This window comes from Dunckerocampus dactyliophorus, chromosome 14 (genome assembly GCF_027744805.1).
Source record: "Dunckerocampus dactyliophorus isolate RoL2022-P2 chromosome 14, RoL_Ddac_1.1, whole genome shotgun sequence".
Lineage (NCBI taxonomy): Eukaryota > Metazoa > Chordata > Actinopteri > Syngnathiformes > Syngnathidae > Dunckerocampus > Dunckerocampus dactyliophorus.
The window spans coordinates 18,378,596-18,955,311 of NC_072832.1; the positions used below are offsets into that span (position 1 = coordinate 18,378,596).

General features: G+C 41.5%; 12 protein-coding genes and 64 non-coding genes across 78 annotated transcripts; 11 read left to right on the top strand and 65 right to left on the bottom strand.

Annotated features, from left to right (window-relative positions):
- Positions 1 to 44,635: 44,635 nt before the first annotated feature.
- pwwp2b (PWWP domain containing 2B) lies at positions 44,636 to 62,877 on the bottom strand. Its single transcript, XM_054799394.1, has 3 exons — positions 62,418 to 62,877; positions 53,993 to 55,712; positions 44,636 to 46,168 (listed from the first exon to the last, which is right to left on the bottom strand). Exons 1-2 carry the CDS (start codon positions 62,555 to 62,557, stop codon positions 53,993 to 53,995), a joined length of 1,860 nt encoding a protein of 619 aa, XP_054655369.1. The 5' UTR covers positions 62,558 to 62,877; the 3' UTR covers positions 44,636 to 46,168.
- A 5,061-nt stretch (positions 62,878 to 67,938) lies between these two features.
- LOC129194092 (leucine-rich repeat-containing protein 27-like) lies at positions 67,939 to 82,441 on the bottom strand. The gene is made up of 11 exons (XM_054799007.1): positions 82,352 to 82,441; positions 82,036 to 82,262; positions 81,774 to 81,904; positions 80,710 to 80,768; positions 76,232 to 76,378; positions 72,986 to 73,181; positions 72,778 to 72,918; positions 72,289 to 72,364; positions 70,250 to 70,323; positions 68,681 to 68,807; positions 67,939 to 68,594 (listed from the first exon to the last, which is right to left on the bottom strand). Exons 2-11 carry the CDS (start codon positions 82,174 to 82,176, stop codon positions 68,502 to 68,504), a joined length of 1,185 nt encoding a protein of 394 aa, XP_054654982.1. The 5' UTR covers positions 82,177 to 82,262; positions 82,352 to 82,441; the 3' UTR covers positions 67,939 to 68,501.
- A 1,019-nt stretch (positions 82,442 to 83,460) lies between these two features.
- LOC129193670 (serine/threonine-protein kinase 32C-like) lies at positions 83,461 to 183,484 on the top strand. Of its 2 annotated transcripts, XM_054798112.1 has the most exons (13): positions 83,461 to 83,682; positions 83,775 to 83,882; positions 119,753 to 119,808; positions 140,698 to 140,849; positions 154,218 to 154,391; positions 164,563 to 164,600; positions 166,289 to 166,378; positions 166,810 to 166,913; positions 167,000 to 167,116; positions 170,506 to 170,631; positions 170,854 to 170,982; positions 174,855 to 174,922; positions 176,371 to 183,484. In XM_054798112.1, exons 2-13 carry the CDS (start codon positions 83,801 to 83,803, stop codon positions 176,570 to 176,572), a joined length of 1,338 nt encoding a protein of 445 aa, XP_054654087.1. In that variant the 5' UTR covers positions 83,461 to 83,682; positions 83,775 to 83,800; the 3' UTR covers positions 176,573 to 183,484. The 2 variants fall into 2 exon arrangements, with proteins under 2 accessions (XP_054654087.1, XP_054654088.1); XM_054798113.1 differs by lacking the exon at positions 83,775 to 83,882.
- A 1,248-nt stretch (positions 183,485 to 184,732) lies between these two features.
- On the bottom strand, positions 184,733 to 184,814 carry trnas-gcu (transfer RNA serine (anticodon GCU)). Its single transcript has one exon. It is a non-coding gene; the product is annotated as a tRNA-Ser (tRNA).
- A 1,155-nt stretch (positions 184,815 to 185,969) lies between these two features.
- trnas-gcu (transfer RNA serine (anticodon GCU)) lies at positions 185,970 to 186,051 on the bottom strand. Its single transcript has one exon. It is a non-coding gene; the product is annotated as a tRNA-Ser (tRNA).
- Positions 186,052 to 187,520: 1,469 nt separating this feature from the next.
- trnas-gcu (transfer RNA serine (anticodon GCU)) lies at positions 187,521 to 187,602 on the bottom strand. The gene has a single exon. It is a non-coding gene; the product is annotated as a tRNA-Ser (tRNA).
- A 1,155-nt stretch (positions 187,603 to 188,757) lies between these two features.
- On the bottom strand, positions 188,758 to 188,839 carry trnas-gcu (transfer RNA serine (anticodon GCU)). Its single transcript has one exon. It is a non-coding gene; the product is annotated as a tRNA-Ser (tRNA).
- Positions 188,840 to 189,844: 1,005 nt separating this feature from the next.
- trnaa-agc (transfer RNA alanine (anticodon AGC)) lies at positions 189,845 to 189,917 on the top strand. The gene has a single exon. It is a non-coding gene; the product is annotated as a tRNA-Ala (tRNA).
- Positions 189,918 to 192,101: 2,184 nt separating this feature from the next.
- On the bottom strand, positions 192,102 to 192,183 carry trnas-gcu (transfer RNA serine (anticodon GCU)). Its single transcript has one exon. It is a non-coding gene; the product is annotated as a tRNA-Ser (tRNA).
- Positions 192,184 to 193,338: 1,155 nt separating this feature from the next.
- On the bottom strand, positions 193,339 to 193,420 carry trnas-gcu (transfer RNA serine (anticodon GCU)). The gene has a single exon. It is a non-coding gene; the product is annotated as a tRNA-Ser (tRNA).
- A 1,469-nt stretch (positions 193,421 to 194,889) lies between these two features.
- On the bottom strand, positions 194,890 to 194,971 carry trnas-gcu (transfer RNA serine (anticodon GCU)). The gene has a single exon. It is a non-coding gene; the product is annotated as a tRNA-Ser (tRNA).
- A 1,155-nt stretch (positions 194,972 to 196,126) lies between these two features.
- On the bottom strand, positions 196,127 to 196,208 carry trnas-gcu (transfer RNA serine (anticodon GCU)). Its single transcript has one exon. It is a non-coding gene; the product is annotated as a tRNA-Ser (tRNA).
- A 1,005-nt stretch (positions 196,209 to 197,213) lies between these two features.
- Positions 197,214 to 197,286, top strand: trnaa-agc (transfer RNA alanine (anticodon AGC)). Its single transcript has one exon. It is a non-coding gene; the product is annotated as a tRNA-Ala (tRNA).
- A 2,184-nt stretch (positions 197,287 to 199,470) lies between these two features.
- trnas-gcu (transfer RNA serine (anticodon GCU)) lies at positions 199,471 to 199,552 on the bottom strand. Its single transcript has one exon. It is a non-coding gene; the product is annotated as a tRNA-Ser (tRNA).
- A 1,155-nt stretch (positions 199,553 to 200,707) lies between these two features.
- trnas-gcu (transfer RNA serine (anticodon GCU)) lies at positions 200,708 to 200,789 on the bottom strand. Its single transcript has one exon. It is a non-coding gene; the product is annotated as a tRNA-Ser (tRNA).
- Positions 200,790 to 202,293: 1,504 nt separating this feature from the next.
- Positions 202,294 to 202,375, bottom strand: trnas-gcu (transfer RNA serine (anticodon GCU)). Its single transcript has one exon. It is a non-coding gene; the product is annotated as a tRNA-Ser (tRNA).
- Positions 202,376 to 203,530: 1,155 nt separating this feature from the next.
- Positions 203,531 to 203,612, bottom strand: trnas-gcu (transfer RNA serine (anticodon GCU)). Its single transcript has one exon. It is a non-coding gene; the product is annotated as a tRNA-Ser (tRNA).
- Positions 203,613 to 204,617: 1,005 nt separating this feature from the next.
- trnaa-agc (transfer RNA alanine (anticodon AGC)) lies at positions 204,618 to 204,690 on the top strand. The gene has a single exon. It is a non-coding gene; the product is annotated as a tRNA-Ala (tRNA).
- A 2,184-nt stretch (positions 204,691 to 206,874) lies between these two features.
- trnas-gcu (transfer RNA serine (anticodon GCU)) lies at positions 206,875 to 206,956 on the bottom strand. The gene has a single exon. It is a non-coding gene; the product is annotated as a tRNA-Ser (tRNA).
- A 1,155-nt stretch (positions 206,957 to 208,111) lies between these two features.
- On the bottom strand, positions 208,112 to 208,193 carry trnas-gcu (transfer RNA serine (anticodon GCU)). The gene has a single exon. It is a non-coding gene; the product is annotated as a tRNA-Ser (tRNA).
- A 3,262-nt stretch (positions 208,194 to 211,455) lies between these two features.
- trnas-gcu (transfer RNA serine (anticodon GCU)) lies at positions 211,456 to 211,537 on the bottom strand. Its single transcript has one exon. It is a non-coding gene; the product is annotated as a tRNA-Ser (tRNA).
- Positions 211,538 to 212,692: 1,155 nt separating this feature from the next.
- Positions 212,693 to 212,774, bottom strand: trnas-gcu (transfer RNA serine (anticodon GCU)). Its single transcript has one exon. It is a non-coding gene; the product is annotated as a tRNA-Ser (tRNA).
- A 3,262-nt stretch (positions 212,775 to 216,036) lies between these two features.
- Positions 216,037 to 216,118, bottom strand: trnas-gcu (transfer RNA serine (anticodon GCU)). Its single transcript has one exon. It is a non-coding gene; the product is annotated as a tRNA-Ser (tRNA).
- Positions 216,119 to 217,273: 1,155 nt separating this feature from the next.
- Positions 217,274 to 217,355, bottom strand: trnas-gcu (transfer RNA serine (anticodon GCU)). Its single transcript has one exon. It is a non-coding gene; the product is annotated as a tRNA-Ser (tRNA).
- A 3,260-nt stretch (positions 217,356 to 220,615) lies between these two features.
- Positions 220,616 to 220,697, bottom strand: trnas-gcu (transfer RNA serine (anticodon GCU)). Its single transcript has one exon. It is a non-coding gene; the product is annotated as a tRNA-Ser (tRNA).
- A 1,155-nt stretch (positions 220,698 to 221,852) lies between these two features.
- trnas-gcu (transfer RNA serine (anticodon GCU)) lies at positions 221,853 to 221,934 on the bottom strand. Its single transcript has one exon. It is a non-coding gene; the product is annotated as a tRNA-Ser (tRNA).
- Positions 221,935 to 225,196: 3,262 nt separating this feature from the next.
- trnas-gcu (transfer RNA serine (anticodon GCU)) lies at positions 225,197 to 225,278 on the bottom strand. The gene has a single exon. It is a non-coding gene; the product is annotated as a tRNA-Ser (tRNA).
- Positions 225,279 to 226,433: 1,155 nt separating this feature from the next.
- Positions 226,434 to 226,515, bottom strand: trnas-gcu (transfer RNA serine (anticodon GCU)). The gene has a single exon. It is a non-coding gene; the product is annotated as a tRNA-Ser (tRNA).
- A 3,262-nt stretch (positions 226,516 to 229,777) lies between these two features.
- trnas-gcu (transfer RNA serine (anticodon GCU)) lies at positions 229,778 to 229,859 on the bottom strand. The gene has a single exon. It is a non-coding gene; the product is annotated as a tRNA-Ser (tRNA).
- Positions 229,860 to 231,014: 1,155 nt separating this feature from the next.
- Positions 231,015 to 231,096, bottom strand: trnas-gcu (transfer RNA serine (anticodon GCU)). The gene has a single exon. It is a non-coding gene; the product is annotated as a tRNA-Ser (tRNA).
- A 3,262-nt stretch (positions 231,097 to 234,358) lies between these two features.
- Positions 234,359 to 234,440, bottom strand: trnas-gcu (transfer RNA serine (anticodon GCU)). The gene has a single exon. It is a non-coding gene; the product is annotated as a tRNA-Ser (tRNA).
- A 1,155-nt stretch (positions 234,441 to 235,595) lies between these two features.
- Positions 235,596 to 235,677, bottom strand: trnas-gcu (transfer RNA serine (anticodon GCU)). Its single transcript has one exon. It is a non-coding gene; the product is annotated as a tRNA-Ser (tRNA).
- A 1,505-nt stretch (positions 235,678 to 237,182) lies between these two features.
- Positions 237,183 to 237,264, bottom strand: trnas-gcu (transfer RNA serine (anticodon GCU)). Its single transcript has one exon. It is a non-coding gene; the product is annotated as a tRNA-Ser (tRNA).
- A 1,155-nt stretch (positions 237,265 to 238,419) lies between these two features.
- Positions 238,420 to 238,501, bottom strand: trnas-gcu (transfer RNA serine (anticodon GCU)). Its single transcript has one exon. It is a non-coding gene; the product is annotated as a tRNA-Ser (tRNA).
- A 1,505-nt stretch (positions 238,502 to 240,006) lies between these two features.
- Positions 240,007 to 240,088, bottom strand: trnas-gcu (transfer RNA serine (anticodon GCU)). The gene has a single exon. It is a non-coding gene; the product is annotated as a tRNA-Ser (tRNA).
- A 1,155-nt stretch (positions 240,089 to 241,243) lies between these two features.
- Positions 241,244 to 241,325, bottom strand: trnas-gcu (transfer RNA serine (anticodon GCU)). Its single transcript has one exon. It is a non-coding gene; the product is annotated as a tRNA-Ser (tRNA).
- Positions 241,326 to 244,587: 3,262 nt separating this feature from the next.
- Positions 244,588 to 244,669, bottom strand: trnas-gcu (transfer RNA serine (anticodon GCU)). The gene has a single exon. It is a non-coding gene; the product is annotated as a tRNA-Ser (tRNA).
- Positions 244,670 to 245,824: 1,155 nt separating this feature from the next.
- trnas-gcu (transfer RNA serine (anticodon GCU)) lies at positions 245,825 to 245,906 on the bottom strand. Its single transcript has one exon. It is a non-coding gene; the product is annotated as a tRNA-Ser (tRNA).
- A 3,262-nt stretch (positions 245,907 to 249,168) lies between these two features.
- Positions 249,169 to 249,250, bottom strand: trnas-gcu (transfer RNA serine (anticodon GCU)). The gene has a single exon. It is a non-coding gene; the product is annotated as a tRNA-Ser (tRNA).
- A 1,155-nt stretch (positions 249,251 to 250,405) lies between these two features.
- Positions 250,406 to 250,487, bottom strand: trnas-gcu (transfer RNA serine (anticodon GCU)). Its single transcript has one exon. It is a non-coding gene; the product is annotated as a tRNA-Ser (tRNA).
- Positions 250,488 to 253,749: 3,262 nt separating this feature from the next.
- trnas-gcu (transfer RNA serine (anticodon GCU)) lies at positions 253,750 to 253,831 on the bottom strand. The gene has a single exon. It is a non-coding gene; the product is annotated as a tRNA-Ser (tRNA).
- Positions 253,832 to 254,986: 1,155 nt separating this feature from the next.
- On the bottom strand, positions 254,987 to 255,068 carry trnas-gcu (transfer RNA serine (anticodon GCU)). Its single transcript has one exon. It is a non-coding gene; the product is annotated as a tRNA-Ser (tRNA).
- A 3,262-nt stretch (positions 255,069 to 258,330) lies between these two features.
- Positions 258,331 to 258,412, bottom strand: trnas-gcu (transfer RNA serine (anticodon GCU)). The gene has a single exon. It is a non-coding gene; the product is annotated as a tRNA-Ser (tRNA).
- Positions 258,413 to 259,567: 1,155 nt separating this feature from the next.
- Positions 259,568 to 259,649, bottom strand: trnas-gcu (transfer RNA serine (anticodon GCU)). Its single transcript has one exon. It is a non-coding gene; the product is annotated as a tRNA-Ser (tRNA).
- A 1,505-nt stretch (positions 259,650 to 261,154) lies between these two features.
- Positions 261,155 to 261,236, bottom strand: trnas-gcu (transfer RNA serine (anticodon GCU)). The gene has a single exon. It is a non-coding gene; the product is annotated as a tRNA-Ser (tRNA).
- Positions 261,237 to 262,391: 1,155 nt separating this feature from the next.
- On the bottom strand, positions 262,392 to 262,473 carry trnas-gcu (transfer RNA serine (anticodon GCU)). The gene has a single exon. It is a non-coding gene; the product is annotated as a tRNA-Ser (tRNA).
- Positions 262,474 to 263,977: 1,504 nt separating this feature from the next.
- Positions 263,978 to 264,059, bottom strand: trnas-gcu (transfer RNA serine (anticodon GCU)). The gene has a single exon. It is a non-coding gene; the product is annotated as a tRNA-Ser (tRNA).
- Positions 264,060 to 265,214: 1,155 nt separating this feature from the next.
- Positions 265,215 to 265,296, bottom strand: trnas-gcu (transfer RNA serine (anticodon GCU)). Its single transcript has one exon. It is a non-coding gene; the product is annotated as a tRNA-Ser (tRNA).
- A 1,505-nt stretch (positions 265,297 to 266,801) lies between these two features.
- Positions 266,802 to 266,883, bottom strand: trnas-gcu (transfer RNA serine (anticodon GCU)). The gene has a single exon. It is a non-coding gene; the product is annotated as a tRNA-Ser (tRNA).
- A 1,155-nt stretch (positions 266,884 to 268,038) lies between these two features.
- On the bottom strand, positions 268,039 to 268,120 carry trnas-gcu (transfer RNA serine (anticodon GCU)). Its single transcript has one exon. It is a non-coding gene; the product is annotated as a tRNA-Ser (tRNA).
- A 1,505-nt stretch (positions 268,121 to 269,625) lies between these two features.
- trnas-gcu (transfer RNA serine (anticodon GCU)) lies at positions 269,626 to 269,707 on the bottom strand. Its single transcript has one exon. It is a non-coding gene; the product is annotated as a tRNA-Ser (tRNA).
- Positions 269,708 to 270,862: 1,155 nt separating this feature from the next.
- On the bottom strand, positions 270,863 to 270,944 carry trnas-gcu (transfer RNA serine (anticodon GCU)). Its single transcript has one exon. It is a non-coding gene; the product is annotated as a tRNA-Ser (tRNA).
- A 1,505-nt stretch (positions 270,945 to 272,449) lies between these two features.
- Positions 272,450 to 272,531, bottom strand: trnas-gcu (transfer RNA serine (anticodon GCU)). The gene has a single exon. It is a non-coding gene; the product is annotated as a tRNA-Ser (tRNA).
- Positions 272,532 to 273,686: 1,155 nt separating this feature from the next.
- trnas-gcu (transfer RNA serine (anticodon GCU)) lies at positions 273,687 to 273,768 on the bottom strand. Its single transcript has one exon. It is a non-coding gene; the product is annotated as a tRNA-Ser (tRNA).
- A 1,505-nt stretch (positions 273,769 to 275,273) lies between these two features.
- trnas-gcu (transfer RNA serine (anticodon GCU)) lies at positions 275,274 to 275,355 on the bottom strand. The gene has a single exon. It is a non-coding gene; the product is annotated as a tRNA-Ser (tRNA).
- A 1,155-nt stretch (positions 275,356 to 276,510) lies between these two features.
- trnas-gcu (transfer RNA serine (anticodon GCU)) lies at positions 276,511 to 276,592 on the bottom strand. The gene has a single exon. It is a non-coding gene; the product is annotated as a tRNA-Ser (tRNA).
- Positions 276,593 to 277,747: 1,155 nt separating this feature from the next.
- trnas-gcu (transfer RNA serine (anticodon GCU)) lies at positions 277,748 to 277,829 on the bottom strand. The gene has a single exon. It is a non-coding gene; the product is annotated as a tRNA-Ser (tRNA).
- A 1,505-nt stretch (positions 277,830 to 279,334) lies between these two features.
- trnas-gcu (transfer RNA serine (anticodon GCU)) lies at positions 279,335 to 279,416 on the bottom strand. The gene has a single exon. It is a non-coding gene; the product is annotated as a tRNA-Ser (tRNA).
- A 1,155-nt stretch (positions 279,417 to 280,571) lies between these two features.
- trnas-gcu (transfer RNA serine (anticodon GCU)) lies at positions 280,572 to 280,653 on the bottom strand. Its single transcript has one exon. It is a non-coding gene; the product is annotated as a tRNA-Ser (tRNA).
- A 1,505-nt stretch (positions 280,654 to 282,158) lies between these two features.
- Positions 282,159 to 282,240, bottom strand: trnas-gcu (transfer RNA serine (anticodon GCU)). Its single transcript has one exon. It is a non-coding gene; the product is annotated as a tRNA-Ser (tRNA).
- A 1,155-nt stretch (positions 282,241 to 283,395) lies between these two features.
- On the bottom strand, positions 283,396 to 283,477 carry trnas-gcu (transfer RNA serine (anticodon GCU)). The gene has a single exon. It is a non-coding gene; the product is annotated as a tRNA-Ser (tRNA).
- A 1,155-nt stretch (positions 283,478 to 284,632) lies between these two features.
- On the bottom strand, positions 284,633 to 284,714 carry trnas-gcu (transfer RNA serine (anticodon GCU)). The gene has a single exon. It is a non-coding gene; the product is annotated as a tRNA-Ser (tRNA).
- Positions 284,715 to 286,219: 1,505 nt separating this feature from the next.
- On the bottom strand, positions 286,220 to 286,301 carry trnas-gcu (transfer RNA serine (anticodon GCU)). The gene has a single exon. It is a non-coding gene; the product is annotated as a tRNA-Ser (tRNA).
- A 1,155-nt stretch (positions 286,302 to 287,456) lies between these two features.
- Positions 287,457 to 287,538, bottom strand: trnas-gcu (transfer RNA serine (anticodon GCU)). Its single transcript has one exon. It is a non-coding gene; the product is annotated as a tRNA-Ser (tRNA).
- Positions 287,539 to 288,693: 1,155 nt separating this feature from the next.
- On the bottom strand, positions 288,694 to 288,775 carry trnas-gcu (transfer RNA serine (anticodon GCU)). The gene has a single exon. It is a non-coding gene; the product is annotated as a tRNA-Ser (tRNA).
- Positions 288,776 to 290,280: 1,505 nt separating this feature from the next.
- Positions 290,281 to 290,362, bottom strand: trnas-gcu (transfer RNA serine (anticodon GCU)). Its single transcript has one exon. It is a non-coding gene; the product is annotated as a tRNA-Ser (tRNA).
- Positions 290,363 to 307,027: 16,665 nt separating this feature from the next.
- LOC129194145 (L-threonine ammonia-lyase) lies at positions 307,028 to 331,963 on the top strand. Its single transcript, XM_054799143.1, has 11 exons — positions 307,028 to 307,299; positions 316,535 to 316,865; positions 316,941 to 317,057; positions 318,101 to 318,342; positions 319,610 to 319,775; positions 320,382 to 320,481; positions 321,960 to 322,035; positions 324,370 to 324,495; positions 326,729 to 326,896; positions 327,003 to 327,060; positions 328,490 to 331,963. The coding sequence occupies exons 1-11, from the start codon at positions 307,184 to 307,186 to the stop codon at positions 328,586 to 328,588; spliced, it is 1,599 nt and encodes a 532-aa protein (XP_054655118.1). The 5' UTR covers positions 307,028 to 307,183; the 3' UTR covers positions 328,589 to 331,963.
- A 56-nt stretch (positions 331,964 to 332,019) lies between these two features.
- Positions 332,020 to 338,898, bottom strand: tmem254 (transmembrane protein 254). The gene is made up of 4 exons (XM_054799144.1): positions 338,761 to 338,898; positions 336,418 to 336,521; positions 332,613 to 332,672; positions 332,020 to 332,485 (listed from the first exon to the last, which is right to left on the bottom strand). Exons 1-4 carry the CDS (start codon positions 338,845 to 338,847, stop codon positions 332,368 to 332,370), a joined length of 369 nt encoding a protein of 122 aa, XP_054655119.1. The 5' UTR covers positions 338,848 to 338,898; the 3' UTR covers positions 332,020 to 332,367.
- Positions 338,899 to 360,872: 21,974 nt separating this feature from the next.
- On the top strand, positions 360,873 to 383,073 carry rhoq (ras homolog family member Q). Its single transcript, XM_054798671.1, has 5 exons — positions 360,873 to 361,418; positions 361,727 to 361,785; positions 375,477 to 375,641; positions 375,991 to 376,086; positions 380,632 to 383,073. Exons 1-5 carry the CDS (start codon positions 361,277 to 361,279, stop codon positions 380,791 to 380,793), a joined length of 624 nt encoding a protein of 207 aa, XP_054654646.1. The 5' UTR covers positions 360,873 to 361,276; the 3' UTR covers positions 380,794 to 383,073.
- A 15,749-nt stretch (positions 383,074 to 398,822) lies between these two features.
- socs5b (suppressor of cytokine signaling 5b) lies at positions 398,823 to 419,364 on the top strand. Its single transcript, XM_054799138.1, has 2 exons — positions 398,823 to 399,172; positions 416,834 to 419,364. The coding sequence occupies exon 2, from the start codon at positions 416,870 to 416,872 to the stop codon at positions 418,535 to 418,537; it is 1,668 nt and encodes a 555-aa protein (XP_054655113.1). The 5' UTR covers positions 398,823 to 399,172; positions 416,834 to 416,869; the 3' UTR covers positions 418,538 to 419,364.
- Positions 419,365 to 469,749: 50,385 nt separating this feature from the next.
- Positions 469,750 to 473,396, top strand: prop1 (PROP paired-like homeobox 1). The gene is made up of 3 exons (XM_054799152.1): positions 469,750 to 469,843; positions 471,857 to 472,089; positions 472,974 to 473,396. The coding sequence occupies exons 1-3, from the start codon at positions 469,750 to 469,752 to the stop codon at positions 473,328 to 473,330; spliced, it is 684 nt and encodes a 227-aa protein (XP_054655127.1). The 3' UTR covers positions 473,331 to 473,396.
- A 3,314-nt stretch (positions 473,397 to 476,710) lies between these two features.
- mcfd2 (multiple coagulation factor deficiency 2, ER cargo receptor complex subunit) lies at positions 476,711 to 479,360 on the bottom strand. Its single transcript, XM_054798865.1, has 4 exons — positions 479,250 to 479,360; positions 478,711 to 478,893; positions 478,460 to 478,619; positions 476,711 to 477,668 (listed from the first exon to the last, which is right to left on the bottom strand). Exons 2-4 carry the CDS (start codon positions 478,887 to 478,889, stop codon positions 477,537 to 477,539), a joined length of 471 nt encoding a protein of 156 aa, XP_054654840.1. The 5' UTR covers positions 478,890 to 478,893; positions 479,250 to 479,360; the 3' UTR covers positions 476,711 to 477,536.
- A 2,503-nt stretch (positions 479,361 to 481,863) lies between these two features.
- haao (3-hydroxyanthranilate 3,4-dioxygenase) lies at positions 481,864 to 490,769 on the top strand. Its single transcript, XM_054799730.1, has 10 exons — positions 481,864 to 482,015; positions 482,128 to 482,206; positions 483,552 to 483,635; positions 485,197 to 485,303; positions 486,000 to 486,089; positions 486,172 to 486,215; positions 487,212 to 487,357; positions 488,799 to 488,867; positions 490,193 to 490,275; positions 490,418 to 490,769. The coding sequence occupies exons 1-10, from the start codon at positions 481,927 to 481,929 to the stop codon at positions 490,488 to 490,490; spliced, it is 864 nt and encodes a 287-aa protein (XP_054655705.1). The 5' UTR covers positions 481,864 to 481,926; the 3' UTR covers positions 490,491 to 490,769.
- A 1,750-nt stretch (positions 490,770 to 492,519) lies between these two features.
- Positions 492,520 to 496,588, bottom strand: LOC129194053 (transmembrane protein 229B-like). Its single transcript, XM_054798949.1, has 2 exons — positions 496,354 to 496,588; positions 492,520 to 493,383 (listed from the first exon to the last, which is right to left on the bottom strand). The coding sequence occupies exons 1-2, from the start codon at positions 496,403 to 496,405 to the stop codon at positions 492,914 to 492,916; spliced, it is 522 nt and encodes a 173-aa protein (XP_054654924.1). The 5' UTR covers positions 496,406 to 496,588; the 3' UTR covers positions 492,520 to 492,913.
- Positions 496,589 to 500,726: 4,138 nt separating this feature from the next.
- Positions 500,727 to 500,820, top strand: trnai-uau (transfer RNA isoleucine (anticodon UAU)). Its single transcript has 2 exons — positions 500,727 to 500,764; positions 500,785 to 500,820. It is a non-coding gene; the product is annotated as a tRNA-Ile (tRNA).
- Positions 500,821 to 553,071: 52,251 nt separating this feature from the next.
- On the top strand, positions 553,072 to 555,106 carry LOC129194099 (heme-binding protein 2-like). 2 transcript variants are annotated; one of them, XM_054799021.1, is made up of 5 exons: positions 553,072 to 553,213; positions 553,298 to 553,415; positions 553,529 to 553,685; positions 554,413 to 554,620; positions 554,859 to 555,106. In XM_054799021.1, exons 1-4 carry the CDS (start codon positions 553,091 to 553,093, stop codon positions 554,582 to 554,584), a joined length of 570 nt encoding a protein of 189 aa, XP_054654996.1. In that variant the 5' UTR covers positions 553,072 to 553,090; the 3' UTR covers positions 554,585 to 554,620; positions 554,859 to 555,106. The 2 variants fall into 2 exon arrangements, with proteins under 2 accessions (XP_054654996.1, XP_054654995.1); XM_054799020.1 differs by lacking the exon at positions 554,859 to 555,106 and having other exon boundaries at positions 554,413 to 554,835.
- The last annotated feature ends 21,610 nt before the right edge of the window (positions 555,107 to 576,716 follow it).

The window sequence follows — 576,716 nt, forward strand, 5'->3', positions numbered from 1 at the left end:
CTTCGTGTATCTGTGAATGAGGCACACACTGTGTCCCGAATACTTGCAGTGTGTGCTGTAACTAGATCTCAAGGTAGCCAAGTGTTTAGGGATACAAATTTTACGTTTTTAATTCATTTATGAGAGCGCATTTGGAACCACGGGACGCCATAACCCGAGGGCCACCTGTATTTGGCTACTGACAAATAGAGTTACATTTAAAACATCTGTGCTTTCAATCAGCTGCTCTATTGTTGCAGCTGTGCCATATATACAAGACGTTGATACAGCTCTGTTACTACTTCCATGGCCAGCTAATCAGCCAAACATTCTGTTTCCGTCTGTGTGTGTGTAGCTTCTTTCCACCAACACCAATTTATGTCTTTTTTTTAACATTTTTTATGAATTTATGACCATTGAAAGTTGGTGTAGCACACTTCCCGCGCCAAACTGAAGCTGTTTCAACAGACAGCGGAATGAGCCTGAGCTGATGTGCTTGTTTTAACATGTTGTGCTGCAGTATTATGACTATAATTGACCTTTCTGTTACATGAACAATCCTGACACAGACCAAAAATATAAGACTTGCAATCTCTGATCTAAATTATTTGCATGGTGTAAACAACACTTTTCCAAAACAAATGTGCAGACACTGGGTTGCATTTGCAGCCACTCTGTCCTTGCTACTCAATACAATATAGCTGAAGCGCCAATATGACGACATCAGCAGTAAAAAAAAAAAATATGGAATGTTCACCGGAAAGTCCGCTGAGTTTACTCTTGATGTAATAAGACTTCCATAAAGACTAGAAAGAGTCATCAAGAGTTATCAATGTTTAGGTTGAGTGTGTGTTTTTGGGCCGTGTGTGGATGTGGGGTGTGCCTTAAATAGAGTCGACTCATCCTCATTTTCCTTTTCCTTCATGCATAATGAAAGGGTAATAATAATTAAGAATTAGTAAATTATTTATTTATTTTAAACCCCTTTAGTGTATTGAGGTAGCAGGGTGACTTACAATGCAGCCAAGCTAAGAACAACAGAAAAAACAGAGGGAAAATTGTATTTTAAACAATTTCAAAAAAGAAAATAAGTAAAATAATAAAACCACTAAATAAATTACTGATTATTAAGAACGGTTATAAGAATGAAAACTTTATTCACAATTCACACATGGCACTGTTTATGATCGGTCATCGTTTCAACAGACAAACATTTCAGACAAATATCCACTCGAATGACTGAAGTATCAAAAGTGTCGATATTTTGATTTGAGCATGAAGAGCTGGTATCAGAAGTATCGATATTTCAGTATCGATGCGCACATCACTAGTGGTTAGGCCAGCAGAGAAGGCCTTGCTGGCCCTGACTGCACACCATTGCTTAAAACATTGCCTGTAGTTACTACACGAGTCACGATGGCAAAGGTTAAACCCTAGAACGGATTCATTCATTTACATTTTCTTCATGGGAAACACGTTATTTTAAATAGCACTACTATAAATCGGAGCATGGCCTGTGTTGTGGAACGGATTGGGTTTAGTCGTAGAGGTTTTACTGTACAGGGTTTAGCAGTAATGGTTGAACATTTTGAAATAACCCTGACCTCTAAAGTATGGGATTTATCCATGGAAAGTAAAACATGACTTCTTATGCTTCATGTCACCGTTTGCACATGAAACTCAACATGTGGCGTCGTTTAAAGATCATCAGACATGCTTTTCATGCAGACTCATCAGAGCTCCCCTGGTGATTCTAAGGAAGCCTGGAACCAAAAATAACCCACTTCAGCGAAAGGTAGCTGGAAGTCAACAGCTTAGGGCAGGAATATGACACGCCGGATGCCAGCACAATGAGCTCCTGATGGGGACAGATGAGGCGAGCAAAGATATTGAGCTCTTTGTATTGATTAAGTCGAACAGAGTCAACGTAGTTTGGATTCCAGTGACGCAGTGGAATGTGATGGACACACATTTTAGGGTTTACTTTGATTCTGTGTGTGTGTTGCGTCAGATCCAGATGTGCTAAACAATGCTTCATGGATTTGTTACAGTGACAGCATCATAATGTGTGTACATGCAATCAGTCACCAAGGAAGGGGAGTACCTCAGCGATTACGACCAAAGCGTGTGCTCACAGCTGTCTCTGGCATTGGAGTGTGTGTGTGTGTGTGTGTGTGTATGTATGTGTGCGTATGCGTGTCTGCTACTGAGACGCTTGAAAATGATGTAATATGCTAATTTAAAACAGAAAAAAGTGTTCACAGGACTGTACAGCAGTGGTTCCCAAACATTTCACTGACCTGTACCACATCCGACATTTTACCTGAAGTCATGTACCCCTCAAACCACAATAAGCACACAATAAAACAGCGTTGTTTGATTATAGAATTTATATTTTTGGAAAAGGAAATCTTTACAGATTTACCATTTTTTACCATGACTATATGCACGTACACCGGGACGTGTAAAATTCACTGGCTCGGATTTGCTGTAGTAGCTGTTTTAAAACACATTATTTAGAGCAAGTGATGGTAAGATGTGGTGAACTCTGATCTTTATGCTCTTTTGCTGTGGTCTGCCACAACATAGCATACAAAGGATAATCAGTAAAGCAACGCAATTAATGTTACACAAACATAGTAATTATGAAAACAAAGGCACATAAAGTACAGAAAGCAATAAGGAAATTAACTCAATTTGCTTCTCAATGTCTCCTTTCTTCTGCGCTGCAGCACGTGAGGCGTTCAGGGGCATTACGAAACTCTCAGTATTAAATGCTAATGTAGTCTAGCTGTTTTTAATTTCTATTCACGTACCCCATACGGCATCTCCTTACTTTGCGAACCGCGGCTGTACAGTACAGTTGTCCCTGCACACGTCGCACCTTCTCTCTATCACGGTTTTTCAAAATATCTTAATCCATTATCACTGTTTTGTGGCTGACTAGGGCCTATTATTAATCAAAACTATGCATATTTTTGGCTTGAGTTAAGCATTTTCAAGCATACACAATGGCTCAATGAACTAAAAAACAAATATAAGGCATTCAGGAAATGCACTGAAAGACATGTGCCAGTAATGTTACATTATGTTACATTGATGAGACTATAGCCTATAGACTATAGAACTGTCCAGAAACCAGAACAACAACAAGGAACTTTCCCAGTGCTAACATGGGTGTTTCTATATTTTGTCTTATTTCTATCATTATTTATTGTTATGTCTACTATATTGGCTAACACAAGTGTAAAGGTGTCTATAGGGGGTGTTATTTCATGCCTAGAGAGCTCTAATAATGTTAAAAACCTCATTTAGAAGGTCGTAAACATGTTTTCTATGCTCTACAACAATATTCCATTTATGAATAAGGAATCCTACTTCGCGAAAATTCACTTATCACAGTCGGTCTAGAAGCAATTAACCACAATAACTGTACTATGCTGGATAAGTACCAGTACGTCAATGACCATGTTCTCAACGTGAACTGTACAAGTAGTTCTTTCCTCACAGAAGATGATCAACATTCAAATGAACAAAGTTTACTGATTCTCTCAGGGGAAAGTTAAAGTAATACAGTCCAGCGTTATTCCTATTGGTTGTGAGAAAATGAAGAGGTAAAGAGAGAATAGAGAAGTCTATCCTCATATTTTGTCCACCAGTCGAATACAGAAAATGAGAATTAGTGTCTTCAAAAATATATATCGTATAGCAATAAACAGAGGCTGTTAAAAGGCGTCGAGTAGCCATTTTTTGCAAACCACAGTTCACTGTTGTTCCATGAATTCCTGGAGTCTGTTTCGTTGGCATAACTTTCTCAAGGTGATTTAGCTTGGATGTTTTCTCTGGCTTTCATTCTCAGTATTTCAATGCTAACTCGGTAGCGTGATCAGAATGGTGAAGTGGAAAACCGGTCAACAAATTCAAATTGTACTTCTGATTTAATAAGCATCATCAGGTAGTTTGACTTCACCCAGCCAGCCAGTTTGTCTGTCGCCAAGTCTAGCGTGCCTCCACTACACTACTTTCATTCCTACTAATTAAATAGCTTCAAGGCGGAACAAGTGGAAATAGACCTAAAAATAACAAATGACAAATATGTGTGGAAGTCTGTGCACACAGATAACAGCGAAGGCAATGTGCTCCTTCAGGGTCAGTAAATACTACACCATTAGTTGCAGGCAGGATATCCCAGAGGGAAATGTAAGGACTGTGTGTGCGTGTGTGTGTGTGTGTTGATAAAGAGGTTCTACACACGGGCCAGAAGCTCCGCCTTCTTCACTCTGGGAAATGGAAAGCATTTTTTGTTGGAATTCCAGACTGCAAGCAAGTGTGAACTTTGACCCTAATGTCACCAGTACTTAAAACGACTTGTCTAAAAATAGGAAAACCTGGAAATAATCTTGCATTCTTGTGTTGCCTTAGGAGCAGCTGTGAGATGGTCAACATGGGCTTTTATCTGCTGCTCTACTCAAGAATCACTTGAAATGACTTTAAAAGGGGAGAGGAGCACTCTCAGATGCAGTATTTCCATACTATTTTAATACAAACAATCACACACCCCGTGGAATTTGTATTTTCCTTTTCAGGGGCACATGTCTGCAGTCTGTATTACTCAAGTGATGTAGGGAAGATCCCTGCTCATTTTGAATGTCCCAAGATTTTCTAACGGAGCTAAGGTGTAGCACTTATAGCTCCTGTTCACCTGAGTTTTCAACAGAAGCAAAAACAAGGTTGCATTCTATGTCAGAACAAGAATGAAGCCATGCTTCTACCAAGAGGTAACATTTTGTTCAGTTTACAAGCTCGGATCAGTCAACACTAGGGGTGTCACGAGACACCCAACTCATCAGACATTAATTTAAAGAAAAATACAATGAAAAAATGTGACTGGACAAACAAACTTTTTTACTCAACCACGTCAGAAAGCAATAATAATATGTCATAATAATGCAATATTTACTTCAGTATGTCATTTTTCGCTCTGTGTTGTATTTTCTAATAGGCAATTCGTTCTGTCTGCCAAATGTTTGCAGCATTTCTGGAAATGCTGGCTTTTCAACTGTACGGTGGGGATCATAAGTTTCCATCCATAGGAAAATGTGTAATGTGTATTTTTTTTTATGTTTCAGATCTCTCCTCTTGATTTCTATCTTTGGGGGCACTTGAAGTATCAGATGAAGATACAAGACATAAATCATCTCAAGGAACGAATTACCAATCCCATTACAAGCATAACTTCAAATGTGCTAGCTGTGTTTCTCAATGGAGTCCTTTTACTCTATCTTTCCATCTTAACCCAGCTGGTCGAGACAAACGGCCGCCCCATAGAGCCTGTGTCCCGGTCGAGGTTTCTTTCCCAGAGGGAGTTTTTTAACGTGTTTGCTCATGTGCGGTTTCAGTTGGTTTCTCTTTTCATGTACGGGGAGCGTGGTGATAGACCTACTTCATACTTTTGGTGTGTTTTGGCTCTAGCTACAGTATATAAATTGAATTAGTTAACCTGTGTATCCACCTTGTGATATTCATACAGTGTTTTTCTTCAGTAGTGTACCGTGAGATTTCTGTAGCATAAAATACGTGCCATGACTTAGCAAGGTTTGGGAAAATCTTGGATGTTGGGTTGAATGGAAGCACAATTAAATGAGCACCATTCCAGAGTGTACCAAACTATACCACTTAGTTGTTATCTGACCGAAGATGTCTGAGGGAGTCTCAAAGCTTTTCTCTCCCAGCCACACATTTCAGCTCTGCTGCCCCTCTATTGTCAGCAGTGGGTGGGCGGGGTAATGCGTAATATTACTACTATTTAGAGCAGGGGTCTCAAACTCATTTTCACTAGGGGCCAGTGGAGGTAGAGTCTGGTTGAGGCTGGGCAGCATCAAGTATTGGGAGTAGGGCTGGGAATCTCAGGGTACCTCACGATACGATACAATTCACAATACATCCATGTGATAACACCACTGTTAGTTCAGTGTTGGTGTTTACTGGCCCCTGTAAGTATGTAAGTAACACTGAGCTTGCCCAGATGTTGCGGGCTGCAGTTACACTACTCTTTGATGTCCAGTCGCGGGCCGCAAGATACGATTTGGTGGGCCGCAAATGGTCCGCGGGCCGCGAGTTTGAGACCTTTACGAGGTTTTGCGTTACAACCTTTTGTGTTACAGTGTTTTGAGTTAAGACATTTCATGTTATGACCTTTCGGGGTTATGATGCACTCCCATAAAACCAATCATAAGCGGTCCTAGCGTGATGACATTTCACGTTACGGCATTTGGTGTTGCAGCGTTTTGTGATACCTTTCGAGGTCATGTTGCGCTCCCAAGAGAACTACTTATTTGTGCATGGCGGAAGAATACGCAGTCATATTTTGCTACGCTCAGGACGGATAATGTCACTTGTTTTCTTTTAGTTCACTTTTTTCCCTTCATGAGTCCCAAGCGTGAGGCAAACAATTCTGGTCGTACCGTGTGAAAGAAAAGGAAAGTGAAAGAGAAAAGTGATGTGAAATCAGACATCGTAAAATGCTCATCAAGTGGAGAAACGCCGATCAACACCGACTGCATGGCCAGTCTTAGCAGATCAAATGCCACAACCATCATCAAGGATAAAAACAGTATCTTTGAACATATGAAAGGATGCGGACAGTGATAATTATGCAGTGTAGTGGTCTCATAATTGAGACTTCCTCCTTTGACTAAGCCTGTCTCTCCCTTGTAACGCCCCTTCCAGTGTGCAAGACAACCACAGGGATAAAAGTAAGAAGCTGCTGGCTCTTATTACTGTTCCATTTAATTCTTGTTTAGGTATCATTTACGCACAAGCTCCGACTTACACTTATACTCAACTTACTCAACTCGTTCAGTGCCCCCCGTGGACCTTGTGTATTCATGAGTAAACCTGTCTCAAGAAATCTGCACTTGTGTTTGATTAAAGCCTACCACCGACTCTTGTTGATCACCAAATATCTTAAGAGCACTGGCATATGGAGAAAGCGTACTGCCCATCCAGCAGAGACCCAAATACACACGTGGGTATCAAAGGTCAGGAAACGTCCCAAGTTGAGGGCTTTGCTTAATTCTGTCCTGCTATTTCTGTTGGGTCAGTTCACAAAGATAGTCTTTTTCTGCTTTGATTGGACTCTGCAATCTCTGACATATTTCTCCACCACTCCCCCAGCCAGAGTGAATCCCACTGCGTTGAGGCCTATTTTGGAGTTCCCACTGGGTGCTTTATAATATCGGCCGGACTCATTTATCCTCCCTTACCAATTAATTTGGAGCATATTTTCCTTCTAGTACAAAGGTCAGTTATTTTCTGAACGAGGTTGCTGATAGCCTAACCCATTTTACTGCAAGGGAGCCTGGCTGGCAAGAACCTTGCTTAAACTCACAGCTCAAACATTTTTTTAGGATGTCTTAGGATACAAAATAGAAAACTGAAAGACATTAATAATCTTTTTGTTGTTGTTGTTGTTGTTGCATTGTGTTTTCCAGCCACAACATCGTGGGCATATCCAGTCATCACAGGGTTGGTGACAGGGTTGGTTAAAACCAATTTTCCTTACAAGAAATAATAGAAATCTGACTCCGAGACAAACCGTCACCATCCTAAAACGTCACATCTTAGTTGGAACGACCAAAAAAGCAGGAAAAATGATTTGATGAGCTGATATCGTCGTGTCCAAATCAAGCCTCTTTCTAACATGTATGAAAATCCGCTATAATCAAATACACTCCTGATCAAAATTTTAAGACCAGTTGAAAAATTGCTAGAATTTACATTTTGTCCTGTTGGATCCTAAGGAGTTGGGCATCTCTGTGTGGAGTTTGCATGTTCTTCCCGTGTGTGTGTGGGTTTTCTCCGGGTACTCCGGTTTCCTCCCACATTCCAAAAACATGCATGTTAGGTTAATTGGCGACTCTAAATTGTCCATAGGTATGAATGTGAGTGTGAATGGTTGTTTGTCTATATGTGCCCTGCCATTGGCTGGCGACCAGTCCTCTCGCCCAGAGTCAGCTGGGATAGGCTCCAGCAGCGACCCTCGTGAGGATAAGCGGTATAGAAGATGGATGAATGGCTGGATGGATCTTAAGGAGGTTCTAAGTAGAGCTTCAAAAAGAAGAAATGGGAGTGAGACAAAACTTTTTTGAGTAAGCAACTGACTCAAAAACAAGCGTTACAGTGAAATAGGCTGTTCATCAGCTGATCAAAAGTTTAAGACCACAGCCTTTGAAAGCCAAAATGTTGGCAAAAATGTTGATTCAATGTAATTTTTTGTCTGGGATTTACACTGTCATGATCTCCTGATGGCAAAGGCACAAAAGCTTTCTCTCTTTGAACACGTTTGGATTGTTGAGATGCATAAGCAAGGTTCGACGCAGCAAGACAGTCATTTGAAACTGAAAAGATTCTGAGAGTTATGAAACAAAATAGTCACATGGTAGACCCAAGAAAATGTCACAGGCCCTGAGTCCCAGGATCCAAATGGCTGTCTGTCGAGACCTCGGCCCAAATGAAGGTTGTTTCTGGTGCAGAGCGAAGGGTATTAGAAAGAAAACGTGTCTTTGTTTGGCATTTGCATGAGCGCACCAAACATGGGACATTGAAAGGTGGAAAAAAGTTTTATTCTTTGATGAGAAAAAAATGTAAACTTGACCGTACCGGTGACTAATAACAAGTAGTAGTCCCTAGTAATAGTAGTAATGAAAATATTAACCACAGGAGTTGTCATGCGAGGCCGTGGAACACGGCGAGTAGCTTAGGATCCCAAATGCAGACAAGAGAGGCAGAAAGTACAAAAGAATAATTTAATGTGCAAAAAGAGTCCAAAACAAAAATACAAAGTACAACTAAGGAAAATCCAACAAGGTAAGAGTCAATAACAAAAAACACTAACAGTAAAAGGCTGTTAGGACAAAACTAGGAATAACAAAAATACACTGCAGGCAAACCTTACAGGAGAAGATCACAAAAAGGGCTAGCAGGTAGGTACAGGTAAGCGGGGAGCCAGAGAGCAGGGTAAGGAGCAGGGAGCCGGGCAAAGCGGTACAGGGAGCAGGTAGTCAAGGAGTCAAGGAGTACAATCTGGCACCGGTCTGGAGTTTGGCTGGAGCTTAAGTAGGCCGGTGGTAATGAGCTGCAGGTGTGTGTAATTAGGTCTGGGTCATGTTCAGGGATGTGCTGCAACAAATAAACGACAGAGGGCAGCAGAGCAGAACACAGAACATGACAGGAGTGAACAGAATGACAATGACTGTAATGCATACCATTGTAATAACTATCATCATATTGCCGACATCACCATCACCGTAGTAAAACCAACAACATAATAACACCTTGGATAAATCAGTCATGTGGGAAGTACGTATGTACTGTGAGTGTGCATATGTACGTGTGTACAGGTATCTCTGTAGGTGTGTATGTGTGCATGTCTGCATGTATATAAACGTGCATAAATGTGTTCCAATGTGTGAACATGTAATTATCACTGAGAATGCATGAAAGGACATCAAACTGCTGGCGCTTGCAACTTAAGTCCATCCTTCCGTTTTCATCTGCTTATCCGGGTCCGGGTCGCGTGGGCAGCAGTCTCAGTAGGGAAGTCCAGACTTTCCGGTCCCCAGCCACCTCTTCCAGTTCCACCGGGAGGACACCGAGGCGTTCTCAGGCCAGCTGTGAGACGTAATCCCTCCAGCATGTGTCCACTCACAACTTACTTTGGGTTATTTAGCAGGCTTACTCAACCAAAAATGCACAGGCATTGAGTCACCGACGTGTAAGATGCTTTGTTTGGGTACTTGACTCTGCGGAATGATACAGTACAGGGAAAACGGACTAGCTTGTTTCATGCAATATTTTTTCCAAAAAACGAATCATACGAAAACTGGGGTGTACGAAAACCAAGGTTTGACTGTACGCACTCTACCCAAACAATAGGTGACTCAACACTAAGGAAAAATTCTTCGATGGCAGCCAGTGGAGTAATGCAAAGGTTTCTTGCATTTAAATTTATAGGGGAGGAGTCCAGGGCAGTTTTGGCTAATTTTAGTTTTACTATTACTCTGTCAAGTGTTCCATCTTTTGTAATGCCACACCATACTCGTTCCATAGTGTTGTGAATCATTAATATGAGCAAATATTTCTCTCAAATGCATTTTTTTCTTTCCCATTTATTACACTCTTTTTAAGACCAGGTGAACCATTGCAAGAATTTACATTTTGCACTGTTGGATCTTAAGGAGATTCAAAGCAGAGCATCAACATGTAAAAAGAAGAAATTGGAGGGAGACAAAATATGTTTGAGTCTGCAATTTATTACAAACAAAACTAAAATAGGCTGTTCATCAGCTGATCAAAAGTTTAAGACCGTAGCTCAAAATAACCCGTAATCTGCCCAAAATAGAAATAACATTTTCTAAAACGGGCTTCAGCTGCGCCATTTTTGTTCATCACCTCAATGATGGCTTCAAGGAAGGCGTCCACTGTCTGGAACTGATGTCCATTTTTGTAAACTTCCTTTGCCATCCATCCCCAGATTTAGATCAGGGAAACACGCAGGAAGGTCCAAATGGTTCTCTGAAGATGTGTTTTGTTCTTAAAAGCCTTTTCTTGCAGATGCCGTCTTATTGTTATTGGATGGCACTCGGCAGCGGTAACAATATTCATTTGGGTCGAGGATCCTCTCGTGTCTTGACAGACAGCCAATCGGATCCGCCGGCTCAGGGCCGCTGACATTTTTTTTGTTCCATAACCTTCAGGATCTTTGAAGAAGTTTCAAATGTCTTACTGTGTCCAACCTCAGCAGCAATGAATGGCTCACTGCGAGGCGTCTGGCTTATGCAGCTCAACAATCCGACTGCGTTCGAAGAGAAAAAGCTGTTTTGCCTTTGCCATCAACAGATCGTGACAGTGTGAATACGTGACAGAAAATGACATTGAATCCACCTTTTGTTGTTTTTAGCTATGGTTTTAACAGCCTATTTCACTTGAATGCTTGTTTGCAATAACAACATTTTTTTGTCTCACTCCCATTTCTTCTTTTTGAATTTTGAAGCTCTACTCAGAACCTCCTTAGGATCCGACAGTGCAGAACGTAAACTTGCTATTTTTCAACTGGTCATAAAGTGTGTACTGTGTGTAAAGAGTGTACTGTATACACAGTAAACCCTGTTTGGTCCAAATGTGTCAGTCATTAACAGAAAATTCTTGTCCGTCATTGTGCCACTAGAGGTGACACACAAATTCCACAGAACGTCTTATGTCTGTGATACACTGAAGTACAGCGGGGAGAACGGCCACAAACAAGAAGCTTTTTATAAAATGTCCACCAATAACAGGCTTGAGACTCAACAAAGCCAAACCTCAACCCAACTATCCAAAACACACTTCAGGTTGTCCTGCACAATCTCCCACTCGTTCCTCAATTCATTAAAACCATAACTGGCAATAAGTCAAGTGAGCGACCCCGTGACTGTAATGAGAGGTTCGTGCTAAATATAAACCGAGAGGATTAGCTCTTTTTTTTGCCTCATGTCAAACCTCCTGAAGGTGCTGAAAACAGGCCGGAGTGTATCTAGGAAACGTCTGGTGCCAGAAAGGAAAACAAGCCAGGCGCTGTGCTGCTCTCCACAGCCTTATGTAAATGTCCCAACAGAAAAGAGCTTTAATTGGCCTTAACTGGTGCCACAACCCAACTCGAGATGACAAAATTGTTCCACCTTGGGCTCAGCAGATGTTTGCTCTGAGACTCATAACCCAATTGGCTTTTCCAACTTCTAGATTCACATCAGGGTGGAAACTCTCCTAGAAACAAACAAACCCTCTGGTACAGCAAAAACACACTGGATGTAAGACGCTTGGCTAAAATACTGTATATCAGAATATACATGTAAGTAAAATGCAAATATATCGAATTGGTTCGGTGCATTGGAAATGTGATGTTTTAGGGCATCACTAAACACTGTAATAAAAATGAAAAAAATATTAGATGGAATACAATATATCTGCCATACTCAACTGTTAGGTAGCGACACAAAAGCGGGTCGCAGACCCATTGTGGTGTGGTCGCAGACATCGACTCAAAACTACTCTCATGACACATGTGTCTCATCTGCTTTTAATCATCATCTCATCTCTGAGATGAACATTGTGCATGTAAATAAGAGTATTTGGCTCGATTTGACATTTTGGAAAGTCGTGACGTGAACAGGGGCGCCGCCAGGAATTCTGGACCCCATAAAAGAAAATCATGTTAGGGCCCCCCGGGCAGCTGTGGTCACCACATTTCTTGGATCTCTGGGCTGGCTCCTCCAAAGCACTGTCACCAGTCTGTGCACTAGGGCAAAAACATGTACTGCCAAAAAGTAAAAACAAAGATTCTTTTAAAAATATATTTTCTGACGATACAGTAATCCCTCGCTACATCACAGTTTGAATTTTGCAGCTTCGCTCTATCACGGTTTTCCAAAAAAAATATTAATAAATCACGCTGTTTCATGGTTGAATACGGTCTATTATTAGTAAAGAAAATACATATTTAAGCAAATTTTACATATTTTTTGCCTAAATTAAGCCATTTCTAAGCATAGAAATGACTAAACGAATATAAGGCATTCAGAAGATACATTCAAAGATGTGATGCTATGTAGTATTCCTAACTGGTCACTAGATGTCAGTAATGTTGCTGTAATGTTCGGTGAGACACACAAGCACCAGACTTGATAGCTGGAACAACAGGCTTTTATTGCAGGTTTGAATGATCTCACACCAGGCACAATAATAATAACATACTAGTCATGATGACAACACAGGTTACTGTTGTGGTCATAACCCGCTCCGAGCTAAAACTCAACTCTAAACTCAACTTCCTGTCAGCCCACCACTCAACTCCCCTCACACCGGAACACATTTACAGCAACATACACAAGCACAACACTTATTATGACTACTATATTGGGTAATATGAATGTAAAGGTGACTATAGGGGTGTTATTTCATGTCTAGATGGCTCTAATTATGTTATAAACTGTATTTAGAAGGTTGTAAAGAGGTTCTAACGATGAAAAATTCCATTTATAATAAGAAATCTTCCTTTGTGGATATTCACTTATCAAGCTCGAGTCTACAACCAATGAACCGCGATAAATGAGGGATTGCTGTTAAAAAAAAAAATAACAAAATATATTTTAATTTTTTAATATTTTTTGGGGCCCCATTTCAGTCAGAGGCAGAAAATGTGTGGCCCAGGGTGAGGCCAGCTGAGAACATCTGTACTTTCAATATTGCACTTGCAGTCTTGCGTTATTCCAGTGGAGGGCAGTAGAGTTCAATTGACTGCGCCCCTTTGTGATGCAGTCCATGCAATTCAGCTTAGACAGTTTTAATTTTTTTTTTTGTAAAGTTTTACTTTCACATACACCAAAGAAGAACTCTACCAGTCTCTGAGGTAACCATTTGTACCTTTTCCAATGGGTACAGGTACAAGTATGCTCTTAAACTGTAAAAGTGGTTCCAAAAAATACATTTGAGAGAACTAAGATGTTCACTAATAAGCTGTAGAAGGAAATTACAGGAAAGGAAAACAATTCACGTCATCCCACCTATCAGTACTCTTTTGTCCCAGTAAGTATGTAAGTATAAAAAATAATCATTGCATGACTTCTGTTGAAACCAGCTTTTTAAAACACATGTAAACATCTTAATCCACACACATTGTTTGGCCAACAGGATCCACGTTGCTTGAGGTCCAGTGTAAAGTTTCCACAGTCAATGATGGAAGACTTATCGACCCCATGCCACACCGTATTGCTGCAGTAATGCAGGCAAAAGGAGCCCTGACCAAGTATTGAGTGCTGTTCATACTTTCCAGTTGGCCAACATTTCTAAAATCCTGTTTTTTTATTGGTCATAAGCAATTTTCAATTTTCTGAGATACTGAATTTGTGATTTTTATTAGTTTTCAGTTATAATCATCAAAATTAAATTACTGAAATAAATCAACTTTTTGGTCATATTCTAATTTATTGAGCTGCACCTGCATTTGGGAAATTCATTAACTAAAAGACGACCCATCTTTTTCCAGACCTCCATCCATTTATTTTCTATGCCGCTATTCCTCATTAGGGTGAGAGGCGGGGTACACCCTGGACTGGTTGCCAGCCAATCACAGTTTTTTCAAGCCTGTTTATGGAAAAATTATTTTAAGACAAAAAAGTACTAAATAAATGTTTTAAAACCATATTTTGAATATCAGTGAAATATCCACATAGAATCAACATTTACCTAACGTGTTGAACAGTAGTCATCGGTAATATCATATTTCTTAGCTCTTGATGACTCTGCTTTTTTGATCATCATAATCTTAAAATTAGCTGTTTACTAATTGCTCCAACCTTTGAGACACTCTTTTCCTGCGGGTTGCTGGCTGCATATCCCCAAGTCACTGTGTGTGAGTGACAGGAGGAAAAGCTCTGACTCGTTTGGAGAGAAGTCAGTTGGCACCACCACAAGATGCACAGGACAACGCTGCAGTTCACAACGCCCGCCTGACAAAGGACTTCCTCCAGAAGGTTAACCTCACGCTTTAGGACCATCCTGCGTGTTCCTCTGATCTAAGTCCAATTGGGAACATTTGGGGATGGATGGCAAGGGAAGTTTACAAAAATGGCCATCAGTTCCAGACAGTGGATGCCCTCCGTGAAGCCACCTTCACCACTTGGAGCAACCTTCCCACTAGCCTCCTGGAAACACTGGCATCAAACATGCCCAAACAAATTTTTGAGGTGATTAACAAGAATGGCACAGCTACTCATTACTGACTCCTTTTTTGAACATTTGTTTTTTGTGTACAGTACAGTACAGTACAGTGTTTACCATGGCCTCTTTAACAGAGATCTTACCTTTATTGTATATTGTGACATGTTGAAGGATGTGTACATGTACCGGATAAAAAATCGTGGGTTCTCATGAAGGAAAACTGCTTCTTGACCTCTTATTCATTCATTCACATCCTCCCACTTATCCTGTTCAGGGTCACAGGTGAGCTGCATTGGATTCCAGCTGACTCTGGACTGGTCGCCAGTCAATCACAGTCGACTCTCTCTCTCAAATGGATTTCACTGGCAGCCCAAGAAGGGTAAGTGACAGCGTTTTAGGAGATCATGATTAAAAAAAAAAAGTAGTTACCTTACTGACTAACTCATCTGCCACTAGGTGGCAGTGTTGGATTTATTTTACTGTGGCTGACAAGGTCTTGCTTTAAAATTGTAAAGACAGGATGAGGCTGCAATATCTGTTCTGTTTGAATGAGCTAACAATTCCAGCATCATTTTACTGATATTTTAATGTAGATGTAAGATTATTTTGTTGTAAACAGGACATTTTTTACTAATCAGTACAAACTATCCCCCTATTGAACGGGTTGTTTAATTCGACACGTTATGTTCACAATGAAACATATTTTTACTTGTAAAAATGGACAGTTGTGTGTGATATCGAGGAATCATTGACTAATGGCCACAGTGGTCAGTGGCCCATTAGCTAATCCAGATGAGGCGGCATGATAACACGGTGAGTGACAGCCCTGTGGCAGCTGTGTGGTGAGAGAACTCCGACCCCCATCCACCTCCCAACCCCAACCCAACCCTTGTCGCTGGATGTCTACTCACAAAGAGTGGAGAATGTTAGTGTGACAGCTGTCACAGCCCCCCTCTCGCCCTCAGCCCTTCCTCCTTCACGGCTTTCCACATCATTATGTCTAAGCAGAACCTGCTGTCTCTTTAAACCTAACACCATCCATCCATCTTCTACCGCTTATCCTGTTCAGGGTCGCAGGAAGCTGGAGCCTATCCCGGCTGACTTCAGGCAAAAGGCCGACTGCACTCCGGACTGGTCGTCAGTCAATCGCCGGGCACATAGAGAGACAGACAGGCGAGTCAACCACTAGACTAACAGTGACTAAACTTAACACAAATCATCAAACGGATTGGCAGCTTTAGCTAGGGGCCACACGGGCGATTGCCTAGGGCGGCATTCTTAAGGGGGAGGGGGGAAAAGCTTCATATTTATTCATGCTCAGCCGTCATTTGGCGCCCTCTACAGCTGAGTTACTGGCGCTTCCAAAACTGCTCACATGAAGTGGATAAAACCAAAGTGAGTCTCTAACATACCATAAAGCAACAGGTTCTAGCATATTGTGGCGAGCTTGAGTCACGCAGGACATGGTCAATGGAAAACCTTTAGTTGACTTTTACTTGCTAATAGCAGGCCACTAAGCACAGTTCGTTAATACACAGGACTTGATGGAAACTGTCCTTTGTGCCATTAGATGGTAATCACATAAGGCGTGGATGTTGACAGTGGTGTGGGGGCTTATCTCAGCCATGGGAAGGATGTACATTTTGGGACACATCATCAGTAGTGTACCTTTGAATCAGTGGGTGTTTCAGCCTTTCAACACTTAGACACCCTCATCAAACTCGGCCAACTACAGGGTGATCAAGCCTGAGCCTGTGTCCCATGCCCAATCACCAAAGCAGCCCACTTAGCACAAAAGAACAGACGGCCATCACCTCGAACCACTGTCACTCACGATGCAATCAACACGAAGTATACTGAAAGGTCACACTTCCTCAACACGCTCCAAATACGATAAATAACCAAAAAGAGCAAATTCTGAGTCAGTTTTAGTCGGTTTAGCCTTGACTGCCAGTTGAGGTGTTGACAGTGGCGGATGACGATGAAGTGCCAACAAAATATCATGGAATAGCTATGTCATCGTTTTATGTTGCGCACATTATGGAATGGACGTGATAAAATAAGATAATGTTACTTGGTAGGGAATGCGATAGAGCCAAAAGGGGCGCTATTGAAGCTAGAGCCAAACTGATGCTGGATGCACCACTTCAGAGGAGAAGTGCATGTGTCAAGTAAAGTCAGTCGAAGTGGCTGTCGTCATACCTTTTGACCAGAAATCCAAGAAAATACATGTTAGATCAGTGGCCCTCAATGGGATGCGGACCCCCAGCTGAAGGTGAGACTCCTTGTGTTAGCCATCAGTGCTGGATTTTGACAGTCTTAATGTCAGGAATTCACCACCACCAATGTTCACTGGAGTGTTGTGAATTTTATTAGCACATTTACTGTATGTGATTGCTGTCATGTGCCACTATGGCCGCCGTGTGCAGCGAAGAACGTGCCAAAAATACATTTGATGACTATAGAAAGTCTATGATGCTAATGAAAACCTGATGTTTGGCATATCACACCAACCAATAGCCTGTTTTCAAACTAAATACCACGGCTATTACTTTTCTAGCCTCAAATCTACTTTGATGGCAGGGACGTTATGGTCTTATTTTGAAATGCTCGAGTGTGTTTTGTGGTGCAATTTACGGATTTATCATTTCGTTCATTAGAATGAATCCAAATGAATAATCCAAAGGTCCCGATATTAAATCGTCGTACACTTTCTGGTCAAGTCAGGCAAAAAAAAAAAAAAAGAATGTTATCCTTAAACATAGTGTAACTAAAAGTCATGAAAGTGTTGCGCAAGGTGGCGCTTAAGCAGGTGTGGCTCTTGAGTATCCGCAAGCCCACTTGACTCATCATTTCCTCTGCTTACCTGTTAGAATGGAACATTGGAATTGTGAGTAAACCTCCTCCTATGAAACTGTACCAATTGTAAATATATAATACATTGCAATATAGTGTATTCCTACAGGTGACGCATTACGTTCATTCATTATCATTGCCTTGCATCTTTATAACCCATGTTTGTTTCATTGTCCACCATTTTTTTTGGTTTCTACTTTATGAGAGTCAGCAATGAGACGTTTTTACGAGAGGATAAATGCTTCCACCGCAGGCTGTAGCTGCTCTGTGGGAGTCTTTCCCGTAAATGGACAACGTCTGTCTAATTGCAAACATAGACTACTCCTGCCCTGCACATGCACAGAATAGACTTTGAATCCCTTAACGACCGCCGACACTATTCAACAGAACACAAATGAACCCGGTGACATCATGACCTGACTCCAGAAAAGTCCAAACTAGTTCATGTGTACCAAGGAGACACCAGGGGGGAAAAAACTATGAGAATAAACTTGATCTATTACAGGGATTAAATTGTAATTTTGCAAGAAAAATGTCATATGTTGCAATGATCAGAGAGAAAAAAATCGCTACATGTCGTTATCTCGTAATATTAGCACATCAACACTGTCATGATTTTGAGCAATTACTCTCTAACAAATAACAAACACGACACAACCACTTTGGGTTTCAAGTGTGTCCATGACCGTCGTTACAACTGGATAGAATCCTAAAAACGAGGGTGATTCCACCCAAACAACCCACTTCACTGTGTCTTAACAACTGAGCCAAAGAGCCAAACATATCTTGGTTGGGGTGTGCCTCTACCTTAGCGGATAAATACTTTGGATCCCGCACCATCCCCTCTGACTGGAGCGGTCCTATCTAGATATGAGCATGAACTGATGAAGACTGCTCGGATGACAGCCGAAACGTCTTCTAAGACAACAGAACAGAAGTTTAACAGCACAAGGTCTCCAACACCCACCACCTCTGTGACGTCGTCGTGGAGTAGTGGAAGAGGATTCCATAGGGCGACCTCTGGAAGTGAGGTTGAACTCCATGGCCAAGAATTAGGGCAGTGTTGGAAAATAATGGTATCCACTAGGGTTGCTAAAAGACACTCAAAAAGACGAGAGGATACATGAAATTGGGTCTACGAGAACGAGACGAGACCAGATTTCCTTTACTTTTCGGAAAAGTACAATGAAAAAATATATGACAATATATTGTAATCTACTCATTTAATTTCTACTATATTACACTCTTCTTTACTGTGTGTGTATGTTACCGTCCCCGCCTCCACCCACCGAGACAAAAGACTGTATGCCTGACAAAAGGGGTCATTCCATTCAGGCCGTTTTTCCTTGGAACAAATGCGTCATGGTGCTGAAACCAATGCACAGAGTGAACTCTCTTCCTGCCTGTTTGGAGGCAAGAAACGAGGAAAACAGACACGCATGAACATGGTAATGTATTGAGGCCAGCAAAATTATTGACTTCATTTTTTTTAAATTGCGTGATTAATTAATTAATTATTGTCCCGGGCCTAGTTAAATCTCTTTTAATCTCTCGTTTTAATCTCGCAAGATCTTGTGACGCCCCTAGTATCCACACAAAATTTTGTTTGCACATTTTCACTTAGGAGTGTGTAGTGGATCCCAACTAATTTGCAGATTTTGGTCAAAAAATTATTTGTATTTCTTGCCCTCCGAAAATACAGTAATCCCTCGTTTGTCACGGTTAATTGGTTCCAGACCAGACCGTGATAAGTGAATTCCCGCAAAGTAGATTTTCTTATTTATAAATGAAATATGTTCATATTTAGAGCATAGAAAACCTGTTTACAACCTTCTAAATATGGATTTTAACATTATTAAAGACCTCTTGAGATAAAATAACACCCCTATAGTCACCTTTATACTTGTATTACTCAATATTGTCAACATAATAATAGAAAATACGCCATATACATATGCCATATACAAATACTATGACTCATTCTTGTGTGTGTTGTAAATCTGATCCCTCGGGGAGCTGAGTGGGGTGCAGACAGGAAGTGATGTCGGGGGTTCAGAGTTGAGTTTTAGCTTAGTGTGGGTTACGGCCGCAGTAGTAGCTCATGTTAGGGATTGTTGTGCCTGAGGTGATTCAAACCTACATTAAAAGTCTGTTGTTCGGTGATCAAGTCTGGTGCTTGTGTGTCTCACCCAACATTACAGTAGCATTACTGACACCTAGTGACCAGTGTAGAATACTACATAGCATCACAATGTCTTGGAATGTATCTTTTCAATGCCTTATATTATTAGTTAGATCATTTAGCCATTTTTATGATTGAAAATGCTCAAGGCAAAAATATGTATCAACAAAGTATCTAAGAGAGAGAGGCCGGATTTACAGATTTAATATATTTTTTAAAAACTGTGATAGAGTGAAGCGGCAAAATTTGAAGTGCAAAGTGGCGAGTGTTTACTGTCGGCCAGTTGTTCAGTAGAAAAGTCATTCACCATAAGTCAGTAATAATTTAGAAATATGTTCAAATATGCTGCTTATAAGTGGCTCTGTTACTTGCGGATTTCCGCAATTTCCTGGTCGGCTCGGAACCCCGCAAAAAGCGAGGATCTACTGTACATTGCGCACGCACACGTAACTAGAATTTCACTTAGTAGTGCTCAGAAGTCCATTAAAACAATACATTTAGCGGTGGCCTGAGGCACAGTCCCGTGAGACACTATTCTTGGATTTTATAGGCAGCATTTTCAGTTCAACTGTCCTGTAGGACAAATTCTGAGCTTTGTTAAATTAGTCAGAGGCTGAGCTGTCAATTTGGGAAAGGGAAATTTCCAGTGACACTAATGACACGGATTTTCCTGTACAAACCACAGTCCGGCTGATTCATGGCCTGGTCACTCGCACATGCACACTTTTGCTTTGATAGAATAAAATCCAGCATGTGAATATATTTGTTAACTCGTTGCACCCCAGCTTGGAACAACCATACCTTCTCTGCTGTGAATAAATGAGATGAGAAAGAAACATTGATCAAATCCCATGTGGATTACATTTTATGATTCAAAAGGTTAAAAGAAAGAAAGACTAATTCAATTATCAACTGTCACAGTATGTCTTTCTTTCCAAGTTACAAAAGCAAACAAAGACCACTTCTTTTCTCCACCTTTCCATGGAGACACCCCCGGCTAACCCACAAAAGGATAAAACAAGCAAAACGTGGTGGTCAGATTTGTGCTTTTCTGTGTCTCGCTTCCCATCAACAGGCTTGCGGATTGTAAAAAAAAGTGATAATTGTCAAATGCGGTCCTCTTTTCCACCATATTGAAAAAGGAGTGTCATATTTCTGTGCGTTCGCCTGAATTTGCTGTATGGTTTTCATATTTTCTTCTTTGTTCCTCATACCTCTGTGTCATAAATGCCAGTCTGCATGACTCACCCAGCTGGCATCAGGTTAGTCTGAATCGGATTCCAGTCACAAGGTTACGCCATTGTGATTCAGAGCCTGAATTGTTTGAATTGTCAGCGCATGACACATGCGCACGGCTTCATTTGCGGCTGAATGTGCATCCTTGTCATATTTTTGGATGCGTGTATGGGCAACAGCCTGTGCTCTGCAGGGCTTTTCATTAAGATAGACCATTTTGCACAATCATCATTTTACACCTGACACCAGACTGTGGCAGATTTAATTAGCAGGTAATTAATTGCTGCATTTTTTGAATGTGAACCTGTAACGACTGGCCAAAGCCAAGAGTACTGGATCCCGATTGCAGAGATGAGACAGTCCGTGTGACAAAAAATGTATTAACAAAGGGTGGCAAAACAGTGGAAAAAATACAGCAAACACAAAAAATACAAAAGTACAAACAAAAAACTAGTCACGGGGAATAATTAGCAGGGATAAGCTAAAGAACTAAGGGAGTTGCAAAAAGGTAGCAGGGAAAAAACACTAACTAAAAACGCTGCTGAGAACCAAGCATGAAAAAATGGCTAATAATAGCACTCACCACTGCAGCAGATAGCCTGGCAGGGAACACTGAGGTACGTACAAAAACTGAGGACAAAAAGCAACCAGAAAGTATCAAGGCGCAAGGTAACAATAATGCTAGGGAGTAGGGAGTAGGGAGTAGGGAGTAGGGAGTAGGGAGTAGGGAGTAGGGAGTAGGGAGTAGGGAGTAGGGAGTAGGGAGTAGGGAGTAGCGGATAGCAGGTGACAATCTGCCAATAAGAGCACGCCACAATGCAGCTTAAGAAGGCAGGCAGGTAATTGCACACAGGTGTGTCAATTAGCTCCTAGGTGACTCAGCTGTGTGCTGTGACACATGGCAGAAAGAGGGCAGCAGAGCAGCACACAGAACATGACGGAACGCCACACATTTCATCAATGAAATATCATATATCGTGGCGGACACTACAGGGCATGCATCTCACCCATTCGGTTGTTGGTTTTAGGCTCGCAAGTAGGAGTTTCCTGTCTGGATAGTCATTTTCTGTTGTTTACGGATGAAGAATAAAGACTTGCTTGAGACCATTCACCTCATGTTCCTTTCTGCCGCCACGTTGGATCACGTCGGGGTCACCAATGGTGTCCGACACAGAATAATTCCATTCATTTGTTGATTTCTATCCAGATGACCTGTGTGTGTGTGTGTGTGTGCGTGTAAGTGTTTGTGTGTGAGTCACTCATATTTGAGCTGGCAGTGTGAAAACCCAGTGCGAGAATGAGGGAGCAGTTACACAGAGATATTACCGCTGGGAATCGTGGGTGTGAAACATGTTGTCTCTCTGCTGGATTTCACCATTTTACCCTGACGTGATGATCTATGGCTCTGTCTGAAGAGACGCAATTGAATGCAACGAGCAAGCAGCTTATCTCCATCAGATAATCATCTACAGTACCCATGGAGTTGATCATTAATGTTGAGCAGCTTACCATTTTTGTGTTTGCCTTCAGTGATGACAGAACAATCTTAGCTGGTAAACTCAGTGATCCTTGGAAAAAGGAAGAGTTGGACCAACCTGCATTACAGTGGATACATTTGGAGATTTTTGGTCCATTTGAATGTTTTTGTACAAAAGTAGGCTTTTTTTCTCACGGAAAACGCATCTCATTCACCCTGAGTAGGTAATGATTAGGGTTGGGTATCTAGTCTCGAGCATCGATGGGAAGCGGGACTAACATTCCGAATCTCCCGAGATCGTTCCAATGTTTTCATTTTGAATCCTACCGGAGTTTTGATGCCCACTTCACCGATTGGAAGAAATAACCGCAAACACCAACAAAGAAGAAGACAGCGAGCACCAGCGAATAAGAAGCAGCAAAAAAGTTTGGCTTAACTTCAGAAAAAAAGCAGTCAGCTCAGTGCAACATTGCAACACAATGATATCATGCAAAGGAACCAACATGATGAATGTTCACACATTCATGGTGTAGAAATAACACAGTACCTCGCCTTTCACGTGCTACATCGGACTTCCTTGCAGCAATCAGAATCAGGGAAGTCAAACAATAAAAGACGTCTGTCACATGCCAATGTAACCCAGGCTTTTAGGATGCTAGCTGATGTGGAAGTTTGGTGTCAATAAAGGACGGGAGCTACGGCTAGGAGAGTTTATCATTTGTACAGTCCGTCTCTGTTAACAACAGTCAAGGGAGCTTCTCAACTCACACAACGCACTTCCGACTTTCAAAATAAGAGCGTGTTTGGCTATATCCTGTTTACCTATGTTTTTTTACGAAAAAGGGTGTCATAAAAAATAGCTTACACCAACATTGAGGCAGCAAACAAAGTATACTACTTTTCAAAAGTAAACATCTTTTATGAACGTGTACTCCTGTAAAAGGAAACATGAACATGTATATTCAAGTTGAATGGTTTGATATTTATATACTGGTTGAAAATAGCCCCGTAAGAAATTCATAGTAAAGTTGATTAAAAGTTCAGATCATTAAATTGAGTAGTCCAGACATTGCATCCAAAAAGAACGCCCTCATTTCAACCATGCAAACTTTTATGACCCTGCCTTTTAAAAGCACCGGAATCGAGAATCATGAGGAACTGGAATCGAAACGATGCCCAACCCCAGTAATGATTCATAAATATGTGATAATGCAGGTAAAATGTCCGTAATACATGTATCACTGTTAGAAAAGCACACAATTTTTACATGTTTTCATCTTTATGCTTCACTGCTAATGTTTTTTTGTCAAGCATTGAAATTTCACAGTTTGTTCGGCAGTCCTTGAATGCACCATAGTTACTGTGAGACGCAAAAATTAAACACACACAGCAATACCTCGTTTATTGCGGTTAATTGGTTCTAGACCTGACTGGGATAAGTGATTTTCCACTGTTATGTATAAATGGAATATGTTCGTAGATAGACCATAGAAAACTAATTTTGTGTTTACAAATTTCTGAATACGGTTTTTAACATTATTAGAGCCCTCTAGACATGAAATAACATAGTCACCTTTACACCCATAGTCACCTTTACACTTGTATTACCCAATATAGTAGACATAGTAAGAGAAAATAAGTCATTTAAGACATAAATAAGACTTATGCTCGTGTGTGTTGCTGTAAATGTGCTAAGGGGGCTGCGTGGGGGGTGGACAGACAGTGACGTTGACTTTTAGCTTTGTGTGGATTACAGCCGCATGTTAGGGATTATTGTGCCTGTTGTGAGATCATTCAAACCTGCAATAAAATCCTGTTGTTCCGGCGGTCAAGTCTGGTGCTTGTGTGTCTCACCTAACATTACAGTAACACCTAGTGACCAGTGTAGAATATTACATATCATCACAACGTCTTTGTCTTATATTTGTATTTTATTTCATTCAGCCATTTGTATTGTTTGTAGGCAAAACAAATCATTATAAAATATGCATGTTTTTGACTAATAATAGGCTGTATTTAAACACAAAACTGCATGATTTATTAATTAATGTATTTTTGAAAAACCATGATAGAGTGAAGCCGGGAAATCGGGTATGCATTTATTACTTTTGATGTGCTTCAAGGTGTTGATCATTTGATAGTATTAAAAATAGCAGTTTCTCACATGTGAATACATTTCGTCCCCATCTGGGCTAAGCGCTGGATCTCCTGTAATCCAACATCCGCTCCTGTTCTTGTGCATTTGAAATAGGTATATGGCCATGGAGCTTAAAATAAGGCCTGCCTTATGATGGAACATGAAATATGTCATCTGTCATTTGAAACAAAGAGATCTTTGAACACGCCACCATAATGTAGCTGACCTGAAAGATCAAAGCTATAACACTTTTGTTCTTCTCATCTCCAGTGCCTGAATTCATATTAATATGTCATGGAAGAAAAGATGCTTTGATGAGGCCATGATTGTTTTAAAGTGCATTTCACAGACAGATAATGACAGCACAAGATAAGGACATGAACACGTACGTTGGAATTTCCTCCCTCTGGGATGACAGGTCACAGTTCAGGCTTGAAACAATGAGTCATTCATCCATAAAGCAACATGGAAGGACACAATGTGGTGTGTAAAAATTGTGTGCTGTTTCACACTGGTACATGCATGCTGTACATTTGACCTGTATTATCAAGTATTTATAAAATACTGCAGGCTTAGGGTGAATGAGATGAGTTTACCAAGGAAAAAACTGCCTGTTTTCAGATACAGTGGTGTGAGAAAGTGTTTGCGCCCTTCCTGATGCGCCCTTCTTTTTTGCATGTTTCTCACACTTAAATGTTTCAGATCATCAAACAAGTTTAAATATTAGTCAATGACAACTCAACACAAAGTGCAGTTTTTAAATTATGTATTATTAAGGGACAAAAAATCCACACCTACAAGTACTGTTCATGGTCCTGTGTGGAAAAGTGATTGCCCCCTAAACCTAATACCTGGTTGGGCCACCCTTAGCAGCAACAACTGCAATCAAGTGTTTGTGATAACTTGCAATGAGTCTCTTACAAATTTTGGCCCACTCATCTTTGCAGAATTGTTGTAATTCAGCCATATTGGAGGGTTTTCCTGCACGAACCACCTTTTTAAACTCATGCCACAGCATCTCAATAGGATTCAGGTCAGGACTTTGACTAGGCCACTCCAAAGTCTTCATTTTGTTTTTCTTCAGCCATTCAGAGGTGGACTTGCTGGTGTGTTTTGGATCATTGTCCTGCTGTAGAAGCCACGTTGGTTTCAGCTTGAGGTCACAAACAGATGGACGGACATTCTCCTTCAGGATTTTTTGGTAGACAGCAGAATTCATGGTTCCATTGATCACAGCAAGTCTTCCAGGTCCTGAAGCAGCAAAACAGCCCCAAACCATCACACTACCACCACCATATTGTGCTGATTTTATGATGTTCTTTTTCTGAAATGCAACATTACTTTTACGCCAGATGTAATGGGACACACACCTTCCAAAAAGTTCAACTTTTGTCTCGTCAAACCACAGAGTATTTTCCCAAAGGACTTGGGGATCATCAAGATGTTTTCTGGCAAAATTGAGATGAGCCTTAATGTTTTTTTTTGTCCAGCAGTCCTTTTGGAACTCTGCCATTGCAGGCCGTTTTTACCCAGTGTCTTTCTTATGGTGGAGTCATGAACACTGACCTTAACTGAGGCAAGTGAGGCCTGCAGTTCTTCGGATGTTGTTGTGGGGTCTTTTGTGACCTCTTGGATGAGTCGGTGCTGCGCTCTTGGGGTAATTTTGGTTGGCCGGCCACTCCTGGGAAGGTTCACCACTGTTCCATGTTTTCGCCATTTGTGGATAATGGCTCTCACTGTGGTTCGCTGGAGTCCCAAAGCTTTAGAAATGGCTTTATAACCTTCTGACTGATAGATCTCAATTAATCTCAGTTAAATTGCGTTTTAACAAAGGGGGCAATCACTTTTTCACACAAGGCCATGTAGGTTTGGATTTATTTTTTCTCTTTAAAAACTGCATTTTGTGTTCATTTGAGTTGTCATTGACTAATATTTAAATTTGTTTGATGAGCTGAAACATTTAAGTGCGACAAACATGCTAAAAAATAAGAAATAAGGAAGGGGCAAACACTTTTTGACGCCACTGTACAGCCATCCATCTGTTTTCTATGCCACTTATCCTCATTAAGGTCGCGGGGGTATGCTGGAGTCTATTCCAGGTGACTCAGGCGAGAGAGAGAGAGAGAGAGAGAGAGAGAGAGAGACCGTGAATACTGAATGGCATGGATCCACTGTGTACAGGCAGGCAAGTTTTGACAGTCATAAAAGGTTATTTTGAATATCTAAATAAAATTGCATTAGCGTCTTCAAACAATTTGAAGACAAATTCATGCAAATTAATGCAATTCAAAGTGTATTTTTACTACTTTTATTGTTCGGTGAGTGTAATTTAGTGCTACTTAAGCAAAAATGCTTCCAAGTTGAAGAATGACATAAGCAGCTTCTTTTAGCCGCAGTGGAGGTCTCAGCAAGCTCCACTTATTATTGTTCTCCTGTGGAGGAACATCTGATGCTGATCTACCATACAAGGCCAAGAATGTCAAATATGAGGGAGGGTAGAGATTGCTTGAAGCAAGCTCCCCTTCTTTTTGCTTCACTGGGCGAACACATTCACTGTGCGTAGCTGTGAGAAATCAAGGATGAAAACAGGAATTGACTTGTGCAAACACACACACACACACACACACACACACACACACGGTGGAATATTGAATAATCCACAGTTCCCAGGCCTCAGCTGTGCTAGCTCAGCTGCTCTGGCTTATAGTAAGCAAGAAAGCACCATAGTTGAACAACAACCTGAACACAGATATGCTTTTTTTTCCCTTTCATGGAGCAAGAATGTTGAATTCCTTTGCCCATGTTCCATGTCTTAAAACAGCAACAGCAGAGTAAAAGTATGCACAGTCCATCCCTGCTTTTCACCGGGACTACCAGAGAACGTGAATGAGTAATTGATACGTTCATGAAAATATACTTACGCGATCTGCCTTCACCCTTTAATAAATAAACTTTAACTACATGCTTCATAAAAGTAGATTATACTTAATAGAGCTGTAATATTGTTGCTGTTGTTGGGTTTCACCCACGTGACCGAGAGGCATAAGATACACAAGATATACTCGGTATGTTTGTGCAATATATTGGACATTAAGCAAATAACGGTGCACGTTGCTGAAATGATTTGCTTCAATTGTGTGAGTGTACATGGTGCGATGCATGAAGACATAAAATAGTTGAAAACAAGACGACTGAAAAGCAGTGAAAGCTTATCTCAGCGTCAGACATAATGAAAATAATGCTTGTAACATGTCAATATACATTGTTACACCACATGAGTGTCAATGAATACGTTCTTGTATATGTCCTTCATCGTCCTTCATCGTTTCGCTGCTGTTTGGTAAAGTGTGAACTCCACAGCCAAGTTTCAACCACATTTTACGCACTATTTCCGGGCTGCTAGAAGCTAGCGAGCAAGCCACACTTCCAAGCCCGCCTCGCGGAACGTTCTTCCAGGTGGCTGCATTTCACATTTTCAAGTTCCAACAATGTTTTCCCTTTGATTTCAGGATCAATTGTGCTTCTTGCTCGCCATAAACTGGAGCGTGTTTACTCAATTACATTGCACATTGCACAATGGATGGAGACTGGCTATTGAGGCAGCAGAGCCGAGTCGACATGCCATGGCTGAGATTGAGTGAAAAAAGGTCCTCCTCTCATTCTGTGTGGAAGTGGTAAATTATTGGCTTCTTTGTCCTTCTTCCCCACTTCGTTTGAAACACTTTCTTAAGTTTAGAATAAGTAAACTGGAGGTCTAACTAGTTAGCTCGGTAGCTTGCTATGCTAGCTGTATTTTGCCCGTGCAGTGATCCCGTAGCTTGTGAAGTAAACAAAGAATAATAGAGAGTAAAAGTGACTATATGGTCATGCCTACAGAGCTCTAATAATGTTAAAAACATATATTTAGAAAGTCATAAACAGCTTCTCTATGCTCTAGACCAAAATATTCAGTTCATAAATATTGAATCCTACTGTGCGGAAATTCACTTATCGCGGTCGGGTTTAGAACCAATTAACAGCGATTGAATTAATTAATTGCCCCTCATCTCTTATAAGAACCGGATGTGATGTCACGTGAAACCCAGCAATGTTCACAAACAAATTGCATTTTTTGAAAAGCTGTCATGTCTGATTTAAAATCAAATATTCTATGAAAAATACAGTGATGCTATAATGTGTTTGGCATACACTGGAAGCGAATACAATCAAGTATGACACAAGATTTTTCTTTCAACATCAGATGATGAAAACCTCAATGTGCCGATTCACATTTTTATAATGCATCATATGCAACCATCTAAATGTGATTTCCACTGAGGCAACTTTCATTTGGCACCAATGCCAGCCAAGGCCCCAGTCTATTTTCAACAGGCGCTAATCCACTAGATCCTGTTAACCTTACACACATGCACCCTTCTTGCCCCCCTTCCGCATTTCTCCAGGCTTAGTTAGATTGCAGTCTGTTCGGTAGCGAGAGTTTAGGAAGCCTTTTGCAGCTACAGCGTGTGTTGGTAGCGGTGCTGTTAATAATGCTGGATTAGTGAGACAATGGTGGCGATGCAGGGGTCACGCTGCACACACACATACAACCAGTACTGGGAAAATGACTTTTAAAAAGTACAACAGAACCTTGGTTAGCGTCATTAATCCGTTTCAGAAGGTCCGACTCAAACCAAAACGCAGTCTAACCGAATCAATTTTCCCATAACAAATAATGTAAATACAATCAATCTGTTCCAGAAAGCCAAAAACGTTAGCACACAACACGTTTTTTTAGTTTCACAATTATAGCTTTACATGCAGAAAACAATTCTAAATACATTTGCTATGAGTTATTTCTTGAATTCAATAGTGTTTCTCACCTGCTTTATCAAAATGCTGGCACTTGCAACTTTCTTTGGCTCCATTTTAGGTTATTTTGCAGCCGTGATCAATAAGAAAAGCAGGGACTTGTGGCGTAGTTGTGTTAGTGAGCAAAGAACTACAGAGTGGACTGCTTATGTCTTCATATATGGATGATGGAACTGGGGGACAGGGACTCCCGTTTCCATTTTGTTAGCATGCCAATAGGCTGCTATCGGGGGCCGCTTTGTGATGTAAATGCATACGACTCACGCAGTGTATCAATAACAAGACAAGACGCGTACCACATTTTATGCTAACTGGAAAATGTTGTCCAAAATTTTTGACATGAACCGGAAAACACGCTAACCGGGGCGTTTGTTAACTGAGGTTCCACTGTAATTAGTTATACACTCATCTCTCGTTTACAGCGGTTAACTGACTGCTATAAACCAGGTACCCGACCACGTTAAATGAATCTCTGTGATAGAGGATTCAATGTTAATAAATATAATATTTCCGTAGTTAAAATGTTTCAAATCGGGTTGCCTGACGCGTGACTGCGGAAAATAGGTTGACAAGCGGCTGACGGGATGTATGATTATGCACATGCGTAGGACGGATCTTGTTTCCAGTACGGATTGAGTAGCGACAGCGGTGATGAAAACTACTTTGAATGGCAGTCACCATTTCGCTGTGCTCGGACGGCGTCTGCACATACATGCCGCTTCCAACGAGATCCTGTTTTTCTCGAGTAAACAGAGAAAGGAGAACACAAAACCGAAGAAAAAGACAAAAGCTCTTGCTGCAACTGTATTTTCTGCTTCCAGTACTACTGATCAGCCTGGTGACAGTACCTCAACATTGCTTGTATATTGCATTCTATCTGTAAACTTTTCACATTTGGAATTTTCTTTTTTTGAGATACAACTGGACATAAATGAATATATCCCTTAAGTATAACCATATCATACCATGCCAGCATCAAAGGAGTGTAGCACTACAATTTAAGAAACACAATATAAGAAATGGAAAAAATACACAGGACAGTGAAGTCCTGTGCAAATGTCCAGAAATTTTCACACACATTTTCAAGTGTGAGAACTGATGACATCCCTGTTTTTGTACATCGACATCCTACAGTCTGAATGATCAAATCCAAATCTTATATTTGCGGGGCTCTAATGTAAAATATAACATTATCATGTTGAAGTCTGACGTCTTCTCTTTAAAGTGTTGAAACAGACACCAATGAAAAGAAAACCTGCGTCGTGTGTGTTTGACTCCTCGTGCATGGGTGAATTATCACCCTTTTCAGTTGTGACTGATGCTTTTTAAAGTGAACCACATGCTACGCTTCCAACAAGATGACTTGCACCGCATCAACAATGACTTTAAGGCCTTTTCAAAATGACAAGCCGGCTCGGTGATACGCACAAAAAAAATTGTTGTATGAGCATAAAATACCAGAAAATATGAGGAATGGTGCTGCAAGTTTCATATTAAAATATGAGCATGCTTGGATGAGTGTGTGCCTGAAGCCAGGCTCATATTGTAAACAACTTGACACATATTGCTGTTTAATATGTGTCAACCTGTTACGTTACTTATAAAGCTCTCTGGAGCAATGTTTCATTGGCACAAACACTTTCAGAGGGTTATGAGGGAAATTTGTCACATGGTACAAATGTGAATAGATAATCATCATGAAGGCCTGGGCTGAAATCAACAAACGACCCTTATGGAATACAATAGTTGCTTATTTATCGTGGTTATTTGGTTCCAGACCTGACCGTGAATTTCCACAGTAGGATTCCTTATTTATAAACGGACTATTGATTTCACTGCCTTCTAAATATGGTTTTATCATTATTAGAGCCCGCAATTAGTATGTCTTTATGCTTTACTGATAATGTTTTTTTCATCAAGAGTTCAGATTTGGCACTTTCTTCAGCAGTCCTTGAACGCACCATAGTTGCTGTGAGATGCAAGAGTGAAAGTTATATGTAACTTCTACACCGTGACTCCAATTCCATCTATTCATTGATCATCTTACATTACACCAAGTAGCTATACATGTTATACTTATACTGTATACTTTCAAATGCATACTGTATAATAAGTGTGTGAGGCATATTGGAGAAGGAAGAGGGAGGCAGGGTTCTGGAGCTGAATCTAATAATTCTAATAATAATATAATACTAATCATAATATAATATATAACAGTCGCTCTTATTGCAAATGTTGATCCGAAATCTGAGGAGAAGGTCAACATCAAGCTTGCAGGAGGGTTCGGAAAGGGGGTGGAGTCAGCAGTGTGTCAAAAAATTGACATTTTTACAGGAGTCTCATTTACCAACTGGTGGTCCTGGAAGGTAACCACCACAAAAAGTGTGGATTTACTGTACCTCAGTCAGCTCAGATGTGCAATTATGCTAGCAGGTGTGCTATATATGGCAACAGAAATGAGCTTCCAGGTCAATAGTGAATCAAAACAACATTTTCCTGTATTCTGCTAATGATGAAGGGTTGTTTTTTGTCTGACCGTGGCTTCGGAAAAGAATGTAAGTAGTGTAAGAGGACAATGCAGGAGATATGAGATAGCAAACGGGATGTCAAGGAATGAAAGAACAGAGGAAATAGGAAGCAACACAAGGATGAAACAAATCCACTATCGTGAGACTGTAGTCATTTGGAAGAAAATAAACACATGAAAAAGCTTATTGCTTGCACAACCTGTCAATAAAAAACAATTCATGAAGAGATGATGAGACATTAGCAGTATTTTCTCCTTGTTATATCTCTCCACATGGTGGGCCCATCCCCCTACAGGCCTTGCAGTGAGAGCAAGCAGGCTGGTAAAGTTGGGGGCAGGGCGAATCTCTTTCTTTGGGTCTCCAGAGCCTGCTGACAGCTGCTCAGGGAGGCCTGAGGCTGCTTGCCTGCTGCGCAGAGGCTCAACCACATCCTGGGGGTGGGGAGGGTGGGACTCATGCATGCTCACGGCCACAGCGCGAAGCAAATGTAGGTATCTGCGATGTTTACTCAATCTGTCCACTTATGGAAATATTTGAGGAGTCACTAAAGGGAGGAGAAGAACAACATGAAACACTGTTTGAAGGGTTTTGGACCACCGTTGTGAAGGGTTGCCGTTGGCCCCGCAGTCTTATTATATAGGCCACATGACTTGACCTATGGTTTGTCATGTAAATAGTCAACCACACCCAAATCCTTGAAAAATGTATCAAGTCTCCCCCTGGCTTTGCTTCAGGCAGCCTGTCCCAGTTGCACATTTGGTATCTGTTTGCCAAAAGACACTCTGAAATTGCTTCATGCAGTCTTTTAGTAAACAGCCGTAGCCACACGTATCCTACCTACTGATATTGGACAGCCAATGTCAATATTTATCAGCTTTAAACAAACAAGCCTAATGATATGTACCATAAAGGGTCCTTATTAGACTGTAACGTCAAGGAGAGGCAAACTGATACTGAATGCAAATGATGTATTAAAGAATCCATCTAACTTAGCTTGTAAATAAAGCGTGAATACCACTCAATAGCATCAAGGACAACGGAGTGGAAAGCTCTGAAGACGCGCTAAAGCCCCATTTTTTATTCCACCATCTTTTGCATAGTAATAGTAGGGACATGTGGAACATGTGTCAACAACTATAGTTCATTTTTCTTTAAGGCTGCAAATGATGGACTGTACCTTTCACAAAATGTAAGAAATTGTTCCAAAGAATGTATGTATTGTTCCAAAGTGGTGTCTGTAAATATTGTCATTCATCCAGGGCATTGTATACCGAGGGCATTGAATTGTTCGCATGGATTGTTCAGGTTCATGCTCAATGACTAGATGGGACTGCTCTAGTCAAGTAAGAACTGATGAAGCCTGCTCAGATGAGAGGCATAACATCTTCCGAGACAACCTGAACCTGAACACTCCAGTGGCCATCGATTCAGTGCCTTGAGTTTCCGAAGTGGTGAACAAAATAATGACCATTTGCCTTGGATGTGCATAATGGCAGGTTTCACAGTTCTCATACATTTGGGTTATGTAAATCTACGAAAAAAAACATATGTTCCTTTGACCTATTGGTCATAGAAATCACATAATTTCCATCCATCCATTTTCTATGGCGCTTCTCCCCACTAGGGTCGCAGGTATGCTGGAGCCTATTCCAGCTGACTTCGGGCGGCAGGCGGGGTACACCCTGGACCGGTCGCCAGTCAATTGCAGGGCGCATATAGACAAACATTCACACTCACATTCATACCTGTGGACAATTTAGAGTCGCCAACTGATCTAACATGCATGTTTTTGGAATGTGGGAGGAAGCCGGAGTGTCGGAGAAAACCCATGCACGCACGGGGAGAACATGCAAACTCCACACAGAGATGCCCAAGATACCCAGATCTTCCCGATCTCCTGACTGTGTGGCCAACATGCTAGCAAAATCACATAATTTCCCATTCTGAAAAATACCAAACAAAAACATACCAGCAGCAGAAACAATCTGTCCATGGTTAAACTGAACAATTTGTCCTTGAATGTCACATGTTTTGAAAGCTTACAACTCAGCTGAATGTGGACTGTCAAACACAATATGAGTTTTGGTGTGTCTAGGTATCGTATTGCATTGTATCGTATCATATTGTATATTCGGGTTGTTAACAAGAAAACGATGCGACCGTCACTGAAGCTGGCATGTCCAGATCAGTTGCAAGTACCGAAATAAGCAAAGTGAGTAACTCAGCATAAGAGTGTAAAAATGATCAACGTGCATTGTTAAAATGTACTAAACCAAACATATTTGGTATATTAACTCCCTTCACAGTAATATATATTGATAACAAATTGGTCAAATCAAATGCTGATGAAATGTCACAGCCTCAAAACATTGCAAGTTTTGCTGCAACTTTTTGAAATCAGGCATTATAGGCTGCAACAATCACAAAAAATTCAACAAAATCCTGGAGGGACTAACATATTGATTGCGTTGTGGTGGTCTTTGTCTAAATACTTCTGGCTATATTTGGACATAATACAGATATAATTTACTGTACAATTAAGGAGATTTACAGCATATATACTATACTGCAGTGGTGGAGTACTGCACTGCCCTGGGCTGTACAACCCCCCCCCCCCCCCGAAAGCTTCCCACTGTTCCAATGTGTCACTAATGGTGTTTGCTTGCTCTGTTCACTGCTGTTATGGCTCAATGCACAAGACAACCTCCCAATATGATGCAGCGTAGTACACCACTGCAAACTACAACCACCATAACAAACTGAATAAATACCTGTCTGTCAGTGTCAGTAACAAGTGTATTATTTGGAAAGACAGACTTCAGACTTTTTGATACAGTTCTTGCATTGAACGTCAAGTGAATTGTGAGTGTATGCTGTTGTTCCCCACACCTTCAAAGCCTCAGTATTTACCACCAAGCGTGCTTAATTTAAGGAAGCAGCCATGTCTTCTGAACAATGTCATGCTTTCCGTGCTTTTGCCTCTCAGCCTTTTCCTGCGAGGATCTTCTCAGACAGGCTGGGCTTCCACTAAAGTTAATTATGGCCACAGCTTGCATGGAAGCATATCATTAGCAGTAATTGCACACAGGGATCCCACTGCCATTTGCCTCTCCTTTTTCTCCCAGATTCACATTGCACTCATCCATGAAGGAGTAAGCACAATTTTTCTTATGTAGAGAATTTGAAGGAGAAAAGTATCAGCTGCCATGTGAGAGCATGTGTCCAAATGTTTCGGGGGGAGGAAATCAGCATTTCAGTCTGGGAGCGTGCTTTATTTTATTGACACGGCGCATGAGCATGAAGGCCTCAGAAAACACGGGATTACCGTGTAATGTTTGTTGTATAAGTACAGCATGTGTACGGATGTAAACGTATGTATGTGTTTTGATATCAACAGTGAGGCAGCTGCTCTTGGAAGAACCAGTTCATACATGCTGAATCATGATCTGTAGATTTTACTTCACACACACATCACCGTTACGTAGATGGAAATGGAGCCTTGCCAAGAATTCACATTAAGTACACTCACTGGCCACAACATCAACTACACAACATCTAACAAGGAGCTGAACAGCAAAATTCACAACAGGTGTGTGAGCCCTGAACCGAACAATACATTTTTACAGAAAGTCATACAGTGTGCCTCTTTGTGACTTTTCTGGTTGCAACCTACCGTACTGATGACACTGCGTCACACTCAGTGGCCACTGTTTGCAGCCTCGCAATGGCAACGTACTCTTGATCAATTATTAGGTGTCGTCTTGGTCTCATAAGCAACATGACGACGAGGACAGTTTAAATAGGAATTCTACTTCAACTAGGACATTTATTGGTCCATTCATGAACAGTTGGACATGTGTATTAAACAGTTTAGAGAAGGTAAAATTCAATTCACCTGCAATACAGTAATCCCTCGCCACTTTGTGCTTCACTCAATCACGGTTTTTCAAAAATACATCAATGAAAAAATCATGCTGTTTCCAAGTTGAATATGGCCTATTATTGGTAAAAAAAAATATGCATATTTAAGCTGAACTCTGAATCCCCGGCGCCACTTCTTGTCCACGTCACCGGAACACATTTACAGCAGCACACATGAATATGAGTCTTATTTATGCCTTTTCTGTTATTATGTTTACTATATTGGGTAATACGAGTGTACAGGTTAAGCGTGTTATTTTATGTCTAGAGGACTCTAATAATGTTAAAAACCGTATTTAGAAGTTTGTAAATATGTTTTCTATGCTCTAAGTATAAAATATCAAATTTATAAATAAGGAATCCTACTTCGCAGAAATTCATTTATCACGGCTGAGAGTGGAACCAATTAAGTGATAAGTGATAAACGAGGAATTACTTTACATCATACAATATGTGTCTAATAGGGGTGTCATGAGACACCTACTCACGAGACGATGCACGGGCCTACGAGAACGAGACGAGATTTTAGCTTTTTTTTTTAAAGTACAATGAAAAAATATGACTAGACAAACTTTTTTATGTAACTGAGTCACAAAACAATGCAAGTGCATTTTGAAATGTTTATTGTCCCACGAATTGACGCTAAATAATATTATTGTCAACATTTTTTGAGAACAAATAAACCACTGTTCTGAAAATATGCAAAAATAATAATAAATAATAATATATCATAATAATGCAATATTTCATTTAATATGTGACGGTTCTTCCAGGTCATTGTATTCTCAGGGCATTCAATCGATCGCAACTGGACTGTTCAGGTTGTCTTAGAAGACGTTTCAAACCTGCTAATACTTTGAGACAGAGGTTGATACACCCCAAAAACAGGACACCCCAGAGCCAGAAGAACAATCTGGTGCAGAGAAGAAGTGTCACAGAGAAGAAGGATTGTTTGAAAAAGAAGTGAGGGAAGCCATCTAGGTTAAGGTTGAGAAGCCATCTCTGAACAGAGGGGCGGTCTACGACACCTTTCTTCCTTCCTTCCTTCATTTAGCCTCTAAGAAATAACAAGGCATAGCCACCTTGGTTTCAGATGGGTCCATGACCATGATTACATCTGAATGTCATGATAACGAAGGTGATACCACCCAAACGACCATTGTTGGCGGGCAGAGGCCTTACTCCATTGTATCCTAACAATCGTCATTTGACACCACTAAAGAGCCAACCATTCCTGCCTGGACCTGCCTCCTCCTTTAGAGGATAAATAGATTGGACCTTGCACCAGGCTCTCAGACAAGAGCTGTCCTATCTAGTCTGACTGGCGTGGGACTGATCTCACCTAGTTTTTGAGCATGAACTGATTAAACATGATGAAACGTCTTCGAAGACAACCTGAACAGTCCAGTTGCCATCGATTCAATGCCCTGTGAATTTCCTTTAATATGTCATCTTTCACTCTGTGAAGTTGCAGATTTGGTGTTTGTGACATGTATTTTCACACAGCCAATTCCTACTGTCTGTCAAACATTTGCAGCATTTTTTGAAATGCTGGCTTTTCAGTAAGGATGTCAGCATTAATAGTTCCATCTTGTAGTTGAAAAATGCCAGCTCACTGTTTTTGTCTAATCTTCTCGTTTTTGTCTATTGATGTCAGTGCTGTCCAGCTGTCATGTCACTTCACATTTATCATAAAATAACAATTTATAATAAAAAACGTTATACATATATTTATAAACAAATCTTTGTGTTTTTATTAGTTATTAGTATCAACATTCTACCTTCTTCCAGTTACATTATGCCTTTTTGCTCTATTTTTCCACTTTTAATGTTCTTTTTTAATTTTATTTCTGCAATGAGACACGTTCCACAGACGGCCCCTGCGCTACCCACGCATGTTCCACCAGGAAGGCTAGTTGTTGTCAGGCGACGGAGGAGTGTGTCCAAGCTCTGCCATCTTGGCTCTGTCGCTGGTCAGGGGTTTAATTGCATTGTGAAGGGGTTTATGCAGCTTTTCAGCCTGGCATTGCACAGTGACACTTTTTTTGTTGTTGTTTTTTTTTACCCCTGTCCTGTCCAGCCTTTAAAGCAGATCTAAATGCCATCAAGTGCTCAACAGATTTACTGCCAGGGAGAAGTGTGATATACAATTCCCCTGATAAACAGAATTTATTTGACTTTGATGCTTGTTATTAAGCTAATTTGGAGCGACCGGACCGGAGCAGGAGGGGACAGAGAAGAAGAGAAAAGAAAAAGGGGGGGGGGGGCGCAGGGATGAGAGGGGGACAAAAAAAAAGAGACAAGAGACAAGGACAACAGCAGCAACAACAACAATTGTGACAACAAGAACAGAGCAACAGAAACATACAGAACTACAGAACTACATCAGCAAATAAATGTCTGTGACAACTATAAAGACGAACAAGGACATAAGGACTAAAGACAAAACAATATCAACAATCACAATGACAAAGCTGTCAATGACAATCACACATAATAGCAGTCATGAAATGATGAACTATGACAGTGATCACAATGACAATACCGCATTGAAACAGTCACACATAATAGTAGTAATGAAATGATTATCCATGATAGTGAACAGAATGATAAATACTGTAATGCACATCATTGTAAAAAAAACTATAGTCATAGTGCTGATATCACCGTCGCTGTAATAAAACCAACAACATAATAACACCCTGGTTAACTCAGTGAGTAATGTGGGGAAGTACGTATGTACAGTGAGCGTGCATATGTACAGGTATCTCTGTATGTGGGGAAGACTTCATTAATATAAAGGTGCAAGAATGTGTGGGCGTGTAATTGTCACTGAGAATGCATGAAAGGAAAGGGACCGCCCTCCACCTCCCAGAGAGCCCCGGACAGAGAGCACAGTGACACTTCTACACAACTGGAGTTAGCATTCAACTCCCGCTCGCCCGCATGACGAATACTTCACCTTCAGTAAATAAATGCATAACTCAAGAAACACTTTCACTTGTAATGCGCACCCCTATTCGCTAAATATAGCGACGATGTCGCTATATTATCAACATTATCTTCTACATATGAGGTGTGTTAAGAAAGCGGTTAGGGTCACCACATTACCATTATTAATGAAGAAAGACACCCACTTAACCCTTTATCTTCCAATACATCGTCACCAATACACCTGGCTTTAATTTCTGCTACTAACTCGGAGCATTAGTATTTAACTTCCACCGGTGATCGCCGGTGCTTGTAAAGTTGGCGCTCAGCAAGAAGTAACGGTCGTAAATAGAACCGCTTGGTTATTAAGGGTGCAGACAAGTCTGAACATCCTCATGTTTTGATCTGACAAATCTCAAGTAACTTGGATCAAATGTGGAATTAGTACAGCTTCTGCTTGGACATTAACATGGCGGCAGCTGTTCAACTCCGATGAAAAAAACAGACACACGTCACTCGCTAACGCTGACAACATTGAGGCAGGTTGAATTGCAAGTTTAATAGTGTGCGTAAGGCACTTAATGTGTGGTTCCAGTAATGCCTCGCACAGTGCCACTTCCACATTACGTGTATTATCATTCATAGAAGTGATGCCGTCTGATTGGCTTCTGGCTGCCCTGTTCTCAAGAGACAGCTTTTCTCCAAATGAGGAATCTCGTCACGTTTCAATCTCGTGACACAAGATTGATGCCCCTATGATAGTATTATTATTTTTTTTAATCAGGCCACTTCCATCCTTGTTGAGGCAAAAGTAATCGAGGAGCATTTGTGGACATGTGTTCTAATTTATTCTTAAACATTAGCAAATCTTTCAAAACTTAGCTCACGTCATAAAAAACGTCGAACAAAAAGGGGAAGCTTAGCAGATTGCATCTATTCCTTTGAGGGTGTTTTCTCCACATCTATGAATAAAATCTAATCTGGCATCTTAGATAGTGCTGGAATGTGTGCCACAAAGCCCAAGGGGAATAAACAACAGCGGACATTTTGTCCTTAAGCATCCGCCAAGCAAAGAGACTCACGATGCATGGTGATGTGTTGCTTTCGCTCATCTTTGTGACAAATTTCTCCTCACTGTCACCGCTCATTTTTGCTGCTATTGAGAATGCAGCTTGCCTGCCTGCCTCACCTGCTCAGTGAGTTCTGAGCCAAACAACCCACTGAGATAACGATTGCCTGAAGGAGGCTTGACACTCATGCTGAAAACCTACAAATACTGCAGCAGCAGTGGCACAACCAGATGGTGGTTTCACTAGAAGTGTTGCATCATCATTTGATGCTACTTGCAGTCTCTAACACACAGTTTAAAACTGCTAAATGAAGTAAAATACAAATACAAGGCATTCAGAAGACGCATTCAAATATGTTGTGTTTATATGTAGTATTCTACACTGGTCAGTAGGTGTCAGTAATGTTACTGTAATGTTCGGTGAGACACACAAGCACCAGACTTGATCGCCAGGAAGGCTGTAAACAGGAAAATATTAAATTTATAAATAAATAATCCTACTTTGCGGAAATTCACTTATCACTGTCGGTTCTGAAATCAATTAGCATCAATAAACGAAGGATTACTGTATGCAATAGAGTAGTTATGTTCCGGGAACAGCAGTGAATGGCATAAATCTATGAGTAATTCAGATGGCCATAAAAATGTCTTTTTGTGCTTCCATCCTATTGCCTCATAATTTTATTGCCTCATCTCATTGCCGGGCTGAGTGTCCTGGATTTCAGGTTTAAGCTCTAAATATGCCTCACGCACTTACTAAACACATTTCAAAATGATGCAATGAATAGAGACTCACCATGAAACAATGATAAGGTAAGATGATTGATGAACAGATGGAATCGGAATTGCAGTGTAGCCCTTAGCCTCGTCATCAGGCTAGCGCTACATCCGTGCTTCCGTCTGCTGTGGCGCTGTCTCCATTTCCTAGAGATGGTAAGCGGAACCGCCGCACCACAGGCCGCCAGTCATCCCGGCCAGCTGTTTCTCCAAGCCGTGGCTTCATAATCAACACTGCTTGCCTGTTTACAATTTATGATCACGTTCCATTGCCGCACAGGGCGCTGCCACCTTGCACTGACGCCACGTTGCTACCTCGTACTGTATGCTGCATTATTATGCTGTACATTTGATGCTTTACTATGATGTATTTATGTGTTATTACCGACTTAGGGTGAATGAGATGTGTTTTGCGTGACACTTCGGCTTCCTCCCGCATTCCGAAAACATGCATGTTAGGTTAATTGGCGACTCAAAATTCTCCATAATGTGAGTGTGAAAGGTTGTTTGTCTCTAGGTGTCCTGCGATTGGCTGGCGACCAGTCCAGGGTGTACCCCGGCTCTCACTCAAAGTCAGCTGGGATAGGCCCCAGCATACCCCCGCGACCCTAATGAGGATTAAGCGGCATAGAAAATTATTATAGACAATTTATTTGGCAGCCCGTACAGGTGGAAAATCATTTTACTTTACTGAAACATTGTGATAAATCTACAGGTTGACATGGCTCAGGAGATAAAGGGTGTTTTGTTATCCCAGCCAGGCCGTTGCTGGTTCAATCCCCAGTTGGTGAAATATCCTAAAAATGTGTTGAAATCTATTATTTCAACACATTTCTAGAATATTTCAGTTCAGCATTCGCACGAAATGACTACTGAAATGGCTTTATCTAGTTTCATTTCCACTTTCCAACATTTCACATTTTTGTTGTTTTTAGTCTGCTAAAAATAATGGGTAAATGAAATGGTGCCCCCGACTGGTGGGAAAAAAAATGATATTTTCCATTACTGTAACATTGCACGTATTTTACAAGGTGGCATGGCTCAGGTGGTAGATTGGTTGTCACCCAAACCGGGTGGTTGCTGGTTCAATCCCCACTTGGTGAATAGAGTTCAACATATTTCAGTTCAGCTTCAGCATTTCACCATTCGCTCACAATTTCTGTTGAAATTGCTTCATTTCTTTTAATCCTGTTAATCATAAATTCACTAACCAACAACCAACCAAAACACATTCTGTTGCCTGCGGTGTAGGCAATAAAAATGTGACAAGCACATGCCTCTTTTACGGCCTTATCCCTCCCCGGTGACTCAATGCTTGCTGTGGGGAGACTTTACACCCAGCGAAACTGAGCGCAGGGGTATGAAATGCATGAGATCAAGCCAAGCCAGAGGTATGAAATAAGAGCAGGCACAAGGCTTCCAGGAGGGAGTGTCCAGCCCAGTATCGCAAAATGTGATGGCAGGACAGGGACGTATACATGACTAGCATGTCATACACCACATTTATTTGTGGCTTCAAATTAGCATGCATGCCTGCGCACTGGCCCGGAGGATGGCTCATGAAAAAAGATACTGGAGGGCCTAAAATACAGCCTCAACGTTGTCGAGGAGTACTGCTCATCCCATCAAAATGCGCAATATCTTATGTCTACAGTATTAAATAACGTATTAGTTACTTATGTAGCACCAGTTGAATAGTTTGAAGTTGTTACACGACCTGATCGTATGCTTGTGGATGACAGAAAACGTGACCACGGCAATTTAGAGGACATGTGCCACAGCTATGTTACACGTGAAAAGGAGTCAGTCCAGATCCTAAAACTATTCCCTTCGTACAGAAAGGTCACTGAACAGTCTGCCATCACTTTCATCAGGAGTGAATATAGTCTGTGGATAGTTACAGTATCTTATCAGTTATTACCTGTTATCTTTTCATATCAAATCAACATCAACAGTCTCTGTTTAGTTTGAAAACAGCATATTTGACACCAGATAGCATAACACAAACGCTATCTGTCGTTATCCTAGCTTAGCGATGATACCAAATAAAGCTAAGAAAAAAGATGAGAAAGAAATGGGCGTGTTACTAGACGTTTAAAAGTAGCTGATTGAAATACATTGAATAGATTTTAAATCAGAATGTTACACTCCTACCTTGTAGGCGGCGCTAATATGTGCTAGCTTAAGGTGAAGAGGTCATGTCTGTCATCTGCAATGGGAATTTTCACCGTGACAATTACAGTCCAACCTCCCACGTCTTACCACTCATAATTAATTCAAGGATTTTGGGGAAAATGTGCCTCCAAAGTCAGACAAGGGTCAAACGTGAAAACTTCATTCACGATGTGACTCGACACTCTAGCATGTTACGCACGACCTCGGCTCAGCTAGCATTAGAATTTGCATTAGCAAGAATTCATTCTGGGTGCATTTTGCTTTTTCTTTCATTGTTTTAGTGACACTTACTATATAAAAGAAGAACCATCAGCATACCTTACAAGAACTCAGTTGAGCGACACCTTTTCTTGGCTTTTTGCAGCTTTTTAACCACGCACATTCCGAAGAAAGACCAGTTCCGACAAGTATTGTTAAGAGAAGAACCTGAGAACAGAAAGAATAATCTACACAGGGAGTTCCATGAAGTAAGCAGACTCACAATCAAATTAATTATACCAATACCTGGTGTCACTGTGCAATCCGTCCCGGAAACGCAATCGGTTCTACGCATGTTTAGCGAATTATTACGACAACACATCTGCGACGTCACGTGGTGTGGTAGTTATTGTTTTTTAAATGTTTGAACACAAACAGAAATGGTCAATAACCATACTTCATATATGTAATATATTGGGGGGATGTTTTATGAGTGATTATTATTAAATGAGTTTATTAGCATGCGGCTGTTTTTATCGTCTTATGACCTCCACCAAGACGGATCTACGTAAAAAGTGATACATGTATGCTGTCCATTTTACCTGTATTATCGTGTATTTATACATTTTTGCCAGCTTAGGGTGAATGAGAAGCGTGATCTGCAGAAAACACTATTTTCTGAGGAAAAAAAAAAAAAAAAATTCACAAATTTGCGGAACCGTGAATGTGCAAGGAGCCGCTGCATACATATTATACAGTAGGAAAGGAAACAAGTTTGACTGTAGTAATTTTAATATTTTTTTTATTTCTAAAACAAATTTTACTCCCTTGGGAATATTTTGTTCTGAATATATAAAAGAAAAATACTACAGTAATCCATAAGTTAATTTCTGAGAAGTGGGATTCCTTATTTATAAATGGAATATTTTTGTAGTTAAGCATAGAAAACCTGTTTACAACCTTCTAAATACGTTTTTTTTAACATTTGAGCCCTCTAAACATGAAATAACACTTCTATTACCCAATACAGTACACATAACAGAAATGAAGCCATTATAGACTAATAAGACTTGTGCTTGTCTTCAAGTGCTAAGAGAGCTGAGTGGTGGGAGGGTCGTATGTGAATTTGGGAGTTCAGAGTGAAGTCTTAGTTTGGAGTGGATTACGGCCGCAACAGTAGCCCATGGTAGGGATTATTGTGCCTGTTGTGAGATCATCCCAACCCGCAATAAAAGCCTGTTGTTCTGGCGATCAAGTCTGGTACTTGTGTCTCTCACTGACCATTACTGTAACATTACTGACACCTAGTGACCAATGTGCTTTTTATTTGTATTTGAGTTTTTAGCCATTTATATGCTTGAAAATGCCTAATTTAGACAGAAAAGACATAACATATGCTTAAATATGCACATTTTTGACTAATAATAGATCGCATTCAACCACAAAACAGCATAACTTAATGTATTTCTGAAAAGCTGTTCGAGTGAAGCAGCGAAGGATTACTTTATAGCCACTCTTCTAAGTCTTCTAAGTAATCAACCCACAACATCACTGATATTGCTTGTATATTTTATTTTATGTACATGTAAAAAAACAAACAAAAACAAAAAAAAAGAAGCCAATAACATTGACCAATATGGGCAACAGTTGATAGCCGTGTTGCACACACATGGGATAATCCTGACACACGTTTCCCCTTTTAGGCATACATACATTTAGAATATGTGTAAGGCTGCCTGGAAAACTAGCCGGGCTTGATGGCAGTCAAAGCGCAGAGAATCACAACGGTCGTCAACTGCTCCCCTTAAAAAGAAGAAGAAAGAAAAAAAAAACCTCCCTCGTTCTGATTAGACATGCTGGTTGGCTGAGAGCGACTGTGTGCAGTTCTTTGATACAGGCTGTCCTGTGCTTGACAGCAGCCGTCCCTGCTTCGGCCCTCTCCCTTATTCAAACAGTGCTGCTTTCAACATAAAAGGTCACTAAAGGTCAGCGCTTCAGTTTGCTTTGCCGAATGACTCAATAACTGCGGGCTATGAGCCGTTTAATTCACAGTATTCTTACAGCATGTTATGTTATTCTTCCAAAGTCAACCATAAAGCTTGAAATGATACTGCATAGGGAGGGTTTGCACGCCTTTAACCCACGTTTGTCCAGTGGAAATGTCACAAGTGGAATTTTTGTTGTGTGGTAGATGAGCTGAGAAAGAAACACACCCATGTGAGAATACAGTGTACATACCCCCCCCCCCCAAAAAAAGTTCACTCAAATAAAACTGTTTTTTCTAACTCCAAGGCCATGGATAGTCAACCACAAATATTTCATAACTCCCCTGCTGCCTATCAGGGCTGTATCTCACAATAGTGTTTCAGACAGTGAGCTTCCAGCAGGCCACCAAGGTACAGATAAAGTGCTTTTTCTTAATGCTTTAAATAATTACAAGTGACGGGGAAAAGGGGTGACACCTCTCAAGTTCTAAATGAAATGTAAGCGAGACATACGACATGACTTAACAGTATCAACATGCACAAGGATGGAACACCGGTCACTAGAAGAGCAGGTTACTACAGGTTACTACTACTGTCACTGGATGGAGATGTTCACATTTTGTAGTGTTAAAAAAATAAAAATAAAAAAAAATGGTAAGACTTTTTGAACCCTTCCATCAAACGTCCGTGTACAAACAGTGGGGGAGCGGTGCCTCATGACAGCAGCACACTGGGAAGTTCAGTGAGGAAAGGTGGATTCTTAAACCGTTAGAGATAATAAATACATTCTGGTTCTTGTAGTGTTGGTCGTTGTTCGGTTCTAGCGATCCATGATTCCTTCTAGAAAACAAAACAAGGAGGAACAGTCACAGCATACCATGAGGTGCATGGGCCTTTTTTTTTGTTTGTTTTTTTTTTTGCTCCCTTGTCCTCCACCTTGGCAGCCATTTTACACCAGCCTTGTGGAAAAAAATGAAAAAGGGGTGGGGGAACAGCATATAAATAGTAGCCGAGGCAACCGCACGTATTCCCTCCTGGATCTTGATGACCGGGTCTGAGAATTCACAAAAAAAAAAAAAAAACTCTGCGACCTCCGTCCAGCACCCAGCCTCCTACACAAGACAAAGACAAGAAAGAGCACACAGTAAAGACAACGAGCAAACAAGACAGGTTTCATTCTTTCTTTGAGTTTCAACACAGATGTGCTTCTCAATGCTGCCACTGATAGCACCTATTCAGACCAGTGGAATTAACACAATGCTTATTGTGTGTCATAGGGAGTACTACCCTGATCCACAAAGTTTGTAAGCTTTAACCGTCTCCCTTTGTAAGCGTATGAAATGTTTTCACCCAGCAGTACAGCTCACCATAGTACAGTAAAGGGATGGGCCTAACACATTGTTGACAATCCTTAGGATTACGTGGAATTGTTGATGAATCATGTCTTAAAAAGAGTGAGGCAAAAGGGAGTACACCACATGGCTGCAACCAGGACAAACAATGCTGCTTCACTCTCCAACAGTGCAGTCAATTCCACACAATGGACAGAATTCTTAATGCCCATCAATACCTGACAGACTTCTAAAGAAAAGCAATAAGTCTTTTAATATGAAGAGGTTTTGTCTTAAAAAGATTATGCATGGAACAGAGATATCTATGTGTATCAGTAAGTCAGAAGCACTGACCTGCATTGACAAATTAATTCTAGTAGGTGTTCCATGAAATTGTATACATTTACTCCCAACATTCTATTATCTTCATTTTGTGTGTTTCCTGGCTGCACTGCTTCTAGTACATACAGGTATATGTGTATGTTAAGATTTTTTGTCCAATTAGATGTCATCTTGTATGAGTTGTCATGTCAGTCTAATCTGCCCGGGGCCTTCAGAATCAGGAGTGCTGGCCCAATGGAGCAATAGAGATGTTTCTTTAACCGATTTCAGATTCAGTTTCTGTAGGTTCCAACAAGTTAAATTTTAGACTTTTTAAAAGACCACAATGAATATAATTTGAGGGCCTGTTAGTGTCCACACAGCAAAGTTTTCAGGTCGAAACGGTACAGTATAAAAACTTCTTAGAGTAAATGTAAAGCTGTCCTTGAAACCATTTGGAATAGAGGCTTAACCTCTGGCTAACATGCCATGATTATGCTGACAAAACAGTTTGAAATAAAAAAATAAATTAAAAAAAATCAAGCGTGGTGTGAACGATTTACATTCACTGGATCTTTGAAAACATAACATAATGTAATGTAACAATTCATGTTGGACTTTTATCTGAATGTGGTGAAGCTTCAAAGGTCAGTTGGAGTCATGCTTAGGTCTGCGACACGTCTAACATTCGTGTTTTACTGAGCCTGCAGTTATGATTGTATCCTGGAATGGTGCATATCAGTTGAATCTCAACGTCCATTGACGTATAAAGGACTTAACCTTCAGATGCGTGCTGCTGTGCTGCACTTGGACAATCTGTACTCCCGGGGAAACTGCCACAGCATGACAATGCGTGTGAAAAATATAAAACCTGCTTTCATGCCCACACACTACACTAAAACACCTCTCATATGTCTGTTAAAGTTCAACGATTCAATCATATCGCAACAGAATTTGTTGCAAAGGAATATATACTTGTAGTACTTCCAACCCTTTGCTGCATCTGACTGTAACAAATATTTATACCCATTGGGCTGTGTGACTTAGGGGTTAATGTTATTCTTGGAAATAAACCTCACTGTCTAAAAGCAACCCCAAACCCACGCCCCTTATGCAACACTGCCACATTAGACCAATGCAGTGTCTTTCAAATAGCCTAAATTAAACTGCTCATGCTGCTAAAGAGATGCCTAATTCTGTGTCATTGTTCGCAGAACAATAACTAGAGAATGTAAAATGTAAAACTGAAGTGAATAAACAACGTGAAAAGAAGAATGGCTTGGCAGGCACTGCCATTACACTTCTACTACATTTTGTAGTACATACAGCTGGTAGCAGCATGTCCAAAAAAACTCACTGATGGCATGCCACTGAAGTATCCCTTTATGGAGTAATATAAAGTAAGACAGATTTTTTAAAATTCATCTTGCCGCTGGGCAATGCACTGTGGGCCAATAACGTCACACTTTGGAGTTTCTTTGCTACTTTTGATGAATAAATCATGTTCAAAATGCCGCACGGTCTTAAAACAGGTAATGTTATAGACCAGGGGTGGCCATTACGTCGATCGCGAGCTACCGGTAGATCACCAAGGTAGTTTGGATCGATCGCGTAAACGTCACTTTGTAGTTGTCATGTGACATCAGTCTGCTGACATTAAGCTCCCCTCCTGATTCGCGCTTGCTCCCCCCCAGCATTCCAAGCTACACACGAAGATGCAACTTTCATCTTTATTCATCCTGATTATGGATAAACTAACTCTGCGGTAAGATGTCTATATCTATAACAAAAGTTATCTGTTCACGTGTAGCGGCTAGTTACGTAGAAAAAAAACTGTATTGTTGAATGGCTTTGCTTGGCGTCATGAACTCTACTACAGAAATCAGTGTTTTCTACACGTTCGCTTCTTAAACTATTATTTCATGATGAAATTAAAAATGTGCCCGTTGGTGAAGCCTTTTCAATATGTTGCCTTGACTTCGGCTGCATTGTCTTTTGCAATAATCATTTTAAATTCTTGTATATCAGTAATGTTTGATAGCAAATGCTAACTGGATGTAATACATGAACTGTGTGCCCTAATGAACGTTACATAGCTAATTTGACAGACATGTTACCAGTACTCAGGTTATGTACACCACTATTTAGCAGTTACGTGTAATTATCTTTATTTCCATACCTGTGTTGAAGTGAATTATGCTAGCAACTACTTTGATTATCTGTAAACTTTGCAAATGTGAATGTGAAATACGAATCATTAATATTTACAATAGGTGCATGGCTCAGATCAGGGGTACCCTTTGCTGTCTTCAACTTCACTTGAGTAGTATTTGAAATGATTGTTCTAACAATGTGTACTATATCCCTATCACTGTGACGTTTATAGAGTGAGGAAGCTTAGCAAACCATAAATTAAGCCTGTTCATGTTTTTATTTTGCGCTAGCACGGCTATGTTGAAAAAAAGTGTCTATATTTGGACATTGAAATGTTACATGTAAAGCATGTCTACTTTTGTTGTGAAATTAACAATATTTTCTCTGATAATTTTGTCATGATTTCTACTTAGAATTAAAGAATGATGTCTGAAATTGGTTTCTAATGTGTTTTATTCAAATATTCTCAGTGTAAAAAAAAATAACTTGTGTAATCATTAGTGAAAAGTACATAACCTTCGTGTCCGCCTGCCGATGAAAATTTTGAAGAACATAATTCCATAGAAAAACAAACCCCATGATGATTACAATGGTATATATTCATGGAATAATTACTCAACTCTGCAACCAAAGTGATTTTTTGTGTATAAAAGAGTAAAATAAGATTATTTGAACAAAAGTCTAACACACCTAAATTTCGTGTCCGGCCCGTTATGTACGTACACTTCGAGCTCACAGCGTAAATTGCGTATTGCTAGTAAATATTGAATTAGAAAATAAAAAGTGCCTTCTTGGGCCAAACAAAACTTGTGTCCTTCCGCCGGTTATTCGCCAAATACGCGTTCAGCTGGGGAATGTTTCACCGTGTCCGCCATTTTGTGTTAGTGTAATGTACAGTCACGACCTTGGTAGCATCAAGCAGCATCATTCAATTCGACGAGCAATCGGCGGTTTAAACAACCATTGTCAAGTCTAAGGTAAGATTTTTTTCATTTTTATATATATATTGGAGAATATCTTCATGCACTTTGAAATGATTTTTTTCGTCGGGCGAGTTACAAAATTTGTGTTTATCGAGCAGTGTAACTCGTTTTGACAGCCGTTTTTTTTTTTTTACCTCTCGTAGGTCGCCGTTCGTGTCGTGTGCACGAAGTGGCGAAAAAAAACACACGAAGTGAGCAAAATTATTAACCATTACTAGTCAGATTTTACTTACTTTTATCCGTCGTATTATATGTCGTTGACATTTATCCGAAACAAATAAATTCTAGCGTGTTCATTGATAAATGGCTCTGTATTTAACCCGGAAGCGATCGGCGTGTCCCTCATGGGAGGTCAAAGATCGCCTTGTAATTTTGTCTTTAGCGTGATAATTCAAGAACCACTCACTCAGTGCATTTCACTGATTCCTGGCTCATGCTGCCACAGTGCTGCAATGATTAGCTTATATTGTGGAGTTGATAGGTTAAAGTTGATGTCATTACAGTCTTAAGAACGGCTGATGCGATTTGTAGTGATACAACAATGGCATGGTAAGGACTGAAGGTCAATTTTTCTTCGACATATTTTCAGAGCTTTAACTCAAGATCTAGAGTTGTCACTTGTTTTTATTTACTTTATGATACTCTCTCAAATATAAGTTACTTTTCTAACAAAAGTCAAATCTATGCAGAGATAACAGCATAAAGTCGACACCGAGTTATGTGCATTACATTTAAGAAAGAGTGAACTTCGGAGGGTTGCTATGGGAAATGGAAGATGTCTCGAGCTCTGGTATGTTGGGTGTGTGTTTTGCAATGTTTGAAGTTTGTATTTATAACATTACCAAGGTCCACGAGTTTGAAATTTTACCCAAAATGTAACACTTGGGTACCCTTGATCTGAGCCATGCACATAGAATTTCAGTTTATTTGTTACATTTTGTATATGTTATATGTTTTATAGAAAGAGGTAGATGATTTTGACTTGTACTTGCATGCTGAGACAGTGCGTGCACTCCTGATGTACATGTATAACGTACATAAATACGTACTCATTTTTAAAAAATAAATATAGATACTATATATACTTTCTATATTCATAGTAGGAGGTAGATCTTTGGGACTTGGTCATTTTAAAAGTAGCTCGCAGGCTAAAAAAGTGTGAGTACCCCTGTTACAGACTTTCCCAGATCGGCTGCAACCATGGCAGTCCTTAAAGAAGGAATGAAGTCACAGTGAAACAGAAGAGGACAAAGTTTCCTTTAAATGCAAACACTGGCATATCCAGCTGACACATCCTGTGCTTGTTTTATACTCAATGAATCTGCTGCGAGGAGTCAGTATTTTGGTCAAATATCATGAATTATGATTGGTTGTTAATTATTACCGAAAAATATGGAATCCACTTAACAACGGAACGCAACGTGTTCCGAGACCAACCGCAAAAAACACTAATAAAGCCTGGCTTATTCTCCATCGACGTGCCACCATACACTACGCCCGGCTCACTCCTCGTCCCCCAAACCCTCCTGTGTAGCCTGATGTTAGCGTTCTCCAATTTCAAATCAACAATTTGCAATAAAGTAACTGTCGTAGTTATTAGATTAGTTTCAGCTTCAATAACCCTCCCCATCTCTCTTTAATTTCCATTGTTCGCTTGCAATGAAGGACGCCAACAATCCATGTGCATACAGGAATAATCCAGGCTGAAGCCCTATATGGCTCACACACTTACGAAACATACTTTAAATTCTAAAATGTATTGGCACTCACCACTAATAAATGAAAATGAAGGATCAATCGAACAGATGGAATTGGAGTCACAATCTAGCCTTTAGCCTGGTAGTCAGGCTACCACTACAACCGCGCTTTCATCTGTTGCGGGGCCGCCTTCATCTGCCCCTTAAAACAGCCAACGACAGTAATTACTGTAACGATTTACCATCATGTATTGACTTCTGTTCAACATTTGAGGCCAGATTGTAACAATGTTGACTGTCGACGCTCGTGTGCCGCCATTTTAGCGTGCATCAAAGTATGCTGTACTATTTAGAGTTGCAGCAATTAAATCCATGACCATGACATTTTTTTGTAATTTCAAATGTAAATGTCCTGATTTCAGCCTCTGAAATGTGAATATTTTATAATTTCCTTAGTCATCCATTAAGCAGACCAATTATCTTTATGGTTTTAGGCAAAACAAGATGTTCACGCACATCAGCTTTGACTTTGGACAACAGTGATCGACATTTTTTCCCCTCTTCTGATAGGTTTCGTCCCAAACCACGAACTGTTTGTGTTTGCTTCATATTGATTTGATCAATCCATTAATCAAAATAACAAGCTTCAGATTAATCGCCACAGAAAACAATCGTTAGTTGCAGCCCTAGCGTTGTTATGAGACTGTGCTGCACAGGTACTTTAGCTCCTTTTTAGATAGCAATGTTATAGCATCATCAAAAATCTAACCACTTAAAAGCGAGATTGAAGTTTCTGAATTTCTTTAAAAAAAACTGAAAAAGTAATGTTAATACATTTTTAAGACCTTTCAAAAATCGTATTGACGACATTTATGAGATTTTAAAACAAGTTTAGACATTTTAAGTCCTTAAATTGAAATGATTGGAATTTAACATTTTAAGAAACCGCCTATACCCTTATTATGCTGTACATTTTATCCTGACTCCATTGCGGGTACCAATAATGCACACCATTCACAGAGATAAGTCAGCATTGTGAAAAATGTAACATCAAGACACTAAAATCCATGCAATGGAGCCTACTTTTAATATTAGCAGGCTGTATTTGTATTTAGCGCATGATTGGGAAAGCACTATGGTACGTCACAGAACAGTCATCTTTCCTGCACCGCGCCAGTATCCAACTGATAACATACAGTACCTAGTTAGCTACAGTCAGCGAGTGCAGCTTGTACGGCTGAGATGTCATAACGCGTCAACGCAAGCTGCCGATGGGAGCCAAGAAAAGTTGTAGGAGACTTGTAGATTTATATACACATGCGTCAAAATGTTACTCTACTTTGATTCACTTTGTATGGACTTATTTCAGGACCAAAATGCAAATGAAAGGGTTGAAAAAAGTAGTCGCATGTGTGCTCCCTTTTTATTTTTTGTACTCGCACAGTCTATTTCTAGGCGCATTAGTGATTGAAATGCTGGCAATGTACAGCCACTTCTTCATTTCAACAATCACCCGTTCCCTCATCGTCTGTTTCCCTTCTTGTTCAGGCTGGATGGGTGGAGTCACGTGAAAGGGAAATGAACATAGCATACCAGTACACACAGTCAAAACAGACAAAAAGGACTTATTTTCTTTTTTTATTAAAACACCAAATTTATCGACATCGGCAAAATGACGTCTGTTATCGTAAATTCGGGTAATGGTAAATTTTCGGTTTATCGCCCAGGCCTAGCAACTAGCTAGCTTAATATTAGCACCGAAAGGCAAGCTACTGTTACTTGTTCACAAAAGGTAGTGTTTTTGATTTGACATTGGTTGACTTAACATGTGCAGGTGAGGTGAAGCTGCAATGCCACTCTTTATCATACCTTATTATTTGTCATTTACAACGTGTTTTGTTTTGTATTATGTGTTAATATTGCAGTAGTTAACTTGTTCATACAAGAGTATGACCATGTTTTAAGTAACATTCTTCATGGATCGTTAAGTTCATAAAAGCTTTTACAATGACGACAGACTCTGGAAATCCAATTGGACGTATTACTAATGGGAAATTGTTTTGAAAGCTAAACAATTTGGAGATCGACAAGCCTCACAGAACAGATAGCGTTCACTGTATGTTTGATTTAAACTGTATTTCCAATCATTTCTGACAAATGTCAGCTCTTTGGAGCAAAATAATTCAGTTTCAGACAACACACAAGGAAGGACCTAGTTGAATAGCAATATTAATTCTTCATTTGAACAGCTGATATTGGCTAATTTACGACATGTGTTCTGTTCCGCACAACACAGTCCAGCATTCCATGTGTGTTTTCACAGGAACTCACCCTTGTAGTTTTCAAAGAAGTTAATTTCTAAAGTTTGAAAAAACAATGGACAACTTCATGGAAAATGCATTAACATAACAGCAATGTGACCACACAAACTATCATCTAACTCAACCAACCTATGTGTCGCAGTGGGAAAGTAGTGACGTAATCTCGGGACTCATGTGTCCAACAGCCTTGGCTGCTTCCAGGATGGCTCTCCGGTACATCCCTTTCTTTTTGCGATTGAAACGGGACCTGAAGAGCTCTCTGAAGGGTGAAAGTTTGGCAACAGAGAGCTGGGACGTGGTAGGGGAACCGAACCACGCCACCTTTGCTTGGGGCCATTGGGCCTCACAAGTGGCAGTCTCTTCCTTGCGGGTGCCGCTGATGCTGAGGACACGTGCGGGCCACCAGGGAAAGCCGTGGATTTTCCCCCACACAATGTCCCCCACCGCCACAGCGTGACCCTCTTCTGTCACACATTTTGTCATGCTGCGAGTGTGTAGCCGGACTGTTAGTGGGGGCACTGTCTTGCAATCGTCCCGTGATGGTAGTGAAGATGAGGTTACAGAGAGGTCTTCGCCAGGTGCCAGATCGCAGAGCTCCGGTGACGTGCCATCAGAACTGAAAGACTTGGACTCATCTAAACTGTCGCTGCTGCAAACTGACAGACTAGAGGAATCCGCTTTTCGCTTCCGGAAATTGATGAGAAGGGTAAGATCATTGTGGCCATGCTCTGCCTCCTCTCCAGAACTCCCTGACCACAACTCCAAAGAGTTTTTGCCTTCCCCAGAGTCGTCAGAGTGGGCGAGACAGGGTGCCGTTGCCCTTGGGCTTCGTCTCCTGGCATCTCCTACGAGTTCTGCTTCATACTCGACCACGCTCTCATCACGCTCCCTCTGTGGGTGTTTCAAGCGGATCTTTGGAGATGGCAAATCTTGACACACGGTTGTGAAAGGCCTTGTCAGTTTGAGTTTGGGAATGGATACAGTAAGACCAGACCTTCTAGCATTTAAAATGTGTCGTTGCTCCTTGGTAGGATTAGAAGGAATCTTGCAGTTCTCTCCTGAGCCATTCTGCTTGGGACAAAATGGTTTTACTGAACCATGGACTCGCGAGGGGATCTTCATGACCTCTCCCTTGCCCTGTGGAGTGCTGTATGAAATCTTTATGACTGGACTGTGAGGGATAACGTCACTTCCAGGGAACTTCTCCCCTTCAGCATCCCCCTTTTTGTCCTTCCTGAGGCGCTTGCTATCAATGCTGGTGCCGTTTTCCCGTCTCTTGTTGTCCTTGGCTGCCACTGCATCATCTTTTTTCGAGAGCTTATTAGGTATATCCTTGTCATCTCCATCATCATCGCTCTGTAGTGTATTCTCTTTTCTCGAGTTCTTTGTATTGTTCATGCCATCTTTACTGTCCTCATCGCTATTCAAAGTGTTTTTGCACTTTTCACAAAGTACCTGCCGTGGCCGCAGGCGGATGGTACTGATGGTCATGCGACCCTGCTCTCGCGTCCGCCTCTTCCTCCTTTTAATTGGTCGCGGAGGGGGCTGTGGTACCCATTGGCTGTAGCTGTGGCGCACCCATAAAGGATGGGGGAAGGGGGCTCCTTCAAAATAAGGAGGGTATGGAGTTTGCCCAGCTGGCACTGGTGTTGGAAGTGGGCAAAGTGGAGGTGCAGTATGTATACTGCTTTCTGGGAGAGTATTTTCATCCTTTGGTCTGTGTGATGACTGGCTGGGCGACTTGGAATCTGGCTCATCACCCTGAACTTCTGGGATTTCACAAGTTGTCTGGGATACCGGGAAGTCCACCGGTTTTGTTGTGAAATCTGGTAAACAGAATAGCCCAGTCCTAAAATGATGTAGAGGGGAAAAAAGAACAATGAATTAATGAAGCTCCTCGCTTCACTCATCCAGCAACATTTCTACAGTAATGTCAATAGCAAATCGCTCTAACAGCAGCTAATAGATTGCTAAAATCAGTTGAAAATACAAAGAATGAAAAAACAAAGAATACAGTCATAACATAACAGGAAAACGTGGTATTTTGAAGGCTAGAAGTGTGTTGTGTGAGTTCAGAAGGTCTCGTGACTGTTGCTAACGGAGACGGACTGTGCCAATAATAAACTTGCCTAGCCGTAGCACCCGTCCTTTATTTACACCAAACTTCCACACCAGCAAGCATCCTGAAACCCTGGATTACAATGGCATGAGACAGACGTCATTTATTCTTTGACTTCACTGATTCTGAATGCTTACAGGAAGTCCGACGGAACGCATCAAAGATGAGGTACTGTGTCATCACCACATTAATCATGTTGATCGAGCACCCTCCTTTGCATGATATCATTGTGTTGCAAATGTTGCACTGTTACACACACTTTTTAATTTTTTTTATTTATTTATTTTTAAATCAAGTTAAGCCAAACTCTTTATCGGCTTCTTCTTCGCTAGTGTTCGCCACCAACTCTCTTCTTCTTTGGTGTTCGTGTCTACTTCTTCCGCTCGGCGAAGTGGGCATCAAAACTAGGAATCAAAATAAAACTTTTTAACAATCCCGGGAGAATCTGAATGTTCGTCCTGGTTCCCATCGATGCGTGAGACTAGATGCCCAGCCCAATATCCCATGTTACAACGTGGACACCTGCGGCTTATAGACAAGTGCTGCCTATATATACACACACACCTCATCCTATTTTTTTTCTCTATAAGTTTTGTGGTTGTGGCTTACATGTGGGTTTCATAGTCTGGAATTTACAGTAATATGAGGTTAGCATAATATGATTGTGGCAACATTGGTGTCTGTTCTTGAGAAACAACTGAAATTGCCTCATTTGTTGGCGTTATTCAATCACCGTGTTACCAAATACATTTGGATAATTGATAATTGGCACTACCAGTTTGCCCTCACGCATTACACACAATAGGATCGTCTGTGTAGCTTGTCGTTACAACTCCGTACAGTAGATGACATCGTAATTCTGCTTCTTGACACACCTCATTCGCAAATACCACAACTGCCTTGGCTATAAAACATCTGTTCATCAATATAGTGGTGATCTTGAGTCACACAGGAAAAGGACAAAGGCACTTCAGCTCACTTAAAGGTGATCTTTCATTTGCAAGTGATGGACAACAACTAGCTTGACAACTCTGTGCAAACGGAGCAGAATGACAGTCTTACTCATTGTACGAACCCAAAAATAAACAACACAACATGTAACAGGTAAGTTTAACACGCAGCAACAATAAACTATCATTCTATGTACCGTATTTTCTCGACCATAAAGCGCACCGTATTAAAAGGCGCAGTCTTAGCTACAGGTGCTATCTTTGTATTTAACACATACACAAGGCGCACCGTGCTATTGGGCGCAGGTATGCATGGTAACACATACCGACTAGCCTACTTGAAATCAGGATGGTCATCACTCAACACAACAGTCTAAGTCATGGTGCACAACTAAAAACATCACACAGCAACGCAAACGCAGACAAGACATTACCTCTATTTTTGCAGAACAATAACTAACAACTATGTAGCTCAAACATGTGACGCGACAATACGCTACAATGCTTGCTATTGTATGTTTTTTAAAAAGCCAGCGAGAGCAAAACTGAGTTGGGTTGTACTTTATTGAAGTATTTAACAATGTACTCACGTTATTTTTGATAAATCCTAATCCACAAATCTTTTATATCCCAAATGAAGAGCGGGGCAAGTTCTCCATCAAACATGCCAGGTTCCCTGTCGTCTTTGTCAGTCAGTCTCGTTGCCGTGCGGCGCCTCAGAAATGATGCTGGCTTTTGTGAAAGCTCGAACAGTGCATCAGACACGTTAGCCCAAGCATCCACAATCCATTAGTGAATCTGTGTTCGCTAGCTGTCATCCATCGCTCCCACGCCGCTCGCAACGTAACTTTAAACGCCGTGTTTACACCAATGTCCAGCGGTTGGAGTTCCCTCGTCAAGCCTCCTGGAATGATGTTAAGCTCCAGGTTCATTTGTGGTGATGCGTGTGAAAAACATCCGGTTTCTTTCCGTACACGTCACTCAGCCATTTTCTCCTTCCAGCCGCTTTGGCCCGGCTGGAAACTTTTCTTTAGGCAGCGTCAGCGTCTACCACAGGTAGCAGTTTCTGTCCATTACCATGGCAACCAAGCACAACAGTAAAAGCCGACTTCTCGTGTCGCGTTGTGTGTATCGCTACCGTGCTGGTCTTCTCTACAGTGTGGTTCACCAGGATGTGGAAAGTGAGCGGAACGTCGTCCATGTTGGTGATGTAGTTGGATGGATAGATGGCGCCATTTCATAATAAAAATAAACTTATATAACTACTGGGGCGTGCCTTTAGCGTCCTCAGTCACGTCCACCTTTCCTTTCCTCTATACAAGCAGCGTGTCGGCAGGCTCCCAGTCCGTCGAGCGGAGCGCTGATAAAAGTCACGCAGCAACACTTACAGATTTTGGAACTCGGTACACACATACGGCGCTCCGCATTATAAGGCGCCCCGCCCATTTTGGACAAAATTTAAGACTTTTAAGTGCGCCTTGTGGTCGTGAAAATACGGTAGGTAACTATGACTAAGTACTAGCAACAAACATGGAACTTCAACTGTTATTTACAAAGTGCTGAGTACTGCAACGGCAATGCCCCTCAACACCAAAATACAATGAGATATTAGATGGACAACGATGTGTACATTATCTTTAAAATCAGCGCACATTTACAGTACATGGAGGCCAGGAAACATCAAGAACGTTTTTTAAAATGCTCGTGCGTTATAAGGCACATGCACACCCGTCTACCGCTGCACAAAATAATACCAACGCCGGCAAGTCAATAACTTCATGTTGTCTTGTTAAATGAGGTTTAAAACCATAAAATAATGTCACACATTTCTTACGACAAAGACCAAAAAGCTCTGTTTTACTCATCCATACACACAGAGTCTGGGTTTTTGAAAATCTCCACTCTACTCAGTTTTAATACTCGGTAATACTCGAGTATTTCTCAATGACTATCTGAACAGAGAAAATAGTGGCTGGGAATGTTGACATTCACTGATCAAATTATGACATTATTCTTGTAATTTCAGCACTCTTATTTCATTTTCAGTGTGGCCCTGCTGCTCCTTCATACCAACTAAATGTTGTCCAAGCAGACTTTTACTACTGACTGGACCAACCATGCCACACTCCTTCACACAAGTATGTTAAAAATTCTTGACATGTGGTGCTGTGGACTTTTACACAAGCTTGCAGAAGTACAGTAGATCTCCGGTTTTCGCGAGGGCTACGTTCCAGCTCCACCAGCAAATGGCAAAAATCCGAGAGTAATTGAGACACCCATAAAAATGTCAACTTTTAACACACGACTTGCTCGCTCTCCTGCCTCCAAAAGCTCCTGCTAGCTTGAAGTTTACATTCTCCTCCGATTTCAGATCAACATTAGCAATAAGCGTGAGTGTTGTAATAATTAGACTAGATACAGCTCAAGAACCCTCCCCTTGACTCTTCAATATCTACACACACACTTATAAAAAGGTAATGCATGGATACACACCACTGATGAATGATAATGTAAGACGACTTATGAACAGATGGAATCGGAGTCATGGCGTAGACGTTATATATAGTTAGTAGGGGTGTCCCGATACAACCTTTTCACTTCCGATACAATTCCGATATTGCTGCCTTGAATATCGCCCAATACCAATATTGACCTGATAATAGCACAAATCATACATACTTTCATTACTTGTTTAGTAGTGTGGAATGTTAGAAAAGGCTCAAGTGATGTTACTCAAACTGAGAATAATACTCAGCAACTGTAGGAATAAAGAAAAACGGACCAATTTACTTCTTGATGCACCCACTGTATAGTTTTATTGACAATAGGCATAATGTAGCGAGGCTCGGCGTGCTCAATGAAGCGTTTTAACTAGCGGTCCATTATTGGCCCGGCCGATAATCGGGGACGATATTGGTTATTTTGACGTATATCGGTACCGGCCTTCAGTTAAATCAATAAATGTATGCAATGTGGAGAAAAGTGTGTGTTTGCGTAAACTATTACAATAACGTAAAGTTAAGAGCAGATATAATTATAACGGCAAGCAATTTGCGAGGTCTGATTTTTCCAAGAAGGCTTTTTTGTGATGCAAATGTATTACTCTTTTGAACACATACTGTTTTGAGAAGCCAAACTCCTTACTTATGTGGAACCACAGCGACTACCTGGAACTCAGTTCTTCATCACCGAAATCCGACCAGAAATGGACTTAGGAAACCAAGTGGCGGATAAGTCGCTGTCGATGGGCTACACTGCTGATTAGGATGCCATACAACTTCATGTCAAAAAATCCAAACTATCCCTTTAAACTTGCCACCATGGGAAACTTGTGCATGACAAGTTTTGCACTCAGCTGCAGCGTCTTTTTCAGACCGAAATCTCATATCAATATCAGATTGGGAAACCCTAGTAGTTAGAGCACACAAAAAAACTGTTTTTAAACATTATTAGTGCCCTCTCGATTTGAAATAACACCCCTATAGTCACCTTTACACTCGTATTAACCAATATAGTAGACAGAATAACAGAAAATAAGCCATTTAAGACAGAAATGAGATTTGTACTGGTATGTGTTGCTGTAAATGTATTCCGGTGGTACGGACAGGAAGTGACGTCGGGGGTTGAGAACCAAGTTTTTGCTTGGCGTGAGTTACAGTCACAACAGTAGCCAGTGTTAAAAATGATGGCGCCTGTTGTGAGATAATTAAAACCTGCAATAACCTGGTGCTTGTGTCTCACAGAACATTACAGTAAAATTACCGACACCTAGTGACCAGTGTAGAGTACTACATATCACAATTTCTATGTGTCTTCGAATGCCTTATATGTGGAAGAGTTCATTTACCCATTTTTATGCTTGAAAATGCTCAATTTAGGCAATAAAATATGTACAATTTGCTTTAAAATGCATATTTATGACTAGTAGTAGGCTGTATTCAACCATGAGACAGCATGATTTACTGTATAATTGCAAAAAAGTGAAGCCACAAAATTCGAAGTGGCAAGGCATTAATGCCTTTTTTTCAAATGTGATGCAGGCTTGCTTAAAAGAAAAAAAATGTATAGACGTGACCAGCAAGCAATGTTTTATAAAATTGTGTCTGTATTGTTTTCATCACCAAACGAAGACACTGGATGCCCCGACCCTCCTCTTCGCCTTGCCCTTTGACTGGGGAAAAAACAACAACAAAAAAAGAATCGCTTGGGATTCCGAGGCAGAGTCTTGGTAAGGAGTCAGGAGATTTCTATTTATTTACACACACCCATCTTCTTGGGGCTTATGTGAGGTGGGATTACTAATTAGTGAACATTTAGGGAACCAATGCTACCCACTTGAGAACAGACAGTCACCTCTGAATTAGTCTCATGATGAAGCTTCTTTAACTCCCCTTACGGACACGTGCCCCTAAGGAACCTGAATATTCACCTTGGCAGGGCCTGGCACAGCACACAGTGCTGCTGCCTGTGACATGAATCAGGCAGGGCCCGTTAAGCGCACAAGGACACAGCGTATGACTCAATACAATGCCGTTTTATTTAGTAGGCCTAACTTAAAGACTGAAATGATGACCTGAAAAACGGGTATGTGGGTATGTGGCGTTAACAGGACGTCTACATGTTTGAAAATCTGAGGTTGAGGCCTATTTCTAGTGCCAAATGAGAAGCCATCCACATACTTAGGAAGCAACACTGGTCCAATCTGATTTTACTCATCTATTAATAGCAAAGGTGCACAGCACTTACACAAGGCTTACACATGTGACACAGTGGAGCAGATAGGACATTATTACATTGATACTTGGCAATGTATGCCTCTGTGGCCCTCACAAATCAACTGGGCTGACTTTTATTCAAAATATACCTCTCTATAATAAACAAAATGCAACGCTGAGTTACGTCAGCAGTGTGGTCACGTAAACATGAATAATATGCATTTTTGTCAGTCCCATTGTATGTGTAGATTTGACTGAAAGATGGCTGTTTATTGGCAGAGCTACATTACTACAGCTACACTACTAAAAGAATCCATGGTCAACCAATGTAAATAAATATAAATATAAATATAGAGATACACTGGTTCATTGCATATCTACAAAATGACGACCAGTCAATTCCTTTCTTATATTGAGTACGTAAGTCCTGGTCTGTATGATTAGGCTAACAATAAGCTAGAGATGAACCCACTGACATTAGCTATTGTTCATAATAAAACATGATTAATCTCAGAAAATGGGACAACTACCTCGGTACGCATGATTTCCCTGTAGTGAAATGGCGCATTTGACTGTGTTTTTGGATGCTTTTAAGGAAACAGAGCGATTAGCCAGGATGCTAGTTCCACTGTCAGCTAAATGTCTTTTGTATTGAGGCCCAGGCGGCTAACTAGCTAGCCTTAGCGGCTAGCCTAGTCGATAAGTTAGCCGCCAGCTAAGTCGAATTAAAAGCACAAATGATCAAAGTAGAAGTAAGAAATGACACTCACTTTTTGTTGCAGTCAAGTAAAATCCCAGTGAAGCTCCGTTCTCGATAGGTCAGCGTCACCAGCAGTGTATCGTTAACTATTTGATCGATTGTGACAGGTACCCGAGAGCCGGCCAGCAGCTCCTCGGCCGCAGCCTCCATGTTTCCCGTGGTGAAGTGTCCGGCTCGGCGGTGCTCGATCCGGGCCAAAGGAGCCACGGTCACGTCGGCTAAAGCTCCGTCTCCCCTTCGCTATTGAAGCAGGAGGCTACAGCAGGGCATAAAATGACGCCATCACCCCTACCAAGTCAATTACACCAGCACTGCCACCGCTGACATCACACTGAAGCAAAAGTCTCCCAAGACAAGGCCTTCCCTTCCTCTGCCCCACTTTGACTCTATCGCGTTCATTATTGCCAACCTTTTTCCTCAGCAATGTCTCCGCTTTTGGAGGCAGTTTGACGGACACGATCGACCGCGACACAACATTTTTATGGCTTTATTTACGAGTAGTCACCGCGCATTTATTTGATCTAAGAAGACTACAAAGACATAATAATAAGCTAATTGGAATAAAAATACAGAAATAAATAACTGACAGATATCTTGTGAGAGTAAGAAGAAGAAACAAAGATGTTAACGTAAGCTAAAAATAAAACAAGTGTAAATAAGAAATATTAAATAAGGTACTGTCATTATCAGGCACTATCATTATCCAATTAAGGCATTATTTATCACATATTCGGTACTTAGTTATCAGGAAAAAATGTTCTGTCAAGTCCTTTATTCATGTATTTTCATTATTGTGAAAGCTATTTACAAACTATTACCTTTACTAGTGTTGGGCAAATTATTCTAAAAAAGTAATTAGCTATGCAGTCGTCCCTCGCTACAGTTTTGCTGCTATTTCAATAATAAGTAAATCATGCTGTTTTGTGGCTGAACACTGCCTATTATTAGTCAAAAATATGCATACTGAAGCACATTTTTTAATGTTGAATTAAGCATTTTCAAGAACAAAAATGTCTAAGTGAACTAAAATACAAGTATAAGGCATTTAGAAAACTAATTCAAAAATGGGATGGTATGTAGTATTCTATACTGGTCACTAGATATCGGTAATGTTACTGTAATGTTGGGTGAAACAGACAGGCACCAGACTTGATCGCCGGAACAACAGGCTTTTATTGCAGGTGTGAATTATCTCACAACAGGCACAATAATCCCTAACTGCAGCTGTAATACGCGCCAAGCTAAAACTAAACTCTAAATCGCTGATGTCACTTTGACAGTTGAGGTGTTATTTCATGTCTAGAGGGCACTGATAATATGAAATACTGTATTTAGAAGGTTGTAAACAGGTTTTCTATGCTCTAACTACAGAAATATTCTATTTATGAATAAGGAACCCTATTTCGCGGAAATTCACTTATCACGGCCAGGTCTGCCAATTAACTTTGATAAATAAATGAGGGATTACTGTAAATGGCAAATAAGGTTTTTGTTTGCTGAAAATCTTTGCTTTATTCCGATCATAATTATGATCAACAAAATCATTTGATGAGCTTGAAAAATGTCAAAGTAAAAAGTATCAGGATCGGCGATACTGGCCCTGGATTTATTTGGTATCAGATCAGTACCAAAGTTTGTAGTACAGTGGATCCTCGCAAAGTCGGTATTCAACAGTTATGGCCCCACAAACTTGCAGATTTAGGGTAAAATTTGTCTTCTTTTTCACAAAAACATCTCATTCATCCAAAGTTGGTAATAATGTTTTAATACACTAGGTCCCCAACTTACGAACACCCAACTAGCGAACACTCGCGAATACGAACACAAGCCGACTGGTCTATATTTTATTTTATTTTGCCTTGTAGTCGCTCCATCAGTATTTATACTGCTACTGTACATGCTTGATCAGTAGAGGGCACTGTGACACTGCTAATGGGACCAACAGAGGAAGCCATTTGAGCTAATGAGACCCACAGAGGAAGAGTTAGACACTGGGGAGATAAAGCTAAATGAAAAGCTAAATTATACAACCCGGACAGAGCGTGTGATTAAAGTTTATGAAGAGTTAATAGGCCTGCTTAATTCCACACCACCCACAGAACACTTCCTCTTTTAGAAGAGTCTAACGCCGACGACGATTTGTCCTTTTTTTCAATAACTCCTCCTCCAACTCCACCACAAAGACGTATGCTCGACCACTCCTCTTCAAAGGTAAATAACATTTATCATTACGTATTATTATATAACTTTTATTATTGTTTTTTTCATTAATTATCCTCGTTTTATATTACTACTGCATCCAAACTCATATTTACATACATACACATATACTGTATATGTACACACGTACATGTAGTACCTTTATCATTGGTAATATTACCTTTTCCCCTACTTAAGAACGATTCGACATAAGAACGGTCGTCTGGAACCAATTGTGTTCGTTAGTTGGGGACTTAGTGTACCTGATATTAGAATGTAATAGAATGCCTTTTATCATCTATATGGGATAGGCATCATGCAGCTAAATGTACTGTACATGTACTGCTGTTAAAAAACCCCCACAGTTTATGTCTTTATACTTCACTGATAATGTTTTTTCGTCAAGTGTTGAAATTTCACAATTTGTTCGGTGGTTCATGAATGTACCACAGTTTCTGTAAGATGCAAAAGTGGAAGTTATATATACCTTCTACACTGTGACTCTGATTCCATCTATCCGTTGATCTTCTTAGATTAGCATTCATTAGTGGCGAGTACCCATACATTTTAGATTTTACAATGTGTTTCATAAATGTGTGTTGCATATTGAAGAGAGACGGGGGAGGGTTCTGGAGCTGAATCTAATTTAATATAGTGGAACCTTGGTTAATGTCATGAATCCGTTCCAAAAGGTCCAACTTTAACAAAAGAATACATTTTTCCCGTAAGAATTAATGTAAATCAAATGATTGAATGTTTTATTTCAGACATGCTAGAATAGACTATTACAGTACAAATAAGTAAACAAATGTTATGTTATCCATGTTGTTATCCAATACATCCGAAAATGAGTAGGAAGAAGCATAAGCTTATCTAGTCCTACCCCTTCTCCATCTTTCAGCAAAAATGCTTGCTGATGATTTGTTCACTTCCTGTATTCCTGATGTCTTATTTTTTTGTATGTTTGTCACAGATGTTTCAGATCATCAAGAAAATGTAAATATTAGTCAATGACAACACAACTGAACACAAAATGCAGTTTTCAAATGAAACTTTTTATTATTAAGGGAGAAAAAATCTAAACCTACATGGTCCTGTGTGAAAAAGTGATTTCACCCTAAACCTAATAACTGGTTGGGCCACCCTTAGCAGCAATAACTGCAATCAAGCATTTGCGATAACTTGCAATGAGTCTCTTAAGGCCCTGTCACACCTTGACGATTTAGCCAGCGCATGCCCGATGTGATCATTTTGATGGTATCGGAAGCTGCTTCCCCAGGGGCCTCCATCTCCTCTCAGTCAACCCTTGCCAAGAAGAGAGCCAAGAAGACAGTTTTGTCTCAATGTCCAAGAGGAGCAGCTTATGTGTGATTTCCTTCGTGAGAACACCATCCTCTGGGACATCAAGAAGACTGACTACCGGAGAGTGGACAAGAAGGCAAAGGTACGCTTGATATTATCTTGACAAATAACGACTTGTGCGTAACTTACAAATAACGTGTGTGAACGGGCGTCAACGATCACGTAACTTATTGCCCGCGTATGCGGGACGTATGAATCATACGTTGACATATGTCGAAAAGTTTTGTGCATGCACAACATTTTTGGACGACTTGGACGTACTACGACGTATGCCGGCTTGCTTCAGCGTGCTCTTAACTTATACAAAACTTACCCATAACTTATTTGACGTACGCCAGCGTATTGGCCAAATTTTTCATACGTTGGCGTATGCTGGCTAAATCGACAAGGTGTGCCTTTACAGCGGTGTGGAGAAATTTTGGCCCACTCATCTTTGCAGAATTGTTGTAATTCAGCCACATTGGAGGGTTTTCTAGCATGAACTGCCTTTTTAAGGTCATGCCACAGCATCTCAATAAGATTCAGGTCAGGACTTTGACTAGGCCACTCCAAAAGTCTTCATTTTGTTTTTCTTCAGCCATTTAGAGGTGGACTTGCTGGTGTGTTTTGGATCATTGTCCTGCTGCAGAACCCAAGTTCGTTTGAGCTTGAGGTCATGAACAGATGGCCGGACATTCTCCTTCCCGAATTTTTGGTAGACAGCAGAATTCATGGTTCCATTTATCACAGCAAGTCCTCCAGGTCCTGAAGCAGCAAAACAGCCTCAGACCATCACACTACCACCACCATATTTGTGATGTTCTTTTTCTGAGATGCGCCGTTACTTCTACACCAGATCTAATGGGACACACACCTTCCAAGAAGTTCAACATTTGTCTTGTCAAACCACAGAGTATTTTCCCAAAGGACTTGAGGATCATCAAGATGTTTTCTGGCAAAATTGAGACCAGCCTTAATGTTTGTTTTGTTCAGCAGTGTTTTTTGTCTTGGAACTCTGCCATGCAGGCAATTTTTGCCCAGTTCTTATGGTGCAGTCATTAATACTGACCTTAACTGAGGCAAGTGAGGCCGGCAGTTCTTTGAATGTTGTTGTGGGTTTTTTTGTGACTTCTTGGATGAGTTGTCGCTGCGCTCTTGGGGTAATTTTGGTTGGCTGGCCACTCCTGGGAAGGTTCACAACTGTTCCATGTTTTTGCCATTTGTGGGTAATGGCTCTCACTGTGGTTTACTGGAGTCCCAAAGCTTTAGAAATGGCTTTATAACCTTTTCCAGACTTATAGATCTCAATCACTTTCTTTCTGAGGCAGGGCAACAGGAGGGGCAATCACTTTTTCACACAGCGCCATGTACGTTTGGATTTTTTCCCCCTTAATAGTAAAAAGTTTAATTTAAAAACAGCATTTTGTGTTCAGTTGTATTGTCACTGAGTAATATTTAAATTTGTTTGATGATCTGAAACATTTAAATGTGACAAACATGCAAAGAAATAAGAAAGGAAAAGGAAGGGGGCAAACACTTTTTCACACCACTGTATATAATCACATATTCTCAAATGCAAGTAATCATGATATTTGCAATTTGCATAAAACAAACAAAGTATGAAAACCCCCCAATCATTGTCAGCATCCTCCGTCCTCCATTTAGTGTGTAAAAACCATGTACTGTTTTTTTAAAATGACTCATGCCTGAACATTGCTTGAGCGTCCTACTCAGCTCGTTCCACAACCTCACTCCGCGTATGGAAATACAAAAGGTTTTTAAGGTTGTGCATGCAAAGAGATTTTAGAATTTCCCTGGTAATTATACCCACCATTTCTGTGAAATAAATAATTTTTGAATGTTATTGGAGAGCAGGCAATTCCCATTAATCCATTCCGAACACCCAAAAATGTGAAAACAAACCATTTTTTATTTTAACAATCGGAGTTTTACATGCAGAAAACAATTCAAAATGCATATAGCAGGGGTGTTAAACACAGTGGGCCAAAACTCAAAGCCAACTTTCAGTCGCAGGCCAAAGCGACTGTGGCTCCACTGTGGGTTATTTTGTAGACGTGATCAATAAGAAAATTTAGACTAACTGTGTTAGTTAGCAAAGAAGTACAGAGTGAACCGCTGATTACATCATAGTCGGGCGACGGAGCTAGGGAGCAATGACTTCCGGCTGGACTCACACAGTGTCTTCATAAGACGAAAAGACGCGTGCCATGTTGCACGCTAACCGGGGTTGCAGTGTAACTGCACTTTTATAGCAAATATTGATCTAAAATCAGAGAAGAACATCAACTGTAGCTAGCTGTAGTGTTTGGGGGTGGGAGGAAGAGAGCCGTGTATTTAAAATAAACATTTATATCGGCGTTTCAATTACTCGTGAATTTTCACCATTCGCTGGTGGTTCCACAATGTAAATCCCAGCGAAAAGCCGGAATCTACTGTATCGCCCATCTTTACTGTAAACCTAAATGTCCCCAAGTCATTTATGAATGGATTAGTGTGATCACAATCATTTTGATTGGAAATGTGTTCATCACGGTCATTTGTCCAGTATAAACGGCCACATGTCTTCTGTGAACATTGCCAAATAATTTCCGTTGTGTCCTCCACGAATTGGTAACTTTTTCTGGCACTGAGAGAGAAAGGAGAGTCAGCAAACAGCAACGTCAGCACATGACTTCAGTGTGGGTGTTTGTGTGAATGAATGACAGGCCAAACCTCTTCGCCACCCTGATGTGCTGAAGCAACGTGCATAGCAGCTGTGTCCCTCTGTAGCACGCCTCTCTGCATCTTTTTTTCATCAGCATGGGCACTGATCTGCCATTCCAGATGTTTCTCATCTGAGCTACAAGGCCAAAAAAGGTCAAAAGGCCAACACTGTACAGTACACAGTATATGCACATGGAATCATCTTTCACGGATTGCATAAGATTTCATTCATGTGGTGTGATTTGTCCATTGCTAACGTTTTGTCCATCAAAGAACAGAGAAATGTCTTCAACAATGTTATAAAATCTTTTCTCCCCCAAATGTGAAGTGGAACAAAGGAGAATACAGATTTCCTCTTCCAAGTGTTACAAGTTGTCTCTCGTGTGCCTTAGAGGAGGGGTGTCCAGACTTTTTCTGCTTACAGAAAGGGGAGCACTTTGATATTTTTCACATTTAATTTATATTTTTCAACATGCTAAAGCCAGTCTAATGTAGGTTAAGATACACTACATCGAGATTTTACCCAACATGCATGTCAGGTTTGTGTTATAGTTTACAAAGCAAATCTTGTGATTGCTAGATATTGTTATTATTACACTTTTAGATCCAATCTAATAGCTCTGTGCGTTCTCAGTTTAATTGCTTCTAATAGAGGCCTTCCAGACACACACACACACACACACACACACACACACACACACACACACACACACATAGCACAACCAGAGCTGTGCAACACTTACATATGACTGATGAGAAAACACTGGGAGACACACAATGCAGGTAGATAATACATATTGTTCTAACTAACACAAGCTTAGCTTTCACTTCTACACAAACTTAAGTTTCACTTTCTAGACGGGCGCAGCAAATGCTATACAGTATAGAATCTGCGTACGTTCATTCCGGGCTCTTCATCCATCTTCCTTCCAGAGTCCAGCACTGTAAGCACATTTATTGCTCTTAATTTTTTTTTGCTCAGTTTGAAAACCTTTGAGTGAGAATATTCACAGCAGCCAATAATAGGGCGTCCACTTGGCACCAAATCCATTACACGTGTTCATATAGGCAAGATGAATGAAAATCCTCAAAGAACCTATGCTGGAAGATGCACAGGTCGTCTGCCATTTTAGTTTGGAGGTGTCGCTTTTCGTGTGTTTCGGCCAATTCTATTTTTTGTGAGCCAATACTCCTTTGTGATGTTCTAATGCAAGCCATCATCGATTTTATTTCTACAATATGTTTCGAGTCAATAAAAAGAAGCTGCTGGCCACAAATGGCCGCCGTGCCACACTCTGGACACCCCTGCATTAGCAGCAAAAACCTGCAGGTCAGAGTGTTCTCAATGTCTGTTTTACACACTAAATATCCAACCCATTACGTATGCTTTTAAAATGTGCCGTACTGTATTGCAGTATGTGCAATACTAGAATCCTTAGCTACTTTTGACAATATCCCAATATTTATTACACTATCAATTACGTCATAGCTGAAGTTCTGTATTTGTGGTTACACATTATTGTAAAGGTAGGCCTTCGCGTGCAGAATTTGGGATTCTTTTTGTTACAAATGTGATACCTGTGCTCCTCAGGCCATTTGATGGATGAGTCAGACGTTTTACTCCGAGGTTGACTGCTGTTGTCATCTACCTCCTGCAATAAAAACATGTGTTTTTAATTCTTTTGCAAAAGCACATTTTTCCTGCAGCAATGTGTACAAATAAAGTGTTTCTGTAGATAACCTCATCAGAAAGGTTTCGTTGTATTACTTGCCCAACTTTCCAGCTGCATGTACAAAGACCAACATTATGACCCCTTGCGCAACAATACAGGTCTGTATGAACAGGTCTGCCTTAACAAAGTTATTTTTTGTAGTTTGCACTGGTGTAGAACCGCACTGCGTTATCCTGAGACGCAGTGCCTCATTTATCTGCATGACTGATTTGCAGTAACCTCAGTATGATATTCTACACCACTTCTCCACAACGACACATCCAATAATACTGCCAATTAATACGGAGCGCTATTACCTTTTGTAAAGGCAGAATCTCATTAGACTGTGCACAGGATCGTAATGTTGTGGCCAGGCATATCTACTGTATAAATCAGTTGCCACGCCTCTCTAGACAGTAAGGGTTAAAGGAAAACTGCACTTTTTATGTAATTTTGCCCGTTACCCCCAATTCTTATGTGAGACATGAACACACGTCTTTCTCTTTTCTCTGCGTCGTAAATATATAAAAACATAAAAAAGAGACAGCCCATCACTGCATGAAAGGGGACACACCTATGCCGCCTACAAAGGCCGCTATTAAGACACCTTCAGTGTTTTATGGGTTTATATACATGCTGAGGGCCACACTGTGGTCTCGTGGTTAGCATGTTGGCCTCACAGTCACTGGAACTTCCTTCCTTTGCGCATTGATTTCACATAGCAACATAGAAACAAACGCCTACACCTCGCATTAACTTTTCCAAACTCCAAAACAAAAAACACAGCAGCAGTAGCGGTAGCTCCGACATGTACCGCTACCTTTTGGCAGTGGTCTGAGGCATTGTGAGCGCAGCACGCCAAAGTGTGTGGTGAAGCTAGTCGCTAGCCGGCTAGCAGCTAGCCGGTGTGGTGTGGCAAGGTGTCATTACTCCAGTAACGTAGTTCGATTGACCTAACAATGTTAATAATAATGTCGCTGTAGCTTAGTTAATATACACGTCACGTTATATGTAAATGGAGCTTTTTGGAATTTTTTTTCAGAAGCCTTTATAGGTGTTTCCCATTTCACACATTCTTAGCCATCTTTTTTTTAAATCTGTTTTTATATCTTCACAACATTCAGAATAAAGAAAGACGTGTGTTCATGTCTCATAAGGATTTTGGATGATGGACAGAATTTTAAAAATATTGCAGTTTTCCTTTAAGTTTGTGTGGAAAGTTAAGCTTATGTGAGAGAGTGCGAACAATGCATCTTTCATGTGTTTGCCTCTTCCGGTGTTTTTTTCCATCAGTCATAGTGTATGTCCGTGTTGCGCAACTGGGATTGTGCTATGTGAGAGTGTGTGTCAAGAAGGCTTTTTATGAGAAACTATGAGGAAATGTGCTGAGGTATTAGACTGAATCTATTGGTGTAATAATAATATATACATAATAATAATAATATAATAACACTATAATCATTAACAAAATTAATTATGGGTGTCAGATTCGGTTGTGTATTGTAGCTGTGCCTATTAATTGCATCCACTTGCATGATCAAAGCAGCAACATTGTTATTGTGACATACAATCTAATCGAGACAAAAGTATTTGGCCATTAGATGACTGTGGACTTTTTTGTCCATTCATCCAGAAGAACAGTTTGTGATGTCAGAAGTCACTGATGTTGGGCTTGAGATGTTGGACCATTTCTTCATTTTCCAAAGGCTTGAACTTTCACAACAAACTAATTCAAGCATGCTTTTACAGACTCGTCTTGCCACAAAGGTGGAACTGCTGCATGATTTATTCATTGATGAACATGTACGTCGACTGGATAGCTTATGTTCATCGTTTAGGTGTCTTTTGGCAGATGTGGTGCTCTTCTGCCCCCTTGTGGTGGAAATGTCAACTAGTTTGTTTTACCTTGGTTTGTCTTTCCTGCCCCACTTGGCTCTTCTGCTGCATGCTCTTTGGTTTTGAACACCACGTTAAAGTTATTCTGTGGGAGAGCCAGATACATTGATAATGATAATGGCAGGGAAATATATGATTGGCATGTTAGGCAGGCTGTGAATGTTGAGTGTCTGACACAATAATTGTGGGTTTGACAGTTTGTGGCCCTGAAGATGACAACATACATAGTCCGTCACAAAGCTGTTAACAGCACGTATGAAACACTAATGCTGGAGATCCTTATTTCAGGGGCTTTTAAAATGATAATGGATCCAATCTGCCTTCTTCTCCTCTCCTCCCTGAGGGTCGGCCTTTGACAATTTAAAAAAATTGAAGTAAGAATAACTTAAAAACACACCAACTTCATCATATGGCACTTCCACGTCAGGTGCAACATTTTGAACATGGACATAAGTCTGAAAAGTAGGATAGGGCCTCTTTAAAGATATATAAGCATACTTTTTCCTTGGCTTGAGAATAGATTGTTTGTCTTCCAGCGCTGTCATTGCTGGATGTCTCCTTTCTTTTGGTCTTTTCCAGTCCTGATTATGAAACAGGGTGGACTCCCGATTCACGCTGGCCTTTGCAGTCACCTTTTTTCTGATAAATAAGTTGAAACAAAAATCATATAAAAACACTTTCAGTTCATTGACTTTACATGACTCACCTCTTAATAAAAAGAAGATGATGCAGATTTGGGTTTCCCTGAACCATAGAGGACAGATATGCTTTGTCCACGTGGAAACCCTTGTGTCTGTGTTGCTTGAACTGTGGTGGCTGATCCGCATCCACTGACCCATCGTGCTCCTCCATACTGGAGCCCGCAAGGTCTGACAGCTGGAGGTTCTCCACCTTTGGTAATGCTACTGAGGAGACAGCCACTTTAGCATCAAAGATAGTGGTGGGGACCCAACGGTGTGGCCATAAATGGCTTGTGGCACATTTCTCAAATTTAAAATGATAATTTTGCAGGTTTTGTCAGACTCAAGCATAATAATAGTGAGACAACCACTGATAGGATCCAATACAAGATCGTAAATTCTACTTTTACAAAGGTAGCAATGTTTGTTTGTTTACTGACACAGTCAGAGAGCTATTCATTTAACAATACACATATTACCATGGCTGTAGCTTCAGTGGTGCATGAGGATATGAGGATAAGCGGCATAAAAAAAATTGAAGGTAATGGTACTACATAAGCCTGATGACAGAGGGGAAAAAGCTGTTCTTGTGGCGGGAGGTTGTACTCCAAATGGACCGTAGCCTCCTGCCCGAGGGGAGAGGGTGAAACCGATTGTGTCCAGGGTGAGAAGGGTCAGCTGTGATCTGACCAGCATGCCTCAGAGTGCTGGAGACATACAGGTCCTGGAGAGATGGAAGGCTGCACCTTCTCAGCAACACGCACAATGCGCTGCATTCTGTGCCTGTCACTGGCAGTGGCCCCAGTGTACCACGCGATGATGGAGGAGGTGAGGATGGACTCGATGACGCCCGTGTAGAACTGCACCAGCATCTTGGTTGGCAGCTTGAGCTTCCTCAGCTGCTGCAGGAAGAATATCCTCTGCTAGGCCTTTTTGATGACTTGAGGTCCTGGGTTATGGCCCAAGAAGTGGAAGGAGTCCACAAGGGGGGAAGGTGGGGCTGGGACTTTGCTGAAGTCCATAATCATATCCACAGTCTTCCAGATTGTTGCGGCTGCACCAGGACATCAGCCTGTCCATCTCCCTCCTGTAGACAAACTCATCACCGTCGGAGATGAGCCGGATGAGGGTGGTATCGTCCGCAGACTTGATCAGTTTTACAGACTGATGGCTGGAGGTGTAGCAGTTGGTGTAAATGGAGAAGAGCAAGGGGAAAAGTACACAGCCCTGGGGGGACCCGGTGTTGATAGTCGCTGACTTTTGGACTGCCAACGTCATAATTTTCACCGACTAAAGAGCGGAGTACCAGACAATGCTTTTGAGATACCCGACCGCCACACACTGATAGAACAGCGGTGGAGGACTCTGCATCTCTGTGAACTGCTTTCTACGTCTCTAAATAAATAAAAAATAAAGGTACAGTTGTTGCAACCTACCATGTTATTTGTTTATCCGAGTGTTTTATCCTTTTTCTTTTAAAGTGGAAAAAGGTGCAAATGAGGTGTGTTTATTTGTAGGGATCGCCGTTAGCGGTGCTCTTAAAAAAAACAATAATCGACTATTAGTCGACTATTTGTCAATTATGGACAAAATCTAACGAATCAGACTTGACTATGAAAACCCTTCGGCGAAGACAGCCCTAGTACTGACAGTTCATTATAATTTCCACCAAAAAGAATTATCGAAATGCAGCCGAATGCAGCCGAAGTCAAGGCAACACATAAAAAACTCAAGCCATAAGTTTTTCCAATTCATCATAAAAAACAGCAATAATAACAAATAAGTGTAGAAAAACACATTTCCGTAAAGGAGTTCAGGGCATGCAGAGCGCTATTGACATTTCTTTTTTAAGGTTTTGCATGAAACTAGCCGCGACATATACATACTTTTATTCCATGTATATGTATCTCACCGCTGACTTACCTTATCTGCAATTTGGATACTAAAGGTAAAAAATGCTGTTTTGCATGCCGCATGAGACGTTGTTTGCCGCCAGCCATTTCATCTTTGCCGTGGAAGAGCAACAGCCAATCAAAAGGGGACTTTGATGTCATCTGGCTGATGTCATGTGATGTTTGTGACTTGGGTTACAGTATCATTCGTTTCATACAGATACGTGTATTGTTGCGCCCCTGATATTTACATGTACAAAGTAACTATTGTTATTATAACATGAAGAGGAGGAACACGCTAACCACGTATAAAAGCGAATAAAGTGCAAACATGTAATACTGAGTTATATATAAAAATTTCACAAATTTGAGAAATGACAAAAATAACCGTGGCTATGGCACGACTGCTGCACACTATTTCCAAAATAAAAGACATTTGATGTGCATTCAATATTTTTAAACCAGCTACGCACAACCCATCTAGAATTGCTCTGCAACCCAGTTGAAAATCACTGCTTCAGATTATGCTTGAAGTTACCTTAATCCATTTAGAATGGTGTGCATACAAATACTGTATGATTCATTGTCTTGAACTCAACTTCTTATCATTTTTTTTTGCCACTTCCGTGCGTCATTTCCAGTCAGAAGCTCCCCGTTCACCCAAAAAACGTATGGAAAAAAAATCACTTCAACTCAACAAGGTATGAATAATTTTGGGCCTGCCTGTACAATACATATTGAAGGTTCTCCAGTAGTAAGAGTAGTAGTGGGAATATAAAAGGTTGATCATTAGTCATTATGGTGTGGCCATCACATACAGTATTTGTGAACGACATTGCCGTTAGAAAGGTTTGAATGTTCTTTTCTCAGCTGAGAAGAGTGTGATGATAAGACGTCATGTAAAGGAAGTGCACATCAAATCAATTTACTGTATTGTTGAAGATAATTACCATAAGCCAGCAGATTACCCCCCCCCAGTGACTGCAGGCCTGTCTTTGCTAAGAATTTTGCAGGTCATGAGATAAGCAGTGTGGCTCTGCTCACTGTGCAGCAGCAGCATCTCCTGTGGGGGGCTGTCTCTGCCTTCTCACGGTGATTAGTTCCAGACAAACAGCACATGGTGAGAGTGCGCTTCTGCTTCGAACCCGCGGGTTATCGACCTTTTTCATCTGGTTAAAAATATTACTGTGCTGGAACAAGGAGGACTCAGCTGTGTGGCACATGGCGTCTCCAAGGGAACACAGGTGATGCCACAGTGAAGTAGGCGTGGGAGCTATTTTAGTGGACAAGCACTGTCTCTTTGACGAGGGAGCAGATGGCAAGGATGCACTTGTATGGTGAACACAATCTTTGCCCAAAGTTAAGGTGCCTTTGACTCACCTGGAGGGGTCCCACTCTCTGGCTGCTTAACCATAGCCCTCCTCAGATAATGGAGGATAGACTGGAGGCCCTCGTGCACAATGTCAGGTGGAGGGAAAGTGATGGGGCACTTCCTCAAGTTAAGTCCTTTGAGGCTAACCAAATTTCCTGGGAAAAATGACAACTAATGAAGCATTTGGAAAGAACTGTAATAGGAACATTTGGCTCACACTATCTAGGGGTGGGAATCTCTGGCCCCCTCACGATTCGACGCGATCACGATTCAGTGGCCTGCGATGCATCTCGATACTTCTTTTGTATTGTATTGTACTTTATTTATCCCACAGCAGGGAAATTCACTTGTTACAGCAGCAAGCAAGATACAAGATACAAGCAAGATAGTGACACATGGTTCAGGTGGTGCAGGTGCTGTAGAGCCTGACAGCGGTCGGTATGAAGGACCTGCGGAACCTCTCCTTCTTACACCGCATTTTTTTGTAATCAATAGTTTTTTTTCTATATCTAATTTATTTTTACTCACTGTGTACTACTAAAACAAAGTATATTTGTAATGATCCACAATTAAAATAAACATGAAACAGATGAAGGCTGCACGGTGTTCTAGTGGTTAGCACGTTGGCCAATACAGGAACAGCCCGGAGATCGGGAAGACCTGGGTTCGATTCTCCCCTGGGCATTTCTGTGTGGAGTTTGCATGTTCTCCCCGTGTGTGCGTGGGTTTTCTCCGGGCACTCCGGCTTCCTCCCACATTCCCAAAAACATGCATGTTAGGTTAATTGGCGACTCTAAATTGTCCATAGGTATGAATGTGAATGTGAGTGTGAATGGTTGTTTGTCTATATGTGCCCTGCGATTGGCTGGCGACCAGTCCAGGGTGTACCCCGCCTGTCGCCCGAAGTCAGCTGGAATAGGCTCCAGCATGCCCCCGCGACCCTAATGAGGATGAAGCGGTATAGAAAATGGATGGATGAAACAGATGAATTTACTTCCATTATCTTTTAAAAATGGGAAGGTTACAGCTACCAACATATTTCCCATTGCACGGAACCAGCAGGAAAAATAAAGTGCACCAGTAGCAGCATGTATAAAATGAACAAACTTCAGCATATTCTGAGTAACCAACATAAAAAAATCTGCCATTATTCACAAATAAATAAGAGTCTTCTGAATTCAAACTACCCGCGACCCTAGTGAGGATAAGCGGCATAGAAGATGGATGGATGGATGAATTCAAACTAAAATCCTGAGCATAGAATCTCTGACAAAATACTATTTTTGCTGTACAGCAAAGTGAAAAACAGCTCTCATACAAAATATAGATTTCTGTACCAGTGGCTCTCATACAAGAATAATGCTTGCAGACATCAGTATACAGTATTATCAATAACCCAAAAAACTAGGCTGCCCTTATTCACAATTGCGGTGTCAGTGAAATAACGTTGTGATGGGACTTTGTATCTGGGTTACAACGCAACAAAGCACAAAAGCCATGCTTCTCAACAACCGCATACGTCCGCAAATCCTTCGCAGTAAAAGTTGTGATTGACTTTGTGATTCACTTCACCGAGTTGGGTGAAAAATTAGTCGTCACCTGCTCGATGGTTCTCTGGTTGGCAGCAACTTCAGCTGGCTGTTTTTCCTCCTGGTTCGGGTGGAAACGTGCAATGTCTCATATTTGTCGTGTTCCCAAAATATTTTAAGCTTGTGTGACAAAGCTTGCATGTTGCCTGGCTCTTGTCCAGCTCGTTTTTACTTTCAACTACGTGAATGCCAAAGTGCTTCTAGACGCGCGCTTAAAATCCAGCAGGTGCGAGTCGGAGTTTACGCTCAGCCGCTTTGATAGCATCTTACACTTAGGTGCACCATCATAAACTGTCCGGTGCCGCTTTATTGACATTTATGAATCGATTAAAAATCGTCAATGTCCGCATCGCGATGCATCTAAGAATCCATTATTTCCCCCAACCCTACTACCATCTACTGTAGATCAGACATGGGCAAAGTACAGCTGGCGGGCCATATATGGCCCAATAAGCTTTCCAATCCGGAAGGTGTGTTTCTCATTACATCTGACGTAAAAGTAATGCTACATTTCAGAAAAAGAACATCATACCATAAGTAAAATATGGTGGTGGTAGTGTGATGGTCTGGGGCTGTTTTGCAGCTTCAAGACCTGGAAGACTTGCTGTGATAAATGGAACCATGAATTCTGCTATCTACCAAAAATTCCTGAAGGAGAATGTCCGGCCATCTGTTCGTGACCTCAAGCTGAAACCAGCGGGACAATGATCCAAAACACACCTCTGAATGGCTGAAGAAAAACAAAATGAAGACTTTGGAGTGGTTTAGTCAAAGTCCTGACCTGAATTCTATTGAGATGATGTGGCAGGACCTTAAAAATGTGGTTTATGTGTGACAGATTGAATAGTATGCACTATGTGGGCGTAGCAGAAGTAATTCACAATTGCCTTAATATTCATATGGTACCTATATCATGCTTAAAATGTTAATTGTTAGTTGCAGCAGTGAGAGTAGAGTAAAATGTTTTTGGCTTAATGTTATTGTAATAGAAAAAGTGATAGTTATTATAATACTGGAGGGCTCCAGCAGGGGGCGCTTAGCGCTTTTGGATCATACTAAGGACACCTTTCTTTCCTCCTCCTCAATCATTACAAACGTGGCTTGAGGAAAGCTGGTGTCTGTTTGTCATGATTCAATAATTCCCCTTTTCAGGTATTTGTGCTCCCAAATAAGTAGTTTATGCTTATGAATGTGTCATTGAATGTTTAAACGTGTTATGGAATGTTATATGTGTTACGGTGTATGTGTGTATCTAAAGTTGAATGAGGTCTAAACGAGCTATTGCTAAAACTAACGGCATTGCCGAACGAGCTGAAGCTAATGTTCAGAGAAGCGCCATGTTTACGATGCAATACTGTGAAGTGGAACATGCAAAATGGCATTGTAGTCTCCTTGTATATATGTGTGTATTTGCTGGAGTATCTGTGATGTGTGTGCTATCAGTTTAAGTGTGCATTAGTAAGAAGTAAGTTTTATAGTACATTACTATAATAGGAATATTTTGCCAATTGCTGTGTGTGTTGTTAAAACATTTTTCACAAATACTGTCACTCTGTTGAAGCTACTAATGTATGTAAAATGTGTGTAAGTCAGTTCTCAATCATTACAAACGTGGCTTTTCAGGGGGGCTACATATGCTGGAAAACCCTCCAATGTGACTGAATTACAACAATTCTGTAAAGATGAGTGGACCAAAATTCCTCCACACCGCTGTAAAAGACTTGTTGCAAGTTCTCGGAAACACTTGATTGGAGATGTTGCTGATAAACGTGGCCGAACTAGGTATTAGGTTTGGGGGCAATCACTTTTTCACACAGGGCCATGTAGGTTTGGATTCATTTTCTCCCTTATTAACAAAAAGTGTCATTTATTCTGCATTTTGTGTTAGGTTGTGTTTTCAGTCATTGACTGATATTTAAATTTGTTTGATGATCTGAAACATTTACGTAAGTGTGACAAACATAAAAAAATAAGACAAGGGACGGAGAAGCAAGCTGTTAGTTCTGTATTTTATTTAGTCGTTTCCTCTCATTTGTTTTTGTGTTTTGCTGTGGTCTTGGTCACGTTTTTGCTCTGTGTTTGATTGTAATTATTCCAATTCACACAAGCACTCCATCCATCTGCTTCTGACAAATTTTAGAAACCATTGTGGCCCGCAAGTCAAAAAGTTTTCCCACCCCTAATCTATATAATGTACAATGAGGGTAGTGCAGCATACAGTTTAAATTAACGACAATTTCCACCCATCCATTTTCTATTGCTGGACTGCAACCATGTGACTTAAAGACAGTCTGCGTCGCTGTGACTCTTGAGGAGCACACAATGAACACGATCACATACAAACTCAGTATCTTCTTACAATATCTGGCAGATTATTGTGAATAACGCTGCATGCTGTTGAAATTATTTGCTCCAATTGTGTGAGTGTGCATGGTGTGTTGCATAAAGATGTGAAATGGTTTGAAGATCAAACAACAGTGAAAGCATTTCTTCCGCGTCAGACATAATGAACTCAGCAGATGAAAATAATTCTTCTACCATGTTTATCTGTGTCCTTACACAAAATCAGCCTACATTAATACATTTTTGTATGTGTCCTTCATCGTTTTGCTGCGCTGTTTGGCAAAGTGTTAGTGCCAAGTGTTAGTATTGACTTTACTCCTATTACAATGCGTTATTTTATTATTAATTTTATTGACTTGCATTGACTTTAATGACTTGGCATTAAACAAAAAATCATCCTTTTCAGTGAAGGAAGTGGTGCTTTAAATTGTAATGAAAATACGTATTATCAATGAGGAGAGCTGTTTAGCTTTTATGTGATATGATGTATGTATAATCCACATGCAAATAAGACGGTGGTGACAGCACTCAAAGCCGTAAGAGTGCAGACTCACCAAGTTCTGATGGAAGCTCCGAAATGGGATTCTCTTCTAGTAGTAATGTTTGCAGGGATCTAAATGAAGAAAAATACACATCTTTAATGCGGGTGGTTGATTTATTACATGTAATCCTGTAGACAAACAGAGAAGGTTTATTGAGTTGGCTTTTGTTGTTACTGTTTGTTGTAGGTATTTTTCGTTTTACATTTCCTGCATTTTCTGAAAAATTAACATGTTTAAGATCAATTTGACGATACAACAATACAGTGTAACAATATAAAAAAAATACAACTATTCCCTTATTCCATTTTATCACATACAATTGCAAAAATGAAGTAAGTAAATAGTGCAAAATAAGTAAACTAAAGCAAAACCTACTATATCATTCAAATCCTTTGGCTTTTTGCCCCAATGCCCTCCTCTGTCAAAGAACTTATTCCCTGAATAAGTAAACTAAACTAACAATATAATAATAACAATATCAACAATATGAACTAGAGCTTCAACAATTAATCGATGCATCGATGATTAATCGATTACCCAGTTAATCAACAACTATTTTATTGTTCCATTAATTGTTTTTAAAATCGATTAACCAAAAACGGCGATCGACATTTTTGCTTCTTTTTTAATATGTTGTGGGTCAAAGCACATCATATTGATTTGTCCGTCTGGGGCCTAACAAATGTTTCGATTAATTGAAACAACAAGCTTCAGATTAATCGATGAAGAAAATAATCGTTCGTTGCAGCCCTAGTATGAACAACACAAACACACAGATATTTGTGTAAACAAGCATAGTAGAGAACTGAAAAATATCCATCTCAGCATGCAAGTATCTATCCAATACTGATACTACTCTTGGTATGGATGTGGTCTGGCAAACACAAGTACGGTGCTTACTTTGTCGCTTTCGTTAACATTTTAGTCTTGACTATTTGTATTGACCAAATACTGTGTGTTATATTAACACACAATATTTTACGTATCATATGCTACTAAAAAACGAAAATACGCTTAGAAATGACAAATGTCTGCAAGCCAATCAGCATTGAAGAGCAAAAGCAGGGGTAACTTACTTGTGCAATCCAATTTCAGCAGGGAGTGATCCAACTTGGTTATTCCTGAGGTCCAGCCACAGCAGGTTAGGGAGGTCGGTGAACATGGAATTTGGGAGACTGTGTATCTGATTCCCTTCAAGGTATAAATACTGAGGAGGAAAAATCACAGCATACTAGTCAGAATTCATCACTAAAACCTAAAAGCATAAGATTCATAGGAATAAGGGTGATTTGCCATGTTGTTCATTGATTGTCCAGAGAAGCACAGACTGTAACAGACCTTCAGCTGGTTGTGTTTCAAAATACTTTCTGAAACATGCTTCAGTCCAGTTCTGCTCCAACAGAGGGTCAACAGTGAATGACAATCATTGTGTTCAGCATCCTCAGCCACACTAGGCGGGATGTTGCCAGCTCTGTCCATCTCCTCAAAGGAAGACGTTGTGTGCTTTTATTTACTGCCCAGGCTTGCAGTCCTTGTTCAGGTTTTCACTGACAAATAATCTATGTCTGGAATAAAATGTAAAATGAATTACACATACAGTGTTAAGGAAAGAGTAATATTATTTAAAATGATTGTGAGTGTCGTTTTGACTCACCTCATTTGAATTGATAAGCAGTTAAGTAGAGAAGACGGCTAGCATGGTAGCTAGCTAGCGCCTGAAGTGTTTGGGCATGGCAACCATGGCAACCACATCCACTACGGCAAGTGTCGAAGTGCAAACTATCGAAGTGAGTTCACGGAGCCTGTATGTCGTTGTCTACCCATATCGAACAGCAGTTTCGTCACGAACCTCAACCACTGCACTGCAAGTAAATAGCAAGAGGCAGGAGCAAAAGAAGCACAATACTTTTAGTGCTTTCATCCGATTTGGATTAACTTTATGTGGTTCTTGGTAAATCACTAAGGGGTGAGAAGATCGATTCAAATATCGACAGCCTCGATACTATGCAGCGCGATTAGTTCGATATTTTTCAGTTAATGGACACAGAAGGACTTAGCGGGCAGGATATAAAAAGGATTTAAATAATAGCCAATTGTAGTTTTGCTTTTGTTGCCTCATCTTGCATTATTGACTTTCTTTTGCTCAAACATTTCTATTTAATAATAGCGAATAAGGAAACAGTTTTATCATTTTGATGATACAATTACATAATGTATTTATATATTGTAAAATAGTTCACAAATAGGTTTATTGACAAACATATATTATTTCTGTGTTCTACTCTGATTAAAGTCAGTGTAATCAACAAATTATGACGGCAAAACCACAAAAAGCATTCAATTAGCAATATCGACCAAACCAACTATTCACTGGTCAGCTACCGTCAAGCAACTTCAATACCCGAGTATGTACGCATACCACAGGACAACTTCCGGTGTCAACTTTCACGGCACAGCCTCTGTAACAATGCTCATGCACGTCGTAATACTTGTAATAATAACTCTTAATCGGAGTTTAGAACATCAAGCGTGTACTATATAAACATTTATTACTGTAGGTGCTATTTTTTGCAGTATAATTACACTGCACATTACACATTACACTACTACCGAATAAGCAAATTTAACTGCAGCTAATCAAACCATGTACGTGCATCTACAAGTATACTTCTTATACGGACAGTTGTTCCTGTACTTGCAAGCTTTTATTTTTAAGCCTGAATTGCACTACTTCCGGCATGTTATATCTAACCATATCTAGCTGGATGCAGCTCGCACGCTGATCCGGAGTAGCACAAGTCTTTGCGTCACACGGACACACACTACGGAAGATAACCGAGACCACGACCGACACCGGGGGACAAGCTTAACCTGCCGGTGGAACTTGCTTTAATGCATTTAGCCGTCGTTGCTGTCTTCTGGTTTAAAAAAAAAAGACTTCAACTCGCTACACCCGTATTTCCGCCAAGAGGACTAAATAATACGGTGAGCGGTAAATACAGTAACGGACAGTTGGGGTGAAATGTGTGCTCACTTGTTATTGAGTCTTCCGCTCTGAGGTGTAGTTTCTTTTCAAGCGGCGAGGAATGCTATCTGAGCATCAATGTTTCACTGGGGAAAGTGGAAGAAGAGGATGGGAGCCAATAGTTCGTCAAAGAGACCAGTTTTCGATGAAAAGGAAGATGGTAAGTGACGGCAAAGTGCGAACACTCCCTTTGGAGTTTTTCCTGATTATGCGTAATTGTCAATATTGGATTTCCTTTGAGTCCATTGTTGTCATCATTTAGCATTAGCTTCAGATTTTGCCACGTAGTCCAAGTTTCCTCAAGGAAATATCACCAATTTGGCCAAGATAATAATGCTCCGTTTGGATTAGCACTGTCACATACGTGTTAATAACTAGATTTGTTTTTTATGTTGTAGGTGTAGTTTGCAGTGATGTAGAATGATATAGAACATCACACAGATAGCTGTTTCTTATATCTTGGTCACTTTATTTAGCTACATAAGAGCAAAGTGTATTAGCCTAAGACATGGGTGTCCAAAGTGTGGCCTGGGGCCCATTTGCGGCCAGCGGCTGTTTTTTTTCATTGGCTCACGGCACATTCTAAAAATATAATTTAACAAGCAATTTTAATGGAAAATCAGCAGTAATTTTGCAAGAATAAAGTCAAACTATTAAGAGAAAAAAGTTTAAGTCGAACAAGAAAAAGTTGTAGTTTTATGAGAATAATGTAATATTATAACATCATTTTAACAGCATAAAGTTGAAATATGAAAGAAAATAGACATATTTTTTTAAGTTGTAATATTATGAGAAACTATTTGAAAATTAGGTTGTGGAAAAAGTTATAATGTTACAAGAATAAAGTCAAAATATTACAGGAATAAAGTCAAAATTACGAGAAGAAAGTTTACAAGAAGTAAGGTGAAATAGTTGGAAAATTTAAAACGAATCAACAGCATAAATGCCCCCCAAAAAACAACTGTAATTTTTAAAAATAAAGTCAAAATATTAACAGAAAAAAGGGGCACATTTTTATGAGAATAAATTTGTAATGTTATGAAAAATAATAATTGTACAATATAATTATACAAATCATTTCATTTTAGTATCAAGTTGAAATATTAAAGAAAAATATGTTATTTAAAAAAAAAGTCGTAATATTATGTGATACGAACTCACAAACAAAATTAAGTTGTAATTTTTGGAAAACCGGTTTGGGGATAAAGTTATATTATGGGAATAAAGTGAAAATACTATGGGAATAAAGTCATAATATTACAAAAAGAACATTTAAAGAAGAAAGATGAAATATTTGGAAAATAAAAAAAACAACAGCAAAAATGGGGAAAAAAAGATAAAGACATACTAATAATATGCGTTTTCACCTATATCACAATACTTGAGATGCAGTTTTTTCTTGGAATATATAGAACTTCTTAACACATCTACACGTGTGCTTTACAAAATATCAACGTGGCCTTTGCATCCTTTAATTTTTCACGGTGTGGCCATCGGTGGAAAAAGTTTGGACACCCCTGGCCCAAGAGATGTGCACATTTGTAAATATAATTACTTACCTAAATGACTAAAATATTACATTTCTATCACTTAAGTACACACACTGTTGAATTAAACTATAAATGTATATTTTTTTTGACAAAAAATGTGTAGATGTTCCTAATATTGTGGCCGCTACATCATATACTGTATTCATCACACACTCCTCCACCCTCCCTCATCAGTGTGCGCTACATCCAGATTAAAGAATGCGGCATGCCATGCGTGGTGTAAAGTGCAGCAGTAACACTCAGTCACTGTGAGCAAAATATTTTCCTCATGCCTGAATGGTCCCTGAGAAAGAGGAACACATGGAAGACAGAGGGTTAATTGCATAATTAAGGCAAGATTAGTGTCATGCATGGAAGTAATGTTAATTCATAATGGCTTGCCAGTGTGCGGCTAAATAAGCCTCTCAAGGAAGTCCAGTGCTGAATCTCAATGATAAACTAAAGAGCGCCAGTGTTCAGTTAAAGGGACAACTTGAGTAAATGAGGTCATTTCACTACAGGGATATGGTCATATTGCCTGTGTGTGTGTGTGTGTATAGCATTCACCACTGCATGCAAGGATAACCCATTTAAGCATGCATCCTTTTCCCTGTCTGCTACAAGTCCTGCACTGACATGCATAGTTGACCAACCATCGCATGGATGTTTCAGTATTTTTCTGTAAAAAATTCTTGTGCACAGTGGAAGCGCTATTGGTTTAGAATAAACTAGGGTTGCACATCTCTTTGTATCAGGCAGTCGTTGCAAATCTACATGGATTATGATGCGATTAAAAAAATGATATAGTTTAAAAACAGAACGATTCGATACAATTCGATTCGATACGATTCTATGGTGAACATTTGTTGATGTAGACGTTAATCTTACATTATAACATAAAGAAGCCATTTCTATAAAAATGGCTTTCTTACAGTGTTGTCAGAAGAGAGAGTGGAAAAGAGCCCATCATATCCCCAAGCATGCTGTAAGGCACCGGCAAAAATAAAGTCAAAAGACAAACAACAGTATCACATGTCAGATGTATTTATTTGTAGACACGGGCCACAAAAAGACTTGCTGAATGAACATCTTTTTGTTTGATGGGATCAATATAAAATATGTCAATAAAAAAACAGACGTATTAGCCTTGAGTCCAATCCAATAATAATAATAATAATAATAACACATTTTGTTTATAGAGTGCTTTTCAAAAACTCAAAGACGCTTTACTTGGTAAAAGGAAACAAAAACAAAGTGTACAAAATAGCAAAATGAGAGTAGAAAGTGAGATTTAAAAAGCAGAGTTCAGAAGAAACAGTGAAAAGTGCATATACAAAAAACAGATTAAGAGATTGCAATGTGATGAAATTACTAAATATATACGTTTTAAAGAGATTATCTTTTAAAAGCAGTGCGGAACAAGTGTGTTTTTAAGTTAGTCTCGAAAGTGGTAAGGTCAGCAGGTTCACGGATGTGTGGCGGAAATGAGTTCCAAAGGTAGGGGGCGGCAGCAGAGAAGGCAGTGTCCCCCCAGGCTCGGCGCTTGGTCCTAGGGACACTCTAGGACGTTTGTATCTGAGGAGCGAAGAGTATGGGAAGGGGTGTAGGGCTGGAGCAAGTCTTTAAGGTAAGAGGGGAGGCCTGGTTGTGAAGTGCTTTATGGGAGAGTAAGAGGATTTTTAACTGGATATGGTAAGGGTTAGCGAGCTAGTGGAGGACCTGAAGGACAGGGGTGATGTGGTCTTGTGAACGGGTACAGGTGAGGAGGCGGGCGGCAGAGTTTTGAATGTATTAGAGTTTGTTAAGGAGATTGGTGGGTGTGCCATGAAGAATGTCGTCACAGTAGTCAATGTGTGATGTGATGAATGCATGAATGAGGGTTTCAGCTGCAGAGAAAGAGAGAGAGGGGCGAAGGTGGGCGATGTTCTTGAGGTGGTGAAAAGCTCTTTTAGTGACTGCTTTAATGCGTCAGGCGAAAGTGAGTTTACTGTCAATGATGACTCCAAGGTTCCGCCAATGGGGTGAGGGTGAGGGGGTGGCGTTGGCAAAGGAGAGTGGGAAGTCTTTGGCTGTAGATAATAATAATAATATAATTTCACTCCGCGCTCTCGCCTGTCCATTGTTGTGTGTGTGTTTCACAGTGTTTACATGCGCGGATGGAGACTGCAGCAGTCTTCCTTCGCTGTGGAACACACACACAACAATGGACAGGCGAGAGCGCGGAGTGAAACAAATGGAGAGGAAATAACGCGGAGCGACTGAGAGGTCTGACTTTTTTGTTAGCAACGGTTTTGTGATTTAATTACTCTTTTGAACGCGTATTGCTTTGAGAAGCCAAACTCTTTACTTAAGAGACCCCAGCAACTAACCGAAATCCGACCAGAACTGCGTTCACAGAATAAAGTGGGGGGTAAGTCACAGTTCATACACTACACTGCTGATGGGGATGTCATACAACGTCATGTCAAAAAATCCAAAACTATCCCTTTAATCTCTGTGTAATTGCAGTTTAAAAAAGGATACAGTAGTCCCCCGTTTATCATGATTAACTGGTTCCAGACCCAACCGTGATAAATGAATTTCTGCAAAGTAGGATTGCTTATTTATAAATTGAATATTTTTGGAGTTAGAGCATAGAAAACCTGTACATGACCTTCTGAGTACAGTTTTTAACATCAGAGCCCCCTAGACATAAAACAACAGCCCTATAATCACCTTTACACTTGTGTTCCCCAATACAGTACACATAATAACAGAAAAGAAGACATATAAAACAATAATAACACTTTTGCTCGTGTGTGCTGGAAATGTGTTCTGGTGCTAGGTGAGCTGAGTGGGGTGTGGACAGGATGTGACGTTGGGGGTTCAGAGTTGAGTTTTAGCTTGGTGTGGATTGCAGCTGCAACAGTAGCCCGTGTTAGAGCTTTTTTGTTGTGCCCGTTGTGAGATAATTCAAACCTGCAATAAATGCTTGTTGTCCGGCAATCAAGTCTGGTGTGTGTGTCTCACCACACATTACAGTAACATTACTGACACCTAGTGACCAGTGTAGAATACTACATATCATCGCAACATCTTTGAATGCGTCTTCTGAGTGCCTTACATTTGTATTTTACTTCATTTAGCTATTTTTATGCTTGAAAATGGTTAATTTAGGCAAACAAAAATGTAAAATGTTAAATATGCATATTTTTTGGCTCATAACAGACCGTATTCAACCACGAAACAACATGATTAATTACTATATTTTTGAAAAACCGTGAGAGTGAAGCCACGAAATTTGAAGCGCAGAGTGGCGAGGGATTACTGTACTCACGCTTAACTTGTGTGACGTGTGAACGAGGCACAGCATTCAGACAAGTGGAGAGATTGTTGATGGTTGACTTCACTTTTTACCTAGGATTAACGACGATTATTAACAATTATTTTCTGAGAGGATTAATCTGAAGCTCACTCGCAGTCTTCCTCATTGTGGTCACGTGATGTTGCTGTGATATGTCTTGTCAGCTGATTTATACAGATGTCACCGCTGTGTTGAGGCAGGATGGCTGGTATGTCTGTAACTTCCAGGTATGAAAAACTTACTCTGGTCTGAAAAAAACAATTCTTTAGAATTAATTACTGATAGACCAACCGAACCTTGCTCGATTAATCTGAAGTTTCTTATTTAGATTAATCGAGTAATTACCAAATCAGTATGAAGCAACCACAAACAGTTAGTGGTTTGTTCTGTAGCAAATCAGAAAAGAGGCAACAATGTCCATCACTCTTTCCCAAAGTCAAAGCTGATGTGTGTGAATGTCTTGTTTTGCCTAAAACACAAAGGTAACAGGTCTGCTTTTTGTCTACTTTGTCTGTGGTGAAGAGAGAAACAAAGAGCCCTTTGGTGTCAATGATCTAACAGGAGGCACCATCCATCACCTCTTATCATCAGTATGAGACAAGTGCCATTTACGTGTGACCGATCAGGCACTGTGGGAAGTTTATCAAATCTAATCAGTCCAGATCTTGTGCTGCTTCATCACCTTTTAAGCTGTGCTCACACTCTCTTTCTCTATCATTATGATGTGATGATGCGCGTCCTAAAATCTGCTTTCCATGTTGCTGAGGTGTCGGCATTGTTTCCCACTGGTACATTGGACTTATTCAACAACACATCACATCTGCCACCACAGACCTTTCTGTGTGCACAGCATAGGTCGCAGTTTTAACTGGAACATGCTCACATTGTGTTTTTTAAATTTATTTATTTATTTTTACGGCGACACCCTTTTTTCTAAATGGCTGACGTTGAGATGGGCAGGCGTCGACATAGCCAGGATTGAAACCGAAACTAATCATGCATGCATATTTACTTGTGGCTTTTGCCAGAGTCATAAGGAGGATGGGTGGGATTTTTAAAGCTATTGCATTTATACGTTATACGGTGAGTTGACAATAAAGACTCTTGAATCTTGAATCTTGAATTAATTGGTGCCAGACGCGATCGTGGTAAGTGAATTTCCAAAAAGTAGGATTTCTTATTTATAAATGGAATAGTTTATCGGGGTTTCAGAGTTGAGTTTTTGCTAAGTGTGGGTTATGGTGGCAACAGTAGCCCGTGTTAGCCTATGCTGCTACACTCGGAGGCAAGGTCTCAACATGACTGGTACTGGTCCAGAAGACCTGGAGCTCGGCGCTGCATCTGCCTGTTGGATCCGCAGGGGACAAGCAGTATTTCTGTCCATTTTTGGACTTTGCTTGTCGTAATGGCTAATTGCTGTGTCATAGTTAGAGCACCTAACTGCCTCAAACCGCCATCTTCAGCCCTCCTTGCCTGCCTATGTCCTTTGCAGCCGTTAGGAGTACGGTAATCTTCTCTTCTGCCTGCACTGCCATTGAGGCTGGTCCACTATTTAACTTATAGCTCGGGGGCAGTATAGGAAGTTGGGGTATAGGAAGTTGGTTTGGAACCGCCAACCCTCTGGTTACTGGACGGCTTGCTGTAATACATGGAAGATGGCTGAAGTGTAGGTGGCCATAATCAGTCTTTCTCTAGTTCTTATTTGCTGGCTTTTCATTCCTCAATTACCCAGGCGAGCCAAGTTAGCACACTGGTGTGTAGCACTTCAGTATCTCTACATTAATTAATTAGTTCATGCTGAAGTGATCAGATTGCTCAAAAAGTGACTTGCATTTGAGTAAAAGTTATCATCTGTTGTTTTTCAGAGGGCATCATAAAACACTCAGTAAAACACAACACGGTGTAAACAAACACACAGTCACACTAGCATGCTCAGCTAAACTAAGCTAATCCCAATAGTTTCCGTTCAAGCTTCGTAGAGGAGTTTCAAAGTTTTTTTTGCCAACTTTTGCTGGTGATTCAGGTCGCCGTTTCGACATGTTTAGTTTGGGAGGGGGTGGCCTAGTGTTTGTGATTCCGCAACGACAGCAGTCCGCCGGGGAGTACTTCCCCACACAAATGTTCCTTCTCCTCACAATGACAGCATTCCATTCACATTATGTCAAATTCCATGAGGTTCCGCGTTTAACAGTAGATTCTGCGATTATGTCCGTGATTTCGTTAACGGGGAAACCCTAGGGCCCTAGCTAAGACAGTTAGTAAGGGGCGTTTCAAGGTGTGAGGTGGGCCTCCCCTGGGAGTTGCCAGATGTCTTGAAGGAATGTGCAAGAGCTTGAGAAAAATGAAGAAAAGCATCGTTTACAGACCTGCTAAGCAAACGTCAGTTATGTCAAAGGCAAAATGAATGCATATTTAGTTTCTACGGTGAGCAGAAATGAGGTGAGCAGAAAATTCTCAAAATATGCTCCAGAAATGGCATTTTTTGGGATTCGATTAATTGTGTTTTGATTTATAAATGTAAATATTCTCAGATTTCAGCCTCTCAAATGTGAATTTCCTCAGTCATCCATGAAAGCTGATGTATTATCATTGTGTTTTAGGTAAAACAAGATATTCACACGCATCAGCCTTGACTATGGAAAACAGTGATGGGCATTTTTGCCTCTTTTGTGATATATTGTGGCCCAAACCACTTACTGTTTGTGTTTTGTTCTTATTGATTTGGTCCGTCTCGGGCCTAACTGATGACTCGATTAATGTAAACAACAAGCTTCAGATTAATCGACAAAGAAAATAATCACAGCCCTACTCTGAAGACAACTGCGCATGTCAAATTTTGTTGGGTTTCATTTCAGTTGTTTGTGTAATCTTTTATGAGGAAGCGCATGTTTTTTTAAAAAAAATGATTTAAAAAGACAGACAGCTTGCTCATCTTCCATCTACTTGGTCTCTTACTTGCCCTGTTTCACTTGAGTGCAGTTTTAGACTTTTATTGTGTCTGTTTGTGTGCAGTTTCCTGGCCAACAATTTGCCCTTGGCAGAGTTATGTTCTTGGTAATTCATACTGTTAATTAAGAATAATTGAGTGTGGGGCATATTGCCATTGAAAAGTGTTTACTGTTCATGCCCGTCTGTTCACCTTGTAAATCCGAGAAGTAAGGATTCTGCAGTTTGCTTCTTTTGTAATGCAGCTGCTTCTCTTTCATCATGTTTCACCCGTTGCACTGATAACTGTGGGAGGTGCAGCATGTTGTAGGTGCCATCTTTGACTCTGGTTGCCTTTTAGGTCTGTCAGAAATCTCAGGCAGTAAGCGTAACCAAGTGGTGAGGTTCAATTTCAAGTCATTCAGGAAAAAGGCGTATTCTTGTCCATTCTATACTGTTCGACTGTAGGCATAATGTTTTCTGCAGGTAGTTTGATGAGAATTTGGAGAATGATTGAAGTGGTAGCTGTTCTTACAGAAACTGTGACTAAACTGCACGCTGGTGGCACGAACAAGGGTCGGAGCAGCACTGAACAGGTGGTAGTGGTGGTACGTGAGTCTCCATCCTCTGGCGGTCTACATGTCCTTCTGTCATCCCGTCTCCTTTGCCTACCGCTCAATGCAAAGGTAAAAATACCAGTATGTCCACAGTAGGGCTGCAACTAAGGATTATTTTGATAGTTGATTAATCCGAAGCTTGTTGTTTCGATTAATCGAATAATCGGTTAGGCCCTAAACGAACCAAATCAATATGAACCAAACACAAACAGTTATTGCTTGGGTCAGCAACATACAGAAAAGAGGCAAAAATGTCCATCACTGTTTTCCAATGTCAAAGCTGATGTGTGTGTTGTTTCTTGGATGACTAAGGAAATTTAAAAGTAAATGAGAGGCTGAAATCAGAGGATATTTACATCTTCAAAATAAAAAAAAAACATGACTCGAATACCAAAAAATCAGGAAAAATCAGGAAAATTCTGCCAATGAAGTCATAAACAGTTGCTCGTGCTTCACATTTCAAGTAAGGTGGTTTGTTATTTTGCCTTTAGGGTGGTTAACTACTTGTGTTGCAAGTAAGAATGTTGAACAAAGCCGATGCATAAGGCGCGTCTGTGAGGCAAATCGCCTTTTTGTTACGCATTGTAATTTGTCTACAATGTTAAAATGAGTGGAAGTTTCTCACGTTTTGCAAATGTGCCAAACAGCAGTGGATGATTCAAAATTTCTTCTTCAAATGCAGGATCATTTGGTCATAATAAACTTCCTCGTTTCTGTGCCACTATGGGAAACTTGAATGACAAGTTTTGCACTCGGATGCAACGTCTTTTTTGAAATGTTTTAATGAAAAACACAGCCACCTGGCTGACATCGCTCCTAGTCCTTCCTAAACTCGCTAGCACGCGCTGGTGTTGTGATCATGTGGGTTCCGCGTGCTGAATAGAAGTGCTGCTGGATGGAAGTGCCGGAATGGACTGCTTGTATCGAAGTGCCAATATTGGAGATTTTACATACAGGCCAATATAATCCAATACTGTTTTTTTGGATTATACCGGACTGATATCAGATATCAATATCAGATCAGGACACCCCTATTTTGTTGTATCCCTCTGATTATCCTTGTTCATGCCAAATACATATTTCCACTTACTGTATCTGGACAATTGGCTTCCATTCTTTGTGTATGTGCATGTGTGTGTGTGTGTGTGTGTGTGTGTGTGTGTGTGAGTCTGCCTGAATGTCTGAGTGTGTGTGTGACTGCACTTCCCGTCAAGGATAAGTGTATGAGGCAATGAAAGCAGATTTGGTTGAGGATAAAGATAGCTGCAGAGAAATGGCTGATTACTTGCACTGAATACTGAGACACCCACTTGCTTTCATCTTGGTTACCAACCCCTAGTTTCTCTCGGTTCTTTTATTCCACTCCACTCCATTGATGCCGACAGCTACTGGCCTCTCACCACAGCAGAGTCCACCATAATTGGCCAGTGCCATGTACTGCAATATGTGAAGAATACTGCCATAGCCTATACTTCCTATGCAGCAGTAAAATACTGAAAATATATCGCTGGGATTATATTGGTATGGTTGGTTTGTAAAAATCAGCATGCACATACTAGTCTCTCTAGAGATTTTTACTGGGATTTCATACCAAAATATGTTCATACGTTATACGCTTAAAATGTTTTTTGTTTTTTGTTTTTTTCTGACTAAAATGAAAATACAGTAATCTCTTGTTTATTGGGGTTAGGCCTGTCACGATAATCGATAAATCAATTAATTGAATGATTAAAAAAACAGGTTGATAATTATGACACCCTCAATAAATTGACATGTGCATGCATGCGTGTCTGCTTGTGACACACGGGCTGGATGACAAGAGGGTTCACTCTGCATCTGTATGTGCACATTGGTTTTATAGTGGTATGAACGGAGAGAGTGGGCTCTCATCCCATTCAGTCTGTCTGTGGAGGCGGGGCTACTAGCTACTCTATGCTCGCTACTACCTATGGCATATGCCTATGGCTACTACCCTAGCTGCAGTTAGCGGCGTGAGCCAGCGTACGCTAACATGAATGAAAGCACAAAAGCGAATGCCACAGTGTGGGAATATTCGATTTTACACAGAATGAAGACGGTGAGCGCATGGACACCGACACGGACAGTTTTTGGAAAAAAACAAAACACTAATGGAGGTGCTCGGGCAGCAGAGCCTTTGTCTCGACAGCCGGCGCTTACTGAGGCGTTGGGTTGGCAAATGTAAACAAAACAGTTCAAAATGGTGCGCTCCCACATAGTAGAGAGTGTCGCTGGCTACATTGCAAAAACATACAGTACATACAGGCAACTTCTGTATCAAGGTAATTAGCTCACACAGGTACACCGACGTACACAATACTTCAAATGTGAATGACACCTCTCATGACTACAATGAATGGGAAAAAATAGTCAAAAAAATGTTGCATTAATATTAAATATTGACAATATTGTAGCACAATTATTGACCAGCAACATTTGTTATCGTGACAGGCCTTAATCGGGGTTAATTGGTTACAGACCTAACTGTGATAAGTGAATTTCCGCAAAGTAGGATTCCTTATTTCTAAATGGAAAATCTTCGTAGTTAGAGCATAGAAAACCTGTTTACAATCTTCAAAATACAGTATTCAACATTTGAGCCCTCTCAACATGAACTAACACCCCTGTAGTCACCTTTACAATCGTATTACCCAATATAGTAGACATAATAAGAGAAAATAAGTCATTTAAGGCATGAATAATAATGTTTTCCCTTGGGGAGCTGAGTGACGGGCAGACAGGAAGTTACACCAGGGGTTCAGAGTTGAGTTTTAGCTTGGCAAGGGGTTACGGCTGCAACAGTAGCCTGTGTTTTTAGTAGGAATTTATATTAGGGATTATTGTCTTTGCTGTGAGATCATTCAAACCTACAGTAAAAGCCTTTGTTCCGGCAATCAAGTCTGGTGCTTGTGTGTCTCACCGAACGTTACAGCCTATCCATGGTAGCAACTCAATGCAACTCTGTGAGTGACAGGTGACAGCCAGCGGTAATAACATAACACAATGGCGAACACTGTCCATCCAATGATGAGATCCTTCTTTTTCGAATGAGAAAGTAGCAAGCCAGTTTGTGTGAGTATGGCGTGAATGTGTGACGTAACTGCGTGTTTTACTGACGTGCTTTTATTTTGATGGCCGGACGTACCGGATACAGGAAGTGTTACGCCAAGTTTTTGTTGCAGAAGGGACCGGAAGGTAGGTTGAGAGTTAATTTACTTTTTTTTTTTTTTAGACAAAAGTAAACATGGCACAAATAAGGCATCGATTTCAAGTCAATTTGCAAGATAAAATAGTGCCACAACAGGCTGCTTTAAAACAGGAAGTCATACTCAAATTAGGGAACGAGAGTATAACTAATTAACAATATAAATGGTAAACAAGAAAATAGAAGATTCAGATGGTTAATGTATGAGACAGTTCCACAGCTTGTTTTGTCTGAGGTTGCCAATGAAGAAAGCTACATTGTGGAATCCTCCTTGCCATCTGTTTGAAACCAGTCATATACAAACTCTGACAGAATGGAAGTTGTCAGGTTTCTCAGGTTTTGGATGGGTGCGATACTACAGTGTGCATGTCTGATGTCACTCACAGAGGTCCAAGGAATGCTGAGGTTGTTTTTGTGTATACTCAGATACTTGAAAAATCAGGGGGAGCATTGTTGTCGAGGCTGGTTTGTTTTGTTGCATCGTATAACTAGTTACATGACAGACAGGTGATGTGCCGCTTGAAGTGATTGTGTTTTTTTAGGTTGTCTTTTTTTTTTTATATATATACCTGCCTGCTTCAGCCCTTTGCAATAATTACAGAACATGAGGTTGTTCTCAAACTCTAGCCAAGAGAAGAGTTTGATCCAATCTGATTTAAACGTGTAAACTTTACTAGCACTGTCGGTAACACTGGTGCTAACGTTAGCTGTTGCCATCTCCTCTGGCTCGACACTGTCAGTTGTCCCAGATGTCTCTCACCAATTTCCTCTCCCTCCTTGGTTCCACTTTGAAAATACCACTGAATTTTCATTGCTCAGGGGACATAAGGTCAGCCATCTTTCCTGCAGCGCTCCAGTATCCAACTGACAACAATTAGCTACGTCAGTGAGTGCAGTTTGTGCCGTGTGGTACGTCATTGCGCGTCAACGCGAGAGGTCTGTGTTTTTGAGGTTGCCGATGTGAAAAAAGAAAGTTTGGAGACTTTTAGATTTATAGACAGATGTGCAAAAATTTTACTCTAGTTTGATTCACATTGTATGGACTTATTTCAGGAGCAAAATGCAAATGAAAGGGTTGGAAACGTACTTGCACGTGTGCTACCTTTTTATTTTTTCTACGCGCACAATCTTTTTCTAGGTGCATATGCGCATCAAATGCTCCCACTGTACAGCTCTGCTATCTCTTTATTTATCTGTACTGTACACACTGAACTGAAAACTGAAACTAGCGAAATGCAACAAAATGGAGAGCAGTGAAGCATACAACCCGATTCAATCTGCATGCTGATTACAACAAATTAATACATGTTGGCAGGTCTGCACTAATATTGAGTTCTCCCTGCCTCTCATGCCCCCCAAGACCGTTCACCATGCCCTCCTCCCCAGGGGGCCCGCCCCACTATTTGAAAAGCGCGACATTAATGACACCTATTGTAGTGACCAGTGTAGAATACTACATATCATCATGTCTTTGAATGCGTCTTTTGAATCTTCGGCGGCCAAATCTGGATCTTGGGACAAGAAACAGCATGATTTATGAATTCATATATTTTTGAAAGACCGTGATAGAGTAAGCTGCGTAATTTGAAGCGCAAAGTGGTAAGGGATGACTGTAATATGATGACAAAACAGCAAATATGCAATAAGAAAATCAGTTTCCGTCAGTTCTGAACTATTGAGCACACCACCTATAGGCCGTATCCACTAAATTTAAAAAGAAAAAAAAAATTACCTATATAGGCTGCACATGTCTATAAGCCACAGGTGTGCACATTGTAACAAATGGAACATATGGAAGTGGCAGTGCTTGAGGCAGGATTAGAACCGCACATTCAGTGCTTTCCGCACACTATTAACTATGCAGTCCTACCTCCACTTGTCCACTCATTATCTCCAGTGGGTGAGACATGAAACACCTTTTTCATTGGAGTTCAACAGCTGCCGAGGTCGAAGCAGTCCAAGAAGAAGCTGTACTCTTGATCACTCTTGATCAAACTAATTTAAGATTTGTCAGATCAAAACACAATCGCTGTGTAAGACTTCAAAACGTAAAATTGGCGCCACTACTTCCTGAATCTCTACTCTAAGCATCATAGGAAATGTAGTTCTTTTAGCATAAACAAACCTAATCTACTGCCGTCTGCAATCTATTTTAAATGTGTCTTTACATGACGACACGATTAGTAGTCGTAGTAGCAGCTAGTTCATAAATTAGACGCATTATTGTTTCAGCCATAGGGGTTGAAAGCATGTGAAAAGTAATGGCTTATAGTCCAATATTTTGGTAACTGAAGAAGGGGAGACTTGTAGAAATACAGCAAGGTTATAAGTATCAAAAACATGTAATTAGTTAAATGAAAAATATTTTTTTTCTCTTAATATTTCTGAAAAAATAGTACAAAGCATATGTCCCATTAAAATATGTTTGAAGCATGTAAATACAGCGCTGCTTACATTGTCAGGCTTGCTTCAGTAAAGTTAGAGCTTTTATTCTCAGTCATCTTAATACATTACCTTTTATTTAAAGTTGTCTGGACTTAAAGACTTGTCGCACTTCTTGACCGCAAGTGGGCAACGGCGACTATGTAGATGTCAGATAGTATCATATCTGATGTTAAAAATTCAAAAAAAAAATCTCACCTCAACTTCTCTGTTCAAAGTCACATTGTTTACTCCTGATAATAAAAGTTGGTCTTTCAAAGAGATGAGCTCATCCTCATGCTGAGTTGACAAATTGGGTAGAGAGGTCACTCATACTGTCTTATTTTTTTGCTGATGTGAGCATGCCTGCTCCTGCAGGGTGGATTGGGAGTAGGACGAGGCCTAGTAAATTGAGATGGGTTGGTCAGTAAAATGTCTTTATGGATTGTCTTCCATCTGCTAACTTGAATGTTTCACCTGACCATTAACAAGAGCAATCGTCCACCATTGCAGTACACAATAGATACCTGCCGACTGTGCTGCCGAGGGGACTCATTCTTTTCCAGAGATATATGACTTCTTTCAGGTTATCCTCAGCCCATTCCCGAAGCTGCAATTACAGCACTAGATTATGTGAAGCAGAAGAGAAGGGGCATTCTTGCTAATTCTTAAAGGGCAACATATAGGTACATTTGTGCTGTAATGAGGATGCAAATATACTACAATTACTAAATTGAACTACTAATGCTATTCATATTATAGGATGCATGTGTATATGTGCATGTACTTGAGGATACGCAGTTATGTTTGTGTGTGAGAGTACATGTGTGTGTGCATCAGCTTCTGTGTATTAAAGTGAGACAACCTCTAACATTCAATTTAACAGCATTGCCCTCAGAAACCAATTATTCTTTCACACATACTCGGCCTCTCTGTATTGTTTGCTTTTTCACAGTTCAGTCATTTAGCTGAGGATAATCCTAGTCTTACTGGCTGTTTGTACGATCTAAATCGACCAAAAATGTTGTCTTCAAACACAGTTGAGGCTAACATTAAATCAAATTTTTAATTAATTAATTTTTTTTTCAAATGTTTAATGTTCTGCTATAATCTGATGTAGGGTTACACCAGGATGCAGAGACATGCCAATGGGTGCGGACAAAAAAATAAGTGGATCTCACAAAAAAACCTGACTGCCAGTGCAGTAGGATGCAGTATATAACAAGTTGTCAAGGAGTGGCAGTCGGAACTAGCAATAACTCGCAAAGAGTAATGGTGCAGGACTTCAAACCCTTGCTACTGTAGGTTATGATGAATTTGTGGGTTAACTGTATGGATTTTTGTACTGGAATGTGAAATGTGTGTTCATAGTAGCGTTTTTGAGTCATGCAGGAACTTGGAGAAATGTTTCAAAATTTCAGTTTCCATATCAATATAATGTCTCCTTTATCGATTAACATTTAAATGTGCATCAAGATGCAAGGCCCCGCAGTAATATCTCTCCTATTTTGCTTTGTTTGTTTTATTTTTTAGTGATTACGTTTATTAGGACAGCTTTTGCAGAGCTGCTGGAGATAAAGTATCTATCCATCTCTCTCTCTGTCTCTATCTATCTCTCTATCTATTATTACTTACAAGACGTTACAGTCATGCCTCGTTTATTGCGGTTAATTGGTTCTAGAATTTCCGCAAAGTATGATTCAATATTAATACATGGAATATTTTTGTAGTTAGAGCATAGAAAACCTGTTTGTAACTTTCTAAATATGTTTTAACCATTATTAGAACCGGTAGACATCAAATAGTCACCTTTACACTCCTATTATTCTTTTTTTACACCACGCTACAAATGCGGAGGCTACGGGATCACTGCAGGGACACAAGAGACGGCCAGGGCATGAATCATAGCGTGCTGGCAATCTAACTAGGAAATAGGAAAGCCTTTCAAACGGAGCGTGAAAGAAGGACAAAGTAAGAAGTAGGGATTTCCCCATCCACATTTTTTTGACTTCCGATCCGATCAGAGTCTTGCTGATCTGTTACAGATCCTTTTTAAAAAAGAAAAAAAAAGCTTTTGTTACAAACATGAATTTGAACATGAAAATAGCTCTTCAAAGCATTAAAAATAATGCAACCCAAGTATTGCTGAATTTACTTTTTAATTACACAGCATGACCAACAATATTGTTTGGCTTTTGTAACAAACTTCTGTTAGGCAGGTCCCTAATCCAATAAAAAAATCCAATAAAGTCCATCCAGTAAAAGATAAAATTGGGAAATATGGATGTGCAAAATACTTTTAGGATAGGATTAATCATTTCACGTGGTTATAGATCAATTTGTGGTGTGATTTAGACTATATGACATTTTTCAAACAAACTCTCTGAAGGCCCGATGAAATCAGTTTTATTTTTTCCCAAATTTAGTTTTTTTCCATTTAAATTTTTTAGAATTGTGTTTTTTTTACCTTTTCCACTTATTTTCCCAGCATAGAGTGTGTGCTGTTTGGGTTAGTGAATGAAATCCAAATATCTTTACATTTATTGATGCAATCCATCATTCGCCCAGTTTGTCCAGTAATTGAGAAATTGATGTAGCTTGGCTAACTTTTTTTTTTTTTGGCTAACTTTTCTAATGGGATGTCAGCCTCAGCACATATTGCTACAAAATCACAGATGTAATTCCAATTGCATTATTAATGTAAGACTTTTTCATGACACCCTTATTTTGTGTACACAATTAGACAAGTGTGACAAAAAGCGCTCTTATTTTGAACGCTGGCAATGTGACGTTAATACGAGCTGGGTGCAAGAATAAACCTGCCTCTTGTCTTTTTTCACTCAGGACCTGCATGTCGTCAGTGGGCATCATTAAAATGGTCTTTACATTAAAGCGGTAAAACACAACACAGTGAAAATGTACAAATCCAGCCTGAGTCGCACACTCACACACACACACACACACACACACACACACACACACACACACACAGCGGCACTGCTAAACTAAGCTGACCCTGGTAGCTTCCATTCACGCTCCGTAACAGAGGAGCTACGGAGCCGAATATCCAACGTCCAAAGTGAAACTAACTTCACCACGGTACACTGCGGATGTCTGCCCTGTGGTGTTGCGTTTTCTTCTTCTTACGGGTGGCTGGAGTTGAGTGGCAACCAGCTTTGAAGCACATTATTGCACCTACAATGTTGTGTGTGGCAGTTATTGAAGTTAAACGGCAAACGGATCGGCCCGATCTTGTGGCAGAAGCTGATATTATCTGATCTTCAAATTACAGTAGATGGCCAGCCGATCCCGACACTGAAGATCGGATTGGGACATCCCTAGTAAGAAGCCAAAAACTTACCACTTCCACACGGAATGGGAGAATAACTTATTTTTACGATGTCTTGTCAAACATGCCATGGATGACTGTATGTAGTGTTAAGGTAATGAAATGTCATGTTCCATGTTGTGTCATTACTGATGCCTACTGACCAAAATACTTTATATGACTTGTCTGTCAATATTTTTTGACTAATAATGGGCCATAGTCAACAATGAAACAGCGATAATTTATTCATTAATTATTTTTGAAAAACTGTGAGAGAGAGAGGGAGCAATGATCGAACCACGATGTAGCAAGGTACGACTGTACTTGCATAATATCACTTTCAAGCACTTATTGCAGGTGGCTGAGTCTATGTTAATTCAGCACCAAAATATAGCTCAAACAGCTACTTTCAGTCCAGGTACTACTGTTTACATCGGCACTGGTGCCATTATGCTACAGGAGTTTGAAGTCCAGGACCACAAGGCTGGCAAACAGCTTTTACCCACAGGCCATCAGGCTTCTCAACGAAGCAACACACGCACACACCCATAGCACTTTATTTATTTATTTATTTATTTATTTATTTGTATTAATGTCTCTTCTGTTGTTATTGCTTAATTTATTGGTATTAAGGGTTTCTTATGTTCTTATTCATTTTCTTGTGTTTTCTTTCTTTCTTTCTTTTGGGAGAATGAACAGAACAAGAATTTCATTGCATAGGATAACTACCTGTTTTACTGTGCATATGACAATAAAAACTCTTGAATCTAAAAAAAAAACAAACTCTTGAATCTTGAATTTCTGCATCCCTACAAAGAGTCATGGAAGAAATTATAAGACCACCCTTGTTTGTTCAGTTTCTTGTTCATTTTAATGCCTGATACAACTAAAGAAGCCTTTGTTTGGACAAATATAACAATGGAAACAAAAATAGCTCATAAGACTTACATTTTCTTACAGTAGAGTGCTATAGCTATTCATCTAAGAACTTAAGCGATTTTGGTTATTATTATCAAGAAAATCATGGAAGTTGCTAGATATCAGCTCTTAAATTAAACTCTTATGAGCTATGTTTGTTATCAACATTATATTTGTCCAAACAAATGTACCTTTAGTTGTACCAGACATTAAAATGGATCAATAAACTGAAGAAACAAGGGTGGTCTAATCATTTTTTCCATGACTGTATACAATCTAACCCAGGGGTGCCCATTACTTTAGATCGCGAGCTACCGGTACATTGCGGCGGCAGTTTGGGTCGATAGTGTAAACCTCACTTTGTAGATATCATATGACATCAGTCAGCTGACATTAAGCATCCTTCCTGATTCATTGTTGCTCCCCTGCAGCAGTTCAAGGTACACACAGAGATGCAACTTTCATTTTTATTATTTGGATTACGGATCAACAAACTATTGAGGAATTATGTGTAATTACCGTTATTGCCATATTGAATATAAGGCTGAAGAAGTGTGCACACCCCTGATCTAACCGGTAAACTTTGCAACTACTATACTTAACACTAGGGATGCTCTGATCGATCGGCCATCGATCGTTTGTAAACACCGCATTGATTTTTGCGTAAAATGATATTAACATAATCATAATCACAGTCAGCTTTAATGGCTCTGTGTGGTACCACCCTAGGAATTTGACTCCGGTCAACATCGCTCTTTGTTACGAAGTACAGACGAATCACAATCACAAGAAGCCTTTCTGATTCGTCAGAATGATAGACAGACCGAAAGATAGTAATTTGGATTCTTGTCACACAATGCCATCGTTAAGTGTTTGATAATAACATAATCTAATTATTTTAAACAAACATAATAACATTTTCCAGCTCGTTGCATTAAGAATTCCAACATAATCTGTTTACAGTACATTGGAGCACTTAATTGCTGGAAATTAAGTGAGAAGAAGGCTTTATAAAGCAGTGGTTCTCGACTGGTTTGGCTTCCAGAGCCACCATCATCCCTCAGTGACAAACGGTCACCCAAATTGTGGAAAGTTTTCAACTCAAACTTCTGAAATATGTTATATTTCAATGAACTGTTTGCAATACACCATGAGCTGCAACGGTCAGATGCCGTTTCTCTTTTGCTGATGCGCTCTTTTCCAGAGGGTATCTGCAGCTTTGTGTCGGACGGATGGCGCGTTAACTTCCCCCTTCCGCTCAAGCGGCACAAACGTGGCACGCACCTTGTGGCAGACAAGAACGCAAGACCCACTTTTGGGTCACAACCCACCGGTTAAGTATGGTATAAAGATATGAAAACCTCTTCACTAGCAATGATATGGGAGCATTGCTATTTAATCATGGCTGTCCTTAACAAACAAGGTTGGCGGAAGGTGACTACTTTTTGCTTCACTATGAGAGGACAAGACAGAGATGCCAGTCTTTAGCTCTACACCACCGTCCCTGTCCTTTATGTTTCAGCTGACTTGTGTTGACCTTGCCCAAAGATTGGTTTTGGTCAACGAGTTTACATGTGTGCAAGAAACAAGATTATTGAGTAAAATTGGGTTAAGAAAGGAAATTAGAGGGCACTTCTACACAAAATGCAATAACAGGGCTTCTGCAAGGCCCATGTTTACATGCTGTAATTCAGTATTCACATTTGTCTCTATCCTAACCATATTTTGGTAACCCATGGATTCAAATTGGATTATTTTAGGAACAAGGATGCACAACTAAAAATCTTTCATTTGATGCAGTTTCCTGTTTAAAGTTACTCGTCTGTAGTGCTCTTCATATTGAAGTACCTCTGTAGAATCCCTGTTCCTTCATAAGAGGGATTTCGTCCTCCATGTCAGGTGCACAGCTCAACAAAATTAGATGCACGTACACACACAGACAAACACCAAAATGTGACTTAAAAGCAAAAAATTGGATCATTGTCTTAGTGAGGTTGTATGCAAACAAACATGCCTAAATTGTGAATTCGAAGCCTGTTAAAACATGTTGAAATACTGGGAAATAAAAGTGATGTATAACATTCATGGATTTTGAATTTGAATTGATATATCATGTGAGCTTGAGCATGTACAGTCATAGACAAAATGATTAGACCACCCTTGTTTCTTCACTTTCTTGTTCATTTTAATGCCTGATACAACGAAAGGTACCTTTTGTTTTTACAAATATAACAATGACAACAAAAATAGCTCATAAGAGTTACGTTTTTTGGCAGTAGAATTCATGTAAGGCCTGAAATTATTTTGGTTATTATCAAGAAAACCATGGAAGTTGTAAGATATCAGCTCTTAAATTAAACTCCTATGAGCTATATTTGTTATCATCATTATATTTGTCCAAACAAATGTACCTTTAGTTCGACCAGGCATTAAAATGGATCACTAAACTGAGGAAACAAGGGTGGTTTAATAATTTTTTCCATGACTGTATTTTTGGTGCTGGTCCCCAATACCTGTGAGGACTAACACAAGTTGTATGTATCTGGGCCAGACCATGTTGTGTTGTACCTAGGCTTGGAAACAGAGACGGTGTGGGATCAGAGGAAGGCCTACTGGTTGCGGTCATACTTTACGTCAATAGGTCGATTATATAGCTGTCTTTTAAAATGCTGAAGACACCAAAGAATGTTTGAAAAAAAGAATAACTAACAAAATGAAAGTACTCACTGAATAAAACACTGTCATCCGCCAGCAAACAACTATAAAACTTGAGTGAAAAGTTGTGCTTTCACCCCCACAACCTCCACCCCCACCCAGCGAGTTCTCGGAGCTTCTGCCACCTTGCCTGTGATGTCACGTTGAGGACGCCGAAATTTGGCACGAAAACCGATATTATAATTCTAAGATTCATAGAATATATGTAGTAGAAAAAAGGTGGATTTATTGACTGACACTGATGTAACACACACAAGAAATTGGCCACAACAGATATGTTGTTTGACTGGCAGTGATTGACACTGACAGATCAACTGCAAAATACAAGATGAGTGAGCACTGCAGCGGTCGCTGTTTAGCTAGCCTTGAAATTTGGCATGAAAAAATGTATTATTTTAAGATTTGTACGTAGACTATATCAAGTAGAAAAATCTGCATTTATTTACTGCCACCTTGGCATGCTTTTTTGCTGTCTTTTTTACTTTTTGTTTAATTCCATCTGCGTGTGTTTCAGTGCTTGTGTTTTCCCTGATCTGGCTCAAAGAAAGCTAGTCGAGACTAGACATGGGCCAGTTACTGGATTGAAGGTATACCACGGTATGGAAGAAGTCACAGTTTCATCCATCCATCCATCCATCCATCTTCTTCCGCTTATCCGAGGTTGGGTCGCAGGCGCAGCAGCCTGAGCAGGGAAGCCCAGACTTCTCTCTTCCCAGCTACTTCGTCCAGCTCCTCCTGGTGGATCCCGAGGCATTCCCGGGCCAGTTGAGAGATGTAGTCTCTCCAGTGTGTCCTGCCTCTTCCCCGAGGCGTCCTACCGGTCTGACGTGCCCTGAACACCTCTCCAGGGAGGCGTCCAGGAGGCATCTAACCAGATGCCCAAGCCCACCTCATCTGGGTCCTTTCAATACGAAGCAGCAGTGGTTCTACTCCTGAGTCTCTCCCGGGTGACCGTGCTTCTTACCTTATCTCTTATCTCTCTTAAGAGTGAGCCCAGCCACCATACAGAGAAAACTAATTTTGGCTAGTTGTACCCGCGATTGTGTCCTTTCGGTCACTACCCAAAGCTCATGACCATGGGTGAGTTCACAAGTCACAGGTACACATTTTAGAGCTGTAATTATAATACCATGAAACTGTGATATGTTTGCTTGAGGTTGTCATACCCACAGAATCCTATACTGGCCCATGCTTACTTGCCACACAATATAAAAAATATATAACACTTGATCAGTCACAATGTCAATCACACTTCTGTGAAGTCAAACTGTCCACTTAGGAAGCAACACAGATTGACAGTCAATTTCACATGCTGTTGTGCAAATGGAATAGACAACAGGTGGACAGCAAGACACCCCCAATAACGACGACGACGACAACAACAACAAATTTGATTTCCATTGATAATTTGTGTGTGATTTTGTTGTCAGCACATTCAACTATGTAAAGAACAAAGTATTTAACAATAATATTTCATTCATTCAGATCTAGGATGTGTTATTTTAGTGTTCCCTTTATTTTTTTGAGCAGTGTGTATAACAACAACAGAAAATCAACAAAAAAAATAAGGCACAACAATATTGAAACAATGTATTCCATGCATAGTTCCGGGAGGCGATGAAACGTCACTTCTTCCCTCTTCTCTAGTCTCCGGAGACTGGTTTCAGTGACATACAGTGTCAAAAAGGGTAAATATGTCAACGTTTGAGCACACATCTAACACAGGAAATATGATTTTCAATGTTATTTTTGAAAATAACAAGATTAACATGTGTTTTGGTGTCATGAGCACTTGTATTGGTTCCCTAAGTTAATCTCTTACAAACAGTACATGCAACCATTGTTTTCTTGATAAATATTTCCTCAAATAGAGGTAAGAAGTTTATTAATTTAGTCATTTTGTTATCGGCCTGTACCCTGCTCCACAGGTGTTACGATGATAGCTGGAGGTGGAAATTAAATGGTTCAGCCCAGAAAAAGACTGTACATCTTTTCCAAAAATAGAGTTGACTTTGCTATGCATAACAGTCTATTATTACAAGAACAGTCCTTTGCTTTGCTCTTCAAAGATCTCGGTGGCAATTCCTCACAATTGTATTCTACTGCATTTCCTCCCACCTCCTCCCACCACACTCTAAATAGATTTTTAATGTATCTCTCTGTGAATAGGCAATAGATCGTGGCATTTTAACAATGGTCCATTTTGGGCAGAAGCGGAAATGGTAGAAAAAAATGGACACGTTGCAGTGATTTTTTTTTTAAGAAGACACAGAGAATGGTAGTGATTGATGTGTGTCCGCATGATTTTATAAAACTGGAACTTGTTGCACACTTTTGAATGTACATGAAACAGCTAATTAAGTGATCATATATTATCTAAATAGTCACTCAATAATTTCCTCAGCGTCTGCTGATATGGCGACGATGTGTTCACTGTGGTTGTTTGATAAATGCAATACTGTGTGCTGACAAGTTCTAGTTTGGAAGGATGACCTCTGTGGAGTCAAGCAAGGCTGGGCCATAATTGTATAGTTTAACATCTTAGTAATAGATGCCATACTGCAGGAGTACCCCACTCTGACATTGACATTGCAAACCATCTGTCTCAGCTCAGATATAATTGTACATATGTGCAGTTTTATCTCTGGGTCTGCAGAATACGTTGCCTTTTTAAATTTATGAGCCACACCATAGTGAATACACAGTGTCTTGGTGTTGACACCGGGTCTATGAATCTAAGCAAATAAAATGTAGGAACTGGGAGAGAATGTGACAGAGCTGCGTCTTGACACGCACAGTAAGATACACTGAGCACATTGCCATGGTGCTGTTTGGTGTTCTCACACGGTCCAGATGAAGTGTCTTTGTGACTGTGTGCTACACGAAAGTCCTCTTCCTACAGCGCAGAATTATTCTCTGTAGTGTGCTCACTTTATTCCCTCTTTGTCTTCGCACGATGCGTGATACAGCCCCCTGTGGTGATTTCTGAGTGAAGATGTCCAATTTCATTCTCAGAGTCATGGCCTTCTGCTTGCTGTAGTCTCAACACAATTTAAAATGTCTTACTCACGCGTACCTCTAAAGCTCACTACTTGACATTATGTACTGTCCAGTAATCCTTTGTTTATCGCTGCTATTTGGTTCCAGACCCTACCATGATGAATTTCTGCAAAGTAGGATTTCTTATTTATAAATGGAATAATTTCTGAGTCAGAGCATAGAAAACCTGTTTACGACTTTCTAAATACAGTTTTTAACATCATTAGAGCCCTCTAGACATGAAATAACCCCCATATAGCCACCTTTACACTCGTATGACCCAATATAGTGAACATAGTAAGAGAAAATAAGCCACTGAAGACATATAAATAAGTCATATAATTGTGTATGTTGGGGCTTAGAGTTGAGTTTTAGCTTTCCGTGGGTTGAAGCCGAAACAGTAGCCAATGTTAAGGATTATTTGTGCCTGTTGTGAGATCATTCAAACCAGCATTAAAAGCCTGTTGTGCCGGTGATAAAGTGTGGCGCGTGTGTGTCTCACCTAACATTACAATAACATTTCTGACACCTAGCGACCAGAGTAGAATGCTACATAGCATCCCAGTGTCTTTTAATCTTCTAAATCCCTTACATTTGTATTTTAGGTAATTTAGCCATTTTTAGGCTTGGAAATTCTTAATTTAAGCAAAAAAATAAGTAAAATGTTCTTAAATGTGCATATTTTGTGGCTAATAATAGGTTGTATTCAACCACTAAGCAACATGATTTTGTACCGTTAATTTCAAACTGTAAGCCGTTACTGCTTTCACACGCTTTGAACCTTGCGGCTTAAACAATGATACGGCTAGTTTATGGATTTTCATGGGCTAAGGAGCGGCACAAGTAGTAAAGACATGTAAAATAGACTGCAGATTGCAGTAGATTGAGTTTCTTTACGCTAAAAAAATCTACAGTTCCCATGATAGTTTATATTGCAGATTCAGGAAGTAGTGACGCTAATATTATGTTTTGAAGTCTTAAGCAGTGATGATCAAGCCAGCAGGAGGGTTTGGAGGGGTCAAAAATAGACACTTTATATGGGCATATAAATTACTTGTGTTTTTTTGCCATTAGCTGGTGGCCGTAGAACAACGTAACTCCCACGAAAAGCGGAGATCTACTGTAAACACCTACATTATTGACGTAAGCGTTAAGAAAATATTCAAAGTGCTAATTATGGCCCTTTTTTAGAAAGCTAGTTTACGAGTTTTCTTGTTCCTGCCTGGATGCATATAACATGTTGAACATGTTTAATGCACACATTAAATATAAGTCTAACTGCATGGCGTTTTGCCATGAGAGGGTAGGTTGACTTACCACTGCAAATGAGTGTAGTGTTGCTGTGCTACACCCCTAAAGTGTATCTCCTCATTCATTATCGCTTGAGAACCATTGTTGAAACTGTTGCACCCTTAACGATAATGAGCTCTGTAGTGCTGATGAATATTTATAAGCTCTGTTTAGAGCGCCCAGAAGCACTGTTCTAGTGTGGATGTGAATGTGAGTGGGAGAGGATGATGGCTGCTCAGTGATGATAGTGATTTAAGTAAATGGAATCATCAAAGGTAGTTTTCAGTGTCGGCTGACACTTTCCACTTTATTTGATGGCATAAGGGTAAATCTGTGAGTAAATCTTGTACAAATATCTCCTCAATAAGCAATTCATAAAGCCACAGTGTCACACAGTATTACAATTTCCCAGCATGTTGTGTTGAGTGTCTCACTTGACGTTAAAAGTACGCTGCAACTAACAATTATTTTCTTTGTTGATTAAACTAAAGCTTATTGTTTTGATTAGTCGAGTAATGGGTTAGGCTCTAAATCATACATGTCAAACCCAGGCACACCCACGTTGCAACTTCAGCCGGCCCGCGGAACTGTTTGTAAAATAGCATTGAGTTGGCCCACACCACGGACCTCAACAAACTGGGTGCAACGATCTGCATAATCAAGTAAATTTTTCCTTCCTCATACTCCTCCACTGTTATATGAGAAGTGGCCACATAACACGGATTGCACAACCAGTCTTACTAAGGGTACCAGAATCATAATTTAACTCTTCACGACTAAAAACAACACCAATTTAACTATTACACCCTGTCTGTAGAAAATAACATTTTAAAGAGGTATTAAATCAGTCAAAAGTGCTACAGCAAACATAACAACAGCAAAGCATGCTGGGAAACACATAATCCGCCCATTCCACAGCTGCAAACTATTCCGTGTTACACATCTTGCGGATTGTGGTATGGTTGTGTGGATATAAAATACTGTAGCTTTTGCCCCGGACGTCAAGGTGATTGATCAACAACTTTAACTTCAACTTTCAACTTTATTGAAACGAACAACCATGTCAAAACAACCACTGTCATATATCCGCAGCCGTCCCCCCCTTCCTTTTCCCGGCTCATCCAATCAGCAGTCAGGATACATTCATGGCCTTAGAGACTAAGTAGAAATTTTAAGCAGGAATGAACGGAAATGCATTTGTCCAAGCCGCTTTCTTACCTATTTTGTAAGTGCTTATGTGACATTTTTTCAAAATCTGACCACACTAAATACTGGCCCCCTAAGCAATTGAGTCTGACACCCCTGCCCTGGATGGACCAAATCAATATGAACCAAACAAAAAAAGTGGTTTGGTCCGCAACATATCAGGAAAGAGGTAGAAATGTCGATCACTGTTTTCCAAGGTCAAGGCTGAACACAAACATAATAGGTCTGCTTTCATGGATGACAAAGGAAATTAAAAGAAAATCACATTGGAGAGGCTGAAATCAGAGAATATTTACATTATTAAATTAAAAAAATTATTAATCCAATATAATAATACCAAAATAATTGTCGATTAATAATAATATATTGATGTATATACAGTCGTAGAAAAAATTATTAGACCACCCTTGTTTCTTCAGCTTCTTGTTCATTTTAATGCGTGATACAACTAAAGGTATTTTTGTTTGGACAAATATAACAATGACAACAAAAATAGTTCATAAGAGTTAAATATTATTCATGTAAGAACTGAAGTGATTTTGGTTATTGCCAAGAAAACCATGGAAGTTGCCAGATATAAGCTCTTAAATGAAACTCTTATGAGCTATATTTGATATCATCATTATATTTGTCCAAATGTACAATGACATACATACGTTGACGTAACGCCTTTTCCGAGTTGGGTGGAATATTAGTTAGCACTTGCTCAATGAGGCAGCAACTTCAGCTGGCTCTTTTTCCTCCTCATTCAAGTTAAAACGTGCTATGTGGTTTTTCATATTTGTCGTGTTCCCAAAATATTTTCAGCTTGTATGACACAGCTTGAATATTGTCTGGCTCTTGTCCATCTTATTTTTACCTTCAACTACATGAAAGCCAAAGTGTTTCCAGACACTCACTTTAAATCCGCGGGTTGGCGTTAACGCTCAGCCATTCAGTAGCGTCTTAGGTGCACCACCATAAACTGTCCGGGTGGCACTGACGCTGTCCGTCTTTTTGTTCCGTTGTTTTGTTCCATCGGCATAGATTATTGACATTTTTGAATCCATTAATAATCGTCAACGTCCGCATCGTAGTGCATCTACCAATCGATTATTTCCCCCACCCATAATAAGAAGCATCTCAGAGAGCCTTTAAATGAGGGCTGCTCCTCTTTTTGAACACTATCGCATACATTGCCATATGGAGCTCGTGTAGCTATCAGATGCTGATTAAAAAAAAAAAAAAAAAAAAAAAACACAAGTGTTGGAGGGATTCATGAAGCATTGAGAGCTTCATGAAAAACGATCAAAGAAGCTCAGTAGAAGGTCATGATCCAGATGTCAGGAGAAAAAAGAACCCCAGCAGCAAATGGAATTGCTAAACGATACAGTGATAAATGCACCCAGCTCAATTGACTACAATGAACGAGTAAATATAGTGGTGCAATACCATATTCAATTTTCACAGAGGGGAAGTAACTACGGCTTTGTTGTGTCTTGTTCGTGTTATGATCCTTGTTCCTCCTCATGACGCTCACACTCTAGTGTGGGTATTTTATTTAAAAATACATTGAAAGCTTGCGGGGTTGCTTAATTCTTACACAGCTATGTGTTTCTGTTGGTATAGCTGCCAAGCTTGCTGCATAGCGCTTGTGTACGCCCAATGTATGCAAATGGGAAGCTGTCAACAGCATTTGAGAAGGAGCTCATATGCAGGCTGATAAGGTAGTGTCGAGGAAGGCAGCATAGCATCGGAGTAGAAGGAGTATTCTCAAAAGACAGACACGGAAGACACTGAAGCCAGAAGGGGTTTTGATCACAGTCCTCAGGGATCATCCGTACAGTTTGCATCTCAGTCACAAGATGGCTTACTCACAGTGCACAACAGTTCGGAGTTGAAGCTTTGTCAGCCTCTTCTACATGTATTACAACTATTCCATATGCCCAGGTCTCTGCTCTTATCCTCCTCCAACCTTTTGTATGAGCGAGATTAGCTAGCAACAATCTCCTGGAAATTATATGACATACGCCATTATATGTGACATAATGGCGTACATATTCTCAATTATGAAAACAAATGATTGAAAAGATTATATTTTTAGTCGATTAATGTGAACCTTGTTTTTTCGATTAATCGAGTACTGTACTTTCCGGTGTATAAGACGCATCTGTGTTTAAGCCGCACCCACTGAATTTAGGGAGGAAAAACCCTAACCAAGGTTCCGCTATATTAAAAATATTCCATATCCAGTGTTTTTTAAAACACATTTCAAATGTTTGCAATATTTCAGCCTTCATTTCAGCATTTTTTAATTCATTGTCTCATACCCTCATGTATGATTGTCCCCAAAACATTCCAAACACTACAATTAGTTAAAGTAGGCTTACGCAAAAATGTTTTTGCCCTCCAAAAAGCTCTAGGAGACAATATTTGTCACTCATATTGCCAGCTACATATTGAGTTTGGCTAAGATTTTGGCAAGCTAAGAGCAGCTTGTCCACCAGGGAGCTTAATTGTATTACATGTACTTGTCTGTTTATAAAATGTTGTTTGGGTAGCTAAACCAAGCACACTAGCATATTGGTTGGTATTTTTTATGATCACATTTTGCAGAAACAATTAAGGTATCCCCTTCTCTGCAAAACACTGTCAGAAATGAATGGTGTGAAAAGGATGTGCAATGGTACACTTCATCATAAAAACAGGATGTTTGAAGCGCTACTGTGATCAAAGGTATCAGGTTGCCCCCATTAGGATGGCGCTATGCCTGCTTCACAGTCCTTGATGGCATTGGCGCTCAGCTGGACGCATCAATTCCAGCCGACAGCGCAACTGTATACCTCGTCCATTTTATTGATCATGTAGGGATTCTCTTTTAGCAGTTGCCTCTTTGGGGTGAAACTGGAGGCCACATAATGGACAATGCGATGTTGTGGGTAGCATTTTAATTTACAATTCTCAATACGCACTACAACTCTATGACAGACATCTTTTTGAAGCAAATCAAAGCTACACATGAGCACCCCAACGTTACATGTCTCTGCCTTTCATTGTATTGCATATTCTATTTCTTCCTTGCAACCTCATTGCAAAATGGAATGTGAATATTCTGCATGTACTCAGATTGTACTCCATTTGGTCCATTTTATTCCCACAGTCCAAAAACATAAACATATGTTAACTGAAAAGTCAAAATTGTGTGCACATATACAGTATGTACAGTTGTCAGTCCAGAGAAGGGGGCAAGTAGATCCTTAAGCATCGAGGAGTAGGAATAGTAATCAAATATGAACAGAAATCTGACTTGGTCATATGTCTGGCTTCTTGAATGGTGTTTTCATATTAGCAACCACAGTTTTATACAGTATAAGCAGTACAGTAATCCCTCGCTAGTTTGTGCTTCGAATTTTTCCTAAATATATTAATTAATAAATCATGCTGTTTCGTGGTTGAATACGGCCTATTATTAGTGAAAAAATATGCACATTCAAGCAAATGTAAAGTAAGCACTTTGTAGCATAAAAATGGCTAAATCAACGAAAATACAAATATAAGGCATTCAGAAAATACATTCAAAAATGTGATGATATGTAGTGTTATACACTGGTCACTAGGTGTCAGTAATGTTACTGTAATGTTTGGAGAAACACACAAGCACCAGACTTGAGCGCCGGAACAACAAGATTTTATTGCAGGTTTGAATTATCTCACAACAGGGACATTTAGGGATGAGTGAGTACACCACTATCTGTATCTGTATCTTTTCACCCATCTAAATTATCTGTATCCGTACCTGTACTCAGAGTGGACGGGGCATAAACCAGACGTGGGCGTGGTTGAACCAGAAATGGGTGTGGCTTAAATTGGTACATTATTTTAAGTCTGAAATTGACATGGATTGATCAGAAGTTGCTATATTTATTGTTTATTATTCAGCGTGAAGAGTGAATACATAAGTAGTTACCCAATGAGGATTTTCCTTCATCACCATTACGGATAATGACGAGCTGTACTCGTTTCATGCTTGTACTTGTCAAAAATGAATTATCCGTAACGGATAATCGTCTAAAACGAGTATCCGGATCATCCTTAGACACAATAATCCTTAATGCAAATTCTTAATAATAACACTAGCTACTGTTGTGGCCTTAACCTACGGCAAGTTAAAACTCAATTCTGAACCCCTGTCATCACTTCCTCTAGGCCCCTCACACAGGTCCCCAAGAGCCTAAACACATTTACAGCAACAAACACAAGCACGTCTTAAATGGCTTATTTTTCATTACTATATCTATTGTATTGGGTAATACGAGTGTAAAGGTGAATATAGGGGTGTTATTTCATGTCTAGAGGGCTCTAATTATCACGACTGGTAGCGGCTGTCGAGTGTTTGACCCCCAGTATGCAGAGACAAGGCGATGGCGTGCAAAAATAAAGGATCTTTAATGGTGCGTGAGCAGGAACAAACAAAAGGCGACAGAGGAAAAACGGATCTGAGAAAACAAGGTACTTGGAAATCCAGGTAAGAATACTGCTCAGGTGACAGCACCGGTGCAGAGACAAGGAACAGCAACAACAATGAACCAGCGCCGTACGTCTGACGACGCTGGCCTTTTAACAGCCACTAATGGTGATTGGGGACAGCTGCGTGGCCATCAGGCGTGACGCGGCTGCCTCTTCCACCCAGCAGGAAGTATACCTTGCCAAAATAAGAGCGCAGGACAGGAAGCACTCACTTCTTTCCTGTGGAACACGACACTAATAATGATAAAAACGTATTTAAAGGTTGTAAAAAGGTTTTCTATGCTCTAATTGCGAAAATATTCCATTTATAAATAAGGAATCCTACTTCACATAAATTGATTTCTTACAGTCGTTTCTGGAAGCAATTAACCACAATAAATGAGGGATTATGCTATCTCCAAATGGTCCCATGAACAAACTACGCTGCAGAAATACTCATTCACAGGTTTAAAGCAACAAGCATCTGCAAGTGAATCATGCCAAATTAATTGTATTTCATTGTTACCACTTTCCTGCTCATTCATTTATTTTTGGCGGACCGCCTGTCACCTGTCTTTGTGTTTGAAGACTCCAATAGTGCTTAATTAAGAACATTAAAATGACATTATTGAGTGACTCCAAATAAACGTAATGTTGCTGTTTTACTGTGTGAGCTGCCACTCTGTTTTAATTGTCTGAGAATGAATAGATTATTCCTAAGTATGTAACCACCAACCACCACAACATTTATTTCTTCAGTTGACATTTGTTAATTTAGGCCAAGCTTGAGGTTTTTCCACATACATGAAGGTCCACTCCACACATTAAAGAATAGCACTACGTAACCCATGGCATGGGCTTCATGCCAGCATCAACTCCTTCACAGGAGCCAGTCACCCACTGTGGAAGCCTGTGGAGCCCACTCAGCATCTAACCATGGTGTGTCAGCAGCTTCCTAACCCAATAGGGATAAGATGTTATTCTTTCACCTTCTCTTTGATAGATGAAAAATCCTCTTACATTGTCGGCTGCTGGGTCTCGTCATAATCTTTTGTAAAGCGTACATCAAAACCTGAGAACAGCTAATAACTTTTTCTCCAAATTCCTATTGTTGTTTTTGTAATGCCTTTGCAACATGAGGCTCTGTTTCTTTTCAGCACCTCACAAGTCATGGTTGTTGTTGTTTCAAAGTTTTTGCTGACAGAGATTATTGTCTTTTAAGGAAGCATCATCCGTCTGCTCCTTCAGAACATGATCCAACTCGTTCAATCAGTTACTTCATGTTCTCTTCCACCAGCTTACCACCAACCAACGACTGGCATTTAATGACTGTAATAATATACAATCCAAGATTAATACAATGTCTTCAGTCAAAGGCCATGTTGTATTTTCTTCACTACTTATTTGGGATGGCCTCCCAAGAGACGGCACACTGTCGCCTGTAACTGTTTTTTTGTTTGCAGCCTCACTTACCATCAGCTCGTTTTCTTCGCTTGATTACCAGTTCACTGTTGAGTGACACAAATTGCAACCACCATTAGCGGTGCTCTGTTGACTGAAGGTAATTTCCACAAACACTTTGAAGGGAGTCATGAAGGTAATTGAAGCTTCAGTGTGGATGTTCCATTGGGGATTCTCTGTATTTGTCGACTGTCTTTTATGAATGGATGCCCTCTGTCCTTTTCATCATGTGGCTCAGCAACTACTCCGCAGCTATGTAGCAATCAAAGATGTGAAACTCGGAAAGCTCACACTGTGAATCTGATGACACTCAGCGGTTGCGTTAGAAAAGCCATTTTTGAGGTGAGTGGTTTGGACTCAAAATGTAAGATGGTCAACTGTCAAAAAAAGTTGAACAATAGAAAAAATGCATTGTAGTGAATTCAGGCAAGCTAAACATAGACATCTTATTCATTCACATCATTCTTTCTTACAGTGTTTCTTACAAGATACAGCAATCTCTTGTTTATCACGGTTAATTGGTTGCAGACCAAACTGTGACAAGTGAATTTCCGTGAAGTAGGATTCCTTATTTATAAATGGAATATTTCTGTCGTGGTACACGGTCATATTAAAAGTAGCCCATGGGATGAAAAAGTGTGAGCGCCCCTGTGCAATATAGATACATGTATAGCCTATTGTCTACATTTTGACCACAGTTAGTTTGAAATAAACACAACACTGCATCGGCATTCCACCTCCCATGCAGCCCACCACCACAGCTTAAAAAACCTAGGGGAAACCCTGCTATTAATCGTGATAAACAAGGGACGTCCGTATAGTAGAAATAATAATAGAAAATAAGCCATTTAAGACATAAATAAGACTTGTACTTGTGTGTGTTGCTGTAAATGTGTTCGCTAGGGGAGGTGAGTGGGGCTAGACAGGAAGTGACATCGTGTCTTTAGAGTTTAGTTTTTGCTTGGCGTGGGATACGGCCGCAACAGTAGCTCGTGTTAGGGACTATTTGTGCCTGTTGTGAGATCATTCAAACCAGCAATAAAAGCCTGTTGTTTGGACAGTCAAGTCTGGTGCTTGTGTGTCTCACAGAACATTACAGTAACGTTACTGACACCTATTGACCAGTGTAGAATACTACATATCATCACAACGTCTGTGCGTCTTTTGATTTCTGACCAAAAACATGTTGCACTGTTGGATCTTAAGGAGGTTCTAAGTAGAGCTTCAAATTGAATGAACAATTTATTGCAAATAAGCATTAAACCTAAATTGGGTGTTCATCAGCTGATCAAAAGTTTAAGACCGTAGCTCAAAAAACCCGAAACCCCCTAAAAAAACTCATAAAAATATCAAAAAAAGACTCAGTAATGAGTCGCTGCGCCTTTCTTGTTAATCACCTCAAAAATTGTTTTGGCCACGCTTGATGGCAGTATTTCCAGGAGGCTAGTGGGAATGTTGCTCTAGGTGGTGAAGATGGCTTCACGGAGGGCATCTACTGTCTGGAACTGATGTCCATTTTTGTGACCTTCCCTTGCCATCCATCCCCAAATGTTCCCAATTGGATTTAGATCAGGGGGACATGCAGGTTAGTCCAAAAGAGTAAGGTTATTTCTCTGGAAGGCGAGCATTGTGAATCCTGTTGCAAAAGGCAAGCATTACCACACAGACGAGGGCCTTCAGTCACGAGGGATGTGCCCTGCAACATTTCCACAAAGCCAGCTGCACGTTTGATGCCCCTGCACAACCTGAAGCTCCATTGTTCCATTGAAGGAAAAAGCACCCCAGATTGATCATAATGGCGCTCTCTCCACTGTGCTGTGTGGAAAGCATCTCAGGTGGGATCTCCTTTACATGCCAGTAACGTTGGAACCCATCAGAACTGTCAAGGTTACATTTTTTCTCATCAGACAGTAAAACTTCTTCCACCGTTCATTGTCCCATCTTTGGTGGTCTCGCGCAAATTAGTGCAGAATTCCCGTGCAACGGGCAACTTTGTGCCGCATATGGCAGCAGTATCAACCTTAATTTGGGCCGAGGATCGTCCCGTGTCTTGACAGACAACCAGATCATCCGGCTCAGGGCAGATGACATTTTTTTAGATCTACCACTTGACTTTTCTGCTCCGTAACCCTCAGGATCTTTTAAGAAATGTCTTCCTGCATCCAACCTAACCAGCAATGGCGCAGTATGAGAGGCCTTGCTTATTCAGCTTAACAATCCGAGAGAAAAGAGAGAAAGCTTTTTGCCTTGACCATCAAGAGATCATGACAATGTGAATACCTGACAAAAAATGACATTGAATCCATATTTTTGCAAAGATTTTGACTTTTAAAGGCTGTGGTTTTAAACTTTTGATCAGCTGATGAACAGCCTATTTCACTTTAAGGCTTGTTTGCAAAAAAATCCTTACTCATAATTTTTTTTTTTTTTTCATAATTTTTCAACTGCTCTTATAATTTAAGACTAAGAGTGAAACCGCAAAATTCAAAGTGCAAAGTTATTGCCAATTTGCGTAGAACAGGATTCACATGCCTTGGTCCAAACTTGTATGTTTACAAGCTGGCAAAATGATCAAATGGTTGAAATTGTGTTAGATACAGATCAGAATTAGCGTCAGTCAGTCAGTCAGTCAGTAAGTCAGAGAGAATTCAATTTGTGACCTTTTTATTTGATACAATTGATGTAGTAATAAATAAACAACTATCATATCGATGATCGATGTGTATTGTCTCAGTTATAAATCAGCAGCTCAGCTAAATTTATGTTGATGGCTTCATACGTAGATGTAATTACCAATAGCAACATTTGTTCCCATTGAATCCTTTACAACTGTGAAAATAATTTGGATGATCTGTGTGATGTTTGTCTATATAATGATTTCCATATACAATATTGTGGCTTACTGTGGGCTACCCAGCATGCCTTGTGGTGTGCAGATGCATTTGTAATTGGACATGTATGCTAGTGTGTAGATGTTTATTTTGATACCTGTACAGCGCAGTGGAAAGTGTTACGTTTTACTGTATGTCACGTATGTGTTAACTAGCTGCACCAAGGTAGTAGTTTGCTAAACTGTTAGCTGCAAGTTGAAGTTTGCCTCTGACTATTTCCTGTGTGACTCAAGCTTGTGACATAATGTGTGCTTTTTGTAGGAACTCTTACTCATTACCTCTGCTCAAAACACCTTGAGAATGATATGAAACAATTCCCTATTTCCGAAGTAACACGATTGCAAGTACTTACAGTGGGGAAAAAACTTTTGTAAGTTTGTTCCCCTATGAACAATTTATGAAGTCTCTATAAAGAGTCCAACATTCTGGACTGCAGGGAATGTCTTATACTTTTCCCCAGTTACTATTGGCGATGTTGAAACTACCAATTACTGTACCATACCTGTTATTGTTTTAGTTCTTATTTAGTTGTTATAAGTTAAATGTGCAAAAATGTCACTGTGATACTACTTGTTTAATGCTCTGTACTGTGAAACTTGACAGATGTCATACTGACGGATTATTTTCTGTGTTTTTCAGTAAACTTTGACCACTTTCAAATATTGCGGGCCATTGGGAAGGGGAGCTTTGGAAAGGTAATGTACCCTCACGCTTTTTGGTTGAACAGTACATGTGTGGACTCTTACTTTGTATAGTATGTTTTGTGTAGGGCTGCAACGAACGATTATTTTCTTAGCCAATTAATCAGTTCTGTCCTAGTCGGGCCAAATCAATATGACGCAAACAGAAACAGTTAGAGGTTTGGTCTGCAACATATCAGAAAAAAATATCCAACACTGTTTTCCAAAGTCAAAGCTGATGTGTGTGAATATCTTATTTTGCATAAAAACAAAGATAATAGGTCTGCTTTCTCGGATGACTAAGGAAATTGAAAAATATTCACATGTGAGAGGGTGAAATCAGGATGTTTACATGTTTTTAATTAAAAAAACAAATTAATCGAATACCAAAATAGTAGTAGAATAATTGGATAATCGATTAATCCTCGATTTATTGATTAATTGTGTGTACCCCCAGTTGACAAGCACAGTCCTGCCAAGGAGTCTGACAAAACCAGATTGCATTGGACTTCCGACAACATGATGGGTCTTAAAAGATATTGCTTTCTGATTTAGAAAGGCTAATTAATAAAAGTCACTTAGCGGAGAGTTAATTTACTTTTCAACCCATGCCAGCAAACATGCTTGGAGTTTTGACCTCATATATCCATTTAATTACAGACAACACAATGCTGGCTAGTCGTGCTGAATAGAGCAACTTGGCTCCCATGTGTGTATCTGAGATGCATTGTATAAACACATTGCACCAACCCTGTCGATGCCAATATCTGTTTTGCTTTCCACTGTCTGAAAAGACCTTTTGGATGAATATACTGTCCAGCATGTGACACATATTAGTTTTGTGTGTGTGAGACTTTACTAGCAAAGTGGAGGTGGGATATGTGGGACACAATTGGGCTCAAGAGATTGGAGTAGTTTATCTTCGTTGTGAATCTGTAATATTGTTGCAAATATTTGTCAAACCTTTTATCTTTCCACAGCTTTGCAAATGCATTTCGTTTTGCTTTTCTCTAAACACAAGCATTTTCTTCTCACAAATATCTCCCTCTGTTGTGGAAAGTCATTCCCAATGTGGAATACATTACCATGAGAAATTATGTTAATGTGATATTTCTTTGTTCCAGCAAGCTGCTGTCATTTTCCCGATGACACAGACGGGAATGCACTGTATGCAGACTCAAGATGGGTCTCCCACATTATTATAAACAGTATCTTTTATGACGCTCGTTTGGTACCGTGGTCCAATGATTACGCAAATCTGCTTCATAGCAAGTCCGTTATCAGGTTTGATCCTGTGTCAGTTTCTCCCACAATCTAAAATACGTACTGTACAGTGTAGAGCTGCAACAGTTACCGTAATTTCCAGTGAATAAGTCCCTATTTTTTTCTCATGCTTCGAACCCTGCGGCTTGTACAATGATGCGGCTAATTTGTGGTCGCGTTCTGGTCACGTGTGCTTCAGAGTAGTAATTTCGCACGCCGTCATCATTAGTCAGGTGCGACACCACTGATTTATTTTCCGATTCGATAGTAAAATTCAGGCTGGTATCAGTGATACTTTGTGCAAATACACCTAACGTGTCGGGGAAATTTGAGAAAAGCATTGTATTTCAAATGATAGCGTAGCTGATAAAATAAGGAATATAATAAACAACTGCATAACATTTAGACAAGGTCTCAATAATTTAGTTCCTTTACACTGTGTTCCTGTTAATGATATGCAGTACATTACCTCAAATGACTGAAGGATCAAAGTAGAGTTGCAACGATTCCTCGAATAATTCGAGTACCTCGATTACAAAAGATAATCGAGGATTTTTGTCTGCCTCGATGAATCGCTTATGTCACAAACACGCTCACATCACCCAAGCAAGAGAAAGCGGCAAGGCAATGTAAGAGAATGAAAAGAAAATGTACAAAACGGACAGAAAATGTGGGTCAACAGCAAGTTGAACACCGTGACGTGTATCCGTTGTAACGTGGAACTTATGTAACACAACAGCCTATCTTATACGCTGCATCATCTCCTCCCGAATGGAGCACCAAGAGCTGAGACAAGGTTAAATTAACGTAGCGCGAATCAGTGAGATTAACTTACTAACATAACGTTAGCCACGTGGAGCGCTAGCTTCGTCTTAATTATGACTACTCTCGAATGTGTGGCGGTTTATTAACGATGGTAACGTGACTTCATACAGGGTTTATTTCATCTGCAAAAACACAGCGCTGTGAGTTAAGAAGATGGAAAATAAAAACCTGCAACAACGCAGAATGTGAATTTAAGAAAGAAAACGGTTGATGATCTAAAAAAATGTAACCAAATGTTCATCAAATGTTTAGTCGAATGTTTTATTTTCTTTTGTGTATTTATAGTTGCTCTTTAACTAAGCAAAAATGTTTTTTCCAATTACTTGATTAATCGAAAAAAATTTCAGTGGAATACACGATTACTAAAATATTTGATAGCTGCAGCCCTGTGTCAACGTATCAATATTTTGATTTGAGAATCGATTTTAGTGCCTAAAAATCTGGTATCGGTGGTATCGATATTTCATCAGCGATCCGGGCATCACTACTCGTCCTGGAGGACGTGTGGAATCGACCGATATAGCGGCTTTTGCTTGGGTCTGCCGGTGGAGTTTGGCAGGGCGGACCAGTGTCGGGGGGTTCACTGTCGCTGGTGGGTTTCGGGGGTCTGCACTGTTGCATGCTGGGGAGGACAGCACGGGCTCGGGGGCTGATTTGCCTCGGGCGAGGGTGATGCTTGTGGCGACAACGAAAGGAGAGAGACCGGCGGCGTGTGTGCTGAGGGAATTGTGGGGCTGTTCGGTTCCAACACTTGAAGAGACGACTTTAGTGGTTTTAATTCCCAGGAGAAGGGCGAGGACAGCGACGAATCACTTCTGGTGGGCTACTGTTTACCTAGGCATGTTACTTGCACTGTTTGGGAAAAAGTAATTATTTTATCAAACGTTTAAAAAATCTTTCTGCGTAACATTTTTGGGTGTACTAAATACACAGTTAGGACGTGGACACCTGCGGCTTATAAATTGGTGCGGCCTATATACTGTATGTGCAAATCTTTTTTTTCTCTTTAAATTTACGGTATACCGGTGTGGTGTGCTCTATAGTCCGAAAATTATGTTAATCAATGAATCGCTGATTAATTGATTATTTCATTCGTCAACAAGTATTTTGGTATTTGAGTAATTTGATCTCCAGCATGCCCCCGCAACCCTAATGAGGGGGGCCGCACAGTGGTCTAGTGGTTAGCACGTTACAGGAACAGCCTGGAGATCGGGAAGACCTGGGTTCGATTCTCCCTTGGGCATTTCTGTGTGGAGTTTGCATGTTCTCCCCGTGTGCGCGTGGGTTTTCTCCGGGCACTCCGGCTTCCTCCCACATTCCCAAAAACATGCAGGTGAGGTAAATTGGCGACTCTAAATTGTCCATAGGTATGAATGTGAGGGTGAATGGTTGTTTGTCTATATGTGCCCTGTGATTGGTGTACCCCGCCTGTCGCCCGAAGTCAGCTGGGATAGGCTCCAGCATGCCCCCGCGACCCTAATGAGGATGAAGCGGTATAGAAAATGGATGGATGGATGGATGGATTAATTTGATTAATTAAAAATGTAAATATCCTTTAATTTGGGCCTCTAAATGTATGTGTGTTTCATTTCAGACTTTTCTTTGGTCATTCATGAAAGCAGGCTTTTGACTCTTGGAAAATAGTGGTTGACATTTTCGCCTCTTTTCTGATATGTTGCGGACCAAACCACTAGCTGTTTGTGTTTGGTTCTTATTGACTTGGTCCTTATAGGGCCTAACCGATTACTCGATTAATGTAAACAATAAGCTTCAGAGGAATCGACTGACAAAATGGTCATTAGTTGCAGCTCTAGCATTTTAATTGAAGGGTGTACACATCTGGGGCCAACTTCTCACTTAAAGTCCGGCACATATGACTTGTGTGAGTACTTTGATTTGTCCTTACTTCTTCTCCTTTGGCACAGTTGGTGGGCAAGGGCACGGCGTGATTGAATTGCAATGTAGCCGAGTCATAGAGTGACTTTAATGCTCCTTGCAAGTTCTTAATGATAGCTTAATGATAATGATAGATACAAATTTCACAATAGAAAAGCTGTCAACACAAATACAGTGGAACTTCGGTTTGGTTAACGTTAAAATTTTGTCTTAATTTGCGTACATTTTCGGTTAGCGTACAATACGGCACGCGTCGTGTCGTTTTATTAACACACTGAATGAGTCCAATGTATTTTTATCACAAACATTCTTGTAGCAGCCTATTAGCTTGCCAAAACATTGAAACAGAAAGTGGAAGTCAGCTTCATCTCTGTCATCAGCGGTTGACTCTGGAGTTCTTTGCTAATGTAATGTAATGTAATGTCATGACCCACATCAAAAAGAGCATCCCGGTGGCAACTGTGGACCCTCTACAGTTTGCATATCGCCAGAACCGGTCCACGGATGATGCAGTCAACACTGCCATCCACACAGCCCTTTCTCACCTACAGGGCCAGGACACATATGTCAGAATGCTATTTATAGACTATAGCTCTGCTTTTAATACAGTCAGCCCCCACAAACTCACAGATAAGCTCCTCACACTTGGCCTGTCACCCTCCCTCTGTAACTGGGTGTTTAACTTTCTCACAGGCAGACCCCAGTCAGTCAGAGTCCACAACCGCACATCCAGCTCAAGAATTCTGAGCACTGGGACCCCACAGGGGTGTGTGCTGAGTCCGCTCCTCTACACGCTCTTCACCTACGATTGCGTGGCCTCCCAGAACAACACCAGCATCATTAAATTTGTGGATGACACTACAGTCATCGGACTAATCACTGGTGGTGTTGAAACATCATACAGAAGAGAGGTGACGGACCTCATAGCTTGGTGTCGTGATAACAATCTCCTTCTCAATACAGATAAGACTAAAGAGATGATCATCGACCCAAGAACAAGGGAAAAGGAGCCGCATAGACCCCTGTTTATTGGTGAGACTGAGGTGGAGAGGGTGAAAACCTTCAAGTTCCTTGGCACACACATCAGCGAGGACCTCACCTGGTCTCACAACACCCAACAAATTATGAAGAAGTCCCAAAGGAGACTGTACTTCCTGAGAAGACTGAGGAAATTTGGCATGTCCACCACAATCCTGAGTTGCTTCTACAGATGCACTATCGAAAGTGTCCTTACCGCCTCCATCACTGTTTGGTACGGTAACTGTACAACACGTGATAGGAAATCACTCCAGCGGGTGATCAAGACCTCACAGAACATTGTTGAGGCAGCCCTCCCCTCACTGCAAGACATTTATAAAACCAGAGTCCTACGCAGAACACACAACCTCATCAAGGACAGCACACATCCACAACACTCATTATTCACACTCCTACCGTCAGGCAGACGCTACAGGAGTTTGAAGTCCAGGACCACAAGGCTGGCAAATAGCTTTTACCCACAGGCCATCAGGCTTCTCAACAAAGCACTCACACACGCCGCACGCAACACACACTCATAGCACTTTATTTATTTATTACTTATTTATTTGTATATTTATTTGTATGAATGTCTCTTCTTTTTGTTGCTGCTTAATTTATTGGTATATATGTTTATGTTTCTTATGTTCTTATTCTTTCTTGTGTTTTCTTTCTTTTCTTGGGAGATTTAACAGAATAAGATTTTCATTGCATGGTATTACTGCTGTTTTACCATGCACATGACAATAAAACTCTCTTGAATCTTGAATCTTGAATCTAATGTAGTTACACCACAAGTCTCAAATGTTAACACAAAACATGCTTTTATAGTTTTACAGTTATAGTTTTACATGCAGAAAACAATTCTAAAGGCACATAAATGACACATGAAAGGGATACATTAACATTTAAGGTTACTTGGATTTACATTAAAGATGTGATTCTTCCCAAAACATGTTGTGGCAGTGAAATCAACATGGACACCACCTTCGTGTTTTGCTATGAATTATTTCTCGAATTCAGTCGTGTTGAACCTTTACACGGCTGTTGCAAATTTACTTTTAACATTATTTTATATCATAATAAATACTTAATTGTTCAGAATTCTGTGTGCACCACTTGGCTGTATCCAGCAGAAGCACTGTTGCTTCAGTCTCAAACTTATTTGCTGTCTACATTGACATTGTTCTGCATGGTCGCCTTTGGCAATCAATTCCCCCACGAGGGGGGTGGGGGTGGGGGGTGGGGGGAATGGGTGTATTTCTTATCTCAGAGCAGTCGTATTTGGCATATCCGTCATAGATGCTGCACAACAGGCTTTAATGGTGACACGTGTGCACGCAACAGACAAAATTCACTCACACTGTGAGACAGATGCTCACCGAAACATCCTGAGTGTGTCCTTGTTAGAGGTCATCTTAGTCTTTGCCCACAGTGATGCCACATGTGGTTTCTTCATTCAAACAGTACAGCTATTGAACGTTACAGAGAATACACTAACCATTTGTACTGAATGTCTCAATGGAGATGGCAGATTGATGAGGAAAAATAGTCAAAATAACATACATAGTAATATAAAAAAAGGAAATTTAACAAAGTCCAAAATAATGAACATTTATTCGTGTAATAAATTGTGTTGTAGTAGGCTGGAGCCGAGAGGTGTCCCGAGGGTACCCTTTCTCTTCCAAAGCCACGTGCAAGCATTGCTGACATCTTCTTTTCTGCTCTTCACCTTATCCTTCCCTTTTAGCTCCTTCTTTTTACATGCAAATTCTTACACTCTCTTTAGTGCCACTTTTCATCCATTTGCCCGCTATCTCAAAGCCTCCGCAGGCTATAAAGCTCCCAGAATATTTCTTTTAATTTGATAGTTTGTGAGAGAATATGCAATTTGTCCTATATTACACTTTGCGACTTTGGTGAGCTAAAATTCGAAGAATTAGATCTTCTACGACAGCAGAGGGCATGCACTGGCAGATCTTACAGTAATCCAATGTCGTAATCTAATGCCATTGTCATTTAATAATAATAATGGATTGGATTTATATAGAGCCTTTCAAAAGGACTTCACAGTGGAACCCATTATTCATTCACACACCAGTCACGCACCGCTGGTGGTAATCTACATCTGTAAACACAGCTGCTCTCGGGTTGACTGACAGAAACGTGGCTGCCAATTCACACCTACCAAATATTCTGGGACTGGTATGGGACATGTTTCTGGACGACCTGCTCTACCTCCTGAGCCACTGTCGCTCACAATTACCGATATATAAAACAAACTGATACTGATTCATCACCTGTACGAGCTTGGAGTTTGTTTTCCAGAGAGATATAGTGTGGTTTGATGTATAAGAGTAGCATGTTTTTACTGTCCACGGACGGAAATGGCAACAATGTCTTACATTGTGGAGAGTTCCAGGTAGGTTATTTTAACATTAACACGAAAAGATGAAACAACCATCTTCTCTGCACACAATGTTTTTTTCAAATTCCCGTCCTCATGCCTATGTTTTGGATCATCGTTTCGCTGTCCAGTGAGGTGAGAAGTGATGGTTGGTTGGTGTGGTTACTGTACATCCACAGGAGTGGAGGGTATATGGCAGCTCATTTGTAACATGCCTGCTGCAGGGCTCGATGGCCACACAGTGCATCAGAAAGGATAATTGCCTGCCCCCACCATCTTCTGCCAGCACCGTCCGTACTCAGTCCTTGGGTGTGTAGGAGATAGCTTTTTCCACCGCAGGGCTCATTAAGACCTTCAAATGGAGAGCTCACGGGGGAGTCGAAACTCTAGGAGACATGACAGTCATTGACACTGACAGGGGTTTAGTTACACCTACGTAATACCAACAGTCAGATGAAAAAATAAACATCTACACGAGAGAACAGCACACTGTGAGGTTGATGGACGAGGACAAGGAAGGTCAGAAGTAGAAAAGGAGCTCAGCTGGTGAAGATTTCTCTCCAAACCCCTGAACCCCGTCTCTTACACACACACACACACACACACACACACACACTCACTCACCAGTTGCAGAAAGTGCTCATTAGGACCCGGTATGAAATATAAATATATATATAAAGTAGGGGATGGAGGAAAGAGCAGAGGAGACCTGGATGAGCAAAAGACAGAGTTGGAGACGGAGAGGGAGAGACTGCAACACCTTGTCGTTTCGGAAGACGCTCGCTCCTTTGGAAAGGTCAGAAGATGATTAAGCCTTTGTTGGCTTTTTTTCCCTTCTCATCGCCCTGCAGGGCTCCTGGCACTACTTGGCCGGGTTATCTGTGTAAAAGAAGCAAAAAAACGAAAAAAAAAAAAAAAAGAGAGAAGAAATGATGTACCAAAAATTAAAAACGTTTTAACAAATGCACACCAATTTTAATGTTTAATTGCGTAAAACATCAGGTAATATTTGCTTTAAAAATACATTTTGGTGGTTACACAGCACAAAGAGTATAAACGAGGGGTGCGCCAATTACAATTTTCTGCCTGATCACTGATTGTTAAAAAGCCTGACCTGCCGATTCTGATTTAGGCTGATACCAGTTTTTTTTGTGTACTATCCCCGATGGAGACAACACAAGGACGCCACCTGTTTTGCCATGAATTATTTTTTGAATTCACTAGTGTTTCTCACCTCAATAACCCAAAAAGTAGTCAAAGAAAGTTTCAAGTGCCAGCATTTTGATGAAGAAGTTGAAGAACACTATCCAATGGAAATGAATTTAAGAAATAATTCATGACAAAACAGGACAATGGTGTCTGTTTTCTTGCTGTCACATCATGTCTTTGGGAACACATTAAGAATATCGTCGTCAATTTAGGTAAACATAACCTTAAAAGTTAATTTATCCCTTTCATTTGTCATTTAAATGAATTTAGAATTGTTTTATGCATATAAAAGTATACAAACGTGTTTTGTGCTAACATTTCAACTTTCGACCACTGGTGACATCATAGACAGGTGACGTAGCTGACTTCCTGTTCCGGTTGCCATTTTCTAACTTAGCAAGCTAGCTTCTTTGTTAGACGCTAAGGGCGTTTTTGTGATTAAAAACACATTAAGAACACAGTTGGACTCTTACAGTATATTAATAACACAAGAAGACACGTACCATATTGTACGCTTATCGGAAAATGTAAACCGAGACAACATTTTGGAGTACATTTTTGACGTTAAATGAAAAACATGCTAACCGAGGCGGACACTAACCAAGGTTCCACTATACAGTTATAAAAAGATTAAATACAAGAATTACACAAACATGTAATAAATAAAAGAGAGAGCAATTCCTTAAATGTCTTATTTGCTGTTTGTCATGTCAATTACAGTATTTTGGGTAATAGGAGTGTAAAGGTGACCATGGGGCATTATTTCATGTCTAGAGGGCTCTAATAATGTTCAAAAGGGTGTTTAGAAGGTCGTAAACAGGTTTTCTATGCTCTAACTACAAATATATTCCATTTATAAAGAAGAAAGCGTACTTTGCAGAAATTCACTGATCACAATGAATGGACTTTCACTTGTATAGCGCTTTTCTACCTTTTAAAGGGATAGTCTGGATGTGTTGACATGAAGTTGTATGACATTCCCATGAACAGTGGACGATATCAACAATGACTTACCCCCCCATTTGGTCTTGCGAGTCCAGTTCTGGTCGGATTTCCGTGACGAGGAACGTAGTTCTGCTTAGCTGCTGGCTCATTTAAGTGAAGAGTTTGGCTGCCCCATTTACTGTATATTTCTTTTTTATACATGACTTTCTTTAAATTGCCTCTTTGTGTTTCACATAAATTGAAGGTAGGCACCAACTTGAAGCAAAGTACTTAAAATGGCTTTTACGTTTCCCAGCAGACTTATAGAAATATATGACAGAAATATATGGTTCTTTTCTTTGTTTCATGCAAAGCAGCATTCAGTGTAGGAGGTAAATGTGCATCTCAAATGAGTATTTATTTTCCCTGTTTTTTTCTGAATATATATCGAGGTTCAAAATGACAGTCCATTGTAAGAGTTTTTATGACCTCTGTTCAGTCCATCAGAAAGTAGCAAGACTACACAAAAACCACGGCAGCGACTTCCATGAAACTTTGAGTAGAGGTTGCATATACCGCAGGCATAGCAAATTACAGATGAATCTTGTTGTGGAATATTAAATAACTGTATTCCGACACTGCATGACGGTGAGAGAGAAGAGGAGTGGTCCTTAGTTTATTGTATATTTATTTATGTAAGGTTCCGATCACATAACAATGACACGGATCATCAGATATCTTCCTAACAGAACATTCATACGCATTCATACGAACTTTGAGACTGTGTACTTCTTTCGTCCCTTCTTATCCAGTTCCTGCCATATAATTACCCCATTGTGGAGGTCCTTGATTGAATTTTTGAAGCGAGTTCTGATAATCACAATTGGTAGTGGGAGGAAGAAGAAAAATGAGTAATTAAATAATAGATAAATAAAAAGTAAAACGTTAGTTACAATAATATATAATAATTACATAGAAAATAAAATAAGTAAATCAAAGGAAACTAAATAAAATTGCAAAATTAAATAAATACATTACAAAAATATGGATAAAATAGTGTATAATGTGTAATAAATGCTCAGTCAATCAGTTATATATTTTTAATCGGGCTGTGAAAAATAGCGCGTCAACGGCGGGAACCAATTTATTGCATTAATTACGTTACAATTTTTAGTGTCATTAACGCATGCGCATCATGTCGAGCCACATCTCTCTGTTATGATGGCAGACTGAGCCACAATGGCGTCCCCACAGAGTCACACCGAGTCTAACACTCTGTAATAACTTGATTCTGACCTGAACCCATCAACAGTAGTGCAATTCCAACACCAGACACAGTATGTATCGCCAACTCACAAACACATCGCTCGTCAGCTCGTCTTGGGAACGACACTTCCTCAAGACAATAGCGAGGTGCATTCACCGACACTCTGAAAATCACAACAACGTCTTTAATTATGCGCGTATGTGTGGTCTAAATAAACAGAAAAACAGTAAGTGGATATTCACGTATCTCTCACTAACGTAACTCTTACTGCGGAAGTAAAATGTGCTGCATTTAATTAAGCTCGGAAATCACATAAAATACATCTACACTCAAAACGTGAATTCAACTTAAGCTACATGGTGTCTTTGAATGCAACCCTTCATGACTCATAATAACTACCGTATGTTAACGTGTGATTCAAATGTTCTGCTACTATTGAAAAGACAAGCATGAGACAAACATTTTTTTTAGCTTGATTTACTTGATTTACTTTTCAGTTCATTTGGAGCTGTTAATGCATACAAGTATAAATATATATATATATAATTTTGTCCTGTTTTTTTAGCTTTCTGTTCATAAAATAGAGCAAAAATGGGCATATTTCACACACAGTGGCAAATGGTGGTTAAGCATGTTTAATTAATTTGAAAACTTTGAGTAATTTGATTAAAATTTGTCATCATTGGAAAGCCCTAATTTTTATATGATCTAGTTTCAAAAGTTATGAATGGGTGAGAAAAGACTTACGCAATTATCTATCTTGTCCACATATGGTAATTGCTCACTCAGTCAATGAAAAGATCAGACTTGTCTTTAATGTTTCATCCATCCATCCATTTTCTATACCGCTTCATCCTCATTAGGGTCGCGGGGGCATGCTGGAGCCTATCCCAGCTGACTTCGGGCGACAGGCGGGGTACACCCTGGACTGGTCGCCAGCCAATCGCAAGGCACATATAGACAAACAACCATTCACACTCACATTCATACCTATGGACAATTTAGCGTCGCCAATTAACCTAACATGCATGTTTTTGGGAATGTGGGAGGAAGCCGGAGTACCCGGAGAAAACCCACGCACACACGGGGAGAACATGCAAACACCACACAGAAATGCCCAGGGGAGAATCGAACCCAGGTCTTCCCGATCTCCAGGCTGTTCCTGTATTGGCCAACATGCTAACCACTAGACCACCGTGCGGCCCTTTAATGTTTCAAAACTTTACAAATATTTCGAATGAGCCAAAAGTCTTAAACGTGACATTTGATTAACCGTTGCTGTAAAAGTGAAGACGTCCAGATGAATGACAGAAACTTGACTAGCGCTACAACAGTTAATCAATGATTAATTGATTATCCAATTAATCAACAACTATTTTGGTATTGGGTGACTTGTTTTTTTAATTAAAAATGTAAGCCTCACAAATGTGAATATTTTAAAATTTCCTTAGTCATCCTATTATCTGTGTGTTTTAGGCAAAACAAGATATTCACACACATGATCTTTTTTGCCTCGTTTCTGATATGATGCGGGCCAAACCACTATGTTTGGTTCACAATGATTTGGTCTGTCTAGGGCCTAACCGATTGCTCGATTAATCGAAACAACAATCTTTAGGTTAATCGACTTAGAAAATAATCGTTAGTTGCAACCCTAAACAACACCGTAATATTGCCTCTGCTCTCTAGATGCAATATTCATCAGACCCTGAATGGGTGTTTGCCATGCCTCCCTCAAAGCCCTCTTGCCCAAATTTGGGATCATTGGATGTGGGTGGTGGGGGTGTGCTTGGGCAAGCCTGTGTATAAGCCGGCACTGTTCTATTTCAACAGGCGGACCTCTACCTACACAGTCTTTTCCAATTACTGCACATTGTGATTGTATGTTAAACCAATTGTGCTAACACCGAGCACAAGCCCAATCTGAGAATGATGGATGTCATCACTCACGGTAGCGTATATTTTTCTTGAATATAAGAGAGAAGGCAGGCTTTTCTCTCCCAGTAGTATTCTGCCTGCTCGGTATCTTTTTCCTCCGTGAGTCACCGTCAGTGGCTTCTTGATGACTTGGAACATACCTGACCTAGAAAACAAACTCTACAGCTTCCTGACTGCCTCCACCATTTCTCTCCTCTGTAAGTCCTCATGTCCAAGGAGCTTAGACCTTCTGACAACAACCGTTAGGACTGACTACTTGGAGGGGATACACAGAAATTGTTGTTCACGCCTTTGAGACAGGACATGGAAGAGTTCATTTTGGATTTAAAGACGTGCATAACACTGAATCTGAGGTTAGGGTATATGCAGAAGCGCAAGAAGTTGGGGACACACACTGAGATAATTAAAGATTTAAAGCTACGAAAATAGGATTTGTGTTATCTTATTTTTAGATTCACCTGGCTACACACAAGGATAGAGAAACGATAGATCCTAAAAATGTGAGTGGCTACAGGTCACACTGTATGGTGTCATACATACTTTTGTGGCCTGTTTGTTTGGGGCTTTTCATAGCCTTTAAGAGGCTATGACTACAGTATAGTTAAGATGCCAAAATGGATCAGTGGTTTATTTAGATGGATGTCCACTTTTTTTCCACTGAGGGCCACATACCGAACAATGAAAGGATGCAAGGGCCACTGATATTTCGCCATGCTAGTGGCAGCCGTCTCTTATGTCCCTGCAGTGATCCCAGTCGGCGCAATGTGGTGTAAACAAAGAATAATAGGAGTGTAAAGGTGACTATTGGGTGTTATTTCATGTCTACGGGGATCTAATATTATTAAAACCACATTTAGAAAGTCCTAAAATGGTTTTATATGCTGTAACTACAAACATATTCAGTTTATTAAAATTGAGTCCTACTTTGCGGAAATTCACTTAACGCGGTTCTGTCTGGAACAAATTAACCATGATAAATGAGGAATAACTGTATGTGGAAAAAACATATTATTAGTATTAGTAACTGCGGTCTTTGCTCTTTTTTTCCCCCATTTTTGCAGGTTTTTTTTCAAATAATAAACTTTCTTCTGAAATAATCTTTGTAAATTTTCTTTTCGTAATATTATGACTTTATTCCCATAATATTATCACTTTTTTGGCCAATCTAATAGTCCAAAATTTACATGACTTTGCATGACTTGGTGGAAAGAAGTAACCTGTTACGTTTTTTTAAGTAAATGTTCGAAAATGCAGTAGTCTCTCGGCGTGTCTGTCAGGATGCTACAATATGAACAGGTAGCATCCACTCCACCGTTTAAAGCTGTGCGGAAAATGTCTCTTCAATCCATAGCATTCCTAGTAAAGATAGACATACAGTATATTGCAGATGGCGTGTGTTTCACTCTTGTCATTCACCCCCAAGACGTTACACACCACTGACATGTTTCTATATTGGAAGCTTCGATTGCATGTGTAAGCCAATTAGTGCCAATCAGATCGGTTTAAAGTCTATGAAATATGAATATTTAATATTGCATAATAGTATATAAAGCTCAAGATATACAAGTATGACATAGCCATATGTGTTTACCGTTGAAGCGAGGTAATAAACACACATCTCTTTCACAATAACTGTCACACGGGTTAAAAATGAAATCAACTAGAAATACCATGTCAAGCATTAACACATGACATACGGAGTAACGCTCTACCTTTTGATTAAGTGACAAACATATGGCAGCAAGCCAGTCATCTTATGTCACGCTAACTTCCAGTGGATATTTGTCTTCTCTTGAAACCCCTTGCTGAGGATGTCACTTTTTCAGATAAGTGTCACAAAAAGCAAAACACATGTAGGGTTAATCCGTTAATGCAGGTTGAAAGAACGTCTAATGAGTGTTAATGGCGTAATTGCTGACATCACACATTATGAGTTTGATATCATTTAAGGCATATATTTTTTTGTCTAACGCCACAGTTTGCTTACTTATTAAAGGCATTTAAGAGCTCAGGTTCTAATCTACAGGTTTTACATGCAGAAAACAATTGAAAATGCATGTAAATGATGAATGAAAGGAATAAATGAACATTTACCATCACAAAGTCGATTGATTGTTGACAAAGAAAGCTATGAGGCAGTGGCGAGGGATGAGCAGAGATCGACATCACCTTTGTGTTTGCAACTTTATTTGGTTCCAGTGTGGATTATTTTGCAGGTGTGATCAAAATAAAACCAGAGACTTGTGGCGTAACTGTGGTAGTTAAGCTACTGTGTTTAGAATGTGAAGCGAGACAAAATGTTTGCGTAAATTTTTTGACGTAAACCAAAAAACATGCTAACCGGGTCTTACGCTAACCGAGGTACCACCGTACTGTTGTCTTCCAAGTAGCGCCACATGTGCTGCGGCTACACAACAAAGACTATTGTGAACCACAGTAACTGTGCACTACGAATGTTGCTCATCTTATAACACAGATACTTCATTTTGAATTATGAAAGGCTAAATGTAAATGTCGAATGTCTTCTGTGCCTTTGAGGCAACCCTTTATGGCCCTGAGAAGACTCAATTTCGGAAACAGTCTTCTGAGACCCTCATTATTGGTGCTGTTCTCCTTTCTTCGCGCTGATTAAATAATGACTGTGCCTGAGACAAAACAAAGTTATTTTCATGCCTCAGAGCTCAAAAGTGTTCAAGGTGAGCTGTGAAGCTGTTGTGATTGAAATTTGGGTATATTTGGTTGCCTGTCTTTGAGGACACTGATGAGACAGAGACTACATTTCTGTCTCCAAAAAGCTTGTAGGGAGAGGTGCTATGTGCAGCTCGTGGTCAAACATTGTGACAGCATCTCACTCCAAGCCAGCACTTTGTTCATCAAAAACCGTTGGAGCCAAATAGAACCCCTTGGCTTTGCCTGTATAAAGACTCTGTTTCAGTAACAGCAGCACTAATCAAATTCCCAGTTCAATGTGACTCCTGCGACAGCTGCTGTTGCTCAATTCCTTGTGACCTGGACCGTAACTCCCACTCAGATACAGTATGTAAATACAGCTGCTCACAACAGATTTACAGTGTTCTCCCTCCGACGTGTCCTCTACTATGTAAATGAAGATCAAAGTGATGGCATTAACTTCTGCGAGGGGAAAAGTCTCACCAAAAGTGGCAATGGCAGGCTCATCAAAAGTAATTCAAAAGTAACTCACGTTTTGTGTTCACTCGAAAATGCCAAGCATGGTCTACAGAGTGTATTTGTATTCTTTTTTTTTTTTCCTCCAGAGGTAGCAGATGGTAGGAGCCAGCCAGTGGAATCGCTTCTACCTTCCTACCATTTTTTCCTCAAAGACAAATATTCATCCATCTGAAAAGCATCTGTTCCTAAATTGCTATCTAGCAGTGTAGTCGAGATTTGACTCATGTTGTTTTGAGGATATGTAATAGGGGTAGTGCATTGACCGTTATTGGTCTCTGTTAGTGCTTCAGTCCAAAACCAGTACTTCACAGAGACTTGCTTCAATTTTCCATCTGTACTGATTTAAGTTTAGGTGAAAATGTCTCAATTTATATGCAAATAGCTTTGAAGATATTTGAGAAATTCTACCTCGCACTTCTTGCCTCTAAATTGTTGCTTTTTCCTTTCCACTGTAAGCCAGTCTAATGCACTGAATGCCTTATATTCTCTATGAATACATGAATAAATCCTTTTGAAGTCTATCATTTCACACCGCTGACCAGATCTTAAGGATTCCAGATAAGACAGAGCAACTGCAACATGACATTGATGGTTGGATTTACATTTTGCACAACCCTAACCCTATTTAAAGAAACCAGGTCTAAATATAACTGAATGTGCTGTCATGTACCGTGCTTAAATAATACAGGGGTGTCCAAAGTGAGGCTCGGGAGCCAAGTGCACACCGGCCAAGTGTTTTTTTATGGGTCCGTGGCACATTTTTTTAACGAAAAAAAAACAAAACAGCAAAAATGTAACAATCAGCAGTGATTTTACATGAATAAAGTCAAAATATTAAGAGAAAAAGTAATCATTTTCCGAGAATAGCATTGTAATATTGTGAGGAAAAGCTACGTTGTTTTAATTGGATAGAGTTGAAATATTGAAGACAAAAGGACGTTATTTAAAGTCGGAATATTATGAGACACAAACATAACAACGAATGAAAATTCGGAATGGAAAAGGTTACAAGAATAAATTCTGAATGTCAAAGGAATAAAGTGATAATGTTACAAGAAGAAAATATACAAGAAGAATGTTGAAATAGTTGGTAAGAACCAAAAAATAATCCAACAGAGATGATAAAAGCAACTGTAATTTTATGAAAATTAAGTCAAAATATTCAGGGAAAAGAGTCACAAAAATGTGAATAGACTACAGTAGTAATGTTATGAGGAAAAAATGGCATTTTAGTAGCATACAGTTGAAATATTATGAAAAAAACTATTTTTAATGAGTCGGAATATTACGAGAAACAAACAAAACAAAATTAAGTTGTAATATTTGGAAAATTAGGTTTGTGGAAAAGGTTTTAATACACTCCTGATCGAAATATTAGAACCAGTTGATAAATTGCTAGAATTTGCATTTTGCACATTTGGATCTTAATGAGGTTTTAAGTACAGCTACAATATGTGAGACAGGGGGAATGAGGGGGGAGTGAGACAAAAAAAGTTGGAGTTTGTAATTTAAACAACAACAGCAACAAAAAAAATGAAATAGGTTGTTTATCACCTGATCAAAAGTTTAGGACCACAGGCTATAAAAGCCAAAATCTGCTCAAAATGTTCATTTTCTATCAGGCATTCACACGGTCATGCTCCTCCTGATGGCTAAATCTAAGAAGCTTTCTCTTTTTCAACGTGGTGGGATTGTCGAGCTGCATAAGCAAGGCCTCTCGCAGCGTGCCATTGCTGCTGAAGTTGGGCGCAGTAAGACAGTCATTCTACATTTTTTTTAAAGATCCTGAGCATTATGGAACAAAATAGTCAAGTGGTAGACCCAAAAAAATCACACCTGTGCTGAGTCAGAGGATCCTATTGGCTGTCCATCAAGACACAGGGCGGTCTTCGACCCAAATTAACGCCCTTACTGGTGCCGACTGCAACACAATAACCATCAGACGGCATCTGCGGGTTTGGCTTCCGCTTACCCATGACCCGAATGACGCCAAGCGATGTAGAAAATGGATAGATAGATAGATAGATAGATAGATAGATAAAAACTATGGTCAAGCACACCCAAAGACGTATGATTAACAAATCACGATTACCATTTCAACTGCAGTTTTGCCAAAAACTGAATTAATGTCAGTAAAGAACAATTGTGAAACCCAGCACTAATGGCCTGAAAAAACACCCATTCTCTTTACAAAATATTGCCTACTTCTTTTCACATTAGCAGATAAAAAGTAATCCAGTCGAGTGACAGCCTTCACAGCCTTGCTAGTTCACAAATGCAATTTAAATCCAGCATTCTCATATCAGCTGGAACCAGAGAACTCCTAAAACAAGGACAGGGGACAGGCGTGAAACATTATTTGTTTTCAGATTCTTTGAAGGTCTTGGTGAAGATTAATCTGGCTGCAGTGAGCTGTCGTTTTTGTCCAAATGGTTGAAGATAAAGTTATGTGCCAGACCTTGAAGTTCTGTGCAGCCCACACAAAGTGTACTTTTGTTGTCAAGTGTCATGTGGTTTTGACTTGAAGAATGAAGGAATTGAAACACTGAGAACTATGGGTGTCCTGATCAGATATTGATATTGGCCTCAGATCAGCAAAAAAAATTGTATCAAATTATATTGGTTTACATCTAAAATCTCTGATGTTGGCACACCAAGCAGAGTCCGGACTCCACCCCAGCACATTTATGCAGCAGCGGCCGGATAGAGTCCGTGTGATCGCAACAACTGTGTGTGCTAACGTGTTAACAGAGTAGCAAGGAGTAAGAGTGATGTCGGCCGTGTGTATTTTTCGTTAACGTCCGAAAAAGCCTCCTGCTCCTCTGGCTGCAACTCCCTCTGGTGGACAGAGGCAACTGAATGAATCAGCTTTGAAATGCTTTGAATGAAATGCTTGGGACGAAATTCATTATAGGAAGAAGTTAAAATAGTTGTTTTTTAATTTGAAGTATTGGTAGTATTGGTACTTGTATTGCATATTTCTTAGCTACTGTTTGAGTGTTAAGTTGCTGTGTGATGAGTTTAGCATTCTTGGTAAAATGACACAGTGAGTCAGACTGTTAGATTAAGTAATGACCTCCTGCGATTTCCAATGGGTTGACAAGCTTAAATGATTAGTAGTGGGTCTGAAGTAAAGGAGCTGTCATGAGATTCGAACATAATAACATAAATTAGCTGCGCCGCTGCATAAACCGCAGGGTTCAAAGTTTAAGAAAAAAGTAGCGGCTTATACGCCGGAAATTGCGGTAAATTACTCATAAAGTCATAAAGATATGTATGATTTGTGCCGATATTGGATTGGGAGTGGAAAAGTTGTATCAGGACACCCTTACTGTAAACCGGTTCTCAACAAGACTAGTTTTCGATTGCCACCCCTTGTGACAATAGCGTCAGGTTTGAGTTCATTCTGAAGTCTCATGTGTTTCAAAGCAGTAAGTAGCAGTGTGTTTCAAACAGGCTTGTTTTTATGTTCTACATGGATATATCATATTTATGTCATTGTATATAAATTTGGATTATTTCTACACGTGTGTAGCTCTTTCACTGCAAAGAGTATTATAAAAATAAGTGTGCTGCAAGGATAACTTTCACAGTAGTTATATAATCTTTGCCTGAAAGGTTATTGCTTTAGCCCCCAGTGCTTCAGTGCTATGAAGATGTAATAAAATAGGTCCCGTGTCAGTGAAACGCCATAGTGCCCCTAAAAAATGTATCCTGCTCAATTAAGTGTATTACACTAACATGGAAAATGGTTTTAACATGAAATGCGTTACGGTGTCTCGTCTTGTCTTGTTTAGAGATTTTATTTTCCAAGCCAAAAAAGGAGGAAGGACCCTTCAAATGTTGTTCGCAGGATTCCATTGGGCTTATGTAGACTTCCCCCTAGCACAGTGCAGATGGCCGTGCTTAGAGCAAAGAAAAAGTGGGTCTTTGATGAGTGCAATGAATCAGGGAGCGCTTGTAGCTGAAGCTGGGGTTGTAAAAACGACAAAAGTCTAACCATGACAAGGAGTCTGACATCTACTGGAAGTTTTTTTTTTGTTTTTATAGAACCCCTGTAAAGGCAGACATGACTTTTACCCAACTACAAAGACGACATTGATGACAAGCTTTAGACAGCTTGTATTCCTAACGTGCATAAGCATTGAATAGACACGTCTTACCACTGTGCATATGCTTTACACACACAGTTTATATTTCTGCACTGTTCATTTGATTGTCTGCATTGTTTATTTCACTTCTACAGTTCCGGCTACATCTAACAATGACTTTCCTAGTCGATTAATCTGAAGCTTGTTGTTACGATTCGTCGAGTCATCGGTTAGGCTCTGTGCGGACCAAATCAATATGAATCAGCACTTAGTGGTTTGGTCCGCAACATATCAGAAATTAGGAAATGTATTATTATTAAATGTTATTGCACAGTATTTTTGCTGTTTTTTTTTAGTTTCCTTGTTAAATTGTATTTTTAGAATGTGCCGTGGGCCACTAAAAAAAATGGCCGGGGGTCGCAAATGGCCCCCAGGCCACCCTGTTTAAGAGGCACCTTGTTTTTGAGCACCAACTCAGGCAAATATCTCTGACATTTTTTAATGCGACCAAAAAAGCTGGTTTGGCGATGGAGGCAAGGAAAAACCTAGGCTAGTAGGAATGGGGCTCAGCAGACAGGTCGGAAACTTAAAATAAACAATTGCTGAAGTTTGCTCTGAAAGAGTGAACGGATAAAAATGACCTAAATACGTATCATGTCGCCTTCTGTGAGGGTGCTGTTAAGACCCACAAACCTTTGTCTTTGGCACCTCAACAGCCGTGTAGGTCATGCTCAAAGCCCCTGATTCGATCTGTTATGCTATTGTGCTTAAGTTGATTGTTTTCTTTGTGCTTACCAATGATTTTTCTTAATCCTCCATCTCTCTGTCTCTCTCCCTCCCCATTCTTTTGTCACCTCGTCCTGTCGTTTCTCCTGCAGGTATGCATTGTGCAAAAGAGGGACACAGAGAAGATGTACGCCATGAAGTACATGAACAAACAACAATGTATCGAGAGAGATGAGGTCCGAAACGTCTTTAGAGAGCTTGAGATCCTACAGGAAATTGAACATGTATTTTTAGTAAATCTCTGGTGACTATCTTATGTTTTTACCCTCTCAATGTAGCATGCAATACTTTGTCTCTCGTCTGCATGTATGTCCAGCCAAAAGAGACTCTCAGGGGATGCATGTTCGGTCAGAAACCGAAAATAGACACACTGTTTGCCGATACGATGCACCCGGTGTTTGCGAGCGCTTCATTTGGCACGGAGCGGAGTGAAAAGTTTTGCGCTGGCAAATTCAATGTGTTAAAATAGAAAATAATTTACCCAAGATATTTTTGGACATTCATTTTGACTCATGACGCGCGCATACTTATTGGATAATTACAGTGCTTTATAATGACCTCACTTCTCCCTTGAGTCGAATATGTCGGTGAGTGGAGGCTGCTTTCATTATTCAACGCTCATCTCCGAGTGGGACACATTTCTAAATGTAATTGGGGACCTGGCACGCCATTCATGGCATATTGCACAAAGCACTTAACTCTCCTGTAATTGGTAGCATGATATTGCATGCGTCCATCTTTTTCAGGCAGCCACAGCCAGAATATTTTGTCTCTCACACATCAGGCATGATGGTTTGCTCATGTGCAGTTTGAGGAGATGTGTACAGACAAAGCAGTAAGCCTGTAATTGAGAGAGTTTGGGGCCTCTCTTCACTCTTGACTGTGGCCTATTATTAGTTTAAAAAAAAAATCATATTTAAACACATTTTACGGATGCTGAGCCTAAATTGAACATTTTAAGCATATAAATGGCTAAATGAACTAACATACAAATATAAAGCGTTCAGAAAAAACATTCAAAGACGTTGCGACGATATGTAGCGTCCTACGCTGGTCCACTAGGTGTCATTAATGTTATTGAAATGTTCAGCGAGACACACGAGCATCAGACTTGATTGCCTGAACAACAGGCTTTTATTGCAGATTTGAATGATCGCACAACAGGCACAATAATGATCATAATTTTAATAACCATAATAATAACACCGGCTACTGTTGCTTCGAATTGTTTTCTGCATGTAAAACTGGATGAGAAATGTTTGAGAAATGTGGCATAACCGTGTTAGTACAGAGTCAACCGCTGACGACATCATAGCGGACTTCCTGTTCGCATGTGTTAGCAAGCCGCTAACAAGGAACTTTTTGTGATAAAAATACATGAAGGATACAGTTGGACTCACGCAGTGTACAGTATTAACACGACAAGATGCGCACCATATTGTACGCTAACCGGAAAATGTATGCAAACCTGGGGAAAAATGTTCAACGTTACCTGAAAAACACACTAACCGGGCCGTACACTAACCAAGGTTCCACTGTAATCTGTATTTTTATTTTTTATTAATAGGTCAATTCCCAGCAGAAGAGTTTCACTGCCAAAACTCTCTGTGTTCTACTTTGTGCTGCGGTGCTCTGCTAATACCTGCTGCTGTAGATTCATAACTATTTTAAATGCCTACATGTAACAACAAGACACAACATGAATGAGATTTGGAAATTCATTTTGTACAAATCATAAAAAGTACTTTGGAGGATAATTTATGGGGACTTCACCTTCAAGCACAAGGCTTCATTATGCTCCAGTCTCTTGATCCTGCTATAGCTTCAGTACTGTATATGAGGGTGTGGTGTGCAGTTCCCTGCCAGACCGCTAGGGGCAGTGTTTTTCCTGAGAGTGACCAACAACAAATCTGGTTGACTAGATGCTTTGCTTCCTGTGCAGCAGTAGTGACCAATGGCAGCTGAAGCGACATCCAGTTGGTGTTGGTGTTGGGACAAATTGATGTGGAACATCAGTCAATTTTATTGTGTGAATGCACACTTCGAAAATTCGAACCAGGTGCTTTGATCATTCTTATTCCGCCATTGTTGTTTTGTTTTTTTTTGTCCTTTAGCCTCTACTTTTTTTTCACCCGATTCAATCCAATCCAGCATCAAAAGATACATCTCATTCGGGAATAGTTTGGTATTTGGTATTTAGATATATCGAAACATTCCCAGATTTTCCAAAAATTGGAAAATTCCACAACATTTATCCCATTGAAAATGAATGGGCCATTTTTCAAACTTCCACCATTCGCACATTTCTCAACTGATTCCAGCGAGTCGACCATGAAACCGTTCCACTCATTCAGGGCTTTCAAACTGACAATTTTTCACATTCCAAAAATGTTTATTTTTTTGCAAAACTCACACTTTTTTGTCACACTACATCTTCGTCTAAGATATTTTTCAACGTCCAGATTTCTCAATTCATTCAAGCCATTCCAACATCAAACTGTTCAGGACACGTTCAGGACATTCAGGCTACCTATTTTTCAGATGACAAAATTTTCCATTTTACGCAAAATTCTCACTTTCTGTAAATATGTACTAATTGTTTCTACTACCACATTCCTCAACCCATTCATGCCATTCCAACATCAAACTGTTGAATACGTTCAGGACATTCAGGCTACCTGTTTTTCACATGACAAAAATGTTTGCTTAACGCAAAATTCACATTTTGTCACGTTTCTCAACCGATTTAAACCATTGCAAAGTCCAAATGCACAACTCAACCAGGTCATCAATCATGCTAACATTAGCATAGTAGCATTTTTAGCCATTTTCATTCGTATTAACATGAACAGACACTCAGCGCTATCACGCTAGGTTTTGCGTGCTAACGTTAGCATTGCTAACATTAGCATTGTAATATTTTAGCCGTTTTCATGAGTAGAAACTTATACAAACACTTAGTGTTAGCATGTTAACACTAGCATGCTAACATTAGCATAGTAGCCCTTTTTTGACATTTTCATAAGAATTAACATATGCAGACTCTTAGAGATACCATGCTATTCAATAATGCTTTGCAATTGCTTGCTCTAGTTTTTTTTTTTGGTCGATTCCACTTTTTTTTCCTCTGCCCTAAATACTGTTATAGTCATTCTACATTTCGACACGCACACATTTCCTTCTAATTTCTGTTCTCCCCTTCAGCTCTTTATTCTGCTTAAAGGGATAGTTCAGATTTTTTGACATGAAGTTGTATGACATCCCCATCAGCAGTCTAGTGTACCAACAGTGACTTACCCCCACTTTGTTACATGAGCAGAGTTCTGGTCGGATTGTGGTGAGGACGAACATAGTTACGGTTATTTGCTGGGGCCACTTAAGTAAAGAGTTTTGCTTTTCAAAAGAATATCCGTTCAAAAGAGTGATACATTTTGCATCACAAAACCGTTGCTAACAAAAAGGTCAGACCTCTCTGTCGCTCGGCATTATTTCCTCTCCGTTCGTATTGCTACGTACTCTCGCCTGTCCATTGTTGTATGTGTTCCACCGTGTTTACGAACAGAGGAAATTAATGCAGAGCAACTGAGAGGTCTGACATTTTTATTGTTTTTTTCTCAAATATTTCAACTTTCCTCTTAAATAATCTTCATACATTTTCTTTCCTAATATTATGACTTTATTCCCAGAATATTTTGATTTTATTTGCATAATATTTTGACTTTATTCCATCATTTTGGACATTTTTCCACAACCTAATTTAAAAAAAAACAAACTTGGTTTTGTTTTGTTAGTTTTGCATATTACGAATTTTTTTTAAAAGAAACCTATATTTTTTAAATATTTAAACTCTATGCTACTAAAATCTTGTAAAATTGCAGCTGTTTGTTTTCCTTTTCTGCTATTTTTTTCAGTTTTTTCCAACTATTTCAACTTTATTCTTGGAAGTTTTCTTCTCAGAACTATGACTAGGGCCACACGATGGCTAAGTGGTTACCAAGTTGGCCACACAGTCAGGAGATTGGGAAGACCTGGGTTCGATTCTCCCCTGGGCATTTCTGTGTGGAGTTTGCATGTTCTCCCCGTGTGTGTGTGGGTTTTCTCCGGGTACTCCGGTTTCCTCCCACATTCCAAAAACATGCATGTTAGGTTAATTGGCGACTCTAAATTGTCCATAGGTATGAATGTGAGTGTGAATGGTTGTTTGTCTATATCTGCCCTGCGATTGGCTGCCGACCAGTCCAGGGTGTACCCCGCCTCTCGCCCAAAGTCATCTGGGGTAGGCTCCAGCGTACCCCACGACCCTAATGACGATGAGCGGCATAGAAAACTGATGGATGGAATTATGACTATTTTCACAATATACTTTATTCTCATAACATTTCAACTTTTTCTGTAACAAAAGTTTCCAAAAACTACTTTATTTGTTGTTTTGTTTCTTTTCTATGATATTATGACATTAAAAAGTCTTACTTTAATATTTCAACTAGATTACAACTTTTTTTCTCAGTAGTTTAACTCTAGTCTTGTAAAATTGCTTCTGATATTTCCATTTTATTTAGTTTTCCTGTTAATTATATTTTTAGAATGTGCCGGACCAATCAAAAAACAGCTGTAGGCCGCACTTAGCACACCAGTGTGTGTGTTTAGCATGCTAATGTGTAGCTAATGTATTCTTACATGACACTCCCTTTTATCAGGCTAAATGACAAATCTCATTTGCAATTGTGAACAATAGAGACATTTTTTTATACAATCTGTTCTCTGAAACCACTATTGGTAACATATGCTAGCCGGTGATGGTGTTCTTTTAAAATTTGGATCGGAGAAAGGATAACACCTTGAACAAACACGATGATGCGACTTGAGGTAGCGTTTCCAAACAGAATCAGTCTCATTCCTCATCTTGTTCAGCGCTCATCAGCTTGCATTTGACTGGTCCTTACAAAAAAGGACTGGGGAACTGTCAGATATGGATGGCAAACAAAGCATCTTAGGAAGAAATGCAGGAGACAAGGAGCATCAGTGCCAGGGACAAAATCCAGCTGTGTTGTGGAGTCGAAACAGCTGTTGCTCAATTTTAATGCACAGCTCTGAACTGCTAAATTGGTGTTTTATTTGTAAAATTGAACAGACTTTATGAAGAGACTTCATGTAAGGCATTGTTGTCAGGTCTGCATTGTGTATCATTTCTGCTTTAGTGTACTGCTTGGCAGCCTCAAACCCATACAGGTTGGTAATAAGACAGGAGTAACGACGCCTCTGCTTCATCTAACTGCCGTCTCTTTTCTGTTATAATGGCTGGAAACTTAATGAATTCACCAAGCGTGAACGAGAAAACCCTACAGATCCGACAGTTTCCACATTCCTTGGTTTATCCCTTAAGTGTTGTCATTTCTGTTGCTTGGCAATCGGGCTGGCCAATAATCGTTAATGGGCCTGCAATGGAGCCACTGGGGAACTGGGGAATCTCTCTGTTCTCATAAGCACATACGTGAGAATCACCCGCTTTGATAAATCTTCATTGAAGTGCTTTTCTTGAAACCATGCCAGGAGGGAGCCAAACACACAGTCAGCTGTAGTCACATGAAGGCCGGAACACACCAAACAGCTGTCACTGGAAGGAATAATTCTGACGCTAGCAAAGGAGAGGAAGTGGCGAGAGGATGGTTGTTAAAGACGGTCCTCGGGAAGTATTTTAGATTTGTGAGTCCATATTCAGACTGGGGCTGCTGCTAATGATTATTTTCTCAGGCGATTCACATGAAGCTTGTTGTTTCGAGTAATCAAGTAATCCGTTACGCCCTAGACCAGGGGTGTCCATACTTAATTTTGTACAACCCCCTTTTCGCGGGGGTTCCGTTCCAGACTTACCAGCGAATGGAGAAAAAACACGAGTAATTGAGATGCCATAATATTTCTTTATCTTGACACACGGCTCTCTCCCCCACCTTCAAAGCCTCATGCCGTTATTTACTTGCAACTCGGGGTGCTCCGATAAGGGTTTTATGCTGCCGATTCCGATCATCCATGACTGAAATCGGACGATACCGATCACATGTATTAACTGTAATTTTTTTCGATTAATTTATGATGAGTGCTTATTGGCCAGAGGCGCCCACACGTTGGAAAGTTAGAACAATTTCAAGGTCCCTAACTGCCAGGAGCCCCAAAAAATAGGTAATTATTAAATGGGGGGGCAGGGGTATCCCTTCTATTGACTATATGATCTTAAAAACAAACCATAAAATCACCTTAATTTAGACAAAAAGTATTTTACTCTTTCAAGAGAACACTCAGGACACTTAACTGAGGATGCGACACCTTTTTCAAGCAGACTTTTGATGTGAGAGTACATTGCCTGATGGATCCCAAGCAGGACTTCCGGATAGCCGTAGCTGGGCTACAAGTGAGCGAGCAGTTGGCAGATGCCAGTGTCTTAAGGTTTCTAAACTGGTTTGGCTGTGGGATGCAAGCAGTGAACCAAACTGCGTACATTTTTAACTCAACCTTCTCAAATATTTTACATTTAAAGAGACAGTTTGCAACACACCACGAGCTGCAGCCGTGAGGCGTGTGTCTTCTCCAGCAGCTATCTGCAGCTGTGTGTCGGACGGACGGCACGTTCAGTGTCCACTTCATGGCCTTCCCCTCCTGCTCAAGCACAGACATCAGGTCATTACATTTTTTTTTTTTTTGCCCAAGAAATGAGCTACTGAAAACGACTCCGTGACCCACTTTTGGGTCATAACCCACCATCACCGATCTAGTCCGATGAATTTATATTTTGGGTTATTTGCGTAGCCTTGTGAAAGTTACGCATTTAGTGTTGTGCAGCTTTTTAGCTACGCTATCTGCCGTTTGACCGATGCTGCATCGTGAGCCTCGAAAACTCACCATGCTCCTTCAAGTGTTCTTCAAATGTCGTATTAAATTAAAGCTATTCAAGTGTGCTACCCAAGTTGCAGGATGCAAACTTTACGTCACGCTCACAAATGGCATTCTAGTTCCACAAGGCATACACATTGTTTTGGTTTGGAGGCACATGCCTGCGTAGTGTAAAGGAAAGGGGGAGGAGGATGCTACACAGGGATCGCTACAGGCTGCAATCGTACGAGCCACAGGTAATCGGCACTGAAAGGCATTTATGGGCCGCACTTTGTACACCCCTGCCCTAGACGACCAAATCAATATGAACCAACACAAACAGCAAGTTTGGATTGGTTTGGTCCTCAACATATCAGAACATATCAGAGGCAAAAGTCCATCACTGTTTTCCAAAGTCAAAGCTGATGTGTGTGAATATCTAGTTTTGCCTAAAACACAAAGCAAATAGGTCTGCTTTCATGGAAATGTTTGAAATATTCACATTTGAGAGGAAGAAATTGGAGGATATTTACATTTTAAAAAGATTAATTGAATACCAAAATGGTTGTCCATTAATTGGATAATCATTGAATCATCGATGAATTGTTGCAGCTCTAATTCAGACTGCATAGGATTTGGGAGGTTTTCTTCCACCCCTCAGCCACACACATACAGCACAGTTCAGACTGACTTTGGTTGAGACAGGATGAAGTCTGCTGGGCTTTTGAAGTGGTCCATCTGGAGCTGCAGCACGAATTCATAGAGAGGCGACCTCGTGAATCCTGACAGCTCGTAGAGGCTGCCTTAAGCCAATTCAAGTTTGCAACACTGACTGTAATTATGGTGGCCATTCCCTCACCGCATCACGATGATGTGTAGGAGTCGAGGTAACATTGAAGGGATTACCTTGAAGGGGTAAAGACGATGAATATGATGTACTGCACACATCAAATCCACACAAATCCTTTCAAGGACTTGGGACATATGGGAAGGCTAACTCTTTCTTTCTCTCACATATACTTCAAACCTTGAAGTTCAAGGGTCACCTTTCTCAGCTTGTAAGAAAGCAAGTGCTTTGTTTGCGTTCTACAGAGCATGATTGTTCATTATAAATACAAGGTTTTGCCATTAGCATGAGAGCGGATCATTCAAACATCATCGCCAAATGGATGCAGCCTTTGCTTTGTTAAAACATTCATAGAGCAACAAGGGTAAAAAGCGCTGTCGGAGGAAGTCCCGGAAGATCATTTTTAACTGAAACGTGTAAAGAAGATGAGGATGTTTTTTTTGTTTGATCCCTTCTTGTTGTTCATCCTTTCATCAGAATGGAATTGAACGAGAGGAGCGGAGAGGATAGATGCGCTGCGTCCTGCTCAGCCTCCATTAGGAATATTGATTTCAGGCTTGGGTGAAACGGGGCCTGAGACTGTGGAAGAAATTAGCCTCTCCTCTCTCAAGCCAGCATTCATAACAAGCCCTGTGTTCGCCCCGTGTTTGCCGAGAAAGTGATGAGTGTCTCATACACTTCATACAATATAACTCTTGGACTTTACCTTCTAATGACCTCAATCAGGGGTGTCCAAACGTTTTTCACCAAGGGTCACATCCTGAAAATGAAAGGATGCAAGGGCCACTTTGATATTTTGTCAACCAACACATGCACAGTCGTCCCTCGCTACATCGCGGTTCGAATATCACTCCCTCACCCTGTCACGCTTTTTGAAAAATTAATTAATAAATAATCGCAGTTTCGTGGTTGACTATGGCCGATTGTTAGTAAAAAAAATATTGAAATACATGTTATGTGTTGTATTCTGGCCTCTAGGCATCAGTAATGACACAAAACATTGATGAGATGCGGCATTTCGTTACATTATCGTCACACTGCATGTTGTCATCTGTGGCATGTCCGACATGAGAGTGAAAAGAACTTGTGTGTCCCTGCAGTGATCCCATTGCTTGCAATGTGGCGTAAACAAAGAATAATAGGATTGTAAAGTAAGGAGTGTAATAAACAGGTTTTCTACGCTCTAACTACGAATGTATTCCGTTTATTAATATTGAATCCTGCTTTGCGGAAATTAACTTATGGCGGTCGGGTCTTGAACCAATTAACCGTGATAAACGAGGGATGACTGTACTGTTATATACAGTTGTACATACAGTATATATATTACATGTTATATATATTTCTATAGGTAAAAAGTGTATTTAAGTATGAACTTAAGTCTTTTTTTCCCTTTTTTTTAAATCCAAATATTTCAACTTTCTCCACAAAAAAGTCCTTGTAAATTTTCTTCTTGTAATATTTTGACTTTATCCCCATAACCTTTTCCCCAATCTAATTTTCCAAAAATTACAGTATTATTTCCTCATAAAATTATGACTTAAAAAAATAAATATATATAAGAAAATATATATTTTTTTCTTTTGTGTTTTGACTGTGCTACTAAAATGGTGAATGAATTTTCCTCATGATATGAGCTTATTCTCGTAAAATTATGACTTTTTTTTTTACTCTTTTTAGAATACAACATTTTACTCTCAATATTTGGACTTTAGTCTTGTGAAATAACAGCTGGTTTCTGCTTCTGCTCTTGTTGGGGTTTTGTTTTTCAAACGATTTAAACTTTCTTGCTGTAAATTTTCTTCTGGTAATATTACGATTTTATTCCCATAATATTTTGAGTTTATTCTTGTGACATTATAACTTTTTCCGCAACCTAATTTTCCAAAAATGACAACTTTATTTGTTGTTTTGTTTCATCCTTCTTTAATATTTCAACTTTATGCTACTAAAATGATGTTATTTTTTAGTACAATTGCCCCCAGGCCGCACTTTGGATACCCTTGACTTAAATGACACTCTGCCTGCTCCTTTTAAAGAACCATTTGTAGGACAGAGCAATATAAGTAGGCATAGTCCTTGTGAAAGCAGGACACTGAAGGTTGGTAGCGTGTCTTCAGGCACCGTGAGCAGGGACAGTGCTCAATCACGCTGTTGTTGGTGAAATCCTGTGAGGTACCTGCAAGTCTCTTGTGATTGAGAGATGCAGCCTCTTCCAGCTAGCCAATCATCAACTTTATATAGGCCACCAAAACTTTGCAGACCTAACACAGCCAAAAAGATTGCGAATTCTTCAAAACCGTTCTACTACTTTCCCTCCTCACTGCCTCCCTGTGCTCATTTGTCACTGTGGCCCGATTATTTCAGCTTGTTCCTTGTACTCCTTCCAGATAACCTTCCTCTCTTCGTCGCTGTGACTGTAGCAGCCCTGTCCTGTTCTGACCTTTCAAATTGGCTTTTTCTTGATTTGGAGCAGCTCTGCTTAGACAACAGATTGCTGCCAGGTGTTCAGTCCCTCTTATCCCCGCTTTAATAAGTCATATCTTTGTTATGTAAGCGTCAAAGTATACATAACATTGCATTTGTGATTAGGCAACCATTCTCCTTTCATTGCACTTCATCTGGACCAACACATTTTTGCCCTAACAAAAATAAAATCTTGTAATGGCTGAAACCTTTTTTGTAAAAATATGGCTGTTTTCCAACAAATATTGAAAAATTTGTTTAAAAAAAGCCACCATTTCTAAGGGAAGGGAACACAATTAAGAGACATTGAGAAACTGAGCATTACTTTTGGCTCACAAAATGAAGCAATTTGAATGATGGAGTGTCTTAAGTGTTGAGGACAGGTTTGTCCAAACGTCTTCCACCAAGGGTCACATACTGAATAATGAAAGGATGCAAGGGTCCCTTTGCTATTTTATAAAGCAACATATGTAGATATGCTAAGAAGTTATAAATTTCAAGAAAAAACTGCATATCAGTATTGTGATATACTGTAAGTGAAAACGCATATTATTAGTATGAGCTTTGCTCTTGGCATTTTTTTTTCATTTTGCCGTTTTTCAAACATTTCAACTTTAATTATGACTTTATTCCCATAATATTTTGACTTTATTTCCGTAGTATAATGACTTTTTTTTAACCAAATTTCCCAAAAATAAGAACTTTGTTTTGTTTTGTTTCATTCTCATAATATTACCACATAAAAAAAATATTATGCTACTACAGTAAAATGACATTATTTTTCCTCATAATATTACCAGTTTATTCTCATAAAAAAGGAACAGGACTTGTTTCTCTTCATCTTTTGACTTTTTCTTGTAAAATTAGAGCTGTTTTTTTCTATTTCTGCTGTTGTTTTTAAAATTTTCAGCTATTTCAGCTTTCTTCTCGTATTTTTTCTTCTCTTAACAGTACGACTTTATTCCCATAATATTTTTCCTGTATTCTTCTAAAATTATAACGTTTTCCACAAACTAATTTTTCAGAAATTACAACTTTATTCATTGTTTTGTTTGTTTCTCATAATTGTATTTTTTCTTTAATATTTCAACCCTGCGCTACTAAAATGATGTTATTTTTCCTCATAATATTACGATGTTGTTCTCGTACAGTTACAACTTTTTCTTGTTCGATTACATCTTTTTTTCTGAATATTTTTACTTTATTCTTGTAAAATTACTGCAGAGTTTTGCATATTTGCTGTTGGCTGTTGAGTTTTTTTATGTTGTCGTTTTCTTGTTAAATCCATACTTATAGAATGTGCTGCCGCAAATGGCTCCCGGACTGCACTTTGGACACCTCTGGTTTAGAGCAATGTGTCCCAAAATAGGGAGGAAACACTGTTGTGTTTCAGGACAGTCCCATCCATGGGAATCAAATGCGAGTGTGTGAGTTCCACAGCAGAGGTAGCTGTCTTTTCAACTGGGTACTGTGATCAAATAGTCACCATCAAGTGATGAAAAGGTGACAAATGCTGCAACGCAGGGCCTGCCATCTGCTTGGTACAGTGCATCTTTGGCTTGTTGCTGTAGTCGACCATCTTTCATGCTCAGTGCCTGCCCCACCGCATTTATGCAGGAGAAAATGTAGGAATTTTGAATAATTTAATAGCAGTACAAAGCAGAACCACCATATTATCTTTCCGTGTTTTTTTTTTTCCCAGGAACACCAAACATTGCTTCAAATGAGGCTTCTCTGTGTATCCAAACAACCAATATAACTCGTGTAATTAATCAATTCTAATCTGTAATTAATTGATCAAATGAACCTCTTTTTAATCTCACCTAAAAATGCTGAGAAAAGGCCTCACTTTGGATTATTTTCATTTAAAATCATTTTGTTATTGTGGCAGATCAAAAGATTGATATATCACCAAAAAAAGTGTCTTTATAAAGGCATTTTATTGTTTTTAACACACTTGAACAGATACAGTCCTAGCCATTTACATTACCCTGTATTTGAGACTTGTCCTAAGTGCTGCCCGCGACCTTTACTGTCCTCCACCATTACTGTGTTCATTTGCCAATCTCCAAATAATTAGAAAATAAAATATAGCATCAGATTCATAAAATCTTCGGTTATAGCAACAGAGTTGGGCAAATCCTTCACCAAAATCTTATTTTTTATTTTTTTCGCTGTAGTATATCTTACTGATTTTGATGGTCATGGTAGTCTTGCAAGGTGACTTGATGTGTCATTTGACGCAGTTTGCAACACCTCTGTTAACCCCTGGTCTTCCACGATGTTTATCAGCCTGCAGTTCATCACTATCCACTTGGAAATAACATACCCCAGCCTGTCGGTCACAGACTTGCTCATGTTTTCCTCAAATTTAGCTTGTCAAAGAGCTTTGCTATATGGCTCGTTAAATTGCTGAGGTCTCCGCTGCTCATGTTAGCTGTGGCTGCACTTGCGACTGGGTGCTTTGCTTTGACGTGGTAGGCTTGACTTGAGCTGCTTCGGTGCAAAGAAGGCACATCGCTCCACCTTTATCAATTGTGCCGTCGGTGCATTTTTGAAATGTAAACGTCCCATTCATTGGATTCTCTTCTCCCCTGTACTCGCCGCTCCTCACCTTGCCCTCCCAATGGGAGCTATCAGCAATCAGCTTATGCTAAACAAGCCCAAACACGATGACAGCCAAACAATGTCCCTTTCAGGGTGTGGCTCACCATTGTTTTCCATCCCCAACAACTCAAGCACAAAAGGCCCAGTGCATAAAAAAACAGAAACTATAAAGTTGGAGATTAAAAATTAGATTAACACGATTAAAAAACATAACATGCTAAATATGACTGTAATGAATTAATCACAGTTAGTGTATGTGTCTGTGTTTACAGATACAGCTTCTTCACCCATATGCTGCATGGATTGGTCAGTTTATGGAGCAGAAATTGTGGAGTGAAGCGTTTTAAATCCCCACGCAGCTCACTGAGAGCCTGTGTTTTAATTTGATGTGTATGGTTAAGTAAGCCTGATTGACAAAAGTGTCAAACTGCAGACCAAAAGCAGCTTTCAAAGCATGGATGGGCTTTATTCAAGCTTTAGTTTGACTACCACATCATCTTTTCGCATTTACTGACATGCTGTAAGTGGCATTTGACTACAATAATGAATCTGAATGTTAATATACCTCTCTAAAGTGGTATATACGTACACAAATATCATCATATTATTACATGTTTCAACACACATTGTGCATTGCAGTGTATACGTGCATAATGCTTTGTCTTGTGGGATCGTAGAAAGGTGCTTGTGGGTTTTACACAAGTGATGCATGCTTTCTTCCATTGTGAGTGCATGGTGTATGTCTTAGCTGCTTGTGTGTGCAGTTTGTGTTTCTTCTAAAAACCCAGCTGTGTCCTAACTGCATTTTGCAACCCAACCCCCCCGCAGGTACTCATTCCAGGATGAGGAGGACATGTTTATGGTGGTGGACCTCCTGCTTGGAGGAGACCTTCGTTACCACCTGCAGCAGAGCGTCCAGTTCAGCGAGGATGCAGTCAAACTTTACCTCTGTGAGATGACACTCGCATTAGACTACCTGCAGAGCCAGCACATTGTCCACAGGTACAGATCATCTTTTTTTAAAATTTATTTTCATGTTGTCCCTGCACGTTTTTACATTACATCTGTAAGAACCAGATTTTTGGACCCTTTTGGGGCCGTCGGAACACGCTGTGAGCTCAATATTCACTGTAATCACAACTCCCTCTTTGTTCATGAGCTTTGTTCAACGGCAAAGCTGCATCCCCACAGATAGCAGCCACGAACAATGTGTTGACGGGAGCGCACGGAATGTCACTGGAATGAAAAGAGCGATAACACTCAAAATAACTGCTGGGGATGTGAGGTGGGCAGGCATCGACTTCAAATAATCCCAGCTTCAAGCGACCAATGGAGGTGGAGAACAGAGTTGATGGACAGTTGAGTAAAATGGGACATTTCTAAGCGTGCTATCTCAGTAACCTAAGCTTGGGATGTTTTCCGGGGAACTGTCAAGCGATAAAGCCACCAGGGAGGCACAAATCATTTTCTGCGTGTTTGTTCGTTATCTTAATGTTGTCTGGTTTAAGGTTATTTGAGGAAAACTTTGGATCAGGAACTGTTTTATATCAGTAATATTTTAAAAGCTTGTTTAATACCAAGACTGTATCAGCAATTATTGATCTGGCCCTTGTTTCAAATATACAGGCCTCTTAATCTGTCATGATTGTTCAGATGAATCGAGTCGATGAAAAAGAAACTCTGGCAAGAAATGAAGAGGAAATGCTTAATTCCAAAGCCCTTAAAATTAAAACCGTATTATCTGGACTATAAGTCCCTTGAAGTTAGAAAAGCGCTATACAAGTCCTTTTACATTATCTAACAACGACTGCAACCGCCCAGAGTTTCTACAGTCGGTTCATTGTAACAGACAGATAAGATAACATGAAATAAATTGTACGTTAATTTGTATTGACTGAGGGATGTAAGTATTTGATCCCTTACCAACCAGCAAGCATTCTCACCACCACAGACTGGTTATGTGCCCATGAGTTACACAAATTAGTCCTGTTCCTTTTAAGAAAGTACTCCTAATCTTAACTCATTGCAGTAATACCTCACCACTGTGCGCTTAGAATTTAGCAGCTTCACTCTATCACGGTTTTTCAAAAATGTGTTAAAGAATAAATCATGTTGCTTGGTGGTTTTATGCATCCTGTTATTAGTCAAACAATATGCATACTTAAGTATATATATATATATATATATATATATATATATATATATATTTTATTGTCCTAAATTAAGCATTTTGTCCAAGCATAAACATGGCTATATGAATTAAAATACAAATATAAGGCATTCAAAAGACACGCTGTAAATGATATGTAGTATTCTACACTGGTCACTAGGTGTCAGCAATGTTACTGTAATGTTCGGTGAGACACACAAGCACCAGACTTGATCGCAGGAACAACAGGCTTTTATTGCAGGTTTGAAAGATTTCACAAAAGGCACAATAATGTCTAATAAAAACCCCTAATAAAAACACGGCCTACTGTTGCCGCCATAACCCACAGCAAGCCATAACTCAACTCTGAACCCCCAGCTTCACTTCCTGTCCATCCCTCACTCAGCTCCACTAGCGCTGAACACATTTACATAAATGTCTTAGTTACTCATATTATTAAGGGGTTCATTGGTAAACCTCTGACGGGCATGTACAACATGTGCGTCCTTAGGCAGGCGGACCTTACGGGCACTGCAGCATCTCAATCCATTATTGCAAAATGTGTTACTCGTGTTTTTCTGAGTGACTCTGATCCCAACTCCCTTGAGATCATTAATCATTACCCCATCCCTTGTAAATTTGAGCTGATCCTTCACCTTTCTCAGTATCATCCTGATCCCTCGAGGTGAAATCTTACATGAAGCTCCAGAGTGATGATGGTCTTTGAGCCCATTTCAGTCTACAGTACAATCTTGCCTCTGACATGCTTTGTCAACACTTGGTCTCGCCCAGCATGGTGGAGAGATTTGAATGGAAAAGATTCTGAGATTCTGTGACAGGTGTCTTTTATCCATATACAGTAATCCCTTATTTATCGTAGTTAATTGGCTCCAAACCTGACTGTGATAAGTGAAAAAGTAGGATTCCTTATTTATGCATCCAATATTTTTGTAGTTAGAGCATAGAAAACCTGTTTCTGACCTTTTAACATTATTAGAGCCCTCTAGATGTGCAATAACACCCCTATAGGCACCTTTACAGTTGTATTACCGAATGTAGTAGATATGATTCATAGAAGGCTTGCGGAAATATGATGTGGTCAGATGAGACCAAAATTGATCTCTTTGGCATTGGCAGGACTTGCAGTGTTTCAAGGCAAATAAATGATCACGAACCCACCATCACCATCCCTACTGTAAGACGTGGAGGTGGAAACATACTGCAGTGGGGCTGTTTCTCTTACAAGAGACTTCATCAGGGCCATGCACCGTTGAATCTTGGACGAGAACATCCCGGCCTCAGCCTGAACAATCAAATGGGTTGTTGATGGTGTTTCCAATTACCCAAAATGTATAGTCATCCCTCGTTTATCACACTTAATTGCTTCCAGACCCGACCATGATAAGTGAATTTCCATGAAGTAGGATTCAATATTAATAAATGAAATATTTTTGTAGTTACTGTATGCCATAGAAAGCCTGTTTAGGATAATGTTAATATGGTTTTTAACATTATTAGAGCCCTCTAGACATGAAATAACACCAGCCTTCACATCTGTATTACCCAATATAGCAGATATAATCGGAGAAAATAAGACATATTAGACATATACTGTATAAGATAACATAGACTCACACATTAAGAGTTCCTTGTTTGTTTCTCGACTGCATACTTCCTGCGGTGGCTATTTTCTCATCAATGTATTGCAATGGCAGCTTTAAATGGATTGATTAATAAGAGTAAATAATCCACTGAAGATGTAAATAAAACTCCTGTTCGTGTGTGTAACAGTAAATGTGTTTCCTAGCAGACCTGAGTGGCGGGCTGCAGATGTGTCAATGGCAGGAAGTGACGTCGGAGGTTCAGAGTTGAGTTTTAGCTTGTTCGTGGTTTATGGCCCCAAACAGTAGCCCATGTTATTATTATGATTATTATGTTATTATTATTTTGTCTGTTGTGACATCATTTAAACCTGCAATACAGGAAATGCATTTTCTGGCGATCGTGTCTGGTCATTGTCGCACCGAAACCGACACCTTGTGGCTGATGTAGAATACTACATTCACTTCTTCATTCATTCATTCATTCATTCATTCATTCATTCATTCATTCACAAGGCTTGTTCTGCCTTTTACTGGTATTTTAGTTTATTTACTTAGTTTGTTTAGCCATTGATACAGTATGCTTGAAATGCTTAGTTTAGGCCAAGAATAAGTACAATTTGCTTACATATTCTTTTTTTTTTTAACAAATAATAGGACAGATTTAACCACAAAACCGCCATTATTTATTCATGAACTACTTAGTGAAAACCCGCGATAGAGTGAGGGCGCAATGTTCGAACCGCGATGTAACGAGGGACGACTGTACAGCCAAAGCAAGAAAGGAGTGGCTCATAAAGAAGCACATTAAGATCCTGGAGTAGCCTAGCCAGTCTTCACATCTTATTGGCGATTTGTGGACGGAGCTGAAACTTCAACTTGCAAAGCAACAGCCTCAAATCTTGCAGGATTTGAGGAATTTCTGTGAATAGGAGTGCACCAAAATACCTCCTGAGATGTGTGCAACCCTGGTGACTAACTGCAAGACCTCTGTGCTTGCCAACAAGGCTTTCGCTCACCTTTTGCTTGGGGATGAAATACATACTCTATTTTCATCAATCAAATACATTTTACCATTCAAAAATGACACACTTTACAATACAATATGTCAATTTTTAGGGCTCAAAAGTATTTCAAAATGCGTCATAATTGTTCAGCCATATCTTGTTTCATTAGTACAATGTACAGTGCACAGCCATAGCCATAGCAAAGTCATAGAAAAGTCAGTTTCCTCAGTTTAAAACAAGCAAGTTGTGAGCTACGGACTTTAATACCCTTTTATCAGAACAACATCTATAGTATTTACCAAACTGGGGTTTGCCAATGCGTGCATATTTCCGTGACATTGTGTATTATTGTTGCCATCTGTGCTTATGCAGTCGTCCCTCATTTGCTGCTGGGTTTCACATGACATCACATCCTGTTCTTGTCAGCCCTACCTCCAAGAGCCGGAGAGCAAACAGGCGTATTTGTAACTAGCTACTGCATAGCTGTGCCGTTCTCGCATGCGTCAATTGTTCAAATATTTATTTTGGAAAACACTATTACTAAGACGTCCCTCATAACGGTAAAAAAAAAAGGGTGTTTGCTAACCAGCTGTCGCTCTTGTCAAGTGGACCCGAGTAAACACACTTCAGTTTACAGTGAGCAACAAGAAGCACAATTTATACTAAAATCAAAGCTAAAACATTGTTGGAACTGAAAAATGTGTAATGCAGCCACCTGGAAGAATGTCCAGCAATGCTTGGAAACAAGGCTAGCTTGATAGCTTCTAACAGCCCGTAAAATCTGACTGAAAATTGGCTATGGAGCTCAAACTGTGCAGCAAAACATTGAAGTACGTATACAATAATGTATGACTATCATGCACACTGATTGGGTGAAAGAAGGCAAATTGACTTGTTACAAGCATTATTTTCATTATGTCTGATGCTGAGAAGTTTTCACAGATTTCCCGATTGTCTTGTTTGCAACTATTTTATGTCTTCATGCATCACACCATGTGCACTCACACAATTGGAGCAAATCATTTCAACGACATGCACCATTATTCGCTTTAATCTTCAAAATATTGCACAAACACACTGACGCAAACATCCCTCCCCACCCGCTACTGCTGGATTTGTTTACAACACATTGTGCAACTGTATTTATCCTCCAATGTATATATTCTAAACAAAGGGTCTAAAAAAAAAGGGTCTAAAACTTAGGAGGAAGGACAAATGGGAGAAGCCAAAAACGTACCGCAAGTCAAAGAAAAACAATAAGTTCACATTTTTATTAGAGCCTGACTGATATGGGATTTTTGTGGCCGACACCGATATTGGGGCCTGGAAAAAGCTGATATTTGATATATCAGCCGATATATGAAAGAGCATTGATGTACACAGGATATATGCTGTAGATGAACATAAATCCCTCTAATACGCAAAATAGGATTCAACACAAAGAAGCAGAAGACTACTAAATTCAAATAAGGAACTTTTTTATGTGTTTTTATGTATTTATAAAAGGCTTATTGACAAAAACATCATATTTACTAGCAATTGAAAAGTTCCATCTGCAGCCACTGAGTATTTGCAAACATCTCAAAAACAACCATTAAAAAGTGAAAGAAGAGTTGACTACAAACAAAATAAGAAATGTAGCTGCTTTCAAAACATGCAATATGTCAAATTACAACAAAATACATTACTTGGAACATTTCCAAAATTATTTTCATGAAGAAATTAACTTGTGAATGTATGAGACCCTGTGAATCCCGCATGGAAGTATGAAGTGCAGTGGGACGTTGTGTAGTGGATTTAAATTAATGATGGACGTGGGAGTTGCATATATCTTTATTTCACTTTAAAACGCTGTTTAAAAGTCTTAGATTAGATAATGGTGGACATGTGGATTAACAGTTGCATTTATCTTTGTTTATCTCACAGGGATGCAATTTACATGATGTTAAAACGCTGTAATACGCTCTCTAAAACTTGCATGAAAAAAACTAGTATGGTCTCTTTCATGGGTCCTGATTGTTTCTGGAAGGACGTTATTATCATGGGGCACTAAAGTGTAGGTTAATATTGTTTTAATGCAGCAGCCGAATGAGTGCGACTGCGTCTGTGTGTTTGTGTTTGGGGGGGAGGGGCCAGGTACTTGGGCAGAGTGTATCGCACAGGAACGGAGCGACAGAATCGCTGCGCAGCAAAAAGAAGTTAAAATACCAGTTACATATTCACCGATGTTGATTATTCGGTCATAATCTGTCGAGCTTTATTTCCTATGTTATCACGAACATAACTCTTACCGCTGAAGTACATTTTGCTGTATTTAACTATGCTCGGAAATCTCAGAAAATACATCAACGCTCAAAACACGTGAATTAAACTTAAGTCACGTAGTGTCTGAACGCAACCCTTCATGGCTCATAATACCACGATTAAAGTGGGGTTCTGCTACTGTTATGACAACAGCGGTAGGCAAATTAATTTTCAGACAAGGGTGGTGTCTTGATTTAGACTTTCAGTTCATTTGGAGCAGTTAATACATACAAATATGGATAAGTGTGTCCTGTCATTTATCTTTCTGTGCATAAAATGCAGCAAAAATGAGCATATTTCACACATAGTGGAGAATGGTGATTAATCAGGATTTATTCATTTGAAAACTGTGATTAATTAGATTTTTTTTCATTTCGCAGCTCTAGTTAGAAACATGTTTTTCATGTTCTAGATGTTAACTTGAATTACAGTAGTAAAGCGATGGTGTATTGCTTATATAACGCTCATATTGTATTTGTGTTTCTGCAAATACCCATGGATAGGTCTCATGTGTGTTCCACTAACTGTTAACCATTTGTCATCTCCATCCATGGTGGGAATGCAGCCTGCAGCCTTTGTTCAAATGTGCTGAGCTCACCATTAATTGTCAGCCAGTGAAAGAGCTGGGTCCCTGCAGACCACAGATTTAGAACCACAGGAGGCAGAAAAAGAGTTTGAACCTTGTCCAAAACACTCAATTGGGCTACAGTTCTTCCTTCAAATCACAGTGTGCAGCCAAATTACGTCCGCATGTGTGTGTGTGTGCGCCTCTGTACCTGTAAGGGAAGTGTTTACCACACATTTACTTTAAAAAGCACCTTCCATTTCAGTGTATGCTGTACTGTTTTGCTCCTTCATTCCACACCGTACTGGAGGCTCTTATGATAGATGTAGCTGGCAAAGGCTGTGCACACCCTGCCAATAGAAAAGCAATAAAAAGCACTTTAATTTTTTCCACCCCTTCCTTTGGCATCATCTTTTCAGTTTTTGTCACAGATCTGCCTGCTCTTAGAGCCATAATCCAAACCATGGCCGCCCTTCGTGCCACAATTTTGTTCCACCCTGCAAGTTTTTGACAGGAGAAAACCATACAATGATCTTGTTGCACTCACTGAAGGTCTCTGGTCTCCTAGCAACAGTCAGCTGCTGCCACTATGCCCAAGGAGGTAAAATTAGTTCTATTAGTGAAGGAAGAAAAAGGGTGAGTCCTTTTGTGCAGTTGTTGGGAGACCATGATTTAAAACGTGTCAACATCTTGTCGTACCCAACTTGTATTACTTGCTGCAAACGACATGAACTCTGGAGGGAATTCTTTTCATTAAACAGAAGCATACATTCGTGGAACGATTCCTCAGAAGTGCATTTATGCTCCTTCGGCTTGCTGCAGCCTCTCTCCTTTTTTTTTCTATTGGTAGACAATATTAGCTTCGTCTTAGCCTTGCATAGCCACTGCAAACATGAGGAGTACAAGTCTTCAAATGCTTCAAAAGCGTGAGACGTGGTATAATTAATTAAGCTTTGCACACACTGTTAATCACATGTGCATGGTTTAGGTGCTGCGTGAGCTTTAAACTATGATGAGTCCGCAGCATGGGTGATGAAGTATTAAGCATGTGTTAGCAAACCTTCAGGGGATGGTCTCGTGCAGTCTGGGATTGTTTCAGTTGAGGGTAATGAGACCTTCCTCCCTCATATTTTTCACGGTCACATTTATACACGCAACGTGTTTCAGCAACATTTTGTTCAAATATGCTGTGCATGGGCCTTGAAACACCTCCTACGGGCTTTTTCTTCATCTACACATGCAGTCGCAGAAGTTTACGTACACTCATTATGGGCTTGAATGTAATTTGGGGCTTTTAATGAGTTATTGGCGCCATTCTTTTGCAGGGTGGAATGATGATGCACTTTACATCTTCAATGGTTTTTAGAATTGGGTGCGCAAGTTTGAATTAATTTAGTATTTTCTCTAATTTACACAAGGTCAAAATTATTCATACAAGCTCAAAGGAAAAGTGCACTTTTTTGGATTTTGCCCATCATCCACAATCCCTATGTGAGACACTAACTACACATCTTTCCCTTTTCTGTGCATTCTAGATAGCCGCCTCGTGCTGTCAGTTTTTCCAACAACTATTCCGCCTATAAAGCCGTCTAAAAAACATCTAAAAACCTCCAACAATGTTTTATATAAATGCTGTCGCCATGTGGTAAGAGGCTCATTCATCAACACATGTAATACTTACCAGTATTTTCGTCATTTTAAGCATAACCAGAACTTTTTTCCTGGGCAAAATAATTTCCCAGAGCGCATAGCAACTAATGCCACTTCCGTCAACAACAACAGCATGAAGAGCGCTTTCTGTGTTTGCTATGGCAGACTTTGTGAGAGCCGCCGCCACCACCGACTGCCACTTTGAAGCAAACGAAGACCCAGAACCTTATCTTCTTCAGCCTGATTATACGGAGGATGAGCTACAGGTTTTAGAAGCTGAGCATGCAAAAGGAGAGGGTGAAACGTCGGAGCAGGCAAGGGCTGACAGAGTCAGGACGACGGGCATGACTTGGTGGGGTAAATGTGGAGCTCGCCAAGTCATGTTGTTTCTGCTGCACTGAGTGTCACACAGTGTAACCATTGATGGAAAGGCTTTGTGTATCTAGAGAGGAAGACACTGCTCCAAGAGACTGCATCAAAACCAAAAAAAAGAATTGTTAGCACTAACAACCCCTGCTGTGGTAGTAATGCATTTGGTACCTGGGCCTTCAGTGGGTCGGACAGAATTTTTCAAATGTGACAAGCATAAATACAACAGCTCGGTGATGAAGGTTCAGAAAACTCCAATCTACACTATCTGCACGCCAACATTATCTGAAGCAGTTCACCATCAATATTTATCTAATAACATGACAAAAATATAAAACATTTTTAGTAAAATACATTTACTCACCAAAGATGTCAATTTCCCCTTCAGTTAGCCATTGTGGGTGTAACCTATCTTGTTGAACAGTTTTGCTCTGATCAGCCAATCAGGACTGGCAGCCTGCAAGCTGGCCCAGAGAGTCAAATCAGAAGTCTGATTGGCTAAAAAAAAAAACAACAACCCCATTGCTTATAGTGTGTATGTGACATGGGCCAATAGTGAAGGCCCTGGGCAGATTCCATTGACATGGCAACAAATAGAAGATAAACTTGATCAAATACAAGAAAAAAAATCAAACATGCAAATACACGATTTGGAAACACTGCGACCAAGAAACACGATCAATTTGAAATGTCAGCCATTGCTTCTGGTAATGCTTGGGCCAGCAGAGAAGGCCTTGCTGGCCCTGACTGCACATCACTGGGCTTAATTATTTGGCCACCATGACAAGAATTACACAGTATTTGAAGAAGTCAAGGATTTCAAACCTTAGAACAATGCACTGACTGTCAAGCATCACAATATGGGGCTGTTTTGCTGCCAGTGTTACTGGTGCACTGCAGAAACTGGGTGGACTCATGAAGGAAGAATACAGTAGCTCCAAATTCTTCAACATGAACCACAAATCAACCGATAGGCGGCTGAAACTGACAATGATCCCAAACCCACATCAAAACTGGATTTGGAATGGATAAAACAGGCTAGCATTAAGCTACTGGAATAGCCTCAGCAAAGCTCTAACCTCAACCGTATTGAACATTTGTGGACTATGCCTAAAAGACTGATCCATACCAGGAAAACGACCAATTTATAACTAAAACTTCTGCCCAGTGGTCAAATACTGTATCTAGCCAGAATTACATCAGAAACATGTTGATGGCTCCAAAAAGCCCCTGGTGGTGCAACTTGCTGAGGCGAAGAAATCGTGGGGGTGTAAGTACAGTATATGGTGAATCTGTATGTATAACCTTGACCCTCTGTAGAGTTGAGAAAGCTTAAAAATAATCCAACTTCAAACCTCAACTGCTATACACATCTAATGTCCCTATAACCTCCAGAAGAATACATAATTCCTGTGTGTAGAACAGTGCATTACAGGGTATAACAAACTGTACTTTTCCAACATGGTATTGAGCTTACATTATTTACTGTACGGATTGTTTGTGATGTATTTGCCATTGTCTGTTGTAGAGATGTCAAGCCAGACAACATTCTTTTGGATGAGCAAGGTAAGGATACCAACTGGTTTTATAAAACAATCTGGCCAGATTTGTCTTCACAATTCATTACCTAAAATTCTATAACAGTGTCAGTAAACGCAGTCCCTTATTTCTTTGCGCTCACATTGTGAGCTTCATGAATTGTTCTAGTAGGCTATGTACTTTATGTTGTGGTGCCTATACCCAACCATCCATCCATTTTCTATGCCGCTTATCCTCATTAGGGTCGCGGGTATGCTGGAGCCTATCCCAGCTGACTTCGGGCGACAGGCGGGGTACACCCTTGACTGGTCGCCAGCCAATCGCAGGGCACATTTTGACAAACAACCATTCACACTCACATTCATAGCTATGGACAATTTAGAGTCTCCAATTAACCCAACATGCACGTTTTTGGAATGTGGGAGTACCCGGAGAAAACCCACACACGCACGAGGAGAACATGCAAACTCCACACAGAGATGCCCAAGATTTGAACCCAGATCTTCCCAATCTCCTGATTGTGCTAACATGCTAACCACTAGGCCACCGTGCAGCAGTGCCTATACCCATTTTGTAAACAAAAAAAGTGGAATTTATATTCATACCAATTGTGTCGAATGTTCCAAACTAACGGCAACAACGGTAAGACCAGAAAGGTGGACTTCTATCCGTCTAAAACAGGGGTGTCCAAAGTGTGACCCGGGGGCCATTTGCAACCCGCAGCACATTCTAAAAACATAATTTAACAAGAAAAAACTGAAAAATCAGCACTAATTTCACAAGAAAGCAGTGAAAAAAGTTGTAATCTAACGAGCAAAAGTTGTAATTTTACGGGAATAAAAGATTATTTGTAAGTCACTTCAGTAGCATAAATTTGAAATATAAAAAAAAAATATTTTTTCATTTTTGTCATCAAACAAACAAAACAATCAATGAAGTTGTCATTTTTTAATATTTAGGTTGCGAGAAAAGTTCTAATGTTATGAAAATCAAGTCAAATGCTATGGGAATAAAGTCATAATTACGAGAAGAAAATTTACAAGAAGATGAAATAGAAGGTTGAAATACTTGCAAAATTTAAAAAACAACAGCTGAAGTGGAAAAACAGCTGTCATTTTACGAGAATAAAGCCATAATATTGTTAAGGGGACATTGTCACAGTTTTACAAAACTAAACTTGTAATATGAGGAAAAATGTCATTTTAGTAGAATAGAGTTGAAATGTTAAAGTCGTAATATAATGACAAACAAAACAAAAGTTGTAATTTTGGGAAAATTAGGTTGGGGATAAAGTCATAATATTGTGAGAACAAAATTTCCCAAATTGAAGTTGAAATGTTTGGGAAAATGAAAACAAAACAGCAGCAAAAATGGGAAAAAAGAGCAAAGACTGAAGTTCATACTAATAGGACACTTTTTCACCTGTATCACAAAGCTGAGATGCAGTTTTTTCTAGGAATATATAGAACTTTTTTAGCATATCTACATGTGTTGCTTCCGCATGGGAAAGAGGACCTCAGATATTGTTAGATATTTTAGGCAGGGGTTGGACATGCGGCCTACTGACTCTTCATGAGTTCTAACTGTAACAAAGTCAGGGGAGTCAGGAACACATATTGCTATTATGACACATAATCACTACACAAAAGGATTGTGCAATTTTTCTTTTCTTGAAATTGTTGAATATTGATATGTGGATTGTTGCTTTCCCTCAGGTCACGCTCATCTGACAGACTTCAACATTGCGACAATAATAAAGGATGGAGAGCGAGCAACAGCCTTGGCTGGAACCAAGCCATACATGGGTAAGCTGATGCACTTCCAACTTCATGAAAGCATTTGGGAAATGACCTTTTCATTTTCAGCATGACACAGTGGACAAAAAATAAAAAAAAACAAAAATAGGTTGGAAGAACTTGACCAGCCCACACAGAGCCCAATCAGACACCTCTTGAAAATGGGGACTAAGGCAGACCCTGTTGTCTAACAGTGACCTCTGATCTCCATTCAGGGTGAATGGACGAAAATCTTAGTCAGAATACAGAATATTGTAGAATGTCTACCCAGAAGAACTCTGGCATTAATATCACAGACTCAAAGTACACTATGAACAACAATATTGTATTAAGATGCTCAAAAGGTGGCAAATCAGATGTCTTCTCATTTCATCATTCCTTCAGAGACTTGTATTTGTGAAAGGCTGAGCTGTCTGTACTCTCTTCGTGTTCCCGCTCAGCTCCAGAGATCTTTCAGTCCTTCATGAATGGAGGGATGGGCTACGCCTTTGAGGTAGACTGGTGGTCATTAGGGGTGACGGTCTTCGAAGTTCTGCGGGGATGGGTGAGTCCTTTGGTTTAAAAGCTGAACTCGTCCTCATCAATGCTTCTTTCATACTCTCTTTTTCTTTCATTTTTGCATCACCCTAGAGGCCGTATGACATTCATGCCAGTAACTCACTGGAGTCTTTAATCCAGCTCTTTAGCACCGTTAGTGTCCAGTACAGCGCAGCCTGGCCTAAAGATCTGGTTTCTCTTTTGAGGAAGGTAAGTTGAAGATGTACTGTACTCTGTGAATGTAGTAGTGGGTGTGACTTCTAAATATGAGTTTCCCATGTTAAATTCCTGAAACAGGAGTGGGAGTTTTACTTCAAGTTTACTTCACTTTACTTAAAGTGAATTAAACTGAAACCACCTTTCTCCTTCCCCAATTCAGTCCAACCTACCCCACATACACACTATACACTCAAAATAGTATAGTATAGCTTTTTTTGGGAGGGGTTTGCTGTTGCTGTAGATGTGTGTGAGAGTTCTGAAAAGGGTTTCAGGAATTTATGTTGGTATTAACTTTACAGCAGATCTTATGTGCGTGGGGTTGTGCTAATAATGGGTCAAAAGTGTGCGTTTGTTGCAGATGCATATTGAATACGACCCGATTGGGCCAGGGCAGTGCAACATCGTTATGATGTACCTCCAAATTGTAGGTTCCTAATATAATTTTATCTGGTTTTCTTTCCTTGTTGAGTGACTCAGTTGGGTGAAACATATATGGTAATGAGTTGTATATTTTTTAATCATTTTGTAACGTGTTAAAAAAATTTATGTGCATGAGTAATATTAAGTAGGGCTGCAAATAATGATTATTTTCTTAGTCGATTAATCTGCAGCTTCTTTCGATTAACCGATTAATCTGATGTGCGTGAATATATTGTTTTGCGTATAACTCAGTGATAATAGGTCTGCTTTCATGGATGACTAAAGAAATTCAAAAATTTACATTTGAGAGGCTTACATTAGAGGGTTTTAAATTTTGAAATAAAAAAAAAATAATTAAAATACCAAAACAGAATGGATAATCTATTAATCATCAATTCATTGTTGCAGCCCTATTAACTCATTCAATCCCAGCCAAAGGACAACCCCTTCAGCACTGGCCATTTTAGAACCAAAACAAAACATCAGACTGTCGTCTTTCATCTGAAAAAAGTTTGTTTCGACCTTTTTCCGTTCTTCAGTAATCAACAGTAGAACATAGGTAAGTTTCAGGAAAATATCAGTTCCCAACAAGAAAAGGGAGAAAAACAGCTTTTTGTGAAAAGATACATTTCAAGGATAACTTTCACTTTGACAACAATTTTTTTTTACTTTTGTGCAAATATCTAAACAACTACACCACAACAATAACACAAAAAAGGGTTGTTTTACAACAAAATAACAATTTATTTACAAATATAACACCATGAACTATTTATAATTTTCACATTTGGAACTAAACTGTGTGTGTGCATGTTTGTGCACGAGTGCATGTGCATGGGCCCAAATTTCCCTACAATGCTTAACCTTCTGCACGCTACACCTCTCCATGCTCTTCCACTTCCTCCTTGATGTCGAGTGTGTTTTATCTGCAAATTGTCCATGCCGAGCTTTTTTCAAATGCACTTCTGCCACCTTGTGGCTGTTTTTATGACTTAAATCTGCTCTAAATGGGACATCTATTAGTGTGCAGTTATGTCATCACCTCTTTTGGCGTCTCAAAAAACCTAAAAGACGTATAAATACGTCTTTGGTATTGAATGAGTTAAGGTACTCACAATCTCATAATTCCATCTGGCGCCAGAACCAACTCGATCAAAATGGATGACTCTAACAACATACCGGCCCTCTGAATATGGGAATTTTGAGTACAAAAAAATCAAGGCAAAACAATCGACCGAGCAGTGGTCTTGCACACTGGTTTCAGTTTTCATTTCACCCAACCACATCCAACTTAAAGTACCGCATCAACCGACTGCCACAGTTGCCATGTGTATTGAAAAAATGTCATACCAATTAATATCGAGGTCAAAGCTTTACAAGCACTGTGAATTATAAATGGGTATTAATTGTGATTAATCTAAATTAATCCACAGTGAGCTGTTGATAAATCTGATTAAAACTTGTAATCGCTTGATAGCCCTAATTATAATTGACTCTGTATGCAGGCATACATTTGACATGAGGGTCTTTATTTAGATTGGTCAAACCTAAACATCAAATCAAGGGAACACTGAAAGGATGAGCTCAGCAGAAGGACTGCATGAATAAAAAGGTTACATCAGAGGTCATATGCTGGTGAAAAACATGGAAGCCACAGGAAAGGGGGATGCAGGTTGGGTGGTAGGAATGGGGAGGTAGGCTACAGCTGAAGGGAGGACGAGTGGAGACCCTCGGGGCAAAAGAGAGAAAACGCAGCAGGCTAGAATCTTTGATATGGAGGCAGCAAAACTCTGGACTGTGAATGTGTATGTGTGCGTGTGTTACTGATTATTTTCATCAAATGCAGCCATTTAATTTCTTAACAAGGCCCCAAATGTGCTTACAAGTGAAAAGCTGCCAGTTTTCCTCAAATGGAATTTATTATGTTCAACAGTTACTCAGTGACTGTGTTGATTTATTTTACTTATACCTACTGATGGTATTCACTCATTGCAAGACAAGATTTAAGAAGAAATTGTAATATTTTGGCATTTTATGTGTGCACACTGTGTCTGGGTGGATGTTCTGGATGGAATGTTGTGGTCTCTTCCGCTCTGCTGCTGATTGATTTCCATGTCTGGACTCAGGCGAGACAGACCTATCTGGCCCTGCAAGAGGAAACTGCACTGTACTGAAATAAACAAGAGGTAAAAAAGCAGAGAAGGATTGTTACTGTGGCAGCCAAAGCGACACACCATTATTATTCCCAGTGTTCCCCTATAGTGAAGCACGATGAACAGTATCAGCCTTAATTTCCTGTCTTAAAGAAGGTCAGCCAGCCAGCCAGTTTCAATTCAAATTAAAGGAATGGATAATTAGATTAACACTGCCCTCTGTTGGTTTGTGCATCAACATGGGGTTAAAAATACACCCTTCAATTTATGTTATTTGAGGCACGGTGAAAGTCCCAAAGATGTTCAGTTTTGAGGGTTTAGGCTACAACCTTCATTGTGTGCACATGTTGTATAAATCTAGGCAAAATGTCCAAATTCTTACTAAATTCATGGAAGTTAATGTGGGTTTTATTGTATTTCATTGAATTCCTTTGTATAATATTAGTATCCTGCTCATTTCAGGGGCTTTTAAAATGTTATCGGAACCCAGTGGGGCACTATATTCGTTTTTCTTTTAAGAGAATACTCCATAAATCTCCGGTTGTGTACTGCATAAAGCTGCATTCTTCTCCTCCTGGCCGACACGCTCAGATTCCGCAGCCTGCTCCCCGACCACGCCTCCTCGGTTGTGATTGGTCAGGGGTTGAAGGACTGCTCAAGCCAAATCAAATAAAGAGCCTTAAATGTTGTGGCTCTGATATGTCTCATTACGTCAGCCAACTACACTCATTAGCCTTGACTTATTAGGGAACTGCACTGTGGTAGAAAAACATTAACTGTGTGTTTGCACGTCTGTCTTCCCACTAGCTACTTACAGTGAACCCAGAGCATCGTTTCTCCAGCTTGTCTGACATGCAGACTTCTCCCTACCTCGCTGACATCAACTGGGACGCTGTTTACGAAAAGAAGATGGACGCCGGATTTGTTCCGAATGTTAGTGTAAAATGATCCGATGCAAACACATAAAGACACTTAAAAGCGCACACAAGCAGAGGTTCGGAGAAAATGTAGTAGATAAATAATGCAAAGCATTACTAATTGCTGCCCCTGTGTTTCATACATTCATGCCTGGTTGAGCACTATATCACACGCCTGATATGCAGGCGTGGGCTGTTTTCTGTCAAATGATCTCCTTTCGGACCTCTCCTCCTGCAGAAAGGTCGCCTCCACTGCGACCCCACCTTTGAGCTGGAGGAGATGATTCTGGAATCACGTCCCCTTCACAAGAAGAAGAAAAGATTGGCCAAAAACCGGTCTCGAGACAACAGCAAAGATTCACAGTCTGTGAGTAACATCATGATTGACAACATCAACTTGTCACTTTTAACAGTTTTGAAAGTAAATTGTAATTGTGTGATTTATTCCATGATCACTGGCATTTTTGAATGTTAAAATAAACGCCTAAAAGATAAATACATATTTGTTTTCAGTATTTAACTGCCAACCATTTGTTTCAAATAATTACATTTTATATGCTCTGACCAAATCCACAACCGCAGATGAACTCATTTTCAAAGTATACTTTTCACCCGCAACCAGAGTTATTTATTTATGAGGTCTCACATCGTTTCATCTTTCTATCTATCCGTCCATCCAACCATCTTCTTCCGCTTATCCGGGGTCGGGTCATGGGGACAGCAGCCTAAGACAAGAAGCCTAGTCTGTTTCATCCAGCTCCCCCCGGCGAATCCCAGGCCAACTGAGAGACATAGTCTCGCCAACATGTCCTGGGTCTTCCCCGAGGCCACCTAGCGGTCGGACGTGTTTTGAACACCTCACCGGGGAGGCATCCGGGAGGCATCCTGACCAGATGCCCGAGCCGCTTCATCTGGCCCATCTCAATGCGGAGGCTCTACTCTTGAGTTTCTCTCTGATGACAGTGATTCTCACTTTAATGGTCAGACCAGCCACCTCACAGGGGAAACTCACTACGGCCGCCAGTACCCACAATCTTGTCCTTTCGGTCACTACCCAAAGTTCGTGACAAAAGGTGAGGGTAGGAATGGAGATCGACCATTAAATTGAGAGCTGTGCCTTTCGGCTCAGCTCTGTCTTCATCACGATAGACCAATGCAGAGTTCGCATCAGTGCAGACGCTGCACCAATCCGCCTGCCAATCTCACATTCCATCCTTCCGGGGCAGGATCTCATCCCGAAACTGGAAATGGCTCTCTACCCTTTTCCAGACAAGAACCATGGACTTGGAATTGGAGGTTCTGATTCTTTCAGAGTTTCTTTCTGCTGTCCAAAAATAATGCATGGAGACTCTAAAATGCCTCTTGATGGGAATGTGAGTGTGAATGATTGTCGATATGTGCCCTGTGATTGACTGTTGACCACTATTACCACGACAGTCAGATGGGATAGGCTCCAGCTAACCTGTGACCATGAGCAGGATTAGTGGTAAGTGACTGTTTGCAGGAAATCAAGTCTTGGGTTTCTGTCAAATTACTCAAACTTGCTCATCAGCAGGTCCACACACTCCAAATCTTGTTGCTTTTCTCTCACCATCTGCCACTCCTCTGTTTCCAGTATGCATGTTCTCTTCAATTCCACCTTATTATTAGACTTGTCCTCCTCTCTGAGCTCGTGGTGGAGGAGTTTGCGCATTCCGATCATCCTCGGAGCTAAGTTGTCGGGGGCCTTTTTTTCCCTTGGAAGGGTCATCCATGACAAACAGCTCCTAGGCGAGGGACCAGACAAAGCGTAGCTCAAATAGACCTCGATGATAACTAAGACTGGGGATTCCCTCGCCCGGACGCCGGTCACCGGGGCCCCCTCTGGAGCCAGGCCTGGAGGTGGGGCACGAAGGCGAGCGTCTGGTGGCCAGGCCTGTACCCATAGAGCCCGGCCAGGCAGCCTGAAGTGGCAACGTGGGTCCCCCCTCACATGAGCTCACCACTCCTGGAATGGGCCAAAGGGGTTGGGTGCAGAGTGAGCTGAGTGGCAGATGAAAGCGGGGACCTTGGCGGTCTGGACCTCGGCTGCAGAACTCTAGGTACATGGAATGTCACATCTCTGGTGGGGAAAGCTTGTGTGCGAGTTGGAGAGGTTCTGGCTAGATCTAGTCGGACTCACCTCGGCGCATGGCAAGAGCTCTGGAACCAGTCCTCTAGAAAGGGTGTGGGCTCTATCCCACTCTGGTGTTGCCAGCAGTGAGAAGCGATGGGCAGGGCTGGCAAGGTACGTTGGAGTCTACCCCGGTGAACGAGAGGGTATTTTCCTCTCCACCTTCAGCTGGGGGGACAGGTTCTGACTGTTGTTTGCGCTTATGCGCCCCCCCCCCCCAAAAAAAAAAAAAAAAGACAGGCGAATTAGTTGGCAACAAGCTGTCCCTTATTTATTTTTCCAGAAGATGGCAACCCTACAGGTTAATTTGCAGATTTTATTTTATTATTATTGAATACTTTTTGTTGCTGACATACTCGTGCTTCACACTTCAGCCCAGTAGTTGACAGTAACAGTCAGTGACAGTCTGGAGCGCTGCATGAGTCCAACTGTGTTCTTCATGTATTTTTTATCACAAAACGTTCTTGTTAGCATCCTATTAGCTTGCTAATACATGGAAACAGGATCTCGAAGTCAACTGTCCATGATGTCATCAGCGGTTGACTCTAGTTGTTGTTAAACTTAAATCTTCATTTATCCCTTTCATTTGTCATTTATATGCATTTAGAATTGTTTTATGCATGTAAAACTATAATTGCCTTTCGTGTTAACATTTATGTCTTCACGGATTAATTGGTTAATTTGGTTAGAGTATGTTTCAGTTTGAGTCAGACCTTCTGGAACGGATTAATGATGCTAACCAAGGTTCCACTGTATAGAAGTTTCACTTTTGCATCTCACAGCAGTAATGGTGCGTTCAAGGACCACCAAACACTGTGCGAAATGTCAATGCTTGATGAAAAATCAGTGAAGCATAAAGACATAAACAAATTTCGTGGGGTTTTAACAGTGGTATGCTGTACATTTTGCATTTGTGTATTATCAGATATTTATAAAGTATTACTGCCTTAGGGTGAATGAAATGTGTTTTCTGTGTAAAAATGTGAAAAAAGGCAGCCTGTTTTTGTCGGGGAAAAAAGAAGTACAAATATTATTATTCCCAAAAATCTATGTGTGAATTTGTGTCTGCTGAATTGCACATTTGTGGAGCTCCACTGTACTCCCGTTCTTCAACATCTCCACTGGCGTCCATTCCATGATTTTAAGATTCTGCTTTTGACTTTTAAAGCCATCTACAATATTGCCCCTTCTTACATCTGTCAACTAATCCAATTAATGTTTTTCATTTAGTTTTATATCATTTTATATCATGTTTTGACTGTTTTGACCGTTGTTGTACAGTGTGTGCTTTCACAGATGCTTGCGATAGTGGGTCGCACTATCAGAAACATCTCAAATTCAAACTACAACCACAAGGCACAAACATTCATACATTAAAACCTCACTGATTGATAATTAAAACCGAAAACGATTATATTTTTAAAGACAGAAGTTTTGATTGGGCTGTTGTATTAGATCTCATTAGACTGTGCAGGTGTACTACAGGGGCTTGTGTGTTTGAAGTGAGTTTATTCTGCTTAATTGTAATTGTCCTCATCAATGTGTTCATGCAGAATAGGATATACTTTCCTCAGTCTTTATTTTTAAGGATACTTTCATATTCCACTTTGTCATTCTGTAATTCACCACAGAGTTTGCCTCTTTGTGTTTTCAGCTAAAGTCTGTTTCCATCATGTCATCATCGCATCAGTGACATTAGTCAGTCGTGTGTGTGTGCGTGTGTGTGTGTATCTCGTGTCATCGGTGTGGGCATAGAGTTTATACCACCATCAAGCAGGGTTATGAGACTTGGAGCCTGTGTGTGTTCTCACGCTGTGTTATTACCAAGGTTATTAAATTATAAAGCCTTCAGTGCTGTTGTCATGGCCTCAAGAGCCTACGAGCTTCTATTTTTGTCGTGGCTAAAACATCCAATTTGAGGAAGACTGACAAACAATTCATGACGCGCTGTGGGGGGAAAAATAGAAATTGAACCTAACCTCAGAGGGTGCGCCGTTTTGATTCATGTTGACGCTAATGAGGATGATGGCGTTGACATGTGAGATGATGAAGATGCACCTTTTTTAAAAATTGTTGTCTGCTTCCAGGAGAACGACTATCTACAGGAGTGCCTTGAAGCGGTGCAGCAAGAGTTCATGATCTTTAACCGTGAGAAGTAAGTCAAGGCCGCACCAACAGTGAACAATGAAGCAGAGTTGATGCTTTCAACATCTTGTTTGACTAAAAACAGACACTTCACCAAGAATTACACCTCATTCACAGCCTTTTAAACCAGTGATTCTCAACTGGTGGGTCGCGACCCACTTTTGGCAGGTGGGTCGCTGGTCTTTCCCTGGGCAAAAACTAAAAATTAGGCAATGACCCGATGTCCGTGAATGCACTTCGTGTTCTTTGGCTACGTTCACACTGCCGGGTATGATGCCCAATTCGGATTGTTATGTTAAAATCCCATCTTTTATGTAGTTGTTCACATTACCAATAAAATGCCACAAAACAAGAAGTCACACACATTGCCGTGCGTTTACAGAAGTAATCAATGACCTAGTTTGAGGCAGTTTCGAAGATTTGTGCAAAGGAGTCAACATTTTCTGGACCAAATGATTCCACGGAGGAGATTAAGAAGGAAGAGGGCAAGGCTTTTGGCTATAGCAGTGTGTGGAGACCTTGCATCTGTTCCGAGGAACATGCGGGTGGATGTCGTAGCCAGGAGAGGTTTGTGACGTGAGCCGCTTCATTGACAATTTCTTGAAATAATTTTTGGATGACAAGAAGAACTTTTGCTTACATCGGTGAGTAGTACCTTTATTGAAGTCTCGCATGGCAAAACACGTCTTTCTATGACGTATAAGTCAGGTATATCGCTACGTTCACACTGCAGGTGAATTCCGATTTTTTTGCTCATGACATGTATCTGATTTTTTCATGTCAGTGTGAACCAGTGTAAATCCAATATGTATCTGGTCTGGTTGCACATAGCCGACCTATAGGCCATCGAAATGTATGGTTTACCGTGCGAGACATGGATAAAGGTACTCTGGTTTGGAGTGTTTTTTGTTATTTTTGGAGCGATGGTCTTAAACTTTTGATCAGCTGATAAACAGCCCATTTCAGTTAAATTGTTGTTTTCAATAAATTACTTTTTCTAAGTGCTTTTTGTCTCTTTTGCATATTGTGGCTCTACTTAAAACCTCATTAAGATCCAAATTCTAGCAATTTTTCCACTGGTCTTAAGATTTTGATCAGGAGTGTATTAGCCCAGTCTTATTTGTGAAATATTTGATATCTGTATAGTCACTCATACAGATTTTGAGGTTCATTACTTATTGATTGTGTTCCCTCGCTTTTAGTTCAGTGCTTCTTTAAATTATCGCCTCATTTATAATCAAACCCGCTTTACCGGAACCCTTCTTCCGCAGAAATGACTGAACGCTGTAATTAGTGATGAGTTCTATTTATACTGTGCTACATAATAGCACAGCAGATGAGCACTGTATAACGTAAGTCATCTCACTGAGTTCAATGTTATACTGTATGTCCACCATGTGGCATGCCTTTGCGTTAAGCATGTTTCGTATACCGATTGTGTTTTTTGCCTGCACTCAGGTTGAAAAAGCGCCAAGAGGAGGGTCATTGTGAGACTGGGGGTGATGATGCCAGTGGAGATGGCGACGCGGAGGCCACAGGCACGGACGACGACGCGGCCGAGCCTGAACCTGAGCCCGAGCCTGGGATGGAGCCCGAGCCCGAGTCTTCTTCCAAATTGAGCATGTGTGGCTCGGTGTGTTCCTCCCCAGGCAGCTGCTAGCGCCACATCAGCTTATGATGTAGGGCGAAGGTCTCTCTCTCTGCCATGCCCATGGATACATTCTCTCCTCTCTGCTTAGTAGCCGTAGCTGACAGTAGACAGTAGCCACGACGGGAGGAAACACACAGCAGGGGGGATTGACGCACTGCAGGACCCGATTAGTTTTTGGGTGGGTTTTTTTCAGTAGCACCATTCCCGGTCAGGCGTAAATGAAGCGGATTCTCCACCTCCTTGTCTGCCCTTCATCATGCTCTAACTTCTATGCAACTTTGCAACATAGTATGACAAACCAAGTATCACCCACTCGGAGGTTAAGTGGAATGCTCCGCAAAGATGATGACATCCCCAGCAATGTTCATGATATTTTGGGGTCTTCGGTGGTTTTAGCGGAGAATGCTTCTTAACTCCTCCACTTCAGAATCATCCTGGGATGACTGAATTATTCAGCACACGCAGGCAGTTTTACAGTTTTGCCTGTCTCGACTTCACTCTCCCTCTCAGCCTCTCTTATGTCATGTGTGTCCCAATTCAGAGCAATTGTGTGTGTGCGTGTGCTCGAATGCAACACCTTCAGAAAAATCTTTGTTTATGCAGCAGTGGCAAACATTGTCTTAAGTTGCATTTACTGATGATTGTTTGTACTGATCCCATTCTAACCATGGGTCAACACCAACTTTCCGACTACAGTGGATGCCCACATATTCGCGATCAACATTTATTTGTGGGAAAACCCACTATTTTGGGCTTTTAATTGAACATAATTAGGCCATACTGGTAACAAAAACATCTGATTTGCCCTAAATTGGTAACACTTGAGTTGCGCATAAAGTACTCAGAAGCAAACTTCAATTTGCTTGAGAAGATGCTCTTTACGTGCAGTTAATATTTACACTCTTACTCACACATCACAAACCAACAGCTCATCAACCCAAATGCCTACCTCACTCACAAACATGACACAACAAGTAACACATTTGCAACACACAATGTAACTGTACCGCACGGACTACGGAAGTATATATCGTATAGTAAGTAGAGGCTTATATACTAATATACATGGAAAAACAGTATTTTATACTAATTTATAACCGGCAAGGCAAGCTGAGAAGTCCACTCGCACACTTCCCCAACAGGAAGTTACCCCGCATGCCTTGCAAGTTATAAACCAGAACACATTTACAGCAACACACAAGAGCACGAGTCTCATTTATGTCTTAAAAAGCACTTATTTTCTCTTATTATGTCTGCTATATTGGGTAATATGAGTGTAAAGGTGACTATAGGGGTGTTATTTCATGTCTAGAGAGCTCTAATAATGCTAAAAACTGAACATATTGTATTCATAAATAAGGAATCCTACTTCCTGGAAATTCACTTTTCGGGGTTGGGTCTGGAACTAATTAATCGTGATAAACGATTAATTAGTAGTAGTAGATTAACGATATCATTGTAGTATTGTTTTGCATGTATTTCTATACCCGCATAGTCAGTGTGGTGCAGTTACATTGTGTGTTCCTCATGTTATTTTTGGTTGCACTGTGAGTGAAGGGGGCGTTTGATTTGAGGACCTCCTGTTAGTTTGTGTTAGTGTCAATCCAGACAATTTAATGGACATCTTAATTGTTCGTGTCTTTCGGCATTCACAAATGGTCTGAATGCAGCTTGCACAAATAGTGGGGATCTACTGTGGTAGCCCACTATTATTTCTGAAATACATGTGCAAAGATGAGTACGTTGATGAAATATTTAGCTTGTCATTGTGTGTGTAAAATGACAAAGATGAAGTATTCCATACCTGCTGCATTTTCTGACTTAAAGGAAAACTGCACATTTTTAAAAATTTTGCCCATCGTCCACAATCTTTATGTGAGAAATCAACACACGTCTTTTTCTTTTCTGTGCCTTGTAGAGATATAAAAACAGATAAAAAGAGGCAACTCATGAATGCACGTAATGGGACACACCTATTCTAGAAAGCTTGCTATTAAAACACCTCCAAAATCCTCCAGAAAGGTTTTTATGGTTGTCTATATACAGTATTTTGCCGTATTTTGGTAATTTTAAGCAGACCAGAACTTCCTTCTTGGGTGCATTGATTTCACATAGCAACAGTGAAAGGAACGCTACACCTAGCGTTAACTTATCCTAACTCAAGAAGAAAAACACAGCAGAAGTGGCTGCAGCAGTAATATGTAGCCTTACCTTTAGCGTGTGGTGAAGCTAGTCGCTAGCCGGCTAGTAGCTAGGCTGTGTGGTGTGGTGAGGTGTCACTACACTAGTAAAGTAGTTCTTCGGTGTAACAATGTTAATAACAATGTCGCGACCAGTCCAGGGTGTACGCTGCCTCTCGCCCAAAGTCAGCTGGGATAGTCCACCAGCATACCCCTGCCACCCTAGTGAGGAAAAGCGGCATATCTAGAAGATGGATGGATGGAATAACAATGTCGCTGTAGCTTGGTTAGTTAATATGCAGGTCACATTATGTAAATGCAGTGTTGTTTTTGGAGGTGTTTTTGGAGGTGTTTTCAGAAGGCTTTCTAGGTGGAATAGTTGCGTCCCGTTATGTGTATTCTTAGCTGCCTCTTTTTACATGTTTTTATAGTTTTAGAATGCACAGAAAACAGAAAGACGTGTGTTTATGTCTCACATAAGGATTTTGGATGATGGGTAATTTTTTTTTTTTTTTAAGTGCAGTTTTCCTTTAAGATGTGCTGCTCTTGGGAGTAAATATCAAGAACGGAAGAAATTATTTTGCCTCTACAAGTGCTCTGATAGGTCACCATCCCGTAGAACTCATCACCTGGGTTCGTAATTTAATGTCAGTATTGCCATAGTGATAGTGGAACATTTAAGGTGGTACCTTTAGTTTCACTTTAAACATGTAGCAAAGGTCCACCTTAACATCCATGATAATATTAAAGCCTTGTAAATAGCATACACTGTAGGTAACTTCACCACAGTTTTATGTGGGACTGCAAACTGGACATTAAACGTAAAAAAAAAAAAAAAAGGCATGTGAAGTCAATCCTTCATATGGCTTCATTCTGCTGTTCGCTCCAAGTGTGCAGGCACAACTTGTAGGCAAAATATGCCAAAGCTTTTCTACCATTTGCATAACCATTTCTAAGTGTGTGAATGTATATTTTCTTCTCTGTATAACATAGATTCAATAGTCTAGATAAGATCATATCGCCAGTATGTAGAAACCGTCAGGGACGGAGGAGATTTAACAACCAAGGCGCAAAAGAGGTGAATGATTCTGTCTGCCTTTTAAGGCCGTTAGCTTAGTTTAGCATCACTTAAACACAATAATGTTGAGAAATGGAATCCTATCTTCTGTTTTTTTAATACATCATCTACAGGCAGTTTCACAAGCTTGCTTTTATCCCTGTGGTTGTCTTGCAGGCCTTTCCTAAAATATTGTCCCAGGCTAGTCTGGAAGGGTAACCCCTTCTCCTTCCGCATCTTCTTGTAACAGCGCACGGAATCCATGACCCCTCCAGCATTCATTAGCATTCACTAATCTTTATCCTGATGGTCGCAACAGGTGAGCGGTAAGGACCAAAATAGTGGCCAATATTGGTGGCCATGTTTTTTTTAGCTTTTTATGATGTTCATTTTCACTTCCACAGTGATGACTTTAATTGGGAGACATAATGAAGTGCAAAACGTTAACTAATCAACGACGTTCTTCTTCCTCAGTGTAGCTGCGCAGGCACATACTGCATTCTTGTGCTGTATGCAGCACGTATTCTTCCGCCAGGGCGCGCTGTAACTAGTTCTTGAGAGAGTATGGGTTTCACGGACCAAAATAATGTTTTGTTTAGTTTTGGGGTTTTTTCAAAACTTTGTAAACAGAGGACCACCTGTAGTAAATAAACATACATTAATGCCTCACTGCTTTGCGCTTTGAGGCTTTTTTGTGGCTCCACTCTGTCACGGTTTTTCAAAAATAAATCAAGTTAATAAGATAATATGTAAAATATCTTAGTTAAATCATGCTGTTTTGTGGTTTAATGGGCCTATTATTTGTATAAAAAAATATATATATATATGCTCTTAAGCAAATTTGACATATTTTTTGGATAAATGAAGCATTTTCAAGCATAAGAATGGCTAAACAAAGTAAAATATAAACATAAGGTATTCCGAAGACACATACAAGGACAATGTGGTGATATGTAGTATTCTACACTGGTCACTAGGTGTCAGTAATGTTACTGTCACGTTCGGTGGCCTCAACTCTGAACCCCCGACATCACGTCCTGTCAAGTAGCACCGGAACACATCTCCAGCAACACACGCGAGCACGAGTCTTATGTATGTCTTAAATGGCTTATTTTCTGTTATCATGTCTACTGTGTTGGGTAATACAAGTTTAAAAGTGGCTGTAGGAGTGCTATTTCATGTCTAGAGGGCTCTAATAGTGTTAAGAACCGTATTTACAATGTCGTAAACAGGTTTCCTGTGCTTTAACTACGAAAATATTCATTAAGGAATCCTACTCGCAAAAATTCAGTTATCACAGTCGGGTCTAGAACCAATTAACCGCAATAAACGTGGGATTGCTCTATTAGTTTACTAATATGTAAGTAATTGGTTATTTATTGATTTTTACTGTACATAATGACCGTAATGGCCCCTTGAGATTGGGTTTCCAGCACACGCCCCTAGCCTGTTGTGCTGCACCTGCCAAGTATTGAACCTTTTTAACCCTTTAGGGCCACTGTAGTTTTGTCTTGTGGTCTGTCAACCTTAACATTCGCCAAAACAAATCAGTAAGTGTGTGTGTGTGTGTGGCTACCCTCATTTATATACACACACATCAGTCTGACAAGGGAAATAAAATAGGTAGAGTAGTAGAGATATTAACTAATGACAAACATGGACTCTTAAAAGGGGAAGGGTGCGAGCCAGCAGCTACTATCAAGGCAAGCTGCTAAACTAAGATAAGCTAAACACCCTTTTTCTTCTACGTCTATTGCGCTCTTTAAAAAAAACAACAACAACAAAACAGTGTGTTATCCAGTATGTTGAACTGTTTATTGAACATACATGTTTGGATTGAAAAGGTAGCATCTTCCAAATCTCTTTCATTTTATGTTTCAATCATTTTGTTTGCATGTACATTTACGGTATATGCTTGTATTATGCCAAAGCCTGCAGCTTGATTGGTGCATGCACAAGCTGCCGATGATAGCATACCTCACTGTTCGCGCTGTAGTTGGCTCACTTCAAATATGAGTGTGTGACTCTTTCTGAACGTTATATAAATCTGGTATTACATAAACGGCATGATATTGTTGTATGAAATGAATTACCTTCGGGCATCCTGTAGGTTGTTTCGATCATTCTAATGTTAATATAGCATTCATATTTGCATAGTTTGCTCCTGGGCTCCCCCTACAGGTTTGTTTTTTTACTTGTCATTGGGATAAATACATTTTGACAAGCTAAACTGCATGATAGCATTATATTTTGGTATAAACCTTCACTGATTATTTTTAGTTTAAGCCCAAGCTGCAATGTTAACATTGATACCAATGCTAACACAGGGGTGTCCAAACTTTTTCCACTGAGGGCCACATACTGAAAAATGAGGTTGATATGAACTTATGATATTTTGGAAAGCAACACACGTAGATATGCTAAGAAGTTATATATATTTTTAAAGAAAGAACTGCATCTCTCCATTTTGTTTGTTTCTCTCATGACTTTATGACATTTTTTTTATATTTCAACTCTATGTGACTTACATTGTTTTTCCTCATAATATTATGGCATTATTCTCGTAAAATTATGACTTTTTCTCATTAGAATATGGCTTTTTTCCTTTAATATTTTTTTACTTTATTATCATAAAATTACAGCTGTTTCTTTTGTTTGTGCTGTGTTTTTTTTTACATTTTCCAATTTTTTTCAAATTAAAACTTTTTTTGAAAAATATTTTTTTTATATTTCAACTTCACTAAAATGACATTATTTTTCCCTCATATTATTGCAACGTTATTTTCATAAAATTATGATTTTTTTTCCAGTTTAGATCAGAACTTTTTTTCTCTTAATATTTTGACTTTATTCTTGTTGCATTACTGCTGATTTTTGCTGTTGTTTTTTTGTTTGTTTGTTTGTTTGTTTGTTTCTGTCTTTTCTTGTGAAACTGTACTTTTAGAATGTGGCACGGTCTTCATATGACCCCTGGGCCGCACCTTGGACACCCCTGCGCTAACACAACACGTTATTATGGACCACTTATGTACCTGATCCGGGCTATTAGAGACAGTAATTAAACCTTTTTGGAGGAATTACGCTAGCATACATATTGTTTCTTTAATGAAGTATCAAGGCTCATTCACTTGCTGGAATAAATTAGGGCTCACGTTCATTAAAAATAATCTACACACCATTCTAAATCAGTATAAGCCTGAGGTGGACGTGTGCATAGTAACTAACTAATAACAGTTAATTTGTAGCTTCCGATTCTTCTGGGGATTTGCTGTAATTTGATAGCAGTGATCACTCTTAATTTGACATTGCTTGCTGACCCTGTTCTTTTGATGTGTTCATGTTTTGGATGCTCTTAAGTGTTTCTACAAGGCTTTGTGCTCGTACTTGACCAGCAAAGCATGCCTCCTATTCCGGTCAATGCCCTCCCTCAAAAGTATGCAGAAGTGTAGATGTGTCCTGTTAAGATGGAGGTGAAGACAATGCAATTCATGTAACTCCTTTCTTCCATATGATCCCAAGGTGCACATCATATTTGGTGTTCAACCGGATTTGTATGAAGGGTTTAGTGAAAAGCATTGTACTGTAAACTTAATGGAACTGCTTCTGTGTTCAAAAAATGCTGCTTTAATGCTTTCATCGAGAAATAAAACTTCTTCCTGGAAGATGGTGTTTGAGTCGTTTATCTCCTTAAGGGGAGATGAGTACAAGTGAGAATGTGAGCCTGTATTGATGCAACTTTTAACTGTTCAAAGGTCAAAAGCTTCAAAACCTTCTTAGATTTGGGACTGAACACTCCCTGGGTCCTCCAGGATGTCTACTGGAGTTCCTGTCTTGTCCAGAAGGGGGCGCCACTTTGGGTCGTCAATGTCCTTCAGGAGTGCATCCAGCTCAGCCTCCAACTTGCCAACAGTGTCCTCCACTTCCTGCAAAATACAGAGGGTATGTTTGTGTACTTAGTAACTAAATAATACATTAATAAGCTCTAGTATGAATAATGGAGTCATCAGTCATGAATAATACAATCTTTTTATTCATATGAATAATAGACTTGCCCAAAGCAGTTAGTAAGGGAAGGTCACGTGAAGTGTAAGATATATGAGGTCAGATGAAGTATAAGAATATTTTTTTAGTGCATCGGCACCAATAATTGACCTAAGTGTGGAAACTGTAGTCTGTGGTGAACCACACTCTTGAAGAGAAATAGAGGCTTTATAAGACATACAGAGAGCTTATACAACATCACTCTGCTGTTTTTATTTTTAATCACCTTTTCCACCACATCCAGGCGACTGTGAAGACGTGCATGTTCCTGACATGAAGACGCCGCACGAGGTGTCCGCTCAGATTCTGAAAGTCCAACCAAAAGTGCACATATGAGTGGATATAAACGCTGTAGGCCATTTTCCAGCGCAGGAACTTTACCCCAGACCAGTCGACCGTCCCGATTTCCCAGAGAACAACAAGTGTTTAAGCTTACATACACACAAACGACCTGAGCATTCCTTGGACCTCTGTGAGCGTCATCAGACATGCAGACTATAGTGTCACACCTGTCCAACTTCAATGTCACCTGTCAATGTCAACAAAAAATTTATTGACATTGAAAGTTTAACTTGAAAACAATTTCCTGAAAGAAATAGTGGCCGCATTTTCCAAAGTGTATGTTCCCTGGAGGCTTTTCCGCTTGAAAAAGCATGGTCTTAAATTCAGGTCAAGCACGTTTGCTGACTTTTGAAAGTATCAACGGGTCCAGAAATTGCACATTACTATACTGTATGTCAAAGGGGGAATTAAACGCCCTTTTTCCTGCCAACGAAAGGATTCTCGCTGTCCATTGTAGTGACGACTTGCTTGTTTCCTTGCATGCTGATGACATTTCCGAAAAACACACGTGTGGTAAAAGAAGAAAGCAGTGAACTCGTAGCAATAGCCCGATGAGGATGGGATTCGAACCCATGCGTGCAGAACACAATGGATTAGCAGTCCATCACCTTAACCTCTCGGTCACCTCATCACTTTCAGCTATATTTTAAACATGGTCCCGTTGGCTCAAAATGTCTCTGCTTATGCGCGATTTCGCTGTTGTGGAAACTATGGCGGCCTGTGCGGTCGAAACGGAGGTATGGGGGGAATTAGCTCAAATGGAAGAGCGCTTGCTTCGCATGCGAGAGGTAGCGGGATCGATACCTGCATTCTCCACTGGGTAATTGGATATTTTAGTCTTCAGAATGTGCAAAGTCTGTGAAGGTTAGTGTATGGTAGCTAAAACTGGATGTGGTGCAGGGGGAAACGGCTCAAATGGCAGAGCGCTCCGGAAAATGGTGGAGTGCCATCAACGTGTCGGGGATGAGATCATGCCCCGAATGGAAGCAGTTCAAATACCGTGGGGTCTTGTTCACGATTGAGGGAAGGTTGACGGATCGGTGCAGCGTCTACAATGACAATTTACCAGTCGATCTACGTTACTACCCTCACCTACACCTATGACGTGGCTCGGGTATCTGTTCAGGATGCCTGGGGACTTGCTCAGGGCACGTTCTACATCTAGCAGCACACATTTCATGCTGAAGCTGAGGAGCCTTTGTGATAGAGTTGGGCATGTTTGAGGAAAAGCAAGGCCATATCGGTACAGCTCTACAATGCTCCTTTGACACCTGGCCATGTGGCGTTTGGTCAAACATCATTACTCTGATCTATGTTTTGGCAACCTTGCATCAGTCGAGTCCAACAAAAATCCATTACATCTGACGTCCACGTAAGATCTTGCTTAATTGCCACGTTGAGCTATGGAAAAGTTGCCATGTCGTTGTCATTTCGCAAGAAAGTTGGGAAACAGTTAAGACTGATGACCAGTAGTGGGATCCATTAAGTCCATTTCGGATCCATTGAGTGCGAAGACTGTGCATTGTCTGTAAGAAGTACTATATGGTAGCACAAATGTGCCACAGGGGGAATTAGCTCAGGTGGTAGAGCGCTCGCTTAGCATGTGAGAGGTAGCAGGATCGACGCCTGCATTCTCCAAAGTGTCTCTTATGGCTTTTTCCTGCCAACGAAAGGATTCTCGCTGTCCATTGTAGTGACGACTTGCTTGTTTCCTTGCATGCTGATGACATTTCCGAAAAACACACGTGTGGTAAAAGAAGAAAGCAGTGAACTCGTAGCAATAGCCCGATGAGGATGGGATTCGAACCCATGCGTGCAAAACACAATGGATTAGCAGTCCATCACCTTAACCTCTCGGTCACCTCATCACTTTCAGCTGTCTTTTTAACATGGTTTAGTTGGCTCAAAATGTTACTTCTCATGTCCGTTTTCTGTGTTGTGGAAAATATGCCGGCCAGTTGTCTCAAAAGGGGGAATTAGCTCAAATGGAAGAGCGCTTGCTTTGCACTGTGTAATTGAACATTTTAGTGTTAACAACATGCAAGTGCAAAGTCTGTGAAGGTTAGTGTATGGCAGCTTTGCTGCGTGTGGTGCAGGGAGAAACGGCTCAAATGGTGGAGTGCCAACTACGTGTCGCGGATGAGTTCCTGCCCCAAATGGAGCCAGACCAAGTACCGTGGGGTCTTGTTCACGATTGGGGCAAGGTAGGCGGATTCCGTTTTCTGTGTTGTGGAAAATATGCCACAACACAGAAAACGGCACAACACTGTCATCCGGCAGGAACTGGCACTCGAGCCGCAGCTCCTCCATACTGAGCGGAGCCAGATGAGGTGGCTCGGGTATCTGGTCAGGATGCCTGGGGACTTGCTCAGGGCACGTCCTACAATTAGCAGCACACATTTCATGGTGAAGCTGAAGAGCCATTGTGATAGAGTTGGGCATGTTTGAGGAAACACAAAGTCATATCGATACCCGCATTCTCCACTGTGTAATTGAACATTTTAGTGTTAACAACATGCAAGTGCAAAGTCTGTGAAGGTTAGTGTATGGCAGCTTTGCTGCGTGTGGTGCAGGGAGAAACGGCTCAAATGGTGGAGTGCCAACTACGTGTCGCGGATGAGTTCCTGCCCCAAATGGAGCCAGACCAAGTACCGTGGGGTCTTGTTCACGATTGGGGCAAGGTAGGCGGATTCCGTTTTCTGTGTTGTGGAAAATATGCCACAACACAGAAAACGGCACAACACTGTCATCCGGCAGGAACTCGCACTCGAGCCGCTGTTCCTCCATACTGAGCGGAGCCAGATGAGGTAGCATATGGTAGCACGGTTGTGTCACAGGGGGAATTAGCTCAGGTGGTAGAGCGCTCGCTTAGCATGTGAGAGGTAGCAGGATCGACGCCTGCATTCTCCAAAGTGTCTCTTATGGCTTTTTCCTGCCAACGCTCCTTTGCTCCTTTGACACCTGGCCATGTGGCATTTGGTCTGGCCAAATTGTCAAACATCATTACTCTGACCGATGACCAGTAGCGGGATCCATGCCCATATTTTTAAAACGTTCGTGCGAAACCTGTGCATTGTCTGTAAGAAGTAGCATATGGTAGCACGGTTGTGTCCCAGGGGGAATTAGCTCAAGTGGTAGAGCGCTCGCTTAGCATGTGAGAGGTAGCAGGATCGACGCCTGCATTCTCCAAAGTGTCTCTTATGGCTTTTTCCTGCCAACGAAAGGATTCTCGCTGTCCATTGTAGTGACGACTTGCTTGTTTCCTTGCATGCTGATGACATTTCCGAAAAACACACGTGTGGTAAAAGAAGAAAGCAGTGAACTCGTAGCAATAGCCCGATGAGGATGGGATTCGAACCCATGCGTGCAGAACACAATGGATTAGCAGTCCATCACCTTAACCTCTCGGTCACCTCATCACTTTCAGCTATATTTTAAACATGGTCCCGTTGGCTCAAAATGTCTCTGCTTATGCGCGATTTCGCTGTTGTGGAAACTATGGCGGCCTGTGCGGTCGAAACGGAGGTATGGGGGGAATTAGCTCAAATGGAAGAGCGCTTGCTTCGCATGCGAGAGGTAGCGGGATCGATACCTGCATTCTCCACTGGGTAATTGGATATTTTAGTCTTCAGAATGTGCAAAGTCTGTGAAGGTTAGTGTATGGTAGCTAAAACTGGATGTGGTGCAGGGGGAAACGGCTCAAATGGCAGAGCGCTCCGGAAAATGGTGGAGTGCCATCAACGTGTCGGGGATGAGATCATGCCCCGAATGGAAGCAGTTCAAATACCGTGGGGTCTTGTTCGCGATTGAGGGAAGGTTGACGGATCGGTGCAGCGTCTACAATGACAATTTACCAGTCGATCTACGTTACTACCCTCACCTACACCTATGAGGTGGCTCGGGTATCTGTTCAGGATGCCTGGGGACTTGCTCAGGGCACGTTCTACATCTAGCAGCACACATTTCATGCTGAAGCTGAGGAGCCTTTGTGATAGAGTTGGGCATGTTTGAGGAAAAGCAAGGCCATATCGGTACAGCTCTACAATGCTCCTTTGACACCTGGCCATGTGGCGTTTGGTCAAACATCATTACTCTGATCTATGTTTTGGCAACCTTGCATCAGTCGAGTCCAACAAAAATCCATTACATCTGACGTCCACGTAAGATCTTGCTTAATTGCCACGTTGAGCTATGGAAAAGTTGCCATGTCGTTGTCATTTCGCAAGAAAGTTGGGAAACAGTTAAGACTGATGACCAGTAGTGGGATCCATTAAGTCCATTTCGGATCCATTGAGTGCGAAGACTGTGCATTGTCTGTAAGAAGTACTATATGGTAGCACGAATGTGCCACAGGGGGAATTAGCTCAGGTGGTAGAGCGCTCGCTTAGCATGTGAGAGGTAGCAGGATCGACGCCTGCATTCTCCAAAGCGTCTCTTATGGCTTTTTCCTGCCAACAAAAGGATTCTCGTTCTCCACTGTCGTGATGACTTGCTTGTTTCCTTGCATGCTGATGACATTTCCGAAAAATACACGTGTGGTCAAAGAAGAAAGCTGTGATATCGTAGCACGAGCCCGATGAGGATGGGATTCGAACCCATGCGTGCAGAACACAATGGATTAGCAGTCCATCACCTTAACCTCTCGGTCACCTCATCACTTTCAGCTGTCTTTTTAACATGGTTTAGTTGGCTCAAAATGTTACTTCTCATGTCCGTTTTCTGTGTTGTGGAAAATATGCCGGCCAGTTGTCTCAAAAGGGGGAATTAGCTCAAATTGAAGAGCGCTTGCTTTGCATGCGAGCGGTAGCGGGATCGATACCCGCATTCTCCACTGTGTAATTGAACATTTTAGTGTTAACAACATGCAAGTGCAAAGTCTGTGAAGGTTAGTGTATGGCAGCTTAGCTGCGTGTGGTGCAGGGAGAAACGGCTCAAATGGTGGAGTGCCAACTACGTGTCGCGGATGAGTTCCTGCCCCAAATGGAGCCAGACCAAGTACCGTGGGGTCTTGTTCACGATTGGGGCAAGGTAGGCGGATTCCGTTTTCTGTTTTGTGGAAAATATGCCACAACACAGAAAACGGCACAACACTGTCATCCGGCAGGAACTGGCACTCGAGCCGCAGCTCCTCCATACTGAGCGGAGCCAGATGAGGTGGCTCGGGTATCTGGTCAGGATGCCTGGGGACTTGCTCAGGGCACGTCCTACAATTAGCAGCACACATTTCATGGTGAAGCTGAAGAGCCATTGTGATAGAGTTGGGCATGTTTGAGGAAACACAAAGTCATATCGATACCCGCATTCTCCACTGTGTAATTGAACATTTTAGTGTTAACAACATGCAAGTGCAAAGTCTGTGAAGGTTAGTGTATGGCAGCTTTGCTGCGTGTGGTGCAGGGAGAAACGGCTCAAATGGTGGAGTGCCAACTACGTGTCGCGGATGAGTTCCTGCCCCAAATGGAGCCAGACCAAGTACCGTGGGGTCTTGTTCACGATTGGGGCAAGGTAGGCGGATTCCGTTTTCTGTGTTGTGGAAAATATGCCACAACACAGAAAACGGCACAACACTGTCATCCGGCAGGAACTCGCACTCGAGCCGCTGTTCCGCCATACTGAGCGGAGCCAGATGAGGTAGCATATGGTAGCACGGTTGTGTCACAGGGGGAATTAGCTCAGGTGGTAGAGCGCTCGCTTAGCATGTGAGAGGTAGCAGGATCGATGCCTGCATTCTCCAAAGTGTCTCTTATGGCTTTTTCCTGCCAACGCTCCTTTGCTCCTTTGACACCTGGCCATTTGGCATTTGGTCTGGCCAAATTGTCAAACATCATTACTCTGACCGATGACCAGTAGCGGGATCCATGCCCATATTTTTAAAACGTTCGTGCGAAACCTGTGCATTGTCTGTAAGAAGTAGCATATGGTAGCACGGTTGTGTCACAGGGGGAATTAGCTCAAGTGGTAGAGCGCTCGCTTAGCATGTGAGAGGTAGCAGGATCGACGCCTGCATTCTCCAAAGTGTCTCTTATGGCTTTTTCCTGCCAACGAAAGGATTCTCGCTGTCCATTGTAGTGCGTCTGTGTAGGCTCTCAGTCGTACAGGAGTTGTCCATCGAGGAAAAGGCTTCTTGAGACGTCATCTGTACTTCTGTGTAGAAGGTGTCGGACGTTTCGCTCCTCATCCGAAGAGAACACAAAAGGGTTTGTGGCGAGCATCAAAGACCTCAGATTGGAGCCAGAGGAAACTTTGGTGTCTTATGATGTGACTTCACTTTTCACATCTGTCCCCACCTCAGCAGCAGTCTCGGTGGTGAGGAAGAGACTGCTCGAGGACTCAACTCTGCATCGGAGAACAAAACTTAGTGCTGACCACATCTGCCAATTACTGGAAATTTGCCTTAACACCACATATTTTCAGTTTAGAGGGAAATTCTACAGACAAATTCATGGTTGTGCTATGGGCTCACCAGTCTCACCCATAGTGGCGAATCTGTACATGGAAGAGATGGAGAAACAGGCTCTCACATCCTTCTCAGGGACAAAACCAAGGCACTGGTTTAGATACGTGGATGACACCTTTGTCATAATCAAAAAACAAGAAATTCAGTCTTTCACAGATCACATCAATGCGGTGGACACCAATATCAAATTTACTCGCGAGGACACTAAAGAAAACCAACTAGCCTTCTTAGACTGCAAGGTAATTATAGGAAAGGACAGACAGCTACTTACAGAGGTCTTTAGAAAGGCCACACACACTGACCAATACCTGCTTTTTGAATCAAACCATCCACTACAACATAAACTAGGGGTTATTAGGACCCTCCAACATAGAGCGGAACAAATACCAACTAGTGCTGAGGGAAAGAAAAAGGAGACACAACATGTCCAGAGAGCGCTCTCAACCTGTGGGTACCCACGGTGGGCTTTTAACAAATGTCAAAAGAAGAGAGTAGGGAAAGAAACCCAAAAGCCCACAGAAGCAAAAAGGAGAGGAGTGGTAGTCCCTTATGTAGCGGGGGTCTCCGAAAAACTCCAGAGGATCTTATGGCAACACAAAATTCCTACCTATTTCAAACCAGTAAATACCCTGAGACAAAAATTAGTGCATCCTAAGGACAAGGCTCCAAACCAGAAACAGAGCAATGTGGTCTATTCCATCCACTGTAAAGATGAGGAATGCAAAGAGCACTACATTGGGGAAACTAAGCAAATGCTCCAAAAAAGGCTTTATCAACATCGCAGGGACAATGCTAGTGGTCCTCAATCAGCAGTACATCTACACCTGAAAGCTACCAATCACTCTTTTCAGGACAGCGAGGTTAAGATTTTGGCCAAAGAAAACAGATGGTTTGAAAGAGGAGTTAAGGAAGCTATTTTTGTCAAACAACAGAACCCATCATTGAATCGGAATGGTGGTTTGAGGTTTAATTTGGACCCTGTGTTCAGCAGGTTACTGAGACCAAAACCCACAGCTCTTAGTCTTGCAAATGAGGTGAAGGCAGGGCCGAGCCAGAACAATAGATGCTAACAAGCCAGTATCAGAGTCGTTCATACCCAATTCAGGGAGCGACACTTCCCTTTTATCGTAGGTGTGAATAACAGGATAGGATTATACCACTGCTCCGCCCAGGCTTAGTGTAACGAACCAATAGGAGGAGGGTGTTGGCACACCAATTCCGCCCACTCTTACTGTATTTAAGGCCTAAGCTACCAGCACTTATTAGTTTGCTGACGAAGCTCTTCGGATGAGGAGCGAAACGTCCGACACCTTCTACACAGAAGTACAGATGACGTCTCAAGAAGCCTTTTCCTCGATGTCCATTGTAGTGACGACTTGCTTGTTTCCTTGCATGCTGATGACATTTCCGAAAAACACACGTGTGGTAAAAGAAGAAAGCAGTGAACTCGTAGCAATAGCCCGATGAGGATGGGATTCGAACCCATGCGTGCAGAACACAATGGATTAGCAGTCCATCACCTTAACCTCTCGGTCACCTCATCACTTTCAGCTATATTTTAAACATGGTCCCGTTGGCTCAAAATGTCTCTGCTTATGCGCGATTTCGCTGTTGTGGAAACTATGGCGGCCTGTGCGGTCGAAACGGAGGTATGGGGGGAATTAGCTCAAATGGAAGAGCGCTTGCTTCGCATGCGAGAGGTAGCGGGATCGATACCTGCATTCTCCACTGGGTAATTGGATATTTTAGTCTTCAGAATGTGCAAAGTCTGTGAAGGTTAGTGTATGGTAGCTAAAACTGGATGTGGTGCAGGGGGAAACGGCTCAAATTGCAGAGCGCTCCGGAAAATGGTGGAGTGCCATCAACGTGTCGGGGATGAGATCATGCCCCGAGTGGAAGCAGTTCAAATACCGTGGGGTCTTGTTCACGATTGAGGGAAGGTTGACGGATCGGTGCAGCGTCTACAATGACAATTTACCAGTCGATCTACGTTACTACCCTCACCTACACCTATGAGGTGGCTCGGGTATCTGTTCAGGATGCCTGGGGACTTGCTCAGGGCACGTTCTACATCTAGCAGCACACATTTCATGCTGAAGCTGAGGAGCCTTTGTGATAGAGTTGGGCATGTTTGAGGAAAAGCAAGGCCATATCGGTACAGCTCTACAATGCTCCTTTGACACCTGGCCATGTGGCGTTTGGTCAAACATCATTACTCTGATCTATGTTTTGGCAACCTTGCATCAGTCGAGTCCAACAAAAATCCATTACATCTGACGTCCACGTAAGATCTTGCTTAATTGCCACGTTGAGCTATGGAAAAGTTGCCATGTCGTTGTCATTTCGCAAGAAAGTTGGGAAACAGTTAAGACTGATGACCAGTAGTGGGATCCATTAAGTCCATTTCGGATCCATTGAGTGCGAAGACTGTGCATTGTCTGTAAGAAGTACTATATGGTAGCACAAATGTGCCACAGGGGGAATTAGCTCAGGTGGTAGAGCGCTCGCTTAGCATGTGAGAGGTAGCAGGATCGACGCCTGCATTCTCCAAAGTGTCTCTTATGGCTTTTTCCTGCCAACGAAAGGATTCTCGCTGTCCATTGTAGTGACGACTTGCTTGTTTCCTTGCATGCTGATGACATTTCCGAAAAACACACGTGTGGTAAAAGAAGAAAGCAGTGAACTCGTAGCAATAGCCCGATGAGGATGGGATTCGAACCCATGCGTGCAAAACACAATGGATTAGCAGTCCATCACCTTAACCTCTCGGTCACCTCATCACTTTCAGCTGTCTTTTTAACATGGTTTAGTTGGCTCAAAATGTTACTTCTCATGTCCGTTTTCTGTGTTGTGGAAAATATGCCGGCCAGTTGTCTCAAAAGGGGGAATTAGCTCAAATGGAAGAGCGCTTGCTTTGCACTGTGTAATTGAACATTTTAGTGTTAACAACATGCAAGTGCAAAGTCTGTGAAGGTTAGTGTATGGCAGCTTTGCTGCGTGTGGTGCAGGGAGAAACGGCTCAAATGGTGGAGTGCCAACTACGTGTCGCGGATGAGTTCCTGCCCCAAATGGAGCCAGACCAAGTACCGTGGGGTCTTGTTCACGATTGGGGCAAGGTAGGCGGATTCCGTTTTCTGTGTTGTGGAAAATATGCCACAACACAGAAAACGGCACAACACTGTCATCCGGCAGGAACTGGCACTCGAGCCGCAGCTCCTCCATACTGAGCGGAGCCAGATGAGGTGGCTCGGGTATCTGGTCAGGATGCCTGGGGACTTGCTCAGGGCACGTCCTACAATTAGCAGCACACATTTCATGGTGAAGCTGAAGAGCCATTGTGATAGAGTTGGGCATGTTTGAGGAAACACAAAGTCATATCGATACCCGCATTCTCCACTGTGTAATTGAACATTTTAGTGTTAACAACATGCAAGTGCAAAGTCTGTGAAGGTTAGTGTATGGCAGCTTTGCTGCGTGTGGTGCAGGGAGAAACGGCTCAAATGGTGGAGTGCCAACTACGTGTCGCGGATGAGTTCCTGCCCCAAATGGAGCCAGACCAAGTACCGTGGGGTCTTGTTCACGATTGGGGCAAGGTAGGCGGATTCCGTTTTCTGTGTTGTGGAAAATATGCCACAACACAGAAAACGGCACAACACTGTCATCCGGCAGGAACTCGCACTCGAGCCGCTGTTCCTCCATACTGAGCGGAGCCAGATGAGGTAGCATATGGTAGCACGGTTGTGTCACAGGGGGAATTAGCTCAGGTGGTAGAGCGCTCGCTTAGCATGTGAGAGGTAGCAGGATCGACGCCTGCATTCTCCAAAGTGTCTCTTATGGCTTTTTCCTGCCAACGCTCCTTTGCTCCTTTGACACCTGGCCATGTGGCATTTGGTCTGGCCAAATTGTCAAACATCATTACTCTGACCGATGACCAGTAGCGGGATCCATGCCCATATTTTTAAAACGTTCGTGCGAAACCTGTGCATTGTCTGTAAGAAGTAGCATATGGTAGCACGGTTGTGTCCCAGGGGGAATTAGCTCAAGTGGTAGAGCGCTCGCTTAGCATGTGAGAGGTAGCAGGATCGACGCCTGCATTCTCCAAAGTGTCTCTTATGGCTTTTTCCTGCCAACGAAAGGATTCTCGCTGTCCATTGTAGTGACGACTTGCTTGTTTCCTTGCATGCTGATGACATTTCCGAAAAACACACGTGTGGTAAAAGAAGAAAGCAGTGAACTCGTAGCAATAGCCCGATGAGGATGGGATTCGAACCCATGCGTGCAGAACACAATGGATTAGCAGTCCATCACCTTAACCTCTCGGTCACCTCATCACTTTCAGCTATATTTTAAACATGGTCCCGTTGGCTCAAAATGTCTCTGCTTATGCGCGATTTCGCTGTTGTGGAAACTATGGCGGCCTGTGCGGTCGAAACGGAGGTATGGGGGGAATTAGCTCAAATGGAAGAGCGCTTGCTTCGCATGCGAGAGGTAGCGGGATCGATACCTGCATTCTCCACTGGGTAATTGGATATTTTAGTCTTCAGAATGTGCAAAGTCTGTGAAGGTTAGTGTATGGTAGCTAAAACTGGATGTGGTGCAGGGGGAAACGGCTCAAATGGCAGAGCGCTCCGGAAAATGGTGGAGTGCCATCAACGTGTCGGGGATGAGATCATGCCCCGAATGGAAGCAGTTCAAATACCGTGGGGTCTTGTTCGCGATTGAGGGAAGGTTGACGGATCGGTGCAGCGTCTACAATGACAATTTACCAGTCGATCTACGTTACTACCCTCACCTACACCTATGAGGTGGCTCGGGTATCTGTTCAGGATGCCTGGGGACTTGCTCAGGGCACGTTCTACATCTAGCAGCACACATTTCATGCTGAAGCTGAGGAGCCTTTGTGATAGAGTTGGGCATGTTTGAGGAAAAGCAAGGCCATATCGGTACAGCTCTACAATGCTCCTTTGACACCTGGCCATGTGGCGTTTGGTCAAACATCATTACTCTGATCTATGTTTTGGCAACCTTGCATCAGTCGAGTCCAACAAAAATCCATTACATCTGACGTCCACGTAAGATCTTGCTTAATTGCCACGTTGAGCTATGGAAAAGTTGCCATGTCGTTGTCATTTCGCAAGAAAGTTGGGAAACAGTTAAGACTGATGACCAGTAGTGGGATCCATTAAGTCCATTTCGGATCCATTGAGTGCGAAGACTGTGCATTGTCTGTAAGAAGTACTATATGGTAGCACGAATGTGCCACAGGGGGAATTAGCTCAGGTGGTAGAGCGCTCGCTTAGCATGTGAGAGGTAGCAGGATCGACGCCTGCATTCTCCAAAGCGTCTCTTATGGCTTTTTCCTGCCAACAAAAGGATTCTCGTTCTCCACTGTCGTGATGACTTGCTTGTTTCCTTGCATGCTGATGACATTTCCGAAAAATACACGTGTGGTCAAAGAAGAAAGCTGTGATATCGTAGCACGAGCCCGATGAGGATGGGATTCGAACCCATGCGTGCAGAACACAATGGATTAGCAGTCCATCACCTTAACCTCTCGGTCACCTCATCACTTTCAGCTGTCTTTTTAACATGGTTTAGTTGGCTCAAAATGTTACTTCTCATGTCCGTTTTCTGTGTTGTGGAAAATATGCCGGCCAGTTGTCTCAAAAGGGGGAATTAGCTCAAATTGAAGAGCGCTTGCTTTGCATGCGAGCGGTAGCGGGATCGATACCCGCATTCTCCACTGTGTAATTGAACATTTTAGTGTTAACAACATGCAAGTGCAAAGTCTGTGAAGGTTAGTGTATGGCAGCTTAGCTGCGTGTGGTGCAGGGAGAAACGGCTCAAATGGTGGAGTGCCAACTACGTGTCGCGGATGAGTTCCTGCCCCAAATGGAGCCAGACCAAGTACCGTGGGGTCTTGTTCACGATTGGGGCAAGGTAGGCGGATTCCGTTTTCTGTTTTGTGGAAAATATGCCACAACACAGAAAACGGCACAACACTGTCATCCGGCAGGAACTGGCACTCGAGCCGCAGCTCCTCCATACTGAGCGGAGCCAGATGAGGTGGCTCGGGTATCTGGTCAGGATGCCTGGGGACTTGCTCAGGGCACGTCCTACAATTAGCAGCACACATTTCATGGTGAAGCTGAAGAGCCATTGTGATAGAGTTGGGCATGTTTGAGGAAACACAAAGTCATATCGATACCCGCATTCTCCACTGTGTAATTGAACATTTTAGTGTTAACAACATGCAAGTGCAAAGTCTGTGAAGGTTAGTGTATGGCAGCTTTGCTGCGTGTGGTGCAGGGAGAAACGGCTCAAATGGTGGAGTGCCAACTACGTGTCGCGGATGAGTTCCTGCCCCAAATGGAGCCAGACCAAGTACCGTGGGGTCTTGTTCACGATTGGGGCAAGGTAGGCGGATTCCGTTTTCTGTGTTGTGGAAAATATGCCACAACACAGAAAACGGCACAACACTGTCATCCGGCAGGAACTCGCACTCGAGCCGCTGTTCCGCCATACTGAGCGGAGCCAGATGAGGTAGCATATGGTAGCACGGTTGTGTCACAGGGGGAATTAGCTCAGGTGGTAGAGCGCTCGCTTAGCATGTGAGAGGTAGCAGGATCGATGCCTGCATTCTCCAAAGTGTCTCTTATGGCTTTTTCCTGCCAACGCTCCTTTGCTCCTTTGACACCTGGCCATTTGGCATTTGGTCTGGCCAAATTGTCAAACATCATTACTCTGACCGATGACCAGTAGCGGGATCCATGCCCATATTTTTAAAACGTTCGTGCGAAACCTGTGCATTGTCTGTAAGAAGTAGCATATGGTAGCACGGTTGTGTCACAGGGGGAATTAGCTCAAGTGGTAGAGCGCTCGCTTAGCATGTGAGAGGTAGCAGGATCGACGCCTGCATTCTCCAAAGTGTCTCTTATGGCTTTTTCCTGCCAACGAAAGGATTCTCGCTGTCCATTGTAGTGCGTCTGTGTAGGCTCTCAGTCGTACAGGAGTTGTCCATCGAGGAAAAGGCTTCTTGAGACGTCATCTGTACTTCTGTGTAGAAGGTGTCGGACGTTTCGCTCCTCATCCGAAGAGAACACAAAAGGGTTTGTGGCGAGCATCAAAGACCTCAGATTGGAGCCAGAGGAAACTTTGGTGTCTTATGATGTGACTTCACTTTTCACATCTGTCCCCACCTCAGCAGCAGTCTCGGTGGTGAGGAAGAGACTGCTCGAGGACTCAACTCTGCATCGGAGAACAAAACTTAGTGCTGACCACATCTGCCAATTACTGGAAATTTGCCTTAACACCACATATTTTCAGTTTAGAGGGAAATTCTACAGACAAATTCATGGTTGTGCTATGGGCTCACCAGTCTCACCCATAGTGGCGAATCTGTACATGGAAGAGATGGAGAAACAGGCTCTCACATCCTTCTCAGGGACAAAACCAAGGCACTGGTTTAGATACGTGGATGACACCTTTGTCATAATCAAAAAACAAGAAATTCAGTCTTTCACAGATCACATCAATGCGGTGGACACCAATATCAAATTTACTCGCGAGGACACTAAAGAAAACCAACTAGCCTTCTTAGACTGCAAGGTAATTATAGGAAAGGACAGACAGCTACTTACAGAGGTCTTTAGAAAGGCCACACACACTGACCAATACCTGCTTTTTGAATCAAACCATCCACTACAACATAAACTAGGGGTTATTAGGACCCTCCAACATAGAGCGGAACAAATACCAACTAGTGCTGAGGGAAAGAAAAAGGAGACACAACATGTCCAGAGAGCGCTCTCAACCTGTGGGTACCCACGGTGGGCTTTTAACAAATGTCAAAAGAAGAGAGTAGGGAAAGAAACCCAAAAGCCCACAGAAGCAAAAAGGAGAGGAGTGGTAGTCCCTTATGTAGCGGGGGTCTCCGAAAAACTCCAGAGGATCTTATGGCAACACAAAATTCCTACCTATTTCAAACCAGTAAATACCCTGAGACAAAAATTAGTGCATCCTAAGGACAAGGCTCCAAACCAGAAACAGAGCAATGTGGTCTATTCCATCCACTGTAAAGATGAGGAATGCAAAGAGCACTACATTGGGGAAACTAAGCAAATGCTCCAAAAAAGGCTTTATCAACATCGCAGGGACAATGCTAGTGGTCCTCAATCAGCAGTACATCTACACCTGAAAGCTACCAATCACTCTTTTCAGGACAGCGAGGTTAAGATTTTGGCCAAAGAAAACAGATGGTTTGAAAGAGGAGTTAAGGAAGCTATTTTTGTCAAACAACAGAACCCATCATTGAATCGGAATGGTGGTTTGAGGTTTAATTTGGACCCTGTGTTCAGCAGGTTACTGAGACCAAAACCCACAGCTCTTAGTCTTGCAAATGAGGTGAAGGCAGGGCCGAGCCAGAACAATAGATGCTAACAAGCCAGTATCAGAGTCGTTCATACCCAATTCAGGGAGCGACACTTCCCTTTTATCGTAGGTGTGAATAACAGGATAGGATTATACCACTGCTCCGCCCAGGCTTAGTGTAACGAACCAATAGGAGGAGGGTGTTGGCACACCAATTCCGCCCACTCTTACTGTATTTAAGGCCTAAGCTACCAGCACTTATTAGTTTGCTGACGAAGCTCTTCGGATGAGGAGCGAAACGTCCGACACCTTCTACACAGAAGTACAGATGACGTCTCAAGAAGCCTTTTCCTCGATGTCCATTGTAGTGACGACTTGCTTGTTTCCTTGCATGCTGATGACATTTCCGAAAAACACACGTGTGGTAAAAGAAGAAAGCAGTGAACTCGTAGCAATAGCCCGATGAGGATGGGATTCGAACCCATGCGTGCAGAACACAATGGATTAGCAGTCCATCACCTTAACCTCTCGGTCACCTCATCACTTTCAGCTATATTTTAAACATGGTCCCGTTGGCTCAAAATGTCTCTGCTTATGCGCGATTTCGCTGTTGTGGAAACTATGGCGGCCTGTGCGGTCGAAACGGAGGTATGGGGGGAATTAGCTCAAATGGAAGAGCGCTTGCTTCGCATGCGAGAGGTAGCGGGATCGATACCTGCATTCTCCACTGGGTAATTGGATATTTTAGTCTTCAGAATGTGCAAAGTCTGTGAAGGTTAGTGTATGGTAGCTAAAACTGGATGTGGTGCAGGGGGAAACGGCTCAAATTGCAGAGCGCTCCGGAAAATGGTGGAGTGCCATCAACGTGTCGGGGATGAGATCATGCCCCGAGTGGAAGCAGTTCAAATACCGTGGGGTCTTGTTCACGATTGAGGGAAGGTTGACGGATCGGTGCAGCGTCTACAATGACAATTTACCAGTCGATCTACGTTACTACCCTCACCTACACCTATGAGGTGGCTCGGGTATCTGTTCAGGATGCCTGGGGACTTGCTCAGGGCACGTTCTACATCTAGCAGCACACATTTCATGCTGAAGCTGAGGAGCCTTTGTGATAGAGTTGGGCATGTTTGAGGAAAAGCAAGGCCATATCGGTACAGCTCTACAATGCTCCTTTGACACCTGGCCATGTGGCGTTTGGTCAAACATCATTACTCTGATCTATGTTTTGGCAACCTTGCATCAGTCGAGTCCAACAAAAATCCATTACATCTGACGTCCACGTAAGATCTTGCTTAATTGCCACGTTGAGCTATGGAAAAGTTGCCATGTCGTTGTCATTTCGCAAGAAAGTTGGGAAACAGTTAAGACTGATGACCAGTAGTGGGATCCATTAAGTCCATTTCGGATCCATTGAGTGCGAAGACTGTGCATTGTCTGTAAGAAGTACTATATGGTAGCACGAATGTGCCACAGGGGGAATTAGCTCAGGTGGTAGAGCGCTCGCTTAGCATGTGAGAGGTAGCAGGATCGACGCCTGCATTCTCCAAAGCGTCTCTTATGGCTTTTTCCTGCCAACAAAAGGATTCTCGTTCTCCACTGTCGTGATGACTTGCTTGTTTCCTTGCATGCTGATGACATTTCCGAAAAATACACGTGTGGTCAAAGAAGAAACCTGTGCTATCGTAGCACGAGCCCGATGAGGATGGGACTCGAACCCATGCATGCAGAACACAATGGATTAGCAGTCCATCACCTTAACCTCTCGGTCACCTCATCACTTTCAGCTGTCTTTTTAACATGGTTTAGTTGGCTCAAAATGTTACTTCTCATGTCCGTTTTCTGTGTTGTGGAAAATATGCCGGCCAGTTGTCTCAAAAGGGGGAATTAGCTCAAATGGAAGAGCGCTTGCTTTGCATGTGAGAGGTAGCGGGATCGATACCCGCATTCTCCACTGTGTAATTGAACATTTTAGTGTTAACAACATGCAAGTGCAAAGTCTGTGAAGGTTAGTGTATGGCAGCTTTGCTGCGTGTGGTGCAGGGAGAAACGGCTCAAATGGTGGAGTGCCAACTACGTGTCGCGGATGAGTTCCTGCCCCAAATGGAGCCAGACCAAGTACCGTGGGGTCTTGTTCACGATTGGGGCAAGGTAGGCGGATTCCGTTTTCTGTGTTGTGGAAAATATGCCACAACACAGAAAACGGCACAACACTGTCATCCGGCAGGAACTGGCACTCGAGCCGCAGCTCCTCCATACTGAGCGGAGCCAGATGAGGTGGCTCGGGTATCTGGTCAGGATGCCTGGGGACTTGCTCAGGGCACGTCCTACAATTAGCAGCACACATTTCATGGTGAAGCTGAAGAGCCATTGTGATAGAGTTGGGCATGTTTGAGGAAACACAAAGTCATATCGATACCCGCATTCTCCACTGTGTAATTGAACATTTTAGTGTTAACAACATGCAAGTGCAAAGTCTGTGAAGGTTAGTGTATGGCAGCTTTGCTGCGTGTGGTGCAGGGAGAAACGGCTCAAATGGTGGAGTGCCAACTACGTGTCGCGGATGAGTTCCTGCCCCAAATGGAGCCAGACCAAGTACCGTGGGGTCTTGTTCACAATTGGGGCAAGGTAGGCGGATTCCGTTTTCTGTGTTGTGGAAAATATGCCACAACACAGAAAACGGCACAACACTGTCATCCGGCAGGAACTCGCACTCGAGCCGCTGTTCCTCCATACTGAGCGGAGCCAGATGAGGTAGCATATGGTAGCACGGTTGTGTCACAGGGGGAATTAGCTCAGGTGGTAGAGCGCTCGCTTAGCATGTGAGAGGTAGCAGGATCGACGCCTGCATTCTCCAAAGTGTCTCTTATGGCTTTTCCTGCCAACGCTCCTTTGCTCCTTTGACACCTGGCCATGTGGCATTTGGTCTGGCCAAATTGTCAAACATCATTACTCTGACCGATGACCAGTAGCGGGATCCATGCCCATATTTTTAAAACGTTCGTGCGAAACCTGTGCATTGTCTGTAAGAAGTAGCATATGGTAGCACGGTTGTGTCCCAGGGGGAATTAGCTCAAGTGGTAGAGCGCTCGCTTAGCATGTGAGAGGTAGCAGGATCGACGCCTGCATTCTCCAAAGTGTCTCTTATGGCTTTTTCCTGCCAACGAAAGGATTCTCGCTGTCCATTGTAGTGACGACTTGCTTGTTTCCTTGCATGCTGATGACATTTCCGAAAAACACACGTGTGGTAAAAGAAGAAAGCAGTGAACTCGTAGCAATAGCCCGATGAGGATGGGATTCGAACCCATGCGTGCAGAACACAATGGATTAGCAGTCCATCACCTTAACCTCTCGGTCACCTCATCACTTTCAGCTATATTTTAAACATGGTCCCGTTGGCTCAAAATGTCTCTGCTTATGCGCGATTTCGCTGTTGTGGAAACTATGGCGGCCTGTGCGGTCGAAACGGAGGTATGGGGGGAATTAGCTCAAATGGAAGAGCGCTTGCTTCGCATGCGAGAGGTAGCGGGATCGATACCTGCATTCTCCACTGGGTAATTGGATATTTTAGTCTTCAGAATGTGCAAAGTCTGTGAAGGTTAGTGTATGGTAGCTAAAACTGGATGTGGTGCAGGGGGAAACGGCTCAAATGGCAGAGCGCTCCGGAAAATGGTGGAGTGCCATCAACGTGTCGGGGATGAGATCATGCCCCGAATGGAAGCAGTTCAAATACCGTGGGGTCTTGTTCGCGATTGAGGGAAGGTTGACGGATCGGTGCAGCGTCTACAATGACAATTTACCAGTCGATCTACGTTACTACCCTCACCTACACCTATGAGGTGGCTCGGGTATCTGTTCAGGATGCCTGGGGACTTGCTCAGGGCACGTTCTACATCTAGCAGCACACATTTCATGCTGAAGCTGAGGAGCCTTTGTGATAGAGTTGGGCATGTTTGAGGAAAAGCAAGGCCATATCGGTACAGCTCTACAATGCTCCTTTGACACCTGGCCATGTGGCGTTTGGTCAAACATCATTACTCTGATCTATGTTTTGGCAACCTTGCATCAGTCGAGTCCAACAAAAATCCATTACATCTGACGTCCACGTAAGATCTTGCTTAATTGCCACGTTGAGCTATGGAAAAGTTGCCATGTCGTTGTCATTTCGCAAGAAAGTTGGGAAACAGTTAAGACTGATGACCAGTAGTGGGATCCATTAAGTCCATTTCGGATCCATTGAGTGCGAAGACTGTGCATTGTCTGTAAGAAGTACTATATGGTAGCACGAATGTGCCACAGGGGGAATTAGCTCAGGTGGTAGAGCGCTCGCTTAGCATGTGAGAGGTAGCAGGATCGACGCCTGCATTCTCCAAAGCGTCTCTTATGGCTTTTTCCTGCCAACAAAAGGATTCTCGTTCTCCACTGTCGTGATGACTTGCTTGTTTCCTTGCATGCTGATGACATTTCCGAAAAATACACGTGTGGTCAAAGAAGAAACCTGTGCTATCGTAGCACGAGCCCGATGAGGATGGGACTCGAACCCATGCGTGCAGAACACAATGGATTAGCAGTCCATCACCTTAACCTCTCGGTCACCTCATCACTTTCAGCTGTCTTTTTAACATGGTTTAGTTGGCTCAAAATGTTACTTCTCATGTCCGTTTTCTGTGTTGTGGAAAATATGCCGGCCAGTTGTCTCAAAAGGGGGAATTAGCTCAAATGGAAGAGCGCTTGCTTTGCATGCGAGAGGTAGTGGGATCGATACCCGCATTCTCCACTGTGTAATTGAACATTTTAGTGTTAACAACATGCAAGTGCAAAGTCTGTGAAGGTTAGTGTATGGCAGCTTTGCTGCGTGTGGTGCAGGGAGAAACGGCTCAAATGGTGGAGTGCCAACTACGTGTCGCGGATGAGTTCCTGCCCCAAATGGAGCCAGACCAAGTACCGTGGGGTCTTGTTCACGATTGGGGCAAGGTAGGCGGATTCCGTTTTCTGTGTTGTGGAAAATATGCCACAACACAGAAAACGGCACAACACTGTCATCCGGCAGGAACTGGCACTCGAGCCGCAGCTCCTCCATACTGAGCGGAGCCAGATGAGGTGGCTCGGGTATCTGGTCAGGATGCCTGGGGACTTGCTCAGGGCACGTCCTACAATTAGCAGCACACATTTCATGGTGAAGCTGAAGAGCCATTGTGATAGAGTTGGGCATGTTTGAGGAAACACAAAGTCATATCGATACCCGCATTCTCCACTGTGTAATTGAACATTTTAGTGTTAACAACATGCAAGTGCAAAGTCTGTGAAGGTTAGTGTATGGCAGCTTTGCTGCGTGTGGTGCAGGGAGAAACGGCTCAAATGGTGGAGTGCCAACTACGTGTCGCGGATGAGTTCCTGCCCCAAATGGAGCCAGACCAAGTACCGTGGGGTCTTGTTCACAATTGGGGCAAGGTAGGCGGATTCCGTTTTCTGTTTTGTGGAAAATATGCCACAACACAGAAAACGGCACAACACTGTCATCCGGCAGGAACTCGCACTCGAGCCGCTGTTCCGCCATACTGAGCGGAGCCAGATGAGGTAGCATATGGTAGCACGGTTGTGTCACAGGGGGAATTAGCTCAGGTGGTAGAGCGCTCGCTTAGCATGTGAGAGGTAGCAGGATCGATGCCTGCATTCTCCAAAGTGTCTCTTATGGCTTTTTCCTGCCAACGCTCCTTTGCTCCTTTGACACCTGGCCATTTGGCATTTGGTCTGGCCAAATTGTCAAACATCATTACTCTGACCGATGACCAGTAGCGGGATCCATGCCCATATTTTTAAAACGTTCGTGCGAAACCTGTGCATTGTCTGTAAGAAGTAGCATATGGTAGCACGGTTGTGTCACAGGGGGAATTAGCTCAAGTGGTAGAGCGCTCGCTTAGCATGTGAGAGGTAGCAGGATCGACGCCTGCATTCTCCAAAGTGTCTCTTATGGCTTTTTCCTGCCAACGAAAGGATTCTCGCTGTCCATTGTAGTGCGTCTGTGTAGGCTCTCAGTCGTACAGGAGTTGTCCATCGAGGAAAAGGCTTCTTGAGACGTCATCTGTACTTCTGTGTAGAAGGTGTCGGACGTTTCGCTCCTCATCCGAAGAGAACACAAAAGGGTTTGTGGCGAGCATCAAAGACCTCAGATTGGAGCCAGAGGAAACTTTGGTGTCTTATGATGTGACTTCACTTTTCACATCTGTCCCCACCTCAGCAGCAGTCTCGGTGGTGAGGAAGAGACTGCTCGAGGACTCAACTCTGCATCGGAGAACAAAACTTAGTGCTGACCACATCTGCCAATTACTGGAAATTTGCCTTAACACCACATATTTTCAGTTTAGAGGGAAATTCTACAGACAAATTCATGGTTGTGCTATGGGCTCACCAGTCTCACCCATAGTGGCGAATCTGTACATGGAAGAGATGGAGAAACAGGCTCTCACATCCTTCTCAGGGACAAAACCAAGGCACTGGTTTAGATACGTGGATGACACCTTTGTCATAATCAAAAAACAAGAAATTCAGTCTTTCACAGATCACATCAATGCGGTGGACACCAATATCAAATTTACTCGCGAGGACACTAAAGAAAACCAACTAGCCTTCTTAGACTGCAAGGTAATTATAGGAAAGGACAGACAGCTACTTACAGAGGTCTTTAGAAAGGCCACACACACTGACCAATACCTGCTTTTTGAATCAAACCATCCACTACAACATAAACTAGGGGTTATTAGGACCCTCCAACATAGAGCGGAACAAATACCAACTAGTGCTGAGGGAAAGAAAAAGGAGACACAACATGTCCAGAGAGCGCTCTCAACCTGTGGGTACCCACGGTGGGCTTTTAACAAATGTCAAAAGAAGAGAGTAGGGAAAGAAACCCAAAAGCCCACAGAAGCAAAAAGGAGAGGAGTGGTAGTCCCTTATGTAGCGGGGGTCTCCGAAAAACTCCAGAGGATCTTATGGCAACACAAAATTCCTACCTATTTCAAACCAGTAAATACCCTGAGACAAAAATTAGTGCATCCTAAGGACAAGGCTCCAAACCAGAAACAGAGCAATGTGGTCTATTCCATCCACTGTAAAGATGAGGAATGCAAAGAGCACTACATTGGGGAAACTAAGCAAATGCTCCAAAAAAGGCTTTATCAACATCGCAGGGACAATGCTAGTGGTCCTCAATCAGCAGTACATCTACACCTGAAAGCTACCAATCACTCTTTTCAGGACAGCGAGGTTAAGATTTTGGCCAAAGAAAACAGATGGTTTGAAAGAGGAGTTAAGGAAGCTATTTTTGTCAAACAACAGAACCCATCATTGAATCGGAATGGTGGTTTGAGGTTTAATTTGGACCCTGTGTTCAGCAGGTTACTGAGACCAAAACCCACAGCTCTTAGTCTTGCAAATGAGGTGAAGGCAGGGCCGAGCCAGAACAATAGATGCTAACAAGCCAGTATCAGAGTCGTTCATACCCAATTCAGGGAGCGACACTTCCCTTTTATCGTAGGTGTGAATAACAGGATAGGATTATACCACTGCTCCGCCCAGGCTTAGTGTAACGAACCAATAGGAGGAGGGTGTTGGCACACCAATTCCGCCCACTCTTACTGTATTTAAGGCCTAAGCTACCAGCACTTATTAGTTTGCTGACGAAGCTCTTCGGATGAGGAGCGAAACGTCCGACACCTTCTACACAGAAGTACAGATGACGTCTCAAGAAGCCTTTTCCTCGATGTCCATTGTAGTGACGACTTGCTTGTTTCCTTGCATGCTGATGACATTTCCGAAAAACACACGTGTGGTAAAAGAAGAAAGCAGTGAACTCGTAGCAATAGCCCGATGAGGATGGGATTCGAACCCATGCGTGCAGAACACAATGGATTAGCAGTCCATCACCTTAACCTCTCGGTCACCTCATCACTTTCAGCTATATTTTAAACATGGTCCCGTTGGCTCAAAATGTCTCTGCTTATGCGCGATTTCGCTGTTGTGGAAACTATGGCGGCCTGTGCGGTCGAAACGGAGGTATGGGGGGAATTAGCTCAAATGGAAGAGCGCTTGCTTCGCATGCGAGAGGTAGCGGGATCGATACCTGCATTCTCCACTGGGTAATTGGATATTTTAGTCTTCAGAATGTGCAAAGTCTGTGAAGGTTAGTGTATGGTAGCTAAAACTGGATGTGGTGCAGGGGGAAACGGCTCAAATTGCAGAGCGCTCCGGAAAATGGTGGAGTGCCATCAACGTGTCGGGGATGAGATCATGCCCCGAGTGGAAGCAGTTCAAATACCGTGGGGTCTTGTTCACGATTGAGGGAAGGTTGACGGATCGGTGCAGCGTCTACAATGACAATTTACCAGTCGATCTACGTTACTACCCTCACCTACACCTATGAGGTGGCTCGGGTATCTGTTCAGGATGCCTGGGGACTTGCTCAGGGCACGTTCTACATCTAGCAGCACACATTTCATGCTGAAGCTGAGGAGCCTTTGTGATAGAGTTGGGCATGTTTGAGGAAAAGCAAGGCCATATCGGTACAGCTCTACAATGCTCCTTTGACACCTGGCCATGTGGCGTTTGGTCAAACATCATTACTCTGATCTATGTTTTGGCAACCTTGCATCAGTCGAGTCCAACAAAAATCCATTACATCTGACGTCCACGTAAGATCTTGCTTAATTGCCACGTTGAGCTATGGAAAAGTTGCCATGTCGTTGTCATTTCGCAAGAAAGTTGGGAAACAGTTAAGACTGATGACCAGTAGTGGGATCCATTAAGTCCATTTCGGATCCATTGAGTGCGAAGACTGTGCATTGTCTGTAAGAAGTACTATATGGTAGCACGAATGTGCCACAGGGGGAATTAGCTCAGGTGGTAGAGCGCTCGCTTAGCATGTGAGAGGTAGCAGGATCGACGCCTGCATTCTCCAAAGCGTCTCTTATGGCTTTTTCCTGCCAACAAAAGGATTCTCGTTCTCCACTGTCGTGATGACTTGCTTGTTTCCTTGCATGCTGATGACATTTCCGAAAAATACACGTGTGGTCAAAGAAGAAACCTGTGATATCGTAGCACGAGCCCGATGAGGATGGGACTCGAACCCATGCGTGCAGAACACAATGGATTAGCAGTCCATCACCTTAACCTCTCGGTCACCTCATCACTTTCAGCTGTCTTTTTAACATGGTTTAGTTGGCTCAAAATGTTACTTCTCATGTCCGTTTTCTGTGTTGTGGAAAATATGCCGGCCAGTTGTCTCAAAAGGGGGAATTAGCTCAAATGGAAGAGCACTTGCTTTGCATGCGAGAGGTAGCGGGATCGATACCCGCATTCTCCACTGTGTAATTGAACATTTTAGTGTTAACAACATGCAAGTGCAAAGTCTGTGAAGGTTAGTGTATGGCAGCTTTGCTGCGTGTGGTGCAGGGAGAAACGGCTCAAATGGTGGAGTGCCAACTACGTGTCGCGGATGAGTTCCTGCCCCAAATGGAGCCAGACCAAGTACCGTGGGGTCTTGTTCACGATTGGGGCAAGGTAGGCGGATTCCGTTTTCTGTGTTGTGGAAAATATGCCACAACACAGAAAACGGCACAACACTGTCATCCGGCAGGAACTGGCACTCGAGCCGCAGCTCCTCCATACTGAGCGGAGCCAGATGAGGTGGCTCGGGTATCTGGTCAGGATGCCTGGGGACTTGCTCAGGGCACGTCCTACAATTAGCAGCACACATTTCATGGTGAAGCTGAAGAGCCATTGTGATAGAGTTGGGCATGTTTGAGGAAACACAAAGTCATATCGATACCCGCATTCTCCACTGTGTAATTGAACATTTTAGTGTTAACAACATGCAAGTGCAAAGTCTGTGAAGGTTAGTGTATGGCAGCTTTGCTGCGTGTGGTGCAGGGAGAAACGGCTCAAATGGTGGAGTGCCAACTACGTGTCGCGGATGAGTTCCTGCCCCAAATGGAGCCAGACCAAGTACCGTGGGGTCTTGTTCACGATTGGGGCAAGGTAGGCGGATTCCGTTTTCTGTGTTGTGGAAAATATGCCACAACACAGAAAACGGCACAACACTGTCATCCGGCAGGAACTCGCACTCGAGCCGCTGTTCCGCCATACTGAGCGGAGCCAGATGAGGTAGCATATGGTAGCACGGTTGTGTCACAGGGGGAATTAGCTCAGGTGGTAGAGCGCTCGCTTAGCATGTGAGAGGTAGCAGGATCGACGCCTGCATTCTCCAAAGTGTCTCTTATGGCTTTTTCCTGCCAACGCTCCTTTGCTCCTTTGACACCTGGCCATTTGGCATTTGGTCTGGCCAAATTGTCAAACATCATTACTCTGACCGATGACCAGTAGCGGGATCCATGCCCATATTTTTAAAACGTTCGTGCGAAACCTGTGCATTGTCTGTAAGAAGTAGCATATGGTAGCACGGTTGTGTCACAGGGGGAATTAGCTCAAGTGGTAGAGCGCTCGCTTAGCATGTGAGAGGTAGCAGGATCGACGCCTGCATTCTCCAAAGTGTCTCTTATGGCTTTTTCCTGCCAACGAAAGGATTCTCGCTGTCCATTGTAGTGCGTCTGTGTAGGCTCTCAGTCGTACAGGAGTTGTCCATCGAGGAAAAGGCTTCTTGAGACGTCATCTGTACTTCTGTGTAGAAGGTGTCGGACGTTTCGCTCCTCATCCGAAGAGAACACAAAAGGGTTTGTGGCGAGCATCAAAGACCTCAGATTGGAGCCAGAGGAAACTTTGGTGTCTTATGATGTGACTTCACTTTTCACATCTGTCCCCACCTCAGCAGCAGTCTCGGTGGTGAGGAAGAGACTGCTCGAGGACTCAACTCTGCATCGGAGAACAAAACTTAGTGCTGACCACATCTGCCAATTACTGGAAATTTGCCTTAACACCACATATTTTCAGTTTAGAGGGAAATTCTACAGACAAATTCATGGTTGTGCTATGGGCTCACCAGTCTCACCCATAGTGGCGAATCTGTACATGGAAGAGATGGAGAAACAGGCTCTCACATCCTTCTCAGGGACAAAACCAAGGCACTGGTTTAGATACGTGGATGACACCTTTGTCATAATCAAAAAACAAGAAATTCAGTCTTTCACAGATCACATCAATGCGGTGGACACCAATATCAAATTTACTCGCGAGGACACTAAAGAAAACCAACTAGCCTTCTTAGACTGCAAGGTAATTATAGGAAAGGACAGACAGCTACTTACAGAGGTCTTTAGAAAGGCCACACACACTGACCAATACCTGCTTTTTGAATCAAACCATCCACTACAACATAAACTAGGGGTTATTAGGACCCTCCAACATAGAGCGGAACAAATACCAACTAGTGCTGAGGGAAAGAAAAAGGAGACACAACATGTCCAGAGAGCGCTCTCAACCTGTGGGTACCCACGGTGGGCTTTTAACAAATGTCAAAAGAAGAGAGTAGGGAAAGAAACCCAAAAGCCCACAGAAGCAAAAAGGAGAGGAGTGGTAGTCCCTTATGTAGCGGGGGTCTCCGAAAAACTCCAGAGGATCTTATGGCAACACAAAATTCCTACCTATTTCAAACCAGTAAATACCCTGAGACAAAAATTAGTGCATCCTAAGGACAAGGCTCCAAACCAGAAACAGAGCAATGTGGTCTATTCCATCCACTGTAAAGATGAGGAATGCAAAGAGCACTACATTGGGGAAACTAAGCAAATGCTCCAAAAAAGGCTTTATCAACATCGCAGGGACAATGCTAGTGGTCCTCAATCAGCAGTACATCTACACCTGAAAGCTACCAATCACTCTTTTCAGGACAGCGAGGTTAAGATTTTGGCCAAAGAAAACAGATGGTTTGAAAGAGGAGTTAAGGAAGCTATTTTTGTCAAACAACAGAACCCATCATTGAATCGGAATGGTGGTTTGAGGTTTAATTTGGACCCTGTGTTCAGCAGGTTACTGAGACCAAAACCCACAGCTCTTAGTCTTGCAAATGAGGTGAAGGCAGGGCCGAGCCAGAACAATAGATGCTAACAAGCCAGTATCAGAGTCGTTCATACCCAATTCAGGGAGCGACACTTCCCTTTTATCGTAGGTGTGAATAACAGGATAGGATTATACCACTGCTCCGCCCAGGCTTAGTGTAACGAACCAATAGGAGGAGGGTGTTGGCACACCAATTCCGCCCACTCTTACTGTATTTAAGGCCTAAGCTACCAGCACTTATTAGTTTGCTGACGAAGCTCTTCGGATGAGGAGCGAAACGTCCGACACCTTCTACACAGAAGTACAGATGACGTCTCAAGAAGCCTTTTCCTCGATGTCCATTGTAGTGACGACTTGCTTGTTTCCTTGCATGCTGATGACATTTCCGAAAAACACACGTGTGGTAAAAGAAGAAAGCAGTGAACTCGTAGCAATAGCCCGATGAGGATGGGATTCGAACCCATGCGTGCAGAACACAATGGATTAGCAGTCCATCACCTTAACCTCTCGGTCACCTCATCACTTTCAGCTATATTTTAAACATGGTCCCGTTGGCTCAAAATGTCTCTGCTTATGCGCGATTTCGCTGTTGTGGAAACTATGGCGGCCTGTGCGGTCGAAACGGAGGTATGGGGGGAATTAGCTCAAATGGAAGAGCGCTTGCTTCGCATGCGAGAGGTAGCGGGATCGATACCTGCATTCTCCACTGGGTAATTGGATATTTTAGTCTTCAGAATGTGCAAAGTCTGTGAAGGTTAGTGTATGGTAGCTAAAACTGGATGTGGTGCAGGGGGAAACGGCTCAAATTGCAGAGCGCTCCGGAAAATGGTGGAGTGCCATCAACGTGTCGGGGATGAGATCATGCCCCGAGTGGAAGCAGTTCAAATACCGTGGGGTCTTGTTCACGATTGAGGGAAGGTTGACGGATCGGTGCAGCGTCTACAATGACAATTTACCAGTCGATCTACGTTACTACCCTCACCTACACCTATGAGGTGGCTCGGGTATCTGTTCAGGATGCCTGGGGACTTGCTCAGGGCACGTTCTACATCTAGCAGCACACATTTCATGCTGAAGCTGAGGAGCCTTTGTGATAGAGTTGGGCATGTTTGAGGAAAAGCAAGGCCATATCGGTACAGCTCTACAATGCTCCTTTGACACCTGGCCATGTGGCGTTTGGTCAAACATCATTACTCTGATCTATGTTTTGGCAACCTTGCATCAGTCGAGTCCAACAAAAATCCATTACATCTGACGTCCACGTAAGATCTTGCTTAATTGCCACGTTGAGCTATGGAAAAGTTGCCATGTCGTTGTCATTTCGCAAGAAAGTTGGGAAACAGTTAAGACTGATGACCAGTAGTGGGATCCATTAAGTCCATTTCGGATCCATTGAGTGCGAAGACTGTGCATTGTCTGTAAGAAGTACTATATGGTAGCACGAATGTGCCACAGGGGGAATTAGCTCAGGTGGTAGAGCGCTCGCTTAGCATGTGAGAGGTAGCAGGATCGACGCCTGCATTCTCCAAAGCGTCTCTTATGGCTTTTTCCTGCCAACAAAAGGATTCTCGTTCTCCACTGTCGTGATGACTTGCTTGTTTCCTTGCATGCTGATGACATTTCCGAAAAATACACGTGTGGTCAAAGAAGAAACCTGTGATATCGTAGCACGAGCCCGATGAGGATGGGACTCGAACCCATGCGTGCAGAACACAATGGATTAGCAGTCCATCACCTTAACCTCTCGGTCACCTCATCACTTTCAGCTGTCTTTTTAACATGGTTTAGTTGGCTCAAAATGTTACTTCTCATGTCCGTTTTCTGTGTTGTGGAAAATATGCCGGCCAGTTGTCTCAAAAGGGGGAATTAGCTCAAATGGAAGAGCGCTTGCTTTGCATGCGAGAGGTAGCGGGATCGATACCCGCATTCTCCACTGTGTAATTGAACATTTTAGTGTTAACAACATGCAAGTGCAAAGTCTGTGAAGGTTAGTGTATGGCAGCTTTGCTGCGTGTGGTGCAGGGAGAAACGGCTCAAATGGTGGAGTGCCAACTACGTGTCGCGGATGAGTTCCTGCCCCAAATGGAGCCAGACCAAGTACCGTGGGGTCTTGTTCACGATTGGGGCAAGGTAGGCGGATTCCGTTTTCTGTGTTGTGGAAAATATGCCACAACACAGAAAACGGCACAACACTGTCATCCGGCAGGAACTGGCACTCGAGCCGCAGCTCCTCCATACTGAGCGGAGCCAGATGAGGTGGCTCGGGTATCTGGTCAGGATGCCTGGGGACTTGCTCAGGGCACGTCCTACAATTAGCAGCACACATTTCATGGTGAAGCTGAAGAGCCATTGTGATAGAGTTGGGCATGTTTGAGGAAACACAAAGTCATATCGATACCCGCATTCTCCACTGTGTAATTGAACATTTTAGTGTTAACAACATGCAAGTGCAAAGTCTGTGAAGGTTAGTGTATGGCAGCTTTGCTGCGTGTGGTGCAGGGAGAAACGGCTCAAATGGTGGAGTGCCAACTACGTGTCGCGGATGAGTTCCTGCCCCAAATGGAGCCAGACCAAGTACCGTGGGGTCTTGTTCACGATTGGGGCAAGGTAGGCGGATTCCGTTTTCTGTGTTGTGGAAAATATGCCACAACACAGAAAACGGCACAACACTGTCATCCGGCAGGAACTCGCACTCGAGCCGCTGTTCCGCCATACTGAGCGGAGCCAGATGAGGTAGCATATGGTAGCACGGTTGTGTCACAGGGGGAATTAGCTCAGGTGGTAGAGCGCTCGCTTAGCATGTGAGAGGTAGCAGGATCGACGCCTGCATTCTCCAAAGTGTCTCTTATGGCTTTTTCCTGCCAACGCTCCTTTGCTCCTTTGACACCTGGCCATTTGGCATTTGGTCTGGCCAAATTGTCAAACATCATTACTCTGACCGATGACCAGTAGCGGGATCCATGCCCATATTTTTAAAACGTTCGTGCGAAACCTGTGCATTGTCTGTAAGAAGTAGCATATGGTAGCACGGTTGTGTCACAGGGGGAATTAGCTCAAGTGGTAGAGCGCTCGCTTAGCATGTGAGAGGTAGCAGGATCGACGCCTGCATTCTCCAAAGTGTCTCTTATGGCTTTTTCCTGCCAACGAAAGGATTCTCGCTGTCCATTGTAGTGCGTCTGTGTAGGCTCTCAGTCGTACAGGAGTTGTCCATCGAGGAAAAGGCTTCTTGAGACGTCATCTGTACTTCTGTGTAGAAGGTGTCGGACGTTTCGCTCCTCATCCGAAGAGAACACAAAAGGGTTTGTGGCGAGCATCAAAGACCTCAGATTGGAGCCAGAGGAAACTTTGGTGTCTTATGATGTGACTTCACTTTTCACATCTGTCCCCACCTCAGCAGCAGTCTCGGTGGTGAGGAAGAGACTGCTCGAGGACTCAACTCTGCATCGGAGAACAAAACTTAGTGCTGACCACATCTGCCAATTACTGGAAATTTGCCTTAACACCACATATTTTCAGTTTAGAGGGAAATTCTACAGACAAATTCATGGTTGTGCTATGGGCTCACCAGTCTCACCCATAGTGGCGAATCTGTACATGGAAGAGATGGAGAAACAGGCTCTCACATCCTTCTCAGGGACAAAACCAAGGCACTGGTTTAGATACGTGGATGACACCTTTGTCATAATCAAAAAACAAGAAATTCAGTCTTTCACAGATCACATCAATGCGGTGGACACCAATATCAAATTTACTCGCGAGGACACTAAAGAAAACCAACTAGCCTTCTTAGACTGCAAGGTAATTATAGGAAAGGACAGACAGCTACTTACAGAGGTCTTTAGAAAGGCCACACACACTGACCAATACCTGCTTTTTGAATCAAACCATCCACTACAACATAAACTAGGGGTTATTAGGACCCTCCAACATAGAGCGGAACAAATACCAACTAGTGCTGAGGGAAAGAAAAAGGAGACACAACATGTCCAGAGAGCGCTCTCAACCTGTGGGTACCCACGGTGGGCTTTTAACAAATGTCAAAAGAAGAGAGTAGGGAAAGAAACCCAAAAGCCCACAGAAGCAAAAAGGAGAGGAGTGGTAGTCCCTTATGTAGCGGGGGTCTCCGAAAAACTCCAGAGGATCTTATGGCAACACAAAATTCCTACCTATTTCAAACCAGTAAATACCCTGAGACAAAAATTAGTGCATCCTAAGGACAAGGCTCCAAACCAGAAACAGAGCAATGTGGTCTATTCCATCCACTGTAAAGATGAGGAATGCAAAGAGCACTACATTGGGGAAACTAAGCAAATGCTCCAAAAAAGGCTTTATCAACATCGCAGGGACAATGCTAGTGGTCCTCAATCAGCAGTACATCTACACCTGAAAGCTACCAATCACTCTTTTCAGGACAGCGAGGTTAAGATTTTGGCCAAAGAAAACAGATGGTTTGAAAGAGGAGTTAAGGAAGCTATTTTTGTCAAACAACAGAACCCATCATTGAATCGGAATGGTGGTTTGAGGTTTAATTTGGACCCTGTGTTCAGCAGGTTACTGAGACCAAAACCCACAGCTCTTAGTCTTGCAAATGAGGTGAAGGCAGGGCCGAGCCAGAACAATAGATGCTAACAAGCCAGTATCAGAGTCGTTCATACCCAATTCAGGGAGCGACACTTCCCTTTTATCGTAGGTGTGAATAACAGGATAGGATTATACCACTGCTCCGCCCAGGCTTAGTGTAACGAACCAATAGGAGGAGGGTGTTGGCACACCAATTCCGCCCACTCTTACTGTATTTAAGGCCTAAGCTACCAGCACTTATTAGTTTGCTGACGAAGCTCTTCGGATGAGGAGCGAAACGTCCGACACCTTCTACACAGAAGTACAGATGACGTCTCAAGAAGCCTTTTCCTCGATGTCCATTGTAGTGACGACTTGCTTGTTTCCTTGCATGCTGATGACATTTCCGAAAAACACACGTGTGGTAAAAGAAGAAAGCAGTGAACTCGTAGCAATAGCCCGATGAGGATGGGATTCGAACCCATGCGTGCAGAACACAATGGATTAGCAGTCCATCACCTTAACCTCTCGGTCACCTCATCACTTTCAGCTATATTTTAAACATGGTCCCGTTGGCTCAAAATGTCTCTGCTTATGCGCGATTTCGCTGTTGTGGAAACTATGGCGGCCTGTGCGGTCGAAACGGAGGTATGGGGGGAATTAGCTCAAATGGAAGAGCGCTTGCTTCGCATGCGAGAGGTAGCGGGATCGATACCTGCATTCTCCACTGGGTAATTGGATATTTTAGTCTTCAGAATGTGCAAAGTCTGTGAAGGTTAGTGTATGGTAGCTAAAACTGGATGTGGTGCAGGGGGAAACGGCTCAAATTGCAGAGCGCTCCGGAAAATGGTGGAGTGCCATCAACGTGTCGGGGATGAGATCATGCCCCGAGTGGAAGCAGTTCAAATACCGTGGGGTCTTGTTCACGATTGAGGGAAGGTTGACGGATCGGTGCAGCGTCTACAATGACAATTTACCAGTCGATCTACGTTACTACCCTCACCTACACCTATGAGGTGGCTCGGGTATCTGTTCAGGATGCCTGGGGACTTGCTCAGGGCACGTTCTACATCTAGCAGCACACATTTCATGCTGAAGCTGAGGAGCCTTTGTGATAGAGTTGGGCATGTTTGAGGAAAAGCAAGGCCATATCGGTACAGCTCTACAATGCTCCTTTGACACCTGGCCATGTGGCGTTTGGTCAAACATCATTACTCTGATCTATGTTTTGGCAACCTTGCATCAGTCGAGTCCAACAAAAATCCATTACATCTGACGTCCACGTAAGATCTTGCTTAATTGCCACGTTGAGCTATGGAAAAGTTGCCATGTCGTTGTCATTTCGCAAGAAAGTTGGGAAACAGTTAAGACTGATGACCAGTAGTGGGATCCATTAAGTCCATTTCGGATCCATTGAGTGCGAAGACTGTGCATTGTCTGTAAGAAGTACTATATGGTAGCACGAATGTGCCACAGGGGGAATTAGCTCAGGTGGTAGAGCGCTCGCTTAGCATGTGAGAGGTAGCAGGATCGACGCCTGCATTCTCCAAAGCGTCTCTTATGGCTTTTTCCTGCCAACAAAAGGATTCTCGTTCTCCACTGTCGTGATGACTTGCTTGTTTCCTTGCATGCTGATGACATTTCCGAAAAATACACGTGTGGTCAAAGAAGAAACCTGTGATATCGTAGCACGAGCCCGATGAGGATGGGACTCGAACCCATGCGTGCAGAACACAATGGATTAGCAGTCCATCACCTTAACCTCTCGGTCACCTCATCACTTTCAGCTGTCTTTTTAACATGGTTTAGTTGGCTCAAAATGTTACTTCTCATGTCCGTTTTCTGTGTTGTGGAAAATATGCCGGCCAGTTGTCTCAAAAGGGGGAATTAGCTCAAATGGAAGAGCGCTTGCTTTGCATGCGAGAGGTAGCGGGATCGATACCCGCATTCTCCACTGTGTAATTGAACATTTTAGTGTTAACAACATGCAAGTGCAAAGTCTGTGAAGGTTAGTGTATGGCAGCTTTGCTGCGTGTGGTGCAGGGAGAAACGGCTCAAATGGTGGAGTGCCAACTACGTGTCGCGGATGAGTTCCTGCCCCAAATGGAGCCAGACCAAGTACCGTGGGGTCTTGTTCACGATTGGGGCAAGGTAGGCGGATTCCGTTTTCTGTGTTGTGGAAAATATGCCACAACACAGAAAACGGCACAACACTGTCATCCGGCAGGAACTGGCACTCGAGCCGCAGCTCCTCCATACTGAGCGGAGCCAGATGAGGTGGCTCGGGTATCTGGTCAGGATGCCTGGGGACTTGCTCAGGGCACGTCCTACAATTAGCAGCACACATTTCATGGTGAAGCTGAAGAGCCATTGTGATAGAGTTGGGCATGTTTGAGGAAACACAAAGTCATATCGATACCCGCATTCTCCACTGTGTAATTGAACATTTTAGTGTTAACAACATGCAAGTGCAAAGTCTGTGAAGGTTAGTGTATGGCAGCTTTGCTGCGTGTGGTGCAGGGAGAAACGGCTCAAATGGTGGAGTGCCAACTACGTGTCGCGGATGAGTTCCTGCCCCAAATGGAGCCAGACCAAGTACCGTGGGGTCTTGTTCACGATTGGGGCAAGGTAGGCGGATTCCGTTTTCTGTGTTGTGGAAAATATGCCACAACACAGAAAACGGCACAACACTGTCATCCGGCAGGAACTCGCACTCGAGCCGCTGTTCCGCCATACTGAGCGGAGCCAGATGAGGTAGCATATGGTAGCACGGTTGTGTCACAGGGGGAATTAGCTCAGGTGGTAGAGCGCTCGCTTAGCATGTGAGAGGTAGCAGGATCGACGCCTGCATTCTCCAAAGTGTCTCTTATGGCTTTTTCCTGCCAACGCTCCTTTGCTCCTTTGACACCTGGCCATTTGGCATTTGGTCTGGCCAAATTGTCAAACATCATTACTCTGACCGATGACCAGTAGCGGGATCCATGCCCATATTTTTAAAACGTTCGTGCGAAACCTGTGCATTGTCTGTAAGAAGTAGCATATGGTAGCACGGTTGTGTCACGGGGAATTAGCTCAAGTGGTAGAGCGCTCGCTTAGCATGTGAGAGGTAGCAGGATCGACGCCTGCATTCTCCAAAGTGTCTCTTATGGCTTTTTCCTGCCAACGAAAGGATTCTCGCTGTCCATTGTAGTGCGTCTGTGTAGGCTCTCAGTCGTACAGGAGTTGTCCATCGAGGAAAAGGCTTCTTGAGACGTCATCTGTACTTCTGTGTAGAAGGTGTCGGACGTTTCGCTCCTCATCCGAAGAGAACACAAAAGGGTTTGTGGCGAGCATCAAAGACCTCAGATTGGAGCCAGAGGAAACTTTGGTGTCTTATGATGTGACTTCACTTTTCACATCTGTCCCCACCTCAGCAGCAGTCTCGGTGGTGAGGAAGAGACTGCTCGAGGACTCAACTCTGCATCGGAGAACAAAACTTAGTGCTGACCACATCTGCCAATTACTGGAAATTTGCCTTAACACCACATATTTTCAGTTTAGAGGGAAATTCTACAGACAAATTCATGGTTGTGCTATGGGCTCACCAGTCTCACCCATAGTGGCGAATCTGTACATGGAAGAGATGGAGAAACAGGCTCTCACATCCTTCTCAGGGACAAAACCAAGGCACTGGTTTAGATACGTGGATGACACCTTTGTCATAATCAAAAAACAAGAAATTCAGTCTTTCACAGATCACATCAATGCGGTGGACACCAATATCAAATTTACTCGCGAGGACACTAAAGAAAACCAACTAGCCTTCTTAGACTGCAAGGTAATTATAGGAAAGGACAGACAGCTACTTACAGAGGTCTTTAGAAAGGCCACACACACTGACCAATACCTGCTTTTTGAATCAAACCATCCACTACAACATAAACTAAGGGTTATTAGGACCCTCCAACATAGAGCGGAACAAATACCAACTAGTGCTGAGGGAAAGAAAAAGGAGACACAACATGTCCAGAGAGCGCTCTCAACCTGTGGGTACCCACGGTGGGCTTTTAACAAATGTCAAAAGAAGAGAGTAGGGAAAGAAACCCAAAAGCCCACAGAAGCAAAAAGGAGAGGAGTGGTAGTCCCTTATGTAGCGGGGGTCTCCGAAAAACTCCAGAGGATCTTATGGCAACACAAAATTCCTACCTATTTCAAACCAGTAAATACCCTGAGACAAAAATTAGTGCATCCTAAGGACAAGGCTCCAAACCAGAAACAGAGCAATGTGGTCTATTCCATCCACTGTAAAGATGAGGAATGCAAAGAGCACTACATTGGGGAAACTAAGCAAATGCTCCAAAAAAGGCTTTATCAACATCGCAGGGACAATGCTAGTGGTCCTCAATCAGCAGTACATCTACACCTGAAAGCTACCAATCACTCTTTTCAGGACAGCGAGGTTAAGATTTTGGCCAAAGAAAACAGATGGTTTGAAAGAGGAGTTAAGGAAGCTATTTTTGTCAAACAACAGAACCCATCATTGAATCGGAATGGTGGTTTGAGGTTTAATTTGGACCCTGTGTTCAGCAGGTTACTGAGACCAAAACCCACAGCTCTTAGTCTTGCAAATGAGGTGAAGGCAGGGCCGAGCCAGAACAATAGATGCTAACAAGCCAGTATCAGAGTCGTTCATACCCAATTCAGGGAGCGACACTTCCCTTTTATCGTAGGTGTGAATAACAGGATAGGATTATACCACTGCTCCGCCCAGGCTTAGTGTAACGAACCAATAGGAGGAGGGTGTTGGCACACCAATTCCGCCCACTCTTACTGTATTTAAGGCCTAAGCTACCAGCACTTATTAGTTTGCTGACGAAGCTCTTCGGATGAGGAGCGAAACGTCCGACACCTTCTACACAGAAGTACAGATGACGTCTCAAGAAGCCTTTTCCTCGATGTCCATTGTAGTGACGACTTGCTTGTTTCCTTGCATGCTGATGACATTTCCGAAAAACACACGTGTGGTAAAAGAAGAAAGCAGTGAACTCGTAGCAATAGCCCGATGAGGATGGGATTCGAACCCATGCGTGCAGAACACAATGGATTAGCAGTCCATCACCTTAACCTCTCGGTCACCTCATCACTTTCAGCTATATTTTAAACATGGTCCCGTTGGCTCAAAATGTCTCTGCTTATGCGCGATTTCGCTGTTGTGGAAACTATGGCGGCCTGTGCGGTCGAAACGGAGGTATGGGGGGAATTAGCTCAAATGGAAGAGCGCTTGCTTCGCATGCGAGAGGTAGCGGGATCGATACCTGCATTCTCCACTGGGTAATTGGATATTTTAGTCTTCAGAATGTGCAAAGTCTGTGAAGGTTAGTGTATGGTAGCTAAAACTGGATGTGGTGCAGGGGGAAACGGCTCAAATTGCAGAGCGCTCCGGAAAATGGTGGAGTGCCATCAACGTGTCGGGGATGAGATCATGCCCCGAGTGGAAGCAGTTCAAATACCGTGGGGTCTTGTTCACGATTGAGGGAAGGTTGACGGATCGGTGCAGCGTCTACAATGACAATTTACCAGTCGATCTACGTTACTACCCTCACCTACACCTATGAGGTGGCTCGGGTATCTGTTCAGGATGCCTGGGGACTTGCTCAGGGCACGTTCTACATCTAGCAGCACACATTTCATGCTGAAGCTGAGGAGCCTTTGTGATAGAGTTGGGCATGTTTGAGGAAAAGCAAGGCCATATCGGTACAGCTCTACAATGCTCCTTTGACACCTGGCCATGTGGCGTTTGGTCAAACATCATTACTCTGATCTATGTTTTGGCAACCTTGCATCAGTCGAGTCCAACAAAAATCCATTACATCTGACGTCCACGTAAGATCTTGCTTAATTGCCACGTTGAGCTATGGAAAAGTTGCCATGTCGTTGTCATTTCGCAAGAAAGTTGGGAAACAGTTAAGACTGATGACCAGTAGTGGGATCCATTAAGTCCATTTCGGATCCATTGAGTGCGAAGACTGTGCATTGTCTGTAAGAAGTACTATATGGTAGCACGAATGTGCCACAGGGGGAATTAGCTCAGGTGGTAGAGCGCTCGCTTAGCATGTGAGAGGTAGCAGGATCGACGCCTGCATTCTCCAAAGCGTCTCTTATGGCTTTTTCCTGCCAACAAAAGGATTCTCGTTCTCCACTGTCGTGATGACTTGCTTGTTTCCTTGCATGCTGATGACATTTCCGAAAAATACACGTGTGGTCAAAGAAGAAACCTGTGATATCGTAGCACGAGCCCGATGAGGATGGGACTCGAACCCATGCGTGCAGAACACAATGGATTAGCAGTCCATCACCTTAACCTCTCGGTCACCTCATCACTTTCAGCTGTCTTTTTAACATGGTTTAGTTGGCTCAAAATGTTACTTCTCATGTCCGTTTTCTGTGTTGTGGAAAATATGCCGGCCAGTTGTCTCAAAAGGGGGAATTAGCTCAAATGGAAGAGCACTTGCTTTGCATGCGAGAGGTAGCGGGATCGATACCCGCATTCTCCACTGTGTAATTGAACATTTTAGTGTTAACAACATGCAAGTGCAAAGTCTGTGAAGGTTAGTGTATGGCAGCTTTGCTGCGTGTGGTGCAGGGAGAAACGGCTCAAATGGTGGAGTGCCAACTACGTGTCGCGGATGAGTTCCTGCCCCAAATGGAGCCAGACCAAGTACCGTGGGGTCTTGTTCACGATTGGGGCAAGGTAGGCGGATTCCGTTTTCTGTGTTGTGGAAAATATGCCACAACACAGAAAACGGCACAACACTGTCATCCGGCAGGAACTGGCACTCGAGCCGCAGCTCCTCCATACTGAGCGGAGCCAGATGAGGTGGCTCGGGTATCTGGTCAGGATGCCTGGGGACTTGCTCAGGGCACGTCCTACAATTAGCAGCACACATTTCATGGTGAAGCTGAAGAGCCATTGTGATAGAGTTGGGCATGTTTGAGGAAACACAAAGTCATATCGATACCCGCATTCTCCACTGTGTAATTGAACATTTTAGTGTTAACAACATGCAAGTGCAAAGTCTGTGAAGGTTAGTGTATGGCAGCTTTGCTGCGTGTGGTGCAGGGAGAAACGGCTCAAATGGTGGAGTGCCAACTACGTGTCGCGGATGAGTTCCTGCCCCAAATGGAGCCAGACCAAGTACCGTGGGGTCTTGTTCACGATTGGGGCAAGGTAGGCGGATTCCGTTTTCTGTGTTGTGGAAAATATGCCACAACACAGAAAACGGCACAACACTGTCATCCGGCAGGAACTCGCACTCGAGCCGCTGTTCCGCCATACTGAGCGGAGCCAGATGAGGTAGCATATGGTAGCACGGTTGTGTCACAGGGGGAATTAGCTCAGGTGGTAGAGCGCTCGCTTAGCATGTGAGAGGTAGCAGGATCGACGCCTGCATTCTCCAAAGTGTCTCTTATGGCTTTTTCCTGCCAACGCTCCTTTGCTCCTTTGACACCTGGCCATTTGGCATTTGGTCTGGCCAAATTGTCAAACATCATTACTCTGACCGATGACCAGTAGCGGGATCCATGCCCATATTTTTAAAACGTTCGTGCGAAACCTGTGCATTGTCTGTAAGAAGTAGCATATGGTAGCACGGTTGTGTCACAGGGGGAATTAGTTCAAGTGGTAGAGCGCTCGCTTAGCATGTGAGAGGTAGCAGGATCGACACCTGCATTCTCCAAAGTGTCTCTTATGGCTTTTTCCTGCCAACGAAAGGATTCTCGCTGTCCATTGTAGTGCGTCTGTGTAGGCTCTCAGTCGTACAGGAGTTGTCCATCGAGGAAAAGGCTTCTTGAGACGTCATCTGTACTTCTGTGTAGAAGGTGTCGGACGTTTCGCTCCTCATCCGAAGAGAACACAAAAGGGTTTGTGGCGAGCATCAAAGACCTCAGATTGGAGCCAGAGGAAACTTTGGTGTCTTATGATGTGACTTCACTTTTCACATCTGTCCCCACCTCAGCAGCAGTCTCGGTGGTGAGGAAGAGACTGCTCGAGGACTCAACTCTGCATCGGAGAACAAAACTTAGTGCTGACCACATCTGCCAATTACTGGAAATTTGCCTTAACACCACATATTTTCAGTTTAGAGGGAAATTCTACAGACAAATTCATGGTTGTGCTATGGGCTCACCAGTCTCACCCATAGTGGCGAATCTGTACATGGAAGAGATGGAGAAACAGGCTCTCACATCCTTCTCAGGGACAAAACCAAGGCACTGGTTTAGATACGTGGATGACACCTTTGTCATAATCAAAAAACAAGAAATTCAGTCTTTCACAGATCACATCAATGCGGTGGACACCAATATCAAATTTACTCGCGAGGACACTAAAGAAAACCAACTAGCCTTCTTAGACTGCAAGGTAATTATAGGAAAGGACAGACAGCTACTTACAGAGGTCTTTAGAAAGGCCACACACACTGACCAATACCTGCTTTTTGAATCAAACCATCCACTACAACATAAACTAAGGGTTATTAGGACCCTCCAACATAGAGCGGAACAAATACCAACTAGTGCTGAGGGAAAGAAAAAGGAGACACAACATGTCCAGAGAGCGCTCTCAACCTGTGGGTACCCACGGTGGGCTTTTAACAAATGTCAAAAGAAGAGAGTAGGGAAAGAAACCCAAAAGCCCACAGAAGCAAAAAGGAGAGGAGTGGTAGTCCCTTATGTAGCGGGGGTCTCCGAAAAACTCCAGAGGATCTTATGGCAACACAAAATTCCTACCTATTTCAAACCAGTAAATACCCTGAGACAAAAATTAGTGCATCCTAAGGACAAGGCTCCAAACCAGAAACAGAGCAATGTGGTCTATTCCATCCACTGTAAAGATGAGGAATGCAAAGAGCACTACATTGGGGAAACTAAGCAAATGCTCCAAAAAAGGCTTTATCAACATCGCAGGGACAATGCTAGTGGTCCTCAATCAGCAGTACATCTACACCTGAAAGCTACCAATCACTCTTTTCAGGACAGCGAGGTTAAGATTTTGGCCAAAGAAAACAGATGGTTTGAAAGAGGAGTTAAGGAAGCTATTTTTGTCAAACAACAGAACCCATCATTGAATCGGAATGGTGGTTTGAGGTTTAATTTGGACCCTGTGTTCAGCAGGTTACTGAGACCAAAACCCACAGCTCTTAGTCTTGCAAATGAGGTGAAGGCAGGGCCGAGCCAGAACAATAGATGCTAACAAGCCAGTATCAGAGTCGTTCATACCCAATTCAGGGAGCGACACTTCCCTTTTATCGTAGGTGTGAATAACAGGATAGGATTATACCACTGCTCCGCCCAGGCTTAGTGTAACGAACCAATAGGAGGAGGGTGTTGGCACACCAATTCCGCCCACTCTTACTGTATTTAAGGCCTAAGCTACCAGCACTTATTAGTTTGCTGACGAAGCTCTTCGGATGAGGAGCGAAACGTCCGACACCTTCTACACAGAAGTACAGATGACGTCTCAAGAAGCCTTTTCCTCGATGTCCATTGTAGTGACGACTTGCTTGTTTCCTTGCATGCTGATGACATTTCCGAAAAACACACGTGTGGTAAAAGAAGAAAGCAGTGAACTCGTAGCAATAGCCCGATGAGGATGGGATTCGAACCCATGCGTGCAGAACACAATGGATTAGCAGTCCATCACCTTAACCTCTCGGTCACCTCATCACTTTCAGCTATATTTTAAACATGGTCCCGTTGGCTCAAAATGTCTCTGCTTATGCGCGATTTCGCTGTTGTGGAAACTATGGCGGCCTGTGCGGTCGAAACGGAGGTATGGGGGGAATTAGCTCAAATGGAAGAGCGCTTGCTTCGCATGCGAGAGGTAGCGGGATCGATACCTGCATTCTCCACTGGGTAATTGGATATTTTAGTCTTCAGAATGTGCAAAGTCTGTGAAGGTTAGTGTATGGTAGCTAAAACTGGATGTGGTGCAGGGGGAAACGGCTCAAATTGCAGAGCGCTCCGGAAAATGGTGGAGTGCCATCAACGTGTCGGGGATGAGATCATGCCCCGAGTGGAAGCAGTTCAAATACCGTGGGGTCTTGTTCACGATTGAGGGAAGGTTGACGGATCGGTGCAGCGTCTACAATGACAATTTACCAGTCGATCTACGTTACTACCCTCACCTACACCTATGAGGTGGCTCGGGTATCTGTTCAGGATGCCTGGGGACTTGCTCAGGGCACGTTCTACATCTAGCAGCACACATTTCATGCTGAAGCTGAGGAGCCTTTGTGATAGAGTTGGGCATGTTTGAGGAAAAGCAAGGCCATATCGGTACAGCTCTACAATGCTCCTTTGACACCTGGCCATGTGGCGTTTGGTCAAACATCATTACTCTGATCTATGTTTTGGCAACCTTGCATCAGTCGAGTCCAACAAAAATCCATTACATCTGACGTCCACGTAAGATCTTGCTTAATTGCCACGTTGAGCTATGGAAAAGTTGCCATGTCGTTGTCATTTCGCAAGAAAGTTGGGAAACAGTTAAGACTGATGACCAGTAGTGGGATCCATTAAGTCCATTTCGGATCCATTGAGTGCGAAGACTGTGCATTGTCTGTAAGAAGTACTATATGGTAGCACGAATGTGCCACAGGGGGAATTAGCTCAGGTGGTAGAGCGCTCGCTTAGCATGTGAGAGGTAGCAGGATCGACGCCTGCATTCTCCAAAGCGTCTCTTATGGCTTTTTCCTGCCAACAAAAGGATTCTCGTTCTCCACTGTCGTGATGACTTGCTTGTTTCCTTGCATGCTGATGACATTTCCGAAAAATACACGTGTGGTCAAAGAAGAAACCTGTGATATCGTAGCACGAGCCCGATGAGGATGGGACTCGAACCCATGCGTGCAGAACACAATGGATTAGCAGTCCATCACCTTAACCTCTCGGTCACCTCATCACTTTCAGCTGTCTTTTTAACATGGTTTAGTTGGCTCAAAATGTTACTTCTCATGTCCGTTTTCTGTGTTGTGGAAAATATGCCGGCCAGTTGTCTCAAAAGGGGGAATTAGCTCAAATGGAAGAGCGCTTGCTTTGCATGCGAGAGGTAGCGGGATCGATACCCGCATTCTCCACTGTGTAATTGAACATTTTAGTGTTAACAACATGCAAGTGCAAAGTCTGTGAAGGTTAGTGTATGGCAGCTTTGCTGCGTGTGGTGCAGGGAGAAACGGCTCAAATGGTGGAGTGCCAACTACGTGTCGCGGATGAGTTCCTGCCCCAAATGGAGCCAGACCAAGTACCGTGGGGTCTTGTTCACGATTGGGGCAAGGTAGGCGGATTCCGTTTTCTGTGTTGTGGAAAATATGCCACAACACAGAAAACGGCACAACACTGTCATCCGGCAGGAACTGGCACTCGAGCCGCAGCTCCTCCATACTGAGCGGAGCCAGATGAGGTGGCTCGGGTATCTGGTCAGGATGCCTGGGGACTTGCTCAGGGCACGTCCTACAATTAGCAGCACACATTTCATGGTGAAGCTGAAGAGCCATTGTGATAGAGTTGGGCATGTTTGAGGAAACACAAAGTCATATCGATACCCGCATTCTCCACTGTGTAATTGAACATTTTAGTGTTAACAACATGCAAGTGCAAAGTCTGTGAAGGTTAGTGTATGGCAGCTTTGCTGCGTGTGGTGCAGGGAGAAACGGCTCAAATGGTGGAGTGCCAACTACGTGTCGCGGATGAGTTCCTGCCCCAAATGGAGCCAGACCAAGTACCGTGGGGTCTTGTTCACGATTGGGGCAAGGTAGGCGGATTCCGTTTTCTGTGTTGTGGAAAATATGCCACAACACAGAAAACGGCACAACACTGTCATCCGGCAGGAACTCGCACTCGAGCCGCTGTTCCGCCATACTGAGCGGAGCCAGATGAGGTAGCATATGGTAGCACGGTTGTGTCACAGGGGGAATTAGCTCAGGTGGTAGAGCGCTCGCTTAGCATGTGAGAGGTAGCAGGATCGACGCCTGCATTCTCCAAAGTGTCTCTTATGGCTTTTTCCTGCCAACGCTCCTTTGCTCCTTTGACACCTGGCCATTTGGCATTTGGTCTGGCCAAATTGTCAAACATCATTACTCTGACCGATGACCAGTAGCGGGATCCATGCCCATATTTTTAAAACGTTCGTGCGAAACCTGTGCATTGTCTGTAAGAAGTAGCATATGGTAGCACGGTTGTGTCACAGGGGGAATTAGCTCAAGTGGTAGAGCGCTCGCTTAGCATGTGAGAGGTAGCAGGATCGACGCCTGCATTCTCCAAAGTGTCTCTTATGGCTTTTTCCTGCCAACGAAAGGATTCTCGCTGTCCATTGTAGTGCGTCTGTGTAGGCTCTCAGTCGTACAGGAGTTGTCCATCGAGGAAAAGGCTTCTTGAGACGTCATCTGTACTTCTGTGTAGAAGGTGTCGGACGTTTCGCTCCTCATCCGAAGAGAACACAAAAGGGTTTGTGGCGAGCATCAAAGACCTCAGATTGGAGCCAGAGGAAACTTTGGTGTCTTATGATGTGACTTCACTTTTCACATCTGTCCCCACCTCAGCAGCAGTCTCGGTGGTGAGGAAGAGACTGCTCGAGGACTCAACTCTGCATCGGAGAACAAAACTTAGTGCTGACCACATCTGCCAATTACTGGAAATTTGCCTTAACACCACATATTTTCAGTTTAGAGGGAAATTCTACAGACAAATTCATGGTTGTGCTATGGGCTCACCAGTCTCACCCATAGTGGCGAATCTGTACATGGAAGAGATGGAGAAACAGGCTCTCACATCCTTCTCAGGGACAAAACCAAGGCACTGGTTTAGATACGTGGATGACACCTTTGTCATAATCAAAAAACAAGAAATTCAGTCTTTCACAGATCACATCAATGCGGTGGACACCAATATCAAATTTACTCGCGAGGACACTAAAGAAAACCAACTAGCCTTCTTAGACTGCAAGGTAATTATAGGAAAGGACAGACAGCTACTTACAGAGGTCTTTAGAAAGGCCACACACACTGACCAATACCTGCTTTTTGAATCAAACCATCCACTACAACATAAACTAGGGGTTATTAGGACCCTCCAACATAGAGCGGAACAAATACCAACTAGTGCTGAGGGAAAGAAAAAGGAGACACAACATGTCCAGAGAGCGCTCTCAACCTGTGGGTACCCACGGTGGGCTTTTAACAAATGTCAAAAGAAGAGAGTAGGGAAAGAAACCCAAAAGCCCACAGAAGCAAAAAGGAGAGGAGTGGTAGTCCCTTATGTAGCGGGGGTCTCCGAAAAACTCCAGAGGATCTTATGGCAACACAAAATTCCTACCTATTTCAAACCAGTAAATACCCTGAGACAAAAATTAGTGCATCCTAAGGACAAGGCTCCAAACCAGAAACAGAGCAATGTGGTCTATTCCATCCACTGTAAAGATGAGGAATGCAAAGAGCACTACATTGGGGAAACTAAGCAAATGCTCCAAAAAAGGCTTTATCAACATCGCAGGGACAATGCTAGTGGTCCTCAATCAGCAGTACATCTACACCTGAAAGCTACCAATCACTCTTTTCAGGACAGCGAGGTTAAGATTTTGGCCAAAGAAAACAGATGGTTTGAAAGAGGAGTTAAGGAAGCTATTTTTGTCAAACAACAGAACCCATCATTGAATCGGAATGGTGGTTTGAGGTTTAATTTGGACCCTGTGTTCAGCAGGTTACTGAGACCAAAACCCACAGCTCTTAGTCTTGCAAATGAGGTGAAGGCAGGGCCGAGCCAGAACAATAGATGCTAACAAGCCAGTATCAGAGTCGTTCATACCCAATTCAGGGAGCGACACTTCCCTTTTATCGTAGGTGTGAATAACAGGATAGGATTATACCACTGCTCCGCCCAGGCTTAGTGTAACGAACCAATAGGAGGAGGGTGTTGGCACACCAATTCCGCCCACTCTTACTGTATTTAAGGCCTAAGCTACCAGCACTTATTAGTTTGCTGACGAAGCTCTTCGGATGAGGAGCGAAACGTCCGACACCTTCTACACAGAAGTACAGATGACGTCTCAAGAAGCCTTTTCCTCGATGTCCATTGTAGTGACGACTTGCTTGTTTCCTTGCATGCTGATGACATTTCCGAAAAACACACGTGTGGTAAAAGAAGAAAGCAGTGAACTCGTAGCAATAGCCCGATGAGGATGGGATTCGAACCCATGCGTGCAGAACACAATGGATTAGCAGTCCATCACCTTAACCTCTCGGTCACCTCATCACTTTCAGCTATATTTTAAACATGGTCCCGTTGGCTCAAAATGTCTCTGCTTATGCGCGATTTCGCTGTTGTGGAAACTATGGCGGCCTGTGCGGTCGAAACGGAGGTATGGGGGGAATTAGCTCAAATGGAAGAGCGCTTGCTTCGCATGCGAGAGGTAGCGGGATCGATACCTGCATTCTCCACTGGGTAATTGGATATTTTAGTCTTCAGAATGTGCAAAGTCTGTGAAGGTTAGTGTATGGTAGCTAAAACTGGATGTGGTGCAGGGGGAAACGGCTCAAATTGCAGAGCGCTCCGGAAAATGGTGGAGTGCCATCAACGTGTCGGGGATGAGATCATGCCCCGAGTGGAAGCAGTTCAAATACCGTGGGGTCTTGTTCACGATTGAGGGAAGGTTGACGGATCGGTGCAGCGTCTACAATGACAATTTACCAGTCGATCTACGTTACTACCCTCACCTACACCTATGAGGTGGCTCGGGTATCTGTTCAGGATGCCTGGGGACTTGCTCAGGGCACGTTCTACATCTAGCAGCACACATTTCATGCTGAAGCTGAGGAGCCTTTGTGATAGAGTTGGGCATGTTTGAGGAAAAGCAAGGCCATATCGGTACAGCTCTACAATGCTCCTTTGACACCTGGCCATGTGGCGTTTGGTCAAACATCATTACTCTGATCTATGTTTTGGCAACCTTGCATCAGTCGAGTCCAACAAAAATCCATTACATCTGACGTCCACGTAAGATCTTGCTTAATTGCCACGTTGAGCTATGGAAAAGTTGCCATGTCGTTGTCATTTCGCAAGAAAGTTGGGAAACAGTTAAGACTGATGACCAGTAGTGGGATCCATTAAGTCCATTTCGGATCCATTGAGTGCGAAGACTGTGCATTGTCTGTAAGAAGTACTATATGGTAGCACGAATGTGCCACAGGGGGAATTAGCTCAGGTGGTAGAGCGCTCGCTTAGCATGTGAGAGGTAGCAGGATCGACGCCTGCATTCTCCAAAGTGTCTCTTATGGCTTTTTCCTGCCAACAAAAGGATTCTCGTTCTCCACTGTCGTGATGACTTGCTTGTTTCCTTGCATGCTGATGACATTTCCGAAAAATACACGTGTGGTCAAAGAAGAAACCTGTGCTATCGTAGCACGAGCCCGATGAGGATGGGACTCGAACCCATGCGTGCAGAACACAATGGATTAGCAGTCCATCACCTTAACCTCTCGGTCACCTCATCACTTTCAGCTGTCTTTTTAACATGGTTTAGTTGGCTCAAAATGTTACTTCTCATGTCCGTTTTCTGTGTTGTGGAAAATATGCCGGCCAGTTGTCTCAAAAGGGGGAATTAGCTCAAATGGAAGAGCGCTTGCTTTGCATGCGAGAGGTAGCGGGATCGATACCCGCATTCTCCACTGTGTAATTGAACATTTTAGTGTTAACAACATGCAAGTGCAAAGTCTGTGAAGGTTAGTGTATGGCAGCTTTGCTGCGTGTGGTGCAGGGAGAAACGGCTCAAATGGTGGAGTGCCAACTACGTGTCGCGGATGAGTTCCTGCCCCAAATGGAGCCAGACCAAGTACCGTGGGGTCTTGTTCACGATTGGGGCAAGGTAGGCGGATTCCGTTTTCTGTGTTGTGGAAAATATGCCACAACACAGAAAACGGCACAACACTGTCATCCGGCAGGAACTGGCACTCGAGCCGCAGCTCCTCCATACTGAGCGGAGCCAGATGAGGTGGCTCGGGTATCTGGTCAGGATGCCTGGGGACTTGCTCAGGGCACGTCCTACAATTAGCAGCACACATTTCATGGTGAAGCTGAAGAGCCATTGTGATAGAGTTGGGCATGTTTGAGGAAACACAAAGTCATATCGATACCCGCATTCTCCACTGTGTAATTGAACATTTTAGTGTTAACAACATGCAAGTGCAAAGTCTGTGAAGGTTAGTGTATGGCAGCTTTGCTGCGTGTGGTGCAGGGAGAAACGGCTCAAATGGTGGAGTGCCAACTACGTGTCGCGGATGAGTTCCTGCCCCAAATGGAGCCAGACCAAGTACCGTGGGGTCTTGTTCACGATTGGGGCAAGGTAGGCGGATTCCGTTTTCTGTGTTGTGGAAAATATGCCACAACACAGAAAACGGCACAACACTGTCATCCGGCAGGAACTCGCACTCGAGCCGCTGTTCCGCCATACTGAGCGGAGCCAGATGAGGTAGCATATGGTAGCACGGTTGTGTCACAGGGGGAATTAGCTCAGGTGGTAGAGCGCTCGCTTAGCATGTGAGAGGTAGCAGGATCGACGCCTGCATTCTCCAAAGTGTCTCTTATGGCTTTTTCCTGCCAACGCTCCTTTGCTCCTTTGACACCTGGCCATTTGGCATTTGGTCTGGCCAAATTGTCAAACATCATTACTCTGACCGATGACCAGTAGCGGGATCCATGCCCATATTTTTAAAACGTTCGTGCGAAACCTGTGCATTGTCTGTAAGAAGTAGCATATGGTAGCACGGTTGTGTCACAGGGGGAATTAGCTCAAGTGGTAGAGCGCTCGCTTAGCATGTGAGAGGTAGCAGGATCGACGCCTGCATTCTCCAAAGTGTCTCTTATGGCTTTTTCCTGCCAACGAAAGGATTCTCGCTGTCCATTGTAGTGCGTCTGTGTAGGCTCTCAGTCGTACAGGAGTTGTCCATCGAGGAAAAGGCTTCTTGAGACGTCATCTGTACTTCTGTGTAGAAGGTGTCGGACGTTTCGCTCCTCATCCGAAGAGAACACAAAAGGGTTTGTGGCGAGCATCAAAGACCTCAGATTGGAGCCAGAGGAAACTTTGGTGTCTTATGATGTGACTTCACTTTTCACATCTGTCCCCACCTCAGCAGCAGTCTCGGTGGTGAGGAAGAGACTGCTCGAGGACTCAACTCTGCATCGGAGAACAAAACTTAGTGCTGACCACATCTGCCAATTACTGGAAATTTGCCTTAACACCACATATTTTCAGTTTAGAGGGAAATTCTACAGACAAATTCATGGTTGTGCTATGGGCTCACCAGTCTCACCCATAGTGGCGAATCTGTACATGGAAGAGATGGAGAAACAGGCTCTCACATCCTTCTCAGGGACAAAACCAAGGCACTGGTTTAGATACGTGGATGACACCTTTGTCATAATCAAAAAACAAGAAATTCAGTCTTTCACAGATCACATCAATGCGGTGGACACCAATATCAAATTTACTCGCGAGGACACTAAAGAAAACCAACTAGCCTTCTTAGACTGCAAGGTAATTATAGGAAAGGACAGACAGCTACTTACAGAGGTCTTTAGAAAGGCCACACACACTGACCAATACCTGCTTTTTGAATCAAACCATCCACTACAACATAAACTAGGGGTTATTAGGACCCTCCAACATAGAGCGGAACAAATACCAACTAGTGCTGAGGGAAAGAAAAAGGAGACACAACATGTCCAGAGAGCGCTCTCAACCTGTGGGTACCCACGGTGGGCTTTTAACAAATGTCAAAAGAAGAGAGTAGGGAAAGAAACCCAAAAGCCCACAGAAGCAAAAAGGAGAGGAGTGGTAGTCCCTTATGTAGCGGGGGTCTCCGAAAAACTCCAGAGGATCTTATGGCAACACAAAATTCCTACCTATTTCAAACCAGTAAATACCCTGAGACAAAAATTAGTGCATCCTAAGGACAAGGCTCCAAACCAGAAACAGAGCAATGTGGTCTATTCCATCCACTGTAAAGATGAGGAATGCAAAGAGCACTACATTGGGGAAACTAAGCAAATGCTCCAAAAAAGGCTTTATCAACATCGCAGGGACAATGCTAGTGGTCCTCAATCAGCAGTACATCTACACCTGAAAGCTACCAATCACTCTTTTCAGGACAGCGAGGTTAAGATTTTGGCCAAAGAAAACAGATGGTTTGAAAGAGGAGTTAAGGAAGCTATTTTTGTCAAACAACAGAACCCATCATTGAATCGGAATGGTGGTTTGAGGTTTAATTTGGACCCTGTGTTCAGCAGGTTACTGAGACCAAAACCCACAGCTCTTAGTCTTGCAAATGAGGTGAAGGCAGGGCCGAGCCAGAACAATAGATGCTAACAAGCCAGTATCAGAGTCGTTCATACCCAATTCAGGGAGCGACACTTCCCTTTTATCGTAGGTGTGAATAACAGGATAGGATTATACCACTGCTCCGCCCAGGCTTAGTGTAACGAACCAATAGGAGGAGGGTGTTGGCACACCAATTCCGCCCACTCTTACTGTATTTAAGGCCTAAGCTACCAGCACTTATTAGTTTGCTGACGAAGCTCTTCGGATGAGGAGCGAAACGTCCGACACCTTCTACACAGAAGTACAGATGACGTCTCAAGAAGCCTTTTCCTCGATGTCCATTGTAGTGACGACTTGCTTGTTTCCTTGCATGCTGATGACATTTCCGAAAAACACACGTGTGGTAAAAGAAGAAAGCAGTGAACTCGTAGCAATAGCCCGATGAGGATGGGATTCGAACCCATGCGTGCAGAACACAATGGATTAGCAGTCCATCACCTTAACCTCTCGGTCACCTCATCACTTTCAGCTATATTTTAAACATGGTCCCGTTGGCTCAAAATGTCTCTGCTTATGCGCGATTTCGCTGTTGTGGAAACTATGGCGGCCTGTGCGGTCGAAACGGAGGTATGGGGGGAATTAGCTCAAATGGAAGAGCGCTTGCTTCGCATGCGAGAGGTAGCGGGATCGATACCTGCATTCTCCACTGGGTAATTGGATATTTTAGTCTTCAGAATGTGCAAAGTCTGTGAAGGTTAGTGTATGGTAGCTAAAACTGGATGTGGTGCAGGGGGAAACGGCTCAAATTGCAGAGCGCTCCGGAAAATGGTGGAGTGCCATCAACGTGTCGGGGATGAGATCATGCCCCGAGTGGAAGCAGTTCAAATACCGTGGGGTCTTGTTCACGATTGAGGGAAGGTTGACGGATCGGTGCAGCGTCTACAATGACAATTTACCAGTCGATCTACGTTACTACCCTCACCTACACCTATGAGGTGGCTCGGGTATCTGTTCAGGATGCCTGGGGACTTGCTCAGGGCACGTTCTACATCTAGCAGCACACATTTCATGCTGAAGCTGAGGAGCCTTTGTGATAGAGTTGGGCATGTTTGAGGAAAAGCAAGGCCATATCGGTACAGCTCTACAATGCTCCTTTGACACCTGGCCATGTGGCGTTTGGTCAAACATCATTACTCTGATCTATGTTTTGGCAACCTTGCATCAGTCGAGTCCAACAAAAATCCATTACATCTGACGTCCACGTAAGATCTTGCTTAATTGCCACGTTGAGCTATGGAAAAGTTGCCATGTCGTTGTCATTTCGCAAGAAAGTTGGGAAACAGTTAAGACTGATGACCAGTAGTGGGATCCATTAAGTCCATTTCGGATCCATTGAGTGCGAAGACTGTGCATTGTCTGTAAGAAGTACTATATGGTAGCACGAATGTGCCACAGGGGGAATTAGCTCAGGTGGTAGAGCGCTCGCTTAGCATGTGAGAGGTAGCAGGATCGACGCCTGCATTCTCCAAAGCGTCTCTTATGGCTTTTTCCTGCCAACAAAAGGATTCTCGTTCTCCACTGTCGTGATGACTTGCTTGTTTCCTTGCATGCTGATGACATTTCCGAAAAATACACGTGTGGTCAAAGAAGAAACCTGTGCTATCGTAGCACGAGCCCGATGAGGATGGGACTCGAACCCATGCGTGCAGAACACAATGGATTAGCAGTCCATCACCTTAACCTCTCGGTCACCTCATCACTTTCAGCTGTCTTTTTAACATGGTTTAGTTGGCTCAAAATGTTACTTCTCATGTCCGTTTTCTGTGTTGTGGAAAATATGCCGGCCAGTTGTCTCAAAAGGGGGAATTAGCTCAAATGGAAGAGCGCTTGCTTTGCATGCGAGAGGTAGCGGGATCGATACCCGCATTCTCCACTGTGTAATTGAACATTTTAGTGTTAACAACATGCAAGTGCAAAGTCTGTGAAGGTTAGTGTATGGCAGCTTTGCTGCGTGTGGTGCAGGGAGAAACGGCTCAAATGGTGGAGTGCCAACTACGTGTCGCGGATGAGTTCCTGCCCCAAATGGAGCCAGACCAAGTACCGTGGGGTCTTGTTCACGATTGGGGCAAGGTAGGCGGATTCCGTTTTCTGTGTTGTGGAAAATATGCCACAACACAGAAAACGGCACAACACTGTCATCCGGCAGGAACTGGCACTCGAGCCGCAGCTCCTCCATACTGAGCGGAGCCAGATGAGGTGGCTCGGGTATCTGGTCAGGATGCCTGGGGACTTGCTCAGGGCACGTCCTACAATTAGCAGCACACATTTCATGGTGAAGCTGAAGAGCCATTGTGATAGAGTTGGGCATGTTTGAGGAAACACAAAGTCATATCGATACCCGCATTCTCCACTGTGTAATTGAACATTTTAGTGTTAACAACATGCAAGTGCAAAGTCTGTGAAGGTTAGTGTATGGCAGCTTTGCTGCGTGTGGTGCAGGGAGAAACGGCTCAAATGGTGGAGTGCCAACTACGTGTCGCGGATGAGTTCCTGCCCCAAATGGAGCCAGACCAAGTACCGTGGGGTCTTGTTCACGATTGGGGCAAGGTAGGCGGATTCCGTTTTCTGTGTTGTGGAAAATATGCCACAACACAGAAAACGGCACAACACTGTCATCCGGCAGGAACTCGCACTCGAGCCGCTGTTCCGCCATACTGAGCGGAGCCAGATGAGGTAGCATATGGTAGCACGGTTGTGTCACAGGGGGAATTAGCTCAGGTGGTAGAGCGCTCGCTTAGCATGTGAGAGGTAGCAGGATCGACGCCTGCATTCTCCAAAGTGTCTCTTATGGCTTTTTCCTGCCAACGCTCCTTTGCTCCTTTGACACCTGGCCATTTGGCATTTGGTCTGGCCAAATTGTCAAACATCATTACTCTGACCGATGACCAGTAGCGGGATCCATGCCCATATTTTTAAAACGTTCGTGCGAAACCTGTGCATTGTCTGTAAGAAGTAGCATATGGTAGCACGGTTGTGTCACAGGGGGAATTAGCTCAAGTGGTAGAGCGCTCGCTTAGCATGTGAGAGGTAGCAGGATCGACGCCTGCATTCTCCAAAGTGTCTCTTATGGCTTTTTCCTGCCAACGAAAGGATTCTCGCTGTCCATTGTAGTGACGACTTGCTTGTTTCCTTGCATGCTGATGACATTTCCGAAAAACACACGTGTGGTAAAAGAAGAAAGCAGTGAACTCGTAGCAATAGCCCGATGAGGATGGGATTCGAACCCATGCGTGCAGAACACAATGGATTAGCAGTCCATCACCTTAACCTCTCGGTCACCTCATCACTTTCAGCTATATTTTAAACATGGTCCCGTTGGCTCAAAATGTCTCTGCTTATGCGCGATTTCGCTGTTGTGGAAACTATGGCGGCCTGTGCGGTCGAAACGGAGGTATGGGGGGAATTAGCTCAAATGGAAGAGCGCTTGCTTCGCATGCGAGAGGTAGCGGGATCGATACCTGCATTCTCCACTGGGTAATTGGATATTTTAGTCTTCAGAATGTGCAAAGTCTGTGAAGGTTAGTGTATGGTAGCTAAAACTGGATGTGGTGCAGGGGGAAACGGCTCAAATGGCAGAGCGCTCCGGAAAATGGTGGAGTGCCATCAACGTGTCGGGGATGAGATCATGCCCCGAGTGGAAGCAGTTCAAATACCGTGGGGTCTTGTTCGCGATTGAGGGAAGGTTGACGGATCGGTGCAGCGTCTACAATGACAATTTACCAGTCGATCTACGTTACTACCCTCACCTACACCTATGAGGTGGCTCGGGTATCTGTTCAGGATGCCTGGGGACTTGCTCAGGGCACGTTCTACATCTAGCAGCACACATTTCATGCTGAAGCTGAGGAGCCTTTGTGATAGAGTTGGGCATGTTTGAGGAAAAGCAAGGCCATATCGGTACAGCTCTACAATGCTCCTTTGACACCTGGCCATGTGGCGTTTGGTCAAACATCATTACTCTGATCTATGTTTTGGCAACCTTGCATCAGTCGAGTCCAACAAAAATCCATTACATCTGACGTCCACGTAAGATCTTGCTTAATTGCCACGTTGAGCTATGGAAAAGTTGCCATGTCGTTGTCATTTCGCAAGAAAGTTGGGAAACAGTTAAGACTGATGACCAGTAGTGGGATCCATTAAGTCCATTTCGGATCCATTGAGTGCGAAGACTGTGCATTGTCTGTAAGAAGTACTATATGGTAGCACAAATGTGCCACAGGGGGAATTAGCTCAGGTGGTAGAGCGCTCGCTTAGCATGTGAGAGGTAGCAGGATCGACGCCTGCATTCTCCAAAGCGTCTCTTATGGCTTTTTCCTGCCAACAAAAGGATTCTCGTTCTCCACTGTCGTGATGACTTGCTTGTTTCCTTGCATGCTGATGACATTTCCGAAAAATACACGTGTGGTCAAAGAAGAAACCTGTGATATCGTAGCACGAGCCCGATGAGGATGGGACTCGAACCCATGCGTGCAGAACACAATGGATTAGCAGTCCATCACCTTAACCTCTCGGTCACCTCATCACTTACAGCTGTCTTTTCAACATGGTTTAGTTGGCTCAAAATGTTACTTCTCATGTCCGTTTTCTGTGTTGTGGAAAATATGCCGGCCAGTTGTCTCAAAAGGGGGAATTAGCTCAAATGGAAGAGCGCTTGCTTTGCATGCGAGAGGTAGCGGGATCGATACCCGCATTCTCCACTGTGTAATTGAACATTTTAGTGTTAACAACATGCAAGTGCAAAGTCTGTGAAGGTTAGTGTATGGCAGCTTTGCTGCGTGTGGTGCAGGGAGAAACGGCTCAAATGGTGGAGTGCCAACTACGTGTCGCGGATGAGTTCCTGCCCCAAATGGAGCCAGACCAAGTACCGTGGGGTCTTGTTCACGATTGGGGCAAGGTAGGCGGATTCCGTTTTCTGTGTTGTGGAAAATATGCCACAACACAGAAAACGGCACAACACTGTCATCCGGCAGGAACTGGCACTCGAGCCGCAGCTCCTCCATACTGAGCGGAGCCAGATGAGGTGGCTCGGGTATCTGGTCAGGATGCCTGGGGACTTGCTCAGGGCACGTCCTACAATTAGCAGCACACATTTCATGGTGAAGCTGAAGAGCCATTGTGATAGAGTTGGGCATGTTTGAGGAAACACAAAGTCATATCGATACCCGCATTCTCCACTGTGTAATTGAACATTTTAGTGTTAACAACATGCAAGTGCAAAGTCTGTGAAGGTTAGTGTATGGCAGCTTTGCTGCGTGTGGTGCAGGGAGAAACGGCTCAAATGGTGGAGTGCCAACTACGTGTCGCGGATGAGTTCCTGCCCCAAATGGAGCCAGACCAAGTACCGTGGGGTCTTGTTCACGATTGGGGCAAGGTAGGCGGATTCCGTTTTCTGTGTTGTGGAAAATATGCCACAACACAGAAAACGGCACAACACTGTCATCCGGCAGGAACTCGCACTCGAGCCGCTGTTCCGCCATACTGAGCGGAGCCAGATGAGGTAGCATATGGTAGCACGGTTGTGTCACAGGGGGAATTAGCTCAGGTGGTAGAGCGCTCGCTTAGCATGTGAGAGGTAGCAGGATCGACGCCTGCATTCTCCAAAGTGTCTCTTATGGCTTTTTCCTGCCAACGCTCCTTTGCTCCTTTGACACCTGGCCATGTGGCATTTGGTCTGGCCAAATTGTCAAACATCATTACTCTGACCGATGACCAGTAGCGGGATCCATGCCCATATTTTTAAAACGTTCGTGCGAAACCTGTGCATTGTCTGTAAGAAGTAGCATATGGTAGCACGGTTGTGTCCCAGGGGGAATTAGCTCAAGTGGTAGAGCGCTCGCTTAGCATGTGAGAGGTAGCAGGATCGACGCCTGCATTCTCCAAAGCGTCTCTTATGGCTTTTTCCTGCCAACGAAAGGATTCTCGCTGTCCATTGTAGTGACGACTTGCTTGTTTCCTTGCATGCTGATGACATTTCCGAAAAACACACGTGTGGTAAAAGAAGAAAGCAGTGAACTCGTAGCAATAGCCCGATGAGGATGGGATTCGAACCCATGCGTGCAGAACACAATGGATTAGCAGTCCATCACCTTAACCTCTCGGTCACCTCATCACTTTCAGCTATATTTTAAACATGGTCCCGTTGGCTCAAAATGTCTCTGCTTATGCGCGATTTCGCTGTTGTGGAAACTATGGCGGCCTGTGCGGTCGAAACGGAGGTATGGGGGGAATTAGCTCAAATGGAAGAGCGCTTGCTTCGCATGCGAGAGGTAGCGGGATCGATACCTGCATTCTCCACTGGGTAATTGGATATTTTAGTCTTCAGAATGTGCAAAGTCTGTGAAGGTTAGTGTATGGTAGCTAAAACTGGATGTGGTGCAGGGGGAAACGGCTCAAATTGCAGAGCGCTCCGGAAAATGGTGGAGTGCCATCAACGTGTCGGGGATGAGATCATGCCCCGAGTGGAAGCAGTTCAAATACCGTGGGGTCTTGTTCACGATTGAGGGAAGGTTGACGGATCGGTGCAGCGTCTACAATGACAATTTACCAGTCGATCTACGTTACTACCCTCACCTACACCTATGAGGTGGCTCGGGTATCTGTTCAGGATGCCTGGGGACTTGCTCAGGGCACGTTCTACATCTAGCAGCACACATTTCATGCTGAAGCTGAGGAGCCTTTGTGATAGAGTTGGGCATGTTTGAGGAAAAGCAAGGCCATATCGGTACAGCTCTACAATGCTCCTTTGACACCTGGCCATGTGGCGTTTGGTCAAACATCATTACTCTGATCTATGTTTTGGCAACCTTGCATCAGTCGAGTCCAACAAAAATCCATTACATCTGACGTCCACGTAAGATCTTGCTTAATTGCCACGTTGAGCTATGGAAAAGTTGCCATGTCGTTGTCATTTCGCAAGAAAGTTGGGAAACAGTTAAGACTGATGACCAGTAGTGGGATCCATTAAGTCCATTTCGGATCCATTGAGTGCGAAGACTGTGCATTGTCTGTAAGAAGTACTATATGGTAGCACGAATGTGCCACAGGGGGAATTAGCTCAGGTGGTAGAGCGCTCGCTTAGCATGTGAGAGGTAGCAGGATCGACGCCTGCATTCTCCAAAGCGTCTCTTATGGCTTTTTCCTGCCAACAAAAGGATTCTCGTTCTCCACTGTCGTGATGACTTGCTTGTTTCCTTGCATGCTGATGACATTTCCGAAAAATACACGTGTGGTCAAAGAAGAAACCTGTGATATCGTAGCACGAGCCCGATGAGGATGGGACTCGAACCCATGCGTGCAGAACACAATGGATTAGCAGTCCATCACCTTAACCTCTCGGTCACCTCATCACTTTCAGCTGTCTTTTTAACATGGTTTAGTTGGCTCAAAATGTTACTTCTCATGTCCGTTTTCTGTGTTGTGGAAAATATGCCGGCCAGTTGTCTCAAAAGGGGGAATTAGCTCAAATGGAAGAGCACTTGCTTTGCATGCGAGAGGTAGCGGGATCGATACCCGCATTCTCCACTGTGTAATTGAACATTTTAGTGTTAACAACATGCAAGTGCAAAGTCTGTGAAGGTTAGTGTATGGCAGCTTTGCTGCGTGTGGTGCAGGGAGAAACGGCTCAAATGGTGGAGTGCCAACTACGTGTCGCGGATGAGTTCCTGCCCCAAATGGAGCCAGACCAAGTACCGTGGGGTCTTGTTCACGATTGGGGCAAGGTAGGCGGATTCCGTTTTCTGTGTTGTGGAAAATATGCCACAACACAGAAAACGGCACAACACTGTCATCCGGCAGGAACTGGCACTCGAGCCGCAGCTCCTCCATACTGAGCGGAGCCAGATGAGGTGGCTCGGGTATCTGGTCAGGATGCCTGGGGACTTGCTCAGGGCACGTCCTACAATTAGCAGCACACATTTCATGGTGAAGCTGAAGAGCCATTGTGATAGAGTTGGGCATGTTTGAGGAAACACAAAGTCATATCGATACCCGCATTCTCCACTGTGTAATTGAACATTTTAGTGTTAACAACATGCAAGTGCAAAGTCTGTGAAGGTTAGTGTATGGCAGCTTTGCTGCGTGTGGTGCAGGGAGAAACGGCTCAAATGGTGGAGTGCCAACTACGTGTCGCGGATGAGTTCCTGCCCCAAATGGAGCCAGACCAAGTACCGTGGGGTCTTGTTCACGATTGGGGCAAGGTAGGCGGATTCCGTTTTCTGTGTTGTGGAAAATATGCCACAACACAGAAAACGGCACAACACTGTCATCCGGCAGGAACTCGCACTCGAGCCGCTGTTCCGCCATACTGAGCGGAGCCAGATGAGGTAGCATATGGTAGCACGGTTGTGTCACAGGGGGAATTAGCTCAGGTGGTAGAGCGCTCGCTTAGCATGTGAGAGGTAGCAGGATCGACGCCTGCATTCTCCAAAGTGTCTCTTATGGCTTTTTCCTGCCAACGCTCCTTTGCTCCTTTGACACCTGGCCATTTGGCATTTGGTCTGGCCAAATTGTCAAACATCATTACTCTGACCGATGACCAGTAGCGGGATCCATGCCCATATTTTTAAAACGTTCGTGCGAAACCTGTGCATTGTCTGTAAGAAGTAGCATATGGTAGCACGGTTGTGTCACAGGGGGAATTAGCTCAAGTGGTAGAGCGCTCGCTTAGCATGTGAGAGGTAGCAGGATCGACGCCTGCATTCTCCAAAGTGTCTCTTATGGCTTTTTCCTGCCAACGAAAGGATTCTCGCTGTCCATTGTAGTGCGTCTGTGTAGGCTCTCAGTCGTACAGGAGTTGTCCATCGAGGAAAAGGCTTCTTGAGACGTCATCTGTACTTCTGTGTAGAAGGTGTCGGACGTTTCGCTCCTCATCCGAAGAGAACACAAAAGGGTTTGTGGCGAGCATCAAAGACCTCAGATTGGAGCCAGAGGAAACTTTGGTGTCTTATGATGTGACTTCACTTTTCACATCTGTCCCCACCTCAGCAGCAGTCTCGGTGGTGAGGAAGAGACTGCTCGAGGACTCAACTCTGCATCGGAGAACAAAACTTAGTGCTGACCACATCTGCCAATTACTGGAAATTTGCCTTAACACCACATATTTTCAGTTTAGAGGGAAATTCTACAGACAAATTCATGGTTGTGCTATGGGCTCACCAGTCTCACCCATAGTGGCGAATCTGTACATGGAAGAGATGGAGAAACAGGCTCTCACATCCTTCTCAGGGACAAAACCAAGGCACTGGTTTAGATACGTGGATGACACCTTTGTCATAATCAAAAAACAAGAAATTCAGTCTTTCACAGATCACATCAATGCGGTGGACACCAATATCAAATTTACTCGCGAGGACACTAAAGAAAACCAACTAGCCTTCTTAGACTGCAAGGTAATTATAGGAAAGGACAGACAGCTACTTACAGAGGTCTTTAGAAAGGCCACACACACTGACCAATACCTGCTTTTTGAATCAAACCATCCACTACAACATAAACTAAGGGTTATTAGGACCCTCCAACATAGAGCGGAACAAATACCAACTAGTGCTGAGGGAAAGAAAAAGGAGACACAACATGTCCAGAGAGCGCTCTCAACCTGTGGGTACCCACGGTGGGCTTTTAACAAATGTCAAAAGAAGAGAGTAGGGAAAGAAACCCAAAAGCCCACAGAAGCAAAAAGGAGAGGAGTGGTAGTCCCTTATGTAGCGGGGGTCTCCGAAAAACTCCAGAGGATCTTATGGCAACACAAAATTCCTACCTATTTCAAACCAGTAAATACCCTGAGACAAAAATTAGTGCATCCTAAGGACAAGGCTCCAAACCAGAAACAGAGCAATGTGGTCTATTCCATCCACTGTAAAGATGAGGAATGCAAAGAGCACTACATTGGGGAAACTAAGCAAATGCTCCAAAAAAGGCTTTATCAACATCGCAGGGACAATGCTAGTGGTCCTCAATCAGCAGTACATCTACACCTGAAAGCTACCAATCACTCTTTTCAGGACAGCGAGGTTAAGATTTTGGCCAAAGAAAACAGATGGTTTGAAAGAGGAGTTAAGGAAGCTATTTTTGTCAAACAACAGAACCCATCATTGAATCGGAATGGTGGTTTGAGGTTTAATTTGGACCCTGTGTTCAGCAGGTTACTGAGACCAAAACCCACAGCTCTTAGTCTTGCAAATGAGGTGAAGGCAGGGCCGAGCCAGAACAATAGATGCTAACAAGCCAGTATCAGAGTCGTTCATACCCAATTCAGGGAGCGACACTTCCCTTTTATCGTAGGTGTGAATAACAGGATAGGATTATACCACTGCTCCGCCCAGGCTTAGTGTAACGAACCAATAGGAGGAGGGTGTTGGCACACCAATTCCGCCCACTCTTACTGTATTTAAGGCCTAAGCTACCAGCACTTATTAGTTTGCTGACGAAGCTCTTCGGATGAGGAGCGAAACGTCCGACACCTTCTACACAGAAGTACAGATGACGTCTCAAGAAGCCTTTTCCTCGATGTCCATTGTAGTGACGACTTGCTTGTTTCCTTGCATGCTGATGACATTTCCGAAAAACACACGTGTGGTAAAAGAAGAAAGCAGTGAACTCGTAGCAATAGCCCGATGAGGATGGGATTCGAACCCATGCGTGCAGAACACAATGGATTAGCAGTCCATCACCTTAACCTCTCGGTCACCTCATCACTTTCAGCTATATTTTAAACATGGTCCCGTTGGCTCAAAATGTCTCTGCTTATGCGCGATTTCGCTGTTGTGGAAACTATGGCGGCCTGTGCGGTCGAAACGGAGGTATGGGGGGAATTAGCTCAAATGGAAGAGCGCTTGCTTCGCATGCGAGAGGTAGCGGGATCGATACCTGCATTCTCCACTGGGTAATTGGATATTTTAGTCTTCAGAATGTGCAAAGTCTGTGAAGGTTAGTGTATGGTAGCTAAAACTGGATGTGGTGCAGGGGGAAACGGCTCAAATTGCAGAGCGCTCCGGAAAATGGTGGAGTGCCATCAACGTGTCGGGGATGAGATCATGCCCCGAGTGGAAGCAGTTCAAATACCGTGGGGTCTTGTTCACGATTGAGGGAAGGTTGACGGATCGGTGCAGCGTCTACAATGACAATTTACCAGTCGATCTACGTTACTACCCTCACCTACACCTATGAGGTGGCTCGGGTATCTGTTCAGGATGCCTGGGGACTTGCTCAGGGCACGTTCTACATCTAGCAGCACACATTTCATGCTGAAGCTGAGGAGCCTTTGTGATAGAGTTGGGCATGTTTGAGGAAAAGCAAGGCCATATCGGTACAGCTCTACAATGCTCCTTTGACACCTGGCCATGTGGCGTTTGGTCAAACATCATTACTCTGATCTATGTTTTGGCAACCTTGCATCAGTCGAGTCCAACAAAAATCCATTACATCTGACGTCCACGTAAGATCTTGCTTAATTGCCACGTTGAGCTATGGAAAAGTTGCCATGTCGTTGTCATTTCGCAAGAAAGTTGGGAAACAGTTAAGACTGATGACCAGTAGTGGGATCCATTAAGTCCATTTCGGATCCATTGAGTGCGAAGACTGTGCATTGTCTGTAAGAAGTACTATATGGTAGCACGAATGTGCCACAGGGGGAATTAGCTCAGGTGGTAGAGCGCTCGCTTAGCATGTGAGAGGTAGCAGGATCGACGCCTGCATTCTCCAAAGCGTCTCTTATGGCTTTTTCCTGCCAACAAAAGGATTCTCGTTCTCCACTGTCGTGATGACTTGCTTGTTTCCTTGCATGCTGATGACATTTCCGAAAAATACACGTGTGGTCAAAGAAGAAACCTGTGATATCGTAGCACGAGCCCGATGAGGATGGGACTCGAACCCATGCGTGCAGAACACAATGGATTAGCAGTCCATCACCTTAACCTCTCGGTCACCTCATCACTTTCAGCTGTCTTTTTAACATGGTTTAGTTGGCTCAAAATGTTACTTCTCATGTCCGTTTTCTGTGTTGTGGAAAATATGCCGGCCAGTTGTCTCAAAAGGGGGAATTAGCTCAAATGGAAGAGCGCTTGCTTTGCATGCGAGAGGTAGCGGGATCGATACCCGCATTCTCCACTGTGTAATTGAACATTTTAGTGTTAACAACATGCAAGTGCAAAGTCTGTGAAGGTTAGTGTATGGCAGCTTTGCTGCGTGTGGTGCAGGGAGAAACGGCTCAAATGGTGGAGTGCCAACTACGTGTCGCGGATGAGTTCCTGCCCCAAATGGAGCCAGACCAAGTACCGTGGGGTCTTGTTCACGATTGGGGCAAGGTAGGCGGATTCCGTTTTCTGTGTTGTGGAAAATATGCCACAACACAGAAAACGGCACAACACTGTCATCCGGCAGGAACTGGCACTCGAGCCGCAGCTCCTCCATACTGAGCGGAGCCAGATGAGGTGGCTCGGGTATCTGGTCAGGATGCCTGGGGACTTGCTCAGGGCACGTCCTACAATTAGCAGCACACATTTCATGGTGAAGCTGAAGAGCCATTGTGATAGAGTTGGGCATGTTTGAGGAAACACAAAGTCATATCGATACCCGCATTCTCCACTGTGTAATTGAACATTTTAGTGTTAACAACATGCAAGTGCAAAGTCTGTGAAGGTTAGTGTATGGCAGCTTTGCTGCGTGTGGTGCAGGGAGAAACGGCTCAAATGGTGGAGTGCCAACTACGTGTCGCGGATGAGTTCCTGCCCCAAATGGAGCCAGACCAAGTACCGTGGGGTCTTGTTCACGATTGGGGCAAGGTAGGCGGATTCCGTTTTCTGTGTTGTGGAAAATATGCCACAACACAGAAAACGGCACAACACTGTCATCCGGCAGGAACTCGCACTCGAGCCGCTGTTCCGCCATACTGAGCGGAGCCAGATGAGGTAGCATATGGTAGCACGGTTGTGTCACAGGGGGAATTAGCTCAGGTGGTAGAGCGCTCGCTTAGCATGTGAGAGGTAGCAGGATCGACGCCTGCATTCTCCAAAGTGTCTCTTATGGCTTTTTCCTGCCAACGCTCCTTTGCTCCTTTGACACCTGGCCATTTGGCATTTGGTCTGGCCAAATTGTCAAACATCATTACTCTGACCGATGACCAGTAGCGGGATCCATGCCCATATTTTTAAAACGTTCGTGCGAAACCTGTGCATTGTCTGTAAGAAGTAGCATATGGTAGCACGGTTGTGTCACAGGGGGAATTAGCTCAAGTGGTAGAGCGCTCGCTTAGCATGTGAGAGGTAGCAGGATCGACGCCTGCATTCTCCAAAGTGTCTCTTATGGCTTTTTCCTGCCAACGAAAGGATTCTCGCTGTCCATTGTAGTGCGTCTGTGTAGGCTCTCAGTCGTACAGGAGTTGTCCATCGAGGAAAAGGCTTCTTGAGACGTCATCTGTACTTCTGTGTAGAAGGTGTCGGACGTTTCGCTCCTCATCCGAAGAGAACACAAAAGGGTTTGTGGCGAGCATCAAAGACCTCAGATTGGAGCCAGAGGAAACTTTGGTGTCTTATGATGTGACTTCACTTTTCACATCTGTCCCCACCTCAGCAGCAGTCTCGGTGGTGAGGAAGAGACTGCTCGAGGACTCAACTCTGCATCGGAGAACAAAACTTAGTGCTGACCACATCTGCCAATTACTGGAAATTTGCCTTAACACCACATATTTTCAGTTTAGAGGGAAATTCTACAGACAAATTCATGGTTGTGCTATGGGCTCACCAGTCTCACCCATAGTGGCGAATCTGTACATGGAAGAGATGGAGAAACAGGCTCTCACATCCTTCTCAGGGACAAAACCAAGGCACTGGTTTAGATACGTGGATGACACCTTTGTCATAATCAAAAAACAAGAAATTCAGTCTTTCACAGATCACATCAATGCGGTGGACACCAATATCAAATTTACTCGCGAGGACACTAAAGAAAACCAACTAGCCTTCTTAGACTGCAAGGTAATTATAGGAAAGGACAGACAGCTACTTACAGAGGTCTTTAGAAAGGCCACACACACTGACCAATACCTGCTTTTTGAATCAAACCATCCACTACAACATAAACTAGGGGTTATTAGGACCCTCCAACATAGAGCGGAACAAATACCAACTAGTGCTGAGGGAAAGAAAAAGGAGACACAACATGTCCAGAGAGCGCTCTCAACCTGTGGGTACCCACGGTGGGCTTTTAACAAATGTCAAAAGAAGAGAGTAGGGAAAGAAACCCAAAAGCCCACAGAAGCAAAAAGGAGAGGAGTGGTAGTCCCTTATGTAGCGGGGGTCTCCGAAAAACTCCAGAGGATCTTATGGCAACACAAAATTCCTACCTATTTCAAACCAGTAAATACCCTGAGACAAAAATTAGTGCATCCTAAGGACAAGGCTCCAAACCAGAAACAGAGCAATGTGGTCTATTCCATCCACTGTAAAGATGAGGAATGCAAAGAGCACTACATTGGGGAAACTAAGCAAATGCTCCAAAAAAGGCTTTATCAACATCGCAGGGACAATGCTAGTGGTCCTCAATCAGCAGTACATCTACACCTGAAAGCTACCAATCACTCTTTTCAGGACAGCGAGGTTAAGATTTTGGCCAAAGAAAACAGATGGTTTGAAAGAGGAGTTAAGGAAGCTATTTTTGTCAAACAACAGAACCCATCATTGAATCGGAATGGTGGTTTGAGGTTTAATTTGGACCCTGTGTTCAGCAGGTTACTGAGACCAAAACCCACAGCTCTTAGTCTTGCAAATGAGGTGAAGGCAGGGCCGAGCCAGAACAATAGATGCTAACAAGCCAGTATCAGAGTCGTTCATACCCAATTCAGGGAGCGACACTTCCCTTTTATCGTAGGTGTGAATAACAGGATAGGATTATACCACTGCTCCGCCCAGGCTTAGTGTAACGAACCAATAGGAGGAGGGTGTTGGCACACCAATTCCGCCCACTCTTACTGTATTTAAGGCCTAAGCTACCAGCACTTATTAGTTTGCTGACGAAGCTCTTCGGATGAGGAGCGAAACGTCCGACACCTTCTACACAGAAGTACAGATGACGTCTCAAGAAGCCTTTTCCTCGATGTCCATTGTAGTGACGACTTGCTTGTTTCCTTGCATGCTGATGACATTTCCGAAAAACACACGTGTGGTAAAAGAAGAAAGCAGTGAACTCGTAGCAATAGCCCGATGAGGATGGGATTCGAACCCATGCGTGCAGAACACAATGGATTAGCAGTCCATCACCTTAACCTCTCGGTCACCTCATCACTTTCAGCTATATTTTAAACATGGTCCCGTTGGCTCAAAATGTCTCTGCTTATGCGCGATTTCGCTGTTGTGGAAACTATGGCGGCCTGTGCGGTCGAAACGGAGGTATGGGGGGAATTAGCTCAAATGGAAGAGCGCTTGCTTCGCATGCGAGAGGTAGCGGGATCGATACCTGCATTCTCCACTGGGTAATTGGATATTTTAGTCTTCAGAATGTGCAAAGTCTGTGAAGGTTAGTGTATGGTAGCTAAAACTGGATGTGGTGCAGGGGGAAACGGCTCAAATTGCAGAGCGCTCCGGAAAATGGTGGAGTGCCATCAACGTGTCGGGGATGAGATCATGCCCCGAGTGGAAGCAGTTCAAATACCGTGGGGTCTTGTTCACGATTGAGGGAAGGTTGACGGATCGGTGCAGCGTCTACAATGACAATTTACCAGTCGATCTACGTTACTACCCTCACCTACACCTATGAGGTGGCTCGGGTATCTGTTCAGGATGCCTGGGGACTTGCTCAGGGCACGTTCTACATCTAGCAGCACACATTTCATGCTGAAGCTGAGGAGCCTTTGTGATAGAGTTGGGCATGTTTGAGGAAAAGCAAGGCCATATCGGTACAGCTCTACAATGCTCCTTTGACACCTGGCCATGTGGCGTTTGGTCAAACATCATTACTCTGATCTATGTTTTGGCAACCTTGCATCAGTCGAGTCCAACAAAAATCCATTACATCTGACGTCCACGTAAGATCTTGCTTAATTGCCACGTTGAGCTATGGAAAAGTTGCCATGTCGTTGTCATTTCGCAAGAAAGTTGGGAAACAGTTAAGACTGATGACCAGTAGTGGGATCCATTAAGTCCATTTCGGATCCATTGAGTGCGAAGACTGTGCATTGTCTGTAAGAAGTACTATATGGTAGCACGAATGTGCCACAGGGGGAATTAGCTCAGGTGGTAGAGCGCTCGCTTAGCATGTGAGAGGTAGCAGGATCGACGCCTGCATTCTCCAAAGCGTCTCTTATGGCTTTTTCCTGCCAACAAAAGGATTCTCGTTCTCCACTGTCGTGATGACTTGCTTGTTTCCTTGCATGCTGATGACATTTCCGAAAAATACACGTGTGGTCAAAGAAGAAACCTGTGATATCGTAGCACGAGCCCGATGAGGATGGGACTCGAACCCATGCGTGCAGAACACAATGGATTAGCAGTCCATCACCTTAACCTCTCGGTCACCTCATCACTTTCAGCTGTCTTTTTAACATGGTTTAGTTGGCTCAAAATGTTACTTCTCATGTCCGTTTTCTGTGTTGTGGAAAATATGCCGGCCAGTTGTCTCAAAAGGGGGAATTAGCTCAAATGGAAGAGCGCTTGCTTTGCATGCGAGAGGTAGCGGGATCGATACCCGCATTCTCCACTGTGTAATTGAACATTTTAGTGTTAACAACATGCAAGTGCAAAGTCTGTGAAGGTTAGTGTATGGCAGCTTTGCTGCGTGTGGTGCAGGGAGAAACGGCTCAAATGGTGGAGTGCCAACTACGTGTCGCGGATGAGTTCCTGCCCCAAATGGAGCCAGACCAAGTACCGTGGGGTCTTGTTCACGATTGGGGCAAGGTAGGCGGATTCCGTTTTCTGTGTTGTGGAAAATATGCCACAACACAGAAAACGGCACAACACTGTCATCCGGCAGGAACTGGCACTCGAGCCGCAGCTCCTCCATACTGAGCGGAGCCAGATGAGGTGGCTCGGGTATCTGGTCAGGATGCCTGGGGACTTGCTCAGGGCACGTCCTACAATTAGCAGCACACATTTCATGGTGAAGCTGAAGAGCCATTGTGATAGAGTTGGGCATGTTTGAGGAAACACAAAGTCATATCGATACCCGCATTCTCCACTGTGTAATTGAACATTTTAGTGTTAACAACATGCAAGTGCAAAGTCTGTGAAGGTTAGTGTATGGCAGCTTTGCTGCGTGTGGTGCAGGGAGAAACGGCTCAAATGGTGGAGTGCCAACTACGTGTCGCGGATGAGTTCCTGCCCCAAATGGAGCCAGACCAAGTACCGTGGGGTCTTGTTCACGATTGGGGCAAGGTAGGCGGATTCCGTTTTCTGTGTTGTGGAAAATATGCCACAACACAGAAAACGGCACAACACTGTCATCCGGCAGGAACTCGCACTCGAGCCGCTGTTCCGCCATACTGAGCGGAGCCAGATGAGGTAGCATATGGTAGCACGGTTGTGTCACAGGGGGAATTAGCTCAGGTGGTAGAGCGCTCGCTTAGCATGTGAGAGGTAGCAGGATCGACGCCTGCATTCTCCAAAGTGTCTCTTATGGCTTTTTCCTGCCAACGCTCCTTTGCTCCTTTGACACCTGGCCATTTGGCATTTGGTCTGGCCAAATTGTCAAACATCATTACTCTGACCGATGACCAGTAGCGGGATCCATGCCCATATTTTTAAAACGTTCGTGCGAAACCTGTGCATTGTCTGTAAGAAGTAGCATATGGTAGCACGGTTGTGTCACAGGGGGAATTAGCTCAAGTGGTAGAGCGCTCGCTTAGCATGTGAGAGGTAGCAGGATCGACGCCTGCATTCTCCAAAGTGTCTCTTATGGCTTTTTCCTGCCAACGAAAGGATTCTCGCTGTCCATTGTAGTGCGTCTGTGTAGGCTCTCAGTCGTACAGGAGTTGTCCATCGAGGAAAAGGCTTCTTGAGACGTCATCTGTACTTCTGTGTAGAAGGTGTCGGACGTTTCGCTCCTCATCCGAAGAGAACACAAAAGGGTTTGTGGCGAGCATCAAAGACCTCAGATTGGAGCCAGAGGAAACTTTGGTGTCTTATGATGTGACTTCACTTTTCACATCTGTCCCCACCTCAGCAGCAGTCTCGGTGGTGAGGAAGAGACTGCTCGAGGACTCAACTCTGCATCGGAGAACAAAACTTAGTGCTGACCACATCTGCCAATTACTGGAAATTTGCCTTAACACCACATATTTTCAGTTTAGAGGGAAATTCTACAGACAAATTCATGGTTGTGCTATGGGCTCACCAGTCTCACCCATAGTGGCGAATCTGTACATGGAAGAGATGGAGAAACAGGCTCTCACATCCTTCTCAGGGACAAAACCAAGGCACTGGTTTAGATACGTGGATGACACCTTTGTCATAATCAAAAAACAAGAAATTCAGTCTTTCACAGATCACATCAATGCGGTGGACACCAATATCAAATTTACTCGCGAGGACACTAAAGAAAACCAACTAGCCTTCTTAGACTGCAAGGTAATTATAGGAAAGGACAGACAGCTACTTACAGAGGTCTTTAGAAAGGCCACACACACTGACCAATACCTGCTTTTTGAATCAAACCATCCACTACAACATAAACTAGGGGTTATTAGGACCCTCCAACATAGAGCGGAACAAATACCAACTAGTGCTGAGGGAAAGAAAAAGGAGACACAACATGTCCAGAGAGCGCTCTCAACCTGTGGGTACCCACGGTGGGCTTTTAACAAATGTCAAAAGAAGAGAGTAGGGAAAGAAACCCAAAAGCCCACAGAAGCAAAAAGGAGAGGAGTGGTAGTCCCTTATGTAGCGGGGGTCTCCGAAAAACTCCAGAGGATCTTATGGCAACACAAAATTCCTACCTATTTCAAACCAGTAAATACCCTGAGACAAAAATTAGTGCATCCTAAGGACAAGGCTCCAAACCAGAAACAGAGCAATGTGGTCTATTCCATCCACTGTAAAGATGAGGAATGCAAAGAGCACTACATTGGGGAAACTAAGCAAATGCTCCAAAAAAGGCTTTATCAACATCGCAGGGACAATGCTAGTGGTCCTCAATCAGCAGTACATCTACACCTGAAAGCTACCAATCACTCTTTTCAGGACAGCGAGGTTAAGATTTTGGCCAAAGAAAACAGATGGTTTGAAAGAGGAGTTAAGGAAGCTATTTTTGTCAAACAACAGAACCCATCATTGAATCGGAATGGTGGTTTGAGGTTTAATTTGGACCCTGTGTTCAGCAGGTTACTGAGACCAAAACCCACAGCTCTTAGTCTTGCAAATGAGGTGAAGGCAGGGCCGAGCCAGAACAATAGATGCTAACAAGCCAGTATCAGAGTCGTTCATACCCAATTCAGGGAGCGACACTTCCCTTTTATCGTAGGTGTGAATAACAGGATAGGATTATACCACTGCTCCGCCCAGGCTTAGTGTAACGAACCAATAGGAGGAGGGTGTTGGCACACCAATTCCGCCCACTCTTACTGTATTTAAGGCCTAAGCTACCAGCACTTATTAGTTTGCTGACGAAGCTCTTCGGATGAGGAGCGAAACGTCCGACACCTTCTACACAGAAGTACAGATGACGTCTCAAGAAGCCTTTTCCTCGATGTCCATTGTAGTGACGACTTGCTTGTTTCCTTGCATGCTGATGACATTTCCGAAAAACACACGTGTGGTAAAAGAAGAAAGCAGTGAACTCGTAGCAATAGCCCGATGAGGATGGGATTCGAACCCATGCGTGCAGAACACAATGGATTAGCAGTCCATCACCTTAACCTCTCGGTCACCTCATCACTTTCAGCTATATTTTAAACATGGTCCCGTTGGCTCAAAATGTCTCTGCTTATGCGCGATTTCGCTGTTGTGGAAACTATGGCGGCCTGTGCGGTCGAAACGGAGGTATGGGGGGAATTAGCTCAAATGGAAGAGCGCTTGCTTCGCATGCGAGAGGTAGCGGGATCGATACCTGCATTCTCCACTGGGTAATTGGATATTTTAGTCTTCAGAATGTGCAAAGTCTGTGAAGGTTAGTGTATGGTAGCTAAAACTGGATGTGGTGCAGGGGGAAACGGCTCAAATTGCAGAGCGCTCCGGAAAATGGTGGAGTGCCATCAACGTGTCGGGGATGAGATCATGCCCCGAGTGGAAGCAGTTCAAATACCGTGGGGTCTTGTTCACGATTGAGGGAAGGTTGACGGATCGGTGCAGCGTCTACAATGACAATTTACCAGTCGATCTACGTTACTACCCTCACCTACACCTATGAGGTGGCTCGGGTATCTGTTCAGGATGCCTGGGGACTTGCTCAGGGCACGTTCTACATCTAGCAGCACACATTTCATGCTGAAGCTGAGGAGCCTTTGTGATAGAGTTGGGCATGTTTGAGGAAAAGCAAGGCCATATCGGTACAGCTCTACAATGCTCCTTTGACACCTGGCCATGTGGCGTTTGGTCAAACATCATTACTCTGATCTATGTTTTGGCAACCTTGCATCAGTCGAGTCCAACAAAAATCCATTACATCTGACGTCCACGTAAGATCTTGCTTAATTGCCACGTTGAGCTATGGAAAAGTTGCCATGTCGTTGTCATTTCGCAAGAAAGTTGGGAAACAGTTAAGACTGATGACCAGTAGTGGGATCCATTAAGTCCATTTCGGATCCATTGAGTGCGAAGACTGTGCATTGTCTGTAAGAAGTACTATATGGTAGCACGAATGTGCCACAGGGGGAATTAGCTCAGGTGGTAGAGCGCTCGCTTAGCATGTGAGAGGTAGCAGGATCGACGCCTGCATTCTCCAAAGCGTCTCTTATGGCTTTTTCCTGCCAACAAAAGGATTCTCGTTCTCCACTGTCGTGATGACTTGCTTGTTTCCTTGCATGCTGATGACATTTCCGAAAAATACACGTGTGGTCAAAGAAGAAACCTGTGCTATCGTAGCACGAGCCCGATGAGGATGGGACTCGAACCCATGCGTGCAGAACACAATGGATTAGCAGTCCATCACCTTAACCTCTCGGTCACCTCATCACTTTCAGCTGTCTTTTTAACATGGTTTAGTTGGCTCAAAATGTTACTTCTCATGTCCGTTTTCTGTGTTGTGGAAAATATGCCGGCCAGTTGTCTCAAAAGGGGGAATTAGCTCAAATGGAAGAGCGCTTGCTTTGCATGCGAGAGGTAGCGGGATCGATACCCGCATTCTCCACTGTGTAATTGAACATTTTAGTGTTAACAACATGCAAGTGCAAAGTCTGTGAAGGTTAGTGTATGGCAGCTTTGCTGCGTGTGGTGCAGGGAGAAACGGCTCAAATGGTGGAGTGCCAACTACGTGTCGCGGATGAGTTCCTGCCCCAAATGGAGCCAGACCAAGTACCGTGGGGTCTTGTTCACGATTGGGGCAAGGTAGGCGGATTCCGTTTTCTGTGTTGTGGAAAATATGCCACAACACAGAAAACGGCACAACACTGTCATCCGGCAGGAACTGGCACTCGAGCCGCAGCTCCTCCATACTGAGCGGAGCCAGATGAGGTGGCTCGGGTATCTGGTCAGGATGCCTGGGGACTTGCTCAGGGCACGTCCTACAATTAGCAGCACACATTTCATGGTGAAGCTGAAGAGCCATTGTGATAGAGTTGGGCATGTTTGAGGAAACACAAAGTCATATCGATACCCGCATTCTCCACTGTGTAATTGAACATTTTAGTGTTAACAACATGCAAGTGCAAAGTCTGTGAAGGTTAGTGTATGGCAGCTTTGCTGCGTGTGGTGCAGGGAGAAACGGCTCAAATGGTGGAGTGCCAACTACGTGTCGCGGATGAGTTCCTGCCCCAAATGGAGCCAGACCAAGTACCGTGGGGTCTTGTTCACGATTGGGGCAAGGTAGGCGGATTCCGTTTTCTGTGTTGTGGAAAATATGCCACAACACAGAAAACGGCACAACACTGTCATCCGGCAGGAACTCGCACTCGAGCCGCTGTTCCGCCATACTGAGCGGAGCCAGATGAGGTAGCATATGGTAGCACGGTTGTGTCACAGGGGGAATTAGCTCAGGTGGTAGAGCGCTCGCTTAGCATGTGAGAGGTAGCAGGATCGACGCCTGCATTCTCCAAAGTGTCTCTTATGGCTTTTTCCTGCCAACGCTCCTTTGCTCCTTTGACACCTGGCCATTTGGCATTTGGTCTGGCCAAATTGTCAAACATCATTACTCTGACCGATGACCAGTAGCGGGATCCATGCCCATATTTTTAAAACGTTCGTGCGAAACCTGTGCATTGTCTGTAAGAAGTAGCATATGGTAGCACGGTTGTGTCACAGGGGGAATTAGCTCAAGTGGTAGAGCGCTCGCTTAGCATGTGAGAGGTAGCAGGATCGACGCCTGCATTCTCCAAAGTGTCTCTTATGGCTTTTTCCTGCCAACGAAAGGATTCTCGCTGTCCATTGTAGTGCGTCTGTGTAGGCTCTCAGTCGTACAGGAGTTGTCCATCGAGGAAAAGGCTTCTTGAGACGTCATCTGTACTTCTGTGTAGAAGGTGTCGGACGTTTCGCTCCTCATCCGAAGAGAACACAAAAGGGTTTGTGGCGAGCATCAAAGACCTCAGATTGGAGCCAGAGGAAACTTTGGTGTCTTATGATGTGACTTCACTTTTCACATCTGTCCCCACCTCAGCAGCAGTCTCGGTGGTGAGGAAGAGACTGCTCGAGGACTCAACTCTGCATCGGAGAACAAAACTTAGTGCTGACCACATCTGCCAATTACTGGAAATTTGCCTTAACACCACATATTTTCAGTTTAGAGGGAAATTCTACAGACAAATTCATGGTTGTGCTATGGGCTCACCAGTCTCACCCATAGTGGCGAATCTGTACATGGAAGAGATGGAGAAACAGGCTCTCACATCCTTCTCAGGGACAAAACCAAGGCACTGGTTTAGATACGTGGATGACACCTTTGTCATAATCAAAAAACAAGAAATTCAGTCTTTCACAGATCACATCAATGCGGTGGACACCAATATCAAATTTACTCGCGAGGACACTAAAGAAAACCAACTAGCCTTCTTAGACTGCAAGGTAATTATAGGAAAGGACAGACAGCTACTTACAGAGGTCTTTAGAAAGGCCACACACACTGACCAATACCTGCTTTTTGAATCAAACCATCCACTACAACATAAACTAGGGGTTATTAGGACCCTCCAACATAGAGCGGAACAAATACCAACTAGTGCTGAGGGAAAGAAAAAGGAGACACAACATGTCCAGAGAGCGCTCTCAACCTGTGGGTACCCACGGTGGGCTTTTAACAAATGTCAAAAGAAGAGAGTAGGGAAAGAAACCCAAAAGCCCACAGAAGCAAAAAGGAGAGGAGTGGTAGTCCCTTATGTAGCGGGGGTCTCCGAAAAACTCCAGAGGATCTTATGGCAACACAAAATTCCTACCTATTTCAAACCAGTAAATACCCTGAGACAAAAATTAGTGCATCCTAAGGACAAGGCTCCAAACCAGAAACAGAGCAATGTGGTCTATTCCATCCACTGTAAAGATGAGGAATGCAAAGAGCACTACATTGGGGAAACTAAGCAAATGCTCCAAAAAAGGCTTTATCAACATCGCAGGGACAATGCTAGTGGTCCTCAATCAGCAGTACATCTACACCTGAAAGCTACCAATCACTCTTTTCAGGACAGCGAGGTTAAGATTTTGGCCAAAGAAAACAGATGGTTTGAAAGAGGAGTTAAGGAAGCTATTTTTGTCAAACAACAGAACCCATCATTGAATCGGAATGGTGGTTTGAGGTTTAATTTGGACCCTGTGTTCAGCAGGTTACTGAGACCAAAACCCACAGCTCTTAGTCTTGCAAATGAGGTGAAGGCAGGGCCGAGCCAGAACAATAGATGCTAACAAGCCAGTATCAGAGTCGTTCATACCCAATTCAGGGAGCGACACTTCCCTTTTATCGTAGGTGTGAATAACAGGATAGGATTATACCACTGCTCCGCCCAGGCTTAGTGTAACGAACCAATAGGAGGAGGGTGTTGGCACACCAATTCCGCCCACTCTTACTGTATTTAAGGCCTAAGCTACCAGCACTTATTAGTTTGCTGACGAAGCTCTTCGGATGAGGAGCGAAACGTCCGACACCTTCTACACAGAAGTACAGATGACGTCTCAAGAAGCCTTTTCCTCGATGTCCATTGTAGTGACGACTTGCTTGTTTCCTTGCATGCTGATGACATTTCCGAAAAACACACGTGTGGTAAAAGAAGAAAGCAGTGAACTCGTAGCAATAGCCCGATGAGGATGGGATTCGAACCCATGCGTGCAGAACACAATGGATTAGCAGTCCATCACCTTAACCTCTCGGTCACCTCATCACTTTCAGCTATATTTTAAACATGGTCCCGTTGGCTCAAAATGTCTCTGCTTATGCGCGATTTCGCTGTTGTGGAAACTATGGCGGCCTGTGCGGTCGAAACGGAGGTATGGGGGGAATTAGCTCAAATGGAAGAGCGCTTGCTTCGCATGCGAGAGGTAGCGGGATCGATACCTGCATTCTCCACTGGGTAATTGGATATTTTAGTCTTCAGAATGTGCAAAGTCTGTGAAGGTTAGTGTATGGTAGCTAAAACTGGATGTGGTGCAGGGGGAAACGGCTCAAATTGCAGAGCGCTCCGGAAAATGGTGGAGTGCCATCAACGTGTCGGGGATGAGATCATGCCCCGAGTGGAAGCAGTTCAAATACCGTGGGGTCTTGTTCACGATTGAGGGAAGGTTGACGGATCGGTGCAGCGTCTACAATGACAATTTACCAGTCGATCTACGTTACTACCCTCACCTACACCTATGAGGTGGCTCGGGTATCTGTTCAGGATGCCTGGGGACTTGCTCAGGGCACGTTCTACATCTAGCAGCACACATTTCATGCTGAAGCTGAGGAGCCTTTGTGATAGAGTTGGGCATGTTTGAGGAAAAGCAAGGCCATATCGGTACAGCTCTACAATGCTCCTTTGACACCTGGCCATGTGGCGTTTGGTCAAACATCATTACTCTGATCTATGTTTTGGCAACCTTGCATCAGTCGAGTCCAACAAAAATCCATTACATCTGACGTCCACGTAAGATCTTGCTTAATTGCCACGTTGAGCTATGGAAAAGTTGCCATGTCGTTGTCATTTCGCAAGAAAGTTGGGAAACAGTTAAGACTGATGACCAGTAGTGGGATCCATTAAGTCCATTTCGGATCCATTGAGTGCGAAGACTGTGCATTGTCTGTAAGAAGTACTATATGGTAGCACGAATGTGCCACAGGGGGAATTAGCTCAGGTGGTAGAGCGCTCGCTTAGCATGTGAGAGGTAGCAGGATCGACGCCTGCATTCTCCAAAGCGTCTCTTATGGCTTTTTCCTGCCAACAAAAGGATTCTCGTTCTCCACTGTCGTGATGACTTGCTTGTTTCCTTGCATGCTGATGACATTTCCGAAAAATACACGTGTGGTCAAAGAAGAAACCTGTGCTATCGTAGCACGAGCCCGATGAGGATGGGACTCGAACCCATGCGTGCAGAACACAATGGATTAGCAGTCCATCACCTTAACCTCTCGGTCACCTCATCACTTTCAGCTGTCTTTTTAACATGGTTTAGTTGGCTCAAAATGTTACTTCTCATGTCCGTTTTCTGTGTTGTGGAAAATATGCCGGCCAGTTGTCTCAAAAGGGGGAATTAGCTCAAATGGAAGAGCGCTTGCTTTGCATGCGAGAGGTAGCGGGATCGATACCCGCATTCTCCACTGTGTAATTGAACATTTTAGTGTTAACAACATGCAAGTGCAAAGTCTGTGAAGGTTAGTGTATGGCAGCTTTGCTGCGTGTGGTGCAGGGAGAAACGGCTCAAATGGTGGAGTGCCAACTACGTGTCGCGGATGAGTTCCTGCCCCAAATGGAGCCAGACCAAGTACCGTGGGGTCTTGTTCACGATTGGGGCAAGGTAGGCGGATTCCGTTTTCTGTGTTGTGGAAAATATGCCACAACACAGAAAACGGCACAACACTGTCATCCGGCAGGAACTGGCACTCGAGCCGCAGCTCCTCCATACTGAGCGGAGCCAGATGAGGTGGCTCGGGTATCTGGTCAGGATGCCTGGGGACTTGCTCAGGGCACGTCCTACAATTAGCAGCACACATTTCATGGTGAAGCTGAAGAGCCATTGTGATAGAGTTGGGCATGTTTGAGGAAACACAAAGTCATATCGATACCCGCATTCTCCACTGTGTAATTGAACATTTTAGTGTTAACAACATGCAAGTGCAAAGTCTGTGAAGGTTAGTGTATGGCAGCTTTGCTGCGTGTGGTGCAGGGAGAAACGGCTCAAATGGTGGAGTGCCAACTACGTGTCGCGGATGAGTTCCTGCCCCAAATGGAGCCAGACCAAGTACCGTGGGGTCTTGTTCACGATTGGGGCAAGGTAGGCGGATTCCGTTTTCTGTGTTGTGGAAAATATGCCACAACACAGAAAACGGCACAACACTGTCATCCGGCAGGAACTCGCACTCGAGCCGCTGTTCCGCCATACTGAGCGGAGCCAGATGAGGTAGCATATGGTAGCACGGTTGTGTCACAGGGGGAATTAGCTCAGGTGGTAGAGCGCTCGCTTAGCATGTGAGAGGTAGCAGGATCGACGCCTGCATTCTCCAAAGTGTCTCTTATGGCTTTTTCCTGCCAACGCTCCTTTGCTCCTTTGACACCTGGCCATTTGGCATTTGGTCTGGCCAAATTGTCAAACATCATTACTCTGACCGATGACCAGTAGCGGGATCCATGCCCATATTTTTAAAACGTTCGTGCGAAACCTGTGCATTGTCTGTAAGAAGTAGCATATGGTAGCACGGTTGTGTCACAGGGGGAATTAGCTCAAGTGGTAGAGCGCTCGCTTAGCATGTGAGAGGTAGCAGGATCGACGCCTGCATTCTCCAAAGTGTCTCTTATGGCTTTTTCCTGCCAACGAAAGGATTCTCGCTGTCCATTGTAGTGACGACTTGCTTGTTTCCTTGCATGCTGATGACATTTCCGAAAAACACACGTGTGGTAAAAGAAGAAAGCAGTGAACTCGTAGCAATAGCCCGATGAGGATGGGATTCGAACCCATGCGTGCAGAACACAATGGATTAGCAGTCCATCACCTTAACCTCTCGGTCACCTCATCACTTTCAGCTATATTTTAAACATGGTCCCGTTGGCTCAAAATGTCTCTGCTTATGCGCGATTTCGCTGTTGTGGAAACTATGGCGGCCTGTGCGGTCGAAACGGAGGTATGGGGGGAATTAGCTCAAATGGAAGAGCGCTTGCTTCGCATGCGAGAGGTAGCGGGATCGATACCTGCATTCTCCACTGGGTAATTGGATATTTTAGTCTTCAGAATGTGCAAAGTCTGTGAAGGTTAGTGTATGGTAGCTAAAACTGGATGTGGTGCAGGGGGAAACGGCTCAAAGGGCAGAGCGCTCCGGAAAATGGTGGAGTGCCATCAACGTGTCGGGGATGAGATCATGCCCCGAATGGAAGCAGTTCAAATACCGTGGGGTCTTGTTCGCGATTGAGGGAAGGTTGACGGATCGGTGCAGCGTCTACAATGACAATTTACCAGTCGATCTACGTTACTACCCTCACCTACACCTATGAGGTGGCTCGGGTATCTGTTCAGGATGCCTGGGGACTTGCTCAGGGCACGTTCTACATCTAGCAGCACACATTTCATGCTGAAGCTGAGGAGCCTTTGTGATAGAGTTGGGCATGTTTGAGGAAAAGCAAGGCCATATCGGTACAGCTCTACAATGCTCCTTTGACACCTGGCCATGTGGCGTTTGGTCAAACATCATTACTCTGATCTATGTTTTGGCAACCTTGCATCAGTCGAGTCCAACAAAAATCCATTACATCTGACGTCCACGTAAGATCTTGCTTAATTGCCACGTTGAGCTATGGAAAAGTTGCCATGTCGTTGTCATTTCGCAAGAAAGTTGGGAAACAGTTAAGACTGATGACCAGTAGTGGGATCCATTAAGTCCATTTCGGATCCATTGAGTGCGAAGACTGTGCATTGTCTGTAAGAAGTACTATATGGTAGCACGAATGTGCCACAGGGGGAATTAGCTCAGGTGGTAGAGCGCTCGCTTAGCATGTGAGAGGTAGCAGGATCGACGCCTGCATTCTCCAAAGCGTCTCTTATGGCTTTTTCCTGCCAACAAAAGGATTCTCGTTCTCCACTGTCGTGATGACTTGCTTGTTTCCTTGCATGCTGATGACATTTCCGAAAAATACACGTGTGGTCAAAGAAGAAACCTGTGCTATCGTAGCACGAGCCCGATGAGGATGGGACTCGAACCCATGCGTGCAGAACACAATGGATTAGCAGTCCATCACCTTAACCTCTCGGTCACCTCATCACTTTCAGCTGTCTTTTTAACATGGTTTAGTTGGCTCAAAATGTTACTTCTCATGTCCGTTTTCTGTGTTGTGGAAAATATGCCGGCCAGTTGTCTCAAAAGGGGGAATTAGCTCAAATGGAAGAGCGCTTGCTTTGCATGCGAGAGGTAGCGGGATCGATACCCGCATTCTCCACTGTGTAATTGAACATTTTAGTGTTAACAACATGCAAGTGCAAAGTCTGTGAAGGTTAGTGTATGGCAGCTTTGCTGCGTGTGGTGCAGGGAGAAACGGCTCAAATGGTGGAGTGCCAACTACGTGTCGCGGATGAGTTCCTGCCCCAAATGGAGCCAGACCAAGTACCGTGGGGTCTTGTTCACGATTGGGGCAAGGTAGGCGGATTCCGTTTTCTGTGTTGTGGAAAATATGCCACAACACAGAAAACGGCACAACACTGTCATCCGGCAGGAACTGGCACTCGAGCCGCAGCTCCTCCATACTGAGCGGAGCCAGATGAGGTGGCTCGGGTATCTGGTCAGGATGCCTGGGGACTTGCTCAGGGCACGTCCTACAATTAGCAGCACACATTTCATGGTGAAGCTGAAGAGCCATTGTGATAGAGTTGGGCATGTTTGAGGAAACACAAAGTCATATCGATACCCGCATTCTCCACTGTGTAATTGAACATTTTAGTGTTAACAACATGCAAGTGCAAAGTCTGTGAAGGTTAGTGTATGGCAGCTTTGCTGCGTGTGGTGCAGGGAGAAACGGCTCAAATGGTGGAGTGCCAACTACGTGTCGCGGATGAGTTCCTGCCCCAAATGGAGCCAGACCAAGTACCGTGGGGTCTTGTTCACAATTGGGGCAAGGTAGGCGGATTCCGTTTTCTGTGTTGTGGAAAATATGCCACAACACAGAAAACGGCACAACACTGTCATCCGGCAGGAACTCGCACTCGAGCCGCTGTTCCTCCATACTGAGCGGAGCCAGATGAGGTAGCATATGGTAGCACGGTTGTGTCACAGGGGGAATTAGCTCAGGTGGTAGAGCGCTCGCTTAGCATGTGAGAGGTAGCAGGATCGACGCCTGCATTCTCCAAAGTGTCTCTTATGGCTTTTCCTGCCAACGCTCCTTTGCTCCTTTGACACCTGGCCATGTGGCATTTGGTCTGGCCAAATTGTCAAACATCATTACTCTGACCGATGACCAGTAGCGGGATCCATGCCCATATTTTTAAAACGTTCGTGCGAAACCTGTGCATTGTCTGTAAGAAGTAGCATATGGTAGCACGGTTGTGTCCCAGGGGGAATTAGCTCAAGTGGTAGAGCGCTCGCTTAGCATGTGAGAGGTAGCAGGATCGACGCCTGCATTCTCCAAAGTGTCTCTTATGGCTTTTTCCTGCCAACGAAAGGATTCTCGCTGTCCATTGTAGTGACGACTTGCTTGTTTCCTTGCATGCTGATGACATTTCCGAAAAACACACGTGTGGTAAAAGAAGAAAGCAGTGAACTCGTAGCAATAGCCCGATGAGGATGGGATTCGAACCCATGCGTGCAGAACACAATGGATTAGCAGTCCATCACCTTAACCTCTCGGTCACCTCATCACTTTCAGCTATATTTTAAACATGGTCCCGTTGGCTCAAAATGTCTCTGCTTATGCGCGATTTCGCTGTTGTGGAAACTATGGCGGCCTGTGCGGTCGAAACGGAGGTATGGGGGGAATTAGCTCAAATGGAAGAGCGCTTGCTTCGCATGCGAGAGGTAGCGGGATCGATACCTGCATTCTCCACTGGGTAATTGGATATTTTAGTCTTCAGAATGTGCAAAGTCTGTGAAGGTTAGTGTATGGTAGCTAAAACTGGATGTGGTGCAGGGGGAAACGGCTCAAATGGCAGAGCGCTCCGGAAAATGGTGGAGTGCCATCAACGTGTCGGGGATGAGATCATGCCCCGAATGGAAGCAGTTCAAATACCGTGGGGTCTTGTTCGCGATTGAGGGAAGGTTGACGGATCGGTGCAGCGTCTACAATGACAATTTACCAGTCGATCTACGTTACTACCCTCACCTACACCTATGAGGTGGCTCGGGTATCTGTTCAGGATGCCTGGGGACTTGCTCAGGGCACGTTCTACATCTAGCAGCACACATTTCATGCTGAAGCTGAGGAGCCTTTGTGATAGAGTTGGGCATGTTTGAGGAAAAGCAAGGCCATATCGGTACAGCTCTACAATGCTCCTTTGACACCTGGCCATGTGGCGTTTGGTCAAACATCATTACTCTGATCTATGTTTTGGCAACCTTGCATCAGTCGAGTCCAACAAAAATCCATTACATCTGACGTCCACGTAAGATCTTGCTTAATTGCCACGTTGAGCTATGGAAAAGTTGCCATGTCGTTGTCATTTCGCAAGAAAGTTGGGAAACAGTTAAGACTGATGACCAGTAGTGGGATCCATTAAGTCCATTTCGGATCCATTGAGTGCGAAGACTGTGCATTGTCTGTAAGAAGTACTATATGGTAGCACGAATGTGCCACAGGGGGAATTAGCTCAGGTGGTAGAGCGCTCGCTTAGCATGTGAGAGGTAGCAGGATCGACGCCTGCATTCTCCAAAGCGTCTCTTATGGCTTTTTCCTGCCAACAAAAGGATTCTCGTTCTCCACTGTCGTGATGACTTGCTTGTTTCCTTGCATGCTGATGACATTTCCGAAAAATACACGTGTGGTCAAAGAAGAAACCTGTGATATCGTAGCACGAGCCCGATGAGGATGGGACTCGAACCCATGCGTGCAGAACACAATGGATTAGCAGTCCATCACCTTAACCTCTCGGTCACCTCATCACTTACAGCTGTCTTTTTAACATGGTTTAGTTGGCTCAAAATGTTACTTCTCATGTCCGTTTTCTGTGTTGTGGAAAATATGCCGGCCAGTTGTCTCAAAAGGGGGAATTAGCTCAAATGGAAGAGCGCTTGCTTTGCATGCGAGAGGTAGCGGGATCGATACCCGCATTCTCCACTGTGTAATTGAACATTTTAGTGTTAACAACATGCAAGTGCAAAGTCTGTGAAGGTTAGTGTATGGCAGCTTTGCTGCGTGTGGTGCAGGGAGAAACGGCTCAAATGGTGGAGTGCCAACTACGTGTCGCGGATGAGTTCCTGCCCCAAATGGAGCCAGACCAAGTACCGTGGGGTCTTGTTCACGATTGGGGCAAGGTAGGCGGATTCCGTTTTCTGTGTTGTGGAAAATATGCCACAACACAGAAAACGGCACAACACTGTCATCCGGCAGGAACTGGCACTCGAGCCGCAGCTCCTCCATACTGAGCGGAGCCAGATGAGGTGGCTCGGGTATCTGGTCAGGATGCCTGGGGACTTGCTCAGGGCACGTCCTACAATTAGCAGCACACATTTCATGGTGAAGCTGAAGAGCCATTGTGATAGAGTTGGGCATGTTTGAGGAAACACAAAGTCATATCGATACCCGCATTCTCCACTGTGTAATTGAACATTTTAGTGTTAACAACATGCAAGTGCAAAGTCTGTGAAGGTTAGTGTATGGCAGCTTTGCTGCGTGTGGTGCAGGGAGAAACGGCTCAAATGGTGGAGTGCCAACTACGTGTCGCGGATGAGTTCCTGCCCCAAATGGAGCCAGACCAAGTACCGTGGGGTCTTGTTCACAATTGGGGCAAGGTAGGCGGATTCCGTTTTCTGTGTTGTGGAAAATATGCCACAACACAGAAAACGGCACAACACTGTCATCCGGCAGGAACTCGCACTCGAGCCGCTGTTCCTCCATACTGAGCGGAGCCAGATGAGGTAGCATATGGTAGCACGGTTGTGTCACAGGGGGAATTAGCTCAGGTGGTAGAGCGCTCGCTTAGCATGTGAGAGGTAGCAGGATCGACGCCTGCATTCTCCAAAGTGTCTCTTATGGCTTTTTCCTGCCAACGCTCCTTTGCTCCTTTGACACCTGGCCATGTGGCATTTGGTCTGGCCAAATTGTCAAACATCATTACTCTGACCGATGACCAGTAGCGGGATCCATGCCCATATTTTTAAAACGTTCGTGCGAAACCTGTGCATTGTCTGTAAGAAGTAGCATATGGTAGCACGGTTGTGTCCCAGGGGGAATTAGCTCAAGTGGTAGAGCGCTCGCTTAGCATGTGAGAGGTAGCAGGATCGACGCCTGCATTCTCCAAAGCGTCTCTTATGGCTTTTTCCTGCCAACGAAAGGATTCTCGCTGTCCATTGTAGTGACGACTTGCTTGTTTCCTTGCATGCTGATGACATTTCCGAAAAACACACGTGTGGTAAAAGAAGAAAGCAGTGAACTCGTAGCAATAGCCCGATGAGGATGGGATTCGAACCCATGCGTGCAGAACACAATGGATTAGCAGTCCATCACCTTAACCTCTCGGTCACCTCATCACTTTCAGCTATATTTTAAACATGGTCCCGTTGGCTCAAAATGTCTCTGCTTATGCGCGATTTCGCTGTTGTGGAAACTATGGCGGCCTGTGCGGTCGAAACGGAGGTATGGGGGGAATTAGCTCAAATGGAAGAGCGCTTGCTTCGCATGCGAGAGGTAGCGGGATCGATACCTGCATTCTCCACTGGGTAATTGGATATTTTAGTCTTCAGAATGTGCAAAGTCTGTGAAGGTTAGTGTATGGTAGCTAAAACTGGATGTGGTGCAGGGGGAAACGGCTCAAATGGCAGAGCGCTCCGGAAAATGGTGGAGTGCCATCAACGTGTCGGGGATGAGATCATGCCCCGAGTGGAAGCAGTTCAAATACCGTGGGGTCTTGTTCGCGATTGAGGGAAGGTTGACGGATCGGTGCAGCGTCTACAATGACAATTTACCAGTCGATCTACGTTACTACCCTCACCTACACCTATGAGGTGGCTCGGGTATCTGTTCAGGATGCCTGGGGACTTGCTCAGGGCACGTTCTACATCTAGCAGCACACATTTCATGCTGAAGCTGAGGAGCCTTTGTGATAGAGTTGGGCATGTTTGAGGAAAAGCAAGGCCATATCGGTACAGCTCTACAATGCTCCTTTGACACCTGGCCATGTGGCGTTTGGTCAAACATCATTACTCTGATCTATGTTTTGGCAACCTTGCATCAGTCGAGTCCAACAAAAATCCATTACATCTGACGTCCACGTAAGATCTTGCTTAATTGCCACGTTGAGCTATGGAAAAGTTGCCATGTCGTTGTCATTTCGCAAGAAAGTTGGGAAACAGTTAAGACTGATGACCAGTAGTGGGATCCATTAAGTCCATTTCGGATCCATTGAGTGCGAAGACTGTGCATTGTCTGTAAGAAGTACTATATGGTAGCACAAATGTGCCACAGGGGGAATTAGCTCAGGTGGTAGAGCGCTCGCTTAGCATGTGAGAGGTAGCAGGATCGACGCCTGCATTCTCCAAAGCGTCTCTTATGGCTTTTTCCTGCCAACAAAAGGATTCTCGTTCTCCACTGTCGTGATGACTTGCTTGTTTCCTTGCATGCTGATGACATTTCCGAAAAATACACGTGTGGTCAAAGAAGAAACCTGTGATATCGTAGCACGAGCCCGATGAGGATGGGACTCGAACCCATGCGTGCAGAACACAATGGATTAGCAGTCCATCACCTTAACCTCTCGGTCACCTCATCACTTACAGCTGTCTTTTTAACATGGTTTAGTTGGCTCAAAATGTTACTTCTCATGTCCGTTTTCTGTGTTGTGGAAAATATGCCGGCCAGTTGTCTCAAAAGGGGGAATTAGCTCAAATGGAAGAGCGCTTGCTTTGCATGCGAGAGGTAGCGGGATCGATACCCGCATTCTCCACTGTGTAATTGAACATTTTAGTGTTAACAACATGCAAGTGCAAAGTCTGTGAAGGTTAGTGTATGGCAGCTTTGCTGCGTGTGGTGCAGGGAGAAACGGCTCAAATGGTGGAGTGCCAACTACGTGTCGCGGATGAGTTCCTGCCCCAAATGGAGCCAGACCAAGTACCGTGGGGTCTTGTTCACGATTGGGGCAAGGTAGGCGGATTCCGTTTTCTGTGTTGTGGAAAATATGCCACAACACAGAAAACGGCACAACACTGTCATCCGGCAGGAACTGGCACTCGAGCCGCAGCTCCTCCATACTGAGCGGAGCCAGATGAGGTGGCTCGGGTATCTGGTCAGGATGCCTGGGGACTTGCTCAGGGCACGTCCTACAATTAGCAGCACACATTTCATGGTGAAGCTGAAGAGCCATTGTGATAGAGTTGGGCATGTTTGAGGAAACACAAAGTCATATCGATACCCGCATTCTCCACTGTGTAATTGAACATTTTAGTGTTAACAACATGCAAGTGCAAAGTCTGTGAAGGTTAGTGTATGGCAGCTTTGCTGCGTGTGGTGCAGGGAGAAACGGCTCAAATGGTGGAGTGCCAACTACGTGTCGCGGATGAGTTCCTGCCCCAAATGGAGCCAGACCAAGTACCGTGGGGTCTTGTTCACAATTGGGGCAAGGTAGGCGGATTCCGTTTTCTGTGTTGTGGAAAATATGCCACAACACAGAAAACGGCACAACACTGTCATCCGGCAGGAACTCGCACTCGAGCCGCTGTTCCTCCATACTGAGCGGAGCCAGATGAGGTAGCATATGGTAGCACGGTTGTGTCACAGGGGGAATTAGCTCAGGTGGTAGAGCGCTCGCTTAGCATGTGAGAGGTAGCAGGATCGACGCCTGCATTCTCCAAAGTGTCTCTTATGGCTTTTTCCTGCCAACGCTCCTTTGCTCCTTTGACACCTGGCCATGTGGCATTTGGTCTGGCCAAATTGTCAAACATCATTACTCTGACCGATGACCAGTAGCGGGATCCATGCCCATATTTTTAAAACGTTCGTGCGAAACCTGTGCATTGTCTGTAAGAAGTAGCATATGGTAGCACGGTTGTGTCCCAGGGGGAATTAGCTCAAGTGGTAGAGCGCTCGCTTAGCATGTGAGAGGTAGCAGGATCGACGCCTGCATTCTCCAAAGCGTCTCTTATGGCTTTTTCCTGCCAACGAAAGGATTCTCGCTGTCCATTGTAGTGACGACTTGCTTGTTTCCTTGCATGCTGATGACATTTCCGAAAAACACACGTGTGGTAAAAGAAGAAAGCAGTGAACTCGTAGCAATAGCCCGATGAGGATGGGATTCGAACCCATGCGTGCAGAACACAATGGATTAGCAGTCCATCACCTTAACCTCTCGGTCACCTCATCACTTTCAGCTATATTTTAAACATGGTCCCGTTGGCTCAAAATGTCTCTGCTTATGCGCGATTTCGCTGTTGTGGAAACTATGGCGGCCTGTGCGGTCGAAACGGAGGTATGGGGGGAATTAGCTCAAATGGAAGAGCGCTTGCTTCGCATGCGAGAGGTAGCGGGATCGATACCTGCATTCTCCACTGGGTAATTGGATATTTTAGTCTTCAGAATGTGCAAAGTCTGTGAAGGTTAGTGTATGGTAGCTAAAACTGGATGTGGTGCAGGGGGAAACGGCTCAAATGGCAGAGCGCTCCGGAAAATGGTGGAGTGCCATCAACGTGTCGGGGATGAGATCATGCCCCGAGTGGAAGCAGTTCAAATACCGTGGGGTCTTGTTCGCGATTGAGGGAAGGTTGACGGATCGGTGCAGCGTCTACAATGACAATTTACCAGTCGATCTACGTTACTACCCTCACCTACACCTATGAGGTGGCTCGGGTATCTGTTCAGGATGCCTGGGGACTTGCTCAGGGCACGTTCTACATCTAGCAGCACACATTTCATGCTGAAGCTGAGGAGCCTTTGTGATAGAGTTGGGCATGTTTGAGGAAAAGCAAGGCCATATCGGTACAGCTCTACAATGCTCCTTTGACACCTGGCCATGTGGCGTTTGGTCAAACATCATTACTCTGATCTATGTTTTGGCAACCTTGCATCAGTCGAGTCCAACAAAAATCCATTACATCTGACGTCCACGTAAGATCTTGCTTAATTGCCACGTTGAGCTATGGAAAAGTTGCCATGTCGTTGTCATTTCGCAAGAAAGTTGGGAAACAGTTAAGACTGATGACCAGTAGTGGGATCCATTAAGTCCATTTCGGATCCATTGAGTGCGAAGACTGTGCATTGTCTGTAAGAAGTACTATATGGTAGCACAAATGTGCCACAGGGGGAATTAGCTCAGGTGGTAGAGCGCTCGCTTAGCATGTGAGAGGTAGCAGGATCGACGCCTGCATTCTCCAAAGCGTCTCTTATGGCTTTTTCCTGCCAACAAAAGGATTCTCGTTCTCCACTGTCGTGATGACTTGCTTGTTTCCTTGCATGCTGATGACATTTCCGAAAAATACACGTGTGGTCAAAGAAGAAACCTGTGATATCGTAGCACGAGCCCGATGAGGATGGGACTCGAACCCATGCGTGCAGAACACAATGGATTAGCAGTCCATCACCTTAACCTCTCGGTCACCTCATCACTTACAGCTGTCTTTTTAACATGGTTTAGTTGGCTCAAAATGTTACTTCTCATGTCCGTTTTCTGTGTTGTGGAAAATATGCCGGCCAGTTGTCTCAAAAGGGGGAATTAGCTCAAATGGAAGAGCGCTTGCTTTGCATGCGAGAGGTAGCGGGATCGATACCCGCATTCTCCACTGTGTAATTGAACATTTTAGTGTTAACAACATGCAAGTGCAAAGTCTGTGAAGGTTAGTGTATGGCAGCTTTGCTGCGTGTGGTGCAGGGAGAAACGGCTCAAATGGTGGAGTGCCAACTACGTGTCGCGGATGAGTTCCTGCCCCAAATGGAGCCAGACCAAGTACCGTGGGGTCTTGTTCACGATTGGGGCAAGGTAGGCGGATTCCGTTTTCTGTGTTGTGGAAAATATGCCACAACACAGAAAACGGCACAACACTGTCATCCGGCAGGAACTGGCACTCGAGCCGCAGCTCCTCCATACTGAGCGGAGCCAGATGAGGTGGCTCGGGTATCTGGTCAGGATGCCTGGGGACTTGCTCAGGGCACGTCCTACAATTAGCAGCACACATTTCATGGTGAAGCTGAAGAGCCATTGTGATAGAGTTGGGCATGTTTGAGGAAACACAAAGTCATATCGATACCCGCATTCTCCACTGTGTAATTGAACATTTTAGTGTTAACAACATGCAAGTGCAAAGTCTGTGAAGGTTAGTGTATGGCAGCTTTGCTGCGTGTGGTGCAGGGAGAAACGGCTCAAATGGTGGAGTGCCAACTACGTGTCGCGGATGAGTTCCTGCCCCAAATGGAGCCAGACCAAGTACCGTGGGGTCTTGTTCACGATTGGGGCAAGGTAGGCGGATTCCGTTTTCTGTGTTGTGGAAAATATGCCACAACACAGAAAACGGCACAACACTGTCATCCGGCAGGAACTCGCACTCGAGCCGCTGTTCCGCCATACTGAGCGGAGCCAGATGAGGTAGCATATGGTAGCACGGTTGTGTCACAGGGGGAATTAGCTCAGGTGGTAGAGCGCTCGCTTAGCATGTGAGAGGTAGCAGGATCGACGCCTGCATTCTCCAAAGTGTCTCTTATGGCTTTTTCCTGCCAACGCTCCTTTGCTCCTTTGACACCTGGCCATTTGGCATTTGGTCTGGCCAAATTGTCAAACATCATTACTCTGACCGATGACCAGTAGCGGGATCCATGCCCATATTTTTAAAACGTTCGTGCGAAACCTGTGCATTGTCTGTAAGAAGTAGCATATGGTAGCACGGTTGTGTCACAGGGGGAATTAGCTCAAGTGGTAGAGCGCTCGCTTAGCATGTGAGAGGTAGCAGGATCGACGCCTGCATTCTCCAAAGTGTCTCTTATGGCTTTTTCCTGCCAACGAAAGGATTCTCGCTGTCCATTGTAGTGACGACTTGCTTGTTTCCTTGCATGCTGATGACATTTCCGAAAAACACACGTGTGGTAAAAGAAGAAAGCAGTGAACTCGTAGCAATAGCCCGATGAGGATGGGATTCGAACCCATGCGTGCAGAACACAATGGATTAGCAGTCCATCACCTTAACCTCTCGGTCACCTCATCACTTTCAGCTATATTTTAAACATGGTCCCGTTGGCTCAAAATGTCTCTGCTTATGCGCGATTTCGCTGTTGTGGAAACTATGGCGGCCTGTGCGGTCGAAACGGAGGTATGGGGGGAATTAGCTCAAATGGAAGAGCGCTTGCTTCGCATGCGAGAGGTAGCGGGATCGATACCTGCATTCTCCACTGGGTAATTGGATATTTTAGTCTTCAGAATGTGCAAAGTCTGTGAAGGTTAGTGTATGGTAGCTAAAACTGGATGTGGTGCAGGGGGAAACGGCTCAAATGGCAGAGCGCTCCGGAAAATGGTGGAGTGCCATCAACGTGTCGGGGATGAGATCATGCCCCGAGTGGAAGCAGTTCAAATACCGTGGGGTCTTGTTCACGATTGAGGGAAGGTTGACGGATCGGTGCAGCGTCTACAATGACAATTTACCAGTCGATCTACGTTACTACCCTCACCTACACCTATGAGGTGGCTCGGGTATCTGTTCAGGATGCCTGGGGACTTGCTCAGGGCACGTTCTACATCTAGCAGCACACATTTCATGCTGAAGCTGAGGAGCCTTTGTGATAGAGTTGGGCATGTTTGAGGAAAAGCAAGGCCATATCGGTACAGCTCTACAATGCTCCTTTGACACCTGGCCATGTGGCGTTTGGTCAAACATCATTACTCTGATCTATGTTTTGGCAACCTTGCATCAGTCGAGTCCAACAAAAATCCATTACATCTGACGTCCACGTAAGATCTTGCTTAATTGCCACGTTGAGCTATGGAAAAGTTGCCATGTCGTTGTCATTTCGCAAGAAAGTTGGGAAACAGTTAAGACTGATGACCAGTAGTGGGATCCATTAAGTCCATTTCGGATCCATTGAGTGCGAAGACTGTGCATTGTCTGTAAGAAGTACTATATGGTAGCACGAATGTGCCACAGGGGGAATTAGCTCAGGTGGTAGAGCGCTCGCTTAGCATGTGAGAGGTAGCAGGATCGACGCCTGCATTCTCCAAAGCGTGTCTTATGGCTTTTTCCTGCCAACAAAAGGATTCTCGTTCTCCACTGTCGTGATGACTTGCTTGTTTCCTTGCATGCTGATGACATTTCCGAAAAATACACGTGTGGTCAAAGAAGAAAGCTGTGATATCGTAGCACGAGCCCGATGAGGATGGGACTCGAACCCATGCGTGCAGAACACAATGGATTAGCAGTCCATCACCTTAACCTCTCGGTCACCTCATCACTTTCAGCTGTCTTTTTAACATGGTTTAGTTGGCTCAAAATGTTACTTCTCATGTCCGTTTTCTGTGTTGTGGAAAATATGCCGGCCAGTTGTCTCAAAAGGGGGAATTAGCTCAAATGGAAGAGCGCTTGCTTTGCATGCGAGAGGTAGCGGGATCGATACCCGCATTCTCCACTGTGTAATTGAACATTTTAGTGTTAACAACATGCAAGTGCAAAGTCTGTGAAGGTTAGTGTATGGCAGCTTTGCTGCGTGTGGTGCAGGGAGAAACGGCTCAAATGGTGGAGTGCCAACTACGTGTCGCGGATGAGTTCCTGCCCCAAATGGAGCCAGACCAAGTACCGTGGGGTCTTGTTCACGATTGGGGCAAGGTAGGCGGATTCCGTTTTCTGTGTTGTGGAAAATATGCCACAACACAGAAAACGGCACAACACTGTCATCCGGCAGGAACTGGCACTCGAGCCGCAGCTCCTCCATACTGAGCGGAGCCAGATGAGGTGGCTCGGGTATCTGGTCAGGATGCCTGGGGACTTGCTCAGGGCACGTCCTACAATTAGCAGCACACATTTCATGGTGAAGCTGAAGAGCCATTGTGATAGAGTTGGGCATGTTTGAGGAAACACAAAGTCATATCGATACCCGCATTCTCCACTGTGTAATTGAACATTTTAGTGTTAACAACATGCAAGTGCAAAGTCTGTGAAGGTTAGTGTATGGCAGCTTTGCTGCGTGTGGTGCAGGGAGAAACGGCTCAAATGGTGGAGTGCCAACTACGTGTCGCGGATGAGTTCCTGCCCCAAATGGAGCCAGACCAAGTACCGTGGGGTCTTGTTCACGATTGGGGCAAGGTAGGCGGATTCCGTTTTCTGTGTTGTGGAAAATATGCCACAACACAGAAAACGGCACAACACTGTCATCTGGCAGGAACTCGCACTCGAGCCGCTGTTCCTCCATACTGAGCGGAGCCAGATGAGGTAGCATATGGTAGCACGGTTGTGTCACAGGGGGAATTAGCTCAGGTGGTAGAGCGCTCGCTTAGCATGTGAGAGGTAGCAGGATTGACGCCTGCATTCTCCAAAGTGTCTCTTATGGCTTTTTCCTGCCAACGCTCCTTTGCTCCTTTGACACCTGGCCATTTGGCATTTGGTCTGGCCAAATTGTCAAACATCATTACTCTGACCGATGACCAGTAGCGGGATCCATGCCCATATTTTTAAAACGTTCGTGCGAAACCTGTGCATTGTCTGTAAGAAGTAGCATATGGTAGCACGGTTGTGTCACAGGGGGAATTAGCTCAAGTGGTAGAGCGCTCGCTTAGCATGTGAGAGGTAGCAGGATCGACGCCTGCATTCTCCAAAGTGTCTCTTATGGCTTTTTCCTGCCAACGAAAGGATTCTCGCTGTCCATTGTAGTGACGACTTGCTTGTTTCCTTGCATGCTGATGACATTTCCGAAAAACACACGTGTGGTAAAAGAAGAAAGCAGTGAACTCGTAGCAATAGCCCGATGAGGATGGGATTCAAACCCATGCGTGCAGAACACAATGGATTAGCAGTCCATCACCTTAACCTCTCGGTCACCTCATCACTTTCAGCTATATTTTAAACATGGTCCCGTTGGCTCAAAATGTCTCTGCTTATGCGCGATTTCGCTGTTGTGGAAACTATGGCGGCCTGTGCGGTCGAAACGGAGGTATGGGGGGAATTAGCTCAAATGGAAGAGCGCTTGCTTCGCATGCGAGAGGTAGCGGGATCGATACCTGCATTCTCCACTGGGTAATTGGATATTTTAGTCTTCAGAATGTGCAAAGTCTGTGAAGGTTAGTGTATGGTAGCTAAAACTGGATGTGGTGCAGGGGGAAACGGCTCAAATGGCAGAGCGCTCCGGAAAATGGTGGAGTGCCATCAACGTGTCGGGGATGAGATCATGCCCCGAGTGGAAGCAGTTCAAATACCGTGGGGTCTTGTTCACGATTGAGGGAAGGTTGACGGATCGGTGCAGCGTCTACAATGACAATTTACCAGTCGATCTACATTACTACCCTCACCTACACCTATGAGGTGGCTCGGGTATCTGTTCAGGATGCCTGGGGACTTGCTCAGGGCACGTTCTACATCTAGCAGCACACATTTCATGCTGAAGCTGAGGAGCCTTTGTGATAGAGTTGGGCATGTTTGAGGAAAAGCAAGGCCATATCGGTACAGCTCTACAATGCTCCTTTGACACCTGGCCATGTGGCGTTTGGTCAAACATCATTACTCTGATCTATGTTTTGGCAACCTTGCATCAGTCGAGTCCAACAAAAATCCATTACATCTGACGTCCACGTAAGATCTTGCTTAATTGCCACGTTGAGCTATGGAAAAGTTGCCATGTCGTTGTCATTTCGCAAGAAAGTTGGGAAACAGTTAAGACTGATGACCAGTAGTGGGATCCATTAAGTCCATTTCGGATCCATTGAGTGCGAAGACTGTGCATTGTCTGTAAGAAGTACTATATGGTAGCACGAATGTGCCACAGGGGGAATTAGCTCAGGTGGTAGAGCGCTCGCTTAGCATGTGAGAGGTAGCAGGATCGACGCCTGCATTCTCCAAAGCGTCTCTTATGGCTTTTTCCTGCCAACGAAAGGATTCTCGCTGTCCATTGTAGTGACGACTTGCTTGTTTCCTTGCATGCTGATGACATTTCCGAAAAACACACGTGTGGTAAAAGAAGAAAGCAGTGAACTCGTAGCAATAGCCCGATGAGGATGGGATTCGAACCCATGCGTGCAGAACACAATGGATTAGCAGTCCATCACCTTAACCTCTCGGTCACCTCATCACTTTCAGCTATATTTTAAACATGGTCCCGTTGGCTCAAAATGTCTCTGCTTATGCGCGATTTCGCTGTTGTGGAAACTATGGCGGCCTGTGCGGTCGAAACGGAGGTATGGGGGGAATTAGCTCAAATGGAAGAGCGCTTGCTTCGCATGCGAGAGGTAGCGGGATCGATACCTGCATTCTCCACTGGGTAATTGGATATTTTAGTCTTCAGAATGTGCAAAGTCTGTGAAGGTTAGTGTATGGTAGCTAAAACTGGATGTGGTGCAGGGGGAAACGGCTCAAATGGCAGAGCGCTCCGGAAAATGGTGGAGTGCCATCAACGTGTCGGGGATGAGATCATGCCCCGAGTGGAAGCAGTTCAAATACCGTGGGGTCTTGTTCACGATTGAGGGAAGGTTGACGGATCGGTGCAGCGTCTACAATGACAATTTACCAGTCGATCTACGTTACTACCCTCACCTACACCTATGAGGTGGCTCGGGTATCTGTTCAGGATGCCTGGGGACTTGCTCAGGGCACGTTCTACATCTAGCAGCACACATTTCATGCTGAAGCTGAGGAGCCTTTGTGATAGAGTTGGGCATGTTTGAGGAAAAGCAAGGCCATATCGGTACAGCTCTACAATGCTCCTTTGACACCTGGCCATGTGGCGTTTGGTCAAACATCATTACTCTGATCTATGTTTTGGCAACCTTGCATCAGTCGAGTCCAACAAAAATCCATTACATCTGACGTCCACGTAAGATCTTGCTTAATTGCCACGTTGAGCTATGGAAAAGTTGCCATGTCGTTGTCATTTCGCAAGAAAGTTGGGAAACAGTTAAGACTGATGACCAGTAGTGGGATCCATTAAGTCCATTTCGGATCCATTGAGTGCGAAGACTGTGCATTGTCTGTAAGAAGTACTATATGGTAGCACGAATGTGCCACAGGGGGAATTAGCTCAGGTGGTAGAGCGCTCGCTTAGCATGTGAGCGGTAGCAGGATCGACGCCTGCATTCTCCAAAGCGTGTCTTATGGCTTTTTCCTGCCAACAAAAGGATTCTCGTTCTCCACTGTCGTGATGACTTGCTTGTTTCCTTGCATGCTGATGACATTTCCGAAAAATACACGTGTGGTCAAAGAAGAAAGCTGTGATATCGTAGCACGAGCCCGATGAGGATGGGACTCGAACCCATGCGTGCAGAACACAATGGATTAGCAGTCCATCACCTTAACCTCTCGGTCACCTCATCACTTTCAGCTGTCTTTTTAACATGGTTTAGTTGGCTCAAAATGTTACTTCTCATGTCCGTTTTCTGTGTTGTGGAAAATATGCCGGCCAGTTGTCTCAAAAGGGGGAATTAGCTCAAATGGAAGAGCGCTTGCTTTGCATGCGAGAGGTAGCGGGATCGATACCCGCATTCTCCACTGTGTAATTGAACATTTTAGTGTTAACAACATGCAAGTGCAAAGTCTGTGAAGGTTAGTGTATGGCAGCTTTGCTGCGTGTGGTGCAGGGAGAAACGGCTCAAATGGTGGAGTGCCAACTACGTGTCGCGGATGAGTTCCTGCCCCAAATGGAGCCAGACCAAGTACCGTGGGGTCTTGTTCACGATTGGGGCAAGGTAGGCGGATTCCGTTTTCTGTGTTGTGGAAAATATGCCACAACACAGAAAACGGCACAACACTGTCATCCGGCAGGAACTGGCACTCGAGCCGCAGCTCCTCCATACTGAGCGGAGCCAGATGAGGTGGCTCGGGTATCTGGTCAGGATGCCTGGGGACTTGCTCAGGGCACGTCCTACAATTAGCAGCACACATTTCATGGTGAAGCTGAAGAGCCATTGTGATAGAGTTGGGCATGTTTGAGGAAACACAAAGTCATATCGATACCCGCATTCTCCACTGTGTAATTGAACATTTTAGTGTTAACAACATGCAAGTGCAAAGTCTGTGAAGGTTAGTGTATGGCAGCTTTGCTGCGTGTGGTGCAGGGAGAAACGGCTCAAATGGTGGAGTGCCAACTACGTGTCGCGGATGAGTTCCTGCCCCAAATGGAGCCAGACCAAGTACCGTGGGGTCTTGTTCACGATTGGGGCAAGGTAGGTGGATTCCGTTTTCTGTGTTGTGGAAAATATGCCACAACACAGAAAACGGCACAACACTGTCATCTGGCAGGAACTCGCACTCGAGCCGCTGTTCCTCCATACTGAGCGGAGCCAGATGAGGTAGCATATGGTAGCACGGTTGTGTCACAGGGGGAATTAGCTCAGGTGGTAGAGCGCTCGCTTAGCATGTGAGAGGTAGCAGGATCGACGCCTGCATTCTCCAAAGTGTCTCTTATGGCTTTTTCCTGCCAACGCTCCTTTGCTCCTTTGACACCTGGCCATTTGGCATTTGGTCTGGCCAAATTGTCAAACATCATTACTCTGACCGATGACCAGTAGCGGGATCCATGCCCATATTTTTAAAACGTTCGTGCGAAACCTGTGCATTGTCTGTAAGAAGTAGCATATGGTAGCACGGTTGTGTCACAGGGGGAATTAGCTCAAGTGGTAGAGCGCTCGCTTAGCATGTGAGAGGTAGCAGGATCGACGCCTGCATTCTCCAAAGTGTCTCTTATGGCTTTTTCCTGCCAACGAAAGGATTCTCGCTGTCCATTGTAGTGACGACTTGCTTGTTTCCTTGCATGCTGATGACATTTCCGAAAAACACACGTGTGGTAAAAGAAGAAAGCAGTGAACTCGTAGCAATAGCCCGATGAGGATGGGATTCGAACCCATGCGTGCAGAACACAATGGATTAGCAGTCCATCACCTTAACCTCTCGGTCACCTCATCACTTTCAGCTATATTTTAAACATGGTCCCGTTGGCTCAAAATGTCTCTGCTTATGCGCGATTTCGCTGTTGTGGAAACTATGGCGGCCTGTGCGGTCGAAACGGAGGTATGGGGGGAATTAGCTCAAATGGAAGAGCGCTTGCTTCGCATGCGAGAGGTAGCGGGATCGATACCTGCATTCTCCACTGGGTAATTGGATATTTTAGTCTTCAGAATGTGCAAAGTCTGTGAAGGTTAGTGTATGGTAGCTAAAACTGGATGTGGTGCAGGGGGAAACGGCTCAAATGGCAGAGCGCTCCGGAAAATGGTGGAGTGCCATCAACGTGTCGGGGATGAGATCATGCCCCGAGTGGAAGCAGTTCAAATACCGTGGGGTCTTGTTCACGATTGAGGGAAGGTTGACGGATCGGTGCAGCGTCTACAATGACAATTTACCAGTCGATCTACGTTACTACCCTCACCTACACCTATGAGGTGGCTCGGGTATCTGTTCAGGATGCCTGGGGACTTGCTCAGGGCACGTTCTACATCTAGCAGCACACATTTCATGCTGAAGCTGAGGAGCCTTTGTGATAGAGTTGGGCATGTTTGAGGAAAAGCAAGGCCATATCGGTACAGCTCTACAATGCTCCTTTGACACCTGGCCATGTGGCGTTTGGTCAAACATCATTACTCTGATCTATGTTTTGGCAACCTTGCATCAGTCGAGTCCAACAAAAATCCATTACATCTGACGTCCACGTAAGATCTTGCTTAATTGCCACGTTGAGCTATGGAAAAGTTGCCATGTCGTTGTCATTTCGCAAGAAAGTTGGGAAACAGTTAAGACTGATGACCAGTAGTGGGATCCATTAAGTCCATTTCGGATCCATTGAGTGCGAAGACTGTGCATTGTCTGTAAGAAGTACTATATGGTAGCACGAATGTGCCACAGGGGGAATTAGCTCAGGTGGTAGAGCGCTCGCTTAGCATGTGAGAGGTAGCAGGATCGACGCCTGCATTCTCCAAAGCGTGTCTTATGGCTTTTTCCTGCCAACAAAAGGATTCTCGTTCTCCACTGTCGTGATGACTTGCTTGTTTCCTTGCATGCTGATGACATTTCCGAAAAATACACGTGTGGTCAAAGAAGAAAGCTGTGATATCGTAGCACGAGCCCGATGAGGATGGGACTCGAACCCATGCGTGCAGAACACAATGGATTAGCAGTCCATCACCTTAACCTCTCGGTCACCTCATCACTTTCAGCTGTCTTTTTAACATGGTTTAGTTGGCTCAAAATGTTACTTCTCATGTCCGTTTTCTGTGTTGTGGAAAATATGCCGGCCAGTTGTCTCAAAAGGGGGAATTAGCTCAAATGGAAGAGCGCTTGCTTTGCATGCGAGAGGTAGCGGGATCGATACCCGCATTCTCCACTGTGTAATTGAACATTTTAGTGTTAACAACATGCAAGTGCAAAGTCTGTGAAGGTTAGTGTATGGCAGCTTTGCTGCGTGTGGTGCAGGGAGAAACGGCTCAAATGGTGGAGTGCCAACTACGTGTCGCGGATGAGTTCCTGCCCCAAATGGAGCCAGACCAAGTACCGTGGGGTCTTGTTCACGATTGGGGCAAGGTAGGCGGATTCCGTTTTCTGTGTTGTGGAAAATATGCCACAACACAGAAAACGGCACAACACTGTCATCCGGCAGGAACTGGCACTCGAGCCGCAGCTCCTCCATACTGAGCGGAGCCAGATGAGGTGGCTCGGGTATCTGGTCAGGATGCCTGGGGACTTGCTCAGGGCACGTCCTACAATTAGCAGCACACATTTCATGGTGAAGCTGAAGAGCCATTGTGATAGAGTTGGGCATGTTTGAGGAAACACAAAGTCATATCGATACCCGCATTCTCCACTGTGTAATTGAACATTTTAGTGTTAACAACATGCAAGTGCAAAGTCTGTGAAGGTTAGTGTATGGCAGCTTTGCTGCGTGTGGTGCAGGGAGAAACGGCTCAAATGGTGGAGTGCCAACTACGTGTCGCGGATGAGTTCCTGCCCCAAATGGAGCCAGACCAAGTACCGTGGGGTCTTGTTCACGATTGGGGCAAGGTAGGTGGATTCCGTTTTCTGTGTTGTGGAAAATATGCCACAACACAGAAAACGGCACAACACTGTCATCTGGCAGGAACTCGCACTCGAGCCGCTGTTCCTCCATACTGAGCGGAGCCAGATGAGGTAGCATATGGTAGCACGGTTGTGTCACAGGGGGAATTAGCTCAGGTGGTAGAGCGCTCGCTTAGCATGTGAGAGGTAGCAGGATCGACGCCTGCATTCTCCAAAGTGTCTCTTATGGCTTTTTCCTGCCAACGCTCCTTTGCTCCTTTGACACCTGGCCATTTGGCATTTGGTCTGGCCAAATTGTCAAACATCATTACTCTGACCGATGACCAGTAGCGGGATCCATGCCCATATTTTTAAAACGTTCGTGCGAAACCTGTGCATTGTCTGTAAGAAGTAGCATATGGTAGCACAGTTGTGTCACAGGGGGAATTAGCTCAAGTGGTAGAGCGCTCGCTTAGCATGTGAGAGGTAGCAGGATCGACGCCTGCATTCTCCAAAGTGTCTCTTATGGCTTTTTCCTGCCAACGAAAGGATTCTCGCTGTCCATTGTAGTGACGACTTGCTTGTTTCCTTGCATGCTGATGACATTTCCGAAAAACACACGTGTGGTAAAAGAAGAAAGCAGTGAACTCGTAGCAATAGCCCGATGAGGATGGGATTCGAACCCATGCGTGCAGAACACAATGGATTAGCAGTCCATCACCTTAACCTCTCGGTCACCTCATCACTTTCAGCTATATTTTAAACATGGTCCCGTTGGCTCAAAATGTCTCTGCTTATGCGCGATTTCGCTGTTGTGGAAACTATGGCGGCCTGTGCGGTCGAAACGGAGGTATGGGGGGAATTAGCTCAAATGGAAGAGCGCTTGCTTCGCATGCGAGAGGTAGCGGGATCGATACCTGCATTCTCCACTGGGTAATTGGATATTTTAGTCTTCAGAATGTGCAAAGTCTGTGAAGGTTAGTGTATGGTAGCTAAAACTGGATGTGGTGCAGGGGGAAACGGCTCAAATGGCAGAGCGCTCCGGAAAATGGTGGAGTGCCATCAACGTGTCGGGGATGAGATCATGCCCCGAGTGGAAGCAGTTCAAATACCGTGGGGTCTTGTTCACGATTGAGGGAAGGTTGACGGATCGGTGCAGCGTCTACAATGACAATTTACCAGTCGATCTACGTTACTACCCTCACCTACACCTATGAGGTGGCTCGGGTATCTGTTCAGGATGCCTGGGGACTTGCTCAGGGCACGTTCTACATCTAGCAGCACACATTTCATGCTGAAGCTGAGGAGCCTTTGTGATAGAGTTGGGCATGTTTGAGGAAAAGCAAGGCCATATCGGTACAGCTCTACAATGCTCCTTTGACACCTGGCCATGTGGCGTTTGGTCAAACATCATTACTCTGATCTATGTTTTGGCAACCTTGCATCAGTCGAGTCCAACAAAAATCCATTACATCTGACGTCCACGTAAGATCTTGCTTAATTGCCACGTTGAGCTATGGAAAAGTTGCCATGTCGTTGTCATTTCGCAAGAAAGTTGGGAAACAGTTAAGACTGATGACCAGTAGTGGGATCCATTAAGTCCATTTCGGATCCATTGAGTGCGAAGACTGTGCATTGTCTGTAAGAAGTACTATATGGTAGCACGAATGTGCCACAGGGGGAATTAGCTCAGGTGGTAGAGCGCTCGCTTAGCATGTGAGAGGTAGCAGGATCGACGCCTGCATTCTCCAAAGCGTCTCTTATGGCTTTTTCCTGCCAACGAAAGGATTCTCGCTGTCCATTGTAGTGACGACTTGCTTGTTTCCTTGCATGCTGATGACATTTCCGAAAAACACACGTGTGGTAAAAGAAGAAAGCAGTGAACTCGTAGCAATAGCCCGATGAGGATGGGATTCGAACCCATGCGTGCAGAACACAATGGATTAGCAGTCCATCACCTTAACCTCTCGGTCACCTCATCACTTTCAGCTATATTTTAAACATGGTCCCGTTGGCTCAAAATGTCTCTGCTTATGCGCGATTTCGCTGTTGTGGAAACTATGGCGGCCTGTGCGGTCGAAACGGAGGTATGGGGGGAATTAGCTCAAATGGAAGAGCGCTTGCTTCGCATGCGAGAGGTAGCGGGATCGATACCTGCATTCTCCACTGGGTAATTGGATATTTTAGTCTTCAGAATGTGCAAAGTCTGTGAAGGTTAGTGTATGGTAGCTAAAACTGGATGTGGTGCAGGGGGAAACGGCTCAAATGGCAGAGCGCTCCGGAAAATGGTGGAGTGCCATCAACGTGTCGGGGATGAGATCATGCCCCGAGTGGAAGCAGTTCAAATACCGTGGGGTCTTGTTCACGATTGAGGGAAGGTTGACGGATCGGTGCAGCGTCTACAATGACAATTTACCAGTCGATCTACGTTACTACCCTCACCTACACCTATGAGGTGGCTCGGGTATCTGTTCAGGATGCCTGGGGACTTGCTCAGGGCACGTTCTACATCTAGCAGCACACATTTCATGCTGAAGCTGAGGAGCCTTTGTGATAGAGTTGGGCATGTTTGAGGAAAAGCAAGGCCATATCGGTACAGCTCTACAATGCTCCTTTGACACCTGGCCATGTGGCGTTTGGTCAAACATCATTACTCTGATCTATGTTTTGGCAACCTTGCATCAGTCGAGTCCAACAAAAATCCATTACATCTGACGTCCACGTAAGATCTTGCTTAATTGCCACGTTGAGCTATGGAAAAGTTGCCATGTCGTTGTCATTTCGCAAGAAAGTTGGGAAACAGTTAAGACTGATGACCAGTAGTGGGATCCATTAAGTCCATTTCGGATCCATTGAGTGCGAAGACTGTGCATTGTCTGTAAGAAGTACTATATGGTAGCACGAATGTGCCACAGGGGGAATTAGCTCAGGTGGTAGAGCGCTCGCTTAGCATGTGAGAGGTAGCAGGATCGACGCCTGCATTCTCCAAAGCGTGTCTTATGGCTTTTTCCTGCCAACAAAAGGATTCTCGTTCTCCACTGTCGTGATGACTTGCTTGTTTCCTTGCATGCTGATGACATTTCCGAAAAATACACGTGTGGTCAAAGAAGAAAGCTGTGATATCGTAGCACGAGCCCGATGAGGATGGGACTCGAACCCATGCGTGCAGAACACAATGGATTAGCAGTCCATCACCTTAACCTCTCGGTCACCTCATCACTTTCAGCTGTCTTTTTAACATGGTTTAGTTGGCTCAAAATGTTACTTCTCATGTCCGTTTTCTGTGTTGTGGAAAATATGCCGGCCAGTTGTCTCAAAAGGGGGAATTAGCTCAAATGGAAGAGCGCTTGCTTTGCATGCGAGAGGTAGCGGGATCGATACCCGCATTCTCCACTGTGTAATTGAACATTTTAGTGTTAACAACATGCAAGTGCAAAGTCTGTGAAGGTTAGTGTATGGCAGCTTTGCTGCGTGTGGTGCAGGGAGAAACGGCTCAAATGGTGGAGTGCCAACTACGTGTCGCGGATGAGTTCCTGCCCCAAATGGAGCCAGACCAAGTACCGTGGGGTCTTGTTCACGATTGGGGCAAGGTAGGCGGATTCCGTTTTCTGTGTTGTGGAAAATATGCCACAACACAGAAAACGGCACAACACTGTCATCCGGCAGGAACTGGCACTCGAGCCGCAGCTCCTCCATACTGAGCGGAGCCAGATGAGGTGGCTCGGGTATCTGGTCAGGATGCCTGGGGACTTGCTCAGGGCACGTCCTACAATTAGCAGCACACATTTCATGGTGAAGCTGAAGAGCCATTGTGATAGAGTTGGGCATGTTTGAGGAAACACAAAGTCATATCGATACCCGCATTCTCCACTGTGTAATTGAACATTTTAGTGTTAACAACATGCAAGTGCAAAGTCTGTGAAGGTTAGTGTATGGCAGCTTTGCTGCGTGTGGTGCAGGGAGAAACGGCTCAAATGGTGGAGTGCCAACTACGTGTCGCGGATGAGTTCCTGCCCCAAATGGAGCCAGACCAAGTACCGTGGGGTCTTGTTCACGATTGGGGCAAGGTAGGTGGATTCCGTTTTCTGTGTTGTGGAAAATATGCCACAACACAGAAAACGGCACAACACTGTCATCTGGCAGGAACTCGCACTCGAGCCGCTGTTCCTCCATACTGAGCGGAGCCAGATGAGGTAGCATATGGTAGCACGGTTGTGTCACAGGGGGAATTAGCTCAGGTGGTAGAGCGCTCGCTTAGCATGTGAGAGGTAGCAGGATCGACGCCTGCATTCTCCAAAGTGTCTCTTATGGCTTTTTCCTGCCAACGCTCCTTTGCTCCTTTGACACCTGGCCATTTGGCATTTGGTCTGGCCAAATTGTCAAACATCATTACTCTGACCGATGACCAGTAGCGGGATCCATGCCCATATTTTTAAAACGTTCGTGCGAAACCTGTGCATTGTCTGTAAGAAGTAGCATATGGTAGCACGGTTGTGTCACAGGGGGAATTAGCTCAAGTGGTAGAGCGCTCGCTTAGCATGTGAGAGGTAGCAGGATCGACGCCTGCATTCTCCAAAGTGTCTCTTATGGCTTTTTCCTGCCAACGAAAGGATTCTCGCTGTCCATTGTAGTGACGACTTGCTTGTTTCCTTGCATGCTGATGACATTTCCGAAAAACACACGTGTGGTAAAAGAAGAAAGCAGTGAACTCGTAGCAATAGCCCGATGAGGATGGGATTCGAACCCATGCGTGCAGAACACAATGGATTAGCAGTCCATCACCTTAACCTCTCGGTCACCTCATCACTTTCAGCTATATTTTAAACATGGTCCCGTTGGCTCAAAATGTCTCTGCTTATGCGCGATTTCGCTGTTGTGGAAACTATGGCGGCCTGTGCGGTCGAAACGGAGGTATGGGGGGAATTAGCTCAAATGGAAGAGCGCTTGCTTCGCATGCGAGAGGTAGCGGGATCGATACCTGCATTCTCCACTGGGTAATTGGATATTTTAGTCTTCAGAATGTGCAAAGTCTGTGAAGGTTAGTGTATGGTAGCTAAAACTGGATGTGGTGCAGGGGGAAACGGCTCAAATGGCAGAGCGCTCCGGAAAATGGTGGAGTGCCATCAACGTGTCGGGGATGAGATCATGCCCCGAGTGGAAGCAGTTCAAATACCGTGGGGTCTTGTTCACGATTGAGGGAAGGTTGACGGATCGGTGCAGCGTCTACAATGACAATTTACCAGTCGATCTACGTTACTACCCTCACCTACACCTATGAGGTGGCTCGGGTATCTGTTCAGGATGCCTGGGGACTTGCTCAGGGCACGTTCTACATCTAGCAGCACACATTTCATGCTGAAGCTGAGGAGCCTTTGTGATAGAGTTGGGCATGTTTGAGGAAAAGCAAGGCCATATCGGTACAGCTCTACAATGCTCCTTTGACACCTGGCCATGTGGCGTTTGGTCAAACATCATTACTCTGATCTATGTTTTGGCAACCTTGCATCAGTCGAGTCCAACAAAAATCCATTACATCTGACGTCCACGTAAGATCTTGCTTAATTGCCACGTTGAGCTATGGAAAAGTTGCCATGTCGTTGTCATTTCGCAAGAAAGTTGGGAAACAGTTAAGACTGATGACCAGTAGTGGGATCCATTAAGTCCATTTCGGATCCATTGAGTGCGAAGACTGTGCATTGTCTGTAAGAAGTACTATATGGTAGCACGAATGTGCCACAGGGGGAATTAGCTCAGGTGGTAGAGCGCTCGCTTAGCATGTGAGAGGTAGCAGGATCGACGCCTGCATTCTCCAAAGCGTCTCTTATGGCTTTTTCCTGCCAACGAAAGGATTCTCGCTGTCCATTGTAGTGACGACTTGCTTGTTTCCTTGCATGCTGATGACATTTCCGAAAAACACACGTGTGGTAAAAGAAGAAAGCAGTGAACTCGTAGCAATAGCCCGATGAGGATGGGATTCGAACCCATGCGTGCAGAACACAATGGATTAGCAGTCCATCACCTTAACCTCTCGGTCACCTCATCACTTTCAGCTATATTTTAAACATGGTCCCGTTGGCTCAAAATGTCTCTGCTTATGCGCGATTTCGCTGTTGTGGAAACTATGGCGGCCTGTGCGGTCGAAACGGAGGTATGGGGGGAATTAGCTCAAATGGAAGAGCGCTTGCTTCGCATGCGAGAGGTAGCGGGATCGATACCTGCATTCTCCACTGGGTAATTGGATATTTTAGTCTTCAGAATGTGCAAAGTCTGTGAAGGTTAGTGTATGGTAGCTAAAACTGGATGTGGTGCAGGGGGAAACGGCTCAAATGGCAGAGCGCTCCGGAAAATGGTGGAGTGCCATCAACGTGTCGGGGATGAGATCATGCCCCGAGTGGAAGCAGTTCAAATACCGTGGGGTCTTGTTCACGATTGAGGGAAGGTTGACGGATCGGTGCAGCGTCTACAATGACAATTTACCAGTCGATCTACGTTACTACCCTCACCTACACCTATGAGGTGGCTCGGGTATCTGTTCAGGATGCCTGGGGACTTGCTCAGGGCACGTTCTACATCTAGCAGCACACATTTCATGCTGAAGCTGAGGAGCCTTTGTGATAGAGTTGGGCATGTTTGAGGAAAAGCAAGGCCATATCGGTACAGCTCTACAATGCTCCTTTGACACCTGGCCATGTGGCGTTTGGTCAAACATCATTACTCTGATCTATGTTTTGGCAACCTTGCATCAGTCGAGTCCAACAAAAATCCATTACATCTGACGTCCACGTAAGATCTTGCTTAATTGCCACGTTGAGCTATGGAAAAGTTGCCATGTCGTTGTCATTTCGCAAGAAAGTTGGGAAACAGTTAAGACTGATGACCAGTAGTGGGATCCATTAAGTCCATTTCGGATCCATTGAGTGCGAAGACTGTGCATTGTCTGTAAGAAGTACTATATGGTAGCACGAATGTGCCACAGGGGGAATTAGCTCAGGTGGTAGAGCGCTCGCTTAGCATGTGAGAGGTAGCAGGATCGACGCCTGCATTCTCCAAAGCGTGTCTTATGGCTTTTTCCTGCCAACAAAAGGATTCTCGTTCTCCACTGTCGTGATGACTTGCTTGTTTCCTTGCATGCTGATGACATTTCCGAAAAATACACGTGTGGTCAAAGAAGAAAGCTGTGATATCGTAGCACGAGCCCGATGAGGATGGGACTCGAACCCATGCGTGCAGAACACAATGGATTAGCAGTCCATCACCTTAACCTCTCGGTCACCTCATCACTTTCAGCTGTCTTTTTAACATGGTTTAGTTGGCTCAAAATGTTACTTCTCATGTCCGTTTTCTGTGTTGTGGAAAATATGCTGGCCAGTTGTCTCAAAAGGGGGAATTAGCTCAAATGGAAGAGCGCTTGCTTTGCATGCGAGAGGTAGCGGGATCGATACCCGCATTCTCCACTGTGTAATTGAACATTTTAGTGTTAACAACATGCAAGTGCAAAGTCTGTGAAGGTTAGTGTATGGCAGCTTTGCTGCGTGTGGTGCAGGGAGAAACGGCTCAAATGGTGGAGTGCCAACTACGTGTCGCGGATGAGTTCCTGCCCCAAATGGAGCCAGACCAAGTACCGTGGGGTCTTGTTCACGATTGGGGCAAGGTAGGCGGATTCCGTTTTCTGTGTTGTGGAAAATATGCCACAACACAGAAAACGGCACAACACTGTCATCCGGCAGGAACTGGCACTCGAGCCGCAGCTCCTCCATACTGAGCGGAGCCAGATGAGGTGGCTCGGGTATCTGGTCAGGATGCCTGGGGACTTGCTCAGGGCACGTCCTACAATTAGCAGCACACATTTCATGGTGAAGCTGAAGAGCCATTGTGATAGAGTTGGGCATGTTTGAGGAAACACAAAGTCATATCGATACCCGCATTCTCCACTGTGTAATTGAACATTTTAGTGTTAACAACATGCAAGTGCAAAGTCTGTGAAGGTTAGTGTATGGCAGCTTTGCTGCGTGTGGTGCAGGGAGAAACGGCTCAAATGGTGGAGTGCCAACTACGTGTCGCGGATGAGTTCCTGCCCCAAATGGAGCCAGACCAAGTACCGTGGGGTCTTGTTCACGATTGGGGCAAGGTAGGTGGATTCCGTTTTCTGTGTTGTGGAAAATATGCCACAACACAGAAAACGGCACAACACTGTCATCTGGCAGGAACTCGCACTCGAGCCGCTGTTCCTCCATACTGAGCGGAGCCAGATGAGGTAGCATATGGTAGCACGGTTGTGTCACAGGGGGAATTAGCTCAGGTGGTAGAGCGCTCGCTTAGCATGTGAGAGGTAGCAGGATCGACGCCTGCATTCTCCAAAGTGTCTCTTATGGCTTTTTCCTGCCAACGCTCCTTTGCTCCTTTGACACCTGGCCATTTGGCATTTGGTCTGGCCAAATTGTCAAACATCATTACTCTGACCGATGACCAGTAGCGGGATCCATGCCCATATTTTTAAAACGTTCGTGCGAAACCTGTGCATTGTCTGTAAGAAGTAGCATATGGTAGCACGGTTGTGTCACAGGGGGAATTAGCTCAAGTGGTAGAGCGCTCGCTTAGCATGTGAGAGGTAGCAGGATCGACGCCTGCATTCTCCAAAGTGTCTCTTATGGCTTTTTCCTGCCAACGAAAGGATTCTCGCTGTCCATTGTAGTGACGACTTGCTTGTTTCCTTGCATGCTGATGACATTTCCGAAAAACACACGTGTGGTAAAAGAAGAAAGCAGTGAACTCGTAGCAATAGCCCGATGAGGATGGGATTCGAACCCATGCGTGCAGAACACAATGGATTAGCAGTCCATCACCTTAACCTCTCGGTCACCTCATCACTTTCAGCTATATTTTAAACATGGTCCCGTTGGCTCAAAATGTCTCTGCTTATGCGCGATTTCGCTGTTGTGGAAACTATGGCGGCCTGTGCGGTCGAAACGGAGGTATGGGGGGAATTAGCTCAAATGGAAGAGCGCTTGCTTCGCATGCGAGAGGTAGCGGGATCGATACCTGCATTCTCCACTGGGTAATTGGATATTTTAGTCTTCAGAATGTGCAAAGTCTGTGAAGGTTAGTGTATGGTAGCTAAAACTGGATGTGGTGCAGGGGGAAACGGCTCAAATGGCAGAGCGCTCCGGAAAATGGTGGAGTGCCATCAACGTGTCGGGGATGAGATCATGCCCCGAGTGGAAGCAGTTCAAATACCGTGGGGTCTTGTTCACGATTGAGGGAAGGTTGACGGATCGGTGCAGCGTCTACAATGACAATTTACCAGTCGATCTACGTTACTACCCTCACCTACACCTATGAGGTGGCTCGGGTATCTGTTCAGGATGCCTGGGGACTTGCTCAGGGCACGTTCTACATCTAGCAGCACACATTTCATGCTGAAGCTGAGGAGCCTTTGTGATAGAGTTGGGCATGTTTGAGGAAAAGCAAGGCCATATCGGTACAGCTCTACAATGCTCCTTTGACACCTGGCCATGTGGCGTTTGGTCAAACATCATTACTCTGATCTATGTTTTGGCAACCTTGCATCAGTCGAGTCCAACAAAAATCCATTACATCTGACGTCCACGTAAGATCTTGCTTAATTGCCACGTTGAGCTATGGAAAAGTTGCCATGTCGTTGTCATTTCGCAAGAAAGTTGGGAAACAGTTAAGACTGATGACCAGTAGTGGGATCCATTAAGTCCATTTCGGATCCATTGAGTGCGAAGACTGTGCATTGTCTGTAAGAAGTACTATATGGTAGCACGAATGTGCCACAGGGGGAATTAGCTCAGGTGGTAGAGCGCTCGCTTAGCATGTGAGAGGTAGCAGGATCGACGCCTGCATTCTCCAAAGCGTCTCTTATGGCTTTTTCCTGCCAACAAAAGGATTCTCGTTCTCCATTGTTGTGACGACTTGCTTGTGACTACCCTCGTTACGTTACTACCCTCACCTACACCTGTGAGGTGGCTCGGGTGTCTGAGCTCAAATGGAAGAGTGCTTGCTTCGCATGTGAGAGGTAGCGGGATCGATACCCGCATTCTCCACTGTGTAATTGTACACTTTAGTCTTAAGAAACAATTATGAAAGGCAAGTTGTACGTCGTTTTCTGATCAATAACAGGAGGGTAAACGTAACTGCTGGGGTGTTATTTCAGTCTACAGGGCTCTAATAATAAAAAATAAAGACTTTCACAGTCACTCCTTAAACAGTTGTCAAAAAAATTGACTCTCTTGTAACATGAAACTGGCAATAGAGCCTGAGGTAGGAGGCAAATTATGAACTCTTTCCGACTGCTAGAAGAGAAACCACATTTAAAACATGCTCCTGACATTTACATGTTCGTGGTCATCGTTTTTGAATGTTATTTTGTCCACCAGTACCACCCTGGAGTTTGTTTTTCAGAAAGAAGATTATACGTCGCTGTTTGATGTGTGTACTAGCATGAATTAGCTACACGTTGTGCACCAAACAAATGTGCACATTTTGACTCAATAACGTCATGAAGTCCTACCTTTATGCATTCCCACAAAGTATCACCATTTGGGACCCAGTATGAGGTGAAAGAAAAATGGTGAAAATGCAGTGTAGCAGTATATCTGTGTAGCAGCGTGAGAGAAAGTTACAAGGTGCGTTTAAGGACCATCAAACAAAGTGGGAAAACAGGTCACTGCTCACAACAAACAACATAAACATGTAAACGTGGGATTTCTAACTTCCGTATATATTATTTTTGGAATAAAATAATGACCCATTTTTTCAAAATTGATATCCATTTACATAAAGTAAGATGTAGTTCATTACAAATGATTATTTTTAACATTTTTTTCAAGTGTTTTTTTTATTTTTATTGCGCCTGCCTTGCTTGGAGATATTACAGAGCCCCCAAGGGGACATGGAGAAAACTAAAGATGATGGGTAAAAAAACAACAAAAAACCCCCGAACTTTTGTGTTCCCTGTTTTGCGTTCCCTTGCAAAACTCCTTTGCGAGATAACACAAAAGCGACTGTGGTAAAGCTGGAAACATATTCACATATTCAAACTTCCAGGATCAATAACTCCCAAGTGAATGGTTCTAACACATGGTTCTAAACCATACAGTACCTCTTTCCAACCGAGGCAACACAGACAAACAGCTACAACCCAGTTTTTATCAAAACGAGCCGTGTTCTGTGCAGTCTGACGTATATTGATCTCTATGAGAAGCCGGCAGCGAGACCGGAGTGCAGGGACCGTCTACAAATGTCTTCTTATTCTTCTGTATTATGGCGGTTGGCATCAATGTTGTATCTATTGTATCTATAATGTATCTATTGGCTTTTCTGAAAGGCAATATATGGCGTCATTGGCTACAAATATATTTACGAAGCAACAAGTTAGTGAAAATGGACTAATTTAGGCCATTTTTTATTAGGTTGTTAAAAAAATTCTCTCTGGAATGTGTAGGACCACAGGCCATGTTAGTACAGGTTGTTCATTAAGAGGATAACCAAAAAAAGAGGAGAACAATTCACTTTGGTTAAAAAAAATGTTTTCTGACACTTTACATGTTAGACCCAATTGTTATTTTTTTTTTTTATAAACTGAAAAACATTTGTGGTCTTACCTTTTATCTGTACAGTCGTCCGACGGTTAATTGGTTCCAGGCCTGACCGCAATAAATTCGAAGTAGGATTCAATTTGAATGGAAATGGAACATTTTTGTAGTTAGAGCATAGAAAACTGTCATGAGCTATGTACTGCTTTGCTGTCTCTCTGTTGCAGCACACCTGCCGACCTAGGGGAGGAGCTCATGCACACCTGTATTCGATCAAGCCTGACTATTTAACGCCTGTCTGATTGTCTGTCCTTTGCCAGCTTGTCTTCTCATGTTTGCTCATGCTGTCTTGTATCCCTTGCAGTCTGGTCTACGCTGCCCTGTCTTTTGGTGCTTCCTGTTCGCTTATTGGCAACAATGATTTTTCGTTTTCTACTTTGTACCTGTGAGTTTTTGTCGCAGTGGTTTTGTGTTACTTGTTTTAGTCTTTTGCTGCTCTCCGTGTGTGCAGCGCTTTTTGTTTATTTTGTACTTTGACTTGTGTGTTTTTTCCTGTGGCTAGCCCCGAAGGACTTTTGTTATAGTTACCCTTGTGGACACTTTTTGTTTTTTCCTGTGCTAATGCACATGCTAGGGGATCACTGCAGGGACACAAGAGACGGCTATGGCTGCAAAGCATGCTAGCGAGCTAACTAGTTAGCCTCCAATTGATTTATTCTAAAGAGAAAGTGTTTCAAATGGAGTGGGAAAGAGACAAAATAAAAAGCAAAAAAACCTACCACTTCCACACGGAATAGGAGGAGAACTTCTTTTCACTTGATCATGCCATGCCTTGCTACAGTACATGCAGTGTGACGGTAATGTGATGTGATGTCACATCTCATCAATGTTTTGTGTCATTACTGAGCTAGAATACTACATATAACTTTTATTCCAATATTTTTTTACTAATAATGGGCCACAGTCAACCACAAAACAGCTGTAATTTATTAATTAATATTTGAAAAACCGTGACGGAGTGAGGGACATTCACAATGTAGCGAGGGACGACTGTAGTATGCTTTTTGTATTCCAATACTTGAGCTAACTAGATTTAGTTTAAACACACAACACCATGTTTGCAATGCATTATGTCAAGTAAAGTTCATAGTTATGAGCAAGGATTCTGAACTATTTACAGTGCCACCCCACCATGCATCCATCCATTTTCTCTACTGCTTCTCCTCATTAGGGTCGCGGGGGTATGCTGGAGCCTATCCCAGCTGACTTCGGGGGACAGGCGGGGTACACCCTGGACGGGTCGCCAGCCAATCGCAGGGCACATATAGACAAACAACCATTCACACTCACATTCATACCTATGGACAATTTAGATATTATATTACATATTATATTAGATATTTAATTTAATTTTATTATAATTTATATCTCAATATTATATTGTATAGTCCATAATATGGTGCTCAGCACAGAGCTAAAACTTTTTGAAATATAGCAATTAATCTGTGACGTCCTTTGGAGACTTTTAGTCAGAATTCCACACACACTTTTATAGATGAGATTGCAGAACTGGAAATAAAAAAAAAGAACCACAAGCATGTCTCCCATTCTTAATGTGTGAGTCTATATTATGTCTAGCATGTCTTATTTTCTCATATTACCTCAAGTGTAATGGGTGAGTGTTAAGGTGTCTATAGGGGTGTTATTTCATATCTGAAGCACTTTAATCATGTTAAAACGTGTATTCAGAAGGTTGTAAACAGGTTTGCTATGCCCTAATTAGGAAAATATTTGGTTTATAAATAATGAATCCTACTTTGCAGAAATTCACTTATCATGGTTGGGTCCGGACCCAATTAACCACGATAAACAAGGGATTACTGTACAGTAGACACCCTTACAACGTAAATAATCCGTTCCGAGAACCTTTATGTTATAGGGTTTTTATGTTATACGTTATGTTAAACGTTAGCATAAACATAGTACATTAACATTCCAATATAAAAGGACCCACAATAAATATGGCAATAATGATTGTATGTAAACTTATGATCACAGCAGTTGGTAAATACACGCAATGGGCAAAGTATCAGGATACCTACGGGACGTACAAATGGCAGTTATTATGTACTTGGTCCCTTGCAGCTTTAATGTGTGAATTTTTGTCCATTTGCGAGGTCAGAGGTCGTTAATGTTGGCGCTGAGAGAAGTCCTGCTGCCTTGCAATATCTGTTCTTGTGCCTAAGAATAGAATTACCAGTGTCCATCTGACTTGTTTGATTCTTCATAGTAAAAGAGTCCCAAACAGAAAAGGCAGGAAGATGCTGCCATGGTCTTTTCTATTTGTTTTTTTGTATGTCTCTCTTTCTTGATCTTGTTCAAGTGAATGAAGACTTTTGTCATTGGGTTTGACAGAAACAGAAGAAAAGTCCAGATCTGCTCGGTGAGGTCCGGAGGTCTAGTCAGATGTGAGTTTATCAGAGTGGACGCTTGAACGAAATGTGCTGCGTGAGACTTCAGACATTCCCATCAACTACCCCAACCTTCCCCAAACCACAGCTCTGCATCAACATCCGCATGTCTGTGGCTTCCTTGCACACACATGTACTTAAATAGTGGAAAAACAGGCCAGACAGCGACATGCTGATATTCGTCAACTTCGCACCCACTGAGTATGCCAAGCAAAAAGGAAAATGTATCAGTGTTTTATGAGTACAGTGCTCTGTAGCTGCAAAATAGCTGACTTGCTGAGATCCTCACATGCTCACCCAGCTGGGTTTCCACTCAGTGAGGATGCACTTATTCTTGTTTGTGTTGCCTGTTGCTTATATCAAGACAGGATGAAGATCTGTTTTTTGGGGGGGGGGTTGTTTTTTTATGCTGTCAAAACTGTTCTAAGAGGTTGAGAAATCACACATGAGCCGCACGCACACATACAGGCAACCAGCCACAGGAATAACAGACTGAGATGTGATGATCTAATTTGGTGGCTCCAGCAGAGGACAAAGGTGAATGAGCATGAGTGTGTGTGACATGACTGCAAAATTTAGATGTTTGTGCAGAGCAGAGCAGAGCAGCGTGTTTGTGTATGTGGCGGCCACCCAAACTTTTAAGCTTAAGATCCAAATTATTTCCCTCCTCAGGACACATATTTACTAAAGTATTGGATGTACAGCAGTGGTGTAAAAAAAAAAAAACACTGGACACTGCTGATGTACAGCACGAAATAGACATATACAATGGACCTCTGTAAGGAAGAATTCAAAGCATATACTGTACACTCCTGATCAAAATTCTAAGACCAGCTGAAAAATTGCAAGAACGTACAGTACTTATTTCTAAGAGTGAGGTTATTCCTCTGGAAGAAGTCCTTTGTCAAGCTGGCATTGTGAACTGCGGTCTTGTCCTGTTGAAAAACCCAGTCATTACCACACAGATGAGGGCTTTCAGTCATTAGGGATGCCCCCTGCAACATCTCCACACAGCCAGCTGCCATTTGACACCCCCGCACAACCTCAAGCTCAATTTGTTTCATTGAAGGAAAAACCCATTTTATTAGTACAGTGGATCCACAAACATTTACAATTCAGCATTCAAGGCCCTGCAAATTTATCGTTTTTTTTCTCCAAAAATAGTCATTTTTTTCTGCAGAAAAAAACACATCTCATTCACCATAAGTCAGTGAAAATTTGTAAAAGTGGTAATAGGTCAAACGCTTGCACGTAGCACTATTAGAAAGACCACAATTTATACATGCTTGTGTCTTTATGCTCACTGATAATGTTTTTTTTGGCAAGAGCTGAGATTTAGCACTTTGTTCTGTTGTCTTTGAACGCACCATAGTTGTACTTGTTGTACGTACTTTTCACCGCAGAAGCACTAGTTTAAGACAATCATCGATCATCTTACATTGTGATTCATTCGTGGTGAGTACCTATACATTTGATACTTTACAGTAAATGTGTTTAATAGGTGTGTGAGGAATATTTAGATGTTAGACCTGGATTGTGTCACAAGTAAAGAATGGCAGCTGAAGGGAGAATGGGAGGGTTCCTGAGCTTGATGGCCCGCGGGCAGGACCATATTTTGTGGTCCCCTATTTGATATCAAAGATTAGTGTAAGCCTTGGCAAATTCCAAAGAACTTGAACAGTCAAACACTTAACATAGTAACTTTATAGCGAGCTTGTCGCACAGTGAAATTAAATATTGCATTTTATAAATATTTTGATCCAAATAATTTAAGTCATTTTAAATCACATTTCTGTTATATTTGTTATATACTGTCTGAAAAAATTACCAGGATTTTTATTTACGGTATAAACTTATTGGAATAGTAATTAATGATGCCATGTGTGGTCCTCCCCACACTTGCAGGTCAATAGAGTAGATCTATCCATCTATCTATCTATCTATCTATCTATCTATCTATCTATCTATCTATCTATCTATCTATCTATCTATCTATCTATCTATCTATCTATCTATCTATCTATCTATCTATCCATCCATCCATCCATCCATCCATCCATCCATCCATCCATCCATCCATCCATCCATCCATCCATCCATCCATCCATCCATCCATCCATCCATCTGTCTATCCTGACCATCTTATCTATGTATGGTCTATTGTCTGTGTATCAAAATTTATGTACAAAACGTACGTCCAAAAAACAAAAGAATTTAAAGGCTTTGATGTTTTCTGCCTCGACTGTGTAAATCCAAGTTAAATTAAAATGTTATTATTTTGTAAATTGCTTGTTAAGCGTTGGCAACGCTGTAAGGAAGGAAAAAAGTACAAGAAAGAAGGAACGATTTTCTTTTCTACTGCTGCTCAGGTTTTTATTGACGTCTTCTGTACATGTAGGTCACATTTCTGCAGTTTCATGGATTTTTATACATTTATATATAGTGTAGAGCCTAGGTTCCCAAAGTGGGATACGCGTCCTCCCAGTGGTACGCCAATTGTGATGGGGGTACGGGAATAAAGATTAAAAACAATTTACACCTCACGGCGGGAGGAGAACAAAGCAGACAGTGCATGAAGTTGTTCATTGCTCTGTGTCCTTTATATGAACAAATAAGTACATTTGATGATTATTTTGTGCATTAAGAGTATTTAATCTTTTATATTGGTGTTCCAATGCCTGCACGGCGCAGCAGTGAAAACCTGCCACTGTGAAAACCTGCCACTGTGAAGGAAAAAATTAGGCTTTATCGTTGGTTCTATGTATTTTGGTATTTCGGATACTGCTTCACCATGATTGTTAAACTTTGCAATTTGCAATTTAAATAAAATACATTTAATATAAATTAAACTGCAATTTGGTGTGAAATGAATAAGCAGACTTAAACCATCGCCTGAAATAAAAGATATGCAGGGTAATTACTTATCTATTTATCAGTGCTCATGTGAAACTTTATCAAAATGTGACCATGCAAAATACACATTTTTGACCCGGAATTACTATAAAATTAAATAACCAATTACTTATGTTTAATATTTCAAGTTAATTAAGATAAAAAGGCGTATGTTTTTTAAGTGTAGAGGAGTAGGGGGGGCACATGGCTTCAGGTCAAATGTCTGAAGGGGTATGCGACTGTAAAAAGTTGGGGAACCACTGCTATAGAACATATTCATTGGCTTCAGTAAGTAACATGAATCCATTTCATCAAAGTGTACGCACTACAACAATACAACGTACACTCTTGCGCATGTAGCCCCGCCCAGATCTCTTGCTTCCCATCACTTTCTGCTCCATGGCGTACTACACTCTGTGACATGCATTTGTGGCTAAGTGGGCATCTTTGCAAGAGTTTGTGAGTTGGAGATACGTGTGTTGGAATTGCACTGCTGTTGATGTGTTAAGGTAGGAATAAAGTTGTTAAAGAGCATCAGACTCCGTGTGACTGTGTGGGACGCTACACTGCGCCTCCGTCCTAACGTGTAGAGGTGTAGCTTGCCATGATGCGCATGTGTTAATTTACTCTAAAAATGTTAACCGAGTTCATCCATCCATTTTCTATACCGCTTCTCCTCATTAGGGTCGCGGGGGCATGCTGGAGGCTATCCCAGCTGACTTTGGGTGACAGGCGGGGTACACCCTGGACTGGACACCAGCAGGGCACATATAGACAAACAATCATTCACATTCATACCTATGGACAATTTAGAGTCGCCAATTAACCTAACATGTATGTTTTTTTGGGGAATGTGGGAGGAAACCGGAGTACCCGGAGAAAACTCACGCACGCACGGGGAGAACATGCAAACTCTACACAGAAATGGCCAACATGCTAACCACTGGACCACCGTACGGCCCTGTTAACCTAGTTAACGAAATAAATGAGTTGCCACCATTAATGTGTTATTGTCGACAGCCCTAATATAAAGTAATACTAGTGACATTATATTACGTTATTATACATGAAAATGAAAAAGTTACAAGTACATAAGTCTTTTAATATACAATGATCAGTGGAAAAAAGTGCCCTATACAAGCAAATTCAAAGATCGGTGCAATTTCTACTTCATTATTATTCACGCTGTACTTTGGATAAGAGCAGGAAATAGATATTGTTTGAATGATGGCTTGAGATGTGATTTAATTTCTTCTGGAAGATCCAATTTGGTCTGAAGAGATATGCAATTAGTTGCTGCCTCATTATCATGAATGATACGAATCTTCACAGATACTTATTCACTGCTGCCTCTTTGAACTTCACATACTTTTTGTACATGCATCATCATTTTTAATTATGCAACACAACTTATACAACATTTACAAATGACTGGCAATCTGTCATGTGCACCCAGCTACCCTGCATGGAAGAGAAACATATAATACACGCATATCATACCGTTCACGTAAGTAAATCATTGCTTTTATGTGTTTTCAGATGAGCTGATTATTGGATACACAGCACACGTTGGCTGGGATGGTGAGTTTAAAGGCTTTCTGTTCATTTTCCGAACAACTAATTGATCATCACTTTGCACTGCAAACAGAACTTGACACCACACTAATATCCCACTGTCGCTGTGTTGTTTCAGTCACGCTTAGCTTCACACGGCCTCTTTCTACGCTTCCATATGAGTGGTCATCTGCCTGCAGACCTAAAACTATTCTAAAAGCATGCAGAAAATCCAGCTTGAGTCACAAGTTGATGTTTAATAGGCCACTGCAGACTGTGCTACAAGAACATTCAAGTTTTCACGTGTTCTTCATTGTCTACAAGATTTATTTAGTTATTATTTATTCAGTTGACCTTTCTGGCAGTATGAAGTCACCATATTGCAACACAGAGTACTGTGAATTTTCACAAAACTAAAACATCTGGTCAGAACCAATGGTATGAACACAATGGAGGAAAGAAAGTGTTCTGCTAGCAGTAAATGAGATGAGATGTAACTGGAGCTGCCATGAATATGTACCATATGTGCCGTTGAATACCCTCCAACACATGCAGACTCACATGTACAGTACGTGTATTCATCATGCAATTCAGCTTTCTACCACAGAACCACAAATCTATATAGAAAAAAAATGACTTGCCCCTCCCCCCCTGCCCAGCCATCACTTACCTGCCACAGTGTAGCCAATCAAGAGGATGAGCAGTCCGACAGCGGTGGTGGAAGGGCGGGTCATGGTATCAAAAGGGAACCCAGTGGGACAGTGAAAAATCCTTCTACAGTGCAGCTCTTCCTTTGTCTGACTTTGCTTTACAAGCTGTTCCCCGACGTGGTTGCGGCCAGCTTCCTAATGAAAACATCAAATGCAGCGCAGCAAGCTCAGATTCTGGGAAGGGGTGGGAGGTTCATACTGGGGAGGGGACTCACATCTCAGTCTCCTTACAGTGTTTGCTTTATTGCCGTGCATTGACCTCCCTTAAAAATTAATCAGTTCATACAACGTTCGTCTCAGACTTTTTTAGGCTCATCTCTGTACTTTTTGGCAAATTCCAGCCCGGCCTTCCTATTCTTATTGCTAATGAGTGGTTTGCATCTGAAGTCTTCTATGTAGAATAGATAGTGATACCTTCACTCTTACACGCTGCAGGTTGTTGCTGATGTCACTAACACTTACTTTAGGGTCTTTGCTTACAGCTCTCACGATGTTTCTGTCATCAAATGCGGAGGTTTACCTTGATCTACTTGTTCAGCGTCTGTTACTTGATACACCAGTGGTTTCTTTCTTCTTCAGGACATTGTACATGATCGTACTGGCTATGAGCAATGTTTGTGCAATGCTTCTGGTTGATTTTCCATCCTCCCTCTGATTCACAATTTCTTGTTTTTCATGCATAGACAGCTCTCTGGTTTTCATGTTGTTTTCACCTCTAAATGCGGTCTACACAGGCAAAACCGACCATACCCAATCTGAAACTGAAACATTCAGTGCTATTTATTGATTGAATAAGCAATGTAATAGGACACACCTGGGCAACAAAACAAACCTGTCAGTCACATGTTCCAATACTCACATGCGGGTGGTGCATTTGGTACTTGGGCCTTCGGTGGGCTGGCCAGAATTTTTTCCAGAACCAGTATCAAAAAACACTACAATACCGATAGTAAATACTGTATGTGCCACGGCGGGATTTCAAACCATGGTCACCCGTGTAAAGTAACAGCCTCACTAGTGATGTGCAAACTCCAGCAAATTAAGTAACATAGCTGTGATGGTCATAAGATTGACACGACTACAATATTTGACCAATATAAGTCCTTTTATCTTCGGATACATAGTCACCAGTACAGCTACATTACTGTTAGTAACTCTGAGTTAGTGACTCATTTCCACTGTTGACTGGCTGCACACCGGTGCTTGTAAATGTGGTGCTCAGCTAAATGTGACGAGCTTAAATAGAACGGCTTGGTGATTAAAGGCTCAGACAACTTCAAACTTCTATACTACAACATCAGAAGAGGTTCACAATCCATATACTGTATATCGAATAACGTGACAAAAATGTAAAAAAGGTTTAAGTGAAATACATCTACTCACCAAAGATGCCAATTTCCTCCTCAGTCAGCCATTGTGGGTGTAACTTATCTTGTCTGACAGTTTTGCTCTGACCAACCAATCAGGAAAGGGGGCCTGCCTTTTTGCTCTGATCAACCAATCACTACTGTGGGCCTGGTGATTCAGAAGCCAAATCAGAAGTCTGATTGGCTAAAAAAAAAAACCCAGCCCAATTGATAATTGTATGTATGTGACAGCTGTCTGTCAACCTCACCAGGATGTACGAGAACCTGATTCTGAAGGCACTGGGCAGATCACATTGATATCGGAACTTGGGGTGTCACCAGACACCCAACTCATGACACGAGACAATAAACGAGATTGAGTCCACGGAAATGAGACTTTAACATTCATTTCAAGAAAAGTACAATGAAAAAAATATTTAGCCGAGTCACAAAACCATGCAGGGTTTTTTTTTTTAAATGCTTATTGTCCTACAAATTGGCCCTAAACAATATCATGGTTTACAATTTTTGAGACCAAATAAACCACTGTTATGATAATAATAATAATAATAATAATAATAATAATAATAATAATAATAATAATAATAATAATAATAATAATAATAATATAATAGTAATAATAATAAACTACCATACTTTCACGCTGTAAAGTGGCAGAAATTGCGTTTGTGTATTTTCTCAAAGGCAATTCATATTGTTATTTATTGTTATTGTCTTACTTTAATTCTGCAATGAGCAACGCTTCACAGATGGCCTCTGGGCCACACTTTGGACACACGTGCGTGTTTCACCAGGAAGGCACGTGTCGCTGGTGTGTCTGCTTCACAATCAGAGATGGAGATCCTGCGCGGTGGATACATTTTATAAACAAACACAACTTACACTGCAGACCTGATTTTGAGCCTCTTACCAAAAATAACCGAAAATGATGGTCGTTCAATGCCAAGAAGTCCATTATTTTCCTCGCAGTAGTGTAACCTATTTTTTATGACACCCTTATTGTGTTACCACAAGTACACAGGATGTCCAGAAGTGTGTTGTGTGTGTTGAGAAGGTCTGTTGCTAAAGATATGAGCTGTGTACATGAATAAACATCCTCTTGCAGCTGTGGCCCCCGTCCTTCAGCTATAACAGAACTTCCATGACATCAGCGGTTATGCAGAAACCCTCGTTTACAGTAGTTTTGCACTTTTCACTGCTCGTAAGCGCAAACAGCGGGCCGGTGCCTGGCTCTTTGCTCCGGCTAGCTTTCAGCTTTAGCTGATTTAGGCTTAGCTCGAGTGCTAGCTGTGTGGCAAAGCAAAAGAGGACAGCGGCTGACTTTCACACCTTTGCAGAGGTACATAAGATTGGTGGATAAGATCAGTTTCATATGTAAGGATTGGCCGATTGCCGATCCCCCAAATTAAGGAAAATCGGTGCAGAGCGGTGCATACTTACTTGGAAATAAAAGCTGAAATGTTGCCCTTAAGTCTCAGATTTGTCTTTTGATGCCAAACCCAAGTGTTTTCAGACCACAAAAAATATGGAATTGACACCACTGTTGTGGAGGGCACTGTAACTAACGCACATGAGTGTGTTGTGTGAGGCGTGGGGTGGAGTGTCGGAGCAGGGAGTGGGTGGAATATACAGTTTTTCGAGGGTATAGAGCCCCCTTGTACCTAACCATGACAGACAGCACCATTAAACAAAGGTGAGTTTAAAGTGTACTCCTTTTTGTTCATTTTACTAGATAATATCAAGAGAATGAAAAACTCTGAATGCTGCTGCTGAGGGAAATCTGTGTGTTTCCAGCAGGAAGTCTGTGAAATCAAATCAATTCAGCAGCAAAGAATGCCCTCTGTAGTGGCATTGATTGGTTTCTTTTATTCCCTCAGAATTGACTTTTTTCCGTCTGACTCACACACTCGTGTGCGAGCGCACACACATAGTAAGGGCGGTTGTCGTCCTTAAGCCAGACTGTCTTTCAGCCTCATGTTTTGTTCACTTGTCTGGCCAGCTAAGCAGATCTACAGGTTAAGCAGCAGAAAGCAAAAGCGGAGGGGGGTGATGTGAGCGTGAGACATGTGAGACAAGTTGTGACATTGGTGTCCCTCAGTGGGCGTGACAGGTGACCGGTGACAGGTCAGGAAATGATGATAACATCTATGCCGTCTGTGCCAGGAGCCTCACATGAATCCAGAGTGAGAAGATGTTGGCACCCGGTCACACTGATGTGTCATGTGACAAACTGCTTGAAGCGAGGTCACCTTCTCTTTCTCTGTCTATTAATGTCCACTTTCTTCTGGCTGTAGGATATGACCGGTGTAATCTTCAGTGTGTCATGATGACAAAATATCAAATATCGTACCAACAAGTGAGGACAGACAGTGACAGTTCAAGGTTTGTGTTTGGGGTTGGATTAAGATAAGGATTACCAGTAGGTGTAGGTCGTACTCGGGGTCAGGGAAAGTTAATTTAGGGTTTAAGGAAGGATAACCTCCTAATGAGAACTGTGAGTGTGTTCATATCCTTTATGTGTACACAGAGCTCACTTATCAATGGAATATGGAAAGTAAAAATAGGAAAACATTAGCAGGAGATTTGACCTTTCAACAAACCTACAGCATTTTATTGACATTGTCTTCCTACCCCCATTTGTGCATATTTTTTATTTTCCTGAGACGCTGCGATAATTATGTTGTTGTATCTCTTGAATACAATGACAATAAAGTGCAAATCTTTCTTCCTAAAAAATGTCATGGGTGCATTTTGTTAGTTGCAGTGTTAGAATCCGGGTTAACGCTACCATGCTTTTATTTTTAAGCTTACTTTGCACTGAACAGGAAGTCACTGTGTGCACATTTGAATACAGCAGTTATGTTATCGTTGTCGTTTCATGATGCTTAGTGATAATGAGGAAGTTGACAATTATACGACTCATTGCCATGACCTTTTTGTTTCTGTTAGATACTTTTATTACACCTTTAGAGTCAGTCTGTTAGCTCAGTGCATTTTCAGTCTAATAAAACAGGGGTGTCCAAAATTTTTCCACCGATGGTCGCATACTGAAAAGCAAAGGATGCGGGGGGTCACTTTGACACTTTTACTCATTTTTTTTAATTTTTAAAAAAGGCAAAAAAAAAACCTTTATATTAGGGATGCTCTGATCAGGGTTTCATTCTGCTGATTCCAAAACCGATCATCCATGAGTGAAATCGGCCGATACTGATCACAGGGGTTAACTGTAAATTTTTCAATTTATTGATGAGTACCATTGGTCAGGAGTGCCGTATATTCCCGCGAGATATTTTTCGTGGCATGTTTTTCATTTTATATCACTCTCACAAATGGCAGGTAAGTTCCACATGGCAGACATGTTTGTTTTGGCTTTGGATAGCGCCTGCGTAGCGTGAAGAAAAGTAGGTGGGGCATGCTTCTCCAAGACGCTAGAGCAAGACACTACACTGCACGCAGGCATTGTGATAGGCTGCAGGCTGCAATAGTACAAGCCAGAGGTGATCGGCTTTTGTGATCTCCATTGAAAGGCATTTATCGGCATATGCTGATCACATGCTTTTCCATGGAAACCGGCCGATATTAATTGGTGGCCGATCGATCGGAGCATCCCTACTTTATATAAATTCAAAGAAAGTTTTTTTATTATTAGTTATTAGTATCAAAATTTCAGCTTCTTCTCTTTACATATTGCCTTTTTGTTCTATTTTTCCAATTTTTGCTGGATTATTTTGGTTTGATTTTATTTCTACAAAGTGCTGTGGGCCAATAAAAAACAAGCAGCGGTCCGCAAATGGCGCTATGTCATGGCAGGCCTTCTTGATACACACACTCACACAGCACAACTAGAGTTGCACAACAGTCACAGATAACCCATTGAAAAATACTGAGAGGAGAAGATAGTAAACAGACAATCTATCAGCATAGTTAGAACCAGTTCAAATCAGTCTCTTTCACACAAACCTAACTCTCACTTTCCAGGCTCGCAAGCTTAAGTTTTACTTTCTAGAGGGACGCAGCTGCTATATAGACTTTGTGTACCTTCATTCTGGGCTCTTTCCTTGATCTTCCTTGTAAATGTACACAATGTTGCTCCACTCACTCTGACTTAGCTTTCTGTTTAAGCCCAAGCCTTCCTGCGCTGTCATTGGCTGGCTTTTCATTGACTGGCTTTTCATTGACTGTTCATTTCTGTAAGACAGAACTTACATGTCACAATCTTCTCTGTCCTGAATAAACCCATCCTTTGTATGATGTTAGGAAAAGAATCGCACAATATTCCTGCAATGTTTTGATGGTATTAAAATACTGTAAGCTCACCTCCCAGAACCATAACATACAATTTGGTTCTCTACTACACGCAGGAAAATCGAGGTTCACTTAACATTCATATTTGATCAAAGAGCTGCCCAGTGAGAAGAATTGTGATAGTTTATTGTTTTAACAAAACCAAACCTGTCAACTTATCTTAATTTCTCCACCCAAGTGTGTTGCTACTCCCTGGTTGTGCACATTGGGTAGTGTTGTCAATACCTTTGTAGAGACTTGGAAGCTTAACTGTTGTTAAGCAACATCCTGCTTCAGTGTTGTACAAATGCCAGCACCGCCGTTTCAAAGCATGGATCTGAATAAATAGTGGTGTACAGATGATCCTCAGAGCAGCGTTTACCTTAATTATAGGCTTGGAAAATAAAGGTATAAGTATTACAGATGGTTAACCTTCTCCTTTCCCTTGCCACTCCTTCATTTCTGACCCACCCCAATTCACAGTCGTCTCCCCTATTGGGTTGAGTCTCTGGATCACTGCTCCTTAGATAAACCCTAAGTCTGCATCTATCCCCTTAGACCGTCTGATTTGCTCTACGTCACAGAAAGGGGAAGTAATCCTGGTCTGGGCCAGGAATAGAGTCCTGGGAGGGGCCAAGCCACCGGAGAGACGCTCCAGAGTCACCGTGCATGTGTCCCAGGATAATCCCTTCTTAAATAGCTTCTGAGCTAGGAAAGAGTTCGGGAACTTGGTCTGTGTACATTAGACCGTGGGAGCAGCACTTTGGAGTATCCTACACTGCTAAGCTGAGGAGGAGTCACACACAAATACAGAGAAGTTTGGATTCTAAGAGGACCCTGCTTCCACCAGGATGAATTTTGCTGCCCAGTTATTTTACTCAAGCTACTTGAGTGAGCGACTGGAACGATTGTTTTCACCAAAGCCTGCACTTAAAAACAGCGAGGAAAATGACCCCTTTTGGCAGAGGTGGGAAACATGTAGTGACCCAGACCCATCAGAGCTCTCCTCTACCCAGACCAACCCAGTAGTGAAATCCCATCTTGGGTCCAAAAGTCAATCTTCACTTCAAAACAAAGGGAAGACTCCCAGTGTAAGCTCATTGGCATGTTCAGTCTCTCTCCCTCTTTCTCCTCCACTTTTACAACTCCCTCTAACAAACCTTCCTCATGGCAAAAGAGAATGGACACAACAATCAGCTTGTCTTCCAAATCCAGATTTGGCTTCTGTAGTCTTCAAACCAAGAATATCTAGACTTCCTTCCGAAAAGTCTCTTTCCCCGCAGATGTACACCCCGAAAACCCCTCTCCATTCATTGAAGTCGCTAACAGCAATGCCCAGCTCTATCCTCCCATCACCATCAGTCCCCGCTTCATGTAGAAAGGAGTTACTTCCTTCCCTTGATGCTTTGGTAGACATTCTCCTTCGTGCAGCCCTCTATTTTGTTCTCCTTCTAGTCACCAGGTAACGCATCATGTTAAGAACACATTATTTCATGTGATATCAGCTTAACTGTAATGACCTTGTTTCTGTTGTTCATCTTAGAGTTTGAATTACACTTTCTTTCAGAGAAAGTGGAATGTATGATGTATGGCCCTTTTTTCACTGCATGGTACCTTCTCGGTTCTATGCACTATTGACGCTTTTCGATACTGCAAAATAAAATACTGCCTGGTACAAGTTCTAGTACCTGGTCAGTCAGGGTGTCAGGCATGCCAAGCTGATACTGCTGTATGTGGGTGACATCAACAATTGCTGTTTGAACATTTGTTTACATTGGGTGGAGAAAATGTCTGGAGTGTAAAACCATTCATTGTTCACATAAACTAGTGTTGAAACACTGCAGGTTTTCTTAAAGCAGGTGATTTTAATGATCAACACCTCCTTCAATTTGAGAGAAGGGAGAATCAGGGAGAATCAATTAAATCACCTGCTGGAGAAACTGGTTGGAGAGAAAACCTGCAGTGTCTTGGCCCTCCATGGCAAGAGTTTGACACATGTGACATAAACTAAACAACATAATTGTAACATGTGAAGATACACAGCAAGAAACAGCTAATCTAAACATGCTAACACTATTTTAAACACTATTTTAACTTGTTGCTAGGCCTTAAGTCTGGATGTTGCTGTAGTTTACTCCATAGTCTCCACTTTACCACAGTCCATTTTATTGCTGTCATGAGTCCCTTGTATAATTAAAGTTGTCTCCTTAATGTGGCAAACAGCCTCATGAAAAAGATGATTACCGTTTTTTACAATAAATACCGGAGACCTTCATGGTCACCGATAGTTGTTACTTGCTATTGTGTCTTCCTGACTGCAATTTCTGACCGTAATCCCTCGAAAAACGTCACGCTTCCAATTTCATTTCCAGCTACTGTTACAGCCGTAACCCACAACAAGCTGAAACTCAACTCTGAAGCCTCAACATAACTTCCTGTCTGGTCCGTCCCCACATTCAGCTCCCCTAGCACCGGAACACATTTACAGCAACACTCACGAGAAGTCTTATTTATGTCTAAAATGGCTTATACACTCTTACTATGTCTACTATATTGGGTAATATGAGCGTAAAGGTGATTATGTGTTATGTCATGTCTAGAGGGCTTTAAGAATGTTAACAGCCATATTTAGAAGGTCGTAAACAAGTTTTCTATACTCTAACTATGAAAATATTCTGTGCATAAATAAGGAATCCTATTTTGTGGAAATTCACTTATAAATGAGGGATTACTGTAGCTTTACTTACGTTCCCGCTATTTATACCTGTTTTTACCGAATGACTTATAAGAAAATGTAACGTCTAACCACTGCACTAATCACAGCTGCAGCCTTGGGCTTTTCCGTTCATAGTGTAATTTACGAGGATGCTATGTAACGGAATAATGGACTGTGATCCTGTGATAAGTAGGGCAGAGGGCAATAATGGAGCCGGATGACAAAGTGAAAGGTCAGTGTTGTGTTTTAAATAACAGCAGCTCAGTATAGCATGCAGCCTGTCTGTTTCAGAAGCCTGTTCGACCTGGTGGCTTCTAAATGTAAGAGGCAATATTGAAGCTCACCAAAGCGACCTGAAAACCCATGATACACCCTTACTCAAAGATTCAAACCTTACCGTTAACCAAATGTGATCTTCTTTGGCGTCTAGGTGACAGGGTTAATCCCCAAAGAATGTAAGCCTATTATTATGTTTATACTGTGTGAAGGGCCTTCTGACTAACTAAGCAGTTGCAGAACCAGCCACATGTCTAAGGTTTGGTGCAAAAGCTGTTCTTAAGAAGTTGGATGTCGTGGCTGTACTGGACTGGACTGTTTAAAGGAGCGTTCGATTATATTCGAACCCAATTTACAGACCTGCAATCAATCAAACTCCCCTGCTGTGGGCCCTTAATTGCCACTTTAATCGCGTGTGTCAAGAAAGGACGTGAACAACTAATGAATCATAAGTTGACTCATATATGTAGTCTGTCACGGTGAGTGGAAACTGGGTTGACATGAAAGGTGAATCAATCCATCTTAGACAAAAGAGCGTGTGCTTACTCAGATTCAATTTTATGCCAAGAATGAGGTCATATTCATTTAAATTAGATAAGTTCAGAGTGACTTCTTTTTTTTCCTGAAACTGACACTTTGAGAACTTTCCTCTATCCACCTTCAGATATTAATTTGACTCTGGTGATACGTCTCAATTACAGTGCCAGTATATGATCTGTTGATCTTACAGTGATTTATGTGTGGAAACTGGGCTTAAATGTTTGTCAAAGTTATAGTGGTATTGTTTTTTTGAGTCACAGATAAGCTGGAGCCTATCCCAGCTGACTTCAGGCGAGAGCCAGGGTACATTCTGCACTTGTCGCCAGTCTATCACAGGGTACATGTAGAGAAACAACCATTTACACTCATAGATAATTTAGAGTCTAAAATGCATATTATTATTGGAATGTGGGAGGACGTATCTGGAGAACACTGACACAAGCACAGGGAGAACATACAATCTCTACACAGAAATTCAAACCCTCCATCTCCAACAATCACAGATGAATTGGTTCACTTCCTGTATTCAATATACACGATTCACAAAGAGCAAGAGACATCGGACCCCTAGGCGAAACCCCAGGATGAAGCCAAAGTGCACCATGACCTTCGCAGGCGAACCCAACCACCCATCCCCAACCTCTTCAATTGACACGCCCCAGCATCCCCCCGCACAACCCGCCATCCTCCAACAAGGAGCCGAGCGCCAAAACCCACAAAGACGTTTGATCCATGCATGGACCGATAGATCTGATTGTTCAGTTAGAACTGCCATTCACACAGTCCTCTTCATCATGCCTCACACATCTCAACATCATGAGACCAGGATGACACCCAACGGTGCATCAGTACGCCACGGAGTACCATCAGTAGGTCATTGAGATCTCTTCTGCCCAGCCCCCATCAGAGGGTTCAAGCCGCGTAAAAGCACCAAGACACCAACCAGTCGGACGTGCCATTCAGAACCCAGAGACGGCCAAATCAAGCTCACCTGCAGAGGCCACAGCGCATCCCACCTCCGTCCCTATGTAGCACGCAGTTTCAATACACAGTCTGTGTATTAAACTCAATTCCTTTTACTGACTCGAGTTATGAGTACTCGATTCAAGGGCTGCAACCAACAAATATTTTCTTCGTCGATTAATCGGAAGCTTGTTGTTTCGATTAAATGCCTAACCGGTTAGACCCTGGACGGACCAAATCAATATGAACCAAACACAAAGAGTTAGTGATTTGGTCCACAGCATATCAGAAAAGAGGCAAAAATCTTGATCACTGTTTTCCAGAGTCAAAGCTGATGTGTGTAAATATCTTTTTTTGTTTTTGACAAAGATAAGATAGGGCTGGGCGATATGGACCAAAACTCATATCCTGATATATTTAGGTTGAAAATTGATACACTATTCACATTCCGATGTTTTTCCACAAAGTGAGTGTACACAAAAGTCACAGCCAAATATGCGTGCAATGTTGTTTTATTAACATGTAAAAAACAATTCTAGAAAAATAGCCGTTGAAAGAAAATAGTGCATTTTCTTTTTAAAATAAATATAGAGAAAGTAAAATATAATCTTCAATGTTAATCAGGCTGCACTCACGGTAGTCTCTTTGCAGCCGGGTTAGTGCCATTAGCTCTTCCATCTCACGTTCCCCATGATGACAGACGGTTAACATGGTTTATACCGTCTTTATACAGCAACCCCTATACTGTACCATCTTTCCTTTGTTCACTCCCTCTACGCAGCCTCTCCTCCTCCGTATCGTCCCGGGGATCTCCGGTTGTTCGGCGTAACAAAGGGGTGTGTGGTTTAAAGCTAACAGCTGCTCCGGAGTGTAAACAATGGATCTGTGAATGAATGTGTCTCCCGCAACAAGCAAGAGGCAAGCTACAAACATAACAAGATGAGCATCCGTAGCTGCACACTTGCTTAAGGGGTCGGTATGGCACAAAAAACAATGAGAAAGTACGAACAAAGCACTATTAAACACTAAAAATACAGCGGAAAATACGGAGCTGCTGTAACTTGCTGCCACTCGGGCGGCGCTATCTTGAAACATGAAACCTCCGCATACATCAATATGAACGATATGCTTGTTTTTGATATCGTGCTTAAAAAATATATCAATATTTTAAAAATATCAATATATCGCCCAGCCCTAATGGATGACAAAGGAAATGTAAAAATAAAGGCTGAAATCTGCGGATATTTACATTTTTAAAAATGATTAAGCCAATATCAAAATTGTTGTTGATTAATGGGATAATCAATTAATCATAGATTAATTGTAGCAGCTCTACTCGATTCACACCGCACATGCGCAAGAATGTGGACCCCCTAACCCCCTTTAAACCATTGATTTGAACTGCATTAAATCACACCCACAAAAGTTAAAGCGATTGACTCTACTGATGTGATGAATAACGTCATGATAAATTGCAGCCTTTATTCACAGTTGATTTGCAGTTAATGTAAGAATAAATAACTTGAAAATAAACTTCTCTACTTCAAAATGAAGCCTTGTCACAAATAAAACCCAAATGAAAATATAATAAAGTACAATACAAAGGCAGTTAAAGTAACAGTTGCACAAATAATTACATGTACCTTGATTTCCCTTTTTAATTTAGCTATTGGCAGCAGAGGTGAGCAAGTGAGTGAGTTAACAGAGACGAGTACCCGTGAGACCAATTATGTAAAAAAAAAACTTGTCACTTGCTGAGTTATGAACGACTCGTTGATGACTCGCACAGCTTTACAGACCACACATTCTTACAAATCACAGACAAATAACTGTATGGGCCACACAGTGGCCGAGTGGTTAGCATGGTGGCTGCACAGTCAAGAGATCCGTGTTTACATGTTCTCCCGTGTGTGTGTTCTCCGAAGAGTCCGGCTTTCTCCCACATGCATGCGTGTTAATTGGGTACTCTAAATTATCCATAAATGTGAATAGTTGTTTATCTATACAGTCCTGATCATGTTAAGAACAGTTGAAAAATTGCAAGAATTTACATTTTGGATTGTCGGATCTTAAGGAGGTTCTAAGTAAAGCTTCAAAATGCAAAAAGAAGAAATGGGAGTGAGACAAAAAATGTTTTAAGTCAGGAATTTATTGCAAACAACCATTGAAGTGAAATAGGCTGTTCTTCAGCTGATCAAAAGTTTAACATCGCAGCTTTTAAAAGTTAATAAATACACAGGACTTGAAAATGTCCTTTGTGCCAATAGATGGTAATCACATGAGGTGTGGATATTGAGAGTGGTGTGGGAACTTTATCTCAGCCATGGGAAGGATGGAAATTTTGGGACACATCATCAGTAGCGTACCTTTGATTCAGTGGGTGCCTTTCAACACTCGACACCCTCATCAAAGGCGGCCAACTACAGGGTGATCAAGCCTGAGCCTGTGTCCCATGCCCAATCATGACTAAGTTGTGCCTAGAAAGTGGAGGGAGATGAGCTAGGCAGTAATGTCCCGAACTGGGATAAAAAAAAAAACTGCCAAGGTCTTTCATAAGCCTGATGGTAGAAGAAGCCACAAAACCGCTGTATCCTACTTCAGCTGGATAGACCTTGGCCTTCCATCCTTGTTGTTGTGCATCTGCTGCCAGATCTGTGTAGCGCAGTCTCTTTCGTTCGTAGGCCTCTTCAGTGGAACCCTCCCATGGGACCACGAGCTCTACGTATGATGTAGACCACCTTTAGTGAAGGGGACCATAGCAACAAGTCTGGCCTGAGAATGGTGGTTGCAATCTCTGGGGGAAAGAGTAGTTGCTTGCCAATATCAACTAGCATCTTCCAATTCCAGGCCATGGCTAGCTGTCCAGTTTCTGGTTTGGTAGCAGGGTGGTTAGGTTGTTTCTGTCCCTCTCGAGCACAGAGATGGAATTGGCAGCTCTCAAGGGCAAGGAGTGGATGGTGGCCCTCTTGCTCTCAAGGGCTGCTGTCAGACTCTTGAGGACCTGATTGTGCCTCCAGTTGTAGTAGCCTTGTGTGAGGCTGGTCCTACAACGGGTCAAGATGTGTTTGGGCGTCGCTGAATTTGGGCAGAGGCCGCAGGTTGGGTCCTCGCCATACCACTGGTGAAGGTTTTTTTGGGGATAGGAGCACATCATATGTAGCTCTCATGATGAAGCTGATGTTTCTTGCTTCCATTTCCCAGAGTTGCCTCCAGGTGAGCTTTTTCTTCTCCACGCCTTCCCACCTCATCCACTGTCCCTGCTTGGCAAGAGAGACAGCCTTTGCGATTCTTTCAGCCTCCTCCTGACGGCGCACTTCCTCTACCACCATTTTCCTTCTTTGTGAGGCTGAGGCTTTGTGGAAAGTTGGTTTATTCACTGCAACGCAAAATCCTCCTCTTCCCAGCTGGACGTGTCCCACAATGTCATTGTGCTTCAGGGCTGACGTAGCATGCTGTACTGCGTCGGATGGTGTCCATTTCCTTCCCGTTGACAAAGATGGTGCAGCATTTCTGATGGTCTGATCTCTGGAGTCCTTCAATGTCATCTTGTAGTCTCACTTTAGAGCACTTGTATTCTACAGTGAGGCTTGTGATAGGTAGTTCAAGGACTCCTTTGCCATAGATGCTGATGTTTGTCAGACAGCGTGGAACGCCAAGCCACTTCTTCACATACAAAGTTATGTTTCGCTCCATCTTACCTTGTAGATCATGAGTGGCTACGTTACCCTAGGGAGAAGTCCAAATTGTAGGCACCAGAGTTTGAGCTCCCCTGACAGCATTGTCTTGTTGATGGTGTCCAGACTGGTGGTGAAGTCCTGCCTTAATACCTGCACTTGGTCTTTGTACCTGAGGCTTGTACCATCTGCCCAGGCTATTGAAGGTTTTCTCTGACACCATCAGAATTAGGTCGTCACCAATGTAGAACCTTATCTTCTTAAGCTCTGCCTTGACTATTGAGATGCTTTGTAACTTATTCGGCTTGATTTTCATCCGGGCCCATCTGATGTTCTCCTGCAGCTTGCCCAGTAGTCACCTGGTGCATGCTGCAGTAGTGGTCAGCATGGTCATGTCATGCATGAATGCTCGGATTGGTGGAAGGCAGGTTGCGTTTTTTGTTCACCCACCACCCATCTAGAGGCCTTGATGATGATTTCCATGGCCATTGTGAATGCCAGGGGTGAGACTGTGCAGCCTGCCATGATGCCTGCGTCTAGACACTGCCATGATGTTGTGTAGTCGGCTGTTGTAAAGCACAATTGCAGGTCTTCAAAGTAGGCTAGAGCAGTGATGGATAATGGAACGTGGAAGAAGTTGAAGGATTCCCAGAGGAGGTTGTGTGGAACTGATCCAAAGGCATTAGCTAAGTCGAGGAAGGTTACACGGAGGTCTCTTTTGTCCTTCTTAGCAGTTTGGATCTGGTGCCAGATCATACTGGTATGCACCAAGCACCAGAGAGCCCTGGGATACCGGCCTTCTATATAGATGTATTAATGTACTTGTTCTTCTCCAGGTCGGTGGAAAAAAAATCTTGGCAAAAATGTGGATTTAATTTCATTTTCTGTCTGGTATTTACACTTTTGTGATCTCTTGATGGCAAAGGCAAAAAAGCGTTGACTCTTTGAACACGGTTGGATTGCTGAGGTGCATAAGGAAGGCCTCTCGCAGTAAGACAGTCATTTGAAACTTCTTTAAAGATCCTGAGGGTTATGTAACCAAAAAGTCAAGTGATAGACCCAAAACAATTTCAAGACACGGCACAATCCTCAGTCCGAATGAAGGTAGTTCCTAGTGCCAAATGCAGTCCAATAACCATCAGACCGCAGGGTCAGTGGTCTCAAGGTTTTGGGAACAAAAAACGTCTCCAAAGACCTCGTCTCCTTCAATACCACAAAATTGGAATTTGCACAAGAGCACCAAACATGGGACATGAAAGGTGGAAAAAAGTTGTATTCCCTGATGAGAAAATCAATCTGGGGTGATTTTTCCTTCAATGGAACAATGGAGCTTCAGGTTGTGCAGGGGCGTCAATCAGCAGCTGGCCAATCAGCTGCAGGGGGCATCGGTCATGACTCAAGGTCCTCGTCTCTGTGGTAATGACTGGCTTTTTCAACAGGAAAAAGCTGCAGTTCACAATGCTTGCCTGAGAAAGGACTTCTTCCAGAAGAATAACCTCAGTCTTTTGGACAATCCTGCGTGTTTCCCAATTGAGAACATTTGGGGATGGATGGCAAGATTATGGAGCTCTACTTAGAACCACCTTTAGATCTAACAGTGTATGTGCTCTGTGGTTGACTGGCAACCAATCCAGGTTGTGCCTCTCGACCGAATGTAACTGGAATAGGCTCAAGCTTACCAGTAACCCTATTGAGGACAAGTGGTATAGAAATGGATGGATAACTGTATGATCATTTGAAATACAAAGTAAGTACTTTAACATTTGCTAATACAACAGCCTGAACACTGAACAGATCAGTGGAAAAGTGCAGATGTATTTTGGAATTGTGAGATCTAAGCCAAAATGTTTTGTTTGTTCCTATTGGCCATTGATTAATCGTAATATTTCCACTCCAGACAGTGTGATACATAACGAATGCAAGTAGTATTTGATAAAGGTATGCGTATGTTGATATTACCCTAATTAAATGAACTTAGGTATCTGCACAAACTTACTTCCAGATTCTACCACTTAATGTTTTATCTTACCTAGAGAGGAGCTGCGTCTGGGTCCAGCAGAACCAGGCAACTCTTACAAAGCAGGGCTGGTCAGTAATGGTGCTGTGGGCCGCAGACCGACCCTTATTGAACCAGAGAGGCTGAAGGACTTTGGTGAGGAGGAACTAGTCAACGGGGACGTAAAAGTCCGTGACACCAAAGTGAGAGCAGAAACACCTGTCGTCATGCTAATGGACCCGCCCAAAACCAGAAGAGTCAGTGAGTTCAGGATTGTCCCCAGACCGCCTGCTCAGTACCTGCGGTTTGAGGACATCAGTGCTGCTGCTTTCACTATCCAATCAGGGATACAGAAGACACCTTGCACGGTAAACCCACACAACATGACAGTGTGCAGTGTGTCAGGTGGGTAACACCTGTAACATCTTTCTTGTGTTTCTTAGTACTCGCGGCTGTCCAAACAGTATGGTATGGAGATCTACCTAAAGAAAGAGCACCTGCACTACACAGGCTCAGTGAAGGAAAGAGGAGCGTTGTACCTGCTCTCCTCCCTAACACAGGTAAGACAGGGAATCATCCCTTCCTGTCTGTAAGGTCAGGTAATATGAGAACCTGCTTGGTCAGTTAGATGAAGACAAGCATGCTAGTTGGCAAAAGTCTTGTGTGTGCAATGTTAAGCCAGACGTATGCTATAGTGATTTTCAACTGTACGAGTAAATTGCCTGACAAAAGACAACGACTGCACAGAAACGACATGGCTTGACTCTTCATGTGCGTTGGGTTATTGCCGTTCCACTTGAGTCCTGTAAGTGTCAGTAGTGCGTGTTTCAAACAGTTGCTGACTATTCCTGAAGAAATAGACAATTACGTGAACTGCCGTGCAATGTGCTTCGCAGAAATGTGTGTTAATCTGTGTCAAAAACTCACATACATTAATCAAGCACACTTTATAACATCGGTTTAGATCAGAGATTGGGAAAACCAGTCTTTTCTGATATGTTGCGGACCAAACCACTAACTGTTTGTGTTTGGTTCATATTGATTTGGTCCGTAAAGGACCTAACCAATTACTCTATTAATTAACAACAAGCTTCTGATTAATCTGATTAATCGACTAAGAAAATAATTGTTAGTTGCAGGTTAAAATTATGGAATTAATGTTTTTTCATTATTCTGAATATGCACTGTATGCCATTATGTCACCCAAAAATTTCCAGGAGAGCTAGGTAATGTAGCTCATCCAAAGTGTTGGAGAAAGATAAGAGCAGAGGGTTGGCCATTCAACTTGTCAATCTTCCCAAATGTTTTCTGGGATGTGTCGCCTACTGTGTGCTCTCACACAAACATTTTACCTGAACTAGCAAGCGCCTGAGAAAAACAGATCGATCCATTTCTGTTTTTTTTATTAGTTATTCCTAATTTTATCTTTTTGAAGATAGAACAGAGTTAACAGTCTTGGAAACATGTTTTTTCCATATTTGAGGTTCCATTTTCCATGCTTTTCCAGACCTGAAAGTGTATAAAATCAAACTTTCCGTATTTGTATAGGAACCCTAAAAGGGTTGCTAAACCATGATCCTTGAGTCACTTTATGTATTTTCAGGAGCAGCAGAGGAAGGGCGTGATTGTTGCCACTGACTGTAACTTCTCTATGGCTGTGGCCCACCATGCTGTGGAGCTAAAGATCCCTGTGTTTGCCATCATGCCGTCATGTTGTTCCTCACCTCGTCTCCGGATCTACAGAGATTATGGCGCGATGGTCATATCCTATGGCAGCACCGGTCACGATTCTCAGAACCATGCCCGCCATTTGGCCAAAGACAATGGATACCTCTACCTAGAAGAGTCAGTCCACATTTTACTTTACTTACTGTGTTAGCTTTTAGTATTACACACATTTACTAGGTGCCAGTAAGGCCTTATATGATTTATCATGTGGTTTTTCAACCGTAATGGTCTTGCTGTGTTATCCACTGGGGTTTCTTGATGCTTTCATTAGGAATTGCTGTGTTTGCACTAATTGATGTTGTGCAATATTTACAACACTAGTGCAAACACATTTCATCATCATTTGACCATCTGACCAGATAGGTGAAAGGAATCTGATGTTGATATAAAAAGTAAAGGCTATGAATGCTGCGACTAGCCTTTTAAAATGTGACTTATACCCTGCAGTCAAGTCTAACACAATGCATCCCATAATGCTGTGCGGTAATCCTTGACCATTACATGCTTCTAATCTCGTGGCTTCACTCTATCACGGTTTTTCAAAAACATATTAATTAATAAATCATGCTGATTCGTGGTTGAATATGCCTATTATTAATTTTAAAAGATGCAAATTTAAGCAAGTTTTACGTATTTTTTGTCTAAATGAAGAATTTTCAGGCATAAAAATGGCTTAATGAACTAAAACACGAATATAAGGCATTAAGAAGACGCATTCTAAGACGTTGCAGTATTCTACACTGGTCACTCGGTGTCAGTATTGTTAATGTAACATTTGGTGAGACACACAAGGACCAGACTTGATCGCCGCGACAACAGTCTTTTATTGCGGGTTTGAATGATCTCACAATAGGCACAATAATTCGTAAAAACACGGGCTACTGTTGTGACTGTAACCGACGCCAAGCTAAAACTCAACTCTAAGCCCCCAACGTTACTTCTTCTCCGCCCAGTCTTATTTATGTCTTATTTTCTCTTATTATGTCTACTATATTGGGGAATATGGGTTTAAAGGTGACTATAGGGGTGTTATGTTAATGTCTTGAGGACTCTAATAAGGTTTAAAACGTATTTGGAAGGTCATAAACACGTTTTCTATACTCTAACTACAAAAATATTAAATTTATAAATACGGAATCCTACCACAGAAATGACTGCTGCTAAAGAAATTAACTTATCGTGAATTAATTAACTGCAATAAACAAAGTATTACTGTATATACTGTAGAGGACTGCTGTGAAGAAGATCATTAAAACATTCAAACTGGTGGTGGCCTTATTTAGCAATCACAGTAAAATAAAGTACATTCCTGTTTTGCAATTTGGGTGAGGAAAGTGTTATCTTATCTACTCTCCCTATTTGTTTTTTTTTTTGTCTTGTTCAGAGATGAAAGTGCGACCTACCTGGCAGGGCTGGGCACAGTGGGCATGGAGATTTATGAGCAAGTGCCCAAACTTGATGCAGTGGTGGTGCCTGCAGCTGGACAGTATGGACTACTGGCGGGCACGGCTGCAGCCATCAAGCATCTCAACACACACATTCTTGTCATTGTAAGTCGATGGTCGGAGGCTATGGAGGTGGACTAGAAAGTGAGAATGTATGAAGTTGCGTAAAATGTGATCAATTGGCTCATTTGCAGCTTTGATTGTGCACCGCCAAAATGAGGTTACATTTCCCACAAACCCTTGCTGCAGAGACAGGTTGCTTGCCTCCCACATTTCTCTGGTATTGATCCAAAGATGTTTTTCATTCAGCTTGGTTTTCCGTAACAAGATAAACGTGTTAGATGTTTCTCTCCTGTTTTCGTTGTTCCGTTATCTGCCCACAGCTGAAACTCTGACAGCTTTACGCCTGTTTGCATCGGAGGGAAAGGATGGGCCTTTAATTTTTTTCAGTCTTCTGGCTTTACCTTGAATTTAAAACACATGGGGGCTGTTGGAAGTGATAGACATGCATACCTGCATTTGCTGTGATCGAAGAATTAAAGATGCACAAATAAAGCTTTGTAGAAAACATCTGCAACACATTCAAGAGTACACAGCTCAGCATCTGAAAGAAGGGGTTGCATTTTTCAGATAAGTTGAGCTGTATGTCTGCATGGTCCTAAGAAATGCTATAGACCAGATAATAATTAGTGTGTGGACTTTCATCAACAGGGAATAGAACCTGAAGGGTTCCCTTTGCTGCGGCAATCTCTGAAGACTGATGGTCCCATCAAAGACATTCATAGCAACCCCAATACCAAACTGTATGGAGGTAAACAGCGAAATGAATAGATGTCATATCAGATGTGGAGTGAATGGAAAACTGCACCTTTTTTGGAATTTTGCCCATCGTCCACAGTTCTTATGGGAGACATGAACACACGTCTTTCTCTTTTCTGTGCGTTCTAAAAATATAAAAACAGATAAAAAAGAGACAGGTCATTACTGCAGGTAATGGGGCACACCTATGCTGCCTACAAAGACCGCTTTGATTTCACATAGCCACATAGAAATGAACTTTTCCAAACTCAAAAATAAAAACACAGCAGCAGTGGCGGCAGCTTCAATGTGTTGCCTTGCCTTTTTGGTAAGGTGTGATATGGTGAAGCTCGTCGCTAGCTGGTTAGTAGCTAGCTGGTGTGTTGTGGCGAAGTGTCAATGCACCAGTAACATAGTTCGATCGGCATAACAATGTTAATAATAATAATAACAATGTCGCTGTAGCTTGGTTAGTATGCACATCATATTTTATGCAAACGGGGCGCTTTTTGATGCCTTTTTCAGAAGGCTTTATAGGCGGATTAAGTATTTCCCATTACTTGCAGTAATGAGCTGTCTCTTTTTATTTGTTTGTCTTTAGAACACACAGAAAAGAGAAACACATATGGGTCACACTTTACAGTAAGGTACGCAAAAATACAGTAGTTACAGAGGAACTAATGAAGAACTAATGAGGAACTAATGAGTAGAGTAGCTACTGAGGTACACAAAAATACGGTAGTTACTGAGGAACTAATGAATAACTAATAAGGAATTAATGAGTAGTTACTGAGGTAAACAAAAATACAGTAGTTACTGAGGAACTAATAAAGAACTAATGAGGAACTAATGACTAAGGCACATATCTTTAGAGTAGTTACTGAGGAACTAATGAAGAACTAATAAGGAATTAATGAGTAGTTACTGAGGTGCACAAAAATACAGTAGTTACTGAGGAACTAATAAAGAACTAATGAGGAACTTATGAGGAACTAATGACTAAGGCACATACATTTAGAGTAGTTATTGAGGAACTAATGAAGAACTAATGACAAACTAATGAGCAGAGTAGTTACTGAGGAACTAATGAAGAACTAATGACAAACTAATGAGTAGTTACTGAGGAACTAATGAAGAACTAATGACAAACTAATGAGTAGAGTAGTTTCTGGGGAGCTAAGGCACATCAACTTTGAGTAGTTACTGAGGAACTAATGAAGAACTAATGAGTAACTAATGAGTTGTGGTTAGGGTTAGGGTTAGGTAGGTTCATTCCTCATTAACTACTGGAATGTTGTGTACCTTATCGTAAAGTGTTAACGACATATGTGTTCATGTCTCACATAAGGATTGTGAATGATGGGCAAAATTCCAAAAAAAGTGCAGTGCAGCAAGTTTAAATAAGCATTTGTGTTTTTTGTGCACAAGCTTGAGAGATGTTTGTCTTTGCTGCACTAACACAACATATGTTGCTGTCCTGTTTGTTGTCAGATCTCATGGAGCGCTCGCTCGGCGTCAACACCTTCCAGCTGGCAAAGAAACTAGTAGATAAAGTCATCTCTGTCAGGTAGTCCACAGACAAACCTATAATATGATACAGTATGTGCAAAAGAGCCCTACTTTTCACTTCTTTCACTTTCCTCCAAACTCTCCTGCTAGCTTGTTGACATTCTCCTCAGATTTCGGATCAACATTTCCAATCAAAAGAACAGTAATTATTAGATTAGATTCCACTGAGGAACTCTCCCCTTCTCTCTTCAAGTGCCGTTGTTCACTCGTGACACAATCCAGATTTAAACTCTAAATATGGCTTACACACTTACTAAATACATTTAAAGTATAAAATGTATGGGTACTTACCACTAATGAATCATAATGTAAAATGATCAATGAACGGATAGAATCTCAGTCAGGATGAAGCCTTTAGCCTGGCTGTCAAGCTAGCGCTGGAGGCTGGCAGGCTAAAGAAGCCAAGGACTTTCTCCAAGCCGCATCTACATAATCCACACTGCTTGCCTTTTGTAATTTGATGATTAATTGATTATCCAATTAATGTACAACTATTTTGTTATTCCATTAATAATTTTTTTGTTTAAAAATGTAAATACCCTCTGATTTCAGCCTCTCAAATGTGAATTTCCTTAGTCATTGATGAAAACAGACCTACTATATTAGTGTTTTAGGCAAAACAAGATATTCACACACATCAACATTGCCCCTTTTCTGATATGTTGCGGACCAAACCACTGACTGTTTGTATTTGGTCGATTAATTGAACCAACAAGCTTCGGATTAATCGACTAAGAAAATAGTTGTTAGTTGCAGCTAAGCCTGTCACGATAATCCATAAATTGATTGATCAAACAATTAAAAAAAGTTTGATAATTATGACACCCTCGATAAATTGACATGTGCTTGTACGCATGTATGCAGCTCGTCTCTCTGTGCCACACAGGCTGGATGACAAGAGGGTTCACTCTGCATCTGTCTGTGTGCATTGGTCTATAGTGGAATGGACACAGAGAGTGGGCCCTCGTCTCATTCAGCCTCTTTGTGGAGGGCTACTAGTGAGTGCATACAGAAGGTTTAGCTGTGATCTTCGTGAGGCAGCATACGCTAACATGAAGAAGGTGCAGAAGCAATGGTTTTTGAGGCACAGCCGACAGCCACAATGTGGGAACATTTCAGTTTTAAACAGAATGAATATGGTGAGCGCATTAACACAGACGACCGACACAACAGGTTTCTCAACTGGGAAAAAAAGACTACCGAAGTAGGTGCCTCAGGCAGCGTAGCCTTCGTCCCTACAGTAATGCTTACTGAGGCGGTTGGTTGGCATATATAAACAAAACAGTGCCAATGTTGCTGTATACATTGCAAAAACATACAGGCAACTTCTGTGTCAAGCTAATGTCTCAGGCAGGTATACCGTACCCTACACTTGAGTACCATCTAGTGGATCAGATGTGCAGTACACCTCTCATGACAATTATTGAAAAAATTGTCTCAAAAAATGTTTTTCGATAAAATCAATTATCGCCGATAATTTGTAGCACAATTATCGACTAGCAAAATTTGTTATCGTGACAGGCCTAGTTGTAATTCCGGTAACATCCCATCTTCAAAGACTACCAAACAAAGTATGAAAAGTATGACAAGTATGACGTATCAACACAAAAAACATAATCAGTGAAGCACAAAGACATAAACATGTAAAAATTGTGGGCCTTTTTTTTTTTTTTTACCTCGTATTTATAAAGTATTTCCGACTTAGGGTGAATGTAATGTGTTTTCCGCAGAAAAAAATGCATATATTTGGAGAAAAAAAATAAAAAGCAAAAATTTGCAAACTTGCGGGATTGTGAATGCTGAATTGTGACCGTGCGGGGATCCACTGTATATGCACTCTAATTTACATATCCATGGTAGAAGAGTGGTTAGCATAAAGTACTGTGCAAATGGTTGTTTTAATTCCTTTTTTCACAGTAGTCATTTTGACATAGTATAACAGTAGCAAGCAGTTAATGGTAGGAAATATACCAGGATTATTAACTATAAATGATTGGTAAACACCTTCCCACTCAATAACATGGGCAAATGTGACAAAACAATCATGTTGCTATATGGTTCCTATATGGTCAAATCTCAACTTTCACTGCATGCTATTCATAATCATATTCATAATTGTAACTATGTTGTGTAACTACTGTATGTTATGTAAGGGGATGTCACATTTACTTACTTACTTACTTAGACTCATTGTAGCATTGCTAAAACAAAACAAAACAATGCAGCCTGAGACTTTTATTTTGTATTTGAGTACTGTATTTGTGAAACTAAAACAATAAAATGATTTCTAAATCTGTTATGAACCTGCGATTGCAATTGTTTTCCCTCACAGTGAAGAGGATTCTTTGGTGGCGATGTTGAGGTTTCAAGAGTTTGAGCGCTCTACGGTGGACACGGAGGGAGCCATGGGATTGGCTGCCATCCTGGCAGGACAGCTGCCAGAACTGAGAAGCAAACGGTGGGTTTGTTTTTTTAGTTGTTTTTTTTTACATCTTATTTAACCACAGCAAAAACATTCCGAGGCAATCTCAGCTGCATGTGCCCACATTTTTATAGCAGTGTGTGAAAGGCTGATTTGCATACAAACACAATCATGTTTTAGCACTATTGTGTGGAGCTGACATACTGTAGTGTGGCTGGAGCAGACGGTTGCTATAGATCCTGTCATGGTGCAGGATAAATTCTAAACAACAACTCCTTATGCGTCAGGTCTTTCCCATACATTCATTTGTTTGTGGCAACCTGCCATGAATATATTTGGACCACCACAGACAGATTTGGCGCTAAACGTTAACACAAAACATGTTTTTATAGTTTTACAATAATAGTTTTACATGGAGAAAACAATTCAAAATGCATATAAATGCATATGAATGTTGAATGAAAGGGATATATTAACCTTTAAGGTTACTTTTACCTTCATTGAAGACGGGATTCTTGTGATGACTGAAAACAGGAAGGTGGTGGTGGTTGATCTCGCTGCCACATCTTTGGGAACAGTCACGCCTTCAATGAAGGTAAAAGTAACCTTAAAGGTTCATTTATCCCTTGCGTTTGTGTTTTTGTGTTAACATTTTTGAGAGTCAACTGCTGATGATGTCATAGAAGGGCGACATTGCTTCCGCTTGCCATGTTGTTTAGCTAGCTAATGGGGCGATAGAAGGAAGAAGGACGTTGTCTGATTTTAGAAAATACATTAAGAACACAGTTGGACTCACGCAGTGTATTAAGTCTTTCAATACCAAAGACATATTTATACGTTTTTATAAACCTGAACGCCTGATCCCAACGATGTATTTATACGTCTTTTACGTTTTTTGGGCGAGAGGCAAAAAGAGGTGATGACGCAACTGCACGCTAATTGATGTCACTTCTAGAGCAGTCATAGGCCATAAGAAAGGCCACAAGATGGCAGGAGTGCATTTGATAGGAGCTCGGCATGTGAATTTGAATGGAAAAAACATACATGACAACATGGAGGAAGTGGAAGAACGTGCAGGAGGGTAGCGTGCAGAAGGTTACGCATTGTGGGGGATTTTTTTAATGCATGCACACGCACACACACATGCACACACACTTTAGTTCCAAATGTGAAAATAGTGTAAATAGCTCATGGTGTTATATTTGTAAATAAATGGTTGTTTTGACGTAAAAACAACCCTTTTTTGTGTTGTGTATGGTGTGGTATAGTCGTTTAGATAGTTGAGCTGTCACAAAAGCCAAAAAATGGTGTCAAAGCTTTTCACAAAAAGCTGTTTTTCTCTCTATTTTTTAGTCGGGAACTGATATTTCCCTGAAACGTACTTATGTTCTACTGTTGATTACTAAAGAACGGGAAAAGGTGGAAACAAACTTTCTTTCTGGTGAAAGACGATATTCTAATCTTTCTTTTGGTAGGTTCCATGTTTATGTATATAGCTATAGAACACAAGATTCAGTGTGCCTTGAAAAATGGTCTAAAATGGGGGTTGTCTGAAGGAAAATGGCTGCGATTGAATGAGTTAATAACATGACAAAACACTTACTGTGCACTAACTGGAGAATGTACACAAACAGAGGCAAAACTATGGTGAGAATTTTCTGCGTGAACCGAAAAACACGCTAACCGGGGCAAAGCGAGGTTCCACTCATACTCTAGAAAGCCCATCGTTTTTTTGCATGTTTTTGCATTTTGCACGCACTGTGTAGTCCGAGACAAAGTAAAAGCAACTTTCTCCGATGCTGCCACTTTTGATTTTTTTTACGACTTCTTTCACTTCTTCGTTGTTCCCAAATGCTAATGCTGTGTGTGAATGCATGAAGGTGAGCTTTGATGATGTTACTACGTCTGTGTTGACTGCTAGTGTTTGTTGGGTGTCAAGTTAAGTTCATGCTAGCACACCGCCTGTCACCAACACGTGAAACTATGATGTGATAATCCCCAGTCTCTCTGGAAGGTACTTTTCTGAGACCCTTATTTTGTTCGGTGCAGTCAGACAGGTTGTAACACGCAGCGCTTTTATTGTGAAGACTGGAAGTGTGTTGTTGGTCTTTGAGCTCTTGGCGGCTGTAACGTATGATGGGAGGACAAGGTTGGGTGTCTCCGAGTTCTCTCAGTTCCATTGTGCTTGTCTTTGTTTTATACACACCACATCATAAATCAATCAGTTCGGCTGCAGCTAAATGCTTCTTCTCTCATGATTGTGTGGTAGGGTTGCAGTCGTGGTGAGCAGCGCTAACATGGAGCTGGATTTGGTGAGGCAGTGTGTGGACCGAGCCCTGGTTCTGGACGACCGCGTCAGCAAGTTCTCAGTGCAGCTGGGAGAGTGGCCGGGAGACATGGCGAAGCTGCTGGACGTCTTGTCCAGAGAGGACGTCAGGTGAGGCAACGGACGCAGGCAACGCATAGAACAAACCAAAGGAGTAATAAGAGCACATATTACGTTGATTTGTATACCCGTCTCATTCTGCCATCTCCATCCTCAGGTTGCTGGACGTCAGTCATCGGAGGCATAGTGACAAGTCAAACCTCTTCAATGCAAAGGTGAGCAACCACTCTCTCGACAAACTGGAAGAAGCCACCATGAAAGAAGAAGGCAACATGTGTCAGAAAAAAAATGTCTCTAGGTCTCCAGATGCTAATATTCTGATGCATCTAAAACATCACACTGCAGAGGTGATGTTGTCAGAGTGTTCACTGGAGTGCATGAACATGTAAACACCCACAGGTCGGTGTTTTGAAAGGATGGTCTTGCCAGTAGGTGACATCATACATCGCTTTATACTTACAGGTGCCGTATTATCAGACATTAGCGCTTCCATGCAAATCAAATCAGGTATTGATTCAAGCACTTTAGGGAGGACGTTGGCAATGAGCCATCACAGAGGACACCTGGCTCTGATGACAGCCAGAGGGATTCAGACACTCTCGTCATTTTGCCTTCAGCACTGCGATGGATTTGAAATCAAACAATTAAGATGTGATGGAAGTGTGGAAATGGATGCATCTATCATGATGGCGTCCGGTGTTTCCCACAGGACTGTAATGTATCTGTGGTGTTGTGTTGCAGGGGGTAAAGCGGCGCTAGATCATCATCTACTTTGCATAATTGAGCTACACAGACAGTCCTGTTATAACGTGTTTGCGAGCAAGGGCGAACATGCCGAATCTATTAAAAAAACAAGCACCAAATCCTTCTGTGGCGGACCAAATTTAGGGCCGCCACAAATGAATGAATGTACATTAATCCCTTGCCACTTAGCACTTCCAATTTTGCAGCTTTACTCTATCGTGGTTTTTCAAAATATATTCATAAATCATGCTTTTTTGTGGTTAAATATGGCCTATTATTAGTCAACTATATGCATATTTAAGCAAACATGACGTATTTTTTGCCTAAATTCTGCATTTTCAAGCATAAAAATGGCTAAATGAAGTAAAATGCAAATATAAGGCATTCAGAAGACGCATTCAAAGACATGATGATATGTAGCATTCTAAACTGGTTACTAGGTCCACAACACGTAACCCACACCAAGTTAAAACTCAACTCTGAACCCTCGACATCACTTCCTGTCTGCCGCGCACTTAGCTCCCCTAGCACCAGAACACATTTACAGCAACACACACGAATATGAGTCTTAATTATGTCTTAAATGTCTTCTTTTCTTGTATTATGTCTACTCTATTAGACAATGTGAGTGTAAAGTTGAATATAGGGGTGTTACTTCATGTCTCTAATAACGTTAAAACTGGATTTAGATGGTCGTTAACAGGTTTTCTGTACTCTTACTATAAAAAATATTCCATTTATAAATTAGGAAATCCTACTTTGTGGAAATTCACTTATCACGGCGATGTCTGGAACAAATTTCTGTATGGGAAACACCGTTGTCTGTAATTTCTTTAGGTGACAGGCGGCTTATTCTATGACTTGACGCATTTTACAGTAAATGTGTGTGTGTGTTGACAGGTGGAGTGTGTGGTGGAAACCCGAGACAGGACACAAAGCACTCAGCTCAGGAAGACGCTGAGCGAACGCTACCCGTCTCTTTGTTGGCTGGAGCGATGATCACGTGACCACCAGTGAAACAAACATACTGTATATTTATCATAGAAGTCGCACATGAACACCATGTGGACTGAAGTCACATTCACACAGTGGATGGACAAAAAAAATGGGGAAAAGCAAAGCAACACTATTGTAGAGGGAATATTCTTCCTATTGCATCCATTGTTTCTGCTGCTGTTATTTACTACCACAGTGTAACAGTGAGGGTAGATAAAGTTCATGTAGTTTACTCCAATTAGCCAGGAGCTTGAATCACGCAGTGCTGGTGCAAGCTTCCCAACAGAAGCATTGACGTACGTACACACACATTCATACAGAACAAGCATATACATACACAGTACACTCCAACACCACAGCATTAGGTACACTCACATACATACCAGCTGGATTACGCAGGTAACCATGGAGAGCTGACGTTTTTGGTACGCACTGGACTGTGGATATAAAATATAGTACAGTATATCCATTTCAATATACGTATTGACATTTTAGTGTTTTCATATTTTCACAGCAATCATTTTGACGCAGCAAAAAAAGTAAATAGTCCACAATAAGACACAATTATGCAAAAAAAAAGGGGGGGGTGACGCGTGGGACAAGGACAAGACGATTTAATGCGGGTGAAGATCTGAATAAATATGCTTATTAGGAATAATATAGGAATATTTCTGTTTGTCATCCTCCATGAACTAAGAAGACTTTTGCACAGTACACTACTGTACACTGTCTAGACTAAGCTGCATATTTATTTATATTAATTTGAAATGACTGTATATATGATTGAGTATTATTTTTACTGTTGTATAAGGTGGTAGTATCACTCTCCCAAGCAGAAATGTTATCCAACTAAAAGCTACGGAGTTCACTTAAACGGAGGATTTTGTTTTCAGATGGCTCCTTATTTTGGAATGTTTGCCCTGACTTGGAATTAAAATAAAATTAGTATGGCTTTTTCCTTAAATATCTGTGCATTCTTAACTTGTTAAGCCTGAGGGACTCGGATATACACGTGTAGTGTTCTCCACGAGTGTGTACACTTTGCATGTTCACTCTTACAATGCATCAATCCGTTTTCTATGCCGCTTATCCTCACGAGGGTCGCGGGGGTATGCGGGACCTTTCCCAGCTGACTTTGGGCGAGAGGCGGGGTACATCCTGGATTGGTCATTTTTCAGTAAAATCATTTTGGTGGTACAGTGACTTCTAATTGTGTTGTAATAGTGCGAGCAGTGGCCAGTATAACATTATGTATTACTAATACAGTGGAACCGTGGTTAGCATACATTAGCATATTTTTCGGTTAACGTCAAAAGTGTACAGCAAACTTTTGCCTCGGTTCGCGTACATTTTCTGGTTAGTGCACAATATGGCGCGTGTCTTGTGGTGTTATGAATACACTGCGTGAGTCAAACTTTGTTCTTAAAGTGTTTGTATCACAAAATGTCCTGTTAGCATCCTTAGCTTGCAAACAACATGGCAACCAGAACCAGAAGTCAGCTATGTCGCCCGTCGATGACGCCATCAGCGCTTGACATTCAAAAATGTTAAACACGTTTTTACAGTTTTACAAATGTAGTTTTACATGTATAAAACAATTCTAAATGCATGTAAATGACATATGCAACATATCAACCACCACCACCTTCATGTTTTGCTATGAGTTATTTCTTGAATTTAATAGTGTTTCTCTCCTTTTTTATCAAAAGCTAGCACTTGCAACTTTGTCTCCATTTTGGCTTATTGAGGTGTGAAACACTATTGAATTAAAAAAATAACTCATGTCAAAATAGGAAGGTGGTGTTGAAGAGGAAGGTGTTGATCTCGCTGCCACATTGTGTCATTGGCAACAATCACGTCTTCAAAGAAGGTAAAAGCAAACTTAAATGTTCATTTATCACTTTCACTCATCATTTATATGCATTTTCACATGTTTTTTGCATGTAAAACTATTTCAAAAAATAGTATTGTGCTACCATCTTTGCCTTTCTGGAATGGATTAATTGGATTTACATTATTTTTTAATGGGAAAAATTTATTTGGTTAGTGTACCTTTCAGTTAGCATCAGACCTTCCCGAATGGATTCATGATGCTAACCAAGCTTCCATTGTATATACTAAAACAAATGCGTAAAAGGATACTTGGCTGACACGGGTTTGTCTCATTGTTAACAGAAGAACATAAATACAGTGGTTTGAAAAAGTGTTTGCCCCCTTCCTGATGTATTGTTTTGCATGTTTGTCACAAATGTTTCAGATCATCAAATTTAAATATTAGTTAATGACTACACAACTGAACACAAAATGTAGTTTTTAAATGAAATTTTTATTAATAAGGGAGAAACAATCCAAACCTACATGGTCCTGTGTGAAAAAGTGATTGCACCCTAAACCTAATAACTGATTGGGCCACCCTAAACAGCAACATCTGCAATCAAGCGTTTGCGATGACTTGCAATGAGTCTTTTACAGCGGTGTGGAGGAATTTTGGCCCACTCATCTTTGCAGAATTGCTGTAATTCAGACACATTGGAGGGTTTTCAGGCATGAAGCGCCTTTTTAAGGTCTCACAGCATGCCATATGCGACACAGATGCCACAGCATCTCAATAGGATTCAGGTCAGGACTTTGACTAGGCCACTCCAAAGTTTTCATTTTTCTTCAGCCATTCAGATGTGGACTCGCTGGTTTTGTTTTGGATCGTTGTCCTGCTGCAGAACCGAAGATTGTTTCAGCTTGAGGTCACGAACAGATGGCCCGACATTCTCCCTCAGGATTTTTTGGTAGACAGTAGAATTCATGGTTCTATTTATAACAGCAAGTCGTCCAGGTCCTGAAGCAGCAAAACAGCTCTAAACCATCACACTACCACCACAATATTTTACTGCTGGTATGATGTTCTTTTTCTGAAATACGCCGTTACTTTTACGCCAGATGTAATGGGACACAAACTTTCCAAAAAGTTCAAAGTGCATTTTGTGTTCAGTTGTGTTGTCATTGACTGATATGTAAATTTGTTTGATGATCTGAAAGATTTGAGTTTGACAAACATGCAAAAAAACACTTTTTCACACCACTGTATCATTCACATACTTCTATCATACTCTATTGAAACTTGGGATTTAAATTTCTTTGTAAAATATATTGTCCAAAGCATAGTCTGCACACCTCTGGTTGTTGCTACTTAGCATTGATGCTAACAGCGTTGTATACAGTCCTTGTACTACATTTAAATAATGTAAATAAGCAATGTTTCATAGTACTAGTAGTAGTAGCAGTATGGCCGCTTGGGGTGCAGCAATACTGCATGACCACTGAATGAAGTATGAACATTAAAATTTGTATGTGTATATTTCAAGTAAAACATTTAAGACATTCTCTTTGTGTACGAATGAGCAAATTTTTGTGAAAGGCAAAAAAACCAGCCAAAACAATTGTTTTGCTGTAAGTTTTATTTTTGAGTGTTAGTTTTAAAACACAACAACTGGATGATTATGACTCTTTCATCCTTCCATCCAAACAGCATGGAAATATTATGCAAGTATGAAAACATGTCATTGAAGTACAAAGAACATTTTCAGCATAATGTTAATCATTGATAATAATCTTGATCTCCCTGAATACCTTCTTTAATTACTAATTCTTTAAACATATGGATAGTCTACCTCCTGCATGGAACTATGTAAAGAGAAAATCTACAGTAAGTCACCACAGCATCCCACTTCACTAATAAAAAGCACTATTTGAAAAGCATTCTTCTATGGTCGCTCTCCATGTTGTCTTCAGCGCAGTTTGGGCCGTTCAGGGTTGTATTTGATCAGTAGGCCGAGAGAGGCGAAACCAAACACGAAGGTCTGCAAGAACCAGAAGCAGCTGGTGGACATGTTGATGCCTTTATTGCTGCAAGGTTGGGTGTCAAATGCAGAGGCCTCATTAGCGTCACCAGTTATTTCACACACTTCTATGCCATCGCAAAAAACAGACAACAGCACCATCTAGTGGACATCAGCGGCACTTCATTCTTTACCTGCAGAGTTTTAAGGCGACCAGGGCTTCAACAACATGGATAGCCACTGTAGCCCACCACCTGTAGAAAAATAACCCAAAAACACATTACATTAGGGGTGTCCAAAGTGCAGTGAAGTGGCCATTTTCGGTCTGGAGCTTTTTTTTTTTTTTATTAACCTTCGGCATATTTGATCACAATGGTGTCCAAAATTTTTCCACTGAGGGCCACATGCTGAAAAATGAAAGGATGCAAGGACCACTTTGATATTTTGTAAAGCAGCCCATGGAGACATGATAAGAAGTTATATATATATTTCGAGAAAATACTGCATTTCAGCTATGTGGGTGAAAAGGCTACTCAAAGAATTTTGTTTTCCCCCAACGACTTTATTCTCATAGAAATTACGACTTTTTTCTCTTCATATTTTGACTTTATTCTGATAAAATTACAGCTGTTTTTCCAATTTCTGCTGGTACAACTATTTCAACTTTCTTCTTATAAATTTTCCTCTCATAATTATGACTTTATTTTCAATTTATTCTCGTAATATTATAACTTTTTCCCCAAACAAATTTTCCAAAAATTGCAACTTTATTCTTTTTCATATTGCATCTTTAAAAAAACAAACAAACACGTATTTGGGATAGGCTCCAGCATACCCCCGCGACCCTAATGAGGAGAACCAGCATAGAAGATGGATGGATGGATATTTTTCCTTTAATATTTCTACTCTATGCAACTAAAATGACAATTTTTACTCATAATATTACCCAGTTTATTCTTGTAAAATTATGACTTTTCTCCTGAGAATATTACTTTTTTCTCGGAATATTTTTTACTTTATTCTCGTAAAAATTTCTGCTGTTTTTTCCCATGTCTACTGTTGCTTTAAAAAAAAAAAAATGTTTACACTTTCTTCTTGTAAATTTTCTTCTTGGAATATTTTGACCTGATTCCCATAACATTATAACTTTTCAACAATTACAACTTTATTCTATGGTGTTTGTTTCTCATTTTTAAAAAGGTTTTTTTAAAACCCAAACGCTCGCTTATGGGAACTCGTATATGGGAGTTTTTTTTGTGCGCGAGGCAAAAAGAGGTGATGATGCAAGTGCACAATAAAAGAGGTGACTTTTCCAGCAGTTTTAAGCCATAAAAACGGCCACAAGGTGGCAGAAGTGCATTTGATAAGCGCTCGGCATGGATCTGGATATTAATACGCTCGACAGCAATGAGGAAACGAGAGCACGGGGGATTGTAGCGTGTAGAAGTTTACACATTATAGGGAAATTTTAAAAGCATGCACACGCGTGCACACGCATGCACACAGTTTAGTTACAAGTGTCCATCCATCCATCCATTTTCTATGCCGTTTCTCCTCATTAGGGTCATGGGAGCATGCTGGAGCCTATCCCGGCTGACTTCGGGCGACAGGCGGGGTACACCCTGGACTGGTCGCCAGCCAATCGCAGGGCACATATAGACAAACAACCATTCACACTCACATTCATACCTATGGACAATTTAGAGTCGCCAATTAACCTAACATGCATGCTTTTGGAATGTGGGAGGAAACCGCAGTACCTGCAGAAAAATCACGCACGCACGGGGAGAACATGCAAACTCCACACAGAAATTAGTTACAAATGTGAAAATTGTAAATAGTTCATGGTGTTGTATTTGATAAATTGTTATTCTGACATAAAACTTTCTGACAAACCCTTTTTTGTGTTATGTTGTGGTATAGTTTAGATATTCGAACTGTCGAAAAAGCAAAAAAAATTGTGTCAAAGTGAAAGTTATGCTTGAAATGTATCTTTTCACAAAATGCTGTTTTTCCTCCCTTCTCTTGCTGGGAACTGATATTTTCCTGGAGCTTATCTATGTTCTACTGCTGATTACAAACTTCCTTCTTTTGGTAGGTTTCATGATTATGTAGCCATAGAACACAATATTGTGTGTGCCTTGAAAAATCAGTCAAAATTTTCTAAAATGGCCGGTCCTTAAGGGGTTGAATTTTTTAAATGGCTGGGATTAAATGAGTTAATACTGTATTTCTACTCTATGCCATGAAAATGTCATTGCTTTTCCTTATAACATTACGCCTCGCTGAAGAATACAAGTGCTCTAAAGTGAGACTACAAGATGACATGAAAGGACTCCAGAGATCAGACCGTCAGAAATGCTGCCCCGCCTCTGTTAACGCGAGGAAATGGACACCATCCGAAGCAGTACAGCATGCTACGTCAGCCCTGAAGCACAACGAGATTGTGGGACATGTTTTGCTGGGAAGACGAGGATTTGGTGTTGCAGTGAATAAACCAACTTGGCACAAAGCTTCAGCTTCACAAAGGAGGAAAATGGTGGTAGAGGAAGTGCGCCGTCAGGAGGAGGCTAAAAGAAGCGCAAAGCCTGTCTCTCTTGCCAAGCAGGGACAATGGATGAGGTGGGAAGGCGTGGAGAAGAGAAAGCTCACCTGGAGGCAGCTCTGGGAAATGGAAGCAAGAAACATCAGCTTCATCATAAGAGCTTCGTATGATGTGCTCCCATCCACAAAAAAACCTTCACCAGTGGTGTGGCGAGGCCCCATCCTGCACCCTCTGCTCAAATTCAGCGACTCTCAAACACATCTTGACCAGCTGTAGGACCAGCCTAAGAAGTAGGATGCAGAGGTTTTGTAGCTTCCTCTACCATCAGGCTTATGAAGGACCTTGGCATTCATGGACAGGCTCTGCGACAGACAATAGGATCAGTCTCTGAAGCGGCCGAAAGAAGCAGCCAGTGGCTATGGATCAAGCGCAAGGACGCTTGACGGGCTCAAAGCAGAGGGGGGCACACACCTGGGACGCCAGGTGATGCCGATGAGCTCTCTGGAGGTGTCATAGGCCTATCAGTGGGCCTGTCATTGAAACACTCGAAGTTTTAAATCCACCCCCTTCCTTCCTGCCCTGACCCAAGGGTGGGGCGTGGGGGGGAGGAGGGAGGCTGAGTGACGGCCTGGTGGGCGGGGCAGTTTTTTGGTCCCAGGTCAGGACCTTACTGTCTCGCTCATTACTTTATTCCTGTAAAATTATAACTTCTTCCCCGACAGAATTTTCCAAAAATGACAACTTTATTCTTTGTTATGTGTTTTGTTGTTATGTACTTTCCAAGAAAAATAACGATTTTTTTTCTTTAATAACTTTAACTTAATCCTACTAAAATATTATTATCCACAGAATATTTTGTATTCTTGTAAAATTACTGCTGATATTTACATTTTTGTAGTTTCATTTGAAAGTTTTCATGTTAAATTATATTTTTTAGAATGTGCTGCTAGCTGCAAATGGCACCCACACCATACTTTGGACACCCCTGCTCCAGCTAATGAGCTCCAGTATATTGATATACAGTACCTACATGTATCAATGTAATGACCTACATTGGATTGGACATGCCTGATTTACATGATCCATTCATGAGGTATGGTGTGAAAGGCTGCCCATTCAGGAATCACATGACAACTTGCTTCCATACACTGTTTTTGTATGTCACATGACTTAGCCAACATCAAACAAATATCCCCCAAGGGTCAGATTGGGCTATCATGTGACTTATGGAAACCGCACTGATTAAACGGTATTATTTAAAGAAGCCTGTGTGGAAATTGTTAAGAGCAATGCGGCCGGTGCTGCTGATTTTCAAACAAAAACACTAAAATACATTTAGTACAATTGGCACAAATGAATTAGGCCACGATCTCTTCATTCGGAAAAAAATCTCTTGCTCACTCTGGGTAAATATTTGCACAAGACATATAAACAAAGTTGAGATTAGCGCTTACCCTTTGTACATAATGCTAGCATGGTTGTTCACAAGGTATTTGCAGAAGGTCCCAAACTGGCCGAGGAGATGGTATGGTATTTTTTCAGGCGCAAACACAATGCACTGCAAAAGAAATCAGTATTTGTCAGGGGCCAATGCAAAACAAACAACATTGTAACAACTTAAACACGTCACACATACATTGCATATAAGATGTCAGGCCAAGGATAACTTGCAATCTCTGTCCCCGGTAAGGATTTTCTAATTCCAATATTTTTTTAACTCTAATAATGCATGTTAGTTTAAAACGGGGATGTCCAAAGTGTGGCCCAGGGGCCATTCGCGGCCTGCAGCTTATTTTTTTTATTGGACTTTGGCACATTTTAAAAATACAATTAAACAAAAATACAAATAAAAACAAGTAACATGGAAAAAGAGTAGTCATTTTATGAGAATAAAGAAAAAAATATTAGTATAAAGTCAGAATAATAATATAAAAAATTCTAACATTATGACAAAAAAATTCCGATTATCACATAAATACTATGAGAAAGCAATACTTTCACAATTTTCGCAATATTACCAAAAAAAAAAAAAGTTTGGGGGATTTTTTAAAAAAAATAGGTTGGGAACAAGCTGATTTTAGGAGAATAAAGTGAAACTATTATGAGAATAAAGCATCATTTAAAAACATGTCAAGACAGTGGAAATATTTGTAAAAACAACAGCAAAAATGTAAAAACGAGCGGTGGAGAGAAAAAGTATTAATACATTTTTGTGACCTATAACAACGCTGAGATGCAGGCTGTCTTTTCTTTAAATATATACGAGTAGAACTAACTTGTTAGCATATCTACATGGGTTGGTTCACAAAATGTCAAATATCAAAATGGCCCCCGTGTCCTTTGATGTTACCGTATTGCGTCCCTCGCTGGGAAGAGTTTGAACATTATTGGTTTAAAAGCAAGTCAAAACACAATAAAATAACACATCGCACATGTATATGAATATGTACGCGTATATGCAATCCCTGTCCCAGGCAAGGATTTTCAAATTCTAATATTTTTTTTATTCTAATACCGCATGTTGGTGTTTAAAAGCAAGTTGAAACACAATCACTAAATATAGACAATAACATATTATATATATTTTTTTTATCTCAGTGACCCAACTACGTGGACAATCTTGTGTGAATAGTTTCCCCCCAAGATAACTCGTGATCTTTTTTTAAAGTTTCTGTAAAACCCACAGAACATGTGATGGCGTTCCATCGACCAACGCTGCAACCACAGCATGTCCCGCAGTGCAGAGGCAAGCCTTGTTTGAGACATTCGATGCACTTCTGGAGGGAAAGGATCTCTGTACCACGTTGGCTTGTTTTGGTGGGTTTAGTCATGTGAAAATGAGCATGTGTAACAACAAAGCTATACTTTAAAATGTAAAAAAATAACAAATCAAGCATATTTCATAGATTTAAAATGAACATATTAATAGTGATACTTTTGAAGGCATAATTTGCATGCATTAGATGTGCTAGTGTAGCTAATGTTGTGTCTGTTGTTCACCTGTGGCATGTCAGGTTTGAGTTCACGTGGACAATAATGTTGCATTCAAACTAAGTACAAAGGGCCATTGTAAGTAGGGCCCCTGTGTCCAGGACTGCTGTTCATCAGTCGTCTAAATTCAATGCGCTTTATTCAGCTAATCATCATAAATTCATGTGGAACAGCTAGATGTGGACATATGTATGACAACTGTAATCCATGCTAAAAACTGTATCCGCATTCGGGCAACTTTTATAATTGTATGGTTCAGTGCAGCGCCAACGTGGCAACACAACAACGACACAAACATAATACTAAACATACGCGGAGGAACGCAATGAAACGTAGTCACTATTGTGGTACTAAAGATGAATAGCCACAAATAAAATAAAGGTTTATAAGGAAGTATGCACAACAGCCCTTTTGTGACTACTTAAAATGTCATATTTTCAATGAGGTTTGGCATATTGGGTACAACGAGTGGGCTACAGCTGACTGCTACGACGGGAAGCTATGTTCACTTGCACTTTGGGCTTTACACAACACTGTAATCGGTTTTCTTTTTGCATGGCACAAAGAATCCGATAAGATAAAAGTTAGCGATCAACAAATAACGACAATGGCCTCGGAAGCCAAAATAGCAAACTGAAAGTCGAGATACCCACACACAAGATGCACCCAAAATACAAAAGTACATTTTTTGTAGCAGTTTTGATGGAGTTGTATGTGATCCGCGGGACATTTAACGCAACAGAATGAGATGACGAATGGAAACTGTTTTCGACTAGAGTGAACTTAGCATATTTTATTTTACTTACAGTGAAATACCCCACACCGAACAGTACGGAGACGATCCAAAAAAGGCTGGTTCTTTTAAAATAATCACTTCCATCACTTTTAGCCATCGCTGCTTGCTGTTCGCTGGTCCAACTGTCAAATATGTCCGTGTAACAACAGCAGTGCCGACAGTGCTGCAGGCCAGGGGGCTGGACGGATACATGCACGGTCCTGACACATATATTTTATTTATTATACAGAGGAAAACATCATTCCACGCAGTCTTTAATTTATCTATTGCATACGCAGTGACGGTAATGTTTTTTTTCTTATTGTAGATTACGTGATGTGTTGTTTATGTATTACGTACTGGTTGAAACGGCGCTCCCTTGTGGCTAAGGCACTGTATTGTACTTCAATAAAAGCCTGTGTGAAAAGTTTGTGTACCAGTGTAATCTTAATTGGAAACTTACAACCACATACAATGAAGTTGCTACGCCTTCTTGTTATATTTAATTAAATTGTAATTCTAAAATATAAATGTTTACAAGTGATGACGTGTCATGAGCACCACCACAAATCTCTATTTTTTTTTTATTTAAAAGTGTTATAGTACAATGTAATTGTGTTAAAAAAAATACGTTATTCACTGTCAAATGCAAACTGATTATGCAAATACTATATAAAATACTCCATTTTCCATTTTAGTACAATATTGCTTCCTGTATTCTTTTTGATTCTGATTATCCCATTGTATATTCCATGTTGTTATTTTTATTATTATCTGATAATGCATTCAATTACACCTCATAATACTAGTTAGCATGCATATGTTCTAGCACATAAAAGTGAAGTAAAATAGATACATACGTCAGTGTACAGTAGTCCCTCGTTTATCGTGGTTAATTGGTTCCAGACCTGACCGTGATAGCTGAATTTCGAAATAAGATTCCTTATTTATACATGGAATATTTTTGTAGTTAGAGCATAGAAAACCTGTTGATGACCTTCTTAACATTATTAGAGCCCTCTAGACATGAAACAACACCCCTATAGTCGCCTTTACACTCATATTACCCATTATAGTGGACATAATAACAGAAAATAAGCCATCATATAGACTCACACATGTCAGCATTGGGAGAGTTCCTTGTTCCTTTTTTACTTCCGGGACATCAAACTGACACCTAGTGATCAGTGTAGAATACTGCATATTAAACATTACAATGTATCTCCTGAATACCTTATATTTGTATTTTAGTTCATTTAGCCATTTTGATGCTTGAAAATGCTTAATTTTGAAACAGGATTTGGATAAAGTGTGGGGAAGAGGTGGTGGGACTTTGAGGAGCCGTCTCCACATTGATTGTGATAGTTGCTCAGATAAAGATGAAAGAGTCTTTAGTTTGTTAAGTGACCGTCATGCTGCACTGTTTTCTAATACCGCCGCTGTACCTATTTGGACCTGCACTTTGCCCTTCAGGAGTGGGTGCCTTTTCATTGTGTTCCAATCCACAACACCTCTTCATTTTGTCTTCATTCAGCTTTATGTTGTGAATGTACATATCAAATATTTGTCACGTTTGAAGATGGAACAGTATAGTAAGCCCTTGTTTATCGCCGTTAATTCGTTCCAGACCAAAATAAGCAGGATTCCTAATTCATAAATGGAATGTTTTCATAGTCACAGCACAGAAAACCTGTTCACAACCTTCTAAATACGTTTTTTTAACATTATTAAAGGCCTCGAGACATTATATAACACCCCTATAGTCACTTTTACGCTACTATTACCCAAGATAGTATACATAACAATAAACAATAAGCCATTTAAGACATAAATAAGACTCGTACTTGTGAGTGTTGCTGTAAATGTGTTCCGGTGGCGCAGACAGGAAGTGAGTTTTAGCTTGGTGTGGGTTACGGCCGCAACAGTGTTAGGGATTATTGTGCCTGTTGCAAAATCATTCAAACCTGCAATAAAAGCCTGTTTCGGTAATCCAGTCTGGTGCTTGAGTTTCTCACCGAAAATGACAGTAACATTACTGACACCTAGTGAAAAAAAATAGGTACCATTTGCCATTTGCCCTATTCTGCTTATTTTTCAAAATCTGTGATAGAGTGAAGCCACAAAATTTCAAATGCGAAGTGGCGAGGGATTACTTTTATCAGATTCTGGCACATTGTCAGCAAATTTGGGCAGGTTTTGACACAAGGGGGTTAAAGGTCACAGCATCTGCATACAACCTGGTGGAGGCCTGGACATGTTAAAGCACTTGACAAGCTTGCAGTCTAATGAGCCCACTTTGCCACCAGCTAGCCATCCAATTCATCACTGAATAATGAGCCACCTTTGTCTTTCCTCTTGTGATAGCAAGGCAGCGAGTTTGCATGTGAAAAGAAAAGAGTGGCGTGCCACTGATTATAGCGTGTTTTTACTGTTGTTGCTGATTAATGTTCGACATTTCGCAAATCCTCTAATGTGTGCTTAACAACAATCACATGACTGTCAGAAGCGCTGTCGTGACAGCTTGGATGCAGACATTATTGCGGTGTAACGGTTTGGCATCCTCACGGTGGGGCGTTAAGGTCACGGTTCGGTTCATTTTCAGTCCAGTAAGGGAAGAAATGCTTTGCTTTTGCGTTGAATGATTTTTAACATAAACTGGCAGGTAGTTCTCCAATTAATACAATTCTCAAAAAATAATATACGTGTAGGGTACAGAAAATTGAAGGATGTGGGGGGACACTGATACATTTTGTGCATTAAAGATGCTAAAACCAATCTAATGTGGGTGAATATACTGTATTATAAGATATACAGTAATCTCATGCCACTTGGCGCTTTAAATTTTGTGGCTTCTATCAAGGTTTTTAAAAAATATATAATTTATAATATATAATACATGAATTAATAAATCATGTTGTTTTGTGGTTCTGTTATTAGCCACAAAATATGCACATTTAAGCAAAGTTTACACACTTTTTGCCTAAATTAAGCATTTTCAAGCATAAAAATGGCTAAATGAACTAAAATGCAAACATAAGGCATTCAGAAGATGCATTCAAAGATGTGATGATATGTAGTATTCTACAATGGTCGCTAGGTGTCAGTAATATTACTGTAATGCTGGGTGAGATACACAAGCACCAGACTTGATCGACGGAACAATAATCCCTAACACGGGCCACTGTTGCGGCCGTAACCCATGCCAAGCTAAAACTCAACTCTGAACCCCCAATATCACTTCCTGTCCACCCACCACTCAGCTCCCCTAGCGACATTATTTAATGTCTAGAGGGCGCTAATAATGTTAATGTTTCTATGCTCTACAAAAATATTCCATTTATAAATAAAGAATCCTACTGGAACCAATTAACCGTGATAAATGAGGGATTACTGTATAAGATTTGTTATAGGTGGCAAAGCAAATTAGCACCATATCTAATAATATATCTCATTAATAACTAATGGTGTTTTTAGAATAAGTCGTGGGCCAATAAAAAGAAGCTGCTGGCCGAAAACGAACCCCACTTTGGACACATCGGGTTTACAGCGGTTGTTTTTTAGTAAAATGCAAGTGAAACAGTCGAAAAAGTGCAGCATTAATAGCTTCAGCTTGTAGACCCGTTATCAGTCTCTACTGAACAATGGCACAAAAATGGCACACTACTTTAGTTTGATGCCAAATACTTAGCCCTTTTGTAGGTTTTTTGGGACACTACATGGGCTTTTGGAGGTGTATCGCCACACCGACTGTACACTTCCTGTCCCTCACTGCGGGAAATCGGTACGCAGCATGTGCTGCTACACCCATAAAAAATACATATGGTGTTGCTGTATAAGACTGTGCAAAACCAACATGCAATTACTGCAATATGCCTGACATATGGCCAAAGCCATACGTTATATTAGAAACGTCACCAATCATATTCATCATCACCATAATCACAATCATTCATTTTCACATTTGTAAAATTACAGATGACATGTTTATCTTCAGTTTTGAATTCCATGATTAATATATGAGTGAACCAACAAAAAAACCTTTCAACGTGTAAAATTGTGATATAACTTATTGTGCATGAATGGTGACCCATAATACAGAGTTGCACAAGCCTCCGTTTGTTTGCCAAGTTTCTAATCTTCAAGTAAAAATCAACAAAACAAATATTTTTTCTTTGAATTCTATTGCAATCATTGCAAACGGCCACCTTTTTATTGAAATTGGCAGTCTGTACATTGTAAAAAATAACTGGGATTTAGAGTCTTCTTTTCTGTAAATTTGCTCGATCACTTTCTCAGCTTTTTTTTCTGCACAGGGCAACCAAAACAACAGCATCATGAGTACTCCACGTCGTTTTTGTTAAGTGGTATCGACGAGGCCATCAATCCCTCAAAACATGTGCCATATTTGCTATTGCCCTTGGCAGCGCTTTGATAAAGATGAGGTGATAACTGGCCGAAGTTTAGGTCACACTTCTTCTGCTGACCAGCGGATCCTTAAAGAATAAACCCCACCCCAACATTGTGTTGCTGCTTCACCAAGGCCTCAGTGATCAATATATAAGGTATCGTCACACAAGCAAGGGACACACTCAAGACCCTCACAGTGAAGGATCACACAACCACAGCAGAGGTCCATCACAATCACATTTGTGTTGAGATCTTCATGCGCTTAGGAGCTGCAATGTGGAAGGACTCTAGTAATGGTAAGAGCAACTATTCGTGTTTCATTTCATGTCATCTTGCTTGATTTATAAAAAAAGATACATTTTTAAAGTCTTTTTAAGTCTTAACCTTGCATGCTTACATGCTTTAATGTAAGTAAAAAATTGTTCAAGTCAGTAAAATTTCTCCTTCAGCTTCTAGTATAGTTGGCAGTGGTTCAGTAATGTTTTTTTTTTAAATTATTATTTCTGACGTACAACCTGTTTTCACAGATGATGCCAGATCTGCGGCTTCCAGCGGCGCCTCCTCTCGCAGCGCCAGCCGCAGGAAGAGGACAAGCTTCTCCAAAGAGCACGTGGAGCTCCTGCGGGCCACCTTTGAGACAGACCCGTACCCTGGCATCAGCCTCAGAGAGAGCCTGTCTCAGGCCACCGGCCTACCAGAGTCCCGCATCCAGGTAAAGAATAAACCACTTCAACCGAACGGGAACATGAGTATCATAGTGTGCTGCGACGAAGCTAATTCCTGAGGAATTAATCGGCTAGTTGAGTCAGGTCAATTGTTCAGGAGAGAGCGGGGGTGTCCAAACTTTTTCACATGCTGAAAAATGAAAGGATGCAAGGGTCGCTTTGATATTTTGTCAAGCAACAAATGTACTGTACTGTTAAATACATTTCAAGAAAAAACTGTATCCCAGCTTTGCAATGTACTGAAGTGCAAAAGCATATTATTGATATGAACTTATTTCTTCTTAAAAATAGTCAAAAACGTTGTTCTTGTAATTTTAGCACTTTATTCGCATAATATTTTGACTTTACTCTCATTATATTATAACTTTTTCCACATTTTTCTTTAATATTTCAACTCTAAACGACTAAAATGACATTATATTTCCCCATATGATGAGTTTATTCTCGTAAAATTACTTCTGTTTTTTTCCACTTCTATTATTGTTTTTTAAAAATATTTTCCAACTATTTAAACTTTTTCCCCCAACGTAATTTTCCAAAAACTACAACTTAATTCAATGTTTTGTTTGGTTTTCAAAACAACCACTTAAACAACTACATTTACTAAAAAAAACAAACATCTTTCTTTAATACTTCAGCTTTATGCTACTAAAATGATGTTTTTTTCCTCATAATATTACAATGGTATTCTAGTAAAATTAAGATTTTTTTTTTTCCTTGGATGATGTTTTTCTTTTCATATTTTGACTTTATTCTTGTAAAATTACTGATGATTTTTCCATTGTCTGCTGTTGTTGTTGGCTTTTTAAGTTTAAATTATCCATCTACTTTCTATGCCGCCTAGCCTCACTAGGGTTGCGGGTATGCTGGAGCCTATCCCAGCTGAATTCGGGCAAGAGGCGGGGTACACCCTAGACTGGTCGCCAGCCAATCGCAAGGCACATATAGACGAACAATCATTCACACTCACATTCATACCTATGGACAATTTAGAGTCTCCAATTAACCTAACATGCATGATTTTGGAATGTGGGAGGAAACCGGAGTACCCGGAGAAAACCCACGCATGCACGGGGAGAACATAAGTTTAAATTATATTAAATTAAATTTTTTAATGTGCTGCTGGCCAATTAAAAAAAAAAACAGCCTCAAAGACCCCCTGCCGCACTTTGGACACCGCTGAGATAGACGCACAAATGCTCATAATGTAGAGCTTTCCGCCCACGATCCAAATGAGTACTATTGCTATAACTTGTGTGCCAGCTTGATGCATTTTACCTAATACAAGTAGATCCCAAGTAGACCCCCCTTTTCACGGGACATATGCTCAGGAGGCACCATTTTGAAATGTCCACAAAAGTGGAAGTAGCTTGATGTTGATGTTCTGCAATTTCAGATCAACATTTGCAATAAAAGTGACTGCTGTAATTATTAGATTAGATTCAGCTCCAAAACCCTCCCCTTCTCTCTTCAATTGCCATTGTTCACTCGCAGGAAAATACAGGTTTAAGCCCTTAATATGCCTCACACACTTGTTAAACGCATTTACAAAAATCCCTCACTTATTGCGGTTAATTGGTTCCAGTGATAAGTGAATTTCCACGAAGTAGGATTTCTTATTTGTAAATTGAATATTTGTATAGTTATAGCACAGAAAACCTGTTTTGACCTTCTAAATATGTTTTTTTTAACATCATCAGAGCCCTCTAGACATTAAATGGCACTCCAGAGTCACCCTTACACTCCTATTAACCAATATAGTAGAGATAATAACAGAAAATAAGCCATTTAAGATAAATCAGACCCTTGCTCGTGTGTATTGCTCCAATAACACGGTCAGTGGTTCAGAGTTGACTTGGCGTGGGTTACGGTCACAACGGTAGCCTGTGTTAGGGATTATTGTGACTGTTGTGAGATCATGCAAACCTGCAAAAAAAGCCTGCTGTTCCGGCGATCACGTCAGATGCTTGTGTGTCTCACCTAGTGACTAGCGTAGAATAGAATGCTACATATCAGCCCACCGTTTTTGAATGCATCTTCTGAATGCTTTATATTTGTGTTTTAGTTCATGTCGCTATTTTTATGCTTGAAAGTTTTTAAATGAGGGAAAAAAAATAAAATTTGCTTAAATATGCATATTTTTGAAACTAATAATAGGCTGTATTCGACCACAAAACAGCATGATTTATTCATTAATATATTTTTGAAAAATGGTGGTAGGGTGAACTACTCACCCTTATTGAATGATAATCTACCTCACTGCAAGTTTTGAGGCCGGATTGACAAAACTATGTTGCATTCATGGACCGCCAAACAAAGTCCAAAATCTCAATGTTTGACAAAAAACATTATCAGTGAAGCATAAAGACTTAAACATGTAAAAGTGTGGGCTTTCTAACAGTAGTACATGTATGCTGTACATTTTACCTGTATTATCACCTATTTAGAAATGATTACAGACAAAGTTATGACAAAATGGCCCATTTTCGGAGAAAAAAATTGATTATTTGACCAAAAATATGCCAATTTTTGGTGAGCTACTGTATTCTAAACAAACGGCATATAGCAAGCACATATGTAATGTTTTCTACATTGAAGGTGTGTGTTTTCAAATGGCATGGAGTTGTTGATAGCACTATCACTCTGTCACTCCATTTCTTTATCTGGAAAGATGACACAGGCTGTTTTTATCAGGAGTTTTGTTTGAGGTGCAGACAGCAGTGCAGCTTGAGCTGAACCCCTCCCCGGTTCCACTTGGTCCATAGGAAAATGATTAACAAAGTCTTTTGATTATCTGTCCGTTGTCACATCTGACCTCTTTTTCCTTCTTCCCGCCCAGGTGTGGTTTCAGAACCGCAGAGCTCGTACGCTAAAGTGCAAGGGGGCCAAGAAGACGCTGTGGCAGACAGACAGTCCACTTCAGGATGCTTCCACTCCACATCACAGTCTTGCCAGAGGGCCTCAGACTGGCACCATGGTGCCACAGGGCCCTCCGCCATCCTACCCTGCTCAAGTGAAGGAAGAGATAGAGGAAGCCTGTTTTTATGGACAGCGTCCTCCTCTAATGTACCCCACTAATGAGGAGCATGGACAATATGGATCCATGTATGGGTTGCATCAGGGTACACCCATAGGTAAACACTTCAGTCCACCCCTGAGGGGCTACTGGTCCCAGCTCAGCACCCAAACATCCCCTATGACTCCGTTATGGTGCCACTCTCCCCTTAAGGGGCGGAACTACAGCTCAAATTCCAACCAAGCCGCAGCCTTCATGTACCCAGGAGCAACAGATCAACATGTCTACATACCCTCCTCCAGCTCTCACTCTTCCACTCCAGACACCCCAGATTCTGGATACTGGGATGCCGGCCTTGAAAACAGCCCTCCATTGGAGGTCCACTACTCACAAATGGAGGATTCATTGAGTTTTCTGGAAGGCTGCAGGGAGTCTGGATATTCATCACTGCAACAACATACTCCCTTGCCTGAGTTGTCCCTGCAGGAGATCCTGGGTGAGCTGGAGGAGGATTGGCTGGGGGGAGAGGGAGTAGACAGCCATGTTCGGGAGAAAATGGCCCTGTGATGATGACTCTGTAAGTTGCTATTGAAAAGGACAATCCCAAATGGAATGTAAAATTGTGATTTGTTTCATTTATGAATTGCTTCAGAGACTTGTACATAAAAACAACAAAAAAAATGCTGAAGTATTGGAAATGTGATGAAGATACAGATGCCAACCTCAGACATGATGCTGTTTTTCATTCTATATCAACACTTTTTAATGTATTTATACATGTGGCTTCTATTTATAACATGTATTTATGGTTTTCTGCACTTTTATACAAATAAATCAGTTTTAAATGTCTTTCTTGTTTGTTTAATGTCATATAAGTTGTTTTCTCGTTTTAAGCATTCAGGGAAAATAGGCCACATGACCAGTAGATGGTGCTTGTGAGAGACAAGCTGAATGCCGTCTATTTCTTATTCATATTGCATATTGCATATGAATACTGCATATGATTGAATATGAATATGAATATGAATACACACTCATATGCAGTATCATTCTAAAGTTTGAAGACACTTTATAATGCTCTTGAATAGGAAGGTGTGTCCAAACGTTTGACCAGTAAATTATATATTTGAACATTTGGACATAAATAAATGTCAGTGGAAAATAATTGGTGAAATATTGTGTGAACTAATATAATATATACAGTGATCCCTTGTTTATTGCGGTTAATTGGTTCTAGACCCGACCGTGAAAAGTGAATTTCTGCGAAGTAGGATTTCTTATTTATAAATGGAATATTTTTGTAGTTACAGCATAGACAACCTGTTTACGACCGTCTAAATTAGAGCCAATAGTCACCTTTACACTCGTATTACCGAATATAGTAGACAGAATAGAATAAAATAAGCCATTTAAGACATAAATAGGACTCATGCTTGTGTTTGTTGCTGTAAATGTGTTCCGGCGCTAGGTGAGCAGAGAGTTCAGAGTTCAGAGTTGACTTTAGCTTGGCGTGGTTTACAGCCGCAAAAGTAGCCCGTGTTAGGGATTATTGTGCCTGGTGTGAGATCATTCAAACCTGCAATAAAAGCCTGTTGTTCTGGCAATCAAATCCGGCGCTTGTGTGTCTCACCAAACATTACAGTAACGTTACTGACACCTGGAAGCCAGACTAGAATACGACATATCATCACAAAGTTTATGAATGCATCTTCTGAATGCCTTGTTTGTTTTTCAGTTCAGTTAGCCATTTTTTATTTTTGAAAAAAAAATATCTAGGCATAAAGTACAATTTGCTTATATATTAATTTTTTTTTACTAATAATAGGCCGTATTCAACCCTGACACAGTATGATTTATTAACATATTTTTTTAAAACTGTGATAGAGTGAAGCCACGTAACTCGAAGCTCAAAGCGGTGAGGGATTTCAGCAAACAGACGATTTGCATGTGACTAAAAAAAAACATACGAAAACACAAGCTCTGTTGCCACTCACACTAATCAAAAATTTGGAGACAGTTGGTCATGCCATTGAATGGGAAGGTGTGTCCAAACCTTCGACTAGTACTGTACTTTAATCAAAAAAACAAAATAGTTTAATAAATTAAACCTGCAAACTTATATAATGACTTTATTAAAAATGTATTTTCACAGTGGTGTGAAAAAGTGTTGCCCCTTTCCTGATTTCTTATTTTTTTTGCATGTTTGTCACACTTAAATGTTTCAGATCATCAAACAAATTTAAATATTAGTCAATGACAACACAACTGAACACAAAATGCAGTTTTTCAATGAAACTTTTTATTATTAAAAGGGAGAAAAGAAATCCAAACCTACATGTCCCAGTGTGAAAAAGTGATTGCCCCCTAAACCTAATAACTGGTTGGGCCAAACTCAGCAGCAACAACTGCAATCAAGCGTTTGTGATAACTTTCAATGAGTCTCTTACAGCGCTGTGGAGGAATTTTGGCCCAATCATCTTTGCAGAATTGTTGTAATTCAGTCACATTTGCAGGTTTTCCAGAATGAACCGCCTTTTTAAGGTAATTTCACAGCATCTCAATAGGATTCAGGTCAGGACTTTGACTAGGCCACTTCAAAGTCTTCATTTTGGTTTTCTTCAGCCATTCAGAGGTGGACTTGCTGGTGTGTTTTGGATCATTGTCCTGCTGCAGAACCCAAGTTGTTTTCAGCTTGAGGTCACAAACAGATGGCCAGACATTCTCCTTCAGGATTTCTTGGTAGACAGCAGAATTCATGGTTCCATTTATCACAGCAAGTCTTGCAGGTCCTGAAGCAGCAAAACAACCCCAGACCATCACACTACCACCACCATATATTACTGTTGGTATGATGTTCTTATTCTGAAATGCGGCGTTTTATTTTTTACGCCAGATGTAATGGGACACACACCTTTCAAAAGATTCATCTTTTGTCTCGTCAGACCACAGAGTATTTTCCCAAAAGTCTTGGGGATCATCAAGATGTTTTCTGGCAAAATTAAGACAAGCCTTAATGTTCTTTTTGTTCAGCAGTGGTTTTCGTCTTGGAACTCTGCCATGCAGGCTGTTTTTGCCCAGTGTCTTTCTTATGTTGGACTCATGAACACAGAGCTTAACTGAGGCAAGTAAGGCCTGCAGTGAAGCCTTCTTTGGATGTTGTTGTGGGTTTTTTTGTGACGTCATGGATGAGTCGTTGTTGCTCTTTTGGGGTAATTTTGGCTGGCCGGCCACTCCTGGGAAGGTTCACTACTGTTCCATGTTTTCGCCATTTGTGGATAATGGCTCTCACTGTGGTTCGCTGGAGTCCCAAAGCTTAAGAAACTGTTTTATAACCTTTTCCAGACTGATAGATCTCAATTATCTCAGTTAAGTTATGTTTTAACAGGGGGAAATCACTTTTTCCACACAGGGCCATGTAAGTTGTAATTTTTTTTCTCCATTAATAATAAAAGGTTTCATTTAAAAACTGCATTTTGTGTTCAGTTGTGATGTCTTTGACTAATATTTAAATTTGTTTGATGATCTTAAACATTTAAGTGTGACAAACATGCAAAAAAACATAATACAGTAGTGTATACTGTATATAACATGTATGTATATATATATATATATATATATATATATTAGGGTTGTCAAGTGATTAAACATTTTAATCACATTAATCATGGTTTTCAAATGAATTAATCATGATTCGTCACCATGTCACAATATGTTATCTTATATTACCTTACCATATTACCTTATCATTTTCCTAGCAGATATTTGACTACTACTATAATATGAGACTTTCACGTTTTGAGTGAAGTTTCTGGGTTTTCCAACTTAAATTCAGCAAATTGTACTTCCGCAATAAGAGGAAGTGAAAAGAATATCCACTTATTGATTTTCATTGCATTTCTATTTATTTAGACGACCCATACACGCATAATAAAGACGTTGTTGTGCTGTTCGGAGTGTCCATGAACACATCTCGCCCTCTGTCTCGTGAAAATGAGGAAGTGTTGTTGCGAGGAATGGATGGGAGACGTGTTTGTTTGGAGTTGGAGAAACATATTGTTGTTGGAAAGGCATTGCTGTTGATGTGTTCAGTTAAGAATAAAGTTATAAAAGAGCGTCAGACACTGTGACTGTGGGGAGCTACACTGTGCCGCCGTCTGTCGTCATAATAGAGAGCTGTGGCTTGCCATGATTTGTTACCGCTGTCAACGCGCCACAGCCCTAATATATACTGTATATATATATATATATATATATATCACATAATCACATTGGATATTAATGGCGTTCTGTCTAAAAATAGTGTACTGTTTTTAGATTAGCGTAAGATAACTTGCTGCTTTTATGAGAGGTTGAGGTAATTTTAGTAGTAGTTTTTTGTAGCTTTATAATTTAACCTAAATTGTAACTCTCAGCTATTGAATATTGCATTTCTTTACTGCTGCATGCAGGTCAGTACACACAGGTTTAAATCTTAAAGCGCAAAGTCTACACAAGACTACACATAGTCTACAGACTTGACACTGTTTCTAGCCAACAACGGAATGGTTTTTTTTTCTATGTTGGCCTTTTGCCTTCATCCACAAGATGAGAGGAAGGGAGTTGTCCTTTTGTTTGCCTCTGGGATAGGTTCCTTTCCCAAGAAAAACAACACAATTGGAACGTGACTCCTCAGCCAGTTCCTAGCTCGGCACAGGAAATGTTGCAGACTGTCTGATGTGTGCTACGCAGGTGCTCTCATTCTCCAGTGCTGAACAACCAGCTCTGCAGAGATTGTTTAAGGTAATTTCAATATATTTTTTGTGCACTATGGTTGTTTTTGCTAACCTATTTTTGCAAATTACATCCATGCAATAATAATAAAGTTGACTGCCCCTGAGGTTCCCCAATTTTGAAGTTGACCAAATTTGTCCGAAGAAGTAGGCCACGAAAGGTAAGGGGAGTAAACCCCCGAAAACAAATCTGTCCTGGGGATTCCTGCCAGGCAAAGGTCATGGTGAGTCCCCTCATGCCACTGGTGCTTTACCTGGCAAAAGTTAAGACCGTGGGAGTGACGAATGCACACCCACACCCTCGCCTTAATTCTCTCGGCCATGACCACTGTTTCAACTGAATGGAATGTACCGAGGGGTAATTCCACCCAAAGGACTGCCGTTGGCTGGCAAAGGCCTCACTCCATTTTTTCTTAACCTTCATTTTGCACCACAAGAGTGAAACCATTCTTGGTGGTGGCGTGCTTCTACCTTAGACAAGAAATACTTGGATCCTGCACCATCCCTTCAGATTAGAGCTGTCTACTTGCGAGCATAAACTGATGAGGCCTGCTCGGATGAGAGACAAAACATCTTCTCAGACAACCTGAACAGTCCAGCTTCGATCAATTCAATGCCCTGAGCAGTCTCTATGAAGCACACACTCAACACCATATCTAGTCTGTATCAAGTCTTCAGGGTCAACATTCAAAAACTGAATGTCAATAAAGCCTCATCATCCTTTGGAGGACTTCGCAGCAGGGTTTTACAAAATCGTAACCCGAAAGTCAGCAACAGGATTGAAATGAACAACGCAGTTAGCCTCTCCACTCTTCGTCATGGACCCCATGGCGTCAGCACTTCACAAAGCTGGAGACCTTCTACTTCCACTGCCAACAGAAGATCCTCGGATTGTACTGGAAATATCGAGTCCCCCATACAGACATTCTCTAGAACACCAGCTCAATCTACATGGAAGGCGCTGAATCCAAGAAACATCTTCTGGATTGGACACACAATTGGTATGCCTGACCACCGCCTGCCCCGCCAAGTTAGTTGGCCAAGTCGTTTATGGCCAACTAAGAGGCACAAAGTGCTCTGCTGGAGGACGAAAACAGTGCTTTAAGGACTATGAGTAAACATCAACACCACACAGCTTGAAACGCACAGATCAGCCTGGAAGATCACTTGTGCCACTGCAGTTTAACAAATACACCAAAACAAGCAAGACCGACAATCACGTTCCACAACACTAGCAGGCAGCTGGTCCTCCAAGGATCAAACTCAACGCCCATGAGAGGTAGCACTAGTGGCAGGGAGGTTGAACCCCATTCCCAACCACCCCTTCTCCCTTCCTATGGTTGGGTATCATTTACATTTGATCTGATACCCAGATCAAATTGGCACTTTTAAAACGGGGTAAACCCAGGATCAAAACTACAAAATCAAAAAAAGTGACATCTGCAAAAAAGACCCCCAAAAAAATGAGAACACGCAAGGAACAAGAAAACCACAGATAGCAAGGGGCAGACTCACAACATCAGACGAATGACGACTAGACAAAGACTAAACTAAATACACAGAGACTGATTAGACAATCAGGTACACCTGGACAAAACACAAGTGGAAGGACCTGATTGGAGGAGACACAAGGATTGGGACAAAACACAGGTGTGCAGATGATGGGACACTGGGAAGACACAAGGAGCACACTAAAAAACACTCTAAGTAAAACGAAGTCCAAAACACAGTAACAGTCCCCACGCAACCTTTAAACTTTTAGAAACTGTTTTACTGATGACTGACCTCTATTGATCTTTAATGATCTCTGACACAAGATGGCAAAGTTCAAAGGACCATATTGCCCTACTAACCTCTTTTCAGCAAACCATTTCAGATTATTGTCAGATATCAAAAGCAACAATGAAAGAATGTGAACATTGAAATTGATCAAATGTATCAAAAATATTTTAAAACATTATACATTGTTTATTTAATGTATTTAGTTTTGTAGTGTTTATTATTTTTGTGTATAGCACAATTTGTATCGTTGGGCTCCACGTGACGTCACATCTGGTTGTTGTCGTCACCGGATCAAACAGGTGGGGGCCAAATAAGTGTATTCGTACTTAGAAGTGATGAAAAAATCAGGGCGAAAATGCAGCATCCATGCGCTGTCCTCGCATGTGGAGATTTCCGAAAATGTTGTTATAAAGTCTCTATCATAGAGTGGAGCCTAGTCTGAACACACTCCAGTTTGCAGTGAGCAACAACAAGCTAAATTTCTACTAAAACCAAAGTTAGAATGCTGTTGGAACTCGAAAATGCTCATGAAAATGTGAATTGTAGAAAGAATCGCCTCATAACATCAAACTATGGATTAGTCATTTCCTCCTACCGCTTCATCTCTATGCTCAAAAGTTATAAGTGACCAATTATTCAATAAGATAAGATTACAAATCCTGCTCTGCTGCAAGAAAATAAAATTATAAAGTAACATGTAAAAGAGGGTGAAAAGTCTGCACCAAATATTCAAACTTGTGAAACGATGGCAGGTGGGAAAGTGTGGTAAGGCAGCCCGGGAAAAATAGTGCATGAATCTGGCTAAAACGGTGAGCAGACACCATCTCCCCTGAAGCCCGCAGGCTTGGCTATGGAGCTCACACTTTGCCAAACAATGCAGTGAAACGATGAAGGAATACAGGAATACAAGAATGTATTCATGCAGACTGATTTGGTGGAAAACAGACATGTTAGAAGCATTTTTTCATTCTCTCTGATGTGGAAGATAAGCTTTCACTGCTGTTGGATTGTCTTGTTTTCAACTATTTTATGTCTTTATGCAACACACCATGCATAATCACACAAGTGGAAAAAGAATTTCAACGACATGCACCATTATTCACTTTAATCTGCCAAATATTGTACAAACGTGCAGTGCGTATGTGGTCCTAGTCTTTGTTTGACCCCCCACCCCCCCCCCCCCACTGAAAGTGATGCAGGCTGCTTCTAGGCCATGTGGTTGAAACTTAGCATTAAATTATCCTGACTTTCCAGCTAAACTTATGGGTACTAAATGTATCCCATAAATGTCCACCCTATTTTTTACCCAATAATCAATTTCCAATAAAATCACAATCAATCACTGCAAACTCAACATTATATGTTTTATCATGGTTTACACGTTAGTGTTTTCACCCATTAGTCAGACATGCTGTTCACTTGAAATCAACTGAGCAGAACTGATGCTGCCAGTCGTGTGTGTGTGTGTGTGGGTGTGGGTGTGTGTGTGTGTGTGTGTGTGTGTGGCTGGCATGTGCATGACCCACATTCTGGTCTAGATGTGTGACACACACGCACACACACTATTCAAAAAAATACGGACTTGGTGAGGATCATTTCATAAAAGCTGATTTTGTTATAACAAATGAAGACAATGTTAAAGGTTAAACATTTTAGCCATTTCAAATCTGCAGTTACAGTTTTTTCCGGCAAAATTATCAACGTGAAATGCACTGATCGTGACAGCACATACTTAGCGTCCAATCAGTTTTGTTCTGATGTTATCCCTATGCTGCTCATAGGCCCTGATGGGCATGTTAGCATGGTATTGATCATCTGCTGTGTTGCATTAAGCAGCTATTGTATTAATTTCTCTCTTTGGTATGTCAGGCTGGCTTTCAACCATTTTCCAAGGGAAGTGGGACTACAAATCTGCAACTATTTACCAGTCACATTGCAGTAAATATGCTCTTATTGTAACTACAGTATTACAATCACCAAATCACCAAAGACTTTTATGTTGAGGTAACTGGGACCAGACAGACAATATGAGTGATGGTCCTCAGCTGTTTGCAGTTCCAGGCGATGAAAGTTAGCATCACTAAAAATAAAGCCTGTAATTCAACCAAACCCTCCCTGGGAGTTGACACTGGCCGCACACTCTAATTTAGGAGCTCATCTGGGCTCTTTGTGATTGCACTGCTCCACTCTCGCTTATCTACTGCCTCATCCTCTCAGTCTGTGTGTCCAGACCGTGATTAATGTTGGTCACAGACTGGAAGGAAGTTTGTGTCAACATGAATGTATCCACATATGTTATTTATAGGTATAGCAGATGCACCAGTGCCTGACGCTGGATATGGAGGTATGATGGGATGCATTTATTTGCCTGTCTAAAAATAGAACACTAAACCCCTTGCTGAGCAGACGGCTCATAGACCGGTGTTACTCTTCACTGTCAAATAGCTTTATCGTATATGATCTCTGTGGAATAATTATGTCAATAAGCAGATTTTCACAGTAAATATAAATGTCAGCTGATAATATGTCAGTGTCACGCATAAATGTTTCTTTTTAGAGTTGTATTTGCTGAGAGGCATACTGCAGTGAACCAATAGCCTTATACAGAAATAGACGGTTGATATTTAAATGTCATTCAGTTGAGAAACGGGAAGGTCAGCAGCTCCCTAATGGATTCGTAGGCAGCAGATCCATGCCACTTGTAAGCTACACTATGGGGACTACCTGCACTGTGTGCATACATATTCATGTAACAGTATAGCACAGCTGATTAAGAAAGCATATAGAGTGTGCTGCCGCAGTGTGAACAAGGCCTTAAAAATACATATATGTTGATTGGAATGGATTTATTTGTGAACAGTGTCTAAGTGCATGTGTTCTGAAAAAACGGTGAGGTAAAATCTATATATTGTGCTGGAAAAACAGCCACAAAACATGATGCTACCATCTTGCCGAAATGTTGTAGGTCTGATGTTCTTTATGTCATGATTATTGCTAGTCGTACTTCATGGGACTTCATACTTTTTCTCTCTGAAAATTGGCAGTTTTTTCTCAGAAAACCCATCTCGACCAGTGTTGTGTTAATTTGGTGATATCGTTCTCACACTTTCTCATACTGGTCACTGGAAGTTCAACATGGCACTTAATGGCAAAGAACTCTCTGAGGATGTGGAAAAAAAAAAGATTGTTGCTCTACATAAAGATGTTCTAGGCTACAAGAAGATTGCAATCACCATGAAACTGAGCTGCAGCTCTGTGGCCAAGACCATACAGCGCTTTAATAGGATAGCTTCCACTCATAACAGGCCTTGCCATGGGTGGCCAAAGAAGTCAAGTGCGCATGCTCAACGTCATATCCAGAGGTTGTGTAAAATAGATGTATGAGTGTTGCCAGAGGTTGAAGTGTCTCTTGTCTACAGTTAAGCATGGTATTGGGAGTGTCATGATATGAGGCTACATGAGCGCTGCTGGCACTTGGGAGCACAGTTCATTGAGAAAAACATGAATGCCAAACCAACAATTTAAACAGTGGAACCCTGAAGGCTAAAAATCTTTCGGGACACTGGTCGACCTTCGATATGTTTGGATTTTGAAAGTATTTTTTGCATATGAAATAATGAAGGGCAGTACAGTGGTATTCAGTGGACCCCGCACACTCGCAATCCAGAATGCACGGCTCCGCAAATTTGCAAATTTTTGGTTACATTTTTGTTCTCTCTCCAAAAATAGGCAGTTTTTTCACAGAAAACACATTTCATTCCTCCTAACAATTTAGAAATATATGATAATACAGGTAAAATGTACAGCATACATGTACCACTGTTAAAAAGGTCACAATTTCTACATGTCTATGTCTTTATGCTTCACTGATCATCATTTTTTCATCAAGCACTGAGATTTCGCACTTTGTTCAGCGGTCCTGGAACACACCAAAGTTTCTGTGAGACGCAAAAGTAAAACTTACATCTACATGTTCATCGATCATCTTAAGTTATCATTCATTAGTGGTGAGTATCTATGAGTGAGTATGCGTTTATAAGTGTGTGAGGTAATACTTAGGTCTTAAACCTAGAACAATGGCAATTGAAGAGAGAAGGGGAAGGTTCTGGAGCTGAATCTAATTTAATCATTACAGCTCACTTTTACTGCAAACGTCAAAGTCAAGCTAGCAGAAGGGTTGGTTGAGTGTGCCCTCGGAGATCCTCAGGCGTGGGAAATTATCCACTTTCACTTAATCAATCCAAAAACAATTATTTACCACAAACAATCATTGTGTTATTGTTCATCTAGCTATACCGACTTAGTGGCAAGCGGAATAATTAAATGCACTTCTACTAGACGGTAGAAAGTACATAATTAACCTATGAATGCACCAGTTACCATTCATACGCGCTTGGTTTCATACAGGTATATGCTTGGTGGTGTGCTGTGAGATTTTTACCATGTCGCTTGGATGAATAAAGGTTGGGAAATACTGGTCTAGCCATCCTGCTACACGAAAAGACAAATGAACAACACAAGACTTGCTGTAAGTACAACACTGCATGATTTCACATACATTATAATGTCTGTGCATTCTTGTGGCTTGCTACACTTAGTGATAGATATTGTGAGCAGTTAGGGGTTCCAACTGTAAAACTGTTAATTGAGCTTCTCATGTATATTCATTCTACACTCCTTGCTAATTATACTTCATTTAAGGTAACACTGGAGGCCTGTTGTAGTTGATGATAGTAGTCCATTTTACAATTACCAGATCCAGGATGCTGGCTGGGGTCATCTCCACCCCATGACATCTCTAGTCCAGGACAGAGAGCAGCGAAACACCTCCAGTTGGGAGTACTACATGTATGAGGTAATTGTTTGGTCACGTGAGCTGCTGCAGCAGCTGTCAAATGTAATGATAGCAGGAGAATCCCCAGCCCCGCCCCCTGCAGCTGATTGGACAGCTCACAGCAGTCTAGGGACCGTCAACCAACATGGCTACCTGCAGCTGCACGCAAGTTTCAAGCTGCTGTTGTTCATATATCCGTGGGAGGAAACGAACTGTGGAATAATATTATATAATAATATTATTATTATTATATTAAACTATTTTTAAATGTTGTATTAATTTTTTACATCTTTTTTGGCAGGTTTTTATTAACCATTTTCCTACCAACACATATCAGATTGTTTTTTTTAAATACATCAAACATCTCAGCTAGTCCTTCAAATTATACCTCGCAAGCTGATAACTAACTAAATGTCTCTGGAAATGAATACACATGTATTATACTGTGTATATAACTTATATGTCAGTATACAATGCAAGCACTAGAGCTTTGCTGGAGTTTCCTCACTTGATTGAGACATCTGGCATGGAGACGAGTGAAAAACAATGGGACAAAATGCTCATTCAGTTTTAGAAAAACACAAAACTATTAGGGTGGAGACAGTTAAATTAGACAGTCCACATCTGGCTGACAGCCGAACAGAGGTCAAACCCCTGTATGTTCCACCCTTCTTTCATCAACACTTCCTCCTGCTGTGTTGCCATCTGCCTCCATTGCTCATGCGCATCACAACACACATACACCGATGCACTGTGGTGAAGGTCATCTTCTGTTCATGGGGTTTAGTGCTCTTGTAACAAAAACAAGGGAACCTTGTACGCTATGCCGTATCGACAAAAGAATAGGGGTGGGTTAAAATTGAGGGTCTGCATCCTCCAATGGAAACAGACCATGCGGTTGGATGCCATGTTTGAAGGCACCTCTGAAAGCCGTGAACAGCATTTTTCATTTGGACGGTCTGGCCTTTGTGATATTTCGTGATTTGCGTCATTTGCCTGCCTCCTGGAGGAGGGAAGCTGTAATCATGACTATTGTTGGTAGTACTTTATGGAATTTTACACTTTTTCTCTCTGAAAATAGTCATTTGAAGATATCTCTTTCACACACTCTCATACAGGTCACTGGAAGTTCAACATGGCCCTTCATGGCAAAGAACTCTCTGAGAATGTGAAAGAAAGAATTGTTGCTCTACATAAATATGTTCTAGGCTCTAAGAAGATTGCCAACACCCTGAAAATGAGCTGCAGCATCGTGGCGAAATCCATACAGTGCTTCCACTCAGAACAGGCCTTGCCATGGGCGACCAAAGAAGTTGAGTGGAAGTGCTCAGCGTGATGTCCAGAGGTTGTGTTTGTAAAATAGACATATGAGTGCTGCCAGCATTGCTGCAGAGGTTGAAGAGGATTATAACAACCCCAAACACATCTCTAAGCAAGGACGGACTGGCCATCGGGAGTACCGGCAGTTTTCAAGGGGGCCATAGGCCAAAGGATGCGCATCGCTGCTGTGACACGTGCATGCAGGGTGAAGTCAGTCACCAATTAGAGGATAAAATTGCAGAATTTGTCACTTTGTTGCCAGTCTGTGTTGGTGTAATGGTACGTACTCCTTGCCACAAGGCAGAAGGTTTGATCCTAACCTTAGACAGTAGAGGCATGGGAGGATGAGGTGGGGACCAGTCTGAACCAAAAGGTCCAGGACCTAATTTTGTCCCAGTCCACCCCTGAGTAAGGTTTGTTTATGCATTTTTTTTCATAGCAACGATCTGAACCTTATTATGCCTTAAACTGCATCAGACAGACTGGCTCATATGAATATCAAAATGCAATGAAACCCTGCACATCACCCTACAACCAGTGCTTCTCAAATAGTGGGGCGGGCCCCACCGGGAGGGGAACATGGTGAACTGCCAGATGGGGCGTGAGAGGCAGGGAGGACTTTCAATATTACTGCAGACCTGACAACAAGTACGAATTTGTCGTACTCCGCATGCAATTTGACTCTTGAATATGCTTGTATGCTTCCCTGCTCTCAATTTTGTTGCATTTTGCTGTTTTCAGTTTTGAGTTCAGTCTTTACAGCACTGATAAATAAATAGATCTTATCAGTTTCCCTGACCTAAACCCTATTGAGCATCGGCGGGACATCGTCAAACAGAAGATGGAGTAGTAGATGGTGGAGCGGAAGATGATTCTAGAGATCTGTGAAGCTCTAGTGAACTTTATGCTCAAGAGAATTACGGCAGTGTTGGAGAATATTGGTATCCACAGTAAATATTATCACTTTTTGGACATTTTCATTGGGTGTACTTACTTTTGTTGCCAGTGGTTTAGTCATTGATGTTTGTGTGCTGAGTTATTTTGAGGGGACAGCAAATGTACACTGTTATCCAAGCTTGTTTGTATGACATTGTATCAAGTGCTGTTTGTTTCGTGTTGTCCCGTGAAAAATTAAATATTTTCATAAATGTGAGGGGTGTACTCTCTTTTGTGACATACTGTACTGCATGTGTATGTACTGTAGCGCAAGCTACCTCAGTGTACTTTACACACAGTCCCCAGATTGCAAATGTAATCTCCGCCCCTCTCCCGAGCGCACACACCTTGTCTAAGCAGCAGCGGCTCGGCACAGAACGTCAAGCAGCTTGAGCCACGCCGGAGAACCCGCACCACTGGCCGCCAGAGGCGTGCGCAACCTCGGCGGAAGTGCTCCAAGAGTAGAGGACCATTTGTTGGATTAGACATTTATTTAAACCTCTCAGCTTGGGCGACAGCGAAGTGTTTTCCGGTTCAATTTGGGAGTAGTGTAAGCGGTGGTGGTGTCGGTGAGTTCAGGGAGGAAGATGCAGTTGTGTAGCCGCTCGGTGCGCCGCGGAGTCCGACGCCGATGCTGGTGATGCCCCCCGCCGTGCGGGGATCACCAGTGCCCAGCAGCAATAGCGGGAGGAGGAAGAGGAGGAGGAGGAGGGCGGCAAAACAGGGCGGTCGAAGACGATGAGTTTGAGCTCGAGATCATGGCTAACGGAACCGGTACTATCATGTTAAAATGTGTCGTGGTCGGTGACGGCGCTGTGGGAAAAACGTGTCTTCTCATGAGCTACGCCAATGACGCCTTTCCAGAGGAATATGTTCCAACAGTTTTTGATCATTATGCAGGTAGGCGCTCACCTATCATATTGTCTCTAATAATAAAGCCACCATGACATGTTGGGATGTGTTTTCTTTTAGTTTATGTATAATAATGTGTTAATACATGGATATTCGAGCACTTATAGTCGCTGTTTCCTCTTCCACTAACAGCAATGGGCTGCATCTGTTGCTATAATCAAAACCACTTGTTTGCCGTCTTCATTGCAGAAAGAGGTTGGGGACCCACAGCCCCACCTCTCCTTTATGCACCCCTCCCTAACATCCTCAACCACAGGCCTTCCTCTTTTCAACTGCTCTTTGTCATTTCCTTGCAGTGAGTGTCAATGTTGGAGGAAAACAGTACTTGTTGGGACTGTACGACACAGCCGGTCAGGTATGCTCTATTTTTTTTACTCTGGTCAGGTGCCAAGCATGTCAAAGACACACAAGACACACACACAACATGTTATCACTCTCACTGTCTCTCTTTCTTGGTCCCTGCTGACACACATAGGCTGCATATTCCGGCCAAACACTAAGCCGCAACAGGTGATAGTTTTCATACGTATTTAATGCCAGTCGTGTGGCATAGACAGTGATGGTAGTGAGGGGGGTTGAATAGTTGAATTATGTGAAGAACGGGCTTCCTATGTCCAGTAATGATGTCACTGGTTTGTTAATGGGGTTGCCTAATGCTGGGATTTTTCTTTACAATGTGCCATTCAGTGAGAAGTTCAAACTCTGATCCAGCAGCCTCCGCATCCACACACACACACACACCCACACACACACACCCACACACACACACACACACAAAATGGTGTTTTCTCTGAATATAAGCGCTTGTGTGTACACTCACACACAAGGAGGAGCAAACATATGAACACACATGAGATGTAAATGAAAGTAATACATTCTTTATTGTGACTTATTGGACCTGCAGTACATTTTTCAGAGATGCAAATACATGAATTCCACCGCTTATGTAAAAATGTTTCTGATATTCACATTTTTTTCTGAAGCTTTTAGGTTCAGAGTACATAGCTGATCTAAACTCAGAGGTCAGTTAAGAGCCTTGAGTATACTATGAGCGACAGCGAGGCCGACACAAGAATCTTTCTACAGTTAGCTCACTTTTGATTTGCAATGTGCAAAATGAAACCAGCTGCAAGTGATAATGCCTGGGACTGGGAGGTGGGAAATTTCCCACTCTTGAGCATACTAGGTCCGAACTCAAAAACCATCCCGTCAAAAGTATGTTGTCGCGCATAAGCAGAGTTCTCCAAGCTACAGTAGTGAGTAGCAACAAAATATTTGTTTCTTTTGCTTTTTTTACTGAATAAAATCATGGTTTGGCCAATGCTGTCGATAGCTTTCCTATGCTCTAACTATGAAAATGTTTCATTTATAACTAAGGAATCCAACTTTGCGGAAATCCATTTATCACGGTTGGGACTTGAACCAATTAGACATCTGAATGTGTCTTCTGAATGCCGTATATTTGTATTTTAGTGCACTTAGCCATTTTTATGCTTGAAAATGCTTACCGTAAATTCCAGACTATTGAGCACACCTGAATATAAGCCGCACAAACTACATTTTAAAAAGAAACAAAACAAACAAACAAAAAGAACAATTTATACATATGTACATAGGCTGCACTTGTCTATAAGCCACAGGTGTCCACGTTGTAACATATGGAACACATGGAAGTGCCAGTGCTCGAGGCAGGATTACAACTGCACATTAAGTGCTTTGCGCACACTATAAACCTTGCAATCCTTCCTCCACTCTACCCAGCGTCACTCGTTAGCTCCAGTGGGTGAGACGTGAGACGCTTTTTTCCATCGGAGTTCAACAGCTGCTGCGGTCCAAGCAGAAGCTGTAGTAATTCTACACTCGATCAAACTTACCTAAGATTTGTCAGATCAAAACATGATTGCTGAATAAGACTTGCAAAGGTGATATTAGCGTCACTACTCTTGAATCTGCACTCTAAGCATCATGGTAACTGTAGTTCTTTTGCTGTAAACAAACCTAATCTACTGCAATGTACAATCAATTTTACATGTGTCTTTACATAATTACAAGCCAACGTAAATGATCGCGACCCTAATGAGGATGAAGCGGTATAGAAAATGGATGGATGGATGGATGGATGGACATAAATGATTAGGAGTAGCAGTTTGGTAGCTCGTAAAAATCCATAAATTAGCTGCATTATTGATTAAGCTGCAGGGTTCAAAGCATATGTAAAAAGTAGCGCCCTATAGTCCAGAAATGACGGACAAAAAAGAAGTAAAATTTGATTTATATATATATATATATATATATATATATATATATATATATATATATATATATATATATATGTTTTTACTAATAACGGGCATTATTCAACCACGAAACAGCAAGATTTATTAATAAAAAAACATCCATCCATCCATTTTCTATGCCGCTTCTCCTCATTAGGGTCGCGGGGGCATGCTGGAGCCTATCCCAGCTGACTTCGGCCGATTGGCGGGGTGCACCCTGGACTGGCAGCCAATGGCAGGGCACCTATAGACAAACAACCATTCACACTCACATTCATACCTATGGACAATTTAGAGTCGCCAATTAACCTAACCTGTCGCGGGGGTATGCTGGAGCCTACAATGCATGTCATTTATAAGCGCCTTTCAAAACACGCAAGGAAACATTTCAACAAAATATCAGCATCACGACACATTGACAATAATATATGATAGATTGTCATAATGCCATGTCATGCTGTCTCTGTAGCGCCTAAAAATGTTCATGTGTGACATGCTGGACAGTCAACACTGCTCAGGCTGGATTTAACTGTGTGAATGAGTCACAATCTGAAACTGAATCTTGTTGACTGGAAAAGACATAAACGAGGCACGAGAAGGTCAAGAGAGTATTCAGCCGCACAAATCTCACTCTGTCATGCCACCCACCAATCCACCTGTGGCTGTGTTATATTGTATTTTGCAGAAGTGTTACCCTTCTGTTGTAAAAAAAAAAAAAAAGGAAAAAAGGAAGCTCATTGTCTGCTCTGATGTATTTGTAAGTGAGTGTGTGTGTGTGTCACAGGAGGGTTTGTTTTTAGCTCATTCTGAAATGGAGAAGTTCCCCCAGATGTCAGGCCAGGGAGAGTAGAGTTACCACAGTTCAAAATCCATCCCCCGCTGCCCCTGACTCTGCTGACCTCTTTATGTGGAACAGGAGCCCAGCTGGTTATGTTTATAGCTTCAGTGTGTGATCAAAGTGTGGTGGCCCAAATAAGAGGGGCAGAATGACTGAGGAAAAACTAGAAAGAGGAAGTGAGAGACAGATGGGATAAAGATAAACAGATAAACTCCCCTGGGCATTTCTGTGTGGAGTTTGCATGTTCTCCCCGTGCGTGCGTGGGTTTTCTCCGGGTACTTCGGTTTCCTCCCACATTCCAAAAAGGTTAGGTGAACTGGTGACTCTAAATTGTCCATAGGTATGAATGTGAGTGTGAATGGTTGATTGTCTATATGTGCCCTGCGATTGGCTGGCATCCAGTCCAGGGTGTACCCTGCCTGTCGCCCGAAGTCAGCTGGGATAGGCTCCAGCATACCCCCGCGACCCTAATGAGGAGAAGCGGCATAGAAAATGGATGGATGGAAACTGCTAAGAAGGCAGTGAAAGTCCATCAGGGTACGTTTACATGATTATACCATAATAATAATCAGATCTTTGCATTTTTAAAAACTTTAACTGACAGCATTTTGTTCAAAACAATCTCTGTTCACATGGACCAACAAAATCAACAGCAAACACTGCAACATGCATGTCATGCCAGTAGTTGGCAATGGATGTCAGTGACGTACGGTGACGTTCGTGTCTGGTGATGTACGCCCCCTTTAGGTGCAGTACTGTCTGCGTCATTCTATGACCTTTCACCGCAGTTTATTGTCTGATGATCAATTTGATCGGGGAACGATGATCAGGAAATTCAGCAATTTTTAATTAAAAGGCTGCATCGTGGTCATTTCATTTTAAAATGATATTGGATCCCAGTGAGACACTATCATAAGTTTATTGTAGTTCTTCATAAATCTCAAGTTGTGTATGTTGGATGTAATTGGATGGATATTGGAGAAATGGACAAATATTAATATTTATTTTTAATTGTGATATTTTGTTATTTGTCATGATGACCGGTGAGGCAGAGCACCAACTACTTGTCCTCCCATGTCCATCCATTCATCCATTTTCTATACCGCTTGTTTGTATTTTACTTATTTGATCAATTTTTATGCTTGAAAATGCTTAGTTTAGGTAAAATATGTGTAAATAAGCATTTTTTTCTGATAATAGCCCCTATTCAACCACAAAACAGCATAGTTTATTAATGAATATATTTTGGAAAAATTGTGATAGAGTGAAGCCACGGAATTTGAAGTGCAAAGTGGTAATGGGAAACTGTTTGCGGATTGTAAAATTCAAAAACTTTGTTTTGGTTATGATGTACACACATGCATACTCTGTTTTCAGGGATTAGAGCAGGGGTCTCAAACCCGCGGCCCGTGGGGCCATTTGCGGTCCACCAAATCGTATCTTGCGGCCCGCGACTGGACGTCAAAGAGTAGTGTAACTGCAGCCCGCAACATCGGGGCAAGCTCAGTGTTACTTACACACTTACAGGGGCAAGTAAACACCAACACTGAACTAACAGTGGTGTTATCACATGGATGTATTGTGAATTGTGTCGTATCGTGAGGTACCCTGACATTCCCAGCCCTACTCCCAATACTTGATGCTGCCCAGCCTCACCCAGACTCTACATCCACTGTCCCCCAGTGAAATTGAGTTTGGGACCCCTGGATTAGAGGAAAACAGCTACAATGTTTTTAAAAAACTGTCACTTTAAAACCAGTTTTCCACTATGACAGCCAGACATTGTACCCATTCCACTACTGGCTAGGGAATAGAAATTCAGAAAATTCTGAGAGATATCTTCCATCTCATTGAAATAAAATTCCAGAAATAACCATTAATTGCTCATTAATTTTCCCTGTGGTCCATCATGAACATTTCATCAAATGTCCCTCCCTAGTTTAGTGAAGTGTATCTGTAGCTTCACAGACGCAGGCCTCCAAGCTGTCACGTCAGCTTTATGTCTGGGCCACATAATCACAGCTCATTATAGATCTGAGTGTCGCTGTGTTTTGTCTGCTGTCTGCCTTCTACTGTCTGAAAAGTAACCCCACCCGCCCCTTTCCACTGCTGCCTATTTAATTATTCCATATGGTGGGATTGCAAAGCCACTATTGCTGAATGTGACAAGAAAGCACAAGGCAAAGTGTTTATTTATTCATTGTTTTGCCCACTGCCCCTGCACTCAAGAAAAACTAGCATTGCAGCGAGAAGAGGAAACAGGAAGTGGACATAACGTGCAAAGGTACCAGTGGAAATGCTGAAAGGAGGAACCTGCAACCCACACTGTTCCACGTCTCGCTGCCCTATTGACACAAATTTTTCATGTTGGGCTGTTCCTCAACCACATTACACTTTCACAGTTAACTGCACATCCCTTCATCAATGTAACCATTTCATTTCACCCATCATCTCTCAAGAATCATTGAATGTATGAATGTTAAGCCACACAGCGACCTGGATGGACATGCTGCTCACAAGTACAAAAGTTAGTAAACATGCTTAGAGCTGCAGTTATGCAATTAATTGACAACCATATTGGTATTCCATTCATCCTCAATACTCTCTGATTTCAGCCTCTCAAATGTGTTTAAAAAAAAAAAAATCTTAGTCATCCCTGAAAGCAAACCTATTATGTTTGTGTTTTAAGCAAAACAAGATATTCCCACACATCATTTTGTCTTTGGAAAACTGTGATGGACATTTTTGCCACTTTTCTGATATGTTGCTGAGCAAAACACTAACTGTTTGTGTTTGGTTCATATTGATTTGGTCAGTCTAGGACCTAACTAATTACTGATTAATCAAAACAACAAGCTTCTGATTAATCAACTGAAAAAATAATCGTTAGTTGCAGCCCTAGAGTTACCTTAGTTAACCATATGTTATTTCAATATCAGAAATTCACCTGTATCTGACCTCATTAGAAGGGTGTAAGTGTACTTAAGGTTGTGTAGTGTGTGCAACAAGACTTCGTTTGATTTGTTTGGGATTGAATCTTGTGCATCTGTACCACTGTCAATGTTATCGGGGCTGCTGAGTCTTCTAATGAATGTCTTCACATGGAAGCGGGTCTGTTCAAACAAATAGTGCATTTGTATGTGGGAGTGCATATTGCGGACAAGTGTGAAAATGGGTATGAATAAAAATAGACAAACAATCTCTCCAGGATAATGAGGAATAGTCAGCCAGCATGTACCATAGATATGTTTCCTATAGGTTTGTTTGACAGCTGTGATGGCTGTTTTGTGGTTGACAACGGCCTATTATTAGTCAAAAAATATACATGTTTAAGCAAATTGTATATATTTTTTTCCCAAATGAAGCATTTTCAAGCATAAAAATGGCAAAATGCCCTAAAATACAAATACAGTATAAGCCATTAGGACCACAACTTGTGAATGTAGTGTTGTGGATTGGTCACTAGGTGTCAGTAATTGTTTGGTGAGACTACTACCGAAGAACCAGACTTGAACAACAGGCTTTTATTGCAAGTTTAAATTATCTCAAAACAGGCACAATAATGACATGATAATAATCATAGTAATAACAGGTTACTGTTGCGGTCATAGCCCACAACAAGCTAAATTGAAACTGTCAACCCCCGACGTCACTTCCTGTTCGCCATCAATTCTGCTCCCCCTACAAGGTAAACTCTCTTAAATGTCTTATTTTCTCTGATTTTATCCACGATATTGGGTAATACGAATGTAAAGGTGACTATAAGGGTGTTATTTCATGCCTCTACAAATGTTAAAAAACGTATTTAGAAGATCGTAAACAGGGTTTCGATGTCATAACTACGAAATAATTCTCATTTATGAAAAAGGAATCCTACTTCACGCAAATTCAGTTATTGTGGTCAAGTGTGGAACCAATTAACCTCCATAAAAGAGGGACTATTGTATATATGTCAAGGGACATTACTATAGAACTGAAACTTGGATATGACTTGTTCTTCGAACCTGCAGAAATCTTTACAAGGATCTTCCATTTTATGGATATGTTTGGACGTGTAATCTACAGTATGTATATCAGGGCCGAACCAGGCCGCAGAACACGTTCAGAAGCAGTGATATTTATTTTTCTTTTTAAAATAGTTTTGTAAATAACCACATGAACTTTGATGTACTGTAAATGCATATCAATTTTGGAAATAAGGGCGATTATTTTATTTTACTTTGATGCCACAATGGGATCTAAGTTGGGCTCTCGCAATCACTACTGGCAATGAAATGATTCGACAGAGGTTTGAGGGAACAGGAGCAGGTATTTTATCGTTGCAGCCTTTCATCCACACGGCAACGGCGTTCTGGGTGCCTTGAAACGGTGTTTTTTGAAAACAGCTTTCAGAGTGGGGAAATTTGACAACGGCGTTTTATCGTTGCCGTGTGGACCAGCAAACCACTACTTTCTGAAAACATCACGGCCACGTCGCTGCCACAGCAAAAATAACAACATTAACATGTGTTTTGGTGTCATGAACACTTTAAGGCAATGCTAGATCACCATAGTGCTCACCAATAAATATTGACACTTTGGGCACAGTTTCGACATGTTCACCGAGAGGTGTACTATCGGGATGTCCCAATCCACATTTTTTGGCTTCCGACCCACTTTTTTTTTATAGTCTTGGCAGTCCGATCCAATCCGTTACCGATCCTTTTTTTTTTTTTTTTAATAATCTTTTGTTACAAACATGAATTTGTGGAATTGAATTTGGTTATGAAAACAGCTCTTCAAAGCAATAAAAGTAATGCAACCAAAGTATTGCTGAATGTACATTTTTATTACAAAGCACGACCAACAATATTATTTAGCTTTTATAACAAACCTCTGTGAGTCAGGTTCCTAATCCAATAAAAGACGTAATAAAAGTCCATCCAATAAAAGATAAAATTGGAAAAAATGGGCAAAAAACATACTTTTAGGGTAGGACTAATCATTTGACATGGTTATAGATCAATTTGTGGTGTGATTTATAATATATATTACTTTTTTTTTTAAACAAACTCTCTTAGGGCCCTATGAAATCAGTTTTATTTCAATTTACTTAAATTGATATAAATTCCGCTTTTTCTATTTTAATATTTTAGAATTCAGTTAAACTTTTTCCACTTATTCTACCAGTTTAGAGTATGATATTTGAGTTGGTGAATAAAATATCCATGAATGAAATGCAAAAATCCTTACATTTATCCCATTTTGTCCAGTAATTGAGAAATTGATGTAGCTTGGCTAACGTTTCTATTGGGATGTGAGCCTCGGCACACATTGCAACAAACTGTAATGTAACCGTGCTTGTGCTTTAGGAAGATGTAGTCACAGATGTAATTCCAGTCGCATTATTAATGTGAGATATTTCTGTGACACTCGTATTTTGTTTACACAGTTAGGCAAATGTGACAAAGAGCGGTCACCGAAAGTGTGTTGTGTGTGTTGAGAATGGCGATTGACGGTTGATGCGACTTGGGCGCAAAAATAAACGTGCCTCTCGTCTTTTTTCACCCAGAACCTGCACATCGTCAGTGGGAAATGTAAAATGGTCCTTACATTAAAGCGGTAAAACACAACACGGTGAAAATCCACTCATCCAGTCTGAGTCACACGCGCACACACACACACACCTGCATTAGCATGCTCTGCTAAACCAAGCTAACCCCTCTTAGCGTCCGTTCACGCTCCGTAAAAGAGGAGTTTCCGAGGTTTTTCGCCACCATTTCGACATGTTTAGTAGTGTTTGTGATGACATTCGGCCATGATCGGACATGTCTGCATGGTGGTGTTGTGTTTTCTTCTTCTTGCTGGTGGCAGGAGCCTTGTGGCAACCAGCTTTGAGGCGCCGTAGCGCACCTATCGTGTTGGAGTGTGGCCCAGAGTTACGAACGTGATACGGCAACCGGATCGGCCGGATCTCGTGGTGGAAGCCAATATTATCCGAGCTTCAAAATACAGCAGATCGGCAGCCGATCCTGATCCTGAAGATAGACAATAACGGCTTGTGAGTTATCATATATTCAGGACAGTAAATTCATACTGCTTTCCAAACTGTACCATGACTACTCTAAGTTCTATCCATGTTTAATTTCTATAGCATTGTCATTTCAGAAGATAATAAAATATGGGGTGTGTACTCACTTTTGTGAGTTGTTGCGTGAATGTATTGTGGACTTATAGTAGTCATTAGAATGACCTTGTTCTAACAGATTAGTTTTGCAATGTGGATAACATGTTCCATAATCTCTACTGATGTATTTTGGTGTTGGAACATCCTTAAAGGTGTTTAAGATAATGGCTTCTTATGAGAGCTAAAATGTCATTATGTGTCTTTGCCTGTTAATTGGATTGGATTTTGAGGCGCATGGCAGGATGTTCATAATGTACAGATATTAAAAGATTAGATTAATTTTTTTAATCATCATTACAGGGCCAGTAAAAATGATTTTTGAGGTTAAATCCAGGTTAGTAAAAAGCTTGTATTTTGCGGATCAGACTTAGATTTGTGTTGCATTCATACGTGACGGTAATGTGAAAGCAGGTGGTAGAAGCTGAAAGAGTAATGAACAATGAAGGTGTGGATATGGCGGTGACTCACTGGAATTATGGTCATGTCACTGAGTCACACAGGAGCGCTCACGCAGCGACTGAGTGAATATGGCAAGCTTTGCAGAGATGGCTGTGTACAGGTTTTTATCGTATACCCATTCCTTTATTCTATTTCTACTCACCATAGTATTTATTGAACATCCACATACATCTTGATGATGTCAAAGATTGTGATGCACTGTTCAAGTGATGGCATGAATTGTTTAATAAAACAGCACAACATTCCTGTGATGGAGACAGCCAGCCTAACAAAGTGGTCTGGCAACCCCAGGAGTTTGAACATAAATGAGCGCGAGTGTTTGCGCTGAGTGTAATATGCCTCATGAGTGGCTGGAGGACATATTGTGTTTAGTGTCAGGAGCAAAGCGAGGAAATAGTCTGAGAGGCATTGATGGGTCTCAGAGAAGCTGTGGGCCCATTTACGAGGGAAATTGCCGAGTGGCTTCGACTTTGTATCTCTACAGTTCTTTGGCTGATCTGAGGATTCACTTTTGCCAGCACAGGTCATGGACAAACAAAAAGCCATTAGCATAGCATTGTTGTAGCAAGTAGCTTAGGGCACATTTACATAAAAACAATCAAAGAAATACTGTACTCGCACATGTACATGTCATCAGTTTTTTAAAAGGTGAGTCTTCCAGTGTTTAAAATGGAACTGGAACACCGATCCATTCCATTCTATTTTTTTCCGCTTATCCGGTCCGTGTCACAGGGGCAGCAGTCTCAGGCCCAACATGGAAACGTTCCTGGGATTTTTTTTTTGCGTCCGCACTGTGCCAGATTCGTGAATAGTTGCATTCAGACGGAATCAGATCACTGGGTGAAAACGACGTAATACCAAAGGCACACCTACGTGTGGCACTGTAAACAGACAAACAGAAGGAGCCACGTGACACACCAAACTATAGTATAGAAGAAGAAAGAACGCATGCTCATTGTCCTCGAGTGTAGGACAACAAAATATGAAAGAGAACGTTGACTGGGGTGAGTCATGCCGGTCGAAATATTCAGATATTATGTTAGCTTGTCGTCAAAGCTCACTTCTGGTCATGTGACGGCGACAGCGTGGCGACGGGTCCCAGAACGCTGTGGATGAACAACTGAAACAATAAAATACTTTGCCGTTTTGACCTGAAAACGTTTCCGTGTGGACAGTCCCTCACTAAGAAAGTCCAGACTTCCTTGTCTCTAGCCACCTCTTCCAGTTCAGCAGCTCATCTTGTATTTTGCAATCTCGTTCTTTTGGTCACAACCCATAGCTCATGACAATAGGTGAGAGTGGGAACGTAGATCGAAATTGACAGCTTTTCCTTTCGGATCAGCTCTCTTTTCACCACGATGGTGCGGTACAGCGACCACATTACTACGCTGCACCGATTTGCCCGTCGATCTCACGCTGTAGTGTTCCCTCACTCAAGAACGAGACCCCAAGATACTTGAACTCCACCTGGGACAAGCCGTCACTACTAACCCGAAGGTCTCATCCCAGAAGCTTCACACTCAGCTGCGAACAGCTCGATGAGGTCATCAGGACCACATCATCTGCAAATAGCAGAGACAAGATCCTAAAACCCTCAAACTGGACTCACTCAATGCCTTGGCCGTGCCTAGATATTCTGTTCATAAAAAATAGGAAACTGGAATGCAGGTGTTGTAAACAACTTTCCTTCTGTTTTGAAAGTTGACTTACTCACAAAAAGACTATTATTTGTGCATTTTCATTTTTAAAAGGTGTTGTTTAAACAGGCCTTCAGAGCAACATGACTGTTTTTACAAAGACATTTATGATGAGGGCAGGTGATTTTGCTCCACTGCTTGGCAGAGAATCAAATTGCCCCTTAAATGCCTCTGTTGCAATTTGATCAGTGTGGGCAGCGTTTCAAATAACAGCAGTAGATTTTGGGATTGTTGCATCAGTGTGAGGAAATTCTGGTCAGGGGTCTCAAACTTGTGACTCTTAAACTGCAATCTCAACCACTCAGCCACAGTTGCCTGAGGGGGATGGGACTGAACATCACCCGTTTGAATCAGGCAGCCTTTCATTGAATCTCTTCATGAAATAGGTTTCCTGACGCTTTTTTAGTTGATGTGTTCCAATGTCTGTTAATCTGCGTGAGGAGCAGTATCAGTATTTGTTCTAAGATGGCAGATATGGCACAGCCATACCAAAATTCACTTTTTCGTATTTGTTTGCTGTCACTATGAGTTACAGCGCATATTTTGCAGGTTGAGAGACTTCATCAAACATCTGATCCCCTCCGACCCACTAGTACCAATTTAGAATTGTCCTAAATGCAGGTCTGTTCTGTTCCTGAAAAGAAGTCAGTGTCAGTATCAGTGTTGTCAACATGATACTCATTCCTAGCTACTACTCACTGGATATTTGGGGGATCGTTTTACATTCAGCTAATTGTGCATTGCCACTTTCCCAGAATCTATTTGCTGAACACTCAGACTTCTAACAGACAAAAATGACCATTTTAATTCAGTCATTTTAATTAACCATGATTCACTGATTCTATGTCTTCAAGCTAGCTGCTGCAAAGGACCACAATATGTGCGGGTCAGAAAAACCTATTTATATTCATATAAGTTATATAGTCATATAGATATAAAAATATCTTTGTTGGCATATAAATTATTATAGAACTTTTTCAGAACAGGTTACATAGACCAGTGTAGTACAGTTTCCAATGTATCCTCGGCTAGCATGTTTTCCAGTTAAAGTAGAAAACTTAGAGCAAAATTTTGCTTAAGTTTGCGTACATTTTCTAGTTAATCCAGTGCGTGAGTGCAACTACAGTATGTTTTTAATGTATTTTATCACAAAACGTCCTTGTTAATCGCTTGCTAATACATGGAAACAGGAACCGGAAGTCAGCAACGGCGCCAGTCTACGATGTCATCAGCGGTTGACTCTGTAGTAGTTCTTTGCTAACACAGTTAACACAGTTTGCGTATAAGTGAAGAATGAAAGAGATACATGAACATTGAAGGTTACCTTCATTGTAGACATTATTGCCAAAGACATGCCACATAAGATGTGGCAGAGAGATCAACATTTTGTCATGATATATTTGTTGTTATTTTGCAGCCATGATCAAAAGAAAAACAGAGACTTGGGGTGAAAAACACTATTGAATTCAATAAATAACACAAAACTGGTGTCCCTGTTGATCTCGCTGCCACATCGTGTCTTTGGGAACAGTCACGTCAACAATCACATCTTTGATGAAGGTAAAAGTAAACTTAAATGTTCATTTATTCCTTTCATTCATCATTTGTTTTATGCATGTAAAACTATAATTGTACAACTGTGTTTTGTGTTAACATTTTGCCTTTCTGGAACGGATTAATTGGATTTACATGATTTCTTATGGCAAAAATTGATTCGGTTAGAGTCGGGCATTCTGGAACGGATTAATGACGCTAAAAGGTTCCACTGTACATGGTTTGAGAACATTGACTCTGTAATTCTACAACATCATGTGGCAGATGAATTTAAATACAAGAAAATTCAAGCAGCAGCTGCAGAGACTTTAAAGAAAAAGCTTCACATATTGAGTTTCTTTCCTTTAGCCTTCCTTCAGCCATGTTTACTTATTACATTGACGATGCGTTGCAGCCTGTTGCACGTTGTCGCGCTCAATTTTGCGGGTCGATTGTATCATCAACATGCGTTAGCGATGGCTGAATTAAAATTCCTATCGTAGGCCAAATTTATATCGCTTCTATTGCATATTGTTTCTATCGCCTGGTTCATATATAAGCAAATTGGAGATTCTTCAAAATAATGTATCCATGTTAAGGACAAGAGTGACGAGTGCTTGATCAGATCCACGTGTTAATGCAACGCATGGGTTAAGTACCCACTTACAGTAGACACATATCCAAGATGGAATCAGCCTGGCATTCCAATATGTCATGGCCATTCTGTGGCTGAGCTTGCACTGAAGGACAGCGAAATAAAAAAAATCCCTAATTGCCTCTGTCAGCAAGAGGGCGAAGGAGAAAGCAAATCCCATGTGAAGGTCTTCACATTCTTTGCTCTTCATAACTCACATCTGGTTGACAGTTTTTATGAGCATCAAGCCTGTCATAAAATTACCCATCATATGTGAAAAGCAGCAGGAGCTTGGCAGTCAGTGTGGAACAAACCACTTGATAACTAACTTGGCTTCAGTGAAGAGAAAATGTTAACATTTGATGCACTTAAATAATTAATTGGGATTAAGAGATCATGTACGGCCTTGAGTTTTCTAATGCTGACCTTGAATCCTTTCCCAGGAGGATTATGACCGACTGAGGCCATTGTCCTACCCGATGACCGATGTCTTTCTCATCTGCTTCTCTGTGGTTAACCCTGCCAGTTTCCAGAACGTGCGTGAAGAATGGGTGCCTGAGTTGCAGGAGTATGCACCCAGTGTCCCCTATCTGCTCATTGGCACCCAGGTGAGTTTTCACCAGGATGCTCATCCTAATTGCCCCTTTCACTTACTGATATTGAGGAGTGTAGTAAAGCATAGGTCATTTTGAATTTTGAATTAAGATTGAAATCATTCCTTTGGGACTGATCAAGCGTCGTCTGACAGATTTTTCCATATGTGCACTCACCAGCCACAACATTGGGTACACAATTTAATAGATTTGATTAGATTAGAGATTAGATGTAAAGATCCAATAGAGGTCTTTGCTAAAAACTATGCCTTGTCACTGCTTGATGACACAACTGCGACAACGGCAAACATACAGCAGTTTTAGACTGTTTTGCTTATGAGTAACAAAAATGTTTGTTTCCCAGATTGATCTACGTGACGATCCCAAGACCATCGCCAAACTGAACAATATGAAGGAGAAACCTATAGCGACTGAGCAAGGCCAGAAACTGGCAAAGGAGGTATGTATGTTTGGAACACAACCTGAAGGTATTTGCTTTCTGCGTAGACAAACTGTCAAACATCTCTTTTCAAGTTCCTGTAAATAACATAGAGAACCTTAAACCAAAGTTATTGTTAAACTAGATGAAGCAATTTGGTCGAAATTGTGTGTGAATGCTGAAATGTGGAAGCTGCACTCAAACGTAAAATGATTGTTGAAATATCCTGGAAATGTGCAACCATCACGCTGGGAGACAACCGCTCTATGACCGTGAACAAAAGAAGCAGAATGTTACATGGAATGTTAAATGTAAAGTGAATTTCCACCAGTAGAGGACAACATTGAAGTTGTCATTTTTTTTATTGGGAAAATGTCACAGAAAATATTGAAGTATGGAAAATGTGGGAATTTTTAGAAAAGTCCTGATAGGTAATAGACGTGTTCTGAATGAGCTGAACGTTTTGATGTTGGAATGGTTTGAAGTGGTTGAGAAGTGTGGGAGTTGCGTACAAAAGAAAGATTGTTGAAATGTATAAATATGTTGAACAATTACATGAGGAGTGAGGATCGAACCAGCAACATTCAGGATGGGAGGCCACCTGAGCCATGTTACAGATAAGGAAAAATGTAAAACTTATTTTCCACCAGTAGGCAGTGCCAAATAAATTGCCCATTCATTTTCAATGGGAAAATTGTCACAGTAAATATGAAAAATTACAATAAATGTGGGATTTTTTTCATAAGTCCTGAAAGATGACGAAAAATGAAGCGGAATAGGAAGATGAAGAAGAAGTACGAGAATAAATAGGTGAAAAATTGTGGACAATTTTATTGGATGCATCCATTTTCTACACTGTGCCACAGGGGCTGAAACCTATGCAACCTGGCTTGGGCACAGTTTACAGAAGACAATTTTTATTTAAAATAGCATTATACATTTTGTTTGGACGTTGTTTTGTGAGTAAAAACGCAAACTTTAAAACAATGCAAAAGATATTTTTTTGCGCCTCGTGCGACTGCTTCTTTGACCCCCATCTTATTGCGCCACTGCCTGGCATGTCCTTCCATCCATTCATTTTATTTACAGCTTAACCTGTACATGGTCAAACTGGAGCCTATCCCTACTGACTTAGAGTTAGAGGTGGGGTACACTTGGAGACAGAAAAGACAACCATCAATTGTAATTCATCACACTATTTTTAGTCACTCAAATTACATTCAAATTACATTTTCACTCTGCTGCATAGAACCGAAGATAACCAAACCACATGGTTGTAGCGGAATTGGAACCATAACTCTCTGGTTCCAAAGCACAAGTCGTACAGACTGAACTACTAAAATGTAAGAGACGGCAATTCCGATGCCGAGCTCAAGTTTTATACTGATACTTATCAGTATGTCACGGTACTGATTAGTATGACACAATACTTGTATTGTCACGATTTCTAGGGTGTCACAAGACCCCATGTCACAAGATCTCATGAGATTAAAACATGACAAGGCACTAGGCTTGGGACGACAATAAGTTAATGAATTAATAATGCATAATGCATATTGCCATGTGCATTCGTGTCTGTTTTCCTCGTCTCCCGCCTCCAAACAGGCAGGAAGAGAGTTTACTTTTGTCAGTCATACAGTCTCTTTATCTCAGTGGGTGGAGGCAGCATATACAGAGTCTAGAAGAGTGTAATGTAGTAGAAATTAAATTAGTAGATTGCAATATATTGTCATATATATATAATTTTTGATTGTGCTTTTCTTAAAAGTAATGTTAAAATCTGGTCTCGTCTCGTACACCGAATTTCGTGTATTGTCTCGTCTCATGAAACTCCTAATGATTTCCCTATGCTACTCACTATAAGAGCAATCGCATTAGAGTTTTTTTTTTCTTTCATTCATTCATTTTCAGGGTCATGGGTGAATTGGAGCCTTTCTCAGCCAACTTTGGGCAAGAGGCGGGGTACACATTCACTCCTATGCACAATTTACAGTCTGTGGTTAACCTAACATGCATGTTTTCATAATGTACAAGGAAACCGGAGTACTTAAAGGAAACCCAACGTGAGCATGGGGAAAACATACAATCTCCAGAGAGGTCAGAGCCTGCTTCAACCGAGAACCTCCTGGCTTTGAGGCAGTCTGGGGGAGGGCCATGTTACATGTTTATTTTGTAAAAAGGCTAAAAAAAAAAAACATGATTCATATTGTAAAGGCAATTTATTCTCTTTGTCGTTCTTCCTGGTTCTTTGGACCACGTTGCTATCCGAGCAGTCAATGATTACACAATTTAAAACGTTTTCAAATTGGATTAAAAAATAAGAGCAATATATTTGGTCACAGCATTGGACTCTTAGCATCAATGAGAAAGATAGAAGAGCCCAGAATGAAAGTACACAGATTATATACGGCAGTTTCAGCACCCCTCGACAAAGTAAAACCTAAGCCTGTGTGCCCAAAAAGTGAAAGCCAAGTCTGTGTGAAAGTGAGAGTCAAGCTGGTGTGAGTCATATTTAAGTTGTTGCACAACTCTGATTGTGCTATGTGAGTGTGTGAATGTGTGCATCATGGAGGGTGAGTGTGTCTCTGTCCTGAAGGCCCCATGAGATGTTTTTAGACTGACAATGCATCATATATATATTACAGTATAATATCTAACACATATTTAAGGAGAAACATTTGTTTGTACCAGTTATTATTGTGCTTTTTGCTCAGTTTTTCTAATTTTAGCTGGTTTTTTTTTTGTTTGTTGTATTTCTACAATGTGCTGCGAGCCAAGAAATAACGAGCCACAAGCTGCACATGCACACCCACGAGTTGAACTTGTGACGTGATGTCAACTCTGTGAGCAGCCACAGCTCTCGTCGACTATTTAGCTTTTAAACTTCCCGTCTGGAGGGAACTGCAGCTGGAACTAATCGACAGTCAGTAGACACGAAATTGGAGAAGGTGTTTGCGTAGGTGGGCCTCTGTACATGTCATATACACACAGGAAATAATGTACTGCAAGCCAAAGACATCCTTAATGGTCAGCGTCGCCACAGCTTGAGGATTTCATTTGGAGGTGTTCATCGCACTATGCGCAGACACTAGGCTTCATCATGGTTCAGAGTTGCAACAATTAATCGATGAATTGATGACCAATCGATTATCCAATTAATCAACAACTATTTTGGTATTTGATTAATGTATTTTTTTAATTTTAAAAATGTAAATATCCTCTGATTTCAGCCTCCCAAATGTGAATACATGTTTATATCCTTAGTCATCGATGAAAGCAGACATATTATCTTTGTGTTTTAGGCAAAACAAGATATTCACACACATCAGCTTTGACTTTGGAAAACAGATTACTCGATCAATTGAAACAACAAGCTTCAGATTAATAGACTAAGAACGGAATTGCTAGTTGCAGCCTTATTATGTCACAATTATGTCCAAAGTCACAGAACTGGTGTATGCAACGTGGGCAGGCTGAGAAAGGAAACAGAAAATGGCGAAATCAACAAAGTGCATACCAGAGAGCAGTGAAGCATAGTAGCGTATTTTAGGGTTGTAATGCGTACCCTGTACAAAAAATGCAAACATGTTGGCAGGTCTGCATTCGAGTTTGTTTTATCCAATCCAATCCAATCTACTTTATTTACAGTATATAGCACGTTTTATAAACACTGTTTCCAAAGTGCTGCACAGACTAGTAAAACCATAAATAATAAGTAGAAGTAAAAATTACTACAGTAAAAACTAAAAGATCAAATAAAAACAAAGAAACGCACAACAGTAAAATATATAAGTAAAAACAATAAAAGCAATAAATCCAAGAAGTAGGTAAAAAATAAATAAGTACATTAAATTAAAAAAAAGAAAATAAATAAAAACATTAAAACTAAAAAATAATAAAAGACACAGAGGACCACACGACTCACACCGAGTTGAAAGCCAGAGAATAAAAGTGGGTTTTAAGATGAGACTTAAAGTTTTCAATTGTGGGGGCCGTTTTTACATGAGGGGGGAGAGTGTTCCACAGCTTTGGGCCAACTATGGAAAAGGCCCGGTCTCCCCTGGTCTTAAGTCTGGTCTTAGGCACCACCAGTTGGAGCCTTTTAAACATATATAAAGAACTGCCCAAACTGAGATTCCAACCCAGAACCTTCTTTTAGTGAGGTGACATAACCATCCATCCATCCATCCATATTCTACCGCTTATCCGAGGGCAGCAGCCTAAGCAAGAAAACCCATACTTCCCTCTCCCCGGCTACTTAGTCCAGGTCCTCCAGGTGGATCCTAAGGCGTTTCCAGGTCAGTTGAGAGACATTGTATCCAACGTGTCCTGGGTCTTCCCCGAGTCCGGAGGTGCCCTGAACACCTCTCCAGGGAGGCGTCCGGGAGGCATACTGACCAGATGCCCGAGCCACCTCATCTGGCTCCTCTCTCTCAATGCAGAGGAGCGGAGTGACATAACAAATCCACCCCTAAAAACCTGATAAGGGTTACAGAAAATGGATGGATGGATAAATTACAAGGCTGACACTGACTGATTTATAATCCTCTCTTCCCTACTCCTCAGATTGGTGCCTGTTGCTATGTGGAATGTTCCGCACTGACCCAGAAAGGCCTGAAGACAGTGTTTGATGAGGCCATCATTGCCATTTTGGCTCCCAAGAGAAAGAAAGGAGCTCTGAAGAGAAGACTGGGGCCCCATTGCATCAACTGCTGCCTAATCACATGATACATACACACGCCATCATTTAGCGGCAAACTATACATGTGTGTTGGACTTACAGAATGATGTCAATTGAGCACAGACAAAGAAGAGCGCTGAAGGGTTCACTTCCAAGCTGCAACGCACTCGAAAGTTTATGACTTTGAAAAAAAGGAGCACAAAACTCAAGAGACTGTATGTTTGCATTAGAAACGGTAGTTGTTTTTTTTTTTGCTTGATTTAAAAAAATGACTTCACACTATGAATATATATTCACTTTTGATGCCATCAAGAGAAGCACAGTTAGCACTCATGCCCATTGTTGTGCTGCCAGTTTCCCTCATTTGTCAGGTGACAACCGATACAGTAAAGCAGGGTTTTTCAAAGTGTGAAGTAAAGTCTTGCCAGGAAGCCACCAGGAGATTTCAGGGGAAATGCAACAGCTTCAGCAAAAAGAAGAAAATAATTGATTTCAAATCTGCTATGCTAACTCAGTTGTCACAATTAAATTTGCTTTTTAGCTCCTACAGTGAGTGCCTAGAGCAGGAGTGTCCAAAGTGGGGACTTAGGGGGGGTCATTTGCGGCCCGTAGCTGTTTTAAATATAATTTAAAAATATAATAATTAATAATTAATTAATAATTAATAATTTAGTAAGAAAACCAAAAAACAAAAACAGCAGCAAAAAAATGACAAATCTGCAGTAATTTTAGAAGAATAAAGTCAAAATACTGAGAAAAAGTCGTATTCTAACAAGAAAAAAGTCAAAATTTTATGAGAATAACCTCTTAGTATGAGGAAAAATAATGTCATTTTAGTGGCAGAGAGTGGAAATATAAAAAGTCGTAACAACAAACAAAACAAAATAAAGTTGCAATTTTTGGAGAATTAGGTTGGAGGGAAAGTTATAACGATCCGTTTTAATAACGATTTGTATCATGATTCGTGGTTGCCGATGTGATTCAAGGACGATATTGGTTCATTTAGAATGATACAATACGATACAAAACAATTCAGTAACTTAAGTCATTTCAGTAGCTTTTTACCCAAAAATTCTACCAGTGTGATTGTGAAATAAATACCTGGATGCTGGGCAGTTCAGGTGAAGTTTCATAGATTCCTGTTGTTTTTTGTAAGGGAATCAGGGATAAATTAATTCTGAATATAAGCAAACAAGTAAACAACGGCAAATGCGTTCTCATTTTATTTGAATGAAGTGCACGCAACACTTCAATGTTCAATAGATTTTCAATAAAAGTACAATAAGTGCAGTAAAAGCTGACGTTACCTTGCGCTGCTGCTGCAGCGGGAACGAGAGGTGCCTGGACGGTCAGCGTTGTGTGAAATCCGATGGCGCCTTAGTAGGTGGCTGGAGAGATTTGTAGTGTTGCCATGTATTTTACCTGACCTTTATATATCCTACAAACAGCGAGCGACTAATTTAGAACAGCTCCCTTTTTGCAAAAGCCAAAGTGTTTCCACACACTGGAGCGCATGGTGGCTTAATTATTTCTCACCTGCCAGTTTGTCCTCTGCCATCTGCCATGCTACGTTTTGTTGTCTAGTAATGTTTAACATCTTTATCATTAAAAGTGCTAAAAAAAAAACTACATCCACATAACATATCTGCCGATTGATTGCCTTTTAAACAGTGTTTGTTCGATATGTCGTCCGGAATGGCAACTTTCCAAACACAGATCAATTTAGTTGGACCACAGGAATATAAGTCGATACATCGACGTAATAGATGAGTCGCTATGCCCCTAATATTATGGGAATCAAGTAAAAATATGGGAATAAAGTGAGAATATTATGAGAAGAAAATGTAGAATTTTTGTTTTTAAGTTGAAAAAAATGTATTTAATCTATATATCAAAGCTGAGAAGTTTTTCTTCAAGTATATGTAAGTTCATAGCATATCTACATCTGTTGCACAAAATATCAAAGTGACGTTTGCATCCTTTCATTTTGCAGTATGTGGCCCTTAGTGGAAAACGTTTGGACACCCCTGGACGAAACTCTGGAGTAACCAAAAAAACAGAAAATATGCTCCTGAAAATCTTTGTTTGTGGTGTAGGGGAGGCCCCAGCCATTTATTTTTTCTGCCACACTTTAAAGACCGCTGGATGAAACCAGAAATCAGAAAGTGACATGTTGTATCAACAAAGTATTTTGGACCTAGAGTTGTCTATTTTTAACGTTAACGTTTTGTTTTGAATTTTGGTCATGCAATAGTGTGTACTTTTATTACTTTTAGGGTGTCAAAGGAGGATAGACAGATTATCTTTTAGAAATGATGCATATATAACGCCCAAAGAAACAAATGCACACAAACTGTCATCAAAATCAGGTGGCGAAAATTACATTATACTGTACTTTATATTAAAGGCTCAACAGATGAAGCACATTCCTGTTCTTCAACACTGCCCCTCTTGCAGCACTGGGTGATTGCAGCACTGATACAGACTTGCAGGCAGAAACCTGAGCACAGTTTATTGTTATACAAACTCACAATTCATACAGTGGGGGCAATAATTACCTGATCCTTGATTTTCTAAGATGACCACCAACAGAGACTGAATTTAAACCCTAAAAAAAAATCCAGGAAAAAACATAAAAGGTTCTACATGACTTTGTATTCAATTTGAGTGAAATAAGTATTTGACGGCTGGGCAAAATGCGATTTAGTACTTTTTTAGTACTAAAACCCCTGTTGGCAAGCAGAAGTCAGACGTTTCTTCAGTTTGTCACCATGTGTGCACACATCTCAGGTGGGATTTTGGTTCACTCCTCTTTACTGATACTCTCCAAATTCTGAAGGTTTCAAAGCTGTCAGCTGAAAGATTCAGATTTTTAGTACGACTGGCAAGGACATTACCATTACATACAATACTTCAGCCATTCCTTTGTTGCCTTGGCCGTATGTTTTGGTTCATTGTCTTGCTGGAGTACCCATCCATGGCTGGCCCCTCAATGCGGCGACGTCTTCCCGTACCCTTGGCAGAGAAACAGCCCAGTAGCAGAATGTTTGCACCTCCATGTTTGACAGAGGGTGTTCTTTGGGTTCTACTGTATTGTTTATTATTTTGGTCTCATTTTCTTCTCGGAAACCTTCAAGATTCAACGTCTGATGGGCTTCTGCATGTGCCCTTTTGAGCAGATGGACCTTGCAGACATTGCACAATCTAAATCCATTATGGCAAAGTGTATTATTAATGCCTGTTTTGGTGGCTGTGGTCGCATCATCCCTTGCAGTTCTAAGCTAATCCCTCACCTTTTTCAGAATCATCCATACCCCACAAGTTGAGATGTTGCATGGAGGTCCATACTGACAGGTGACTGTTGCATTGCTTCCATTTTCAAATTACCACACCAACAGTGGTCTCCTTCTCACCACGATTGATTTGTGCATCAAAATGATCTGTTCATGTTTTTGTAAGGGGTTAAACTTATGAAATCAGCAGAAAATCAGACAATTATTTCCCCCACTGTATTCAAATCAAGCTCTAGGATTTTATTACAATGTCTGTGATTGAAGTCAATTGTAGCTTTTCAGGCAATGGAAGGTGTTGCAATAAACTGGTTATTAAAAAAGTATGATAATCAGTCACCAAACAATGGAATTGGAATTACAATTTTTCCTAACGAGCTAATGAAGAAGTTACATTGAGTTACAAGTTACAAGAAGCAAGATGCTTGCTACAAGTTAGCTTACTAATGATGTGTCCATTCTGGCAGATGACCAAAATAATTAAAGTCAAATAATTCCCACTCACTGATCGCTATATTAATACTACTTCAAAACACATTTTTCATTTGCCAATAGTCCAGCCATTAATTGATGTCAAAGTAAAAAAAAAATGTATCCTTCATCTTATTTTATTAGTTGTGTGTCCTTAGATGATTGATGTGTAAAGTGCATTTTTTTAGTTTATTTGCAAAGATTATCAATGTAGCTTCATAGGTTACATTCAATAGGGTGCCGCATTTCTACGAATTTTGTTTCAAATGAAAGGACATTGCGAATGAAAGGAGATCACTGCAGCCAAAATTATATGCCAAAGGGTGACTCGTCTATTTTGCTTCTTTATTTGGTTCCAATGTGAACCCTCAAAAGCTTGTTTAATGTTCACTTTTTAGCCACTATTTGTTGTGACTGAGAAACGATGAATGGTTGAGCTTTTTCTACTGCCTATCCTGTTCAGGTTGGATCAAAATTCATACAGCTCATTAATTTGACTAATATCCATTTATAAATATTTTCATTTTTAAAATCCAGATGTTGTTGTCTAAAAAATAGAAATCATAATAACACACGTCTCATTACACCATATCTGAAATTGAGATTGAATGTTACGTTTACCAGCCCAATGGGAACTGCACTTGTGTCTTAAAAATGAACTTTTCCTGTGAGCCAAATATCCATAACATTGCATATGTTCTCTTAGTTCGTTTGTTTGCTTTGTTCACCATTTAATACAATAATCTGAGTGATGCTTTAATGTAAATGGTGCTCCTTTTCTCTACCCCAGCCTGCACGACTGTATTGTCATTCTGTGTTGTGGGGTGGATCGCAGGTCAGATAACCTATCGCCTGCTTGTCCCGGGTGAGGTTCCATCTTCAGGACCTAAGCCCCTAAGCGCTGCAGCCATCGGTGCATTGATGCTCCTTGTCTACCGAATAAAAGTGTTAACTGTGTTAAAAAGCCTTCTTGGTTGGTTTAATTTGGAAAGCAACATTAACTTTTTCATTGTTAGTTTATGACTGTATGAGTTGTTGTGAATGCAGCTCACTAGGCTCAATTTGCACGAGGGCTGCCTGCAACAATTAATTTATTAATTGACAATTAAGTAATTGATGAACTATTTCATTTGTGTTTTCTAAAAATGTAAATATCCTATGATTTCAGCCTCTCAAATGTGTTTAAATTTCCATAGTCATCCATGAAAGCAGACTTATTATCTTTGTCAATTAGGCAAAACGAGATAGTCACACAAATCAGCTTTGACTTTGAAAAGCAGTGATTGACATTTTTGTCTCTAGTCAGATATGTTGCGGACCAAACCACAAACTCAAACTCCAAACCAGGGCCTTTTTAACTGGGTGGTGTCAAAGTCTAAAAACATAATGGACGATGGCCCCCATTTAATATGTACTCAACTGTTTTGTATTCTCGGTTTAAACACGAGGTGGAGCTACTGTCTTGAAGAAGGCCGTGTCTCCCCAAAGAAAACAATCACAGAATAAAAATTACCAAAGGTAACCCAAAATGGCAGAACCAAAAAGATTGCAAGGATCGGGCCCCATGATTGCTGCGTTAACAGAATCAAGGGATCGGCCAATGAAAAAGGAATCTACTGTTCTCACGGAAACTGACATAACATGACTAAATTGCGAAGGGCGTGTGTGTGTGGGGCGATATTTCCCCAGTGGAATCCTCATTCATGGTGAACATTTCCTCACAAACATGAACCCGCCCCTCCCTGAAGCAGCCATCTGAAACTTGGAAAGTCATCTTTTATTCATCAGCTAGCTTGAGTGGAACTGTGGCTTAGCAGTGCATGCTGGTGCCAGACCTAGGCTGTATGAGTGTGTTTAGAATGCGTGTTGTGATTTTGCATTAAGTATCAGTATCAGTATCGTCGATACCTGCCTGAGTTTTACTCAGTGTCGGATCGGAACCGAAATCAGTGGTATCGCAGATCACCACTTGCCAGATGCAAGCGGCAGATCTGTCGCTTTTTCCACTGGGTTAATACAGTACATGTATACAAATGCATTTAGAGTAAAAGTTGCGCAATTAATGCCATGTTACCTGGTTTCCTCTTTAATTTAGCTAGCAGCAGGGCAAGTGAACGAGTTAACAGAGACGAATACCCGCGAGTCCCAGTTCAGTAAAAAAACACGAGTTTTGCGCAACTCAACCATCTCTACTTGAGACGCCACCTTCAAACTTGGGACAGAATGAATAGAGAATGTTAGGATGGGCATAATAATCAACTGATTGTTAAAAACTGATGATGATGTGGTTATTGTGAAGTGGAGTCCACTACTCTACATTGTAGAGTTAATCTGAACTAGTCTGATGCCAAGAGAACAACATGAGAGCTATGGGAAGTTGAGCTATATCAGCTGTGGCCATTCCCACAAACCAAAGTCAAATGTCAATTCCTAAATGGAAGATTATGCCACTACTTCAGTGTCTTCAGACACAACCACTGTGTGTATCCAGATGGTAATATACTGTAGAAAAAAGCTACAAAGAAAAGATAACTTTTTTTTGTTCACTTCAGACTGTGGTTCTTTCACCTCATCCACAGAAGAAGTAGAAGAAGCGCCAAATAAGTACCGAATAAGGCCAACAACAGGCATAAAAAGATTGATCTACTACCACAAAAGCATCAAAAGTTCAAAGAGCTGCTCATGACCTTGACCAGAAGTGTCTACAAAGCCTGCACCAGAAGACAGGCCAACACCATGGATGCTAATAGTGATGAGCTGGACAATATTGGTAAGAAAGCCAAAATCGAGCATCTCTACTAAAAACTTTACTGTTCAAAGTTCAAGAAAATTGCAGTCATGCATTGAGAAAAGTCCAATTTCAGTTAATATCTACAAGTACATAGCAAGCAGTCGATACCGTTACCATAATTTCTGGTGTATAAACCGCACCCACTAAATTTACAGTAAAAAACAAATTTGTTGTTACATAAGCCGCACATGTCCACAAATGTCATAAAGTGTCACATTGTGGAACGCACGAGTCCGTGACGACCAGGCAGCTCTTTATTTGAGAGGAGCCAATCATTAGCTGTAAACAAACTCACGAGTTTGTCAACCCATTGGAAATTGCAGGAGGGCATTACTCAATATAAAAGTCTGACTGACAGTTTCATCTTACAAACAACATTAAACTCATCACACAGCAAATAACACTCAAACGTTATACGTCAGAAATATAGAAACAAATATAGAAACATGTATTAATACGCGTTTTCTATGAAAAAAAAACAACATTTTAGAGTGTTCCCATAACGCATACTTGTAGAAAATTGGTGCAATGCTGCTTCTGTCCACTAAAGGTAGCCAGAGGACCAAAAGACAGGGAAACGGTGGGCAGGAAGGTGACATCATTGCAGTGGCCCAATGAATGCGTTGCTCAGACGCAATGCAGTGCATTATGGGAAACCTTTAAAATGTTGGCTTTTTGTTTATCTAATGTCACATTGGGACATGTTACCATATTTGTATATACACCTTCTGAGTATGAAGTTCCCGTGTGCTGAATTTAGTGCTGTGTGTGTAAAGACGACACCGTGAGTCTGACTGTTATGTTCTTATATTGGGTATGAAATATGACAACCAATGGGTTGACTATAAATTATGACAACCAATGGGTTGACAAGCTTGAGTGTACTGATAGCTCATTATTACCTTCTACTAGAGAAAGAACAAGTTACTGACTTGTGAGCAGCACAGTATTGAAATGATCAGTAGCAATTCTGAAGTAAAGGAGAAGTCAAAAGATAAGTATTTTGCAATAAAATGATCAGTAGTAATTCTGGAGTAAAGGAGAAGTCACAAGATTAGAATTTAGCCATAAACTAGTCCCACCGCTGTATAAGACACAGGATTCAAAGTTTAAGAAAGAAGTACATTACACTAGTAATAAAGTTGTTAATGAAATTAGTTAACCTGAATTTTATGTTTGCTAAAGTATAATGTACTCTATTTGCACGTATTGGTTACCTGAGTTTTCTTGCAAGTTTAGTGCTTGCATCCGGGACATGAGTAAAACTAAGTACAACTGCTTTAAATATGGAACATTAACGGATGCAGCGACTTCTCTCGCTCACTGTGACTGCATATTGTGAGGAGCAAGCAAGCTGGATGCAGGCTATGCCCGAAGCTCACGCTAGCAGACTGGCTATAATCGTAAAAGCTGTTTCTTTAGTAGTAATTATATGCTATGGTTAGAATTTTGTGTCAAACATGGTGTTTTTAGTGGGGAGATTCCCAAGTATGATATATAATTAAGGCCCCTGTGACATCATTAAAAGGCTTTAACATAGGGTCAAGCTGTTCGGTGCACTTGTCATAATCAAACCTGACCTCTATGTAATTGAGCAACATAAGCTTTACTGTGAACAGTTTTGGCATACTGATGGTTTCACATTTTAATAAGAAAAACAAACCTGGGAGGCAGAATACGTTTTTCCACACCTGCGGTAACATACCTGCAGCAAATATTGTGTGCCATCTTTGGCTGTCTTGCTTAAAGTCGATCCAGTATATGATCAAATCATATACATGGTTTGACATAAAAATGATAACCAATTCCTGATAGATTTGTGACAGTTTAGAAGTCACATACACAGCCCAAGTCCATACAGTTCTGTACTCAACAACAAAAAATACCAAGAGCTAATATGGATCCCTCGATAAGCGATCCATTTGGACTTAAAAGTTTAGTGGATTGTATATTCAGAGCAATATACTTTTCACAACCGACTGACATGAGTGACTTTATACACGAGTATATAACAGACCTGATGGACTTCATAGGATGTCACGAAGAAGGGAATCCCAAACGCATTTTTATGCTCTTCCAAGAGAAATGGGGTAAGATACATTTTATTTTTTTATTTTATTTTTTTAAGTATTTTAGTTTTGTAAAGTATAAATTGAAACTAACATAACTACCTGAGTTAGGCAACTTCAATAATAATTGTAAAAAATGCAATATGTTGTACACTAATAGTTTATTGCAGTCCCTTTATTTGTTACATATTATCCATTAGGGGTGTTACGAGATCTCACCAGATTAAAACGTGACAAAATTTCTCAGTTAAGAGAATATCTGTCTTGTGGGTACTGGGCAGACAGAGGCCTATCAGGCTGTGAGCTAAGGCATCACTACTGTTCATAATAATACACATAATATGGCAGTGGCAGTGCGTGAGGCAGGATTGGAATTGCACATTAAGTGCTTTGTGCACATTATAAACCATGCAACCCAAGCTGGTTTTGATGTTACCTGTGTCTCTTGTTTGTGTGGCTGCTGTTTTTCATTGGAGATCAACAACTGCCGTGTTGTTAATGTCAAAGCAGAAGCTGTAGTAATTATACACTTGATCAAACTTACTTAAAATATGTCAGATCAAAACACATAAGATGCATAAGATGTCTGCCTTCGCTCCCGTCGTATCACTGCAAGCCCATTGTTGTGTATGTGTCCCACAGTGTTTACATGTGCGGATGCGACGTGAGAGTCTCACATCGCAGCGGTCTTCATCCACTGTGGAACATATACACAACAATGGATGTGCAGTGATAAGACGGGAGAGAAAGTAGCACTGAGCGATTGTGAGGTCTGATTTTTTCGAGGAGGCATTTCTGTGATGCAAATTTATTACTCTTTTGAACGCACATTCTAAGTGGCCCCACCAACTAAGCTATGTTCCTCATCACCGAAATCCGACCAGAATTTGGCTCACGGTACGAAGTGGGGGGTAAGTCACCATTGATGTACTATACTGCTGATGGGGATGTTATACAACTTCATGTCAAAAAAATCTGATCTTTCTCCTTCAAAATAAAACGTTTTTTGTACAGTCCTATAATTTGGCATTGTGTTTTATTAAAAGTAACGTCGAAATATTGTCTTGTCTCGTTCTCGTGAATATCGTGTATCACCTCATCTCGTGAGCTGAGTGTATCGTGACACCCCTACTATCCATGATTGCGATGAATTTGAAATATTGCACAAAATTACATTTCTAAATATACTCATTTCTGTGGTTTTGTAAATGGCTCTCTACAGAGAAGAACTTTCTAGATAAAAAAGACAGAAAAACAAAGTGTTCTACCCCATTCATGGACTCTATCCCATCATTACAAAACATATCTGAGAAAGAGATAGAAGACCTTTTACAGAAGCTATACAGGGATTTGGCATTCGCAAATGTTTTACCACAAGAGGTAGTACATAAACGAAGAAGGAAGCGCAGTAAACCTAAAAGGAATGTGAGATTATTTTCCTACTGTGACGCCAGCACAGAGACAGACCAATTTTCAGTGGAATGGATTTCAAGTGAAGAGGAGAGTTTAGGATTCAGTGATGATAGTGACACAATGCTTGGCATAAGACAGTGCTGTTCGCCACCAATTCCAGGTGAGGCGATGCCAGACAAAATCCAGTGCTGTTCGCCACCCGTTCCAGTTGAGACAATGCCAGACAAAATCCAGTGCTGTTTGCCACTCGTTCCAGTTGAGACAATGCCAGACAAAATCCAGTGCTGTTTGCCACTCGTTCCAGTTGAGACAATGCCAGACAAAATCCAGTGCTGTTTGCCACTCGTTCCAGTTGACACAATGCCAGACAAAATCCAGTGCTGTTCTCCACTAATTCCAGTTGCGACAACGCCTGACAAAATCCAGTGCTGTTCGCCACCAATTCCATTTGAGACAATGCCAGAGCTAAGGCAGTGCTATTCACTACCAGTTTCAGTTGAGACAATACCAGACCTAAGCCAGTGCCATTCGCCACCAATTCCAGTTGAGACAATACCAGACATAAACCAGTGCTATTTGCCACCAGTTCCAGTTGAGACAATACCAGACCTAAGCCAGTGCTATTCACCATCAGTTCCAGTTGAGACAATGCCAGACATAAGCAAGTGCTCTTTACCACAAGTTCCACTTCATCTTCCTTCTTCATCTTCATTCACATCTTCAGATATGAAAGAGGTGACATCCGATTCTGATGTTACTTTGGCAGAAGTGTCACAAAATGTCCAAGGTGGCCAGGTAGTTGTTGATGAAATACAAGTTATGCCACATGAAGAAGAAACAGATAAGGCCAGCAAAAATCCACTGCTGAACAAACAGGATAAAATACCTGGACCAGAGGAGGTCAAGTGTTTGAACAGGATAGCACTACTAGTACCTGATAAACCCGGTATGGGGCCATTTGGACCAAAAAAAGGTGTTCCCAAAAACAGGCTGAAACCAATTGAGCCCAAGAACACTCAGGTTTCTCAACGACATAAACCTGGAAAAACTGAACTACAGACGCCTCCAAAAACACAGGAGCCCAAGAAACCCAGGGTGGGTGTTTGCCAGGCATCTGTGCCTAAGAGACCTGAAATAACAGAAGCTCAAAACAGACTAACATTTCTGGAGGCCACCAGTGTGTTACCTCGGATCACAAATGTACCAAGGAGGCCAAAAATATTCACATCATCCATGCCTGAGGTGAGGAGGACACGGTTGAGTCTCCGTCGCTTATATGGACCAGAAAAGCCCAAAATCCCTGCACCAGACAATCGACCACCAAAACAGCCTTGGAGAAATCCACTCAGTGATCCTCCAAGAAGGGAAGGACCTGCTCGCGTTCTCTGGATGGACAGGGAAAGAGTAAAGCCTGTGCAAAACAGACAAAGTTGGAAAATTCCTGCCACACTCTTGTTTTGACACAAAATAGAGCAGACTGCTTCATCAGTCCCCCAAAGACACCTTTTATTTAATCAAGATGCCACACAACAGAAGAATGTTTTAATCCTTTGTTGATTTCATGCCTACTTTGTATTTTTTCATATTGTATACTTTGAGCAGTTTGTTATATTTTTGCATGCTTTTGAGTTAGAATGGTGTTTTAGTGACTGACTGGCGACTGATCAGACTCTACTTAACACCTACATCAGTTGTCATCTCAACCCACGGACTGAGGTTCCATAGTGTTGCAACAAGATACAGAGGCAGCGACAGGGTGAACAGCTCTGCCTAGCCGTGTAAGATCCCTATGTGGAAGTTAGTAATGCTGGTAGCAGGATATGGTAACTTAACAATCCATGTACATGTGCTGCTTATGCTAGCTTATGTCTTTGTGCCTACAGGAATTCTGGTGTCAAGGTGGCGATTGCAAAAGGGCCGGACAGGTCAGCGGACACAACAACTGCTGCGATGACTGCCTGCAAAGATTGATGGCTGATTCCACACCATTCTGTTTATTTAAATTAATGATGAAGACTATTTTAATGGACCTTTTTCTGCTTGGAATTATTATTTTATTAGTCGCCTAGAAATTATTTTCTTTCAACTGAAACATTGATTTTGATGATGTAAAAATAATTTGCCGCCACTAATAATGTAATCATTATAAATAAACTGCTCTTGTGCTCAACCACCAATGCCCCAAACCCTCCTTCCTGGTTGTGCAGATATTTTATCACACACAATTTTAATTAGGTCTCATTAGAAGTAGGTGTTTCAGGGGTTGTTGGCCAAGCCTGGTTTCCACAAGGAAATTAAAAGAATGATATGGACGTAAATTTTATGTGTTTTACTTCACCACATAATGACCCTAGTACACCCAGGCTGCCAAAGCTCAAAGGGCCAGAGGAGCAAGAATGGTGGATATCAGGAAAATAAACAGCAAACATCTGGTAATTTGGCTCGGTGTTGCAAGACCCTGACCACATCTGGCCCAAAGTTTTTTACGCATTTTCAAAGATCACACATAATGTAAACAATTAGGGCCTGTCCACACAGGAACATTTTCACAGTCTAAACAGTATCATCGCCATCACATGACCAGAAGTGACCGGTTGTGTACTGCTGCCAAAAAGCCACTATAATATCTGAATATTTCAACTGACATGACCCCCAGTCGACATTCCCTTGATATTTTTTGTCTTATATTCCAAAGTGACTGCGGAAGACGACGAACCTTGTGCGCATGTTTTTTCTTCTATTGTTTTGGTGTGTCACGTGGTTTTGTGCGTCTGTTTACAGCGCCACAAGTAGGTATGCCTTACGTATTACATCATTTGCCTTCAGTAATACGTTCCTATGAGGGTACATGGGAGTTTGCCCAACTGGTCTACATGTGCTTTGTGGACTTTGAAACAGGCATTCGACTGTGTCCCTTGTGGTGTCCTGTGGGGGGTGCTCCGGGAGTACGGGATTGGTGGTGCACTACCACGTGCCATTCGGTCCTTGTACAGCCGGAGCAGGAGCCTGGTTCGCATTGCCAGCCGTAAGTCGAGCCTGTTTCCGGTGAACGTTGGCCTCCGCCAAGGCTGCCCTTTGTCACCAATTTTTAGGCACAGCAAAGGTGTCGAGGGTGTCGAGTTTAGGGGCCTTAGGATCTCGTGTCTGCTATTCGCAGATGATGTGGTCCTGATGGCCTCATCAGGCTGTCACCTTCAATGTTTGCTGAAGTGGTTTGCAGCTGAGTGAGAAACTTCTGGGATGAGACTCAGCACCTCCAAAACTGAGGCCATGGTTCTCAGTCGGAAAAGGGTGGATTGTACCCTCCGGATTCGAATGAGGTCTTGCCCCTCGAAAGAACGAGATCGTGGATACAAGCGGCTGAAATGAGTTTCCTCAATAGGGTGGCTGGACTGACGCTAAGAGATAGGGTGAGGAGCTTGGTCATCCGGGAGGGGATCAGAGTAGAGCCGCTGTTCCTTCACATCAAGAGGAGTCAGTTGAGGTGGTTCGGGCATCTAGTCCGGATACGTCCCGGACGCCTCCCTGGTGAGGTGTTCCGGGCATGCCCAGCCAGGGGAAGACCCCGGTGCAGACCTAGGACACACTGGAGAGATTATAGCTCACAACTGGCCTCGGAAGGCCTTAGTGTCCTTCCGGTGGAACTGTAAGAGGTGGCTGGGGGCTGGGAAGTCTGGACTTCCCTACTGAGACTGATGCCCCTGTGACCCGGACCCAGATAAGCGGAAGAAAATGGATGGATGGATGGAATACCCAATATGCATTTACCGAAGATGCAGTAGGGAAGCCAATGTGTTTACTTTGTAACTACAGTAAGTGAATGCAGTTTCAAAATATAATAACCTGCGGAGCCACTTTCAGACTGAGGATCTTCCTTCAAGTCCAAGTCAATGGTTTTCGCCCGGAGAAGGGTGGAGTGCTGTCTTCGGGTCAAGGATGAGATCCTGCCCCAAGTGAAAGAGTTTGATAATCTTGGGGTCTTGTTCATGAGGGAGGGAAAGATGGAACGCAAAAGTGACAGGGGGATTGGTGCGATGTCTACGGTGATGTGGGCTCTGCATCGGTTCGTCATGGTGAAGAGGGAGCTGAGCTGAAAGGCAAAGCCCTCAGTTTACCCGTCGATTTACGTTCCTACGCTCACCTATGGCCATGAGCTTTGAGTAGTGACTGAAAGGACAAGATTGCTGGTACAAGCCGCCAAAATTAGTTTTCTCCGTAGGGTGACTGGGCTCTCCCTGAAAGATACAGGAGGAACTCGAAGTAAAACCGCTGCTCCCGGGCATTGAGAGGAGCCAGATGAGGTTGCTCGTGCGTCTGGTCAGGATGCCTCCCGGACGCCTCCCTGCTGAGGGCTTCAAGGCGCGTCTGACAAACTACGAGGGAAGCTGCACCAATCACCGATGCAGAGATGATAAAGGACTGCACGCTGGACACTGTAACCCAGGTTGGATCTGATGACCAAATTAAAAACTAGGTCATTAATGCTGTGATGCTACTTATTTTTATTTTCACTTTTAATTTACTTGAACTGCTGTGATGCTACTTATTTTTATTTGATACACAAGAGAAAGTTAAATTTCACTGAATATTTGTCCAGTGAATGTACTTTTTTTTTATTTGTAATTTGAGTTGGGAATTTCGTTAAGATAAGATAGTTATGGATGGTCATCAGGATCAACATGATTGTTCTAATCATCACATTCATCCCATACTGCTTTTGAATCATCTTTGAATAATCTCTTAGCCAGTCACTTATCTTGAGTTTGTTGCATCTGACGACACTCTGCACTATAAATAAAAATAATATCCGCATATAATTAGGTCTCCCGACAATACTTTTGTGCCTCCACCAATGGGCTATCAGAGTTAAGTTGCAGCCCTTTGAAAAAAATGGGGAGGGTTTATTTTTCCTTGTAGGCCACAAGAGGGCAGCCCTGATACATAAAATCATCCACATACCATATACAGTACTGTACTTTATTTCAAGTCCTATTACACATGCACATCGAACTTGTTATTATGACTAGTTTCTGTCAAAATTAAATACACAAATCCTGGAAATGTTTGCTGCTGACAGGGATTGGGACTGCTGCTTTGATTGTGTACTTTCTGAAAAAAGATTTTTTTTTCTGACACATTTGCTTAGTCCAGGGGTTCTCACCTTTTCAAACACAAATACAACAACATATATAACAAGTGCACAGTGCATTTCAGAGCATATTATTAGGGAATATTATTATGCATGCGTAAAAACAATGAATAAAGAACAATTAAATATCAAAATTGAACTAAATAAGACCGAAACATTTTGTACTTCACCTTTGTTGGTGCAATGAGAATATGCCAAGAAGCTGATCAAACTATTTGTATATCAACACGAAAAAACAAAACAAGGGAGACATCAGCTGTACATTAATTCTATTAAGGTAATTTTTGACTAGTTGACTACGACCCACCCAGAATGGGTTCACTACCCACTTTTAGGTCCCAGCCCACCAGTTGAGAATCACAGGTTTAGCCTATACCAGTGTTTCTCAAATAGCGGGACACAGCGGGGGGTGGAGGGACTGGGGTTGTGGGAGTTGGGGGGCAGGGGCACTGTACTCATTCAGTTTTTTATGGTTGACAAGTCTGTTTGTGTCTTTATTCATAATTTAGCAATACTGGTGCCAGCAACTCATGCAGTGGTTTGTACAGATAAATTAATTAACATTACAGTTCTCAATAGGATTTCAAATCAGTGGGGGCACGACAGAAAATAATTAAGAACCCCTGGTCTATACAAGCTGGCATCAGCTCCATATGTCCTAAAATGAATTATTTTATTTCCAGTAAAACAATAATAATGATCCGATTTTGATTGATTTTGTATACATTTCATTAATATTGCAATATAGTAGCAATATAGCACATTTACAACATGCCATTTTTGGCTAAGCCATCTCTGGCTGACGTAATTTTTTTTTACAGTCAAATAAAGGCAATTATAATTGTAGAGGACGGAATGCTACATTGATTAATTTGCAATTTTATATAGACACTTGAAATCTACACATTCGCAATTCAGAATTCACGGCCCTGAAAATTCACTGATTTCTGGTAAAAAAAATATTAGTTTTGTTTTTTTCCCCCCCAAAATAGGCCGCTTTTACCATCTAATTTACCATAAATTGAATATTATTTATTATAAACTTGTGATAATACAGGTAAAATATACAGCATACACGTATCACTGTTAGAAAGCCCGATTTTTAATTATTTTTTACATTTGGGTCAGCCTCCTGAAAGGGGTACCTAACGTGTGACATAGCAAGCAAAGTTGACAGTTATTTTCGAACCAATTTGCTCATTAAAATAAAGCATCACATTAATATATACATTGCTATATCATCTATATCTTTCACTATAAATGCTTTCAAGGTACTTTAAATTGTCACAAACATCCTCCAAAATGGTAACGTATCTTGCACGTATGCACGGAGCTAATGGTTGGATCCCGCTTCAACCTCTCAAGACTCAACACAGTGTTCTTCATATAAAGATATACAGTATAAATATTCAACATTGTTTCTGTTTATTCAATGTGTTTGCAGTGTATTTTCATTTGGTGATATCTTCAAATCACTGTAGCCTGTGCGTCATGCCCCTTAAAGCGACGGCACCCACTCTGGTACCCCTTTTAGGAGATTGACGCATTTATGTCTTTATACTACACTGATAATGTTTTTTCATCAAGCATTGAGATTTTGCACTTTGTTCGGCGGTTCTTGAATGCACCATAGCTGTATGCTGAGTTTTTTGGATATGGAAGCACGAGCTTCGACAGTCATCGATCATCAAACATTATCATTCATTTGTGGTGAGTACAGTAGCTTTAAATGTGTTTAATAAGTGTGTGAAGCATATTTAGGGCTTAAACTTGGATTGTTTTGTGAATGAACAATGGCAGCCAAAGAGACAAATACACATTTTTATGGGTATATCAATCACACTTTTTTTTTTACATTAACTGGTGGTCCCAGGATAAGAGCCCGGCTCTTTGGTCCTAAATCAGTGATGTCCAACCATATTGAAAAATGAAAGGAAACAAGGGCCACTTTATTTTTTAAAACAACACATGTAGATATGCTAGGATGTTATATATATTTCAAGAAAAAAATGCGTCTCAATTTTGTGAAAAAGGTGAAAAAGCATATTATTAGTATGAACTTCTCTTTTTTTCTTGTTTTTACCATTTTTGTTGTTTTTTTAACTTTACAAATATTTAAACTTTCTTATTAAGTAATCTTTGTACGTTTTCGTCACATAATATTATGACTTTATTCCCATATTTTGACTTTATTCTGATAATAGTTTGACTTTATTCCCATAATATTATAACATTTTCCCGACCAAAAATTAAAACTTTCCTTTGTTTTGCTTTGCTTTGTTTATGACTTTTAAAATATAACATTTTTTCTTTAATATTTCAAACTCTATGCTACTACAGTGCCATTATTTTTCCTCATATCACATCTTTATTCTCGTAAAATTACAACTTTTTCTCATTAGAATAATTTTTCTTTCTCATTATTTGAGAAATTATGAATTATATGTTTTTTTTCCTCTCTCAATAGTTTGACTTGTAAAATTACTGCGTATGTTTTCCTTTTTTGTTGTTTTAAATGATAGTTTTAGAATGTAAAAGTTGAAAGTTTATAAGTATAATTTAAGAACTAAAAAACAGCTGTGGACCCCGGGTCGTACTTTGGTTTTACCCATGTCCTAAATCGTGTATGCACAGACTAATATTTTGCACGTTTCTTAAGCATTATGCATTATGGAGATTTTCTTACCTGGGTGACGTCATCGCCACAGCACTCTGCTCAGGTCTCCATGAGCATCGTTGCAACACTCCACGTTTCAACGACCGAGTCCATCCAGAGCTCGATGTTCATTGGTGGCGTGGGATGCCCATCACTGGGAAGACAACTCGGGGGCTTTCCCTATCCGTGTTCCCAGTCGGAAGTGCAAATGATTCCCTTGCCCTCCATTGGACCAACACGCCGTCAGTCGGGCTGCAAAAGTGGTCGCAGCGCTCCCCGGCTCTCCGAGGTCTGAGAGCGCCGTCATATTGGCTGCTGGAGACTCCCGCTAGCTCGGTGGAGAAGAAGATCGCCTATGTAGAATGGGACTTAGTTGCTTTAGTTTTATTTAGCCTTTTAAATGGTTTGAGCAGTAACTACCAATTTTTTTTAAAGAACTCGGGATGACACCTTCAAGTATTATCAGACCTTCTGCGCCTTCGTCGACACCGTGGTCAAGCCAAAAGGATCTATGCCTGCTCGCTTTCAATAGCCATTTTTTGCAGACAAAGAGGGCTGTTGAATAGGGCTCTCCAAAAGGCACAAGGGTAAGACACATTTGGAGAAACACGCCATTACACAGCCAGCATGTCCTGTCTATCCACACAGTCGCAGCCACGCGCTTGTGTTTGCCTAATTCGTGTACTAATTTATCTGGATTTTAAAAAGCAAGCTAACACGCTAAGCCCGCTAGCTGCGCGGCTAGCTAAACGCCTAGCTCCACGGTTAGAAAGTAGTCTGTGGAATGCTAACGGTTAGCATCTTTAGACAGTCTTTTCTACTCTTGGTCTTCAACTTACCGCAAACATATTGTAATATCTGTTTTAAAATATTTTTAAGGGCCTTTTGGGTTCCTCTGGCCGAATAACTACACTTTAATAGATGTCAAACGTCATGGATCGGCGAATACTAGTAAGCGAGCTATCTTGGCTGGGATCAGGAAAAAGAGGAAGAGGTTATGCAGAAATGAAAACATATTCCAAGTATAATTAGTTGGTTACAAGAATGTTACATTCTCATATCTGGTTCATGGTATTGTCATTAATGACACATTTCACATGCTTCGGAATCCTAGCTTGCCACAACAAGTTGGTGATAAGATAAACTTTGAAAAACTATATACAGAGGAAGCTTGTTTAGAGTCATACATTCGTTCCAGAAAGCCCGACTCTGAGCCGAAACGCAGGCTAACCGAATAAACCCGTAAGGAATAACATGAATAGGGATGTCCCGATCCACATTTTTTGGCTTCTAATCTGATTCGTTTTTTTTTTATAGTTTTGTTGATCCGATTCGGATCCTTTTTAAAAAAATAATAATAATAAGCTTTTGTTACACGAATTAATATGAATTTGTGGAATTGAATCTTTGAATCAAATCCTTAAAAATAATGCAGCCCAAATATTCAGAGTCAGATCCATGATCCAATAAAAGATCAAATAAAAGTCCATCTAATAAAATATAAAATTTGAAAAAATGCGTGTGCAAATCATTTTAGGAGAGGACTAATCATTTGACATTGTTATAGATCAATTTCTGGTGTGATTTAGAATATTATTATTATTATTATTATTATTTTTTTTTACACTCTCTTAGGGCCCTATGAAATTGTTTTTAATTTTCCCAAATTCAGTTTTTTCCATTTAATTTTTTTTTAAATTCAGTTTTTTACCTTTTCCACTTACCAGCTTTGAGTATGTGATATTTGAGTTAGTGAATAAAATGTCCATGAATGAAATGCAAAAATCCTTAATTTATTGATGCAATATATCATTGGCCCATTTTGTCCAGTAATTGAGAAATGGATGTAGCTTGACTAACTTTTCGAATGGGATGTCAGCCTCAGCACCCATTGCTACAAAATCTTCAACAAATCGTAATGCCTGTGCTTGTGGTTAAGGAAGATGTAATTCCAATCGCGTTATTAATGCAAGATATTTTTACGACACCCTTATTTTGTTTACACAATTAGACAAATGTGACAAAGAGTGCTCTTATTTTGAAGGCCGGAAGTGTGTTGTGTGTTTGGAAATGGCAATTGACGGTTGATCCGAGCTGAGTGTAAGAATAAACGTGCCTAGTCTTTTTTCACCTGCATGTCGTCAGTGGGCATTGTAAAATGAGCCTTACCTAAAAGCAGTAAAACGCGACACGGTGAAAATATACTCATCCATCTTGAGTCACACACATCCAAACGCACTCGCACGCTATGCTAAACTAAGCTAACCACCACTAGCTTCCATTCCTGTTCCGTAACAGAGGCGTTTCCAAGGTTTTTCGCCACCGTTTCGACATGTTTAGTAGTGTTTGACTTCCTGCACTTCTCATCCGAGCTCCCTGCACCATGAGACAGCAGTCCGGGCACAGTGAGGGGGAATTACCACTGTAGCTACAGAGCCGAATGTCCAACGTCCAATGTGAAACTAACTACACCGCATGGCGAAGTTAGTTAACGTGACTGGTGGTGTTGCGTCGAGTGGCAACCAGCTTTGAGGCACATTACCGCACCTACCGTGTTGCAGTGCGGCCCAGAGTTGCGAACGTTATACGGCAACTGGATCGGCCTGATCTCGTGGCGGAAGCTGATATTATCCGATCCTGAAGATTGGATCGGACCGAATCCAATTAATCCGGTCTAGAAAGCCCATAATGTTAACACAAAACATGCTTTTTGTAGTTTTACAATTAAAATTTTAATACATTTAAGGTTACTTTTACCTTCACTGAAAACAATTAAGGTAAAATGACAAAACAGAATGTTAGTGTCTTTGTGGTGTCCCGCTGCCACATTGTGTCTTTGGCAACAGTCAAGAATCATGTCTTCAATGAAGGCAAAAGTAACCTTAAATGTTCATTTACCCATTTCATTCCATAATTTATATTCATTTAGGATTTTTTATGCATGTGAAACTATAAAAACGTGTTTTGTGTTAACATTGTTGAGTCAATCGCTGACGTCGTCATAGACGGGCAACATAGCTGACTTTTGGTTGCCATTTTGTTTGCAATCTAAGGATGCTAACAAGAACTTAATTCTGCCATAGAACCAAGGCGCCCAGGAGTTATGACAAAGGCACAGAGTGAACCTTCTTGTCATCCAGCCTGTTTGGTGGAGAGAGAGGAGGAAAACAAACACACACGTCAATTTATTGAGGCCGACAAAATTTTCGACTTCTTTTTTTAAATTCAAGAATCACTTAATTTGCGTGATTAATTGATTTATTGATTATGGTGACAGGCCTACTTAGCGCTGTCCCAGAGAGCAGTTTGATCCCAGGAGAATGGGTGTGTTGGCCTGCCAGAAAGTAGAATTAGGCCTAGTTTTGTTACACAGAGCTGCTGCATTTCTGCATGAACGTGTGTATGGGAAAAAATAATATATAAATATATATTACATGAAAATGTTCTTGATACATGCTGTAGTGATTTTCAGAACTGACAGACTATGCTGTAAATGTTGATTTAATTTGAAGGGCCATTGCTGTACAGTAATCTCTCACCACTTCACACTTGAATGTTGCAGCGTCACTCTATCATGGTTTGTCGAATATATTAATTACTAGACCTTAGCTGCTTCATGGTTGAGTACACTATCACTACTAAAAAGTACACATATTTAAACAACTTTTATGTATTTTTTTTTAACCCAAATTAAGTATTTTCAAGCATAAAAATGGCTAAATGGCTAAAATAAAATACACTGCTCAAAAAAATAAAGCGAACACTCAAGTCACACTCAGTCAAAACTGTTGAGCTATTATTCAAACTGACCATTTAGGAAACAACACAGATTGACAGTTTCACATGCTGTTGTGCAAACAGAATAAGACAACAAGTGGTGTTTTTTTACTTTAATTTTGAGTGTGACTCCATGGGTTAATACATTGGATTTCCATTGATAATTTTGGTGTGATTTTTGTTGTTAGCACATTCAGCTCTGTAAAGAACAAAGTATTTAATAAGAATATTGAATTAATTCAGATCTAGGATGTGTTATTTTAGTGTTCCCTTTATATTTTTTGAGCAGTGTATAAGGCATTCAGCAGATGCAAGTCCTGTACTGAAACCATAACTATCCCAATGGTAGCGTGTGAGTATATTTTATGTCTTATTTATGCCTTAAATGTCTTATTTTCTTTTATGTCTACTATAGGGATGTTATTTTATGTCTAATAATTAGGGATGTCATAATCCGATCTTCAGGATCGGGATTGACTGCCGATACACTGTATTTTGAAGATAGGATAATATCGGCTTCCACCACGAGATCGGGCCGATCCGGTTGCTGTATCACATTCATAACTGTGGGCCAAACTCCAACATGGTAGGTGCAGTAATGCGCCTCAAAGCTGGTTGCCACTCGACTTCCGCTCACACGTAAGAAATGGAAAACGCAACACCACCATGCAGACATGTCCGCTGTGTACCGTGGTGAAGTTAGTTTCACGTTGGATGTGGGATATTCGGCTCTGTAGCTACAGCGGCAGTTTCCCCTCACTGTGCCGGACTGATGTGTCATGTTGCGGGGAGCTCAGATGGGAAGTGCGGGAAGTCAAACACTAAGTAATGTGAGTAATGGTCTCACCTTCGCCATCCCAATGAAATATTTGTGGCTCCGCCACTGCTAGCACGGAAAGTGCTGCTCTACCTGCTGTTTGTTCACACTAGGGACGGTCAGTAAATTGCTGTTGCGCTGAAAGTTTGTTAAAAAAAGATTGCTAAATCACATCACAAATTGATCTATAACCACGTCAAATGATTAGTCCTACCCTAAAAGTATTTTGCACGTCCATTTTTCTCAAATTTGATCTTTTATCGGATTAGGGACCTGACTTGCAGAGATTTGTTACAAAAGCTAAACTATTGTTGGTCATGCTGTGTAACAACAAAAAAGTAAATTCAGCAATAATTTGGTTGCATTAACTTTAATGCTTTAAAGAACTATTTCCATAACCATATCAAATTCCACAAACTCATGTTTGTAACAAAAGCTTTATTAGGAAAACAAAAAGGATCCTGATTGGATCGGCAAGACTATAAAAAAAATGTATCTGATCGGAAGCCAAAAAATGTGCATCGGGACATCCCTACTTATGTTAAAAGACGTACTTATAGGGTTGGAAACAGGTTTCCTATGCTGTAACTTAGGGCTACAACTCGATTTTTGATTTTTTTTGTTGTGAAAACTACAAAAAACTTGATGGGCTATTTCAAATATTGTTTTTATTTTCCCGATTGGGAAAGAAGTGAAATTTGAAATATAAATCTCCCTTGCATTTGATAAAGTGGCAATCTTTACAATCTCTTTGACCAAACAAAGATGAATTCCATAAAGTGAGAACCTTACTTTCAAACTAAATTTGAAAATGAACAGGTTCCTGGTAAACAAAGATGAAGTTCCCTTATTTGGGAATAAAGTGACAACTTCACTGAATGCCACTTTAAAAATAAAGTTTTGAATTAAGATGAATGAATAAAGAGCAAAACTTTGACATTTTGTAAAATAAAGCTTTAAAAACATGTATCCCTGAGGCAAAAACACAAACACTAATAATTTTGTTATTTGCATGCATGAACAAAACACTTGTGCAAGCAAAATGAAATGTGTGTAGCCTAACTGAATAACAAAATCATAAGACTCTCATATGATCCCTCATAATGAGAGAGGTAGAGGTAATGTCATTCAGTCAGTTTGTTTCTGTCACTCATTGCATCTGTTGAAGTCACGTTCATTTGCAAGTTTTTTGCAAAGAACACAAAGAAAGATAAATACATGATTAATGCCATGAGGAAAATTCAGGTGGAGATTAAGAATAGTCTTTAACAGATGATTTTTGGGCGCCCTGTATCATGCCATCTTAATTATGAACATCTTTATCTTTTAATGTACTTTTGTTAATGGACTGGCCATTTAATGCAATACTTTTATTTAAACTTTGGATAGTGATAGTTCAGTGTAACAGTTCACGCATGTACCCCTCCATGTTACGTACATGGTTTTGCTGAGTCCCCTGTGCAGATTCAGTGCCATGGCATTTCCAAAGTAGCGTATCTCACGGTAGTGGCAAGTCGTTACAGTGGACAAAAAGGCAAATATATTCTGGTCTGGTCACATGGTCATGCCATCCGTGTTAAAAATGATGTACAGAGTTCTGCCAAAATCTAGTCTTTGTTATACTAAGGGAGTACTCACACTAGGCCAATCATACCGTGCTCAGGCCCACTTTATGCCGAAAGCACAGCATGTTTTGGCAAGTGTGAGTGCACTGATCCACACCATGTTCGGTACACTTCCCCTCTGGCCTCTGGTATTATTGAATGAGGTGGGCCAAGGCACAGCGCAATTCAGTGCAAATTCTTCGTGATAACACATATTTCATAAAAGAAATACAATTCCAACCCTCCAAATAATCCAAAAGTCAATCTCGCCCACCCCAGTATACTAATGTGTGTAATTAAGGCGTGCCATTTTAACGCGATTGCTGCTTGCGCAAGTAATTAATGACAATGGCAAAGACAAAATCAGAACAACTTGGAATAAGAAATAGTCTACAAAAGTCAGGAATTTGCAGCGTGAGTACGCCTGAAAGTGGCACAGTTTGGTGTGTTATGGTACAGTTTGGAACTGTAAACGTTGTTTTGGCCTGCATTCCCACTTTGCCTGTGTTGATTATGTGAAAGCGATTCTTGATCAATAATGTCTCAAAGCATTTGATTGTTTCTTAGGACAATTGAGGCAAAATGGCACATCACAGTGACTGCTGATTTGGTCTCAACTAGTAGCTTGCTGTAAAAAGATGCAGAACATGACATCATTGGTGGGAAGTTGACCTATGTCCACACAGACCTCAGCTATGGTTTTATTATGCTCGATGTGACACTGACATTGAAACAGAAGTTCAAAACATTCAAAGTCTCCCATTCCTTTCTAAATATTTTAAATGCTCATGACACCACAAAAAGTTTGAAAAAAAACAATAACAAAATGAAAGTACCGTAAATTCCGGTGTGTAAGCCTCTACTTTTTTCTTAAAGGGTACCTATTATGCTTTTTCTCTTTTTTGACCTATAAATGTTGTATTCTCGTTAACGAAGTTTGCGGATTTGGAAGTGACACCTGAAAGCAGTATTGGACGGCTCTGCACGCTGTGTTTTACAGTTGTTTTTTTTTTTTTTTTAAACACTGAGTCCCATTGACGTCAATGCCACCCAGATTTCCTTATATGGGCATGCCCAAATGCTGTAGGCCTGCCCTCCCCCCGCTGTGCTTCGCTCTGCACTGTTTACCGTGTTAGCACGTATGGCTCCCAGGAAATGTTTGTTCGGGTGTGTCTGAAGAGGCGAGCATCAGGCAGAAGTGGTTGGAGTTGCTGATTCCCGGCCAGCAAGAGAAAAATATGCTAATCTGTCAACGGCATTTCACACGGAACAGTTTTGTGACCATAGGCCGATACGAAGCTGGACTCTCTGCCAAACTGTTGCTGAAGTCAGATGCCTTTCCAATGTTACTTGGTCGTGTTGAAGAGTCAGAAGAGCAAGCTGTAAGTAACTAACAGGGGTTCGACAGCTGTCCGGAAGTCCTCTGGAGCGCATGGGAGGGAGCGGACACAGCGGACTGGGCTCGGCAGGAGGTGTACCTGGAGGAGGGCTGTTTGGGCGGGAGGCAGGAAACACTGCAGGAAGAGGTGCAGCGTGTGGAAGATCTAAAAAGCTTTCTCTGCGGGTTATCGTGTGTGGCTGTTCTATAGGAGTCCAGAACTCAATACAAAGGCTGAAAATTAATTTCAGCCCTTTAAACTTTGAACCCTGCATCTTATACAGACAGCGGCTAAATTCTAATCTTGTGACATCTCCTTTACTCCAGAATTACTACTGATCAGCTCTTTCTTTGGCTCTTTCTTCTATCAGTGCACTCACAACAAGCTTGTCAACCCACTGGTTGTCAGTGGAGGTCATTTTATATATATAAGCAATATAAGAACATAACAGTCTGACTCATGGTGTCATGTTTTAAAAATGAGGCAAATGGTGGCTTTTAGAATTGTGAACAAGCTTACTCCGTCTCCTCAAGTGTTCCAGCAAAAGCCTTCAACACAACGAAAAGGAAATTTGTCCAATTCCATGGTTTGCAGATAAGCTAAATGTGCGTTTTACATTTAATGATGGCTAATGTTAGTAGCTAAACGTGTGTATGTGTGTGTGTGTGTGGCAGGGGTCGTGGCTTGCATGCTCGGAACAGAAAGAGGGCGGGAAATGATGCTTGCAGCACGTTCAAATGTTAGTATCCCCTAAGCAGCCGGTGCCTTTTTTAAGTAAAATTTAAAAAGTCCTAATTTTGAAATAAGATTGTATGTTGGTGTAATTTCATTTCAGAATTTAAATTTTGGTGCGTAATAACACCCCATATTGTATGCTAACCAGGAAATGTATGCAAACTGAGTGAATGTTTCTGCATAAAGTTTTGATGTAAACCGAAAAATGTGCTAACGGAGGTTCCACTGTATTATGAGAGAAGTTCATTTAGGTCAATATAATGTCTGCCTTTCAGCTAGATTTGAGTTTTCTATTTTTTTTCTGTCTAATCAAAGTAAACCTGGTTTGTATGCCTTTCTATCATTGAGCTTTTCTCTGAGTGTGCTACTCGGTGTCTTTGACAGTTCCAAGCAAAACTGAGCATTATTATTGTAAAGGCTGCATTTTTAATAGAGATTTTGTTTTGTATCTCATGAGAATATGCATCATCATCTTGTGGCCACTTAGTGCAGTTTGACACATAGATTAATGTCCACAAATCCCGGAAATTCCTAATGCTACTTTTGAGATTATGGGAACCTTGGAAATATCCCAGTTGACGCTAACAATGTCAGACCTCAGAACTTTGCAGTCATACAGGTACATTTACAAAGTAATGTTGCATGACTGATCAGCTTGTTTTTGCTTGGGTTCTGCAAAGACGATTTGATTGCTAAGAGTATTTAGTAAAAGTGTACCGCTAAATGTATTTGGAATCTGATTTTTTTTTTTTTTTGTTCGTGTGAGGGAAGGAAGTGTGCCTCACTTCATGTGTTGACTCCGTAAACAAACACTGCACGGTGCAGCTCAGTCTTTAGCTAGTGGTAGTCGTAGCTAGCGATAGTGCCAAGGAGAATGTAGAGCTTGAAAACCATCTTCCATTATTACTTTCTTGTTTGGAACACAATTCTTTTGAAATTGGAAATTTAGTCTGAGTTAATGAAAGGCAAGGGTCGCCAGTTGCCCATGTCTGTTGTACGGTCATGGAAAAAATGATTAGACCACCCTTGTTTCTTCAGTTTATTGATCCATTTTAATGCCTGGTACATTTGTGAGGACAAATATAATGATGATAACAAATATAGCTCATAGGAGTTTAATTTAAGAGCTGATATCTAGCAACTTCCATTGTTTTCTTGTAAATAACCAAAATCACTTAAGTTCCTACATGAATAGCTATAGCATTGTACTGCCAAAAATGCAACTCTAATGAGCTATTTTTGTTGTCATTGATATATTTGTAAAAACAAAGGTACCTTTAGTTGTATCAGGCATTCAAATGACAAGAAACTGAAGAAACGAGGATGGGCTAATAATTTTTTCCATGACTGTAGTTTTACAGTTGCGTCTTAATTGAAATGCAACCTTGTCTGACCTCAGTCACCCACAGCAGCAGACAGCAAACACTGCAAGACCGCACGCAACCCCAACTATTACTTTAAACTTTGAATAATATTAAAATACAGCAAATAAAAAAAACTGGCTACCAGGTGACTTCAGACCTGCTGACTGAAGGCCCCGAGCGCCTTTTGCGATTTTTAATCAACATTTGCAATAAAAGTGACCGATGTAACACATTGATTAGTTCCAGCTCCAGTAACAGTAGTTCCCTGTCCCTAGCATTTCAGCAGATAATTGCAGGGCATGCTCTCAACCCCAGTGCAGAAGAGACAGCATAGTGACTGCACAGAAGCATTATTCAAGCTTAAAGAGACACATTTTATTTGGCAGAAGACGTACAGTATCAGGAAAAACTAATTGCTGTTGCAAAGTGTTGGGACACTGTAGATTATAATTCTGCAATTATCACGCTGTTGTATGATTTAATTGCAATAATTATCATATTTATCGTGTTTACTTTCACCCAGTGTCTAAGACATTGGAATGGAATTTCCCCTTGTGGGACTAATAAAGGCGTATCGTAAGACTCTGGTGTGCAATGAAAAGTTGTTGGCTCACTGTACAATAAGTGTAAGATGTCATGTGCTACAGTGCTGCCATTTATTCTGCATAATGAAACATGAAACTATTTAATTGACGATGATTGTGCTATTCTTACAAGTCAAAGATGATTACCATTGAAATATGGAGATTTTGGGGTATTTTTTGATAAATTCTTTCAAATTAGACCAGTACTGTGATTTGTATTAATCACTGTGGTCACAATCATATGAAGTCTTCATACCGTTTCGTCTTCAAGTCTTGCTATAAATATACCATGATGAGCAATCTACTTGAACAATGAGTGACTAGCAGTGGTTTTCGTCATCTCTATGGTCTTGATTTGCACCACAACCGATCAACTACTACAGCTCATACCTTGCAGTACATTGTTTTGTTGATGGAAGTACACCATTAGGGGTAATCATGGCTGGTAGCTACCATGCAGTGGAAGAGGGGCTTACGCTTACACAGTAGATGAGAAAACATGTACAGTCGTCCCTCATTTATCACGGTTGGTGCAAACGCGATAAGTGAATTTCCGTGAAGTAGGATTCAATATTAATAAATTAAATATTTTCAGTCATGGCATAGGAAATCTGTTTACGATCTTCTAAAGACAGATTTTAATATTATTATCTAGACCCACCTTTAGTCAACTTTACATGTATATTATCCAATAGAGTAGATGTCATCAGTCACATGTTGGACATAAATAGATAACATAGACTTTTTTTTCTGGACAGCGTACTTCCTGTAGTGGCTAATGTCTAATCAGTGTAATGTAATGGTCAATGCTCTTTCACTTGTATAGCGCTTTTCCACTTCCAAGGCACTCAAAGCACATTTAAAAGCACCTACTGATGACACAGCATCACGAGCAACTAGGGGTTCAGTAGCTTGCCCAAGGATACTTTGACATGATCACGGGAGGACGCAGGATCGAACCCTCAACCTTCAAGTTGGGAGACGAGCGCTCCACCACCACCTGAGACCCGTATTTCCCAATATAGTAGACATAATAAGAGTAAATAAGCCATTTAAGACGTACTGTAAATAAAACAACTGCCCGCATGTGTCACAGTAAATGTGTACCCTAGCGTACCTTAGTGGCGGGCAGACAGATGTGTAGAGGACAGGAAGTGACGTTGGAGGTTTAGAGTTGAGGTTCTGGCCCCAACAGTAGCCCATGTTGTTATGGTTATGTTATTATTTTGATTGTATTATTTATTATTATTTAAACCTGCAATAAATTGCCTGTTCTGGCAATCACATCTGGTCCTTGTCTCATCAAACACCAACGTACCAATGTACAATACTTCATTCACAATTACAATGCTTCTTCTGCCTTGTACTATGGTACCTCGGTTAACGTCCACCATGGTTAGCGTGTTTTTCAGTTAACCAAAATTTTTTACAAACATTTTCCCTTGGCTGCATTTGCCCATTTGTTTAACATCCAAATTACCATCCGGTCTGTTTACACCGCCATCTTGGATCACGCGGCCAAGACGAAATCTTGCGACACTTGCATATGATGCCGCAATGCATTGTGGGCCGCGGGCACCATTTTGGGTTGTTTATGTCAGAGTTGTAGAGATACATGACGCAACAAACATGGACTGCACAAAAGAGAAAAGCAATGGACCTTGCCAAGACAAGGGCACAATTTTACAGCTTCGAGATTGTCGGCATTTCAGGGGTTTGTAAATATGATGGGAGTGGGTCCGTCATAGGCTGCGATGCATACTACTCCACTTCCTGCGTAACTGTTTGTCAACCTGGCAGCGCATCGAGAGTGACACTCTTGTGTTTCTGCCTCCGTCATTTTGCATCCATAACACTCATTTCTGCTTGTAACAACAGCACATAAGCATTCAAACGTACTGTAGCATGTTCGCTGCATCCCGAGTCACACTTCCGCGACGTCACTGCCACCAGCGGTTGTTTTTTTCCCATTGTCCATGTTAAATGAAAAGGTACACTACTAGTCAAAAGTTTTAGAACACTCCAATTTCTCTGGAGGAAAAACCTACATTTTTAATTAAGATGGTCTGTCTCTCTTCCATTGGTAATACCCATTTTTCTTGCCCTTTTCGTAGCAACAAATTACTTTCTCCAGTACAATGCTGTTCAACGGATGTTCACGAGGGTATAGTACCACAGAGTGTTCCGAACACAGTTTTTATACAGACAGAAGTACTCCAGAACTTGGAACACCTGTAGGAATTGGCTTGATCAACCTCAATTTCTGCAAAACAGCTTTAAATTGTTGACCCTTTTTGTATAATTTTGAAATACACATTTTTCAGTTTTCGGTAGCCTTACCTTTTTTTAACCTCTGGCACTTCACGACTTACCTTTGTACCATTTCAAGCTATTCGTTGAACAACTTGAATTACAATAAATAACTGGAAAAATTGGGGTGTTATAAAACTTGTGACCGGGAGTGTACATGTTTATTGGTTGTAGAACGTTTATATTTAGTTTGATGTATTTTTTTTTGCATTTTTGGAAACTGTGGTCGCAGCAGAGTAATGTTTATTTTGTGTTATTTTGTTAATTGGTGGTTTTGTGTGGGGGTTTTTTTACCCCCCAACAAAAATAGGTAAAAGTGATGTTAAATGTTCAGTTGTCCATTCATTTGTCATTTGTAATTATTTTTGCATTTTTTTGCATGTAAAACTATAATTATTGTCTATAAAATGTGTTTTGTGTTAACATTTTTGGCTCTCTGGAACAGCTTATTTGGATTTGCATTATTTTCTGTGGGAATGTTTTGCTTTGGTTTGAGTCGGACCTTCTGGAACAGATTAATGACGTTAACCAAGGCACCACTGTATTTCTATTTTAGTTCATTAAGATTTTTCAGTTTTATGCTTGAAAATGTTTAATTTTTTCTAAGAATAAAAGTAAAATGTTTTTAAATATGCATTTTTTAAAACTAATAATAGACCGTCTTCAACCATGAAACGTTGAAACGGTTTATTAATTTTTGAAAACCTGTGATGGTGAGGCAGCGATGTTCGAACCACAGAATAGCGAGGGACGACTGTACTAGTAGAGGGAGAAATGACATGCTGTCTTTTGGACTTCGTCATTTTAAAAGTGGCTCGCAGGCTGAAAAAATGTGAGCACCCCTGATCTAAATCAATTAACCGCACAATAAAAACTCGATAATTTAACCAGCCTCGATATATTGACATGTGCATGTGTGTTTATTTTCTTCATGACTAGAGTGTTCACTGTGTGTTCTCAACATCTGGGCGCGTTGATTCTATACCAGAATGAACGGAATGAGTGAACCCCCCTGTCAGTCATTCAGTTTCTTTGTCCCAGTTGGGAGAGGCGGGGCGCTAGCGAGTGTGCACTCGCTCGCTGTCGGTGTCTTGTGCTACACGATCGAATACTTTCTTTGTGCCTGTTGTGTATAAAACACGATCTGATGTCAATTTCAGCCCGTTTGCGTATAGTCATTTTGTGACATGAAAAAGTTTCTGACAAAAACAATTTAAATAGATAATACTAAATGGTGGGAATTTGTTTCAGGTGCAGTAATTCTCGAAATATAACACATCATTGCACACCAAACTCATTTTGCTGCATCCAAAACCTGTATTTTGACCAAACTCCGACACGTAACACCTCATTAAATGTAAACGGTGCATTCCACACACAATGTTGCTGGAAGTGAATCAAGGAAGTGTATATGCAGATTGCGTCTGCATTGACACTCACTGTGAACTCATATTTCTGGATTATTTCACCATTTTTTTGTCAGTATTCAGACAACAATGAAAGAGACACTGATTCAGAATCCCAAAATATAGCATAGTGTCCATGATGCACGTTACGTTTCGGTTTTTTACTGATCTTTTTTTTTTTTCTTCTAATCAATACACTTTGGGGAACTATTGATTTACATCATGTTTCCGCGAAGGTGAAGTGTGGTAACTAACGATGCATTGAAGAACACTTAATTTGCATTTAAGTGCCATTTTGTTTACAGAGATACTCCATTTTATTTATGGTTTTTATTGTGTGTGGTTTATATTGAGGTGAGGTTTTTTTGCTAAACAGAGACAGGGTCTATATTGTTTTTGGTTGTGATTGTGATTTTTACTTAAGTGCAATTTTTGCTAAAAGGGACAACGTAGCAAAAACTACAGAATGATTCTCTATTACAGCGGAGAGTAACCAGCTATGAAAAGGAAATTAGCAAGTCGATCAGTAACAGTCTAGAGAGAGAATAATACAACAGCTACACAGACAAACTACGTTGTGAGCTGACATGTCTGAAAATAAACGACACAAAACGTTCATGCCTGCCTAGGTCAGCAACCAAAGTTGGAGCCTTTTGTAACCAGTTTTGAAATGTTTCTATTATAATTTATATGCAAAGACTTTGCAATGTCTGTAATACAGCGTCGCCTCGGTTAGCGTACTCCCCGGTTATGTTTTTTCCGGTTAACCGTGAAAATCTACGCCAATATTTTTGAGTCAGTCCTTTTGGAACGAGTTAATGATGCTAACCAAGGTTCTACTGTATAAGAAAATAACCTCTAGCCCATTTCTCTACAATACCTTTTCTCTTTCTTGTAATTATTTTTATTTGACTTTAATTATGTAAACCTGCCATCCTGATTATATTGTATTGTTCTTGTTTATAAGTATGTCTCAATCAGGTAAAAACAATTCTATGCCAAGGACTATATGATGATTAGGCCTGTCACGATAATCGATTAATGGAATGATTAAAATAAATAAATAAATAAATAAAAACAAAGTCAATAATTATGCCGGCCTAATTTTGCCGATAAATTGACATGTGCATGCGTGCGTGTTTCATTTCCTCATCTCTCTAAACCACACAGGGTGGCTGACGAGAGGGTTCACTCTGCATCTGTCTGTGTGCATTGCTTCTATAGTGGAATGAACGGAGAGAGTGAACCCTCCTCTCATTCAGCCTCTTTGTGCAGGCGGGGCTACCAGTGAGCGGATACGGAGTGCCAGCAGCAAGTTAGCCTCGTGAGCCAGCGTATGCTAACATGCATGAAGGCATAGAAGCGATGGTTTGTAAGGCGAATGCCATGTTGTGTGTGCTTTTCATTGGAGTGAGTGAGTTTTTTTTCTTAATAGACAGGGTCTTTTTTGTTTAGTTTTTGTTTATTGGCTGTAGATCATTGTCAGTCAGGACGCAGAAAAGAATGGGCACTGATCTAAAAAAAAGACTGGATCGAGCTTCTATTGTTTTATTTTTGAAGCCAATGGAAATTTGCGGCGGCCATCTTGGTGAGACCACTTTGCTGCGAGACAACAGTATGGCAACACACTGGTAAAACTTCGATTGATCGTATAGCCACCAAAATCAACTGCTAAAGGTTATAACTACTCGGATTTATACGCTTTTGTGTCATTTATCAAGCTAGTAAGATGTATTTTAGCTTCGAGACGGACGAAAAATTGGCTGTGTGGCAGCCTGCAAACATTGTTTACGTACGGAATTTAAAGTCTATCTTTGTCTAATTATTTTCCTACGGTAAACCATTATTTTTTTTTTATCTCAGGATAAGGTTAAGGCAGGAAGAAAGCAGAAATTTTGTCACATGTCTTCTACCTTTGCGTGAATCATGTGTGGTATCAGAATTAATGTAACTTGGTAGTTGTGGTAGCTTTTAAAAAAGCTGTTTTTTGGTACAAAAAGACATTAGATAAGTGCAAATACTCAAAGCCTACTGTAAAAAACTGCATAGAAATAATTTTATCATTGATTGCTAGGCTAGGCACCAAAAAAAGGCCTAGTTGTTACAGGAAGGTGTAACTAGAAAATTCTTGCAAAACCACCCATCAAAGTTCATACTTTAACTTTTGGTTACATTTCGAGAACTTTTCAAAGCAAAGCCGTTCAAGTAGTGGCACATATATCAGGTCAAAAAAAGGTGCCAAGTAAAAGTACTTACGAGTGGAAGGTTCTTGGGAAGTGCTTTTTAAGTTGTGTTTCGCTTCCTTCACTGGCACTCCTGATGTTTTTGATGATTTTTCACTATTTCTGCGTTCGTATACCAGCACAATCACAAAGCTGTGGCGCGTAAGGTGGTCTCACCAAGATGGCGGCGATCGAAAAAATCTGGCTTCAAATTTTGGCGCGTGAAAACAATAGGTTGCTCGATCCAGTCTTTTTTTTTAGATCAGTGGGTGCAGGCAGACGAGAGGGAAGAGAGACGCTCAGCTTCCCACAATGCAATTCTTCTTAAAGGGCCAGGCTCAGTCTGTAACAGCATAGCTGTAACAAAAAGAAGCGCAAAAAAAATCCGAAACAGTGAATCCACGAAAGGTGAACCGCGCTAGAGCGAGGGAACGCTGTACTTACATTATGCCATATAATTAATGAAAAAAGTGGTCTCAAAAAATGTTGTCAATATTGAATATCAACAATTTGTAGGGCAATTATTGACAAGCAACATTTGTTACTGTGAGAGGCCTATTCACGATAAAAGGCTGTAAGGCTAAAATGTAAAGGCTAAAAGGTGGTAATGTATATTTGCAATATTGATTTTAGGCCATAATCTCAACCACTACTCTCCACTTGAACTGCCTCTGCATACATTCATGACAGTGATGAGCATATTAACGGAGTGATTGTTGAGCTATTTTTGGTTCATCTTGTCTTTTAAGAAAGTGAGGCACAATGGGAGTGCAGTACTGGACCAGCTATCAAATCAGTCTCATGTAGCTTGTGGCTTGTAGAGCATCACTGCTAAATCCTACAATAGCAGACCTGCAGGCAGCAGCATTCTGCTCTGTACGACACAGGCGTGGAACCAGAAATTGTGTGTGTGGGTGTGTAGTTTTATGTTGGGTGTTTTTTTGTTTTTACTGTTTTGGCTGTCAATTTGGCATTAGTTGCATAGTAACCTCTGATGGCTATACTGTTGTTGCTTGACTGCTGTGTCCTCTTATTAAAAAGTTTTAGGATTTTACGCAGACCTGCTAATATGTACGCATTTTTCGTACTCTGCACACATTTTGACCCTTGAATACGTTTGTACGCTTTGCTGTTCTCCAGGTACGCATTTTGTTGCAGTTTGGCGGTTTCAATTTTTAGTTCTTATGCGTCTGTGTCTAGGTTCCAGCGTACACAACACCAGCTCACTTCTTCCCTGCAAACCCTCCCGGGTAGTGTGTAAATAAACCTTATACTGTGGCAACCGTAAAGCTTAATTGGTTAGCTTGTGTGTGTATACAATTTTTTTTTTTTACAAAATAAAATAATAGACAACCAAACCCACAATTTCCTATATTTTTTGTGCCATGTATTTATTCAACCGTTAAAAAAAAAGTGTAACAGTTAAAAATTAATTCTCATTTCAACAAGAATTTATAAACACCATCCCAAGGCCTTTGTGAATTGTGAAATTAGAAAATGTTCTTTAAATGTTCACCAAATTCATGATGAAGATGATGTTGCTGTTGCAAGCTGCTGTTCCGGTGGTGTACAGCAGTACATAGCAGTACATATGTATCTGTGTTTAGGGTTAAGGTTTGGTTCTTTTAGTAATAAAAATGATCATTGATAACTGTTAGTTCCCCCTCAAACTAACACAGACATTTTGGATATGTTCTGCTGTTACATTTGGGGAAAGGCCCTTTTTTGTGCCTGCACAAATAAGCCACAGTGCACAAAGCAAGGAAGGAATGGTTGAACTTTGAATTCACTTGAATACCTGCAAGAAGAAGGCATTTACTTATACCCGTCTGCGGGTGTTTCAAGGAAGGTTTTAGTCAGGTCTAGACTAGCGCTGTAATACAGTACATACCAGCAGATCAGTTGTGAGCAGATCCTGGGTCATTTATAGCTGTGGCCTTGTATTCCTGTATGTCTGCCTGGCAACTCTTAACTACCATTACAACACCCTAAACTCTACCACTACTGGAGTATACCTATGTTTTTAATGCATTTTTCCCCTTTTTTGCAGGTCCCTGGGTCCCTTGTTGAAAACAAATACGGCAATATGTGGAGCAACCTGAAAAGCAAATGCCAAACTCTCTTTCACAACAACAGTTCGGGATCCACTGAAGACAGGAGTGAAGCAGATGTCATCCACTGTGTGTTGGATCTCAGCCATGGGAGTGGGTCAGGTGCGGCTCAAGCATCAGAATTCTCCAGTTCATCAAGTAGCCTTCTTCCAGTGCCAATGGTAACAGCAGGACGTCGTCACCACAACTGTGTCTCAGACACGCCTCAGATAGTAGAGATCACTATCGACAAGGAATCGGAGGATGTTGGCTCAGGATCAGGAGTTGTCCCCCTGGCTCGCAGAGACTCTTATTCACGTCATGCTCCATGGGGGGGCAAGAAAAAACACTCATGTTCCACAAAAACTCAAAGTTCTTTAGAGGTAGATAGGCGGTCTGGGCGCTTGAGAGGAAGTGGTAATCGTAGAGATCGACGTTGTGGCGCTTGTTCCATCCAGGAGATCAGCGACTCTTTCTCTGGAGGACGCAGTTTAAATGGTCGGTCATTACGCCAGCGACTAAGTGACACTGTAGGCCTTTGCTTACCACTGCCTGCTCACCGGCGTTCTTCAAAGAACTCTGTTACTTCCAAACGGAAGATTCACCTGACAGAGCTTATGCTGGAGACCTGCCCCTTCCCACCAGGCTCAGACCTTGCCCACAAGTGGCACTTGATCAAGCAACACACAGCACCAGTCAGCCCACATTCCTCTACCGCCCTGTTGGAATCCATCGATCCAGCCCACCCTTCTCCAGAGGATGAGGAGGAACGCCTGCGTGAACGCCGCCGACTTAGCATCGAGGAAGGTGTGGACCCACCACCTAATGCACAGATCCACACCCTTGAGGCTGCCGTGCCAGGCTCTGCTGTCTACAAACTGGGACCAAAGATGGCTCCTGGCATCGGGGAGGCCTCTGGTGATGTTCGAGCCTCAGGAACTGGTAGCTCTCTGGGTGCCTCAACATCGGGGGCATGTGGGCAGGTGTTAGGGGCTGCCGCTTCAGCTCAGGACACTGATTCTGAGGAAGACTCAACAACCCTCTGTCTACAGGCCAGGAGACCCAAACAAAGGCATGCATCTGGGGAAGGTCACCTGAGCAGACAGCAGCCTGGGCCCTGGAAGGTTCACACACAAATAGACTACATCCACTGCCTGGTGCCAGATTTATTGCAGATCACAGCTCTGCCTTGCTACTGGGGTGTAATGGACCGCTATGAGGCCGAGTCACTACTGGATGGACGTCCAGAGGGCACCTTCCTGCTACGTGACTCAGCCCAGGAGGACTACCTTTTCTCTGTCAGCTTCCGCCGTTACAACCGCTCACTGCATGCCCGCATTGAGCAGTGGAACCACAACTTCAGTTTTGATGCACATGATCCTTGTGTTTTTCACTCTTCCACTGTCACTGGACTTCTGGAGCACTACAAGGATCCAAGCGCCTGTATGTTCTTTGAACCTTTGCTTACAGCGCCTCTCCATCGGACCTTTCCCTTTAATCTGCAACACCTTGCACGAGCAGCCATCTGCCGCTGGACCACTTATGATGGGATAGGCTCTCTGCCGTTGCCCCCCGCCTTGCAAGACTTCCTCAAGGAGTATCACTATAAACAGAAAGTGAGAGTTCGCTGGCTGGAAAGGGAGCCACCGCTAAAGGTCAAATAAGGTTCTTTGTCCATTACCTGTAAAAACTACGGAGGAAGATTACAGAACTTTACAAATGGTTCATTAGAGGCTGTACTGATGGACAGACTGATTTCATCTCTTTCCAGTGGAGGGTGGAATTCAAATGTAACAACATATACAAGATTCATTCTAATCTTTATTTTAATTATTACTTACTGAAAAGCATATAATTATATTCTGTGTAGTGCTGCCTGGCAAGCACAAATTGAGTTCAGTGATATATAAAAATGAATATATATATACAGTATATATATATATATATATATTTTAGATGAGGGCTGGGAGGAGTGGCACAAATCTGTGTTTTGTGTCAGTTGCCTCCTGCTTTGCCCTATAAACGTCTGCCTGGTCCCAAAACATCACCCTGCCTGTAGACCTGCATGCATGCCTCCCTCTCCATCCCAATCAGTTCAAATAGCTATTTAAACCCACATACTGTAGCTACTTTGTACAGGTCACTTTTTATGCACTCAATTGTTATTCTTGTCAAAACACATACTGGAGCACCTTCCCAAGAGGGTTTTAAGGTGTGTTGTGAAAGCATCGGGAAGTCCTACTGGTATATAGCAGTCCGTGCTTGTCTCATGGATAAAGCTACATAAGCCACATTCTTTGCCATCTCTTTGCACATGAGCATTAGCTAAACTAGAGACGGGGAAGGATTCTGAGAGGGTCCATTGAGTTGAGAAAAGTAGATCAGGGAAATTGTGCTTTTTAAAGGATTATAGATGAATTATTAACAACACTTGTTTCTCCATAAACAGTGATGGTGAATGATAAATAATAAACCAGCTTATTGTGTCCTACTTTGTAAGGCAAACTTGTCAACTTTATTCTTGTATTGATTGGCTTTGGCTTTTACTTGCAAGCACGCATGCAGTACATTTTTTCCTGGGTGAAATTGAACTCCAAACTTGAATCAGTCTGTTTTTTAAAAGAATTTTGCCATTTTACACGTTGAGCTTTGTGAAAACACCTGGCCTACCAAAATGTGGTAATGACATTTTGAACATTTTAGAGAGGGAAAGGGGTTATTTCTCAGAAAGGGTACGAGAACAACATCGGTGAACATTCAATGGTGAATGGATTTGCACCATGCTGCCATCGAGGTACTAATTTGTTGTAAGCCACCCTTTGTAGTGCAGTGCAAGCCATTAGGAAGCACAGTAGTAGATTTCAGAACACAGTGGTGCTGATGTCACTTCACATCCAAAGGCCAGAAGACACACGCATCATAAAAACAATTCTAGTGTAACTATGTGCCTTTTGAACTGTTTTATCCTGTTTCTTTCGTGATATAAACCTAGAGCAAATGGTGCTTCATCACAGTCCATTCTGATGCCATCAAATCCTACTGTAATTTTCGGTGTATAAGCCGCAACCTTTTCTTAAACTTTGAACCCTTCGACTTATACAGCGGTGCTGCTAACTTATGGCCACGTTCTAATCTTGTGACATCTCTATTACTTCAGAGCTACTACTAATCGTTTAAATACTGTGCCACTCGTAAGTCAGTGAGGAAATGGTTGCTCTTTCTTTGGCAGGAGCCAATCACAAGCTGTAAGGGAACTCACGATGAGCTTGTCAACCCATCAAAAATCGGAGGAGCTCATTACCCAATATAACAGTCTGACTCGCCGTGTCATCTATAATGACCTCCTGCGATTTCCAATCGGTTGATAAGCTCGAGTTTTCTCATAGCTCATGATTGTCAAATAAAGAGCTACGTGGTCCGACTTGTGCACGCTACTATATGTCATTTTATGACGTGGACATGTGCGACTTCTATTTGTACGAATCTGTTTTTCTCTCTAAATATTGTGGGGGTGCGGCTTAAACACCGGTGCGTCTTATGCACCGGAAATTACGGTAATGAAGAGGTTCATAAGCTCTAAGCTTTTTCTTTTTGTGGAGCACCTAAAATTTTGCAAACTGTGTACTGGTGCTGCTTGGATAAGCTACAAAAAATTTATGGTTGCTCTGCCAAGGTCATGGTTTCCACTCACATCTGACGATGCCAAAACTACTTGGGCATTTCTCATTGAGGAGCATCGGTTGAAAAAACCCCAACAACTTTTAACGCTGGCCTGGTATGAAATGTGCACTTTTCAGAGTGATGTCTTGCATGTATTGCTTTCTCCAGTTTACACTTTTGGGGAGTAGAGAGGAAAGACTTTGAGGGTCCAGTACCAGCTTTTCTGTGATCTATGATTCGGTGATTATTTTTTTGTAAGCCCTAAACTCTGCTTTTGTCTCGCAAAACTAAACCTCATGAATAGACGGGGTTCAACAGTGTACCATGTTAACTTTTAGCCAGACAAAATGTTATCTCTAAAAAGGACCCTAGCTATAAGTAGTGTTAAAAAAATTCACCAGCATTCATTTAAAATTAGCCTTTGAATCATTAAGCTATGTTAATCTCATTGAATATTCGTCATATTCATAACGAAGCTATTTCTAAATTAATGGGAGTTTTTGCAGTTATCACTAGTGAGGAAAAACCCTGAAGAAACATCATTGTTTCACTTGCCAATGAATAGGAGTATGTGACTAAAGCCGAAAATCCCATTTGAGTTATCTTCAATGTTCACATGTAGGCTGTTCGTCCTTGTTCAAATGTAAAGCTGCAATAATTAGTTGATGAATCAACGATTAATCTACTATCCAATTAATCAGCAACTATGTTGGTATTTGATTCATTTTTTTTTGTTGTTGTTTTTAACTATCCTGATTTCAGCCTCTCAAATGTGACTTTCTTAATTTGTCCTTAGTTATTCATGAAAGCAGAGCTTCTCATATTCTGTTTGGGTTTTGAGCAAAACAAAATATTCAGACACATCAGCTTTGACTTTGGAAAACAGTGATGGACATTGATTGCCTCTTCTGATATGTTGCGGACCAAACCACTAACTGTTTGTGTTTGGTTCGTATTGATTTGGTCCATCTAAGGAAGGGGTGTCCAAAGTTTTTCCCAGCAGGTGGCACTTACTGAAAAATGAAAGGATGCAAGGGACACTTTAATATTTAGTAAAATATATAATATTACGAGTTTAGCCTAGTAAAATTGACTTATGTTCATTAGATTACAACTTTTTTTCACCTAATATTTTAACTTTATTCTTGTAAAATGACTCCAGTTTTTCAGTTTTTTGCTGCTGTATTAAGTTTTCTTGTTAAATTATGTTTTTGAAATGTGCTGCAGGTGCTAATGGCACCCGGGCCGCACTTTGGACACCCCTGGTCTAAGGACTTACCCATTAATCAACTTTAAAAAAAAGCCCTAAACATTCATCCTTTCTACCCAAGTCTACACTCTGTAGTCTCAACAATGCACAGTGATGGTTTTGCAACTTGACTTTGTTTGGCGTCATTTGTGTAGATTTCATGTGAAAAATTGCTCAATGTACGAACCGATATTTTGCTTTCTCCACTACTCTGTGAATTGCATAAAAATATATATATATATATTCATTGTTTTAAAAAGCCACTGACTGTATTGTCAGAAATACAGTCCTGCACTTTAAGTGACAGGACCCTCAACTTACCCTCTCTGCCATTACTATCTTCCTGGTATGCTACTGCTGAACATTAGAAGAACCCCTTGCAGTGTCCATCATGCTTAAAAGCAAAAATCACAGTCAAATATGTTCATTAGTAGTGGTTACTAAAAGGCTTCAGTTGCCATTTGAATGGGCGACGTCGTTTTAGTTACTACAGCGCTCAAAAGGATTCAACCCCAACTGTAAAAAAATAATGTGGAGTTCTACTGCACACCTCCATGTGTCCACGCTAACTTGTTTAAGTCTCAGGGTAAAGTGAGTTAGTAAAAGAAACTAAGTTCCATTGTGGTTTTTTTCCCCATTAAGACCATATGGTCAGTTTTTTCCTGTTAAATGAAATAGCACTTTAATTGTGTGTTTGTGTTATACAGTGCAGCTGGTGAGTATTAGGACAGTGATGCCTGAAGCAACAGCACCAATTGGCATGCTCTCATTTTTCCTAAGTTCCTTTAATACACAATTGACCAGATTTTAAATGTATAAATGCCACAACCCCTACTTCTTACAAGCAAACATTCTATATACAGTGGATCCCCTGCACATTCAGCGTTTAAATTTTTTTTTTTCTCCGAAAATTAGATTTTTTTTCTTTAGAAAACACCTCCTACACCCCGAGTCATACAGGTAAAATGTACAACATACATGTACCACTGATAAAAGCCCACAATTTTTACATTTGTCTTCGTTTCACTGTTTTTTTTGTATTTTATTTTTGTCTAACGCGCTTTGTTAGGTGGTCCTTGGATGCACTGTGGTTGTGTGCTATGACTTGTGACCCAAAAGTTTGCTTGGCTACAGAAGCATTCATTAGTGATGAGTACCTATACATTTTATGCAGTAATCCTTTGCCATTTTGTGCTTTGACTTTGGCGGCTTCACTCGTATCACCGTTTTTCAAAAATATATTCATTAATAAATCATGCTGTTTTGTGGTTGAACACAGCCTGTTACGCAAATAATAAGCATATTTAAGCAGATTTGTACAGAAATTAAACATTTTCAAGCACAAAAATGGCTGAATGAATTAAAATAAAAAGAGAGGCATTCAGAAGACGCATTCAAAGATGTTATATGTAGTATTCTACACTGGCCACTAGGTGTCAGTAATGTTACTGTAATGTTCATTGAGACACACAAGTATCAGACTTGATTGCCGGAACAACAGGCTTTTATTGAAGGTTTGAATGATTCCACGGCAGGCTCAATAGTACCTAAATTGGGCTGCTGTTGTGGCCATAACCCACACTAAGCTGAAACTCAACTCTGAACCCCCCGAATGTCACTCCCTGTCCACCCTCCCAGCTCAGCTCCCTTAGCACTGTAACACAGTTACATCAGCACACACGGGCTTGAGTCTTATTTATGTCTAAAAGGGCATATTTTCTGTTACGTTTGCTATATTGGGCAATAGCAGTGTAAAGGTGACTATAGGGGTAGTATTTTATGTGTGGAGGACTCTAATAATGATAATAAAACCCCTATTTAGTAGGCCGTCAACAGGTTTTCTCTCCTCTAACCAACAAAATATTCCATTTCTAAAGAAGGAATGCTACTTCAAGCTAGCAGGAAGGTTTAGAGGCGGAGGAACGAGCCGTATCAATTACTCGTGATTTTTCGCTATTCGCTGGTGGTCCCAAAGCGCAACCCTTGCTAAAATCAGGGATCTCTTGTATTGAAGAAGTCATGATTAAATATATAAACTGGTATGACTTGTATAGTAGTGTAAATATAGTAATGTTTACATTTCAGTAATTTTTAAATGCACTATTTCAATAACATTCTAAATTTGCCAGAATATTCCAATGAATATTCTATGAAGACAAAATTTATTGGCTGAGTTCAAATGACTTTTTAAAATAAGTTTAGGCATTGCATTTAATTTTTTAAATCACTGGTCAACACCAAATTCTGCTCTTTTTAAACCTACAGAAATTAAACCAAAATTATTGTGATGTTTTAATACCCTATGGCTGCACTGTACTTGAGAGTGTTTAAAAAAAGCAGGACTTTTATTTTATATATATATTCAGGCAACAAAAGCTGTGTAATTGCAGTTTTGAGTCACCTTTTGTGCGTGTGGTGGAGAGATGACTGTGAGGGGCAAGGATGTCCCATTCCTTTTCTTACTCAGGCAGGCCCACTTCAAGAAAGGCGTCAGGATCCTCTAAACCCATTTTATATAAGACCGTATAAAACAAGAGGCACGCAAAAAAACCAACCCTATTATATAGTTAAATACCACAGTAATGGGACCTACCTAGACAGTTCATTCTTTTCCCTGTTCCCCTGTTCCCTTGCAGACACACAATGGACATTTAACCAACACCATCTCCAAAAAAAAGTGATGTTTCTAAATTAATATTTACAAAAAATAGACGTAAATATTTGGACTTGACGCCGATTTCTCATTTTTGTGGCAAGAACACACCTGTCTGGATTGGAGTGAGGCCTCTTGTTACTTTAAAAACTTTAAAAAAAAAGTATATATATAATATATATAAAGTTTCCCATAGGTACAATCTATATTTGGTATAATTACTGTATGCATTGTTACATCTCTCTAATATGCAGTGGAAGCTGGTACAACATTTGCGATCCTGTCACTTTAATATCTCTGTTGGTTTCTGTGTGGATGTGAGTGCAGGACCGGACAATGATGGCAACTAACGGTTTTCCCTCTGCCGTACCACCGTGTGTCACCCAGACTGACTAATTCCAATCCCTTTTAAATCTGGGACTGCAGCCGCCAGAGGGTGACCGATCTGTCATCACCAGAATATTACCATTTCATTTTCTTCTGCTTTCTCCCACGCCACACATTCTCTTTTCGGCCAGGTATAACTTGAGCATGTGTAAATGGTGTCATCATGTTCATAGTTCACTGTTTGTTCTGTGCGTTTGCTTCATCAGTCAGAGACCTCGACAAAACTGTTTTCCCAATGTAACCTGTTCATTTGGAAGGATCGTATAATGCGATACATGTGTGGCTGTCACTCTTGGTGCTTGGCTTCTGCTTCATTGTCTTACTATTCCAATAAAACTGTTAACTGTAAACCACACTGACCCATGATATGAATAAATGCGATGTTCATTTGAATTATTGTATTACATAATATACCCCGCCCCCAGCAGTCTGTGCTGTGGTCTATCGGACTGATCACTCGATGTTGTTTCCTGGGTGAGGCCCACCGAGATTATTTTGTTCTATCAGATGTTGAAATAACGCTAAGAGTCCAAAAGCTAAGTTTAACGTTCTAATCTTCAGTTGGAGTGGATACAAAGCAATTCTAAGTTCAGTGCACTGGGGGGAAGTCGGCTATCGCAAACCAACGCCCGAACAAGCCGTGAGCATTCACTCTTGTTTTGCATATACCGCTTTCTAGTATACCCTCTACTCTGCTCCCCATTAGGTGTTGGGTTGGATGTTGTTCCTTACTGTTTTTTGGGTCGGCCTCCAGCTCGTAACAGCTGTCTCCCCTCACAGACAGAAGACATGTTGTTCAAGTAGGCCGTGTGTGTGTGTGTGTGTGTGTGCAAGATAAAGTAAGTGGGAGATTGGTCCTTTGACTAGACTGTGTGTATACGTGTTCAAGATAAAAAACAACAGGATGTGATATATTGTGACAAGGGATGCTCCGATCAGGGTTTTATGCTGCCGATTCCGATCCCGATCATCCAGGAATGGAATCGCCCAATCACATGGATTAATTATACAGTTAATTTATGATAAATGCTATTGGCCTTATGATATGAAAAAAGGAACCATAAAGTTGCCTTAATTTAGACAAAAACGTATTTGACTTCCTCTTTCAATAGAACATTTATCACTGGTGAAGCTTACAGAGGATGAGACACCTTCTTTTAGGAGACTTTGGATGCGAGAGTACATTGGTAGAGTGCTAGCGGGACTTCCGGGTGAGTGAGAGAGCAGTCGGCAAGCCCGGTGTCTTCCACTGCTGAGAAAGGCTGGTCATCTCATCTGAATTTAATTGAATTAATAAATTAAATTCTTTTTCGGGTTGTTAGTTTAGCCTTCTGACTGTCACGCACATACGGGCGAGTGTCCACATGGCTGCGTTAGCTGCTATTTGACTGATGATCACGCCGAGAGCCTCGAAAACTCACCAATTGTTTGTCCCACAAGTTCCATATTAAATTAAAGCTTTTTAACGTGCTACCCCAGCAAGATAGTCTTCGTGGTATGTGTTGGTAGTTAAGGTCCACACGGCAGACATGATGTATTTGTTTTGCCGCACTTCTGCACTGTGAAGGAAAGTGGGAGGAGCACGATGCCCAATACGTTAGTGAGGGCAAGACCCGACACTGCACGCATGGATCGCTGCGAGCTGCAACGTTACTAGCCACAGGTGATCGGCTTTTGTGATCAGCATTAAAAGGCATTTATCAGCATATGCCGATCACGTGATTTTTCACGGAAATCAGCCGATACTGATCAGTGGCCGATTGATCGGAGCGTCCCTAATTGTGACATCTTACTGAGGAGAATAGTGTGTACGTCTACTCCGACATGACACACTACTCTGGTCAGGTGGAAAATCATTGTCCTCTAACACCCACCACAGCTGACACTTCTTTAGGTACACTTGCACAATGTACAGTAATCCCTCGTTTATCACGGTTAATTGATACCGGACCCGATAAGTGAATTTCTGCAAAGTATGATTCCTTATATTTTCATAGTTGGAACATAAAAACCTGTTTATGATCTCGTAAATATGTTTTTTTTTTAATTATTAAAGCCCTCTAGACATGAAATAACACCCCTATAGTCACGTTTACACTCCCATTACCAAATATGGTATTTGGATATAACAGAAAATAAGCCATTTAAGATAAAAATAAGACTCATACTCATGTGTGTTGCTGTAAATATGTTCCTGTGGCGCGGACAGGAAGTGACAACAGACGTTCAAAGTTGAGTTTTAGCTTTGCCTGGGTTACGGCCATAACAGTAGCCTGTTGTGAGATAATTCAAACCTGCAAACATTACAGTAACATTACTGACACCTAGTGACCAGTGTAGAATACTACACATCACCGCAACATCTTTGAATGCGTCTTCCGAATGCCTTATATTTGTTTTTTAATTCATTTAGCCATTTTTATACTTGAAATTGTCAAATTTAGGCAAAAAATATGTAACTTTTGCTTAAATATGCATATTTTTATGAATAATCAGTCGATAAAGTATGATTTTATTAATATATTTTTGAAAAAACGTGAGAGTGAAGCTGTGAAATTCGAAGTGACAAGGGACAGCTGTAGTTGTTTTTGCCTTACTAATGATTATAATGAGCTTTTTGAGAGCTACACATTTAATTGTTCGGCCCAGTTACAGTGGTATAGAAATGCACTTTGCACTTTTTAATGCTGTGAGATGTTCTTAATACAGTGGAACCTCGGTTAGTGTATTTTTCCATTAACAATAAAAATTTACACCAAAAGGCTGACAATTATCCTTATCCCACGAAGTGAAATATATATTTTTTTTCTTCTAATTTCAAATGGTTGCACCAACAGCGGTTGCTTGCTGAAGAGACAGAACTCAATTGTGTTCTTGAAGGACACACACCCAGTCTGCGGGGGTCAGAATTCTTGCTTGTTGGAGCGGGATTATATATTTATTTCACTCAATCAAATACAAATATATAATCTCTATTGTACGTTGATAGCCTGCCTCTGTTCGTGTAAACCTACCATAAAAATAATGGACCGGTCATGTCTGTTGGGAAACTTTAGTAAACTTCAAAAATTTTCAACAATAAAAGTGACTGTTGCAATAAGTTAAATTCAGCTCCAGAACCCTCCCTTTCTCTCTTCGATCTTCCTCACACACTTATTAAAAAAAAGGGTACGATGTACAGGTGCTCACTGCTAATGAACGATCATCAACAGATGGAATTGGAGTTACAGTGTAGAAGTTTTTTGGTCTCACAGCAACTGTAGTGCGTTCAAGGACCGCCAAACAAAGTGCTGCCTAAACATTAACAACATTTCTGTTGGGTTTTTTTTTTTAATTTTCAAAATATTTAAACTTTCTTCTTAAATGTTTGTAAATTTGGAATATTGGAATATATATTTGGAATATTAGGACTTTATTCCCTTCATATTTTTACTTTATTCCCATAATATGAGTTTTTCCCTGACCTTATTTTCCAAAAATTACAACTTTTGTTTGATTTGTATTGTTTGTTTCTCATAATATAACAACTTTTAAATAACATTTTTTCTTTAATATTTCAACTCTATGACATTATTCAACAAAATGACATTATTTTTCCTCATAATATTACCAGTTTCTCGTACAATTGCAATTTTCTTCTCTCATTAGAATAGAAGGTTTCCTCTTAATATGTAAACTTTGTTCTCATAAAATTACAGCTGTTTTTTTTTTCATTTTTGCTGTTTTAAAAAAAAATCAAACTACTTGAACATTCTTCTTGTAAAGTTTGGTCTCGTAATTATGACTTTATTCCCATGATGTTATGACTTTACTTTCGTAAAATTTGAACTTTTTCAGGAAGCGAATTTGCCAAAAAATTACAACTTTATTCTGTTTTATTTGTTTTTCATAATATACAACTTTCAAAATGTCTTTCTTTAACATTCCAACTTTATGCGACTAAAATGATGCTATTTTTTAACTCTTGCAAAATTACAACTTTTTCCTCATTAGATTGTAACTTTTTTTTGGCAATACCCTGACCTTATTCTTGTAAAGTTACTGCTGATTTTTTTCATTTTTGCTGTTGTTTTTTTTTTTTTTTTGTGTAATTAGTTAAATTATATTTTTAAAACTTACCGCAGGCCACAAATGGCTGCCGGGCCACACTTTGGACACCCGTGATGTATTCTGTGCATGTTGACATTGTCTGTTTGCGTAGTTCCTTTTGGAATTGCTACATGTCCGTATACTTGTGTCTATGTGAATCTTCCGCATTCCGCCCCCTTTACAGTCTTCGAGGGACTGCAGACGTCAGTTCAGCCTTTCTCCCCAAAAAGAAAGCTGACCCTGTGTGCCTCCTTTCCAAAGACTCCCTTACTGTGCCCAGAAGCAGCTGTACAGACAGACAGCGCCTGGCAGCCTGGAACGCCACAGTTGAAATGAAGTATAAATAGCATGTGGGTTATCAGTTTCAAGTTAGCTACCCAAGGATTATGAATAATTGATGCACACCCAGGAGGGTAAGAGTGGGAGGCTTTCTGGGAGGTCAAAAGAAGAAAACAAGAAGACTTTCCAATGTGCACTATTATGCTCCAAAATCATCACCTCTAAATCATGTGGGACTCTTTGGCAAGACCCCATTAGAAACCCGGCAGTGACCTGTTGGATGTACGTGATCGAGAAGAAGAGGAAATTGAAGCTTGTGTGAGTTCAGCAGACCAAACCCACCAGATTTCATCTGCCTGAGACGTAAACCCCCTCCCCCCAACCACCCACCAACAGTACACACAGCTCTATCTCTGCTTGGCACATTGGCCTGCAATAAACAGTCATTTTTGGCAGCAGCATCAAACGGCACGTCAAATGCGAGAACTATCAGGCTGCGATAGATAAGCTTTTTAAAGCCAAGACTGCTGGCTGCATTGTGCTTCTGTGCCATTCCGTTAGCTCACTTTACACTGGACCGGAATTTTTGAAAATGTCTGAAAATTTTGGCTAAAGTCTGCATGCATTCTTCCACTGCACTGTGGTTTTCATTTGCTTTTATCCCCCACCTTACTGTAAAACATTCTCGACTGTCATTGGCCAGTTGTCAGTGACGTGCGGTCAGGGGAGTCATGTCAAAACAAATACAAAAACGAATAATGACAAATATTAATATTTGTCTATTGAACTGTATTATACACGTATTTACTGTAGGATTCCAATTTTTAACATTTTCTTAAGTAAAAATACTGAATTTGCAGATTTCCCGATCAAATACAGAGAAGAAACCCAAGGTGAGGCCCCCGTGAGCACCACCGTGAGTTGAAAAAAATTCACGTCCACACTGTGCCGGATTAGTAAATAGTTTTTTCCAGACGGGAACAGATCACTGGGTGGAAACAATGTAATACATAAGGCGGTAACATAATACATAAGGAGTTGGCTCATGCCGCAGGAGGTGATCAGACTTTTACAACAAACTATCAGAGGTTTTCCTGGAGACGGAAAGGCTGCATGTGCCTCTGCGACCCGCAGTGAGAATAAGCGGCATAGAAAATGGATGGACGGATGTCATATTAAAGGCAGTCAATGCAGGAAAGAGAAATGTCACAGCACAGCCCCATCCCCCACCATGGTTTAATTTATTGTGTCACCACCTCCCCTTTGTGTTGTCAGCGAGCAAAAATCACAAAATGTTCCAATTTTTTTCTTTTTTTTTTTTTAAAGAGAGGTCTTGTTTCCCAGCCAAACGCAACAAACAAAGAAGGGCTTTGTCTTGGCGTCATGAGGATGCATGTGTGGAGTTGTGTCCTCAGCTTGCAGCGTCCATTTTTGCACTGTGACGGGATAGTGAAAGTTGTAAGATGGTTTTTGTTACATTAAAGTGCAGGCATCGCACATTATGCAATGCAAACAAGCTCACTCGTGAACAAATGAGGTGTTTTATTTCTGTCGCACTTTTTCTTGCTTCGAGCCTGCCACACATCCACACCACGTGGCTCCTTGAGTCTTATCGGCAAACTGCAGCCCTCTTGTTAAAAAGGAGACAACAGGGAGGAAGAGCAACAAGACACTGCTGCTGCTTTTCCCAGTGCTGGAGAGCCTCCAAGTCTGTGGTGCACAGCCTTGTGAGCATTGACCTCTAGCTGGCCTTGACATGAATGCACAGGGACATGCTCATGGAGAACATTTTATTCACATTTCATTTGCTGAATTATGTTTGCTTGATAAAGGCAAAACTCTTAAGGTCAAACGCTGGTCTACTTCAGTTTGGTTGCATTAAGAAGCTTTGGAAATAATAGAAAATTGGATTACAGTGGATCCCCGCACATTTGCAATTCAGCATTCACAGTCCTGCAAATTTGCAGATTTTTGGTCAAAACAATAGTTTTATTTCCTCTTAAAACAGAAAAACACATCTCATTCTCTCTAAGTTGGTCATCATTTGTAAACATGTGACAATACAAGCAAAATGTACAGCATACATGTACCATTGTTTATGTTTCAGTGATAATGTTTTTTCGTAAAGCATTGTGATTTTGCAGTTTGTTCAGCGGTACTTGAATGCACCATAGTTGCTGGGAGACGCACAGGTGAAACGTATGCAGTACAGTAATCCCTTGCCACGTTGCGCTTGGAATTATACCTATTATTAGTTTAAAAAAAAGCGTATTTAAGCTAATTTTCCATTTGTTTCCCATAAACTAAGCATTTTCAAGCATAACATGACTACATGGACTAAATTACAAATATAAGGCATTCAGAAGACGCATTCACGGATGTGATATGTAGTATTCTACACTGGTCACTAGGTGTCAGTAATGTTACTGTAATGTTCGGTGAGATGCACAACAGCAGACTTGATTGTAGGAACAACAGCCTTTATTTGCATATTTGAGTAATTTCACAACAGGCACAATAATCCCTAACACGGGCTACTGTTGCAGCCGTAACCCACACCAAACTAAAACTCAACTCTGAACCCCCGGGCTGTAATGAAGCTAAAACCCCCCGAAAAGCGGCCGCTTGTACCCATGATCTTGTCCTTTTGGTCACTACTCACCGCAGGTGAGGGTAAAAACGTAGATTGCCTGGTAAATTGAGAGCTTTGCCTTTAAGCTCAGCTCCGTCTTCACCACAACAGACCAATACATTACTGCAGACGCCGCATCAATCCGCCTGTCGATCTTGCGTTCCAGCCTTCCCTCAGTCGTGAGTAAGATCCCAAGATACATAAACTCCTCCAAAAAAGGACAGCCAGAGATAATCTTATGATGTCAGTTTTGTGGATGTCAGAGAACTTTCAAGGGCCCAAGGCTGCCTGTCTTGGTTTTCAACCAAATGCTCCAGAAGGTTCTTCATTCAGTTAAAGCTTTACCGCTTACATTTTTAGACCTCCCACCTGTTCAACATCTGCCGGCCAAGGAAAGTTCGGGATCTGTTTCAAATAAAAAGTCTGACAGTCAGTTATCCCCCCCCCCAACAACCACCTCCCTCTGAAGCCTAAACCAATCAAAAACTCTCTTGTTGTGTGTCACATTCTCTCCATCCTTCAGCTCCACAGAAATGAGTAAACACAAGTTAAGTTCAGCTCACAGCTTCTCAATCTCTTGACCCTTATAAGCGGTCTGTCATCCAGTTATTGCACCCTTCCACCTCATTCTTTTCTCATTCACTCGCTCATTTCAGCTAATGTATTTTGTTCTCAAAATGCCCAGTTCAGATTGCAAGTTGTGCCCTATCCAGCTGCTTTTCCTGTCTCACGCACACACACACAGACGATCACACACATCTTTGTGTCCTTCTCCAACGCAGTGTATCGTTGCCGCTTGGCTGGCCTTTGCATAAACCCTCAGTCTGCCCAGCAGCCCTGCTTACTCTCACCCTCTGCCTCCCCGTGGCTCAAGCGAGCCCCAGGAAAGTTCTCTTCGCTTGGAGCCCTGGCACCAGGATCTGAATCCATGCATGTGTTTATGGAGCTCTGACAAATTCCTTCCTCCTCACTCCCTCTCTTGAGTTGCAGACCTGACGTGCAAGCATTATATTTAATCCGTCATTCCCAGTGCAGTTGGAGGCCTTGTGGTGGAGCGGCTATGGGTCTTGGAGCTGGAGCTGTGCCCTCTGTGGTGACTGCTGCACCAATATGGAGGAGGCCAGGCAGCACTCTTCAGATTTGTCTTGTGGTGGAGTTATGGGATGTATGGGGGAGCTGTAATTTCTTACAGCAAGACTTTGCCCAGGTTCGTGGTTTAAAGCAGTTGCCCTCAATAGGCGTTACATGCTAGGGTGCGTTCACGCTTGTAAAACTTCCATCCATCCATCCATTTTCTATACCACTTCTTCCTCATTAGGGTCGCGGGGGCATGCTGGAGCCTATCCCAGCTGACTTCGGGCAACACCCTGGACTGGTCGCCAGGGCACATATAGACAAACAACCATTCACACTCACATTCATACCTATGGGCAATTTAGAGTCGCCAATTAACCTAACATGCATGTTTTTGGAATGTGGGAGGAAGCCGGAGTACCCGGAGAAAACCCACGCGCACACGGGGAGAACATGCAAACTCCACACAGAAATGGGGAGAATCGAACCCACGTCTTCCCCTCCAAGCTGTTACTGTGTTGGCCAACGTGCTAACCACTAGACCACCTTGTGGCCGCTTGTAAAACTTACTTATTCCAAAATGGAATACAGTGGATCTCTGCACAGTTATGATTTAGCATTCACCAGCTGCAAATTTGCAGATTTTTGGTCGAAAAATAATCAAAAACTTTTTTTCCGCTGAAAATGGCCCTTTTTTCATTAAAAAAAACATCTAATTGAACCTAAGTCAGTAATAATTAATAAATGTGTGATAATACGGGTAAAACTCAGCATACTGGAACCACTTTTTAAAAAGTCTACAATTTTCACATGTTTATGTCTTTAAGCTTCACTTAGAATGTTTTTTCGTCAAGCGTTGAGATTTTGCACTTGCTCAGTTGTCCTAGTTGTTGTGAGACGCAAAAGTAAAACCTATACAGTAATCCCTCGCCACTGCACTTTGAATTTTGCGGCTTCACTCTATCATCGTTTTTCAAAAATATAATAGTGACTCATGCTGTTTTGTGGTTGAATAAAACAAACATACACATTTTAGGCACATTTTATGGTTTTTGTCACCCTAAATTAAGCATTTCAAGCATAAAAATGGCTAAATGGACTAAAATACAAATATAAGGCATTCAGAAAACACATTCAAAAACGTTGTTATGATATGTAGCATCCTACACTGGTCACGAAGTGCCACCAATATTACTGTAATGTTTGGTGAGACACACCAGCCCCAGACTTGATTGCCGAAACAACAGGCTTTTATTGCAGGTTTGAATGATCTCACAACAGGCACAATAGTCCCTAAAACGGGCTACCATTCTGGCCGTAACCCATGCCAAGCTAAAACTCAACTCTGAACCCCCAACGTCGCTTTCTGTCCGCCCCTCGCTGATCTCCCCCTAGCACCGGAACACATTTACAGCAACACAAATGAGTATGAGTCTTATTTATGTCTTAAATGTCTTATTTTTCTCTTACTATGTCTACTATATTGGGTAATACGAGTGTAAATATGACTATAGAGGTGTTATTTCATGTGCAGAAGGCTCTAATGATGTTAAAAACCATATTTAGAAAGTCAAACAGGTTTTCTATGCTCTAATGAAGAAAATATTCCATTTATAAACAAGGAATCCTATTTTCTGGAAATTCACTCGTCACGGTTGGCCCTGGAACCAATTAGCAGCGATAAATAAGGGATTAGTGTGTAAGTATTCACACCCTTTGCCTTGATGCTCCAGATTGAGCTCTGGTGTATCCTGTTTTCACCGCTCATCCTTGAGATGTTTCTCCAGCTTCATGGGAGTCCACCTGTTTAAAAAAAAAAAACGCTGATGGACATGATTTAGAAAGGCACACACCTGGCTAAATAAGGTCCTACAGTTGACAGTTCAAGTCAGAGCACAAACCAAGCATGAAGTCAAAGGAATTGTCTCGAGACACAAATCTGCTTTGAAGGTCCCCAATAACACAGTGGCCTCCATCATCCTTAAACTGAATGGAAGTGGTCAGGGAGGTGACCAAGAACCTGATGTCATGTCACTCTGACAGACCTCCAGCATTACTCTGTGGAAAGGTCAACCATCCCTGTAGCAATCCACCAATCAGGCCCGTATGGTAGCCCGGCCAGAGGGAAGCTACTCTCTAGTAAAAGGCACATGGCATCCTGCCTGGACTTTGACCAAAGGCACCTGAAGGACTATCAGCCCATCTATCCATCCATTTTTTATATCGCTTCTCCTCATTAGGGTCGCGGGGCTATGCTGGGAACCCTGGACTGGTCGCCAGCCAATCGCAAAGCACATATAGACAAACAACCATTCGCACTCACATTCATAACTATGGTCAATTTAGAGTCGTCAATGTTTTTGGGAGGAAACCGGAGAAGAACACGGGGAGAACATGCAAACTCCACACAGAAATGCCCAAGGAGATTCAAACCCAGGTCTTCCCGATCTCCTGACTGTGACTGTGTGGCCAACATGCTAACCACTAGACCACCGTGCAGCGCACTCTCAGACCATGAGAATCAAAATTCTCTCATCTGATGAGACAACGATTGAACTCTTTGGTGTGAAAGCCAGGTGTTATGTTTGGAGGAAACCAGGCACCGCTCATCACCTGGCCAATAGTATCCAAGCATGGTGATGGCATCAGCAGCAGCAGCAGGAAGGAACTGGTAGACTAGTCAGGATAGATGAATGATGAATGCATCAATGACATCCTGGATGACAAATTCCCCCAGAACACTTTAACCTCAAACTGGGGAGACGGTTCATCATTCAGCAGGACAAAGATGCCCAGCACACAGCCAAGGTATCAAAGGGGGTGGCTTCAGGCCAAGTCTGTGAATGTCCTTGAGTGGCCCAGACAGAGCCCAGACTTGAAACCCATTGAACATCTCTGGAGTGAAAATGGCTGTGCAGCGACACATCCCATCCAACTTGATGGAGCGGAATGGGCGAAACTGGCCAAAGATACAGTAGGTGTGCCAAACATGGACGTAATTTGGTGGGGGCGGGGAGGACATGTCCCCTGTAGTTTTTACCGTCCAAAAGCAATGTAACGCTATACTGCAAGGACACATGTCAAGCAATAGGACCAAACGGATAACGGCCACTATACCTAAAGTCTGTTTCCCTTTTGACCACCCACACTCCCATCAATTGGCCCGGTCGTTTTTTTGCTAACGTGTGATTGGCCATCCCCGCTGGCACTCCATGAGCGCCTGGACTTGCACACTGGTGTTTTTGTTAGTTGGCCAGGAGTTGCTGTTAACATGTTGGCCGTTTGTTCTGCCTGGGTCACGTCAGCTAGACGGATTTTAATATCAGAGGTTTCATTTACAATAACATTTGAGTCTGGGCCTGTGTGCGTGCACGAGCGTGCGTACGTGTGTTTGGTCCCCACTTTAATAGCTTTGCTAACCAGTGAGTACATAGACAAATGTGATTCACATATATAACTGCTTTTGTAATAATTTTACGTAATTGTAAAGAGACCTTGTGGACATTGATCTCAACATCGATCAACATAGATCCCAAACGTAATGCGTATCAGTACTTTTATTCTAGCGTTCATCCTTTTGTCCACACTCATATTACTTTTAGATGACTGAAACCAAACGGGGAAAGTCATATGCCTCCGGACATTTGTATTACATCATCAAAGTTAAGGGTATGTTTCATTTTAACAACGGTTTACTTCATCTTACACTCGCATGACTTTAGAAAGAATGAAAAGTGTGATGTGTGAAGTCATCTCCTCTTCTCCTTATATGCTACACGTTTGTCACGCATCATCAAAGGGTGAGTATTTTCTTTTTAATTTCATTTAGTTTTATTATCCAGCGGTTAACGTTTTAAAACTGTAAACGACGCCATAAAAACTGTGTTCTGTTTCTGTCCTGGTGAAAATTGGCAGTGGGAGCATTAGAGAGGTTCGAGAGAAGCTGTGGTTTTATTTCATTTTATTGTATTAAGTGGGATTCCGCCAAAGATGACCACAAAGAAAAGAGTTATTTCATTTTCCCTCCAGAGTCCCTTCTGTGGAAGCAGGGGAGCGTTGAATCACCTCTGTGTTGTCACATCAGCCCATCTCTGTTTCCCTGTGACTTGTACAACTTCCTATCATCACCAGGCACCAGTTATCTCACCTCGACCCACTTAAATTGCGAATATAAAATTGTGTATTATGCATTCCTCTGCTTCTTCGTCTTATTATTATTACGCCTCATTTTACGTCCTCTACGTCCTTTCACATTTCTCAATTCAAACCAACACAACGTCAAAATGTTCAGCTCAGTCAGGACACGTTGGATATCTATCAGGACTTTTGGAAAAAAAAAACACATTTACTGTAATTTCATGTTTTCTGTAACAATTTCCCATTGCAAATTAATGAACAATTTATGTGGCGCCCCCTACCGGTGGAAAATAATTTTCCATTACTGAACCATTGTGCTTATTGTACAGGGTGACATGGCTCGAGAGGTCGAGTGGTTGTTTCCCAACCTAATGGTTTCTGGTTTGCTCCTCGGTCCCATTGTAACCATTCACCTTATTTATACATTTCAACATTCCATCTGCATTTCAGTTGAAAGTAATTCCATCATTTCAAATACTGACGTTTCGGTCAGCTGATTCAGGACATGTAGGCTATCTATCACATCTTTTGTAAAAATTCCCACGTTTTCCAAAATTTCATATTTGAAATGGACGTCAACCTGGTGGTTGCTGGTTCTGTCCTCAGTTGGTGAATAGATTTCAACACATTCTTGATGTAGTTCACTTTAATGTTGTTCATTTTTGACATATTTCCTGTGAGTCTGAGTGTTAGGCCCAGTTACACAGTCTACAGGCTTCTAGCATTGCCTGGTAATGACCACACATGCGGCTCTGTAGTTTTATGGCTGTCATGCATGTGCCTGGGTTGTTTATTTACTGTGCGGTTATTGCCCACATGTTCCCTTTTGCCAGGCATTCTGGATGGTGGAATGATGTCCTGAATGATGTCATGAACGCTCATCATAAAACGTGTGTAGTGACTATATGGATGCCTCACTATGCAGCAGACATATTACAACCACATTTGGCAATAATTTAGTGGATATTTTTTTTCCAACCCTGCTTTGGCACTCCCCAAAACAACAATCAGTGGTCATTGACCAACTCCACTTCTGACTGTTGGCTAATGTGTTCAAGGACATCTGCATCTTGTGATCTTATAACTTTTAAAACATCTTGTAACAAGGCTGCATCAAAGAAGTTTGGACAATTGGATATCCTGTACGATTGCAAAAAAACATTTTCTGTAATTTTTTGAAAATTGGAAGAACAATTGTGAATTGAATTCCCCTAAGGTCATTGTGGGGAACAACGTGCCTCTCAAGGCTTCCTCATGCAGCAGTGTAGTTACTACGCCAACCCTCCCCATGACGTCTTCATCCTTTCATATCTCATGTGACTTGCAATTCTCTGCCAAAATGCTAGGGGGCAGTGTTTTTCCGAGAGTGAGCAACTAACGTTTGTTGACTAGCTATTTAGCTTCCTGTAAAGTAATGAACAATGGCAACTGAAGTGTCCTCCAGCTCATTGTTGGAGCTGGAACAAATCGATCAGTCACTTATTGTTCATGTTTCTCAGAAAATCCTTGTAATGGATTGAGGAAGTACAGTAATCCCTTGTTTATTGTGGTATTCCTTATTCACAAATGGAATATTTTCGTAAAACCAGTTTACAACCTTCCAAATAAAATTTTTAACATTATTACAAGGCATGAAATAACACCCCTAAAATCACTAAAACATTGTTCCTGCGGTTGCTGTTGTCCAATCAATGTAACATTACTGACACCCAGTGACCAGTGTAGAATACTACATATCTCATCTTTGAATGCGTCTTCTGAATGCCTTATATTTGCATTTGAATTCATTTATCCATTTTTATGCTGGAAATGCTTAGATTAGGCCAAGAATATGTAAAATTACAATACGCTGCGGTGAGCCACAGAACGTTGATCATTTATTAATTTATTTTGAAACACCGTGATAGAGTGAAGCCATGAAATTCGAACCATAAAGTGGCGAGGGATTACTGTATGCATCTTAAATTAAGTGACGTAAGACTGCGAATTCAAAGCTCCATGCCACAACATATGTGTATCTGTATCAATACACAGAATTATAACCTGCAAGCAGTGACTTCCTATTCAGTGCAAAATAAGGTTCTAAATAAAAGCATGGCGGTATCAACCTGGGTTCTACACGCATTTATTTATTTATTTTTTTTATCGTTAGCCACCGCAAGAAAGATTTGTTCTTGTGTGAAAGCTTTATTATCACTGTAGTCAAGTGCAATGAAATTACCACAGCAGCTCTGTTAGATAAGAGTGTAAAATATTGCAATCTTGGTGGAACAACGGTGAAACAGGATGAAAATGCACAAAGCAGCCTTTCAATGGCATCTACTGTATACCTTTTTCACGTTTGGCCACAGGAGGAACTGGTGCATTGATAAAGTAGATGGCATCATGAATAAAGAACATTAGGTGGAAATATCGACTCAACAGCTCAAGCCATCAGCCAGGAAGTTGAAGCTTGGCCGCAAATGGGTCTTCCAAATGGACAATGACCCTGAGCATATCATCAAAATAGTAACAAAGTAGCTTTATGGACAATAAAGTCAATGTTTTGGCGTGGCCGTCACAAAGCCATGATCTCAATCCTATAGAAAATGTATGGGCTGGGATGCTCCGATTGATCGGCCACCGATCAAAATCTGCCAATTTCTGTGAAAAAGCATGTGATCGGCATATGCCGATAAATGTCTTTCAGCACTTATCCCGAAAGTCTATCACCTCTGGCTCATACTATTACAGCATGCAGCCTGTAGCGAGCGTCTCCCGCCCACTTGCCTTCACACTGCGCAGGCGTGCCAAATCCAAAACAATCAGGTCTGTGGTGTGGAACTTGCCTGTCATTTGTGCGAGTGATACAAATTTTGCATCCTGCAAAACATGCCACAAAAAATATATTGCCGGCGTAGCATGCTTCAAAGCTTCAATTTAATTCGGTATTTGAAGAACAAACTAGACGGTGACTATGGTGGTTTTCGTGGTTTTCGTGGCTCACAATGTGATCATCAGTCAAACGGCAGCTAATGTAGCCAAAATGCTGGACAAAACTCGCCCCTATGTGTGTGACCGTCAGAAGTCTAAAGCAAATAACCCAAAAAATAGTTGAATTCATCAGACTAGATGACAGCCTCTCTCACCGGGTTTGCTAACTGCTCTCTCGCTTGGAACCCCGCTGCCTGGAAGCTGCCTGATACCTGGAAGTCCTGCTAGAACGCCATCAAACTATGTACTCTAACATCCAAACTTTCCTTAAAGAAGGTGTCTCATCCTCTGTACATTTCACCATTGATCTATGTTCTCTTGAAAAAGTACCGTAAATTCCGGTGTATAAACCTCACCCATTAAATTTAAAGGGAAAAACAGATTTGTACATATATAAGCCGCACTGGACTATAAGTCGCTGGTGTACACATCATAAAACGGGATATTTAGTGCACAGAAATACGTTGCAGAAAAAGATTTTTTAAACCTTTAATAAAATAAATGTTTTTTTTTCCAAACAGTGCATGCCAAACAGGGGTTTGGCGGCTATTTAAACAGTGCAGAACAGCACACGGCTAACACGAATAGTCCGTGTAACATAGATAACAGTAGCCTACTGGAAAAGTCATTCATCACCGTTCTCTTGGGAGCTAAAACCATAAAAGTCTTCCTCTTCCGTATCAGAATTGAACAGCGTCATAATTCCTTCGTCACACACGTCATCGGTCTCTCTCTGTCTTCCGGTGTGCTCTCCGTTTTTTCCTCTTCATCTGGCAGTAGTCCCAGCCTTTCGAAACCCGTTGAAGATAGTGTTTTTGCTAATCCACGCTGTAAGGATCCACCGACAGACTTGTGCACAAGTTGCGCTGTTGCTTCTCTGACAGTCAAATCCATCGCCTTTAACTTGAAAGCGGCATCATATCCATTTCTTTGTGTGTTTTCTATCATAGAAGATTGTGACTACTAGGTTGTCACTGCATATGTGCACAACGTGTCTACATTCCAGTACAGTAGGTGATGGTATGCACCTAAACGTTGGTTGCGACCTGCCATAAACAAAACGAATAACGTGTCTACATCTGCCACCTATTTCCACAGTCAGTGGGACCAGGGATACCATGGTCTGCCTTTGAGCCCTCTTTTATATGTTACTTTTGTTACGTTCGTGTCTGTCGCTCTGCTGCCGCCTGTCTGCCTTCTGTTTGCAGTGCACTCTGTGTTGCTGAGGTGGAGCCACCTGGTCACACCTGCAACCAATTACCTACCTGATCCTCTTAAGCATGGCAGCAGCAATCACCAGTTGCCAGATTGTACCTCCAGCTTCACGTGCTCACTGCTGTACCTGTACCTGTACCTGTACCTGTACCTGTACCTGTACCTGTACCTGTACCCCTGCTTTCTGGATTTTAGTGTTCAGGTTTGTGAGTTGTATTTTCCTGCTCGGTACTTCCAGCAGCTACCTGTGTGTTTGCGCTAAGGCTACATCGCTTCCTGCTAGGCTTTTCCTGCAGAGTTTTTCGTTCCACGGTTTGTCATTTTTTCCTGCCAGTCTTTTGCTGACAGTGTTTTCAGTTTTTTACCTTTTGGACTCTTACATGTGTTGCTGTACGTTTTTTTCTCCCTATGAGGACACCCTCTGTTCCATGAAATACCTTTTGTTATTTCATGGACTGTATTTCCTCTGCACTGGGATACATACACACACACACACACACACACACTCACACACACACACACACGCGCGCGCATTGGCTGGCGCCAGCCCTGACAACTTTCCCTTGTTGTTTTCATTCAACATAACAGGCTTTGCAATCCTGGTGGTATATTTAGTGTTTATTGAATGATTCCAAATCCAACAATGTTTTATATTTTAGTATAAATCGTGCTTGTTGTTGCTCACTGTAAACTGGAGTGTGTGCATGCTCCACTCTACGAGAGCGAGGGTTAGCAAACGCAGAGAATGGTGGCTTCATTCTGAGAAGCTTGTGGAGGGATACCCAAAACACTTCACCCAAGTCATACAGTTTAAAGGCAATGCTACCAAACACGAAAGAAATGTAACATTTCACTTCGTAAAATCGTTTAAAAAAACTCTCTAACATAGTCTCTCTCTCGTAATTGCAGCATTTAGCAAAGAAAAATAATTTAGGTAATCCTAACTGACCTAAAACAGGAAAAGTTTAGTCTGTTTTAATTTCAGCGACGTTGGACGACATTGTCTGACTCATAATCTCTGTTCTAGTTCATCCGAAATGTGTTTGAGGACAACAAGGCACTTTACTGCACCCTCGATGGGTGACCTCTGACCTGCAGGTGGCTGAATGTTGCCACCATGCATTTCATTGAATCCTCTGCCAGAACACCTCCCACCTGCAGCTGCTGCCATGCTGTCTACCGCACTGCTTGAATGCACACAGACATTCTGTTCCATGTTAAATGTATATTTGTAGAGACAGCTGTATAGTCTACTGTCCAAACTTTGCCTCCATGTGAGGTCTTTAGCACAAAGAACGGATGGAATTAGTGGAACCTTGGTTGGCGTGATTAGCTCATTCCAGAAGGTCCAACTCTAACCAAAATGGACGCTGACAGAATACATTTTTCCCATAAGAAATAATGTAAATCGAAGTAATCCGTTCCAGAAAGCCAATAATGTTAACCCAAAACACATTTTTATAGTTTTAAAATGATCGTTTTACATGCAGAAAACAATTCAAAATGCATATAAATGGTGAATGAAAGGGATAAGAGAACATTTAAGGTTACTTTTATCTTCAGTGAAGACGTGACTGTTGACAAAAGCAGCGAGATCAACACCTTCCTCTTCAACACCACCTTCCTGTTTTGCTATGAGTTATTTCTTGAATTCAATAGTGTTTCTCACCTCAATAACCCAAAATAGTGCCAAAAAATGTTGCTAGCCTTTTGATAACAAAGGTGAGAAAAACTCTTGAACTAAAAAAAATAACAAAAACAAAACAGGAAGGTGGTGAAGAGGAAGGTGTCACTACCACATCGTGTCTGTGTCAACTGTCACATCTTCATCGAAGGTACAACGAACCTTAAATGTTAATTTATCCCTTTCATTCTTCACTTGTATGCGTTTAGAATTGTTTTATGCACTAAAACTACAATTGTAAAACTATAAAAATATGTTTTGTGTAAACATTTTTTGAGAGTCAACCGCTAATGATATCATAGACAGGAGACTGCTGACTTCTGATTCTGGCAGCCATTTTGTTAGCAAGCTAAGAGCGCTAACAGGACGTTTTTTGATTAAACAAAAAACGTTATGAACACAGTTGGACTCACGCAGTGTATTAATAACACAACAAGATGCGTACCATATAGTATGCTAGCCCTTAATGTACGCAAACACAGGCAAAATTTTGGTGTACATTTTTGACATTCACCAAAAAGCATGCGAATTGGGGCGGACGCTAACCGAGGTTCTACTGCATTTGCGTTAAGATATCAAGCTTGACTGCTAAATGAGACTCAGTGTCCAATCATTCAGACTTGGTTGTCTCGTCAATAACCTTTTAAGAACACACTGTTCTTGTGTGTGAGGTGGGAAGAAAAGCACAGTGAGAGGCACAGTGTGTTTAAGTCTCAGAAGTACCACGACCCTACAACAGGAAATGACAGAACTCTGCACAGTGGCTAAAAATAATGGTCGTTGTTAAGAGAGAATAGTGCCAGGGAGGCAGTGGAGAACAGCAAATATTATTGCACTTAAACCTCGGGCTCAGAAACCAAGGCCCTCATTTCAAAGAAAAGTCCAGATGGCTGCCAGACAAAGTAGAAGGAGTGGAGGAAATTGCGAGGTGAGGAAGTTGGAGTCAAATGTTGGGTGTGAGATGATTGTGACGTTACTCCACGGTACTTGGGCGGTTACATCCACAAACAAAAGACAGGAGAAGGGGGTACTGAGGGGCTGTAACTTTTGTAACACAAACTGACACCAATGCCACTCCAGTTCACCTCCCTCTTTTCTAACACACACACACACACACACCCTGGCACTCAACAGCACCGAGCTAAGAATGGAGCACTCCTTCAACTCAGCTCACGCGATGTGGTGTGCAGAAATTTCCTGCTATAAAAAGTGATTGGGAAGATACCCATTAAAATGTGTGAGGAAAGAGGCCAGCGCTTGCCAAGCAACTGCGTACACACGGAATGAGAAAGCAAAGAGGAGAAAGCAGAAGGGTGGATGGAAAGGGAGTTTAGAAAAGGAAAGTTAAAGAAAGACAAGCAAGAGTGGGTGGATACTCTCCTCGCTGACCACTGGCTGAAATGCCACCCATTTTCAAGGGGGGAGCACACATTTTGGCTTTATTTGCATTCCTTCTTTCTTCAAATTCTGTTTTCACTTAGCACCAGGCAGTCCTCCCTCGAACTCTTGACTTTCCCAAACCAAAAGCTATTTCCTGATTCACTCCCTCTCTCATATAATTATTCTTCTAGGCAGCTCTTTTTTTAAGTCTTTCTCCTCCAGCACTGCCAGTTCTGGACTCGGTGTGACATCACCGCCTCAATGGGGCAGCCTGAAATGTTCTCAAAAGGCCAGGGGTCACGACTGCTCCCAATTTTCGCACATACTTAAAGTCCTGTTTGTGCAACCTTCACATACTTAGTTTTATTTGCATCGTTTTTGAGGCAGAGCTGGGAGACATTCTCTGAGATCAAGCAAGTCACCCTGTTTACCCTGTAAACGGCTGCGTTGTTCTCATTCACATACATTGTACATTTTTCATAACTACTTGGAATCACTTGAAATATACCTTTTTAATGTGTTGCTCAGAACACACAAACCGACATGGAGTTAATAATACATGTCAATTCATCCTCTGGGCAGGCATTCAAAGCATCACACCTCTCTGTGTCGTTGTAGTGGTGGTGTAAGCACTGTGAAACTGCACTGACACTTGGCTCTTCCCCTCTCAGCTGTGTGCTTCTGTTCCCGTTCCAGCTGTACCGGGTGTGGCTGCTGCTGCTGCTGCTGCTGCCGCCACCATAAGAAACATCCAGAAATGTAGGGAACATTTGGATCTTGCTGTGCATTCGATGTTAGGATGTGAAGATGAAGATGTCTTAGAATTGTTATGTTTATTTATTCAAATACAGTACAACCTTGGTTAGCATCATGAATCCGTTCCGGAAGGTCCGACTCTAAGCAAATTAATTTTTCCCATAAGAAATCATGTAAATCCAATGAATCCGTTCCAGAAAGCCAAAAATGTTAACAAAAAACTCATTTTTATAGTTTTACAATTATAGTTTTACATGCAGAAAACAATTCAAAATGTGTTATAAGTACTTATGAATGATGAATGAAAGGGATAAATGAACATTTAAGGTCACTTTTACCTTTGTTGATGATGTGATTTTTGGCAAAGACACGTAGTGGCAGTAAGATCAATATGGACAACACCTTCATGTTTTGCTATGAGTTCTTTTTTTTTAATTCAATAGTGTTTGTCAGGAATGCAGAATATGTAAAATTAGCAAGTTGCTAACAAGAATGTCTTGTGATTAAAAAGAATGCATTAAGAACACAGTTGCACTCACACTGTGTATTAATAACACAACAAGACATGTGCCATATTGTACGCTAGCTAGAAAATACGCAAACCGAGGCAAAATTTTAGTGTAAATTTCCAACTTTAACCAAAAAAACCTGCTAATGGGGGTGTACGCTAACCGAGGTTATTGTTTTCTTTTGTTTTTTATTTTCTTTTTATTTTGAGTGGAAGTGCATAAGTTCGCCAACTGCAAACTGATGAATGTGAACAAGCTAAAAGTACCATCATTTCCAGTGTATAAGCCGCTACTTTTTTCTCGTTCTTTGAACCCTGCGGCTTGTACAATTATACGGCTAATTTATGGCTAAAAGCTACATTCCCCATTATGCTTACAGTGTAGCTTCAGGAAGTAGTGACGTGGACAAGTGAAGTGGAAGCTAACATCACGTTTTGTAGTCTTATATAGTGACCTCTAACACATCTTAAATAAGTTTGATCAAGTGTAGAATTACTACAGCTTCTGTTTGGACTACTCAGACTGCCAACCGCCCACTATCACCAATAGGTTTCGAAAGGCTAGACTGAACGAAGAGGATAGCGCAAGCTAAATAGCTAATTTTCCTCGAGACAACAAAGAGCGACAACGAAAGAGAGACTGACAAAAGTGTGTGACGAAGGAATTATGAGGCTGTTCAATTGTGATGCTTGTCAAGACGATTTGAGTGGTTTTAGTTCCCAGGAGGAGGAGAAGGACAGCGATGAATGACTTTTCTGGTAGGCTACTGTGTAACTACTCATCTTACAGTCACTGTTCGGCACTGTTCAACTACCCATGTTACAACGCACCACCATATTTTACTGTTGGTATGCTGTTTTTCTGAAATGCTGCGTTACTTTTACAACAGATGTAATGGGACACATACCTTTCAAAAAGTTCAACTTTTGTCTCGTCAGACCACAGAGTATTTTCACAAATGTCTTGGGGATCATCAAGATGTTTTCTGGCAAAATTCAGACGAGCCTTAATGGGTTTTTTTTGTTCAGCAGTGGTTTTCGTCTTGTAACTCTGCAATGCAGGCTGTTTTTGCCCAGTGTCTTTCTTATGGTGAAGTCATGAACACTGACCTTAACTGAGGCAAGTGAGGCCTGCAGTTCTTGCAGGATGTTGTTGTGGGGTCTTTTGTGACACATCCACTGCCGCATTTCCTCAAACTACGGCGTGGGCCGAGGCTCAAACAGGACATGCACATGTTAATAGTGTGTCAAAAAAATGGAGCCGTTAAAGGAAACTTATTTTTAATGTGTTAATTGACAGCCCTAATATATATAAATAAATATATATTAAAATATTCATTTACCCTAAATATGTTTCCTTGAACTTTTCAAATATTCTTTGTGAGCTGCTGCTAGCTCATGAGCTACCTGTTGGATAGCCCTGTGATAGCGTCACTATCTTAAAACTACGTATTTATGTTAAACAATACTTACACACACAGCTAGTGTTTTGAAGACAAGACATAATTATTATAATATAATATATATAACAAGAGAGCAAAGTTTTTAAACGACACTTTAAAAAGTATGTCAGCACGTACCCCATGAACGTGATGGAGCTTGGAGCCAGGCAATGTGTGTAAACAAAGATGTCAGAATACTCAAACGGCAATGAAATTGAAAGGTGAGCAATCACACACGCTGGCATCGATAGGCTTAGCCTGTGACAAGCCGTCGTCAATTGACTCCACAATTTACAGACTAAATTTTCATTCTCACGGTAATAAGGACAAAGTGTGTCCCTTGTTAACTCAAAACAGGACGTGCACTTTTATATTTAAATACGGACGAGTCCGTCTTTCAAGGAACGGTTGGCAACCCTAACCGTGATCCACCTATTGAGGACCTTTGTTAGATAATGAAGCTTTGGGTGTGCAGCTAAGGCCTGTGACTTGAAAGATTCAATGACTTTGTAAATCATTTGGTGTAGCTAAGAGATTGAACTATTCAAACACTTTGGGGAGTGCTGGGCGTTTACTGTTTACAGTTCTTCCAAATTTGTACTAACGTTTCAAGAAGATCAGACTTCCCTGTCTCAGGCCTTCTCCAGCTCACACAGCTGTCAACAATTAAGGAAGTTTGGTGCAATCAATTTGGTACTTGGAATCTTCGAATGAAAAAAAAAAAAACGGGTGAATGATCCCCAATGTCCATCCCAATGGACTCTAGGTCAGATGGTTTCTGTGTTTTATTTTTATTGTTTTCAAAAGCTTTGGACTTTTACATCACATGCAGATAGAATGAATCTTAGCTACAATCTTACCAAAATATTCTCACCTATCTTTCTGACAACAACCTGACAAAAATTGTCTTTGGTAGTTAAATGCGGCAAAAATGTCCACTAACCAAATAGGTCCAAGTAAGTCATGCCCTTTTTAAAAATAAGTCTAAAAATGAAAATATTATATATGCTCAGTGCTATGATTTGTCATGTATTTCATGTAAGATAAAACACATGTGAACATTGTGTCATTCATTCACTTCAATGGAGTGCAGTAAGCCATAGACTGTGGGACAAAGCATACCTGGAGAAAACCCACATACATAAATATACTGTATATATACAAGAAAAACATGCAAACGCTACGTAAAAACATCTGAGCCACGATTTGCTCGCTGTAAGGCAATAGCACCAAACCCTCTTCTTTGATGCTTTGCCCTTTTGGACCTGTTAAAACGTTGACTGATGCTACAGGCTACAGCGTCACAATCCCAAATAATCAGTCCTTTATAGCTCCGAAGGGTCATGACAATTCACCCAACTCTGCAACCTGTAAAGCTATTGTTTTAGTCTTGTGGATTTGCAACATTAATGTATGTTTACTTACTTACAATAATCCCTCGCTAATTGGTTCCAGACCTGAGCCGTGATAAGTGAATTTCCACGAATTAGGATTCCTTATTTATAAATGGAATAGTTTCGTAGTTAGGGTGGCAGTGCCTCAGGAGGAAGAGCAGGTCGTCCAGAAAACGGAAGGTTGGCGGTTTGATCCTCACTCCCTTCGAAAAGCGCTATATAAAATCTAATCCATTATGTTTACGACCTTTTAAATACATTATTAGAGCCCTCTAGACACGAAATAACACCCCTATAGTCACATTTACACTCACATTACTCAGTATAATAGACACAATAAGAGAAAATGACACATTTAAGACATAAATGAGACTCGCTGTCGGCGATTGGCTGGTGACCAGTCCAGGGTGTATCTCGCCTCTCGCCTGAAGTCAGCTGGGGTAGGCTCCAGCATGCCCCCCCACTCTATTGAGGACAAATGGCATAGAAAATGGATGGATAAGACTCGTTCTCGCGTGTGTTGCTGTAAATGTGTTCCAGTGCTAAGGGAGCTGAGTGAGGGGGCGGAGAAGAAATAATGTTGGAGGTTCAGAGTTGAGTTTTAGCTTGCCGTGGGTTGGGTTACAGCCGCAACAGTAGCCCGTGTTAGGGGTTATTGTGCCTGTTGGGGGGTCATTCAAACCTGCAATAAAAGCCTGTTGTCCTGGCAATCATGTCTGGTGCTTGTGTGTCTCACCCAATGTTCCAGTAACATTACTGACACCTAGTGACTAGTGTAGTACTACATATCATCGTAACACCTTTGAATGTGTCTTCTGAATGCCTTATATTTGTGTTCTAGTTCATTTAGCCCTTTTTATGCTTGAAAATGATTAATTTAGGCAAAACATATGTAGAATTTGCTTAAATATGCATTTTTTTGACAAATATTTTTGGCCCGTCACATACAAATTTAAACTAAGCTTTGCTTCGTCCTACTCCTTTTGGACATGTGGAACTGTGAAATGATTCATGAGATGTATTCCATTGGAACCTTCATACATGTTCAAATAAAATTAAACCAAACCAAACTGATACAAATAGATTTGGCACTACTTTCTTGCCCTCGCTGATAAACACATTATAATGGGACTATCTGTGAATTCAGCTTGTTGTCGTCTATTATATTTCATGTAATCTGACTTCATATTTTATATTGGCAGTGCTGTAAATCAGCTGTAATTTCCATAAAAAAAACAAGAACTTGGAATCACTGTAGTAGAAACTAAGATAGCAAGACTAGTCACTTAGTGATTTGTTGAAACATTCCATTTCAGATCTGAGTTTCATCATTTTCATCTTTTTATGAGCTCTAAACCTTTTGCACACTCTCACAGCAGTGCCAAAAACTAACTAGAGATGAGACTCCAAGATATGCACCGTAGAGGTCATAAAATATGCAGGCAAAAGTTGGGACACAAATGAGTTTGCAGCTTAAAATACATCCATATAACATGCGTGCTAAGATGGGGATGAACACATGTCTACAGAGTAGCATGCTGAGGATCAGGGCAGGGTCTAGCAGCAATGACCATGATGTAACAATATAGGGAGATGAGACAGACAGTTGACTCACCATAGTTACAATACAATCACTACATATAGTATGTACATGTTATTGCTTAGTTTTTTATTTTGAATAAATGTGCAAATATTTCGAAAAATATTTTTTCATGACATCATTATGGGTTGCTGTTTGGAGAATTTTGCGGGAAAAATTAATTGATTCCACTTTGGAATTACATTACAAAATGTGGAAAAAGTAACTTATTAAACACATTTGAAATGATAAAATGTATAGATATTCACCACTATGACAATGTACGCTAATCATAGGAATTGGCGTCACGGTGTAGAAGTTATACATATAAGTTTAGCCCTTGTGTCTCACAGCAACTACAGTGCGTTCAAGGACCACCAAACAAAGTGCAAAATCTTAATGCTTGACAGAAAACATTATGAGTGAAGCATAAAGACATAAACATGTAAGAATTATGGGTCTTTCAATTGCCTTATAATTGTGGGTCAAACAGTGGTACATTTATTGCTGTACATTTTACCTGTATTATCATGTATTTATACATTATTACCCACTTAGGGTGAATTGGCCGTGTTTTCTGCGGTGCCCCTAAAGGGAAATGATGCAACAAAAAAAAAAAGATGAGGAAACCAAAAACGAAATCCAAATAAACTATTATGAGATCCTGAGAAACCTTTCAGAGATCTTGAGAAAGCTTTGTGAGATGCCGAGAAGCTATTGCAAGACCCTGAGAAACGTTTGTGAGATCCTGAGAGGTTATTGCGAGATCCTGAGAAACTTTTGCGAGAGCCTGAGAAACTTTTGTGAGATCCTGAGAGGTTATTGCGAGATCCTGAGAAACTTTTGCGAGAGCCTGAGAAGGCATTGCGAGAGCCTGAGAAACTTCAGCGAGATCCTGAGAAATTTTTAAAAGGTCTTGAAAAACTTTTGCGACATCCTGAGAAGCTTTTGCAAAATCCTAAGACACTTTAGCAAGATCCTGTGAAGCTATTGTGAGATCTTGAGAAACCTTTGGCGAGATGGTAAAATATTTTTGGGAGACCCTGAGGAACTGCTGCAAGACCCTGAGAAACTTTTGCGAGATCCTGAGAGGCTATTGCAAGATCCTGAGAAACTTTAGCGAGATCTTGAGAAACTTTTGCGAGATTGTAAAACACTTCAGCGAGATCCTGTGAAACTATTAAGAGACCCTGAGAAGCTTTTGCGAGATCCTGAGACGCTTTTGCGAGATCCTGAGAAGCCTTTGCGAGAACCTGAAAAGCTTTTGCAAGATTGTAAAACATTTTTGTGAGATCCTGAGAAACTATTGCGAGACCCTGACAAAATTTTGCAAGATCCTGAGAAACCGAGTTTTTCAAGCCTTTGTTTACTTCCGGTGTTTCCAGGTCAGCTGCTGCACATGGTTTGGTTTGGTTTGGTTTAGTTTATTTGAACATGAAGGTTACAATGGAATACATCTCATGAATCATTTTTTTTTTTCACAGTTCCACATGTCTAAAAGGACATGTCTATGTCTATCCATCTATTCTACATCTAGTACAGTACATGTAGTTCACTTCCTACATTCCATGTCATGTTTTCTGTGATAGTCAGGATAATACATAATAGATAACGGTAAGACAGGCCCCCCCCCAAAAAAAATATATATATATACATATACATTAATAATAATAATAATAATAATAATAATAATAATAAAAATAATTAATAAGTAAATAAATGTTTAAAATAAATATAAATAAAGAACAGAACTTTAATAAATAAATAAATAACAAACCTGACAGAACAATCATTGTGATGATCAAGACTCTTGTGTCTTGTATTTAGCAAACATCAACTGCTTGTATTGTTTTTTTAATTTGCTCATCTCTGTACATTGTTTGAGTTCTTTACTCAATCTGTTCCATAATTTAATTCCACACACGGAAATGCTGTGGGTTTTCAGCGTTGTTCTCGCATATAAATGTTTTAGGTTTAATTTTCCTCTAAGATCATATTTCTCCTCTCTGATAGAGAAATACTGTTTGAGATTTTTGGGTAACGAGTTGTTATTAACATTATACATTATTCTAGCGGTTTGTAAGTTTACTAAATCTGCGAATTTTAATATCTGCGATTTTAAAAATAGAGGGTTTGTATGTTCTCTATACTTGGCATTATGAATTATTCTCACAGATCTTTTTTGCAGTACAGTGAGTGAGTGAAGATTGCTTTTGTAATTATTTCCCCATATCTCCACACAATACATTAAATATGGTGATACTAAGGAACAGTACAGAGTGTGGAGTGATTTTTGGTCAAGAACATATTTTGCTTTATTCAATATAGAGATATTTCTCGCCACCTTTTGTTGTATATTTTTAATATGAGATTTCCAACTCATTTTTTCATCTATTACAACTCCAAGGAATTTATATTCTTCCACTTTTTCAATATTCACTCCGTTAATTTGTATTTGGTCGTACGTATCCCTTCTGCTATTACCGAATAGCATTATTTTAGTTTTACTTAAATTCAGGGATAATCTGTTCCTGCAATCACATGTTGTTGATTGCTAATCAAGATGAGAAGCAGTCATTGAGGAGGACCTTCTGGCTTTAAAAACTTTCTCAGTATTTCACAAAAGTTTCTCAGGATCTCACAATAGTTTCTCTGGGTTTTGCAATAGTTTCTCAGGATGTCAAAACACTTTCTCAGGACCTCGCAATGGTTTCTCTTCTCAGGTACTCGCAAAGGTTTATCAGAATCTCACAATGGTTTCTCGAGATCTCACAATAGCTTCTCAGGTTCTCGAAATGGTTTCTCGAGATTGCACAATAGCTTCTTGGGTTTTTGCAAAAGTTTCTTGGGATCTTGCAAAAGTTTATTGGGATTTTGTTTTTGTTTTTCTCTTATCTATTTTCATCATGTCCATTTGGGGATTTGTAGTTTTCCGAGGAAAAAGCTGGCTATTTTCAGAGAAAAAAAATTTTTGACCAAAAATCTACAAATTTGCGCGGCTGTGAACACTGTATCGCAAATGTGCAAGGATGTAGGACAAAATAAAAATCACCATTATTTTCAAGTTATGGTAAGCTTGGTTGTTGTTGCTAACACAAGATAACACATCTTGATGCAGCCACACACATAGAAAGCAGCACACAATCTGCCCATCGACACTTAATTACTCTTGAATTGACATGTTGCATCTTGTTAGAGAGACATACATGCTGCATGTTGGGTTTTTCCCTGGGAGTTATGCAGTGGTTCTTGGCACGCTGACTTCCTGGAGTCATGACACATTTAGCATGCCAAGCCACAAGCCAAAGACGCTATGTCTAATATGCCTAATTATAACTGAAGCCATAATATCTTGTCAAGATGCAATATCTTTTATTTATCTAATGATAATTTAATAGACGTATTTTGCATTGCTTTGCCAGTGTTGAACATGCTAACATGGGAATGCAGAACCTGAAATGTCTACATGAGTGGTTGAAGTGAAGACTATGATGAACAAAAGACGATGACTGTATTTTGGCACTGTCTCACTCCTCCAGGCTCATTCTTGTGGTAGCAGATAAGTTCTAAGTCAGGGTGGCAGTGATGGCCCATGAAGCCAATAAAAGGCTGCCGAGAGTGAAAGGGGACACCACCAAGGGAGTCTGGACAGGAGGCATCCAGACGACAGCTCTGCAAATCCATGGGCTCTCTCTGCCAAACAGCTGAACCTCGAAAACCTCTTGCAGGGCATGTTGCCACACGCTACCATTATCTATGTCATTCTGTGATGAAGCCGACATTTTACTTGGAAGTGTGACACAGACAGGAATTATCCACTTGTAGTTACATTTAATTATAGTTACAGCCATAAATGTACTTGTTAAACTATTTGTGGTAATCAAAGCTGGATTATAGTGGGGCATCATAAGACCACATGTCAAAACAGTCAAATATTCTTGTCTTTTTTATATCTGTATCTGGGAAAGATGAGAGTCCCATGGCGTAGCCTGCACAGAGCAGTGCAGCAGGCATATGGGCAGTGAGAGCCCACTGCTGCATACCTCACCATCTGCTGAGTCATAAGGTTTGCTATGGTTGCTTATTGACCGTGCGAATTGGCCCAGTAGTCAGAGAGACTCCTTAATAAATGGTTACTACCAGTGAACATAAAGGAAAAAATAATGAGAGCGTTATCTAACCATGAAATTACACAAAGTTGTTGGGTCACACTGAAAAGAATATTTTAAATAATGTATATCAAAATTCCCACTGCAAGAATCTGAGATCAGCATCTACCTGCCTTGTAGTGACTGGGTAATTCATTGATTCATTCATTAATTTTCTACCGCTTGTCCTGTTCAGGGTCATAAGTGAGCTGAAGTGGGGTACACCTTGGACTGGTCACCAGTCATGAAACCCCAAGGTGTAACTCTTCTATCAGGAACTGCTGCACACAAAAGGGAGAGCGTTTGGCAAAACGCGTACCCCCATGTCTGTGTGTGTTTCTGACAAACAAAGAACTCAAAAGTTTGACCTCATGAGTCGGATTGACTTTAAAATTCAAGAATAACCACAACATTTTATCACAAGCATGTGGACAATAAGTTCTCTGCAGGCAGCGAACCCGAACGTGACCTCAGTGAAACCATTATATGTGAAACCATTATAAGGCAGGTTTTGGCCATTTTAGCAGCTCTGATTCTTAAATCTTCAGGTGCATCAAGCAACTCTGACATCTCTTTACTTATCATCAGGCAGATGTTTTTTTTCTCCACTCCTCATTTGTCCACAATACAGACTTAAGTTTTTTGTGGCTATGTATGTAACACTAATAACCCATGCCCTGTTTTCTTACCAGAGACATCAGAAGTGACATTGTTTTTTTCTCCTGACCCGGGTTGACTTTGCATTGGAACAAGAATGGTGATTTGCTGATTGCTGAAGTGCTGATTGCATCAGTTCGTATGCCGTGTTACATTTAGCAGGTCCATCCATCCGTCCACCTTCTTCCGCTTATCCGGGGTTTGGTAGCAGGGGCAGCAGTCTAACTAGAGAAACTCAGACTTCCCTTCCCTTCGTCCAGCTGCTCCCAGAATCCATTTTGCCTTCATGAATATGCAAAATATATGCAGATTATCAGAACGCACAAAATACTGGAAGGATGGGATTCATATGTAATCATTTTGTACCTGTGATTTATCAAATCTGAAACCTTCTCGCTGGAAGTGTCGCGGACCGCTGCCATCGGATCCTCAGCGAAAGGTCCTCAGAGCGAAGATTGTTAGACACCCGGACTTTCCCAGAGCGTCGTCCCAGCTGGGCGATGTCGTTGGCAGCGTCGGAACAGGAAGTTGGAAGCGAGTTGTCGTTCCAGAGCTAATTCGGCTAACAGGCCGCGCTACCGGTGTGGCCGGTACAGGTCGGTGTTTTCAAGCTTCTGCCTTAAATGGCAGATGATAAAACCACTAGGTACTTACACACAAGGCAGATGATAAAACCACTAGGTACTTACACACAAGGGCTCCTACGTTAGAAGTCCACGGCGGATGATTGATGTACAGACCAGATAAGGTGACAGAAACGTACCGACACAGACCCAAAGCTGGGCCTGCTGAGGTGGATTTGGCTCCAGTAAGTATCCTTTTCTCCCTGGGACTCCCTTCTTGAATTCGAATACTTCCAATGGTATGTGAAATGTTGAATGTGTGACGAGTATTTTTGAAGTTATAATATTTTGGTTTGTAGCGTAGCATAAGCCTAATGCTAACCGCTGTTAGCGAGAACAGCTTATCTATGTTCTACTGCTGATAATTAAAGAATGGAAAAGGGTAGAAACAAACTTTTTTTTCTGAAGAAAGTCTGAGTCTAATGTTTCTTTTGGTAGGTTCCATGTTTGTATGGCCACAATATTCAGTGTGCCTAGATGCTCTAAAATGGCCGGTACTCTTTTGAAAAATGCCTGAGATTGAATGAGTTAAATATAAATATAAATGTTATATATAAATGCTCGGGCTGTCAAAAATAGCGCCTTAACGGTGGTAACTAATTTATTTCATTAATTACGTTAAATTTATTTAGCGTAATTAATGCATACGCCTTGTGGCAAATCTCACTGGAAAAACTCCTTGCATCATCCCGAATTATCTTGTGTCTGGATCATTCCAGCATATCATTAAGAACCTGTGTAATAGGAAGCCGTGTGCCCCTTAGTGATCGAATTGTGTGGATTTCACTTGGATAAGCATCTAAGTAATGTGTAATTCGATAATGAACAGTACATTTTAGACATATTCACATGAATATCATAACCCAATAAATCAGAAATGTCATTGTTTGATAGCTTGCCCACGCAATGTAGTGCTGGTTATTTGATGTCTTCGTAGATCAGGCCCTTAGTCGTCAATTGTTCTTAGAGATACTACATTGGGGCAATAATGTTAAGACGTTCAATTTTTGTTGGCTACTCCCTGATCATCTTTGTCCTGTCTGCTCAGCCTCTCTGATTAGATAAACCTCAGACGGCACAAAAGCTTTATACTGTCCACCCTATATGAAGATATGGGAGGAGTTGAATGATGACCAGGCGTGTCTATCTTGAACAGTTGGCCCATGTCTCATTCAAATCCCAACGGTGGAGCCAAAATGTTACACCCTGAGAAGGGGAACTAATGACAATGGGCCTCATTCATGAAACGTTCTTACGCACAAATGTGTTCTTAAAGCCTTCTTACGAAGATTTTTGGCATTCACGAAACGTGTTCTTAACTCACAGTTCTTAGATCTAAGAACAAATTCTACGAACGCTCAGGAGGACTCTTACGCACAAGCAAAGCTTGCACTTTCAATGCGCAATCGCCCTCATGATGGATTTTGCAACCTGATCCCAAAAAATGTAGTGTAAATAAAATATCCCAACAATTACTTATCATCAAAACAACTAAAATATACTTCATGGATAAATATATATTCAAATCCCAATTCATCAAAAAAAAGGCTGGCTGGATGTGCGCTGCGCAGAGAGAGAATGTAAAGGGACCATTAGATTTATTTGCTGAAAGCGACGAATATTTGATGTCCCGCTTCAGGCTTCAGGCTTCCCTCTCTGTTCTTGCAGGTGTGCAGGATCATCAGAATAACATCGCAATGAAACGTGGTGTGCCTATTGCGCACGTAGCACCCCCAGATAACGACATGCGCCCCCAGCCACGTCTTGAGCCAGAGCACGGGGCTGCTGTATTAATTAGGCAGCGTCTAATCAAATGTAACCACAGAAAAAATACATTGTCACACACAAACTATGTATTTTGACTTTATTTTTCCGTCATGATTGTGTAAATATTTTCTAGAGTTTCCGAAATGGTTTGGTTTCTGATTGATGGCCCACCTCCCGTTTCCTCCAGATCCCTCCGGTGCAGTCCAATCTTTTTTTTTAGTCTATTTTAAGTCAAAACACTTCTTTTTAACCTCTGCGATGGTGCGTTTCTCCGTGGAAACGGCATTTATGTTTCCTGCAATGGTGCTCCATGCCGACTCTTTTTGGATGGCCTGATGACCGGTGGATACACGTGAAAATAAGGTGGTCTTGTGTTCGGTCACTCCTTGTAAAAGCACCTCTATTTCTGTAGAATTGAAGTTTTTCTTTCATTTGTTGTCCAGCTGCTCCTCAGTCTTGCCCTTGCACGTTGCAATCTCCGCCTCCAGCTGCCTGTTGCATTTTTGCATCCAGCAGACCAGGGACCTTGGGCTCAAAAAGGTTGGTGACCACTGGCCTAGAGATAGAAAGGTGCATCCACATAAATTTGAATTTCATTCAGAAGTTATTTGATTTCAGGAGCTCAATTCAGACAAAGAGACACAATATAGGCTCGGTTGTTGGAGTTTATTTGCTGGTTGAACCAGTCAAACCTGTCAATTGCATTTAACAAGAAGGGAAATTGGGAGAATAAGGGAAATTCTGGTCTTTTGGTCATTCCACGAGATATTGTAGTTGTGTAAGAAAACATGGGAATGTGACAAAACATGGGAATGCGTTAGAAAATGGTCAACAAAAATTCCGTCTTCCCAGCCTTTCCTTGCTACTTTCCCCCACACAAGTAAGTGCGCGTCATTTATTGCTTCCGTGTATGTAAGCACACATTTGTCTTCTACAACCGGAGAGGATTTATCTTCCATAAAACTTAAATTATGAGAAAAATACGGGAAACTATTTCAGTGGGAGGGTGCCAGGAAGGGAATAATATGGGAGTTTCCCAGGGGAAACCCGAGGGTTGACAGGTAAGTCTGCATATTAATTTAATACCAAATTGATGGGGAAGGTTTAATAATCATGATGAAGTAGTATCTGAAGTACAAAAATACATCCAACCAACGATAAAGCCTAATTTTAGGGGGAAATCCCCACTCACTGTGACAGCTGGTTTTCATCGTTGCACCGTGCGAGGATTGGAACACCAATATAAACAAAATCTTCAACATTAAACACTCTTAATTCACAAAATAATCATCAAACTTACTAATTTGTTCATATGATGCACACATTACCAACTTTCTCCTTTCTGCTCCGTTCGCCTTGCGCCGTGAGGTGTTCAGGTGCACTCGTAATTGCGACTGGCAGGCGCAAATTGTTTGTTCATTTTTATTCACGTGCCCCCATTACAATTGGCGTACCCCACTTTGGGAACCTAGAGGTTACAATATTGAATTTTTGGACAATTTTCTTAATGTAATGGTGATTTTATTCACTAAATGTAAGCAAACCAAAGCAAAATTTTGGCATAAATATTTGCTGTTCACTGGGGTCCTTTGAAAGCATTTTGTGAGGTTCTGTGCCCCTCAATTTTTTACCTGAGGAATACAGTTAATACAGATGCTTCCCTGTCAAGGAAAAAGCTCCAAAACCAGGGATTTAAGGCTGCAACAATGTCAATGGGCGGATATGCACTAACCTGCATAAACCTAGTTGATTATTTGAGTCTTCATGTCCCAGGACGTTCTTTAATCACTGCTGAAATTAGTCGGATTACACAAAAATGGCAGACTATTCATCCTTCTATTTTCTATGCCGCTTATCCTCATTAGGGGTGCCGGGGTATGCTGGAGCCTATCCCAGCTGACTTATGGGTGAGAGGCGGGGTACACCCTGGACTGGTCGGCAGTCAGTCGCAGGGCACATATATACAAACAACCATTCACACTCACATTCATACCTATGGACAATTTAGAGTCGCCAATTGACCTAACATGCATAATTTGGAAATGTGGGAAAAAAATGGAGTACCTGCAGAAAACCCACGCATGCACAGGGAGAACATGCAAACCCCATAATGGGTGGAATGGCAGAGCATGAGCCAAAGGAGACATCAATGCCATATCAGGGAGTCCAGCATGATCTGTAACAGGCAGATGGATTTTCTTTGATTTGCTCTTTTTGCTGTGACTGATATTCATTTCGCTGCTAAATTCCTTTGCTGTTTGTTGTTTAGCGTCCCAGTTGAAAGTCATGATTGGTTACATGAATGCGTAAGAGATAAAAGGCGTCTTTCTCACGCTACACTTTCCCTGTCCTCACACTGCTGGACCAAAAGACTGCTGGGTGGATGAAGAGGAGGGCCAGAGGCTGGAAGGGAGGATGGGGGGAGGCTGGGCGGGTGGTCGCTTTTTCTGAAAGGGGGGGGATGGAGTTACATTCCTTCCATCGGGTCTGCGCGTCTGCCAACCGGGTCACTCCCAGTTCAGTCCCAGGAAACTGGGAGGGAAGAATTTCCTAAATGTGTCCATACTGGACTCTCCCACATTTTCATTTGCGTTTAAGACACAGTACATGTGTGGACTCTCTACTTCTTCTTATCCCGCCTCATTTGTTGTCTGCTAACTCCTCCCCCATTGGCCTCTCACGTTGGCTATCAGGACTTTTCGAATTGGCACATTTGTTGTAACTTCATATTTTCTCTGATAATTTTACCATTGAAAATGAATGGGTAATTTTTTTGGTGTCACTAGTGGGAAATAATTTTACATTTTTTTTATTACTGTAAGATTCTGCTTATTTTACAGGGTGATGTGGCTCAGGAGGTAGGGTGGTTGTTGGTCAACCCTGTGGTTGCTGGTTCAGTCCTTGGTCCTGCTGTAATAAACTTTTTCAACATTCAGTCTTTATTTTTACATTCCAATATCTAACATTTTTGTCTGCTAAAAATGAATGGACATGTTAAATGATGCCCTCTACGAGTGAGAAATCATTTGCCATTTTCCATCACTGTGTTATTCCACTCAGGGCAGGGGTGTTCACAGTGCGGCCCAGGGGCCATTTGTGCCCCGCTGCACATTGAAAAGATAGAATTTAACAAGAAAACTGAAAAAAAAACAACAGTAAAAATGGAAAGTTCTATTTTTTTAAGTCCTGATATTGTGAAAAACAAAGAAAAAAATGAATAAAGTTGTAATTTTTGGAAAATTAGATTGCAGAAAAAGTTCGATGTTACAAGAATAAAGTCAAAATATAAAACAAGTCATACTCTAGCGAGAGAAAAAAGTCACCATTTTATGGGAATAAACTTAAAATATATAATAAACTTAAACTTAAAAATATTGTCATTTTAGTAGCATGAACTTGAAATATTAAAGAAAAAATATGTTTTTTTTTAAGATGTGATATGAGAAAGAAACAAAACAAATAATTTTGTAATTTTTGGTAAATTAGGTTGAGGAAAAAGTTATAATATTGTGAAAATAAAGTCAAAATATAATGAAAATATGGTAATAATACTACGAGAAAAAAGTTTATGAAGATTATTTAAGAAGAACATTGAAAAATTTTTAAAAAACTAGAAAATAAAAAAACAATAGCAAACATGGGGAAAAAAAAAGCAAAGACCAAAGTTCATATTAGTAATACTCTTTTTCACCGAAATCACAAAGCTGAGATGCAGTTTTTTCTTCAAATGTAGAACTTCTTAGCATATCTGCATGTGTTGGTTTACGAAATATCGATGTGGCCCTTGCATCCTTTCATTTTTCAGTATGTGACCCTGGGTGGAAAAAGTTTGGGCACTCCTGACTTTGGGTGCCATGGCTCAGGTGGTAGATTGGTTGTCTCCCAAACCCACGGTTGCTGGTTCAATCCTTGCATAATTGTTCAACATATTTCTTTACATTTCAAATTCATTGGCATTCAAATTTGTCGCTGACCCACATATCTCAACGGCCTCAAACCATTCCAACAACAAAATGTTCAGCTCATTCAGAACATTTAGGCTATCTATCATGACCCCCAAAATTCCCACATTTTTTATAATTCAATATTTCTTTCATATTTAAAAACAGTCTAGAGATCGGGAAGACCTGGGTTCGATTCTCTTTTGGGCATTTCTGTGTGGAGTTTGCATGTTCTCCATGTGTGCGTGGGTTTTCTCCGGGTACTCCGCTTTCCTCCCACATCCAAAAACATGCATGTTAGGTTAATGGGCGACTCAAAATTGTCCATGGTTGTTTCTGTATATGTGCTCTGCAATTGGCTGGCGACCAGTCCAGGCTGTACCCCGCCTGTCGCCTGAGGTCAGCTGGGATAGGCTCCAGCATGCCCCCGCGACCCTAAAGAGTAGAAGTGGTATAGAAAATGGTTGGATGGATGGATTGAACATTACATCACATACTGCTTATTCTATGCACTGTGGTATGACTCAGGTTGAAGTGTCGTCATCTCCCAAACTGTTGGTTGCTGGTTCGATCCTCAGCTGGTGAATAGACGTCAACACATGGCTAGGATATTTCTACAGTTCAGGTTCAGTATTCACACACACTTTCTACTAAAATTGCTTCATCTAGGTTTTTTAATATTATTCAGTCTATTAATGCAAATGTGTAAAAACTGAATGGAAGACAACTACTGTGTGGTGTGTGCACACGTGTGGTGATTGTAACAGAGCACCCCATATTGTATTTCTTGCATGTTATTTGATCACAAGTGCGTGGTTGGAGGGATGGGTTTGTGTGAGGTAGCAGATGAGAGAGGAAGCACGACAGCAGGAGAGCAAGAAAGTGACCTTGGTACATTTTTAGAAAATCTTGCGCATATCACTCCTACACTGCCTCAAAGGACCATTGAAGAGGACAGAGTTGCCTCCACGCTGACTGTTTACACACGGTGACCTCAAACGGCCCCTGAGATCACTGGAATTCTGTGTGACACTGATTAAACCAGGAGCAACTACTATATATATATATATATATATATATATTGTATTTTTCAGCTGCAGTGGTTTTGCAACTTCCATCTTGAAGATAAACGGCAGCACATACCGTATTACATAAACAACATACTGTAGGTTTTTCATGCAGCATGAGCCAAGTGGGGGTTTTTTTTCATATATTTTACAGTGTGGGAATCTCCATTAGAGAGTTGCACGCTAGCTCAATTGCTTTGGTGATTATCTTACAATAAAGTTAAAACACAACCTTCTTGAACCATTAGTGTAGCTGCAGCCTCTTTTTATCAGATACGCCCGCATGCATCATGACACAGCCATCTGTCACTTATAAAACACTTGCTGACAACAATACAAAGCTGGAGTACATGTGCCCACAACTTATGTACGACAGTAACAGTGTGGTTTATTTATACGAGTGCAACATTTTCAGTTTTCATTGGAGACACGAGGAGGTTTTCTTTCCAGTGATAAAAGTGACATTGAAGAAAGTACATCACACAATATATTTCAACAACACAACAAAAAACGAGCAGATATTTGTCAAATTAAACAGAAAAATATCAATCTCATCACACCAGTATTGATCTGATATTGATCCTATCTCAGTATCAATAATATGGATATTTGGATCGACACACCCACCAGATACAGATTCCAGATTCAGATGCACTCTTGATTAAAATTTTAAGACCAGTTGAAAAATGGCAAGAATTCACGTTTAGCACTGTTGGATCTTAAGGCCCTGTCACACCTTGACGATTAAGCCAGCGTACGCCAACGTATGAAAAATTTGGCCAATACGCTGGCATACGTTGAATAAGTTATGGGTAAGTTTTGCATAAGTTAAGAGCACGCTGAAGCACGCCGGCATACGTCGTAGTACGTCCAAGTCGTCCAAAAATTTTGTGCATGCACAAAACTTTTCGACGTATGTCAACGTATGATCCATACGTCCCGCATACACGGGCAATATGTTATGCGATCGTTGACGCCCGTTCACACACGTTATTTGTAAGTTACGCACAAGTCGTAATACGTCAACATACCTTGAGGCAAAACTGTGTCTTCTTGGCTCTCTTCTTGGCAAGGATTGGCTGAGAGGAGATAGAGACCGCTGGGGAAGTCGCTTCCGATACCATTGACGATGCCTGAGAGGCGTTAGAACCTGCGTCATCTCCATCAGAGTGAGAGTGGGAGGGGGAGGGGGAGGCTGTGGGTGGTGATGGATCCCTCCGTCACTGCCCTGATACTTCTTGGCAGCGGCCTTCGACATTTTCTTCGGCATGATGGTGATGTTGACACTGCAATGTCTAGTGAGGTTATGATTTGAGTCATCAAGTGGCAGCCTTTTTATAGGCTACGGCACGTGATCGTCGGCCATACGCTGCCGTGCGGTTTGCGTTAGTTAGACTGGCATTGGGCATAAGTTGTGAACGCCGGCAACACGCTACGCATTCGTTGGTATAGGTTGTCTATCAGTAATCAAAACATTCTATATAAGTTACTAATACGTCATGTGTACGTCCAACTCGTGATGAATACGCTATGTATACGTCCAAAATTGAAAAAAAAACGTCGACAGTTCAACGTATGCCATCAAAATGATCACGTCGGGCATGCGCTGGCTAAATCGTCAAGGTGTGACAGGGCCTTTAAGGAGGTTTTAAGTAAAACTTCAAAATGCAAAAAGAAGAAATGGGAGCGAGACAAAAAAGTTTTGAGTAAGCAATTGATTGCAAACTAGCAGTAAAGTGAAACAGGCTATTCTTCAGCTGATCAAAGCTTAAGACCACAGCTTTTAAAAGCCAAAATCTTGGAAAAAATATGCATTCAATGTCATTTTATGTCAGGTATTCACACTGTCATGATCTCTTGATGGCAAAGGCAAAAAAGCTCTCTCTCTAAGAGAGTCACTTGAAACTTCTTTAAAGATCCTGAAAGTTTTGGAAAAAAAAAAGTCAAGTGGTAGACCAAAAAAATGTCACCGGCCCTGAGCAAGAGGATCTGATTGGCAGAAGGCAGGAGGATCCGCGGCCCAAATGAAGGTTGTTACTGGTGCCGAGTGCAGTACGGTAACCATCAGACAGCATCTGTGAGAGAAGGTGTTTAGGAACAAAAAACGTCTTCAAAGGCCTCATCTTCTTCAACACCACAATATTGTCTTTTGGCACCAAACATGGGACATTGAAGGGTGGAAGAAAGTTTTATTCTCTGGTGAGGAAAAAATAGAACTTCCATGGTCCTGATGGCTTCCAATGTTACTGGCATTGCAAGGAGATCCCACCTGAGATGTTTTCCACACGGCACAGTGGAGGGGGCACCATCATGATCAATCTGGGGTTGAACAATGGAGTTTCAGGTTGTGCAGGGGCGTCAAACGGCAACTGGCTATGTGGAGATGTTGCAGGGGGCATCCCTCATGACTGAAGGCCCTCATCTGTGTGGTAATGAATGGCTTTTTCAGCAGGACAACGGTGAAATTCACAATGCCCGCCTGACAAAGGACTTCTTCAAGAGGAATAACCTCGCTCTTTTGGACCATCCTGCGTGTTACCCTGATCTAAATCCAATTGAGAACATTTGTGGATGGATGGCAAGGAAAGTTTACAAAAATGGACATCAGTGCCAGACAGTTAATGCCCTCCATGAAGCCATCTTCATCACCTGGAGCAACATTCCCACTAGCCTCCTGGAAACACTGGCATCACGCATGCCCAAACCAATTTTGGTGATTAACAAGAATGGCAAGGCTGCTCATTCCTGAGTCCTTTTTTGTAAATGTTATTTCTATTTTAGGGGAATTTCTTTAGTTTTTTTAGCTATGGTTGTAAACTTTTGATCAACTGATGAACAGCCTATTTCACTTTAATGGTTTAATGCAGTGGTCCACAACCTTTTTTGACCCACGGACCAGCTTGTGTTCCCACAAATCTCCCCCGCGGACCGGGGTGTGGGGGGGTCGTACATTATATTGATCTAATTTATCTTATTATGTATTGTGTAAAACTAAGACATGAATAACATCAAATTAAAAGCACAAAATGAATGCCGACCCACCATCCACCAGTTTCAGCCAAGTTTTTTCAGAAAGATTATTACATTGCTGTTTGACGTGTGTGATAAAAGGCAGTGTGCTAGCATGAATTAACTCGAGACAAATGTGCACATTAGCACTCAATAAGTCATCAAAACTTACCTTTATACACATAGCATCAGCATTTGAGACCAAACATGAGATGAAAGAAAAATGGTAAAAATACAGTAGTAGTCTATCTGTGCGGCATATGAGAGAAAGTTAGCACACGCACAATGGACATGCGTCAAGTGAGACGGATGTAACAGAGAGAATCCGGTCACTTTTCAAAATAAATCATAAAAAACGAAATAATGGAATTTATTTTTTCTTTCTGTGCGGCCTGGTACCAAATGATCCACGGGCCCGGGGGTTGGGGACCACTGCTTTAACGGAGACAAATATGTTTCTGTCTCACTCCCATTTTTTTCTGCATTTTGACGATCTACTAAGAACCTCCTTAAGATCCAACAGTGCAGTGTAAATGTCAATTCTTGCAATTTATCAACTGTTGTTAAAGTTATGACTTGATTATGTTAAAGTTAAACCAATTAAGTACACTTTAAACTGGCTTTAAAACAATGTGTGTTCATTTGGACTGTTGCGGTCTTGCTGCTGTTCATTTTCTTTGTTACTTGAAAATTAGAATATGTTCAAGTTTGTGTCTATGAAACTGGTCAGAAGTATTTAGATATAAATTACTATTGAATTGAATTACTGAATTGCTTGTCCAAGAGGGTTTACTACATTTTTGCCTTTAAGTATGTTAGAAGTTCTGGAAATTTCTTGTCGAGTTAAGGTCAAATGGATTATGTGAGACTTCACACAGAGGAAGGAAAGAGAATACAAAGTATGAAATACCCTCACACCCACGCTGCACAATAAGGAACTGATTTCTGCTCATCCTTTATGAAGCCTATTGCAAAAGATGCCTCTGTCCAACAGCTGGACAATAACGGCCTTACATCCCACTCTGATAGTACAGTGCCACCGTGTGGCCGCATCAGTCGTCAATGCACAGCTATGTAAATACTTATGTAAAAACAAGTGTTTTCAGCCTGGATTTGAACATTGTAAAAGTTGAGGCCTGTTTCGCATCTTCTGGAAGACTGTTGCAGATTTTACACAGCCGTGTTTACTCCTGAGTCTGGGCGCCAGCAGGAGACCACTGCCTGAGGTTCTCAGAGGCCAGGATGGTTCACATGGCTCTAACATGTCAGAGATGTCCTTTGGCCCTACACCGTGAATACTTACACAAGCAGTGGAGTTTTAAAATGTATTCTCTAAACGTCAGACAGCCAGTGCAGAAACCTGAGCACTGGACTAAAATGGTTGAATTTCCTGGTTCTAGTCAGGACTTCTGTTTGTACTACAGCTGTTTTACAGCTCGTTTAGGATAGGATAGGATTCAATATATTGTCATTACACATGCACGGTACACGGTAACAAAAATTATTTAGCATTGTGAAATGCTTTTATGTATTTAAAAAAATACAGCTGTGTGAAAAAGTGTTGCCCACTTCCTGATTTTTTTTTTTGCATGTTTGTCACACATAAATGTTTCAGATCATCAAACAAATGTAAATATTAGTCAATGACAACACAACTGAACACAAAATGCAGTTTTTAAAGGAAACTTTTTATTATAAAGGGAGAAAAAAAAAACGACGTGGATCTGTGTGAAAAAGTGATTGACCCACCCCGTTAAAACATAACTTAACTGAGATTAATTGAGATTTATCAGTCTGGAAAAGCTTATAAAGCCATATCTAAGCTTTGGGACTCCAGCAAACTACAGCGAGAGCCATTATCCACAAATGGTGAAAACATGGAACAGTGGCGAACCTTCCCAGGAGTTGCCGGCCAGGATTTACCCCAGGACTCATCTGAAGACTCCACGACGACTCATCCGAGAGGTCACAAAAGACCCCACAAAATCATCCAAAGAACTGCTGGCCTCAGACAAAAGCCACTGCTGAACAAAAAGAACATTAAGGCTCGTCTCAATTTTGCTAGAAAACATCTTGATGATCCCCATGACCTTTGGGAAAATACTCTGTGGTCAGACAAGACAAAAGCTGAATCTTTTGAAAGGTGTGTGTCCCATTGCATCTGGCGTAAAAGTAACGCAGCATTTCAGAAAAAGAGCATCATACCAACAGTAAAATATGGTGGTGGTAGTGTGATGGTCTGGGGCTGTTTTGGTGCTTCAGGACCTGGAAGACTTGCTGTGATAAAAAAGAACTATGAATTCTGCTGTCTACCAAAAAATCCTGAAGGAGAATGTTTGGTCATCCGTTCGTGACCTCAAGCTGAAACCAACTTGGGTTCTGCAGCAGGACAATGATCCAAAACACACCAGCAAGTCCACCTCTGAATGGCTGAAGAAAAACAAAATGAAGACTTTTGGCCTAGACAAAGTCCTGACCTGAATCCTATTGAGATGCTGTGGCATGAGCTTAAAAAGGCGCTTCATGCTGGAAAACCCTCCAATGTGACTGAATTACAACAATTCTGCAAAGATGAATTGGAAGAAATTCCTCCACAGCGCTCTGAGAATCTCATTGCAAGTTATCGCAAACGCTTGATTGCAGTCGTTGCTGCTCAGGGTGGCCCAACCAATTACTGCATATTTTCACACAGGGCCATGTAGGTCGGGATTTTTTTCTCCCATAATAATAAAAACTTTCATTTAAAAACTGCATTTTGTGTTCACTTGTGTTGTCACTGACTAATATTTAACATTTAAGTGTGGCAAACATGCCAAAAAAAAAATCAGGAAGGGGGCAAACACTTTTTCACACCACTGTATGTATGGGCATTATGATTAGATATGAGTTCTATCAAGTACTGTACAGATTCACCTGTGGGTAAATCTAAATATAGACAAATACACAGGAGTGCATACATACTGTACACATATAGTAGCTGAACACACAGATGAATAGACAGACTAGATCCAATGGATAGTTATGTACTTATGTAGTTATATGTACTGTATATTTTTTGTTTACATCTATTATACAGTATAGTTTAAAAAATACATGCACGGCTATAGTTAATTAATTACAGTGGATCTCCTCACATTTGCGATTCAGCTCTCACGGCCCCAAAAATTTGTTGGTTTTTGGTTCTTTTTTTTCTTCCAAAAATAAGTTGTTTTTTTTCAGCAAAAAAAACATATTAATTCACCATAATTCAGAAATCATTTATAAATACAGATTAATCAGTGATGTGCAGTCAGGGGAGGCAGAAAAAAAACAAAAAATGACAGCATACAATAAATATTAATATTTGTACAATGAAGTGTATTGTGAATGCCGCACGCAACACACACACGCACACTCATAACACTTTATTTATTTATTTATTGGTATTTATGTCTCTTCTGTTCTTCTTGCTTAATTTAGTGTTATTAATGTTTCTTATGTTCTTATTCATTTTCTTGTGTTTTCTTTCTTTTTTTGGGAGAATGAACAGAACAAGAATTTCATTGCATAGTATAACTACCTGTTTTACTGTGCATATGACAAAACTCTTGAATCTTGAATCTTGAAATGTATTTTCTGCATGATTCCAATCTTTTTTTGTTTTTTTTTAACATTTTCTTAAGTAAAAATTGCTGAATTTGCACATTTCTTGATCAAATACAGCGCAAAAACCTGCAACGTGGCTGCCGTGAGCGTCTCCTCTCCGCTTAGTGCGCAAGCCTGCCTACCGCCTGAGTGTACTCAGTGAGATCTTAAACCTGGATGGTGTCACAAATGAACACTGGCAAATGAAGAGAGAAGAGGGGGGGTTCTGGAGCTGAATATAATGTCATTATTACAATAGTCACTTTTATTGCAAATGTTAATCAGAAATCGAAGGACAACGTCAACATCACGTATGATGCCATCAACGGTTGACTCAAAAATGTTAACACAAAACAATTCTAAATGCATATACAGTATGACAAATGAAAGGGGCTAATTTCATTGAAGGCAAGAGCCACACCTTCTTCTTCAACACCACCTTCCGGTTTTGTCATGAGTTATTAGTTTTTTATGATGTCATTTTTTGTTTTTTTTCTGCCTCCCCTGACTGCACATCACTGATTATTGTGTATTTATATATTATTTCTGAATTATGGTGAATGAGATGTGGTTTTTGCTGAAAAAACAACCTATTTTTGGAGGGAAAAAAGGAGCAAAAATCACGACCTTTTGGGGCTGTGAAAGCTGAATCACCAATGTGTGGAGATCCACTGTAATTAACGAGAGCCGTGCATGTGTATTTCAACTATACTGCAAACATGCACATGCAAACATGCAAACAAAGAACAGCTTAACTTCAGCGGACATAAAACAAACCCATGGCCTGTTAATTATCACCTGTTATCATAATGAGACATGTCACAGTTGACATGATACACACCCACACAGGTAAAAGGTAGACACGTGACTTACGGGTTACCTGTGTCTGCATGTGTGTTGGGGGTCCTGACAGTGCTGACCTACCATCCTGTCAGTGAGCAGTGCAGGGATGGCCCAGATTAAAGTAACAGGGGAGGCTGAGAGGAGCCACCAGGACTGTGTGGAGGTCTACTCTGATGCAGCGACTGTTACCTCCACTGCAGGTGAGTTAAAAAAAAATAATACATTTAATGTAGTTTTTCCTTTTGAAGTATTTTATTTTTCTAATATTAGAACTTTACTCCCATAACATAACTTTTCCCCCAACTTTGTTTTGTCTTCTGATAAAAATAATTATGACTTTTTAAAAATAAAGATTTTTGTTTTATTTTAACTCTATGAGACTAAAATGATATTTTTCCTTCTGGTTTTACAAGTTCATTCTTGTAAAATTGCGACTTTTTTCTAGTTCTAGTTAGACTTTTTTTCTTAATATTTTAACTTTAGTCTCGTAAAATTACAGCTGTTTTTTGTTTTTTTTTCCAACTATTTCAACTTTCTTTTTGTATATTTTCTTTCTCTTAATTGTGGCTTTATTCACACAATATTTGGACTTTATTCCCCCACAAAATAATAATTATAAAATAATAATAATAATAATAATGATAATAATGATAATAATAATAATAATAATAATAATAATAATAATAATAATATTATTATTATTATTATTATTATTATTATTATTATTATTATCATTATTATTATTATTATCATTATTATCATTATTATTATTATTATTATTTTATAATTATTATTATTATTATTATTATTATTATTATTTGCAACCTAATTTTCCAAAAATGACAACTTAATTTTTTTGTTTCTCATAATACTATGGCTTAAAAAATGTCTTTTTCTGTCATATTTCAACTTTATGCAACTTTACGTTGTGCTCCTCATAATATTACGTATTGTCATAAAATTACAACTTTTCTTGTTCATTACAACTTTTTTTCTCTTAATATTTTGACTTTATTATTGTCAAATTACTGCTTGATTTACTGCTTGTTAAATTTTTAGAATGTGCGGCAGGCATAAAAAAAAATAAAAATACCAGCCCACTGTCGTAAATGGCCCCCGGGCCATTCTTTGGACACCCCTGGTTTACAGACACTGGTTTGTAGGAGGAACATGGCTTCAGGTCAGATGTCTGAAGGGGTACGGGACTGTGAAAAGTTTGGGAACGCTGATCTAAACCAATATGTGAAGGCTTTTTAAAAAAATCTTTTTATGACATATTCAATTAGGTGGTAACAAAACAAAGAAAAATGAACAATATTTAACAGACAACATTTGTGATGCAAGATTCACATGAACTTGATGCAATAACGCCACATTTCTTCACATTGTGTGTGGAATTTAGGGGCACCCTGGAGATCAGGTGTGGCCCCCCGGGGCCATTTGCACCTCGCAGCTATTTTTTCCTACAAATACAATTACTGACTCAAAAAAACACAGCAAAATGGGGTTAAAAAAAACTTGAAATGTTGATGCTCATAGCACAAAGCAGGCTGTTTCCCTTTTAAATGTATAAAACCTCTTAGCATATTATTGCTTTTAGCTTTTTTACATGCATCAAAAGGGCCCCCAGCATCCTTTCATTTTTTCAGTATGTGGTGTAAAATGTTTGGACAGCCCTGCTGTAGATGCTCAGCCTTCGTTTTTAAAGCCTGAACCTATTATTATGTATTTTTACTACAAAATGTCATTAAGTACATATTATCAGCCAATGAGGCTGATTTTTTTTCTTTTGAAACATTGTGTTATGTGTTTTTTTTATTATTCATACAAGAAAATGCACTTTATGAAACCAATCATCAAATTGACAGAGGTCAGCAGAGTCCTCCACTTTAGCAAATTAGTCATTTTGTTGGTAGTTGTGGGAATAACCTGCATCAAATCCTCCAGTTTCTGGTCTCTCTTTCTCACGAGCTTGTGTTTGGCAAATAAATCTCTCCGGCTCTCAGGTTGCTTCATGCTAGTGGGAACCATACAGTCCGTCTAATCCCTCTTTTATCCAGGCAGTCATAGGTGACCTTGCGAGTTAAGTCACTCTTTTTGCAGGATGACAACCTGGGCTACACAGGGACATCATGAAACAGGAGCTGAAGAATGTCCTTAACTGCAAGTTGTCCGCATCTGTGAAAAATCTCAGTCTTTCTTCATCCTGAAAGCAGATATTGGAGATTCACTGAACAAGGGGTCAGCGTATGCGACCTCCACGGCGGCAGGTGTCAGCCGACGGAGGAGAGCCTTTCAGTCGCCAACGAGGAGACGCCTCCGCACCACTTTCAGCCACAAGCAGTTAGAACAGCTGGAGATAGCCTTTGGACAGAACCAGTATCCTGACATCTACTTCAGAGAGGAGCTGGCCCGAATCACCAAGCTCAATGAGGCTCGCGTACAGGTACACACATACACAAACACACACACACCTCTTTTTCCGACCTATACATGTTCTTACAATGTTGTATTGTCGTGTTAAACGGTGCCGGCGTGTCAGATAATGAGGTTTGAGGTAGAAATTGGTGACTCTAAATAGTAACTCTAAACCTAAATGCTATATCTTGTAATGTAAATGTCAGAAGTAAATGTTACATGTAAATGTTAACTCTAAATGTAAATGTTAAAACTTAAATCCAAAGATAAATGTTAAAAATAAAAAAATATTAAACCTAAATATAAATCACACATATAAATAAATAGAATAAAAATATATGTTTTACATATATATATAAATACATGTGCCAAATCTAAATATTAAATATAAATATGAATCTAAATGTGAATATATATAAATATGAATATAAATGTCAAAAAATTTTAAATCTAAATTTTTTTTAATCTAAATTTAAAGATAACTGTTCAATCAAAATATAAATGCTAAATATAAATATTCAATCTGAATATAAAAAATCTAAATCTAAATAAAGATTAAATCTAAATATCAATCTCAAATCTCAATGTTAAAATCCAACACACCAAAAAGCCACGTAGAAGAATAACAAAGTAAAGCTAGGAGGCACAGCTACATCTAACGGAAAAGTCACCATGGGAGGTGGAAAGAGAAACTCGGTAACAGGTAATAGCGCTGAAGGCAATACCAACCCGTAGCATTGAGCACACAAGCAGGGAGAGTCCTTGGCTCAACCTCAATAGGACCCTAATTACCAATGACCGACAGGTGTGCTCCAGCTGAAGCAAGTGAGTGGTTCATATGAGCATTTTTTTAAGAAGCTATTGTCCTGTTGCTGCTGAACCCGAAGGTATCTTGTCCATGTGTGTCAACAGGTGTGGTTTCAGAACAGAAGAGCCAAGCAGCGTAAGCGTGAGCGTGCGTCCCAAAAAGGGCTACCTCTAGATGTCATGTCAGGGCACAGGGCACTGCTGGGTAGCATGCACGTCCCACCATCCATGGCTCGACGCTATTATGCCCAGCCCCTTGCCACAGTTCTCCCTCCTGCCATGTTCCCCCACCACCCACCACTGGGCACAGTCAGCCAGTATCCATGCCCCTCCATGCCACCGCAGGCAACTCCTCAACACCAGCATGAGGAATGGTACAGCCCGCTGAGGAGCAATCTGACCTCAACCGTGTTATCCCTGACGTCCATGCAGCCCCTGGACACCCCCTCTCACTGGAGCTGAGCATCCACCAGGAAGCAGATTGGGCTGTAGTGAGGCTGCCAAGTATTACCTAAAGCCACAAGCTTATTGGAGCACAGCTTATTCTTTAGTTTGAAAATATATGACATTGTATTGATACCATTATTATACTTTCATCAGTGCATGCTCAAAGACTAGATAGGACAGCGCCTGGAGGAATGAGAATATTCACAGACAGTACAGTATGATGACATGAGAACAACAATAAACATACTGTTCAACCAGATTCAAACATGAACTTTATTCTCTTTGTGAAGGTGTTTTTTTTCCCATACACGCCTGGACTGGGCCGCACGGTGGCCTAGTGGTAAGCATGTTGGCCACACAGTCAGGAGATTGGGAAGATATGGGTTTGAATCTCTGTGTGGAGTTTGCATGCTCTCCCAGTGTGTGTGGGGGTTTTCTCCGGGTACTCCGGTTTCCTCCCACATTCCAAAAACATGCATGTTAGGTTAATTGGCGACTCTAAATCGTCCATCAGTATGAATGTGAATGTGTAAGGTTGTCTGTCTATATGTGCCCTGCGATTGGCTGGCGACCAGTACCCCGCCTCTCACCCAAAGTCAGCTGGGATAGGCTCCAGTATACCCTCGACCCTAGCGAGGATAAGTGGCATAGAAGATAGATGGATGTCTGGACTGGATTATTAGATTCTGCAGGTGTATCTAATCAAGAGACTGAAAGTTGATGTCACATGATAACAAGCCTAGATCATGCTCATGCTTATTTTGTAGGGGCGTCACGAGACACCCAACTCACAAGACGAAACAATGCATGAGATTGGGTCCATGAGAACAAGACGAGACATTCATTTAAAGAAAGGTACAATGAAAACATGACCGGACAAACTTTTTTTATTTAACCAATTCACAAAACAATGCAGGCGCGCTTTGAAATGTTTATTGTTCCAGAAATTGACGCTAAACAATACTGTCAACATTTTTTTGATACCAAATAAACCACTATTATGATATTCTATAATAATAAACATCATAATAATGCTATATTTCCTTTAATATGTCATCTTTCACTCTGCAAAGTTGCGGAATTCTGACATGTATTTTCTCACAGGCAATTTGTACTGCCTGTTAAAGGTTTGCAGCATTTCTTGAAATGCTGGCTTTTCAGTAGAGGTGTCAGCATTAATAGTTCCAGCTTGTAGTTGAACAATTCCATCTCACTGTTTTTGTCTTATTTGTCTTGTCTGTTTACGTCAGGGCTATCCAGCTGTTCTTTGATATTTATATTTAAAAAAAAAAAACATTTACAATAAAAAAAAGTTAAATATATATTTAAAACACAAATCTTTTGTGTTTTTATCAGTTATTAGTATCAATAGTTTAGTTTTTTCTAGTTACATTTTGCCTTTTTAAAGGCCCTAAGAAATCCATTTTATTTTTTCCAAATTAAGTTCTTTCCGTTTTAATTTTTTTAAATTCCATTTTTTTCCATTCTATACTTATTTTACCAGCATAGACTGTGTACGTCTGTGACAGTAAATAAAAGGTTTGTTAATTAAATGCAAAAATCCATGCATTTATTGATGCAGTACATCATTGGACAATTTTGCGAGTATTTCAGAAACAGATGTAGCTTGGCTAACTTTTCTAATGGGTTGTCACCGTCTACACACATTGCTACAAAATCCTCAACACACTGTATTGCCTGTGCTTGTGGTTAAGGAAGATGTAGTCACCGATGCAATTCCAATTACGTGAATGTAAAATGTTTTTAATCACACTCTTATTTCGTTTACACAATTAGACAGTACGTGTCGAACAGCACTGTTCTTTTTAAGGCCAGTGTGTTGTGTGTATTGAGAATGTGTGTTGACGGTTGAGACGAGCTGTGAGCGAGAATAAACGTGCCTCCCGTCCTTATTTCACTCAGGATGTGCACAACGTCAGCGGGCATCGTAAATGCTTGTTTGCATCAACAAGCTGTAAAACAACACGGTGTTTGCACACACTCGTACAGCCTGAGTCGCGCGCACACACAGCTGCTAGGACTCAGGCGGGCAGGAAGCGACGTCGGGGGTTTAGTTTTACAAGTTTTAATTTGCCATGGGTTATGGCTGCAACAGTGGTCTGTGTTATTGTTATGATTATTATGTTATTATTGTGACTGTTGTGAGAAATGTTAAACCCGCAATAAAAGCCTGTTGTTCTGGCGATCCAGTCTGGTGATTGTCTCACCGAACAATTACTGACACCTAGTGACAAATATAGAATACTACATTCACAATTTGAATCATTTTCAATGTAATTGTATTTTAGTTTATTTAGCCATTTTTATGCTTGAAAATGCTTAATTTAGATATATGTACAATTTTCTTAAATATCCATATTTATCCATAATTGTAGAATTCAACCACAAACCACCAATAAATATTTTTTGGAAAAACCGAGTGAAGCTGCGAAATTCAAACCGCAATGTGGCGAGGGACGACTGTATTCTACACTGGTCACAAGGTGTCAGTAATGTTACTGTAATCTTCAGTGAGACAAACAAACACCAGACTTGATTGCCGCAACAACAGGTTTTCATTGCAGGTTTGAAATCTCTCACAAAAGGCACGGTAGTCCCTAATAAAAATCCCCACCAGCTATTGTTGCGGCCGTAACCCACGCCAAGCGAGAACTCAACTCTGAGCCCCCGACGTCATTTCAGCCTTCCAACTCAGCTCCCATATCACCGGAATATATTTACAGTAACACACGAGCACATGCCTAATTAGGTTTACTATCCATCCATTTTCTATACCGCTTCTTCCTCATGAGGGTCGCGGGGGCATGCTGGAGCCTATCCCAGCTGACTTCGGGCGACAGGCGAAGTACACCCTGGTACACCCTGGACTGGTCGCCGGGCAGGGCACATATAGACAAACAACCATTCACACCTATGGACAATTTAGAGTCGCCAATGTGGGAGGAAGAAAACCCGGAGAAAACCCACACAGGAAGAACATGCAAACTCCACACAGAAATGCCCAGGGGAGAATTGAACCCAGGTCTTCCCGATCTCCAAGCTGTTACTGTGTTGGCCAACGTGCTAACCACTAGACCACCGTGCGGCCTGGGTTTACTATAGGGTTGTTATTTCAGGTCTATGGTTAAAAACGTATTTAGGTAGTAAACAGGTTTTCTATGCTCTAACTACAAAAATGATGTATATAAATATGTATATTAAATAATAAATATGTATATTTATAGTATTTATGTATAAGAACATAAAAAGTATGAGTCCTACTTGGCGGAAATTCATTTATCCATCTAGAACCAATTAACAGCAATAAATAAGAGATTACTTGAGCCTCCATGGTTACTCCATGGTAGTGTTGATAAAACTAAATTAAAATAAACAAGTCTGCTGAATAGATTTTAATCGATCACATTTTCAGAAAAAATGCTTTCTAAAGTTTCTTAAATATTTGCAATCAACAACAGAATCTGAGGAATCAACACCAGATGGCAAAATATAGCAATAGAATTCATCCATAACAAACTGTACATTATCAAAAGTCGCAAATGACGCAGACGTGAAATACGTTCATATGGCAGCTGACATGTGAAGTTGTGTTGAGGCGTCTCACTGGGTACATATGGATTAAGCTTATAAACAAACTAGAGTGCTTCTGGTTGGTCCCATCCAGTGAACGAGGCAGCGTTTCAGCGTTACATTCACTCTGCAATGATACATTCATGGTAAGTAAACAGCGAGGATGACAGTGACTGGCTCATGTGTGTAGGCATCTTCATCAAAATACAACCTTCAGGCAGAAACTGGATGTTTCTCTATCATGTTACATGCAATTTTATTACACAGCTCTCGAATGCTTGTTTCCCCAAGTATCACCTTTGGTTTAGTTTGGAATCCCCTCTTGTGGCCCTTTGTATCTTTAGCATGGAAATATACTACGAAGAGATGGCGAGAAAACATTGGATTTGTGTGAAGTGGCCCTTAAAAAGGCACTACTGGAGGAACCCGCAAGACTGCCGAGTGCAGAGATGTCAATCACTTAAACCAACCTAAACGTTTTGTTATGAATTCGCTGGGTTGCTGCTGCAAGAAGGGAAAGAAAGCTTGACTGATTCCTGGAGGAGGCAATGATGGCGACCGCTCAGAGGGTGTCTGCAGGTTCCTTCCGGCTGCCTTGTGGGCAAAAAGGGCGTCGTGTGAGGTAACGTGTTATTCCAGTGATTTGGCAAACTCTGCGTAGTCTATGTAACCGTCATTATTTTTGTCATCATCCCTCAGAACGTCATCGATTAGATTTATTAGATCTTCCTCTCGCATCGGCTGGCTGTTTTCTCCTCTCTCCTAAAAACAAAAAGGAAAAGAAAGGAAATTGACACATGAATATTACGTAATCAGTAATAGAGGTAATGTTACAAACACAATATTTCAATTTATATAAAATGTATAGACACACACACATACATATACATATACATATATATATATATATATACACATACACACACATACATACATATATACATATATATATGATGGCTAGTGACCAGAATACTTCATATGACTTGGATTTCAATATTTATGGGGCTGCTGTGCTGCTGCCCCCCCACACGTCCATAAAAATGACATGCACATGCGTCATGGCCAATTATTGAAACGATCCGATGACATCATCTGTTTCACAATTACATTACTGTGCTGTGGGCAACACTTCATACTAGCTGAACTGCTTTTACGCATTTGTTTTCTTTTATGCCAGTTCACATTTTAAATGTTACTTAAAATTGTTCACACAGTGAACAGATGCTTTACAATGATGACAGTATGCCAGCTTAACCAGTCTATTTACATTATTTAAGACAAATATTATCAAAGCAAAACACAAAAGTGAGGTTAATGGGAATACCGACCATTCAAACGTGTGTCAATATTGAAAATCACAATACCGGTACCTAAATTTGTACAAATAAAAAATGTATAGTGTAGTGAGAAAATATATTTTTGTACTTTATAAGACCAGCACTAGCTTTCATATATTCAAAGCTTGGGAGGAACATTAAAATTTGAGTATGCGTAAGTCTTGTGGTCACGCCTTAAAATAAAAACAAATGCACAAGAGGAGGTGAACACCCTACCTCTTTGTGGACATGCGTAATAGCTGTCGCTAACTCCAGCCCATCCAACAGGTTGTTGCCGTCGTAATCGTGCATCTTAAAATAGTGCAGCTGAAGCTCCTGGGGTGTCATGTCTTTCTGCGGTTTGTCAATCACACCCTCCAAATGCTCCATAATGTGCCTGCAAGACAAGACAGGGGGGTTCACTGCTCCTGTGTACAAATACAGGCTCAATAGATCATCCACATGAGTGTAATGGAAGCATCGCTCACTCTTTATCTTGGACCACGGTTTTGTCAAAGCGACCTTGACCCGAAAAGTGAGCAGCGCTTCCAACCTCGAGTGGCTGTCCCTCGTGATGACGGTCCCCATGGCAGTGGACACACAGAAGACAGGAGGCCAGGAAAAAGAGGAGGCCCCACAAGTTCACATCACACCTGCTGCTTCTCATTGTGCTGCAAGGCAGGCACAAGGGTACATATATGCAAAGTTTATTAAAGTTTAGTTTGGGTGCATCCTATATGAGCAGATGGACAACAAGTAAATACCCGTAACTGTGTACATAAAAGAATAAACAACAGTGCTGAGCAACGTTAAAATAATAACTGTATGTGGTGTTACTATATATGCGATATTTTGCTGTCCTACTCACACAGATTTGACATGTTGACAGAAAACCGGAATTGTGACGTTAGCTCAAAGCCGACTGATACACCAGCTGGCACGACGCTCAACATTAGCATTACGTCCAATCCAATGGCTGTTGACCACGCAATTACTACAATGGTGTATAGAAAATGAATATGGTCACCTGATTCCGCAAAGAGGGGGCTTGCTTCTCAGTTGGCTTTTAACAACAAGCCGAGCCGAGTCGAAGGGGAATTTGACAGACCTCGACGCTTGCCGTAGTTCCACTTGGACACGACATCGCACTGTGATTGGTCGAAGTTGTCGAAGATGATGCATGTACAGCAAGAGCGTTACCGCTATCTTATTTTAGATACGGTTCCAACAGCTTTGTGACGCTGTGTATTGTCTGTTGTGACGTTATTGGGACAGTATCGTAAACATATTTACAACCGTCTGTATTTTTAAGAGTAGGATTATAAATCTTTTGACAATTAAGGCAGTCCCAGTTGCATTTTCAGTGAGGCTGTTGATGATGCGACAACCACAGTAGTCTAATGAAGCATGTACAGTAAATTCACTTGAAATCCAAGTTGGAGGCGGGTCTGGAAAAAACTCCATCCAGGTCCAGAACTGTACCAGAGTTCAGACTTTGTACATGTACATTATTTGGGCCAACATTCAAAAACAAAAGAGCCAAGTCATCATTAGAACATATTAATATGTGCTAATAACTAATTAGCCTATATTTGCTGTTTGCTGTGGCCTAAAGTCATGATGGATGAGTTTTGTCAGCAATTTTCACTGCTAAAAAATGATTGTTTTCTTAATTAAGTCAAAATTAAAAAAAAAAAAAGATAAAACCAACACAGAAGAGTAATAAAATCCAACCTTTATACACTATGTAATGAGCTGGTCCCATATAGGCTTTGATATTTCATTGTAATTAAGAAACTGCAAGCAAAATCATTTTCTATTAATTGTCCAACATTTTTCCACCAAGACAGAAAAATTGAGGAATGCAGGGGGCCACTTTAATACATTTTGTACATTAAAGATGTGCAAACCAATCCAGTATAGTTCAATACATTAGATCCCCATTTTTCTCGGGGGTGACCTTCCGGCACCACCAGCGAATGGCGAGTAATTGATACGCCCATGAAAATGTCTCTGGTTGACACACGGCTTGCTCCCCACTCTTCACACCCTCTTGCTAGCTTGATGCTGACATTCTCCTCCGATTTTGGATAAACATATACAAAACATTAACATTAAAAGTGACTGTTTTAACTATGACATTAGATTCAGCTCCATAACGCATTTTCTCTTTAATTGCCATTGCTTGTGACACAATCCACACACTTATTAAACAACATCAAAATACACAATATATAGGTACTCATCACTAATGAATGCTTCCTAGCCAAACAAACCTTTGCATCTCAAGTCACAGCACACAACTATGCTGCGTTCAAGAACCACCAAAGAAAAAGTGCAAAATCTCAATGCTTGATGAGAAAAAAACATAAACAGTGAAGCATTAAAGACATAAACACATCAAAATGATGGGCTTTTTCTGCAGCGGTACATGTATGCTGCACATTTGACCTGTATTATTTATACATTTTGACCGATTTATGGTGAATGAGATATGTTTTCTGCATTAAAAGCTGTCTATTTTTGGAGGAAAAAAAAATACAAATTAAAATAGTTGTTTTGACCAAAAATCTGCATTTTTTCCATCAGTGGTTGCACAACTCTGGTTTTGCTATGTGAGTATGTGTGTCAAGAAGGCCTTCTATGAGAAGCACTTAGACTGACAATATTATGCGCGATTAGACTAAATGTAAAAGTGTAAAAATAATAATAATAATAATATCTAACGGGTGATGAATGAAATTAGCGTAATATCTAATAACATGTGTCATTAATAATGAATTAATATGCCAAGGGCCAATAAAAAAATTATCTGCAGGCTGAAAATGACGCCCTTGTTCAGTTTGGACACTCCTGTGTTAATAATAATAATAATAATAACCCTTCACACTCACATTAAGTCATACCTATGGACAACTTAGAGTCGGCAATTAAACTAGTGGGAGAGAACCCACGCATGAATGGGGAGAACATGCAAACTCCACACAGAGATGTCCAACGGCGATTTGAACCGAGATCTTCCAGATCTCCTGACCGTGTGGCCAACATGCTAACCATTAGGCCAACGTGCGACCCCCCCCCAAAAATATGTCATGTGAAACTAACAAAAAATAAAGTTGGCATTTTTGGAAAACTAGGTTGGGGGAAAATGCTAAAATGTTATGGGAATGAAATCTAACTATTAAGAGAATATAGTCGTAATATTGCAAAAAGAATATTTACAAAGATTTTTTAAGATGAAGGTTGAAATATTCGGGGCATGGGAAATAAAGAGAAAAGACTGAATTTCATACAAATATGATACTTTTTCACCTATATCACAAAGCTGAGATGCAGTTTTATCTTGAAATGTGTGTAACTTTTTAGCATATCTACATGTGTTGCTTTAAAAAAATATGGCCCTCGCGTCCTTTCATTTTTCAGTACGTGGCCCTTGGTGGAAAAAGTTTGGACACCCCCGATTTGGATGATATGTAAGACTCTTCTACCTGTGTTTACATGAAAGATCGGTTACAATGAAGCGTGTCTGCAGAGCTCTTGGTAATGTCATGATAACAACGAAGGTAACCATTCACCAATACACAACCCCTCCCACTTGCCTACACCCACTTTTGCATTTTGGACTTTCAGTGTCAGCCAGCCTTGCAAAAGCAAACAGTTACAAGGACAATACTACAGCAAGAACCAAAAGGTTTCTTAAAATAATGAGCAATAGTCATCTTCTTGTGAATGTGCAGGAGTGGATAGCAGAGAATCAGAATGCTTTCCTGCCACCAGTGTGCAACAAGCTCATGTGAGTAGACAGATACGTGACGTTGTGTGATGTGTGAAACAGTTGAACAAAAATCTCACCAGATCACGCCTGCTGCTTAAAAACATGCTGGAACTGTTTTCCTTTTATTCAGGCACTTTTCCCAGTTGAACATTATGTTTGTTGGAGGACCAAACACCCGAAAAGATTACCATATAGAAGAAGGCGAGGAGGTAAGAGACAAGCACATACAGTCAAACCTGTCTTAGCGACCACCTTTATAGAACGGCCACCTGCCTATAGCAGCCACTGAAAAATCCCCCGCAGCAAATTTACATGTTATAGACCCTGTGTATAGCAGTCACCTGTCCAACGCAGCCAGCGGCCACCCATTTTGTCTCCCTTGGTCAATATCTGACTGCATATAGCAGCCAAATTACCAACTCAAGTAGAAGCTTCATGCACGAAAAAGTTTTGTTTTTCAATCAATGAAGGCGTCGTGTGTAGACTTTAATTACTGAGTCCTAGCTCAGTCACAATCATTCACAAGATCCACACAAACTGTCAGTTGTTCCACATAAAAAAGCCGTATTCTTTTGAGCTTGCTATTTCCTGGTCAAACATGTAACTTTAAGAGCATTTGCACCAAAACATTACCGCAAAGTAGGCTGGGAACAGGACGTGCTCCCAGTGACGCTACAATAAAAAAAAAAAAACATATGCTAGCATGCATGCGGCCGCGGGAGCAAAACTGAGTTCGGTTGTACTTAACTGAAGTATTTTATCAGCTATCAGTTATTATTAAGCCTCTAGCTTCCTTTTAGTGAGTAAAAACCTTGGCTATGATTGCACTACATTGTCATGTAGACCTACAAAGTACACTTGGAAGAACAAGAGGTGAATAAATGTATTGCAACTGATGTGAAACTGATAAGGGGTAGGATTAAATAAGCTTTGCTTCTTCCTACTCCTTTTTGGACATGCAAAATTGTGAATTGTACTATGTGATGTGCTACTGTTTGACTCATGCATGTTCAGGATTAAAACCATAAACCATGATGATAACAAGCCTAGTAGTGCTGTACAACTTTTATCAGCAGTTCGCAGTGCCCTCTACTGGTCAACATTATTATTATTATTATTTTTTTATAATTATTATTATTATTTTTTTTCCTCTCCTGGTCAACATTCAAACTGGACGCCAACCTGTCTATAGAGGCCACCTGTCTATAGCAGCCACTTTTGCAGACTCCCTCTAGTGGCAGCTATAGACAAGTTTGACTGTATTTACAATGAATTCCACCAGATATGTAGTATAAACTTTCTCATGTAAACAACACACATGCACGTCACATAGGCATGACCCATGCAAGTTTGCATTTGGATCCAGTGTTGTAAATGTTACAATCTTAGAAGCGTAGAGGGCAGCTGACAGTTTCATCGAATATGTAACATGCAGTAAGTGTTTACCTAATAGTGCTTCTTCAGTAACATCACTTGAGAGGCAGAACCTTAATCTGCAAGTTATACAGTATGGCAATATAGCGTACTGAGAGCAATGTTGTTTGTTTCAAACAGCTATTCTACCAGGTGAAGGGAGACATGTGTCTGAAGGTGATTGAAAATGGCAAGAACAAGGATGTGCACATCAAGGAGGGAGAGGTGAGCTTGAATTACACATTTCTACACTAAGAAATTATGTCATGGTTGCTTATAAATGCAAAGCGAGCTCTCCCCTTTTCTCTCAAAGATTCCACATACTTATTAAACACATATCAAAGTATAAAATGTATAGGTACTCACCACTAATCAATGACAATATAAGATGATCCATGAATCGATTTGATTGTTTTGATCACGAGCATAAAACAAGTTGAAATGCATATAAATGCATATAAATGATGAATCAAAGGGATAAATGAACATTTAAGGTTACTTTTACCTTCACTGAAGGCGTGATTGTTGCCAAAGACACGATGTGGCAGTGAGATCAACACGGACACCACCTTTGTGTCTTGCCATTAGTTATTTCTTGAATTCAGTAGTGTTTCTCACCTCAAGTCTGTGCTTTTCTTTTGACCACGGCTGCAAAATATCCCAAAATGGAGCCAAAGAAAGTTGCCAGTGCCAGCATTTTGATATGGACGATGAGAAACACTATAGAATTCAAGAGATAACTCACAGCAAAATACGAAGGGGGTGTCCGTGTTGATCTTGATGCCACATCGAGTCTTTGTCAACAATCACGTCTTCAGTGAAGATTAAAGTAACCGTAAATGTTCATTCATCCCTTTAATTCATCATTTATTTGCATTTAGAATTGTTTTATGCATGTAAAACTATAAAACCCTGTTTTGTGGTAGCAGTTTTTAGACTTGTGGTGTAACGGTATTAGTTAGCGAAGAACTACAGTGTCAACCGCTGATGACATCATAGACGGGCGACGAAGCTGACTTCCGGTTCCTCTTTTCATGTATTAACAAGCTAAGAATGCAAACAGGGGTGTTTTGTGAGAGAAATACAGTAATAACATAGTTGGACTCATGCAGTGTATTAATAACACGACGGGTGTCATATTGTATGCTAACCGGAAACTGTACGCAAACCGAGGCAAAACTTCGGTGTGCATTTTCGAAGTTAACGAAACAAAAAACACACTGATTGAAGTTCAACCGTATTATCACATATTTACAAATTATTGCAGACTGAAAATGAGATCTTCTGCAGAAAAAAACTGCCTATTTTTTAAGAATAAAAATACGGGCAAAAAAAAATCATTTTTTGAACCAAAAATCCTCAAATTAGCGGGGCCACTGTATGGATATGCCCCTAATTCATTCGAAGGTGTCCTTTCAATACGAAAAGCACCATTTCCACATGACCTGAACAGATGTTATTATATAGAAAAGGGCATTTTGCAGTGCTACACGGATTGTCTACAATATTTTCATTTTAGATTTTTCACTAAAATCAGCTGTAACTGACAAGGGTCGCAGCACTTGACTCAACTAAAAGGCTTTAAACTCAAAACTAACCAGCAGTAAAGCTGAAGCATAACAAAGTCAGTTAATGATTCTCCACAGGCTGATCGTGACATTCAACCCCCTGCCATGGAATTGTGGTCTTTGAAACAGATGAATTGTGATCTTGAGTGAGATTGGGTTCCGGAATGGTGTGTAGCAGCATTTATATACATATTCTCTTTACATTTGTCCTTTTTCAGATGTTCCTGTTGCCTGCTCGGATCCCGCACTCCCCCCAGAGACAAGCCAACACTGTGGGACTTGTGGTGGAGCGGAGGCGTCTGCTCACTGAGACTGACTGCCTCAGGTTGGGCCTCCTTGACCTGGCCGGCAACCCGCTCTCTGGATCCGCATGCGGATCTTCAGCCTCCTTGTTGTGGCCTACTTTGCAATGCTCAAATATTTTTTAACAACCGAGTGGGGCAAATGCGCGTTTTTGAAAAGACTTAAAATTATCTGGCTGCCGAATGCTTTCTGGCTGAGTTCTGACTGGGGACTGGATGAGGGCGGGGGAGCCGGTATTTGCCTGCCCGCATTCGTTGATACACTACATGACATAGATGTCAATGGTAAGCTAACTATTAATATACCCCCCCAAAAGAGAAACATTCCTGAAGAAAATAGAGTGTTCAATTCTGCATGGACAGATTTCTTTTTCTTCTCTGCCAACGATGCTGGCTTACCCGTATGCTTGATATGTGGCGAGAATTTAGCAAACAACAAAAAACGTGGAAAGACATTTTCAGAATAAGCACAAACATTTTCTGAAAGGTAGACATTTATTTCAAAGTAGACCTACACGTGTAGCAGTGGTCATCCCTGCAGTCCAGCCCTGCACACGACGGGCTCGAACCGGCGACCACATAAATCCACTGACGCTTTTAAGTCGAGCAGTGTGAGCCAGTGAACTAAAAGATGTAAAGTGTGATTGCATTTCATCACCATGTGTTTTTATCTTGTTGAAAGGTATTATATGGACATAAGCATGTGTTGATGCCTTCAGGTACTACGTCAGCAACACGACTGACATCCTTTTTGAGAAATGGTTCTACTGTGAAGATCTAGGAACCCAACTGGTGCCAATCATCCAAGAGTAAAAAACTTCATTGTTTGATCACACACAGCTTCATTGTTAAATCCGTATTTGTTTCAGTTGTCTATCCTATTATTTGCAGGTTCATGGCATCAAAGCAGTACAAGACAGGAAAACCTGATCCCAGTGAGCCATCATGTTTGGGTCTACGCATGAATCTTGTTTCGTTTTTCTAGAGTTTCATTATTATTTTTGTTGGCCACACTTTACAATAAGGTACACAAAAATACAGTAATTACTGAGGAACTAATGGAGAACTAATGATGAACTAATGACTAAGACACATAAATTTAGACTAGTTACTGAGGAACTAATGAAGAACTAATGAGGAACTAATGAGTACACTAGCTACTGAGGAACTAAGGCACATACAGTACATCTAGAGTAGTTACTGAGGAACTAATGAAGAACTAATGATGAACTAATGACTAAGACACATAAATTTAGACTAGTTACTGAGGAACTAATGAAGAAGTAATGAGGAACTAATGAGTACAGTAGTTACTGAGGAACTAAGGCACATACAGTACATCTAGAGTAGTTACTGAGGAACTAATGAAGAACTAATGATGAACTAATGACGAAGACACATAAATTTAGACTAGTTACTGAGGAACTAATGAAGAACTAATGAGGAACTAATGAGTACAGTAGTTACTGAGGAACTAAAGCACATACAGTACATCTAGAGTAGTTACTGAGGAACTAATAAAGAACTAATGATGCAGACATAAATTTAGACTAGTTACTGAGGAACTAATGAAGAACTAATGAGGAACTAATGAGTACAGTAGTTACTGAGGAACTAAGGCACATACAGTACATCTAGAGTAGTTACTGAGGAACTAACGAAGAACTAATGATGAACTAATGACGAAGACACATAAATTTAGACTAGTTACTGAGGAACTAATGAAGAACTAATGAGGAACTAATGAGTACACTAGCTACTGAGGAACTAAGGCACATACAGTACATCTAGAGTAGTTACTGAGGAACTAATGAAGAACTAATAAGTAACTAATGAGTAGTGGTTCGGGTTAGGCTAAGGCAGGTTTATTCCTCATTAACGACTGTAATTTTGTGTACCTTATTATAAAGTGTTACCTTTTGTTGGTACAGATGAAGACTTCAGAGAGCCTCCATTCCAGATGAACAACATGAATGTGATGTCGCCCTTCTGCTTTAAGTCCTGGCTGGATAAACACAAGCCATTCCTGACCAGTTGTAGCCCAATAAACATGTTTGGGGCTCAGTTTGAGACAGAGGTACGATCATATACAAACTGTGCATTTGAACTGATATGTAGTGGATCCCCGCAGATTCGCGATTTAGCATTCACGGCCTCTTAAATTTGTGTATTTTTGGTCAAAAAAGTTTTTTTTTTTTCCCTGAAAGTAGGCCAACACGTCTCATTCACGATATTGTAAGTTGGTAATATGTACAGTATCTATGTACCACCAGTGGCAGAGCCAGACATTTTTCAAGGTGAGACCATTACTCACATAGGGGTGGAAATAAGTTGATACCTGAGTTGTCTAGATGGCCAGTGGGGTGGCTGGAGAGTGACTGGGGTGGTCACGGTCTATTAGAGCAATTAATAGCTGAGCAGTGTGCCGAGGACATGCTTTCAAATGCATAGCTCTGGATTCTGCACCCCATCCTGGCGGCCAAACCCGTGCAGGGCATAATACGGAAGTGGATGCTGATTGGCTGTTTGAACTCTAGACTCCTTGGTTTACATGTCCACTCATGCTGCTTCACACAGCTTCCATTATTAACATATTTATGTGCTGAATCCCACTTCAGAATTTAAGTCAAAGAACTTAAGAACAAAAAACTTGACTGGAACCGACCAAAGTAATCATGGAAAACTTACCTACCTCTTGTAGTTCATGCAAGACAGCTCCAACTCCCCTGGTAGCCTCCTAGCTCCGCCACTGTGTACCACTGTGAGAAAACCTACAGTTTTTACATGTTACATGTTTTTTCATCAAGCCTTGAGTCTGTGGGACGTCAAAGTTTGTTTGGCTATGGAAGCATTAATTTCAACAGTCAATCCGACCTCAAAACTTGACATGGTTTGGAGAAACGTCTTCTCTTGCCTGCCAGCCTCTGGCGCTGGCCTGAAGTCCAGACTAAAGGCTACACCGTGACTCTGATTCCATCTGTTGATCAATCATCTTATAATTCCATTCATTAGTGGTATACATTTTATACTTACATGTGTGAGCCTTAAAGGGTCACTCACCACTGATAAAACTTACCACTTCCACATGGAATTGGAGGACAATGTCTCAGTGTTTTGTGTTATTACTGCCGCCTCGTGACTAGAATGCTTTCAATATGTTTTGACTAATAATAGACCATAGTCTACCACAAAACTGCGGTCATTTGTTACAGGAATTAATTAATTTCTTTAAAAAAAACACAATATAGTGAGAGAGCGATAACTGAACCGCGATATTGCAAGGGATTACTGTATTTACAAACAGCAGCGCAGTTGTACACCTCTGCAAACTACAGCTGTAGAAATTTGTCATATTGAATGCACAAACAAGCAAATGACATGATGTCACTGTATGGGTCAAAGTGCAGGCCACAGTGGCTGCTGAGCTTCGAGCCAAGAAATGCCACCGCCCCCTGTTTCCAAAGCCGGCAGTTGTAACGATGCATAAGAAATAATACTGCTGCTCATGACCCTGACAGGTAACCTTGTTTGGAGCTGGTTTAACTGATGCATCCTTACTGCAAAGTGATGTGTGGATTTGGCAACTGGTATGTTCTCATTTTATAGCGTCATCTTTTATGACGTTTAACTTATCATCAAAGATCAGATCATTCTCGGGCTACATTTTGAGTTTAAGTGAATTTGTATTTAGTAAATTGGTATCTTTCATCTGGAAATGACACAAAAAAGTTGCAAAAGACTCAAGAAGATAGATGAAGAGAAATTTAAAAAAAAACTTTTATTAAAAATATAAATATCTGCGCAATTTTAAAGGTTCCTGGTAACGTCTAGCACAATCTTTAACTTTTCCTCAGCTGTACATTTAGCACATTAGCCAGGGGTGTCCAAACTTATTCCACCGAGAGCCACGTGCTGAAAAATGAAAGGATGGGCCACTTTGATATTTTGTAAAGCAACACATGTAGATATGCTGAGATGTTATATATATTTCAAGAAAAAACTGCATTTAGCTTTGTTATGTAGGTGAGAAGTCTATTGTTAGTAGGAACTTCGGCCTTTGCTCATTTTCCCCATTTTTTATGTTTTTTTTTTAATTTTCCAAATATTTTTACTTTTAACTTAAATAATCTTTGTAAATTTTCTTTGCGTAATGTAAAGACTTTATATTTTGACTTTATTCGCATAATATTATAACTTTTTACCCAATGTAATTTTATTTTCAATTAAATTTTTGGGGTTTCATTTTCATAATATTACGACTTTAAAAAATAACATTGTTTCTTTAGTATTTCAACTTTGTGCTACTGAAATGACATTATCCATTTCTGCTGTTGTTTTTTAAAATTAATTTTCCAGCTACTTCATCTTTCTTTTTTAAAATTTTCTAAATTTTCTTCTCGTAATTATTGACTTTATTCCCATAATAATTTAACTTTATTCTCATAACATTGTAACTTTTTCCGCAACCTAATTTTCCAACTTTATTTGTTGTTTTGTTTGTTTCTCAAAATATTACGACTTTTTCCCCCTTAAAATTATTACTCTTTCTTGTTAGATTACAAGTTTTTCTTAATGTTTTGACTTTATTCTTGTAAAATGACTGTTTTTTTTTTATTTTTCTTGTTAAATTACATTTTTAGAATGAGCCGCGGGCCAATAAAAAAACAAGCGCAGGCCGCAAATGGCCCGCAGGCCACACTTTGGCGACTCCTGACACAAGCAATATCTATATTGACAAAGTGTATGAATAATTCAATTAAATTGAAACAAAACTTTCTAGTGTCATTTTCTTATTTTTTAAAAACAGTAATTAGCTAAATTAAAAGTTACTTGAACTCAAAATGTGTCCAGGGTATACAGTGTAAATGATGTTGGGCTAAACTACATCTCTTTTTCTGTTTTTCACCATCAGGAGGGATCCTCAAGGGTAACCATGAACGAGCAGGAGTTTAATCTCTCTGCAGGAAATAGTTTACTGATTCCTGAGCACAACCAGTCAGTCAACATTATTATTAACATTTTCAATGAGACACAAACACACTGCGATTTTCTATCTTTTCACCAAATTCCATGTACTGTACAGCATATTTGGGGTTATGATTTGTTAATACAATATATTTTATATCTTCTCCTTTAGGTACCAGTGGCAGAGAGATGAGGAGACTGTGGCACTGGTTGTGGTACAAAACCCCGAGCGTAAAAGACCCTGATCATACCTGACAACGACACGCTAAACATGCAGCTATGTTGTTTAATTCATACGGTATCAGCATAAAGAATTGCTGAGGATATATTACAACTGACTTGACGATGCCGTTAAAATACAACTTCCACAAAAAAAATGTCAGTATAAAACCTTTGTGTTATCTCTGTCTATAGTCTAATTTTGCAATTTCCATTCAATTCAGTTTTAAAATGTGCAATGAATGCATTTATTTCACAATAAATTCAAGACTCAAAACTCGTTTATGAGTCACTTTAACCATTTCCTTTCAACGTTTGCTTTTCTGTGTCATAGCACAGCTTCATTGTATTACACGTGGTCTTCGGTTTACGATGTACAGTGGTTACAAACACGCTCCTATAAATGACCAAAAAACGTAATTTTGGACCATAAACATGGGACTCACTGCGCAGCAACACTGAGGAAGAACAACACCTCTTATTATGCAAAATTCCGGTGTATAAGCCGCACCCACTAAATGTAGAGGAAAAAACACATTTGTACATACCGTATTCAAACCGAACCGGACTTTAAGACGCACATATCCACGTGATAAAATGGGATATTGTGGCATGCACAAGTCCATGAGTACCAGGCAGCTCTTTATTTGATAATCACGAGCTATGAATAAACTCACGACCAGCTTGTCAACCCATTGGAAATTACAGAGGTCATTACTCAGTATAACAGTCTGACTCATGGTGTCATCTTACAAAAAACACTAAACTCATCACACAGCAACTTAACACTCAAAAGGTGTATCTAATAAATATACTATCATGTACAAAATTGAAAAAAACAACTATTTTAAAGTTTTCCCATGATGCATTTCGCCTGAGAAAAGCATTTCATCGGAGGACACGCGGCATAGAAAATGGATGGATTGATGGATGGTGCTGCAATGCTGACTCTGTCCACCAGATGGAGCCAGAGGAGCCCACAGGGAGTCTGATGTCATAGCAGCGTTCCGGCAGGCACCAATGAATGTGTTGTTCATGACATGCTAACTGAGCTAGCAAGCTTGTCGCTATGGATGTAGCATTTCATCATCTCGCCGATATCATTATCAGCTGAAAAGCCGATATCGATATGAACCGACATCTCATTTTTACGCCAATACCGTCGATGATATCAGACATCCCTAGTAATTTTCCAGCTGTTTCGAGCCTTGGCCTCGCCCGGGCCCTGGGATGGGACCTTTTGTGGGCATTCCCTCCACCGGGCTTCTGTTACGACAGTATTTCAACTTTCTTCTTAAATAATATTTCAGAATATTATGACTTTATATCCATAATATCTTGAATTTATTCACGGTTATGTAATAATAGAATTTTTTCTCATTAGAATAGGACTGTCTTCGCTTAATAATTTCACTTTATTCTTGTGAAATTACAGCTGTTTTTTTTTTCATTTTCTTCTCGTAATTATGACTTTATTCGCATGATTTTTTTACTTTATAACTTTTTCCGCAACATAATTTTCCCAAAATTACTACTTTATTCGTTGTTTTGTGTCTTTCTCATAACATTACAACTTAAAATAAAAACATAATTTTTACTTTTAATATTTCAACTCTATGCTACTGGTTTATTCTCGTAAATATGTGATTTTTTTTTCTCGTTAGAATACTTTTTTCTGTTAATATTTTTGCTGTATTCTTGTAAACATTTCAGCTGTTTTTTCCATTTCTGCTGTTGTTTATTTCAACTTTCTTGCAATACATTTTCTTCTCCTAATAATGACTTTATTCTCATAATATTGTAACTTTTTACAGAACCTATAAATTTTCAAAAATGACAACCTTTATTTGTTGTTTTGTTTGTTTTTCATCATGTCAACGACTTATAAAAAACATCTTTTTTCTTTAATATTTCAACTTTGGGCTATGTTTATGTCTGTTAAGGTCAGTTATGTTATTTTTGCTCATAATATTACGTTATTCTCATTAAATTTTGCATTTTTCTTGTTAGGTTACATTGTTTTTCTCTTAATATTTTGACTTTATTCTTGTAAAATTACTGCTGATGTTTCTATTTTTACTGTTGTTTTTTTTTTTACGTTTTATTGTTAAATTATACTTTTACAATGGGCTGCAGGCCACAAATGGCCCACGGGCCGCACTATGGGCACCGCTGTTCTGGAGACACGTCTTATCAAGATCACCATCATTTAATTGAGAGTTCAAAAATCGACAGTTTTGCAATTGCAATACAACAAACAAAAAAATTATCAGAAAATATCACAATGGCTTACAAAATTTGACAGCAGTACAAAAAATATCAGAATTTATAAAAACACACTTCTGAGTTACACCAAAAAACATTTGTTCCTAAATTAATACCCATTCTTTGTTTTATACTGTAGCTGCTGTTGGAGGCTTTTTTTTTTTTTTTTTTAAAGAATACCTGTTTACTTGTACAGTCTTATCCTCAGGGTGTTTGTGATCACATGTTGCTCTGCAATAAAGGCTGCAACAGCCCAAGGAATAGCATATTCCAGAGTCACCAGTCCTCCCAGGTTGTATTTATAACCTGAGTAATCCCACGGACACGCCTTCAGCAACCTGAGTGCAGTTCCCCAGGTGAATTCCCACAGGTAAATGAACAGGGTGTAGGTTACGAGGCGCAGAGGCAGTGGTTGATGATGAGTCAGCAGCCAGCTTCTCAGCCTCTCCATGACGTAGATTGCACTGGCATACATAGGCAGCGCCCAGAGACTGCTGTAGCCCATCATCCTCCTGTCCTGGATGCTGCACCAGTCCAGCACGGCGGTGAAACACACCTCACAGAGACAGCCATGCAGGGCATACACGTAGAGACGAGCCAGCATAGACAGTGGACGAGTGGAGACGCTTGTTTGGACTTCCTCTCCAATGTGTCCTGACAACAAGAAAACCGAGTTAGTATGCGTAAGTGGAGCAGTGCGTAACGAACAACATAGAATACAGTGGAACCTCTGTTAGCGTTTTTTTGGTTAACGTCGTAAATTACACCAAAATTTTGCCTCGGTTTGCGTACATTCACCGGTTAATAAGGCGCGTGTCTTGCTGCGTTATCAATACACTGCACGAGTGCAACTGTGGGCTTAATGTATTTTTATCACAAAACTCTCTTGTTAGCAGCTTGATAATACATGGGAACAGGAAATGGAAGTCACCTCCGTCATCCGTCTATGATGTCATCAGTGGTTGACGATGTAGTTCCTTGCTAACTAACACAGTTACGCCACAAAACACACACACATCATGTTTTTTATAGTTTTACATGCAGAAAACTATTTAAAATGCATATAAGTGATGGAATAAATGAACATTTAAGGTTACTTTTACCTTTAGTGAAGACTTGATTTTGACAAACACGACTATGAGGCAGCAAGGTCAACACAAGACACCACCTTCGTATTTTGCTACTTATTTCTCACCTTCTTTACCAAAATGCTGGCACTTGCAACTTTCTTTGGCTCCATTGTGGATTGTTTTGCAGCTGCGATCAATAAGAAAATCAGAGACTTGTGGCGTAACTGTGCTAGTTAGCAAAGAGCTACAGAGTCAACCGCTGGTGACATCATAGACGGGCTATGGAGCTGGAGGACAATGACTTCCGGTTCCGGTTTCCATGCTAACATGGTGCTAACAAGGATGTTTTCCTATAAAAATATGTTATGAATAAAGTTGGACTGACGTGTATTAATACCACAAAAAGACAGGGGTCATATGATGTGCTAACCGGGAAATGTATATGAACCAAGACACATTTTCCTCATAAACCGAAAAATACTCTGACAGCTTGCCAAAAAACATGTCAAAATGTAATTATATTAGGGCTCGCAAATTATATAAATTTAAATCTGATTAATCACCGTTTTCAAATGAATTAATCATGATTAATCGCCATTTGCAACTATGTCCTAATTATGCTAATTTTTTTCTGTATTTTATTAACAGTAAAAAAATGACAGGACACGATTACATATACATGACATACATATTATTAACATAACAACATAGTATTATTAACAGCTCCAAATGAACAGACTAGACACTAGGGTGACCAAACTTCTGTGTATCAAGGACATATGTCCGGTTTTCACATCCCGGCCTTTTGTTTTTTGGAAAGTGACAAAAATGTCCTATTTGTCACTGTTTTTCATTAATTAAAGGGTACAGCTAATTTTATTTGATAGGTTTTTATGCTGCCGATACCAATACCGACCATGCATGAGTGAAATTGGCCAATACCGATACTGACCACACAGATTAAGTGTATATTTTTAAATGTACTATTGGCTATAATCAGGGGTAACTGAAAACCTGAATGAAAAGCAGGCTTGCAGGCGCCTCATGTAGTCGTGGCGGGCTCCCTGGTGCCCAAGGGCACCATGGAAGGGGAACCATAAAATTTAGACAAAAATATATTTGACATTTTCAAAATCACTGGTGAAATTTAGAGAATCAGGCGCCTTCTTTAAGGAGACCCCCAGGCAGTCGGCAAATCCGGTGGGGCACAACACCAGTCTTTTTGGGCTATCCGCCACGCACACATGAGTGTGTGTCCAGCATTTTGGCTAATTAGCTGACCGATGACCCCTGCCAAGTGCCCGCCCCCCAAATGCTGCACCAAACTAAAGCTTTTTAAGGCGCCACCCAGGCGAGACAGTTTCCGCGGCATGTTTTGCAGGGTGCAAAACTTATATCACTCTCACAACAACCGGAAGTCCTACACGGCGGGAGACGGTGGCTATACGCTGGACGCTGCAATGGGGGCGGAGCTGATCCGCGAAGGTAATTTCACAGGAATCGGCTGACACCTAGTCGGAGCACCCCTGGTTTTTAGTTTTTTGTCAAGAAACGAGAGCTATTATTTTTTCTACAGGATGATTTTTCTAATACAGAAGAGGCGTTATTTCTATCATTATTTCACTGCAGAGATTTTAAAGTTCCATAATCGAGTTTGCTAGTCTTAGTCACAGCATCGCCTCAAGTTATGCTAGTCTCTAGCAAAGATTGGCATTCAGGAAGACAAAATGCCTCGGCTTTTTGTTTCCTGCTGCTCATTTACAAGCGTGCAGTGTGTGCAACCCCTCCCTCCCCCTTCTGCTTAGTGTGATAGGGAACCGCACATTTTGACCAATCGTGTGCGGCTTTAACAGACAAAAAGATGAGAAATGAAAATCAAATCAAAAGATGCCTCTTCACTTCAAGGAGCTGCCTCTTCCATCTTCAATACAACCTGACCTAATCAGTGTCATGACTGAGCTGGAGCTTATCCCAGCTGATTTTGGGTGAGAAGCAGGGTACACCCTGCATCGGTAGTTAGCTAATCTCAGGGCAAATTTTGTACATTTAAACAACCATTCACATGGAGGGACAATTAAGAGTCTCTAGTTAGTCTAATATGCATGTTTTGGAATGTGTGAGGAAGCTGGAGAACCCAGAGAAAACCCATGCATGCCCCGGGAGAACATGCAAACGCCAATGTTTTTCCAATTTGATATCCATCATCATTCGGAACTTTGAAAAAACATCCCATTTGCTGCAGTCTCATAGGACATGACAGCCAACTCTCCTTCTCTACTTGGGATTAACAGGCTAAAGTCTCAGCTTAACTAATCAAAGGCTTTCAAAATCGTTAGCTGCTGAGTGTGTTTTCTCGTACTGAATGCCATCATTTTTGCTTAACTGTACCTTTCTGTAAAATGACATGATTATCTGAAGTCATACAATACGATTGCAACTTGCTCCATTATTTCGTTGAGTGCAGTGTCAATAAATGCCACATCAAGTTACTAAGTGTGGACGCAGCAGCCATAGAACACTGACTAAAAGTGTCATTAAGAGTCATAACTCTCACCTGAGTCACCACTACCTCGTGTTCTCCTCTCATGCAGTATTCTCGCCTCCATCCTCAGGTAGCATATGTGTCCCTGTGCCTTGTTAATCCCCCTCTGTGTGTATGTGTGTGTGTGTTTGTGGATCGTGGGCTAAACATTAAGCTGATCCATGTTCGACAGAGAAGTGCCTGTCACAGGCTGAGGTTGAGGACAACGGAAGCAAATCTGGACGACGTGTTGAATTGTGTGCGTGTGGTACAAATGCTGGTATTGATCTGTCAGGTGCTCATATGAGTGCTCGCTTTCACAGCCTCAGTCAGTGCGCTTATTGACGTGTGCTGAAAGGCAAACATGAGATCATCTCCATTGTACATTGAAGCCCCATTTAACGAAGCGTTGAGTCATTATTAACAATGGAGCCGGGAGATGGACATGTCAATAAGGATGATATAAGATAATAACTGGCACTGGATTTTTATTCCAACTCCACGGTCATTGTTAATTCTTTTGAATAAGCAGTTGAACTTTGGTCATGCATTGGTAGTCTCTGCCTAGAACAACTCACTACGTTACATACTACAGAGCTTACAGTAAAGACTCAATACACAAACACAGAGTGTAAAAATGGCTACACAGTGGATCCCCGTACATTCCCGATTTAGCATCCATGCCCAAATTTGCTTGTCCATCCATCCATCTCCTTTCGCTTATCTGGGGCAGCAGCTAAGACGAGAAGCCCAAGCCATGGTCATGAGATTTGGGTAATGACTGAGAGGACAACAGGTTAAGATCGCAGGTGCATGCGTCCAAAATAAGTTTCCTCCCTGGGGTGGCTGGGCTCTCCCTTAGAGATGGAGTGAGGAGCGCTGCCATCCGGGAAAAACTCGGAGGAGAGCTGCTGCTCTTCCACACTGAGAGGAGCCAGATGAGGTGGGTCGGGCATCTGGTCAGGATGCTTTGCGGACACCTCCCTGGAGATGTGTTCAGGGCACATCTGAGTGGTAGGAAGCCTCGGGGAAGGACACGTTGTAGAGACTATGTCTCATCCTGGGAATGCCTCGGGATCCACCGAGAAAATTGCAGATTTTTGGTCAAAAAAAGAAGAGTTTTTACTCTGAAAATAATCTCAAAAACATCTCATTCACTTTAAATTGCTAATCATTTAGTAGAGGGTGGAGGGGGGTTCTAGAGAAGAATACAATGTCATAATTACAAGAGTCACTCTTAGTACAATTGGTAAAAGTCAACATCAAGCCAGCAAGGGAGTTTGGAGCGATCAGTTTGTCAAAGACATTTTTATGAGTGCCTCAATTACTCTCCATTGCCTGGTGGTCGCCCTGCGTGAAAAGCTCTACTGCATAGTAAATTGAATCCATGTTTCCATGAGAGGTGATACTGTGACAATATTGGGTGTTTATTTAGTGTGACCACCTGAAACCAGTTTGATGAAAGTTAGACCTCCAGATCAGAGTCCATAGAATCAGTAAACACGAATGTGGAAGGAGAATACGCCACATCAGAGTCAACGACCGTAAAGTCATCAAGCTGTCAAAGGGTGGACACTTGATATGCGTTATCACAAAAGTTTGGTTAGGGAATTTAGCACCCTGCTGGTGAGAATAAAAGCCACCTCACTTGGACAAAGAACTGGCATGTAAATATTAATAAGTTTAAATAGGTGTTTAATTGAAGATACCATACCACATTCATTTGCTGAGGAGTTTGCATAATGTCCCTCACCTTTGGCTGCAAAGTGCAGGTTTGGATTGCACTGTTTAAAGTAAATAATTAAAATCATGGCAAGCTATACCACCCTCTGTTCATCCCGATTTGTATTGCATTTTTTGTACCCATTGATAATTTATTCTTAAGTACGTCAGCATTATTAATAATTTATAACTGATTCCCTTACAAAAAAACCCGGGAATCTAGAAAACGTAACTTGCACTGTCCAGTATCCAGGTATTTATTTCACAGTCACACTGGTTGAATTTTTGGCTAAAAAGTTACTGAATCCATTTAAAGTTACAGAATCGTTTCAGATCGTAACGATCTATTCTATGAACCGATATCGTCCTTGAATGACATCGGCAACCACGCATCGTGATACGAATCGGATCGTTATTAAAATGAATCGTTACACCGCTCGTACATTACCTTTTTGCAAGTGTAGCTCCAAGTCCAAGTAGCCAATGAGAAGCATTTGTGCTGTCAGGCAACTTGGCCAATCAGCTTTTCAGATCATCAGTTCAAAGTGGAAAAATGAAATGTCCGTTGCTCTTGCTGATTGGATGCGTTATCCCTTTCATGCGCTATAAAGACTACATTCAGTTCGTCACCCGAATTCATTGTTTAAAGATAACGTACTAAATATAATGGTACAACACGTAACACTATCAACGACCCTTTGTTCAAATAGCCAGGTATGGCAACACTATTACACTATTACAAGTGTTTTTATAATCGACAGGCCGATTTAGTTAAGTCCGGTTGTACAATATTGTTCAGTCCATCACTTACAAACATGTACAGTATCAATGTTCAACAACAGCAGAAACACACATAGCAAGTTATCCAGTCCCTCCAGCGTCCCCTTTTCTTCTTCCTCTTATTTAAATGGCGGTTGGCAACTACGCGGTGTGTTATCACCACCACTGGACTGAAATGAATACAGTACTGTACAGTAATAAATGCTAATTCAAACGCCTTTCAAGACACCTAAGATCGCCTCACAAATAACAAACAAAGGAGATAAACATTTTTAATGCATAAAAAGAGTCTGTAGGAGTCTGTCATTTGCAATTTGCTGTTGGGAGCAGTTTGTAATGATTCCATGATTTTTATGTCACAGAAATAGAGACTATGGCTACAAGAACATGTGAAATGCTCTTTTCGATGTGTATCTTATAATTTTCAGATGGATGATAGTTATCTATCGAAAGCCAACATGGCACACACACTCGGCAAGTCACACATTTAACAATGGCATTGGAAATTCGGAAATTCCCCCATCTTGATGTTGAATGGCATTCCCAATGGCTGTCATTTCTACGTAATCAACATGCTTAGCATAGGCTACATGCAAATTGGTAGCATAGGGGAAAGCAGACTTATCCATTTGATACATGCAGTATTCACTGTGCTTAACAACATAAAGCACAATGGTTTGGTTTAGTTTATTTGAACATGAAGGTTACAATGGAATACATCTCATGAATCATTTTTTTCACAGTTCCACATGTCCAAAAGGAGTAGGAAGAAGCAAAGTTTATTTAATCCTACCCCCCATCCATTCTACATCTAGTACAGTACATGTTGTTCACTTCCTGCATTGCATGTCATGTTTTCTGTGATAGTCAGGAGAGTTTAAAAAAGAATGGTAAATAAATAAAAGCTTAGCAGAAATAAAAGGAAAATAAAATAAAAAACTAAAAGAAACATCACTAATTCATGTTATTAATTAAATTACGTTTTAAGAAGGAACTAGTACTGTATGTCTTGATATGGAGTTACACTGTAATACCAAATGTGACCAGCAGATGTAACCATAGCCTCAACAAAGTTGTTGGTTGCAGAAGCCTATGAAGAAGAGGCACTTACTTCCTGTCTTGAGACGTGAACAAGTGTTAATAAATGTTGAGCGCAGCAATGTCTTGTTCAACGGGACGTCTGGTCTATTAAAGGTGAACGACACATAGTACCTATAACTAATTACGTTCTTAATGTACCCAACACTAATCAAAATCTCATCCCAAAACCAGAAGTCTCACTCGATAAAACTTGATCTGACGTAGAACACAGACTGACCAGTGAGAGGCAGCAATGTACCACCAGACTGCAGGAAAAGCAACACTTGGAAGAAGGCGGAAGACGCTAAGCTTGTTGTAAGCTTAGCTGGTAAATCCATTGGGGTGGGAGTTTCATGCAAACTTTTGCTATATCAGTGATAATGTATGCCAACGTATATTACATCAACACTTGTGTGAAACAACTCCAGTTATGTTTCGTGATGTTGACCGTCGTTATTTATTTGTATGCTTCATTTCCTGTCATCAAGCGTTCTGATGTTATTTCGTTGAACCTTCACTGTATGTACACTTTTTAATAAAGCTACTGCGGTGTCAGGTCTAAATGTGAATATATGTGCTTATTGTGGTTATTTAAAAATAACATAATAGGCAATGTAAGACAACAATGCGTTGCTGTTCGTGTTACAAATAATGGAACCATATGTTATTGACGTTTTGTAAAGAATATATAAATATCATGTACCCACATTAAAAAACGTTAACAAAAGGTCGCACAGCAGGACAGATTGTTGGGTGGCATAAAATTGGGCGTAGAGATCATAGGGTTGAAGGTTATAAACCAATCTGCTCACCTATTTAGCCGAGCTCCAGTGGCGCAATCGGTTAGCGCGCGGTACTTATAAGACAGTACACTGTAGAGCAATGCCGAGGTTGTGAGTTCGAGCCTCACCTGGAGCAGAATTTTGAAAACACCATTTTATTTTCTCGCGTAGTAAGGGTATCGTATTGTGAGTGAGTTAACTGTGACGGTAACGCTTTTGCGATGCAAGTGAACTGGCAATTCAGGGAGCGGTCAGAAGTAGCCGCCTATAGGTGGCAGATTTTGTACACCTATGCAAGGATCTGCTTTTAAATGTCTTTTAAACACGAGGAATTCATGGCATGGTGTTCAAACGCAAATGTGTGATATAATGACTTCATGTAATGACACACAACAGCAACTCCATGGTCGCTGGTGTCTATCTATCTATGGAATGTGCAAGTTTTGGATGTTCAGTCATTGCAACTCAGGACAACGTTTCATGGAACAGCTATCTATACCTACAGAGTACGTGTATACATAATAATACAAGGCAGGACGAGGGATGAAGGCACACAAGGTTTAGAAGCACTAGTTGAGAGTCGAGACAGAGTGCATATTTATTTTTGAGCTGGCAGTTTGCTATTCTTCCAGCTGGGGCTGCTGTTGTCCATGGTTTGCGCTTTCTGCTATTTGGTTCATGTGACGCAACTGACAGTTGGATATGATTGGCTGTGTGTTGTGTTTGAATGAAAACAGTTGGCCCAGTAGTGTGTCTTCTTATCTTTATGTGCACCTTATAGCAACATTTTACAAACACTGATATCCAGTACAGTTTATGCTGAAGAAAACTCTGGTTTTCTGAACTTAGTAGTTTTTGGCAGTTTACATCATTTCCAAAGATTGCAGGGTGACTTTGAAGGCCTCATCTATAATGTAGGACAGTCAATAGGTTGAAGTTTTACTTGAAGATGCAATATGATGATCGTGAGTATCAAAGCTTCTCATAAAATCATTCACCATACAGCAATGTATCACTCTAGAGTAAACCTCCATATACGCTAAATCATCATATCTCAATTCCCAACCATTTTGATGAGTGTGCTATTTAGATTTAATGCATACAGTACAATCATACTGTATATATACAAGCAGTAATCCTCTTTTATTGTGGTTAATGGGTTCCAGACCCGACTGTGATAAGTGAATTAAGTGAAATAAGAGGGATGACTACACAGCATATACAGTAGGTGTAGGCTATTTGCGCGGTTTCCATTCGAAAGCCCCCAGCAAAAGATGGCGTGACCGATTAGTGGACACACCCATAAAAAGCCCTAAACATTGTTCATACTGTGAACCCTATAATATGCCTCTCACAGTAATTAAACACATTTTAAATTCAGTGTTACACTTTAAGAAAAGGCATACAGTACTGTACTTCCACAACATCACGTTTTGTCAAAGCATCTTCCTGCTGTAAAATGTTGAGTGAACCGATTTCTGAGACAGTGCCCTCTGCTGGTTTCATAGCTGAGGCATTCTTTTCCCCCTGCAGATAGCGCCATCAAACCACTTTCTATTTAAGTTACCATTAACAAATATTAATTATTCACAATTTAAAGCAGAGAAAAGCTGGATTTGGATGGCCCATGTATGGCATTTTAGCTGTCAACATTTTAGTGTCACACCCAACACAGCCAACAGACACACACACACCACACACACACACTCACACGTATATTATTGGTGTTCAGCCGAGCAGAATGTCATCATTTCCTTTTGGCATTTTGACAAACGCTTCAGCGCTGAAGTTTCTCTTGGCTTGATGGTGCAATGGAAGGAAAAAAAGACAAACAATAATAATAATGATTATACCTTTACAGCTGGGGATTGCTAGCTATCATACAACGATTCCGTGAGCAAATGTTCATTACTAATAAGAAACAGATGTTTAATACAGCTTGGGACACATAGCTTTGTGGTTTGTGGTATATTTGAGGAAGGTTTGGCTATTAACTTTAGGTCTTAAAATCTACTCAAATGTACCATACATAAAAACGTACCAAATACTCCAATGCTATAGTTTGTAGATGTGTTGTATATAGTGATGCAATCCATAAAGATAGAGTATTGGGGCATAATCAATTGACCAAGGATAGGTTGGGCTAGTTTATTAGACTTTATGGTTCCCTCTAAATTATTCAACTTTACCAAGACATTTTGGATTTCGATAATTATTTCAACACGTTTAGTTAATGTACTGAACCGGTATTCACAAAACCTTGTGGACTTGTTTGGAATGGGGCCAAGAAACACCTGTTAGATCTGACCCAGCCCTGGAAAGTGGACCCAGGGAATGGTGTTCATCATTTATTATAGGGAACCTGGCAGACATGACCACCACCTATAGGGGGTTCAGTGCTCTTGTTGTGTCTTTGGAAAATAGAATACACTGCAGGTGTTGGACTCTTTCTTCTTTTTTTATGGACATTATTCTGAAATATTTTTTCATATAAGAGTAATTACTTCTAGGGCTCCAACTGACATAATGTTCTTAGTCAATTAATCTGAAGCTTGTTTCAGTTAATCGAGGAATTGGTTAGGCCCCAGACGGACCAAATCAATATGAACTAAACAAACAGAAAACATCAGGAAAAAGGCAAAAATGTCCATCACTGTTTCCCAAAGTCAAAGCTGATGTGTGTGAATATCTTGTTTTGGCTAAAACACAAAGGTAATAGGTCTGCTTTCATGGATGACTAAGGAAATTAACATAAATATTCACATTTGAGAGGCTGAAATCAGAGGAAATGTAAATTTTTAAATAACAAAAAAAAAACAATGAATCGGATACCAAAATAGTTGCCGATTAATTGGATTGGATTAATTCGATTAATCATTGATTCATCAATTATTATTGCAGCTCTAATTAGTTCTGACCATTTTAAGTCAAAAAGTATTTGCACATGTTGCAACTGTAAACCTGAAGCATATGGCTGACAGTTAACCTATGGAGCAACTACAATTGCATGTCTGCACGAGTGTGGAAGACACATGTGAAAAGTCTGTTGGCTGTTTTCGCTCCCATACCGCATTAACCTAATTAAACTTCGCTCCAACTTAGATCTCTGTCTGACTCGCTCACAAACTCTTCCGCTGGAAGCCTGAAGCTCTTACTGCTAGACATACAGTATAACAAAATCAGTCAAGTGAGCTGCTTATTTTCATTTGTATAATTTCAGTCCATGAGCCTGGAATGTGGCCAATTTGGCAGGTAATGACATGTCTAGCTGCATCACCGTGCCATCGAGAGATGCTGAAGTGCAGTCAGGCAATGGATGTGGGCTCTTAGATAATCGGTAAGCCTGGTCCGATAAGGAGAAGACATCCATGCCATGTTGGAAAGCCTAGATTTTACAGGCTTTCTGCTACATGTAATTAATGGTGGCCGTGCGCCACTACAAAATAAAAGCTGCCACACCTTAAAAACTTGAAAACAATTTTAAATAATGTATTGTATGAATGGATGTACTGTATATGCTATATAGATACATATATTGCTTATTATGTATGCACATATTGACCACAATTAGTGTGAAAACAAAAAAATATATAAAAATGTTTCACTGCCCTTTATTTTGATTAGCATGGACCGGACGTTAGCTTTGTTTCTAATTATCGAGAGAATGAACAATAGCCCGTAAAATGTGGAGTCAACTGACGACTGGTGGTCACATGCTGAGCCTATCTATATGTATTTTTTAAAATAAATTTCAGACGCAGCAGCAGCACGACACAGCGGTGGATGTTTGCCCTCCCATGCAGCCCACCACCACAGCTTCAAAAAATACTAGGGAAACCCTGTTTTATATGTGTAAACCAGTGAGATGGGTGAGAAATGTAGAAAAATACTCTTCTCTGCTTTTCTACTAGTAGATGCATCTTTTTCCTATACCCAAGATCTTCTGTACAACGCCTAAGAATGAAAAGTGGACCCACACTACATTGCTTGATCTCGGTGAATATGTAAAAGTGGCCACAACCAATATGAAGTGTTGGTTTTATACTGTAACACTCTGTGTGTGGCACAAACACCAGACAGGATAGTAAAAAAAACAGCCTTTTTATTGCAGTCACGTAATCAGCACAAGAGTTCCTAAGACGGCCTACTATTACGGCCACAACTCACACCGAGCTAACCCAAAAACTGCCAACATGGAGATTCTCTCTCACGTTTCCCTCTCCCCTCGCCCAATCCCGGAACACATCTTTCCCGGCAACACATACACGAAAACAGCACATAACAGCCCTAAGTGTCATTGCAATACACACTGAATGGCACAAAGTAAACAATAGAGGTGCTCACACAATACGGACCGACTCACAGTCACGACTTGACAAATACAGCGGCACCTCGGTTTTCGTTATTCATTGGTTCCAAAAGGTCTGGCAAAAACTGAAGCGAACAGAAACCGAAGCAAACTTGTGTAACATTCTCATTTGAGTTTGCCAAATGAATTTGCCTGACAGTATGCCGTTAAGATTATGTAAACCAAGATATGGTACTGGGTGTGTGATCCAAGATGGCTGAATAAAGACCCAATGCTGGGAGTATTGTGTGCCCACATCTTTATTAATACCACCAAGATTGAACATACAGGTAATACACCAATACAGTGAACAATATTGTATGATAAGATTCAAGATTCAAGATTCAAGAGAGTTTTATTGTCGTGTGCATAGTAAAACAGCAGTTTTACTATGCAATGAAAATCTTATTCTGTTCATTCTCCCAAGAAAAGAAAGAAAACACAAGAAAGAATAAGAACATAAGAAACATAAACATATATACCAAAAAATTAAGCAACAACAACAGAAGAGACATTAATACAAATAAATATACAAATAAATAAATAAATAAAGTGCTATGAGTGTGTGTTGCGTGTGGCGTGTGTGAGTACTTCGTTGAGAAGCCTGATGGCCTGTGGGTAAAAGCTGTTCGCCAGCCTTGTGGTCCTGGACTTCAAACTCCTGTAGCGTCTGCCTGACGGTAGGAGTGTGAATAATGAGTGTTGTGGATGTGTGCTGTCCTTGATGAGGTTGTGTGTTCTTCGTAGGACTCTAGATTTATAAATGTCTTGCAGTGAGGGGAGGACTGCCCCAACAATGTTCTGTGAGGTCTTGATCACCCGCTGGAGTGCCTTCCTATCACGTGTTGTACAGTTACCGTACCAAACAGTGATGGAGTCGGTAAGGACACTTTCGATGGTGCATCTGTAGAAGCAACACAGGATTGTGGTGGACATGCCAAATTTCCTCAGTCTTCTCAGGAAGTACAGTCTCCTTTGGGACTTCTTCATAATTTGTTGGGTGTTGTGAGACCAGGAGGAGGTTTTCACCCTCTCCACCTCAGTCTCATCAATAAACAGGGGTTTATGCGGCTCCTTTTCCCTTGTTCTTGGGTCGATGATCATCTTTTTAGTCTTATCTGTATTGAGAAGGAGATTGTTATCACGACACCAAGCTATGAGGTCTGCCACCTCTCTTCTGTATGATGTTTCAACACCACCAGTGATCAGTCTGATGACTGTAGTGTCATCCACAAATTTAATGATGCTGGTGTTGTTCTGGGAGGCCACGCAATCATAGGTGAAGAGCGTGTAGAGGAGCGGACTCAGCACACATCCCTGTGGGGTCCCAGTGCTCACAATTCTTGAGCTGGATGTGCGATTGTGGACTCTGACTGACTGGGGCCTGCCTGTTAGAAAGTTAAACACCCAGTTACAGAGGGAGGGTGACAGGCCAAGTGGGAGGAGCTTATTTGTGAGTTTGTGGGGGCTGACTGTATTAAAAGCAGAGCTATAGTCTATAAATAGCATTCTGACATATGTGTCCTGGCACTGTAGGTGAGAAAGGGCTGTGTGGATGGCAGTGTTGACTGCATCATCCGTGGACCGGTTCTGGCGATATGCAAACTGTAGAGGGTCCACAGTTGCCGCCGGGTTGCTCTTTTTGATGTGGGTCATGACTATTCTTTCAAAGCACTTCATAACAATAGGAGTGAGTGCTATAGGGCGATAGTCATTCAAGCAGGTCACGTTGCTCTTCTTGGGTACGGGCACTATGGTGGTGGACTTAAAGCAGGTCGGTACAGATGCTTGTGCAAGCGACAGGTTAAATATGTCAGCAAGCACATCAGCTAGCTCTGATGAGCAAACCCGAAGTGCACATCCCTAGATGTTGTCTGGGCCTGCTGCTTTTCGTGGGTTTGTTTTGTTTTTGATAACCGAGACAGTGTACAAGAACTGAGGCAAGAAAAACACCGTGGTCTGACTGTGGTACGTTTGAGTCAGCCCTGTTCCCTGCCAATGGCAAATGCGAGTCTTTCAAAATGTTACCGATTGTCCGAAGTCAAGCAGTTTCCCTCGCCTTGGACTCAGAATGTTAAGTCTAAAAACAAGGCTAACAAAGCAACATGCTTACAGTGGCATTTGTGTCTTGAGTTCTGCAGAAAGCTCACAGAAAAGAGCATTTAGAGACACAAATACTTGTTAACACGATTTGTACGTACGGTTCATGCACTTTGCACTGGCGCAGTGAGGGGAACGGGTTCTACATCTAAATGCAGTCGTTCTTGCTATATCAGTTTGAATATTGCTCCCTCACAATATATAAAATATGAAACTGTCCCCCTGTTAAAAGATAGATAAATAACGTAACTGAGATAATTGAGATCAATCTGTCTGGAAAAGGTTTTCAAGCCATTTTGGGACTCCAGCGAACCACAGTGAGAGCCATCATCCACAAATTGTGAAAACATGGAACAGTGGCAAACTTTCCCTGGCCAGCCAACCAAAATTACCCCAAAAGCGCGGCGACAACTCATCCAAGAGGTCACGAAAGACCCCACAACAACATCCAAAGAACTGCAGGCCTCACTTGTCTCAGTTAAGGTCAGTGTTTATGACTCCACCATAAGAAAGACACTGGGAAAAAAACAGCCTGCATGGCAGAGTTCCAAAATGAAAACCACTGCTGATCAAAAAGAACATTAAGGCTCATCTCAACTTTGCCTCAAAACCCCCAAGACATGAGGGAAAATACCCTGTGGTCTGACGAGACAAAGTTGAGCTTTTTGGAAGGTGTGTGTCTCATTACATCTGGCGTAAAAGTAATAGCACATTTATCATACCAACAGTAAAATATGGTGGTGGTAGTGTGATGGTCTGGGGCTGTTTTGCTGCTTCAGGACCTGGAAGACTTGCTGTGATAAAAAGAACCATGAATTCTGCTGTCTACCAAAAAATCCTGCAGGAGAATGTCCGGCCATCTGTTTGTGACCTCAAGCTGAAACCAACTTGGGTTCTGCAGCAGGACAATGATCCAAAACACACCAGCAAGTCCACCTCTGAATGGCTGAAGAAAACCAAAATGAAGACTTGGGAGTGGCCTTGTCAAAGTCCTGACCTGAATCCTATTGAGATACTGTGGCATGAGCTTAAAAAGGCACTTCATGCTGGAAAACCCTCCAATATGGCTGAATTACAACAATTCTGCAAAGATGAGTGGGCCAAAATTCCTCCACAGCGCTGTAAGAGACTCATTGCAAGTTATCACAAACGCTTGATTGCAGTTTTTGCTGCTAAGGATGGCCCAACCAGTTATTTAGCTGGCAATCACTTTTTCGCACAGGGCCATGTAGGTTTGGATTTTTTTCTCTCTTAATAAAAAAGTTTCATTTAAAAACTGCAGTTTGTGTTCAGTTGTGTTGTCATTGACTAATATTAAAATGTGTTTGATGATCTGAAACATTTAAGTGTGACAGAAGTGTGACAAAAATAAGAAATCTTTCACGCTACTGCACATTATATTGTTTGTATTCTACTTTTGCAAGTAATGAGAGTGTTTTAGCAACGTTTTGTACATGAAATGTCAACCTCAAATTTTAACACAAAGAAAATTACTTTTTACTGTACAAGGTTGTTTTCATGTAAGCAAACCCTGAGTTTAAATCCTAGCCTCCATCCTACACCCTCTATCCTGCAATCAGGCCTAGCCGGACCTGGTTAAAAACCACATCCTCCGAAATGTGCCTGCCTGTCCAGATTGATGTCACAAATAATGGAGGGAATTCTTAAGAGCTTTTTTGATTTATGCATGCACATGGCTCCCTGGAAGAGAAGAGTGGGATCTTGATGGCAGGCAAGTATTCTTTCTCTGAGTCAAAGCCAAACGGCATTCTTGGCTGCACTGACCTCAACTCATCAGAGAGAGAGAGAGAAACGCAGACGATGAAAGACAAGACGGCTATTCATATGTTAATAGCAAATGTGTGTTTGCCTTGGAATCACAAGTGTCTCTTTCACTCTTTTACTTTTCATTCACATGCACCACATCTCAAATTTTGATTGTAGAAGACAATAACATTAATACACACTTATAAAATGTGTACTTTCTGTTTGGTTACTACAAATAACATTGTAATTTGCATTTTAAAATGTGTGATTCAAAACCAGCCACTATCTCATTGTGTAATAATCACATTATAAGCATACCTGTGGACGTTTTGCATTTGAAAATAAGGTAAAATTTCTGCAACATAGGGTAAATTGTGGGCTTCCACCAGAATTTCCACCATCCCTCGACAGCATGTGTTGCCAGTGTTATTGCCGAACGGATCGGAAGTTATGCCATTCCAGCAAAACCAAAGAGAATTTTTTCCATGAAAGTTAATATACGCGAACAATGCGGGAAAGTTAAAACGGAAGGGTACTGGGAAAGAAGGGCAAAATAGTAGTTTGCCGGTGAAAATGGGAGGCTGGACTATAGCGATTGGCGTGAGAGCCCATCCAGTCTTTAAGGAAGCTGCCGTAAAGTACCTGCTTTTTGCAGCAGGCCGGAAAGTAAACAAAGCCATGTCAGCGATGTGGAAGTACTTTTGCACTGTAAATGAAAATAGACCCTACAGCCACTTTGCAATGTTTGCAAAATAACCATTTGAAGGGATGATATTATTATTATTATTATTTTGGTCTGCAGACTGACTTTGAAGCTGACAGGACAGTTTATATGTTAAGGGAATAATGCTGTAATGGTCTATATTTTACTCCAATGTATACATGCAAAACTATGGGTAACCTCTTCCCTCTGTTCCATATACTGTACTGTATATCTGGAAATATTTATCTACAAGCCATATTGCTTGTGTGTGTGTTTGCTTATTAATTTTGGGTATTGTGTGGATCTGTCGGCTCTCAGCCATCGTTCCCCGTGGGCACATGGAGGGCAGCATGGTAGCTGGGGGCAGGGAGCTGCTGACATGGCTGCCCAGTTCAAAGAGATGTTGCAGGAGATGTAGGCACAGAGAGAACAGTCTGGCCATTATATTCGCTTTCGCTGAGCCTGGGAACTCTGCACCCCTTCCTCCCGCCGCTTCTTGCGGTTGCAGACGGGGAGGCAAGTGTACTTACAGGTGCTGTTCTGGCTCTGCGATAGAGCCGAATTTGATCCAGTGAAAAAAAAGGAAGGTTACAAATATTCCATGTATTTCAATAAGGGAGAAGCATGGATGGATGACAAAGCGTGTAGTGTTGTGTGTAGAAATTCCTCGGTTTCTTCACATGTATACCGTTTTTTTTGTCTTTCTTGTCTTTCAGCTTTTCCCGTCAGGTGTCACCATGGGTGATTTAAGAAGTGTTCTTTTACACATGCTATAACAATGATATCTAGACATGTGCATATCATTTTTACGGCCGCTGTGTAAGACAACTGTTTGTCTTTCACAGCATTTTCACGTTTGCAAAAACATGAAAAGCAAATCAAATACAAGATAGAAATACAAGTGAAGTTTCTTCTGTTGCTTCTTTCTCACAAGCAAGACGAAGCCCCCTGTGAGTGCTTTCAACTAGAGGTGGGATGGCCCACAGCAGCACGAGCTGCTCGTTTAAAAGAGCAGTACATGTTTTCATATTACAATTCCAAAAGTGTCTAGAAAAGGTCGCTGGATTTGTCGCAAGTTTCTAATTTAAAAAAGTGAATCTATAAGGGTGTGAATACTTACTAAAAACATGAGGTGGGTTCAGAAGCATACGATGCCGTCTACTGTTCCGAGTTGGAACAACAAGCTTCAGTTGCAGACAGTCCCATTATAATGTGGTTATGAACGAGGGCAAACCGGTAGTGCCAAATCTATACAGTTTGTGGCAGTCCAAATGTATTTATGGTGGCCGCTACCATTTCATATGACAGTAATCCCTCGACACTTAGAATTTTGCAGCTTCACTCTATCACAGTATTTTAAAAATATACTAATTAATAAATCATTCTGTTATGTGGTTGAATGTGACCTATGATTATTCCAAAAATATGCATACTTCCTGCCCTACAGTATGCACAAGCCGATCAATGTTATGTTAATCTACTGACGTTTGACTATAGATGCTGTCGTACTTCTTTCCATAAATTACCCTACAAAACTGTGTTATCTTGGATGTTTAAACCAGTGTATTTTTTATGAAAAACTTCCAGAAGGCGAATTATGATAACACTTGCTGGATCAGAATGAAGTATATATTGGCAGGGCCGAGCAGGTGTCACTCAGCCTTTGCTGTTTTATTAATAGCTTCTTGCCTTTGTGGACTATGAATGTGACTATTGAGATCAGGGTGGGAGGAAGGCTTAAGAACACACAGCAAAGGAACCTCTGTGTGTGTGTGTGTGTGTGTGTGTGACTGGCGAAGGTAGACTGGTGTGCTTCGTTAATGTCTGATGTGAGCAACCCAGGGGGTGTCAGTTTAGTTTGTCTAAGTGTGTAGATCGGAGGGGAGAGGTTGACATCATTCCTTCCAGTGGAGGGGGTTGTTATTGTTGCTATTCGCCATGTTCGTCCGGAAGAGCCCAAGTTCTGGAACTACAACAAACACTCATCATTTCCTACTGTGTGCACACATTGGGTACTTATAAAACTGGTGTGTGTGTCTCTCTGTATATGTGTATTGCACAGAGGTACTGTAAATAAGCAGCCTTAAACATTGTGATGCTTGCAAAAGGCTCACTTTCATGAGAAAGTTCTGGAACTTGGCAGCACAGTGCAAGTAAAGTTGTCATTTTCACGAAATGGAGTTTAAAGGTGCAATTTATTTTATCATCCACTTTTATGTGCTTATTACGAAGTCTGGGAAAAGTTTTCTTCAAAAATGTCACCTCGATACAGATGTGTGAAATATTGCAGCAATTTCTTTTGAAGCTGTGTACCCCACTTAAGGGCACTGTATACAGTACGCAGGTTATATGCAGAGAAAATGCATTCTATGGATGCAACATCGGTCAGCTGCGATCACTGGTAAAGGCTATTTCTTCTCTTTAGCCTTTCTTCCTGGTTCTTCGGACTGCGTTGCTATCGGAGAAGTATAGTCAATGATCACACAATTTAAAAGGTTTTCATACTGTATGAGAAAATATGAGGAATATATTTGGTGGCAGTGCTGGACTCTGTCATCACTAAGGAAGATCAAAGATGAGCCCAGAATGAAAGTACACAGGGTCAATATGGCAGATGCCGTGCCTCTCTGGAAAGTGAAAGTTAAGTTTGTGTGAGTGATAACAATGCATTTGTTGTGTGTCTCCTAGTATTTTTCCATCAGTCGTATGTAGGTGTTGTGCAACTTTGTGTTCAGTGTGTGTGTGTGTGTGTGTGTGTGTGTGTATTGTGAAGGCCTCTATGGGAAGCAATGAGACTGGCAATGCAGTGAGCTATTAAAGCAGGGGTTTCCAAACTTTTTCCACCCAAGGCCACATACTGAAAAACGAAAGGATGCAAGGGCCACTTTGATATTTTGTAAATCAACACATGCAGGTATGCTAAAAAGTTATATGTATTTCAAGGAAAAACTGTGTCTCATTTTTGTGACACAAGAGAAAAAGCAAATTATTAGTATGAACTTTTTTTGCTGTTGTTTCTTTTGCCTTTAAGCTTCAAAAACTTAATTTTCATAATATTATGACTTTATTCGCATAATATTTTGACTTTATTCTCATCCTTTTTCCCCAACGTAATTTTCCAAGAATTTTATTTGTCGTTTTATTTATTTTGTATAATATTACCACTTTTAAAAACATCTTTTTTCTTTAATACATATTTTTTCTTTATTTTTCCGCATAATATTATGTGTTTATTGTTGTAAAATTGTGTTCTATCATGTAACAGCACACGCGAGGTAACGAGAGGCAATGAGGCGGTGCTGGGCTTTTAAAGCCCACTAATGTCAATTGCAACTGTACTCTTTATAGATGAGTAATGGGATTCATGTCACATTAAATATGTAATTTACTGGATACGTTTTGTCAAGCTCATTTTCTTTAGTGGCACACACGCAAGCACGTCCCTTTGTGATGTTTGACATTGTGCTGTGTTTTTGCATACCAGGAAAACCACAGTATCCTTTCTAATGTGCCTTTTAAAAGTTTCAATCCTTACATTTTCCGATATCTCGCTGCACTGAGATTTCTGATTTGAAGACTGAACAAACACAGGCCGATGCATCCTTTCATGTCTACCTTCTGTCTGGTTGTACGTGTGTCTGCACTCAGTGCCTTCATTGGAGATTAGTTCTGGTATTACAGGGCTGTCCTGTGCTGCATGTCCCTTTTCCCTACCTCACATTCCACTGTCCCAAACATACACACTTGCATACACAGCCTTATGTGACCCCATGCACCCCCGCTCCACCAGCCTGTCCTACTTCAACACACACATACAATCACCTCACATCCCCCGTTGGCAATGCTACTCCCCTTCCTCGCCCTCTCTTACGTTTGGACATCAGAGCAGGCAACCACAATCCCTGTTTAGCAGGCACCCAGACCTGTTGGATCAACAAACGGCCCTGTCTATTGTCCCACAGCTTGATCTGGAGTGTGCGTGTTGGTTTGGCCTGGCTAGTAGGTCGGGATAAGGTTTGGACAGCGTTGGATCCCCACTAATCCCACAAAAGCAGAGGTAAACCCGATTCCAGGACCTCCGGGGCTTTGAGTACACTCTCCACCTGCATTCACACACATATATACAAAGGTCCACACACTCGCTCAGTGTTGTGATTATCATCGTGGTTTAAATAACTATTAGCATTGATGTCCCGCCATTGTTTAAATCCAGCAAAATTTACTTCATCAGGCATTTTTGTGAACTACATATTTCTACAGAGTTTGGCCATACACTGCTGACTTAATAACAGTCTAGAGCCAAACAATTTTAGGAAAAAATCTACTTGCGAGTTTTCCGTCAGATAACCTGAACGCTATAATATGCCTCTGACACACATTAAACACATTTTCCATTCAGTTTTACACATTACGAAACAATTACAGGCATATAGTGTACAGTATTGTACGTAGAAAAAGTGCAGTTTTACATCACTTTTTGTCAAAGCGTCTTCCAGGAGGAAGATGCTTAATGTTAAGTGAATTGACTTGTGAATCCTCTGCTGGATTCTTAGCTGCAGCGCTCTTTTTTTTCCCCCTGTCGGTAGCACCATCATAACACTTTCTATTTACATTAGTATAAAAAAATACATACTCTTCAAAGCAAACAAAATAAATCCGTGAATATCAAGAATTTCTAAGAATGTCAAACAGCAAATAGGTGGGGATTTAACATAGCCTGTGTCGTTAATAAAGGTTTAATGATGTTGACTATTCCGATGTACATCTTGCATTGTGGTCAACCTTACCAATGTACCGTATGGTCTCAACAACAGAATGGTCTCTCAAGTGGATCACTGATCTAGTGGGTCAGTGGGGTCAGTCCCCACTTAATGACAATGTGAATGTGAATGGTTGTACAGTCCAAGGTGGTGTCCGTTTTTCGGCCGAAGTCAGCTAAAATGGGCTCCCGCTCCTCACGACCCTGAGCAGGACAAGCAGTAGATAATGGATGGAGGGATAGTCTTCCAAGTATGAGAGACCCCTAAGTTATCGGAGACTGGGTGGCAGTAAGCTCTCGAATTGACCGCAACTGTACTGCCATCCTAGAGTCAAAAGTTGTCACTCTGTTGGTCCGCAACATGCATGGAAAAACATCGCGCTTGGAGGCCAGATTGCTGAGTTGACAGTTAATATAAGATGACAACAACTCCCATTGTGAACATTCGTCCATCCATCCAGTTTCCGGTACGCAGGGACAGCAGATTCAGTAGGGAAGCCCAGACTCCGGCCTCCAGGCACCTCTTACAAGGTGTTCCCAGGCCAGCTGTGAGACATAATCCTCCCAGCGTGTTGTAGGTCTACCCTTGGGTCTACCCTTGGGCTGCCTGCCTGAGCCTGAGCCAGCAACTTTACTTTAATTTCAGCCACTTGTATCTGTGATCTTGCTCTTTCGGTCACTACTTAAAGCTCAAGACCATAGGTGAGGGTAGGAACATAGATCGACCAGGAAATCAAGAGCTTTGCCATCTCGTTCAATTCTCTCTTCACCTCGACAGTCCAGTCCAATGCTGCCTTCACTCCAGCCTTCCCTTACTCTCTGAACATCAGAGGTACTTGAACCTCTCTAACCTGGGGCAAGGCCTCACTCCCAACCCCCCAACCCTAGTCTGGCACCCCTGAGAGCCTGGCTAACTTCTGTTTTGTTCTATGAACCTGCAGCATTTCTGTTCATGCATGTGTATTGGGGGTTTGTTTGTGTTTTTGGCATTTGCAGTATTTATAATTTGCAGCAATGGTGTCATGGATCTGGTGTTTTGGGTTATGGATTATTTCTGTGTTTTGAGCGTTTGGACGTTTGCCCCTGTCGGCCACCGTACCTCTCTACCATCATACATCATTTAAGTTACTCTGTGAAACGCCGGTACAGCACAAGCTTTGATGAAGGACCTGTGTCTTCTTGACCTTCAGCTCCTTAAAACTCCTCTGTGACTATTTCAGAAGAAAGAGTTAAGCCGTCAGGCATAAATGTAATGCACACCGCCCATGCGAATTGACTTTAAATGGGGGGAGAAAGTCAGAACATGGCAAAAGGTTTTGATTTATGGGGGTAGAACCACATTTGATATTCATTTCCGCAGCTGTGGCCAGCTAAAAAAACAGCCTGCAAATAGACCCGTCTTGACAATGGTGCAGTGTAGCCTTCCAGTTTGTGTGTATGTCTGCAAGAGAGAGAGAGAGAGAGTGTGTCTCAGAGCCTGCATGCGTCACTCCTATTTTAGGAATGTTTTGGGCTTCTTTCAGTCAAATTCACCGCAGATGTTTCTGATTCGCTAAACACATATAATAAGTAATTATTGAAAACACCTTTCACTTGCCCAGGATTGTGTGGTGCTTCATTTTGTGTAATCGAAGCTGTGGTTTCTCGCAGCGGCACTGGATCTGAGATTTTATTGAAAGCCCCGCAGTCAGAGTTTCCTGAGAGAAGATGAGAGAAAAAGGAGCTTAAAGAAATATTCCCCATCCCGCCTTAGTGAGTGGATGCAGGAAAAGAGGGGAGGTCTGGCGATGAAGAGAGAAGGATCAGCAGATTTCATAGGCAGCCAGGTGTAGAGAGATGAAAAGATTTGTTGGTTTGAGATACGGGAATGGTGAAGTTGCTCATCTCCACAAACGAATCCAAAAAATGATACCTTTGCAAAATACAGGCTTTCGTAATGCTTAGTCTGCTGCGTTTCTATCGACAACCCGTCTGTTCGTCACCTGTCACCGCGTTGTTCTTATTAAAACGAGCCCACTTGAGTCGCTGTCAACATACAGATCGCTTTTGTTGATGTAAAAGGCATCATTTCTATAAAAAACTGGTCAGTGTATTGATAACTTTGTCATTATCACAAAGCGAAATAACTACTGTCAGGTTATACAGCATTACAACGTGCACATAGTGACTTCCTGTTCAGTGCAAAGTAAATGGTAAATGGGCTTTCACTTTTATAGAGTAAGTAGTGAAATAAGTTTCAATATGAAAGCACGGCCCATTATTAGTAAAAAAAATATTGCAAATTTTATGTATTTTTTGTCTAAATTAAGCATTTTCAAGCACAAAAATGGATAAATGAACTAAAATACCACTGTAAGGCATTCAGAAGACGCATTCAAAGATATGTAGTATTCTACACTGGTCACTAGGTGTCAGTGATGTTACTGTAATGCTCGGTGAGACACCAGACTTGAGCGCCGGAACAGTAGGCCTTTATTGCAGGTTTAAATGATCTCACATACACAATAATCCCTAGCACGGGCTACTGTTGTGGCTGTAACTCACGTCAAGCTAAAACTCAACTCTGAACTCGCGATGCTATTTCCTGTCCCTTCCCTCCACTCAGCTCCCTTAGCACTGGAACACATTTACAGCAACACACACAAGCACAAGTTTTATTTATGTCATAAATGTCTTATTTTCTCTTATTATGTCTACGATATTGGGTAATAGACATTTAAAGGGGAATATATGTGTTATTTCATGTCTAGAGGGCTCTAATAATGTTAAAAATCATATTTAAAAGGTCGTAAACAGGTTTTCTATGCTCTAATTAGGACAATATTAGTTTTTATAAAGAAGGAATCATATTTCACAGAAATTCACCTATCACAGTCATGTACATGAAAACGGAAGAATCAAAATATGCACAAATGGAGGAAAACAATGTCAACAAATTGTCGTAGGTTCAAAAATCCTTTATTATCGCCCATGTTCACGTCTCTGGCAAGTCACAAGTAATTGTGTGAGCAATGGTTAGTTTTGGTTATGTTGACACCCGCTTATGTTCACACCAACATCAGCGGGTTCCACGTTATCTTGCATTATTGTGTCACAGTAAAATGCCATCATTACTGTAATCTGTCTAACTTTTGTCATGCATAACTCCCAACACATAATGGTGCTTTAGCTTGTAGCTTATAAACTCCGATGTGTTCTATCATTATGTGTTTTACTGAAAGCACCATAGGGTTCAAACCTAAATAGAATCGTTCTTGAAGTACAAAAACACCAGCACAATATTAACCGCTCTCTATGCTCATAGTCACTTGAATTCTTTGTTGTGGTATGGCATAACATTGATTGAAAATGATTTTACTATTTTAAAATGTTCCTTTGAGTGACTTCACCAACAAAGCACACGTCTTCAAACGACGTTAACATTTAAAAATGATGATGTTTCGTGATGTGGCAATATGGTTAGGGAGGGTTTGTGGTTTGAAATGGTGAAACTCTGTGATGAAAGTGATGGAGAAGAGGATTTGAAAGTCTCCCACTACAACATACCGACACAGCAATTGCCCCACGGGGAGAACTTTTCAAATGTTATCGAAATGAGTCACATCAAATAACTCTGGTATGTCTTGATGCCTAAAAACACCAGATGGGAGTGATCACTTAACAATAAAAAAAAGCTGAATATGGCACACTGCTAAGGTGTCCATTATTGTTTGATTCCCAGAGAGAACATAAATAGCATCCACGTATTATCTGCGGGTAGAAGAGTTTAATGAAATTCTGACATTGGTTTATTCTTCTTGTCTCTCATTGCGCTGGTTGTTCCCAGCACATCTACATTCACACGTCACTGCCGAGCTGTGTTTGCACAAGCTTACATGACTACAAATTGGTGTCTGATTCTGCGGGGGTGTCTGGGTTCCTGTTCTCTATGTGGGTGTTTGCGCTCTGTGTGTGTGCATGTCATTTTTAGAGACGGGGAGCAAGGCAAAAAGAAAGAGAAAGAGATGGGATGGGGGATGACAAGCTGGATCTGATTATGGGTTGGAATGGCTGGGAGGGTTTGCGGTGCGGTGCTTTCTCAATAGTGCATTCCTGTGAGCAAGCCGGGGCAGGATCCATAGCTGCAGACTAGCCTCTGCCAGGGGGATTGAGTCAAAAGCAACAGGCTAGGCTAGCTAGGTAGAAGGATGGGACCCTTCAGTGACACTGCGATGTGATTAATGGGATTCCAGTGGCACATGCAGAAGATATTTTCTGCTGCAGAGGTCTAAGGTTGGAACAAGGGTTTATTGTTTGTGGCTTCTAGGTGGACGTCCAGTTCACATGGCCTCTGAAACTGTCAACACTGAGTGGAGTGACCTTTAGAAAAGGAAGCCGACTTAAGAGAGGCTTGCGTATGCCAAGGTTGAGTTGTATGTGTGTGTCTGCCGGTGTGCCAGCGGGAAATGGCTGCGCAAATCAGCACTTTTAAAAGTCAACTGCTGTTTGCCAGTGTGACCACTGAGTCCTGGAAATGAAAGACTCACCTGCTATTTTGGATAAAATGCTAAACGTCGCTGACGGGTTTATTACATTTCTTGCACCCTTCCCGTTTCTCTCTCTCTCTCTCTCTGTCTCTCTCTCTCTCTCTCTCTCTCTCTCTCTCGCACATACACACAGACCAAATCTAAATCATCTAACAGGCCTATTGGGATACAGTTGAACTGCAACGGTCAAACACAAACCGTTTTGGGTCGCTGGTCGACCGGCTTTTTGTTTACATTTTGAAAAACCTTTTCCCATTGGAAATAGAAAAACCTATGCACATACCTTTATCTAACATAGGAGCAATATACTGTATATATAAAGAAGAACAAAACTGATCACTTAATGGATAATTAATGAATTAATATTTTCTTATTCAAAAAGGAGTGGGGAGTATAATATATAATACAGTAATCCCTCGCTGCTTTGTGATTCCAATTTCCCAGCTTCACTCTATCACAGTTTTTCAAAAATATATTAATAAATCATGCTGTTTTGTGGTTGACTATGCCCTATTATTAGTCAAACTATATGCATATTTAACCAAAATGTATGTCTTTTGCCTAAATTAAGCATTTTCAAGCATAAAAATGGCTAAATGAATTAAATTCCAAATATATTCATACATTCAGAAGACACATTTAAAGACGTAGCAATGATACAGTATGTAGTATTATACACTGGTCCCTAGGTGTCAGTGATGCTACTGTAATGTTGGGTGAGACACACAAGCACCAGACTTGATCGCTGGAACAACAGGCTTTTATTCCCGGTTTGAATTATCACGCAATGGGCACAATAATCCTTAACACAGGCTACTGTTGCAGCAGAAACCCACGTCAAGCTAAAACTCAACTCAGAACTCCTGACGCCACTTCCTGTCCACCCCCCACTCAGCTCCCCTAGCACATTTACAGCAAGACACATGAGCATGAGTCTTATTTATATCTTAAATTTTCTCCTATTGTGTCTACTATATTGAGTATTACGAGTGTAAAGGTGACTATAGGGGTGTTATGTCATGTCTGGAGGGCTCCAATAATGTTAAAACTTGTATTTAGAAGGTCGTAAAAAGGTTCTCTATGCTACAACTATGAACACACACACACACACATACACACACATATAAACAGTGCTTCATTTCAGGCAGAAGTTGACACTGACATTCTGACACAAGTCGGTGTAAATCAGAGAGGTCCCAATAAGGAAAGCTGATAAGGAGGCCTTCCTCCCTTTGCTTACTCATCCCAGTCAGTGCCAGGAAATGTGTATGTGTGTGGTTGGAGGGGAAGGTTGGCGAGGATTTTTCAGGTCTTTGCACAGCCTTTTGTTCCTTCAGCTACTCCTTCCACCATTGCTGCTGACTGTAAACACCTCAACCAGCTTACAAAGCAACCCCCCACACCCTCCTCGCCTCTAGGTTTGATTTACTACAAGAAGGAAATAACATTAACTTGTCTGTGCACCGCTTCCCCCCCCCTCACTCTTTGTTCAAAGGTTTGTTTACTATTCTCTGTATGGAAAATCCTTCAGGAATGTGAAGGAAGTGGGCGTTTCCTTCAGGAGCAGTGTTTTAATAGGTTTGGGTGGAGGGGAACAAGAGAAGAGGGAGGATGGAGCAGCCATTCCAATATCCCAAAATGCTTCAGGTGGTCATGCAGGCACTGTTTGTGCATGTGTGCAGTTGGCTTCAGGTTACCCGAGGCAGCAGCAATCATTCCTCAGGTTGTTTGATTCAATGGTTAGGCCAATAATCTTGAGTGGATGTGTACAGAGACAGTCTGTAACCTCTAATTAATTTTTATTATACATTATACAACAGCAATGTATGTTGTTATATATATTTGAAGAGATGCCCTCACATTCACGCACACCTATGGGCAATGTATAGTAGAGATGAGTTAGACATGAACGAGTTCTTCAAAAGTCATGAGTGTTTTACTGAATCTGGACTCACGGGTATTCATCTCTGTTGAGGGAATAGCCGTGGCAAGCAGGGAGCATGTCAGTAATTGTGTAACGTTTACTGTGTAAATGTATTATAGGACAAGGATCTTGTCCTTTCCCCTTCCTGCCGAGCTGCATCGACGAAGAGTTTCACTGACTCACAGGCTGACAACGACCCGATTTTCACTGACTTGCAGGTGCTCAACAAAGACTTGAGTTTCACCGACTCACGGGTGCTCAACGAAGGCTCGAGTTTCACTGACTGACGGGTTGACGACAACTCGAGTTTCTCTGACTCACGGTTGCTTGACAAAGACTTGAGTTTCCCCGACTCACAGGTTTACAACGACTTCAGTTTCACCGACTCACAGGTGCTTAACGACGACCCGAGTTTGACTGACTCACGGGTGCTCGACAAAGACTTGAGTTTCACTGACTCACGGGTGCTCAATGAAGACTTGAGTTTCACTGACTGACGAGCAGATGACCACTCGAGTTTCACTGACTCATGGGGGCAACTTGTCTTGCAGGTGCAAGTTTCTTTCGCATGCGCTTTGTGACGACTGACTTGAGTGAATTGAGTACCTGGTTCACTTCAGTGAGTGACTCAGTGAGTGAATCCCATCTCTAATACACAGGCTTATTGAAAAATAATGAACCGATTTAATTTTGCAATATCTTTTTAAGGAAAAGCAATGGAAAACTCCAGCCAATTCACAAGTATTCTACTCAAAATCAAGTTTTATTTCCTGTCTTACAAGTGTTCAATGTGGCCACCACCTGCAGCACGGGCAACATCAATGTCGTAAGAGAATTCCTCCCAGATGCATATCAGCATGTCCACTGAGTTGATTGCTGTTGTTATTCGATGTTTAAGGTTATCAAGGTTAGTGGGTAAATGAGATCTTACATATCCCCGCAAGAAAAAAAAAATCACACATGGTGAGGTCTGGGGATCTCGCAGGCCAAGCACAAAGAGCAAGGTTTTGGACCCCCTTCCGATCAACGTTGCTGGAGGAACGACGCGATTAGAGTGCCACTGTGGTAGCCATTCAAAGATGAGAAAACTCCTCTTTCAAATGGTCACTGACTCATTCCATGAGAACTGAAGCAATGCGTCAGTTCTTTCTTTTTGAATAACCTTGCATAGTGTTCAAGTAACCCAGGGGTGTCCAAACCTTTTCCACCAAGGGCCGCGTACTGAAAATTCAAAAGATGCATGGGGCCATTTTTTAAAATTATTTTTGTATCCATTTTTTTTTATTTGGTGAAAAGGCTCAAACAAAATTTGTCTTGAAAATGGAATACGGTTCGTTTGAGCTCGTTTTTGTCCCACAAGGAAGCTACTATGGCTGTTACGTTCATTGGCTATGACTGGCTATGGCTATGTCCATGACTGTATATTGCCCCCCGCCCCGACAAGGTGTCCATTATTTATTTTTGCAGAAGTACCCCTACCAGTTAATTTTTATTTTAATATTATTGAATATTTTTTGTTGCTGACAAACTTGTGCTCCACACTTCAGCCCCGTGGTTGACAGTAGCGTGCAAATGAGGTGGTTTGTCAACCGACATGAACTCCTAAAGGGAAAGAAAGGAGACAAACACCAAAGACGAAGAAGGCCGGCTGAAGTGTGTGAAAAAGAGGGCAGTATTGGAGTCAATCGAATTTACAGTGAAAATGAGAGGGAATGTGAGTATTTACTTTGCGAGTCCATTTTGGTGTGAACACCTACATTTTCGGCTTGCGCTCCTAAAATTTTAAGTTAGGGGCCACTGTGCTTTTAAAAGTTAGTCTGGAAACCTGTACTGTATCGCCAACTCACACACACGTCTGTAGTCATCCTTGAAATGACATCACCTCATTCATTGTCACTAGACGACAGCGAGGTGCATTCATGTACACTTTGAACGTCACAACAATATCTTCTGATCTACTACTATTAAAAAAAAATGCATGTTTAAGCACATTGCATGTATTTTTGCCGCAATTAAGCATTCTCAAGCATAAAAATGGCTAAATGAACGAATGAAAATTTACAGCAACACGAATGAGCACGATTCTCATTTATGTCTTAAATGTCTTATTTTTGGTTATTATGTCTACTGTATTGGGTAATACAACTGTAAAGATGACTATGAAATGTTACTTCATGTCTAGAGGAATCTGATAATGTTAAAAAGTGTATTTAGAAGGTTTTAAATAGGTTTTCTATGCTCTAACTCCGGAAATATTCAAATTATACTACTCTTATATTATTATAGTACTATTACTATACTACTACTATACTTCTACTGTACTTAGCAGAGATTCACTTATCATGGTTGAGTCTGGAACCAATTCACAGCGATAAACGAGGGATTACTGGCCTGTATATCAAAGTTTGTGAGGGCTGTAGTCATTTTTGTGAGAAAAAGTATTTCCTCGAAGAGTTGGCGAGACCGAAAACAGCTCAAACCGAGAATGATGTGGAGCGAACTCATAATTAAATCCAAGTTATGGCTAAATTAAAAAAATAAAATAAATTCTTCCCTATACTAGATCACTGATGTTGTTATTGATGTCCAGGTTCATTATTTTCTCTGTTCTGGTTTGTCGCAAAGGATTTGGCCATGCCTTGATGGATCTTGCTGTAAGTGGCCTTTCCCAAATTGTTCCCACAGTGTTTGAAAGAAAAACATTGCAATGAGCTAGCATAACACACATTCTGACATCTGATCTCTCTCGAGAGCCCTTTACTAACATCCTGTTTAATTGTTATTGTTGACATTTGTGTTTGCCTGTCATTGGTAGGAGTTTAGTGCTGGTTTGACCCTGTTCAATCAGTACAACACACCTTTTTGATTACACATGCACACCTGCAGTCCTTCTCAGTGACCTCTGGCCTGAGTCTCAGTAAGCTATCTTTACATTTAAACGTGTGTTTAAAGCTGTTTAACTGATTACATGCACACCAACTCAGATGAGGCACTGTTAGTCCCTGGCATCGTCATTGGAACTAAATGTTACTTCTAGAACTCTTTTCAAACACTGGAGGTCACAACCTTTCCGTTGGTAAGTAATATATTTGTGGCTGATGCCGTCACACACCGAACATGACCTTACAAAGGGGGCTGAATCATCTGTTTTAATAAGGGCCCTGCATAGCCATGCCTCTCCAATTCTGACTGACTGACAATTCCGCGTTGACCACCAAAGAACCCAAGCTGACCACAGAAATGCCTGCCTCCTGACTCCATACACTGGTGCATGTCTGTGTGTGACCAGCCTAATTTCAGATGTCCTTATTACCTCTGCCAAGCAAAGAAAACTGTGAGGCGAGAGTTATTGGTTCGTTGGCTTTTGTCACTAAATTCTGTACAAGGTCGGCACATGGTCCGAGGACCATGGAACCTTCGAGGAACCTTCAACAGGATCTGGACTAAGGCTCCACAGTTTTCTTCCACTTTTGTTAGTAAACTTCGGTGAAGGTCTGTGCAATTCCACTGCTATGTGGGACTTCCCTAATGTTGACCAGTCAGTAGAAGCAGATGCTGCAACGCCTTGGATCCTTTGCTGTAAACCCACACTTAATTCATTCAATGAGATCTAATAAGAGAACATTTTTCAAAGATAATAATGCAAAGTTTTGATTGACAGGGCCATAGAGCTCATCGTAGCAATATGCTTTTTATGTGGTTATAGTTTTTAGTGGTGTAGAACTTTAGTTCAACACACTGACAGCTGTTTATAATATTTTGCTTATCTTATTTAGCTTCCCGCGAGGGACACATATTAGAAACAGCTTTCAGTGTGGAGCAGTACAGTTCTACGCCACCACCAACATTAATAAACTTAAATGAATGCAGAGGGTTTGGAAATATGTTACATAAAACACTGTTACAAAAAAGCCCACAATTTTTTTACATGTTTATGCCATTATACTTCACTGACTTCAATTCCATCTGTTCATGGATCATCTTTCATCTATCCATCCATTCATCCATCCATCCATCCATCCATCCATCCATCCATCCATCCATCCATCCATCCATCCATCTTCTTACGCTTGACAGAAGCAGTATCAGTAGGGAAGTCCAGACTTCCCGGTCCCTGGCCACCTCTCCCAGTTCCACCGGGAAGACACCGAGGCGTTCCCAGGCCAGCTGTGAGACATAGTCCCTCCAGAATGTCCTCGGTCTGCCCCGGGGGCCCCCTCCCAGCTAGGATTGCCCAGAACACCTCAGCAGGGAGTCGTCTTGGAGGAATTAGGACTAGATGCCCAATCCTCCTCAGCGGGGTCCTTTTAGGCCAAACTCACTTCGGCTGCTTGTATCTGTGATCTCGTTCTGTGACCCAAAGCTCATGACCATAAGTGAGGGTGGGAACATAGACTGACTGGTAAATTGAGAGCTTTGCCTTCTGGCTCAGCTCACTCTTCACCACAACGGACCAGTACAGAGACTACATTACTGCAGACGTTGCGCTCATCTGCCTGTTGATCTCACGCTCCAACCTTCCCTCACTCGTGAACAAGACTCTGGGATACTTAACTCCACCACCAGGGGGAAAGACCTCACTCCCAACCTGAAGGGTGCAATTCACCCTTTTCCGACTGAGAACCATGGCCTCGGATTTGGAGGTGCTGAGGCTCACACCAGAATTTTCACACTCAACTGCAAACCACCCCAGAATAGACATTTTTATGGGTGTATTAATTACTCACGGATTTTCGCCATTGACTGCTGGTCCCGGACCTAACAGTGTATTACCATTATATGTATTACATTACCATTATAACAGCGTATTACCATCATCAGTCACTTGCAAGCAAAATATTCTGACTGTAAATTGTGTTTTTTTTTCATTGTGTACTTTGTATGTGTTTGTACATGTGCAGAGGGTGTGTGTGGGAAAGTATAATACAAGCATTTGACTGACGGGTGTGCATGTCTGTCTATCTTTGCAGGTGATGATCTGATCTCAGGTGTGTTTATGTGCGATTGGGCTTGAGGAATTCCAGCTCTCCCTTCCTCCAATCTGTTCGTCTTTCAGCACTCTTGTAGCCGGGGATGAAAGTTGTGAGCGGGCGATCACAGGGCTGGTTTCTCAGTTTTTTTTAAAACAGGCCTAATGTACTGGTATGTGGCTTGTCTATCAACACGAGGATTGTTCCCAAATAATGTTTGCAGAGCGAGATTCTGCTGCTGCTGTTGAACTCACTGAGCAGCATGATTTTGGAGGTCTTTTAAACAGTAGAATTAAATAGTCCGTGCATTGCTAGCAGCCCAACTACTACACCTAACTACTACTTTATCTGGCGAGAAGATTTAAATGTAAGATTTTGCAGTTTTCTGGTTGGTTTGTCTGTTATTTAGTTGGAATAATTGGTTGGCTTAATCACGCAGTATGAGTGGTCTGTATATACACTGTGGCAGTTCTAGCGTCAGTGGTGCCCTGTGCAAGACCCTCCTTCGATTCCGTTTTGTAACTGGCTCCAAATCAGCCATTCCAGCAGCTCAAAAATGGCATTGCTGGCGATGGACGATGTGTCTCTGCTATTTTTATTTGTGACAGTCCAATATGTTGACGAGCGCACAGAAGATTCTCTCTCTCTGCCGTCCGTCATTGCATGCCTCCTTCAACACAATGATCGTGGTCGTGCGTAACGCACCAGTTCGCATCTGCCTTTCAAATGTGCTAAAAAAAAAAAAAAAAAGCAAAAATACCGACAGCAAACAGGTTTCCATGGAGGTATATAGCTTTAAATAATAAATTAAATGTGTCATTAATCATTTACATAAATAAATACACCATTGAATAATTACTTAAATATGTCATTAAATGTGTCTTTAAATGTGCAATTAATTAATATACCAGGTATTTTTTTTTTTATTTACCAATAAATAAATAAATAAATATATATATATATATATATATATATATATATATATACCAGGTAATTTAATGCAAAAACATATATAAAGTATTCACTATTTAATTATTTATTTATTTATTTATTTATTTATTTATTTATTTATTTATTTATTTATTTATTATATATCTAATTATTTATGTTTTTCATTATTCACTTAATTATTTCGCTATGTAGATATTTTGCGGATATCCGGATATCCAGTTTGACAAGCGAGAGATACAGTTGCACCGGTAGAAGCCTCCTGGATCGATAAGAATCAGACATAAATCCAGAGATTAATTCATTGTAGAGACATGCACCGGGTATCTCAAGTCTAGCAACGGATTGACAGGCCGTCTCCTGAAAAACGCGGGAGTCTGGGCTGTCGGTGAAAGGATTGTTGCGCATTCACCATAGCGTACCGTGACTGAAGACAAGAATGGATGTAAATAGTAGCAATACCCACATTATAGCGATTATAGCGATATTTTAGGTATTGTGTAAAACTGAGACAGGAACAACATCAAATTAAAAGCACTCAATGAATACAGAGCCATCATCCACCCGTACAAGCCTGGAGTTTGTTTTGCAGAGAGATTATCTGTTTGCTAGCAAGAATTAACATGAGGTTGTGCACAAATCTAACAAACAAATATTCACATTAGCACTCAATAATGTCATCAAATCTTACCTTTTTGCATTCCCACATAGTATCAGCATTTGGGATCAAATATCAAGTGAAAGAAAAAGGGAAAAAATACAGCACAGTAGTCTATCTGTGCACCGTGGGATAAAGTTAGATGGCTGCCGTTCGTAACGAAAACATATGCAAAATTGAAATTGAATTATTGGTGGACTAGAATAATGTCCCATATTTCCACAATATATATCTATTTACACAACATTTGATGTAGTTATTTACAGAATGTTTTTTTTTCAGTGCTTTTTTTTTTTTTATCATTACACCTGAAAGTTTGGGCCAGTGGAGACCCCCGCCTTACAGCATGCTTGGGAATATGTGCCCTTTTGCACATTCAAAAATACTGTAAGAATACCACTTTTATAGATTTGGCTTCTTCATTTTATAATGTAAATATATCAACAAACATTAACACTGTTACGAAACGTTGTGTTTTTAAAATATACCGTTTATTTGATACGTAACCTGTGTATGTAGATTTGAATCCAGTAGTCCATCACAAAGAGATTTACATCCCTAAAATACACATAGTAAAAGGTTATTTTTTATTTAGAGGTTATTGTGGATACTTGGAAATGTCCATCAGAAAATCTTCCATCATTTCCTTTGCCAGACATGCCAATCTTTTATCGGCTAAAACGTAACATGAACAAAAAAGAAATCGTGCCAGATATCTCATGATGAGGCATTCATTTGTCTGACTCAAGGACTTTTAGGATTACGAGCTGTTTAGAACAGTCATCCCTGTGATTCACAGACTTATAAACTTCATTTTTGACTTTGCAGGTTTTTACACTCAACTTTGTCTGCACTAATTGTTCAAGGCTCAAGGCTCTCAAGTAAACATAAATCCAGCCTGCCTGTGGACCAGACAGCTGTACATAACCACAGCAAAATGTGAGGTTTTTCTTTTCAAGCTCCATTGCAAACTCTGAATGAAGGATGCATCGGGGAAAGGCCTGATTTGGATTCGGGTTGTCATCTTTCATAAATATAAGGCAGCCAGAGTAGACGATTCTCTGCATAAATGTATACAAGGAGAGGCTGCATCATCGTTTGTGGCTGATGCTAGAGATAACAACTAATGACAAGGTTAGTTGTGTTTAGGATCAGTAGGATTACTGTAATTGACTAATTGTCTTAAATGCAGGGGCAGGCTGATCTGGATGTTAGAGCTGAACAGGCCATGACCAAATGGATGATGAGGTTATATACGCAGCAAAAACCACATGTATGGTGGCAAATTGAATTTAGGAGAAGAGGAAAATAAAACGGCTCATAATCTATTTTAAAACACAAATAAATATGAATGTGAGCTATAGTCCTTTCAAACAGCGTCCAACGTTCAAACAGTGTTTATCATTTAAGTCTGTAATCTGATCTGTTCTTGGAGAAGGAGACTCAATAGATGCCAAAGATGGATGGTGAGGTTATGGCCAGGAGATATAAAGGTATTATGGCTTTTATGTGTGTGTTTCTAATGGGTGGTGGACGTAATTGCAGGGTATTCAGCACCTGCAGGCATGATATGCACTCTAAAGAGAAGGGCTGGTCAGGGCTGTTTAATGGAAGGAGTTTCTCTAATTGAACCAATGCATTTTCAATTAGAACCTTTGTTTGCAGTGTTCTTGTAAAACTAGCAGCTGACCGAATGGCTGTCACTGGCCTTTCCAAATTGGTAGAACAATCTAATGAATGCAAGAGCTGAATACAAAAATCTACCTGTACAATGATAATAATACTCATACCAGTCAACACTCCCATTTTCCCTGGGAAACTGTCATATTTTGCCGTGCCTTCTCAGTGCCCTCCTGTTTTAATAGTTTTCTGTATTTTTCCTCAGAAGCTGGTGGAAATTATGGCGGAAATTCCATCATTTCTCTTATTTTCCCGGGAAATGTCCTGTATTGTGGAATGCAAATTTTGACAGGTACGATGATGCTCTGTTGTTTGCAGAGGTATCTTATTAAGCCACATGATGCAACAATAACCTTAGCATCAGACCATTACTATTTGCAATGCATGTGTTGCACATCTGCTAGGAATGTTCTTGAATGTTGTAAAAACAGCAGCTGACTGAAAAAAAATGGTTCAAATATAGTTTGACTGCTATGTGCATGTACATTCCAAACTGTTCTCAACTTTTGATGTGTAACATTTGGAATAGTACAAAAATGGCAGCACTAATGGCTTCATTCCAAAGTCTTGGACCGCTCACTTAGATGCTTAAATGCAGTCATACATAATGTTCACAATTCTAGCTGGGTTTTTTTTTGGAATTGTTGTGGAAAAAGATCAGACTGTCAGCTCACTGTACACTTAAATGTTGACAAATTAAGTTTTCTATTTTTTTCTAAGACTGGTGAAAGACAAAGATCACACCATTGATGATGGAACTAACGTGTTTTTGCACAGTTTAATATCTGAGGAAAAATCTTTGTCATTTGTGCTTCAAGGCTTTTCTTACAGTAACTTGCCTTTCATGTGATGTTCAGAGCACTTTAGCTGATTCTTCCTCAAGGGCGCACAATAAAGATGAAAGCAGGCAGCAATGTAGACTTTTCTGACAATAAATTCCTCCAGGGCTTTTTACCTGTACAATTCAACAGTGGTAAACTACTGACGCCAGATTATTTTTAGATAGATATTTAGGCTATGTTCACACTCCAGGTCAATTCAGATTTTTTGTTCATATGTGACCCGTGACCCAATTCTTATTTTTGCAAATGTGACCCAGGCCTCTTTCGTATGTAGATATAAATCTGATCTGTATCCAATGCTACACTAGTCATCGACTGGCGTGTTTTGCATTGTGAGAGTTGGGGAAAGGTATAAACAGATACAGGCAGTTTTTTTCTGTCATCCGAAAATCATTTAAAGCAGCTCACGTCAATGTCCTACTACTCAGGGTTTCGATATCCACCCACACGCTCTTCAAAACAGATGTCTCAAACTGCTATAGCCAAAGGTCTTGTCCTCCTCTTTCTTAGGCTCCTACATACCTCCTACGCACAATCATTTGGTTAAGAAAATGTTGACCCCGGTTGCAGAAAATTCCTACAAGGAAGAGACCAAAAATTGAGGACATGATTACTTCTGTAAACACGGTCACACGCATCTGACGCCGGTGACGTCAGAGCATGGACATCACTTTCCAGATGCATGGTGCTCACATTTTACACAAATACAAGTTGCATTTTTTTGGTAAAGTGAACAACTATATAAAAAGATCGTATTTAACAATGCCCGAATTGAGCATCATAACCTGCGGTGTGAAAGTAGCCTTAGACAGAAATTGGCTTCAGACATTGTGTGAAAAATCTTAGTTGATATATAGAATTTATAAATGGAATATTTTCGTAGTTAGAGCGTAAAAAAGCTGTTCACAACCTTCTAAATAAGGTTTTTAACACTATTTGAGCCCTCTAAACAGGAAATAACACCCTTATAGTCACCTTTACACTCGTATTACTCATGTTACTCGTATTAAATAAGCCATTGTGTGTGTTGACAGGAAGTGATGTCGGGGGTTCAGAGTTGAGTTTTAGCTTGGCGTGGGTTATGGCCCCAACAGTAGTCCGTGTTAGGGATTACTGTGCCTTTTGTGAGATAATTCAAACCTGCAATAAAAGCCTGTTGTTCCGGCTGTCAAGTTTGATACTTGTTTGTATCACCAAACATTACTGACACCTAATGACCACTGTAAAGTACTACATATCATCGCATCGTCTTCGATTGCGTCTTCTGAATGCTTAATTTAGGCCAAAATAAATAAAATGTGCATTTTATTTTTTACTAATAATTGGCCGGATTCAACTGCGAAACAGCTTGATTTACAAATTAATATATTTTTGAAAAACGTGATCGAGTGACGCCACAAAATTCGAAGTGCGAAGTGACGAGGGATTACTCTACTGCCAAGAGATAAGCCGATAAGTTGATAAGAAGTGATAACAACAGAGTATGCAAAACATCAACATACTGTAGACTTTATCACTGCTGCCATTGTCTTTGCTTTCTCAACTGAAAAATGTTGTGTGTGAGTGCAAAGGCTACCAGTTAAGTTTCCTCTGACCCAGTGTCTGCTCCCACTGTGTCCCACAATGCAGTTCTAATGTCAGGGGAAATCTAGTGTGGAGTCATACTTGCTTCATTGTGTGGCAAAGCCACAATGGCATGAAAGACATCTTGCTACGGTAGACGGGCGAGGAGGAAATGAAAGAACGCTGAGGTACACAGGACCAAGTCAATTCCCACTGAAAAATGTTCTACTTTTTGTGTCTGCTATCATAACAACATCACTGTAGATTCAGTCCCATGGTGTGCTGATATATTCTCGTTTTTTTAAGATTATCATCTTTAATCTATGTCCTCAGTGTCACAATGTTTTAGTACATTCCGAAAACATTGTAGATATGGTTGCAAAACAGTAGCATGTATTGTATTTATGTGTTGCTGCATAACAATAAAACAGGCACAGAAAATAGCTTTAACAATTTTGTGTTGGCAATTTATGGAAAATGCCGTCTACGAAAGTGACTGAAAGACCACACATAATAATAAATGGCGATGGAGCTCACTTCTGGTTCCTGTTTCCACATTTTAGAAAGCTAAGGATGTTTTGTGATAAAAAATACATTAAGAAGACAGTTGCACTCAGGCGGTGTATTAATAGCACACTATATTGTATGCTAACCAAAAACTGTACTCAAACCGAGCCAAAATTTTAGTATTTACCGAAAAATACGCTAACCATACGCAGACCGAGATTCTATTGTGTATATTTTAAATAAATACATGTCGAGAGTACTCACTAAAATGCAATTTTTCATTTGTCCCACCCCTCTGATGACCAATTTGAATGTCAAATAAAACAATTCAAATGAGATTCAAATCTAATTTCTTTTGTATTATTTTATTCAAAGACATCTCAGGTAATAATGTAAACATTTATTTTAATCAGAATATTTGTAATATTACTTTTTATTTTAAGGAATCTGTCCCAGGACAAGCATGCAGTATGTCATTCTAGCTTTTCTATTTTTCATATTTTTCACAGTTTTATAACCTCACACATCACTGTTAAGCAAATAGTCAAGATAAAACGGATTTTCACGTTTTATGGAAACGGTATTGTAACTTTACTTACAAAAAAAATATCCTCTCGAAACCGTGACAGTATCCACCCCCCTCCATGTGAGCACTCTAACCTCAAACGTATGTCCCTCACAAAACTGAGAGACGTTACATTCCAAATTAGTGTCACCAATTAGCAGATTCCAAATAGGCTACAATTAGCAACTCAAAACGGTATAAGTTTCAAAACTGTAGTTGACATTTGAGTAACATTGCTAAATAACAGAGCAGAGTGAGCTATTCTAAGTCTGTGAGTCATTGTCATTCTGCTGACTGCATGACCGATCATGCCTGTAAATATCCGTTGGTAATACTTCAAGTAGATTGCTTAAGAAGAAAAGGAGTTTGTCATCTTTCAAATGTTGACTCATGTTGTCCATGCTTTTAATGCCCTTTGCGCCCCTTTCGCACGATGTTATCATTTTGGAAGATCTGGGCTTTCTGTACAAATCTGTAAAAAAAAACTTACTTTAACATAGTAACTGTTACTTTGATATAGTAAAAGTCACAAAGTTATGCTGTTGCTTATTTGCACTAATAAGAGAAGGCATCATATTTTATTTAGAGCCATATCTTCTTAAATTATATGTCATTGCAACAGCATCACTATTCAAATTCAGGGCCTCAAGTTTGTGAAAAAACTGTTTTCGTGTGTAATGTGTGTGTTTCTGTGTTTGAGACACTGTGCAAAAAAGACACACAGTCTACTAGGGGTGCAATGGTACAGGTAACCCACGGTACTGTCCATACCTCCATATTGTGCTACCGTGGGTCCGTTTTTTGTGCTAAAGAGAACAACTTGTTTTTCCCCAAATTCTCTTTTTATTATTTATTATTATTATTATTATTGTTTTTTAAAATAGCTGGGATAGTCTCCAGCATACCCGCAATTCTAGTGTGGGCAAGCGGTACAGAAAATTGATGGATTAACTTTTAAAATGAAGCATGAACATGAAATTGCAATCTAGTGGCATGTAATTCTCCCAATGAATAAAATTGTTAAATAAAAAATAGAAATATTGATACAGCATACAGAAAAATTGAAGGATGTGGGGGTCACTTTGATGTGTACATTAAAGATGCTAAAAGCAATCCAATACAGGTCAGTATATTGTACTATAAGATAGAAAGCTTTGTGTTTTTGGTCACAAAGCACATTAGTGTCTAATGTAATAATATATCTTATTAGAAAGAACAAAAATCAATCAGCGGACCGAAAATGGCCCCTGGGCCGCAATTTATACACCCCTGGTTTACAATGTTTCTTTTTAGGAAGGTGCAAATGCAACAATACGAGTTTGAACAGGGTGATGATTATTTTATTTCTATTAAAGTTCCTTACCTGAAGTTCAACTTTTACAGTTGCAGCGTGCCATTCTCATTCTCGTTTACTGAGGTGAAGTGTTCAAAAACAGATGCACCGCACCACAACATGTGAGCCAGGAGGTGTGGGGACTGGCTGGCACGTAGCTGAGGAGGTCCGGCGGGTCCGTGTTGCTTTCGCATATGGCCAACGCAGACGGCCGGGGCTGTTGTCGCCTTTTCGTCCGCTTTTTGGCAGGCTGTCCCTCACTTGAAATATGTACAGTATGGGAAATCGGACATTATGGGAGGGCTTTTCGCCAGCCTGGACACACACAGTGCAAAATGTACTGCAAAGCTGCCACTCCATAAGGTGGATTGTCCCGTGCAGGGCGTTTTTATCATGTACCGTTACACCCCTACTGTTAACACTCACTGTAAGCACTCTTGTATCAAAATAGATTTATTGATCCAATTGTGAAAAATCAAGTCTACAGAAGCTGACTTAAGGATGCAAATGCTTATCCTAAATAATAACAACGTTTGGTGTCACAGTCAGCACTGACATATTAGCTCAAAGCTTACAAGTCAATGCAAATATTATTACTATTATAATATTATTACTTCACTGACTACTTTAAAGAAAGCCAAGCAATATCTAAAGGCACAATTTGTCCATGAAATCATCTTGACATAGCTTATCATAACAGGAATATTAATATTGGCTAAAAGAAATCAACCTTCTCGATAACGCAAACAGATCCAGTCATGTATTTGTAATTCATGTGTGAAGCAAGTCTACTCTTGTTTTCCCCGACTGCAGGCTTTTTAGGTCAATGTAAATCACAGCCAATGTAGTTTTTAACAGTTATAATTGTGGAAAAAGTAGGAAACCCCATGGTATTCAAATTTTTTCATATAATTGAAAATTGTAACAGCTATGGAAGACCTGCTACCATGCAATACAAATACTCCCAAAGACTGATAATCATTAGGCAAATGGTCAATAAGTGACTTATTGGCGATAGTTGCTGTTGCAAAGATGTTTTACAAGCATATGCTGATCAGTCCTTTATAGGGGTGTACCAAATTTTGGGGTGAACAATGTGATTTACGGGTTAAAAATCAGGGGGTAAACGTGAAGTCTAATAAAAAGTCACCATGTGGTGTATTTGTCTGAAAAATAATAGTGCAGGCAAGGAGTGCATGATTTGCCAAATTTTCAGTTATATGTGTGGGGGTGTCCTAATCTTTTCACAGGACTACGTATATGATCGTTTGTGAACTTGGTTGATGTATGGTGCTTTCAATTACTGCATGCAGACCTGCCGACATGTACCCACCCATTTTACGTTCTCTGCATGCATTTTGACCCTTGAATAAGCTCGTACCTGTTGCTGCTCTCGAGGTATATATTTTGTTGCATTTTGCAGATTCAGTTTCAGTGAAACCTGGATTATGGACCTGCGTTGAGGCACCAGCACCCACTACACCGGCTTGCTACTCCGTGACTGTTTTGGACTGTGGCAGGACAATCAATGCGATCCCTACACGTAGGCATCCAGAGTGGGCAAATCTGAAAACTCTGTTTTGTCATTGCCGTGTGGACAAGCACAACACGACTTTCTGAAAACGTATCCCTGTGACCAGAAGTGACCGGTTGTGTGCTGTTGTCGAAAAGCCAACATGGTATCTAAATATTTCAAATAGCATGACTCCCAGTCAATATTCTCCTGTTATTTTGTCTGTAGAGTTCTGTATATTTTGTCTTGTCCTCTAAAGTGACTCACAGAAGTATGTATAGACAAATAGTAGACAAACCGGACAAGCGGATGACGACAGAGCATATGCACATGCATTCTTTCTTCTATAGTTTAGCTGTGTCACATGTTTTTTTGTATGTGTCTGTTTACAGCGCCGCATGTACTGTAGGTGTGCCTTATGTATTACATCATTTTCACTCAATGGTCCGACACTGATAAGATAATAATAATTATAATTATAATTATAACATATACTGCTGTACATTTACATTCACTCTGACTGGGATTCAAACCCTGTTTTAGGCGCCAGCATCATTACCCACTGTGCAGTTACAAAAAATGGAAGTCTAACAATACGTAACTATGTCACGTTGCTACAATACTAGTATTAATGAAGCAAGACTCCCACTTAACCCTTTATCTTCCAATACATCGTACCGATACGACTGACTTTCATTTGTGCTAGCAAACTTCAAGCATGAGTGAGTTAACGTCCACCAGTGATCGCCGGTGTTTGTAAATTTGGCGCTCAGCCAAATGTTACGAGCATCCATAGAACGGCTCAGTGATAGACGGTCCAGACAACTCCACCCTCTATACTACAATATCATCTGGAGCATTTATCGAATAACACGACAAAAACATCAAACTTTTACATAAAGTACATCCACTCACCAGTGATGTCAATTTCTCCTCAACATTGCTTGTTGAACATCAAGCAATCACAGGATAGAATAATGCTGACGTTATCGTAGGCCAGCTAGCTGGCTGTGTGAGGTGAATCAAACAGCTTTCATAATCCTAAAATGTTATGATTTATTGTCCACAGTTGTGAATGTGAGTGTAAAGGGTTGTTGTACTATGCGTGCCCTGCTACTGGCTGGCGACCTCATCCAGGGTGTCCCCCGCTTCTTGTCCAAAGTCAGCTGGGATAGGCTCCAGCTACACATGACCCTAATGAGGACAAGCGGGAAAGAAAACCAAATGGATGGATGGATGATTAAATGCTTTTGTCTGATCCATAAATACTCCAGCTGTACCATGTGGTCTATAGAGTTGATTATTTGTACTTGTTGGTGGTTTCAGGTTGTTCTGTATCCGTTTTGCAACCTCTGTGCTCATGTGTGAATCCAGCATATGGATACCATGGTTGAGGAAAAAACAGCAGGATGACATCAGGGGACAAAGTGTACTCATAACAATGTCCGTTTCCATGTCAACGAGCGACTGCTTTGACCTTTCCCTACAGAGTTGGCCCTTCACCACCATCTATTACTAACATCATCATCGCAAGCAAAGGAATGTTGACCTCCATGCTGACGGCAATCATTTCTCACTGCTTTCCTGATTTTCCTTTCCTATCTGTCCTTCATCATTTCTCTGTTCACCTCATTCGACTCTTTCCATTCCTGTCTGTTTCTCTTTTGCTTCCTGCTGTATCGCTCGTGATGACTGTTTTTCTTGGCACACTGATGGTTCGGTTCCAGTGACATTGCACATTTTCCCCTCTTTTTCGGTTTTCTTTTTCTTAATTGGTTAATCCTGGCCCCTGTGTCCTGTGTCCTCAGGTGTTTCTCTCCAGGAAAATCACGCATATGTTTATTCCGTTGCCTCCTTGCTACATCACCGCGTTGAATATGTGAATGAGTGATCTGTCCTTTTCAACCTCTGATCAATGGAAAAGCGTTTTTATAGACACATCCTTCTAATTACGTCTGTGTGCTTGTGTGTATCAGCCCAGCATCTTCTGATTTAGGAAAGCCTGGCCTGGTTGCTAGTGTTCCATGGTGAGTAAGGCAAGTGTTATGTAATTAGACCTAGTTCTATCGATGCTGCAGATGTGTGTGTACGTGTGCGTGGGTGGGTGTTACGGTTAGCTCTCCATCTCCAGGGCATCTGCTCTCCATTATGGTTTAATGGATGTCAGATAAGAACATGAAAAACGGATTTGGAGGGTTTGGGAGTCGCCTCAACTGACCCACGGGGGGAGCTAGAGACTCACTGGAGAGTGTTTTTCTCTCCTCTCATCTGACCCAGCATCCAAAAACAATGGCAAATAATTATTGCAGATAATTTGAGGCGTTTATGCTTGGACGCCAGATGGATGAGATTTTAAATATCTATTAAACGACAGGAAAATCAATAGAACTTTTGCTTGTGGAACTTCACCCTTACTTTGTGGAACGCTCCCTAACTTGAAGGTACTCATATCAGGTTAATATACACTGTTATTTGAAGCACATGTATTCTGCTTTCAGCAATCTTTTCCTTAATGCTTTAGTCACATTTACTGGCCCATACTTGTAAACATCATGCCAAAATGCACCGAAAAGTTGTGTACCTCTGACAGAAAAGATAAAAGGGCATGTGTTCTTTTCTCTTTCACCTTTCCTGGTCATATTATATTTTTCCAAATGTTTTTTTTTTCCCCAAATGTTTTTTAACTCTCATTTATAATTTGGAGATTGGTAATTTCCATGGTAATTTCCATGGTAGCAACATGTGATGACCACACAGTAGGGTTTGCAGTATTTCATGGCTATTTCCATAGATACATTCAATTACATTAATTATGTTACATTCTTTTTCTTTTGCTATTACAGTAATCCCTCGTTGATCGCGGTTAATTGGTTCAAGATCCAACCACGATAAGAACATTTCGGCAAAGTGGGGTTCCTTGTTTATAGTTTCGTAGTTAAAGCATAGAAAACAGGGGTCTCAAACTTGCGGCCCGCGGGCCATTTGCGGTCCAGCAAATCATATCTTGCGGCCCACGACTGGACATCAAAGAGTAGTGTAACTGCAGCCCGCAACATCTGGGCAAGCTCAGTGTTACTTACACACTTACAGGGGCAAGTAAACACCAACACTGAACCAACCAATACTTGATGCAGCCCAGCCTCACCCCGACTCTACCTCCACTGGCCCCCAGTGAAATTGAGTTTGAGACCCCTGATAGAAAACGTCTTTACGACCTTCTAAATATGGTTTTTAACACTATTAGAGCCTGTTATACATGAAATAACACCCCTAAAGCCACCTTTACACTCGTCTTCCCCAACATAGTAGACATGCTGTCTGGAAATCTGCTTATGGTCTTCCCTTGCTGAAAGGAGGGGACTCGGCCAATCTTAATAACTACAGTCCAATATCAAAGTTATGTATTTTGGCAAAAGTCTTTGAGAAAATTGTTGCTGCACATCTTAAATCATTTATCGAGGTTCATAATATCTTATCAAACAACCAATCTGGTTTCCGTAAACAACACAGTACATTAACTGCTGCAGTCAAACTACTGTTCCTCTCCTTCAATTGACCAAGCTTACAGTCTGCATTTGACACTGTTCACTCACATCTCAGTCAGCTTAGGCTAGTGTTAAATGCAGACAAATCTAAAGTTATGGTTTTCTCAAATGGAAAACGGTTACCCTCTCAGCTCCCTAAAACCAAAACAACTGAAGGGAAAGAAATTGAAACGGTCTCATCATACAAGCACTCGGGCATTATATTCGATGAAAAAATGAAGGTGAAAACCGAAGCTAAAACTCATTTTTTCTTCACGAATAAATATTGCTTCTCGACTTATACAAGGTAGTGTTTAATTTCTGCTACTTTCTTACTTTTGCTGGATTATGGTGACCTCCTTTTTATGAATGTGTCAAAGCATCTTTTAAAAAAGCTTTACACTTCATGACTGGCTGTGGCAATGGCGTTCACCATTGCACATTGTATGCTGCGGCTGAGTCTCCATCCCTGTATGTTCGCAGGTGGACTCACTGGTTGACCTTCACCTGTACATACATGCATAAATACCAACAACAGTATGCTCTGCGTTCTCAGATAAACGTACTGATGGTGGTTCCTAGAGTCAGAACAGAGTTAGGTAAGACAGCATTCCAGTACGCTGCTTCCTTTGCATGGGATGATCTGACTTAAACTTATTTCAACTTGTTACATTAGGATAATTTAAAGCTATTTTCAAGGATTGTGAAATGAATGGGCTTGGCCAGTGTAACTATTTTTAAATAGTTGGAAGTGCTGATTGTTCACTGTGAATGTTGTATTGTATGTTGGGAATTTGTGTTACGCTGTCTTATGCTGCTGTCTTGGCCGGGTCACTCTTGTAAAAGAGATTTTTAATCTCAATGAGGTTTATCTGGTTAAATAAAGGATGAATGAATGAAAAAAAATATGTGAGAAAATAAGCCATTTAAGACACAAGTAAAACTTGTATTCCAGTGCTAGAGAAGCTCAGTGGGGGGCGGAAAGGAAGTGATGTCAGCGGTTCAGAGTTGAGTTTTAGCTTGGCGTGGGTTACGGCTGCAAGAGTAGCCCGTGTTAGAGACTACTCTGTCTGTTGTGAGATAATTCAAACATCCGAGGAAAGCCTGTTCCACCCATCAAGTCTGGTGCTTGTGTGTCTCACCCAATATCACAGTAACATTAATGACACATAGTGACCAGTGTAGAGTACTGCATATCATCACACAGTTATCTGTATTTTAGTTCATTTTTATGCTTGAAAATGCTTAATTTATGCAGAAAATATGTAAAATTAGCTGAAATGTTTTTTTTATACTAATAATAGGTCATATTAGTATATTTTTGAAAAAAGGTGACGTCGCGAGGGGTTATTGTGTTGTCGACTTATTGTCAATATAGCCGTATTACACTGGTTGGTTGAATTCTGAATTGTTGGACCAATGAACTGTGAGGATTTTTGCAGTAGTTTGACCCCTCATAAAACGGGATTCTTAAAACTCAACCCAAACATACATGGACTGGCTAAAGTCTACCTCATTCAGTATTGCCTAACATGCAGCAATCACCCTGGAGACGTGAACGCAAACACAGAATAAGTACGGAAAAAGACAAACTTTACACCATGGACTACCAGAACAGCAAGAAGTAAATGTCATGGCCCATTACAAGGAGGCAGAAAGGTGGGACTTCTCCTGCAAAAATGATACCTCCATGACAACTCAAGGAGGACAGGTGTTTAAGGAGGAGTCCAAAAGCCTGCAACACAATCCTCACAATCAGCCATCAGAAATGCCACACTTAGCCTACTTCTACTATTGAACAGAACTGAAACAAGCCAAGAGTACCAAGACAGCTACTAGTCCCACAGAGGAAAAATACTTTGGTTTCCCCATCATTTCTCACAACTAAAGAAGTCTTGTCTGTAACTGTTACTGTACAGTAGAGCCTCGCTTTTTCACTGGCAAATGGTGAAAAACATGCAAGTTATTGATACATCTATAAAAATGTCTATTTTTGACACACGGCGATACCCCCACCCGTCATGCTAGTGCTTCCATAATCAAAGAAACTTTGCACTTTATTGAACCCGTTCAACAAAGTACGAAATATAAACGCTTGATGAAAACACATTATCAGTAAAGCATAAAGACATAAAAATGTAAAAATTGAGGGTCTTATAACGGGAGTACATGTATGCTGTACATATTACTTGTATTATCATGTGTTTATAAATAATCACCGATTTATGGTGAATGAGATGTGCTTTCTGCGGTAAAAATGACGTATTTTCAGAGAAAAGCAATAGTTGACCAAAAATCTGTGTTTGGAGAACACTAAATTGCGACTGTACTATGTCTTTGTCACATTATTCTGTTTGCATATAAGATATTTGCATCATATACAGAACAGTATATTGTCCTTGATCGATCATTGATCACTGTGCCATTCACATTGAGAGAATAATCTTTGTTTCTCTGTACAAATTCATGCATTCAGACTGCTATGTATACATTGTCTACATTCATGCCTGTAGCCTGCTACGCTACATCAACTGCAGGGGGATTCAACTAAAATTCAATAGGTCCAGATACAATATATTTCCTCAAGCTAAGTTTCGGTCCAGCTTTACTCGCATGCAATTGGTCGGTGAGCTAAAAAATCTAAAACAACATGCACCAGTCAAAATAGAGGCGCCCCTTCAAAACTTAATATACTTTAAAATAATTTATTGGCTATATGTCCAAATTCGTATTGGACGGCGTCTGGGTGTGAAGTCGGAATGCGGCCTGCAGTGATCCCTGATTTGCTGGTTGTGTTAAAACACGTCAGATACGGTACTTATGTCATGATTCAGCCTCCTTGGCCTGGTTACTGTGTAAGTGTGTTAATAGCGATTGCAACATTTAAACAGGCCTGGATATGTGCAGCCCTGGCAGTTTTATCTCTGTGTGTTCATTTGTCACATTTGACAGTAAGCTTAAGGTGCTGAGAAACACCTAATCCTCAAGTACAGACAACAACCTGTTGGACTATAGCCAAAGACACAAGTAATGTTCTGTAACTTTATTGTCAAAACACTCATATGCTTGATTGTTCTGCTGCCAGTTGTCACTGTTAACTGCTTTCTCCTCTAATTAATGTACTGTAATAACTGGCATTCACTCTACCTTATCCTATAAGTTATAAACCTGCATGACACAACTTGGCTATGACCTTTCCCTGACCCAAAGTCAGCTGGAATAGGCTCCAGCTCACCTGTGAATTTGAACTGGAAAAGCTGAATGAGATGATGCACACTCCCACAATTTATATCAATTCCATTGTCTTTTATCTATCTATCCATCTTCTTCCACTTATCCGAGGTCGGGTTGCAGGGGCAGCAGCCTAAAACAAGAAACCCAGACTTCCCTCTCCCCAGCAGCTTTGTCCAGCTCCTACCGGGACCGTGAGGCGTTCCAAGGCCAGTTGAGAGACAGAGTCTCTCCAATGTGTCCTGGATCTTCCCGATGCCTCCTACCGCAAGAACATGCCTCCCTAGGGAGGCGTACGGGAGACATCCCTACCAGATGCCCGAGCCACCTCATATGGCAGCAGCTCTACTCTAAGTCTCTCCCGGATGTTTCTCACCCTGTCTCTAAGAAAGAGTCCAGCCACCCTACAGAGGACACTCATTTTGTCCACTTGTACCCGCAATCTTGTCGTTTCAGTCACTACCCAAAGCTCATGACCATCACTGATGGTAGGAATGTAGATCAACTGGTAAATTGAGAGCTTTGCCTTTTGTCTTAGCTCTCTCTTCGCCGCGACGGACCGATGCAATCCGCATGTCGACCTCGCATACCATCCTTCCCTCACTTGTGAACAAGACCCCAAAGCACTTTAAGTCCTCCACTTGGGGCGGGATCTCATCCTCACGGTCTTTTAGTAAGATAAAATATTACAATTCTACAGTATTGTATAAAACTTTACGATCCTTTGTCAATGCTGTCCACAAAAGTATCGTACTAGTGGGATGATAAGTCAATGAAAAGGTGCTGAAATGCTGTACAGGTTGGATCATTTGGGACGCTTAATCATGGAAACGGCAAAAGTGTGGCTGAATTGAAGTCTTCTCTTTTATAACACGAGTGCTGGCTGCCTTTGAGTCTGCCTACCACTCAATCAGCCTTATTATTTAGTGGCGGGAGTTCTCTATCTCGATTGTCGATGGTGGTTAGAAAGGCAGATCCTATGTGGATCTGAGGTAACGCATGAGGTAAACTTTTTGGAGTGTTTAGAAAGGACTACAGGGCACTTATGTAGGCTTTTATGGGATTGCCAAAGGACTGGCTTAGTTAATAAATGAAGGCCTGTTGGGGTCTGTTTTAAGAAAATGGAGCGGAAAGCTGGTTGGCAGGGAAAGCTGCACATTCATGCATGCACAGTATGTATGTCCAAAGAAATGCATGCAGAGGCAAACATACTTGAGCTTTGCATGCAGTTTCTATGGAGATCAAGAACCTGCAGCAACATTTCATGTTGTCATCCACTGATAGGCATATTGGTACATCCAAGAACAGATGACTGGAAACTCCACTGGCACGCTCAAGAGCACATCCACACACATCTGTTAAATATCATGGCCCCCATCCTACAGGGAACTATTGCTTGGATCTTGAAAAACAGACAGCAGCCACCATCTGAGAGGATGAAAAGCATCAGAGCATGTAAAGATGGGGAAAGTAGGTGAATGGGAAAAACACTACAGTTTACATCCTTGTCTTTTTACTGTCAATTACTATCCTATTACTCAAGCAGAAGCCATATTTCAATGATAATACTGTAGTTCATTGACGTCAAGCTCCAGGTGAATATTCTACTTTATTACTTGGTGAAAGTGCTATCATCTGCAGAAAAAAAACATTGCACGTTTTATTGTTTTTTTTCCACTTGCTATATCTAATCCATATAATTTATGACTTTTACAATATTGTTATTATTATTACAATATTCACATCTGAACTATTCTGATTAAAATAACAGACACAATAGAGCCCTGTTTTTCGTGGGGGTTACTTTCCAGAGCCATCAGCAAATTGCAAAAAAAGGCAAGTACTCAATATGCCCATAAAATGTCTATTTTGACCTGTGCCCCGTGTTACGTTTATTAGCATGGATTTGTAAATTACTGGCAACTTAATGAGATGTGTTTTCTGTGGAAAACACGCTGTTTCTCATTCACATGGAAATGGTGTTTTGGGTGCCCTGAAACGGCAATTTTTTAAAAACTGCTTCAGAGTGGGTAAATCAGAAAACGCCAGCTTGTCGTTTCCGTGTAGACGAGCAATCCGCTGCTTTTTGAAAACGATGACGTCACCGACCAGTGACCAGACGTGAGCTTTGACGACAAGCCAAAATAATACCTGAATACTTCGAGTGTCATGACTAACCGCAGTCGACGTTCTCCTGGTATTTTCTTGTCTTATACTCTCAAAATTATGCAGAAGTAATTCCAATTTGTTGTAAGTCTAGACGAGCCTTGGAGAGTGGAAGACTACGGACTTACGCGTTTTGTATGCGTGTCTGTTTACAGCGCCACACGTAGGTGTGCCTTGTGTATTACATCGTTTTCACTCAGTGGATGCAACTAGTGTACAGTATGTGGACAGTGTGGATGCAAATTTTTTTCCACCCGCCAAAAAAAAAAAAAATCTCAGGAGCGTTCCCATGTAGACAGGGCCTTAACTTAAGTACATTAATGCCAAAAGAAAAGCTGAAAGATGCTGGTAAAAGACAACTTTTACATTATCTTGATACATTCTGTCCAACAACTCTAGTGACATTGAGACAAATGACACTGAGTATATTATGTTTCTATGCACTGAATTAGTGGGCTAACTGAAATAACCTGGTTTCTCTATTTTTTACACCTCAGTGGGACATATACCAGTTTACAGTTACTATCTCCAATGCGATGACTGACACCTTGCCTCAGTGTTGCCAGGTCCGCTTATTATAAGCGTCTTTAGCTTGTTTTTCAGTAAAGTCGCTTGCAAATTCCCACGTTCCCGGTTGTTTTGGGCTTGTTTTCAGAGAGATAGTTGCTTGTTTCTCTCTCAAGACTTAGCAATACTATCTCGGATGCAAGTTGCAAATCAATAAAAACAAACACAGACATGAATGGGTTAACAGCCCAGTAGACGGTGTGTATGCAGCTGTACAGTTTAATAATGTCACAGATTAAAAATGCTGTGGCTCTTGTAGCTGGTGATAAGCAGACGACAATGACTGTAAGGGTGTGCCATGAGAAGGACTTCTGCAAGCCACATTGTGCTATCAACTATGTCTCCGTTGAAGTGAGTATGCAAAACATTTACATCTTGTCCTGGATGGCGAGCAATTTGCACACAAATCACACTTTTTTACATCACAAAGTACGACTGTCCGGCTTCCTCCATTCATACGTACTGTACTTTATGTCTTTAATAGCGACTAGCTAGTAGCTAGATAGCTAATAGCTAAATTTACAACCACCAAACATGGACACATATTAGCTCAAACAGCTACTAGCAATGTGCATACAGCGGATGTTAATCAATTTCTTCACAATGATGGCACACGTGGCCACAATTAATTCCGGGTTATATCCTGCCGGGTCCGCTCTGGTAGCCCATACATGCAAGAGAGAGACAGTTTCCAATCACATAATCTAGGTATGTTAATCTGATCTTTAAAAAGTCAAACATAATCCAATGAAGGGGTTTACATGAATGTTCAAAAGCTGTTTTTTTTTTTATCCAATTCATGCAGTAATTTCTTGTTTTTAGTGCATGCAAAGTGTATGTATGTACTGTAGTGTATGTATTGTTTGTATTGCGTGAAGGGTAATTGATTGATTGCAGAAGTGCAGCGGAAGAATGTCTGGCCAAGAATGTCTTGGTCTTGATCCTGGGTGGACACTTTTTCAATCTACCAAATTCTCTCTGGAAAAGTGGACATCTGGTCCCCCTATTGGACACACACATACTCTCACTAACACTCATCTGGTCTACATTACACAACTTACTGTTAATGCAAACAAACTATTAAACCTTTTTTTTTTTTTTTTTTTTTTTTAGTTTTATCACCATTACCTCTGTAACAGATGCCTCCGACACATACACACACGCACACGCACGCACACACACACGCACACACACAAACAGTTGCTGATACCTTGGAGCAGTTAACAGTTTGGGTTTGGTACGTGTGTGATTTATGGCCTCAGGGCGTGAAAGGGTAGAACCAAGCAAACATACATGCCCTGGATTCAAGTTTTGACTGATGAAAACAAAATTGACCAATATAAATATATGCATAAGAACATCTCGACATCTCGATGCCTTAGGGCATTGGCACATTAGCTAGTGGGCTGCATGGAAGACCATAGTGCACATCATTTTTTTAATGATACAGTACTGCATTATGTGAAAGTACCTGTAAACTGTACCTGTAACAGCACTGTGGTTCCAATAATACATTTATCAACAATTTTGATGCCTAACGCACTTTCATTATTTTTTTACAAGCAAGTACATTTCAGCCAACAATAGAAACTGACTTTGGGATAAAAGTCAATTATATTGCTTTTTGATGACTTAGTAGAGATAAAGTAAATATCTGATGGCATGATTAACTATGAATATCAAATGAACTTGCTAAATACAAAGATTTTCATGAGTCAACACTTTGTTTTCTTCGAGGTATGCCGTGTTTTCATGCGTTCCATCTGTGTTAGTTCAGGTGGTCCTGAAAATACAGTTGGTGTCAAGACAAGGGTCAAACCATTTAAGTTGTGCATTGGCTAAACAATACATAATCTCTTCCTGGAATAATGCTCAAAATAGCAGGCAAGTGAAGATTTGAGGCTTGTTCTTCAGTAGGATTGGACATCGTTTGAATTTGAACGATTCTGGTTCCCGATTCCTATTCCTCGTTTCGATTCTGGTTCCTAACGATTCTTGATTCCGTTTCTTTTAAGAGTAAGGGTCATAAATGTTTGCATGGTTAAATGAGGACGCTAACCAGATTTATTTTTGGATTAAATGTCTGAACTTGTCTCTGAATTGTTTAATGATTTTTCTATCAACTTCACTATGAATTTCTTACAGGGCTATTTTCAACCAGTATATAAATATCAAACCATTCAATTTGAAAATACACAAAAGATGTTCACTTTTGAAAAGTTAATGGGAAAAAAAAATGTGTTGACATAAACAGTCAAACAACTTGAAAAGCTTTGGCTATGAAAAGTGCACGGGCTAATGTTATCACTTAGCGCTAGTATACTTGGTTTGCTGCCTCAATGTTGGTGTAAACAATTTTTTTTATCACACCCTTATTTTGTTATAAATCAACAGGATGTAGCCAACGGAGCTCTTATTTTGAAGGCCGGAAGTGTGTTGTGTGGGTTGAGAAAGTGTCTTGATTGTTGCTAAACTGTGCAACATGAATAAACTTACCTTCCTAGCTCCCGTCCTTTATTTACACCGAACTACCACATCAGCGGGCACCCTGAAATACCTCGCTTACGTTGGCATGAGACAGTCGTCATTTATTGTTTGACTTCCCTGATTCTGACTGCTTTGAGGAAGTCCGACATAGCGCATCAAATCAAAGCTCACAGTCGCTCTGCGTTACTTCCTCTCCCATCGTATCACTGCGTGCTGTCGCCTGTCTGTTGTTGTGTATGTGTTCCACAGTGTTTACATGTGTGGATGAAGACTATGGAACACATGCACGGTGATACGACAGGAGAGAAAGTAATGAGTGATTGTGAGATCCGATTTTTTCGAGGAGGGACGTTTGTGATGCAAATGTAATGTATTACTCTTTTGAATGCATATTATTTTGAGAAGCCAAACTCTTTACTTAAGTGGCCCCACCAACTAACCAGAACTACGTTCCTCATCACCGAAATCCGACCAGAACTCGGCTCACGGGACGAAGTGGGGGGTAAGTCACTGTTACTATACTGCTGATGGGGATGTCAGACAAATTCATGTTAAAAAAATCCGAAATATCCCTTTAAGGTTGCTTTTACCTTCACTGAAAACATGACTGTTCCCAAAGACACGATGTGGCAGCGAGATCAACACCTTCCTCTTCAACACCACCTTCCTGTTTTGCTATGAGTTCTATCTTGAATTCAATGGTGTCTCACAACTTCTGTATCAAAATGCTTACACTTAAACTTTCCTTGGCTTCGTTTGGGTTATTGAGGTGAGAAACACTAGAATGCAAGAAATAACTCATGGCAAAACAGGAAGGTGTGTTTAACATTACAAGCTCTCTGTAATGAGATTAATATATTTTTGTATATTATTGATGGTTTGTAAAATTGTGACACGATATTGGTGGTATTAAGAGGTTGAAGGTGAAGGTCCAAGTACCAAATGGTCGCCTGCAGAGTGTTTATCCCATGATATTACTCCTTCTGCAAAATGGTGCTCTGTAAATCAAGCTAATTCACAAAAAAACAAAAGACAAAGCTGGCTTAAAGCAATATCCTTATATCAACTTTGTGATTTCTCCAATGTCCGTATACGAATGACCAACTATCTCAGTGCAGCATCGAGTGCTATAAGAGTGCGCTATCCCCATAATTAGGGTCAGATCTTATCATCACCCGCCCCGTTCACCTTCTCCTCCTACCTCATATTCACTCCAGCTTTTTTTAATCTGCTCTAAAAGAGTGCTTGTTTACCTTTCGCCCTCTCGACCCAGGGCGAGAACAAACATGCCTTTTGTGGTTTTGTTTGTTCATGTGACAAAAGAGTGCACATGCATGAGTAATGGTAGAGCGATATTGATGGAGGAGCTGGTTTGGAACAGATGCAAGCTGACAGTGGTTTGGATCTTAAACTGTGCTTTCCCATCTTTAATCAATAACACTGTCATGCACACTGTTTCGAGCATGCGGAGTAAAATTTCTAGTGTGGATTTTGTTTTTTTCTTTCTGAGGTTCTCACTTGCCCTGCTTCACCTACAAACAGCATTGTTCCACATGTACCTGTTCAAACTCCTGTCAGAATTGTTGCACTGATTTAGCCCCACTCTGCCTCATAACATGGAGGATTACGACATGTATGCGTTTATCATACTCCGCACACACTTTGACTTTTGAATATGGTTGTACCTGCTGCCGCTCTCCAGGTATGCATTTGGTGCATTGTGTTGATTTCAGTTTCGTCTCAGAAAACTGGATTATGCACTCGTGTCAAGGCACCAGCTCACGCCTCCCCTTGCAAACCTTGTTGTGTGGCGTGACGAGCACCTCCCCCCAAAAAATCGAACCTTGAGGCTCTTATTGGTCGGCTTGTAGTACCTTATTTCCTGTCTGTATATAACTTGTTCAGAGGGCATACAGCTCACCTCCGCGAACTCCTTCTCCTATGATTTTGGATCAGCATTTGCAATAAAAAATAACTGTAATAACAGTCCCCTTCTCTCTTTACTTTACTGTACTTACCATCATTCGCTCACAACAAGGGAAGCAAACAAGCTAAATAGTTGTGGTTGCTCAGAGAGTTGACATCACGCGTTCAACCCTGACAAAAAACTATAAAAGCAGGGGAGTCCAAAGTGCAGAGCAGGGGCCATTTGCCAACAGCTTTTTTTTATTAGCCCGCGCAAATTTAAAAACTAAAATAAACAAAAAAACAGCGAAAATTGGAAAATTGAGCATAAGGCATAATGTAATAAGAAAAAGCTGAAATGTTGATTCAGTGAAGTAATAATAATAACACAAAGCTTTGTCTTTAAATATAAACAGTAATCCCTTGTTTATCATGGTTAATAGGTTCCAGGCCCCACAGTGATGAGTGTATTCCTGCAAACCAGAATTCCTTATTTCTAAATAGAATATGTCAGAGTATAGAATGCCTGTTTATGACCTTCTAAAGCCTGTTTTTAGCATGATTAGAGCCCTCTAGACATGAAATAAGACCCCTAAAGTCACCTTTAAACGCTTATTACCCAATATGGCAAACATAATAACAGAAAATAAGCTATTTAAGACATAAATTAGACTCACACTTATGTGTGTTGCTGTAAATGTGGGGTACGGTTGCAACAATAGCCTGTGGTAGGGATTATTGTGCCTGTTGTGAGATCATCAAACCTGCAATAAAAGCCTGTTCTGTTCACGTCTGATCACTTCTGGTGCTTGTGTATCTCACTGAACATTACAGTAACTTTACTGCCACCTAGTGACCAGTGTATAATACTACATATCACCGTAACATCTTTGGATGTGTCTTCTGAATTCTTTATATTTGTATTTTACTTCATGTAGCCATTTTTATGCTTGAAAAGGCTTAATTTAGGCAAAAATTTGCTTAAATAGGCATATTTTTTGACTAACAATCGGCCATATTGAACCACAAACCCGCATGATTTGCTAAGTAATATATTTTTGTAAAACCACGACAGTGAATCCGCAAAATTCAAGAAGCAATGTGACGAGGGACGACTGTATGTCTTTTTTTTTAGCCTTGTAACGAAATTTTACATAATGTCTTCAAGGTTCACAGGTGTGTAAATGATTAATCAAAATAGTCTCTACACAGCCAAAAGGGACAGTGGACCTAGCTCAAAAAGAGCTTTACCGTTGTGATGTCATTTAGACGACGTTTCACTAGATGCAGACTTAAACGTCACAAAACATTTTCATGTTTTCAATACTTGTTTAAAGAAATTAGTGTTTTTCTATAACACTGCATCTGTAAAAGATGGAGATGATTGTAGGTTCTGCAGTATTTTTATATATATTTCCATGTTCATAAGAGAGAAGGAAAAAATACCCAGTATTGGTTTATGTCTCATGCATGTGTGTGCTAGTGGAGCAAATGAACATCAGGTATGATCGGCTGTGCAGTTCCCACGTGAAGAGGAAGAGGCTACGTGGAGGGGCACTGGTGGAGGGGGTGAGGGGATTTCGGGGCGTGATGAGGTGAAATAAGAAACAGCTGGTTTCTCTGAGTTACTGGCCTCTTGTCAAACAGGATGAGGAGAGGCGGTGGTGTCACTGAAAGAAATGGGGTGTGTTTGCATGATGGTTTAATAATGGAGTTTGTATGATACCGTAATCAAATTACAATACTTACAAAACACCTAAAATATTAAACCTGATAATCCCCCGTGGCATTGTAAGTGATTCGTCTGCAAATACGTGCATGTGAATGATGAGCAAAAAGCCTGCTTTTCTATACATGCATTGCCCAAAGTGGCAAAAACAAGGCAGATATGCCAGACTATTTTTGCTGATAAAAGAAAATCTAAAAAGCAATTTATTCCAGAAGATTTTAATTGTCATATCGATATACACAATATAGAGTAATCCCTCACCACTTTGCACTCTTTTACGGCTTCAATCACATCTCAGAAATACATAATAAATCATACTGTTTTGTGGTTGAATACGGCCTATTATTAGTCAAAAATATGTTATGTATTTTATGCTTTTATGTTATCTATGTTATGTATGTATTTTCTGCCTAAATTAAGCATTTTCAAGAATAAAAATGGCTAAAGGAACTAACATACAAATATAAAGCATTCAAAAGACACATTCAAACATGCTGTGAGGATATGAAATATTCCACACTGGTCACTAGGTGTCAGTAATGTTACTATAATGTTTGGTGAGACACACAAGCACCAGACTTGATGGCTGGAAAAACAGGCTTTTATTGCAGGTTTGAATGATCTCAAACAGGCACAATAATGCGGGCGTAACCCACAGCAAGGTAAAACTCAACTTTGAACCTCTGACGTCACTTGTCGCATGATCATGTGTGTTATTTATTTCTTAAATGGCGTATTTACTCTTATTATGTCTACTATATTGGGTATTCCGAGTGTAAGGGTGACTATAGGGGTGTTATTTTGTGTCTAAAGGGCTCTAATAATGTTTTTTAAAAAACGTATTCACAGGGTCGTACACAGTTTATCTTTGTTTTCTGTCCTACTTCATGGAAATTCACTTATCCCGGTTGGGTGTGGAACCATTTAACCGTGATAAACGAGGGATTACTGTACAGATAAAATCTGGCTTTTATGTCATTTTCTTTCAGACATGTACTCTGTCACCAGCTCTTGATGGCAAAGCAAAAATGACTGTCGGATGTTTGAAAACTACGTGCAAAAAAACATAAGAAATGCGTGAAAGGTGCGCCTGTGACGTGCAAATTTTTGATTTTTGGATGTTCTTTGTCATGTGAAACAAACTCCGGTGAACAAAGACGATCTACATGCTGGCGAAGTCTTTTAATAAGCGTAATTAAGTAAAAAGTATTAAGTATTATTTATTCTTCTAAAATTGAGAATTTTTTCTTGTTACAATACAACTTGTGCAATCTTCATGGCTCAAAACACCTCTGAGATGTGTGGTTTTGTGTTGACACAATTTTCTATTCCCTGGTAAAAGTGATGTTGTTCATTCATCCATTTCATTCATCATTTATAATTATTTTGCATCGTTTTCCGCATGTAAAACTATTATTATTCTCTAAAAAAAATTTTTTTTGTTAACGTTGTTGGGTGTGAATGAATGGGTAATTGGATTGACTTTATTTCCAGTGGAAATAAACGGTTATCGTACATTTTTGTCTCCATCTGATCTTTTGGAAAAAATAAATAAGAAAAACTGAGGTACCACTATAAAGTAAAAAACAAATCTGATAATAAAAGTCAAATCGTGCTATTATTATTTTTAAAAAGTCCAGGCCTGCACAGTCAGTATTCATTTTTTGTGTTTCATGTTTGAATTATTACCAAAAGCAGTGCGAAGGCCCTATTGGAACTGCTATATAATTATTATCCTGTGCAATTCCTCACGTTTTTGGGTGCCTTAACCCATATAATTATTTTAAAAATTAACTCCGGCCACCAGTTTCATCGATCATGCAGCTTTAATTTGATATTGTGGTTTCTTTTTTTTATACACTGGTAAATGGCAATAGCATTAGATCACTATAAGGTTTGCCTTAATTCTAAGAAAAATAAAAACATGTTATAAACATGTGTGAAATCGCTGTGAATCAAATGTAGGTTAATCACATAAGCTCATTCATGTACATTTGTTACAAAGGTGTGTGGGAGTGTCTGTGGGACTTGATAAACTGGTAACTGTGTCCGTGTCTTAGTCTAGTTTGTGGACGGCAACAGCACTACAGTATGGAACGGTCTGTGTTTGTGCTCTTAGTTCTTGTTCTGATTTCCCTTTGTAAAGGACTGACAACTCCATATTTTTGTCCCATCAAACCGTGCCCTGAATTTGTTTTGCTTGAGACAAACCATGTAAGTTGCCTGCTGAATCTGGAACAGTTCACACCGACGAAGATGATTTGAAAATAGTTCAAGAATCTACTGTTTTGTCCACAGGGTTTTGAGACACGTTTATATAATGACATGCTTTGGATTACCACCAAAATTGAATCAGATGACGTGATGGCTGCACATTCTAAATTAAAGGATTTCTGCGAGAGACAGAGACTAGCGGGTAGGTATACAAATATGTGTGACAATTTATGTTCAAAAATCATTTTCGTATCGAATTATTTTAAATACAGTACAAAAGTGGGCCTTTAATGATGTAGAGTTGTGTGCAAACAGGTTATACAATACCTGACGCGTGGCCTGTGCTGATCACAGTCATTGACGATGACATGTCCTGGTTGTCCTGGTTTGTTCCAAATGGCACAGCCGTGGCTTCTATCAGTGACCCATATGTGACACAGGAAACAAGACCTGGTGGGACTGTTTATGTCCGGTAAGAAGCTGACTTTGTCTTTTACAGCCCGTTAGATATTATTATTAAATCTTTAGATTCAGTCTATGAGCTCTGTGCATTTTTAGCGTAATAGCTTCTCATCAAAGACTTTCTTGACACACACACTCACATAGCACAATCAGCTCAGCATAGATATGACAAGAGGCAGACAGACAACAGATGCACTGTTCTCACTTACACAAGCTTAACTCTCACTTCTACACAAACTTGACTTTCACTTTCTAAAGGGGAGCGGCATCTGCCCTTTTGACTTTATGTACTTTCCTTCTGGGCTCTTCGTCCATCTTCCTTGTCGATGCTAAGCGCGGTAACCAAATATATTGTGCTTACTTTTTAAAACAATTTGAAAACATTTTAACTTGTTTCATCATTGACTACTGCTCCGATAGCAACACGGTCCCAAGAACCAGGAAGAAAGGATGAGGAAAAGAAATAGCCTTGACCACCCAAGGCTTTATCACATTCAACTGTCAAGTTTGCATGAATCATTCGTACAATATATATTTAAATATAAATAGTTTAAGATCAGCTTTCAAAGTGTAATGTATATTACAGTCAGAATTGAGAGGGTAAAGATTTAAACAAGCACAAGATGTGAAAATGCATCACACAGAGCCACTTATAGAAAGTCAAACAGTGAATGTTAACTGTGATAGAGTGTTTATTCTGAAACTAACTTTCTAAGTTTTTATATGTTTATATAAAGAAAATTCAGTGGATATCCAAGCCGAGATTCTGGCCTACAAAATGCAAAGAAGCTGTGTGAGGATTTGACTAAAGCGCAGAAGAAATTCAATGCAAATACCTTCTACGGGGCTGGCTATGAGCCCATCTGGAGTGTGATTCACCACAATGAAATCTGGATCTCTGCTGTATGAGAGACATAGTCCATTAAGGAAGTATTCAGAAGTAAGGTAAATGAAAAGGAAATGGGTAAGCATAATATAATGATACATGTGACAAATTGATTGGAACAGTGATTAATGTTGATCCATTTTTATTTATACAGTGACGATTTGATTTTCAACAATCTTAATTTGCCTTTTTACCTTATTAAATATTTGCATGAACTAACTATGTATGGAATAGTTTGTATTGTGAAATTAACAAATAAAATGTTTTGACCGGATTGTTTCTTCCTGTTCTGTGCAGGTATGCAGAACAAAATATTTGCTGAGGATTATCAGCCGACTCTTATGCTGGGCATGTGGCTCAGAAAAGTCATGTTCAGTCCTGTTCAACCTGTTTGCTCAGAAGCACTGGCACTTCAACTGACACAAAAACAAAAAATCTTTGGGCTGCTAAAAACAGATAAATTATGGGAAATTAAAATATGAATTCAATAAAGTATATAATTCCAGTCCAGTGGTCTCTCCATTGTAACCTGCATGCATGTTGAAATAAAATTAAACCAAACCAAACATGTGCCATCCCATCTGGTATCGAAGTGGGCATATGCTAGAAGATGATTCTTCATCAACACCTTCGCCTGATTCTCCGGCTTCCCTGGACTCCCCTCACACCAGCACCAGCGACAGTCTTTCCCCTGGAGTGTTCAGCCATTGCAGACATTTGCTGCAGTTTGGTAATGCTTTTAGTGCTAATTACTATGAGCTATATGTTGTGCTACAACGTTGCTAGCGCTAACTGACTCACGTGATGGTAATAGACACAACTCCCAACATTAAATGAAACATAAAGGGTGGAAGATTACTTAACCATGCATTACGCATATGCATTTCATATAGACGAAACTTGACAACCACAGAAAGACAACCACAGACTCAAGAGGAAGACCCCAATGGAGGCTGATGTCCAAGAGGATCTTCAGCTGAAAAGGAGGATGACAGACCTCATGGAAGAGCCCGAAAGGCGCAACATTGAAAAAATGCGGCAGCTGAACTGGAACATCGCTGCCATCACAGACACGCTTAAAGACAGTTTGCTGCTGCTCGGAAATATGATGCTGCAGGGCCAAACTTCAATACCATCCCCTGCTGCACAGCATTCATGCACACACCACACCATCCTACAGATATACACCACTACATGCCACCCCACATGCACCAACTTCTCAGGACCGCAACTTCTCAGGAGAGCACTGCCACGGGAGGACAACAACATCTGGTCGCCAGCCAACCGCAGACATTATATATATATATACAGTATATATATATATATATATATATATATACACTGCTCAAAAAAATTTGAGGAACACTTCAAAAACACATCAGATCTAAACTGGGGGGAAAAATGATCTTGAATATCTTTCCTGATAATAAGTGGGTGATGTATTAGTAACAAAATGATGCCACATAATTTGATAGAAATGAAAATGATCACCCTATAGAGGGGGAAATCAAAGACACCCCAAAAATGAAAGTGAAAAAATGATGCAGCACACTGGTCCATTTAGCTAAAATGTCATTGTAGCAACTCAAAATGATTCTCAATAGTTTGTGTGGCCCCCACGTGCTTGTACGCATGCCTGACAACGTCGGGGCATGCTCCTAATGAGACTACGGATGGTGTCCTGGGGGATCTCCTCCCAGATCTGGACCAGGGCATCACTGCGGTACCTGGACGCATGGAGGAGATTCCAGGAAACAGGTAGTTACTCCAGGAGAGCTGGACAGGGCCGTAGAAGGTCCTTCAACCCTCAGCAGGATCGGTATCTGCTCGTTTGTGTAAGGAGGAACAGGATGAGCACTGCCAGAGCCCTACAAAATGACCTCCAGCAGGCCACTGGTGTGAATGTTTCTGACCAAACAATCAGAAACAGGCTCCATGAGGGCGGCCTGAGGGCCCGACGTCCTGTAGTGGGCCCTGTGGTCACTGCCCAGCACCGTAGTGCTCAATTGGCATTTGCCATAGACCACCAGAATTGGCAACTACACCACTGGTGCCCTGTGCGCTTCCCTGATGAGAGCAAGTTCAACCTGAGCACATGCGACAGACGTGAAAGGGTCTGGAGATGCCGTGGAGAATGTTATGCTGCCTGCAACATCATCCAGCATGACCGGTTTGGTGGTGGGTCAGTGATGGTCTGGGGAGGCATATCCCTGGAAGGACGTACAGACCTCTACAGGTTAGATAATGACACCCTGACTGCTATTAGGTATCGGGATGAAATCCTTGGGCCCATTGTCAGAACCTACGCTGGTGCAGTGGGACCTGGGTTCCTCCTGGTCCACGACAATGCCCGACCTCATGTGGCTAGTGTATGCAGTTAGTTCCTGGTGGATGAAGGAATTGATACCATTGACTGGCCCCCACGTTCACCTGACCTAAACCCAATAGAACACATCTGGGACATTATGTTTAGGTCCATCCGGCGCCGCCAGGTTGCTCCTCAGACTGTCCAGTATATATACTGTATATATATATATATATATATATATATATATATATATATATTTTACGTAAATTCCAATGAATGTAAAGAATTTATGTAAAGTTTTTCATCGTATTACGGAAGAAATTCCATATAATGTAAAGCGTCAAGCCGGTGCAAGTTTTTTTTTTTTTTCAATCAGCTTTATTAATGCCTCAAGTCGGTGCAAGTTCAGACTAATACTTGGTGACGCCTTCTGACGCTTCACGCTCTCATTGGCTGATTTTCGGGGCACCGCCTCCGCTCTCATCTCATTGGCTGATTTTCGGGGCACCGCCTCTGTTCTCATCTCATTGGCTGATTTTCGGGGCACCGCCTCCGCTCTCATCTCATTGGCTGATTTTCGGGGCACCGCCTCCGCTCTCATCTCATTGGCTGATTATCGGGGCACCGCCTACGCTCTCATCTCATTGGCTGACTTCTAAAGCCGTACGTGAGTTTGTGTGAGAGACAGGCTTCTCCCTTCAACCTCCTTCCTCTTCGTAGTCGCCCTTAAACAAATTTAAACAATTAAGTTAAGTTACAAATTAAAATTTGTGCGTTTGTCTCTGAGACCAGCTGACTCTTAGACTCTTTGAGTCGCGTTTTGACTCAGGCTAGTCCTCCTCCTCCTCCTCCTGTCTCCACTTGCGCTCCTGATCAAGACATCTCGTGAACGGTAAGATTGTTTTTGTTTTTCAGTTTTATTCATTTACAGTTATCTTATTTATTACCTTATTTTAAATTGGAATGTTAATGTACTATGTTTATGCTAACGTCTTCTTATATTTTCCCACCATATTTGGTGGACTTTGAATATTTTGAAGTGCCAAATGAGTGAGTTTGGGAAGATCTTGGAACAGATTAGGCTATTTACATGTATTTTACGCTTCATATAACATAAAAACCCTATAACATAAAGGTTCTTGGGACGGATTATTTACGTTGTAGGGGCGTCTACTATATATATATATATATATATATATATATATATATATATATATATATATATATATATATATATATCCAGGGTGTACCAGGGTGTACCCCACCTCTCGCCCAAAGTCAGCTGGGATAAGTGGCATAGAAAATAGATGGATATATGTATTGTGTTTTGTTTGTGTATCTATTTATTTTTGATACTACATTTTTGATGCAGAGACGCTCTGGACGTGCGAAAATCCACGAAGACGCCATCCACAAAGTTTTCCCGCCAGCTGCTATTTCTTCCAGGTCTCACCGAAAATGATCTTCTGGTGGCCCTTCTTGTTGGACACCACGGTGGGTTTGAAAGAATCCGACGCATGTGATTGTATATGCGTCTCTGCTCCACACATAGTTCATAGAGGGCGGCGGGGATTTGTTGCAATATTGCTAATAGCGCCAACTCTAGCATAAACAAAGCTCTGAAGTCTTGTTTTTCGCTCGCGGGGATCCTACTTGTTCTTCTGGTATGTGGCGTCATCGTTGTCGTATTGCCTGTGTACACGGCAACTGCAAGCCAGCGTTGTCAGATTTTGGTACAATCTTGATCACATGACATTTTCATACGATTCACCTGCGAGCTCCAGACACATCTAAGACTAGTCTAAGACACCCCTACTTTGAGTACTACCAACAGAATGTTGTCTTGTCTGTGCCTTCTCAATAATAATTTGAAAAAGAATGCCTTTTATGTGCTCGTGATTGCATGTTTGCATTTTGATCATGAAGTCTGTAGGCACCACCATTTGATGGAAATAGTGGTCCATACTGCAACAATAAAAAAAAAAATGTGCTTCCTTCAGGGACCATGAACCTCAGAATGAAAACCACGATATGAAATTAAATAAACGATTACACTGCAAGATTCTTGGATTCAGAGAATAATTTTGAGGTTGACCCTTAACCTCTCAGAAATCACACAACAGTGTTAGTTCAGTCCATTAGTGGTCACTTTGTGGTCATAACTTGAGGCTCAGCCTTTACATCACCCATCAGTTCTTAAGACCTTACCCTTTACAATCCCTCATTCCTCTTAAATCTGCCCCACACTCAACTCTGTAATTGTCGTGAAAGAAGCTGTGGCTGTTATTTTTATTGAATTCCCAATAACTTTACCAAGATTACATTTAAGTGCAGCAGCCTGGGATTCATGCCTCCAGTGTGAAGGCCATTCTGGGGCCACTAGTAGTCTGGTGCCAGGCTTGGAGGTGGAAAGGTCATTGGCTGTTGTTTTACACTGCACAGGGAAAATCACAAAGCAACGTTGCCTGGTTTAAAGCCACCCAACTGGTCACTAATAAACACATTTCATCCGCTGGGTACTGTAAAAGAGCGTCACACTCTTGTGCATGTGCGATGCATGTGTGGAAGAGACTGAATCCATGTGAACTGCTCAAGCATGTGCGAGAGTATGGATAAATGATTTTATGTGTTAACACAAAGTTGTTATGTCCCGCATGCTAAAGTTTTGCAACGCAACTTAATTCCAAAAAACATGACTCCTGCTTCACTCAGAAGAGGAGCGTGTTTTGTGAATTTTCACAGAAACTTTGACTAATTTGTTCTGCAAACTGTGTGTTAGTCAGCCCGTCAGTTATTATAGAATTCATATAATGTCCATGTGTGATTGAAAAATAATGTATACGTTTGTGCTACTGTAATCACAGCGGACCAAGCATACAATCTTGTCAGTGTAATGTCAATTATTGTCAGTGTCATCAAATTTCTTCAAAAATGTTCTTTAAATTTAACCAATAACTTTGAATGGCACAGAATTAGGACAGATTCTCAACTGCTGGGTTAGGACTCAAAAGTGTCTTGCGTACCCAGTTTGAGTGGGTCACAGAGAGCTAGTCAAAATGACATTAAAATATTTAATGCAGCATATATACTGTATTTGCTTTATTCAAATATTTTGATCGGCATCTTCCTCAGCAAATGTTGAAAAAAAAAAGATTTCAGATCAATGTTTGGAATAAAAGTGGCTTTTGCAATTACTAGATTTGATTCAGCTCCAGAACCTTTTCTCTTTAATTACCATTGCTCACTTGTTGCAACCCTAAATATGCCTCACACACAATTAAATGCATTTAAAGTACAAAATCCATAGGTGCTCACCACTAATGAATATTGCCTCTCCAGGCTGGTGAAAAACTATTATGTCCTATTTCATACACTGTACATACATTCCTGAGCAAAATTTTAAGACTAGTTGAAAGATTGAAAATGTTCCACTGTTGGATTTTAAGGTGGTTCTAGGTAGGGTTTCAAAATGCAAAAAGAAGAAATGTGAGTGAGAAAAAAAAAAAAACAAGCAATTTATTGCAAGCAACCATTAAATTTAAATAGGTTGTTCATCAGCTGATCAAAAGACGATATCTTTAAAAAAACAGAACTCCTCTTAAAATAACATTTTTTAAAAATCACCTAAAAATTGTATAGTTTTGTAAATTTGAAGGGTCATCCATCCCCAAACATTCTCAATTGAATTTAGATCAGGATGGTCCAAAGGGAAGTGAGGTTATTTCTCACTAGGAAGTCCTTTGTCAGGCAGGCATTGTGAACCACAGTGTTGTCCTTTTGAAAAAAACAGTCATTACCACACAGGCCAGCTACCGTTTGACGCCCCTGCACAACCTGAAGCTCCATTGTTCCAATGAAGGAAAAAGCACCCCAGATCATGATGGCGCCTTAGGTGAGTAAAGGTGAGTCCTTGTAAGGTCAGTAACATTGGAAGTCATCAGGACCATCAAGTTTACATTTTTTCTTATCAAGGAATAGAACTATCATGCAAATTCCAAATGGTAAATTTTGTGGCGTTGAAGAAGGCGAGGCTTTTGGAGATGTTTTTTGTTCTTAAAATCATTCTCTCACAGATGCCGTCTGATATTTATATATTGATATTGGACTGCACACGGCACCAGTAACCTTCCCATGTCTTGATGGACAGCCAAAGGGATCCTCCCGCTCAGGGCCGGTGACATTTTTTTGGGTCTACCATTTAACTTTTATGTTCCATAACCCTCAGGATCTTTGAAGAAGTTTCATATGACTGTCTTAATGCTGTGCTGTGAGAGGCCTTGCTTATGCAGCTCAGCAATCCGACCAAACTCAAAGAGAGAAAGCTTTTTTTGCCTTTGCCATCAAGAGATCATGACTGAATCCTCGTGTGAATCCTCGGCAGAAAATGACATTGAATTCGCATTTGTGCAAAACTTTTGGGTTTTGAAGACTGTGGTCCTTGACTTTTGACTAGCTGATGAACAGCCATTTCACTTTAATGGGGTTTTTTTTGCAAAAAATTGCTTAAATTTTGTTTCACTCACATTTCTTCTTAGACTTAGACTGTCTTTATTGAGCCACAAGGGAAATTGCTTGGTTACAGTCGCTCAATTGCAGAAGAAAAAGACAAACACTCAATGCAATGCAATATCAATAAAATAGAATAAAATAAAGAATATAAGATTACTGTCATAAAAATAATATAAGATAAATAAGATTTGCATATTTACAAACAGTGTGTAAAAATATGGTAAATACAAGTAAATATACACTTTCAACAAGGGGGGGGGGCAGACAGTACAGCGCAATAATGTTGTAAATGGTCTTTTACAGACAGTTGAGGCATTGCAGAGCTGTAGCGTTCACTGTGGGAATGGAACTGGAGGAGTCTGTTGGAGAATGAGTTCGCTGCCCCTCTATTGTCCGATGGAGTGGAGGGTGGAGTTGTCCATGATGGAGAGCAGTTTGTCCAGTGTCCTCCTGTCTCTCACTTCTTTTTGCATTTTGAAGCTCTACTTAGAACAGGGGTGAGCAAAATACGGCCCGCGGGCCACATCCGGTTGCTTCCAAAGTATTTAATATAAACTTTAACATATAAGCTGGCAACTTGCAAGTAGTCAGAGTCAATGTTTTTCAGTCAAACCTTTTGATGGTTTAAGTAGCTTTTCACATGCAGCCATCCAGACAACTACATCACCTATGGTGTCCAAAAATGTGTGACAAACAACTTAACCTACCCACTGCACTTTCTGGGAAGTAAAAGGAGGGATGTTCACATACTCTTCAGTAGTCAATGTTTTATTGTTCATAGTTCATATTGTATATCGCACATCCTTTATTCATGTACATTCCGGGTGTCTTATTCAGTTAAAAAAACTGTCAAATTCAATTTAGTTATTTGATGTAGCCTGATTGCTTCAGAAAAAAAGGTCACGAGTGTCACACTCTTCGGTGACACTGGTCAGTCGCCTGTTGTAGTTAGTGCTTTTTCCTTTTATCTTTGATGTCGTTGCTCACCTCTCCTCTGTTGGCTTGTTCAGATACTGACACCTCCTGAGCTGGGCGGAGCTACTGGATCCCTGCAGCTGTTTCTCATCAGTACCCTTTTTAATCTCCTCACCTGCAGCCAGCCAGCGCTGGATTATTCTCCATGGTTGCGCATCCAGACCATGTGTTACTTCTCCTGCTACCACTCACCCTTGTCCTTCTGCTGCAACTTGCCTCGTCACTCCAACCAGCTCGGCCGTCCTGCAGTCCAGTAATCCGTCCAGCTCACTGGGTAGTTCCAGTTATCTTTTGTTTGCTGAGTGCAGCTCTTGTTTTGATCTTGTTCTGCACCGTCGCCCCGAGTTCCTGTTTTTGCCTTACCTATGTTTTTTCATTAAATTATTGTTGAACTGTTGGACTCGCCCTGTGTCTGCATCCTGGGGCCGAATCACACCACTCCACAGAGCCTGACAACAAGCACATATAGCAGATTGTATGACTCTTTCACAGTTAAAATAAGACAAATAATTCCAGATGGACTGTTAGAATTCTAAGCGTAAAATGGTGTGTGTGAGACTATCAAATATATAGTCTGGCCCCCTGGCCAATTTTGTTAACTCAATGCACCATCCATCCATCCATCCATCCATCCATCCATCCATCCATCCATCCATCCATCCATCCATCCATCCATCCATCCATCCATCCATCCATCCATCCATCCATCCATCCATCCATCCATCCATCCATCCATCCATCCATCCATCCATCCATCCGAGGTTGGGTCACAGGGGAAGCATCTCGGCTCCTTCATCCAGCTGTGGATGTGGATCCCGAGGCATTCCCAGGCCAGTTGAAAGACATAATGTCTAGAGCAGGGGTCACCAACATGCCCGCGGGCAACAGGTAGCCCCACATGACCACATGAGGTGCCTGCAAGCCTGCTTTTCATTCAGGTTTTCAGTTAATAATGAAAGAACAGTAGAAAGAAATGCATTCTGAAATACAAAATGTGAGTTGTGGACACCAGCATTTTGTTAATGTTCTGGTAAAACAAGCATATTCGCTTTGTTTGGGTTTAAAATAAGCTCTGAAAATAATTGTTACAAAAATGAGTCGCTCTTGGCCATTTTCATTTTGTAAAAGTAGCTCTCACAGGGAAAAACATTGGTGACCCCTGGTCTAGAGTATGTCTCCTTAAGATCCAACAGTGCAAAATGTAAATTCTTGCAATTTTTCAACTAGCCTTAAAATTTTGATCATCTGTGTATTTCAACTGAGGGACAGTTGAAGCGACAAAGTATAGGACACAGTGTCAATCTGAGAATGTAGACAACAACACCCGCCAGCCCCTCTGTGTCGGCGATAGGCAGAGGCGACTTGGACTCGGCGGATCTTTCAGCCATGTGCTTGCCAGGCCTTCCGCCTCCTGGCCGCTGACACTGAAAACTTCACCTCCATAAGATGAATACACAAAATGAAAGCAGTGTGCTGCCATTGTTCAGTAGAGATGAGAAAGGTTCTCCATTCTGCAATTATTAACTTCAGGTGCTGCAAGTAAGGAACTTCAGGTCAGGAAATTCAGGTAAGGAACTTTACTAAAAAGAAAATCATCATCACTCTGTTCAAACTCTTACTGTTGCACTGGCACCTTCCCAAAAAGAAACACTGTGAACCAGGGATGTCCAAAGGCCATTTTCGGCCCATGTCTAACCACACCACACTAACTGTACTACTAACTCTTCACTTCATTTCTGAGGACTTAGGAAGGATTACATTGTTTGTACTCACTCATCATCCAACTATGTTTCTGTCAGCTATTAGCCTTTTCAGAGTTATCATTATATATTTATTATTAATTGTGACTGTTATATAACTAATTTACATGAGAAACCTTGACTCCTATTGTACCACATTGTTATACTTTAATACTGTAATTTAAAAAAGAATACAGGAAGTGAACAAATATATTGCAATTGATGTGAAACAGAGAGGGGGGGGGATTAAATAAGCTTGGTGTCCTACTCCTTTTTGGACACGTGGATGCATTCCAATGTAACTTGTATGTATGTTCAAAATAAATTAAATCATTACCATTTTTAAAAAAGCTGTAATATGAGAAACAAACAAAACAAAACAAAGTTGTAATTTTTGGAAAGTTAATTGGGGAAAAAGTTAATAATAAAAGTGATAATATAAAATCAATCAAAATGTTATGGGTATAAAGTCATAATATTATTAAAGAAAAGAAAAATGTTGAAAAGAAAGTTGAAATATTTGGGAAAAAAAGAGCAAAAATGGAAATGAAATAGGCTTTTCAGCCATATCACAAAGCTGAGTTGCAGATTTTTCTTGAAATATGTGCAACTTTTTAGCAGGGGTTCTCCAACTGATTGGCCAAAACCAATCAAAACCAAAACCAATCCCAAAAGCCGATCACCTGTGGCTTGCACTATTGCTGCATGCAAATAGGGAGCGTCTCCCGCCCACTTCCACCATTTTGCGCAGGGGATGGCATGTTAGTTTGTTAGTTTTTTGTTTGGTGCGGCATTTGTAGGTGTAGGTGTAGGTCTTTTATGGTTCCTTTTTTCCATATCATATAGCCAATAGTAAATTTAAAAATGTACACTAAATCTATGTGATGGATATCGACATCGGTCGATTTCACTCATGGATGATCGGTATCGGAATCGGCAGCATAAAACCCTGGTCGGAGCACCCCTACTTCTTAGCATACGTACATGTGGTGGTTTACAAAATATCCTAGTGGCCCTGCATCCTTTGATTTTTCAGTATGTACCCCTAGTCGAAATTGTCAGTGCTTGGTCACAATTTTCAGCTTCGTGTCCTTATTGAGAATTGTTCATTTTATTTTTATTGATTTTAACAATGGCCACTTTGTTGTTTGCAACATTTTCTGCATCTGTGTTGAAGGTTTTAAAGAAAAAAAAACAACAACTTGGCCAGTCATTGTGCGACATTTATTATGGTGTCTGTGTGTGTGTATGATAAATGTCTTCTGGTTAGTGTAACTCAATTTAAGCATCGAACTGTGTCATGAAATCAGTCCTGCTGTATGTTTTACCCCTATTCTCTGTAACTTTGGGATACACAACACTTTTCAAGCTCCTTACAAACACACGCAGACAGAGACACACTGAGGAAGCTTTGGTTCAAGAGTTTTGTAAATGGCAGCGTTGCCACAACTGTCACTTGAATCCTCGGCTGTGGGCAGTTTGGAGCCATGAGGGCCTCCACTGCCAGCCCACCACACACATACACACAAACTAACAACATCATGTCGCCGAGCTGCTGGTGGGTCTGCATATCATGTCCATGTGTGTGTCCTGAGTCAGAGCTTCAGTTCTAAGGCTCAATAAGTCACCCTTGTGTACCTCACAGCTGTGTGTAGTGAAACCTTGTCGATGATCCTTGAACTCATCCTAATTCATTGGTCACTGGGCATGGGTCGATATGAGATTCTGACTGTATAACTCCGTTGGGCAAAAATAACACAACAATAATTATTATGACTAGAATTATAGCTCTAAAATGTGTTCTTTTCAAATATCTTTATTGGAAAACACAGACAAAAAAACGTTTCTGTTGAGCAGTAAGTTTTAAACAATGTAATTAGAACACGATGGAAGTGGAACATGTGTTTTTAAAATCCATAACACAAAATAACACAAAAATTTCTAGTTCTTCATGTGGTCTACTGTGGCTAATCCTGCACCTCATGTCACACGACCATAAAAAATGTTTTCAGTAAAAAAAAACAAACAAACAACAAAGCAAAATACAAATCAGTTGCTCAAAAAGGTCTCAACATAAATCATTTTTTAAAAACTCATCATGTTACTTTATTATTTCATAGCATGGTGAATGCGGAGGTCACAACTTGCCCACAAGTGTTGTGGAGTTGTTGGATTATGTTTTTGCTGCGTGTTTATTCATTTGCTTGCCTCACCAACTTCTCGGGTCATGTGATTTGTGTTAGCAACTGTTGCTAAGTGGTTGTTGCTGGTTGTTCAGTGGAGAGTAAACGGTTTATACCACTTATCCTCGACTCCTGTCTCGTTCACATCACATCTCCACATTTGGTGACCCTTGACGTGAGTAATATGTAAGTACAGACATATTACAACAGCGAGGCAGTACCGGTGGAATAACGACAAGTGTGCCTTCATCGAATTCTGCCACCTAGCAGTACTGCTAGGAAACCTGTTGTAAATGGAGTAAATCCTCTAAATGTGCATCCCTTTTGAATGAATCTTTCACGTGAGTGGGTTTTCACTAAATAATGCTATTTTAGTGTATTTTGTCTTTTACTATACGTTTTACGCTAGTGTCAATACCTGTTTACACTACAAGCAATTAAATGATGGCGCTGCTTGATGCTAACAAGGCAGCTAATGTCAGTGCTATCTGTGCTGCGATGGTTAAGTTGTCTGACTTTTGGCAACAGAGTTTATGCCCGTGGTTTCGGCACAATCAAAGCCCAGTTCTAACTGTGAGGAATGACACAGGACTCGACAAAGTGACAATTTCCACATAGTGGCCACGCTGGACCTCCACTTTCTGTTATACTGCACCAACAGTATGATGAACAATTTCAGCGGTTTCGAAACCAGGACTTTTTCATATCGTGGCAGATAACACTTTACAATAAGGTACACAAAATTACAGTAGTTAATGATGATTGAACCTACCTAACCCTAACCACTACTCATTAGTTCTTCATTAGTTCCTCAGTAACTACTCTAAATGTATGTGCCTTAGTCATTAGTTCTTCATTAGTTCCTCAGTAACTACTGTAAATGTATGTGCCTTAGTCATTAGTTCTTCATTAGTTCCTCAGTAACTACTCTAAATGTACTGTATGTGCCTTAGTCATTAGTTCTTCATTAGTTTCTCAGTAACTACTCTAAATGTATGTGCCTTAGTCATTAGTACTTCATTAGTTCCTCAGTAACTACTCTAAATGTATGTGCCTTAGTCATTAGTTCTTCATTAGTTCCTTAGTAACTACTCTAAATGTATGTGCCTTAGTCATTAGTTCTTCATTAGTTCCTCAGTAACTACTCTAAATGTATGTGCTTTAGTCATTAGTTCTTCATTAGTTCCTCAGTAACTACTCTAAATGTACGTGCCTTAGTCATTAGTTCTTTATTAGTTCCTCAGTAACTACTCTAAATGTATGTGCCTTAGTCATTAGTACTTCATTAGTTCCTCAATAACTACTCTAAATGTATGTGCCTTAGTCATTAGTACTTCATTAGTTCCTCAGTAACTACTCTAAATGTACGTGCCTTAGTCATTAGTTCTTTATTAGTTCCTCAGTAACTACTCTAAATGTATGTGCCTTAGTCATTAGTTCTTTATTAGTTCCTCAGTAACTACTCTAAATGTACGTGCCTTAGTCATTAGTTCTTTATTAGTTCCTCAGTAACTACTCTAAATGTATGTGCCTTAGTCATTAGTTCTTTATTAGTTCCTCAGTAACTACTGTATTTTTGTGTACCTTTTCGTAAAGTGTGGTATACCTTAAAACTGATAACCGGCCCAAGTCCAACTTTAAAAAAATATATATATTTATGTTGTGACCTTTTTGAGCCACTTAGTGGTTGCATTTATTTGCGTTTTGCTTTGTTTTTTGTCTTTTTTACTCAGAAAATATTTATATTGTTGCGACTTGAGTCGTAGGATTAGCCACAGTAGACTGCTTTAAGAACTGCATTTTATTTTTTATTTTTTTTAGACAGATTTCAGTTATTTTTTCTGTCATTTCTTTGATATGTTCCACTTTCATCATGTTTTATTATACTGTTAACATGACGGTTTTGAACAGACTTTTTTCTCTTCAATAAAGATATTTCAGAATAACACATTTTAGAGCTGTAATTATAATACTGTGAAACCGTGATATTTTTGCCGAAGGTTACCATAACGTCAGTATATCGTCCCAGCCCATGCCTAGGGATGATATTGGTATGACCGCAGCGTGCACATCTGATGGTGCTCACAGAGGTCCAAGGAATTCTCAGGGAGTTTGTGTATATGCTCGGACTCATGAGATACTAGGAGGAACAATGCAAATAACATACTGTAGCATGATTATGGGTGTGTGTAATTTGGCGTAAAAATTTGGCATAATACGGCCAATGTATGGTACATTCGGTATATTAATATGCATACAGTTGGCTGCACAGATGTAAAGATATGTCATAACTTCCATTCCCGAATATATTTTGGTGTTCATCGGAATAAAGTTGCAGATACTAGGATTGGGAATCATTTACATATTACTGATACCTGCACCAAATCGGTATTTTTAAAACAGTGCCTGACTGCTGAACCTGAAACAGCGTGGTCTCTTGTTGATGTTGACGCCGTGAGTGGCCAGAGGCTGGGCTGCAGTATGTGGAAGCGTCTCAGCTATTATCATTAAACAATTGCTGTGATTTACAGGGTCTACAAAAACAAGTGTCTTTGGCCAAACAAGATGTCTGATTCCTGATTGTACTCTGGCAAGAACATCTTTTGCCTTGCCTTGGGAGCGCAAACACAAGCCCTTGGTCATTGTGTGTGTGGATTTGTACTTGTATAAGCGTTCTCTCAGACTCAACATGTGTTGTGGCTCATCAAGCCAGAACATGGAAACTCTGAGTGTCTGCAGATGTTGAGAACAGGAGAAGAGGGTTGTTTTTTTTCGTGCTGGCATTTGCTTGAAGCATGCTTCCTCACGGCCCTCTGAGACGCCCCGGCAGACCGTCTTCACCCGAATCACGGAGGCTTCAGAGGACGATCTCATAGCCCATATGCTTCACACTGCTCATCACCTCCCATCTCCAAAGAGTGATTCTCTTGGGGATCAGTGCTCTGAACAGCATCTGCACAGGATCCAAGAACAGAAAAAGACATAAAACAAAAGTCTTCGGTTTTTGACGTTAAAGTAAAGCCAAGAAGGAATAGAAAGGAAACAGACAGTTGGACTTTGTCTCTATGTGAGTAAGCAACCAGACCAGACAGCGTTATCCATTGTTAATGAAATGAACATATACTGTACTGTCAACCATTGTCACTAATCTTGAAATATGACAGCTCAGGAATCCACTCCCAATATCCCCACAATAATCGCATCGGCATCCGGATGTGTTGACAGACAGGCCTCCGCACCACACAGAAGGCTATTCACCAGACAAGACGTGTGGGAGAAAATCTTGACCTTGAAGAGTATACTTAAAGCCTGTGGTGTTAGCCATCTCTCACCATTGTCGTCACACGAGCGGGCTTTCTCACACTGCCCCCCCAATGCACCTGTTTGTTTGCGTTAAGAATGCGGTCAAGTCAGACCTTAGGGATCAAGAGGCCAATCTGTGTGGAAGTGTCGGTGCACCTTTTTATTGACCCAACAGTTGCTATGTCTGCAGTGTATGTGTGATTTCTCCCGCCTCTTAAAAATCCTTCTGAATAACTCATCAGACAAGCTCTTGGTTTATTGTCTCACATAACTGGAACTGCAGATTTATTTTGGATGTACTGACCGCAAAGTTTGTGCAGCCAAATATCTGCAAAAGTATTCTGTGATACCAGTAGGCGTGGGAAGGAACACTAAGTCTCCAGTTTCTTGTCAGCAGAAATCTCATTAATCATCAGAATATGTGCAGGTTGTTATATTTTCGTTGAACAAATATGTATTACGCAATGTCTAAAATAGACACCATCAATAAAATATGGAGCACTCTTGCAAACATACAAAATCAGTGTCTCAAAAAAAACAATGGATCAAGTGAGCAAAATATGGCCAAATCCTCTTCTGACATTCAAGCCAGACATTCAACTCTTTTATCCAACTGTTTTATTTTCATATACTCGAGAGAGAGAGAGAGAGAGAGAGAGAGAGACTTGGCTTTCTGGACACAAAAGATTCTTTACTGTAAAATATCTGACAGAAATGGTATCAGCAAATGTAAAAAAAATCAGCACGATAATCTGCATTTCTAGGTTTCTAATTTCACCAAAGAATCAGACAGTACTTGAAATTCATTCACTCTGTCATCTTTGGTTTTCTTACCAATATCCGATATATGCTGATACTGTCCAGCACTTTATTACCGATATCGATATCAAGCAATACATACATACATACATACACACATACATACATACATACATACATAAATACATACATACATACATACATACACACATACATACATACACACATACATACATACATACATACATAAATACATACATACATACATACACACACACACACACACACACACACATACATACATACATACATACATACATACATACATACATACACACACACACACACACACACACATACATACATACATACATACATACATAAATACATACATACATACATACATACACACATACATACATACACACATACATACATACATACATACATACATACATACATACACACATACATACATACATACATACATACACACACACACACACACACACACACACACACACACACACACACACACACATAAATACATACATACATACATACATACATACATACATACTGTACATACAGTACATACAGTAGTCCCTTGCCACATTGCGGTTCGAATTTCACGGCTGTTTCCCTTACATAAGCAAACTAAGTATTTTTTGCCAAAATGTAGCATTTTCAAACATTAAAGTGGCTAAATGAACTAAAATACAAATATAAGGTATTCAAAAGACACAATCAAAGACGTATTAATAAGTAGTGTTATACACTGATCACTAGGTGTCAGTAATGTTCCTTTTATATTGGGTGAAACACACAAGCACACAAGTGACTTGATCACTGCAACAACAGGCTTTTATTGCAGGTTTGAATTATCTCACAACATGCACAATAATTCCGAATGAAATCCCTATAAAAATACGACCTACTGTTGCAGCCATAACACACGCTATAGTGACACACAACAGCATGAGTCTTATTTATCTTATCTTATCTCTTATTATGTCTACTATATTGGGTAATATGAGTGTAAAGGTGACTATAGGTGTGTTCATGTTTAGAGGGCTCTGATAATGTTCAAAACCGTATTCAGAAGATCGTAAACAGTATTCTATGCTGTAACTACCAAAATATTTCTTTTATAAATAAGGAAATCTACTTATGACGGTGGGTCTGGAACCGATTACCCGCAATAAATGAGGGGTTACTGTATTGGCAGCAGTTCCTGACACTCCAATACTCCTGCAATACGCAATGTAAGTGCGTAAGTGCCATATTTATTATGAACATTTTGTCTCGACAAAAGTCATTAGAGATGATGACTGGCAACGATACAATTTGGAAAGCTGCACATTTCTATGTGGCACAAACCCCCATATAAAAATAAAGTCATGTGCAAAGTAAGAAACTCTGGACTAATACGATCAGCGAAATCACAAACTGGGCTCATTCAGAACTGCTCCCGTCACTGATTACTTTGCTGCAGGTATATGGCTTTTCCTGTGATTTTTCCTGACGTGTGATATTAGATTAAAAGTATTAGAGTATTACTCCCCCCTTACTCAACAGAAAAACTGACACCGATCAGAACTAATATCGGTTGGCCGATATTATCAGACATCCCTAGAGTCTGTGTTTACTGCTTAGTTGCTTTTTAAACTTTTTCTTAATCTAAGGAAAACCCCAATTCACTTACAGTGCTATCTCACACAAAATAACATTGACAAAAGTAGCAGAGGTCAAAAGTGTAGGGATATATTTGAAAATATTTGACTATTCAATTTGGAGGAGTCTAATTCAACTATCAATGTCAGAATTGTATCGTATGAAAATGTCATGTGATAAAGATTGTAGCATTCTGACTTCATGGGGGTGGCCACCGTTCAAACCGTTCTGCCCACCATCAAAACGTGTCAAGTCAGGGTTAGACATATTAGTATTAAATTAATAGGGGTGTCACAAGATCTTGCGAGATTAAAATGTGATGACATTTGACAGATGTGACAGATAAAAACTGTCTTCTGATAATAAATAAATAAATAAATAAATCACATGATAAATGAAAATGAACTCGATAATTTCACACGTTTCTCATATAGTGCCATGCGCATGTGTTTTCCTCGTCTCTCGCCTCCAAACAGGCAGGAAGAGAGTTCACTCTGTGCATTGGTTCAGCACAGAGTGAGTCAGTCATACGGAGGAGGGGCCACACTAACACAGCTAAAGAGTCGACCCTCGTGAGGAGCAATGCGAACAAATGTAGAAATCAGGATGAAAAAAGATGCTTGCATAGCCAAATGCCACATCTACGCCTATCAACACGAACGAGCAAGTATGCCAAATTTATACGAAAGTGGTAGCAACATGAAAGGCAATGAAATGAACATGCCCACTTCAAACATATCCACCCGACCCAGTTATCCTAGCTGTGAAAAAAGGTCATGATGCAGAGCCCGGCAGTCAACACTCACTGAGATGTCAGCAAAGTAAATAGAAAAAGAATACCATAAAATTGTGTGCGCTCACAGAAAGTAATGGCAAAAGAAATGCTGCTTTTCAGTACAGTTGAAAAGCCAGAATTTCAAGAAATGCTGCAAAACTTTTGATAGACAGTACAAGTGCATCTCAATTCCACAAATTTACAGAATAAAAGATGACATATAAAAGGAAATATTGCATTATTCTGATGTTATCTTTCATTATTATTATTATTATTATTATTATTATTATTATTACAGTCGATGGTGTACCCTTCCTCTCGCCCAAAGGCAGCTGGGATAGGCCCCAGCATACCCCCGCGACCCTAATGAGGATAAGCGGCATAGAAAATGGATGGATGGACGAATGGATGGATATTATGATTATTATTATTATTATTATTATTATTATTATTATTATTATTATTATAACAGCAGTTTATTTGGTGTAAAAAATGACAATAATATTTACAATAATATCACTGTTTGTTTGTCCAATCATTTTTTTTCATTGTACTTTTCTCAAAATGAATGTTAAAATCTCAACTCCTCTCATTCTCGTGGACCCAATCTCGCGCAACATCTCATCTCGTGATTTGTGTGTTTTTTTTGTTTTTTTTTTACCAGTTCTTCATACCTGTATTTTCAATAAAAATGTATCTTTTTTTTTTTTTACTTTAGAGGACATCTGATACAAAATGGTGGGTGGAGGACAGAAAAGAAAAAAGAGCCAGGACATGTTGGAGAGATTATGTCTCTCAGCTTGCCTGGGAACACCTTGGCATACCACGGAAAGAGCCAGACAAAGTAGCCGCAGAGAGGGCTACTTTGCTTAGGCTGCTACACCCACGACGCAACTCTGGATAAGCGAAAGAAGATGGATGGATGGATTTTGAAACATTCGGGCTGCAGAGTAAAAACACGAGACTTGGGCTCTGGCTCATCATCAATGTCAACAGGCTGTTGTTTAGGCCAATGTTAGTGCACTTGTTGATGTTCTACATGTAGCTGACTCTGATTCTTTGTACCACTCGCCAGAAGAATTTACTTGTAAACTTTTGTAAATATTCCCAAATGTACAGTATTTCACCACATAAATAAGCAAATGCACCACTTAAAATAACTATTTACAACTATAAAATCAATGATACATTCACAAGCTTAGCAAGCTACATGGCACAATCAGTCATGTTTCATAATCCCGACGTTCCCAAATAAGGACCCTACTGACATTGTAGTTTGCCAGAATGCCTCAAATTTTAATGCAATGTGAAGCCAGAGACGTTATTGTACACAAATATGCTAGTTTCCTTCTTCTGCTGCCAAAGTATTTTGCTAACTTTGCCACCATGTTGTTCTCACTGAAATGGTTGCAATGATGTGATATCACCACAAGATGGTGCGGGCAGTGTCTAATAATGTCTAATAATGAGGCTGATAGGTCAAAGTTGAAAAAAACAGAGTCATTTGGTGCTGAAAGGCAAAAATGTAATGTGCTTGTATGCAGACGCAGGGTCTCAGGAGGATAGTCCTTCCATCGTGTCCTACAGTAGGTCTACCCCGGGGCCCTCACTCAGGGATGCATCCAGGAGGAATCCAAATTAGACACCCAAGAGCACCTCAACCACTCTACTCTGAATACCTCCCGAATGGCCAAGCTCCTCATCCTGTCTTTAAAGGTGAGCCCTGGCACCCGGAGAAGGAAGGAAGCTCATTTCAGACACTTGCCCTTTTGGTTCCTACCCAAAGTTTGTAACCAAAGGGTCAAAGATTAAAGCATGAAGTTCACTTGTCATTGTGTGCCCCAGTCATATTTTCCACTAATTTTCTCATCTTCTCTTCCCATCATACCCCTCCTCTGCTCCACTGAGGACTTATGCAATGCAATAAGGTTCCTATTTAGGGAAATCAAGTTAAATAAACGGTGACAAGAACTGAACCCAACCAGGGGCTTACATAAGGAGAATGTTACTTCATTGATGAATGTCTTTTGGAACCGTCGTACTGTAGATTCCCAAGACCTGTATTTATTTTCTTTCACGTTTTTTTTTTCTTTTTTATTTTCTTTCTGGAATATTGATGATGACAGAAAGCAAATGGGAAACAAATCATTCCAAACTTATTTAAAGTGAAAGAGGAGAATCCAGCTGCAGTGTAAAGAATCAGATTCTTTCTCATCTTTTTAGCTGGCATACAAGCAAGTTACCTGCAGACCCTATCTGAGGTGATGACACTGGTAAAGGCTCAGTAAACCTCTCTGACGAGGGACATGTTGACATTTTGATCTGGCAAGTTACATTTAATATGGATCAGTAAGTCCTTAAAAAAAAGGTTCATGAGTGAAGTAAGAAAACATTTCGTTAGTATGCTTACAGTGGTGAGAAACAGTGTTTGCCCCCCTCCACATTTCTTATTTTTTGCATGTTTGTCACACTTAAATGTATCATCATACAAATTTAAATATTAGTCAATGACAACTGAACACAAAATGCAGTTTTTAAATGAAACTTTGTATTATTAAGGGAGAAAAAAATCCGAACCTAGATGGTCCTGTATGAAAAAGCAATTGCCCCCTAAACCTAATAACTGGTTGGCCACCCTTAGCAGCAACAACTGCAATCAAGCGTTAGCGATAACTTGCAATGAGTCTCTTACAGCGCTTTAGAGGAATTTTGGCCCACTCATCTTTGCAGAATTGTTGTAATTCAGCCACATTGGAGGGTTTTCCAGCATGAAGCACCTTTTTAAGGTCATGTCATAGAATCTCAATAGGATTCGGGTCAGGACTTTGACTAGGCCACTCCAAAGTCTTCATTTTGGTTTTCTTCAGCCATTCAGAGGTGGACTTGCTGGTGTGTTTTGGATCATTGTCCTGCTGCAGAATCCAGGTTGGTTTCAGCTTGGCTTCAGGAACAGATGGCCGGACATTCTCCTTCAGGATTTTTTGGTAGACAGCAAATTCATAGTTCCATTTATCACAGCAAGTCTTCCAGGTCCTGAAGCAGCAAAACAGCCCCAGACCATTACAGTACAGCCACCATGTTTTTTGTTGGCATGATGTTCTTTTTCTGAAATGCGGCGTTACTTTTAACGCCACATGTAATGGGAAACACACTTTCCACATCTTGTCGGACCACAGAGTATTTTCCCAAAGGTCTTGGGGATCATCAAGATGTTTTCTGGCAAAACTGAGAAGACCCTTAATGTTCTTTTTGTTCAGCAGTGGTTTTCGTCTTGGAACTCTGCCATGCAGGCCGTTTTTGCGCAGTGTCTTTCTTATGGTGGAGTCATGAACACTGACCTTAACTGAGGCAAGTGAGGCCTGCAGTTCTTTGGATGTTGTTTTGGAGTCTTTGTGACCTCTTGGATGAGTCGTCGCTGCGCTCTTGGGGTAATTTTGGTTGGCTGGCCACTCCTGGGAAGGTTCCCCACTGTTCCATGTTTTTGCCATTTGTGGATAATGGCTCTCACTGTAGTTTGCTGGAGTCCCAAAGCTTTAGAAATAGCTTTATAACCTTTTCCAGACTGATAGATCTCCATTAGTCTCAGTTAAGTTATGTTATAACAGCTTTTAACTTTTTCACACAGGGCCATGTAGGTTTGGATTTTTTTTCTCCCTTAATAATAAAAAAATCATTTAAAAACTGCATTTTGTGGTCATGTGTGTTGTTATTGACTAATATTTAAATTTGTTTGATGATCTGAACCATTTAAGTGTGACAAACATACAAAAAAAAGAAATCAGCAAGGGCGCAAACACTTTTTCACACCGGTGTATATGCTGTTATGAAGTGATTTCCATAGTGTGGTTTGACTTTCTGTTCCTGCATCCTTGCCAACTCTTTTGGGAGAAAAGTTGCCTTATAAGTCCCTGAATTACATCATCGACTAAT

Coding starts and splice junctions, on each gene's coding strand:
- LOC129193670 (XM_054798112.1), top strand. CDS start 83,801: ATGTTTCACTGGGGAAAGTGGAAGAAGAGGATGGGAGCCAATAGTTCG. Junction 154,392..164,562: donor AGCCAGCACATTGTCCACAG/GTACAGATCATC, acceptor TGTCTGTTGTAG/AGATGTCAAGCCAGACAACA. Junction 164,601..166,288: donor CATTCTTTTGGATGAGCAAG/GTAAGGATACCA, acceptor GCTTTCCCTCAG/GTCACGCTCATCTGACAGAC.
- LOC129194092 (XM_054799007.1), bottom strand. CDS start 82,176: ATGGACAGAGCTGGCAACATCCCGCCTAGTGTGGCTGAGGATGCTGAA. Junction 76,379..80,709: donor GGAGCTTCCATCAGAACTTG/GTGAGTCTGCAC, acceptor CATTTTTCCCAG/GAAATTTGGTTAGCCTCAAA. Junction 68,808..70,249: donor AAATGGCCTGAGGAGCACAG/GTATCACATTTG, acceptor TTGGCCTTGTAG/CTCAGATGAGAAACATCTGG.
- rhoq (XM_054798671.1), top strand. CDS start 361,277: ATGGCTAACGGAACCGGTACTATCATGTTAAAATGTGTCGTGGTCGGT. Junction 361,419..361,726: donor AGTTTTTGATCATTATGCAG/GTAGGCGCTCAC, acceptor ATTTCCTTGCAG/TGAGTGTCAATGTTGGAGGA. Junction 376,087..380,631: donor GCCAGAAACTGGCAAAGGAG/GTATGTATGTTT, acceptor CCTACTCCTCAG/ATTGGTGCCTGTTGCTATGT.
- LOC129194099 (XM_054799021.1), top strand. CDS start 553,091: ATGGAACGGTCTGTGTTTGTGCTCTTAGTTCTTGTTCTGATTTCCCTT. Junction 553,416..553,528: donor CGAGAGACAGAGACTAGCGG/GTAGGTATACAA, acceptor GTGTGCAAACAG/GTTATACAATACCTGACGCG. Junction 553,686..554,412: donor GGTGGGACTGTTTATGTCCG/GTAAGAAGCTGA, acceptor GTTTATATAAAG/AAAATTCAGTGGATATCCAA.
- mcfd2 (XM_054798865.1), bottom strand. CDS start 478,889: ATGAGAAGCAGCAGGTGTGATGTGAACTTGTGGGGCCTCCTCTTTTTC. Junction 478,620..478,710: donor ACCGTGGTCCAAGATAAAGA/GTGAGCGATGCT, acceptor CTTGTCTTGCAG/GCACATTATGGAGCATTTGG. Junction 477,669..478,459: donor TTACGCATGTCCACAAAGAG/GTAGGGTGTTCA, acceptor TTTTGTTTTTAG/GAGAGAGGAGAAAACAGCCA.
- LOC129194053 (XM_054798949.1), bottom strand. CDS start 496,405: ATGGAGGCGAGAATACTGCATGAGAGGAGAACACGAGGTAGTGGTGAC. Junction 493,384..496,353: donor ACGAGGTAGTGGTGACTCAG/GTGAGAGTTATG, acceptor TCTTGTTGTCAG/GACACATTGGAGAGGAAGTC.
- socs5b (XM_054799138.1), top strand. CDS start 416,870: ATGTGGAGCAACCTGAAAAGCAAATGCCAAACTCTCTTTCACAACAAC.
- prop1 (XM_054799152.1), top strand. CDS start 469,750: ATGGCCCAGATTAAAGTAACAGGGGAGGCTGAGAGGAGCCACCAGGAC. Junction 469,844..471,856: donor GACTGTTACCTCCACTGCAG/GTGAGTTAAAAA, acceptor TCATCCTGAAAG/CAGATATTGGAGATTCACTG. Junction 472,090..472,973: donor TCAATGAGGCTCGCGTACAG/GTACACACATAC, acceptor GTGTGTCAACAG/GTGTGGTTTCAGAACAGAAG.
- haao (XM_054799730.1), top strand. CDS start 481,927: ATGAGCAATAGTCATCTTCTTGTGAATGTGCAGGAGTGGATAGCAGAG. Junction 482,207..483,551: donor ATATAGAAGAAGGCGAGGAG/GTAAGAGACAAG, acceptor TGTTTCAAACAG/CTATTCTACCAGGTGAAGGG. Junction 487,358..488,798: donor GGGCTCAGTTTGAGACAGAG/GTACGATCATAT, acceptor TGACCCTGACAG/GTAACCTTGTTTGGAGCTGG.
- LOC129194145 (XM_054799143.1), top strand. CDS start 307,184: ATGAATTTTGCTGCCCAGTTATTTTACTCAAGCTACTTGAGTGAGCGA. Junction 326,897..327,002: donor TTGTCCAGAGAGGACGTCAG/GTGAGGCAACGG, acceptor CTCCATCCTCAG/GTTGCTGGACGTCAGTCATC. Junction 327,061..328,489: donor CAAACCTCTTCAATGCAAAG/GTGAGCAACCAC, acceptor GTGTGTTGACAG/GTGGAGTGTGTGGTGGAAAC.
- pwwp2b (XM_054799394.1), bottom strand. CDS start 62,557: ATGGAGGCTGCGGCCGAGGAGCTGCTGGCCGGCTCTCGGGTACCTGTC. Junction 55,713..62,417: donor TTACTTGACTGCAACAAAAA/GTGAGTGTCATT, acceptor ACATCATTTTAG/GACTGGGCTATTCTGTTTAC.
- tmem254 (XM_054799144.1), bottom strand. CDS start 338,847: ATGGCTAAAAGTGATGGAAGTGATTATTTTAAAAGAACCAGCCTTTTT. Junction 332,673..336,417: donor GCTAGCATTATGTACAAAGG/GTAAGCGCTAAT, acceptor ATTTTTCTACAG/GTGGTGGGCTACAGTGGCTA. Junction 332,486..332,612: donor GTCGCCTTAAAACTCTGCAG/GTAAAGAATGAA, acceptor CCAACCTTGCAG/CAATAAAGGCATCAACATGT.